This window comes from Phyllostomus discolor, chromosome 9, assembly GCF_004126475.2.
Source record: "Phyllostomus discolor isolate MPI-MPIP mPhyDis1 chromosome 9, mPhyDis1.pri.v3, whole genome shotgun sequence".
NCBI lineage: Eukaryota > Metazoa > Chordata > Mammalia > Chiroptera > Phyllostomidae > Phyllostomus > Phyllostomus discolor.
The window spans coordinates 86,322,740-86,733,997 of NC_040911.2; the positions used below are offsets into that span (position 1 = coordinate 86,322,740).

Genomic DNA, 411,258 nt, shown 5'->3' on the forward strand with positions numbered 1-411,258 from the left:
TATGTGAATTTTAGAATTTATTAAGAAAGCTGTCAATCTGAACAAGAGGTAAAATTTATTTTAAACAACAACATTTACCAGAAATCAGCCAAAAAGGCAGAGTGCATGATATGTTTCTCTATGTCAAAAAGTAGCTAGGAAAAAAGAAAAAAGCAAGCTAGAAAGGCAACCTGGGAGACCTTGTGCTAACCTGGGAAGGCTCTGCACAGCCTCTGAATTCCTGAATTCTAAACTCCATTGTACAAAAGGCCACTTGGAATGAGTATCAAAACCCTCTGGCCAAAAACCAGTTTTTCAAATCTAAAGGCCTCTAAAAAGGTGAGTTTCAATAGCTTCACAATATGGAATCTGTGCTGACTTTAGTCCCTGTGGGAGGATGGCAGTGTTCTGGCCTGCAACCCAGGCATGTGCCCTGACAGGGAATCAAATTGGCAATCCTTTGGTTCATGGGCTGGGGCTTAATCCACTGAGCCACACCAGCCAGGGCAGTACCTTTGTTTTCTTATATATAATTTATTTCAGGTATTGTATTTAGGTCTTCGATCCATGTTTAGCCAATTTTGGTGTATGGCGACAATTAGCAGCCTAGTTTCATTCTTTTGCATGTGACTTTTCAGTTTTCCCAGCACCATTTACCAAAGAGGCTTTCTTTTCTTTACTGTATGTTTTTGGCTCCTTTGTCAAAAATTTAATTCACCATATAGATGTGGGTTTCTTTCTGGGATCTCAATTCTGTGTATCTGTTTTTCTGCCGATACCATGGTATTTTGATTATTGTCACTTTGTAGTATAATTTGAAGTCAGGGAATGTGTATGATACCACTGGCTTTGTTCCTTTTTTCTTAAGATTGCTTTGGCTATTTGGAGTCTTCTGTGGTTCCATGCAAATCTGATGACTTTCTGTTCTATTTCTTAAAAAATGCCATTGGGGTTTTGATGGGGATTGCATTTAATCTTTGTACTGCTTTGGGTGTTATGGCCATTTTAACTACATTGATTCTTCCAATCAATGAACATGAAATATCTTTCCATTTCTTTGTGTCTTCAATTTCTTTGAATTATGTCTCATAGTTTTTAATGTATAGGTCCTTCACATCCTTGATTAAGTTTATTTCTAGTTATTTTATTGTATTTTTTGCAATTGCAAGTGGAATTTTTTTCTTTTCTTTTTCTGAAGTTTCATTGTTAGTATATAGGAACACGATGGATTTTTGTACATTGATTTTTAAATTTTTAATTCTCATTTATTTCTTTGTTTATTTAATTTATTGATTTTAGAGACAGAGAAAGAGAGGAAGGGGGAGAGAGAAAAAATCAATTTGTTGTTCCACTTACTCATTTATGCATTCATTCGTTTATTCTTGTATGTGCCCTGGCTGGGGATCAAACTGACAACCTTGGCATTATTGGGGCAACACTCTAAACAACCAAGCAAGCTGGCCAGGGCTGTATATCAATTTTGTATTCTGTAACTTTGCTGTATTTGTTTATTGTTTCTAATAGTTTTTTGGTAGAGTCTTCAGGGTTTTTTATATAAAGACTCATGTCGCCCTGATCTGTGTGACTCAGTTGGTTGGACGTCATCCCACAAAGCAAAAAGTTGCTGGTTTGATTCCTGGTCAGGGCACATGCCTGGGTTTTAGGCTCAGTCCCCCATTGTGGCACCTGTGAGTGGCAACCAACAGATGTTTCTCTCACACATTGATGTTTCTCTCCCTTTCTCCCTTCCCTCTCTCTGAAAATAAATAAATAAAATATTTTAAAAAAGAGAGAATCATGTCATCTGCAGAAAGTGACAACTTTACTTCTGCATTCCTAATTTGGATGCCTTTTGTTGCTTTCTCTTGCCTGATTGATCCGGCCAGGACTTTTACTACCATGTTGAATAATAGTGATGAGAATGGTCTTGTCCCTTATCTTGGAGGAAAAGCTTTCAGTTTCTCACCACTGAGTATGATAGCAGCTGAGGGATTGTCATATATGGCCTTCATGGAGCTTTTCAATCATAAATGGATTTGGTATCTTGTCCAATGTTTTTTCTGCATCTGTTGATATGATCATATCAATATCATTTATTTTGTTAATGTGATATATCACATTGATTCATTTGCAGATGTTGAACTATCCTTGTGTCCATGGAAAGAACCCCACATGATTGTGATATATTATTTTTTTAATGTGTTGTAAGTATTTATTTATTTATTTATTTTAGAGAGAGGAGGAAGGAGGGAGAAAGAGAGGGATCGAAAAAACATTGACATGAGACAATGAAACATCGATAGGTTGCCTCTCTCATACAACCTGCCTGGATGGGGATGGAACCACAACCTAGGTATGTGCCCTGACTGGAAAGGAACTGATGACCTTTTACTTTGCGGGGTGATGCCCAACCAAGCCACACCAGCCAGAGTGATTTGGTAAATATATATTGATGTGTTGTGTCTTCTTGATGTATTGTCCCCTTGATCATTATAAAATGTCCATTTTTGTCTCATTACCTTTTTTATCTTGAAATCTATTTGTCAGATATAAGTACAGCTATACCCACTTTGAGAATACATTCTTAATGGGACAAACATTGGTTGGAGGTGAAGAGGATACTTATAAAAACTTTTAAATTAAAAACACAGGTATTCATATAGTAAATAGATAAATACTATATTTATGATATTAAAATTTCACGTGGGGAGGCCCCTGGCTAGGTAGGTCAGTTGGTTAGAGTGTCATCTTGATGTGCCAAGGTTGTGGGTTTGATCCCTGGTCAGGGCACATACAAGAATCGACCAATGAAGCCCTGGCTGGTGTGGCTCAGTGGATTGAGCACCGGCCTGTGAACCAAAGGGTCACCAGTTTGATTCCCAGTTAGGGCACATGCCTGGGTTGCAGGCCAGGTCCCCAGTAGGGGGCATGTGAGAAGCAACCACACATTGATGTTTCTGTCTCTCTCTTTCTCCCTCCTTCCCCCTCTCTAAAAGTAAATAAATAATTTTTTAAAAAAGAATCAACCAATGAATGCATAAATAAAGTGGAATAACAAATCAATGTTTCTCTCTCTCTCCCTCAAAAATCTAAAGAAATAAAAGTTTTAAAATGTTATGGGGGGAATGATTAGGGAAAAAGTGTCTAAAGATATTCCTTAGAGAGATGATTTAAAAAAAAAAGCTGAATGCCTGTTAGAATGGCTGTCATCAACAAATCCAGAAACAAATGTTGAGGATGTGGAGAAAAGGGAACCCCCATGCACTGTTGGTGGGAATGTGGATTGGTGTAGCCACTATGGAAAACAGTATGGAGGGTGGTGCTCAATAAGTTAAAAAAAATTGAACTGTCCTATTACACATCGATTCCACTTCTAGGTACATATTGGAAGAAACCCAAAACGCTAACTTGAAAGAGTATGTGGGTGTCTATGTTTATTGCAGTGTCATTTACAATCATTAACATATGAAAACTACTCAGGTGCCCATCAATAGATGAGTGGATAAAAAGGTTTTGGTGCATATATATAATGGATACTACTTGGTCATGAAAAGGAATGAAATCTTACCACTTGTGACAGCATGGATTGACCTAGAGGGCATTATGCTTAGTGAAATAAGTCAATCAGAGAAAGACAAATACCATACGGATTCACTTATATATGAAATCTAAAGAACAAAATAAGTGAACAAGTCAAATTGAAACAGACTCATAGACACAGAGAACAGACTGATGGTGTCCAAAAGTGACAGAGGTTAGAGGCATGAATGAGAAAGTGAACCGATTAAGAAGTACAAATTGGTGGTTACAAACTAGTCACAGGGATGTAAAGTAGAGCATAGGGAATATAGTCTATAATATTGTAATAATTAAGTATGGTGTCAGGTGGGTACTTGTGGGTGGGGAGAACCTGATACCACTTTGCAAAGTATATGACTGTCTAACCACTATACTGTATGCCTGAAACTAATAGAAAATAGCATTGAATATAAACTAATAGACAATAACATTGAATGTAAACTGTAATTGGAAAATAATTTTGAGAAACAGTGCCCTATGGCAGTGATTCTCCATATGTGGTCCTTGATTAAAAATGTAAATTATGTAAAAATGTAAATGTAAAAATGGAAATTATGGGGGTGGAGCCCAGGATTCTACTGTTTAACAAATCCTCCAGGTGATTCTGGTGGGCACTAAAGTCTGAGAATGACTGCCCTAGAGAATCTTCATGGCATACAGGTCTAGGAATCCATATCTTTAACAAAGTCTCCTAAGACACATTTCAGGAAACCATTAACATGGAGGATTTAAAAGTACTTTGAAAGTGTGAGTGACTTTCCAGGTGGTAAAAGATTATTTTCATTAGGAGGAAACATGCTAAACAATAATAACAAAGATCACTAATTACTAAGCACTTACGTGTGTTTCTGAGTATAATTGCACAGTATCATTCTTCATTCTCACAAAGAACCCATGAAGGAAGTTAGGAGGATGGACTCTGAAGCCAGACAACCTGATTTATGCATCTGTGAAGTGAGGATAATGAAGGTACTTCCCTCGTAGATTTGTTGTGAGAATTTAACAAGCTTATTGATCAGCTCTTAGAACATCTGCCAGGTTGTGTAAGCTATTTTCATCATCCCTAAGTGCACCCTTGTAAAAGGTAGATTTGAACCCGATCAATGTTAACCCCAGAGTGTACTATAATCCAGTGTTTTTCAAAGTGGGATGCTCCACCAGTAGCACACCACAGAGCTTGTTAGAAATGCAAATTATTGCAATAGAACCCATCCCAAATTTATTGAATTAGAAACTCTGGGGGTGGGGTCCAGCGGTGTAAGATTTAACAAGTCCTTCGGGAGATTTTCATTCACACTGTAGTTTGGGGAGCACAGCTACAGACTTCAGAGATTATGCTGTTGTTGGGGGTGGGTTAAAACAAAAGCCTAGAGATGTTGGGAGCAACTCAAGAGCCCCTCTCACTTGGGAAGGCGAGCAAACCGAACGAGCGCCGTCCACTAATCCCCTGCCTGTTCTGGAGGGAAGCTGACTAGTGCGCAAGGCTTTCTGGGGATTGTAGTGAGAATCGGTCCAAATCCGAAGGCGCCTGCGCATTGGCCGCCAACTCGCTCTAGTCGCTGTAGTCGGGGCTCCGTACCGGCTGCCATCTTAGTCGAGGGACTGAAGAGTCGCCGCCGCCCCGAGTCCCGGTAAACACCCACTGGCGGACTGGGGGCATTTCTGGGGAGAGGGGAGAAAAGAGTCTCGGAGGAGAATGAGGAATGGAGGAATGCAGCGCGCAAGCCGGAACCAAGAGCCGCGGCTGCTCCCTCTTCCCTCAGAGCCGGTGCCCGTTGGGGGCGCAGAGACCTCGGGCTAGTGGCTGCGGCCGGGTTGGGGGTGGGACGGCCGGACGCGCCGAAGGGCCACCGTCGGGCTGAGACTCTGGAGCTTCTTGGCGGCCCGCGAACGCCAAGTTATGAGAGGGATGGGCCGTGGCGAGAACCGTCAGGGTCCAGCCCTGCGCCCCGCAGTCCTGCCCGGTGCCACCCTCTCGCGGCCCGGCCTCAACGCGGGGTCCGGCGGCAGCGGTCGGCGCGGGCGACGTGGCCCTTTAAGGGGCGGTGGCTGGGCCCACCTGCCACCCGGCTGGTCTTCCCGAGAGTTTTTGGAGCCCACAGTCGTAAGGGGGGCCTAGCACAGCGGCTGCTTCCCCTTGTTTCTGTGTTTCCTCCCTCCATTGTCCTCCAGCGTGGTGGTCCCGGCCCGGGCGCCCTCCTTGGTGCCTGCTTCTACAGCGGCCCCGCCGGCGCCTCCCGGCACTAAGTTTTGCAGACGTGGAACTGTCACTGTCCTCCCTCCTTAAAGTGCCCTTTTCTTTAGTAGAGAAAAAAAATGAGTAGCCGTGAACGTATTCTAAGGGCCGAAACAGGATGAGGACATTGAGTTGGTGAGCAACTCAAGTTTTCAGACTTGGTTCGAGTCGCGACTTACAGAGATAAAACACACGGTCTGTCCGCCGAGGTTGGGCCTGAAGTTAGAGATGTAACCAGGTGAACTTGCAAACTACCCGAAATTCATGATTCCCCAGTAACAACTTAACCGTTTTTCTTGGTTATATTCTATCAGTGTTGTTACATTTTATTGGGGGGAGTGAGGGGTGGAGAGGGAAGAATGGAATTTTTCTTTGAAAAGGACTGAGGTATTGGAGTCAGCCACCTATCACTTCACTAAATTGGGGTCTCTGACATCTATTCCTAATGCAAATCGATCTTATGGAAGTATGTAAAGGTTGTATGCATTTCTACCCTCAAAATCGGCCAAGGGTTTTTATTCAGCCAAAATAAAGTTCTTGTGGCAGATCTGGTGAGAAAGCCTGCATTGTGTATTCATGGGTTTACTCACTTAATTTTTAATATTTAGATATGAAGGTGGAAATTCAACCACTTTTTTGAACAATGAATGTAAATTTTGGAGATGTGTGTTGAAAAGGAATTCCTTCATCTTCAGCATGAGCCGGGTCAACAAAAATGTGACATGAAAACAAAAAAACCAAGTGCGGAATACTTCCCTAGTGTAGTCTAGTGTAAATCATTTCTACATTCTTTAAACACACACATGTGCACACGCACACACCTTTACACCTACTGGAAGAGAGAGACAAACAAGTAGTACCCAAATTTGACCATTAGAATAATTAAGGGAACTTTTTAAAAGTAGAAATTCCAAGGTTTCATCTCCTGAGATTGATTTAGTACCCCTGGGTTGGACCTGCAGAATTTCATTTTAAAACATACCTCAAGCAGTTGTGATAGCTTGGGGAACCACTGAGGCAAACAACACTGTGGACATAATAAGGACAGCTCAAAAAACTTTGAGATAGAAGAGGAAGTGACTAGTTCTGTCTGAGGTTGCCAGAGGAGGAGGCAGGACCTACCCGTGCACCTAATATGGGTCTTATTGATAAATGATGAGTAAATGTGATAGGGATGGGGAAAGAGCAGGGCAGGCAGAGGAAGCACTTTAATGCTTTGTCAATGCAGAGGATTGTGGAAGAAAAGTTTCAGGGAACAGAGAGTGGAGTGCAGAAGGAGAGCATTGTGAGATGTGAGGCCAGAAAGGTACAAGGAGGCAATTATGAAAAGTTTTAAGTATAATGCTAAAAATCTTGAGTTATATGTTGTTAGCAGTAAATATCAAGTTTTAAATAAGGAAGTGATATGAATACATGTGTGTTTTGATAAGTGAAAGGATGGAAGAGTGGCTATTGCAGAGGTCTAGGTGAGAGGTGAAGTCTTGACCTTGGAGAGAGGCCGCAGGGATGATCAGAGGGTTGGATTTAGTTCTTTACTGGTGCAATATTGTTGACATAATTTTGGATGATGATTTTTTTTTTTTTTTTTAGGGCCAGTCTGGGTAAAGGGCTCCTTTTCTGCCCCCCCCCCCCAAAAAAAAGAAAAAAAAAGAAAAGAAAACCATTAGCAAATGTAAATAATATTGTCATGCTATATATGTTAATGGTATAGAAGTATATTGTTTATTAGCATCTTTCAAAAATTGGAAAGAACCAGATTGGGTTCATTTTAGAGGAGAACTTGGATTTTAGACTGAAATTTATAACTGTCAACATTATTGATCTAAGCCTGTTAGAAGTGTTTTTCTTCCACCCTCAGAAACTTGGTATTAGAAATGTAGAGATTACAGAGATTATCTAGTCCACAGTGGCAAATATATTTTGTTTTATGGGCCAACTCTGCTTTGAAGTAGCTTGTAGAAGTAATGTGTTGAGAAAGGATTTTCATCGTATGGGTTCTCTGGGAAAGTGAGTTATGATTGATTGGTGATACCTCCTGTGGACATAGTTCTCTAGTGGGAGGTATATGTACCACATATATGCTAGTCTTAGACTGGTCCATCCTTTTAGTTTTCTGTGGGTTTTTGTTTGTCTTTTTAAATAAAGTCTTAAGCAGGTTAAATTATTTACCTAAAACTAGTTAAGAATCAGAGCTAGAAGTAGAACCAAGCTTTGTAACTTTTTCTGGGTAATTTTCCAGTGTACCAAGATGGAAGTGTGCTACTAAAGAGCTTTTGGTATTAAACCAAGAGAAAAAAAAAGGGTTTTCTAGTCTCTGCCTCTTGACTGTTTAGGCAAGAGTTGAACAACGAACTTTAGCCTAGAAGTAAGTTTTGTTGTATTCATTCTGGCTTAAGAAATTTGTGTTAGTACCGATAAGAATTAGTTAACTGTTTTTTAAAAAATTATTTTCTTATTTTTCGTCTCTCAATTTTAGGTTTTGGGGATTGGTTTCCTTTATACAAGTTAAGGCAAAAGTGTATACAGGGTTTTTTTTTTTTCTGTATTTAGTACCTAGTCAAATTCTGGGCTCATAATAAGCGCTCAGTAAAGGCATGTTGATTTTTGTGGCTGTAAATGATACTGGCTCTGAGTCAATATAAATTAGCAAGGGGGGGTGTTGCGGAGTTGAATTGCAGTATTCTCTGGTTGGGAGGTTGGCACTCAGCTAAAAATGTTCGGTTGGAAACTAGCCTCACAACTAGAAGTACATAGTTAACCAGAAGCTTTTTCTGCTTCTGTCCTTCTTCAGTTTAGCAGTGTACTGACTGTCCTTGGAAAACTGCTGCCAGCTTGGCTCTTGCTTCTTTTCAGAACTGACTATAGTCAGATCCTTGGAGTAGTTTTTTAATCCTCCTATTCCTAGGAGCTTCCAGATTGCAGAGATTGTCCTTAGGGTGACTAGAGGTAGAATATGTGTTTATATGGCTACTCTCATTTTTTGCCATGTAGCCATCTTACCCAGAATAACCCACTATGTATGAGTCTCCTGCATGTCCTGTGAACAATTATCTATCCAGTGAACCTTTAAAAAATATTGTGCTGTCAGATTCCCAAGGTCATTACTAATTTGATGCATTTAACTATAGAAGCAGTGTGTTAATGGACCCTTTTTCCCCTTTCAGGTAACATGCATTTAACAGTGGCCTTCTGGAGACAACACCTTAACCCAAAGAAGTGACTTGTGACTTGAACGGTGAGAACTTCAGGTATGATGGCATGCCTGTGAGAGAGATTGTGGCACAGGAATGGTGCAGAGGGTGAGCCTTGGTCGTATAACTGCTGTGGGAGGCATGGTGAGAGAGCACTGTTAATGCTGGCTATATCAGTTAGTTGAAAAAAATAGTTTCTACCTAGATTTGAAACTCAAAGTCTCCTCTATAGGAATTAGCATGTGATCCACACTGTGCTCTTTTTAAAATTTATTTATTTATAGAGGGGAAGGGGAGGAGAAAAAGAAGGAGAGAAAGACGAATGTGTAGTTGCCTTTCACACACTCCCTACTGGGGACCTGGCCTGCAACCCAGGCATGTGCCCTGACTGGGAATTGAACTGGTGACCCTTTGGTTCACATGCCTGCACCCAGTCCACTGAGCTACACCAGCTGAGGTCATATGGTGCTCTTAATATGGCCCTCTGACTTTTCTGTTTTTCTAGCTTCCTTAGATACACACATACTTTTCGTTTGTGCTGTTTTATAAACATCTTTGTATACTTGTCTAGGCATTTGCATGTGTGTGGTAAAGAAGTGCAGGCATTAAAAAGGCGGCAACATGGTGCAGTGGGAAAAAATGGAGGACTTGGAAAGATTAGGTCTGGGTTCTCATTTGATTTTTGCCAGTGACAAACTGACTTTTCACAAATTACTTAATCTTTCTGGGACTCAGTTTATATTTCCGAAATAGATGTATTTTTACCTGCCTCCCTGGCATTGTTATAAGGATCAAATAAAGTAATACATATTAAATCTGTAGAAAACAGGAGTTGTTTTTTTTTTAAATCAATCGATCGATACAATTTTTTTAAAAGATTTTATTTATTTATTTATTTTTAGAGGGGGAAGGGAGGGAGAAAGAGAGAGACATCAATGTGCGGTTGCTGGGGGTTATAGCCTGCAACCCAGGCATGTACCCTGGCTGGGAATCGAACCTGTGACACTTTGGTTCACAGCCCGCACTCAATCCACTGAGCTATGCCAGCCAGGGATGAAAACAGGAGTTTATAACTTAAGACATTATCTAGATCTACAAAGGGGAGAAGTTGGCAATAATAGTCAAAAAGAAAATATGAGGACAGGACAGACTCACTTTAAAAGATCAGGAGAGAGGAAAGGAAGACTACTGGATTAAAAAAAGTAGAACATATAAAAAGACAGCAGTAAGAGAACAGGGAGTGAGTGAAGTAGAGCAGATGAATTGGCAGGTAAGGAAGCTGAATAAGAAGAGAGTGGCCCCTTTCCCTTGCCTAACCTTTACCTTTCTGTTTGTTGTCATTACCACTTCCTTTCACATAAATGTTCTTGTCTCCACTGTAAACATCAATATTTATTATTCAGTCATCTTTAGGAACCTCTGTTTATTTTATTTTTTGTTAACTAATTGCCAAGACTGTGATTTGCTTATTATGGTGTCCCAGTACTATAATCAAACGTGTGCATAATCTGTTTTTTTTTATAATTGTGGAGAAAAAACAAGGAGATGATGGGATGATATGTGAGAGATAGTAGGGAAAAGAATGAGTAAGAAGAAAAGTAGAAATGGTGAAAGGAAGAATTCTTAGAATCTGACAGTGAAAGGAAAGACATGAACATGAAAAGTATATATGTAGAGAAAAAAAGGGAGGGAAAGAAGGTGCTGTTATCTGCAGTAAAGAAGCATGGCAGCTTTCATTTATTTAATGGTGATGTAATATCTCACAAAACTTACATTCTGGGAAAGATCATTCTCCATACCAAATTTCTTTAAAATATTTCTAAAAGTATCCACTTCATTCTGAGCTCACAAAGTACTTCTCTGTGGAAAGAAAGCTGGGCGAACATTCAGAAGACCTGGGTTCTAGCCTTGGGTTGCTTGTTACTTAAATTCTGTGATCTTGGGCAATTCACTTAAATCTCTCTGGGCCTCTGTTTCCTCACTTGTGTATTGAAAGTATTAAACATGATCTCTCAGGTTCCTTCTAGCTCACTCTTTGATTATACTTAGTACTTCCTGTACTAGTTCACTAATTTTTCAGGGCTTTGTTGATAACACAATATAGGACTGGTTTCAGAAATATCTCATAGTAGTACTTCCTAATATCCAGTGCTTTATAATTGAGAAGCATTTTAAGCTCTATTTTGAACATGAGTAGAAAGACTTGTAGGGAACCCAGGTAAAGAAATGTTAAGTTTGTAATATTCAGCAAGCATTCATTGAGCTCCTGTTGTGCTAAGTCAAAAGGTTGCTTAATATAAAACCCCTGCCTCAAGGATTTTTTGTTTTTGTTAGGAAAACACACCAGTAATTATTGTAAAAAGCAAGATGATATAATAAGGATTGCATTGAATTGCAGTTAAAGATATTAACTTTGGGTTTCTTGTTTCTAACATAATTGAATATACATGTTAAGAGCTGCTTTATGCTAGGCATTACAGGGACTCATGATGAAAAAGCAGTCCCTGCCCTAAAGAAACTTGCATTTTATTTCATGTCTACAAACTGTCTACCCTGATAGATAGAAAAAGAAGTTTTGTACATGGAGCTTTTCTCACTCCAGAAATGCCTAATAACATACATACTTTCTGAGAGTTTATTGGATTCCTTAACCGTTTCTCTGTCAATTACAGAGAATTTTTTTCTTGTAAAATAAGGAAAAAATCCATAAATGTCATCTGCATTTAGGTGAACTTTGGTTTACTACTTAGTTATTTGTGCAAAAAAAGACTAGACTCTAAAATTTAGTGTTTTGATTCTTTGTTTCAGAGAATCAGTTTAGTTGGTCACAGAGGAAAGGATTTTAGTCTTAAGGAATCATATAGGGATTAACAGTGTATGCTACAGTTAGATTGTCTGATTTTGAATTTTGGTTCTACCATGTATTGGCAGTATGACTTTGACCAAGTTGCTTAACTTCTCTGTGCCTTAGTTTCTTCATTTGTTGTAAATTAGGAATGGTAAAAGCATATGTCCATAGTGTTGTGTGAATTAAATGAGATAATATATATTTTTTTAGGGTCCCCTTTTAAAAAGGGGAAAAAAGATTTTATTTATTTATTTATTTATTTATTTTTAGAGAGAGGGGAAGGGAGGGAGAAGAGGAGAGAAACATCAGTGTGTGATTGCCTCTTGAGCACCCCCTACTGGGGACCTGGCCCACAACCCAGGCATGTGCCCTGACTGGGAATCAAACTGGTAAACCCTTTGGTTCAGAGACTGGCACTCAATCCACTGAGCCACACCAGCCAGGGCAGAGTCCTTTTTTTTAAAAAAGTATATTTTATTGATTATGCTATTATAGTCCCAGTTTTCTCCTTTTATCCCCCTTCACCTGGTGCCCCCCCTTCCCCTGCAGCAGTCCCCCCAGTTAGTTTGTGTCCATGGGTCATGTGTATTAGTTCTTTGGCATCTCCATTTCCTGTACTATTCTTAACATCCCCCTGTCTATTTTCTTCCAACCAATTATGCTTCTTAATCCCTGTACCATTTCCCCCATTCTCCCCTTTCCCCATTCCAGCTGATAACCCTCTAAATCATCTCCATACCTACAATTCTGTTCCTGTTCTGGTTTTTTGCTTTGTTTTTTTTTTTTTTTAATTATATTTTATTGATTATGCAATTACAGTTGTCCTGATTTTTCTCCTTTTGCCCCCCTTCACCCAGTGCCCCTGACTCCCTCAGGCAATACTCCCACCATTGTTCGTGTCCATGGGTCATACATATAAGTTCTTTGGCTATTCCTTTTCCTATACTGTACTTTACATCCCCATGGCTATTCTGTAACTACCTATTTGTACTTCTTAATCCCCTCACCTTTTTACCCATTCTCCTGTCCCCTGCTCCCATCTGTCAACCCTCTGGTAGCTAACTTCTTACCTCTTGCTGCTTTTAAGAGTCTCTCTTTATTTTTAACAGGCCTTTTAATCATGAAGTGTTTTGGAATGGCTCTCTTTGCATCTATCATAATTGGGACTCTCTGTGTTTCCTGGACTTGCAAGTCTATTTCCTTCATCAAATCAGGGAAGTTTTCTTTCACTATTTTTTTCAGATAGATTTCCAATTTCTCGTTCTTTCTCTTTTCCATCTGATACCCCTATGATGCAAATATTGGACCTCTTGAAGTTGTCCCAGAGGCTATTTATGCTATCCTCATTTTTTTTTTGGATTATTTCTTCTTCTTGTTCTGATTGGTTATTTTTGCCTGCCTTATGTTCCAAATCATTGATTTTATTCTGGGCTTCATCCACTCTGCTGTTGTTTCCCTATAAATTGTTCTTTATTTCAATTAGTCCACAGGTGGCAAATACAAGATCCCGTGGGCCGAATCCGGCCCTCCACCTTGTTTCATCTGGCCTAGCACCTTGTTTCTACCCAGCAGCAGCACCAAGCTCTTGCTTAACTGTTAAGGAGTAGTTACATTTATACAGTCCTAAAGTTACATTCGGTCCTTTGAAGGCAACTGTGAGACTGATGTGGCCCCTGGTTAAACTGAATTTGACACCCCTGAATTAGTCTATCCTTTGTTTCTGACTGGGTCTTTTTTATGCTGCTGAGGTCTTCACTAATTTCCTTGAACATCCCTATAACCAGTGTTTCAAACTTTGCATTTCGTGTATAGCTTATTTCTGTTTCATTTAGCTCTTTTTGTGGAGTTTTGATTTTTCATTTTGGCCATGTTTCTTTGTCTCCTTGTTGGTAGTGCTGCTTTGACTTGGTGTCTTGGTAGTGTGGCCCAATGTGGTAGGTGTCCTGTAGGGTCCAGTGGCATAGCCTTCCCTATCACCCAAGCTGGGTACTTGAGGTGCACCCTCCGTGTGGGCTGAGTGCAACCTCCTCTCATAGTTGCGCCTTGGTTGCTGTTGGCAGATCAGTGGGCGGGATTTATCCAGGCCAGTCAGCTGCAAGGGCTGGCTGTGACCACTGATCACCAACCTCTGCCCTCTGTGGAGGATCAGCTGTGCAGGGGCAGGGTGATTGTACTCTGAATGTGGTCTATAGCTGTCCACTGGATGCACTGGCCCTGAGGATTCCCAGGTGGTGCAGGTCAAGGTCAGTCTCCACCTGTTCTTCCCATTGGGGCACCCTGCCTGAGCTGTAAAACAATCTGAGATGGTTGCTGCTTGTGCTGTGCTTGGGGATTCCCAGGTGAAGCCAAGCTGTGAATCTCATATGGCTGCCACTAGGGCTCACTGAAGCCAGTAGGATTTAGGAGCCAAGACCAGCTGTTCTTATGGAAAAGGAGCTTGGTTGGGCCTGCAAGTTGGGTGGGGCAGAGCCTCTGGGGATCTCCAAGGTGGGTCAAACAGTGTTAGCCAGGTTGATGGAATCTCAGATACGGCACCAGCTTGCCAGGTCTGTGTGGGGTAGGGTTTAGCAAAGGGACAATGGCCTCTGCTCACCCTGATGCCAGACACTTTAGTTTCTCCCTGTTTGCCACTGGTGCCCTTCAAGCTGCCTCTCTGGTGCTGGAGCTTAGAGGGAATGAGTCTGAGTTAGGTGAGTCCGTGTGTGGGTTCTTTAAGAGGAACTGCTTGGGACTCAATTCCCACTGATTTTTGCAGCCAGAAGTTTTGGGGACTTATGTTCTTGGCACTGGAATCCTGGGCTAGGGGCCTGGTGTGGGTCTGGTACTCCTCGCTCCTGATATATCTCTCTGGAATTTTTATCCACTGTATGTAGATGTGGCTCCTGCCTGTTTGGCATCTGCACCCCTCCTACCATTCTGGATGGATGTGGTTTCTTTAATTCTGTAATTGACAGACTTCCATTCAACTTGATTTCTGGTGTTCCTGAGCGATAGTAGTTCTATATTTTAGTTGTTATTTTGATGTGGTTGTGTGAAGAAGTGAGCCATGTCTGCCTATGCCGCCATCTTCAAAAAGATTTCATTTCTCTGTTTTTTCTTTTTGATTCCATTGTTGATAGTTGTGAATTTGTCGCCTTTTTAATGTTCATGGTTTTGATCTCTTTGTCTTAAATAAGTCCCTTTAACATTTCATGTAATAATGGCTTGGTGATGATGAACTCCTTTAGCTTTACCTTTGTTGGGAAGTACTTTATCTGCCCTTCCATTCTAAATGATAGCTTTGCTGGATAAAGTAATCTAGGTTGTAGGTCCTTGCTTTTCATGACTGTGAATACTTACTTCTTGGCAAATCCCTTCTTACCTGCAAAGTTTCTTTTGAGAAATCAGCTAACAGTCTTATGGGAACTCCTTTGTAGGCAACTGTCTCCTTTTCTCTTGCTGCTTTTAAAATTCTCTCCTTATCTTTAACTTTTGGCATTTTAATTATGGTGTGTGTTGGTGTGGTCCTCTTTGGGTCCAACTTTTTTGGGACTCTGTGATTCCTGGACTTGTATGTTTATTTCCTTCACCAAATTAGGGAAGTTTTCTTTAATTATTTTTTCAAATAAGTTTTCAATTTCTTGCTCTTCCTCTTCTCCTGGCACCCCTATGATTCGGGTATTGGTACATTTAAAGTTGTCCCAGAGGTTCCTAAGCCTGTACTAATTTTTTTTTGAATTCTTGTTTCTTCTTTCTGTTCTGGTTGAATGTTTATTTCTTCCTTATGTTCCAAATCATTGATTTGAATCCCAGCTTCCTTCCCTTCATTGTTAGTTCCCTGTGGATGTTTTTTTTATTTCACTTAGTGTAACCGTTGTTTCTTCCTTAATGTTTTTGCTGTACTCAGTGTGTTCTCTGAGCACTCTGATCACCAGTACTTTAAATTCTGCATCTGATGGGTTGACTGTCTTTGTTTCATTTAGTCCTTTTCCTGCCCCCCCCGCCCCCCCCCCCCCCCGTTCCTTCATTTGGGCCATATTTCTTTGTCTCCTTAAATTGGCAGCCTCCCTGTGTTTGTTTCTGTATATTAGGTAGATCTGCTTTGACTCCCTGACTTAGCACACCTGTTAAGTTGTATGGAGTGGAGCCTCAGGTATTTGCTAGGGTGGGGTGACTTTGTGGCTCTGTGTGTGGGAGGGCCTAGAGAGGGGACAGTGCCGCTGCCTGGTTTTTGGAGGTTTTTCTGGCACTTGCCCCATTCCCAGTCACTTCACCCACTTCCTGTATGCAACTGGCACCCCTCCAGCTACTGCCCTGGTGGTGAAACCCTGAGTGTGTGGGTTTGTATACATTCTAAGTCCGTGCGGGACCCTTAAGTGGTGAAAATCTGGCAGTTTATTCTGCTGCCCCAACCCCACCCTGGTTTTTACAGGCAGAGGTAATGGGGATTTATCTTCCTGGTGCTGGAACCCTTGGCTGTGTAGTCTGGCCTGGGGCTGGAATTGCTTGCTCCCAAGGTATCCCTCTTGGTTTTTATCTACTACACGTGAATGTGAGACTGTCCTTTGGGCTACTGCCACCTCTCTTTGCCACACTGTGTCTCTGCCCATGTCTGTGACTCCACCCCTCCTACCTGTCTGGATGAATGTGGTTTCTTTAAATCCTTGGTTGTCAGACTTCCCATTCAGCTAGATTTTCTGACAGTTCTGGGTGTTAACTTGTTTTGAGATCTGGTTGCCATTCCTTCTATGGTTGTGCAAGGAGGCAAAGCGTGTCTACCTACACCTCCATCTTGGCCGAAAGTCTGCGATAAAGAGTTTTTTGTACAATAGCTCAAAATAAGCATGAAATGTTAATTACTATTATTGTTATTTTTTATCATTATTATCATTACCACCAACCTTGTCATTCTTGAAATTATTGTCAATTTATTCATTCAGTAAGCTTATCCAGGGTGAGCATTATAAATTCAAAAGCCAATAAAGGCTAGATGAACTTTTTTTTTTTTTTTTTTTTTAATATTTTATTTATTTATTTTTTAGAGAGGGAAGGGAGGGAGATAGAGAGAGAGAGAGACAGACAGACAGACATCAATGTGCGGTTGCTGGGGGTTATGGCCTGCAACCCAAGAATGTACCCTGGCTGGGAATCGAACCTGGGACACTTTGGTTCCTAGCCCGCGCTCAATCCACTGAGCTATGCCAGCCAGGGCTAGTAGATGAACATTTTAAATAGTAAAGATAGATTATATTGGGACTGAAGTGAATGAGGGAATTTATGTCTCTCCAATGAGACAACTGTTAGGCAGCTTTGATTTACTTTTCTTTTTCCTTTTTTAAAATTTATTGATTTTGGAGAGAGAGATGAACATAGAAACTGAGATACATCGATTTGTTGTTCCATTTATTTATGCATTAACTGGTCATTTCTTGTATGTGCCCTGACTGGAGATGGAACACACAACCTTGGTGTATCAGGTCCATGCTCTAACTAACTTAGTTACTTGACTAGGGCTCTGGCTCATTCTTTTTTTTTTTTTTTAAATTGAGGTAAAATTCACCATTTTAACCATTTAAAAATATATACTTCAGTGTTGGTTCACTATTGATCTAGTGGAGAGTATAGATTGCATGTGGTCTAAACATCTTAACTTTTTTCTGAAGAGAAGCTAGAAATTCAGTTTTTGTAAGAACTCTTTATTTTTAAATGTTGGCAACTTATAAATTCATAATATAAACACTGTGGGCCAAACAAATCACCACTGTGGGCTGAATTTATCTTGTGGGTTACCACTTTGTAACTTCTGATCTGGGGCTTGACTTTTTGCAGCATAACCCATATTCCCTGCCCTCTGGGAAGAAAGTCCTTACCCACATAAAGATTTAAGACAGTTCAAGTAATACCTCAAAGCAGTTTAGGGGTATAAGAGGGGTATGTAGAATAATTATTAAGGCAGAGAGAAAAAGTGAAGTTATTTAAAACCGGGATTCATAATGAGCAAGGGTGAAGAGGCAAGAATGAACTTGAGGTGGTGGAAGTGCAGAGAATAGATTAGTTGGAGTTTAGATTAGTCTTGAAGGGGTTTTGTGTGGGCCTGGTAATAGGAGAATGTTGGGAAGAATTAAGAGACCTTATTTTGGGATAACCTGAAGTCCTATTGGCTGACAAATTTAAATGGGTTTTTATGAAGATTTATTTGATAATATTGAGGTCTATAATATTTACTAGGGTTGGTGGGGTCTGGAGGCGAGGAGACCAGACTAAGGAGGTGGTAGTGGGAATACAAAGGAAGGAACAAAAGCTTGTATTTGGGTTACCCTGTGTCACTGGAACCCTACAGTAGATAAAGAGAGCTAATTTTGAAAGATTTTTTTTCCTATTCATTTTGTAAAAACTGGGGTATGTGAGGATAACACTGCGTGGACAGGCTATTCCTCTTCTTTCATGTTGTGGTTCTTGCTTCATCACACTCTCAGCACCAGCACACTCCTTAAAGATGGATCACATGTATAGTCTTACAATTTTCCAGTTTGTACAAGTGGAATAGAAAGACAAGTAAGTTTTTATGTGCTACACAAATGGTTGAAGGTTAATTAGCAGTATAACTAAATATAAATGCTGCCAGTCTCTGTCAGACAGTTTTATAAAGTGTACAGATGAATTAGGTAAAACGTAGATCTTTATCTACAAAAACACACTTAGGGTTTTTTTGTTTTATGAGACTAGGATTTGGAAAGATTATAGTTTTGAAAAATGGTGTAATATGATGGTTTTAAAGCATGGGATTTGGATTGCCCTCCAGCAATGTACTATGAACATAGGTACTCTGACCTTCATTTTTTTTCCTCTGAAAAATGGGTATAATTTCTACCTCCCACGGTTGTCATAAGACTGCACAGTAAAAAATGTTGACTACGTGATAACTATTATTAGTAACCTTGTTTTTTTTTTTTAATTTTTAATTTTTAAAGATTTTATTTATTTATTTTTAGGGAGGGAAGGGAGGGGGAGAGATAGAGAGAGACAGAGAGAGAGAAACATCAATGTGCGGTTGCTGGGGGTTATGGCCTGCAACCCAGGAATGTACCCTGGCTGGGAATCGAACCTGGGACACTTTGGTTCCCAGCCCGCGCTCAATCCACTGAGCTACACCAGCCAGGGCAGTAACCTTGTTTTTAAAAAAGAAAAAGGAAGTATTAAAGTTGTTCAACTGCTTATCACATTTCTAGTTTTTGGATTTTTGGTAATGTCAGTTAACCCCTGGCAAATTTCATTAAACTCATTTATATGTGGAATTTTTGTATCTACTAAGGTTTGGAAACACTGAAAAATGATTTGGTCATGGAAAAAATGTAGAATTTTGCAGCAGATATTTGATACAATAATTAATTTATGATTCAGAATGTTTAAAGAAACTGATAAATATTGTAGAAAGGTGGAATGTGTTTATTCTGTATAACATGAGAAAGTGATTTTTAGGATTTTATTTTCACCGGGCTCTTTGTTCTGTTTCTACTTTATCATGAAAATTTTTTTGACGTACACATGAAAGTTATTCCTTATTTTTGGCTAAGATGAAAAATGTAGTGCTGTAAGTAGTTTTTTTGTTTGTTTGTTTTTAGTAAGTAAACTGAAAAAATAGTGCTAGATGTAGCCTGAATATAAAATGTTGGAACACTGACTGGTGTGGCTCATTGGATTGAGTGCTGGCCTGAGAACCTCAAAGTCACAGGTTCGATTCCCCATCAGGGCACATGCCTGGGTTGCAGGCCAAGTCCCAGGTTGTAGGCCAGGTTAGGGGCTTGTGAAAGACAACTGATTGATGTGTCTCCCAGCACATGGATGTTTCCTTCCCTCCCTTCCTTTTTCCCTTCTCCTCTCTCTCTAAATAAATAAATAAAATGTAAGAAAAATAAAGGAATATTTGAGATACAGTAACATTTCCCTTATTGATGAATAAGAGGACTAAACTGAGCCTCTGGGAAGTACACAAAAGTTGCTGCCGTTATAGAGATGTAACAATAGTGTCAAATTGAGCTAAATTTCATTTAAAGAGAAAGGATGTGTTTTTGCTTTTGCTTTAGCTTTTTTTTTTTTTTTTTTCCTTGAGACTACCTAACCTAGTTTTTGGAGTTCATTTGTCCTGAACATTAAAAGGGATTTTCAGATCTAATTATAGATCTGCTTTGGAAGTGGGAAGGAAAGGAACATGGGGACATGGGAGAGGGATTAGCTGCATTTGCTTCTGTGAAATGTCAGTAGTTAAAGGGAAATCCCATACTTTTTTTGTTCTTGAATTTTTGGAGGAAAGATTTTCACTATCAATCAGCCTTAATTAGAAACTATATTTTATGTATATTGAAATGTGCAGAATGTAACTACTTTTCATTGTCCAGAATGTTGCTGACATTTAACTGTAGTCCTCTTCTCCCCTTTTGTCTTTGCCCTTAAGGGTTATACTTTTTTATTCCTTTACTTCATTTTGCCAGGCTTTCATGAGGGAATGAAGATGGAGTACATAAACCATATGAATTGATGCTTTCATCTCTAAGGGACAAAGAAAATGATGAAACTATCTTGTCCTGATTATTATTTTGTTTGTTTCTTATTGTAAAATATACATACATAAAGTTTACTGTTTTAACCATTTTTAAGTGTTTGGTTCAGTAAAATTAAGTATATTCACATTGTTTTTTACCACTGTGCATTTCCGGAACTTTTTTATCATTCCAAAATGTTACCATTGTTACCATTAAACAGTAACTCACAACCTTCTCTCCCAGTTGCTGGTAACTACTGTGCTACTTTTTTCTCTATATAGAATGAGACTATTCAAGATACCTAATGTTAGTGGAATCATACATTTTTCCTTTGTGTCAGGCTTATTTCACTTAATGTAATGTCTTCAAGAACATTTTTGCAGCATGTATCAAAATTTCATTTCTTTTTAAGTCTGAATATTACTCCATTTTATGTATATGCCACATTGTGTTTGTCCATTCACCTGTTGATGGATATTTGGATTATTTCCACTTTTTGGCCATTTTTTTGAATAATGATGCTATGAATGTGGGTGTACAAATATTTCTTTGTGTCCTTTTTAATTCATTTAGGTGTAATCCTAGAAGTGGACTTGCTAGATCATGTAGTAGTGCAAGTTTAATTTTTTGAGCAACCACCTTACATAGTTTTCCACAGCAGCTGTGCCATTTTACATTTCTACCAGCAGCGCACAAGAGTTTCCGTTTTCCACACCCATGTCAACATTTGTTGTTTCCTGTTTCTTGATATCTCACTGTGGTTTTGCTTTGCATTTTTCTGTTGAGCACTTTTTATGTTCTTTTTACTATTTGTATATCTTTAGAGAAATGTCTACAAAAGCCCTTTGCCCATTTTTTATTTTTATGTAAATTTAAAAAATTTATTGATTTTTTTTTTTTTTTTTAAGCAAGAGAAAGGGAGGGAGAGTCAGAGAGAGAGAGAAAGAGACAGAAACACCAGTTTGCTGTCCTACTTATTCATGCATTCATTGGTTGTTTCTTGAATGTGCCCTGACTAGAATCGAACTGCAACCTTGATGTATTGGGAGATGCTCTAAGAATTTAGCTATCTGGCTTGAGTCTTTTACCCCGTTTTTAAAATTGTTTTGTTTGTTTTTTTGACGTCTTAATAATTTTCCAGGCTGCTGTCCATATCTTTTTTTTGCGCCTGGTTCTACTACTGGTCCTTTTCTCCTTCCCTATTGTTGACAAAGTTACTGGAACCATTCTCAATATATCGTCCTTTGGTAAATGTTTGATGACAAGAGGTTACAAGTGAAGGTTAGTTGGGGCAAGACCTTCATTACATGTTTTTTAAGTTTTGAATTTCTCTGTTCTTCTCTTTTAACCATTTACTTGGTGAGGTAAATATTTATAAAAGATTAAGCCTTTATGAAAGGAAGTGTCCCTGTGTCATTTAAATTTTACTTTAGAAAAGGAAAATATACGATCTTATTAAAAGAAATTTGATTCTTGCTGTTGTTACTGTTTCCCTAAGAAAATATAAGTCAGCCTGAGGCATCAAACAAGGATTTTACTGTTCATAATTCTGAGGGGAAAAATTTTGTTTCAGTCATGTCAGTGATTCACTTCTTAACATGATTTCATTGTGTGATGATGAGAAGTTTTGAGATTGTGGTATTTGTTAGGGTTTTTGTCTTTGTCAGGAGAGGGTTGGAGTGATCCTAGACTCAACATACTTTAATAATTTTGAAAAGGACTAAATTGAATAAGTTCAAATATAGCAATAAGTGTTTTTTGTTTGTTTCTCTTTTATCTTTTTTGGCTCTTTTATGGAACCATGGTTTTAAATCATGAAATTAACACTGAGCAAGGCTAGAGATCTCAGTTTTTTTGGCATAGCTTATGTTCTGACCTTTAATGGTCCATTTTGATTGGGTTGTTTGCCTTATTTTTTAGTTGTAAGAGTTTTTTGGGGGGACGTGTGAATTCTGGACATAAATCCTTTATCAGATATGCGACTTACAAAATATATTTTCCCAGCCTTTTGCTTGTCTTTTTTTAAATTATATTTTATTGTTTATGCTATTACAGTTGTTCCAGTTTTCCCCCCTTTTAATCGTGTCTTTTGAAGAGTAAAAGTTTCTGATTTTGACAAGGCTTAATTTCTCAGGTTTTTTTTTTTTTCTTTTTGTTTTGTGGGTGGTACTTTTGGTGTTACATGTGAGAATTCTTACATATAACATATGTAAGAGTCTATAGTCTAGCCCTGGCTGATGTGGCTCAGTGGATTGAGTGCTGGCCTGTGAACCGAAAGATTGCTGGTTAAATTCCTGGTCAGGGCACATGCCTGGGTTGCAGGCCAGGTCCCCCATTGGGGGTGTGCAAGAGGCAACCTTCTCTTGCACATCAGTCTTTCTCTCTCCCTCTCTCTTTCTCTCCCTTCCCCTATCTCTAAAATATAAATAAATAAAATCTAAAAATAAAAAAAAGAATTCTTTGCCAAATTAGGCAATCCATTTAACTTTCCTTGATTTCAATTTGTTTACCTGTGAGAACAAAAAGGATATGTGTGGTATTTTGCCCTCTTTGGAATATTTTTATTCAGTTCCTTTTTAGATTCATTCAAAGTAGAGGGAGTAGTCTTGGAATGAAATAAATAGTAAGGGGAAAGTATACAGACCCAGTTTTTTTTTTTTCAAGTGTAAAGTTGGCTCTGCTTTCGTAGTCCTATTTGTTTCTTAATGAGTAAGTGGTAATTTGTCCCATCATTTCTCCCCCCACTATTTAGGGCTCTCAGTGTAAATGACTCTCTCTTTGATTTTTTTTTTCTGGTTTTAAATACTATCTGAATAACAATTTTTTAAAATTCCTTTTTAGTAAAAATGCATACATTTGTTTCTCAAGTGTGCATAGGTTACTCAGTAACTTACTAGTATTGACACCGAATTTACTTGATAGTTCTTAAGTGTTTAGAAATTATATGAGAAAGCTTGCTGGAAGGTTGAGGATAGAGGACATCAGGGTCTTATATTTTGAGAATTCATGGATATTGAGAGATGATCAGAAACAAGAGTGTTTTAGGAATCAGGAAATTAAACTTTACATGTAATGAGGTGGTATGTTATTATACAGCATTGTTTACAAAAGAGCAATATTTGTAGTAGCACAACAGTAGTTATATTTATTGTGGCATGTCAAATCCTTTAAACTAGAGCAGTGAGTAATGAAAGCTGAGAAACAACTTGTAATAGTAGTTAATATTAAAATGTTTGTTGGAAAGCTATTTGGGAGAACAGGGAAAAAATTGACTTCTGGAATACTGGGTACAGAGTTCAAACCAGCAAATGAATGCTAAAAGTTAAGTTCTGGTGCCAATTTCCTTAAACTTTGTTTTCATACTATTGAACTTTGAAAGTTGTACCTTCCTGTTTTTCTCTTTTGAATAAGATCATCATATCTATGTATATTCTTTACAATCCATGCTGATACACTTGGTTGAAAAATGGGAAAGGAGCTTTCAGTGAATGACATGTGATGTTCAAAGCCAAGGTGTCACTGTTGTGGAGAGAGAGGATGGTCCATATCCTGCTTCCCTGTTAAGGTAATTTTTTCCAATAAATAGGAAAGCAACTTTTCTCCATCATGTGTGGGTTTGAGTTCATTCCTCCTCTTTTGTTGAGAAATTAAGTTATAGAAATGAGTATTTATTTACTTTCTACCCCAACCCTAAGAACTCTTAGTCTCTATGATGATACCTTCAGCAACCCCATATACCAAGGCCAGCTCCTTTGCTCTCACTAGTGAAGAACAGGATCTCAAAACATTGTTCCTTCTAGTCAGTCTCTGTTACTGTGGCCTTAGGGAACAGAATCTCGTTTTCAACCACACTGGGTATTGGTGGCTACTGGTTGCATCCACAAGAACCATCATTAACTCTGTGGTTTCATTTCCAACTGGATTGAAGCTGGAATCCATTCTTCACAGTAGTGGCTGGTGAATGATGACAGATTTTTCAAAACAGGTCCTTTGATACACAGCTCTTTGACTTGAGTCGTGGTTTGGGAACATGGCTGAGTGGTGGTCCTATTCAAGGGAGACTACTCAGTATTTACAGTTCCCATTTATGCTTCTGTATTTTAATAAGGCTATTTGAAGGTTTGACTTCATTAGGTTTTAGCTCTTTGAATACTACTGAATACTTGAGCTCTGAACTTTGTACTTTGTTTCAATAACCAGTTTTTCTCCTCATCAGTTTTTTATGTTATCCGAAATATCTTTTTGGTGGCTTTTAAGGAAATATAGGCCTTATTAAATTATTGAAAGGTCTTTTAGGTCAAAATAGATGTGGCCTATAAAAATAACTGATTGTTAGATATGTTATTTCTGAAAATAAACCAAGTAAATTTCATAATATTCTACTTAATAATTTACAAATAGGATACATATTTTTAAAATAAGGCCAGAAATGTGTTTGCCTCTTTATTGCTTATGGGTCAGGATGTTACTGAAATAGTCTTTTGAAATATGTCTCTCTTTTCATATTTTTCTCTTCACTGCCTTTCAGGAAGATGTTAACATTAGTTTTTACCTCTGGTAATGTTTTGGCACATTTTTTTCTACATTAGATATTTCTTTTTTTTTTTAAGATTTTATTTATTTATTTTAGAGAGATGGGGAAGGGAGGGAGAGAGAGAGGGAGTGAAACATCAATGTATGGTTGACTCTAGCACACCCCATACTGGGGATATGGCCTGCAACCCAGGCATGTGCCCTGACTGGGAATCAAACCAGCAATGCTTTGGTTCACAGGCCTGCGCTCAATCCACTGAGCTACACTAGCTAGGGCTACATTAGATTTTCTGTCTGTCGTGTTTTTATAGTGTGATAGTAAACATTACTCAAAATAAATTATATAAAAGTGCTAAGAATTGACTATTTTGTTCCTTTGTAACTGACAAGCTAATAGATAATAGATTATTTTAACATTACATCTTATCTTAGATTCAAACTGATACCTTCATTGGTTCAAATCACAATGGTTTATTAGGTGGAAACACCTAGTAAACCATACCACTGTACTTGATTGTGAAGACTTTTTAAAAAATCACTTCAAAAATCAATTATTTCCATAGGAAATTCATGCAGAGGCATTTACCTCTGTCTCTGTTATGAATTTTAAAGCTATAGATGGAGGCAAAATTGAAATGGCTTTAAAAATTGGGTGTTGGCCACGCATCATGGCCAGCTGAGTGATCCTGCTGAGTCTCTGACCAAGACCTTACCAAAATGCCATCTCAAATGGAACACGCCATGGAAATCATGATGTTCACGTTTTACAAATTTGCTGGGGATAAAGGCTATGTTACAAAGGAGGACCTGAGAGTACTTATGGAAAAGGAGTTCCCTGGATTTTTGGAAGATCAAAAAGACTGTCTGGCTGTAGACAAAATAATGAAGGACCTGGACCAGTGCTGAGAGGGCAGAGTGGGCTTCTAGATCTTCTTTTCACTAATTACTGGGCTCTCCATTTAATGCAGTGACTATTTTGTATTAGGGAGAGAAGTAGGTAGCACTGAGCAGTTATTTCTGCCCTGATAAAGAGTTCTCCAAATTGGTTGCTTAAGGAATTTCTTTCCCACAGCTTCCTCCTGTATAAAGTTTTCATGAGCCGAGTGGGACCCTTAGAAAAAATGTACAAATAAAATCCCACACCCATTTGACAACAGAAAGAAAAGTCAACTAAAACTAGATAGGTTTTGATTTTTATATTACTTTTATCCTCTTGCCCTCAATAAACAAATGTATTTTTTAGTTTCCCCCCACCAAAAAAACTGGAGTGTTAGGGGGAGGGTGGAAAAGGTGAAAGTAGGATAGATTGTAAGATGAAAGGGACATTAGGAAAGAAAGGTTAATCTAACAGTGAGCTGTGGAGGTAGAAAGGAGGAGCTAGAAATGGGTCTCCTCAAGATAAGGAAACTAAGTCAGTTTTCTTTTTGTTGTAGAAACTAGATTAACAGCATTTTTTTGTCATTCACACTGGGAATGCATTTAAAAATTTTTTTATTGATTTTAGAGAGAGAGAGAGGAAGCAGGGGAAGGGAGGGAAAGAGATTTGTTGTGCCACCCATATATGCACTCATTGGTTGATTCTTGTATGTGTCTTGACTTTGGATCCAACCTGCGAAAGGTTGGCATATTGGGACAATGCTCTAACCAACTGAACTACCTGGCAAGGTCAGGGAATACTCTTTTTTTTTTTTGTCAAGTTTATTGAGATATAATTTATACATAATAAAATTAATTCTTTTCCAGTATACAGGTCTTTGAGTTTTGATAAACACTTTACTTGTGCTCCTTTGCAGTCATTCATTTCTTCCCAGTCCTACCCCCTAGGAAGCACTGATGTGTTTTCTTCCCAATAACTTGGTCTTTTCCAGAGTGTCATAAATAGGACCATAGGGTATATTAGTTTCCTAGGGCTGCTGTAACAGATTACTACAACCAAGGTACCTTCTTCTTATTATTATTTTTTAAGATTTTATTTATTTATTTTTAGAGGGGAAGAGGAAGAGAGAACTATTGATCAGTTGCCTCTTGTACATGCCCTGACTGGGGACTGAACTCACAATCCAGGCATGTGCCCTGACTGGAATCAAACCAGCAACCTTTTCCTTTGCAGAATGACACCCAGTCAACTGAGCCACACTGGTCAAGGCTAGGTAGTTTTAGAAACTATAACATCTTTATTGTCTCACAGTTTAGGTGTCCAAATGGCCAAAATAAGGTGTCAGCAAGGTTGGAAACTCTGAGAGGGAGATTCTGTTCCATGACTATACTAGTTTCTGATGGTTGCCTGTAATCATGGGCATTCCTTGGCTTCTGTACACATCTCTCCAGTCTCTGCCTCCATTTTCAAGTGGTATTCTGCCTGTATGTTATCACATCATTTTTACTGTGTGCATGTCTCTATGTTCAGATTTTCGTCTTATAAGGATACCAGTCATTGAATTAGGCCTCACCCTAGTGCAGTTGGATCTTACCCTAAACTGATTGCATCTGCAAAGCCCTGTAAGGCCAAATAAGGTCACATTCAGAGGTTCCAGGTAGACATAAATTTGCGGGGAGATACTGTTCAACCCATATTAATACATGGGTATGTAGCCTTTAAAAATATTTTAAATGTTAACTTTAAAAATTATCATATAATGGACTTTCGGCCAAGATGGAGGCATAGGTGGACGTACCATACTTACATACACAACCAAGATTGGAACAACAACAATTTAGAGGCAGAATAACACCCAGAACTGACAGAAAATTTATCTGAATGGAAGTCGGACAGCCAAGAAGTTGAAGTAGACCCGTTCATCCAGACCAGTAGGAGGGGCGGATTTGAGCAGCTGGGCGTGGGTCACAGCACGGAGAGCAGGGAGAGTTGGGCACATAAGGCATCTGGGGCGCACAAGATCGCAGCGGGTGGACCCTGAGTACACAAGCGGCAGCTGGCAGACCCAGTGAGGCCAAGATTGTGGAGCAGGGCAGAGCGCACAACCCAGGATCCCAGGGAAGGGACTGAGGTCCCATGGAGAACGGAGCTACTGCCATTGTTCCCTCTTGACCCCGCCCTCACATGCAACGTCCCAATCTAGCGACTGGGGTGCCCAGCCCTGGTGAACACCTAAGGCTCCGCCCCTCACCATAACAGGAGTGACCAGACTCCCGGCCCCCCCTAAAAAAAAGAAAGAGAGAGAGAGAGAGATGGCTCAAATAGAAGAACAAATCAATGCCCCAGAACTCATCCTTTTGAGCGACCAAGAGATAGCCAGTCTATCAGATGCACAGTTCAAAACACTGGTGATCAGGAAGCTCACAGAATTGGTTGATTTTGGGCGCAAATTAGATGAACAAATGCAGGTTACCATAAAAGAAATGAAGGAAAATGCACAGGGAACCAATAGTGATGGGAAGGAAACTGGGACTCAAAACAATAGAGTGGACCAGAAGGAAGAAAGAAACAACCAAACAGGAAAGAATGGAGAAATAAGAATTAAAAAAAAAAAACGAGGAGAAGCTGAGGAACCTCCAGGACATCTTTAAACATTCCAACATCCGAATTATAGAGGTACCAGAAGGGGAAGAGGTAGAGCAACAGATTGAAAATGTATTTGAATAAATAATAAAGGAGAACTTCCCCATTCTGGCAAAGGAAATAGACTTCCAGGAAGTCCAGGAAGCTCCGAGAGTCCCCAAGAAGTTGGATCCAAGAAGAAACACACCAAGGCACATCATAATTACATTAGCCAAGGTAAAAATGAAGGAGAGAATCCTAGAAGCAGCAAGAGATAAGGACACAGAAACCTACAAAGGGGTTCCCATCAGACTGTCAGCTGATTTCTCAAAAGAGACCTTACAGGCAAGAAGGGGCTGGAAAGAAGTATTCCAAGTCATGAAAGGCAAGGACCTATATCCCAGATTGCTCTATCCAGCAAAGCTTTCATTTAGAATGGAAGGGAAGATAAAGTGCTTCTCAGATAAGGTCAAGTTAAAGGAGTTCATCACCACCAAGCCCTTATTTTATGAAATGTTAAAGGGACTTATCTAAGAAAAGAAGATAAAAAGTATGAACAGTAAAAGGACAGCAAACTCACAATTATTAACAACCACACCTAAAGCAAAACCAAAAGAAACTAGGCAAACAACTAGAACAGGAACAGAACCACAGAAATGGAGATTACATGGAGGGTTAGCAACAGGGGAGTGGGAGGAGAAGAGAGGGGGAAAAGGTACAGAGAATAAGTAGCATAGATTGTAGGTAGAAAATAGACAGGGGGAGGGTAAGAATAGTATGAGAAATGTAGAAGCCAAAGAACTTATAAGTATGACACATGGACATGAACTAAAAGGGGGGGAGTGGGTGGGAGAGGGTGTACAGGGTTGAGGGGAGTGAAGGGGGGAAATGGGACAACTGTAATAACATAATCAATAAAATATATTTAACAAATTATCATATAATAAAATTGGCTTTTTTTGGACATGCAGTTGCATGAATTTTAACACATGTATAGATTCTTAAAACCAACACTACAACCAGGATGCAGAACAATTCCATTATACCAAAAACTTTCCTTGTACTGCTTTTTTGTAGACATACTCACCCTCTACTCTTAACCTCTGGTAGCTACAGATTTGTTCTTCCTTTTGGAAACTGTCACATAAATGAAAAACATGTACCTTTTTGAGACTGGGTTTCATAACAGCATGTTACCTTTGAGATTCCTTCAAAGTTTTGCATGTATCAGTACTTTTTTCTTTTTATTGCTGAGTAGTATTCTAGTGTATGAATGTACCACAGTTTATGGTTTACCTGTTGAGCTACTGTAAACATTTCTGTACAGGTTTTATGTGGATATAGTGCTTTTTGTTTGTTTCCTCATGGGGGATACATTTATTGATTTGAGAAAGAAAGAAGCATTGATTGGTTGCTTCCCATTTGTGCCCTGACTAGAGACTAGGGACAGAACCTGAAACCTGGGTATATGCCCTGATCAGGAATTCAACCTGTGAACTTTCTGTGCATGGGACGATGCTCCATCCAACTGAGCCACATGGGCCAGAGCTGGACATAGTGTGTGTGTGTGTGTGTGTTTGAATAGAATATGAAATTTTTAAAAAATATATTTTATTGATTATGTTATTACAGTTGTCCCATTTCCCCCCCTTTATTCTCCTCAGCCCTGCACACCCCCTCCCACCCATGTTCCTCCCCTTTAGTTCATGTCCATGGGTCGTCGTACATATAAGTTCTTTGGCTTCTACATTTCCTATACTATTCTTAATCTCCCCCTGTCTATTTTCTATCTACCATTTATGCTACTTATTCTCTGTACCTTTTCTCCTTCTCTCCCCCTACCACTCCCCCACTGATAACCATCCATGTGATCTCCATTTCTGTGATTCTGTCCCTGTTCTAGTTGTTTGCTTAGTTTGTTTTTTTATAGGTTTGGTTGTTAATAGCTGTGAGTTTGTCATTTTAGTGTTTGTATTTTTGATCTTCTCTTTCTTAGATAAGTCCCTTTAACATTTCATATAATAAGGGCTTGATGATGATGAACTCCTTTAACTTGGCCTTATCTGAGAAGCACTTTACCTGCCCTTCCATTCTAAATGAGAGCTTTGCTGGATAGAGTAATCTGGGATATAGGTCCTTGCCTTTCATGACTTGGAATACTTCTTTCCAGCCCCTTCTTGCCTGCAAGGTTTCTTTTGAGAAATCAGCTGACAGTCTAATGGGAACTCCTTTGTAGGGAACTGTCTTCTTTTCTCCTGCTGCTTTTAAGATTCTTTCCTTATCTTTAATCTTGGCTAAGTCATCCTCCTCTCCATATATGAATCTGTCCCCATTTTCCTTGTTAGTTCGGTTCATTAGATTACACATATGAGTGAAATCATATGGTATTTGTCTTTCTCTGACTGGTTTATTTCACCTAGCATAATGTTCTGTAGGTCCATCCATACTGTTGCAAAGGGTAAAATTTTCTTCTCTTTTTTGTGGCCAAGTAGTAGTCTATTGTATAAATGTCCCATAGTTTTATCCACTCACTTACTGATAGACACTTGTGCTGCTATCATATCATGGTGATTGTAAATAACACTGCAGTGAACATAGTGGTGCTTATGTTCTTTTGAATTAGTGTTTTGGGTTCCTTCAGATAGATTCCCAGAAGTAGGATCGCTGGGTCAGAGGCAGATCCATTTTTAATTTTTTGAGGTATCTCCATACTGCTTTCTACAGTGGCTGCATCAATCTGCATTCCTAGCAACAGTGCAAAAAGGTTCCTCTTTCTCCACATCCTCTCCAATACTTACTGTTTGTTGATTTATTGTTGATAGCCATTGTGACAGGTGTGAGACGATATCTCGTTGTGGTTTTAATTTGCATTTCTCTGATGATTAGTGACATTGAGCATCTTTTCATATGTCTGTTTGCTATTTGTGTGTCCTCTTTGGAGAAGTGGCTATTCAGGTCCTTTGCCTATTTTTTAATTAGGTTGTTAGTTTTTTTAGTGTTGAGTTTTGTAGGTACTTAATAAATTTTGGATATTAACCCCTTATCAGTTATACTAGCAAATTTGTTCGTTGTCCTACTCTGTGGATTATTTTTTTATTTTGTTGATGATTTCCTTTACTGTGCAAAACCTTTTTAGTTTGATGTAGTCCCATTTGTTTTGTTTTTTTTTTTCTTTTGTTTCCCTTGCCTGCATAGATATATCCAATAAAATACTGTTGGAGCGATATCTGAGATTTTGCTGCCTATGTTTTCTTTTATGATTTTCATGGTTTTGGGTCTAACATTTAAGTCTTTGATCCACTTTGAATTTATTCTTGTGTATGGTGTAAGAAGGTGGTCTAGTTTCATTTTTCTCCACATATCTGTCCAATTTTCTCAACACCATTTATTGAATAAACTATCTTTAGCCCACTGTATGCGCTTGCTTATTCTTTCAAATATTAATTGATTATAAACATGTGGGTTTATTTCTGGGCTCTCTATTTTGTTCCATTGGTCTGTGTGTCTGTTTTTATGCCAGTACCAGGCTGTTTTCATTACTATGGCCTTATAGTATAGTTTGATATTAGATAGCATGATTCCTCAAACCTTGTTCCTTTCAGGATTGCTGGTTTTTGCGGGATTTTGTGGTTCCATATAAATTTTTGAAATAATTATTCTGGTTCTCTGAAAGACGTCATTGGAATCTTGATAGGAAGTGCATTGAATCTATAGATTGTTTTGGGTAGTATGGACCTTTTAATGACTTTAAGTCTTCCTATCCATGAACATGATATGTGCTTCCACTTACTTGTATCTTTTTCTTTCTTCAGTGCCTTACAATTTTTTGAGTGCAGGTCTTTTACATCCTTGGTTAGGTTTACTCCTAGGTATTTTATTCTTTTTGTAGCAATTGTGAATGGGATTATTTTCTTAATTTCCCTTTCTGTTAATTTGTTGTTGGCATATAAAAGCACAAGTGATTTCTGGATATTAATTTTGTATCCTGCTACTTTGCTGAATTCATTTATCAGTTCTAGTAGTTTCTTGGTGGAATCTTTGGGATTTTCTATGTACAGTATCTTGTCATCTGCAAATAAAGACAGTTTTACTTCTTTCCTTTTAATTTGGATGCCTTTTATTTCTTCTTGCCTGGTTGCTGTGGCTAGTACTATGCATTCAAGTATTATGTTGAGGAAGAGAGGTAAAAGTGGAATCCCTGTCTTCTTCCCAATTTTAAGGGGTTATAGTTTTTGCTCATTGAATGTGATGCTGGCAGTGGGCTTGTCATATATGGCTTTTATTATGTTTAGGTATGTTCCTGCTAATCCCACTTCGCTGAGCGTTTTTTTTTTTTTTAAGATTTTATTTATTTATTTTTAGAGAGAGAAGGAAGGGAGGGAGAGAGAAACATCAATGTGCGGTTGCTGGGGGTTATGACCTGCAACCCAGGAATGTACCCTGGCTGGGAATCGAACCTGGGACACTTTGGTTCCCAGCCCGCGCTCAATCCACTGAGCTATGCCAGCCAGGGCTCGCTGAGCGTTTTAATCATAAATGGGTGCTAGATTTTATCAAATGCTTTTTCTGCATCTATTGATACGATTATGTGGTTTTTATCCTTCATTTTGTTTATGTGGTGAATCACATTTATTGATTTGCAAATTCTGTACCAACCTAGCATTTCTGGAATAAATCCCACTTGATCATGGTGTATGACCTTTTTGGTGCATTGCTATGTTCACTTTGCTAATGTTTTATTGAGGGTTTTAGTGTCTATGTTTACCAGGGATATTGGCCTATAATTTTATTTCTTGTGTCTTTATCTGGTTTTGGAATTAGAATAATGCTGGCGTCCTAAAGTGAGTTTTGGAGTGTTCCTTCTTCTTGAATTTTTTGGAATATTTTCAGAAGGAGAGGTGTTAGTTGTTCTTGAATGTTTCGTAAAATTCACCTGTGAAGCCATCAGGTCCAGGACTTTTGTTTGTTGGCAGTTTTTTGATTACTGCTTCAGTGTCATTAGATGTAATCTGTCTATTCAGATTCTCTGATTCATCCATGAATTAATTTTAGAATATTGTATGTTTCTAGAAATTTATCCATTTTATCAGGTTGTCCAGGTTGTTGGCATATAGTTGTTCATAATATTTTCTTACAGTCCTTTGCATATTTTTGGTGTCAGTTGTTACTTCTCTTTCATTTCTGATTTTACGTATTTGATTCCTTTCCTTTTTTTCTTGATGAGTCTAGTAAAGGGTTTGTCAATCTTGTTTATCTTTTCAAAGAACCAGCTCTTGGATTCATTGATCTTTTATATTGCTTTTTTATACTCTATTTCATTTATTTCTGCCCTGATCTTTATTATTTCCTTCTAATCACTTTGAGCTTTGTTTGTTGTTCTTTTTCATGTTCTTTTAAGTGTGAAGTTAGATTGTTGATATGAACTTTTTCTTGTTTTTTGAAATAGGCCTGTAATGTTATGAATTTCCCTCTTAGGATTGCTTTCTATGTGTCCCACAGATTTTGGATTGTTGTGTCCTCATTTTCGTTTGTTTCAAGGTGTCTTGATTTCTTTCTCGATCTCGTTGTTTGACCCATTCACAGTTTAATAATATGTACTTTAGCTTCCATGTCTTTGTGTGTTTTTCAGTGTTTTTGTAATTGATGTCTAGTTTCATAGCATTGTAGTCACAGAAGATGCTTGATGTGATTTCAGTCTTCTTAAATTTATTGAGACCTATTTTGTGTCCCAACATGTGGTGCATCCTAGAAAACATTCCGTGTGCATTTGAAAAGTATGTATATTTTGCTGCTTTGGGGTGAAATGTTCTAAAGATATCAATTAAATACATCTGATCTAGTGTGTCGTGTAAGACTACTGCATCCTTGTTGAATTTATTCCTGGAAGATCTATCCATTGAAATCAATGGGGTTTTACAATCCTGACTATGACCATATTTCTGTAAATCTCTCCCTTTATGTCTATCAAGATTTGCTTCATATGTTTAGGTGCTCCTATGTTGGATGTGGATGTTGTTAGTAAACGTTTACTAGGGTTATATCCTCTATTTGATTGTTCCCTTTATCATTAGGTAGTACCCTTATTTGTCTCTTACTATTGCCTTGTTTTTAAAGTCTGTTTTGTTGGATATAAGTACTGCTAGTTCAGTATTTTTTTTTCCTTTCCATTTGCATGAAATGTCTTTTTCCATCCCTTTACTTTTAGTTTGTGTGTATCTTTTGATCTGAGATGGGTCTCATGGAGGCAGTATATATATGGGTCTTGTGTTCTTATTCATTCAGCTATCCTGTGTCTTTTGGTTGGAGCATTTAAGCCATTTATATTTAAGGTGATTATTGATAGATACATATTTAGTGCCATTTTATTGTCAGACTAGTTTCTCCCCCCCTTACTGCCCCCCCCCCCCCCTTCTTCTTTCTCCCTTTAACATTGCAATACTAGTTTGGTGTTAACAAACTCCTTTAGCTTTTTCTTGTCTGGGAAGCTCCTTATTTTTCCTTAGATTTTAAATGATAGCCTTGCTGGGTAAAGTCTTACTTGCAAGTTTTTGCTTTTCATCACCTTGAATATTTCAGACTACTTCTTTCTGGCCTGAAATGTGTCTGTTGAGAAATCAGATGACAGTCTTAATTGGTGCTCTCTTGTATATAACTACCTGCTTTTCTCTTGAAGCTTTTAGGATTCTCTCCTTGTCTTTAAGCCTTGTCATTTTAATTATGGTGTGTCCCAGTGTAGGCCTCTTTGGGTCCAACTTGTTTGGGACTCTCTGAGCTTCCTGGACTTGAGTGTCCTTTTCCTACACCAGATTAGGGAAGTTTTCAGTCATATCTTCACACAGGTTCTTGATCCCTTGCTTGCTCTCTTTTCCTTCTGGTACTCCCATGATGTGGATGTCGTTATGCTTCATGTTGTCCAAAATGTTTTTTAAGCTCTCTTCATTTTTTAAAATTCTTTTTTCTTTTTGCTGCTCTGCCTGTTTTTTTTATTTTGTTCCTTGTCTTTCAAATCACTGATTCAGTCTTCTGCTATATGTAATCTGTTATTTATTCCTTCCAGTGTGTTATTCATTTCATTTTTTAAAAAAGACTTTTATTATATTTAGAGAAACGGAGGAAAAAAAGGTAGAGAAACATCAGTGTGTGGTTACCTCTTGCACGCCCCCATTTGGGGACCTGACCCGCAACCCAGGCATATGCCCTGACTGGGAACCAAACCGGTGACCCTTTGGTTAGCAGGCTGGTGCTCAACCTACTGAGCCATACCAACCAGGGCCCATTACTTATTTCATATATTGCATTTTTTAATTTCTGACTCTTTTTTTATGGTTTCTATGTCTTTTTTCATGCTGTTGAATATCCTTATAATTATTACTCTGAACTCTCAATCTGATAAGTTGCTTGCCTCCATTTCATCTAGTTCTTCTGGGGAATCCTCATGTTCTTTCATTTGAGGTCTGTTTCTTTGTATTTTTTACCTTAGTTGTTAAACTGATTAGCGATATAGCCTCAAGCTATAATCAGCAGCCTGACTTAAGCTCCACATGGTGGGACAGAGTCATTCCTGCAGGCTGGGCTCTTGCTTCCCCTCAGGCTGATGCCACTTGGAGAGGAGTGCTTTGCCTGACAAAGATGGCTTCTGTTGTATAGGGAATGACTAAGCACAGGGATCCTGGTGGCTGTTCCTTCAGTTTTTTCCCTGGAAACACCAACCCCAGACTCCCTCTAAGCATCTATAGTACATTCTGCCCTCTCTCTGCCATAGCCCAGGGTAAGTGGCTACAAACCAAATTTTGTACATTGGCCCTTTTAGAGGCTCTTTTGAGTCTCCAGCTGTCTCCTGGCAAGACAGAAACCCAGCTGCTTTTTACAACTGAAATGGTATCTGGGTTCCTTTTCAGCTCTGCTACTGTAGGCTGGGGAGTCCAGCTGGAGGTTTAGACCCCACACTTCTTAGGTGGAACCCCCCAACTGTTGAAATATTCCTCCAGAACTTCAGCTGCTGCCCATGGGAGCCCAGCTAGCCCTCTTGCACCTCCTCCACACTCCCGACCAGTCTCGTTGTGCTGAAGTGGTTTCTTCTGTCTGTCCATGATTATAAAGTGTCTCTCTAGCTAGTTTTCAGTTGGTTATTCAGGATGATGTCCCTACAGTTCAGTTGTAATTCTAGATTGGTCCAGGAAGGAAGTTAATGTAGCTTCCACTTACTCCTCTACCATCTTGGATCTTTTGATGTTACGGTTCTGTGGCAAATAGCCTTGAGTATTGAGGAGAGGGTAATAACTATATAGAATGTGGTAATGTCATCTTTGAGGGTCCTTTCTGTAACAAGCACTTGGAATCAGAAGAATATCCTATGCAATGCATTACTAAAACTTATCTGTTAACATCTCATTTTCTTTATATTCTGGGTGACTACTAATGACTTTAGTTGTGGTGTATGCCTTTCCTATTTAAAATAAAAGGGCTCTTTTAGTAAATTGTAGCTTATAAAACCTCTGAAATGGTACAGTTTAAACAAACAAAGGAGGTGAAGGGAAGAATATATATACCAGACTGAGGAATGAGCTTAGTCACTGTAATAAGGCCACATTTTATCTTTGAGTGTTTTCATGTGTAAGTCAAGGAATAAAATGCTGGATTTTCTAGAGTTCATTTCAGTAGGAACTGTTGTTCCATTTCATTTTGAGAGATTTGTGAAGACATCAGAATTGTTTTATATTTAAAATGTTATTAAAGTCTGATTTTTTATAAAGTTTAAGGTAATATTTACAGTTTAATGATATATTGTTTGCTTTTTTTGTATTTGTATACCTATTTTATAGTATCTGGGAAGTAGTGCTAATTAAATTTTTTTTTACTTTAATCTTTACCTTGGCCCACTTAAACTATTTCTAATATTTTCATCCAGTCCCCTAAAGCCCAAGCACAGACTTTTATATTAAAACATATTTAGTTTAATTCAAACATAGTTCATGATGTATTTTTTTTCAATTACATAATCATTTAATCTTGACAACAGCCCTGTGATTTAGAGATGGTATTATCCCCATTTTTCTGGTAGGAAGCTGGGACCTCAAGAGGTTGTATAACTAAAACAGTATCATAAAGTAAGTATTAAGCTAGGAAATCAAGCCCAGGTATCCCTACACTTAATAAAATCTTCGTTATACCAATTATGCTGTTTTTACATGGGGATTAACTTGCCTGATTAGGAACTGAAGAAGATATGTTGCAGTTTTTCATGTATAATTACGATAATAGCCATTTCTTTGTTCATTTTATTGAACAGATATTTAAGTATTTGCTGTGTGTCAGGTACTGTTTTGGGTTCTGGATTTCATCAGTGAACAACACAAAATCCCTGCTCACATGGGCTTTATAGTCTAGACAAGAACATGAAAACCCATAAACTGTGGAGTAAATTACTTAGTGTGTCAGGAGGTGATATATTCTGTAGGAGGAGAAAATGACTTGGATAGGTAGAACAGATTGTAAAATTGCCAAGAGATCAAATAGAATAAAGGTCTCTAAGGCTAGAGCATGCAGGAATCATAAGGAAGTAAGGTGCCTGAGTAGGGGAGGAGGATAGAAGGAAATAGAAATAAGATCAGGAAGTTGTGAGCAGGAGAAGCACATGATACTAGGTCTGTTAGGTCATTGTGTGGAATCAGGCTTTTACTCTCAATAAAAAGGGAGGCCTTTTATGGGTTTTCAGTATTTTAAAAAGAGTCATCCTGGTTGTGTTAAGAATAGATACTGAGGCTAGGCAAGGGTAGAATGTTAGGTTATTGCAGTAATCTAGGAGATTTACATAATCTAGGCGTAATTTAGGAAAAAGATGGCTGTCAGAGGCAGCTCTGAACACATTAGTGGTAGAGGTAATGAGAAATGGTTGGATTCTGGATATGTTTTGCAAACAGAAAGAACAAAATTTTCTTGCAGGTTGGAAGGGAATATAAAAGAAAGGAGTCAAGGAGTACTTGAAAGTTTTAGCCCAAGCATCTGAAAGGTTAGAGTTGCCATCAACTGAGATAGTTTATAGAGAAGATGAAGAGTTCAGCTTTGGATATGTTAAGTTTGGTATAGCTTGAAATACCCAAATAAAGTTGTTTAGAGTTGAGGAGTGAAGTTTGGGATAGAAATGCAAAGTTGGAACTCTTTGTTATATAGATGATATTTAAAGCCACACCACTGGATGATATTTTTGAGGAAATGAGTATCAAGAAATACAAGGGAACCAATAATTGATCCCTAGATTACTCCAACATTAACATAATGGAGAGAAGAGAAAGAATTGTCAGAAGAGAGTAAGAAGGAACAATCATTGAGGTACAACATAAACTTAGAGAAGGTGCCTTGGAAACTCAAGGGAAGAAGGTAAACCTTGGGAAGAGGAATAATCAACTTATGTCCAATTTTGCTGCCAATAGATTAGGCAGGATGAATACTAGAATTGAAAATTATATTTAGCAATGTTGAAGGCCACTGGCAATTTTGTGGCCTTCAGTGGGATGTGGAAATGGCCTGGTTAGCACTATTTATATATTTTTTAAATGGGAATTTTTGATGTTTATAAGTATTTTCTTTGCCATGTTCAGGTTTGCCATCCTGTTGGTGTTATGTCTGACAGTGGATCACAACCTGGTTCAATGGGTAGCCTGACCATGAAATCACAACTTCAGATCACTGGTAAGTCTTAAAAAGACCTACTTTTTTGCCTTCAACATAAAAAACAATCTTAAGAGAAGAAAATCTTTAGTGATTGCTTCATATCAAGTGCTAAATTAATATTTGCATTATGAATGAACAAATAAAATGTGCACATGTGTAAAAATCACATTTTTATTTCAGGGTATTCTCAGGTAGTGTATATTAGTATTTCATTTCTTCTTATTGTCAAATAATATTTCATGTGTGGACATACCACATTTTATTTATACATTTGTCAGTTGATAGGTGTTTGGGTTGTTTCCACTTTTTGGTTATTATAAATAATGCTATGAACATTTCTGTACAAGTTTTTGTGAAAATTGTATGTTCTTAGTTCTCTTGAGTATATACCTAGGAGTGGAATCACTGGATCATATAATACCCGTTATTTAGCATTGTGAAGAATTCCAAATTTTCAAAGCATCTCGCATCATTCAACATTCTTACCAGCTTTGTATGAAGGTTTCAGTTTCTCCACATCTTTGCCTATATTTGTTGTTTGCTTTTTGATTATAGACATCCTTGTGAGTATAAAGTGGTATCTTGTGTGGGTGTGATTTGCCCTTTTCTGATGGTAATGATGTTGAGCATCTTTTCCCTATGCTGTTGGCCATTTTTATATCTTTTTTGAAGAAATATCTGTTTAAATGCTTTGGTTGCTATTTTTACTTAACTAATATATCTGTCTTTATTTCTTCCTCTAATCTACTAACCAGGTATAGTACTTTCAGATTAATGTTCTTAACATGCCACCTGATGTTGCATGCCTGCTCAGAAAACCTCAGAGCTTTTCCTTGACTATGGTATAGAATTTCTTTAGCTTGCACTAAGTTATTGGTCTGGCTCCATATGATCTCTTTATAGTTCTTTATACATATGAATTATTTGTACTAGTCAAGGTGAATCACTGGATTTTCTTCAGACATGCATGTGTCTCTATCACACAGCAAAATCGCAGTCTCTCCCTTTTAAAGTTAATAGCATTTATTGTTCATAGAACAGTTACTATCTTCTGTATGTTATTTTAGTTTCTACCATACTCACCTATGTATTATGAATTATTAAACTAAAAAATTAGTCTTATTGTCGTCCTCAAAAGCTAAAAGTGATTGAAGTATATAAAGTATCACTTTCTTAAGGTAACAGGATCTTATGATTTATTTTTGGGAATTCCTTCACTAACTAGAGTCTGTTTCCTAAGAAATGTCTGATTTCCTAAAAAAGATATGCGTGTATGTGTGTGTGTGTGTTTGTGTGTGTATATATATTTTTTTTTTTCTGAAGTCAGTTTCTAATTGTTTCCTCTCTTCCCATCCTGAAGTTAGACTGAGTACCTGATTAAATTGGGCCAGGATTCTTATGGCTTTTCTTTTTGAGAGGAAACCTTAATATTGAGATCTTTAATTGGAACAATCTTTTAAAAAATTCTTTGATTTTCAGATTAGACAAGTATTGGGTTGGCCAAAAAGTTCGTTTATTTTTTTCCATGAAATAAAAGACATTATTCATTTTCACCAGTAACTTTATTGATTTGGATATTTTGAGTATGTCTGCTATCTCCTTCTATTGGCTTCTAGTTGGCAGAGGCCAGGGGTGCTGCTAAATGTCTACCAATACATAGGACAACCTCACAGCAAATAATTATTTGGCCAAAATGTTAGTAATACCAAGAAACTTCACAAACCACCTTTGAGTACTCAGTCAGTCACAGCACCTTCTCCATATAGCGCACAAATCATTTTTTGCATTTCAGTTATGTTTTTACCTTTTTTGAAATAATAAAGTATAATATGCTGAAAATGTTGAATATTTTCTTCCATCTTCAGTATGAAAATGGCTACACAAAAATTCACTGATTTTGATGTTTCTTAAAAAATGCACACTGATAAGACAGCTGTCACAATACAACCTAACAATTGTTTTGAAAGAAGTTAAAGACAAGTAAACACTACCAGAGCCATCGTATGGAAAAAAACTAAACAAACTTTTTGGCCAACCCAATAGTATACATTAGTATACATGCTTTTTATTTTTATTTTTATTTATTTATTCATTTACTTATTTATTTAAATCCTCACCCGAGAACATGTTCATTGCCTTTGGAGAAAGAGGAAGGGAGAGAGAGTGAGAGAGAGAAACATCAATCGGTTGCCTCCTCTACACACCCCAACTGGGGACTGAATCCTCAACCTAGGTATGTGCCCTGACCAGGGATTGAACCTGCATCCTTTTGGTGTATGGGATGGTGCTCCAGCCAACTGAGCCACCGGGCCAGGGCTATATGCTTTTTATTTTAAACACTCAGTAAAATAATGAAGTGAGGAATTCTAATATATCATCTCAGTCTTCAAAGACAAATATTGTTATATTCATTTAAATTTAGGTTTATATTCCTTTATTTTAAAAAATATTTATTTACTTTTTAGAGAGGGGGAAGGGAGGGAGAAAGAGAGGGAAAGACATCAATATGTGGTTGCCTCTCGAGTGCCCCTTACTGGGGAGCTGGCCCACAACCCAGGTGTGTTCCCTGATTGGGAATCGAACTGGCAACCCTTTGGTTCGCAGGCTGGCACTCATTCCACTGAACCACACCAGCCAGGGCCCTTTCTTTTTTAAAATTATATTTTATTGATTATGCTATTACAGTTGTCCCAGTTTTTCCCTCTTTGTCCCCCTCTACCCAGCATCCCCTACTCCCTCAGGGAATCCACACACCATTGTTCTTGTTCATGGGTCATGTGTATAGGTTGTTTGGCAGATGTATTTCGCAGTATACATCTCCTGTACTGTACTTCCATAGCCATTCTGTAACTTCCTATTTGTACTTCTTAATCTTCTCACCTCTTTACCCATTCTCCCTTCCATCTGGCAACCATCAAAACACTCTCTGTATCAATGTTTCTGTCTCTTGTTCTTCTTGTTTGCTTAGTTTATTTTTTGATAGAAATATATTTGTTGACATTTTATTGTTCATAGGTTTGATCTTCTTTTTCTTAAATAAGTCCCTTTAACATTTCATAAAATAATGCATTGATAATGATGAACTCCTTTGCTTTTTCTTGTCTGAGAAGCTCTTTATCTGCCCTTTGGTTCTAAATGATATCTTTGCTGGGCAGAGCAATCTAGTCCATAGGTCCCTCATTTCATGATTTTGTATATTTCTTGCCAATCCCTTCTAGTCTGCAAGTTTCTTTTGAGAAATAAACTGAAAAACTTATTGGACTGCCCCTATAGGTAACTGCTTTTCTCTTGTTGCTTTTAATATTCTCTTTATCTTTACCTTTAGCATTTTAATTATGATGTGTCTTGGAATGGGCGTCTTTGTGTCCATCTTGTTTGGGGTTCTCTCTGGTACTTGGACTTGCTTGTCTATTTCCTTCACCAAATTAGGGAAATTTTCTTTCATTATTTTTTCAACTAGATTTCCAAATTCCTTGCTCTTTCTTTTCTACATCTGGCACCCCTATGATGCTAATGTTGTAACATTTGAAGTTGTCCCAGAGGCTGCTTACACTCTTCATTTTTTGGATTCTTTTTTCTTCTTCTTGTTCTGCGTGGTTATTTTTTGCTTCCTTATGTTCCAAATCATTGATCTGATTCTTGGCCTCATCCACTCTATTGCTGTTTCCCTGTAAATTGTACTTTATTCCAATTAGTGTATCCTTTTTTTCTGGCTGGATGTTTTTTATACTGTGAGGTCCTCACTAAGTTCCTTGAGTAACCAGTGTTTTGATCTCTGCATCTGATAGATTGCTTCTCTCCATTTTGTTTAGTTCTTTTTCTGGAGTTTTGCTCTGTTCTTTCATTTGGGCCATGTTTCTTTGTCTCCTTGTTTTGGCAACCTCCCAGTGTTCATTTGTTTGTATGTATTAGATAGAGCTGCTGTGACTCCCTGTCTTGGTAGTGTGACTTGTAGGGTCCAGTTGCATAGCCTCCCTATCACCCAAGCTGGATACTGGAGGTGCGCTCTTCCTGTGGGCTGAGTACACCCTCCTACTGTAGGGGAGCCTTGATTGCTGTTGGCAGGTCAATGGGAGGGATTTATCCAGGCCAGTCAGCTGCAAGGACTGATTGTAACCACTGTCCACCAGCCTCCGCCCTCTGTGGAGGATCAGCTGTGCAGGGGCAGGGTGGTTATACTCTGACATGGTCTGCAGCTGTCGACTGGGTGCTCAGCCTCTGGGTTTTCCCTGGGTGGTACAGGCCAGCGTCAGCCTCACCTGTGTTTTGCCTGGGGCCACCCTGCCTGAGCTAAAAAGCAGCCTGAGATGGCTGCTACTTGTGCTGAACTTGGAGATTCCCAGTTGAAGATAAGCCAAGAATCTAGTTTGTCTGCTGTTAGTGCCTGCCTGGGCCACTTAGCAAGAGGTATGGGGCTGGTGATTCAGGTGAGGCTGGCTGTTGCCTGTTTGAGAGGATTTAGGAAGTTGTGAAGCATGCGCCAAGACTAGCCATTATATGGAAAAGCAGCTTGAGTGGGCCCATAAATTGGGTGGAGTCTCTGGGAATCTCAGGCCTAGGGCAAACTCTTAGATTGATGGAGTCTTTAGATTGGTGGCACCAGCCTGCTGTCTCTGTGGCCCTGCGGTGGGAGGGTTCAGAAAATGGATAATAGACTCTGCCTGCCTTTCTATCTGGGAGAAAACTGTTCCCCATCTCTTGCCTTAATGCAAGACAGATCAAGCCTCACCCATATGCCACTGTTGCCTTTCAAACAGCTACTCTTGTGCTGGATCTCAGAAGGAGGAATGAGGCTGAGTTAAGTCCGTGTGTGGGGGTTCTATGAGAGGAACTGCTTGGGACTCTAGAAGTTTCTTCCACCAACTTAGTCCCCCCTGTTTTTTGCAGCCCGAAGTTATGGGGACTACCCTCTATGGGGACTACCTTCCTGGCACTTGAACCCTTGGTTGGGGGTCTAGTATGTGGCTGAGACTCCTCGATTCCAAAATAATCTTGCCCAAATTTTTATTCACCACTACGGGACCTGCACTTTCTGCATCTCTGTCCCTCCTACCAGTCTGTATGGGTTTGATTTCTTTAATTCAGCAGTTGTCAAGTTCCATTCAACTCAATCTGACAGTTCTGAGTGATGGTTGTGGTATATTTTAGTTGTAATTTTGATGTGGTTGTACGAGTAGGTAAGTTGTGTTTACCTATGCTTCCATCTTGACTAGAAGTCCCTCTGTTTATATTCCTTAGACTTTCTTTGCATAAAGTAACTGTCTGATTTATCATTAACATTATTATCATAGTAAGAAAAATATTTAATAAATGCCAAAAGACATATCAAGATGTGTAATCCTCAGCCATTTAAAAGTTTTTAATCTTGGGTCTAAAAATTCTGAGAATGCAAGAGTTTAGGGTAAAAACAATTTAATAAAAACAAAACCTTGAATAACAGATAAAAGTTATTTATTTAGCAAACATCATTAGTATGAGACAAATGGAGAGCACAAGATAATCAACAATAAAGTGGCAAGTTGAATAGAAACAAGTGCCCTTCATAATTCATTGTTTACTTTTCTGCTTTTAATGCCGGGACCAGCAGATCTAAGGGTTTATTTGCACAAATCTCCTTAATGACATTGTTTTTTATCCTGTGTTAATGAATTTTATAGTATTTTTTGTTGTTGTCGTTGTAAGCTGCTTTGACATCTTTCTAGAACTGAGGAAAGCATAAGTACGTAGGTGTAAAAAATAATTGCCATGGTGGATGATAATGGCTAGAAGAGATAATAAGTTTGGTCACGAAAGAGAGATCACTATTTGGCTAGAATAGCTGGCAAAAGAGGTGGTGCTTGAAGCATTGCTTCTGTTTAAATGTAGAGAGGTAGAACAGGATCCTTGCAGGAGAGAATATGAGAAAAAGGAATGAAGAAATGCACAAGCTTTCCCTTTATGCCCCCAAAAGCTATTGCTGCATAGAGGGGGCGTCATGAGAATTAATGGAGGTGGATCATCATCTTTAAGTATGTCAGGGCTACAAAAAAATCATTGCTAAGGGAGATTGGAAGTAATTAGAGTTTTTAACAAAGAACAGTCATTCGGATTTGTGTTTTTATAAAATTGATTTGAAAGACTGATAGAATTTAGGATCAGAAGTTAAAATTCTACTCTGTGGATCTGATCAAATTTATTTCCTTAACTCTATGATACATACACACATACATATATTCCTGTTATTTGTTTACAATATGTATTTGCTAATTTGTCTTACCAGATTAAGAAAGGGCAAGTGGAGCCCTGGCTGGTATAGCTCAGTGGATTGAGCACGGGCTGGGAACCAAAGTGTCCCAGGTTCGATTCCCAGCCAGGGTACATTCCTGGGTTGCAGGCCATAATCCCCAGCAACCGCACATTGATGTTTCTTTCTCTCTCTCTCTCTCTCTCTCTCTCTCTCTCTGTATCCCCCTCCCTTCCCTCCCTAAATAAATAAATAAATAAAATCTTAAAAAAAAAGATTTTTAAAAAAAAAGAAAGGGCAAGTGGGACACTTATTTCAGAGAAATGACATCTATATACATTGTAGCAAAATAGAGGTTTAAAAAAATAATTCATAGTGGTGTTGATCAATGGATTGTTGGATGAGCTTCATCAACTTGGGTGAACTTTAATATCCCTGAATTTTTTATAGGAATATCAAACGAAAGGCAGCCTCACCTTTCCTTTTCAGTATTTACACAAAATAAAAAAGTGTAGTACCAGTGCATTAGTTAATACCTTCTATAACTTGAATCTAATATATGGACATAAGCTGAAAGCCATTTAGCTGTTCAGGTTTGAGTTGAGTAGGAAAGATTATCTTTTTTGCTGCTCTTTCACATAGATTCCAGGCAGTTCACTAAGGTATTCCCTTTGGGAAGTTCCACTGGCTTTTAAATGATCTTAACATTTTGTCTGGTATTGAATATACTTGTATTGTTCTTGTGTTGGGCAGTAGCTTAGCTGTATAATTTGGCAGATAGATGCAAAAATTGTATTTTCTTTACCTTTTTGTTTATTATCCTTTGCATCCCTGTCCATCATTAGATTCTGCTGCTTTTTACTTTTACATTTCCTGGGTCATGTACTCTTTTTCTCTAACCCTGTTGTGTGGATACCTTACCTTGGATGTAAGTCTATTTTCTTACATCCTTTTCTGTCTTTAGCCATTTCCTGTTTAATTATGTTCTATACATAACCTCAGGTATACTGAATTTATCTCTGTTTTTTATTTGATGTTTGCTGTTTGCTATCATTATACTATATTGACAAAATAAGTACTTTGGTATTTTCTAGAAATTTCTTAGTCTCAATCATTACTCAAAACTCATTTTCTAAAAATACTCACTCAAGGACATTTTTTCCATTGCTTTTTTAGAGAGGAAAGGAGAGAGAGAAACATTAATGTGAGAGAGAGAAACATCAATTGATTGCCTCCCATGAGTGTAGGGACTAGGGATCAAACCTGCAACCTTTTGTTACTGGACAATATTTCAACCAACCAAGCCATACCAGCCACAGCTCAAAACTCATTATATGAGAAAAAGAAACCATCTTATTTTAATTATTAATAATTGGAATTAAACATTACTATATTTGCCTAAATTTACTGGAATACCATATATTTAGCTCTGATTGTTTGGTCCTTCATAATTAAAACTTAAAGTCAAGAATATATATCCAGTTCTACCCAGCCAAGATGTAATTCTGCCAGAGGCCTGTCATGACTTTTAACCACAGAGGTAGCCCTTTCCTAATTGGTTTTATCTTTTATCAGCTCATCATATGGCTAATTTATCTGGTCTTAGCACCTTTTAATTGTTTTCCCTTGTTCACCATAGCTTCCTGGTTCCAAAAATAGTTTAGATAAGGAGTCACTTCTGTTTTTCTTGATATTTAAATTATCCAAGTTTTTATTTTGTATTGGAGAAACAAGATGAGGAACTGAAATTAGGTCAAAGCATTGATTGATCAGAACAATACTAATATGTACCACAAACTGTATATGCAGTAGATATTGTATGTGTATGAGAGAGAAATAGACAGAGACAGACTGACCATAAAGCAGGGAAACTTGTTTTCTACTATGACTAATCATTTGGTTCAACAAATGTATTAAATGTTTCTGAGGTTTATTTAAATCACTAAGTGTTGTAGGAGTTATAAAGACCGACTACACTCTTACCATGATGGTTATTACAGGGTGAATTAAACAAGTATAAACTAATAAACTTTCTGAAAAACTAGGGATGAAAAGTTCTAGGAGGCATACATAAATACGAAAATGCTATGGAAGCCTGGAGATGGGAACAATGCACTTTGTAGGTTTATAGAAGTATTCAGACAAAGAGAAGGAAGCATTTGTCTTTTAAGAAGTTGGATTTTTTTTTTTTTTTTTTTTTTTTTTGCCCTGGCCAATGAGGCTTGGTTGGAGTATCGTCCCATGGGCTGAATGGTTACAGGTTCAATTCCCAGTCAGAGCACATACCCAAGTTGTGAGTTCGATCCTCTGTTGGGGCACATTTTAGGAGGCAACCAAGGGCAACCAGTTGATATCTCTCTCTTTCTCCGTCCGTCCATGTGTGTGTATGTGTGTGTGTATGTGTCAGCAATGAAAAAATGTCTTTGGCTGAGGATAAAAAAAGAAGTAGGATTTTATTGGGTTGAAAAGGGGAAAAGATAGAGAATACACAGAGGCATGAAAAGTGCTTGGCACTTGTGAAGGAAAGCAAACAGCTAATGATGGTTAGAATGCCAGGTGGGATTTGGTATAGGAGGAGGCTGGAACAGTACATAGTAAAAAATGTAAAATGCTCCAGAAGAGTTTAAACTTCATTTTGTGGAAATTAGGGAATCATTGAAAAATATTGACATTATCACATCTGTTTGAGGAAGATAATTCTAAGAGCTGTGAGGGATTGGATTAGAGAAGTGAGAGTAAAATCAGACAATTATTAGAGGTCTCTTGAAGTGGCCTAAGTAACAGATAATAGTAACTTTTTTCTAGTTCCTTTTCTTCCAGTTTATAATTGGCAGTTAATTTTATTGTTAATTTATTATGAAAATTTAAATTCAGTATCCTGGCCAGGGTTTGCAGTAACCTTTCAGTAAACTTTTAAATTTTGTTGAGCTTGTTTTTTGATGTTTAAAAATTAAGATAGTAATACCTACCTCACAGAATAGTCATGAGTATTAAAATGACAACATTTAAGCATCCGACACACAGTAAGTACTAATAATTGGTATTAGTTTCCCTTACCTCACTTATTTCCCAATTTAAAGTTTCCTGAAACACCTTTGTGGGATTGGGTGGCATTATGTGTCAAAATAGCTTTCAAAAGTTTGAACCCTAAAAAGCCACTGAAGACAGAGTATTTCCTTCTTGTCAGGCCTGCAGTTGCTCTTTGTTCTAGGTTTAATCTGTTTCAGAGGACCACAAGAGCCCCAGAAATATAATGGGTTCATGCATAATTGTTTTGACTTGATTACGCCTTTTCTCATGCCAGAAATGAATTAAAAATAGGGATGTAATATATTTCTGTGACAATTCTGTGATTAAATTTGTCTATGTATTAAGTACTAGAGCTTTATAGTACACATTTTTCAGAGCTAGGTCTGGTCCCCATTTGAATATATTCTGTTCTGAAAAAGACTTCTTAGTGTTCCCACTTAGATGCCTTATAAGTATCTTAAATTTTGTACGTTCATTATAAAACTCTTGATTTTCTGCCCATGCCACCCTCCTCAAACTTGTTCTTTTCCATGTTATTAAATAACACTATCTTCCATCCAGTTATTCATGCCAGAAACCTGGGTGTTATCCTTTTTGCTTTTCCCAACTTCCTCATGCAATCTAATCCTATTGGTTCTCCTTAGAAAATAGTTATTCTTCCCCATATCCATGTCCAAACCACCATCAGTTTCTTGATTAGATGACTGTTAACCTCTTAACCTCTACTTTTGTCTCCCTTTCAACTTAATTTTCCGACAGTAATAGAGTAATGTTTCAGTGTTAATTTGATCATCTGTTTCCTCAGTGCCTGTAACAATACCTGATATGTTGTGGGCACCCAGTAAATCTGTTGAATAGCACTCTTTTACTTAAATGTCCTCAGTGGCTCCTTATTGCCTACTTTTCTAGCATTATCTCTTGCAGCTGTTGTTTTTCTTTGACAGATATTTTTGGTAATGCATATTGATTTCAAATCAGATTGAATTTTATTATACCAAGCATTTGAAAAAATGATGAAGCTCTTAGCCCTGGCAGGTGTAGCTCAGGGTATTGAACAGGGGCTATGAACCAAAGGTTCGCCAGTTTGATTCCCAGTCAGGGCACATGCCTGGGTTGCAGGCCAGGTCCCCATTGTGGGCCATGTGAGAGACAATCACACATTGATGTTTCCCTCTCTTTCTCCCTCTCTTCCCCTCTCTCTAAAAATGAATAAAAGAAAAAGGAAAAGAAAATATTTTTTTAAAAAGATGAAGCTCTAATTTATAGAACGTGCATACATTGTTAGAATAGTAAGTCTATACTAGCTGGTGTGAATGCTACCAAAATGACACAGAACCACAAAAGGACAGAAATATTTGATCTACGTGAAGTCAGTAGATTCAGGGCTGCCACCTGAAACTGTGCCTGCTAGGATGTCCAGACTATGTATGATTTAGACTAAATATTGATTGAGCTTCTTGGGTAGCTGCTATACAAACTCTAGCAACTCTAAGGGTCCATTAACCTTATGGGCAATGGCATTCTCTAAATTTTTCTGCTAGAGTAGATATTCAGATGGTACAGTATTTCCTTGGCTGTGATCACCTCATTGATAGGGAAGCAATGAGTTGTCACATGTGAAAACCATGGGGTGCTCTGCTAGATTGCAATCTATTTTTTATACCTTCCACAGGTCTTTGGCAAGGCTATTTAAAAAATTTTTTAACACACTGTTGTCCATGTCCATGAGTCCTGATTGCTGTGGGGAGGAGGATAAAAGGGGACTAAATGGTAATGGGGGAAAATATAATAAAGACTAAATTTCCTGGCTGGCGTAGCTCAGTGGATTGAGCTCAGGCTGTGAACCAAAGTGTCGCAGGTTTGATTCCCAGCCAGGGTACATGCCTGGGTTGCAGGCCATAACCCCCAGCAACCGCACATTGACGTTTCTCTCTCTCTATCTCCCTCCCTTCCCTCTCTAGAAAGTAAATAAATATAATCTTAAAAAAAAATAAAAAAAAGAAAAAAAAGAAAAATAAATAAAAGATTAAATTTTAAAAGTAAATAAAAATAATTTTTATTGATTGATTTTATAGAGAAATGAAGGGGAGAGGGAAACATCAATTTGTTATTCCACTTATTTATGCATTCATTGGTTGATTCTTATATGTGCTCTGATGAGATCAAACCTGCAACCTTGGTATCAGGACAACACTCTTAACCGAGCTACCCTGCTTGGCTGTTTTATGGCAAAAGTGACTAACTCAAGGGTAAAGGCTAAGGAGTCATTATCTCCCAATGCACAATGTAGGAAGGTTGTGCTAAGATAATATGAGATATATGAATGCTAAAAGTAATCTTAGTTTGTAACTCTCTTCCTCCAGTGGCTTTCCAGCGTGCTTAGAATAAAATCCAAATTCCTTATCTTGGCTAAACAATCTCACCTCATTTACCATCCCTCCCTGGTTGCTGTACTTTTCCTCGGATAGGCCAAGCTTTGTCTGTTTCCAACTCCAATCTTCACATGACTAACACTGCTTGTCATTTATATGGTTGCTTAAAAGTATTTCCTCAGAGGCCTTCCTTACTGTCAAGTCATTCTGCCACATTAGCCTGTTTTTCATCACAAGAACTTTTCTCTAACTAGGATTGTATCTCCTTGAGAGCCAGTGCCTTTTCTGTACTGTAGATGGCTCTATCCACAGTTTAGAGCAATATCTGATACATGGTAGGCGTTTAAATACTTGTTGACCAAATTTGTCAATGTACTTTTTAATTGACTTTGGAGTTCTAGGACAAGTAATACTGATAGTGGGCAATTATACTGATGATGCTGTTGGGAATTTAGGAGGATGGGGTGGGGAAGTCCAATATTTATTTACTAGGATGGGAGGAAACACAAGGGTCATGAGTGAATAAAATTAATAAATATTTTAGAGTAAAACTGCTTCTCTGAGTAAAAGTAATTTTTTATATAACCTTTATGAAATTAAAGTGACTTGAAAATGAACTAGCATGTCAAATATTGAACTATTTCTTTTTCTTTTTCTTTTAGTCATTTCAGCAAAACTTAAAGAAAATAAAAAGAATTGGTTTGGACCAAGTCCTTATGTGGAAGTCACAGTAGATGGACAGTCAAAGAAGACAGAAAAATGTAACAATACAAGCAGTCCCAAATGGAAGCAACCCCTTACAGTGTAGGTTTGAAAGTATTTTCTACAGTATGTTTTGTTTAGTAGGTGAGCAAAAATGTAGCTTGAGAAAAATTTCTCACTTGTTTTCTTTGCTTCTTCCCTCTCTCATCTTTTTCCACTGTCCTAGAACTCCGTTTTTTAGCCCCCTTTTTGTTTTCTTCAGATATTTCTGTTTTTCTAGTCTCTCTTGTTCTTTACTTTCTCCAGTTTAGTTGATGATGGTATCATTATTACCCCTGAACAACAGCTGGGTGAGCCCATGGTCATGAACCATTCTTAGTACCTCTTTCCTTAACTTAGGAAATAGAGAGCTATGAGTAACTCAGTTTAATTTTTAAAAATAATTTGTCTCTTGTTTTTGTTTCTTAATTACAATGCCCACACAGAACCTACATAGGGATTTTCTTCCTTTAAAAATAAATTACACTATGTATTTTATTCTGCAACTCTGTTTTTATACCTAGCATATATAACATGGTTATCTGAGTATATACAGGTCTAATTTCTCTTATATAGCTACATAATATTCCTTAATATGGATAGACTATCACTTATTTTACTAGTTCTTATTGATCAGCTGGTTTCTAATATTGTGCTTTTAGACACTGTTAAAACATATATCTGTGTACATATATCGGTGTTCTCTCTAGTATGAATTCATAGAAGTAGGAACCAGTTTCAACACTCATTGACAAAGCCCCAAAAGTTGGTATTCAACACTCACTGTAGGAAATTACAGGCTGATTTTAATTATTTTTATTAAAATGAAAGAAAAAGTATGATTTATTAACAAAAGAATTTTATAATAGTGCATTTTTGGTTTGGGGACCAAATATATACAAAAATGTAGTGCAAATGTTACTAGTTGTCACATCAAATATACACAAATTGCTTTTATTACCTAACATTTGGAGTTCTTGTATTTTTTTTTCCCCCTCAGAGAAATAAACTAGTGACTAAAAAAAAAATTTTATTTCTAAATGGTCAGATGAAACATTTAAAATTATAAGCTCTTTTCTTCACATGATATATGTTTATGTGATTGGTATTTATTCCTAATAAATGACAAGAGAAATTGGATATACCTGTATTATTCTTTAACATGGATTTTTGAAGGCCTGAGGCAGCTTAATGTACTTCATGATGATTTTTTTATGTATGTTTTTAAAGATTTTATTTATTTTGCCCTAGCTGGCGTAGCTCAGTAGATTGAGCGTGGGCTGCGAACCAAAGCATCACAGGTTTGATTCCCAGTCAGGGCACGTAGGCCACGGCCCCCAGCAACCGCTCATTGATGTTTCTCTCCCTCTCTCTCTCTCTCTCTCTCTCTCTCTCTCTTATTTATAAAATAAATAAAAAAGATTTTATTTATTTTATAGAGGGGGAAGGGGAGATAGGGAGAGAAACATCAGTGTGTGGTTGCCTCTCATGTGGGCCCCACTGGGGACCTGGCTTGCAACCCAAATGTGTGCCTTGACTGGGAATCGAACTGTTGACCCTTTGGTTCACAGTCCACGCTCAATCCACTGAGCTACACCAGCCAGAGCACTTCATGATTATTTTGAGTAAATGAATGACTTTCAAGAATTCTCTGAAGATCATCTTGAGGCCTATTTGCAGAAGTATTTTGACATTCCTCATCTCTATTCAGAAACTTAATTAATTAATTAATTAATGTTGAAAAATTAATTTCAACATTAATTTTCTTAGGCTTTGTTTTTAATTAATGGCTTATTAGAGATTGAATCTAAATTAAACAATTATGAATAAAAAACTTAAAAAATCAAATGAAATTTATAAAATCTCATAGCCTCCATAATGACTAGAGATGTTCAGCAGAATAATGGACTGAATGCTAGTCAGCTTTCTATCAGCTGCTGCCTGTGCTCACTAGATCCACACTTTGAGACTCTTAAGCTGATAATGACATGAACTCCTCCTTAATGGTTAAAAAGTTAAGAAAAAAGAAACTTTCCTTGTAGCCCCATATAGTAGTGCTGTTATTGAGCCCAGATGTTTAGGGGAAGATGTAGTTCACTTTCTTCTCCTGAATTTTTAATTTGTAGCAGATTGGCATGTGATTTTAACACAGCTTCCATTGCTATATAGCAGACTTTCCAAATTTCTGTCTAGAATTGAATTGAAATGATTTACATAAGATCATCTGTGACAGTATACTTGATCCTGTCTCTAATTAAAGTAAAATTAAATTTATTAGCTCTTTATATCTCCAGTATGATTTCCCAGATGATTAATAGAGAAATGTTTTCCTGCTATATACTATGTTCCTCTGAAAGTAACATTTAAGAAATTTGAAGAGAATGAATACATTGTACTCCCCCAACCATCACCAAAAAAAGAGAGGCAATGTTAAAGTAAAAATTTTTTAGTTTGTTTAAAATACCTGTTATTAAAATGATGGTGGAAATATGATGGTGGAGTTACAGGATAGGCAGATTTACAAAGAGGAAGGTATTTATTTGTCCCCCCCAAATTCGATCACATTTTAGAGAGAATGAGGTATAGAGCAAATTGAAAGATTTCAAGAATTTGCCTTTATAGCACTGAACCATATGACTATAGTAGAGTATATGGTGTTCCTGTTTTTCTAATTGATGACTCTAAAATAGTTTGGATACAATTTATTGCTAATACAAATTTCCCAAAGTTTGCTTTGGAAATTACCATTACAGATGGCATTCTTTATTGGCATTTAGCATGGTATGAGTTAATCAATATGACATTTGTCCTAGACACTTTGCCTCTAGTAGTGTGAAACTTGAGGTTTCACAATATAACCCTCAAATCATCATTGTGTAGCTGACTAACATTTTAATATAATTTAATGATAGGCCTTTGTTTAGATTATAGTCTGCCACTAACTGTGATGTTGGGCAATTTGCTTAACCGGTTTGAGTATCAGTTTCTGTATCTGAAGATTGGGGTGCCAAGTTCCATCTCCTAGGGTTGGTTTGAAAATTAAATGAAGTAACCTCAAGGTTAGCATACTACCTTAGATAAAATAAGGATTTAACTTAATAAATTCACTTTTTTATACTACTATATAGTTTTCCAGCTGTTCGTAGCATGATGAGCAGTTTCACTTTTGTTGATGATACATGGGTGAAGTTGCCCCTGTAGTTCAATGATCATGCCAGCATGTAACATTCAGATGTTCTTCATAAAATTGTAGAATATAGGCAATATTGGTTGAACAGTAAACTATGAGGGGAGCAGTAAGATTTTAGACATTAAAACTTAATTGTAGTTTACATAGCATCCCATTGTGATACTTAAATGAAAACAATTTTTCACCTTTCTTCATTTTTAGTATCGTCACCCCAATGAGTAAATTACATTTTCGTGTATGGAGTCACCAGACACTGAAATCTGATGTTTTGTTGGGAACTGCTGCATTAGATATCTATGAAACATTAAAGTCCAACAATATGAAACGTATGTATGTAAAATAGAAATTGTGCTCAGTTTTTTTCCCCCCTGTAAGAAATTCATATGCCAAACATACAGAATGATTATGTTCACTAATTGTTTTTAAGTTTACTTGGTTATATATTAATAGGGAGAAGAATCTTGAACTATTTAAAGCATTCTGGGTAACTCTGGTTTGACCATTCATTTTGGATCCAGTATTTTAAATAAATATTTACTTAGTAAATAGATATTCATTCAAGTATTACATAACTCAATTGTGGAAAACTATAAGGTAGAGAGCAAAGATGAAGGAAAAAAATCCCACTTAAGTGAGATAAATATAATTAATATTTTGGCAGATTTCCTTTTCCAAATGCTCATTTCAAAAATTTCCTCATGTTAGATTTTTTAAAATTTGTGCATGGTGAGGGAAAGTAGGTTTACAGTTATTCATAATGGAAAATAATAAAATGTTAAACAATATAAGAATAAACTCTGTTTCATGTACTTACAACTGGAAACCTACTTTTGCCCCACTTTGTATGTGTGTATATAAATACAGAGATATATAAGAACTGGAAACATACTTGTTTTGATTAATATATTACCGTATTTTTGGGACTGTAAGATGCATCCCCCCAATTTGGGAGGAATAATGGTTGTTAATGCTGCCATTGAGTTCTGTTTACATTGACATTGGTGAAATATTATGTTATTTATGTTATTAAATATTTTACCACATTTTTTGCTTCAAAACTTTTTTTCCTGTTTTCCTCCTCTAAAACCTAGATGTGTCTTATGGTCCAAAAATACAGTATGATTAATATATCATGATTTTTAAAACATATTTTCAATCCCTTGACTATCTAAAACATACTTGTAAGAATTTTATTTCTCATTTAGAACTTAAGAGATATAATTGATTGTGGGTTTTTTTTTGTTTTTAAGATTATATTTATTTACTTTTAGAGGGAAGGAAAGGGAGGCAGAAAAAGAGGGAAAGAAACAGCAACGTGCAAGAAATACATTGATCACTAGCCTCTCTCACACTCCCAACTGGGGACCTGGCCTACAACCTAGGCATGTGCCCTGACTGGGAATCAAACCAGCAACCTTTGAGTTTGCAGGCCTGCACTGAATCCACTGAGCTACACCACCCAGGGCTAATCCATGATTAAGTGATACATTTTAGTCAGTATTTTTCAGGCCTATTGCTGAATAATCTTGATTGTTCTGCTGGCTCATTTTATACAAGGATGGAATGTGGGCAAGGGGCAATCCCCCCCAAAATCCAGCATTATCTTCTGGAGGGCAGGCTCCTGTAGTACAGGCTTTTCCCAGTAGGTGAGTGTTCTAGGAACCCATCTGTATCAGTATATTAGCTGGCATTGTTGTGAGAGGCTGCTTTTGGCTTCAGTGATTTTTTTTTCCCCCCTGAAGATTCTTTCATGGTGAGTGATTTACCCATCTTGTCCCTGGTGACGTGGGGGGTTTTTTTGTTTGTTTTTGTTTTTGTTTTTGTTTTTGTTTTTGCCTGAACGAAGAAAGTCCTCAATGGGAAACATTTCGCCCATGTAGAGGAGGTGAAACAAAAACAGCAGAAGCACTAAAAGGCATCAAAACTGACAAATGCAAACATTGAGCAGTGGAAAAAACATCTCAATAGGTGTATGGCATCAAATGGAGAGTAGTTTGAGGATGACTGAAGTTGAAGCATGTAAGAATAAAAACACGATTTTTTATAAATAAGTTTCAGGCTTTTTCGGTCCCCCCTTGCATAATAAATGAGATGATTGAGCTATTTATTTAGCATTTTACATTATAAATATTAAACATCAGCAAATTCTGTTCTATTTCTAAAATGTTTTATTGGCATAAATCCTGAAGCCTTGGGTAAAGAATATTAAGACAAATGTATTTTTTTCTCACATTGTTTTTTAACAGTTATGATGACTTACAGGAAAGTAAAAGTGACCATTATGTAGATATTTTTCTGACATTAGTTTTTTAACAGTTAAGATGATTTAAAGAAAATAAAGTGACCATTTGTCCTGTAATTTATTCTCTTCCAGTTGAGGAAGTAGTTGTGACTTTACAGCTTATAGGTGACAGAGAGCCAACAGAAACAATAGGAGACTTGTCAGTGTGTCTTGATGGGCTGCAATTAGAGTCTGAAGTTGTTACCAATGGTGAAACTGCATGTTCAGAAAGTAAGTAATTATCTTTTTAAAAAAGAAAAGATTTTATTTATTTTTAGAGAGAGGGGAAGGGAAGAGAAAGAGAGACAGGAAAATATCAATCAGTTACCCCTCACATGTTCCCAGTTGGGGACCTGGCCTATAATCCAGGCATGTGCCCTGACTTGGAATCGAACTGGTGACCTTTTGGTTCAGAGGTGGGCGCTCAGTCCACTGAGCCACAAGAGCCAGGATGTAAGTAATTTTTTTTTTTGTATAGGATCTTTAATGATTCTTTTTACATTAGCCACTCTAGTATGCTATATATAATTTTTACTCTTCACATTAAAGAAATTTCCTTTTTAAAAAGAGATACTGATAATTTTAAACGTTCTACTTTTAGTGCTTTGTTTCTATGAATAAAACATTTTTCTATAAGTTGAAAGGTTACCCAAATAAAAGTTGAACTACAGTTGGCCCTATGGGTAATAAATTGATTTATTAAGTATTTATTCTCTAGGCCAACAATAGCAGTTAATGTGGCATATAGCAGACAGTTTTTTGTCTGTAGCAGTGTGTGGTTGAGTTTAAATTTAACTGAAAAATTCTTCTTTGTACCAGGCAGCCAAAACAAGCTTAAATTTATTTGCCACTTGTCTTCTATTTCTGTAGGTTAAATTTACGGAGATATCTTTGTGTTATAATAATGACAAAACCAATTCATTATATGTATGTTGATATATCTTACAATTTATGATTTACCAGTATTTGTTAAAGGGAATGAATGTGAACTATAAATTGAAAGAAGTTTGATGGCACCCAAGTTGTGCCTGCTGAGCTAGCATGCTTAATAAAACTACTTTCCATTGGATTCTCTTTAGATATTTCCATCACTTTTCTTGTGCTAACAGTATTTTTCCTTGAAACATAGATTTTATAGGCTGCAACATAGAGAACAGACTAATGGTTTCCTGGTTTCCTTGATTAGTCTGACAAAGATCTTTTTGTTTACTTAGAAACTGTATTATGAAACATTTTATAATTTTTGGGTGCTCTTATTCTTCTGTTTCTACTTTGGAAGATTTCCTACTTCTTTAACTCATGACCTTTTTTAATAGCAGGACCTTCCAGATGGTCCTGGTGTATCTTCGAGATTGGTTCTTTTGGGTAAATGAAAGTGAAAAGAAGTTTCTGAAATGGTCATACTGCTTCACAGTTGATACGTTCATTTTAATTGGCAGCAATTTATGGGAACTCTGTAATAGTTACATTTTTCTTTAAAGTGGAGTTCTAGAATATATAGGTTAAGTTACATTGTTAAACTGCTCTAAACATCAGTTTTTACAGCTTCCTAAGTTTTATCTCCTACAAATTTGAAACTATTATTAGTTCAGAATATTAATAGTTAACAAAAATAAGGTATGTCAGTGTTCGCATTTCAGAGTAGAATCTAAGCTGCTTATTTATATTTAAGACTTTATTGTTTATTTTCTACAGAAGTGGACATTTCTATGCCATCCGTTTTCTGCTCAAGGAGGAAAATAATTGGCAGAATTTAACATGATTCCTTGAAGTAAAATGGTTTTAACTGGGAAGTCACAGTGGATTTTAGGGTTAGGGTTGCCAGATAAAATATCTAGGTTTTTTTTTGTTTGTTTTTTTGAATGCTTACCATGTGCCAGGTACAATGTTGGGTGTGTTTACACATATACTCACTTAACCGTCACAGTCTTGTAAGGCATTATATTTCCTTTCCTTTCCAGTACACACTTAAAATCTAGCAACTTTAAATTACATCATGAGTTGGTTGTGAGCAAACAAAACCCAGTTCAGCCTACAAGCAGTGTGGTGGGAACTGCACTTGCATTTTCCTTTAGTTGGTTCCATTTCTGTAACTTGAGCTGCAAGCCAGAAATGAAAAGTAGAGTTTAGCACTGAAACTGAATTTCTGCTACCTGGGCATTGTTTGATTGATGGGAATAGAACTGGGGCATGGGGTATGGGTAGAGGTGTAACTTTTGTATTCTCATATTTTTATACTGTTATAGGTTTTTAGATTTTTTTTCCCCTGAGCATATTCAGTCAGAAGTCTTTGTGGAAGAACACAGATAGGAGGGTTCTTATAATAAAATCTGTTCTTGTAGACTTTGGTATTTTTGGTTAATTAGGTAATATTTATAAAAAGAATCATTGTCTGAATTTTGGTATGAAAAATAACCAAGTAATATAGCTTACAATTATATTTGGATATACTATGAACATTGGATTTTCCCAATGAGACATTATGTCTTTTGGTACTTACGAGTTTTGGGTTCATTCTTTTCGGTGGATAAATTTTCTAAAGATGACAGTTATATAACTAAACCTTTTCCAAGTGAAACAAAATTTACTCAGCATTTTTGTTTGTTCTTCCTACTTTTCTTCAAACTTTATTTAAAACCAGAGCACTCCCATGTTCTCACCTTCCCTACCCCAACCCTCACTCAGGGAATAAGTTTAACATCCAGCTGAGAGTCTCAGTTGTAATGTTTTGATGCTCTTTCTTATTTCACTGATTTAGAAAGTAACTACATAATTTGCTCAGATGTTTTCCTCTACTTAAGTGCAGAGTTAATCTGCTTTTGTAAGTCTCTGGGAAGAAGCCTTTATTTAATTTGCTAGTTGGTAGACTTATTGCTGTATCCCTTCGATACATCAGTAAATTAACTCAGCAAACTGAATGAGCAGTTCCTGTCTACAACTTCCCATTCATTTGTTTTTAGTTCTTGGGTGGGTGGTAGTGGAGCGTTAGTTTAATACCTGTCTTTCCAAATAGGACATCCAACAAGAAACATCGAAAATTATTGTTGTCAAAGACATTACTTTTCCTAAAGAGAAATTTTACTGTTAAATTTATTATTATAGGAGCTTATTCTTGTGAAGATCTATATTCTGTACCATGTATACTCTAGAAATGTATCTAAAATTAATTTAGGACTGTCTTGGCATATGTGACCCCTGGTTTTATTATATATGTTCCATTTCATTTTGACTTTATTTTATTCTTTCTTGCATTGGACTTTCTTGCATTAATTTTAGGCTCAGTAGCCATTTTCAGTGTGAATATATCTATAATATTCTTTACCAGTATAATAAAATCTAAGAAATTAGCCTAAATTTTTTGATTTACCAAATATTACTTGAAATTACCAGATTTCAACTGAGTCTGGGTACCAACAAATTGTTTTTATTGATTTAAGAGACAGATAGACATCAGTTTTTTTTGTTCCACTTATTTATGCATTCATTGGTTTATTCTTGTCTGTGCCGTGACCAGAGATCAAACCTTGAAACCTTGGTGTATCGAGAAGACACTCTAACCAACTGAGCTACCAGGCCAGGACCCAACTAATTGTTTCATAGACAGAAACTTTGCTATAATGGTATTTTAAAAATTTGACTTACATTTAAACATTTTCACGTATGCCCATAATATTAACTAACTTACCTTCCCCCAAAAGCCAATAAACTGTCCTTTCCACACTTTTATATTTCTACTTTACTTTATCAGTGCTACTTTAAAAATCCAAGTATTAAAGCTATAATAAGGTCATTGTTAGTTTTAACAATACTGTGTTCATTTGTTTTTGCAATTTAGAAAGGGCTTTGATTTATATTCATATTTAAAATATAGCAGATATTTTCATATTTAATATGTGTAAAATATAAACCAGCATAATAAAATGACCACCACGAACTACCACATACCTTAAGAATTAGAACATTAACAGTGTTGTTATGTCCATCTGTAATTTCTTTCCTATATCATTCCTTTATTTCCCCTAAGATAATCACTATTCTGAATTTTGAATTTATCATTTTCTTGTTTTAAAATTTTTTAAATCACATATGTCACCCTCAACAGTGTATTTCTTGAGTTCTATGAAAATATTGATGTAGCCCTGGCTGGCATAGCTCAGTGGATTGAGCACGGGCTGTGAACCAAAGCATCGCAGGTTCGATTCCCAGTCAGGGCACATGCCTGGGTTGCAGGCCACAGCCCCCAGTAACCGCTCATTGATGTTTCTCTCACCCTCTCTCTTTTTCCCTCCCTTCCCTCTCTAAATAAATAAATTAATTAATTTTTAAAAAAAGGAATGGAATCTCTCGATTCCCTCACAAAAAAATATTGATGTTGCTTTTTATGATTTACCCATGTTACTGTATATATAACTAATTTATTTTCACTGCTGTATACTAATCTGTTGGGTGAATATGCAATAGTTACCCATTTTTTTATGTCAAAGGACATTTGGATTGTTTGTAGTTTTTTTGCCTTATAAACATATAGTGATATTGGACATTTTTGCATTTATATTGTATATTTATGTGTCTCCTGATACACAGGTTCAGGAGTATACTATGTAGGATATATATTTGGGAGTGAAATTGTTGGGATATGATGATATGTGCATTTTCAGTTTTATAGCATTATTTCTTCAAATATGCTTTTTTTGTTGTGATTCTTTTAATTAAGGTGAAATTTGTATAGCATACAATTAGCCTTATAATGTGTAAAGTTCAGTGGCATTTAGTGTATTAACAGTAATATGTATTTACCACCTCTCTCTAATTTCAAAACTTTTTCATCACCCCAGGGGAAAAAAAACTACTCCCCATTACCTCCTCTTCCCCATCACCTGGTAATCTTTAATCTGCTTTTTTCTATGTGGATTTGCCTATTCTGGATATATCATAAATGAGGAGTCATACAGTATCTGACCTTTTGTATATGGATTCTTTTACTTAGCATAATGTTTTTATCCAAATCAACACATATATCAGTATACTTTCTTTTTGTAGCTGAATAATATTCCTGAGTGTGTATGTATGCCACAATTTATTTATTCATCCACTGGTGGACATTTGTCTCATTTCTACTTTTTGGTTACTAAGGACTTATAAATGATTCTGCCGTAATCATTTGTATACAACTTTCTTTGTACATGTTTTCATTTCTCTTGGGTATATACCTCAGAGTGAATTTGCTGATGCTTGTTTTTGACAGTTTCTTGTTTCTTGATAATTTTCTTTTGCTATGTAGTTTTTTTTTACATTCTCTATTTGAAAATTACAGTATTAGAAATCTTTGGAGATGTAAATGTTATATGTCTCTTCTTTATTGAGGTTTTCTTATGTGTTTGTTGCTCTTTGATTGCAGCTTTTTATTTGATCTTAGTCTGTAGGAATCTTAAGGGCCTAAACAGGGGATTCTTTGCTCCAGAGAACATTTATTTTGCATCTGCTAGTGCCAGGGATTGCCACCTATCTGGGAAAACTTGAACTCCTTTCCAGGATCCCTAGCCTAGTGTAACTGTCTGTGGGATAGCCCCCTCACTTTGCTGCTAACCCAAGCTCTCCTTTCTGATCCATCTCAGAACTGATATTAGCCCTTAGAGTCAGAGCATCCCTTTCTTTCACATTTGCTTAGTGCATCCTGGTCCTGCTCTGGTGTTGATTCACTTGTTTGTTTTTCTTTTGAGATTGCTCAATACCCAGGATATAGGAACAGTGTGTTATTTCATTTAAGAGCTAGTTATTTTGTAACCAGAGGGCCCTTTTGAATAGCTCACTGAATAGAAGGGATCTTGGTGGATCTTCCAAAGTGACCTGTGGATAAAATGTTTGCATTTAGAAATATGATCAGTTTTTCTTGAGGAAATTTTGATTGGGAATACTTTAAAGAGCAATATATTTGTAAAAAAAAATGCAAACCTTAAGTACAGGCATTGTTCTCTTGGACATTCCTTGTGTAAGTGTCAGATATTTTATATGTGTATGTGTGTTTTTAAACTGTTCTCTGGATGAAAGCACAGGACTAGATCTAAGTAACTTATGCCATAATTGATAGTGATGGCTTCACTCTATATTGAAGCAAAATAAAAGATTGAACAAAAAATGGCCGTTGTTCAAACTGCTGATGAGATGTAAATTGTGAGAAATAATATAATAGCTAATATTTATGGAGTGTATTTTATATGTGCTTGCCAGTGTTCTACATCTTTATGTTTAATTCTTACGGCTGTTCTAATACTATATTTTATCTATTCATCTCTACCAATTTTTAAAATGTAATATTTCTCAACTAGATGAGATACTTGCCAGCCTTGTTGTATAGTGTAGTGGTGACTCAGCATCTCTTTAAGGAGTTAATCTGTTGATTATGATTTGGAGTAATATAGTGATGATTTCTCTGTTTGAAATTAGGACTGTTTTCATAGGGACTATTGTTCTTTAACTAAATGGACCTAGACTGTTAAATTTAAGTTCTTATTTATGCATTTTATAGTTTTTCCCTCTCTGTTTTTATGGCAGTGTGCTTATATCTAGCAGCCTCTTCCTAATGTTTTATAGTATACAGGCCCTTACTGAATTCTGGGAATATTTCCCATGGACAAAATTTGAAGAAAGTGTGAACATTATGGCATTCCTTTTGGTTGCTTTAAGATCCATTAGTGCCTTTTCCATTCTTGAAGCTTTTTTCCAGGCCCTAGTATAAGAGAGATGTTACTGGTTTTTCTGTTTTCAGAGTCTATTTTATTAATCATTCTACTGGTGATCAGCACTTTTTTGTAAGGCATTTGGACTACAAAAAATGGCTAAAATAACTAGATTTACATTAGAGTCAAGCAAACATGCTTCAAGAAGGCAGAAGTAGCCCAGGAGTGATATACATTGACTAATTAATATCTCTTAAACATAATCATATGCACAAAATGTTGGTAAGACTTTTTTTATTTCAATCATATGAACATTTATCACAGTTTCTTTTCAAATGTCATGTTGGAATTTAAGTTCTAGTACCTTCTTTCTAGAAAGATTCAATAAAAGGCTTTGTTTACATAGCATATTGAGAAAAAAACATGAAAACCACTTTTGAAACTCATTTTCCATCTAAATTTTATTGCTATTAGGTGCTTCACAGAATGAAGATGGCTCTAGACCCAAGGATGAAACAAGGTAAGAGTTTACTTATTGCTTATCAAGAAAGCAGGAAAGAGATGGGGAAAATGAATAAATATTTATTTTAGTCAAAACTTCAAGTTCATATTGATAGAAGAATAAATAAGTTTCAAAAAATTCAGGGCCCAAGGTAAGAAAGGGAATATTTATAAAGGTTTCAGGACTCTTAGGTGTAGGAAGATGAACCACAGCAGCAGTAGTCAGAAGAGGTGAAGAATCAGAAAAACAGTGTCACAGAACATAAGAGAAAATCTAGAAAGATGAGTTTATTATAGTGTCAGATACTTCAAGGGAGAATAGGTGGAACAAGTAGAACAAATGAGGGTTGTTGAAGCTGAGTTGATAGAGGCATGGGAATTTGTTATGGTTGTCTGTTTACTTTTGTAATGTATAAAATTTTATAATAAAAAATTTAAAAAATACAACTCATTAAGATCTTTAGGAAAATCACACTTTACAAAGCTATTGTGTTTTACCTACTAGATTTCTGCCTCAGAGTCAGTCCTGTGACAGAGAATCATCTTTACTAATCTCACAAGAAGTGTAGAATATTAAGGAGTGATAACTTCTTGGCCAGAGAAAACTATCTATTTTATTTCTCATTGGAAATAAAAACAATAGAAAAGGTTTTGTGGTGTGTGTGTGTGTGTGTGTAGAGAGGGAGGGAGGAAGGGAGGAAGGGAAGGGGGAGAGAGAAACATTGATCGGTTGCCTCGCCCTTAGTGGGACTGAACCCACAACCTAAACATGAACACCAACTAGGAATCGAACACGTAACCTTTCGTTTTACAGGACAGCGCTACAACCAACTGAGCCACACCAGCCAGAATAGTTTTTAAAATTACGTACATGTTTCTGTGGACTATGCCTCTTGTGCCTCTTTTTAGTTTTATGTTTAATAAAAGATTTCTTGAATTCCTGAAAGTTTTCCCATAAAAATGTTTCACTATTTCAGTTTACTTTGACCAATTAATTCCTCTTTTGTATAATAAACCTGTATTTTTACATTAATAAGTGATAATGTTATAGAATTTTGTATACCTATTGAAAGGTTCTGTTATGCGACTCTGTTGTTTCTTTTTTGCAAATCTCTCTCTTAACAATATTCTATGAAACCACTCTCGACATATATATATTTCTTGCAAAGGCATTGTTATAGGTCTTAATTCATACCATTTATTTAATCAATGCTTCAGGGGTGTCCAACCTTTCGGTGTCTTGGGGCCACATTACTAACGAAAACAGAAAAAAATCTCAATGTTTTAAGTAAATTTATGATGTTGTGTTGGGCTGCATTCATAGCCATCCTGGGCTTCAGGTTGGATACCCCTGCTACATCTTCCCAAGTGAATCGTTATAAGTAACCTGAATAACAGTGTCTTCTAGGTTTCTGAGGCTGCCAGACTAGTCTTTGAGCATGTGGGGTTTTTTTAATTTATTTTTTTAATCCTCACTTGAGGACATATTCATTGACCTTAGAGAGAGAGAGGAAGGGAGAAGGAGAGAGAAACATTGATCTGTTGCGTCTTTTATGCAACCTGACCAGTGATCGAACCTGTGCCCTAGGTATGTGCCCTGACCAGGGATTGAATCCAAAACCTTTGGGTGCGTAGGATGATGCTCCAACCAACTGAGCCACTTGGCCAGGGCTGAGCATGTCTTGTGTGTTAAGCATGAATTCCTTTGCATTAGCTTTTGTTTTAGAGAGCATGTTGCTGAGATAATTGGTTTGAAAAGCATTTTGTAAACTGTCAAATGCTGTTTAAATGTTACTACACATAACATGACCATGGCTGGCTTTTCCTCCTTGCTTTTATTTGCAGACTTCGTAACTATATGACTAAAGAGCAGTACAGTATATATTCAATGAACAATGGCTTCTACTCCTCCCTGTCCCAGCTATCATATAAGAAGTTTGTTGAATAGTTTTATGTTGTTTTACCTTTTTGTCCTAGTTCAAGCAGTATGTGTACGGGGGGATGGGGGGGTAGCAAAAAACCCCTTGGAATTTATTTACCAAAAAATTGTGTATTTATTCTTACATGTTTCAACTTCAGTCACCTTCAAAGTGCTCTGCATTTGATGCAATACACCTGTTGAGATGTTTTTTCCCCCTTCTCAGGACAGTTTTTAAATTTGTCATTTTTGATACCTTTTAGTGCTTCTGCCATTTTTTTGTTTCACTTTTTCCACATCTGCAAAACATTTCCCATTGAAGACTTTCTTCATCCAGGGATACAAACAAAAAAGTTGCTTGGGGCAAGATCGGATGAATAGGGAGAGTAGGGCATGGGGTTCATGCTGCTTTTGGTCAAAAACTGCCCAATACTCAGCGAGGTGTGGGCAGATGTGCTTGTAAATCACCCATCATGAAATGGGCAAACACATTGAAAGAGTCTTCAAAAAATTTACTGAAACCAAACTCAGCCTCTTAGAACAATACCAGGTGGTACACTGATGCAGATGGGTTCCTAGAACACTCACCTAGCCAAGGAAGCCTGTACTACAAGGGGCCCGCCCTCCAGAAGATAATCCCGAGGTGTGTGTGTGTGTGTTTGTTTGTTTGTTTTTTGGTTCCCCGCTTGTATCATAAATGTAGTCTTGTTGGTCTGCTTTCCCCCATACATGTTGGGATGTTTTATATTTCTTAGTGCTGTCCTGTCATTTTTGTGAAGTATCAAGATGATTGGTCTCTGATGTTCAAGATTTTGTTGTTAGATGTGCTTTCTTGACTTGTTTTTTGGTCTGTGTATTAGCATCTTGGTTCTTTATCCTGACCATAAACATCTTATGTGTAGATCAGATATATTATGTATGGTGAGGTAAGCAGAGGTTCGTAAGATTGTGGAGCAAAGCTACAGTGGCACATAATTAGTAGCTAATTGCTTTTATCTTTTTTTAATACTTGCCCAAAGATACATTTATTGATCTCAGAGAGAGAGACGGGGCGAAGTGGGGAGAGAGCGGGAGAGATGTGAGAAACATCTATAGGTTGCCAGGCTGGGAACTGAACCCATAAGCCAGGTGTGTGCTCTGACCAGGAATCAGAGCTGTGATCTTTTGATTCCAGATGATACTCCAACTAATTGAGCCACACCTGCCTGGCAATTAGCTAATTGCTTTAAAAGACAGTAGTGTGATGAGTTCACACTGACAGTTCTGTTTATTTAGTGTGTTGGTTTTCAGGATCCCATTTCAGGCTTTAGTTTCATGCCTACTTGTTAAAGGAACTAAAACAAAACAATAGTGCTATTTTAGTATAGGCATGTTCCTTAAACTTTAGCATATATTAGAATTATCTAGAGGACTTGTTCAACCACAGATTGATTGCTAAATCTCATCTTCAGTTCCTGATTTGTTGTACTTCTAGGGTAGACCTCAAGATTTGCATTTTCCACAAGTTTCCTGGTGATGCTGATGCTGATGCTGCTGGGCCAAGATAAAGATGTTTCTTAGATTATGACAAACTATTATGGGAAATCTATTCAGTTATGTAACAAGGTCTGTTTCTTGAAAATTCAGGCTTGAAGAATGTGCCAGAAATGTCACTCCATCTTAATCCCTATTCTTCTTTTTCCAAGCTAGTTTTAATCTTTTTTCTTGTTTGAACTGTTTTTATTGTTTGAAAAAAATACATGATTGTTTTTGAAAATTAAAATTATATAAAATGTGTAAAAGCTTCATGGAAGAAATAGCATTTGACCTGAGATTATAAAGCATAGCTGTAATTTGGGTGTGCATATCTTGGGGGAATTGGAGAGAGGAAGAATTTCTGGGTGGAAAGAAGAAAAACAATCACAAAGGTGGGGAAGAACTCAGGGTGTTTTATTGGAAATCTTTAGTCAGTGTTTAGCTGAAAGAATAATTGAAAGTTGGAAATGGCAGGTAGTAAATTTGAGGGTAGGATCAATCAATTAATAATATAATTAAGAATCAGATTACCATAAATAATCTGAGGAACAGTATCTCCTAGGTTTCTGAGACCTAGAGGACATAGACATTTCTGTGAGGGAGAGAGGTGTCATTTTTATAGGTGATGAGATAATTGAGGCTCCAAAAAGGAAAAGAACTTGCCTGAGTTTATGGTTTAAGTGGCACAGTTGGACCTGGGACTGTCTTCAGAGCCCGAGCTCATAATTATGCTTTACTTCTGCCTAAAATGGAATGCTTTTTTGTGTGTGTGTGTAAGTGGGTGCTCAGCCGTTAATAAATGTTAGTTATTTTTAGTATTATAGAAGTTGGAGATAGATGATGATTTTGGTTTGCAAGTATAGGCTTATAGAGTCTTTTTTCTGTGGAGAAGATTGTCTCTAAAAATATTTGAATAGGGCGTCGGTATGATCAAAACTCCACAACAAAAAATTATTTTATTTGATAGCAGTATGTAGTTTGGATTATGTGGTGGTGAGTGAATGTGGAAAGCTGTGACTCTAGTCCACTGAGGGTTAAAACCAGAGCAGTAGTGGTAGAAGAGTAGAGAGAATGTGGAACTGAAATCAGTGGGACTTGGTGTCAAGAGGCACAGGAGAGAAAAAAAGTCAGATTGCATGGGACGACAGCAGTGTCACCTACAAAACCAATGTCTCCTGCATTTAGTTGATAATTTGCTACCAGAGGATGGGAACAAGACAGAGATTAGAGATTCTGATTTGGGAATCATTTTAGAGATAATTTTTGAAATAATGGAATTTAAGACTGTAGGGGAAATCCATGGAGAAGGAGAAGGAAGACAAGAATAGTACCTTAGGAACTTATATTTAATAAACAAGAGGAAGAGGATAAACTGAATAAGGAATGGTTAGAGTTTAGGGTATAAGATTAGAATAGCATTGTCACAGAAGTCAAGAAGAATGCTTTTAAAAGATGGGTTGTTTAACACTGCCAAATACTGCAGCAGAGAGCAAAGTGTTAGACTCATCAAGCCAGGGGTGGCTTGGCCTTCCTTCAGGCAGTTAACACTAACCAGGTCAGGTGCTGACAGCCAGTTACTAAGCTCTCTCCTTTATTCAAAATAAGCATTTGAGGAATTCCTAAAGCAGTTTGTCATACCCTACTATTTACACACATCTGGAGATCCTGTTAAAATGCTAGTTCTGATATAGGTTGGGAGTGGAGTTCAAGGTTGTGCATTTCTAACAAGCTTATGTGTGTTGCCCTTGGCTTCTGGTGCAAAGACCATACTTTAAGAAGAAAGGCCCTAGCCCTGGCAGGTGGCACAGTTGGAGCATCATCGTCCCCTACACCAAAAGGTTGTGGGTTCAGTCCCTGGTCAGGATACATACCTAGGTTGCGGAGTCTATCCCCAGTCAGGGCACATACGGGAGGCAACTGATTAGTGTTTCTTTCTCACATCAATGTCTGTCTGTCTGTGTCTGTCTGTCTCCTCTCTCTCTCCCCTGCCCCCCCATCTCTAAAATCAATAAACATAACCTCAGGTGAGGATTTTTTAAAAATTACAAAAAAAGGAGAAGAAAGGTGCTGAACTACTTCTAGGAACTTAGTTTGAAATCTTTTTAATATTTTAATATGTTTAGGTTTGTTCTAGATCATGGCCCAGGATTATGAATTGATACTGTGTAGTGGTTTATTACTTACCAGATAATAGTTATCAGAGCCTTAGCAGAGACATCTGTAAACTGATAACTCACAGTCTGCTTTTTTTTACTTGTTTTGTTTTTGTTTTGCCTGGGGAGAGAAACATCGATTTGTTGCTTCACCCATCCATGCATTCATTGATTGACTTTTGCTCGTCCCTTGACTGGGGATTGAGCCTACCACGTTGGTGCATTGGGACTACACTCTAACCAACTGAGCTACCCGGCCAGGGCACTCACATTCTCTTTTCTAATCCATGAATAAATTCCCCTTGGGAAACAGAATCAACTATGTTTAGCTGGCAGTAGTAATAAAGTTCAAAATGACATTTCCTATTACTGTTCTCTTCCCTTTTTCTTTCCTTCCAGTTGATGTCATTGCTTTGAAGAAATGATAGCTCCTTTAAAAAAGGTCTTTGGGCACTTCTCCTGTAGATCATTAACTCAGAACATTTTCCATACCATTTACTGGAATTGGGGGAGCACATACCCTGGGAAATAAGTGTACTTCTTTCTCTTGTCATGGGGCAGTCAGCCCTGCCCCAACCTAAAAGCCAGTGGAAATCAAGAACATTATGAAGTTATCTGTGCTTGTGATAAAATAGTGTGCCCTTTTCTAAGGCATTTGGGATTTTGAAAATTTGATTACGTTTATGCTTATAAAGGGCCTCAGTATACTTATTTGAAATCTGAACCAGTGTACCTAGTGGTTTTAAATGTCCCCAAGTGGTTCTGTGCCCTGACTCCTCTTACTTTGTTTCTGGATGGGCTCTGAGGGTTATGTATAAGACCCTACCCAAGGGCTGTTTATATATTTAAGGCTAGCCAGAAATTAGCTGTTCTCAAACTCCTAAAACTTTTCAGTTTTGGTCTTTCTGCTGATTTTTGCTGAATTCAAAGATCATTTCCCACCTTTCCCTTTCTTCACCATCTTCTTATCCAGAGTGAACACAAATGGATCAGATGACCCTGAGGATGCAGGGTCTGGTGAAAATAGGAGGGTCAATGGGAATAATTCTCCATCACTCTCAAATGGTGGTTTTAAACCTTCTAGGCCCCCAAGACCTTCACGACCACCTCCACCTACTCCACGCAGACCAGGTGTGTATTCCAGTCATACCCTAGGGATGTAGCTCGTATACTATGATTGTAAGAAATATTCTGTTGGCAACTGATCCTCAGGTAAGTGTCAAGAGGACCTTTCAGGTTGGTTTTCTAGCTGTATTCTTACATTAAAATTTTGGCCAAGAATGATCTTTCTGTAGGTAATTAAGACATACCTTTTCCCTAAGTTTTTTCTCCAGGGGTGAAGTTATTGAGGCACATGGTCAATTCAGAGTGTAAATCACATGTGTGTTATATAAGTATAGGCAGTACAGATAAGATTGCAGCTTTCTGTCAGGGTTTATAACTGTGTGGACATAAGGACATATGCACATATCAGGATAAGTACATATCATTAGAAAAGTAAACTGGTTGTTCACAAATTATTTTAGTAAATGACTTTGTGTTTCATTGTACATCTTCCTCCTTTTTCTGTAGATATTTGTATTGACAATATATTCCCAGTCTTTAAAATCAAAAACTACTTTGTCAAAATATTGGTGACTTCTATCAGGAATTTTTTGTCAATGAGTATTTTTTGAAGATGTAATATGTACTCAATAACTATTTATAAAAACCTTATTGTTTATCAGTCATATCTTCTGTATTATAATATCAAAATTGGTTTCTGATCTGCAAGGTCTCATAGGAAAAATAATTTTAAGGATCTGGAAACTTACTAAATGAACTTACAATATTATAGAATATCAATACTTATCTATTCTAAAAGTTTTTAATATTTCCTGTGACTTCAGAAAATCAGAATCTATGCTTTATAATTATTAACAGGACATGGGGTAGACAGAACATAAAATAATATGAACAAGCCTGCTTAGTTAGGACCATTGACTGTTTCTCATTATTTAAGTAATTTTCTCCTGCATATCCACATAGTAAATTATATATTTTTCATTTGCCTTTTTACTTCTTAAAGTTAAAATTTTATCTTGATTTCTGAAAATAAAAGATTGTTTTCCTGTTTTTCCCAAATCTATTACAGCATCTGTCAATGGTTCACCTTCTGCTGCCACTTCTGAAAGTGATGGATCTAGTACAAGCTCTCTACCTGCAACAAATACAAATTCAAATACATCTGAGGGAACAACATCTGGGTTAATAATTCCTCTTACTATATCTGGAGGCTCTGGCCCTAGGCCATTAAATCCTGTACCCCAAGCTCCCTTACCACCTGGGTGAGTAACTATTTTTGGTTAATTTTTTTTTTAAGATTTTATTCATTTTATTTTTAGAGAGGGAAGGATAGAGAGAGAGAGACAGAGACAGAGAGAGAGAGATATCAATGTGCGGTTGCTGGGGGTCATGGCCTGCAACCCAGGCATGTACCCTGACTGGGAATCAAACCTGCGACACTGTGGTTCGCAGCCCGCGCTCAGTCCACTGAGCTATGCCAGCCAGGGCTCATAATGTTTATTTTCTTTAGGCTTCTGCATATACTTATTAATAAGGAAAATAATACTAAACTCCATTCTTTAAAAAACTGTCCTCAAGCAGTTGTAACTGATTTTGGTAGGGATCTAGAGTCAAACTGAACCAAAAACAAAACAAAAACCTCCCCATATCTGAAATTTTCTCTCTTATTTCCAGGGCAAGGTGGAATAGAAGAAGATTCTTTCTTTTCTTTTTTTTTTTTTTAATTTACTGAAAGACACTGAACCATAGAAAGTTAATCAAAGTCAAGTAGTAAAATAGTCACCTAATTCATATTGCTTTTTTTTTTAAGGGAAGAAAAAATATTTTTTGAAATAAAATTTCCATTGTAAAGTCATTATAGCAAAGTAGTAATAATTTAGGAAACTGAGAAAATTAGTGCTCACAATCCCATTTTTTTGTTATTGTTAAATTCTTACCTTACTTTTAGGGAGAGAAGAAGCAAAACATCAATTTGCCATTCTATTTATTTATGCATTCATTGGTTGATTCTTGCGTGTGCCCTGACCAGGGAGTGAGCCCGCAACCTTGGCATATAGGGATGATGCTCTAACTAACTGAGCTACCCAGCCAGGGCTCATAATCCCATTTTAATCACTACTGGTTATTTTAATTTAATACTCTAATAGATTTTATATGTATATGCATTATTTCCTTCAAATTAATTTAGAGCTTAGAATGCTAATCAAAATTAACTGACTGGCAGGTGTATTAATAAACTCTCAGGAAGATAATTTTAATTGCTAAACAGATTATATAATACCTGTGTGGGTAGTTAGGCTCTTTTCCTTTTAGAATGCCTCCATGGGAAGCCAAATTAGAAAGTTGTTTGTGCAAGGGATTACCAAAGAGAAAACGGGTGCTTGTAGAAGTGATTGGTACTTCTAAGCTACAATGGTTTACTATTCTTCACTTTGGAGATAACCTACCAAGACTAAAATACTTAGAATGACTTTGTCCATTGTACTGTGCAGAGACATACCTGATAAAACCTTACTCTTTGATTTTAGTGTTTCTAGAACCCAAACAATTCTTTATCCTTCAGTTAGTAATTCTTTAGTTTTTCTTTAGATTTCATAACATTAATTACAGCTTTTCCACCCAAGCCCTGCAAATACCCTGATCAGATTGAGACACATTTTGTCTCCTGAGGGCTTCAATCTTAAGCCTCTTTAGAAATACAAGACTTCTCATAGCAGGGGTGTCCAGCCATGGCCCAACACAAACTTGTAAATTTACATAAAACCTCTTCTTTGCTCATCAGTTTTCATCAGTGTTTGTGTATTTAATGTGTGGCCCAAGACAACTCTTTTTCTTCCAGTGTGGCCTAGAGACACCAAAAGTTTGGACACCCCTATTAGAACTTACGTTTCTGCAGAAGTAATCTCATACACTGTGTGTCACCCTCAGGATAACATTTCTTGATTTTGTCCCTAAATTCTTCTTATATCTTCTTTATATACTGACGTACTTATTTGCTTCAGTTATATAACATGATCATATAAGAGAAAAAGTCAAAGATAGGTTTAAAGAGCCAGGCTACTAATACAATTACCATACCAGCCTTTTAAATTTTGTGTTTAAGTTGGGAGCAGAGAGTGGACCAGCATGGGCGAGTTTACTATGTAGATCATATTGAAAAAAGAACAACGTGGGATAGACCAGAACCTCTACCTCCTAAGTAAGTACCTGAATTAAAGAAGAGAAAAAGTATTTATTCAGAGCTATAAATTGTATCTCTATAAAATCTTCACTACTTTCTTACTAGAAACTAGAAAGAAGAGAGTCAGAACTGATTGAGCATAATGAATTATTTCAAATTTCATGCATTTCTGACCTAAAGATTCTATAGGTCTTGCTACTCCCAAATTTTCCTTTCTGAATTTTAACCACCTCAAATCACAGGGTTTTAGGATTAGTTTCTCCAAGAGTAATTATTTGACTGAGTAAGAATTGTAGCCCTTTACACATATGAGGATAAAGTCCCTATTATATTGAAAAAACTTTGTTATGCAATAATGAAGTCATTGCAAAATAGTTGGGGGAATAAAGACTATATTAATATAGGATGTTAAGCACTGAAAATTTTACATTATATAATTGGAAGGAAAATATTTTTATTCGAGGGAAGTCAGTAGCAAACATGGAACTGTTTAATTTTGCTAATAATCTTAAATGCACACCTGAAAGGTACTGTTTTACTTGTTAAATTATCAGATAATATTCGTTATAAAGTTGTGGGGGAACTTTACCTCCAACATTGCTGGTGATAGTACAGTTCTTGCAGAAAGTGTATATAACTGTAATAATGCACATGCTCTTAGTAATTCTCTCCAGAAAATTTATCTCAAATAATGCAGAGGAAGAAAAATTTTTTGATATATTAAATTGTTATTTTACTATTTATGGTCATCAGAATATTGGAAAGAACCCTAATCAATCAACCAGATAGAAATGACAGTTACTGTATCAGTGTTTACTTAATATGCTCCCATTTGAAATGATAAATTAGATGATTATATTCTTGTGGAAAATGCTTTTTGGAAAGAAAATGAAAACTTTTTCCTTAATGACTATTTGGGACTTACTCACTAGACATTGTGTTTAAGTTCACTTACAAACTATTTAAGAATACATAAAATAAAAGGCTTCAGGTAAATTAAAAGTAGTTTCTCAAGGTAAAATGTTATCAGACGTGTATCAGGGCCAAGCTGAAGTCCTGTTTAATTCTTACCTATTTCACAAGTGTTTGTTGAATTAGGTTGTTTTTGTTCTGATTTAGCTGGGAACGCAGAGTTGACAACATGGGACGTATCTATTATGTTGACCATTTCACAAGAACAACCACGTGGCAGAGGCCAACATTGGAATCCGTCCGGAACTATGAACAGTGGCAGCTCCACCGTAGTCAGCGTCAAGGAGCAATACAGCAGTTTAATCAGAGATTCATTTATGGGGTGAGCAACCTGTTTGTTGCACTATAAACTTAATAAGAGTATTTGGTTTTTAACCTTTTCCTGCATATGAAATGTAAAGTATTAATTAGAAGGAAGGTATAAGTAGTATGGCAACCCATTTGTTGCTGTCGATAAATAGTATTTTTAGACCTTATCTCAAGTGTCCTCTGTATGTGATCTCTTCTTTCCTCTTTGAAATTTCCTGAAGTTCAACCTGCTTTATTTTGTTAATGTCAAAAGCAAAAAAAAAAAGGTAATAAGATAATTTAAAATCCATGGGCAAAAGAATAGTAAAAACAAACCCAAGCAGTTTGAAAAGAATTAGAACAGTTCTAAATTTAGTACTGCCTAACTTAGAAGAACATTTGAAGGCATGAGTCTAAGAACACGTGACTCTTGAGTGGTTGTACGGAATTATTGATAGAATTGAATCACTTTGTAATGTATAAAGGTAAAGTATACCTCATAAATTGGTGGTCTGGGAGACCACAGAAATTTAACTTCTTATAGGATTATGCTAAGTATATTATTCTGGCATCAAAAGCAAATTATCTTTGGTATAAAAACATTTCCTTTTTGAAAACAGTTTAAATTTTACATATTTTCTTTCTGGCTGGTGTGGCTCAGTCAATTGAGCACCAGCCTGCGAACCAAAGGGTTGTTGGTTCGATTCCCAGTCAGCACATGCCTGGGTTGCTGGCTAGCTCCCAGTGGGGGGCATGCGAGAGGCAACCACACAATGATGATGTCTTTCTCCCTTCCCCTCTGTCTAAAAATAAATAAATATATAAATCTTTAAATCTTACATATTTTTCTTTAGAGTAATACTGCAATAGTAATATGCACCAAAAGGTATTAAGTGGTTTGTTATACAATCTTTGGTGCTAGGAATTTTACAGTGTTTCTAGTAATAAAGTATCACAGATCTTTTCTCTGGGGAAAGGAAAATAGTCCTTGGAGAAATTTGATTCTATGTGCCAAATAAGAGGGATTTGTTTTGAGTAGTATATAGAACTGAAACAGAAGAAAGTTAGCTCTCCAAGAGTTCAAGAGAAACTTACCCTTTCCATTGCTCTCTCTTCCCCTCCACCACCATCTGTACAATTCCTGTTAGACTCCATCAGAGTACATTCCTGTTTTCACTAGACTTTACCTTATTTTCTTTTCCCCATGTTCCTGTGTATTTCTTACCTCATCCCCATAATAGATAACACTCACTGACACATTCACCTTTATTGTCAACCTTCCCTGGTTATGACTGAGATAACTTTTTTCATATAACAGTTTTTCCTGTCACCTTTTGTAGATAGCTATCTATCACTGTCTTCCCTTTCCTAGTGGTTTTAGAGGTGAGATTAATTGTCTCATGTGTACCTTACCTTTTTTTCCTACACCGTTTTTACATCTTCTTTTCTTTCTAAATTTCAATCACCTTTGGTTTGCCTGGACAAATTTCTTTTAGGTTTGAATGCCTAATTTGCTGCCTTCTTTAAAGCTAGTTTCCACGTGGGTGTCCAGTGGAAAGAGCATGGGCTTCAGAGTCAGACACATCTGGGTTCGAATCCTGGTTCCACAGTTACTTTTTCTGTATGATTTTGAGTAAGTTACTTAACCTCATCAAGACTCATTACTTTATAAATTATATTTAATTACCTCAGAGGGTTTTCTTGAAGAGTCTGTAAAATAAAGTTTCTCATATGTCCAGCACATACTACATGCACAGAAGTATTAGTTTTCATCTTTTCTTGCCTTCATATCTACAATTGTAAATGTGCCATTTGTCTCACTTTTACAATGCATAATCTTTTAAAACATTCTATTGTTGGAAGGTGAACAAATTTTTGGAGCACCTATAGTGTACTGCTTTGTTATAACCTAACCAGTTTGATAGTCAGAGTCTTTGGAACTTTCCTTGAATTGCAGCTTTTACCTCATTGTCCATGGATTTTCCCCCCTGCCCCATCCAAAATAATCTGACCAATTTTCTGAAATTCTTGCTTTTTGCTCTTGCTATAGAATGGTTTTAAATCATAAGGAACTTATTTTAGTTACACTTAACTTTGCCAGAAATATTAATTGAATGAATTGAACATTCTTAATGCCAGCTACTTAAAAAGTTACGGGGTGTTGGGGTGTTGCTGAGAAAGTCTACTTATTGGGCATATGAAATGGCCTTTGTTCTGACTCTGGCTGCAGGTCAATAGGCTATTATATACCAGCACTTTTAACCTCAGAATGTATATGGTTGATGCTGTAACACTGTGTGATAGCTCTTCCTAGCCCATGGCTTCCCAGTTTATCTGTCCAGGGAGAGCCAGAGGGAAAGGCTTGGATTAGAAAATTATCAAAATAGTTTGTCACATGACAAACTTTTCAGACCTGTTCTATAATCAGGGTTCAAACCTTATATTGTGTTCCTTCCTGGCCTCCCACTTTTACTCCTTTTCATAATTGTGTCTATTAGTTCTTGATAGGTCTGTCTTCCAAGAACAGTTAAATCAGGAATGAGGGTATCTCTCATATGCTATAAAACTTTTAATTAGTTAACTCTGTTTCTGCAATAAGTCAGTGAAAGTGGGGGAAACTAATATAAATCGAGACTTAAGGGACTCCATCAACTGTAAAGTGAGGACTTTGAATTCTGATGTGAACAAATAAGCAGTTAGAGGCATTTAATTAGAGATTGGATGATAGATGATGAAACCAACATCAATTTTCGTTAGTTGTGGTAATGGTATTGTGATTATGTAAGAATATGTTCATACTTTTTAGAAAAGCTTACTAAAATACATAGGTGTGAAATGATGACAGTTTCTTCAGCAAAGAAAAGGGAAATAAAGATAAGGAAACGTGTTGAGTCTTGGTGCTGGGTATAAGGGCTGCACTGTCCTGTTTCACTTGTGTATTTTTTTTTCTGTAATAATTTTTTTAAAACAGTCTGTTATTTAGTTGCCTTATCATTAAAGGAGAAAGGGCTTAACCAAATCTTAATAAGAGACCACAAATTATCCCTACTTTATTATACATTTAAACCAAACACACTCATTAACTTTACACAGTCTGTATTACATTTGCATCTTTTTCCAGTGGTTTGACCCTTGCTTTTATCTATCTAGCCAAACCTTTCTCTCCACCAGTGTGATAATTGCAAATAGAAATTTAAGAAATCTTCTATATAGTTCTAAGCTTGTCAACTCCTTTCACCTGGAATTCTTTCCTTTTACTCACCTGACAGCCAGTTCTTCCTACTACCCCAATTCTCTTCCCACAGTTCTTTGTATATACATTCTGTAATCCTCTCTTTTTTGAGTTAGAAATACAAGATTTTAGCAGTTCTCCAATGACAGTTACTTATAAATAACTTTTGGAGGGTTATACACAGAGGTGGGCAAAGTAGATTTACTGTTGTTCATATGGAAAATAATACAATAATAAATAATAATATGAGAATAAACTCTGCATTTTGTGTACTCACAACTTTAAGCCTACTTGTACGCACCCCTGTATTTCTGTAACTTAATGATTTGTAGCTAACAAAGATAAAAACAGTCACTTGGTGATGAGGATTATATATTTGTAATATTTGAATTTCTGGCCTTAAATACTGTTTGCAATGATGTTTTTCCCACCAGAGTGTTTTGACATTTATCCATGATGGTGTGACATTTCTCTAAGATGTGAACTCTGTTAGAGTGTGTTATGTTGTACATGGACAGGGAAGGCATATCAGAATTTAGTTGTCTGTTTAAATTCAGTATTTCACCCTTTTGGTGTTCTCTTTAGACTCAAGATTTGTTTGCTACATCACAAAATAAAGAATTTGATCCCCTTGGGCCCTTGCCACCTGGATGGGGTAAGTTGTGTGAATTTTTTCATTGAATTTGGTCATTTTTATTTTATTTCATTGAAATTTGTTTTTATCCTCACCTGAGGAGTTTTTTTTTTTTAATTGCCTTTAGAGAGAGGGGAAGGGAGGGAGGGAGAGAGAGACAGACAGAGAGAGACAGAGCGACATTGATTGGTGTCCGTCTCATATGTGCCCCAAAACCAGGGATTGAACCCACAACCTGAGAATGTGCTCTGACTGGGAATTGAACCCACAACCTTTTGGTTTACAGGATGAGGTTCCAGCTAACTGAGCCATACCAGCCAGAGTAAATTTGGTCATTTTAAAATCAGGTATTTATGGATAATATCTTGCTCTTGCTTGAGTGAATCTCGGGGAATATTTTTGGATGTGTTGGTTTAATTCAGAGTGCTAAAAAGGCATTAAATTCTCCAAAAGTTTTAAGTTGACCTTTTATTATAGTAAACTTTTATTGGGGTTCAGAATTATTTTATTCTTCTAAAGTTTAAAAATATTTTGCTCAGCAATAAAAAGAAATAGATTATTGATATATATAACAATCTGATGGACCCGAAGGGCATTATGCTTAGTGAAAAAAGTCAGTCTCAAAAGATCATATATATTGTGCCCTGGCCAGGTGGCTCAGTTGGTTGGAGCATTGTCCCATATACCAAAAGGTTGCGGTCTCAATCCCAGGTCAGGGTGCATATGGAAAGCAATGAGTTAATGTTTCTCTTTCTCTCAGATCACTAAATGTATCCTCAGGTGAGGATTTAAAAAAAGAGATTGTGTACTGACTATATGCTTTAATTTATATAATTAAATTTGTCAAAATGACAAAACTGTATAGATGAAACATAGATTAATAGGTACCAGGAGACAGCCAGTAGATTAGTATACATACAGAAGATAAGTATTTCTTATGTGGTGGTGGAAGGGTTCTGTACCTTGACCATGGTGGTGATTACACAAATTTGTACATGAGATAAAAGTGTATGAAACTATACATTGACATAAATGAATTCATTTTTTTTTAATTGGTGAAAATTGATGCCTTGGCCAGGTGGCTAACTTGGTTGGAGTGTCATCCAGTGCATCAGAAGTGTTGCGGGTTCAATCCCTAGTGAGGGCACATACCTAGGTTGCATGTTCAGTCCCAGTTCAGGGTGCATATGGAAGGCAACTGTTGTTTGTCTTTCTTTCCCTCCCTTTCTCTCTAAAATCAACTTTTTAAAAATTGGTGAAAAATGAATAAAACCTGTAGTAAATATTTACTAATGTCAGTTTCATGACTTTGATATTACAATATCTAGCTACAACTGTGTAACATATCACCATTGAGGGAAATTGGTTGAAGGATACATGAGATTTTTTGAATGATTTATGTCACATTCTGTGAATAATAATTTTTTTTAAACTTTAAAAATATTTTGATTACATGGTGCTTCCAAAACACAGTTCAGAATGTGGTTGAGTTGATGTTACCTTAGAACAGTGGAAGGGGAACATGTAAGGATGGTGACTTTGTGTCCTATATCATGGAGCACATGAACATGTTCTGTGATCGAGTATATTTGATACCTTAATTATTAAAACTTGAATATATACACGAGATTCTGTTTCATATATCATAGCACTGTAGCAAGTTTTTAGAATATACTGTCTGGCATTATAGAAACAATTTTTCATGGGAGCCAAAGAGAATATGGAAAGTGGAAAACAGGAAAGTAAAGCCTGTTATGAGACAGAGCTGCAGATATTTCATAATATTGGGGTCAGTTCAGAAAGTGGTATTTCTGGATAGCTTTATTGGGAAGCACTGGTCCCTAAGATAGATTGCTTTAGCATTACTTCACTGAGGAATGGAGGGAAAAAATTGATATGTCAAGATCCCTTGAATCTGGGCAATAAATGGTACTGGCTGTATAAGCCTGCCTTTGAGAAATCCCATTGCTCTTAAGAGGTTATTTATCCTTAATACTCCTGTGAGTCAAAAAATACAATAGGTCATACTTATAACTGTTACTGTTACTAGTGTGAAGCAAAAGGAGGCCGTATGAAAGTTATAAATTTCTGTCTTCATCAAAGCCTGGCAGTTTGATAAGGAGTGTTTTGGCTCTGTTGGATCCTCAGATTGGACAATGTATGGTTAACATCAAGTTCCTTTAGAAGAGGGGATGTTGTCCTTATGAGGTATATTGAACCAGACCTGTCAGATTGTATTCCCTGACGTGGATGCATTTCTCAGCTTTTTCTTGAGTTTGTCTGTGTCATGTTACAGAGGAGAAATTGATGCACTGAAAGGATATATGAAAGGATATATGTGAAGGTTATATATTATATATTTATCCTTTTAATTTTATTACGGAAAAACCATGATCCAGTTGCCTTTTGTCAGAAACATAGACCATTTTACTGCTCCAGATCAGCGGTAAGAAAAATTGCCTCTTGCTCATAGAAGCATGAATTACAGGCATTGTTGCTTTTATTCAGAAAGCTTTTCCTGCAAGCTTGTCCTTGCCTTCTGTATTTACCATTATTCTCATAATCAAGGTCTTTCTCATTTTCACATTAGCCAACATCTCCTTAAAATACCTCCTCTAAAGACCCGGTCCCAGCTTATCCAGGTCGTAAGAGTGTTTGCCTTGCTTATTTTATATACAGTCTGCTTATTTTTAGGAATCACACTCCTCAAGTTGAAGTGTGCCCTCCTTCATAAATGAGTTCATGATTATCCTATTACTCAGACTAAGCACTGCTTATGATTCTGCATTTGGGGCATATGTCTTATTTGTGGAAACAGTGACAACACAGGTATTGTGACAGATGAGACCCACCTAACATACCTTCAGGATTGACCCAGGAAATAAAATCACAGTTTATATTCTGTTTATGTTATGGAATTGACAGCTTTATTTTTGTGATACCAAATATATTTAAATCCAATTTCCTCACCCTTTCAGACTTTTATGTTAGGACTAGACATTACTGCCTTGAAATGGAGAATTTGTTAACACACACAAACTACAGAGGCTGGGTAACAGAATATTTTTGGTTTAAATGTGCAGTCTTATATGCCTTTGTATGTATATAGCTGGTTTTACCCACCAAGTATAAAGATATTTCCTCATTTTCAGGGTTGCTATGAAAGAATATATAGAACAATAAGAAGCTTCTGCTTTTTACTGTTTTATTCATCAAGTCAGGAAGTGCTCTGATTTGCATTCAGGGTTTGATGTTCAGTAATTTCAGTATTGTTTATCATGTGATTTTTCCACAAAGTAGAAAGTCATTTGCATAGCCATAGTTCTCCCTCTCATTGAATAGATAAGCTTTCAGTTTGCAAGTACACCCACCTTTGAAATTTTGTTTTTTATAGCCTCTTTCAAGAAATGCTGATATTAGCAGTATATACTTAGAACATAACAGACAATAAGTTTTAACTTTATCTTGCTTCATGTTAGCTTTTGAAGAGAAAATCTCTGGTCTTGAAATCTGAACTTAGATAGCAGATAAAAGATAAATATATACTTAGCTATGCAGTTATTAGGGTATTGTTTTTAGATGATAAAAATTCTTTGGAATCAAGAAATTCATAGATTCTCAAGTATATTTGAAAATTTTAAATTATAGTGGCTTCCAAGAACATGAACTTACTTTGTTATCATGTGGCTGGCTATACTACTGTGGGTGCTTCTTTTTGCCTTAGAATGGATCTTAAAGTTAGTTATATGTTTTCACACTCAAGATGCCATGGTCAGTGAAGCCAGTGTTAAAATATTCAGCGTGTCACAGGATGCAGAGTCCCATTTTCCTGTATACCATGTACACCTGGAGTTCTGTTTCCATTTCAGTCTCAGCTAGTATAGAAATTAGCCGATATGTCAGGAGTGGGTTCATGATACTCAAGATACAAATATATTCTTTAACTTCCCCATATCATCATTGCTACTTGAAATCGTGGAGTCAGTGCTGGAGAAATAGTTAAACATTAACAAATACTAATTTGATGAGACTCATCATTCAATATCTTGCTTAAAGATCAGAGAGGATCTAAATAAATGTTACTTGAAAAACAGATAAAACTTTTCAAATCACAGGAAATAAAAATTGGCCTTATCAGCATGGAATTAAGTTTAAAGTTTTATTTGAAAATTGTTAATTTTTAGAAAATCCTTGTTAAAAAGTTGGAATGCATTCTATACTCTGTAATACTTCAGTTATTTTGAGACATCTTATACAAATTTTAAAAATTCAGGTGTAGGACTAGACCTGTCTTTTGAAGAGTTAATGGTCATGGAGCAAAGAAGTCAATAACAGAATAACAGAATATTAAAATTTTGAAACTATGCCCTGGGTGGGTTGTTCAGTGGTTGTGGGTTCAGTCCCCAATCAGGGCACATACCTAGGTTGTGATCCCCAGTCGGAATATATGGGAGGCAACCAATAGATGTTTCTTTCTCACATTGATGTGTGTCTGTCTCTCTCTCTCTCTTTCTCTCTCTCTCTCCCCCCCACCCTCCCTCCTTCCCCTGTCTGAAATCAATAAATGTATCCTCAGGTGAAGATTTTTTAAAAATTTCAAAACTACTTGGTTATTAAAGGAGGAAATTACATTCACATGTCTTCTGGACCTTGATGAGAAAGCACAGGGAAGCAGGGAAATTTTTTTTTAGAAAATGAACAAGAAAACAAGGAGAATCCTAAAGTAAGGGAGTGGAGAGGACAAGCAGCAGCTTCAGATGCCCATCCTTTGTGCAGAAAGTTACTATAGATATTTAGGATTTGGGAGCAGGACATATTTTGAAACAGTGTCTTCCCCCAGTTGAGTAATGCCAAGCATATAACAAACAATTAAGATATATTATCATTAAATTTTAAGAAAACAGTTTGGTATGAAAAAAAAATCCCTAACTGAAGGCCGGAGTTTCCATCCTGTCACTGCCACTTAATTCTGAGATTTTGGGCAGACCACTTAACCTGTCTGAGTTTCTTTATTGTCAAAATAAACTAAAACAACCTACCCCATGGGACTGTTAAGGATAAATGAGGTCATCTATGAGAAGTTAAAGCAGTTAATAATGCTGCTGTTGGTTGGAGCAGAAAGGTTCTATGGGCAGGATATTGTGAATTAAATCTGTTCAGCTTCTAGGATGTAATCATATTTTATAACTTAGCAAGTATGTGAATTTAATAGTAAAAGAATAAATTAAAGCTTTGAGAGTTGTGATTTAAAAACTACAAAACCAATTTTGTACTCAAAGAGAAATGGACAGAATCAGCTCATCTTATTATTTTAGTTTGAGGAAGAAGACTATGCCAACTCTAATGCTTTGCTTTCTTTTCTTTCTTTTTTTTCTTTTTTTCTTTTTTTAATATAAGAGAAGAGAACGGACACCAATGGTAGAGTATATTTTGTCAACCACAACACTCGTATTACCCAATGGGAAGACCCCAGAAGTCAAGGGTAAGAGCTTTCAGTTACTAGTTTATAGATAACCTCTTAAAAATTGTACCCTATTTCTGATTCATTTATTAAAAAGATCAATTACATATTCTTTCCCCAAAGGCCTTAAACATTAGCCACCCACATACATACCTTATAAAGAGGAAAAAATAATATTATACTATTTCATATAATGAATATGGGTTTCTTAAGGGAAAAAAATCTCAATGATATATGCCAATATTAAAAATACCTAGTTATTATTATAAGATCAGATAAGTAATTCTAAAGCAGGCTTTTGCAACCAGGGATCCACTGGAAAAACTTCAGGGAGTATATGACTTAGGGAGGAAAAAAATCAAACATTCATTTTTATTAAACTTTACCTGAAATTGAGTGTTTTCTTCCATTGTGATTGTAGGCTACAATCATAGTAAAATTAGCAATGCCTAGGACTTTGCATCAGTAGAAATCACAGGTCTTTTATATCATTCTGCAGTTGTTGCAGTTACAGCAAATACTGCTTACACACATCATTGTAGGAACTTGGCTAGTTAATATATTGATAGACGCATTATTAGTATAAGTTTGTCTTTTTAATGTTTTGATAACTATGTATATATAATTGCTTTTCTTTGTAACGTTATGTAATGGTTTGTGTATCAGTTTCCTGGGGCCACCTCAACAAAGTACCTGTGGGTTAAACAGAAATTTGTCTCATAGTTGAGGCTACAAGATCAGGGTGTTGGAAGGCCTGTGCTTCTTCTGAAGGCAGTAGGGAAGAACCTGTTTTCAGGCCTCTCTCCTAGCTTCTGGTGGTTTTTTTGGCTTGTGGCAGTTTAATTCCAATCTTGAAATGACACTCTTTCTGTGTGTGTGTGTCTCTGTGTTCCAATTTTCCCTTTTTATAAGGACACCAGTCATAATATTAGTGGCCTATCATTTTCATCTTAAGTAGTTACATCTGCAACAATCCTGTTTCCAAATACGGTCATATTTTGAGGTGCTGAGGATTAGGAATTCAATATATGAATTTGCAGGGCCCATAACAATGTGGCCCATAATAATATATAATACTATGTATTTATCAGGCTGCTGGAAAGATTCCATTCTGTGAGGAATTCGGCAAGGCATACAGTCAGAGAGCACCGTCACTACGTGGTTGCCCTAACTTCAGACATTAGCCATAGGCTGGGAGGTCCCCAGGACTACTCTCACTTCAGACCAACTGGCTACAAATTTTACAAATTTCAGTGGTTCCCGTAAGCACTTCCGCTAGAGAGACTAGAACTCAAATGAAGCCTCTTGACCTCAGTCACATTTATTATAGGGAAAGGCTGCAAATTAAAACTGACAGAAGAAAGAGATGCAAAGGCCAGAGTCTGAGATGGTTCCAAACGTCCAGAATTGATATGGAGCAGTATGTGTGGAGTATTGCTAACCATGGAGTCTCAACTTGAGTCTCTGGTATCCAGAGTTTTTATTAAGGCTTCATCGTGTACTGCATGTATGACTAACATTTAGTCTCCAGCTGTTCCCCAGAGTTTGGTCTAAAACCTTTAGTTTTCAGTTGTTGGAACTGATACGGAATACCCCAAAGTCTCCATCATAAAACACATTCCAGAGGCCTAAAGAGTACTTCCCAATAGCCAAGGGCAAAGACCAGACCTTTCTTTAGGTATGATTAATTCTTCACTTAATACATTCAGGGCTCAGAGTTTTAAGAACTGCTATTTTAAAGGCATGCTTTAAATTTGAAATCTATTTCTGGGTACTAACAGGTGGCTTGGTTGGAGCATTGTCCTGTGCACCAAAAGGTTGCAGGTTGGAACCCCAGTCAGGGCATGTATGGGAGGCAACCAATAGATGTTTCTCCCCTCCCCTCCCCTCCCCTCCCTTCCCTTCCCCTCCGTTGCTCTCTCTTGCTCTAAAATCAATAAACATCCTCTGATGAGGAGTAGGGGAAAAAAATTCTATCTTTAAGGGTAGAGTAGACCATGTCACCTTACTGTAATTTGCCGCCATTTTTTGTTCCCCCTTGGACCTTTAAAGTTTCAGAACTAAAGTCAGAATCATATTTTAACATATAATAAAAATAACCTAGGTCTATTTGATTTATTTTGCTTTTAAAGGCAACAGCTTGTTACTAAGTCTGTCTTACAATTATAACAGATAAGAAGTGTTAGCTTTAAAAAAGTTTGGTAGTCTGTTTTATCTAACATTGTATTCAGTTCTATGAATACAACTAAATGTTCGTAGCCTCTTGACATAATAAAATAAGCATTCTGTGCAATGGTTCTCAGACTTTGGTTCTTCTAAAGTGCACTTGAAGAAAATGACGTTTGTATTGCAACTGTAGCTCTCTGAAACAATGAGCTTAAGTGCCTTCAACTCCTCCCTTTCTTCTTTTCTTATGTGAACTTGAACATTTCCATTGTTCTGTCTCTCACCAAACCCATCAGAGGTATTCAGTAGTTCCCTACTCATTCTAGTATTCTAGTGTGATATTTTGAAATGTAAAAATCAATTTCTCAGGTTCAGTGAATATGCAGTTTTGAATATGTATGCTAACGCCTCAGTTATTTTAATATATAACAAATGAAGATCAAGTTAAGTCACTGTTGCCTTATAATGTAGTTCCTGTTTTAAAATTCATATGTAATAATATTTTCAGGGAGGGAAGTTGTTGCCAGGCAACACAAGCTGAAATACTTGATAAATGGTGTGATAGCAGTATGAAGGAAGTGCTTTGAGAGACCTGAAAAGAAGGATCAGTATATAGTAGGAGGAATAATAACAGTTTGAGGGCTTACACATACTTCTTTTAAATAGGTGGGTACAAGATAGTTAAAAGCCAACAATTAACATGATGATAATAATAATTACAGTGAGGGGATTTGTGGTCTCCTGCCCTGGTGCAGTGGTTGTGCTTCAAGGGGTGGCGGTGGGGGACAGAAATTACTTTGTTATTCCAGAGCCTTCCTAATCATGTATGTTACCCTATATGCAAAAAGACAACAGATAGGCTCAGTTAAGATAAAGACTGACCTTTGATAGGGAAAAAATACTGCCCTCCACTGTAAACCACTTCTAGTTAGAAAGTTTTAAATTCAGACCATCCTATGTGGTACATTCTGTCTGAGTTGTGAGGCCTCCATGCGGGCCTCCCCTGAGTTTCTCAGGTGTAGTATGTGGCTGCATTTTTGTCCATACTTCCCCCTTTTGGTCATAAAACTACGTGCTAAACTTTTTACTTGTATCATCTAATTGATTACTCATATAGTCTTATTACATAGACATTATCTCTATTTTATGGACAAAGAAACCGAAGTTTAGAGAGAGGAAGCACGGTCTTAAAGGTAGGTATTAGGGAAGTAGATAGGAAGGAACACTTGGTAAAGAACATTTGAGTTGTCTTAACAGAGGAGTAATAGAGATTCTGGACAAGAGGAAAGCCTTCACTTGGAGGTGTGGCAGATCATACCACGCTTAGGGAAATGGTGATGTTATTGTTAAACACTGAAATCACAGAGTTCAGGGAAGGGATTTGAGGGCAGAGTATAGATCCAGAGTGAGTGAGGTATAGTGATTTAGACTTAGATCATATCATTGGTTGTGGTGAACAGTGCTATCACCTTAAGGAAAGAACTAATTTGATCAGACCTCTATTTTAGTACTCTGTCAGCAATATGAAATAAACAAGTATAAGACTAGAGGCAGGAAAAACCAGTTAGGTGGCTATTGTGAAAGTTTGAGGTGAATAAAGCCAGAGTAAGAATGGTGCTGGGGATTGAAAATAGTAATGAATATGAAAACTTCTGAGGCAGAATGGGCAGAGTTTGGTTGCCATGGGATGTTTAGGTGGGTTATTAGATAGATGGGGAATACAAGTTATGTAGGTGGGAGAAGACTGAGTGGTGGTTGATGGACCTGTTGACAGGTTAATAACATGCTTATAGGATAAAGAGGATATAGGTAAAGAGGTCCTGTAAACAACCAGATATACTTGACTAAATAGTTTTCTAGATTTCCACTGCATTTATGTTTGTTTTTTGTTTCTGTATTTGGTAGACAAGCAACTCTTTAACTTTTTTGTTTATATTTTTTTCCTATGTTCTTTAGTCAATTAAATGAAAAGCCCTTACCTGAAGGCTGGGAAATGAGATTCACAGTGGATGGAATTCCGTATTTTGTGGACCACAATAGAAGAACAACCACCTATATAGATCCCCGCACTGGAAAATCTGCCCTGTAAGTTTTTTAAACATTGCAGATTAAAACAAAAACCGATTCCAAGATTTTGATGTAAAATATCTAAATTAGCAAGAAGTATGGTTCTTTTTGAGTTGGCTTGCCCATAGATTTCTGTTCACTAGATACTTTGTATTGCCATTACCCTCTTGAATATTTTCTCCTATAGACTTTTGATATTTGTTATAATCTGTGCACTCAGCACTAAATGAGACTTTTTAGAAATTATCAGTACAGTACTGCTCACCAATTAATCCCTAATTTCTGGTACTTGTTTTCTTTCATTTCTACTACCTTGGAACTTAAAAGCTCCCTTAACTTTGCTTTTCTTTTTCATTTTTGAAAAGCAACTTATGTTTTATTTAGGGTTTTTTAAAATTATGGTAGCCTTGACTGAGTGGTTCAGTGGGTTAGATGTTGTCCCACAAACTGAAAAGTCACTGGTTCGATTCCTAGTCAAAACACATGCCTGGGTTGCGGGCATGTGAGAGGCAACTGATCAGTGTTTCTCTCAGCACATTGATGTTTCTCTCCCTTTTTTTCTCCCTCCCTTCCCCTCACTCTAAAAATAAATACATAAAGTCTTTAAAAAAATTTTTTAAATAAAATCATGGTGAAACATGCATAACAAAATTCACCATTTTAGGTGTACAGTTTAATGGCAGTAAGTACATTCACATTGTTTTGCAACCATGTCATCCTATACTGAAATTCTGTACCCATTATGTAATTATCCAATCCTCCTCCCCAGCGCCCAATAACCGCTGTTCTACTTTCAGTCTTTATGAAGTTGGCTACTCAGTGTAAGTGGAATCGTACAATATTTCTTCTTTGGTGCTTATTTCACTTAGCATAATGTTTCCAAAATTTATCTGTGTTGTAACTTGTTTCAGAATTTCATTTTTTTAAGGCTTAATATTATTCCAGTCTATGTATATACCATTTATTTTTTTATATATTGATTCATGGACATTTGGGTTGTTTCCACCTTTTGGCCGTTGTGAGTAACACTGCTGTGAACATGAATGTACAAATAAGTGTTTGAATCCTTTAAATTCTTTTCTGTGTATACTCAGAAGTGGAATTGCTGAATCAAATGGTGGTTTTGTGGGGGGGGTTTTTTGAGTTGCTGCCATACTGTTTTCCACAGCAGATACTCCATTTTACATTCCCATGAGCAATGCAAATGGGTTCCGTGGTTTTTTTTCCCAACCCTCACCAACAATTGTTGGTTTTTGCTTGTTTCTTTTTTATAATGCCATCCTGTAGGTATGACGTAGTACCTTATTGTGTTTTTCATTTTTATTTCTTTAATGAGTCACAATATTGAACATCTTTTCATGCGCTTATGGTCCATTTATATATCTGAAGAAATGTCTGAATCTTTTGCCCAATTTTGAATTGACTTACTTGGATTTTTTTGCTGAGTTTTAGAATTTTTTGTATATTCTAGATACTAATACCTTATTAGATATGTCATTTGCAAGTATCTTCTAGTCTGTATGTTGCCTAAGAGTTCTGTAGCTTTAGCACGTTTAGGTCTTGGATCCATTTTTAGTTAATTTTTGCAGTGGTGTTAGGTAAGGATCCGTCTTCATTCTTTTTTGCATGTGGATATCCAGTTATCCAAGTCTCATTTGTTGGAAAGACTGTCCTCTCCCCATGGAATGGTCTTGGCACCCTTGTCGAAAATCATTGGACCATATACACAAGAGTTTATTTCTGGGCATTCTATTCTATTAGTCTAGTTATCTGTCTTCATTCCAGCTCCAGTACCACACTGGTTTGGTTACTTTAGCTTTATATTCAATATTAAATTTTGAAATTAGGAAATGTGAGTCCTCCAACTTTGTTTTTATTTTTTGAGATTGTTTTGGCTTTACAGGGTCCCTTGAGATTCCATATGAGTTTTAGGGTGGGTTTTTCTCTTTTCTGCAAAAAAAAGTCATTGGGATTTTAATAGGGATTGCACTGAATTTGTAGTTTGCTTTGGTTAGTATTGATATCTTAGTCTTTGGTCTGTGAACATAAGCTATGTTTACATTTATTTGCCTTTTTAAATTTCTTTCCATGGTGTTTTATAGTTTTCAATATGCAGGTCTTTTACCTTCTTGGTTAATTCCTAAATGTTCTGTTGTTTTTGGTGCTATTTGTAAATGGAATTATTTTCTTAATTTTCTTTTCAGATTGTTGAGTGTTTATAAAAATGCAGCTGATTTTTGTGTGCTGTTTTATATCAGACTTAGCTGAATTATTTATTCTAATGGGTTTTTTTGTTGTTTTTTGGTCTGGAAGTTTTAGGGTTTTCTGTATAGAAAATCATATCTTCAAACAAATAATTTTTCCTTTTTATTTCTTTTTATTGCCTAAGTGCTCTGGCTAGAACTTCCAATACTTTGTTGAATACAAGTGGTGAAAGCAGATATCCGTGCACTGTTCCTGATCTTAGAGGGAAAGTTTTCATTCTTTCAATTATTGAGTGTGATACGAGCTGTAGGTTTTTGATATACAGCCTTTATTATGTTGAGGTAGTTTCCTTCTAGTCTTAGTTTGTGTTGTGTGTGTGTGTGTGTGTGTGTGTTTTTAATCATGAGAGAATGTTACATTTTATCAGATACTTTTATTTGCATAAATACTGCTTAGGTAAATATCAAGAGTCTGATTTAAGGACAAAGGAGAAAATGGGTTTATGGAATAGACAACATTCTCAGACAGAATCTACTTTACCTAGTCCTGTTGGATTTGAGAAAATCTCACAACAATGGCTTTAAATTTTTCTTTCTTTTATTGATTCTAGAGACAGGGTGTAAGGGAGGGAGAAAAAGGGAGAGAAACATCGATGTGAGAGAGAGACATCAATTGGTTGCCTCTTGCATGAGCCCCAACTGAGAACCAAACCCACAACCCAAGCATGTGCCTGAACAAGACTTGAACCAGCAACTTTTTGGTTTGAGAGAAGACACCTAACCAACTGAACCACACTGGCCAAGGTCCCACAACAGTAGCTTTAAAAAGATGAAAATTTGCCCTGGCTGGTGTGGCTCAGTTGATTGAGTGCTGGCCTGTGGACCAAAGGGTTGCCAGGTCAGTTCCCAATCAGGGCACATGCCTGGGTTGTAGGCCAGATCAGAACCCCAGTAGGGGGTGCACAAGAGGCAACCACATATTGATGTTTCCCTCTCTTTCTCCCTCACCCTCTGTCTAAAAATAAATAAATAAAATCTTTAAAAATATAAAAGTAAAAAGATAAAAATTTATTCCTGACTTTTACTTAAAAATAGCTTTGGGAAGTAACAACTTTAAAAGGTAGTGTTAAGAGTATGTTGTGCTAGGGTGTTTTTGTATTTGACTGCTAAGTACTGGGGGGGGTATTTTGCTTTTCTTCAATATTTTATCTTGCAAACAGCTATTTATGTCATATTACCATTCTTCCTCAGAGACAATGGACCCCAGATAGCCTATGTACGGGACTTCAAGGCAAAGGTTCAGTATTTCCGGTTCTGGTGTCAGGTTAGTATTGGGACTATATTTCAGTACTCCCTTTGTTTTGTTTATGTTGTTTATATTACACAGCCAGTGATTGTCAAAATAATTCATAGAAAAACAGGTAAAATGAAAGCATTAGAATCTCCTATTTCAAGGCAAAAAAATAGATTTATCAGTTAGATAATTTGCCGCTTCTGTTGTCCAGAATAATAAATTTGAAACCATTTGAATAAGAAAACATTGTTATTCTCTTTCCACTATCCATTATGTTCAGATTGTAGAAATCCTCAAATGAGCTGAAACATTTTTTCTGATGTATAAATTATTACCATCCCCTTTCATATTAGCATTTGGTATATACGGGCATATATAACTTTAACAGATATGTATATATGGTTATATTCAGAGTATTTTTCTCAGATGTGATCAACTATTTCTGATGTATAAAATATTGAATTAATTTCATTATAGGTTTTAAATAAAATTAATGTACTATTCAAAATGTTACTATGATGCATATTTCTAAACTTCAGACTTATAATCAACTGGACAAGCAAGAAGAATCTGAATTAGTGTTTTGAAAATAAAATTAAATAAAGATTTGTCTCAGTAAGCTCTACACATGAGATCTTGTGTTCTTCTGTATTTTATATACCAAATGATCTGTAATTATCATAAAGGCTCACAAATGCATGGTTAAACATTATTGCATATAAGTTCATATTCAAAGTCTAGTTGTTTCTGTAAACAGAGGTAAAAGTAAATAAAACTTTATCCTTTTGGTTTTTTGATAGGCCATTTTAAATGGTAAGAGTTGACTTATAAAGTCACTTTTATGTTTCAGCAACTGGCCATGCCACAGCACATAAAGATTACAGTGACAAGAAAAACATTGTTTGAGGATTCCTTTCAGCAGGTACTATTTTTCTACTCAGTAGTTTGCTCCCTGGCTGCCAGCCCCAAATCATCTTTCGGTGTTGGCAATTTAAACAGTTTGGAATTTTTGAGTTGGAGTCCTTGAATTGTTAAATCTAATTTCATTGTCAGCTACTTTACTGCTTAAATTTAGGAACATGCAGGTAGTTCTGTGTGTGTGTGTGTTTTGTGTATGTGTGTGTTCTGTGTTTTTGAAATGTCAGAGTAACTGAAAGTAATTAATGAGTTTTAAGTTTCCATTTCTAAGCTTAGTATTTGATTTGAAATAGATATTTAAGTAAGAAAATAGGCTTTTGGTAGACAGAAGTGTGGAAATATCCATATGAATGTTATTGGATAGGTAGAAAGGATTGGGGGGAGACTATACAGTTTTTTATAGTTCTGTAATACTTGCATTTTTACAATAAGTGATACTCTTAATTAAAAATTTTTTTTGTAGGAAGGAAAGATATTGGTGACAATATCTAAAAATATGTTTTTAGAAGTTGTCTTTTTTTTTCTTCAGTTTTTCTCAAAACCTGAGTTAATTTATTATTTACCTTTGTTTTGCAACTTTATTTACTAACCTAATGCAACTGTTAAGTGACTTTGTTATAGGGAAGATTAAGTGACCAGTGGAAAAAATGTCTTAATATGAAGACATCCAGTTAGTCTTTGTTTTATGGCCAGATGTGGATGTGATTCTTTATTACAAGCTCCTTTGTAATTATCAAAGGGGCTTGGTAATAAAGCCCCTTTATTGTAATTACTGCTTCAAGAAGTGTCATACTGAATGCAAAAATTTAAAAAATTGTCTGAGATAGTTGAAAGTAGCTGTCTACTTCCTTTTGGAAACAGTTGTGTTCATTTCTTAATGGAACCTCAATTATTAACATTGAAAAGGAGAAATGCAGTTTGCATCCTGCTAAATAGGAGCAGATAGCTTTTTAGCAGCAGTACTCAACTAAGGCTGTTTAGAGAATTATGAGTCATTCCTTTGATATGATGTATATCTCCAAGGCCATTCCCTACTACATTTGTTACCTTTTTCTAATTTTCATTTTCATAACCACTGTGTAGTCACTGAGTATGCAGTTTCTGGTGGGCAGCCAGTTTCTTGGAACATAACTTGCCTATAGAAGTGCTGGAAAGATGCAAAACATGTTTAAATGTCTCTTTATCTTTTGACTTATGAAACCAGAGGATTTTGCAGAATGACAGACCAGATGGTGCTAAAACAGTTGCTTAAAGTTGTCATCTTGGATTTGACATTTAGCAATTAAATATGAAATTAAAATTTGAGAAATATTTGATTGCTTTGGAAGAATGACAAATCTGATAGCAAAATTAGCATCAGATTTTTTTCATAACTGTTGGATAAAGTTGTTTTGGGATAGTAAGTGTTTTTATTAGCATGGCACAGCTGCTTATCAGGGAAATTGCAGGACAAAAATTTTTTTCCTTTCGTATTAGGCATTTGTTAAAGGATATTTAGAGGTATTTTTTCCAGGGAAGAATGAATCCTCAGATATCAGGCACAGGGAAAAGAAACAACCAGAATTTCCAGGAGAGCAGTCTCAGATTTGGGGGAACAGTCTCAAGCGAGATCAGGGATAGCCCTCGGGTTTGGAGAGCAGCCATGAAGACAAAGAATAGCCAGAAGGAGAAGACAATAAAAGATATGTTTATTGATTTGAGAGAGAGAAAGATTCCCAGACTGGGAATCAAACCCACAACCTTTTAGTGTAGGGCAGGGGTGTCAGACTCATTTTTATCAGGGGCCACATCGCCATCTCAGTTGCCTTCAAAGGGCTAAATGTAATTGTAGGACTGTATAAATGTAACTACTCTTTAACTAGGGGCAAGGAGCTAGGTGCTGCCCCTGCCCCATAGAAACAAGGTGGAAGAGGGCTGGATTTGGCCCCGGGGCCTTGTGTTTGCCACCTGTGGTATAGGTGATGACAGCACTCCAACGAAGGAGCCAGAGCAACAATAAAAGATACTTTTTTTTTTAATTTTTATTTTTTAAAGATTTTATTTATTTATTTCTAGAGAGAGAAGGGAGGGAGGGGGGGGGGGGAGAGAGAGAGAGAGAGAGAGAGAGAGAGAGAGAGAGAGAGAGAGAGAGAGAGAGAGGGAGGGAGGGAGGGAGGGAAAGGGAGAGGGAGAGAGAAAGAGAAACATCAATGTGCGGTTGCTGGGGGTTATGGCCTGCAACCCAGGAATGTACCCTGGCTGGGAATCGAACCTGGGACACTTTGGTTCCCAGCCCGTGCTCAATCCACTGAGCTACGCCAGCCAGGGCAATAAAAGATACTTTTAACCTCTTTGTTTTTTCATTGTTATGTATCTAGCCTATAGTATTTATAGACTATTTGTCATAAACATGAAATAAGCATTGAATTTTTTTTATTACATCTTGGATTTTCTTGTTTGAGTGAGATATAAATATGAGTGGGAAAAAGAAGCCCTGGCATAAGTAAGTAAGTTACTGAGCCTCTCTGGGTATTTATTTTCTTATTTTTTTTTTACTTTAATTGTTGTTCAAGTATAGTTTTCTGCCTTTTATTCTCATCCCAGCCCATCCCCCACCTCTCTGGATATTTAAATGTGAGAGCTCATTCATATCATTTCATTAAATAGAGGCATTGTGTCAACTTCTCTCTCTTTAGTTCCTGTCATTTTTCTAAGGGTAATTAATATCTATAATGTTTTAGTGGCCCAATTTTTGGCAGATAAGTAGCTTTACAAAGAAGGAACCCAAATGACCTATTTATAATAGCTCAGTAAGGGTACTCACCTTCAAAGATAAAGATGATCTTATTAACCACTGTAGTGGGACACAAAATTTGAGTAATATTTCTAGGTACTTAAAAGTTTCTACTGAGAATGAGTTTCCAAAGTTAACTATATTCTCTCTGCAGCCACTGGTTCTTCATTTCCACGTTAGCCAGTTAGCTATTATGTGTACCTTTTTACTGTTAAACAACCCAGACTTAACCAAAACAGAACCAAAAAAAGCACCTGACCTTTGGCCAGGCCCATAATTACTCTGCTCTAAGCAAGTGAGAGAAGCAACTTTATGTCAGTATTAGACTTATTTACAAGAAAATTAATTTGTATAAAGTATGTAAGTACATAGATATGTATAATATAAAAATACTATGAAATGTTAATGTATTTTCTGTATGTGTGGTACTGATTAGACCACAGACACCATCCTTTGTCAAGTGGAATTTAAGTACTTAAAATGAAGGAGATTTCAAACCTGAAAGTGATAGAATGATGTTTCACCAACTCCTTTTACCAATATTTTTACTTTATTGTTTTGTAGATAATGAGCTTCAGTCCCCAAGATCTGCGAAGACGTTTGTGGGTGATTTTTCCAGGAGAAGAAGGTTTAGATTATGGAGGTGTAGCAAGGTAGTGATAGTATGAATATTCAGAACTTATAGTTTCTTTCCTTCAAAGATATCATTATACTTTGCTTGCAAGTATTATTTTCTCAAATCTTACATTTTAGGAAGATGAAATGTAGGAAGTTATTGTACCTTTATTCTGCAGCTATAGCATTTCAACATTAATTCAGAAGGTAACTAAGGTATTGCCAGTTGGTTTCTCCCACATTGCTCTGTGAAATTGGATTGTTTTTCATATCTGTCTAGGATTTAGAGAGCAGTGGTACTTGATGTGGATGACTGTAGGACTTATTAATAGATGGAATAACATTAGACTTATTTCAGCTGCTCTAATCACACGGGTCAATCAGTGAAGTTTCAACTTGACTATGTGTAGTATTTTATTGGTTCTAAGACTAACATTTTTATATTTTAACACCTCTGAAATTGGGATGTGTATCACAATTATAATTGGAAAAAAGTTTTAGTGGTTCATTAAATAATGGTGTCTTTAAAGTTGGTGGTATCATAGATTCTTTGAAATGTAATAATAAGTAGTGTATAAATATCATCTCTGTAAAATATATGTCAATTTGAACAGAAGCAGTAAAATCAACATGATAAATTAGGTAACTGTTGCCAGCTGAGGAGTGTAGATTTTTAATTTTGTACCAATGCCCTCTGATTTGTTGTTATGGTCACGTGCATGATTTTTCACCCAAAATTTTCTTTTCATTTCAGAGAATGGTTCTTTCTTTTGTCACATGAGGTGTTGAACCCAATGTATTGCCTGTTTGAATATGCAGGGAAGGACAACTACTGCTTGCAGATAAACCCCGCCTCTTATATCAATCCAGATCATCTGAAATATTTTCGTTTTATTGGCAGGTTTATTGCCATGGTAAGTACAGCTGGAGAACTGTGTTTACTTTGCTAGTTCAGCAGTACTAAAGCATTGTTTCTTTAACTTTCTCATTTGAAATTTTCTCGTCACTAAGACATTTCTAAGATTGGATTTGTTATATTTGCCCTTTTTCTAGAAAAAGGGGAGTATAATGGAATCATATATCAGGGGAGCTTTACTTTAATGAAGAACTCATCTAACATTCTGAAATACAATGAATGTTATAAAATTATCTTAAATGGTACTTGTTTTTTCTTTCATAGGCTCTGTTCCATGGGAAATTCATAGACACAGGTTTTTCTTTGCCATTCTACAAGCGCATCTTGAACAAACCAGTAGGACTCAAGGATTTAGAATCTATTGATCCAGAATTTTACAATTCACTCATCTGGGTTAAGTAAGTGTGTTTCCATTTATTTTGTCAAAATATAGTCTGTATGCTTTCATTATGGTGTTGATATGTAAACTGTAAGCATGGTCTGTGTTAAACGTTTTGTTATTCAACATGATAAATTTTATAGAAATATACCCAAGATCTTAGGCAAAATATGATGACTTTAGAACATAATTTTTTTAGTTTTCTTGTTATTTTGGTTTATAGTTATTTAAGAACATAGTCCTTTATTTAAAACCTTGTAAATAATTGAATTAGTATAACAAATAGTGTTAATTTCACTTGTGCAGAGAAAACAATATTGAAGAATGTGGTTTGGAAATGTATTTCTCCGTCGATAAAGAAATTTTAGGTGAAATCAAGAGTCATGATTTGAAACCAAATGGCGGCAATATTCTTGTAACAGAAGAAAATAAAGAGGAATATATCAGGTGAGAGAGAATGCTCCCTTTGACATAGTTGGTGGCCTTTCTGTTGGACTACAGCATGTTGATAATTGCCTAGTAATACTAGTGGACAATATGTTTAAAAATAATATTTGCCTACAAAGTAAAAACTAATTATGAGAACTGAACGTGTATTATTAAGGATATGAATGATTACTTTTTCTTCCTTGTAATGTTGAGAGAGGAACAAGGAAAGTGCTATGAGAAGTCTAAAGAAGATGATATCATTTCATCTAGTTGTAATCATGGAGCAAGTAGTTGATGGTACTTAAGTTGAGCCTTCAGTTGTGTAGATGTGAGAGCAAAAGTTTTGAGCAGAGAGGTGGAGGCTGGAAAGCACAAATCACAGACAGTAATAGGGAAGAATATCCATGGTGTGTGAGGTGCTGTTGGGCAGCTCAGGTTTGACATCCCGTTCTGCCATGCCCTGCATTTCAGAATCCAAAGAAAATGAAGACTCTTTAGAACAGAGGTGTCAAACTCATTCTCACCAGGGGCCACATGAGCCTTGTGATTGCCTTCAAAGGGCCAAATGTAATTTCAACTCCTTAACAGTTAAGGGGTGGTTACATTTATACAGTCATAAAATTATTTCAGCCCTTCGTAGGCCCTTTGTGTAGTGGTTGTTCATGAGTTTTATACCCTTTTTCTGGTATATTTTCAACTTAACCAGAATTTTGAAGATGTATGAAATGATAGGAAACAATTTTGGTTATAGAAAACTTTCACTTTTCTCCAAAAGTAGGAATTTTAATAGTAGAAAATACTGCTAGATCACTTTAAACAACCAATTCTGTTATCTGCTATGCCATGTAACATGTTGTTGAAAACAGTCTCAAATTTATGTGCAGATATTTTCATGGGGAATATTGTAAGGTCAGGTAAAATTTACAAGTAAAATGATGGTTTATAGTACATCCTCTCTTACTGTTTACATTGTTTCATACTTTTAGTCTCAAGAGTTTTTGATTCATTCACATATTCTCAACACCATTCAGGGTTAGATTTCATATATGTGCTTCTTCTGGCATTCCAGTTTCTGGGAATTTTGCCTGCTTTTTACTTTTTAAATATTAATATATTCACTCCAGCTTTCTTGTGAATAGTATTTGCATGGTATACCTTCCTTCATCTTTTACTTTCAGTCCTGTGTTTTTATATTTAAAATACTCATATGTTTCTTACCAGCAGCATGTTCTTGGGTCTTGCTGTTTTTATCCAGTCGGATAATCTTTACTTTTTTAAAGACGTATTTATTTATTTATTTAATTTTAGAGGGGAAGGGAGGGAGAAAGAGAGGGAGAGAAACATCAATGTGTGGTTGCCTCTCACGCGGCCCCCCCAGGGACTTGGCCTGCAACCCAGGCATGTGCCCTGACCAGGAATTGAACTGGCAACCCTTTGGTTCGCAGCCTGTGCTCAATCCACTGAGCTACACCAGCCAGGGTTGCCAGGGCTTATTTTTTAATTGCACTTTTTAGTACAGTTACATTTAGTTTTGTTATATATGATGGACTTAAGTCTGCCACCTTGTGATTTATTTTTCCCAGTTTCCTTTGTTCCTCCTTTTCTGCTTCTTTTGAGTTAATAGTGTAATTTTTACTTCTCTGTTTTAGTCTCTCCTTATTGGTTAACTATATCTTTCATTTTATAGTGGATGCTCTAATGATTATAAAAGTGTGAATTCTTATCACTTAGAATTAATATTCCATTAACATTAACATTATGTATAATAATGTAACATAATTAATAGCACACTATTTATACAGTGTAAGAGGCTCATGGTGGTATAATTTCATTTCTCTCCAGCCATTTGTGCTTATTGTTGTCATATTTTATTTCTTATGTTATAAACCCATAATACCTTATTATTAGCTTTGCTTTAAGCAATCAATAGATTTTTAAGGAAATTAAGAAAAACTAGTTTTTTATGTTTACTTACATTACCATTTCCGGTTCTCTTTATCTCTTCCCACAGAGCTATTTTTCCATATGGGATAATTTCCCTTCAACTTTAAAAGCTTTCTTTGCCATTTATCTTCTTGTGTACCGGTTGTCAGGTTTTGTGTTCAGGTTTTGCCTGAAACCGTATTTATGTTACCTTTAGTTTTAAAGGATATTTTGATTTTTTTTTGAGTACTTTCAATACAGTTTCCTTTTTTGAGCACTTTGAATAATGTCATTTCATTGTTGACAGCTATTGTTTTTGATATGAGCCATTGTATTACTGAATGATGTGGAGTTCTTTCCCTCGTGGTTTTTAAAAGATTTTCTCTTTAAATTAAGAAAGATGTTCTCTTTAATTTTGGTTTTAGCATTTTGACTCTGATATAATTGTGATTTCTTGTATGTATATTTATCCTGCTTGGCTTTTCTGACCTTGAATCTGCTAAGGATGCCATTTCAGTAGTCATGGAATATTTGGGGGCTTTATCTCTGCAGATGTTCCTTCTCCTTGATTCCCTCTCTATATAGTTCAGAGATGTCAGTTACATACATACTTATCCTTTGATATCATCCTGTGGTTCCCAGATGCTGTATATATATATTTTTTATCTTCTCTGTCCTTCAGTTTGGATCATTTTGCATTCACTTCTCTTAAGCTCATCCAATGAAATTTTTATTTTAGATGTTTTGTAATTTCCATTTGATTCTTTTACAAATTTCTCTGCTCAGAATCTTCACCTCTATTTTATCCATCTTTTGCTGTAAATTCTTTTAATATATGTTTAATAGCTTTTTCATTTTTTAATCCTCACCCAAGGATATGTTTATTGATTTTAGAAAGAGAGGAAGGGGGCAAGACAGACATCGATCAGTTGCTTCCCATAGGTATGTGTCCTGACTGGGGATTGAACCTGCAACCCCTTGGTGTACAGGACAATGCTCTAAGCAACTGAACCACTTGACTGGAGCTCTTCATATTGTTTATATGTATTTTGTCATCTTCTTAAAGAAGACCCTTTAACATTTCATGTAATACTGGTTTAGTGGTGATGAACTTGTTTAGTTGTTTGTTTGTTTGTTTGTTTTGTCTGGGAAAGTCTTTATCTGTCCTTTGAGTCTAAATGATAACTTTGCTGGATAGAGTATTCTTGGTTTGTAGGTGCTTGGTTTCCATCACTCTGAATTTTTCTTGTCACTCCCTTCTGGCCTACAAAGTTTCTGTTGAGAAATCAGCTGACAGTTTTATGGGAGTGCCTACATGAGTAACCAATTGCTTTTCTGTTGCTGATTTTAAGATTCTCTCTTTGTCTTTAACATTTTGCATTTTAATTATGATGAGTCTTAGTGTAGGCCTCCTTGGGTTTCTCTTATTTGGGACTTTTTGTGCTTCCTGTAATTGTATGTCTGTGTCCTTCACCAGGTATGAGAAGTTTTCTTTCTTTATTTTTTCAAATAGGTTTTCAGTTCCTTGCTCTCTTTCTCTCCTCCTTCCGCACCCCCACATGTGAATGTTAATATGCTTGAAAGTTGTCCCTGAGACTCCTTATACTATCCTCATGTTTTTTATTCCTTTTTCCCCCCTGCTCTCATTGGATGTTTTATGCTTCCTTATATTCCACATTGCTGTGTTGATTTTTGGCTTCATCTCTTAGACTCTTTATTCCCTGTAATGGATTCTTCTGACCAGTTACTCTTTATGGTTTCCATGTCCTTTTTTATGCTCTTAAAGTTCTAAATTTGTCTACTCTTCCCCTAAGTTCATTGAGTATCCTTATCACCAGTGTTTTGAACTCTGCATCTAGTAGATTGCTTGTCATCATTTTGTTCTGTTCTTTAATTTGGGACATGTTTCTTTGTTTCCTCATTTTGGCAGCCTCCATGTGTTTGTTTCTATGTATTAGGTAAAACTGCTATATCTGCAGGCTTAGCAGAGTAGCCTAATATGTAGGTGTCCTGTGACATAGCCTTCTCATTCACCAGAGCTGCACATTCCAGGTGTGCCCCGCATCCCCTTTCTTGCCCCATGTAGGCTGTGTACACCCTCCTGTTATGGTTGAGACTTGATTGTTGTCGGCACACCATTGGGAGGGATTTACCCCCAGGCCAGTGGGCTGTAAGGACTGGTTGTAACAAGTCAGCTGTGCAGAGGCCCACCTCATGAAGCAGGACTTACTTCAGCAGAGCTCTGGTGCCCTTTGAGTATGTCGTTTGTGGAGTGGTTGGGTAGTGCTTCAATGTGATCTGAGCTATTCACTGAGTGCACTGGCTCTGGGGCCTCCTGGGAGGTATAGGCCAGGATCAGCTACCACCTGTGTTCTGTCTGGGGCTACTTGGCAGGAGCTACAGAGTGATCTGAAGATGGCTGCTACTTGTGCTGAGCCTGGAGGTGCCTAGGAGAGGCCAGACTGTGACCAAAGGCTGGCTGTTACTAGTTCCAGTTAACAAGAGGTACAAGGTATTACTCTGAGGCCAGATACTGCTTGTTTGGTAGATTTTAGAAAAGTCTGAAGCATGGGCCAAGAAAAGTCGTTTGTATAGAAAAGCCACTGGAACTGGCTTGGGTGGGCTCACAATTTGGGTGGGGCAGGGTCTGAGGGAATGACCAGGTCAGGGCACAGTGATAGCCCAGTTGATGGAGACTCAGATGTGGTGCCCACCTCCCAGCATTTCTGTCTGGCAGAAAGCTGCCCCTCTAGCTCTTACCCTGATGAACTGATAGTTCAGTTCCTTCCTGTTTGTCCCTGGTGCCTTTCAAGCTGCTACTCTAGTACTCGAACTCAGAGGAAGTGAGTCTGAATAAGTCCATGTACAGGTCGTTTAAGAGGAACTTCCTGGAACAGCAGAAGCCCTCCATCTCACTGAGCCACCCCAATCCCCCTGGTTCTTACAGCCAGAATAAGGGGACTTCTCTTCCTGGCACTGGGACCCCCTGTTGCTCACAGGAGACCTACGCAGTTGAGATATCCTTCTGGGTTTTTATCTGTCACACATCAGTGTGGAATCAGCCCATTTCACTTCTGTGCCCCTCCTGTAAGTCTCAGTGTGGCTTCTTGTTTGGTTCTAAACGATGGTCGTATAGTTTGGTTGTAATTCTGATGTGGTTGTGAGAGGATGTGAGTCCTGCCTTAACCTATACCGCCATCTTGACTGGAGCTCTGTAGCCATTTTTTATTGTGGCTGATACTTGGTAGTTACTCTGGGTTATTTTTTCTTCCTTTGTAAAAACATTGAGTTTTGTTTTGACAGGCAGTGAAATTAAAGGCAGATCACATTGATCCTGTGGAAGTCAGTTAGAGTTGGTCTATTTCCATTTTGCTTTTGATCCTAAAACATAGCCTTTATTCCCAGAATATGGTCTTTGCTCCTTACAGTGGAAAACCAACCCAAGGTGTTTACCATGTAATTTTGTGAAATACGAACACTTAAATTCTGTCTCTTTAGCATTAAGTAGCTGCTGAAATTTCTGCTTGGGTCTTTGGCTGGCTTACTACTTTGCATGGGATTCCTTGGAGTCGCACCATTTTATACATATGTATTTAGGAGTCAACTAAGATTTTTTTAAAAAGATTTTTATTTATTTATTTTTAGAGAGAAGGAAAGAGAGGGAGAAAGAGAGAGAAACATGGATGTGTGAGAGATACAGTAGCTTCTTGCATACCCCCTACTGGGGGCCTGGCCCACAACCCAGGCATGTACCCTGACTGGGAATCAAGCCCACAACTTCCTGGTTTGCAGTCCAGTGGTCAATCCACTGAGCCATACCAGCTGGGGCTCGGCCAAGGATTTCAAGTATGTTTCTTCTATACAGATTTGGGAACTCCCTCTCTGTCTTCTTTCTTCCTGGGATATTCCCATAGTGCCTTTGGCAGCTTCAAGCTCCCAACGTCATGTTACCTCTGTAATATGTAAGACTATTGCCTCTGTGCTCTGTGTAAACTGGGAAGTGCCCTTAGGGAAAAAGCCCATTAAATGTGGATCTGCTCCAGTGTCCCAACTCCTTTAAGAATCTCATCCCCAACAATTAATTGCTGCCTACCTTTGACTTTTCTCTGATAACTTCAAACATCTTTATATAATTTTTCTAGTTTTTTTAAAAGAATTATTTCTTTATTTTTTAGACAGAAAGGGCGAGAGAAAGGGAAAGAAACATCAATAGCCCTGGCTGGCATAGCTCAGTGGATTGAGCACGGGCTGTGAACCAAAGCATTGCAGGTTCGATTCCCAGTCAGGGCACATGCCTGGGTTGCAGGCCACAGCCCCCAGCAACCACACATTGATGTTTCTCTCTCACTCTTTCTCCCTCCCTTCCCTCTCTAAAAATAAATAAATAAAAAATCTTAAAAAAAAAGAAAAGAAAGAAGAAAGATAGAGAAAGATAGATCTACATGTGGTTGCCTCTTATACACCCTCCACCAGGCACCTGGCCTGCAACCCAGGCATGTGCCCTGACTGGGAATCGAACTGGCGATCCTTTGGTTCGCAAGCCAGTGTTCAGTCCACTAAGCCACACCAGCCAGGGCTGTTTTTCTAGTTTATTATTGTAATTACCAAGAGGATTAGTCTACTACAACCTGCGCTGCCATTTTCAAAAATTTCAGAGTTCTCGGTAAACTTTAGAACTTTAGTTGCCTTAAGTTGTCATTAAATAATCACATTTGTTTGTTCATTAAATTTTTAAAAAGTATTTTGTAATAAAATAGAAAAAAGTTTATATTTGTTGTGATTTTAACTTTGTTCTATGTCTTAGCTATGTAACTGTATATGAAGATTAGAAGGAAGTAGAAGTTGTAATTTACAATATTTAGTAGAGGACAATTTCCTTTAAAATATTTTCATTGAAAAAATGCAAGGTGAAACCTATAATTTAAAAGAAGCTTAAGAGACTTGTAATGCATGAACTTTCTTTAAAAAAAAAAAAAAAAAGATTTGCCCTGGCTGGTGTAGCTCAGTGGATTGAGCGCGGGCCTACGAACCAAAGCATCATAGGTTCGATTCCCAGTCAGGGCACGTGCCTGGGTTGCAGGCCATGACCCCCAGCAACTGCACATTGATGTTTCTCTCTCTCTCTTCCTCCCTCCCTTCCCTCTCTAAAAATAAATATTTATTTATTTATAGAGAAAAGGAGGGAGAAAGAGAGGAACATTAATGTGTGGTCGCTTCTCATGTACTCCCAACTGGAGACCTGGCCCGTAACCCAGGCATGTGCCTTGACTGGGAATTGAACCAGCAACTCTTTAGTTTGCAGGCCAGCCCTCAGTCCACTGAGCCACACCAGCCAGGGCACAATGTTTGAACTTTCTTACAATTCTGATTTAAGCAATATATTTTTTAAAATCAGTCATTCAGGCCCTGGCTGGCGTAGCTCAGTGGATTGAGCGCGGGCTGGGAACCAAAGTGTCCCAGGTTCGATTCCCAGCCAGGGTACATTCCTGGGTTGCAGGCCATAACCCCCAGCAACCGCACATTGATGTTTCTCTCTCTCTCTCTCTCTCTCCCTCCCTCCCTTCCCTCTCTAAAAATAAATAAATAAAATCTTTAAAAAAAAAAATCAGTCATTCAGTGGAATTTAAGAACTGAGTATTTGATATAAAGTAATTATTCACTTTTTTGTATGATAATAGAATTGTTATATTTTTTAAAAGAGACCTCATCTTATAGAGATACATACTAAAATAATAATTATGTTTAAAATGAAGTTATATCTCAAGTATGAGTAAGGGACATAATGAAGTAAGATTGGTATTGTATGGAAGCTGGGATATCTATGAGGTTTCTTATATTTTTTTATTGAATTGAGAGAGAGAAACAGAAATATTGATTCATTGTTCCTTTTATTTATGCATTCATTGGTTGATTCTTGTATGTGCCCTGAGTAGGAATCAAACCTGCAACCCTAGTGTATAAAGACAACACTCAGCCAACTGAACTACCCAGCTGTGGCCTATATTCTTTTGTATGTGAAGTTTTTCCTAATAGTAAAGTTTTAAAAATTTATTTTTGTACTCAGAATTTAAACATAAAGTTTAAACTTCCTGATAGCTTTTTTTATATTTATTTACTAGAATGGTAGCTGAATGGAGGTTGTCCCGAGGTGTTGAAGAACAGACACAAGCTTTCTTTGAGGGTTTTAATGAAATTCTCCCCCAGCAGTATTTGCAGTACTTTGATGCAAAGGAGTTAGAGGTAATGAGTTTTTCTTCTTTCCTCTGTAACGTGCTAATAAATAATGCCTTCAGTTACCTGCTTTCAGCTCACTTCCCTATCTCTCCAGTGGCAATATTATTTTTTATGCAGGCAGGATGTTTTGAAGCATCCCCTGTGGTTTAAATGTCCATAACTTACCCAAATATATCAAAGTATTACTGTCAGAACGTCTCTACAATGAATAACTCATTTACCTTAATCTGCGTACATATGACACTATACTTTGGAAACTCAGCCTTCAGAAGTATTGTAGATACAATTCTGGATACGCAGTTTACAAGCCAAAGCCTCCTTATTAATTTGTTTTTGAAATTGTTTAATATTAGTCCTTTCTTATCTATGTCTAGTATTATTATATAGATTATACAATTACCTATAGAAATCATTTGTTTTTTTTCATCCCTAAAGGTCCTTTTATGTGGAATGCAAGAGATTGATTTGAATGACTGGCAAAGACATGCCATCTACCGTCATTACACTAGGACAAGCAAGCAGATCATGTGGTTTTGGCAGGTTTGTCTCAGTTTTACTTTTATTGACAAGCACACCATAATTAAAACACATTTCTTTTTACCATATATGAAAATAAATCACAGAAAAAATGTAGCAATATGTTCCGACTCTTTATTCCATCCCATGCATTATAATAAATGAATACAGATTATAGCAGCATCTTTTTAAGATTAGTAAGTGGCACACACTTGCACCTTTGCCCAGGGTATAAAATAACTCCAGATGTTAAGATTCTCCTGCATTTAATCTAAATGCTTTGAAATTTTATAGAATGGAAGGATGGTTTTCATCATTCATACCTCATTAAGAATTACATAATGTTAAGCAAGCAGACTTAACGAAGAGACTTGATTTGGAATCATAATGGTGTCTTCTTCAAAAAACGTCTGCTGTAGTACATGACAAGATTTTCAGTATCACTAATCATTAGGGAAGTGCAAATCAAAATCACAGTGAGATACTATTTAATACCCATTATAATGCCTATTACCAAAAATAATCATTATCATCATCCTTAGTGAGGATGTGGAGAAATTGGAATTCCCCTGTATTTACTGGGAATATAAAATGGTGTACCACTGTGGAAAACAGTTTGGTAGTTTCTCAAAAAGTTAAACATAGAATTAACATGATCCAGCAATTCTAATCCTAGGGTATACCCAAAAGAATTGAAAGCAGGGACTCAGTCTATGTTCATAACAGCATTAATCACATAGTCAAAAGATGAAAGCAATCTAAGTATCCATCAAGAGATGAGTGGATAAACAAGATGTGACATGTATAATACGTACAATGGAATATTATCCAACCTTGAAAGGAAATTCTGGCATAGGCTACAACATGGATAAACCTTGAGGATATTATGCTAAGTGAAATAAGCCAGCCACTAAAGGACAATTATTGTATGATTCCACTTATATGAGGTATCTAGAACAGGCAAATTCATAGAAACAGAAAATAGAATAGCGGCCACCAGGGGCTGGGGAGAAGGAACAGTGGGGAGATAACTTTAATGCACTCAGAGTTTTTGTTTGGGATGATAAGAAAGTTCTGGAATTAGTGGTGATAGTTATACAACAGATTTAATGTACTTAATGCCATTGAATTATATACTTAAAATGTTAAGTATGTTATATACATTGTATCATAATAAACATTTTTAAATTTATATTGCTGCTGTTCTTTTAAATTCATAAGAAAGATGAACTGAAGTTCTGTAACAGATCAGATTAGCATTTAAAAATACATGACAGTAGTACGATAGGAGAAAAATTATTCTTTACCAAAAAAATTTGGCTGCACCAAAATACTTATGCTATAGGCTAAAAAGCATTCTCCAGAAACCTAATGTTTTTTGTTTTTTTTTTTAAGATTTTACTTATTTATTTTTAGAGAGGGGGAAGGAAGGGAGAAAGAGATGGAGAGAAACATCAAGGTGTGGCTGCCTCTCAAGTGTCCCCTACTGGGAACCTGGCCCACAACCCAGTCATGTGCCCTGACTGGAAGTCAAACTGGCAACCCTTTGGTTTGCAGGCCTGCACTCAATCCACTGAGCTACACCAGCCAGGGCCAGAAACCTAATGTTTTGAGTCAGAATTATTATACAGGAGTTAAAAGCCACATAATTCTGGCAACACTTAGCTTATTAGGGTATATCTGGATCAGAATTCTGTGAGTTTGATTTCATCTGTTCATAAAACCAAAAGCCTGCATGGCCTCAAGCTGTGTCCTATGTAATGACATGAGTCTTCTATAGGATAAGCATATCTGGGGTAGGGGAAAGAGGGGCTGCCCTAGAAGAACTGATCTTGAGACTATGAGTAGGGAGCCCTTGGGCCCAGGACACCCTCTTTTTCTGTCTCCCTATAAGGATGTGGTCTTAAGATTTACATAAGGGAAGGTTGGTGGGACTTTGACAACCATGGAGAAGCTCCTCCATCCACAGTGGGTACAGTCATTAGTGCATCTGACACTGGGAGTTCGTTTAAGATTTTAAATAATTGTTTTTCTTGTCTAGTATGCTAAATATAACATATGACCTATATATCCCTTTAAATGTGCTTTAACAGTTTGTTAAAGAAATCGATAATGAGAAGAGAATGAGACTTCTACAGTTTGTTACTGGAACCTGCCGATTACCAGTTGGAGGATTTGCTGACCTCATGGGTATGTGTATAGGATTACTTCTCCTGCACAGAAAATGGTTTATCACACTGCTATTACATCAATGTAATGGCATCTGGCAATTCTAATCCTAGGGTATACCCAAAAGAATTGAAAGCAGGGACTCAGCCTGTGTTCATATCAACATGTTATACATACTTATCAGAAATAACAAAGATAAGTGTAGCCATTTTCTTAAATAGCCATAGTTAACCTAGGTTTGCATAAACTTTTAAACACTTTGTACTCTTTACCCCTAGAAATTTTAATCCCTTAGACTATACCCCACATTTTAACTCAGTAGGATAGTAGTCTTATATTTGTAAATCCATTTCTCCATTGAGTCATTTGGCAAACATTTTTGTGTCTCCTCTGAGGCACTATTGGTTGTATTATACTATATTTTAATGATGTTTTTACCACTCTAACCTCTTATACCTGGAGCTTCTTAAGATATAGATCCATATCTTCACCTTTTTATTTCTGACACCTAGCATAATGCTTATCACATAGTACCAGATTGAAGTGCATTGTTTTGAAATGAATGATTATGAAAATATTTTGCGACTAAATAATAAATTCAAGTCTTCCTTTAACACCAATATTATGTCAACTAACATAGGAGGATACAGGGGAAATTGTGATCCCTAAGCCTGCTTCAGCTAAAACAAAGAGTCAGAATAAAAAGAACTAGGCAATTTTGGACAAAGTGTGACACCAATTTCAGTGTCTTTAAAAGGCAGACCAAAAGAATTTGGACATTACTCTGAGAGTATTATAAGCTATGGAAACTTTTTGAAAAGAGGAACACTTGCTGAAGCTGCATTTTAGGAAGGTTTGACGGCAAGGCATAGTATGCATCAAAAGGTAGGGAGAGCCTGGAGATAGAAAGAAATTATTGGAGCAGTGACGAGAATCTGATCTTAGGAGATGAAAGTAGAGATGGAAAAGAGTGGATAAATGCTAAAGAAATTCCAAAGGTAGAAACAGTACTTGATTAAATGATAAGATAAGAAGGAAGAATGTTGAAGGTAATGTTATGAAATCTGGAAAAATTGAGAAGTTGTGACATGTAATGAACATGATTTGGAGGTATTGGGGGAGGATAATGAGTTGCTTAAAATCTGCTGAGTTCAAGGTGACTGCCAGACAACCAAGTAGAAAATAGCCAGGACGCAGGGAGTAATTTTACAGCTGTTACTAAAGTATGACTTCAGAGATAAGAGTAGAGAGGGGAAGTAGAGCCTTATATTTGAAACTGTGAGAATGGGCTTATGCAAAAAGAGAATCGAGGGTTGATGCTTAAAACATCTGTATTTAGGTAGGGATGAGACTAATAGCTTAGAGGCAGACTTAAAGGGGAGGCCTCAGAGTAAAGAAGAGAAATATTCTAATTTCTCAGAAGGAATAGAGAAGAGAAGTATTTAATCCAGTGCTAGAGAGAGTATGATTTCTAAATAAGTTATTAGAGAGGGGCACCTTTGAGAATGCTCTCTAGTTTGAAAAAGAGAAAACATGTTGGGGGTTAGGAATAGTGACCAAAATGAGGGGGAGAAATGGTACAAGATTCTCACTATAAACTGGAAATCTGATTATTCGAGATGATAACTAGATCTGCTCTTGGGAATATTTGGGGTTGGGTGGTGCTGTCTAAAACAACACAGAAGGCCACCTGTGGAAGGCAGAGACAGCAAGACCGTGGTTCATAGAATTTTAGAAGCCGTCTGATTTAACCTTCCACCCAGTGTAGGATAAAGTTGTAAGAGTGATATACATAATAATTTAATTTGGTGGTGCTTGAACTTACCAGATCTACCATTCCATTTTTGTAACAATATTTATAATCTCCTCTTTAATACTCTGGAATGAAATTGGTAGATGTGAAATAACATATCTTTTATTTCACCAAAAATACATGTACATAACAGTAACTGTAATATAAAGGGGAAATTTTTAAGACATAATTTATAATAAAATAATATTTATTTCAATACATGTATATTTGGGAACAGCTATGTTAGAAGATACAAATAAGTAGTCAGATACTTGTTTATGCTTAAGAAAAGGTTTGAGTTTAAGGGAAGATCAGAAGCCCCTCTGTATAAGAAGCACTGGAATATGGAAGAACAGATAGAAAAGGTAAGAAAAATAGACTTAAATAAATATCATAAGAAAAAGTGGGAAATAACCTGAATGAAGTAGGGATAATATACCTGCCAGAATTAATTATAAATAATCAAAGTAGAGAAAAATAAGGTAGATCTCAAACTGTAGTGTCTGGCCCTCCCCAGATAGCTCAGTTTGGTTGGAACATCATCCTGTGCACCATAAGATTGTGGGTTTGATTCCCGGCTGCGGCACAGACCTAGGACTTGGGTTCAGCCCCCAGTTGGGGTCCATACAGGAAGCAACCGATTGATGTTTCTCCCTCTCCCTCCCTCTCTCTTTTTCTCTCTCACCCATCTCCCTTCCCCCTCTTTAAAACCGATAAAAACATATCTTCGGTTGAGGATTTTTTTTAAGCGTAGTGTCTATCATGAAATTACACTACAGTCCAAGGCTCTGATATGTAAAAAGGCCTCAGAGTCCATATCATTTGGAAGTTTAAATAGGTTGAAAATAGGAACGTAAGTGCAAGTGTCTACATAGAAGTGTCCTAGTTTAAGGAGAGTATCAGAGTAAGAGTGAAAATAACAGGTAACCTAAACATAATTGCAATATATAATGTTTACAACTTGATGTCTTACCATTCCATATTAATTAGCATTATTAAATGAAACTTTTCCATCCATGTAATTAGAAATGTTGTAATATGTTGATAGAATGTACAGTATGAATAAATTATGATAATTTCAAACTTAATTATTTATCCTTTTAAATAATAACCATTTCCTATATTACTGGGCTTTTCACTTAACTACCTGTGAAAATACTTCAGTGTTCATTAGATACAAAAATATTACAGATTTATATTTCTACAAGATTTATTCTTGTGGGACATGAGAAAATTCTGAGTACAGCTGTCCTGGCACATTGCAGAACATTTAGTGTGCCTAGTCCCTTCTAATGAGGAAGTAGCACTGCCAATCAGTGATCAGCATTCACAGCTGTCTCCAACAGAAGATAAATGAGAAGGGAATTAGGTGTGTATAAGGATATGCCCTACAGGACAGAACCTCTGTGCTACAAGCATTGTTAATATGAATTCACTGGGTTGTTTATTTACGTTTTATAAAGTTTAACCATTTATGTTTAAATCGTGTTTTATTATATAAGACAGTGGTTTGTACTTTGCCTCTGGTGTTTAAAACCAGAAGTAAGCTTTTTATGTCTCTCTCTTTTTTTAAATTTTATTTTAATTGTTGTTCATGTACAGTTTTCTGTCTTTACTCCCATCCCAGCCCACCCACCCCCCCTCAGCCCTCCCTACCTCCCTCCCATTTCCACTCCCCCTAGTTTTTGTCCATGTGTCCTTTATACTTGTTCCTTTAAACTCTTCCCCTTTTCCCCTGAAATTCCCTTCTCTCTCCCCTCTGGTCACTGTTAGCCTGTTCTCTATATCAGTGTCTTTGGTTATATTTTGCTTTATGTGTTCTCTTACATGATTATAACATTCTGTTATTCTGGCTAAAGAATGCTAAATAAAACTGCATTTTCTCCTCTTGTGTGCATACATTAGCAAAATGGTTGTCAAACCTTCACACCCATCAGAATCACCTGAAAGCTTATTAAAACATATTTCTGAGCCTTACCCCCAGAGTTTCTGATTCAGTTCAGCAGTATGTTTGGGATAGGGCCTGTAGTTTTGTGATTCTAACAAGTTCCCTGGTAATGCTGATCTAATGCTGCTGGATTAGGAATCACAATTTGAGAAGCATAGCATTATCAATCTGTTGATTTTACTATGTTTTAGGGAGCAATGGACCACAAAAATTCTGCATTGAAAAAGTTGGGAAAGAAAATTGGTTACCTAGAAGTCATACCTGGTAAGTAAAATCAGGAAGAGTAAATTGCCATTTCCAGTTGTTCTTTAGATATTAAAGCCTATTAGAAATTAAAAATGAAATATTTTCCCATTGTATTGAATTACTTTTAACAGCTTTATTAAGGCATAATTTATAATACATACTGTAAAACTTGCCCATTTTAATTCAATGAGATTTAATAGATTTAGAGTAGTAACCATCACTACAATCCAGTTTTAGCATATTTCCATTACCCCAAAACAATTTGCCCATCTGCAGTCAAGTGATAACTTTAAAAACCAGTGTTGTGCCCTGCCCATGTAGCTCAGTTGGTTAGAGCTTCATTCCAATATGCCACGGTTGTGGTATGCTCCCTGGTCATGGCACATACAGGAGACAACCAATGAATGCATAGATAAGTGGAACAACAAATTGATGTTTGTCTCTCATTCTCACTTCCTCTCTCTCTAAAATCAATTAAAAAATAATAATAAACAGGGTTGTTGTATAATACACTGCTTATATAGGATTCTTTGTACATTTCCTTTCCTCAAACTAATAATTCTTATTTTTAGTTTTAACCGCCTGGACCTGCCACCCTATAAGAGCTATGAGCAACTGAAAGAAAAGCTGTTATTTGCAATTGAAGAAACAGAAGGATTTGGACAAGAGTAACTTCTGGAAACTTGCACCACCAAAGGACAAGAACTTGTTTGCAATGTTTGTCCTTTTCCTTCTCTGCCTTTGCACATCTTGTTGTAAAATTGGACTGTGACTGTTTAGAGAGTTATCTGAGTGTAAGTAAATTAATGTTATCATTGAGATTTATCTCCCAGTGATTCTGGATTTTTACTCAAATGTTTCCAGAAATCAGATCTGCAAATGACTAGTCAAAACCTTACTTAACATGAGATTTAACACAACAATGAAATCTGCCTTGTTTTATTCCACTAGATTATTTCCTTAATTATGTATATGTGTATCAGAAGTCTCACTCTTTTACATCCTAGAACAGTAACAGAAACATTGTTAACCTCGTGTGTGTGCGCTCTAACACTGCCGTCCTACAGCAGACTTGATGCAAGTGACAGGATTACCTTGTCCAGAAATTGTCAGCACAAAGGGGAGGCGGTTAGGGTCTGCCCAGCCCTACATTTGTTTTTTTATGCCACCTACTCCAGAAAATGTATGTGGTATTGTCTCTTAAAGCCCTAGTTTTTGTTTGTTTTGTTTTGTTTGTTTTTTTCCCAGAGTCGAGGCTCTACCTTTCCATTGGTAGGGGAAAAAAATGCTATTGCTTTGTCTTACGGAGCGAATGTCTGCCCCCTGCCCATTTATTGTATCAGTCTGAACTTTGGTAACATAAGGCTATGGAAATTAAGCCTTCTATAAAGACTTCCTATAGAGGTGAATTCTCATATTGAAATGTAGTTACCTGCAATATTTACTAGAGATTTATGAGATTAAATTAAGAGATAATGTAAGAAAGTAGACTTTTTTGGTTCTACATAATGCTTGATGATTCATTTAGGGACCTAGAAATATTGTGTGAAAATGTATAAATATCACCCAAAAGGCTTTCTGCCCTATATATTTTTAAAATACAGAATAGTTATATTTTAAGTAGCCCCGGCCCTAGTTCTATAGGGCTTGGCTATTTAATATTTTTATGCAAGAAACATTTAGTTCTGGAAAAGGTAAATGCTTGTATATATTTTTGCAGCCTGGGATCTCCCTTACTGCATTTCTTTCTTTAATTTAAGTGGCCACATGTATATGTCTTCCTGCTGTGTTAGAAAAATGGGGGCTGGATATCCCAAGAATCACAGGTTTTATAAAAAGACTGCAGATAGACAGCAGACATAAATATCTACCAAATGCTATCTTAAATTTTGGTCCAAACTGAACATTTGGAAATAGATTTATTGTAAGTGTTTAATTAGAGTGATTTCTTAAATATGAACTAAATTGCTTTTAGAGTCCTTTTTCTTTGTCAGCATTGTAAATGCTAATAAATTGTTAATTTTTTTAACTGCATGTTATGTTGAAATAAAAACAAAGTAAAATGAGCAATTGCCTTATTCTTTTGCTCTTTTGGGAGGTTGGGGAAAGCAGCGTTTCACAGCCTGGGTCAGTAGGGAAGGACCTCAATTGTTTCATCAAATAGAGTGGTTTAAAACTGATCCAGCTGCTTATAATAATGAAGTCCTACTCTGTCTTTTATGATCTTATATTGTACAGAAGAATCTAATTTTATAAGACTTACAATAACTCTATTTAAAATTGAGGCACTAATTTTTCACCAAAAGATTGACATACCAATGTCGATTCATCAGAAATTTAAGTGAAACATGACTCACCTGCCCATGGAGGTCTCGTGCTAAATGAGCTGTTTTAGTCAGTCCTACTCTGCCACTTTTTCTTTATCTGGTTAATCATCTAAAATGTTATCAGGGATGACTCATAGAATTAAGACTTCTCTATATTTATATCCCTCCTTGGTTTGGATGTAACTCTCATTCTAAACTCCTTAACATTAAATATTTCTGTTTAATAGTTGGTATCTCCAGCCCCCTCATTTTTTTGTTTCTCTTTTAGAGTTATTTACAAGATTATTTGTATATATGCTATGCTTTCATTAACTAAAAATGGAATAGTATCACTGGATTGTATATTACTGTATTGGCATTCCTTTTTTTTCCCTTGAACTGTAAATTCAAATACTCAGGTAACTCTTCAGATATCACAGGGAGTCAAGTGCTCTTAATAAAGGTCCCTCAGGGGCTGCCTCACTTGCATTTCCTTAAAAGTTGTAAGACTGTTTATAATTAAAGTTTTTTGGTCTTTCATTTGCACATTTTTCTGTAGTCTTGTAAGGTTTTCCCCAACTGTAGAAAAGACCAGATCTTACAGATTTCCGACTGCTTTTGTAAGTGGCAGGGTTACAGCCTAACTGTACTGTAGAAGGGGATTGACCAAAAAAACACCAAAAAACCAGAAAGATCCACCAAGGTGAGATTTGGTGTTGTGAAGAGAACCAAGATGAAGACATCTGCTTTTCTGAGACAGCTACAGGTGCTCTAAGTCAGGACCTTAGCCATGGGTGCTGAGTAGAGAGAACCACCAGCTTAGCTACCAAGACTAACTGCTCTCCGTAAGCTTTTCTGCTCACTAGCTTCAGTAGACCTTTTTCTTATGGGGAAACAAGGTGATCAAGCTCATTTAAAAGAGAACCAGTGGAGAGAGGCTAAAGGAAGTAGGATTTTTTAATAATTTTTTATTTAAAGGTTTTATTTCTTTTTAGAGAGAGGGGAAGGGAGGGAGAATGAGGGAGAGAAACATCAATGTGTGGTTGCCTCTCATGTGGCCCCCGCTAGGGACCTGGCCCACAACCCAGGCATGTGCCCTGACTGGGAACCAAGCCGGTGACCCTTTGGTTTGCAGCTGGCACTCAGGCCACTGAGTTACAGCCAGGGATGTAAGTGGGATTTCTTAATACATATGCTGATCTAACAGTGACTGGAGGACAGAATCTGCAGGTTCCTCACCAGTGCTGAGAAGTAGTATACCCTCTCCTCTTTAATCTGTCCCATATAAGCAGAAAACTCTAGCTTTAGTATAGCTAGGAAAAGAGGGGAAGGGGTGTTCCCCACAGCATTAGAAAATCTTCCCTGGGAAAATAAGTAATTGTTCTTAGTGACCATTTGACTCTCCGGCCCCAAACTGCGACCTGGGACTCAGCTGTTGCTGACTGGCAGCTGTTACCTGAACTTATACAATCTCACATTGTATAACTCGAGAACAGAAAGCTGTCCTAGTCCATTTCAGTTGTTAATTACTGTGTGTCTATAGGACTTCTTTGTGTCAGGACATTCATGGGGAGGATCCAGGGGCAACTTCCTGGTTGACAAGGAGAAGGAGGGTCTTCAGGGGAGACCTCAGAAAGACATGTTGGTCTCTATTTGTCTTCGCTATCCTAGCAACTAATACCACGACTATATTCACTTAGTCTCAGGACAACTGTCAACATTTATTACTATGTCCCAAACATAGATACACTGTGTGCAGTCTTTTAATCTTCCTAGCCATTCTCAGAGAGGGATAATTATCTCTATTTTACAGGTTAAAAAAATGATCAAAGTGATTAACTTGAAGTGTACAGAGCTATTAATTAGTGAGAGGGCAAACTGGAATCTGGACTGACTCCAAAGGCTGCATGCTTACACATTTTGCTATACTGCTACCCATACACTGCAACCCTTGTAGTCTTCCATAGTTGATTCAGCTGCTCCATCCAATTGTTTTCCAAATCCTGTCAAGCCTACCTCCAAAACGTCTTTTGAATCACTTCTCTCAGAGATGTTCTCATTGTCACAGCCCACATCTTCTTCATCCCTGGTTGAATGTAGCAACTTCTTGTCATTGCTTTTATTCTCTCCCCTGCAGTCCATCTGTGCAGCCTCTGATGACCTGTGGAAGACCTCAGTCTCATGCTTCTTCCCTGCTTAAAATCTTACAATGATTCCTCCATTAACACAGAATAAACTCCAGAACTCAGAAACCTGCCATTCATTCAAAGCCAACAATTATCTCCAACTCCTCCTTCCCCCTCATTCTGGCTCCAGTCACATGAACTACTGGCCAGGCTCTGTTTTGCATCTGTGATTGTGATCTTGTGAAATCCCTTCACCCCTCTCAGCCTGGTTCTCCATATGCAAGAGGGTGGTGATCCCTTGTGTGCTTATTTTCCAAGATGTTCTGAGATCCAGTCTCTGCAGCCCCTTACAGAGACAGAACTGTTGCAGAGATAGTGTAGAGAGATCCTGCACACCCTTCACCCACCTTTCCCCAATGTTAACATCCTGTATAACTTGTTAATTTTCAAAACTAGTAACTGACATAAGTAAAGTAACACTAAACTACAGCCTTAATCAGATTTCACCAATTTTTCTACCAATCACATTTTTGTTTCCTCCAGTCTGTGGCAGTTCCTCATTCTTTCATGACCTTGACATTTTTGAAGAGTTCTGGTTAGATACTTTGTAAAATGCCCCTCAAATTTCATTTAATGTTTTCTCGGATTAAGGCCATGGGTTTTTGTGAAAAATACAACAGAGGTGATGTGCCCTTAGTGTATGATATAGGGGGCAGACATCAATGTATCTGTCCCACTACCAGTAATGTTATCCTCGATCACACAGTTAAAATGGTGTCTGCCAGATTGCCTTACTGTCAACTCACTGTAGTACAAGATACTCTTGAAAGGAGCACCAACTCCTTCCCCAGTTAAAGAGAGGCTAAGTGGAATGAAAATCATCTGTGTTGAATTCAGCAAGCTCCAGTGCCTCGAAGAAACATTTGTGAAGGGATGCTGAGGCTCCTTGCGATAGCACGCATTAAGTGTTCAGGCCGGCGATGAGGCACAAGGTTCACTAAACGGCAGTTGTTTTAACAAATTACTTTTCGCTACAAAACCTAGAAATTTTTATGGCCTGCGGGAGTAGAAAGCGAGAGGGCGGGAGAGGACAACATGGAGCTTTGGAAAGAAGGGTCCTCCTTCTAAAGGTAAGAAAAGGAGGGAACGTAGAGATGTTAAGTGGCTTCTTCCAGGTAACAGGGATGGGGCTGAGCCCTAAGTCTGCAGACTCCCAGGCCAGCCCTAGCCACTTCATCTCCGAGCCTGCATGGAATATTCCCAACAGGGTCGCTCTGAGAACCCAGAGACGCTTGGAGTCCGGACCAAACCGCGGACTCTCGCACATCTTCAGCACATTTTGGCTTCGCGCTTCACTTTGCCTCAATCTGGACGCAGAGGGGGTGGGGGTGTCTCAGCAATCCCCCTCCTCGCTTTCATACTCTCCCACAACCCTCCCCCTAGGCCTTTCAGAGCCAGGCCTCGTAGACAGTTGAAAGCTTGCCTCTTCCGACAGCGAGAACCAGCATCTCTCCGGCACTGCTGGCGTAAAGAATTTTCCATAATTAGAGTGCTCCCTTGTTCTCCACCTTCGGAAGGCGGAGGGTAGATTTCCCACGAGCCCTGGGGGGTGCGGTCCAAGGTCTGCCTGCCCATCCGCCTTACGCTGGCTCCTGATTGGCTACTGAAGCTGTCCGTTTTGACGTAATGTTTTGAGCAAGCGCAGAAATTCCTTCGGACTGGGCTGTGCAGTGGAGACCCGGAGCTACCCGATCGGTCCGAGATGGTGAGTATGTTTGTTTAGCCTGCGGCTGGCGGTGGGAATCTGGCCGACCGGGGACGCCCCACTGTGCCCCTAGCCTTCCATCCTCCGAGAGTGTCCGTGCGCGGGGCTGGTTTGGGTCCAAGCTGACGGAGGGCGGAACGCGAGTGGGGTGGGCCTCCAGACCCCGACGGAGGGGACTCTGGCGGGGCCAGGGCATCCCGCTGCCCCTTGACTGGAAGTGGAAGCTCAGGCCTTGGCTAAGATCTGAGGGAGATGGGGAAGCTGGCTCAGCGGCCGGTGCATCCTAGTATCCTGGGCCTGTTGTGCGAGTACAACAATAGCGATAGGGTTTCCTGGAAGATTGATTTGTTTGAGGCACTAAAAGCGCTGTGTGTAGTTTGGCTTTCCTCCTCACCACGTCTCTGTGAGAGATATGGTATCGTCCCCGATTTTACACACTTGAAGTCCAAAACCTGGGGAAACCTAGTGCTTTGTCCCAGGAAATGGCGGAAGTGGATTAGAACCCTCGAAGCTGACGCCTGCCTTTTTGTCCTTGTGGTTCTTTCTTGCCGCTGGGACTTGGTTGCCTGAATCAGAAAAGGGCGGGTCCGCCCTGGGGGATCCCTGCTTGCTGGCCGGAGTTGTGGGCTCTTTAACGCCTTTACAAGTTTGTTTTTTCGTGTCTTTAATCCTCCCAACCTGTAAAAAACTTAGAAAGACCTTTTAAATATTTAGCTATGTGAATGTGTTACTTTTCAAAAATCTTACTTAAAAATTTAAAGTCTGTAAGAAAAGTTGAAAAGGAAAAAGAAACAGTGCCATAATCTAGAGACAACTGCTTATATTAGCATATTCTAGTGTTTTTCTCTTCAGTTTTTGCTGCATAAGGGTTTAGCTCTTAATATACAGTTGTGGAGCCTGATTTCTTTATTTATTACTCTTCAAAGAATGCCTTTACATCGCGAAAAATATGTGCTAATGCTTCGAACATAAGTAACTTTGTCTTGCACATCACGTTTTATTTCACATCAATCTCCCACTGAACCCTTACCCTCCCAGCCTCAGTCTCTTCTGAAACATTGTTAGTTTTTTGTATGTCTTATTTAAGCATGTATGTGTCCCTTCTTTCTCTTACACCAGTTGTAGCTCACCGCTACTTTTACCATGCCGTTGTGTTTATATTCCTAAGAACAAAACATACCTAGAAAATTCAAGCAGTACTGAAGTATATGATGTAGGAAGTGCATATAGTCCCGTCTCATTCCCCTGTGGTAACAACTGTTGGCACCTGAGTGTGTTTCCTTCCAGATTGCTCCAGTGCATAAGCACACTTACATGTGAGCTGTTCATTGCATGAAACTGGAGCACACGTTTATAGATACTAAGTTTACGTTAGACTGTGTATAGATGTGTTCTGCAACTTACTCTTCATTTAAAAATATCAAATATTTTTCCACATCAGTATAACAGATATACTTTATTCTGTTTTAAGGATTGTATAGTATGCTGTTGCAGTATATACATTTCAGTGATTTACAGTTTTCAGACAAGGCAGCAGTAACTGTTCTTGTCTCTCTTTTTTTTTAAACATTCATGCTAGTGATTACTGTTTATGTAGGATAGATTCCTAGAAGTGGTACTTCTGGCATGCCTATTCTACATTTTGGTAGAAACTGCCAAGTCGCCCTATAGAATGATGATCATCCATAATTCTCACCTGGTTTTACTCCACCACACAACTATTTTCGTTTCTGTATGTTCTCCCTTGTCTTTGTTTACATATGTGTATTTTTTGAGATGTATATGATAGTTTTTCTTTTTTGTTTGGTTTAACCTTGTTGCTGCATCATCTTTGTGATGAATAACTTTGTGCTGTGTCATAATCAGTGAATTGGCTTTACCATTTGCCAAACCATTCCCCTGGTGTACATTCGTGTTGCTTCTAGTTCTTCACTAGTAGAGCTTAGTGCTGTAATTAGTGCTTCTGACTGTGTAGAGTTTATTTTTCTTTTTTAAAAAAAGTTTACCACAAAAATAAAAATAAAGTTTATCAGATTATTTCCTTAGGCAAAAGTTTCAAGAAAAGAATTTTTGAGGTGAAAGGACCAATACTTTTGGTTCTTGAAATAATGTTATCCTGTAGCTATCCCAAAAAGTCATATTGCCTTTGTACCAATTTTGCCATAACATTGCCAACATGAAAAAAACTACCTCAGCACTGCCATAATTTTTCATTTCTTTATTTACAAGGAATAATGAACATTTTTCTATGTGTTTGTAATTTCTCTTAGGTATATTTTCTACTAGTATTATTTTTGTCCTCTTTTAAAGACATGCTATTTTTCTTAATTGTTTTGTATGACGTTTTGGAATCACTCTTTTGTTTGTTCTATTTGATACAGATGTTTTGTGTTTTTTGATTCATTCTTTTATAAAAATTCAAAAACACTTTTAAAGATTTTATTTATTTATTTTTAGAGGGGAAGAGAAGGAGAGAAACAACAGTGTGTAGTTGCCTCTTCTGCACCCCCGCCCAGGACCTGGCCCACAACACAGGCATGTGCTCTGGCTGGGAATTGAACCAGCCAGCCCTTGCTTTGCAGGCTGGCACTCAATCCACTGAGCCACACCAGCCAAGGCAAAATTCTAATTTTTATGGTTAATAGTCAAATTGGTCACAGTTCCCTTGTGAATCATTTGCTTCAGATGGTTATTTCTCCTATGCTGAACCAATAAATAATTCTGGAGTTTTATTACTACTTATATTTCCATCTGTCAGCAACACACACCCTGGGAACTGATAATCCCAGAGCTTTGTCCTTTCCCTGTTGCAGACACCATGTTGATAGGATAGTACTACATACCCAGAATCCTGAGGACACCAGTTGGGTGAGCTGACCGTGCAGGGCTGCATGTCTAACCATACATTACTGGTACCCATGCACTAGCATTGAAGGGATGACAGACTGAGTTTGAGGCAGAGCTGGCACGACTTGGATGCCTGAGTAGAACTGTCCTTTTCTATCTGCAAATGTCCCTGTTGCGGCTTGTGGGGGGGGGGGGTGGCATCATTTGTTTTCCTCTCCCCCCCTCCTTCCCTCCCTTCCTCCCTTTCTTCCTTCCTTCCTCTCTTTCTCTTCCTCCCTTTCCTTTCTTTTTTTTTTTCCTCCTGTAGTGCTGAACTTGAAGTTTGTTTTAAACAATGTCTTCTGAACCCAGACAGGTAGCTGGTGCCCTGTGCCTCACAGAGAGTGCTTAGACTCCATGGCCAGCACTCACTCACGCAGGCCTCCCCCGACCCTGCTGGTTGGGGTCAGGTAGAGAAGCTATTCTCTGCTCTTACAGAAATAAAATATTTTGACTGTATAAAAATTGTTAACGCCTGATTACTGAAAAAAATCAAAAGATTAAATGAAAAAAATGGGGGGAGTGTAATTTATATGATAGACAAAAGTCTATTATCTCTAACATATTAGGTTGGCCAAAAAGTTTGTTTGTTTGTTTGTTTGTTTCTGTAAGATGGAGCTAGTAGGGCTTAGTTGTCTTTAACTACATTTGAAACAGTTTTGTTAGATTGTATTGTGATAGCTGTCATATCGGTGTGCATCAAAAATAAAACATCAAAATTGGTGAGTTTTTGTGTAGCCATTTTTATATTGAAGATGGAAGAAAATATGCAACATTTTTGTCATATTATGCTTTATTATTTCAAGAAAAGTAAAACAACTACAATGCAAAAAAACATTTGTGCAGTGTATGGAGAAGGTGCTATGACTGATCAAGTGTGTCAAAAGTGGTTTACAAAGTTTTGTGCTGGAAATTTCTCACTGGGGGATGCTCTGTGGTCAGGTAGACCAGTTGAAGTTGATAAGTGATCAAATGGAGACATTAGTTGAGAACGGTACCACACGGGAGATAGCCGACATACTGATGAAATGAAAAATGTGTCTTTTTATTTTATTGAAAAAAACATACAGACTTTTTGGCCAACCCAATACAAGAGTTTTCGAAAATCAGTAGATTTGCAGAAAAGTCAGGAGACTCAAAAGAAGAGAGATGCAATCAGTAAATTCCATTTTAACTTTACTGATAACTCTTAAAAATTAAAGAAAGGTTGGCTTTCTATTATTTGGTCTTTGCCTATCAGATTAGCAGAGAATCAAAAAACGTGGCAATACAGTCACCTCTGTTCCTTGAAAATGCCGAATTTGTTCCTGGTTCTCTGCCTTTGCTTTTATTCCATTGCCTGGAGTGCTTTACTTTCTCATCATTTAGTTCTTGGTTTAAGGATTTCATCCTCAGGTGTTGCTGACCACACTAGCTAGATTAGCATCCCCCTGCTGCCTTCCCCTGTCCCTGTGCCCTGCAGGAATCTTGTTCACTTGTTATTTAAAGTTCTCTTCTATCAGAATATGGTATGACGAGGCAGGGACCTCATCGGCTGTGGTCAAAGGTATATTCGGTTCCTCTTGACCTATGTGTCCTAGGGCAAAACTCTTCATCTGAACCTCCGTTTCTTCTCTGTAATATGGGAATCATACTTACCATGGAAGGGTCAGAGGACAGGTATGTCTGAAAACGTTCATCCCAATATCTGACATGTAGCAGGTGCTGAATAGTCATCATATACTTGTACCTCCTTTCTTCGTAAATGTGTGTTTACTTTAAGCAACCAGACGTCAGTGACTGGTTCTTATTAAATTTAGGATTATCTAAAACCCTAGCTCTTGTTTACACTGGGTACTGTAAGGCCTTGTCCCCTGTCCTATACTTAGAAAGGTCAATTTTTGTAAAACAGTTGTAGAAATGCTTTTTATTTATTCCCTAAGCATTGAGCCTAAACGGTGCCAGGTACTAGGTCTAGAAAGTCTAGGTCCCTGTTCCCAGGGTGCTTTGGGTCTGGAGGAGATAGATAAGAAACAGGCCTCTACAGTCCATTGTGATAAGTGCTATGAAGGCAGGGTGCCAAGAATACCTAGAAGGGTAGGTGTCAGAGAAGGTCTTCCAAGGAGGCGCATGAACTAAGTCCAAAGGGTTTGGAATTAGTTACATCAAGTCGTGAGCGAGGGAGAAGGTTGCATCCTTGAGAGGGAGCGACACATGCTTAGGGCACCTTGCTCAAGCAGGCTGCGCCTGCCCCCTGCAGTCCATTCTCTGTACAGCAGCCAGAGCCGCCCTTTGAAACATCAAAACCTTGCCAGTGCCCCCCCCCCCCCCCCAGGTCATCCATATTAAAAGCCAAAGTCATTACTATGGCCTACCAGACCCTCTGAAATCTGATCTGATCCTGCTTACCTCTCTCATTCGGCCACCTGGAACTCACTGCACTACGGCTCCTTTGCTTTTCCTGGAGCTGCCACTCCTGCCTCCGGGCTCTTGTACTCGTCCTCTGTGCTGTCTGGAACTCTCCCTGGAAGTCTCCGCATGGTCAGCTCCCTCTTATCCTTCAAACCTCGACTCAGCTATCACCTTAGTGAGGACTTCTCTGACTACTTTATTTAAAATTGCCATCAGCCCCTACCTTCCAGATAGATCCTCCTTCCTTACTGTATCTGATTCATTTATAGTTTACTTTTCTGTTTGTTTAATGCCTGACTCCCCATCCCCAGATACCAGCTTCATGAGGGCGGGGATGTTTGTTATGTTTTGTTCACTATGGCATCCCCAGGTCTAAAACAATGTCTGGCATAGGAGGCACCCATAAGTTATTAAATGAAGAGCAGTTTTGTGAGATTTTATCCTTTTTCATTTTAGCCCCACTTTCCATCCTCCAGAAGATATTTTGGACCTCGAGTTGGACACCTTTAGTTTTAGTTCTTTCCTCTTCCTCAGGTTGGTTGCAGATTGATTAAGCTATCCTAAATTGTCATCCAACTTATTCTTATATATTCTTATAATGTTGAGCATGTCAGAGCCCTATAGTCCCATATCAGACAGAGATCTCACTCTTGGATATACTGAGGGGGGGGGTTAAAAAATGTTTTTAAGTAGAAACAATGGAATAAAAAGGCTGTTTTGAAAAAAAACACTTTATCTAGAATTCGCTTCTCTCGATGTGTTTTATTTTTCATAACCCCCTAGCCTTCTTGTTTTCATGTGGTTGCAGTCACCAAGCACTTCATTTTTGCATTTAGCTGTTTTTATGTAAAGTTACATCATAAACCTTCTGTGGCTTATTCTGGTTATCATTGTTACTGTGTGTATTATTGGGTTGGCCAAAAAGTCCCCGTGGTTTTTTCCGTAAAAGACACATACACCCTAGCTGGTGTGACTCAGTGGGTTGAGTGCTGGCCTGCAAACCAAAGGGTCGCTGGTTTGATTCCTAGTCGGGGTACATGCCTGGGTTTCAGGCCAGGTCTCCAGTAAGGGGCACATGAGAGGCAACCACACGTTGATGTTTCTGTCCCTCTCTTGCTCCCTTCCCCTCTTTGTAAAAATAAATAAAGTTAATAAAGTGGAAAAGGCACATATATATTTCATTTTCACCAACAACTTTATTGATTTGGATATTTTGAGTATGTCAGCTATCTCCCAAGTGTCATAGTGTTGATCTCAATTAATGTCTTGATTTGATTGCTATCAACTTCAGCTGGTCTGCCCAACCATCGAGCATCTTCCAGAGAGAAATCTCCAGCACAAAACTTTGCAAACATTAAAAGCTTCTGCACAGCTAAAGAAAACAGTATCAAAATTAAAAGAGAACCAGTTGTATGGGAAAACATATTTGCCAATGATACCTCAGACAAGGGTTTAATCTCCAAAATATATAAAGAACTTACACGACTGCACTCTAAGAAGACAAGGAATCCAATTAAAAAGTGGGCAAAGGACTTGAACAGACACTTCTCCAAGGAGGACATACAGAAAATCCAAAGACACATGAAACGATGTTCAATATCGCTAGCTATCAGAGAGATGCAAATTAAAACCACAATGAGATACCACTTCACACCAGACAGAATGGCCATCATAAACAAAGCAACAAATAACAAGTGTTGGAGAGGTTGTGGAGAAAAGGGGACCCTAGTGCACTGCTGGTGGGACTGCAGACTGGTACAACCACTATGGAAAGCAGTATGGAACTTCCTCAGAAAACTAAAAATGGATCTGCCTTTTGACCCTGCAATTCCACTGCTGGGACTCTATCCTAAGAATACTAAAACACCAATTCAAAAGAACCTATGCATCCCAATGTTCATAGCAGCGCAATTTACAATAGCTAAGTGCTGGAAGCAACCAAGATGCCCATCAGTAAATGAATGGATCAAAAAACTATGGTACATTTACACAATGGAATTCTGTGCAGCAGAAAGAAAGAAGGAGCTCCTACCCTTTGCAACAGCGTGGATAGAGCTGGAAAACATTATGCTTAGCGAAACAAGCCAGGCAGTGAAAGACAAATACCATATGATCTCACCTTTAACAGGAACCTAAATAACAAAACAAAGAAACAAGCAAAATATAACCAAAGACACTGAAATAGAGGACAGGCTGATGGTGACCAGAGGGGAGAGAAGAGGGAATTTAAGGGGGCAGTGGGAAGGGTTCACAGGAACAAACTTAAAGGACACATGGTCATAAACTAAGGGGAGGGTGGTAATGGGAGGGAAGTGGGGAGGGTGAGGCGGGGACTGGATTGGGAGTAAAAAGGAGAAAACTGTATTTGAACAATGATTAAAATAAAAAACAAAGCAAAACTTTGCAAACCACTTTTGACACATTTGATCAGTCACAGCACCTTCTCCATATACTGCACAAATGTTTTTTTGCATTTCAGTTGTGTTTTTAACTTGAAATAAATAAAGCACAATATGCCAAAATGTTGCCTATTTTTTTCCATCTTCAATATTAAAATGGCCACACAAAAATTCACCAATTTTGATGTTTTATTTTTGATTCACACAGATATGACAGCTGTCACAATACAATCTAATAAAATTGTTTCAAATGAAGTTAAAGACAACTAAGCACTACTAGGGCCATCTTATGGGAAAAAATCAAACAAACTTTCTGGCCAACCCAATATATTCTTGTGAATGGACATTCCATAATTTATTTGGCCTTTTCCCTAATTATTGGGCATTTGTGGCCCTTTCTACTTTTCGCTAATGCTGATGTCATTGAATCTTGCTGTGTTTTTCTACTTCTCTGGATTATTTCCTTAGGATGATTTTCCAGGAAGGTTACCAGGTCAGACTGAGTACTGTGGTGATCATATCACACTTCACCCCACTTCTCCACAATAGTACATAGTAGGAACTCAGTGAGTCCTCTGAGTGAATTCTGATCTCTTTCTTACATGCATGACCCACTGTACTGTGCTCTCATGTAGCCTTGTCCTTTCACACAGCCTCCAGGTTTTAGAGGTGACAGGCTACTTTGTAGGAGGAACTTGTTTGCCCTTCTCTCCAGCATTCTTACATCATAGGGGAGTGGGTGGCAGTGACTGGAATGTTAGCCTTTTTCCTACTAGAAAGACAGTAGTTCATTGTGCTGTCTCCATCCACTGTTTAGAAGCTCCTCCTCCCAGGCCAACTCATGAGCTTCTGGGGGTGTGGAACCACTTTTTTGGAGAATGGAGCCTCTATTTCCAACGTAGTCTAACTCTCAGCCTTTGGGGGGTTCTGGCTGGATTCTGGACCCATCTGAAGGGGCCTTCAGAGAACCAGCCCACTGCAAAGCCAGTTTCCGTCCACAGGAAGAATTAGGCTGGCTTCAGCTGGGCAGTTGTTATGTCGAGTTTCTGTTCTGCAGACCATTCTGTGTATCTCCAGAAAGGTGCAGTGGAGAGTTGGCAGAATCATAAGTGGTAGACTCCACTGAGTTGGAGATCAGTAAAGGTTTTTGAAGGAGGCGATGTCTTAAATGTCCAGAAGAATTTGTTGGATTTCACCGGAGAAGAGGCCTTGTTCGTATGAAAAATGTGGAAACAGAGGTGTGAGCGTATAGATGAAAGAGTGGGGGGTAGGGTGAAAGATGTGCATGATGACGTAGAAGGCCTTGCATGGCAGGGAACCAAATGTTTGATTGTCCCCTCTGCTTACAGATCCTGTGTGTCAGAGCATCCCACTCGGACTAGTTTCTGGAGAATCAGGATTAATGAGCCCCGACCCCAGGCCCATTTCCTGTGGCTATGAGCCACATGTTATACTATCTCAGACACTAGCTTATTAAGTCACTGAGTCTATCCTCATGGGGTCATTTTGCTTCCTTTGGAATGTTTTCAGTTGTGCTGTTTGGGCTGCAAATGACAGTGTCTCCTTCCTGTTAGATACCACTGTTTGGGTTTTTTTCAGATCATCATCGTCTTCGTGTCCCCTAGGTGTACCAGATACGTGAGTCATGGATGTGTCTATACTCCCAGGAATGGCATCATTGTTCTGTTCCCGAATAGCTGAGGCAGGAGGGGTAATAGTGCCTGGTAGGCAAAGGGCCCAGAGGAGCCCTGCCCTATGCCAGGGGTGTGACCAGATGACTTTGGTGCTGGTGGAGGCTTGGGAACCACTTTAAACACGCCTGGAGAGCTTTGTGAAGGTGCCACGTGTCCAGGTGTTACTTGTTTGTTGTTGGAAAACAAATGTGTGATTCATCTGCCAGGGTATGAGGGAGTTAATCCAGCTTTCCTGGCCCCTCCTAACCTTGGTCTTGTCCTTTCTGGCAGGCAGAGGTGGAGGAGACACTGAAGCGACTTCAGAGCCAGAAAGGAGTGCAGGGAATCATCGTGGTGAACACGGAAGGTACGCCCTCCCCTCCGACCATGACCAGTACTCAGGCAGGCCCTGGAAAACGGCCCAAACACACCACAGCACTTGCTGCTTACCAAGCCCCTTCGTGTGCATGAATTTTCACCCTTTTTAAAACACCTGCATTGCCCTAGCACTGTTACTGAATTCTCCATTTTAATAAAGGAAAGGCCACTCAATCCCACTGCCCTGACAGATCACCCTTTTAGTGTGCCGTGCTTTTCGGCCCTTGTTCGGGTGCGTTTTCTCTTCGCCATAATTATAGTTGTTACTCTTTTTTTTTTTTTTTACTTTTAAGGGAGTTTGAGTTTTTAATTTATATATATCCTTTTTAAAGATTTTATTTTTAGTAGAGGAAGAGAGGGAGAGAAACATCTGTGTGCAAGAGCTACATCAGTGGGTTGCCTCTCGAACACCCTCAACTAGGGACCTGGCCCACAGCCCAGGCGTGTGCCCTGACTGGGAATCAAACCCATGACCTGTCAGGTCGCAGGCTGGCACTCAATCCACTGAGCCACACCAGCCAAGACTATAGTTGTTATCTTTTGCATATGTTTACTCATGAAGTTTGCTTGTTTTGCTTCATAGTTTACATAAACAAGATTTTTTTTAACTGCCAGTACAATGTTTATTGAACTATCCCCCATTTTATATTGTTTCCACTTTTTTGCTAGGTGACACTCTTGTCAACTTCTTTATGCCCATAGTTTTCCCTTCTGTTCTGGAATGTTACGTCAACAACTAGAAGAGTACAGACACTGATTTTCCCAAGCTGCCGTAGACATGGTGAAGAGGGAGGCTGACGTTCCTCCCCTGCCTGCTCTGTGCCAGGCCACGGACTGGTGCTTTACAGACACTGTGTTTCAGTTATCCCCTAAAGCAGCCCTTTCTCCATTTTGCTGTGGAGAAAGCTTGAGTCTAGAAATCAGTTGACTTACGTGCCACCACAGAGCCAAGGTGTCTTTCCGAGTCTGTCCGAGGCACCGGTGCGCCTTCTCTCGCACCGCTGTGAGGACCAGGGAGTGGCTGCAGGTCTGTGGCCCACAGGCACCTTGCTGGGCTTCCCCAGTTCCCTGGTTCAGCGTATTCACTCGTCTCGAGTTGTTCGAGGCCCCGTGTGAGCCCCTGTGTGTGTCACTGTTCTGGGCCTTGTTTTCGAAAGGCCAGGTTCTCCACAGTGCCTTCTTTAGTAAAGCAGAATGAATGTCACCAAAGGTGACGAAGTGGAGGTGGCATGCCCTCAGTTAGAGTGTTGTTTTCCAAGTCGTTAGACCCTGGCCAGCCCAGAGGGAGGCAGAGGCTGCTTCCCGGCTTTAGCAAACCCTCGTTAGACCATGTGGTCATCACGTGTAAAGGAGGCAGCAGGGTGGGAGCACTCAGCGCACTGGGAGGGGCAGCAGGCCCCAGCTTAGGTCTGCTAGGGGGCAGCAGGCGGGCCTGGGCCTCCGCCTTCTCCTCTTCAGGCCTCAGCTGCCCCAAGTGGAGCGGTTGGTCCAAGTCCTGAAGGACTGTGTGTATGTCACTCAGAGCGACACTGTCTTCTGGGACTGGAGCTCTTTGACCCCAAATGGGAGGGAACAGCCCCAGGAGCTGACTCCCCAGCTGGGACCCCTAGACCTTCACTAGTGTTCTGGTATTCGCAATCCATAAGCCTCCATTCTTGCCTTAAAACTGCCCAGAAGTTGAACGGTTTCATTGGAAAACTATAGCCCCAACGGCTTACCTTCTGGATACTAATGAGCATATTTTTTTTTTTGTATACTGATGTGGCAGTATTTTTTTTAAAGATTTTATTTATTTTTAGAGAGAGGGGAAGGGAAGGAGAAAGAGAGAGAAACATCAACGTGTGGTTACCTCTCGCATGCCCCCCACCAGGGACCTGGCCTGGAACCCAGGCATGTGCCCTGACTGGGAATCGAACTAGCAACCCTTTGGTTTGCAGTCCAGCGCTCAATCCACTGAGCCACACCAGCCAGGGCATGATGTGGCAGTATTGCTCAGTGATGGAGAATGTGGTCTGTAGAACCATACTGCCTGGGTGTGTGTTTTGGTTTGGTTTTTGTGTTTCCCCTCAGGAAATAAGTTGCAGCGGCAAAAGAGGGGCCATTGGAGTGTAGGAGAGAGAAGCAAGGAAAACGCGCTTGAAATCTTGGAAAAACCACTTTGCCTCTCTGTTTCAGTGTCTCATCAGTAAAATATAATCATACTACCTCCCTTTAAGGGAGGCTTTTAGAATAGTAAATGCCATTACAGTGTTAAAGTCATTGTGTGTGTTTATTTTTGTGTCTCGTTCATAGAGCTTACTCTTCAATCTTATTTACATTTCACACAGCGACCCTGCAAGGCAGGGTTTTTCTCATTTAAAAAAAATTTTTTTACGTGTTTATTGATTTTAGAAAGAGAGGAAGAGAGAGTGCGAGAGAGGCATCAGTGTGAGAAAGAAACAATTGGTTGCCTCCCATATGCACCCTAAGTGGGTATTGAACCTGCAACCTAGGTAGGTATGTGCCCTGACCAGGAATCAAACCCCCAACCTTTTGGTCTATGGGACAATGCTCCAACCAACTGAGCTACCCCGTCCAGGGCTGTTTGCCTATTTTTCAGATAAGAAACCTGAAATTGAGAGAGACAAGGTCACCCAGCTGTGGGTGGGGATGGCCAGAATTCATAGCTCAGGGGCCTTTAAACCATCTGGAAGTTTCCAGTTAAGGACGATCAACTCAGTTGCCTCTTCCTGTGGGCCGCCTTCCCTGACCACCCAGCCCAGTGTGGTCGCTCTTGCCCCTGAACTCATGACACGCCTTGTTCTAACACCAACAGCCTGCCCCTGCATTTTGACGGCTCTGTCTTAGCCAGATGCCAATGATGTTTCATGATAAAAGTCTGAGTTTAAGACAACGTAGCAAGAATTTAAGGAACATTCTGGTCCATTTGTACTTCTCCAGCCCCCCTGCTGTCCTCTGCTGCTACCCGCACGGGGCGGTCTAACAGCCTCAAATGTGTAAGCTCCACAGGTCGGGGGTTTGTCTCCGTGTTCACGGCTGTACCCCGGCACCTGGAACAGTGCTGACACAGTCTGTGTGTAATAAACGTCTGTTAAGTTTTGTTAATTTTTATTGTTAACTGATGGGGTTGGGTTTGGTGGAAGGACCTGGCTGTACAGCCTGACAGATCTGAGTCTCGGGTTAGAAATTGTGCCCCCTGGTGACCAGCGGCTCTGCAGCCTGCAGGGTCCCATTTGTGAAGGCAGTGGCCTGGGGGCAGACGGCCTCATCACTGTGGTGCCTTGGAAGTGCCCCAGCTCTGGCACCCAATGATCTCTTACCTTTTTTGAAATTATCCGCAGTTTTGGTCCCTGCCCTACTGCCACCTTCGTGTTTTCTTTCTTTGTTTTGGGTCGTGTGGTTTTTGTTTTAGTTTTTATTTGTTGATATTAGAGAGAGAGGGAAAAAGAAACATCAGTTTGTTGTTCCACATACTTATGCAGCCATTGGTTGATTCTTGTACGTGCCCTGACCAGGGATTGAACCCCCTACCTTGGTGTGTCAGGACAACGGTCAACCAACTGAGCTACGTGGCCAGGGCCGCCTTTTGTTTTTCATGTGAGCCAGCAAGTGGTTAGATTCTTGTCTCCTTTACACACCCTTTCACTTGGTAGGAATGTAGTCAAACACATGTCTAAACTGCTGGAAGTAGCCCTTGTGACTTCTCACGTATCGGTGGCAATAAATGCTTAATGCATTTTCTCCAGGGACACTGGTGAACAAATCAGACCTGGCCCTGGCTGGGGAACACACGTAAGGGTCACCTCCGTAAAGGTGTGACGTCAAACTCAAGTAGCTGTGAAGGGAAATCGCGTGGTGCTGGTGTGGTAGAACGGGGCACTGACCACATCTGGGGCGGGGGGGGGCGGGCACCAAAAGGTGGAGGCCTGAGGGACCAGGGGGAATTATGAGAGAATAGGAGAAGAAAGGAAAGTTCCAGGCAGAGGAACCTGAGAGTAGGTGCCTTTGTATATAAAAGAGAGTGTCAAGAGGTTTGATCTAAACTTTGCCAGGTCTTGAGGCTTGCCTCTCATGTTCCTGGGGGGTGGGATTTACTATGTGGGTGATATTGCTAAACCACCAACATTTATTACATGCATACTCTTGCTAAGTATTCTTTTTTCATAAAATATGTGTATTGATTCTGGACAGAGAGGAAGGGAGAGAGACATTGGTTGGTTGCCTCGCACACATGCCCCAGTGGGGGATCAAACCTAAAACGTAGGTATGTACCCTGACTGGAGATCGAATCCCCACCCTTTTTAGTCTAAGGGATGATGCTCCAACGAATTGAGCCACACCAGCAAGGGCCTCGCTACACATCCTTAAGTCATACTTAATCCTCACAGCAGCACTTTGAAGCACAGGCATTTTACAGATGAGGAAATGGAGGCATAGGGAAGTCTGATTGCTTGTCTGAGGCCACATAGCCAGGAGGGGGCAGAGCAGGGGTATAAGTTCAGGTCACCAGACTTCAGAGTTCCCACTCAGTCATCACCCGAGCTGCTCAAACCACCATCCTCAGAAAGGTTCCACTGTTGAGCAAGGCCCTGGTGGGCACGTTGTTGCCAGCCAGGACCCAACAGCACCGTCTGGTGACCTACTTGTCTTGTCTCTTAAAGGCAGGTGATTACTACAACCTGTTCTCAGGCTTCAGTTGGTTCAGAGCAGCCTCTCTGACTCAGCTGCTTCTCTTGCTCTGTGTCCTCTTCTGCCCACTGTCGTGTTCCTGTGCCCTCAAGACAAGACTGGGCCACTTTCTTGCCACCTGTGGGTAGGCCTGAGGGTGGCTGCTTTTGGCTGATCCTTAGGCTGGTCAGTCGTAGACCAGGTGAGCAGGACCTGCGTCCCAAATCCAGCCACTTACGTGTGAGGAGCCACGTGTACCACACTCATCACAAGTGCCTGTGAGCTGTGGGCACCTGGGGCCTCATTGACGGAGCCTCCTGGTGGCATGTGACAGTGAGTCACAGGCACCTGATGCCCCACTTGTGGGCTGAGGTCACTCGGGCTGAGTCCCGTTCCTCCCCTCCATGACAGCAGGCCCTGTCCGGCGAGGGAGATCCGTGGAGTAGTTCGGCGAGAGGAAACAGTCTTCAAAACAGTGGTGTTTGTCACACAGTAATGCAGTAAACAAGCCAGCCCTAGCGCTGGCCGGCGTGGCTCGGTTGGAGTGCCGTCCCGTCCACCGAAGGGTCACGGTTTAATGCCCATTTGGGGAGCACACGGGAGGCAACAGATGGATGTTTCTCTTTCCCTTCCTCCCCCTCCCACTTCCATCCCCTCTCTCTAAAAATCCGTGGACCCTCAGGTGAGTATTTAAAAAATAAATAAAAATTTAAAATAAATTTTTTTTAATCCAGCCTCAGTACCCAGCAGTGGAGGCACAGTGAAATCAGTGGAATGGCCACTTGGGGGCTCTCTGAAAGTCATAGCTACACTGTCTACGAGGGCGTGTGCAGGCAGAGAAACGGGGTTTAATTTGGAGAAATGGCTGCAACTAAACAGTCTGTGTGTAGCTGGGCCCCGAGCCTCCCTTGGTGGGAACACGAGCCACACACTAGTGATGCTTACAGCTTGGCACAAGCCGAGCTGTTTTCTCCCTACTCTCGGGTGTTGTAGACTTGCAGGAGTTGTCCTCCTTGCCTGGGCTCTAAGTGTCCTGAGTGATAGTCTCTCCTTTTAGCGCCAGGAACCAGTCAAGACAGTGCGGCCTTACGGGTGGAGCTCGCGGGCCTGTGCTGCGTCCCGGCTCCACTGCTTGTCTGCTCTGCGGCCGTAAGCAGGCCGCCTTCCTGCCGAGTCTGTTGCCCCGTCGGCAGGTGGAGATGGTGACACCACCCTCAGAGTGGTTCTGGGGACTGGCAGTGACGTACTTGGAGTGCTCAGCACTGTGCCCGGCAAGCCTCCGGGGAATAGTGGCGTTGATTGTTAACTGCCAGTCCAGTGCTGTGGAATCGGGGGCGTGGGGGTGGAGCTGGGCAGAAAGGGCCTCCACATCCCGCTCAGCCTGTCTGCTCTCCCTCAGGCATCCCCATCAAGAGCACCATGGACAACCCCACCACCACCCAGTACGCCAACCTCATGCACAACTTCATCTTGAAGGCCCGGAGCACCGTGCGTGAAATTGACCCCCAGAATGACCTCACCTTCCTTCGAATTCGCTCCAAGAAAAATGAAATTATGGTTGCCCCAGGTAAGAGCCTTCCACATCCCCTCCTAGGATTTGGCCGTCACAGCATACGCTCTGCCACCTGAGGAGAAGGCTTGGCACGTTGGTGTCTGCTCAGGTTCCGCAGAAAGGCCTGGAGAGTTGAAGGGACAGAGGTGGCTGCCTTGCTGCCTGTCCAGCCCCTGGCTGGCACCCCAGCCATGACTCATCGGGGGAGACAGACTCGTGAGCATGACCCAGCGTAACCCTCACCTTGATGTGGGACGTTCGGGGAGCACTTTGGGACATAGAAGAGGGTGTGATTAGGCCTGCCCGGGGCCGTCGGCAGAGGCTTCCCAGAAGAGGGGACGTTTCAGCTGAGGTGTGTCATCTTGAGGGCACAGGAAAGAGTGTAAGCAGGCGGAGGGGCAAGAAAGCCTAAGTTTGAAGGAAAAAGATTCAGGGATTTTAAACCAAAGTGGAAGGCAAAAATACTGTATAGTCATTTTGTCTTTGAGAAAATGTTACCCTCCTCTAAACAACAGTGCTGTCTCCCTGGGTCCCACACAGCCAGCTCTGCCCCGAGCCAGCACTGGTTGCTGCTTTCGTTTCACGTGGAGTGTTGGCTTGCACTTCGGAGCTGGCTGTGTGGTGCAACACCCATCTTTAGGGCGTAGGGTCATTCCCGGGGTGATGAGATGCTTGCCCTGGGAGGAGCCCACGAGGCCTGGGACCACAGGCGGTGGCAGCAGGACCACCCGTCCTGCCCCCCTCGCTCAGCATGCACAGGCCGTGGGCAGAGTCTCCGGGACAGTTTGCGAGTTGCTGCTTCTCTCGGTCCCTCTCTTTCTGGGCCGAGCCACAGAGTTGAGCGCGCACGATGATGCAGGCAGGCTGCAGCGGCCGTTCCTCCGGGGCATCAGAATATGTGTAGGAGGGAGAGGGAGGTGAGACGTGTGGTCCAATTTAGAAAGGGCCTCCATCACCAAACTCAGCTGCGTGGACTTGCCCCTGTGAGCAGAGGTTTTTGAGGCAGGAGGCGATGTGACTATGATTGGGGCCTAGACGGAGGAGCCAGTGGGGAGGCTAGGGACACTAATGCCCCGGGCTTGGCGACACGATGGCAGAAACTGGCTGCAGAATTCTGGGGTAATTCGGTGCCCGCAGGCTTTCAGAGTTCATGGGTGTGGTTGGTGCTTGAGTCCAGTTAAAGGTTCTCCTTTGGGTGCACAGCGTTGTCAGTGGGGGCGAGGGTAAAGTGACCAGACGCTGGCTCTGGTGACACCCAAAGAGGCCTGAAGGGAGGGAGGGTATCCTTGTGCTCTCACTTGCTCGCTCACTGTCTCGCACTGACATCCTCATGGGGCGCACACACACACACACCCCTTGTTATGCTGGCAGGGTGTGGCTTTGCCATACTGCCTTAAACACAAGGAATGGTCTTTCGAACACCCTCACCACCTCTCCAGCCACCCTGCCGCCTTTAGGAGCCTCTCCCTGGGCCCTCACACAGGCCGCCCTGCTGTTGGCTACACTCCCATCCTGCCTTTTCACTTGGCTCACCGGCCTGTTTATCTGCATTTTTAAGTCTTATCTCCCCCTCTAGACAATTCCAAAAACAGAAACTTGTAAACACATAGTAAGCATTTCACAGATATTTGTTGAATAAATAAATGAAGGACTTTATAAACCTCCCTCTGTTGCTGACCCTCCCGCTGTGGGGGTTAGAGGTGGGGCCAGCAGTGGAGCTGGGGACCAGGGATGCCCATGGGACGTGTTATTTAGGATGAAAACACCTTGATCGCACCCACTTCGGTGACGGCCGGAGAAATAATGCTGTGTCAGGAGCTGCTGGGCAGAACCTCTGAGGCATTTGGGCTGGATCGCCTTAGGGTCTGTGTAGGGGGCGCCAGTCCCCTGGCCTGGCTGCTGCGCCCTTCAGGTGGGCCCTCCTGGGGCTGTACTTAGCACCCGTGGGGGGGTGGGGGGGCGGGCAGTGGAGCAGCCTGGAGCGGCCCTGCGCAGCAAGGAGGCCCAGGTCCCTTTCTTCCCACCTTAGTCTTCCTCATTGATCAAACTGAGAAGACCACAAGTAGCAGGAGGTGGTGTCAGTTTGGTTCCCCAGGTACGGGTACATACCACATTCTGCCCCACCCTGGCCCAGGTAGCCCATGTGGAGAGATGTTTTTAAGACTGTCTTTTGGTGCTCACTTATTAACCTCGCACATATAAACCTAAGCTGTCAGCCTAATCAAGCTTTAAAACTCTGCTCCCCACAGAGCACCTGGAGTGATATTATTAAATTCATAGCTAGATTATTTGGAAGAAAAGACACTATTGCTAATTATGTCTGCCTCTGTAGGTGGCTTTAATTATTTTTATTTTTATTAGGAAGCGATATGTATCTTTACTTACACAGATTATTAGCCATGGAACTATTAGTCATATAAGATCTGCTTCTTCCCAGTCCCGCCAGCCAGCCATCATGGGGAAGGCAAGCTTTAGGTCTAAATCAGCAGACATGAAGCAGATGTGCTCGAGGTCCTGCCGTTTTGCTTGTGTTCAGCAAGCTGTCAGACCCAGCTACCCCACCCTGCATTTTTGCCTTGGCTTCTGCAAGCCACTTAACTCTCCGAGCCTCAGTGTCCTCGTTTGTAAAATGAGAAAACACTAGTACCTGCCTCACAGAGAGATTCAGGGGTTCATTGAGGTGCCCTGTGAGAAATGGTTGACCCAGGGCCTGCCACGTGGAAGCCTCGATGAATGTTTGCAACTTGATGATGAAGTGGGCCAAGCCCAAACTCGCTGCTTCTCCAGTTTCCTCATCTGTAAAAGGAGGGGCAGTCAGGCTCAGCCCTGAGTCCTCGGACCTGCGATGATTTCACCAGGGACATTCCTCCTTACTGGGCTGGATCCCCAGAGCTGGGACCCAGGTAGCGCTGGCCCCCTTTGATCTGGCACCTTTGAAATGTTCTCATCCAGCCTGTGACAGGACTGATGTTAACCCAAGAGCAGTGGGGTCGAGGTTGGAATCGCATCTTTGACACCAGCCGGCTGGGTGACCTTACACTGCTGGTTCTCCCAGAACCTGCAGCATGAGCATGACCTAGCAGTGTTAAAAATACAGGTTCTCGGGCTCTGCCCCAGACCTACGGACTCCACAGAGCTGGGAGTGGGGCCCAGCACTCCAGGTCATTCCATTCTGAGAACCACTGCCACAGGCAAGTTACTGAAATTCTCCGAACCTGAGTTTCCCCACCCAGAAACCAGTGACGGTGCCCTGCCTCCCTCTTAGTTCTGGGACAATAGGAAGAGAGGCTGCGCTGTGGGGTCACGCTGGCAAAGGCCCCCGAGGGAAACCTGCAGGTGCCTCCCGTTTCCCAGCCGCTGGCAGTGGCCCGAGCACTGATACTGTGTGCTCACCCCGCCTGTTCTGCGGTTGGCGGTGTAGTGATTTATTTCTTTTACAGTGTGTTTTTCTCCCTTTTTACATTTACTGATAATATGTTTTCGCTTTTCTCTTTTGCAGATAAAGACTATTTCCTGATTGTGATTCAGAATCCAACTGAATAAGCCACTCTCTCGTGCTCCACGCATCATTCCTCCATTCAGTGTCCCCAAGGATAATAGTGTTAATCATGTCGACTGACTGGCAGGTAGAAATCACCTGAGAGCCCATGCAGACCAATCAAGTGACCACGGTGGGCTGCAGCTCCACCCCATCCCACCAGAGTCATCCCCTGCTGGCCGGCCCCCCCTGAGTTCCCAGGAGGGCCCTCTTGCCTCAAGTCCAGGTTTTGCAGCAAGAGCTTGTGAGAGGCCCACACCCCACTTCCTTCTAACCTTCAGTCCACTTTGTTGCCCTCGGAAAAGGCTGTTTTTCTTTGACTAAAAATAACTGAAACTGGCCCCGCTGTGTATCTTTATAAACACTGGGTTGAAAGGGCCTCACTCCCCCGTGTCATCCCGTGGTCTGAGGGCTGAGCCGGGTGCCGCCTCCAGCCTCGCTGCAGACGGGTCCTCGGCCTGGGAGGCCTGCTCCTCACTGCCCCCGTGGCCGCACTCACGCTCTGAGCCCGGTTTATCGTTGGCACCCAGATTTCTGGGTCTTGGGGTGAAAGATGTTTTCTCTTACACTGCCTTGGGAAAGGACAGGAGTGATACGTGTTGAGTGCCCAGAATGTACCTGGTGTGTTATGTGCCATGGCTCATACCATCCTCATGGAACCCTACGGAAGGTGTCAGAGCCATCCTAAAAGGGGGGAAGTTGGGTCTAGGAAGGACTTGCCTGAGGTCTCACACCTGGGAGCACAGGCCTGCGGCTCCAGGCGTTCAGCTCTTTCTGCTCTACCTTCCCAGGAGATCCTGGACGGTCCCACTCACCTGAGGGAGCTCATCCTGGGTGCATATCCGCCTTCCCTTGGGTTCGTGCGTGGGGGTCCCAGGAGCTGCCCGCTGCTCTGGGAGGCTGTAGGCCACCCACCATTCAGCAGCGCTCTGGGATTTTCCTCCAGAAATCATGTGTTTATTTTTTCATTAGGGGCTTTTTGTTGTTGATTTTTTGCCTTTTGCTTCTTCTTACAGAGGGAAAAGGTATCTTGAAATCCCTCTTCACTGTCCTCTCCCCATAAGGAACCTTGTCTACAGTGTGAGTTCTTCCCTCTAGCAAAATACTTTAATAAATTTTCCAGTGAAGTCTCCTGAAACAGTATCAGAGAAGTAAAACATGTACCCTTAGGAGCCTAGGGGTGTATCGGGTTGGCCAAAAAGTCCATATGGTTTTTTAACATTTTTCATTTTCACCAATAATTTGATTTGGATATTTTGAGCATGCCGGCTATCTCCTGCTGTTGGCTTCTAGTTGGCAGAGGCCAGGGTTCTGCTAAATGTCTTCCAGTGCATAGGACAGCCCCACAGCAAAGAATTATTTGGCTGAAATGTCAGTAGTGCCAAGAAACTTTGCAAACCATTTTTAACACATTCAGTCAGTTACAGCACCTTCTCCAGGCACTGCACAAATTTTTTGTTTCAGTTGTGTTTTTACCTTTCTTGAAATAATAAAGCATACTACACTGAAAATGTTGCATATTTTCTTCTAACTTGAATATTAAAATGGTTGCACAAAAATTCACCAATTTCAATCAGTTCTTTTTTAAATGCACGCTGATATGACAGCTGCCACAATCTAACAAAATTGTTTTGAATGAAATTAAAGATAACTAAGCACTATTACAGCCATTGTATGGAAAAAAGCTAAATGAACTTTTTAGCCAACCCAGTAGTGTATAGGGGCTTGGCACATCTCTTCAAAATCTCCTATTTTAGTGAAAGATCATAGGATTTTCCATTGCATAATATATCCATGTTTGTCTTAATGCATTTCAAGTAAATTTCCCAAATCTTCAAGTAGAACACGCCCTGGGAAACCACTGCAGGTGGACCCTGTCCCTGGGCCTCAGGAAGCACACCCCGGAGAGCGTGATCGCGGGACTGGAGCAAAGTGACCCGGGATCCGTCTTTGTCTCGGATTCCGTTTTAACAGTGAGGCGTGGTGACCAGCATCTTCTCTCTGTTCTCAGAGGCTAAGGGTGGTCGGGATCTGGGTCTGAGGTTCCCGAGTACTTCTGGCTTGAGTTTCTCCAAGAAGAATAATGGGGGGAGATCCGATGAACACATCCCTGCTGGGTGAGGGGGGAAGGGCCTCTGGGCCTCCAGGAAGAGGTCCGACCTGGCCCTACCCCTTCCCATAGTCCCTCCCTCTTATTTGCCTTAAAGTTCCCATCCTAAAACTCCCTCGAGGTCCTGAGGAAAGTTTAGGCTCAGTCTAACTTTGGTGAAAAGCAGGAAACTCACGAACATGAAGATGCTGCACCTCCCAGTCCCCCGTGGAAGCCTCCTGGGATGCATCCCAGTTTGTCGTGCAGCCTGAACAGTGGTGGAGCGCGCGCAGACACCCTAGTGTTTCTGTACTTAGGGGAGTAGCAAGTGTGTGGAGATGCAGTATCTACTGACCTCGTAAACCGATCGCTGCCCCGGGCATGGAGGGACAGGCACAGCGTCTGGGTTTCAGAGTGTATTTGCCTAAACACAGTGTGCCGGCTCCCAGCATCATGGAAAATTTCAAACCGTTGAAATAATTTTACATTATCCATTTTACTCCACAATTAACATCACATAACTCCATCCATCCCATTGGGTGTGTTTCAAAGGACAGTTTGCAGACAGGACACACTCCTAAATACTTCATGTTATCAACTAGCTTACCCTTTTTGGTAGGTGGGTGAGATTTACATACAGTGAAATTTACACATAAGTATACACTTAAGTGACAAAGGTGTGCACCTGTCAACCTAACTCCCCTTTCAAGATCACATCACCCCAGTGATTCCCACCCCCCTCAAAGCCCATATCCACATCTCCAGTTCCCATCAGCTGTGGCCTTCACCCTCCAAGGTGAGGCAGGAGACAGCATGGGAAGAACTCTGAGATGGCAATACTGTGGCCAGCATTTAGTAGTGCCCTGGCTGCTAGGAAATGCCTTTTACCAATCAGGTAGAATAAATAGTAAACCAAGGCAGGGAGGAGGAAGGAGACAAGTCTCACAAGCTAACTCAGCAGTCCTGAGCCTGGTCTGATAATATTGCCAGGTGTTCCATCGTCATAAGAGATACTATGTTAGCAAGAAAGAAGGGAAGTCCTTGAAATTCTATGTAGCATTTCCACTATCTGGGAAAGAAAACCTTGAAACTGCTTTCATCCCACAGCCTGAATGTGGGAGAGGGTCCCCGGTGCCCAAAGAAAGAGCTCATAAAACAACTTGGGGTAATTGCCTACATCTGGTCACTACCTGTTTTACAAGGGAGTCCCTGATGCTTACAGAAAGAGCCCATAAATAACTTTGGAAAGTGCCTCAATTTTAATTAACTGTTAGGTATTTGTTCTACAACAAGATGACCAAATGGGGTCTGGAGCAAGATAAGAATTTGGATAGTCACATTCCCCCAGGAAAGCTGGCACCGCATTTACCCACTGATCAATATGTAACTCTTCTTCCTATCCCACCAACTATGTAAGTCCTGAGAACAAAGGTGCCCCTCTTTCTCCCTCTCTCTCCACCCTGGTCTCCAGCCTCTCTTGCTTTTCTCACCCTGCTTTGCCCTGAAACTTTGCCTTTCACCCCCTACTCTACCCAGTCCTGTTCTCTTCCATGGGAACGGGCCACCAATAAACTGATTACATACCACTAGCCACTAGATTTGCTGATATGTAATTCTTTACAAGCGTCAGCAAGAAGAACCAGGTCTTTCCCATCAACAAAGGTGCAGCGCTTGGCTGGGGTCCCGGTACACAGGGCCACTGTCAAGAAAGTCGTCACCTCTCAGGGAAAATGCAGCAGCTGCTACCGCCTCTGCTCATTCATTGCCCTGCTTCAGCACTCACCAGTGTCCTTGGAATCCCGCTGTTCCTCTGAGTTGGTACCACCTTTACTCAAAAAAACAAAAAGTGGGGGGGGGGGGGTTAAAACACTCCAGGATGCCCTGTCCAGTGTGGCTGTGCATAGGGCTGCAAAGCGAAAGGTCACCAGTTTGATCCTGGTCGAGGCACATGCCTGGGTTTCAGGTTCGTCCCCCTGCAGAGGGGGACAGTATTTGCAGCAGGTAGAAGATGCCAAAGACACAATTCAATGTCAGTGAGCTTTAGCTGATCCATTCTGTTCAACTGAGAAGGAAAGTAACACAAAGTACTAGTCCTATTGTTATGTTAAACAAGCTCAGTTGGATAAAAGACCAATTTTATCTTGGTTTTCCACTGTCTCAAATTCATTCCCTGGGGTTCAACTACCCCCCCCCCCCCCCCCCCCCCCCCCCCCCCCCCCCCCGTAATGTAGGGAAGTCCCAGGCCTCACTTACCACTTTCGGGTACTGAAGGCCCTGCCTTGGGTGGGTGATGTGTCTGGTCCCGTGTAACCAACCACAAAACCTTTGACCTGCCTCTGGAGATAGAGGCCACCCTTCCCCAGCTCAGGCCTGCTGCCAGCCTTTCCCCTTGCAGGGGGGAGGCGGCGAGGAGGAGGCAGCAAGGCTTGGCCTTGTTTCCCCACCGAGTGCTGTAACAGTGCCGTTGTGAACTGGCTTCCGGCTCTCTGAGCCGGGTGTGTTTAAAGCTGAACCATGCTTCTGGCACATGTTTCATGAGTTTGCAAAGATCTGTTCCTTGTCCCCACACCCCATCCACCTCTCTCGTCCTCCTACCTGCCATTGCCTTACTTTGGATGATACACTCTCTTTGGTTGGCTCCTTACAACCCTTTTTTGTCCCCTGGTTTTCAGGCCCCCTCTGTTGACTCGAGGTGAAGCACCTCCCTCCATGGGTGGCGGGAGTCGCAGTGCGTCACCAGCTTCTGAAGTTGTTCTCTGACGTGCAGCTCTTCCACAGGCTGAAGGTCAGGCAGAAGTCTGAACTCACTTTGGGCTGCCTTGTTGGTCTGGCACTGACTGGTTTTGCTCCTGTCCTTGGTGTACAGCAACTGTTGCCTTGGGTGTCACGGCAGAAACTGAAATGAAAATAATTACACTTGAACTTCCTAGTTCATAAGAAACATGGTGTTAAAGACTGCCCAGCCCTGGCCAGTGTGGCTCAGGTGATTGGTACATCGTCCCATAAACCCAAAGGTCATGGGTTCGATTCCCAGTCAGGACATATACTTAGGTTGCAGGTTCAGTCCCCATTTGGGGCGAGAAGCAACCAATTGATGTTTCTCTCTCACATCAATATTTCTCTCCCTCTCTCTTCCCCTCTTCAAAAAAAAAAAAGACTGCCTAAAGGCAAGATGAAATAAGGAATGTCAAAAATGTTTTTAACTTTTTGAGTTTTAAATACTTTGACATGCAAAACTATTATTTGACTGGTTTTCAGATATTTTTAGGAAAACATGAACAAAAGTAGATTGCCTATAAGCTGTTCCTATTTTATAACCAACCTTTACAAAAAAAGTGCTTCATTCATTTATTCATTCAGCAGGTACTTAGTGATACCTATTATGTACCAGGCCTTAGTCTAACCATAAAGGAGATAATGACAATCGTTTAGTGGAGATGAGACAGCCAATTAAAAAAAAAAAAACTATGCTTGGGACCCACCCTAGACCAATTAAATCATATTCCCTGAGAGTAATCCTTGGACATCATTGGTTTGTACCGGCTCCAGGTTTTTATGGCCACTGGAGTTGAGAACCACTGGCGTAGCACCTTATACCCCATGGAGAAGTGTGCAAGAGCTATAATAAAAATAGCAACAAGGAAGAACTCTTGAAAGGTTAAAAATATGAAGGGAGTAAGTTCAGCAGAAGAGCTGCACATAGAAGCTGAGAAAATCTCCAAAAAAGTGGGGAAAAGAAAAGGGAAGAGAATGTGCAGGAAAATGAACAGGATCAATAAGTCTAGAATATTCAACATCTGACTAATAGGAGACCCAGAAAGGGAAAATGGGGTGGAACATTATCAGCAGGAAACTGTGAGAAAGATACTCCCTGGACTAAGGACATAAGTTTCCAGATTGAAAGATCTGAGGGTCCAAAGCACTTAGTTTGAACCGGTGCCAGGCTGCATCACCATGAGCTTTCAGAACACAGGACAGACACGGTCCAGAGACGGAGAGGAGAAAGACAGAGTACCGAGGATCAGACGTTTAAAAAGTGATGAGCATCCCAAACAGCATCACTAGAAACAAGGCAGGTAAATCGATGCCCTCAAAATTCTGATTTTAAAAAGTTGATTTACCCTGCATGGTGTAGCTCAGTGGATTGAGCTCGAGCTTCAAACCAAAGCATCGCAGGTTTGATTCCCAGTCGGCACATGCCTGGGTTGTAGGCCATGGCCCCCAGCAACCGCACATTGATGTTTCTCTCTCTCTCCCTCCCTCCCTTCCCTCTCTAAAAATAAATAAATAAAATCTTTTTAAAAATTTATAACCTAGACCTTTATACCCAGCCAAAGTATTAATCAAGTGTAAGAGGAAGATAAATATTTTCAGGCATATGAAGTCATTTGCACTTACCTACCATGTACCATTTTCCAGAAAGCTACTGAAGACTGCATCCAAGTAAAGGAGCAAAGCAGTGAAAGTGAGACTTGGGACCCAGGCAATCTGAGACTCCCAACGAAAACAGGAGACAAAAGGGGCAGCTCAGGGTGGTGGTGAAGGGCGCTGGGCCAAAAACCTGGAGAGAGTCTGGAACAGAGTAGGAGGGTGTTTCCAAGAAAAAAACAAAACCAACAGATTATCTGTTGTGTTTGAATATGTCTAGAGGAGATTTTTAGATCTGCAAGGAATTTATGGATAATTTAGTATTGGGGCATGGGAAACAAAAGAAGAATGGCAAATTAAGCCATAACTCAGAACGTTTTTAAAAATGCACAATAAGCCCTGGCTGGCGTAGCTCAGTGGATTGAGTGCGGGCTGGGAACCAAAGTGTCCCAGGTTTAATTCCCAGCCAGGGTACATTCCTCCTGGGTTGCAGGCCATAACCCCCAGCAACCACACATTGATGTTTCTCTCTCTCTCTCTCTCTCTCTCTCTCTCTCTCCCTCTCTCTCTCTCCCTCTCTCTCTCTCTCTCTCTCTCTCTCTCTCCCCCCCTCTCTCTCTCCCGCTTCCCTCCCTAAAAAAAAAAATCTGAAAAAAATAAAAAATAAAATAAAAATGCACAATAAAAAGCAAATTCAGGGCACATGTGGCTCCGCTGTGAGCAGCGGTTGTGCAGGCAAAATATCAACCCTCCAAACAGTAACTGCCGGGGAGGGCAAATCCCCTTCCACCGTCAGAGCTACAGAAACAGGAGGAAAACCACGGTGCTTAGAAACGTGAACGTAAATATCAGAATAACTATTTAAATTGCTATTTGACTTTGTCACACTGTATTATTTGGGTAAAATTAAATTTTAAAAGTTTGAAATAACCTATGCCTATAATCTAGGTGCTTCGAGCCCTGCTGCAATGAAGTAGCTGGAGAATGAGAGTTTTCAGAACTTCAGGGAATGTGGAGGGGTAGATCAGGGGGAACCCGCTGCAAACACGAAATACCTTTGAATCTCCTGTCTTTAAAACTGCACACATATTTTGCATCTTGGTGGCTCTGGGGAGAAGGCGGGGCCCAAGCAGAATCAGAGCCCCGTGAGCCAGGCAAACCCTGATGTGGCCTGGACCACAGGGGTAACTCGGGGTCATGGTGAGGGTGGCAGCAGATCCCCAAGGAGAGCAGCAGGACCTGCTGATGAGTTTTGAACGTGGGAGTGATGGGAGGAGACCTCCAGGGGCTCCTAGGTGCTCATTTTGAGCAGCCAGGTGCTGCCACTTAGTGAGACGTGGATGACGGGGGAGCAGGTTTAGAGGGATCAACAACTTTGAAGTGACCTGCCCGATTCGAACCTGTCAGACATCGGGGTGCCCAATAAGACATGCGACAGACTCTTGAGAAGATATGTTGAAAACCAACTCTGCCAGGCTGTGCCAGATGCGCAGGTTTGCTGCCATAGCCTGTGGGTCAAGCCGAGGGGGCTTAATGAACTCACAGGAACGAAGGGAGGGAGAGGAGAGGAAAGGTGTGAAGGCCTCACTGGGGACACTTGGCCTCCGGAGGGGAGGTGGGAGGTTTGCTCGAGGAGCGGGAGCCAGCAAATGAGGACAGCGGTCGGGAGAGTCAACTGGAACAGAGGCTACTGGGTTTTGCCGTGTATGATGCGCACCCATGTTTTTGTGCCCATTCTGTGTGGGATTATCAAACCCGTTACTACAGCCATGGTATGTAGTCATTATCCCTGCGTACAACACGCATCCTTATTTTTCCCTCAAAAATTTGGGCGAAAAGAGCACATTATACGCGGCAAAATACATTATTTCAATTAGGATTCAGTTCAGCTGCACAAAACCCAAAACAACCGTGGCTTAAACAAGAGAAAAGTTTATCTAGTGAGCAGACCAGGGTTGGAATGGTGACCCCACGAAGTCGTCAGAGACCCCAGGCTCCCACCAGCTTTAGTTCCACCGTCGCTAGGGCACCGCCCTTGTTCTTGCGATTCAAGACAGCTGCCGGAGCCCCAGCCGTCAATCACACGCAAGTTCAGGTACCCTTTCCCTTTAAGGAAATTTCCCAGAAGCCCCCTAAAGCACTTTACTTTTTTTCCCCCCCTCACCACCCTCCCTTTAAGAGAAGTCTGGGTCTTTCTTGGCTGAGGCTGCTTGAGGAGGATGCAGCAACAGGTGGCCCAGAAGCTGGGCTTGCAGGCGATGAGGAGCTCGCCCAGGTAGTGACCACTCGTCTCGGGCGTGACTTCCCCTGGTTGAAGTCTCGCTGTCGTAAATGCTCAGGTTCCCCAACACTTAGTTTACTGACCAAAGTTTCATCACCGTGCCCCTTTTAATGCGGTGGAAGCTGAGAGACCAGGCTGGGTGCATGGCCACCTGAGGAGATATCCAGGGGTACCAGGTGGTCTCTGCCGTGGAAACCAAGAGAAGGAAGAATTTCAGGGAGAAAGCAGTGCTGGGAAGGGAGCAGAGAAGGGGGGCTGGGCTGGAGAGGGGTGTGAATGCTGCTGGGAGATACTGAGGGGCCCCCCGGGGAGCAGAGCCGAGGGAGAGTGAGGAAGGGTGGCACCAGGCCCAGGGCTGGCCGGAGTCTGGAACGGGGACAGCTGTGATGCTGCCACCTGAGGGAGGACAGGACGCAGGCACAGGCAAGGTCTGAGGTGCTGGGGCTGTAGGGGGAGGGCCCAGACTCCTGGGTTTGGGTCAAACCTCGTGGACGGCTGGTCAGGGCCCAGCTGAGCCTTGTTGAATCAGCAAGTTTGCATCATCAGGTGCAGCCCAGGTGCAGCCGTGTAGCGAGCTCGCAGCTGGCTTTAACCAGGACTGGGATTTTGCCAGACTCATTCAGCTCCTAAAAGAAGGAGGGAGTTAAGCACTTTTGGAAAGGAATTACGGTGATGGGCTGTGGAATTTGTGCTGGGCCGGGAAGACGTGGGGACTGGTAAGGCAGCAATCAACAGAGGATGGAGGCAGAAATCGTGTCTTGCTTGAAGGGTGGCGGCCAGGGACCCTTGGATCTGTGTTGTCAGGAGAGGTGCGTTTGTGGGGTGTGGTCTAGACTGAGGCTGGGAAAGTGTGAGGACAAGTTCAAGTGGAGCAGGTTCAGGGGAGAGCCTACCCGGAGGAGCAGCGGTGGAGCGGGGAGGGGGCAGACGAGTTTGCGAGGACTCACAGAGTGACTGGATTGGCAGGTGAGGGGTGAGCCCAGCTGAGGCCTGGACCAGGCTGCAGTGACGGGACGTGAGGGCAGGTGCGAGTTAGCTGGAGGCAGGTACTGGGGAGGATGGTGCCTCCATCTGGACCTGCTGAGTTTGAGAAGCCTAAGCCTCCGTCCGAGTCAAAGTGGGATCCTGAGGGATAGTCGGGGCTGGAGGCGGGGATTAGGGATAAGCTGTCAAGTTGGAGGCGCTGATGGGTATGAACTTGGACATGACCGGGGGGCGACGGGGGGGGGGGGGGGGGGGATTGAGAGCTGAGGGCCATGATAGGAGCAGAATGCTGGGGTGCAGCCAGAGGCTGGAAAGGTCAGGAGGAGGCGGCAGCCCCTTGAGGTGACTGGCCAGCTCCCAGTGGGTGTGTGGGGAGGGCAGAGGCCAGGGCGTAGGAGGAGGGGGAGAGGGAGGTAACGCTGCCCATGGCCCAGGGAGGTGGGCTGAGAACTGAGAGGGAACTCCCCTTGGCCAGAGAGGAGGGGCCCGAGGGAGTGAGACCCAAAGGAAGGGACAGCCAGGTCCAAGGCCACACGTGAGAGGTGGGGCGGACGGTCATGGCCTCCACCTCCCAGTGCAGCCAGAGAGCTTCAGGGGTGAGGTGGGGCACCCCATGCCAGTGGCTTGGGGATCTCGGGGTGGGCTCCAGTCCCTCCAACCTTGGGAAAATTGCTCTTGGAGTCTGTAAACAGGAACAACTCATCCTCACTCAGAGATAATGACCCGGACTCTGACCTCATTTCCCGTGGGCCCGCCCAGTGTGAGGCCCATTTTACGAGTTCATTTCCTTAAATAAGATTCCATGGCACCGTGGCGATAAAGCTGGTCCATCCGATTCCAGGCCCTTTTCCCCAGGATGCTGTGCCCTCCTGGGCACTCACTAACCCTCGCCCTCAGAGGTAGGTTGTTACTGGCTCCATTTTACAGATGAAAAAATAGGCCTCCGGGGGGGACGCATTTGTTCAAAGTCATCCACTAAGTGGTAGAGCACTCCAGACCCAGGTCTGTCTGCCGCTGTGCAAAGCAGCAAACAGGGGCCCAGAGGAGGAGCCTGCCGTGGTCACACAGTGACTGGTGGCCGCTCAGGCGGGGGCTGCTCCACCCTCACGTGACAGGCCAGCCGAGGCCAGCCGTCTCCCTTTTCTCAGGCCCGTGAGTCCCGGTCTGAAGCCACAGGTCAGCAAGAACGGGAGGACTGGGGAGGGTGAGCTCGCCCGTGGGAGAGATGCTGCCCTGAACAGGACCTACCCCAATCATCCCAAACGGTCCTCTCAGACCCCTTAGTGCCCCCCGCCAGTGCCTGGCTCGCACTCAGTCCCCACACATGACCTAGAGAGGAGACAGACCTGGGATGGGCCGTGACCCAGAGAGATGGCGTGTGGGGGCGGAGGAGAGCGGCTCAGCCAGCAGACACTCGCTGAGCACCTGCTCTGCCTGTGCCAGCCCAGGGGCCACACACGGAAAACGCTGCCCTGAAGGGGCTTGCACGTTAGTGGGAGGGAGAAATAGAATAAAGACTTTGTTATATGGCATATTAAATTTAAACCCACACTGAGACGCTACTGCACACCTACCAGAACAGCTAAAATTAAAACAACTGGCCACACTGAATGTTGGCAAGGATGCAAAGCAACTCAAACTCCCATATATTGTTGATAGAAATTAAAATGGAGCTACCTCTTTTTGGAAAAAGAGCTGGTAATTTCTTTTTTAAAGATTTTTTAAATTAATTTTTAAATGGGGGAGAGAGAGGAAGAGAAACATCACTTTGTTGTTCCACTTATTTATGCATTTGTTGCTTGATTCTTGTATGTGCCCTGACTGGGGATTGAACCCACAACTTTGGTGTATTGGGATAACACTCTAACCAACTGAGCTACCCAGCCAGGGCAGAGCTGGTAATTTCTTATAAAACTAAATACACACCTGCCCCATGACCTAGCAGTTCCACTCCTAGATATTTGTCCAAGTGAAACAAAATGAGTGTGTCCACACAAAGACTGTTACAGGGATGTTCATAGCAGCTTTATTCACAGTCGTCAAAAACTGCGAACAGTCCAGATGTCGTCAGTAGAAGAATGAGTAACCAAACCATGGTACATCCATCCATGGAACCTTTGCTCTGTAATGTAAAGAAATGGCCTACTGGTGTCTGCAACGCCATGGATGAACCTCAAAAACTTTATATTGAGGTAAAGAAGCCAGAAACAAAAGAATATGTAGTATAATTTCATGTTATGGAGTTCTGGGCCCAGTCAGACTAATCTATAGTGAAAAAACTCAGGGTGGTGGTTGCTTCTGGTTGTGGGGTGCAGGTGGACCGAAGCAAGAGGGAACTTTCTGAAGAGGTGGTCGTCGGGTTCTGTCTTTGACAGGGGTTTGGATCACACAGGTCACAACTCAGTCGCACACTTACAGTCTGTGTGTTTAATTGTATGTAAATTTAATCTCTCCAAAGGAGAAGTTGCAAAACAAATACTGGCCCTGGCTGGTGTGGGTCAGTGGATTGAGTGCCAGCCTGAGAACCAAATGGTCGCAAGTTGGATTCCCAGTCAGGGCACATGCCTGGGTTGCGGGCCAGGTCCCCAGTGGGGGGCCTGTGAGTGGCAACCACACACTGATGTTTCTCTCCCTTTCTCTCTTTCTTTCCTTCTCTTCGAAAATAAATAAATAAAATCATTTTTAAAAACCCAAAAAACAAAAATTGACATGAATGTGAAGGATTTAGGGATAAAGCAAACTGATATCCACAGATTATTGTTTTTGTTCTTTTTTAAAAAGCTGAGCGACAGAGCACATAACGTGGTATTAGTTTCAGGTGCACAGCACAAGGATTCACTATGTGTACGTACTGCAGCAAGTCTGGTCAGCATCCATCGCCACACATACTTACATTTTTTTTCTTGTGATGAGAACTTTAAGGTCTATTCTTTTTAGTAACTTTTAAATATGCACTAAAGTATTTCTATTTCTTTTTTAGCTTTTTTGTTTCACTACAGGACTTCTAAACATCATCACCATGCTGTCTGTACATTATAGCCCATGACTTTGTATTTATTTATTTTTTTTAAAGATTTTATTAATTTATTTTTAGGGAGGGGGGGGAGAGAGAGAGAGAGAGAGGAACATCAATGTGCGGTTGCTGGGGGTTATGGCCTGCAACCCAGGAATGTACCCTGGCTGGGAATCGAACCTGGGACACTTTGGTTCCCAGCCTGCGCTCAATCCACTGAGCTATGCCAGCCAGGGCCGACTTTTTATTTTATAACCAAGTTTTTACCCTTTGACCCCTTTACCCATTCACCCCTCTGCCTGCCCCCTACCTTTAGTGCCTACGAGGTTGGGTTTGTTTGTTTTAGATTCTACATGTAAATGAAACTAATGGCCTATTCATGTTGTTGCAAATGGCAAGATTGCCTTCACTTTTATGGCTGAATGTGTGTGTGAGTGTGTTTGTACACACACACACACACACATTCACCTTTCTTTATTCATTCATCTCTCTGTGGGCACTTAGGTTGTTTCCATATCTTGCCTAAAGTGAGTACTGCAGTGACCGTGGAGGTGCATATGACTTTTTGAGTTAGTTATTTCATTTCTTTTGGATAAATAGCCAGAAGTGGAATGGATGAATCATATGGTAGTTCTACTTTTAGTTTCTGTTTTTAACTATATATATTTAAAATTTTTAATTTGATTGATTTTAGAAGCATTGATTTGTTGTTCCACTTAATTATGTACTCATTGGTTGATTCTTGTCCGTGTCCTGATCGGGGATCGAATCCTCAACCTTGGTGTATCGGGACAACACTCTAACCAACTGAGCTACCTGGTCAAGGGCTGTTTTTAATGTTTTGAGGAACCTCTATAGTGGAGGTTCCACTGTTTACCATAGGGGAAATTTACATTCCCACCAACAGTGCACAAAGGTTCCCTTCATGTCCTCATGGACACCTGTTGTTTCACATCTCGGTGATATGGCCATTCTGGCCAGTGTGAGGTGATGTCTCATGGTTTTGATTTGCATTTCCCTGATGGTGGTGCTGTTAACCACCTTCTCACGCCCCTGTTGGCCATCTGTACGTCTTCGGGGAAAATGTTTGTGTCCTCTGCCCGTTTTAAAAATTTGATTGTTTGGGATTTTGCTATTACGTTGTATGAGTTCTTGATATATTTTTGATACTAACCCTTTATCAGATAAATGATTTGCAAATATTTTCTCCTACTCAGTATGTTGTCTTTTTATTTTGCTGTTTCCCTTTGCTGTGCAGAGGCTTTTTCATTTTGATGTAGTTCCACTTATTTTTTCCTTTTGTTGCCTTTGTTTTGGTGTCAGACCCCCAAAAAAAAATCATACGAGACTGATGTCAAGGAGTTTACCACCTATGTTTTCATCTAGGAACTTTATGGTCCAGGTCTTCCATTCAAGTCTTTAATCTATTTTGAGTTGATTTTTGTGTGTGGTGTAAGGCAGTGGTCCAGTTTCATGCTTTTGCATGTGGCCGTCCAGATCTCCCATGACCCGGTGGTCATCCATGGTCTTTATTATTTACTGAAGAAACTGTCCTTTCCCCATTGTGTATTCCTGGCTCCTTTGTCATAAATTAATTGAACATATATGCATGAGTTTATTCCTGGGCTCTATTCTGTTGCATTGATCTATGTGTGTGTGTTTATGCCAATACCATACTGTTTTGATCACTATACCTTTGTAATATAGTTCAAAATCAGGGAGCCTGATGCCTTCAGCTTTGGCTATTTGGGGCCTTTTGTGGTTGCACACAAATTTTAAAATCAGGGAGCCTGATGCCTTCAGCTTTGGCTATTTGGGGTCTTTTGTGGTTGCACACAAATTTTAAATGTGTTGGTTCTATTTATGCAAAATATTCCATTAGAATTTTAATAGGGGTTGTACTGAACCTGTAGATTGCTTTGGGTAGTATGGGCATTTTAACAATACTCTTTCATGAGCACAGAGTATATTGCTATTTGTATCTTCTTTAATTTCTTTCATTGACATCTTATAGTTTTCAGCCCTGGTTGGTGTGGTTCAGTGGATTGAGTGTCGGCCTCCAAACCAAAGGGTTGCTGGTTCTATTTCCAGTCTAGCGCACATGCCTGGGTTGCAGGCCAGGTCGCCAGTAGGAGGTGCGTGAAAGGCAACCACACACTGATGTTTCTCTCCCTCTCTTTCTCCCTCCTTTCCCCTCTCTAAAAATAAATAAATAAAATCTTTTTAAAATTTTTATAACTTTGAGTAGGTTTTCCCCCTACTTTAATTTCATCCCTATCTTTTCAATGCAATTTTAAATGGAATTGTTTTAACTTATTTCTGATAGGTTGTTATCTGTGTATAGAAATACAACAGATTTTTGTATCCTGCAACTTTACTGAATTTGTTTATTCTGACAGGGTTTTTTTTTTTTTTGTGGGGTCTTTGTTTTCTCTATATGATATTATGTTAGCAGCAAAATGTGACAGTTTTACTTATTCCTTTCTGATTTGGATGCCTTTTATTTCTTTTTCTTGTTGAATTGCCCTGACTAGGACTTCCAATCCTATGCTGAGTAAAAGCGGTGAGAGTGCGCATCCTTGTCTTTTTCCTGATCTTGGAGAAAAAGCTGAAAACTTTTCACTGTTAAGTATGATATTAGTTATAGGCTGTCATATACGGCCTTTATTGTGTTAAGGTATGTTCCCTCTGCATTCACTTTGTTGAGTTTTTATCATAATGGATGTTGATTGGCAACTTACTCTGAAGTGCATCAGAATGATAAAATATGTGGATAGATGGATGGACAGACAGATGAATGGACAGGTAGTGTAGGGACAGTGACAGAGCAAATGGCACAAGATTTAATGTAACTGGTGAGCGTATGAAAGAAGTTATTGAACAATTATTTCAATTGTTCTGTGTGCTTGAAAATTTTCATAATAAAATACTTAGAAAAATTATTTAGCCTATTAGAAGGTGATAACTGCTCTGGCAAAAAGTTAAGCAAGGTGGGATGGGAGTAAAGGACAGAAAACTACTTGAACAGCAATTAAAATAAAATTTAAAAAATAACAAAAAGTAAAAAAAAAAAAGTTAAGGTACTGGGAGAAGAACGGGGGGTGCCTGGGGCAGGGGCTGCAATATTAAATAAGATCTTTCAGGAGGGCCTCCTGGAGGAGACATTGGAAATTAGAGTGTGAACCGTGCAGAGATCTTGGGGAAGAGTATTCCAGGCAATGGGACAGTGAGTACAGGAAGGTCCTGGGGCTCGAGTGGGCTCCTGAAACAGTGGGGAGGCCAGCATAGCTGAAGTCAGAGGCAGAGAGTGAGTGTTGAGGCCAGAGGACCAGCAGGGAGGCAGATCCCATAGGCTTCTTGGGTCACTGTTTAGCCTTGACCTTTGCTCTGACAGGTGGGATGCAGGAACCGCATGATCCAACAGGATTGCTCTTGTCGGTGACTGAAGCAGGCAAGGCCAAACAAGGAGGCCAGGAAGGAGGTGATGGTAGCAGCCTGGCAAGAGATGATGGTGGCTCTGGCTTGAGTGGCCGTGGTGGAAGTGGTGAGATCTTGGAGATATTTTCAGTGTAGAACCAATAGGATTTGGGCGTGGATTGGATGTGTCTGTTGAGGGGGGTGCAGGGGAGTAAGGGAAAGAAAAGAGTCCAAGATGACCGATGGGGACAGGGAAGATTACAGCTGGAGCACATGCTAGGGGAAGAGGATGGGTTCATTTGGGGGAGGTCACGTTTCTGATGTTTGCTAGACTTTCAACTAGAGACTAGTAGGCCAGGCCTTTGGATTCAGAGGAGATGGGGGAGAGGAGGAAGCAGTGATGTGAGAAACCAGAGGACCAGAGGTGGGGGGGTGTTAGCCCTGCCCACTGGTCAGGTAGGTAAGAGGAAAAGTGACCGCAGACCTTGAGATTTGGGGATGCCCCCGCCCCGTAGTCTCAGCCCAGGGCTCCGTCTGAACAAGAGGTGTGACCACTCCCCTAGGCCGTGGCTGACCTAGTTCTTTGGCTTGTTCTTATTGGCGGTGATTACACTCAGTCTCCTACAACTTCCGGGTTGTGAGATATGTGTCCACTTTGACGCACACAGCTCTAGGTCACGAGTCAGCAAACTAAGGTCCTCAGGCCAAGTCTGTTTTAGCACACAGGGTTTTGCTGGGCTACAGCTGTGCCCATTCCCGTTGTCGAAGGGTACTGCCACGCCGCAACAGAACCGGGTGGTTGCCAGAGACCGTATGGCCTGCAAAGCCAAAAATATGTACTGCCTGGCCTTTAGAAGGAAAAGTGTGCTGCCCCCCGCCCCCCGTCACTGTAACAGTGTATTCTGTTATAGGAACACACCAGATATTTAATTGGACATGCCGGTGCCCCAATTTCTTGCTGTTATGAAGATGCTCCAATAAAGACGCCTAACTGTGTTTTCTTGGGCCCCTGTGCACACCGAAGTGGAATTCCTGGCTGGTAAGATACCGGCAACTTCAGCATTAGATTTTGCCAAATTGCTCTCCAGTGTGGCCGGAACGATTTATACTCACATCAGCAGTGTAAGAAGTTTCCATATGCCTCTAAAATCTGGTGTCGTGTTGTCAGACTTTATTAGTTAGCAATTTTTTGTTTGTAGGTTCCTTTTGTTATTCTGACATGAATAGTTTTTTGCTTCAATCCTTTCTGTGTCTTCTTGGCTCTGGCTGGGACTCTGTATAAGGCTGCATTTTGGTTCAGTGAAAAAATTTTAAATTTTGTTCCTGGCTTAACATTTTACCATATGCTGTGGTGTTTTAGCCTCAAGGATAATGTTTGCTGCACGGTTTTTGGTGTGTTTTTTTGTTTGTTTGTTTGTTTGTTTTGTTTTGAGCAGGGGTGGGTGGCCAGAGGAAGAACTCACTTAGAAAGCCATTTGGACTAGTTGATTTCTCGAAGTATATGGCCATTCATTTTGTCTATTTCTTTCTCTCTCTCTTTTTTGCCTATTTCTTTTTAGACTAGTCTTGGCAAATTATCTTTGGTTGAAGAACTTAGATGTATGGGATTACATGGGCCCATGCACATGAACTAAGGCGGGACAATGCAGGTGGGAGGGGGTTGCAGGACAGAGGAGAATAAAGGGGGGAAATGGGCAACTATAACAGCATAATCAATAAAATATATTTAAAAATTATCTTTTGCTAGAAAATTGTCCATTTCATCTAAGATTTAAAATTACTGGCATGGAGTTTATAATCTTATTTTTGTCATTTCTGATATATCTGTAGTTATAAACCTTTTGTAATTAATGTTTATTTTATTGGTCTTTTCAAAGATCTAGCTTTGTTTTGTGGTCCATACTAGTGTTTTTATTTTTATTTATTTTTTAAAGATTTTATTTATTTTTAGAGAGAGCGGAAGGGAGGGAGAAAGGGAAAGAAACATCAATGTGTGGCTGGCTCTCACATGGCCCCCACTAGGGACCTGGCCCACAACCCAGGCATGTGCCCTGACTGGGAACCAAGCCGGTGACCCTTTGGTTCACAGCCCACACTCAACCCACTGAGCCACACCAGCCAGGGCCATACTAGTGTTTTTGTTTTTATATTTCATCAATTTCTGCTTTTCATTATCACCTTCCTTCACTTTCTTTGGATTTACACTGTTACTCCTTTTTAAAGTTCTTTGACACTGCTCATACATTTCCCGTATTTCTTATTACCTAATAAGGCTATACATTTTCCAAATCCAACTTTAGTTGTTCCCTTCCCCCACCTGGAGTTTTTATATGTATTCTCATTCTTGGTTTGATCCACAGTTTTCATTTCTGTGTGATATCATCTTTGAGTAATAAGTTTTTTAGAAGAATATTTAAATGTCCGAACATTTGGAGATTACTTGGCTTGTGTCCATATTCAGGGAACATGGTCTGTAACTGACCATGAAATTGACTAATTGATATCTGTTGAGATGTGTTTTGGGGTCTAGTTGTTAGGTTGGTTTTGGTAAATGTTTCTTCTGTGCTTGAAAGTAACATACTGGGTTCTGCACTCTATCAGGGTCCATTGATTAGGATAATATTTACAAAAATGTTTTTTAGATTTTTAAATTTATTTTTAGAGAGAGGGGAAGAGAAGGAGAAAGAGAGAAGAAACACTGATCAGTTTCCTCTGGCACGCCCCCAACCCGGGACCCGGCCTGCAACCTCGGCATGCGCTCTAACCAGGAATGGAACCTGTGACCTTTCAGTCCGCAGGCGGGCTGGTGCTCAATATACTGAGCCACACCAACCAGGGCTGACTAGGATTATTAATAGTATTAAAATATTCTGTGTATTTTTTGGCTGTTTGGTCTATCAGTTACTACTGAAAGAGGTCTTAAATCTCCTACCATGCTGGAGAAGTTGGCAGTTTTTCCTTACGTCCTGTCACTTTTGCTTTATATATTTCCAACCTTTTTTTAAAACCTCTAACATGCAAGTTGAAACTGTTACATCTTTCTTGAAACCTGTTCTCTCAATCATTTTGTGGCAGTCCTCTATACCCCTAATAATGACTTTACCTTCGAGCCAATTTGTCTGATTTTCCAATAGATTTATATCTTTTGGTTAGTTTTTATCAAGTATACCTTTTTTCCCATCTTTTTACTTTGGTGCCCTAAGTTCGTAAGTGTCCTCTTGTTACTAGCATGGAGCTATATTCCATTTCTCTTGGCCAATCTGACCATCTGTTTTCCAGTCCCACCTTTCAGCTGCCCCATGCCCCGTGCTTTGCACTCCACAAGTTAATCACCACTGTTCACGCTCCAATTAAGTGCTTGTTTAGATGACGTACATGCTTGTCAGTTTAGTTGCTCACCATTTTCCCACCTAATTTCTTGTCTTTAGAGTTCTGCGAGTTCACTACAAAGTGCCTAGATGCTGACTTTGGTTTTATTTATCCTGCTCTGGATTTTATGTGAGGATCCTCCTGGTCTTTAATCAATTTCCGAAACCCTACTTAAGGAACTGCCTCTACCGTGTTCTTCCTTTTCTCTCCTTCTGGAATTCTGATTGGACACAGGAATCTTTCTCACTATACCACCCCAGTGACTTCCTCTTTTATGTTTCTTCACCTTGTTTCTCTAGTTAATTGCTTCAGGTTATTCTCCAATTCAGAGGTTCTCATCTGCTGTGTCCAATCTGCTTTCTTGCCTCATCCTTTGAGTCTTGAATATTAATATCTCTATTTTTTCAACTCTTGGAATGTGTTTTAAAACCCGTGTTCCTTTTCAGTGACTTGCTCTTTCATGTTTCAGTCCCGCCCACCCCACCTTTTTCCTTCTCTAATCATAAGCCGTGAGGGGACTTTTGGGGTCACTGCTGTCTTCCTCAGCGCCTCGTTCTGCCCCTGGAATTAACAGACTGTGCAGTGTCAATGACAGCAGGAACAGAGGATGCTGAGCCTCTGTCAGAGCCGCGAGTCCACTACCACAACGGCCTCTGAGCTTCCCAGCCTCTGCACAGCCTAGGCTTGGGGGAGAGGGACCCTGCGTAGGCCATGACGTCACGACACTGTGACGCCCCTGGGAGCCACCGCCCCTTCCCGGAGCCGGTCGGGAATCCAGGCTCTGTGTGCCCTTACGTCACGGTCCAGGCGGGCGGGTTTTGCGTCGGCCCAATGGGAACCGCGCGCCGGCCTCCCCTTTAAGGACTGTTGTGACCTGACGTCACCCGGGCGAGTTACCTCCCGGAGCCTCCGCCGCTGGGCTCAGCGTGAGCCCCAGAGCCCTTCAGCGCGAGGTGCAGACGGCTTGGCGCCCCTGTACCGCGGCCACATCCCCACCCCGGAGCTCCGGCCTGTGTGCCCCGCCGGGCCCGCGAGATGCCCTCCGACCGGCCTTTCAAGCAGCGGCGGAGCTTCGGTGAGGCCCAGCGGGCGGTCTGCGAGTGTGTGTGTGGGTTAGGGTGGGGGGCGCGACCGACCTACTGCCGCAGGTGACGTCAGTCCTGTGACGTCAGGTTTCAGCTTGACCCTGGGCTGGGAGGCAGGTTCGGGCCTGAGGTCGGACCTCCCAACCTGTTCTGCGTCCAGGCCTGCCGGACAGCCGGGGGCGGGGGCTTTGGGGAGGTGGGGCTTGCTGCCCCTGGGAGACAGGAGACAGGCGGGGCAAACCCTGAGGACGACCCGGCCTAGCCTCACTGCCGACCTCCTTCCGCAGCCGATCGCTGTAAGGAGGTGCAGCAGATCCGCGAACAGCACCCGAGCAAGATCCCGGTGAGTCCCACCGTCCCCCTGCTATCCCCGCCCGGCCCAGGCTCCGCCCAGGCTCACAAGTCCCCGCCCTGCCCTGTTCCCAGGTGATCATCGAGCGCTACAAGGGGGAAAAGCAGCTGCCAGTCCTGGACAAGACCAAATTCCTGGTCCCGGACCATGTCAACATGAGCGAGCTGGTCAAGATCATCCGGTGTGTGGGCAGCATCTTTCGGAGGGGGACTTTGGTCCTGCCGGGGCTGGGCAGCAAGCCAGGTCCTTTTGGGGGCGGGGTGGGGGGCCGCGGCATTAGGTCCCTATTCTCTGGATGTTGGGGAAGTTCAAGGTCAGGGCTGTGGCCAGAGGTGAGCCTCTAAAAGGCTGGGATAGATGTGAAGCTGAGGTAGGACATTTCGGGGAGGGAGTCGGAGCTGCACCAGCCCGCCAGCAGCGAGGCCCCTCACTGTGGCATGCCCTCCTGTCCACCGCAGGCGCCGCCTGCAGCTGAACCCCACGCAGGCCTTCTTCCTGCTGGTGAACCAGCACAGCATGGTGAGCGTGTCCACGCCCATCGCGGACATCTATGAGCAGGAGAAAGATGATGACGGCTTCCTCTACATGGTCTACGCCTCCCAGGAAACCTTCGGCTTCTGAGCCAGCAGTAGGGGGCGGGTGGTTGGCCTGGGAGTGGGGGACCCTGACAGGCTCTGCCCAGGGAGTTCTTGGCTCCTGAACTGAGCTGCCCCAGCTCCTGGGGGGACTGGGCAGGGATGCACCTTAGTTCTGGGGCACCAACCACTCCGACTCTGTCCTGGGTAGAGCCTGGGCCTGTCCAGTTAGGGTTGCCCGTGTGGGTGCTGGCTGGCTCGGGGATGGTGGGAGCAGCCCCAGCACCCCTGCTCTGTCTGGTTTATCTTTTTTATTTTAGGCCCCTGCCCGTCTGCCCACCTGCCCCTCCCCCACCGGAGGCGCTGCTTCCTGCCTGGACCCACCCACCCCTGAAGGACTGGCCCCTGGCTCACCCCGTCTTGACATGGTGTATGGATCTGTGGTCATTGTCCCTCTGCAGAATAAAGATTGCTTAGGCCTGCCTGGCCCTCTGCCTCCAGCTGCTTGGGGAGTAGGGTGGGCTGCTGGTGGGGCTGTTCCACACCAATACCTGCTCACCCATATGTATCTTGGGTTCTGTGGACTTAGGGTTCATTCTGGAAACCCACACCCTTGCATAGTGTATCATGCATTAGGAGCCCACACCTTCTAGGAATTTAATGGGAACCCAGGATCGACTTGATACCAAAAAAATTTATTAAGTCAGCACAACCTAACAAACCCTGCTCACCTGCTGCTTCCCCTTTTCCTGCCAGGGAAAGGGCTCCTTTGTGTGCAGAGCCAAAAACTGGGGGTCCAGGTGGGGGTGCTCCTGGCAGCGCCCCACAGGCCTTGCTGCCAGTCTTGGCTCTCCTCTGCTGCGAAGAGTGTTGCTCTGGACTTGAACCTCATCTGTCGGAGGACTTGCGTGCTGGCGATTCTAGCTAGAGGGCTTGGCCTAGCTTCTGGCCGGTCCTCGCCCTGAAGTCCGCGCAGCCCTGTGCCCAGCCAGGCCTACTTGAGCAAGAGAATGGCCTCCGTGCCGTCTTTGGCCGTCAGGTAAAGACCATGCGTGAGGTAGTACTCCCGCCGCAGGAAGGCGTAGAAGTAATCGGAGATCAACAGGATCTGGGGAGGAGGGGGAGAGAAGAGAGAGTGTGAGAAGCTTCGAGGTACCGCCCCTGAAGAGCTAGGCAGGTGTTGGGGAGACCCTACCCAGGGACCTACTCTTGACTCTGCAGGCAAGGTCGCAGTGGCACCTAAGCAGCACCGGTATGACCCTCCCTCCCCCCAACACTGTCTACACCTCTTTCTCAAGCTCTGGCCTCTGAACTCCAGATTGGTACTTCTGCAACCAGAGGCCCCTCCACCTCACCTCTTGGGTGCCCACAGGCCTTTCAGGTGACCCGGCCACCCTGTCAAACTGCCTTCTCCCACTGGAAGCCAGGCCCCACATCTTCCAGGTTCTCAGACCACCGAATCACCTGCTGCGTCTCCCATATACACGGCTGCTGAGTCCCATCAGTTCTCCATCCTAAACTCAAATCCACCAACTCCTGCCCATCTTAACAGCTGCTGCCCTGGACAAAGCCACTGTCATCTCAACAGCAGTCTCCTCTCTGGGCTCCCTAAACTCAAACTCCCCCCCAGTCTATTTTCTGTAGCTGCCAGAGGTTGCTTTTCAAAACAAATCTGGCCATGTTAAAATCCTCTGAAGTCTTCCTATGGCTTGTAAGATGAAGATGAAGCTCCCTGGGGCACCGAGGCCTTACACCTGGTCCCTGGCTGTGACCCTGCAGCCCCCTCCCCGCTTTTCCTGTCTCGCTCTGCTCTAGCCACACTGGCATCTTCTCCCCCCTCCACCCAGTTAGCCATCTGCTTGCCCTTCAGATCTCAGGAAGGACCAGCCTCAGAAAAGCCCTTCCACACCCTGCAGGCTGGGTCTTGGCCCCGTTCACCTCTCCTCGGTGGCCCAGACTCATCCAAACTGTGGTTGTACGTTCGTTTCTGTGACTGCCTGGTGACTGTGCTCCTTCCTCCCTGCACTGGGCAGGGTCTCTGAGTGGTCCTGCCACCGTGGTATGTGTGCCAGCTCAGTCCGTCCTGTCTGGACCACAGACTTGAGCCCTGGAAGTGCAGCCCCCCCATCCCCCTCAGAGGCCCAGAGCAGAACAGGGATTTGCCAAGGTCGCCCCCATGCGTGACCTACAGTTTTACAATCCATCAGTCCCAAGCTCCCAAGACCTCCAATGCCTGGAGCAGGAGGGACAGGGCCCCGCCCCACGGAAGGATGAGGGGAGAGGGTCTCACCGCTGCTGACACCACCAGCTCCCAGGCACTGAGAGGCGCCTCAGACCAGCAGCACCAACCACCCCTGGGCACGCAGACAGGAGCCCGGAGCAGGGGGAGTACCTGGCTACGGTCTTGGAGAAGGTCAGGGGTTCAGCTGGCCAGGGACCCCAGCCTTCAACCCTGAGACCCCAGTCCTGGGCAGCCTCTCTCACACTGTGGGTAGACAGGAAGGGCCCAGAGGGAAGCTCAGGACTAACACCAGTGATGGCTTCAGGACAAGGACACCACCGGAGCCCGTCTGGAAGGATGATGGCAATTAAGGCACAAAGGGTTCAGTTGCTGGTCTAGGGCTATACACAGGGAGAGCGGGACTCACGGCATGACCCTGCGAGGCCATGTACCAGGACCCAGTCTGCCAGGGGGCAGAGGACTCGGCCGCTGGGTGTATCAGCAGAGCAGACAGAGCCCAGGGAGGCCCCGAGGCCTTGCCCCACAGCTGCCCCGTGGGGGTAGTTGTCACGGCAAAGGCTAGTCTCACACCCTACAGCCCCCTTCTCGCCCAGGCCCAGGGTTCTGGGTCCGGGGAGCCGGGGGAGCCTAGAGCTGTGGGTGAGCTGGTGGGGTCTGACCCCCAAGCCGGGTTGGATGAGGGGCCAGTGCAAAGTCACAATTCACACAAGAAAATGAGCCAACTCCAATGTCAGTCACACAGCAGGAAGTTGAACCATATGGAGTTAGTTTTTGTAGATCAGAAACAGTTGAATATTGTCAATTTCATGTAGTTTGATCAAATATAAAAGAGGAAAGAACCAAGAAATACAGAGTGAGATGTTACTCAGAAGTACTAGAATAAGTAACATAAGACCTTAGGGAGTTATTCTTTTTCCTTATAAGCCTCAACTTTTTATGTACAGGGAGAGCATGTACACATATGTACATTTGTTATGTTGATAACAACAAAAACCCAATCAGTAACGATCAGCCAATACGAGAACGAGTAACACACAGACGGGGGGAGGTTCCTTTTGATACCCTTGAAGAACCCCAGATGACGTGTGTGGACACCCCCCCACCAGAGGCAGAGCTTCACTTTTGCCCGCTCCCCACCCCCGAGGGTGGGCTGCATTTGGTGACCCCAGGGAAAGAGGAGATGGCAACCCCACCCTGGAGGAGCCTGGACACAGTCCCAAGCGGGAGACGAGGGGACCAGCATGAAATCGCGCAGCTGGTGTGGGCTTACTCCCCGAGTGCGTCAGAACCCCCAGGCCTGGTCTCTCGGCGAGCAGAGCGCCAGACAGACCCGAAGTGGGGACACCCGCCGGGCTTCCTGGCGGGCGCCCCTCAAGCCTGCCCAGGTCGCGAGCAACCAGGAAAGTGAGCAGAGGACATGGGGGAGACGTACAAGCAGGTGGAAAGCAGCGCCTCTGACTGGGTCCTACGAGGATGAGACAGGAAAAACTGGTGAAATCCACGTCGAGTCTGGAGACGACCTACTAGGAATGGACGAGCGTCAGTTTCTCAGCTTCGGCAAGCGTTTCGTGGTGACGCAAGGTGTCGACAATGTGGGAAATTTTGCCGGTGTGGGGCGTGTGAGAACTGTGCACAATCTAAGATTATTCCAAAATTTAAAGTTAAAAAAAATGTGCTATTGTTATGTGCAACAAGATAGATGAGCCACAAAAATATGTTGCAGGGTGAAAGAAATGAAAGAAGGCTTTGGAAAATGCACATTTAAGATCTGTGTTTTTCACTGTATATAAATTTCACATAAGAAAAATGTGAACAGGTGTTGAGCTGTGCTAATGATATATATGTTGAAATATTTAGCAGGAAATGTACTGAAGCCTGCATTTCATTTTGAAATGCATTTTAAAGAGAGAGAGAGACTGAGGGATGGACGATTACCAGTAACACGCAGAGAGGAAAACGTTAATGATCAGTCTAGTGGTCACTATAGGGGTGTCCAACATTCAGTCTTTCAACTTGGCAACACGTGAGCATCTTCATAATGAAGTGTCAGGGACGGGCGGCGTGGAGGCGAAGAGCCCTGTGTGCTGGCCTAGTCTGTCTGGGACAGAAGGTCCCGAGTCCAGAGTGGGTGCCCGCTCCTGCCCCCAGGGGAGGGCATCTCATGGACGCCAGGCTGGCACGGAGACCTGGCTCTTTCAGAGGGAAGCCGCTGGCTGGTCGCAGGCTGGCTGAGACAACCTGGTCCGACCTTGAAGTTTGCATCTGGGCTGAGGAGAAGGGATTTCTCAGAGGGCTCAGGACCCAGAGCCCCTTTGCCGGGTGTGGGCGGGGAAGGTGGGAAGGCAGTGGTTGTGTGACCTGCGCAAGTCATTCCCTCTTCCCTGAGCTGCCCTTTCCTCATCGGTTATGTGAGTGATAAACTCCAGTTTGTTACCCCCAGTGGCGGCTCCCCTAGTCCTCACTCTGTCCCTCTGTGCTTCCGGAGACCTGAAGAGCAGCGTTCTCTAAAGCCGCCCTCACTGACTGTGGCTGAGCTCCCTCCTGCCATCAGCCACCAAGTCCTGCCAGTCCCCTGCCTCAGACTTCCGACTCGGCCCCTCTTCTCCCTTCCACTGCCTCCCTCATCCTCCTGGCCCCCGGGGGGTCTTTAACACACACACACACACACACACACACACAGGCATGTGCGGGTGCACACATACATGGGCACACACGCCCTTCACTTGTCTGTGCAGAAGCCAAAGGCTCCTGCTTACCCCTTCAGAGGCATCAGCGCCATCTCCTGCCCTCGGAGTCTTCCCTAAGCCACACTTGGTTATGTGACCCCTGAAGTGCAGCCACTTCCTGTTGCCCTCCCCACCAGATGGCATGCCACCTGCTCCAGCTCTGTGGGCCCAGACCCGGCTCAGGGCTGTCGCCCCGGGAGTGGTTTGCTGGTCCCCATCCCCTCGGCACCACCCCGGTGAGGGTCCAGTCAGACCACGTTCCTCTCGGCAGCCATGAGGGCTCCAGGCTCCCCTGGGGCCATGACGAGGATTTAATGGGGCAGCTGATAAACAGGTGGTCAGGGGCAGAGGGGGGTGGGTCAGAAGTCGGAACACGCTCCGTTACAGGGTGGGAGAGAGGAGAGACGGGGAACCAACTGACCCCGGGTATCTGCCACGGCCAGGGCCAGGCCCTTTGTAAGCAGGGCATCGCTGACTCTGTGGTGCCCTGGGCTAGGGCTCACAGGCCCCACCTAGAGATGAGCACACTCAGAGCTTACCTACGGGTCTTGCCTGGGGTCGCAGAGGACTAAGGGAAGCGTTCAGGCTATGGCACCCATCCTGCCCATCTGAGGCCCAAACTCTGGTTCTTCCCATCGCCCCACAACCCCCTCAGTTTGCTGGAGGGGCTGAGTCCTGCGATGGACCCATGCTGACACCTCACATACACTCTCACCTGGGTGGGGGCTGTGCTCCTATTCCCAGCTGTCACTTAGCCAAGGAGACAGAGTGTTTCTGGAAAAGGCACAAGTGTCTGAGACATCCGAGCCAGGAGAGGCCTTTACCAGAAGCTGCAGGGCTCAGGTGAGCAGCCTCAGCCAACACGGGCCCCTGGGAGGCAGCCTCCTGGACAGGCAGGTGCTGTCACCCCAACATGTCCCAGTTCCCCAGGTTTCTTGCTCCCGTGGGAGATGCTGACCCTTGACAGCCAGTCCACACTCGGGGGAACTCACGTGGTCGTCACCATCGGCGATCAAAAGGCAGAGCCCTCTGCCTGCACTGCCTGGGGCTGTAGGGCACCAGGAGCGAGAGGGCTGAGCCGGCTTGCAGGGCGTGACCCGACCATGCACGGGCCTGAGTGGACGCGGGTGGGAGGACGTGGTGGAGGAACAGGGCTCCACCCTCCAGCTCTACAGATGCAAAATGTTGGGGACATCACTGGACCCTCATCTTGGGGTCTGGGAGGTCCCAGAGTAAGATCAAAGCCAGCTGTGATGGCGATCGTTTCCTTTTTCCATAAAAGTGTATTTGGGCCAGAGCGAGGATACTCCTGGAAGCAAGACCTCAACAGACCGAGAAAACTGCTTCCTACGGCGACCATCTGCTCCGTGGCACTTTTCAGCGGACCAAAGCTTCCCCGTCCTGCTGCACACTGACCGAGTCCTCACAGCGACCCTTCCAGGCCGAGGAGACGGAGGCCACAGCCCCCTCGGGCCAGGTTTAAACAGCCTCCTCCTTGTGCTCAGGTTCCAGCTCAGACCCCTCGCCTCTCTTCCCTCCCTGCAGAGCGAGGTGCTCAGAGAGTCCATCCTACCACAGCTGCCCTTGGCTGAAAACCAAAAGCTCAGCCTGATCCTCAGCATAACGGGGCCCATGCGGGCCCTGTGGCTCTGACCACTGCTGTCCTGAAATGGCCTCGTTCCTATCAGGTAGCACTCGCCAGCCCTACAACACTACCTTCCACCCTGGCCGGCTCGCCCCCCCACCCCCCACTCCGATCCCTACGCCACACACCCTGCGGGTCTCAGCACCCAGAACCCGGTGAGACCCTCAGGAATCCACAGAGACAGCCTCCCTCCAGAAGCTTCCGTAACTGCCCCAGCTGAGCTCCCCCGGCTGTGCTTGTCCTGTTCATAGCACTGCCGGCTGCCCTGGCCCTGCCCTGCCCATTTCCTCTCCTCTCTCCCCCACTGACCGTGGGCTCCTTAGACGCAGGGCTGTGTCTCATGCACCCCCAGTAGAGTGCCTGGCACACAGCAGGCACCTAAATTATATTTACTAATAAACAAACTAGGCCCAAGGAGCTCTGTGACCTGTGTGAGTCCAGTGAGCCAGGATGGCTGGGGCTGGGAGTCGCTGTGGAGTTCGGGCCTCCCAAGCCCAGGCCTTCCGGCTGGCCATGCCCCTGTACTTAAACTGGGCTTTTCCTGCCACTGTGGTTGTGGGCGGAGGACAGGAAGCACTCAGACAGGCTCGGGACAGAAGTGAGCCTTCAGGATGCCAGATGCTGAGCACTGAGCTAAAGGTTTGACGATGGGAACGACAAAGGAATGAACCAGGACCTTCACAAATGCCACGGCAGAGGACACCAAAGGAAACACGCACAGCCGGCTGACGAGGGCTCCGGCCTGCGCCACGAGCGCCCCACGTCAGGAGAACACATCTCCCCGCACACCAGCCAGGATCAGCCAGGGCCACGCACAACCCGCAGGAGTAAACCTAGGACGAGCCCCATCTGTCCACAAGTGGGGGCTATACGCCACCCAACCACTGCTGATCTCCCCGTCTGTCCTCCACATTGCCTCATGGCGACCGTCCCCAGAACGACACACCAGGCCGACTGAGAGGCAGCTCCAGGAGGCAGGACTGTGGTTTCACTGTCCTGGAATGAGTAAGCGAGTCCTGAGCAGGGCCAGCGTGTCAGAGGGTCGGTGTCCCGGCCCCAGGGCTCTAGGTGTCCTGGAGACAGAAAGCCACCCAGAGAAATTTAATCACTTGCTGAAGGTCACACCGTAAGGAAGCGGAGGGGGACCTCAACCAACCAGTCTACCTCGGTCCTCACACATACATACGTACATACATACGTAAACACACACACCCTGTGGATAGTTTGCTGCTGTCATTTCCTGGCTACTGACTCTGAGGCACAATTATAATTAGCAAATGATCCATGCCACAGGCTGAAAAATACTTAATGGCCCCAGGGGAAAGGATGGGGCCTAAGTCACTAGTGGCCTACCTACTGGTGTAAACAATGAGCTACCAAAAATTGTTGCGTTACAGGGTACAGCACGGACCGACTCAAACACAGCAGGACTCCACATCTCCAGGCCACGGTGTTGTTCTCCACACTCAGCTCCTGATCCAGCAGCGATGGGCCCTACCCGGCTGCCTGCTGAAAACCCATGTTCATCTGGTTCCCAGGACCTCTGGTCTGTCTTGCCTGGGGATGGGGAATGAGGACCAGGTGACTCGGGGGGAAAGGGACCAGGCAGTCCCAGCTAGAAGAACTGAGAAGAGCTTGCTGTGGGGCTGAGGACACGTCCCCGAATGCCACCCATCACCACGGAAGCACTGACTCCGGGTCAGACAGAAGCAGAGGCTGGTGTTGGCTATGGAGGGAGGACATGCCGGGGTTTCACTGGCCGAAGATCAGAAGCCCTCAGGTGCTGGCAGAAGCTGAGAAGCTGAGAAGGGTTGGGGCCAGAGAGGCCACTCACTGACCGGGCTCCCACCCTGCCCACCTCCTAGACCACCTCCCCCACCCCCTCGCTGTCTGCGTCCGGAAGGTCCAGTTCCTGCTCCTCAGTCCCTGCGGCTCCCCGGACTGTCCACCAAAGGAAAGGCGATCGGTTCCCTCCAGGTTCCTCCAGTGCCTGCTCTCTGCACATTTGGCCAGTAATCACATGGTGTTCCCCTGGCTATCTTTGGTTCATTCATTCATTCAACAAATATTCGCTAAACAACTGCTCTGTGCCGAGCACTGGTGGCGGGGGATCCCGCAGTGGGCAGGACAGACAGATCTCTGCCTTTGTGAAGCTCACAGGCTAGTGGGGGAGACAGAGAGAGACGAATAAACAATGTAAGATTATAGACTGGGCAAGCGCTCTGAAGGAAAAACAGGGGGCTAAGAAAGAGACAGCGGGGCAGGGGTGCCGCGTGAAAGGCCTCTTTGAGGAGGTGACATTTAACACACACTGAAATTCCAAATGTCTCCTATTTGCACCCTCTGGCTCCCAACAGGGGCGAGGGCAGGGGTAGGTATAACCCGCGTGACGAGGGCCGCTCTCCTGCCTCAGCCGACGCTCTAAGACAGTGATATGACGTAAGGGCCCACCTGGGTGAATCAGGGCCCCCATCTGACAGGCCCCTTTAGTGACCTGGCGGTGGCAGCCACAAAGCCCAAGACCAGTAGTCCCAGAAAGCGCTGACCCCACAGAGTTGTCTCTGGCTCAGAGCCACAGGACCGAGACCCGAGGAGGCCGATGACACAGCCGTGCCGGATGCCTGAACAGCCACAGCTTACAGGCAGGTGGACCACTGCTGGGAAACTGGGGGGTTGGCCTGACCCGTTTGATGGGCAAAGTGGCAACCCCCGCACCGACTGCAGGGCACATGCCCTCCACCCCACAAACGCCCCCCGCCAGGAACCTACCCTAAAAATACTGGCATACGTGCACAAGAGTGTGTGGAGGGATATGCAAGGTTCCATTTACAGCAAATCAAGCAGGAGCAACCTCAGCGCCCATCGGCAGAGGGCCTACACAGTCACCCCCCATGGTACGCCCTGACCATGGGACGTCGGAGCCATTGCAGAGGTGATCTCAAGACGAGATCACTGAGTGAAGAACAGCAGTGTGGGATGGCATGTCTTCATATAAACAGAAAAGCTCTTTGTGTGCACACATGCAGTGTGTACATGCAGAGGAGGGTTGCAGACACACCAGACTGACCCCGGTGACCTCTGCTCTGGGTGGGAAGGGAGGCGTCCCAGACGGATCTTTACTTTTCATCCCGTGTGCTTCTGTTTTGTTTGATTTCTTTTCCCCAGCAGTAATAAGTTCATATAGTATGATTAAAACTACTTTTTAAAAGCAAAATAAAAAACAGTAAAGGCGATGCCAGGAGTTCAGCCCAGTTTTTCTCTGCAGCCCAGTCATGAACACACTCCATCCACCTGGCCTCCGGTTCCCACCCCCAGCCTGTCCTTCTCTCCCAACACTTCCGCTTCTCTCGCCTTCGATGGCACCCGACCACTGGCCAAGATCTCCCACGCCATGCAGAGGCCCTTGCTCCAGAGGCGCCAAAGGAGCCACGTGAAAAAACTGTTATCTGGCGAGTTCCACAGGTGCCTCATAATCACTGCAACTGCACCCCTGACCCCCACTCGACACTCGTGACCTGGCAACAAGCTGTGGGCCTTTCCAGTGGCTCCCCACGTCCAGGGCAGGCCCAGTGCCCTGGAGTGCCAGTCAGCACTCTGAAAGGACCAGTAGGGAGATTGCAGCAAGACGGAAGAGCCAGACAGCCTTTGGATCCTTCCAGGTACGAAGCTGAATCCTGGAGGGGAAAGTGCAAGGTGCTGAGCACCTACCTCCAATGACCACCGTGTGACGGGCAGAACAGAGCGTCTGGCCTGGCCCCGCCCAGGCCCTCCATCCCTCTTCCTGCCCTTCACAGATCAAGATAAATAGCTGGGCTGGACATTAATTGTTCAGAAACGTCTGTGCAGGAAACACCAGGCCCATCACTCACAACCACTCACAGCAGAAGCCCCGACCCCCCTCTTTCCCAGCAGCTGACCTTGGAGACAAGACCCTCCCTGGGGACCATCCAGTGCCATCGTCAGCCCCCGCAGCCAGCCCCGCTTCCCTTCCAGCCCGCACACACAGGACACGCCCGGCTGTGCCGAGCACAACCGGAGTGGTAAGCGGTTCAGCTGGTCCTCACAGGAACCTGCACAGTGAGGACAGAGCTGCCTGAGAACACAGCGCGGTGGGCGAGGTTCCTTTGGAGAAGCTTGCTAGACCACCCGCAACAGGATCTCTGGGACAGCTTGTTGAAATACAAATTTCTGACCCCGTTTTCCACATCTCCCGAGTCGATGCCTGTGGAAGTGGGATTAGAAAATCTGCTTTTTTATTTTATTTTTTGACAATCGAAGCCAGGTAATGGTAACACTCATAGCGTAACTGTAGGATTTAAAACATGTTAACAAGGAATCTGCATTTTTAGCAAGCTCAGTGATTCTGATGCTGAAAACCACGCTCCCCAGCACCAGCGTGGAGGCTAGCCCTGGGCCAGAGCGGGCGGGGCTCCTCGCCAGCGTCTCACTCAGTGATTCCCCCGCAGCCTCCTCTCCCACCGCTCAGCCGCGCATTTTGCCCTCCAGACTCCCCCAACAGCTAGACCCAACCACTTCTCATCTCCCTGTCTTTGCTCCCACTGTCCCAAGTCCTCACACAGTGCACTCGCTCTGGGTGCCACACAGCCCAGGCACTGTTACAGGAAGGGGGTACCCTCACAAGCCAAGCCTTCCCTAATTTTGTTCCGGGCTCCTCCAATGACCTCGGGCAAGAGGCAACCTCGTGAGCCTCGGTTCCCCGTTGTAAAACAGCTGATAACACCACCTCACAGGCTTGCTGTGCAAATTCAGTGAGGCAACGGCTCAGCACAGAGCCCAGTAAACATTAGCCAGTCAGTCTCCTGCCCCTCCCCCACTGCTCCTACTCCTTATCTTTTCTACCAGACGGAGAGCTACTTGAGGGGAGGAAATGTCCCCTCACTCACACCCAAACTCCTGGTTTGCAGAACCCAGAGCCTAGGCCAAAGTGAACCCCTGTCCCCACACTGCCCTTAACTCTTACCTGACCAACGTTGAAGGTCAGTGTGATGGCATAAAAGAAGTTGGAGTTGGCACTTCCTGCGTAAATCCAGAGGTGCCACAGGACAGGGAAGAGCAGGGAGCAGACGATAATGATACAGCCGAGGACAAAGATATTTCGCAAGACTGCAAAGACAGATAGTCACAGTTATTAGCCCAATACTGACTCTCTGTGATGGCCCCACAGGACAGGGAGGCCCAGGGAGCGCCTACTATACGCTCAAAGGCAGAACACCCCCTCACCCCCTTACCCAGAGCCTCCCGGGTGCCAACTTAAGACCCTGGAGTCAATGGCTCCCAGTGCCCAAGGCTGGTGGGAGGTCCTTGATTTGAACTCTGTACTTCCCACTGCGGGCTGGCTGGCTAGTTAGCAATGCCATGAATGGCGCTGGCCACTGGGCAGCAAGACACTGCCCTCTACCCCCTCCCTCTCCCTAAGCAGGGTGCTGTCCACAGGAGATCACGGGTGGAAAAGGCAGCACGAACCCACGAAAATCAGAGCCCCGAGTCTTAGAAACACGTTTTCCATTCTCCCTAATTCACGTCTTCAAGTCTCTTGTCTTGCTCTTCAAATGTCCCTTACTCTCCCTTAGATGATTTAAAAATCTGTTTTTGACACGCTCCCTCTCTACCATCAGCCCACCAGCCCCAGAGGGGATGGGGAATGCCGCCAGGCGGGCAGGCAGGTTCCGCCTCGGGAGAAACGGCAGGACAGTGGGGCCAGGCTCGGCCTCGGAGAGGCCTCGGTTCAAGTTCCCGTTCTGCCAGCAAGTTCCTCTGAGGCTCAGCTCCCCCACTCCTGCAACGGGACTAAAATGCTGATTTTGTAGGAGTGTTACATGAATTAAACAAAAAACCTGTGAAAAACCCGGCACAGACAGACTAGTGTGTTCTCTATTTCTGCCACACCACAAACTTAGTGGCTTAAACAATGTAACTTATCATCTTACAGTTCTGGAGGCCAGAAGTCCAAAATGGGTCTCACAGGCCAAACACTAAGGCTCATCCGCAGGCTGCATCCCTCCGGAGGCTCGGGGAAAGTCCGTCTGCGAGCCTTTGCAGCAGGCAGAGGCCGTCTGTGCTCTCTGTTCACGCCCCCTTTCCACCTTCCGTCAGCGGCGTCCGATTAACTCCTTTTCACTTTTCAGCGCTCTGAACTCCTCTTTAGCCTCCCTCACTTCTTAAAAAAATAAACTTGAGTTTTTAGAGCAGGTGTAGGTTTGCAGCAAAACCCAGAGGAAGGTACAGAGGTTTCCCATATACCTCTGCTCCCACCTCCTTCACGGGCCTTTGTGATTACACTGGGCCCACCTGGGTATCCAGGACCCTCCTCCCACCTGGAGGTCCCCTGCCCCAGGTAAGGCGATGTGATCACAGGCCTGCAGGGTTGTGGCGCGAACACCACAGCGGGAGGCAGAGGGGGATTAGTCTGCCAACTGCTGTGCTTTTTTTCCCTTTTAATTCAATAGGGGATATCTGAGAGTAGGGTTGTATGCTGTTTTCATTTCTTTCTTTACACTTTTTGTATTTTTAAGTAAACCAATAAATACTTATTTTTAAAAATGTTTTCTCTTTTTTTAATTTTAGAGAGAGGGGGAGAAAAGGGGAGAAACACTGATGTGACAGAGAAACATTGATTGGTTGCCTCTTGCACATACGCCGACCGGGGATCAAACCCACAACCCAGAATCAAACCTAAGACCTTTTGGTTTATGGGACGACGCTCAAATCAACTGAGCCACACTGGCCAGGGACTAATAAATATTATTTAAAATAAATTAATTAAAAGAATAACTTTAAAAAAACTTTAGCACGGGGTCTGGTTAACAGCAGATATTTAATGAGTAGTTCCCTTCCCCAATGTGATCTTAAGCTTCAGAAAATCCCTTCTCCTAACTCAAAATTCTGGGAGATGAAGGAAGAGGGAAACTCCTGATCCTGAAGGCTGCGCATATCAGCTGTACAAAGACTTGGCTGAAATGCTGCTCTGGGGGTTTCGTGCATTGGAAGGGAGACTGGATTACACACACGATCTCAGTTTTGGTTGCAAAATGAAATCACCTGGGCAAGCCCGTCCAGACTAAGTAAATCAGAGTCTCTGGCGGGGAGGCGGGGGCCAGAAATCCATACTAGTTTCTAAAAGCTTCCCCAGTGACTCCAACGTGCAGCCAAGGCTGTGAGCCACTGGATTACAGCTGTAGACCCTTTCCAAACGGGAGGTCCACAGCAGTCTGCAACAGAGATCTCACTGTGTCGCAGCGTCGGGACAAATTTCGGGACGGGCAGTTAAAGCCGCATGTTTTCAATTTAACGTTCGTTCTTTACGGAGAAATGGCAGGTGTTATTCTGTTGCTGGCTGTTGCTGAAAGGTCCTTTCTTTCATGAAATAGGGATGGATGGCTGGTAGCTGACTGTTTTAATGTCTTCAGCAAAATAACAACTTGGCAACTCTGCCATCCGAGTTTTCTGAAATTGCAGTGGTCTATGAAACCTCACAATCTAGAAACGCTGGCCTGGGGGGCTTCCAAGGCCCTCTTTTCCTCATCTGACATTCCCACAGCTCAGTTCTGGGTTTTTAAAGCTAAGGGAGGTTACAGCCTTGACGCGAGCCTTCCTGAGACCTCTCTGTTCTCCTTCTTTGTCCCAGAAACAGGAAGTCTGGGAAAAGGGGTGTGTGCACAGAATTGTTGTTGTTGTTGTTGTTGTTGTTAAGCAATGTTACAACCTGAAGATGTAACAAATCTATTAATCATTGCTTAATTCTAACTTCACTATTCACATTTCTCAGTGGTTCTTTCTTATCCTCTGGAAATCATTTTGCTGAAAAGAACATACACTATTCCTAAAATAAAACTTCTGTGGCCTGACAGACCCACTGGGTCTTTATTCCACGCCTCGAGCCACTCTGGACTTCAGACCAGGCGACAGGAGGTGAGCGCGCACAGAGACCAAGAGAGGCTCGCACGCAGCTCCTGGGTGCAATCTCGAAGAGCTGCAAAGACACATTCCCATGTGCCTGGAGGAAATGTCACCAGCATCCAGCTGGCTTCTGGCCTGTGGTGACCTTTGAGGGACTGAGGAGCTGCTACTCACTCTTGCTGGCTGACAGGCCAGGGGATTAGAGCTATATGCCAGAGCAGATGGAACGAGGGACCCGGGGCACAGGACAGCTTGTTCCAGGCACCGGGAGGTGTCAGAGATGTCAGAGAGGACCGGGGCCTGATGAGACGGAGGGTTCACCCTTCATCAGACTTGCTAGGCCACGTGGAATCAGACTCCCCGCTCTGTGCACTGGGTGGCTTACCCAATGTCTGGCTCTACTGTTGACAAACTGAAACTTCAGGCAAGTCACTTTCCTCCTCTAAGCCCCAGGCATTCAGAAATAAAACTCCACTTGAAGAACCCAGTCCCAATGGGAGGGGCACAGAGGGGATTTAGGGACTTCAAAGGTCATGGTGTCACTTCTTTTCTTAAAGTAGGTGCTAGGTACATGGGAATTTATTATATTGTTAATCTTTATAATTTATACACATATTATCAATATTATTTTATCTTTATATAAGTTAATAAAAAATAAAACACAAAATCCAGCCCTTTGGTAACTGGCCCTTTCAGCGGGACCACTGCAGGCGGGCGCCGGCTCAGCCAGCAGGCTGTTCCCTAACACCGCAGTCGTGTGTCCGTGTGACTCATCCTGGCCGGCACCACAGAGTCCCGGCGTCTGGGGCCTGTGCTCCGGGAGGAGCCCGTGCGCCTCCTCTCCCCAGTGGGCAGGACAGGAAAACAAAAAGGTGAACGTGTGAGCAGGCATGTTATAAATGGCAACTACTGTTTAAACTGAATTCTTAACCACTTTAAAAGTCTGAATATATTCAACCTAGCCTCAAAGACTTCCCAAAGCCTCCACTGACAGGTTCTCAGGACCAGGCTGAAGACACGCCTCGCTGGATGTCCTGACTCGCAGTTGTCCCGCCCCCATAGACACTCCCACAGGAGTGTCCTCGGCTGGCTGCGGGAGCCTGGTGCCAAGGGACGAGGGATGGTGGCCAAGGCTCTCTGCAGGAGCCTCAGACCAGCTGAAATCGCCCTGCCCCCCAGCCAGCCGCAGCATCTATTAGATCATCCAGGTTTCCGGAAACTCCATCCTTATGTTTTTGTGCCTCATCACCCCAGAGGGCAGAAAATAGCTTATTTCAAGTTCTTAAAAATATGTTTGTTCCAGTGACTCTGAACAACTCTGAGCCTGAAGCTCTGATCATGGGACTGTGCAGGAGACCCCACCCGACACCCCGCATCTTTGTTACCTCTGGAAATAACTACAATGCTATTCATGTTTATAGTTTTTCAAACTTAAAACACTTATGAAAGATGTTCTCCCCCCTTGCCACATGAGAGAAAATGGGAGACTCAGGAGGGTTAAACGATCTGCCTGGAAACACGCAGCTAGTAGCAGGAAAGCCAGGGCTCAGACTCAAGTCGGTCTGGGTCCGGGCTGTTCAGTGACATGGGATGAAAGATGTCACCTGAGGGAGAGAGAGACTCTGTGTGGGATGGACAGCCAAGAAGAAACCTACTCCACTTTCAGGGAAAGGGGATCAACGTCCCCAGGAGCCACAAACTGGAGTATGTTCACATGTTTGGTGGCCTCGTTGATTTGTCATTAGCCACTCTCTGCCAAGGGCCCCAAGCTGACTCTGAGCTTGCTGGACTGGGTGACTCTTATCTGTGCAATGAGGATGTCATAGGCAGAAGATGCCACTTCCTCCTCCCAGTCAGGCAGGACCGGTCAGCACCCCACCAGGCCATCACCTGCCAAAGCAGGCCTGCTTGGCCTGCCCACTCAATTGTTTACCTTGCTTAGAGGCCCACTCTTACAGGTAGGTTTCCTTCTGGCAGCTGGTCAGTTTCACTTCCTGGTTGACACCCAGACAGCCCCAAAACAACAATAAAGACTCACTTCCTCTGAAGCCTGCCCTCCTGAATTCATTGTTGACACCTTGCTATACACCTGCTGTAGGCAAGGAAAGTCCAACAGCTGCCTTTCCTTCTGGCTCAGAGAATCAAGTGGTGGTGGGCCACTGACACTGCCTGTTTATCAGAGGTTTCAAAAACCCATCTGCAGATGTTTGCCGCGTTGTTCTGTGTGTCGGCTTTGATCCTGGGTGCTGGGGACGTGGGGGTGAGCGAGTCATGAGCCACCCTAAGGGAGCCCACAAACACTGACAAGAACCCACACAGAGGGTCCAACCGAAGGGAACATGGGGGGCCTAGGAAGCACAACTAGGTCACCGCTAAGTCATCTTCTGAGACGGGGATGACCAGAGCTCAAAGGGGTCGTCAAGGTACGTGGGCAGTCTAGTGCTGCCCATGTGTCTTTTACGGCCCTCTGGGTGCAGCTCTGGGAAGTGGTTCAAAGCCCTCCGTCTAGCGCTGCACTGTCCAATACAACAGCCTTCCCCGTGTGTGGTTCTTAAATTTAAGTTCATCTGAGTTACAAACTCAGTTTCTCAGTCACACCAGTGGTTACACTACTGGACTGTGCAGGTGCAGGACATTTCCAGCATCACACAAAGTCCTGCTGGACAGCACTGGCTAGAGGGTCACAGATCTGGATCCCAATGCCCAGCCCTTCCACTAACCAGACCTGTGACCTTGAACAAGTGGCTCTACCTTTCTGTACCTCAGTTTTCTCATCTGCAAACAGGCTACTTTCCTCAAAGGCTAGTGTGAGGATAAAATGAGCTCACGCATGTAATGCTCTTAGAACCGCAGGGGGCAGGGATACAGTAAGTAGTCAGTAAGTGGTAGTTATTTTTATTTTCACCACTAGTCCATAGCACCTGAAAGGCAGTTATTGTGCCTCCGGTCACTGCCTCTCTCCTGCTGCTGCTAGCACAGCAGATGCCCAACAAGTGTCTACCAACCCCTTTCTCCCTGGTGGTTTCGCCCAGTGCACGGGCTGACACAAATCTGCCACCGGGGGTCAGAGGCAGGAATACTCACATCTGTAGAGGTGGTTCCACACGGGGAAGAAGGCCATGTAGAGGGCCACATCCCCCACGGTAGGGTAGGACTTGAAGATGGAGATGATGGCTATCTGGATGAACATGAAGAAGATAGGGTGCTCCCTGGGGTAGGGCAGGACAGACAGACAGACAAACAGATCAGTCAGGAACCAGGCCTACCCCTGAGACTCCTGACTCTATCCCTCAAACCCAAAAAGACTCTCCAGGGAACTTCAGGCAAGGGCTGGCTCTCCTACTCGCCAGACAGTGGGGCCAGGCCAAGTAGCAGAGCCGAAAACGGTGGGGACCCAGAGATGCCCGGAGGTGGTGAGGAGGGCCCAACAAGCACGAGAGTAACAGCCCACAGAGGCATTTCCCATCAACCTCCCCACAACCAGCTCTGGGCCTTCCCCCAGGAGCCACCCAGGGAAAAAACAAATGAAGTCAGAGGCTCTTTATCACTGGGCTTCAATGAGTGCTTGGCACAGTGTAATTAGGCACCCACCCTGGCCAGAGGCCCCTCTGACAACTGGACTCGGGACAGGAAGCACTTCCTTGCTGATGCTTTTTTCTCTGACAATAGGGTCAGTGGGGTCTACAAGCCCTTCACTATGTGAGCTCTTTTCCAGAAAGAGAACTGAGAGCTGTGCAGCTTTTCAGCTCTTAAGGGCTGGAAGTGGAATTCTCATTACCTTCAACTAATAACAAAATGATGACCATTTCCTGACCCCTTGCTCTGCTAAGTTCTGCACCAGGCCCTTTTCTTGCAACACTGCATGCGGTCCTCACTGCACCTCAGCGGCGCCTCCAGGTAGGCAATGCTGACACCCGCACTGTGCCGGTGTGGCATTGAGATTCAGAGAAGGTGAGTGAGCTAGTAAGCGATGGAGTGGTTTGTCTCCAGAACTCCTGAGCACCACCGCACGGCCCTTCCCACTGCCTGCACAGTGACCGCTCTGATGGCAGGCGGCGGGGGTCGGGGGCGTAGCGAGGACAGGCTCAGTCTCCAGTGCTTCTGACCACACGCAGAGGGAAGCCAGGCCACGCCTGCGCCCTCGTCGTCTACATTCACACAATACGCATGCAGCCTACACGCGCAGAGCTCCTGGACACCCGGCTCACAGAGGTCTTCTTCAGAGGTCATGGGCATTCTGGTCTGGTCTTGTCGGAATGACTCAGTGGGTGTAAATCTGTGACAGGACAGACATATAGACACCCAAACAGTCCAGTCCTTCTACAGAACAAATGCCTCAGAAACTGCTTGGCAAAGTCACACAGTCCAGCAGCTTTTACAAAGGGTCCAGCCAGCTCAGCAAACATCTTTCTAAAGACACTCCAAATCACTTGCTGCGGGCTTTGTAGGTAGCTGGTAACATTTGAACATTTCTATGAAAAGGCCGGTGAAAATGTGGTGCCAGAATGCTTGGAGACCAGAACCTCCTGCAACACTGCTTGGGGACAGGTGGCCTGAAGGGCCCTGTTCCCACAACGCTGGCACGGGAAGCGAACACTGCAGAGAGCTCCGTATCCGGGCACAGGAGGGCAGCAGAGGGGAAGGTCAGGAATCTTCATATCCTCTGTTCCCACAACTCTGAGGCCCGGTGGTGGCTGGGCGGGGGTGTGGGTCACATGACAGTGGCGCTGTTGTCTACCCAGGAACTATCTGTGGCCTTTCCCCTGCAGACAACAAGAGCTGCCAGAGAGCCAGCTACACAGTGAGGAAAGGTGCCCCGGGCTCCCTGCTTCTCTCAGCCTGGTGGCCAGGCCTCACAAGAGCCAGGGCAGGGAATGTGGACCACAGACAGCTGGAGAGCTGGCCTGGGCAAGGCTGCCAGAATCCTGGAGACTGCCAGGCCAAGGAAGGATGGTTTTCTGTCAGATGCCAGGCCAGGGCTGTCATGAGAAGGAAGCATCAGCTCTGAGCTCTTCCAGAATGGGAACACGTGCACTGACTCACTGGCCATGAAAAATGGTGGAAAGATTAGAGAACGCAGGCTCTCGAAATCTAAATCAAACTCTCTCCCAGCTTCCCTGGATCATCCAGGCATATCTGTATCAGTTTTCCCTTCTGTGAAGCTAGGATAATAGAACTATTTCTAGGGTGAATGCAAATGAACCCTCTCAGGAGATCAGGGGGCTGAGGTACAGGGGGCTGAGCACAGGTTCTGGAGCCAGACAAACCTGAATCCCATCTCTACTTCTTTCTGGCTGTGTGACTCTGGAAAAATCACTCCACTTCTCTGAGCATCAATTTTCTCAACTATAAAATGGGAGTGGTAATAAAATAATGCCTGTGTCCATGAGTTGCTGGAAGGGTTGGGTATGAATACATTTAAGAAAACCTTGGAAGGTGCCTGGGAGGGAGCTGGGCTCAACATATGTCCGCTCTCTCACACTGCAGAAGAGAGCTCTGCAGACAAGCCTCTTGAGAGAAGTTGGTCAGAAGATCAAACAGAGCTGCAGGTGGCCAACACATCCCACTAACACGTCCTGAGTCCCCTTGGGCAACCTGTTACTGGGCTGCTGGTACAGGACACCCAATAAGATTCACTTTTTCCAGACATCCCCGAACCCCAACCCCTGCTCTTATCCAAAACAGTAAGTGGGCTCAGCAGCAGTAAGGGCTCAAGCGCCGCAGAGTGAGCCCAGAAAAAAACATTAGGGTGCTCCCTGCAGACCACACTCATGCCAGATTCTTGCTGGTTACAGCCACTGGCCCCCAAGGCGGCTGAGGGCAGGGTTCCCTGGGTGAAAGTGGCATAAACCTGGTAGCAGATGCTCCCACTTTGAAGGGCACCTGCAAGGCTACAAATGGTTCTGTGGACAAAGCAGCAGCAGGTCCAACCACTTACTTTAGTTTTATGGCTAAGGGGATGGTGTAGAAGAAGACGTTGATCTGAAACACACACACAAAGAAGAGGCTGAAGTGCTCAAACATCTCCGCAAAGAAGTACCAAAAAAGACCAATGTTTGGAGTGAGATCTGGAACAGAAAGTCTGGAGTGAAAAACACAAGGGGAGAGAAAAAAGAGAGCCAAGTTATAAATGGTTTGCTCTGACCTGGTTTTCTCCTCAAGACTTTGGTCACTACTGGGCGGTCAAGGGTGACTATCCCCACAGAGATCAGGATGTGAGGGACTCTAGGCACCCTGGACATAGGTAATTAACAAAAACTAGGGTCAGCGAATGACAGCCTACAATAAATATTAGCTAAGCCAAACTGTGGCATGTAATCAAAGATCTGAAATAAGGCAGGGATTCATGCTAGAACTCAAAAGATCAGCTCCTACTTAACTGCCACAACATACATGCTTAAAATTAGGAGATACTCAGTGGAATAACAAAAGAGGATGGGTTTTACATAAACGACATCTATTTTGGGCATTCCAAAGACTTGCCCAGAGAAACAGGCCAAACGAGCTGCTCCTCCTCATTCCTGCTCAGCATCCGCACAGCAGGGGCCACAGGAGGAGCACCTGCCACTGCAGGGAGACTTCTGGGGACTGGAGGAACCACCAGCAGGTTCTAACAAGGACCCTAGACCTCAGTGGACAAGGAAGGGTTTAGCTGGGAAACTTTTTGTCAAGTTATATCATACAAAAATTAGCTGCAATTTGGGCCCTTCTAAAAGTTTACTTGAAAAACTACAGAGTTGAAACCGATGTCAATTCTCAATTTCAAAATGGGAGTAAATGGAGCATGAAGAAGGACAAACAGGTGGGGGCTCGAGGCCAGATTTCACTAACTGGGGGTTCCACCCGGGCAAGTCTCTGTCTCCTGCTGTGACTATACTTCCTTGTCTGTGAAATGAGGTAAAGCACGCAACCGTGACCCAGCAGAACACTAGGAAACGCTTTTCACTCCTACCCGAGGCATTACAGATTTGCTATTCAAGGCAGATCATGAAGAGCTGAAAGTTACTAAGTCATTGTCATACTCAGCCAGGATCTAACACAAATTAGCAGTCCAGAATCCCAAAGGAGAGTCTGCCACTCCAGATCCCTTCCTGACCCTGGCAGGTTTAAGTATCTGCCACCTCCTTGGGCTGTGAGTTCCCTGAAGCTCAGGTAGTGGCTACCCACCCCAGCATACCATACAGACAGCATTCAGAAATGCCTGCAGAATTTATACTGCAACCCCGTTTTGATTTCCTCTAAAAAGTATCACATGGAAAGTGGCTTTAGTTTAAAGAGACCCTCTTGCAGTAGAGGAATACATCCATTCCCGTTAGGGATTGAACCAAAACCTTCTAGGCAGAAGCTGGTAGGTGCTTTCAGTGTTCCTAGAGGGTGCTCTTTAATCTCACTAGATCACATATATGCTCCATCTAGACCAGTGGCTCTCAAAGGGTGTTCCGTGGACCAGCAGATCAGCATCACCTGAAAACTTGCTAGAAATGCAAATTCTTGCTCCCTACCTCAGACTTACTTAATCAAAACCTCTAGAGGTGGGGACCAGCAAGGTGGGTGTTACCACGCCCTGAGGGCAATTCTGATGCACACTGAGGTTTGAAGACCACTGTGTCTGGGTGCTCCCTGGGGACACTCGCACTCTGATTCCAGCTGGACCTGTGAAAACCAAATTAGCTTCCGGAGTTTTCTAACGAGGCCATTACTTACATGAAGCCGTAGACTGCAGGGATGAAATCCCAGGAGCTGAGAAGGAAGAAGGAGAGGCAAATGATTACCACGAGGCTTCCCGCGTACATCATGGCATACTCCCAAGAGAAGATCCAGAAGGCTTTGCTCCTCACTTTCACGGGTATGTACTGCCGCTGCGAGAGAAGGCAGAACAGTACATTCAGGGAGGTCAAGATTAGAGGGCAGTTACCAGCTTAAACTACAAGATCTCCTGCAAAACACTGGAAATAAAAAAGCTGAAAATTAAAGGACTGAAAAGATACACTATGTAAACACTAACTAAAAGATTATACTGGTTATACTGTTAATAGATAAAATAAACTGTAATGCAAAAAGTAATACAGAGGTAAAGATGCTCCATAATGATTAAAGACTCAAGTAATCAGAAAGATATAACAATTCTAAACTTATAGTTACCTAATAACATAGTCTCAAAATATATAAAACAGACATGGACAGATCTACAAAGGAAAAACAGACAAATCCATCATCAGTAGATAACTGATTAGATCAAACAGACAAAAATCAGTAACCAAGAAGCACATGTGAATAGCACATTTAATAAATATGATCTCATAATATCTTATAAAATATATAGGACTGTATACGTAATAACTGAAGAATTCACATTCATTTTAAGCATTTGCGGGCATATATAAAAATTTACCACTTCCCTGGCTGGTGTAGCTCAGTGGATTGAGCATGGGCTGGGAACCAAAGGGTTGCCAGTTCGATTCCCAGTCAGGGCACATGCCTGGGTTGTGGGCCAGGTCCCCAGTAGGGGGTGCGTGAGAGGCAACCACACATTGATGTTTCTCTCCCTCTTCTTCCCCTTCCCTTCCCCTCTCTCTAAAAAATATAATCTTTTTTTTTTAATCTGGATAATTTTTTAAAGATTTTATTTATTTATTTTTAGAGAGGGAAGGGAGAGAGAGAGAGAGAGAGAGAGAGAGAGAGAGAGAAACATCAATGTGCGGTTGCTGGGGGTCATGGGCTGCAACCCAGGCATGTACCTTGACTGGGAATCGAACCTGCAATCCTTTGGTTTGCAGCCCGTGCTCAATCCACTGAGCTACACAATAAAATCTTTTAAAAAAATTACCACATACTTAAATCAGGCCATAAAGTAATTATCAACAAATTTCAAGGAATCTGTATCATACAGACACAATTCTATGATCATAATGCAATTAATCAAAAGCATTAATAAAAAGATAGTCTAAAAATACCTTTGAAAAATTCTAACTCCTTTTCCAAATAACTCAGTGGTCAAATGAATGATAAAAAATTGTGACGCTAGAAATAGTTATAAAAATATCACATATCCTATTAGTATAATGTAGATAAAAGAGTACTCTGAGAAAAAAAATACAGCTTTATAAAACTAGATTTGCCTGGCTGGTGTAGCTCGGTGGATTGAGTGCGGGCTGCGAACCAAAGCATCGCAGGTTCGATTCCCAGTCAGGGCACATGCCTGGGTTGCAGGCCACGGCCCCCAGCAACTGCACATTGATGTTTCTCTCTTTCTGTCTTTCTCTCTCTCTCTCCCCTTCCCTTTCCTCTCTAAAAATAAATAAATAAAATCTTTTTTAAAATCTTAAGAAAAAAAACTATATTTGAATAAAAGGCTGAAAATGAATAAGCTAAACATCCATTTTAAGATATTAGAAACAGAATAACAAAATAAACCCCAAAAGAAGGAAGGAAATAATAAAGGTAAAAGTAGAATTTGTTGAAATTGAAAAGAAAGCCATAATATAAGGAAGTAAGGAAGCCAAAAGCCAGCTCTTAGAAATGACTGATGAGATTGGTGGGGCTCTGATAAGACTGACCAAGAGAAAAAGAGAGATCAAGTAACTTAGGCCAATGTGTTTAAAAAACTCAGGCAAAACGGACACAGTCTATGAAACATATAAATAACTTAAATGTTTCAATTAAAATGCCAGTATTGCCCTGGCTGATGTGGCTCAGTGGATTGAGTGCTTGCCTAAGAACTGAAAGGTCACTGGTTCAATTCCCGGTCAGATCACATGCCTGCGTTGCAGGCCAGGTCCCCAGAAGATAGTTTATTCAATAAATGGTGTTGGGAAAATTGAACAGATATGTGCAGAAAAATGAAATTAGACCACGTTCTTATACCACACATAAAAATAAATTACAAATGGATCAAAGACTGAAATGTTATACCTGAAGCCATAAAAATAAGATGTTTTCTAAAAAAAAACATATGCAGCAAAACCTTGGATATTGCTCATAGCAATTTTTTATTAAATACATCTCCCCAGGGCAAGGGAAACAAGAGAAAAAAAAAAAAAAAACAAATGGGACTACAATCACAAAGATATGGAAGCAGCCCAAGTGTTTGTCAATAGATGAGTGGATAAAACAACTGTGGGACATTTACACAATGGAATTCTACTTGGCCATGAAAAAGAAGAAAATAACAGTATGGATGGATGGACCTGCAGAACATTATGCTAAGTGAAATAAGCCAGTCAGAGTACGACAAATACAGAGTAGGATTTCACTCATATGTGGAATCTAATGAACAAACTGAACTAACAAGCAAACAGAGACAGACTTAGATGGGGAGTAGGATGACCACTATGGGGGGCGTGGTGGAGGGATTGAGCAAAAAGGAAAAAGGACTCATGGACACAAACAACAGAGTGGTGATTGCTGGGGGGTGAACAGTATAAGGGGTCTAAATGATAATGGGGGAAAAATACAATAAAGATTAAATTTTTAAAAATGCCAGTATCATACAAATTAAATATATAAAAGGTAGAAATCAAAGGAGATGACAATGACATTTTATAAATGATCCTTGATTGGATCCTGAACCCACCTCTCCCCAAAAGTGCTATAAAGGCCATATACATACTTGAGAATTTGAATTTGGAGTGTATATATTAAATAATATGAATCTAGGAGAGTTCAACTTCTTGGGTATGCTAATAGTGTTGTGGTTATGTAGTAGAATGCTCCAGTTCTTAACAGTTACCTGCTGAGTATTTAGAGTTGTTATGTCTTACTATCGTCACTTCCTGACAATAAGTCCAGGAAAAAATGATATATCTAGCCCTGGCTGGTGTGACTCAGTGGATTGAGCACTTGCCTGCAAACCAAAGGGTTGCTGGTCTGATTCCCAGTCAGGGCACATGCCTGGGTTGAGAGCCAGGTCCCAGGTAGGGGGTGCGCAAGAGGCAACCATACATTGATGTTTCTCTCCCTCTCTTTCTCTCTCTTTTCCCCTCTGTCTAAAAATAAATAAATAAAATCTTTACCAAAAAAGTGATATATCTACATTAAGATATAGAAAATGTGGCAAAATGGTAACTGGGGAGCCTACATAAAAGATATTTATTGTTCTAGTCTTTCAACTTTTCTGAAGTATGAAATAAAAAATTAGGGAAAAAAATTAAAAAAGAAACAGACAAATTTGGATGGCCCCACATTTAAGAAATTGAATTAGGACTTCCGGCAAGATGGAGGAATAGGTGGACGCCCCGTACCTCCTCGCACAACCAAGAACAGAACAACAATAATTTACAACAATGATTTGCGGTCATAATATCAGAACTGTCAGAGGATTTATCTAAATGGAAGTCGGACAGCCAAGAAGTTGAAGTAGACCCGTACATCCAGACTGGTAGGGGACGACGAGCCGAGCGAGCGGGCACAGGGCTGGCGCAGGTCGCAGGCGCGCGTAGGTTGGGGGAAATTTGGCGCAAAATCGGTGCGACAGCCATCTGGGGCGCAAGAGCGCAGTGGTGCAGCGGTGATCCCTGAGTACGCAAGCAGCGGCTGGGGGAATCAGTGGGGCAGCAATTGTGGACCAGGGAAGAGCTCACGGCCCAGAAGCCCAGGGAAGTGTCTGGCTCCAGGAGTACGGAACGGTCGCCATTGATCCCTCCTGTCCCCGCTCCCTCCCCTGCCCCCACGTATAAGTATAACGTCACAATCTAGCGACTGGGGCGCCCAGCCCCGGTGGACACCTAAGGCTCCGCCCCCTACCATAACAAGAGCGACCGGACAGGAGAAAAAAAAAATAAAATAAAATAATAGGAGAGACAGGGAAAGACAGAAGATATGTTTCCAGCAGAACAGATCAGTCCCCCAGGACTCATCCTTTTGAGTGACCAAGAAATAGCCAATCTATCAGATGCACAGTTCAAAACACTGGTGATCAGGAAGCTCACAGAACTGGTTGATTTTGGATGCAAATTACATGAAAAAATGCAGATTACCATAAAAGGGATGCAGGAAGATATACCGAGGAGAGCCAATAGTGAAAGGAAGGAATCTGAGTCTCAAAACAACACAGTGGACCAGAAGGAAGATAGAATCAACCAAGCAGGAAAGCATGATGAAATAAGAATTCAAAAAATCGAAGAAAAGCTTAACACCATCGAGGACACCTTTAAACGTTCCAACATCCGAATTATAGGGGTACCAGAAGGGGAAGACCAACAAGTAGAAAAGTTATTTGAACAAATAATAAAGGAGAACTTCCCCATTCTGGCAAAGGGAACAGTCTTCCAAGAAATCCAAGGAGCGCAGAGAGCCCCAAAGAAGTTGGACCCAAAAAGAAACACACCAAGGCACATCATAATTACTTTAGCCAAGGTAAAAACGAAGGAGAGAATCCTAGAAGCAGCAAGAGACAAGGGGACAGTCACCTACAAAGGAGTTCCCATCAGACTGTCAGCTGATTTTTCAAAAGAGACCTTACAGGCAAGAAGGGGCTGGAAAGAAATATTCCAAGTCATGAAAGACAAGGACCTACATCCCAGATTGCTCTATCCAGCAAAGCTCTCATTTAGAATGGAAGAGAAGATAAAGTGCTTTTCAGATAAGGTCAAACTAAAGGAATTCATCATCACCAAGCCCCTACTTTATGAAATGCTAAAGGGACTTATCTAAGAAAAGAAGATAAAGAAAAGACATGTATAGTAAAAGGACAGCAAACTCACAATTATTAACAACCACACCTAAAGCAAAACCAAAAGAAACTAAGCAAACAACTAGAATAGGAACAGAACCACAGAAATAGAGGGCACATGGGAGGCTAGCAGTAGGGGTGGGAGGAGGAGAGAGGGGGAAAAGGTATAGAGAATAAGTAGCATAGAATGTAGGTTGAAAATAGATAGGGGGAGGGCAAGAATAGTATGGGAAAAGTAGAAGCTAAAGAACTCATAAGTATGACACATGGACATGGACTAAAGGGGGGGAACGTGGGTGGGACAGGGGGTACAGGGTGGAGGGGAGTGAAGGGGGAAATGGGACAACTGTAATAGCATAATCAATAAAATATATTAAAAAAAAAAAGAAATTGAATTAGTAATGAAAATTTTTCCCATAGAGAAAAGAGCAGGCCCAGCCAGTTTTACAGGGAAGTTCTACCAACATTCAAGAAGCAGGTGATTATAATCTTACATTAACTCTTTCACAGCAAATATTATAACCTTGATACCAAAATCATTTAACCAACACAAATGCAAAAATGCTAAATGAGATATCTAATAGAATTCAGCAACATGAAAAAGATCATGATAAAGTTGTATTATGACTAGGCTGAGTTTATTTCAAAATCTCAAGGTTAGTTCCACATAAGAAAAGCTACTAATGTGTGTATCACCAACAGCTTGAAGATAAGAAATCATGTTAGTATCTAGATATATGCAACAACCACTTACGATAAAAACAGACAAATGGAGTCAGAAGTGTCAGGGTAAAATATTAACACACAATAGACTTCAAGTGCATGAATGTAAGTAATTAGACGACACAATGGTAGAGAAAACCTCATTTACCATAACACCAAGGAAAATAAAAACACAGATTTAAATTTAACAGGAAATATGCAAAACTTATTCAAGGAAAATTTTAAAAGCAATCCTGAAAAATACTAAAGACAACTTGAACCAATGGCTATCTCCTGTTCTTATTTAGGATGATTCAATGTTATAAATATGTCAGTTTTCCTTAAATTAGTTTATAAACTGTATCAATAATGCAACCCCAATAAAAATACCAACCAGCTACTTTATTATACAAGATGATGTTTAAGTTCATATGGAAAAGCAAACATGAAAGAATAGCTGGGAAAACAGTTAGGAAAAAATCATGAAGCGTTGACTCGTCCTATCAGACATTAAAATACACTATAAAGCCTCTATAATTAAGATAGTACAATACTGGCACATAAATAGACAAATAGACTACTGGAATAGAATAGAAAATCTAGCATTAGACCAAAATATAGAAGTTAAATATATGACAAAGGTGGTATATATCACTGGGGTAGAGATGGACTCTTTCATAAACAGAGCCAGGAAAACTTAGGTAACTACTTGGAAAAAGAAAAAGTATAGCCCTGGCTAGTGTAGCTCAGTGGATTGAGGGTGGGCTGGGAACCAAAGTGTCCCAGGTTCGATTCCCAGCCAGGGTACATGCCTGGGTTGCAGGCCATAAACCGCACATTGATGTTTCTCTCTCTCTCTCTCTCTCTCTATCTCCCTCCTTTCCCTCTCTAAAAATAAACAAATAAAATCTTAAAAAAAAAATAAAATACAAAGAACGTTATCTTTAAAAAAAAAGAAAAAGTAGACCTATATCTCACATTATTATTGCAATAAACTCCAAATAAATTAGGAATATAATTATTTTTAAATGAAACCATGAAATACTATAAAAAACATTGTAAATTTGTCTTTAACCATGATGTAGGGGAGCTCAAAATCCAGAGGCAATAAAAAGCTGATTAAATTTGCTTACATAAAAATGGAAAGTTCTGCATTCAAAAAAATCACCATAAATAGAGAACATATGTCCATATAAAAATTCATACATGAGTGTTCATAGCAACATTATTCATAAATAGCCTAAAATTAGAAACAACCCAAATACCTATCAACTGGTAAATAAATAAATAAAATATAGCATACCATACAACGGAATAGTATTTGTCAATAAAAAGGAATAAAATACTAATAATACATGCTACAACAGAGATGAACCTTGGAAACATCATGCTAAGTGAACAAAAAGACCACATATTTTATGATTCCACTTATATGAAATGTGTAGGCAGGACAGGGAAATCGATAAAGACAGAAAGTAAAATAGGGCTGGCGGTGAGAGGAACACTGGGGAAACAGAGACTGACTGCTCAAGGGCATGCGGTTTCTTTGGGGGTGGTAAAAATGTTGTAGAATTGATTGTGGTGATGTCCACACAACTCTGTGAATATACAAAAAATAAACTATACACTTCAGGTAAATTGTGTGGTATGTAAATTATATCTTGATAAAAAATTAAAGCTGGTAGAAGAAAAACAGTATAAATAAAGTCAAAAGACTGAAAAACTGGAAGAAAATATCTGCAAAGAGTTAGTACTCTTAGCCCTGGCAGGCGTAGCTCAGTGGATTGAGCGCGGGCTGCAAGCCAAAGTGTTGCAGGTTCGATTCCCAGTCAGGGCATATGCCTCGGTTGCAGGCCATGGCCCCCAGCAACCGCACATTGATGTTTCTCTCTCTCTCTCTTTCTCCTTCCCTTCCCTCTCTAAAAATAAATAAATAAAACCTTAAAAACAAATAAAAAAAAGAGTTAGTACTCTTAACATATGAAGGATTCTTAAAAATTGAGATAAAAAGGACCTAAATCCAATAGAAAAATGAGAGGGGAAATGAACAGACAATCCACAAACATGAAAAAAATGTCCAAACACACTCATAGGTAAGAGAAATGCCAGTTAAGATGACACTGAGATATCATTTTTCAAGGTCAGACTGGCACAATGTTTACATGTGACGACACATTCTGTCAGTGAGCCTGTGGGAAAACAGGCACTCTCCTGCGTTACTGGTGGGAGTAGAAAGTTTGTACGATCCTGCTGGAAGGAAATGTGAAAAAGCTAATAAAACTACCTATGCACTTATCTTTAGATCCAGTAATTCTGCTTCTAGAAATCTATCTTTAAGATATACCTCCAACAATATGAAAGTACACATATGCAAGTTTACTCATTACAGAATTAACTGTAATTGAAAAATATTAGAAACAATCTAAATTCCCATACACTGGAGAGAAGTTAACACAACGGAGTACTATGCAGCTGTAAAGAAAAAAAGGAATGGGGAATACTTCTATGCTTCAATAATTTCACAGAAATAATGTGAAGTGAAGAAACCAAAGCACTAAAGAGTATCTTGAGTATGCTATCTTTCATATAAGAAAGAAGTGGATATAAGAAAATATACATGTACCTGTTCATGTGTGCAAAAGCAATACAGAAAAGATAAACCAGAAACTAAAGAGAATCATTACTTGGGGTGACAGGGAAAGTAGAAAGCAAAGAACAAGATGGCAGGGATGAGGAAAAATAATAATACTTCTCTAAATATGTCTTTTTGTATAGCTGACTCTTAGAATCCTAGTAATATTTCAGTCTCTTCACATACCCCCAAATAAACAATAAAAAGTCAACCAGGATGTAGGAGAAATCCAAAATGAATATAAACAATAATAAATTTCATTATATCACAAATTAATAACATAACCACACTGACGGGTCACATGGGGGTAGAAAAGAACTAAACTAAGTGATTACAAGAAATGGTTACGTCACAGAATACTGTAAGGCTAAAGACAAAAGTAACTATATATGATACATGTATATATACACATACACACACACACATGACACACACATATATGTGTGTTATAACAAGTCAGCAAGTGTGTTTCCTGTGTTTCCTGCAGGGGTATGTCTCCCAGCATTCCAGAACTACTTTGTGTGCATACTAGAATTGAACAAACAAGAAAATATACTGCAGACAAGGAAAGTTAGGTTTCTCACTGTTAAGAACTTACAAACAAGGAAAAGGGAGAGACTAAAGTAAACCCTATAGTGTTGTACTGGAATGATAGGTATCAGTATAAACAGAGAGAAAGGAACTGAATTACAAATGTGCGTGTGTGTGTGTCTGTTAGTGTCCACACATTGCTTCACAGCACTGTGTGCTAGAAGTGATGACTCCCTAATAACAATAAGCGAACCTCAACTTTTGGTTGCTACACAGCATTCTCCAGCAACAGGAATCAAGAATCTTTAAAGTTGTATTGATTTCAGGGCTGAGGCGAAGAAAATACAAGAGGAGCCTGGATCGTCTTTTGGTACTAGGAAAAAGAGAAGGAAATGCTCAAAAATAGATGGGACTTATTAAAAGAACACGAGCCAGTCTGAAGGAGCACTTAATGGTCAAAGATAGAAAAACTGAGCAACAAGTTAATGATAGGACCCAATTTTTTTGAAGTGAAATTCATATAACATATATATAACCATTTTAAAATGTGCAATTCAGTGGCTGTTTTGGTTATGTATAACTCGTAGGTTCTTTAACAATTGTTTTGAAAGAAGTTTGAGGTAGGTGAGGGTTAGCTCCTCTACAATCTCACCAAACACGGCAAGTTCCAGAGTAAATTCGGGTATACTTTGCAACATTAATTAAACAAAAATTCACTAGCAAGCAGGCACAAAACAATTCACACAATCTATCCTAAAAGGTCAAGTAAGTCCCAGCCCTCTCCCCTTTTTGACTGTTTAAATTTCCACTTGCAAGAAAGATTCACTCAAAGCATAAGTGACAAAATCCCAGAGGCAGAGATTCTGTTGCCCTTGGAGTCACATTAGAAATTCTCCCAACTGAAGGCTAGACAAAGAACAGGTTAGGAATTAAGCCTCAGGCACCATCTCAAAGGGAAGAAGTTATAGGCCTTCTGAGATTCTTCTGTCTTCATGCAAGTATAGAAACTATCCACTTCTTTTCTATTTCACAAAAGAGAGCCTACTTCTAAAATTTATTTTGCTAATTAGCAAGACATTCACCAATAAAAATCCAAAAGGTTTCTGGCAGTCACATGCTAATTAGCAAAGGTAAAGCTTAACCTATAGAGAGCAAAGCACTGAGGATAGCCACCTGTGGAGTGTGGTCTTTCTGATACAAGTTAGATGACCACAGTAGAATGAGATGATGCTTAATTAAAGCAACTCATTGCCATTTAAGTTGAAGCAGCTAATTGGCACATATATATTACCAGATGGTCTGTGCAGAACTATGTAAAAATTATAGACATCATAACTCCTTGGTAAAGACTTTAAGGAGGATTGGAGGCTAGCCCAGAAATTTAAACTAGAGATAACATTACTGTTAACAGATATGAGGAGTGGGGGATCTGATCAACTGTCTCTAAGCTTGCACACTTCTAATATCTCTACTCTTACCCCTCCTTAAAACTGTATGCTCCCCTAGCCATATGTGGCTATTTAAATTTAAATTAATGGCCCCAGCTGGTGTGGCTCAGTCAATTGAGTGCCAGCCTGTGAACCAAAGGGTCTCTGGTTCAAGTGCCAGTCAGGGCAGGTCCCTGGGTTGCAGGCCAGGTCCCCAGTACAAGGCGCATGAGAGGCAACCACACATTGATGTTTCTCTCCCTCTCGTTCTCCCTCCCTTTTCCTCTCTCTAAAAGTAAGTAAATACATAAATTTTAAAATGAATAAATAAATAAATACATAAATTTAAATTAATGGCTCTGGCCCAATAGCTCAGTTGATTAGAGCATCACCCCAATATGGAAAATAATTCTACAAAGAGGAGGCATTCATAGATAAATTCAAAGAAGGCACTTAGGTTCTGAGTTTCTTCCCAGAGTTCTACCTGCCTTTGGTCATCTATATTGATCCACACACCCAGGAAATGAGGTTTCACTCTTCACAAATCCCATTAGCAACCCTCAAGTCTTGGTTTGCTACCATGTTCTCAGGACTTATTGTACCTACAGTGTTATTGTCGACGTTGGGTGGAAATAATTTTTTTCCTGGCAAATCTGTGATTATAAAATGGGCATAGATTTTAGGTATAATTTTGTTTGTTTGTTTGTTTTTAAAGACTTTATCCAGTGGCTGTTCTCCTTTGGAGAAGTTGGGCCCGTAGGCAGCAGCCACGGCGCCCAGATGAAATGGCGTGATTCTAAAGCCTCACTTCCACAAGGACTGGCCACGTGGTTTAACCAGCTGGGTGTGGAAGATCCGCAGACAAAAGGCCCAGCAAGTCAAAGCACGTGGCATGGCCCACAGCGAGATGCCCCAGGTGAGGTACCACACCACAGTACAAGCTGGCAGGGGCTTCAGCTTGGAGGAGTTAAAGGCAGTGGGCATCCACAAAAAGGTGGCCTGAACCATTGGGATGTCGGGGGATCCCAGGAGGTGGAACAAGTCTACTGAGTCCCTGCAGGCCAAAGTGCAACAGCAGAAGGAATACTGCCTCAAGTTCATCCTCTTCTCCAGGAAGTGCTTGGCCCCCCAGAAGGGAGACAGCTCTGAAAAAGACGTCAGATTGGCCACCCAACTGACAGGACCAGTCACGCCCCTACGGAATGTCTACAAGAAGGAGAAAGCCAGGGTCATCACAGAGGAGGAGAGGAACTTCAAGGCCATTGCCAGTCTTTGCATAGCCTGTGCCAATGCTCAGCTCTTTGGCATCCGGGCAAAAGGAGCCAAGGAAGCTGCAGAACAGGATGTTGAAAAGAAAATGAAAGTGCTGTTGGCAACTTGTGATTTAATAAACAAACAAATAAATAAATAAAAAAAAATTTTGTTATTTCGTTTTAGAGAGAGGGGAAAGGAGGAAGAAAGAGAGGGAGAGAAATATCAATGTGAGAGAGAAACATGGATTGGTTGGTTGCCTCTTGTGCAGACCCCAACTGGGGACCAAACCTGCAGCCCAGGCAAGTGCCCTGACAGGGATCCAAGGGGAAGCCTTCGCCTTGCCAGACAATGCGCAGCCAACTGAGCCATGCTGGTCAGGGCTAGCTTTGTTTTTAAGACTTGGTCTTCAGAATCTGGTTTGCTTTGGGAAACAAAACCCCAAAGATACAAAGTAATGGAGAATATTTACTGAGTCTACTTACAGAAACTGAACTTGTACTTAATCTTTGAGGACCACTCCTGTTACATAAAGTGAGGCACGTCTGAAATTCTTAAAAGAGAAACTCAAGCCCTGGCTGGGTGGGTCAGTTGGCTGGAGCATCATTCTGTACACTAAGAGGCTGTGGGTTTGATTCCCAGTCAGGGCACATACCTAAGTTGCAGGTTTGATCCCTAGTTTGGGCACATACAGGAAACAACCAATCGATGTCTCTCTCACATCAATGTTTCCCTCTCTCTCTGCCTTCCTCTCTGTCTCTAAAAATCAATAAACATACGCTTGGATGGAGATTTAAAATTTTTTTTAAAAAGAAAGAAAGAAACTCAAGGAATCCTTTGATGGTTTGTTATTTATAAACCCTAGAGCCATACTTAGTCTACAGGTCCAGACTGCAAACTTCCCAATGAACAGATGAAGATTCATTTTACCCACCTCTTTTGCTCAATAGCAAATGCTGACTTAAAATGAAAAGTATGTAAGTAGAAGGGTTGAAGGAATGGTGCTTAAACATTCTGATCATTTTTAAACCCTTTTATTGTAAAATAAAACACAGAAAACCACATAAAACAAATATATAGCTTAGTGAATGATTATAAGGCAAACATCCTTATAACCTACTACCCAGATCAAAAAAAGGATATTTCCAGCGATTCCCTGAGTCTCTCTCTCTCTGTGTCCTGTCCCAACCACAATCCCCTCTTCCCTCCAAAGTAAACACATATATCCTGGCTTTTATATTAACAAATATCGTCACTTCCTTGCGTTTTTAGAATGGTTTTTCCACCTAAATGTGCATCCCTTTACACTATAGTTTAGTGTTGGCCATTTTTTAAAAATTTGATCCAACTTTTATTTATTTATTTTTAGAGAGAGGAAAAGGGAAGGAGACAGAGAGGGAGCAAAACATCGTGTGTGAGAGAAACATTGCTCAGTTGCCTCTTGCATGCCCCCAACTGGGGACCTGGCCTGCAACCCAGGCATATGTCCTGACTAGGAATCGAACTGGTGACCTTTTGATTAGCAGTCCCGTACTCAATCCACTGAGCCACACCAGCCAATGTGATTCAACTTTTAACTCTCTTCTAATTTTACAGGTCCTCTCCCTCACCTCACTCCCACCCATGTCTTTTTTTCCCCCTTCCTTACAATTCACCTGTTGAAGAACCTGGGGCATTTAACCTATTGAACATCCTACAATCTGTTTTTTGATAATTACATACTTTGTCTTCAGTACTTCTTACAAATGGCAGCTGCATCCAGAGGCTTGATCAATTTTGGATTTGATCTCCTTGGCAAAACTTTGGTAGCAGTGTGTTATTTCACCAGGAGACACCATTTTTGTTATTTTATTTTACTTTATTTTATTTTACTTTATTTTATTTTACTTTATTTTATTTTATTTTTTGTCCTCACCTGAGGACATTTTTTTTCATTGCTTTTAGAGAGAGAGGGTTTAGACAAAAGGGAAGGGAAGGAGGAAGAGAGGGAGAGAAACTCCTATATGAGAGAGAAACATTGACTGGTTGCCTTTTGTACACGCTCCGACCAGGGACTGAACCTGCAACCTAGGCACATGCTCTGACTCTGAGTCCAACCTGCAACCTTTTGGTCTGCAGGACGATGCCCAGCCAACTGGGCCACACTGGCTAGGGAGATTTTTGTTTGTTTTTGTGATGTTAGTACCTATTAATGCTTAATGCCTAGATCAACTGGAGTTGCAAAATTATACTATCCTATCATTTTGTTTCCATTTATAAGCTGGAATAATTTCATAAAGAGAAATTTCCTCTCACTTACCATATGGTTACCTAGTGGTACAGAAAAGGCAAGATAAATGCTTAATTTTTTTCCCTTTTATTTATCCAGTTTTCAAGATAATAAATTTGTTCCCTGTCAATTCTCTTAATTTGACTAATTAGGTTTTCTTTTAAATATCATTATGTCTATTATGCCTGGACTTAAACATATTCACAGGTTTCGGTCCATTTCAATTATTTTCCTAAAACTCAAATTGCCCACCTTTGGTCAGTGGGAGCCTCTCCAAGTGGATCCTGAGTCCTTTTGAGACGGCCTCAGTAGCCAGCCTTTGTTAGCTTCCATGTCACCTGGTATGGCAATGTTCCAGGATCATGCTGTGTACGACCTGCCCCAAACCTACAATCAGCCATTTCTCTCAGAAACCTTGGTTTCTTTCACTGGGTAAATGGTATTTTAGGATCACAGTTGGGCCCCAAGGATCCTCAATGATACTGGGTTGGTCACTGTTTCCAGACCATTTAATAGACATAAACGTAGATACACACACATATTCAAATACCTACAGGGACTGGGCAGGTGACCAATGAAGAGAGAGATGAAGCACAAGGATTGTGGTAAAAGACAGTGTGCTTTTTCTAAAGGAGACAGATCTTCAAATTTTTCAAAAGAAGCTGAAAATATAAATTTTTAACATAAACTTTTAAAACACTGACAATTAATTTAAGAAATAAAACACTATAGTCAAACCCATGGGCCAGATGTGGTCCATAGACTATGTGCACTCCCGACCTGAAAAATTTAACCAGTAGTTATAGACTCAGAGTCACACTGCTGCTAATGTATGAACATATCTGGGGAAGTAAGAGGATTCTCAGACTGTTTCAGGAAAAAACAAACTATAATAAGGAAGGAGAAATATGTAATCATCTCCCTCTCCCCAACTCTAAATCCCTAGGAAGAACAGCTTTTTCTTTTTCTATACAGAAATCATTTTCTTTCTAGAACAATGTTGTAAAAAGAAAAAAGTCAATTATTACAATAAACTCAAAGAGATTCTATAAATAAGGTGTTAACAAAGGGAACTCTTCCAAAGCACTAATTCAAAAAGATATAAGCCCCACTCTGTTCACTGCAGCATTATGTACAATAGCCGAGATATGGAAGCAACCCAAGTGCCTATCAAAGGACAAGTGGATAAAAAAAGTGGTGGTACATGTATGTAAGAGAATATTACTTGGCCATAAAAAAGAATGAAATCTTACCATTTGTGACAGCATGGATGGATCTAGAGAGTATTATGAAATAAGCCAAGCAAAGAAAGACAAATACCACATGATTTTACTTATTTGGGGAACATAAAGAACAAAAAAAAAACCAAACAAAACAGAAACAAAGTCATAGATACAGGGAACAAACTGATAGTTGCCAGAGGGGAGGGCGTTGGGGATCTGGATGAAAAAGATGAAGGGATTAAGAAGTACAAATTGACAGTTACAAAATAGTTATGGGTATGTAAAGTACAGCATAGGGAATTTAGTCAGTAATATTGTAATAACTATGTATGGTGCCAGGTAGGTATTTGAAATATCTGGGTGGGGGGTGAGGGGGAAGGAATCATGTTGTAAATTATATGATTGTTTAACCACTACGCTGTACACCTGAAACTAATATAAAATAACATTGCATGTCAACTGTACTTGAAAAACAAAATAAAAAAAAAGGAACACATCCTGGCTGGTATGGCTCAGTTGGCTGGGTATCATCCCATAAATTGAAGGATCGCAGGTTCGATTCCAGATCCGGGCACATCCCCAGGTTTCAGGTTCGGTCCCTGGTCAGGGTATGTAGGAAAGACAACCAATCGATGTTTCTCTCCCCCTCTCTCTCCCTCCCTTTACCTCTCTCTAAAGTTAATAAGCATATCCTCAGATGAGGATAAAAAAAATCTATTTAAAAAAAAGGGAGGTGGAAATGGGAGGGAGGTGAGGAGGGATGGGTGGGTGGGCTGGAAGGAGTGTAAAGGACAGAAAAATGTACTTGAACAATGATTAAAATAAAATTTTAAAAAAAGAAAGAGAAAATAAACTCAACAAAGTTTTTTACACCTAAGCTCTTAGAGTCTAAGGATGAGACCCAGGATAAGTCTCATTGCAAATGCATGGTCATGCCCTTACCCTCATTTTTACTTGTTCTAAAAAGAAGGGAAGCTAACTGCATTGCCACATTACTTAGATCCCTTTTTGGAAGTAGCAGAGACAACAGAAAGCTGCTGGGGAAAGAGATGTGAAAGTTTTAAATAGCCCCAAAGAATGTCTAGGCCTGGGCCTCATTATCAAGGAAGACTTGGTTGGGCTTGGCTCCTTTGGTAGTACCATGTAACCTACCCCAAACTCCAGAAAGTATGGAAATCACAGGACTGCCCTGGCTGGTGTGGCTCTGTGGATTGCATGCAGGCCTGCAAACCAAATGGTTACGGTTCAGTTTCCAGTCAGGGCACATGCCTGGGTTGTTGGCCAGGTCCCCCAGTGGGGGGTGTACAAGAGGCAACCTCACATTGATGTTTCCCTCTTTTTCTCCTTCCCTTCTCCTCTGTCTGGAAATAAGTAAATAAAATCTTTAAAAAAAGAAATCACAGGATTAACCTCTCTAGTTCAAAGACAAGAGAATGTCAGACTGGATTAAAGCAAAAACCATAACAACACTCACAGGTATTTTCCCCTGGTTTCTGTCACTTTCTTTCAAAGAAAATAAGAACTTCAAGCCATCTAAGGGTGTCCAAGGCTTTAGGAATTCCAAGCACAAGGAAGGAAGGGACTAGAAACTCCCCTGAATGCACCATGAGCCTCCTGCTGCCAGCCTCACAGCTTGGTCTCAAGGTCCCGTGCACTCTAGGGCTATTTTATTCTGTATGCTTTCAGATCATAACATTTTAGGTGGATCTCTCATGGAAACTAGGCCCTAAGCCAAGGTCAGAAGAGTAAAGTTGGGGGAGGAGACCAGTGGGCTCAAACTATCATTCTCACAGGTGACTCACTAGAGAGCCAGATACAGCAGCCCCTGCCTTTGATCCTGAAGCCTTCCTGGGTGTGTCTCACTAGGGGAGAGAAAAACAGCTTTGCCTCTGGCACTGGCTGGACATTAGCTTGTCCATAACCTACCCTCTAAAAACTCCACCAGTAGAATGGAGGCAGGTTTGTAGTGACAAAGAAGTAAGTACAAACTAACTTCTATAGTTCTTTTGACTATAGAAAATGAAAATTTTTCTTTTCCCCCTCATCAGCCCTTGTACCTTCATGAAAACTGGTGACCCTGTACTTTCTATGAACATTTGAACACTAATAACCATAACTAATATCTACTGACCTTTTATCATACTCTGGTCTAAATATTTGACAGGTATTAACGCTTTGAAGTACCTACTATTATATTATCCCCATTTCATACATGAGGAAACCAAGGCATAGAGTAGTTACTTGCCCAGACTCACAAAGCCAGTAAGTATCTAAGCCAAAACTTCAGAGCCTGTACTTCTATTTCCTTTTCACTATAAAATTTTCAAACACACAGAAAAATTAAAAGAATATGTTCATCAACAATTCATCTGTCATCTAGATTAAATATTAACACCTTGTCACATTTTTATCTGTGTGTATAAATTTTTCTGTGTATACATTTTTCTACATCCTACCTCTCCCAAAACACTTCTACATGTAGCTCCTAAAAAATAAGAATGTTCTGCCCTGGCTGGTGTAGCTCAGTGGATTGAGCGCGGGCTGCGAACCAGGCATCGCAGGTTCGATTCCCAGTCAGGGTACATGCCTAGGTTGCAGGCTATGGCCCCCAGCAACCGCACATTGATGTTTCTCTCTCTCTCTTTCTCACTTTCTCTCTCCCCTCCCTCTCTAAAAATAAATAAATAAAATCTTAAAAAAAAGATTAAAAAAATAAAAAAATAAGGATGTTCTCCTATATACCACAATACTATTATCACATTCAAGAAATTACAATTCCCTATCATCATCTAATATCTAATGTATCGTCGACATATTCTAAATGTCCCCCAAACATCAGTTATAGCTGTTTTTTTCCAAACCAGAATGCAATCAAGATTCACCTATTCCACTTAGTTATAATGTCTCCTTAGTCTAGAACAGTTCTCTCACCTTGTCTTTTTCATGACAATGGTTTTCCTTACTGGAGGATTTTTAAAAATTAATTTTAGAAAGAGGAAAGGGGAGAGAGAGAAACATTGATTGGTTGCCTTCCATACACACCTGTCCGGAGAACTCATCATCTTTTGGTGTACGATGCTCCAACCAACTGAGCCACCTGGCCAGGAACTATAGTTCCTTTTTAAAAGGCAGGGAACTGCTTAGTTCTTTCCTTCTAATTATTTATTTTCTGAGTAAGAAATTAGTAAAACAGCCATATCTAATGATGATATGTACTTTTTTCTCTCCTCACTCCTTTTCTGAGCATAACTATGGACACATGGACTTTTACTTATTCAGTGTTTTACAATTACTTGATGCTCACCATGTAGAATATCCTAACTATAGACAGCAGGAGCCCCTCTGAGCTGGTTCCACTGTTCTTTTGACATAGTAACATTAGTATCTGAGGACATTACATTGCTTTCCATCTTAACAAGATGTCCCAGTCAGGCCTGCACACTTATGTGCAACATTACGCAACCCTTTGTAGAGGGAAGCACGTGCCTGTGGAGGGCTCAAAAAATAAAAAACAAAAAAAAAAACTGTGAGAAAAATACAGTGTTAAGAGCAGAGGTTCACTTCCTTGTGGGTATCAAAGTCATTTTAATCTGGGACTTAAAAGATTATCAGATCCAGCTACCCATGCTCAGCTAAGACTTCCCGACAAGTGGCCATTGAGCCTGTGGCCTAAACTTGGGATTCACAAGGAACGCACCCCCCTTGAGATATCCCATGCTGTCACAGAACTGCTGCTTTATTCTGAGTTGCTGGTAGCTCCCACCCATTACTTCTGGAGTAGGAATCTCTAAGAAACTCAGGCTTAAAGGGTCCACTTAATAGTCTCTGAGGAATTCAGCCCTAAAGAGTAATTTCCTCTTCTGTTCCCTCCCTCGTATTTAAACAGGTGGGTTTATTTCCTGGATGTGACAGAATGATTTTCCAAATGCCATGCTATGATTCACAAAGCCCCACTGCTTTTTAGGCCACTTTATATACTTACATAAAAACATGTAGCCCTGGCCAGATGGGTCAGTTGACTGGAACATCGCCCTGTACACCAAAAAGGTTACAGGATCCATCCCCAGTCAGGGTGCATGCAAGAGGCAACCAGTCAATATTTGTCTCCTTCTCTCTGTTTATCCTTTCCTTTCTCTCTACATCAATAAAAAACATATCCTGGGTAAGGATTAAAATAAAAAGTTGGGACTTCCGGCCAAGATGGAGGCATAGGTGGACGTACCGTACCTCCATGCACAACCAAGATTGGAACAACAATAATTTAGAGGCAGAATAACATCCAGAACTGACAGAAAATTTATCTGAATGGAAGTTGGACAGCCAAGAAGTTGAAATAGACCTGTTTATCCAGACCAGTAAAAGGGGCAGAGACTAGCAGCCAGGTGCAGGTGGAGGTGCAGAAAGCAGAGAGAGTTGGGCGCATAAGGCATCCAGGGGCACGTAAGGCAGCTGGGGCGCACAAGATCGCAGCTGGTGGACCCTGAGTACACAAGCAGCAGCTGGCAGACCCAGTGAGGCAGCGATTATGGAGCAGGGCAGAGCGCGCAATCCAGGATCCTAGAGAAGGGACTGAGGTCCCATGGAGAACAGAGCTACCGCCACTGTTCCCTCTTGGCCCCGCCCCCACATACTACGTCACAATCTAGTGACTGGGGTGCCCACAACCTGCTGAACACTGAAGCCTCCACCCCTCACCATAACAGGAGCGACCAGACCAAAAAAAAAAAAAAATACAACAACGAGAGAGAGATGGCTCAAACAGAAGAACAAATCAATGCCCCCCAGAACTCATCCTTTTAAGCAACCAAGAGATAGCCAACCTATCAAATGCACAGTTCAAAACACTGGTGATCAGGAAGCTCACAGAATTGGTTGATTTTGGGCACAAATTAGATGAACATATGCAGGTTACCATAAAAGAAATGAAAGAAAATGCACAGGGAACCAATAGTGATGGGAAGGAAACTGGGACTCAAAACAATAGAGTGGACCAGAAGGAAGAAAGAAACAACCAAACAGGAAAAAATGGAGAAATAAGAATTCAAAAAAATAAGGAGAAGCTTAGGAACCTCCATGACATCTTTAAACATTCCAACATCTGAATTATAGGGGTACCAGGAGGGGAAGAGGAAGAGCAACAGATTGAAAACGTATTTGAACAAATAATAAAGGAGAACTTCCCCATTCTGGCAAAGGAAATAGACTTCCAGGAAGTCCAGGAAGCTCAGAGAGTCCCCAAGAAGTTGGACCCAAGAAGAAACACACCAAGGCACATCATAATTACATTAGCCAAGGTAAAAATGAAGGAGAGAATCCTAGAAGCAGCAAGAGATAAGGGGACAGTAACCTACAAAGGAGTTCCCATCAGTCTGTCAGCTGATTTCTCAAAAGAGACCTTACAGGCAAGAAGGGGCTGGAAAGAAATATTCCAAGTCATGAAAGACAAGGACCTACATCCCAGATTGCTCTATCCAGCAAAGCTCTCATTTAGAATGGAAGCTCAGATAATGTGCTTCTCAGATAAGGTCAAGTTAAAGGAGTTCATCATCATCAAGCCCTTATTTTAGGAAATGTTAAAGGGACTTATCTAAGAAAAGAAGATTAAAAAAAAACATGTATAGTAAAAGGACAGCAAACTCACAATTATTAACAACCACACCTAAAGCAAAACCAAAAGAAACTAGGCAAACAACTAGAACAGGAACAGAACCACAGAAATGAAGATTACAAGGCCTAGCAACAGGGGAGTGGGAGGAGGAGAGAGGGGGAAAGGTACAGAGAATAAGTAGCATAGATTGTAGGTTGAAAATAGACAGGGGAAGGGTAAGAATAGTATGGGAAATGTAGAAGCTAAAGAACTTATAAGTATGACACAGGGACATGAACTAAAGGGGGGGATGTGGGTGGGGGAGGGTGTACACGGTGGAGGGGATTGAAGGGGGGAAATGGGACAACTGTAATAGCATAATCAATAAAATATATTTTTTAAAAAGTTGAAATAAAAACATGTAGCCCTGGCTGGTGTGGATCAGTGGATTGAGCGCCAGCCTATGAACCAAAGGGTCGCAGGTTCGATTCCCAATCAAGGCACATGCCTGGGTTGAAGACCAGGTCCCCAGTATGTGGTACACCAGAGGCAACCGCACACTGATGTTTCTTTCCCTCTCCTTCTCCCTCTTTTCCTCCTATCTAAAAAATAAATAAATGAAATCTTGAAAAAATTAAAACATGTAAATATAGTATGAGCTGGGATTTTAATTTCTACATAAGTAAGATCCTTAAGTTCATCCCAAACTCTGTTGCTCTCATATAGATGGCTGCCAAGCACAGATCATTCTATCTTCTGGAATTTTGTATCCAGTCCCTCATCTCTTCATTTCCCTTAACATGGGTTTGGGACCCTAACTGACCCCTCTGACTCAATCCGATATGATGATCTAAACTTTCCCAGCCTCAGCCCCTCCTCATGCCAATCCACCACAAAGACTGCTGCCGCACAGTTGTCCTGCAGCACGCCCCAGCTCAGCAGGCTTCAGCTGCTTTATAGCTTCAGAGGCTAGCTTAGTGTCTAGTGTCCTGAAGGTGCTCAGTAAATATTGGTGGTAGAGGGAGGGATTGAAGACAATGACTGGCTGGAATGCTAGATTTCACTGATCACTGTTGTCAGGAGGAAATTTCCTTGAGTTTTAAACAAAAGGTATTTCACAAAGCTTTAAAAAACCAACTTCTAAATATTTACACAAATACTTACAAATAGGCTTAATAAACATTAAAAATTTTTAGTCAGTACATGTGTATGAATAAATATATTTTAACAATATTTGTTTGATAAATAGTTGCACAAAATTCTGGCTGCATGCATTCCCCTTAGTGCTCAGACTTTCTAAAGAATAAACTGTAGGAAGGAAGGGAGGGAGGAAGGAAGCGGGGAGAGAGAGAGAGAGAGAAAGAAAAGAAAGAGAGAGAGAGAAATATAAACTGCACATTGTTATGTAGAAAAATGCTTGGGTTTAAAAAGAATCTAGAAAGAAAATCACAATATTTTGTGAAGCAAAATAACTTCACATCTGTTAAACTAACAATCATAAGTCACATTTAAAAAGCCAATGGCATCCTGGGAGGAAGTGGTTCACTTCACATTAGACACTCATGGTGGCACTACAAATTGGCTCAGGCTTTCTGGTAAACAATCTGGTCCTGCATAATAAGAACTATAAAGCTTCTTACACCTTTGGGTCCAATGATTCAACTGGAAGAACATACCTTAAAGAAATAACTTAAAGAAAAACAAAATCTCTATACTATTTATATTAGTGACAACTAGGGCACATTGCAAAATGCTCAAACAGGAGAAAGACCAAACTCACCATGTATCATCATGTACATCAACACTTAAAATGACAACCATATGGTTGATTTATACTTAAGAACAACGGCTCTGAAATTAGACATTTCTTAATTTGAATCTTGACACTGCCGCTTCTATGCTTTCAAGAAATGTTTCTCTTCTAATAATGGACTTAGACCAACCAGGATGCACAAGCAGTTCCTTACTCTTGAGGAGATGTGCGTATTCTTTTTTTTTTTTTTAAAGATTTTATTTACTTATTTTTAGAGAGGGAAGGGAGGGAGATAGAGAGAGAGAAAAACATCAATGTGCGGTTGCTGGGGGTTATGGCCTGCAACCCAGGCATGTACCCTGGCTGGGAATCGAACCTGGGACACTTTGGTTCCCAGCCCGTGCTCAATCCACTGAGCTACGCCAGCCAGGGAGATGTGTGTATTCTTGTTTGAGTAGAAAAGAGAGATGATTAGAGAGCAGTCTCTTGCATCAGGCAGCCCGAGTTCACATCTTAGCATGGTCACTTGCTGGCCATATGGCCAAGTGACTAAACCGCTCAACATTCCAGTTGCAACTCATGTGCCTAATATGCTAATATTAGACCAATACATATCTAATAATATTGCCTACCCCAAAATGTTCTTAGGAGGTTGAAATGAGATGATGCCTGTGGAGTGCTTAGTGTACTGCCTGACATGTAGTAAGCTCTCAGTAAATGTTAGCAATTTGTATTCTTCGATTAATATGTACTGATCACCCACCATGGTCCAAGCATTATATCACATGTATTCACTACATTTAATCCCTACAAGAACCTTACAGGGTGAGTGCTGATATATATAAGGGTTAAATAAATGAACTCAGAGAGGGATCTATGTGTACAGGGAATGAAAAGGGGAATGGTTGGTAGATCTCAACGACAGTATATAAAATGAAATGCACTTATACATCTGTAATGATATCCATAATTAGAGCTTAGTAATCACCAGGTCCACTTTGTTTAAAGTTAGTCAAGTTTCTTTGTATTTTTAAATAGAAGCAAGTAACTGAATTGGGGACCCAGTCCCATCATTTTCATTGAGCCATGCCCCTCTTTCTCCCAAGGAGAGACCAGGCCGTGTATTAAGTGTCACTTGAGTGCTGGCTTCTGACCAGCAAGTGCTTACCTGGAGGAGATAAAGGAGTCCTGGGACAAACAAGGTGAGTGGGTACAGAGACTGGTATGTTGCTAAGGCAAGAAAAATAGCACTGAGGAAGGTACTACCTGTAAAGAGAAAGAAATGTGTGGTACAATCCAGTCTTATCAACCAGGAATAGAACCAAAGGGTCCCCCAAACAAGATTAACTTTCTATAACTTTTCAAATAATCACCTGCCAAATATCTCCTGATATACACAGTGCTATGGAAACTCACAGAGAGACTCTTGGCTTGAATTCCAATGGAAGGAAGACAAGGAAGTCAAAACCATTTACCTTTAGTAACCTGAGATATCATAGGAGTATTTTTTGTAACATTTTCAGACCCAAGAAGACTTTACAAAACTTCAGCACAAAGGTGAGTAAAGGGATCAAGTCTATTAACATCCAGGTCCTATTTAGGTTACCAATTGATTAAGCCTACAGCCCATCACTATTTTTAATTTCAAGAGTACATTTATTAAAGCTGGGGACAGTGAAACAAAGGAAGGGCTTAGGATAGAGAAGCAACAGGGGAGAGCCTGGGTGGTGTTGCTTTGGCTCCCTAGAAATGTCACAGGAAAGAAGTGAGTCATGTGGGGTTGCACGGACTCATGGAGGAGTAGAAGTCTTGGTGACAGGAAGTGGCCCAAGGTGGGATTAGAGTTTAGGAGAAAGACAGCAAAAGTACATGCCTAAGAAAAGGAGGGGTGCAGGTGTGTTCCAAGGAGAGCACATCCCCATCACTATTTCTTTTTTATTTTATTGTTTTGCATTTAGAGGGGGAGGGGAGGAAAAGAGAGGGAGAGAAACATCAATGTGCAACAGAAATATCAATTGGTTGCCTCTCGCATGCCCCCAACTGGGAACCTGGCTCACAACCCAGGCACATGCCCTGGCTGGGAATCGAACTGGCAACCTTTTAGTCTACAGGTCGGTGCTCAGTCCACTGAGCCACACCAGCCAGGGCCCCAACACTATTTTTATAACACCCTTCCTTGTATGCTATCTTCAGGACATGTGTTTATTATTTTTTCAAATTTCGTTAATTTTATTAATAATGTTCTCATTCCTTACATAAAATGGGCCACTATGGAATCATTAAACATGATGTTATAAAAAATTTGCAATGACATGGATATACTATTATTTCTTTAAAAATATGCATAAATAATTTTATTAACCAATGTCACCCCAATAAATTCAATAAAAATTGAATTTTTATTGAAATTAAATTCAATAACAAATAAAAAATTTAAAAATATATGTATAAACACATGAAATGCCTAGGCCACAAAGTTCACAGCGGTTGTCTCTGTGTTGTAGAATTATGGATGATTTTTCATACTTCTGCTTCTCTGTATTTTCTAAACTTTCTATAATGAACATGCTTTGTTTTTGTCATAAGAAAAAAACTGATTTCTTTTTTTAAAAACAAAAACAAAAACAAATAGCTATTCCCTTTCAGATGGTTTAAGACAACAGAGTACACTACAGCCAAGGCTACAGAAGTCTAGTTTATAACAGAAGTTTCAAAGTAGCCTAGAAATCAGTAGAGTGTAACTGATGGTCCAAGGCTAGTATCCTATAATGACAATGTTTCATAAAATGACAGTATCCACAGTCACTCTTATTAGTGTGGGGTCAACTGTTCACTGAAAATAACAGACATCCTCTCAATGGTGCTTCCTAAAAGGAGAAACTAGGTACCCCACTCAGTCTGAGCAGTTCCACCCTCTCCCAACCCAGCTCCAGAGACAGACAGGAGGATTTTTTTGCTCACCAGAAGAGCTATATCTTCTTGAAACATCTAAGAGCCATCTTGAAAGAGTGAGGGTTATAAATGTGACTACTTCATGGGAAAAGGGGTGGAAAGAAAAGAACTTTGAGTGTAACATCCCTTAAACCAAGGAAACTCACCAGCTAGGAACAATTCCTGGCTGAAATGAAATGGAAGGGAGGCAGAGAAAGGAGGAAGTTGGAAGCAGAAGACAAAGGACAGAATTCTATGGGGTGGGCTGTCTTGCCATGTTAATTAGTGCCAGGCATAATATCCTGTATCCAGGGTACTTGTAAATATAACTGAGCCAGGACAGAATCATGCCCAGCAAAGCTGTGCTACCAGCAGAAGCCCCCAGAGACCTGTTCAGCCACAGACACCTAGAACTAGATCCAGGTCAAGTCTGAGATAGGAAGATGGCAGTGGTGGCACTCTAGAGCCCAACAACTAGGACAGGTTCAGGACCCCTTGAATTGGCCAACAATCTGAACGTGATTTTTGTAGAAAACTGGCTAAGAGCAGGAAAAAAAAACTGGAAAAAACTTTAATTAAACATGTTTTCTACAGAGATTGGGAGAGAAGAGGTCCATGTGTCTGTTACCACCGGAGGGAGGCTAATGTTCCAAATGCATCCATTCTCAGGAACATGGTGAAAACAAACTCATGACTTTCACCTCTCTCACCCCAAGATGACACCAGAGTGAAATAAACACAGCCACCTCCTGTCCTAATTGCCTGCAATCAGTAATTACTGGTCTGGAGCAGCTATTTGTAAGGCCCAAGAGAAAAGAAAGGGCTCATGGCCTAAAAGAGAATGGACTGGTGAGTTTTAGAATATATGCTCCAAGATACAGGAAGAAGCAGCCTGCCTTCCTTGGAAGAAATCATTAGGAAGAAAAATCTGTTCCTTCTGCTATTCTCTCTGCCAGTAAGTGACATCAACATCTGCCAGACACCCCAGCTATTCCCCACCCCTCCAGGCCCACACTCCTTCCACCAGCTGCCATGCCCTGTGGATCCACCTCTGGAACACCCACCACGGCAGCTCTTGCTCTCATCATCTCTTAGTAGTTGTCAGCAGCCTCTTCTCCTCCTCAACGGTCTTCTAACCTCCTCGCATCTAGCTCATCCTCCATAGAAGCACAGAAGGATTCTTTTTTTTTTTAAAGATTTTATTTATTTATTTATTTTTTAGAGAGGGAAGGGAGGGAGATAGAGAGAGAAACATCAATGTGCGGTTGCTGGGGGCTGTGGCCCGACTGGAAATCGAACCTGGGACACTTTGGTTCCCAGCCCGTGCTCAATCCACTGAGCTACGCCAGCCAGGGAAGCACAGAAGGATTCTTTTAAAATGCAGTTTAAATTGTGACAAGCCCTCTAAAAAGACTTCTGATCATTCCATTTCATCTATTGGATTAAGTCCAAACACTAACAACAAACAAGACCAAAACCCTTCACTCTCTGAGTTTATTTCTCCAGTTCTACCTCTCACCACTCTCCTACACATACCCCATCCTCCAGCTACACTGGGCCACATCTCAATTTCTAAAAAATCATGCCCTTTCTTTGTGTCTGTTCTCAAGCTATGCCTTCTACTTAAGGTGTCCTTCCTGCCCTCATCTGGTAGAGACCTGTCCTTCAGAGGCCAGTTGAAATGTCATGTCCTCCATGAGGCCTAAGCAGAGATGATAATTATGGTGATTATAGCTAACATTTATTGACCACTTACTAGGTGCCAGGCACCTATCCTCTATATCCAGAACAGTGTCTGGCTCTAACCAAAAAAAATAAATAAATAACAACAGTAGCCCTGAATAAACATGACAACAACATTATGAAAGCTCTATTTTTCTACCCATTTTTATTCTACCCATTTTACAGGTAAAGAAACCAAGGTATAGAAACAGAAAGGTTAAGTAACGTATCACTTTAAGCAATGGAATTACTCAGCTAATTCCAGTACCTGTTCTCTTAGTTCATTCATGATTCTCATTCAATACTGATACTATCTTATAATAATTTGCTAATGTTTACCTCTTCCCCTGTTTGTCTGTGAGTTTCACAAGGGCAAAAAACCTCTTTTAACTCTGAATCTCCAGCACCTAGCATAGTGCCTGGCCCGTGTGTTGAATGAATGAATGAATGAATATGATCTAATGATACAAATGATATCCTTTTTAAAAATGCAAGCATATTAAAGAAAACCAATGTTCTTTTTTAAAAATGAGATAAAATTGACACACGACATTATATTAGTTCCAGATATACAACATGTTTAATATTTGTATTTGCTAAGTGATCACTACAATAGGTCTAGCTGACACCAATGTTCCTGAAGAAGGAAAACTCATGGGGAATGAAACATGGGCAAAACACAAAATAAATCTGACTCTTGATAAAACAGACTGCAGAATGGCAGTTGAGAACTTGCTTTGGCCAGGGACTGGGCACAAAGAATGCTCTCGGTAGTGTAGATTACTGGATGTCTGAGACCTGCGATCCAGAGATAGAAATGTGGCACTGCAACAGTCAGGAGCCTGGTGTGTAGGATGCTGGGCAGATGTGGATGGGGCACATGAACAGTCTGAGCAAAAGTGAGCCCTGGCTGGTGTAGCTCAGTGGCTCAGTGCTGGCCTGAGAACCAAAAGGTTGCCAGTTCGATTCCCAGTTGGGACACATGCCTGGGTTGCAGGCCAGGTCCCCAGTTGGGGGCCTGCAAGAGGCAACTGATTGATGTTATCTCTCACACACCAATGTTTCTCTCTCTCCATTACCATCTCTCTAAAAGTAAATAAATAAAATCTTTTTTAAAAAGTGAGGGGAAGTATGGAGGCACACGAGAGACTCACAGAGTTGCTATGTTTTGGAAGAAACTAAAAGGAGTGAGAAAAATGGGTTAGGAAGGCAGAAGGGTAATATGTGCCTGAAGTAAAAGATGACTTGAACCATTTTAGACAAACTGTGCAACAAGCAAACATTTCCGAGGTGCTGGCTGTATGCCAAGCCTGTGCTGGGTGCCAGAGACTGGTGACTCAGACAGGCTCTGTCTTCAGGGAGCTCCCAGTAAACAATGACACATACAGGAGGAGAGTATGAAGGAAGCGTATACCTAGCCCATCAGGAAAAGCTGACACCTGAGTTTAGAACAGCAAGTAGGTGAAGCCGGCAATCTGAGAGAACAGCATTTGCACAGGCAGGAGGGCAAGAGAGAGAATGGTGTGCTCAGGATGGAAGGGTGGGGACTGTAATTAGCTCAACATGGCAAAAACAGGGTGAGACCTGGGAGGAGTAATTGGAATGGGGGCAAAAGGGGCCCTTGTGGATGTGATAACATTCTGTTTCTTAATATGAGTACTGGTTATATGTCATTTTGTGAACATTCATTTAAGTGTACACTAATGATTTGTATTTTTCTGTATACTTTTCTGTATATGAGGGGGGATCCAAAAAACCTGAAATTTATTTATAAAAAATTGTGGATTTTCATTTCAAGTTTTGTTTTCTCTCTTGATACAACTTGTTTCCATTACGAACTCTTACTATTTCTCCCCTGCCCAGACACACAAAACCAATTTTCTTGTCAAGGGTCATCTCACATCCTTTTTCTCTGCTCTTGAAAGTACCCACATTCTCTCTCCACCTTTAACAATCTTTGCTAGTTGGTTGTGGGCAGCGTAGTTGTTGTTGCATTGTTTTTTTCAATTTAAAAAATTGTGTATTTTTTCTTACATGTTTAAACTTCAGTCACCTTTAAGGTACTCTGCATTTGATACAATACACCTAGAAAGACTTTTTTCCACTGCTCAAAACAGGTTTTGAACTCATTGATTTTGATGCCTTTTAGTGCTTTCCCCAGTTTTTTGTTTCACTTGTCCACATTAGCAAAATGTTTCCCTTTGAGGATATTTTTTCGTCAGGGAAAGAAAAAATGTTTCTCGGGGAAAGATCGGGTGAATAGAGAGGGTGGGGCATGGGGGTCATGCCAATTTTGGTCAAAAACTGAACACTCAGAAAAAATAAAACAACAACAAAAAACAAAAACAAAATTTTTTTTAAAAACTGAACACTCAACAGGTGTGAGCAGGTACACTTATATATCACCCACCATGAAATTGGCAAATGCATTGAAAAGAGTTTTAAAAAAAAAATTCACTGAAGCCAAAGACAGACTCTCACAACCCCACCAGCTGGTACATTGACACAGAAGGGTTGCTAGAACACTCACTGAGCAGGGGTAACCTGTACTACAAGGGGCCCACCCTCCAGAAATAATTCTGGGTTTTGGGGGGGCCCCTCCTTGTATACACTATATTTCAATAAAAAGTTAATATCTAAAAAATCTCATTTCCTCACATCTGTCAGAATGGCTATCACCAATAAACCAACAAGTGTTGACAAGGACGTGGAGGAAAGGGAGCCCTCACACACTGTTGGTGGGAATGCAGACTGGTGCAGCCACTATGGAAAGCAGTACGGAACTTCCTCAGAAAACTAAAAATGGAACTGCCTTACAATCCACTTTGGGGAATATATCTGAAGAAACCCAAACACTAATTTAAAAGAATATATGCACCCTTATGTTCATTGCAGCATTATCTACAATAGTCAAGATTTGGAAGCAGTCCATGTGTCTATCAGTAAGTGAGTGGATAAAAAGCTATGGAACATTTACATGATGGAATACTACTCGGCCATAAAAAAGAAGGAAGTTTTGCCTTAGCCGGTATGGCTCAGTGGATTGAGTATCAGCCTGCAAACCAAAGGGTTGCCAGTTCAATTCCCAGTCAGGGCACATGCCTGGGTTGTGGGCCAAGTCCCCAGTTAGGGGTGCAGGAGAGGCAACCACACATTGATGTTTCTCTCCCTCTCTTCCTCCCTCCCTTCCCATCTCTCTAAAAATAAAATAAATAAAATCTTTTAAAAAAAAAGAAGGAAATTTTATCCTTTGTGACAGTATGGATGGACCTGGAAAGCATTATGCTATGGGAAATAAGCCAGTCAGAGAAAGGCAAGTACCATATGACTTCACTCATATGTGGAATCTAATGAACAAAATAAACTAACAAGCAAAACAGAGACGGGCTCATAGATAGAGAGCAGGCTGACAGTTGTGGGGGTGGGATGGCTTGGTGGGGAGTGGGTAGAGGGATTGAGCAAGAAAGAAAGAAGAGAAAGAAATCATGGACATGAATAACAGTGTGGTGACTGGGGCGGGGTGGAGGGTATGGGGGGGTTAAATGGTGACAGACAGAGGCTTGATTTGGGATGGTGAGCACACAATATAGTGTACAGATGATGTGTTATAGAATTGTGCCCTGAAACCTGTATAATTTTATTAATCAGTATCAGAAAAAATAAAAATAAAAAGTTGCAGTTAGCAGGTAGGTAGGGGTCAGATCATGGAGAGCATGGCTTGCACAATCATCTAAAAACATCTACCTATAGGCTAAGACAGCACACCTGAAATAATGCCTGAAATGGCAGCCTCATCTGGGCAAGAGCTAGGGCATCCTACCTATCTACCAGGAGTGACCATGCCAAGGGGACTGTGAGATTTAAAAAAAAAACAAAACCAGAAACAAAAAAATCAAACATAATCAACCATTTAATTGTCAGTACAGCCTAGATACCTAGACACTAAATTTTCTGTACAAGCCCTAGTCTTTGGCCTTATCATAGGAATATTAAACTAAATCAGTCAAATGTATACGTACACTGGCTAGAATATCAAGGAATTTCATTATCCACCTAATCTAGCTTTGAATATGTTTCCCAACTCCCTGTTTGTGCCAGGGTAGGGGCCAAAACAAGCCTCAACAAGACCTGGGGTAATGCTCTGCTTCCAGAGACTGCACCTTGGAGTGATCTGGGCCAAGGTGGGTGGCACAGCTGCACAAGAAAGCAGGAATGTAGGCGAGGTGGAGCTCTGGGGGCTGGCTCAGTATACAGACTTCAAGTGGAGTGAGCAGAGACTGGGTCATAGACAGTGACCTATACCAGGATGGGCAGTGGGACAGACTGGAATGTGGTCAAAAGGGCTAAGGTCCCATAGGACATTCAGAAGAGGAAGTTGCACCAGGGCCTGAACACAAGCAAGGTTGCTGGAAAGGAGGAGGTGACGATGGGGCTTGACCCAACGTACGCCATTCCTTGCCAAGTGTGCTCTTTTAACAGGGCAGGCTCTCTCAGAGCAGCCCATTCATATCAGTGATGATAATTTATCCAGCACACACTCTGTTCCAGCCGGGACTGTAAACACTTTACATTTAGTCCTTCCAATAACTCCATGAAGTGGGTACTATTACCATCCCCACTTTATAGAAAAGGAAACTGAAGAACAGAGGGGTTATATGCTCAGGGTCACAACACTAGTGAATAATACGAATAGGGTTTGAACACAGACAGCCTCATTTCAGACCCCATATTCTTTTTTTTTAAGATTTTATTTATTTATTTTTAGAGAGGGAAGGGAGGGAGAAGGAGAGAGAGAGAGAGAAACGTCAATGTGCGGTTGCTGGGGGCCATGGCCTGCAACACAGGCATGTACCCTGACTGGAAATCGAACCTGTAACACTTTGGTTCACAGCCCGTGCTCAATCCACTGAGCTATGCCAGCCAGGGTGTAGACCCCATATTCTTAAACTGCATCATTATGCTACCTTCTTTTTTTTTTTTAAGATTTTATTTATTTATTTTTAGAGAGAGGGGAAGGGGGAAAAAGAGAAGGACAGAAGCATGGATTGGTTGCCTCCTGTGCATATTCCAACCAGAGACAAAATGCGCAACCCAGGTATGTGCCCTGACCAAGAATAGAACCGGTGACCTTTCGCTCTGCGGAATGATGTCCAACCAAATGACCCACACTGGCCAGTGTACCAGCCTTTTTTATCTCAATCTTGCTGTACCATAAAAATCCCAATAAGCAAAGCAACTATTTGTTGAGCAGGTTCTGCAAAGGAAGCATGTTCAGCATTTTATAGTTCTCACTTACTCCTCCACTAATTCAGGAGGCAGATAATATCTCTGTGATCAACCCGAAGTTCTTAAGGCTGTGTGATTTGCCTGAGGCAAAAGAGCTGGTAACTAGAAAGAGCAGGTTTGAAGCTGGGTTAAAGTGACAAAACTCTACCCCAGCCTGCTTCATCCTTGGGTCTTTGGCTCCTCTATGACTCTCTTCATGGGAAGGGCCTTACCCCAGAGCAGTGATTTTCAACCAGAGTGCTACAAGAATTTTTAAAACAAGCAATACCTACTTGGTAAAGGGCACTGACCTCTTTTTCCTTAGACTATCAAATAAAAATATGACAATAGCCAATACAACTATAGCTATCAGGTGTGAATGTCCTATCTTGAACCATATACCTATAAGTCACATAACAGAGTTGCACCTTATAAGTCACGTTGCATAATTAGGTTGCATCTGATTGGTTAATTCTTGATACCAGAAATCCTCATATACAAATATAGGCACCTGATTTTTTAAAAAGTCACTTTGGAAGACCTGACCAGTGTAGCTCAGCTGGTTTGGCGTCTTCCCACAAAGCGAAAGGTCACCAGTTTGATTCCTGATCAAGGCACATGCCCGGGTCGTGGGTTCTGTCCTGGGTCGGGGTGCACAGGAGAGGCAACAGATCGGTGTTTCTCACTTTGATGTTTCTCTTCCTCTCTTTCTCCCTCCCTTCCCCTCTCTCTCCCTAAAAATAAACAAATAAAATATTTTTTAAAAAGTCACTTTGGAAAAAAAGAGTAGGTAATTACTATTAATATTTTAAAATCAATTAAAATTATACCTATTTTTGACAAAAATATGTATTTTTAGGTGTGCCACAGAATTTTAGTAATTAGCTTATGTGTGCCAGGAGATGAAAAAGGTTGAAAATCTCTGCCCTAGAGGAACCAGAGAAGGAAATGATGGATGGGATCATCAGGCCTCAGGATCAGCACTCTGCCATTATTCTTCCAGGGCTGGGCTCCACGGAGAAAACCTCTCGTTTTAACCTCTTCCCAGTGCTCCCCAGGAGGCTCAGGGATACTATCAATTCTGAGGGATCTTTGTAAAAGGAGGATATTTTTTAACGGGCCCTGGCCCGTTAGCTCAGTTGATTGGAGCATCTTCAATACACCAAGGTTTGGGGTTGATCCCTGGTAGGTGAGCATACAAGAGACAACCAGTGTATGAAGAAATAACTGGAACAACAAATTGATGTCTCTCTTTCCTCCTCTCTCTCACTCTCTCTCTCCCCATCTTCCCCTCTCTCCTCTGTCTGAGATCAGTAAATAAGAAAAACAAATAAATAAAAAGGAGGATATCATTTCATTTTTAAAGATTTTATTTATTGATTTTTAGAGATAGTGTAAGAGGCAGAGAAAGAGAGGGAGAGAAACATTGATGTGAGGAAGAAACATCAATCAGTTGCCTCTCATACTTGCCCTGATCGGGGACTGAACCTGCAGCCTGGGCACGTGCCCCAACCAGGAATCAAACCAGTGACCTTTCACTTTGCAGAATGATGTCCAAACAACTGATCCCTACTCATCAGGGCAAGGAAGATATTATTAAAAGTAACAACCAGCACCACCATTTACTGAGCACTGAGCACAGGCCCCCACACCATGCTAAGTATTTTATGTGCATCTACATTCTCATTCATTCTTTAGTTCAATCCCCATGTTATAGATAAGGAAATGAAGGCCAAAAGAGTTAAGTGACTGGCTCAAAGTGATGCAGCCAGGAAATGGTGGAGATGGGATTGCCTACCTGATCTGTCTGACATCAGAGCAGCCTGAGCTCTTAATCACACTGGACTGCCTCTGATACTACTGATTCTTCTTTTTCCTTGGGAAGCAAGTGCTGTCACAGAGGCCTCTTTTAGTGCAACAAGAAAGGCTGGAAGGGTCCTTAGTGGCAAACCTCAAATTTCTAGTCTGGAACACTTCACTGTTGACAAATACCAACAGTGAACAGAAGGAGTTCACCTAGTAACATCTGTCTGTTTTCCTTTTTAAAGCCCAATGAAGACTTCACAGGGATGGAGTATTTTCATTAGGTCACTGAGAGGCAGAGTAACCTAGACCAAAGCCCCAACCTTTGAGATGAAACCCAAGCCGCTCTACTAAACTAACATCAACCCTGCCCACAGACCTGTGTTTCCTGGCCAACACCCCAACAAAGACATCACAATATAATGTCCTGGGCCTTGTCCCAGCCTGTGCCTTTCAGTGTGTCCCAGTCAACCCTGGGCTGCCACAAAAGAAGACAAAGGACAGCAGGTAGAAGGAGTCAAGAAGACAACAAACGAGGCCACTCTGTTCGGGAGGCACCTGCTCCATGGCAATATGGGGAGAGAGATGCAAAGTGTACTACCACTGTCCCTGTCTTTTTATCAGTCAAATTCATGTATTTTTACTTATGTGCTCATTGAAGAAACTCTGGGAAAAAACAGATATGAAAAAGAAAAACCACATATGAAGTAACTTTGCAGAAACAAGTTATCTTTTGAAATCTATATTCTATCTATTTTTGTTATACTTTAACATAGTTGAGATAATATTTTATTAAAAGACACAATTTTGTATTCTGCTTTAAAAATAAATGCATTCTCACATAATTTGCAATTTTTTTTTAAACATCATGTGCATGGACACACTATATATTTTTTAAATTATTTATTTGTTTTAGAGAAAGAGGGAGGGAGGGAGAAAGAAGGAGAGAAACATCAGTGTGTGGTTGCCTCTCACATGCCCCTAGCCGGGGACCTGGCCTGCAACCCAGGCATGTGCCCTGACTGGGAATTGAACCAGTGATCCTTTGGTTCGCAGGCCGGTGCTCAAACCACTGAGCCACACCAGCCAGAGCTGTATTTTTCTTAACTATATGAACAAACCATGTTTTACTTATCCATTCCTCTATTTTGAAGAGTTTTCCAATTTTTCCAGTTATCATAAATAATCCTGCATTTAATGACTTCACATCATAAAAATTTGTTTGTATTTCTGCATTCCTTTAGAACAGAATCTTCAAAAGTGTAATTAATAAATGAAAAGTACAAACATTTGAAGACTATTGCAAAATTGCTTCCCAAGAGGACTAAACAAATTCACGACACCTTGCCTTGTGGGAGAATGCCTATTTGATAGCACCTTTGCCAGCTCTGAAAATTACCTTCTAAAATCTTTGTCAACTTGAAAGGGGAGAAAAAGCCACAAAGGCTTTTCAAAGAATAACAAAGAATAAGTTCTTTGTTATTTCAATTTGCTTTTCTTTATTAATTATCTATGGAGTTGAATATTTTACCATATTTTTCAGTCATTTGTATTCCTTCTTTTGTGAATTCTCCCATTTTCTCCTTTAAATAGTGAGTTATTCCTTTATTAATGTTAAGTATGTGGTACAAATGTGAAATGTAAAAATATGATTTGCAAAGTTCATAAGTTAATTAACCTCCTGTATATATTGTTAGTAGGCAAAGAGTCAGAGTAGTTCAGAGGCCTAACTAAAATAGAATTCTCCAAATATTTTAACAGATTAGAAATGTTATTTGTGGTAGTCTCTACAGCTGCTGACAATGGAAAATAACAAATGTCCAGCAAAAGGGAAGGCCTGGGGCCCCGTGACAAAAATACTTGAGGAACAGAGTGGAGGTAGGGAAGGGTGATAAAAGATTTGTACTTTTCATTTTATATGTCTGAATATCTTTTATCCTTTTATAAAATTGTTTATGTAATTACAGTTGTTCCCACTTTTTCTCCCTTTCCCTGCCTCCACCCAGCGTCCCCCTTTCCCTTAAGTCAATCCCCCTGTCATTGCCCGTGTCCACAGGTTATGCATGAATGTTCTTTGGTTAATCCCTCCACCATCTTTCATCCTGTCTTCCCACTCCGCTCTGGCCACTGTCAGTCTGTTCTATGTATTTATGCTTCTGTTTCTAATTTTGTTTGTTAATTTATTATGTTCATTAGATTCCACATATAAGTGAGATCATGTGGTATTTGTCTTTCACTGACTTAAATATCTTTTATTCTTACCAAGTACTTGAACTACTCCTAACATTTTTAAAAATCAAATGTAGATTGAAAGTAACTGACAAATATGTGACCAATGTCACACATGATTCATATGAAATAAGTGCTTAAAAGTAAAACAAAATTGTGTGTATAAAATTACAAAAATGTCTATAAATTCATTAGACAGTGATATGGAGTGACACAATAAAAATTTTCTTGTATGTTTTGTGGGACCAAAAACAATATGGCTCTGAAAAGATACATATAACATTTATAAAATGGTCCCCCCCCAACAAAACCTTTTCCATTGACTTAAAAGGTCATATACAAGATGGTTTTTAAATGGCACAATTTCCACTTTTGTGAGACTCCTATTAAATGCAACTTCAGAGGGTATGTCTTTAGCTTTTCTATCTTTGTGCTCGCTATTTTAAAGGTGACATTTTCAAAGTCCAGAGCTCAGTCCCTTCTGCCAGGCTACAGCATATAATCCTTATTTTAATGGACACCAGAAACCTGGATAAATCAGACTACCCAAGTCTGGTGCTCTGAAAACAGGGACTGAGGCACTGAGTATTCAAACAGTAAAGAGTCTTCACTATTTCAGAGTTGTTTCTGACAAACAGACCACAATCTTCTGAACAAGACAATTCAGGTTATGCAATATCCAGTCATTTTAAGTAACCTAATGATAAGTTAAAACTAAGTGGCCGACAGAAAGACTATCCACAACCACAACCACTCCCAAGAAATGATGTCTTGTGAAGACCTAAGTCACTCCCATATGCTACCCTAGAAAAGGTAAGTAAAAGCTTCTATATAGAACTTTTGATTCTTTATTTCCTGAGTGTGCAAACTATTTAGCAACAATGCATGAAAACAAGGACTCTAATATATTTCTTATGGGAATATAAATTGGTAAAACTCTTGAAGGCAATTTCAGTAATTCTGCAGAAGGTACATACCCAATGACACAATTTCTAGGACTTTACTATACAAAAATAGCTGAGCTCTGGCTGCGTGGCTCAGTTGGGGGGAGAGTGTCGTCCCATATACCAAAAGGTTGCAGGTTCCACTCTGGCTGGTGTAGCTCAGTGGATTGAGCATGGGCTGAGAAACAAAGCATTGCAGGTTAGATTCCCAGTCAGGGCACATGCCTGGGTTGCAGACCATGGCCCCCAGCAACCACACATTGATGTTTCTCTCTCTTTCTCCCTCCCTTCCCTCTCTAAAAATAAATAAATAAAATCTTAAAAAAAAAAGTTGCAGGTTCCATTCCTGGTCAGGGCACATTCTTGGGTTGCGGGATCAATCCCTAATGGCGGCATGTATGGGAGGCAACAGATCAATGTTTCTCTCTCTCTCTCTCCCACCCCTACCCCCTCCCTATCTCTCTAAAATTCAACATATCCTCAAGTGAGGATTAAAAAAAAATAAAGAAAATAAATGAACATGGATGTGAAAATTACTGTACATTAGAAATTAATGTACAGTAATTACAGTAATGTGTAGTATTATTTAAATAGCTGAAAGCTGGAACATGAGCTAAAAATTTAATTAGTAGAAGATGGTTAAAGAATTTCTATCTACACATTCTTCCAAATAATGGAATAGTGTGTAGCCATTAAAAGTGACAGACTAGGTGTTTATTGACATATGTGGTAGACTGCATCGTTGGCCCTGATTCTCCACCCCTCCCTATGTCCAGGCCTTTTGCCATGTAACTCTGCAGCGCCCTTTCCTGTGGGCAGGATGGATGTCTGCACCCCTGCGCTCAGGGGTGTGTTATGTTTTGATCAATGGAATGTTAGCACATGTGATATAACCAGAAACTTAAAAAGTGCACGCCTGATTGGGCTTGCTCACAATTGTGCCTCTGCCATCACTATGACAAGAACACACCTAAATTAGTCCTTTGGTCCAGGAGGATGACAGACATATGGAGTAGAGTTCAGTCTAGATTAGCCACTGATGCATAATGAGCCCTGATGAAACCAACAAACTGCCTAGCCATGTCCAACCTAGATTAGCTGACCTGAACTGACTTATAGATGTATAAGCTAATGTTTTTGCTGTTTTAAGCCACTGAGTTTGAAGTGGTTTGTTAAATAACATTTCTGTGGTGATAGTTAATAGACACATTATCTAAAAACTCTGAAAGAAAAATGGGGGAGAGATAGAATCTGGAGATGTACACCCCAAAGCTAACAGACTTCTAGTTAAAAATGGTAGATTGATCACATGTATCATCTTTCTTTCCAAAAACCTTGCCAAAATGGCAATAAAGGAATAAAACTAGTCTTAAACGACAAAGAACAGGAGGGGAGATTATAGCAATATGAAATTTCATACAATAGTAGAAACATAAAGCAGATAGGAGAGGGATAAATGACTGAGAAATATGGAAGAAATTATAGCTCACGGGCCTGCAGAGAGGAATACCAGTAAAAAGTAGGCCAACTCACCCCACAGAACTTCTGAGAAATTCAGCACCTTGAAGGTACCAGATACTATGGAAGGTGGAAGTAAGGTACAGAGAAGGAAATCAAGCTAAAAGTTTGTATGCAGACCAGGCAGAACCCCAGATCTCATCTCAACTATGCACAGCCAGGTAACCACCCCTACATATTCCATCCTTCTAACTCTCTACTCCATCCCCAGAGACTCCAGTACTGGAGAATATTAATTAAAGAGGCACAGGTCTAAGGTATACTTAGCACAGTAATGTGCTAAGGGAAAGTGTGGGCTGAAGAGTAATGAGATCACACAAAGTCTATACATTGCAATCAGTCATCTCCTTTGTTGTGCTCACAACCTCAGCAGTTGGTCACACGAACCCCCCACCCTATGATAACTCCAATTCTGTTACCCTCAGGCAGGAAACGGGAGAGCTCCTCTCTGGAAACACTAAATAGTTTCAGAGAGAAAAAACCTATAAATGATGACATTTAGGGATACCTCCAACAAAAAAGGCCAGCCCAATGTCCTATCTCCCTACAGTGAGAATGGTCCGTTAACAAGTCCTGTCCATGCAGAGCCTCGAATTAACATGTTAGTTCCTCATTCTTAAACATAAACAGACAACCAAGGACCACCATAAATAAGAGAAAACCTTCTCACATGAAAAACAGAGCCCAAAATAAACAGGAAAACAAAGTGGGGGGGGGGACCAGGAAGACAAAAAGACTATGTTTAGAACTGTGGGGCAGGGGGGTACTCAGAGAGATAAGGAAGAATATTGTGGTGATAAAAATAATAACAGGCTGCTTCAAAAAGCAAATGAAACAATTGGAGAGCAATAAAAAACTTTAAAATATAATAGAAGACCAACAAAATCAATAGAAGAGTTGGAAGATAAAAAACAGACATAACCCAGAAAAACATGGAGGAAGTAAAAAAGATGGAACTATCAATAGGAAATAAAATATCTAAATTAAATATATCAAAAAAGTCCAATAACTAACACACATTCCTAACAAGGAGACAAGAGAAAACAGAAAGAATTTAAAAAACAGTATAGAAAAACCTTCTAAAACTAAAGGACACTAGTCTCTATATTGATAGGACCTACCAAGAGCCCAGTATAATAAATGAAGGCCTATGTCAAGACACAGCATCATGAAATTTCAAAACACTAAAGATAAAACAAAGCCCCTAAGTCTTTCAGAAAAAAAAATGGGTCGCTACATATAATGGCATCAAACTGATCAATAACAACCAGGAGGCTAGGAGACAGTAAAAAAATGCCTTCTAAATTCTAAAGGAAAACTTTCCAATCTAAAATGCTATAGTCTGCCTCAACTATTATTTTGGTGCTGACTTAGAACAAAGACATTTTTCAGACATAAAATAACTCAAAACATATATTTAATACACCTTTTCTTTTTTTTAATTATTTTACTGTTGTTCAATTACAGTTGTCTGCATTACTGCAGACATACTGCAAGGTATGTTTATTCCCCAAACATACCTTTTCTTAGAGAACTGCTAGAGGAAATATCTCAGCAAAACAAAGGGGGGGGGGGGGAATCAATAAAGAAGAGAAGAAATCCAGGAAAAGGGGGATACAATAGAAGAGAATGACAAAGGTAAGTTCCACTATGGCGGCTTTGCACCAGGCCCAGATAATGACCAGGACAGAATGGGGCAGAATGGAAGGTGCATGAAAAAGGTCTCATGGACAAACCTAAAGGGGGTAGGATCAAGGGTAGGAGGTGAGGATGGGTGGGGCAGGGGGGAGTAGTGGGGAGGAAATGGAGACAACTGTACTTGAACAACAATAAAAAAAAATGGGGAGGCTTCTGGCCAAGATGGAGGCATAGGTAGACACATTGTGCCTCCTTATACAACCAAAAGAAGGACAATAACAAATTTAAAAACAAAAAACAAACAGAACTGCTAGAAAATCGAACTGTATGGAAGTCCAACAACCAAGGAGTTAAAGAAGAAACATTCATTCAAACCGGTAGGAGGGGAGGAATTAGGCAGCCGGGCGGACAGGACTTGCAGAAAGGCTGAGGTGTCGGCTGATGGACAGGGTGGTCCCATATTCGCATGCAGATAAACTGAAAGGAACAACTGAGGAGTGAGACAGACTGTGCAACCCAGGGTTCCAGTATGGTGAAATAAAGCCTCAAGCCTCTGACTGAAAAAATCTGTGAGGGTTGAGGTGGTGGGAGAAACTCCCAGACTCACAGAAGAGCTTGCTAGAGAGAACCACAGGGTCCTAGAATGTGCACAAACTCAACCCACAATGGTCCTGGAATCTGCACCAGAAGGGCCCAATTTGCTTGTGGGTAGTAGGGGAAGTGACTGAAAACTGGCAGAGAGGAGAGCAAATGACACTGTTCTCTCTCCGATCCCTCCCCCACACAGTCACAACCTGGTGAGGTGGTTTACCCTGCTCCAGTGAACACCTAAGGCTCCGCCCCTTACTATGTAACAGGCATGCCAAGACAAAAAAAAAAAGGCCCAGTGAAAGAACAGATCAAAGCTCCAGAAAAAATACAACTAAATGACAAAGAGATAGCCAACCTATCAGATGCACAGTTCAAAACACTGGTAATCAGGATGCTCACGTATTTGGTTGAATATGGTTGCAAATTAGAGGAAAAAATGAAGGCTACATTAAGCAAAATAAAAGAAAATGTACAGGGAACCAAGAGTGACAGGAAGGAAACCAGGACTCAAATCAACGGTTTGGAGAAGAAGGAAGAAATAAACATTCAACCAGAAAAGAATGAAGAAACCAGAACTCAAAAAAATGAGGAGAAGCTTAGGAACCTCTGGGATAACTTTAAATGTTCCAACATCCAAACCACAGGGGTGCTAGAAGAAGAAAAGTAAAAAACTGAAAACTTATTTGAAAACATTATGAAGGAGAACTTCTCCAATCTGGCAAAGGAAATAGACTTTCAGGAAGTCCAGGAAGCTCAGAGAGTCCCAAACAAGTTGGACCCAGGGAAGCACACACCAAGACACATCATAATTACATTACCCAAGATTAAGGATAAGGAAAGAATCTTAAAAGCAGCAAGGGAAAAGGAGATAGTTTCCTACAAAGGAGTTCCCATTAGACTATCAACTGATTTCTCAAAAGAAATCTTGCAGGCAAGAAGGGGCTGGAAAGAAGTATTCCAAGTCATGAAAGGCAAGAACCTACATCTAAGATTACTTTATCCAGCAAAGCTTTCATTTAGAATGGAAGGGCAGATAAAGTGCTTCCCAGATAAGGTAAAGTTAAAGGAGTTCATCATCACCCAGCCCTTATTATATGAAATGTTAAAGGGACTTATCTAAGCAAAAGAAGATAAAAATATGAACAGTACAATGACAACAAACTCACAGCTATTAACCACCAAACTTTAAAAAAACAAACTAAGCAAACAAGTAGAACAGGAACAGAATCACAGATATGAAGATCACATGGAGGGTTATCCATGGGGGAAATGGGACAGGGAGAAATGGGGAAAGGGTACAGAGAATAAGTAGCATAAATGGTAGGTAGAAAACAGACAAGAGGAGGTAAAGAATAGTATAGGAAATGTAGACACCGAAGAACTTATATGTACAACCCATGGACTTGAACTAAAGTGGGGGAATGTGAGTGGGAGGGGATGTGCATGATGGAGAAGAATAAAGGGGGGAAATGGGACAACTGTAATAGCATAATCAATAAAATACATTTTAAAAAAGAATTTTCTCCAGAAAAATAATAGAATGAATGGATTATTTGATGTTTTTAGATATTTTTAAAAAATAAGGCCCTGGTTAGAGTGTCATCCTGATACGCCAAGGTTGCAGGTTCAATTCTTCGTCAGGACACATACAAGTCAACGAATATGTGCATAGACAAGCAGAACAATGAATCATTGTCTCTCTCTCTTTCTTTTTCCCTCTTCCTCTCTCCCTCAAATCAATAAATAAAAAAATACAATATAGTTAGGCACTTGACAGATCTAGCAAAGCAACTGGGGGAAAAACAGTGATTGGTACAAAAAGACTAAGCAAAAATAACAAGCAAGCAAAAAGGAAAAAGAGAAACAACTATTGATCTCAAGGAAACTAATACAAGAGAAAAAAATAATCTTAGTTACTATTTTGCCTAGCAGTAAATAATACTCCAGTGTCATAAATATAGGTACCAACTACTGATTTAATCAAAAGGGTGACAAACTCCTCGAAGAAAATGAGGTAAAGGTAAAGTGGAGATACTGGTATAAAAAAGCTAAATCTTTATTTCCCATGAGAACGGAGTAATGTTGAAAATTTATATTTCATTAAATAGCAATATGAAGTCTTATTTAGAAATACAGAAGTAGCCCTGGCCAGGTAGCTCAGTTAGTTAGAGCATTGTCCTGATATGCTAAGGTTAAAGGTTCAATCCCCAGTCAGGGTACATATAAGAATCAACTAATGAATGCATAAATTAAGTGGAACAACAAACTTCTTTGTTTCTTTCTTTCTTTCTTTCTAAAATTAATAAATAAAAGTTTTAAAACTATGAAAGTAAATACTAGCAAAAATTAGAAATAGATGATTTGAAGAAGTTGAACTACGGGTGAGAAGACAGAGGTAGAAGACTGCTATCTCATTATACGCCATTAAAAATATTTTTAAAAATAATGTTAACAGTAACTTTCTGAATGGTAGAATTTCAAGATGTTTCAACTAATTTTTTTCTCTTAGCTTATCTAAATTTTCTATAATAATCTAGTATTACTTGTGTAATTTCTTCGGTAGTTCTTTTTTTAATTGAATTTAATAGGGTGACATTTGTTAATAAAACCATACAGGTTTCAAGCATACAACACTGTAACACATCATCTGCATATTGCATTGTACACTCACCACACAAAGTCAAGTCTCTTTCTGCCCCATTTATCCCCGCTTTGCACTCTCTCACCACCCCCACCTTCTTTTCTTCCTGGCAATCACCATACTGTTGTCTGTGTCTGTTTTGTTTTTTTTTTTTACTTAATCCCTTCAACCTTTTTTTACTCAGTCCCTCAACTCTGACTGTTTTATGTATCTATGAGTCTGCTTCTATTTTTGTTTGTTAGTTTCTCTCTTTTTAAAAGATTTATTTATTTTTAGAGAGACGGGAAGGGAGGGAGAAAGAGAGGGAGAGAAATATCAATGTGTGGTTGCCTTTTACACACCCCCAACTGGGGACCTGGCCTGCAACCCAGGCATGTGCCCCAACTGGGAATTGAACCGGTGGTCCTTTCACTAACAGGCCAGCACTCAATACATGGAGCCACACCAGCCAGGGCTGTTTGTTACCTTCTTTTGTTCTTTAGATCCCACAGTGAAATCATATGGTATTTGTCTTTCTGTGACTGGCTTATTTCACTTAGCATAATACTCTCCTGGTCCATCCATGAACCAGGTCACAGAAGGTAAGATCTCCTTCTTTTCTTTTGGCTGAGTAATATTCCATTGTGTAAATGCACCACAGATTTTTTATCCACTCATACTTTAGTAATTTTTTTTTAAGTTTTTAAGTGCTGCATTGTATCTTTAAAAAATCCACAGCGTAAGTGTTACAAAACACTACACAAATCAAGGCTTTGTACTTTTGGCAGGCGGGGGGGGGGGGGGTCTTACCTTTTATTGTGGCCAAAATGAAGAAAGCAATGAGGGTGTTGTTGATGGCACAGGTAGACTTGGCAACACAAGATAAGACCGTGTAAGGATTTAAGAGATAGCTGGGGAAAAGCACACATATTTAGTATTAGTAATCCTGGTCAAAGGACCAGGAAGTCTTGGCCACTAGAGCTAGAAAGCAAAAAAGTTTTACTAAAAGCATATTCAAGGGAAGGCAGTTTCTTAGAAATGAGTTCTAAGTAAAAGAGAATGGAGTGGGATTGAGGCCAGTAGGTAAAAGGCACTGAACATGTACTCCCTATTCAGTGCTATGTAGTCTATTGAAAACCCTCTTATTTAATCATTACAGAGATCCTGCAAACTAGCAATAGCATTATTCCCGTTTTGTGCATGAGGAAGCTGGAACTCAGTGCTTACTTAATTAAGGTGCCCAAGGTTTCCCCAACTGATAAATACATTCAAAATTAGGTCTTTCCAGTTTGAAAGCCTATATTCTTTCTACTACTTCAGACTTAAAATTAAAAAATTTTACCAATTTCTCCACAACCATATATTTTAGGAATAGTTATACCCAGAAAAGTACTTTTTATTCACAGCCAGGTTCCTAAACTGTGCCACAGGCTAACCACCCCATTCGAGAGCAGCTTAGATTTAGCCCTCTTGGTAGTCAAGCAGTATCCACCCAGCCGGACAACAAGGACAGAGTAAGTTATCTGCTGTTCAACAAGCTAGTTGCCCTAGAACTTCACAGGATATCTTGAACTTCCACTGGGAAGGAATTAAGCTGAAACACGGAGTCTTTTCCTGAGATGAAAAGGAATGACTGAGAGAATGAATTTGAAATGTGGTGAGTGGGGAAATCTTATATACTCATACTGGATTATTATTTTTATTTCTTTCTACCTGGCTTCCACAAGAGATCAGAGGCAGCTCAAATAAGAACAGATAATAAAAATAACAGTAAAATAAAAATAGAAGTAAAGAATCAAGACCAGGGAAACATAAATGAAAGGAGAAAGTAAAGGCCAGGGAAAGAAGACCCACTGGGTCCTCTACAGCACTGTAATAATCAGCTTCAAATCGGGCTCTGTGTTTCCTGGCAGACAAAGTGAAAAGAGAGACCAGTTACATAATTCTGATTATCAGATAGGAAGAAACATAACAGTGTCTCAGGGAGATTATAATTATTATTTAAAAATAAAGACCTTAAATCCAATACCTCCCAGGGCTGTAAGATTAGCAGTTCTAAAGACAAAGGCCTAGAAATTGTTGGTGGTTTTTTTTTCTCCCCAGCAATTACAAATAGGTTTATTACACAACCTTTAAAGAAATGGCTGCTGCTATTACAAGACTACCCTCAGGAGACATATTAGTCCATAAGGGATTCATAATGTTGTTAAACCTCTGGTTCTAATAAGTACTTCCCACCAATATTTCTGAAATACAGAGATGTGAACTGACACCTCAAAACTGGTGGCACGGGGACATTTCTAAGTAGAAGGTGATGTTCAAAAAGCAGCTATACAGCCATCTGTCTTGAACACTGAACAGGAGATTCACAGACAAGGCAGAGGGTTGAATAACCTGTCCTCATAAGGCCCCTTCTAATTCTGAAGTTCTAAGGTCATGATTTTGCATGAGGAAACTTGTCCATCTTGTTTACTATATATTCCTAAATCATTAATATTCAATATTATTACTATTAGTTGACTATTGTATCTCAAGAACATGAATGGGAATAACCTGAAAGAATTAAACCTACTGGCAGCACTGAGTACTCCTAGAGAATTCTTTTGCAGAGCCTCAGTAAGTTGCACTCTTCCCTTTTGGTTACCCATCTGGGCACATGGCATGGGTCCCTTTGGAACTCTACCTCTGTTTTCTGAACTACAAATCGAGGACTATATTATACATAAAGGATAGAAGTTACTCAAAACAACCACCATATAAAGATCAGAATTTACTCAACCTATATATCACAACTGAAGAACCCTTTCTTTCTTTTTTTATAGAAACAAACAGTGGTTATAAGTAGGCTGGAGCCCAGATCAGCATCGAGGGAAAAAGCATTTGTGAAGGGCTGATTGTGCATGTCCCTGTGTGAGGCTTTGTCCCAACAGAAACAGAATGGCTCTGTCTCTTTTGTTGGCCAGAACCCCAGTTGTGCAACAGAACTACAGCAAATACTTGATGACTAAGACTGCAAACCTCCAAAAATACAACAAACAACATGAGAAAGCCTCATCAGATTTTCCTTGCACTTGTTGGCACTGAGCCGTGTTCTGTCAGAGAATACTTACAACAGGGCCACTTTCAGAGGGATGTAATGCATTTCCATAGGCGTTCGGATGAGTTCAGCCACATCTGGGGCATATTGGTCTAGTTCAAGGAAGAGTTTCTGTTTTTTAAACTGGGGGAGGGGGGAAAGACAAAGCACATGAAACAAATTACTTCCCACTACTTTTAGGATAAAGATGAAAGTCTTTCCATGACCCACAGGGCCCTCCCTCTCCAGGCTCATCACACACTCACTCCCCTTACTTCTCACTTTCTGGGTTCAAACACCATGAATGTGCCATGCCCCCTCTTGCTCCCAAGCCTATACATTTGACCTGGAACAACCTCTTCTTCTAGTGAACTCCCTCTCACATAGCCTTTACACCTCAGTAAAATAATCACTTCCTCAGGAAGGCACACTCACTCCCCTACCATGACTAGGTAAAATCTTCCCCTTACACACATTTCTTACAGCACTGTTCAGTTATAACTTTTTTGTTATCCTAATAACTTTTTTATTTTTTTAAGTTAAAATAGGTTCACAGCATGTATTATTCTTTATATATTTTTTACGTAGCTTAGGTATTTAATAATGCAAAATTTCCCAAGTTAAAAAAGAGCTTCAAGAGCCATCTCTTTTTTTTTAAAGAATTTTTTTAAAAGATTTTATTTATTTATTTTTAGAGAGGGGAAGGGAGGGAGAGGGAGGGAGAGAAACATTAATGTGTGGTTGCTTCTTGCATGCCCCCTGCTGGGGACCTAGCCGGAAACCTGCTCAATCCACTGAGCCACACCAGCCAATACAAGAGCCATCTTTCAAAAGAAAACAAAAGGGTCACCCTAGGAAAAACCCCAGGTTTCTTCCAGGATTTAAGGTAGAGGCGTAATCAGAAAACCTGAACAAACTTTGAAACCCTCCCTTTGATCATCTCTGAAAGTCCAAGTTAAGCGGTGGGAATTATCATCAGTAAGATTTATGCTGCCATTCACAGCTGGGGTTGTTTAGTTAAAAGAGCAAAATTTAAACTAAGGTGCTTTTACCAGAGAAAAGGTGGCTGGCTCAGCAAAGAGGACAGCTGCAGCAGCAGTGGCAGAAGGACAGAGGCCCCACTAGCTAAGGATGCTGGAGTTCTATTGCACAAAGAAGGCCACCGGAAGGGAGTGAGGTCCACAAAGAAGGCTGCTAACAGGAAACAAGGGGGTTGTATAGGAGCAGCCAGAGAGACGGGGCAGGTGGTGGGGAGTAGTGGGGGTGGATATAGACCTGTTCCCCAGGCTGGCAGCTAGCTAGCAGGACTACATAGAGATGGAGGCAGCTAAACAGGGATAAGTAGACTCTGAGTAAAGGGGACAATGTGCCAACAATGAAAGAAAAGTAATTCCTTGTAACCCCGATCTTCCAAAATACTTTAAAATAGAAAGATTTTATGATAGGAGAGTCTCCAGGAGAGAAGAGTGTCAGGCCAGCAGTGCCAGATTCTTTGCTACCTCAGTTTTTGTCTCCCTCAGTATCACCCACACAGCTACCATTATGCCTGGGGCTTATTGGCTCAACATATTAACTCAGCACCCCTAAGCAAAGACAAAATTTCTTTTAAAAATCCCCACTGCATCCAGTTAGAGACAGGAAAGTGGCTAAAATTCTAAGGAAAATTAGACACACACACAAAGAAAATATTAGAAATGTAAACATAAATGAAATTAAGGAATGCAATTTAAAACCTAAAGGTAAATATTTCTAGATGTAATCAGCGGCCTTGACAATGATGAGACTTAAAGCAAAAGAGGTTAAAATTGACCAAAAGGTCTATTACCTTTTTGACCATTAATCAGCTTGTACACAGATGCTTGTGCTATTTCAGTAGAAAATTTTAAATTAAAAAAAAAATCTGCAGGTGGGGTCTTCTTCCTTTCTCTCCTTATCTACACCCCCAAGCACCCCTTTCCTGTTCCTTGGAAGATTTGATTTTGCAAGGACATAATTTCCCTTCTTCAAATAAGGAGCTCTTTTCTAATCATCAAAGCTGTGCCTATACCCTTTTGCATCCCAAAACCTATGGTGAGGGTGGGTGGGAGGGGGGTGGATACTCCATCCTCTGCTGCATTTCCAACTGTTAGCCTCAGCATGTTCCAAATTCAAGAGCCTATCCTCCAAATTCACAATGCTCTAATCACATTAAGGTTTTTATCACTCTCTACCAAACCACATGCAGCTTTTCCACATGAATTCTGAGTTCCAAACAGGAAGCACATCTCAGCAAAGGACAACTAGACTAATGCTGCTTTTGTCAAATAAGGTAGATGTAAAATGTCACGAGAATCAACTGGTCACAATCAATCAGCATTCACGTTCACAGGCTAACAGCTGGAGATGGGGAGGGGATGGAGTCCCCCATCTCTGCATCACAGTTTTCTGGGAGGTATTCTGAGTATAGACACAGCTACATTATCAGGGGTTAAAGCCAGCAAGACTAAAATGCTTCCAGATTATATGATACGGGCCCATTTTGAAAAAGTGGGAAAGATTTGAAGGAAGACATGTTCTGATATTCTACCCAAACCAAGAACAGTTTATTAACATCACCAAAACCTGCCATTTAGAATTAGTTAATTTTAAAATTGATTTCAGAGAGAAAGTAGAAAAGTAGAGGTAAACATCACTTTGTTGTTCCACTTATTTATACATTCACTGGTTGATTGTTGTATGTGCCCTGACGGGGGATCGAACTCACATGCTTGGCTTGGCATACTGGGACGACATTCTAAGCAACTCAGCTACCGAACCAGGGGTTAGAATGAGTTAATTTCTGACACAGTGTAAGTGAAACTCTTATTCTGACAAGAAACCAAATGTTCCAATAGGCTGAATTCTGAGTGTGGAGAAACGAAACCATTCCAAATTTTAACTCCGTATCAGTGACAACAGACGGTCTCAGTGTGCTAAAAAAACAAGGTATCGACAACAGCTCATTTGGTTTTTGTCTCCCTCTTTAAATAGTCTGTTACAAAGAAAAAAGCACAAAAATCTCTATGTGTGTTCAGAAACAATACAAAATCAATTAAAACTATTTGTGCTCTAAATTAAAGGATGTCTCTCCTGTTGACACCAAAATCTGACTTTAAGAAACTAACTGAAACCTAGTTTCATTACTTCCCTGTAAGGTTCTCCCCCGCATTAAAAACTGTTGTAATTAGAACATGTGTGGTGTTTTTATGAAAGCTGAACAGAAACAAAAGGAATATGCACGATCTTAGCAGCATCTGTAGTCAACGTTCATTAAAACACATCTCAGTTTTATATTCTGGTTGAAATCATCTGGCTGATTGCGTTTTTGTTTTAAATACTCACCCGATGATATGCTTATTGATTTTAGAGAGAGAACAGGGGAGGGAGGGAAAGATCGATCAGTTGCTCCCATATGCACTGTGACTGGGGATCAAACCTGCAACCTCTTGGTGTATGGGACAGTGCTCCAACCACCTGAACCACCTGGCCAAGGGCTGATTGTGTTCTTAAATCAGCTACCAACCCTCCCTCAGATATTCATATATATCCCATATATACCACATATAGACACGTGTACATATATATGTACAAACACACACAGGTGGATATAGACATTTTCTATTTTTTCTCTAGTCTGTTACATTAAAAAATTTCAAACTATAGAAAAGTTGAAAAAATTCAACTAAACACCTAGGTCCACCAATTGTTAACATTTTGTCACATTTCCTTTAGCTCTCTCTACACACACAAACATGCACAAATTTTTTTCTAAACCATTTGGAAGTTGTGGATAACATGACCCTTCATCCCTAAGTATTTTAGCTTGTAACCTCAAAGAACAAAGATTACGGTTTACATGGACAATTTATCTTGGAGAGGAAAACAGCCACTGCTAATTTATCTCTGAATTCCTCTGCTTATGAATTTCATGCCTAGTTATGTCATCTCTGGCCTTCCAAGGAATCTTGTTAAAGCTTTTCACCTCAGCCCTAAATTTTCTTCTCTTTTCCACCTTTTTGAAGTATAATTGATATATAACATTGTGTAAGTTGAAGGCATATAACACAATGATTGATATGTATATATACATATATGTGGTGAGCAAAAGTAGGTTTACAGTTGTGAGTACATGAGTTTATTCATTTTTAAAATATATATTATCAATTATGCTATTACAGTTGTCCCAATTTTCCCCCTTAACCCCTCTCCATCCAGTACCCTCCATTCCCTCAGGCAATCCCCTCTCTTAGTTCATATCCATGGGTCATGCACATAAGTTCTTTAGCTACTCTATCTCCTACACTGTTCTGAACATCCCCCTGTCTATTCTGTACCTACCAATTTGTGCTACTTAATCCCTGTACCTTTTCCCCCATTCTTCCCTTTCCCTGTCCCTATTGTTAATCCTCCAGATGATCTCCGTATCTATGGTTCTGTTCCTGTTCTGCTTGTTTGCTTAGTTTGTTTTTTGGATTCAGTCATTGATAGTTGTAAATTTATTGCCACTTTAATGTTCGTAGTTTTTATCTTCTTTTTCTTAAATAAATCCCTTTACCATTTTATATAATAATGGCTTGGTGGTGATGAACCCTTTAACTTTAGCTTTACTGGGAAGCACTTTATCTGCCCTTCATTTCTAAATGATAGCTTTGCTGGATAGAGTAAACTAGGTTGTAGGTCCCTGCTTTTCATCACTTTGAATACTTCTTGCCAGTCCTTTCTAGCCTGCAAAGTTTCTTTTGGAAAATCAGATGATAGTCTCATGGGAACTCCCCTATAGGTACCTATCTGCTCTTCTCTTGCTGTTTGTAAGACTCTCTCTTTATCTTTAACCTCTGGCATTTTAATTATGATGTGTCTTAGTGTGGTCCTCTTTAGTCCATCTTGTTTAAGGCTCTCTGTGCTTCCTGGACTTGTATGTCTATTTCCTTCACCAAATTAGGGAAATTTTCTTTCATTATTTTTTCAAACAAGTTTTCAATTTCTTGTTCTTCCTCTTCCCTTCCAGCACCCCTACGATTTGAATGTTGGCACATTTGAAGATGTCCCAGAGGCTGCTTAGCCTATCCTTGTTTTTTAGGATTCTTTTTTATTTCTTGCTTTTCTAACTGAATGTTTTCTTCTTCTTTATGTTCCAAGTCATTGATTTGATTCTCAGCTTCATCCACTCTGCTGTTGGCTCCCTGTAAATTTTTCTTAATTTCACTTAGTGTAACCTTCATTTCTGCCTGGGTCTTTTTCATGCTGTTGAAGTACCCAGTGAGTTCCTTCAGCATCCTGATAATCAGTGTTTTGAACTCTGCATCTGTTAGATTGCTTATCTTCATTCTGTTTTAGTTCTTTTTCTGGAGTTTTGTTCTGTGCTTTTATTTAGGCCATATTTCCTTGTCTCATTTTGGCAGCTTTCCTGTGTTTGTTTCTATGTATTAGGTAGAGCCGCCCTGACTCCCTGTCTTACTAGTGTGGCCTATTGTAGAAAAGTGTACTGGTAAGTTGCATGGGGCAGAGCCTTAGTTAATCGCCTGGGGGGGACAACCCACGAGAACCAGGTTGATGGAGTCTCCAATATGGTCTCGCTGCTGTGTGGTTCTGTGTAGGCAAGGGCTCAGAAAGGGGACAACGCTGCTGACTGGCCTCTGGAGTTTTATCTGGGAGGGAACTGTCCCCAGCACTTGCTCTAATGCCAGACACTTCAATTTCTCCCCATATGCCACTGATGTCCTTGTAGCTGTTGCCCCATACTAGAGTCCAGAGGGGGTGAGTCTGCATAAATCCTAAGTCCACTGCAGGCCCTTTAAGAGGAGACTCCTGAGAATCCTGCAGTTTCTTCTGCTGCCCCAAAGTCCACTGTTTTTTTACAGTCAGAATTTATGGGGACTTATCTTCCTGGCACTGGAACCCCAGGCTGGGTAGTCTGGTGTGGGGCCATCGCTCCCAGGTATCCCTCCTGATTTTTATCCACCATATGTGGGTGTGGGACCCTCCGTACTACATCTCAGTGTCTCCATGCCTCTCTGTGCATCTCTGCCCCTCCTACCTATCTGGTTAAATGTAACTTATTTAATTCCTTGGTTGTGGAACTTCCATACAGCTCAATTTTCTGGTGATTCTAGATAACAGTTGTTTTATAGTCTAGTTGTAATTTTTGCTGTGGTTATACGAGGAGTTGAACCATGTTTACCTATGCTGCCATTTGACTGGAAGTCTCAGTTTATTTTTATATTATTATTTATTAAGTATTCTATTATTTTCCATATGAACTATAAACCTACTTTTTCCTACTCCTGTATATTGAAAAGTGATTACCACAATAAGATTAGTTAACACATCCACCACCTCATGTAATTAACATTCTTTTTTGTGTGTAGTGAGAGCATTTAAGATCTAGTCTTTTAGCAACTTTCAAATATATGATACAGTATCATTAACTAATATCTCTATGCTATATGTATATTAGATTCCCAAGAAGTTACCCATTTTATAACTAAAAGTTCATACCCTTTGACCAATATTCCCCCTTTCCCTACTCCCAGCCAACTACCAATCTACTCTGTTTCTACAGGTTTGACTTTTTTAGATCCCACATATAAGTGAAATAATACAGTATTTGCCTTTCTCTGTTTGACTTATTTCACTTGGCATCCACATTGTCACAAATGCTCCAAGATGTATACTCCCTGCTCTTAGTGATACTAAGTCCCTAACTTGTTGTTCTTAATCCTTTAGAGGAGGAATTAAGGACTCTTTGAGCACTGATAAGAACTAAGGACTCTCTGAATGAAAAAAAAAAAAAAGACGGACTTCCAGCCAAGATGGAGGCATAGGTGGACGCACCGTACCTCCACGCACAACCAAGATTGGAACAACAACAATTTAGAGGCAGAATAACACCCAGAACTGACAGAAAATTTATCTGAATGGAAGTCGGACAGCCAAGAAGTTGAAGTAGACCCGTTCATCCAGACCAGTAGGAGGGGCAGAGACTAGCAGCCGGGGCGCAGGGCGCGGTGTGGAGAGCAGAGAGAGTTGGGTGCATAAGGCAACTGGGTGAGCATAAGGCATCTGGGGCATGCAATATTGCAGCGGGTGGACCCTGAGTACGCAAGCAGCAGCTGGCAGACCCAGTGAGGCAGCAATTGTGGAGCAGGGCAGAGCTCGCAACCCAGGATCCCAGAGAAGGGTCTAAGGTCCCACAGAGAACGGAGCTACCGCTATTGTTCCCTCTCAACCCCGCCCTCACATGCAACGTCACAATCTAGCAACTGGGGTGCCCGCAGCCCTGGTGAACACCTAAGGCTCCGCCCCTCACCGTAACAGGAGCGGCCAGACCAAAAAAAAAAAAAGAGAGAGAGAGAGAGAGAGAGAGATGGCTCAAACAGAAGAACAAATCAGTGCCCCAGAACTCATCCTTTTGAGCAACCAAGAGACAGCTAACCTATCAGATGCACAGTTCAAAACACTGGTGATCAGGAAGCTCACAGAATTGGTTGATTTTGGTTGCAAATTAGATGAACATATGCAGGTTACCATAAAAGAAATGAAGGAAAATGCACAGGGAACCAATAGTGATGGGAAGGAAACTGGGACTCAAAACAATAGAGTAGACCAGAAGGAAGAAAGAAACAACCAAACAGGAAAGAATGGAGAAATAATTCAAAAACAACGAGAAGCTCAGGAACCTCCAGGACATCTTTAAACGTTCCAACATTCGAATTATAGAGGTACCAGAAGGGGAAGAGGAAGAGCAACAGATTGAAAACGTATCTGAACAAATAATAAAGGAGAACTGCCCCATTCTGGCAAAGGAAATAGACTTCTAGGAAGTCCAGGAAGCTCAGAGAGTCCCCAAGAAGTTGGACCCAAGAAGAAACACACTAAGGCACATCATAATTACATTAGCCAAGGTAAAAACGAAGGAGAGAATCCTAGAAGCAGCAAGAGATAAGGGGACAGTAACCTACAAAGGGGTTACCATCAGATTGTCAGCTGATTTCTCAAAAGAGACCTTACAGGCAAGAAGGGGCTGGAAAGAAGTATTCCAAGTCATGAAAGGCAAGGACCTGTATCCCAGATTATTCTATCCAGCAAAGCTTTCATTTAGAATGGAAAGGCAGATAAAGTGCTTCTCAGATAAGGTCAAGCTAAAGGAGTTCATCATCACCAAGCCCTTATTTTATGAAATGTTAAAGAGACTTATCTAAGAAAAGAAGATTAAAAAAAATGTATAGTAAAAGGACAGCAAACTCAGAATGATTAACAACCACACCTAAAGCAAAACCAGAAGAAGCTAAGCAAACAACTAGAATAGGAACAGAATCACAGAAATGGAGATCACATGGAGGGAGGGTTAGCAACGGGGGAATGGGAGGAGGAGAGAGGGCAAAAAGGTACAGAGAATAAGTAGCATTGATTGTAGGTAGAAAATAGACAGGGGGAGGGTAAGAATAGTATGAGAAATGTAGAAGCTAAAGAACTTATGACACATGGACATGAACTAAAGGGGGGGGAGTGGGTGGGAGAAGGTGTACAGGGTGAAGGGGAGTAAAGGGGGAAATGGGACAACTGTAATAGCATAATCAATAAAATATATTAAAAAAAGGAAAAAAAGACATGCACACACACATATATAATTTTTCATATCATTTCAAGGGTTTTATAGACCTAATAATGGACCCCAAGTAAAGATACCTCTCAAATCCAGATATTTTAACAGTTTCTTTTTGATATCTAAAATTCTAGAATTCACCAGCTTTATGTGTTACTGATGACCAATGCCACATAAAGGCAGACTGCTATTTCTGGTTCTATTACTTGGTAACAGATGTGAAAATGAATCACAAACAGACATCACCAATGGGATGCAGCCTTCTCTCACCCCAGTCCAAATCTTCTCAGTGGCTTCCCGCCAATCAAGGAGGACTGCAGCCAATTTTTGAATAACTACATGGATAGTACGTACACATGGTTAAACTGTTAACTCTCTCAGAGCCAAGAAAAATAAAAATGGTCCCACTACACAATTCCCCTTGGCTATTACATATAGTTTAAAACTACAGTTTACATCAATACTTTCAACAGGTGTTTAATATATGCAAGTTTTCCAATTAAGATTGCTCTCTGCAAGGAAACAGAAACTACATTGGAAATCCAATTTTACCTTGGATACACATAACAATGAGTTAAAAGCTATATTAATTTTCCTTCATAAAAATAGAAAACTGGTGAAAGAAATGGAAGATTTTTAAGGGTCCTCATTAACATAATTGTAGTTCAATTCCATTTGCTGAAAAAAGTCTGAATTGGCACAGGTGAGTGAATATTAATCTACAAAGATTAAGAACACCTTTATCTATTAGTAAAGCTGTCTTATTTGTTTGGGTTTGGCCATTCCGGGGCTGGCTGAATAAGCCAGAAGCTTCGATCCCACTTCTTGGCATTTTAAAACAATTGGGTCCAGCCCTACCTGGTGTGGCTCAGTGGATTGAGCGCAGGACTGTGAACCAAAGAGTCACCGGTTCAATTCCCAGTCAGGCACATGCTTGGGTTGTGGGCCAAGTCCCCAGTGTGGGGCGAGCGAGAGGCAACCACACATTGCTGTTTCTCTCCTTCTCTTCTTCCCTGCCTTCCTCTCTCTCTCAAAATAAATAAATAAATAAAATTTAAAAAAAAAAACCCAAAAACCAGTTGGATCCTCAAGTACACGTGTGATCTTGGTTCTTTATAATAGGAGACCAACGTGCTACCAAATCCACCAGTTTTTTCCCCACTCACTGACTACTTACCACAACTTTATTGAAGTCTTGGATTGCAAAATACAGGGCAATGGCAGTGAGTACATCAGTTATCTGTCAAGAGAAAGGGAAAAAACAGGAAATGAACCCAATTAGTTTTGGAGTAATGGAATGCTGCCAGGGCCTGAAGCTTCTGGATGGTGGTAGACTATCAGTACTGACCTCTCACAGACAGACCTCAGCCCTCACTTTGAGTCCCAAAGACAAAGCCCCTTCAGGGAAGTAAGACTGGAAAATCTGCTCTGTAACTGCAAGTTGCTAAGTTTTCTGTAAAGTGGGAAAAATACCCACTGCTTTATAGGCCTAATGTATGTCAAGTGCCAGCACACAGTAAGTACTCAATAAATGGTAGCCATTATAATAATTAAAGAAGAACCCAGAGGACCTTCTACTTTACCCAGATTTTCGACCCTAGATTAGGCAAATGTTTCAAATTACTATGCTGTCAAAACATAGCCCTGTTGTCTCAGATTCCTGTCCCTGAAAGTCTCATTAGGCTTCTGTTACTGTCACAGAATCTCGTGGCAGAATGATTAGGAAATTGAGGATGCCCTTAACATTGACATCACAATTAAAGCCAATCTTGGCGCTAGAGAAATCAAGGCTACATTGTTCACATATCAAATTTTAAAAGTATAAGACATTGGACCTGGTCAGATGTCATAAACTCCTCTTCATACTTCCATTATACAGCTGACCCTTGAACAGTCTGGGTTTGAACTATGCAGATCAACTTATACACAGATATTTTTCAGTAAATGCCTGTGCTGTTAGCCATCCAGGGTTGGGAGTGCAAGCATGTGGAGGGCCAACTGCATACATTGATCTGCGCCATTTTATTCAGGGGACTTGGGCATCCAGGGATTTTTGGTATCTATGGAGGGAGCAGGGAAGAGGTGTCCTGAAACCAATGCCCTTAGATACCGAGGGACAACTTAAATTTGGGGGGAGTAAAAAGTTACATCATATGCGAATCTTCAACTATGTGGGGTGGGGGCGGCAAGGTTAGCACCCCTAGTCCCTGGCATTGTTCAAGGGTCAATTGTATAGTTACAGTTCTATGAATTCAAATTAAAAATAGGTGTTTGCTTTTATACTCTAAGAAACTCCTAAATTTCTAAAATATATTTTTTTCTTAAAAAAAGATTAAAGACAATACAATTTAAAATGTATACACATTGATTTTATGTGGAAGTTTGCTTACCATAAATACCAATTCAGCATAGTCAATCAGGAAATGAAAGAGGTATATTATTAATGGAGTCTGCAGGAGAAAAACAAACAGGCAAATTAAATCTTACTATTATCAGTTTCCACCATAGTAGGGAGTGGGGTTAGAAGCTATTCTGTCAGCAAAAATTTCTTTCCTACAGTACTGTTCTATGCCAGTTGGCCAGTGTACATGAAGAAGAATAATTTTGTATAACTGGATTATTTTGTACCACTGGGAGTATCTGCTAACTGAGTAAAGGGGAAAACAAGGTCCAACATGATAAATATCTGTTTAAGAATTGTTAACATACTAAAGGTATAAGGTGAACTTTAGTTCTAAGACGTATATAATAATAGCCAAGGGGAACTACACAGTGGATCAAAATTGCTGAACTCATAAAATATATTGGGAAATGTTTTTTCCTTTCTTCTGTTCTTTGAGATGTTTTATAGGATTGGTGTATTTCCTTCCAAAGAGGTGGGAAAATTCATTCACCATGAAACCATCTCAACCTGGGTTTTCCTTAAGAGAAGAATTTAAAGTACATATTCAATTTATTTTCTTATATGTCTGTTTATTTATTTTAGAGAGAGAGAAACATCGATTTGTTGTTCCACTTATTTATGCATCTTTGGTTGCTTCTTGTATATGCCCTTTTGGAAGATCGAACTGGCAACCTTGGTGCAGTGGAATGATGCTCTATCCACCTGAGCTACCTGGCCATGGCCCAGATTCAATTTCCTTCACAGATAAAAACTATTCAAATAGTGTTAAGTGAGGTAAATTGTGGTTTTTTAGGAATCTGTCCATTTCATCAAAATTTTCAAATTTCTTGGCAATAACTTATTCATAATATTTTACTTTTTAGTGTCTATAAGAACTATAGTGATGTTGCTTTTCATTCCTGATATTGGTAATTTGTACATTCTCTTTTAGATCTTAAGTTTTGCCAAATACTTCTTTTTTTTAGGTTTAATTTATTTATTTTTAGAGAGAGGGGAAGGGAAGGAGAATGAGAGGGAGAGAAACATCAGTTAGTTGCCTCTCACATCCCCAACCAGGGACCTGGCCAGCAACCCAGGCATGTGCCTGGACTGGGAATCGAACCGGCAACCCTTTGGTTCACAGGCTGACACACAATCCACTGAGCTACACCAGCTAGGGCAAAGACTTGTCCAAAGATTGCCAAAGATTTGCCAAAGATTTCTTAACTTTATTAGTCTTTCAAAGAACCAACTTTGGGTTTGCTGATTATTATTCTTTGGTTTCTATTTCATCATTTTCTGAATTTTACAGTATAATATACTGAATTATCCTTCAAACTATTGCAAGATAATTCCTTCTTCTCTTTCTATTGACACCTAGATCATTTTCAGAATTTCTTCTGTCCTAATAAGTTCATTTTAAGGCAATACATTTCCTTATAAATAATAGATAAATAACTGCAGCTTCAGCTGTATCACATAAGTTTTGATAGCTGTTTTTTAAAACTATTCTGTTCAAAATTTTCTAATTTCAATGAGATTTCTTTTTTTTAGACTACTTTATTATTTTAATTGATTTTAGAGAAACAGAAGGGGAGAAAGAGAGGGGAACATCAATCTGTTGTTTCACTTATTATTCCATTCATTAGTTAAATGACTACATTTAACCCAAGAACATGCTAATTGATTTTAGAGGGAGGGGAAGAAAGGGTGAGAAAGAGAGAAACATCGATCAGTTGCCTCTCGTACACACCTACAACCTAGGGGACTGGACTGAACCCACAACCTAGGCATGTGCCCTGACTGGCAGTCAAAGCCATGACCTTTCAGTTCACTGAACGAAGCTCCAACCAACTAAGTCACACAGGCCAAGGCTTGTCTATTATATTCTTAATTTTTTATGATGTTTTCCAGTTGTAGAATTTCCATTTGACTCATTTTTATATGTTATAGCTCCCTGGTGGAATTCTCTGTCTTATCATCTCTTTTTTGAACTTATAATCATTGGTCACAGTTATTTTTAAAATCCAAATTTGATCATTCAATATCTAGATCACCCATGAATCTCTTTTTATTGCCTTTTTTTCCTGTCATTTATTATGTTTGGTAATTTTTGACTCAATGATAGACATTAGTGTTTGAAAAATTGCAGTGATTATAAATGAGTTTATTTTCCTCCAGAAAGGATTTCTTTAAGCTCTGGTAAGCAATTAGAATAGAATTATATCCTATTAATCTAATTAGAGATTTACCTAATTGGAAGCTGGATTCAGTCTTTGTAAGACTAGCCTATAAGGTAGTCTACCCGCCTTCCTCAAGTGTAGACCTTCAGATGTCCCAAATGAAAGCCAAGTTCTCTACCAGAGCCATGCCACCTTGGTTGGCCACGCACTCAAATTTATAATCAATCCCTCAGCACCATGAGATTGCTGATAGCTCCTTAACCTTTTACCAGCCAGTTTCCATTCTGTTTTCCTGCCTCTCAACCTGTGCCTGTTTTGAACTGGTAAATGCATCAAAGAGAAAGCAGCTCAGAATGTCGGTCTCACTTTTTGAACTTTCTTCTCTGGGACCTCAGCTTTCAAACAGATGTTTTTTGCATTCATACTGCTTTTCTAATAGTTCTAGGGAGGAGGGTTGGTCTGCTCCTACAAGCCAATTCACTAATCTGACCAAAACCATAGGAAAGTGCACGACTTGGTTTTTAGTGAGCCCATGCTGGTAACTCAGGAGCACCTCTTCCCAACACCAACCACATGCAAAAAATGTGTTCTATATTGTAAAGGTCATCAACAACCTTTTTAGTGAGAATAAACGAGTGTGCTAGAAAAAACAAGGCTTTCGGTCAGACTCAGGTTTAAAACCAGGTTCTACCTGTGTACCTTTGGGCAAGTCATTTTCCCCTGAGCCTTAGTTTCCTCAGCTATAAAATAAGAATAGTGACCTATTTCACAGGGCTCTTAGGAGGATGAAATGGTAATGTGCACAAAGTACTTAGCATACAGTAAACCTCAATATACTAGCTACCTGAGATCAACTTTTTACCTCTTTCTGAAAACCAGGGCATCAACTTTGCCTTTGAAAGTTCTAAATGCATTAAGCTTTTACAACTATCTACTAATGGGTTCTTTTTTTTTTTTTCACTTATCTTTGTTAGTAAAAGGTAGTAACTTGATATTTATATTACCAATAGCCTTCTTTCAAAGTATTACGATACTTCAGATAGTTTAGAATGGCTCTAAATCAGTCTCAGAAATATCAGAACAAACAGTTTTCTAAAAGCCTATCAGTAAATAGGCTGGTTTCCATAATGAACTAATATGCATGAGGTAGTTAAACTGCATATAATCCTATTATAGAGAAGCCTATATTGAGTATAATTTGTCTTTATGCTACATCTCCATGGGGTGACCACTCCCAATCAGGGTAAGATATATATGAATAAACTCACAATTTAACTGCCAGTACTCAGCTAAATATAGAACACAGACACATCTGTTGAAGGCAGTCGTAAAAATCTAATCTGTGGCTGCTAAATTCCCTTTTTCTCTCGTGTACAGATTTTCCTTCTCCATTTTCACCTATTCTTACCTCTCCCTAGGAACTAGATAATAAAATCTGTTGAAGATTAAGAAACAATGCCAAAGCAATGATGAACTCTTTTCAAAAGTGTTCTTTTTGTTTGGCTTAACATAATTTTATTTCTTTATATTTTATTACTTAAAGATAATAAAATATAGCTGGCTTTAGATTTATGAACACCCAGCTTACAAGAAAATTAACCCATAATCAAGAATGAGGAGTGAGTTTAATGATTCTGAGTTTAAAGTTGTCCCCACTGTTTTCAGAGGGAAGCAACTGTTCTTGCCCCTTAATTCATAGTTCTTGAAGGTTAACAGTCCTAAAAGGCTTATTTTTATACAAGTATAGAGATGTAACATGGTTCTTGTAGCTAGAAATTACTACCTCATGCCGTTACCCTTCTTTACACACACACACTTCTGAAGAAGAGTAAGAATGTGTTCTAGGCTTCCTCACTGTATCTAAGAATGCATTTTCCCAGAGAAACGAAATTTTAAACTATGGTTAAGTGACTAGACAGAGCTTTTCCATTTATTCATTCAACATATTCATTCTTTCTAAAAGGACTATTTCACACCTTCCTCTCTCCACAACCTTCAACTTCCCTCCCACTTCTTCCTTCCAACCAACAGGTTTATTTCTTATTCCACTAAGAGAAGCAATTGGATGAGGACTACCTTATTTTCCTACTACCCAGCTGACCAGATTCCTACATCTAGACCTATGCAATATTCTCATATTAACAGTGATGAATTTCCTTTTTTCTTATCTAAAGCCAAATCCTCCACCCACAAACTGGATCCCATTCCTTCTTGCCTCCTTAAAGACACTGCTCATTCAATTATCATCTCTTTTTTAACATTATCAACTTCTCAGTCCACAGGATTATTTTCATCAGCAATCAAATATCCAGATCCCCATATTTAGAAAGTCTTCACTAGCCCTGGCCGGTGTGGCTCAGTTGGTTGGAACATCATCCTGTAGATTGAAAAGTCATGGGTTCAATTCCCAGTCAAGGCACATGTGTGGGTTGCAGGTTCAATCTCTAGTCAGTGCATGCAGGAGGCAGCCAATCAGTGCCGCTCTCACATTGATGGTTCTCTCCCTCTTTCTCCCTCCTTTCCCCTCCCTCTAAAATCAATAAGCATGTCCGTGGGTGAAGATTTTTAAAAAGTCTTCACTAGACATCTTCCTCTAGCTACCACAGCATTTCTCTGCCCTCCTTTAGACTAAAACTCCTCACAAAGGTTGTCCCCGCCTCTAAGTACTTCAACCAGTCTCTTGTCCTTACAGTCCACTGAAAATACTGTTGCCAAAGTCTTCAAAGATCTCGATTTTGGCATATCAATCATCAGTCTTCTGTCTAAATTTCCCCACTTTGCAATAGCGTTTGACGTCATTTTCAACTCCTGCCTGGAAACACCTCCTTCATCGGGCTTCCATGCACTACACTCTTAACTTTCCTCCTTCTCACCTTTATTTGCTAGCTCCCCTTCCCTTCCCAACCTCAATGTAGTGGAATGTTCCAGGTGTCTGTGTTCTTCTTTACTCACTAAATTTACTCCCTATGTGTCATAGTTATCTATTACTGTGTAACAAATTATCCTAAAACTTAGCTTAAAACAACACACATTTATTATCTTGCATAGTGTCTGAGAGCCAGGAATCCAGAAGTGGCTTAAGTGAGAAGTTCCGGCACTGAGTCTCTTATGAAGATGCAGTCTCTAAAGGGGTTTGCATACCTGCTTCTAAGCTTATTCATTTGGCTGCTGACAGGAAGGTTCAGTGCCTTATCACAAAGGCCTCTCCATAAGGTTGGTCACGACATGGCTTCTGCCAGAGCAAGTGATCCAAGAGACAGAAAGTCTAAGATGAAAGTTACACTGTCTTTTATAACCTAATCTAGAAAGTGACATACCAGCATTTCTGCCATATTCTATTGGTCACACAGACCAACTCTGGTACGATGTGAAAAGAACTACATGAGTGTGAATACCAGAAGTTGGAATTATTTGGGGGCCATCTTGGATGCTGGTTATCATACTAGGTGATTGCATCTAGTCTTATGTTTTCTTTTTTTTTAAGATTTTATTTATTTATTTTTAGAGAGGGAAGGGAGAGAGGGAGGGGGGAGAGAGAGAGAGAGAGAGAGAGAGAGAGAAACATCAATGTGTGGTTGCTGGGGGTTATGGCCTGCAACCAGGAATGTACCCTGGCTGGGAATCGAACCTGGGACACTTAGTCTAATGTTTTCAAATACCATCTATACACTGATCCCAATTTTATACCTCTGGCCTAGACCTCTCTTCTTGCATTTCACACTGGTATGGCCAATTGCATTAATACTGCCATTGGGATAGCTACCTGCATTTTGCCATGTATAATGCATACTTTTTGTCCTAAATTTTTTTAAAGATTTTATTTATTTTTTTAGAGAGAGGAGAAGGCAAGGAGAAAGAGAGGTAGAGAAACATCAATGTGTGGTTGCCTCTCACACATCCCCCACTGGGGACCTGGCCTGCAACCCAGGCATGTGCTGTGACTGGGAATCAAACCAGTGATGCTTTGGTTCATAGCCCTCGCTCAATCTGAGCTACACCAGCCAGACTGGCCTTAATTTTTGAGAGAAAAATAAGGATGCACATTATATATGGGTAGTACTAATTCTATATCTATATAGATGTTTTTAATTATTTTATTTACGTGTATGCATTAAAAGTGTAACTCTATAAAGCAATAACAATACCTGTATGCAAAATAATACCCTGAAATACAATAATCTATTTTGTTTCTAAATATAAATTTTTAAAAAGTGACCCTGGCTGGCATATCTAGTGGATTGAGCACGGACTGCGAACCAAAGTGTCGCAGGTTCGATTCCCAGTCAGGGCACATGCTGGGTTGCAGGCCACGGCCCCCAGCAACCGCACATTGATGTTTCTCTCTCTCTCTCTTTCTCCCTCCCTTCTCTCTCTAAAAATAAATAAATAAAATCTAAAAAAAAAGATTGTTAAAAAAAAAGTAAAAACAAGACTTTTTCATGAAAGTTTGGACCAAACACATGTGTATGCATTGTACATGGCAAAATATGGTAATAAGCACTTCAAACTTAACATGGTGAAATCTGACTATTTTCTACCCTGCTAGAACCTGTTCCTCCCTTAGTATGCTTAATCTCATTAAATACTACCACCATTCACTCAACTGCTCAGGACAAAAATCTGCTATCTTTGTATCCTTTAATCCTCTCTTGCCTTCATATCTCACATCAAATCTATTCACAAGTCTACCTCTATAAAAATATAACTATAATCTAGTCAATGTTTAAAGAATCTAATCATTTTTCACCATCTTCACTGTTACCACCCTAGTTCCAAGGCTCACCATCCTGCTTAGACCACTGTATAAGCACTCTAATAATTTTTTCCCTGTTTCACCTCTTGCCCCTAGAGTCGACTTCCCTCACGGTATCTACAACAGTATTTATTAAATGTAAAATAAATATGAGTACTTCTCTCCTGGTCTAAAAGTCTCCAGTGTCTTTCAAATCACAGTAAAAATACAATCTACTTTCTATTGAGAGCTGCTGGGGTCAGCGAAGGATCTTAGAATGGCCGGGTGAAAACTTGCTCTAAAAGGCAGTGACTGAGCCTTGAAGGCCATGATTGAGGAATATGAGAAAGAGCTGGAGAAGATGAAGAACATAATTCCACCTGATCAAATGACTACTGAGGATGTGAATGAAGTCTTCCAGAAACCAAATAAGACAAGAAATATCCCACCTGGCCTCACCAGCCTGTTGAGAATTTATAAACTTGAGTCTGGGAGGAAGCTCTGGCTCTCCTATTACAAACTGTGGACAGTAAAAATAATTACATTAGAAATAGATAGATAGAAAATCCAGATTCCTAATTATGTCTATAGAAGTCCTACAGCCCTGGCTGCATGACTAGGTTGGAGCAGTGTTCCTTGCACTCTAAGGAAAGGTAGTGGCTCGATTCCCAGTCAGGGCAAATTCCTATATTGCATTGCAGGTTTGATCCCCAGCTGGGGAGCATACAGGAAACAACCAATTGATGTTTCTCTCTCTCTCCCTCACCCCACTTCTATCTCTAAAACCAATGGAAACATGTGCTTGGGTGAGGACTATTTTTTTTAAGTCCTACATAATATGGCCTCTAATTTTTCTCAAAACTTACCTTTATTATTGTTCTCCTTGCTCATTCTGCCATAGCAACACTTGCCATCTTTCTGCAACTCACAGATGCCAAGCTCATTTCCAAATCAGGGCCCTCATATAGCTTGCTGGCTTCATTTAGATATCTTATTCAAATTACACTTCCTCAGAGAGCCTTCCCTGAACACACTATCTAAAACTGTAACACATATGACTGTTACTCTTCACCCCTTTGCCCAGCTTTAATTTTCTACATGTGCTTACCATTAACTGATATCTCATTTTTTAAACTTTAACTTTATTCGAGAAAAGTTAGTATAAAATACACTGTACATATTTAGAGTGTGCAATTTGATCAATTTTGACCTATGCAGCCATCCATGAAACCATCACCAGTCAAGATAGTGAACATATCCACCATTCCTAAAAGTTTATCAACTTTACTATTCATCCCAAAGAACCAACTTTGTTTCAGTGATTTTCTATTGTTTTTCTGTTTTCTATTTTATTTTTTTCTACTCACATCTTTATTATTTCTTTTATTCTGCTTTGGTTATTTTCTTTTTTTAGTTTCTTAAGGTAGAACTGAAGTCATTGATTTGAGGTCTTTCTTTTCTCAAATAGGCATTGAGCACTATAAATTTTCCCCTAAGAACTGGTTTAGTGACATCCCGCATATTTTGATAGATTGTATTTTCATTTTCATTCAGTTCAAAATACTTTTTAATTTCCTTTCTGGTTTCTTGTTTAATTCATGGGTTATTTAGGCATATGTTACTTAGTTTTCAAATGTCTGGGGATTTTCCAGATACCTTTCTGAGGTCAATTTTTTATTTAGTTCCATTGTGGTCAGAGAATATACTTTGTATGACTTCAATCCTTTCAAATTTGCTTGAGTCTTGTTTATATGATCTACCTTACAAAGGTTCCATATATACTTAAAAAGATTATGTGCTTTGCTTCTATTGGATGGTATGTTCTATAAACGTCAATGAAGGCAAGTTGGCTGATAGTGTTGTTCAAGTCTTTTATATCTTTGTTGACTTTTCAGACTACTTGTTCTATTAATCACTGAGAGAGAGGTACTGAAATCTCCAACTATAACTGTGGATTTGTCAGTCTCTCCTTGCAGCTCTATCAGTCTTCATGTATTTCAAAATTCAGCTCATAGGTACATAAATATTTAAAATTTCTATGTCCTTGTGATGAATTGACATATTTTTTTTTACTCCTCACCCAAAGATATGTTTATTGATTTAAGAGAGAAAGGAAGAGAGAGGGACACAGAAAAAGAGAAAGGGAGAGAGTAACATTGATGTAAAAAAGAAACAGAGAAACATCTATTGGTTGTCTTCTGACAGGGGATTGAACCCACAACCTAGGTATGTGTCCTAACTGGGAATCAAACCCACAGCCTTTCAGTGTATGAGACAACATTCCAACCAACTGAGCCACCTGAGCAGGACAATGAATTGACTTCTTTATTGTGATGAAATGACCTTTCTTATCCCTGGTGATATTCTTAGCTCTGAAGTGTTTCTTTTTCACATACTCATTATCTGTTTCTCACACAAATATAAGTACCTTGAGGCCAGGGACAATATCTTATTCTGTACCTCCAGCACGTTGCAGCATAGCTGGCACTTGGTACATACTTAACAAATTTTTATTAAAGGAAAGAGAGAAGGGAAGGAAGGACTGGAATACACAAGCAGGTATAGAGCTACACACTAGTATCAAAAAAATAAGTGATAGCCCTGGCTGGCGTAGCTTGGTGGATTGAGTGCGGACTGCCAACCAAAGTGTTGCAGGTTTGATTCCTAGCCAGGGTACATGCATGGGTTGCAGGCCATAACCCCCAGCAACCGCACATTAATGTTTCTCTCTCTCTCTCTATCTCCCTCCCTTCCCTCTATAAAAATAAATAAATAAAATCTTTAAAAAAATAAGTGATAAAAATGTGCCAGTACTTGTTTTGAGGAGCATACAATAGGTGAAATGAATACAGAGGCAATTTTAAGAGTGTGATATGAGCCATGAAAAGGGTAAGCACAAGATACTCTGTAAAACACAGAAAGAACATCGAACCTCGTCTGAGGTGATAAGTGATGGCTTCCTGGAGGGATAAAACCAAAGCTAATATCAGAAAAGAGAACCAATCACAAAAAGAGGGAAGAATGGCCCTCCATAAGGAGACAACAGCATGGACAAAGACCAAAGGTAATAGAGAGTATGTGCTGAAGCCTAGTGAACATATGTCAGGACTCTTTCAGGGGACTCCTACCCTGTCTAGAAAACACACAGCCCTGGGCCCACAGCACACTGAGCCCTCGTGGCTAGTGGGCTACTCTTTGTTATGCCCAGATAACCTGTTCCCAGTAACTGGACTGAGTGCTTATGAAGAATCTCTTAAAATATTCCTACTTCTGCTAGTAGTTCTTGATATTGTGATTTGATTAGACAGTAATACAAAGATAATGGAATATGAATGCAAAAGACAGTTATTATCTCCATGACTACCAAGTTAAATGCTTTAGAAAAACTAGATTGAGGAACAACAACAAAAAATTGTTCTCATAGTAGGTATATAAGGGAGACAACTATAAAAATTGGGGGTTACATCCTGGCTGGTGTGGCTCAGTAGACTGAGCACCCACCTGTGAACCAAGGGGTTGCTGGTTTGACTCTCAGTTGGAGCATATGCCTGGGTTTCTGGCCAGGTCGGGTCCCCAGGGTGGGGCATGCAAGAGGCAACCACACATTGATGTTTATCTCCTCCTCTTTCCCCTCTGTCTAAAATAAATAAATAAAATCTTTTAAAGAAATGTTCTAAAAATTGGGAGTTAAATTGCCAAATTAGAAAACCACTACTTTAAAATGATATGGTCAGTGGGAAGAGGGAGAAAAGAGGAAAAAATGTGGTTGCTGCGGTGAGTAGGGCCCACAGAGCATTATCCCATAAGGTGTTTGGATTTCATCCTGAGGTCTGGGGTGAGGCCCAAAGATACCAAGCAGAACAGTGACAAAATCAGATTCACATTTCAGAAAGACGGCCCTGACTGCAGAACAGAGTAAAGGAGCAAGACAGTGCAGAGAGACTTCTCAGGAAGCTGTCGGAATAACACAGACAAGAAATAATGGTAAGCTAAGAGTGATTTTATGATTCTTAAGAACTAATTTTATGGGTAAATAGGTTTTTGTGGGCTTCCTAAGAAACCAACATTGCTATCACAACATTCATAGGAAAGCATGTTCCAAAGAATCAATTACATGTTGATTAGCACACAACCTATTCATATACTGGGGACTGTTTATAATTTACTTGCCATTAAAAACAGTAACTTCTACAAAGTCTCACCTGCCTCCAAAAGTACAATCAATCTGGACTATTTCCGCTGTAATTGTGAAACCCTCTTATGTGAAAGACATCTAGAAAAGGGCTATTCTAAATATGATTTTCAAAAATAGATCTTTTTAGCCCTGACCAGTGTGGTTCAGTTGGTTGGGCATTGTTCCACAAAGCAAAAGGTTGCGGGTTCGATTCCCAGTCAGAACTGGGTCAGTTGCAGTGTCAGTCTCCAGTCAGGGTGCAAAAGAGAAGCAACCAATAGATGTTTCTTTCTTACATCGATGTTTCTCTCCCTCTCCCTCTCTTTCACCCTCCCTTCTCCCCTCTCTCTCTCTCAAAATATTTTTTTAATGTTTATACTAACTACAGGTTAGGCTTTGGTACCTATGACTATAAATTACCCTTAGTACCTAGAAAAGAAAACAAGAACACTTACTTCATGAAACACTGCTCCTGAATATGGAGACACTCCCAAGTCCAACAGTGAGAGGCCTTCGACCACTGAAAAGTAAGACATACAAGTTCACTCTTACTTCCAAGATATATGCTGATGGCCATAAACCAGTGTCAGATACTCCCCAGGACAAAGAGCCTTATAGTTTATCTACCCCCTTTACCTCATTCCTAGAAATTGGGTTTAAGTCTTGCTTTGAACATTTCTTATCATGGAGAGCTTTCTTCCATAGAGTATCCCTTTCCATTGTGGCAAACCAGTCATTATGAGAACATTTTATACTGAACTATAAGTCCTTTGATCTCCTTGTAACTTCCACCTACTCTAAAAAGTGCTTCATTTATATATATTCTGCTCCAATCCAAAACATAGTAAGATAACAAACTAGAAGCTCATGAGAAATGTTCATAGGTGGGGAAATGAGCAGTCACTCTCACATGTGCTTTGAGTGACATTTCTATTAACTTTTCTTCAGGCAATATGTACTTTTTAAGTGTGTGCTTTTTGACCTAGAAATGATTGTTCTTAAGGCAATTTATCTTAGGGAAATAATTGGACAAGTACTCAAAGAACTATGTTCATTACCATGCTCAATAGTGAAAAATTAAAAATAATCCCAATATCCATTAATGAAGATTTATTTAAATGAATTATGATGTTTTTGTGTATGTATATATAGATATAGATGAATAGACAGATACACTCTACAGTTAAAAATTATACTGTAATATAAATTGAACAAATAAAAAAAAAGCTCTTCTTTACAGACAATTGTATGTATCCAATGCAGAAAGAAAGATGGAAACAGAAAACCACCATTTGGCAGACCCCACAGCAGTAACTGTAAAATGCAAGTATCATCAATGAATACGAAAATTAGTGGGTAAAAACATAATGAGAAACAGTATTTGCAAGGGGAAAAATAATAATTTTATGTGAATAAACCTGACATTTACTACCTTAATCAAGAGACTGAAATTTATATCACCAGTAATACAGGGTGGGGCAAAAGTAGGTTTACAGTTGTTCATATGAAAATAATACAATAATTAATGAATAATAACACAAAAACAAACTCTGTTTCAAGTACTCATAACTGTAAACCTACTTTGCCCCTCCCTGTATGCTGACCAGTTGACATTGTCAACATCAAATACCTGATACTTTTCACTGAGATGGGCATAAAACACTTCTGTGGTCCTCATGCCAAAAATGTGGCATCCTTTCTAAAAACACATAATTCCCATCTAACCATGAGAAAACATTAGACAAACCCAAACTGACAGTCAAACTAATTGGCCAGTATTCGCTAACAATGTTAAGTCTGAAGAAGTGTCCCAAATTGGAAGAGACTAAGGATATATACCAACTACATGCAATATGGGATCATGGACTAGATCTTGGATGAGAAAAAGAACATCAGTGAAATGACTGTTATAATTCCAATGAGATCTACAGATTAGTTCATAGTATTGCATCAGTGTTAATTTTCCAGTTTAGGTCACTGTATAATGGTTATATAGGATGCTATCCTATATCCAGAAGAAGCAGGATGAAAATAAACAGGAAGTTTATGCATATTATTACATTTTTAAATACCCAAACTTATTTCAAAATTGAGTTAAAATAGCCCTGGCTGGCGTAGCTCAGTGGATTGAGCGCGGGCTGGGAACCAAAGTGTCCCAGGTTCAATTCCCAGCCAGGGTACATTCCTGGGTTGCAGGCCATAACCCCCAGCAACCGCACATTGATGTTTCTCTCTCTCTCTCTCTCCCTCTCTCTCTCTCTCTCTCTCTCTCCCTCCCTTCCCTCTCTAAAAATAAATAAATAAAATCTTTAAAAAAAATTGAGTTAAAATAAAAAAGTATACTATAGATATATATTTATTGAAGGAAAGGTGTCCATGAAATACTCTTAAAAAAAAGCAGGTTATATAGCATAGCATATTAAATATGATAAAATTTTAAATATTCCCCCAGCAACCATACATTCATGTCTCTGTCTCTCTCTCTCTCTCTCTTTCTCCCTCCCTTCCCTCTCTAAAAATAAATAAATAAAATCTTAAAAAACAAAATTTTTATTTTAAATATTTAAAAGCATTCATTCATTTAATTATTTGAGAATATGTAGTTAGTGATAAATGCCTCAAAATAAACATAAAAACAATAAAAGTAAGCAAAGAAAGTTAACAATGACCAACCACCTCTGGGTAATAAGAGTACAAAAGATGTTTAGTTTCTTTTATCTTTTCTTTATTTTCTGAATCTTTAGCAATGTACATGCATTATTTTATAATTATTAAAAGGAAACGAGGTTGTGGGGCTGGGTGAAAAGGGTGAAGGGATTAAGCACACATACACACAAACTTAGAGACACAGACAACAGTATGGTGAGTACCAGAAAAAAATGGGGTGGGGCAGAAGAGAGTAATAGGGGGATAAATGGTGGTAGGAGACTTGACTTGGGGTGGTAAACACAAAATACAATATACAGATGACATGTTATAGAATTGTACAACTGAAACCTATATAATGTTGTGAACTGATGTCAACCCAATAAATTCAAATAAAAAGAAAAAATAGACAGAAAAAATAATGTTAAAAGAAAGTGAGTAAAGATGGATAAGATAAAAGACTGGAGCCACAAAAACCTATAAAATGTACAAGCTTATATATGCATATAATATCTCACAAGTATATACAAGAAACTAATATACATGAGAAACTGTTTCCTTCGGGGGATGAACTGGGTGGTTATAGGAAAGGTGTCTTTTAATTGTACAGCCTCTTGCACCTTTGATTTCTGAACCATGGGACTGAATTACCTGTTCAAACATAAATTTATAAAACAGAATTCAAATTATAAAGTCTGTTTAAAAAAACTATATATTGTTAATGAGTGGCCATAAATATGGCTTTAAACTTTACAGACACCCCTTAGAAGAAAACCTAATCAATTACACAATTCGTGGTGGCTATAAAATAAAGCAAATCCCACGATTCAAACAAATTCTAACTGGTCCTTACACTAGGACCAGAAAGAAACTTCCCTCAAGGAGCCACATAACAAGGCTATGTAACACAGCTGTTAAACCCTTCACTAACAGCATTACTAGAGACTCGTGGAGATGATTCATCAGGCCACTTCACAAGGCAACTCTCAATCTAAGTCAACGGCATCCTATCAGAGTAGTAAAAGCATCTCTACAGAGGAACGGTAACATGCTGTCGAGGAACATCAGTCTCCACTGGTTTATAATCCAGACGAGGATTCTGGATTATTTAGCTAGAGAAACACACTACAGGACTTTCAGATAATAGTCTAAAACATAATCTCTCTCAATATATTTTGCCTAGATATTGTACACCAGTGAATTTGTTAATGTGTTCTTTGGCAAGTGCCTGGAATGTGGCTCTGCTATCTTGATTATTAAATATGATCTCATACTACTTAATAGATAATTAATCTGGAGAAAGAGTTATTAACCTCACGTAAAAACAAAAAAATAAGACCCATGCCATCTTGTACTCCCATCATCTAGAACATCAAAAAATGTAGGAAGAACATAAACTCACCATATTTTTACTTAAATACGTTTAACTTTATAATAAACTTCATATAATAACCTTATTTTTTCTTGTTTTGGTACACGTGATTGAAAACTTGGACGTGGTCAGTAGTGTGTTTGGGAACATCTGAGCTATCGACCACCAAAATCCTCTAGAATATATCAGTGCCTCCATTCCATGTGTAAAAGAATAATCAGGGCCCCAAATTCTACTATATATAACAATGTTTCAATATTTTGCTGGAAATATTTTAGGGTAGGCTTCACAAAATGCCTACGTGGGTAAAAAAAATTTTTTAACCCTTATAAAAAAAAAAAGAACCCACAGCTTTAAACCATTCTTTTTCCTAGAATAACACACACACACACACACACATTCACACACACATAAAATCCATGAAAAGTATACCAGAGCAACTGAATAACATTTCTGCTTCATGGGATTACCCAAGAACTAATGTTTTTGATTAGTTGACCATTAAAGTTTCATTAATTATGGTCAACTATTCTAAAACATAAGTTGTTTTAATAAAGTCTCTCAATTCTTAACTATTAAATTCCACAAAGCAAGAATTCTTATTTAGTTAACTTGATGTACTTTTCCTGAGGGCAATAATAAAAACCTATCATCTATTATAAGACAAACACTGTCTTTGAGCTTCCCATATCAAAAAGGGTAAACGCCCCGGGCTGGTGTGGCTCAGTGGATTGAACAACCCGCCTGCAAACTGAAAGGTCGCAGGTTGGATTCCCAGTCAGAGCACAGGCCTGGCTTGCCCGCCAGGTCTCCCGTTGGGGGCCTGCAAGAAACAGCCAATCCACATCGATATTTCTCTCCCTCTCCTTCTCCTTCCCTTCTCTCTAAAAATAAATAAATTTTTAAAATTCATTAAGCTCCAAACTTATTATATGGGCACTGTATATATAGTACTTCAGATTAAAAAAAGTTTTTAAAAATCTTCAAACTCTGGCGCTCTCCTAGCACCCATCCCATTCCTCCCTTGCTTTGGACATTCCCCATCTTTCAACATTTCTTGATCCTGTTTACCTCCTGCTACCTGGAACTCCCCTTTCTCTAATCTCCCTTTCCAAACTCTATGTTCTTCACGAGTTAGCTCAAATCCCTCAAATTTAGGAAACTGGAACTTGGAGTTCAGGGTCAGAACTCCAAGGAAGGACCTGGATGGACACTGGAAGCACACTTTTCATAAATGATTGTAAATGTTTGTTTCTTCCACTGGAAGGACCTGTGGATCCTTCAGCCCAAATTCTGTCTCATTGCAGGCGCTAATATAGAACAATGTTTAATGAACATCTTAAATAAAAACAGTAGAAAACCCTGCATCTAAGTCCCAGACTGAGGATAGGCGTCTAAGCACCTCACCTACGCTTCTTGCTTAGGCAAGATTGGCCCCCTCACCAGGGACCCCCTCACACACCATCCCATAACCCGGGGAGCACCACTTGCGACCCCGCCTTAAATCCCATGCCCTTCTCAATTCCCACTCCACCCTGCATGCCCTTTACATATCCCGACCCTCCCTCAGACCAAGCCCCTGGCTCAGGACGCCAGTGGGACACACCCCCTCAGATAGCATCCCTCAGGTAATCCGGCTCTCAGGGCCCAAATCTCACCAGGAAGCCCCACGACCCCTCCCCTCAGCAGCCGAGCCCTTAGGCCCCGCCCCCCCGCCCTCTGGGGACTCCAGAGCCGATCAGAATCCAGAGCCTGCGGCCACTGCCGAGCCTCTCATTCACAGAGGCCAGGAGAGCACAGACGGTATTTGGCCACCTACTGGAGCCGGTGGCCTCACCTCTCTTCCAAGAGCTCAGTGGGGATACCACCTCCACTCGCTCGGAGATGAACTCAGCCAGACTGGAGCGGAACAAGGCCGCCCGCACTGTCACGGCCACCACTAGCACAAGGGCCAAGGCAGCCGCCATGATAGCTGGGGCGGGCGCGCCGGCAGGGAGGCGAACGCGAGGCGGAAGAGTCTCGCGACCAGGGCACCACTTCTGTAGTTCTGCGACCCGGCGCGCCTGGCTGGTACCCTCGGAGCTGCCAGACACAGAACTACCACTCCCAGAAAGCCTTGCGGCCACACGGGGAGAGACGACGGAAAGCGGGGTATCTCAAATTTGTAGCAAAAGGTTGGGCGACGTCTCCTTTGGTAGCTAGTGAATTGTAAACGCACTCAGGGTGAAGGCGGTTATCTTCCTGGGTTTCTCAGACAGCTTTAGAGATGTTAGTTTAACTCTTGTGTATGTTTTGTTTGTTTTTAAGATTCCATTTATTTTTAGAGAGGGGAAGGGAGGAAGAAAGAGGGAGAGAAACATCAGTGTGACAAAGAAGTATCAGAAACACCTAGCAGAAACATCCATTGGTTGCCTCCCAAATCAAGCTCGCCCGGGGGCATCAAACTGCAATTCAGGCAGGCGCCATGACCCGGAATCGATCCAGCGACCTTACTTTTGCACCCAACCAACTGAACTTCACTGGTCAGGGCGTGTGTGTGTTTAATGGTTAAATGTTTACTTATTTTTAAATTCTCACCTGTGGACGTGTTTATTGATTTTAGAGAGAGGGAAAGAGGGAGAGAGAGAGAGATGTGGTATGTGTCAGAAAGGGAACTGAACCACTACCCTGACGGGGAATTGAACACCAGACCTTTCAGTGTCCCGCACAAGGCTCCAGGCCAGCTGAGCCGCACTGCACAGGACTCTCTTATTTTTTATTTATTTATTTAATATTTAGAGGTGAAAGGAAAGAAAGAGAGGGCAAGAGCGAGAAACATCAATGTGTGGTTGCCTCCTGCACACCTCCAACAGGGACCTGGCCCACAACCCAGGCATGTGCCCTGAGTGGCAACCGAACCTGCGGCCCTTTGCTTCACAGCCCCGCCTTCAATCCACTGAGCTATATCAGCCAGGGCTGTTTTTAAAGAATATTAAATATGTATTCATGTATTTATCATTGTGTATTGAACACCAACTGTTGCCAGGCACTATATTGGATTCTGAGGATACATTTTGGAGTAGTAAACAGACTTGTTAGCCCTGTGGCCTTGAACAAGTTATTTAGCCTTTCTGTGCCTCAGATCTCTCATCTGAAAAATGTACTGGTTGCTGACTCCTATCAGCCTGCTAGAAACAACTGAGGAATTCTTTAAAAATTTGCCAGTTGCACCCTGGATGGTGTGGTTCAGTGGATTGAGTGCCCACATCTGAAGCGAAAGGTTGCCTCTTCCATTCCTGGTCAGGGCATATGCCTGGGTTGCTGGCAGGCCCCCAGGTTGGAGGCTGGCGAGAGGCAATGGGCATCTCTCGCACATTGCCGTTTCTCTCCCTCTTCCTCCCTCCCCCTCCTCTCTCTACAAGTAAATAAATAAAATCTTTTTTAAAAAAATTGCCAGTTGCTTTTCAACACATCATTATTAAAAATTAAATCATATAAACTTACAATAAAATAAGTTGTATTAAAAACAAGATACCCTGACAGGTGTGGCTCAGTTGATCCGACAGTCCTGAAAAAGGACTCGGGTTGGATTCCCAGTCAGGGCGCATGCCTGGGTTGAGGCGGAGGCAACCTATCCATGTTTCTCTCCCTCTTTCTCCCCCCTTCCCCTCTCTCTAAAAATAAATAAAATCTTTAAAATAAGTAAATAGGTTTAAAAAATAGAGATCATTATATCCCCAGGTTCTGTACTGGGTGTTGGGGAATATTGCACTAACAAAGTTATACCCCTGCTTTTATGGAACTTAGAGAGTAGTTGCAGAGTCATAGCCTTAAGATTAACACAGGTAACAATAAAATCACAAACTATGATGACAGAAGAAAGGAGGGGAGCAGGTTGCTAGCAGAAGACAAAAATCAACCATGTAGCTGATAGCTTTCCTGACCAGTGGGAGGAGCAAGTCTCCATTGGAAGAGGGGATCATGAAGGAATAGAGAGGCGCTGTCATCCTTTGAGCCCTGCTCTGCCAAGCATTGTGCCATACTTTTAACACACATTAGCTTATGTAGCCTGTACAGCCTTCCCAACATTTGAAGGTTTTTTCCCCTTTTTTGAAATGCAAGTGCCTGTCTGAAACTATGCCTGAGGCATCCACTTCAAGATGCCATCTCGAGTAAACATTGCCAGTCACACAGCTAAAGAACCAGACTGCCTCCCCCAGCTGAGGCTCCTTAGCTTACCATTGGGCAACCTGTTTGTTTGGGGGTTTTTTCCTCTCTCTTTTCCAGGGCTTTAAATTCCTGCTTTTTAAATTCAATAACATGAAAGCCCATGAAACCCTAGGCCACCATCCTCGACCCCCTACACAAAAAAAAGCAGCACCCCAGGCCTGTGAGCTCACTCTGCTCTCGCACACTCTCCCTCCCCCTTCTTTAACCTTGTTGTGCTGCCTCAGGTGTGTTGTGTAATTTGCAGGTCTTGCAGGTCTTGTAAGTAATAAACCCTATCTTTTCAAAGTTTCCTGATGATTATTGCTAAAGGGCATCTTGAAATCATAATAAGGACCATCAAGGCTGGTCCAACTACAACATTGTAATTGATAGGCTAAGTGAGACCAGTACAAAACAAGTGTTGGTGTTTTCTTTTTACATAAAAGGAGGAGACATGTATTACATCATCTTAGGGTAAAGAATATTGCATCATGAAAAGTGGAGGAGATTATAACACAGTGAAGACTGAACAAGATTATGTAATATAAAATGCTTAGCATATAGCAAGTGCTTAATACACATTATTAGCTATTTTATTATTATTTACATCATCCTAACAAATGATTTGTAATTCTTAAGGTAAGGATTGTCTTTGGGAAGAACAGTGATTAGCCATTATAGATAGTAGTTTTAACCCAGACCAGTGGCTCTTAAAACATGAGTGTGCACAGATCATAGACCTAAATATAAGAGCTAAAGCTTTAAGACTCCTAGAAAAAACATAGAAGTAAATCTCCATGACCTCGAGTTAGGCAATGGCTTTTTAGTTGTAACTCCAAAGCACAGGCAGCGAAAGAAGAAATAAATTGAACTTCATGAAAATTAAAAACTTTTGTACTCCAAAGAACATCATCAAGAAACGAAAAGAGCCCTGACTTCTGTGGCTCAGTGGATTGAGCACCAACCTGCAAAACAAAAGGTCATTGCTTTGATTCCTGGTCAGATCACATGCCTGAGTTGTGGGCCGGGTTCCTGGTTGGGAGCATGTAAGAGGCAACCATTTGGTGTATTAGTCATACGTGATGTTTTTATTCTTCCCTTTCTCCCTCCCTTCCCATCTCTCCAAAAATAAATAAATAAATCTTTTTAAAAATTAAGATATCTCATCTAACCATTCTTTTAAAAAAAGAAATGAAAAGACAAACCATGGAAGAGAATATCAATGGGAGAAAATATCTGTAAATCATATATCTGATTAGGAACAATTATAATATATAAAGAACTCTTACAACTCAATAATAAAATGACAAATGACATGATTAAAAATGGGCAAAGGATTTTAATAGATACATTTCCAAAGAAAATACATAAATGGCCAATAAGCATGCGATAAGATGCTTAGCATCATTAGTTATTAGAGGAATATAAATCAAAATCACAATGAGATATCACTCCATACCCACTAGGATAGCTACAGTAAAAGACAGATAACAACAAGGATGTGGAGAAATTGGAACTCACAACATTGCTGGTTGGAATGTAAAATGCTATAGTCATTTTGGAAAATGGTTTGGCAGTTCCTCAAAATGTTAAACATAAAATTGCAATATGACCCAACAATTCAATTCCTAGGTATATTCAAAGTAAATGAAACATATGTCTATACAAAAATTTGTACACAAATGTTCATAACTTATTTGTAGTTATTGTTCATAATTGCCAAAAAGTGGAAATAACCCAAATATATGTTTTGTTTGCCATCAATGAATAAACAAAATATGGTATATCTATGCAATGAACTAAATTGGGCAATAAAAAAGAATGAAACATTGAGCCCCGGCTGGCGTAGCTCAGTGGATTGAGCGCGGGCTGCGAACCAAAGTGTCGCAGGTTCGATTCCCAGTCAGGATACATGCCTGGGTTGCAGGCCATGACCTCCAGCAGCCTCACATTGATGTTTCTCTCTCTTTATCTCCCTCCCTTCCCTCTCTAAAAATAAATAAATTAATTAAAATCTTTAAAAAAAAAGAATGAAACATTGATACATGCTACAATATGGATGAACCTTGAAAACATGCTGAGTAAAATCAGCCAATCACAGAAGACCACATACTATATAATTCCATTTATATGAAATATCCAGAATAGGCAAATCTATAGAAACAGAAAATAGATTAGCGGTTGCCTAGTGCTTGGCCAGGGGTGAGGATAGGGGTGGGGAAGGGAATGGGGCATGACTGCTGCAGGATTTCTCTTCATACCTTACTTCTTTTTGGGGTGAAATGCCCCCAAATTATATATACCAAAAACCATTGAACTATATACACTTTAGGTAAATTTAGGTATGGTATGTGTATTATGTCTCAAAATTGTAAAAAATGAGTGAGCATCAGAATCACTTAGGAGATGTATTTTTAAGTGTAAATTCCCTAGCTCTCTGCCTTAGAGATTGTGATTCACTAGGCCTGGGGTGGAGCCCAGGAATCTGCATTCTTAATTTCTCCAGTGTAGTTGATTGCTGGTGGTTCAGGAACCATATTTTGGAAAACATTACCCTGGAGGCATAACTATTCAGTAACATACGCAATAAGAAGATGACAATATTCATAATACCTAGTAAGTACTGAGTGTTTACTATGTATTAAGTATTATTTTAAGCAATTTACCAGAGCCTGTTTTCTCATTTAAAATATATACTCTTTTGGGTACTATAATGTCCCTATGACCACATGCATATGAAGAAACCGAGACACCAAGAGATTTAGTAATTTGTCTAAGGTCACACAGCTAGTAGATGGCATAACAGGATCCGAAGAGCAGCTCCAGACATTGTGGTTAAGTTGCTCTGCCTGAGAAAATGAAGAGAATTGTGGTTGGGTTGATTTGGGTTGGGTTGTTTTGTTGTTGTAGCTGAGAAGGAAGGGGAGAGAACTAAAAGGAGGAAGATAATAAAGCAACATACAAGGTGATTTTCTCTCCTGAGAAATCAGAGATCCCAGATGATATGTGGGTTACCTAGGAGGAAGATTTTGAGGTTCCGAGATATTAACTAACCAACTTCAAGCCACATACCTGGACAGTTTTTCCTTGAGCATTTATTTATTCTTTCCAGGTCCTGAGCCAGGCTTTGGACATATAGTCTATTCAGTACATTTGTTTTACTCCAAAGAGCAAACTGATTATGGCAGAGAGTTACCTACAAAGGAGTGCCCATAAGACTGTCAGCTGATTCTTCAAAAGGAACCTGCAGGCAAGAAGGGGCTAGAAAGACTACTCAAAGTCCTGAAAGGCAAGGACCTACATCCAAAATTATTTTATCCAGCAAAGCTATCTTTTAGAATGAAAGGGCAGATAACGTGCTTCCCAGATTAGGTCAAGTTAAAGGAGCTCATCGTCACCAAGCCCTTATTATATGAAATGTTAAAGGGACTTATCTAAGAAAAAGAAGATAAAAAAATATAAACAGTAAAATGACAGCAAGTGCACAACTATCAACAACTGAACCTGAAAAAACAACCCCTAAAACTGAAACGAAGCAAACAACTAGAACAGGAACAAAATCACAGAAATAGAGATCACAGGGAGGGTTATCAGTGGGGAGGGTAAGGGGATAGAATGGGGGAAAAGGTACAGGGAATAAGAAGCATAAATGATAGGTACAAAGTTGACAGGGGGATGTTAAGAATAGTATAGGAAATGGAGAAGCCAAAGAACTTACATCTATGACCCATGGACATGAACTAAGGGGGCAGAGGGAATGCTGGTGGGAGGGGCAGTGCAGAGTGGAGGGGCATAAAGGGGAGAAAAAAAATGGGACAACTGTAAATAAATAAATAAAATATACTTAAAAAAGAAAAGAAACACAAGAACAGGGTGGAAAAAATCAGGGTTGCTATAAAAGCAAAAAAAAAAAAAAGGATTAAAGATACACCATTGTCTTGATCTGTGTTTAACCCTGCCGATTTTTAATCAGATGACAATAAATTATATAAAAACTTAAAAACAGCCCTAGCCTGTATGGCCCAGTTGGTTGGAGCATCATCCTGTACACCAAAAAGTCATGAGTTCAATTCCCAGTCAGAGCACATGCCTAGGTTGTGGGTTTGGTCCCCAGTTCGGACATGCATGAGATACCCGATCAATGTTTCTCTCTCTCACATTGCTATTTCTCTCCCTCTTTTTCTCCCTCCCTGCCCTCTCTCTAGAGTCAATAAGCATGTCTTTGGGTAAGGATTTAAAAAAACACATACAACTTAAAATCAATAACAAGTCAACAAATGGAGGTGAGTGGAAGTCAGTGGCATGTAGGGAAAAATAATTAAAGGCATTTTTAAGATTGAAAAAGTAGGAAAGTCCTGATCTAGTCCAATGTACAGACTGGGAAACGAAGGCCTCGAGAGGAGCAGCACCTGACCTAGGATCACACAGGAAGTCAATAATGGTACGGGGCCCAGAAAACACCATCTAACTCCTACACTAGCTGATTCTTGTTTCTGGGCTGTGTCTCTGGTGAGGCCCACTGGGAGTCCCACTCCAGATCCTTCTGCAACCCTCAGACCTGAGTATTGTAAAGTGCTGAGGGAACCAGAGATCTGGCCTTACATAATACCCTGAGGACAGGTGCCTTGGCAGAGCCATTCCCCTACACCATCATGTGGACAGAGGGCCTGTCAGGAATTAGGCTACCTCCTGGGAAGTGTTTTGGGGAAGTTAGAAAAGACTGGATCTTTGTTCCACATTTGAGCCACTGGATCAAGCCTTACCTGAAGGCAATTATGGCTGACCATTTCAACCAAATTCTTTTTCTAGTTTAATCCAGTTTGAGTTGGGTCTTTAGTTACTTGCAACCAAAAGTTCTTAACCAAAACAACAGGAGATGGAACTCAGCCTCCTAAAGGACTCTCATATACTGGTTTCAATTCATGTCCCTGGTTTCTGTGACCATTTATATGTGATGGCTCTCAGAGCTTTACTTCCAGCACAGATTTCTCTTGTTAAAATTCAGGCATATATATTAAACTACCTCTTAGACATTGCCACCTGGATATCCCAAAGCCACTTTAAATTTCAAATATCTAAAACTGAGCTCATGATCTTTCCTCCACCAACTCACTCTTCCTTTTTAACTCCTTATCTCTGTGAATGGCGCCGCCATCTTTCAGATGCTCAGCCAAAACCTGGGAGTCAGTCTTGATATCTCCCACTTCCCCATCCCTTGTATACAATTCACCTTCAGACATTGACCTAAATATCAGTCACATTCACCTATTCCTCAACATTTTCACTGACACCACCCTAAGCTACCATGACTTCTCACCTAGATGTTTACTATACTTTCTCGACTAGTCTCCTGCTGCCACCCCTTATTCTCAACCCATTCTCTATCCCTGACACCCATTGTTGAAAGAAAGAAGAAGGAAGGAAGGAAGGAAGGGAGGGAGGGAGGGAGGGAGGGAGGGAAGGAAGGAAAAGAAAGAATATTACTAACCCTTCACTTAAACCCCTTCACTGGCTTTCCTTTGCACTTAGTTTACAGACCAAGTCCTTAAGATGCCTTACAAGGGCCAGCATGATCTATCTGCCTCCCTCCCTGCCTTGCCTCTTCCCCACTTTTCTGCCCTATTTGCATCTGAGAAAATAAAGTACCAATAGTCCTTCCCTTGGTTCATTCTACTTTATATACCCCACTGGCTACTCCCAACAGCATTTGTCCTCACTTGGCAAAATCCTACATATCCTTCAAAGAACATTCTTAAAGTTTTCTTCTTTAGGAAGACTGATTCCATCAGGGAGTCAGTTCTTTCTCTATGCTCCCAAAGCATTTAACAGCTACTTCTATCCTGCACTTAATAATCACTATCTAATATTTCTGTTACCTGAAGTCATTGGGAGTCTTATCCTTTTGTTCCTTGTGTCTGCTGAATCTTACTCATGGTGGATTTTTTCCTTGTGTATTTCATCAGTTGTTTCCTTGCAAATTAGCTAATGTTTGGAAGGGCTTTAGGAATTCTGTGTAGCCTGCAGTGGGGAGCAGAGGCAGGGGAGGGAGGATAGATGCAGAGAGAATTCTCATTTGTTCCTGCTAAGCATCTGAGAGTTTTGGAGTAGCCTCATTGATTCCTAGCCATGCAGGTGATGTAAATTATGAACCCTAGACACATTAAGGGCAGGCGTGTGGTTTCAAATTCTCAGGAAATAGTTTTTTCCCCCACCTAAAGACAGAGTCAAGACAGACATGTAGGACACAAGGATTTTTTTTTCTCTTATGCTAGTAGTCAGATGTTTATTTCCCCCTAATCTACTCTTTCACTGTGGGTGTAGACCTTCAAAGGTCCTAGATTTATCAAGGGTCTCACTTCCAACCCCAAGCTTCATATAAGCCAAGGCTTCAGCTCCCCAGTTGTCTATTAAAATCCAAACTATTGCAGGTCCAGTTGTACATTTAAAAGGATGTTTACTGTTTTTATTTCCAGCATTTCCACTTGTTACGTAGCAGGAAGTTCCAGCTATTTTCAGAAAGGAAGTCCAACTCAATACTTAGTAGACGGTATTGTCACTGGCTGTTGACTTATCTGTTTTCTCCACGAGTATGAAGCTCTGAAAGGGTAGGATCTGGATCTGACTCATCTCTGGGTCAAGACACCCAGCCCTAGACCTGTCCCAGAGTAAGTGCTCAGTGTGTTTGTTGATACCAAATCTCCACTCAGACACCTCCAGAGATGGGGAGCTCGCTTTTCTCCTGAAGAAGCCTTTCCTTTGGTTGTGTTACCTGGGTGACCACCCGGCTAATGGGGGACAGCCTTCCCCTCATTTGTCTGTGTTCATCCTTCCCAACACTTAGTTTGTCCACTCAGATTCTGTAGGTGGGGGTGCAGGGGGAGTCTCAGGGCCTGGATGATCCCAGTGATAACTAGAACTTCGAACTTTAATTCAAAAGGAAACAGACAGGGCAAGTTCTTTTTTTTAAATCTATTTATTTTTTATTGATTGATTTTAGAGAGGAAGGGAGAGTGAGGGAGAGAAAGAAACATCAATCTGTTGTTCCCCTTATTTATGGAATCTTTGATTGATTCTTGTATGTGCTCTGACTGGGGATCAAACCCACAACCTTGGCATATTGGGATGATGCTCCAACCAACTGAGCTACCCAGCTAGGTCAGGCCAGTTCTAAATGTACACCTAAAGTTCTTAAGCACCATTAGTAGAAATCTAAACTGGCACAATAATTTGGGAGAACAATTCAGTATCATCTATATAAATTTGAAATATGTACACTTATATTGCAACTCACTTCTCTGAATCAATTCTCTTCATACCATAGTCACTGGAACATTGTGATAGCAAAACAAATGAAAACCACCCAAATGTCCATCAATTAGTGATCAACTAAATAAGCTATCTACAGCCATACAATGGGACTGTTTTTTTTGTTATGTTTTGTTTTTATGAGGTAGATCTACATGTATTGATATAGGTAGAACTCCAAATCATATTGCTGGGTGAAAAATGGGAATCTGTAGGACAGAGTATATAATATAATACATTTATGTAGAAACCAACAAACAAACCTACACGTAGTATAAATTGTTACCTCCTGGAATCTATTTGACAAAATCTATCAACTTTTACATAAGTTAATAAGCTACTTTTTTACATAAGCTGCTTAAACTTTTTAGATAACCTCAACTGACTAATCCCCTTTAGTAGATAGTCATCTTAGAAACAAATGTGCAAAATAATGGATAAAATACTCATAGCAGCATTGTCTGTAGTAATAAAATATTGGAAACAACCTTTCTTTCATTAGGAGACTGGTAAATATCATGCATACATACAATGGGATGCAATGCAGATGTGAAAAATAATGAGATTTGCAAGATATGCTGAAAAGCAAAAAAAAAAAACAAAATAAAAAGGGGGCATAACAATATCCCTGTATATGTGCAAAAATACATATATGTACACATGCATTGGATTTTAAATGCGCAGAATATCTCTGGAAGGAATCACAGGAAGCGAGAGTTGGTAGTTACCTCCAGGGAGGAGACCGAATAGTTAGGAACCGAGGAGGGAGAGACACCTGCTTTTCACTGTATTTCCTATTGAACCTTTGGAATTTTGAACTCTGTCTCTGTAACTAAGTACATTAAAAATTAAAGCATAATTCTAAACCTAGAAGCAAAACAAGCCCAATGAAACCCAGCACTTCCTATATGTGTATGCATATGTTGTGTACAAAAAGGAAAGGAGGATACGGTCCAAATTATGGGCAGTGGTGGAGGGTCTCTGGGACTGAATGAGGGGTGGTCAAGGGTGAACTTGACTTTATCTTGATTGTTTGAATTTTTTATTTATAATTTTTTAGAAATTACAAATGTTGCTTGTATTTTATACAAGTATTTATGTAAATTGTTGCATTCTTTAATGCATTTTAATTTCTAAAAACAGACTTTAGGTAGATAGAATTACCACCACCCCCAGGCAAAGGAGTGAGGCTGACTTTCCTTCTGAAAGGAGGATTCATGTCATGAATCCTTTGTCCCACCTCCTTTACCCAAGGACACCCTGGTTCAGGAGGGATCTGGGCTACTCCTGACATCATTCCAAAGGGCCTTACCTGTCACCTTTCACCTGCTTGGCTCCCTCTCCCTTGTGTTCTGGGCTGAGAACCAGAGCCAATTGGCTGGAGGGTCATATTTCCAGAGGTCCTCATCGATGTGAGGTTGAGCAAGGCCAGCCCAGAGAAATTGGGACAGCTGACTCTGACATCTTACCTCTCGGTGGTAACCCTTGCAATGCCCCACCACCATTTCCCCTACCTCCCAAAATGCATTCCATTCAGTCCATTCAGTGGAGAGAGGTTATCTGAAGAACCCATCCAACTAGTATGTAGGAATTTAGTATACGATCTCTGGAGTCAGGCTGAAAGGATTCATGTCTCAGTCTGTCATTTAGTTGCTATCAAACCTTGGGCAGATAACTCAAATTCTCTGTGCCTCAGTTTCCAAATCTGCAAGACATGGATAATGAGAGTAGCTCCCTCATAAGATTCATTGTGAAACTGTAATGAGAGATTACATGAAAAATCTTCAGAACACTTCCTGCAACAATGGAAGCAATCAATAAATATTAGCCATGATTATTAATACTTGTGCGGATACTTTTTTAAAGGATGGAACTAAAAAGCTCTGAAGGCCCCTGCAGAAGAAAAATTAAATCTGGCAAGTCAGTAAATCCCCCGTATATAGAGCAAGGAGGCATTAGTCACTAGCTTTCTAATCTGACTCAAGTCAGGAACAGTTGTTATGACAGGAAGTTCTTGAACAAAAAGTCTAAGGGAAATGATGTCCTAATCAAAATCTGTGACAACTTCACTTCAAAGATGGAAAACATCTGACCTGGGAGTTAGGAACTGCTGACTTTGTCCTCTTTGAATGAGTTGGTCAATGTTGATTTTCTGCATGTAGGTCACTGGTCGTATTGTATTTTCTCAACTAAGTTGAGTAATTATATTTCAATGTTGCCTTTTCATTCTTTTTTTTAAAGATTCTATTTATTTATTATTAGAGAGGGAAGGGAGGGAGATAGAGAGAGAGAGAAACATCAATGTGCTGTTGCTAGGGGTTATAGCTTGCAACCCAGGCATGTACCCTGGCTGGGAATTGAACCTGCGACACTTTGGTTCGCAGCCTGCACTCAATCCACTGAGCTACGCCAGCCAGGGCCCTTTTTATTCTTTTTAAACTGACCTTGCTGAGGTGTAATGAGTGTTGACAAATATATACATCCAAATAACCAATCCCACTATTGAAATATTGAACATTTCTATCACTGCAGAATATACCCTCATTCCTCTTTGTAGTTAATCCATGTACCCCCAGGCAGCTATTGATCTGCTTTCTGTCAGTATATGTTGCTTTTGCCTCTTCTAGAAGTTCATATAAAAGGAATCAGATGGTATATGCTCTTTTGCATCTTTTTTTTTCTGTTCAGCATGGTGTTTTGAGGTTCATCCAATTTTTGCAGGTATTAGTAGTTTATTCGTTTTTGAATGCTTAGTAGTAGTCCATTGGGTGAATATACCACAGTTCTGTTAACTTTATATACATTTTGAGAGAATGCAGATGGACTGTGTTTGAACTCTAGGAGAGAGTGAAGCAATAAGAACTGGAGGTAGAAGGCTCAAGTTCCTGTCCTGTGCCTTTCACTCACTCATTCTGTTACTCTGAGCAAGTCCTTCTCCCTCATTCAGGCTTCGGTTTCCTCATCTGTAAACTTAGAGTACCAAATGATGTCTAAATGACCATTCCGTGCAATTCCATTACAGGTAGAAGGGTTTATTCTCCTATAAGAAGGCACATTATTTTAAGGTTCACTGGTGAGATCCTGTCTGCAGGAGCAGAGTAGACCCAGTGAATTCCTCTGGCAGAAAGGGAGGGCAAAATCCTCAGAAAACCAGGCAAGCAATGGAGAATAAGCAGGGAGTCTCCAGGCAACTCCAGAAATCGATAAATAAATATTTACACTCTATTCAGAAACTTTAGCCCTGGCTTTTCTGCCAAAAGGTCCTGGAGGTAGACTCTTGGCTGGAATCAAGGGAGACAGGACAAGGGTCAGGAGGATTTCACAGAGTAGGAGGGGTTCTGACGCCAGAGAACAGACCATGGTGAAGACAGAGGCTGCCATTCTGGGTCCAGAAGGTGGGTAGGTAAAACCAAGGGAAAGGATGGAGAGAAGAGCTGATCCAGAGAATGGATCAGAATCTTTGAAGATACCATTGAGCCCAAATACCATAACCCAAATGAATCTCAGGGCCTCACATGACTTGGGCTTAGCACCTTCAACGGCAAATTGAAAAACTACATTATAAGGGAAAATTGCTGAAAACAAACTACATTTTCAGCTACAGAGAGGACTGATTCAATAACTTTAGTCCATCCTGACTGTGATATGGTGAAATACTATGTGGCTGTAACAAAGAATGAGAGCTCTGTAGGTACTGTTAGGGACTCCTCTTTAAGTTGTATTGTTAAGTAAAAAAAAAAGAAGCAATTTCAAGATAGTGTGCATAGCACACCATCATTTGTGTTCAAAACAGGGAGATCATATACACATATACATACATGTATATGTAGAGACTATTTCTGGCAATTCACACAAGCTGGTAACAGCAGTTGCCCCTGGGGAGTGGAAGCTGGTTGGAAGGTGCTGGAGGTGGAAATGGAATGGAAACCTATATCCTTTTGTTCTGTGGAATTTTGAATTATGCACTTTTTAACCTATTCAAAAAAAAATTCAGTCCAAGAACAATAGTCCAACTCCCAAAAGTAATTTAAAAAAGACTCTAATATTTGTTAACTCTCAAAAGACAGGAAAGGGTCTCCAAACCACGTCAACACTTTAGAATCTCCTCTGTTTTCACTAATCCTCTCACGCCCTACTGCTGCCTCTCAGTGTCTCTTGCTCATCTAACCTGTCACTTTCCCTCAAAACTTGTTCCTCTTAGGCCTTTTCCCACAGCATAACTTTTTTCTTCCTTCCCTCTTTCATCTCACTTCGCCATCCTCTTACCCCAGTTCTGCATCTCTGAAGCCTAGAAAGCAGAGAGACAAGACAAAACTCTCCTTAGAAAGCCATGGGCAGAAAAAATAAAGAGCAGACAAAGGGATTTCCCATCATGCTCCTATCATACAGACGGAACAAGGCCCATAGAGGGACAGAGTGTCACTCAAAGTCAAATAACAAGTCAAAAGCAGAACCAAGACAGGGATGCAGGGCTCCTGATTTGAAATTATATACCAGGCCATTCAATCCATTTTCCTCAAGGCAAGCTTCTACTCATCTTTCAAAGTCTCACTCAGATGGCCTCTCTTCCAGGAAGCCTTCCTTGAATCAACACCCCCCGCCCCGTGCTTTTTTTTTTTTTTCAGATCCTCCTAGCACTTTGGCCTACCCACTGTGCTAGTTCTTATCTCCCTGTATTATAATGTCTCTGATTATGTTTCTGTTTATATCTCAGTGAGAGTCACAAGTACAGAAAAGGTATCTGTCTCCCAGAAAGTAACTAGGCCTTTCTTTCTTCTTTCTTTCCTTCTTTCCTTCTTTCTTCTCTCTTTCTTTCTCTCTTTCTTTCTTTCTTTCTTTCTTTCTTTCTTTCTTTCTTTCTTTCTTTCTTTCTTTCTTTTTCTTTTTCAGTTAAGCATTTCTGAGAGTGTGGTGGACTGAGAGCAGCAGTGCTTGAAGAGACTGGCAGACAATGTATTTGGGAACTCTGAGGAAGGAGGGGTTACTTCCTCCCAGAGAGATCTTGGAGATCTTCCTGGAAGAAGTACCATTTGGCTAATAGATATCCTGGAATGACATCCTGCATATTCAAATTACTCATTTTCAACTATATGACTTTGGCAAAAGAAACAAAAGAAAATGATTTTTTCCCAATCACAACACTATTTTTATGAGGTTCACAAAATTATCTGTGCTAAGACAAAATATATCAGAGTGAGATTAGTAACTCAAGCTGTCTCCTTTTATGCAAAAAACTTTTTCAGTCCTGACTGGTGTGGTCAGTGGGTTGGACATCGTCCTGCAAACTGAGAAGTTGCTGGTTCAATTTCCGGTCAGGGCACATGCCTAGGTTGCAGTCCAGGTTCCTAGCTCGGGATGTGTGAGAGGCAGCCAATCATTGTTTCTCTCCCTCTCTTTCTCCCTCCCTTCCTCTCTCTCTAAAACTAAATAAATAAAATCTTTAAAAAAGCCTGTTTTTAACATATGTGTTGCAGTTTTTAATTGTTGTATAACAAACCTCCACACACTTAGGGGCCTTAAGACAACACCCATTTAACTGGGGTGATCACTTCATAAGGTATATAAATGTCTAATCACTATGTTGTACATCTGAAACCGATATAACATTTTATGTCAACTCGTTTAGAAGTTAAACATCTTTAAAATAACTAAGATAATACCACACTAAATGAAAAAACAATACAACACCCATATTCGTTAGTTCACAGTTCTATAAGTCAGAAGTCCAGGCACAGCTTATCTGGGTTCTCTGCTCAGGGACTCAAAAGGCCGAAATCAAGGTGTTGGCCAGCTGTGTCCTTATCTGAAGACTCAACTAAGGAAAGTTGGGCTTCCAGGATCCCTCAGGAATTCATTTTCTTGTGGTCATGTTACTGAGATCTCCATTGTCTTGCTGTTAGCTGGGGACCCCTTTTGGCTTCTGGAGACCCCTCTTGGGTCCTTGCCATGTAGCCGCCTCCACAACATGGCAGTTTGCTCCTTCAAGGCTAACATGGGAGTGTTAGGCAAAAATACTGTACATTTTCCACATATAGGCTTTAATAACTTTTATGCTATTTACTATTGTACGCATATACACATATAATCAATATTTCTAAACATTGTTGAATATACACAAACATGCACTGACACAGTAGGTCAGTGATCTTGGGCCTCAGCAGGCTGAGACCAAATTTCCTCATCTGTAAAATGGGGATAACAACAGTGTCCATCTTGGAGGGTTACAGGCACATAGTAAATGCTCAATAAATACAAGCTGCTGATTAGTCCTGAAGAATAGGGAGGTGAGGGAGATGAGGTGGGTGATTAGACAGAGTTCCAAATGAGGGGGAAACTACAAGAGCAAAAATCCCAGAAGCAGGAAGACTGGCGGTGGTTTGGATTATGGTCATTTGCACAGGTGTGTGTGTGTGTTGTGTGTGTTGACAGACCAAACAGGGGATGAGGGCAGCTTCATTCACTTCCCGTCAGTACTTACTAAATGCTTACTGTGTACCAGGTACCGTGAGAGGATGCCTGGGCAGCAGCGTGAATTGCATCTGGAGGTGATAGGAAGGCAAGGAAAAGGTGTGAGCAGAAAAGGGCAGTGCTTCCAGCTTCAGGGGATCCATTTGCTTCTAGAAGAGTGGTTGGGAACCCTGCTGTGGAGAGAACCCTGCTGTCCACTCTCTTCCCCTCAGCCTCAAAACTGGAGGGATGCAACCATTTCCCTTCAAAAGTTCTAAATGTGGCAGTTCATGCAGGGCACTCACACCAACGCAGCTTGCTTGCGTACTTGTCCACACTCACAAGCACATCCATGGAACACCAGAGTCACTACCCTACCCTCACACCATGAGCAGGTGGGCTAAAACTAAGCCAGGCATTTGCCTTCCTGCCACCTGCCTCCTCTTCCTGAAATGAATCCTGTACTGACCATCAGCTCATCATCATCAGGGGCATTAAGCAGCATTCATACAAACCCAAATGCTTGGAGGTCGGGACTGGAGTGCTGTTTAGAAAGCCTGGAGCCAGCCATGTTGCAGATGGGAAACTCAGACAAAGAAAGTGACTTGCCCTGGGCCAGGCAGCGAGCCCAGGATTGATAGTACTGTGATTGAAATCTGGATTTATTGACCATCAGACTATGGTTTTTCCTGGTGTACAAACACACACAGAATTACCTTCAATTCAGACATCTCTGGGTTGAACAACAAAGCTTTTTGAGTAAGAGTTCAGGGGATATGGCCCCTTGTTAAAATATAGGCTTATCTGTTGGGGGAATTTGGGAGTAGGTTTAAATTTAGGTGGCTCTACCAATTCACTTTTTCCCCCCTCTCAGTCTCAGTTTCTTCATCAGTAAAATAGAAGAATACTATTACTTATATTAGAGGATTGTTGTAAAGATTAAAAGAGTTATCAACAGGTGCTCAGAACATTACCTAACACACAAAAATACCAATAATACCATCATTAATATTACTGGCTTAACTCTATAAACCTAGTAGGGGCTTGGAGGGCTTTGCTTCTAGGGTGATAGGGCCTTGCTGGTTTTGACTCAGATTCCAAGCTACCCACTTGGCTTCATCTCAGCCTTGCCCTCTATGGAGAGGGAGAGTGGGGAGAGGGGGAGCGGTGAGCCAGTTCTCCAGCAGGCTCATACCTTTGAGTGAGTGCAAGGTCCTGTGAAGGACACGCCCAGGCTGATATATCTCTGCCCTTTGAAGTGGGGGGGCCCCAAGCTATCGGGGAGCCTCCAGGGCTTGGTAAGGGCAAGGCCAAGGCCCAGACAGGAATAAAAGGGTGGCCTCTTGACCTCCAATCCTGGGGCCCATAAAAATGGGCAAGTGTTTACATCTGGGCAGGGAGTTCATGTGCACATTGTGTATGTTTGTACATGGATGCCTTCATGTGTATGCATAGCTGTACATGTCTATCCATGTATGTACACAGGAGTGGTACCTTATGTCTGATTGAAAATGAGACTCCAGGATCACTTCCATCATGGTGGTCCCTGACTCTTTTAATGGCCCCCAGGCCTAAGCAATGGGCCTAGGATACTAAGCCTACTCTCTGGGGCCAGTGTCAGCTGATGGCTCTGCTGCTCTATAATTCTAAGCAAGTACCTTGATCTCTCTGTGTCTTAGTGTGCCACAGTTTCTCCACCTATAAAATAAGGAGTTTGGATGAAGTGAGGTCTGAAGTTTCCTCCGGTTCTAATGGTTAATCTCTGCAGTGGAGAGGGACAGTCCCAGGAGTTTCAGCATGCAACTCCACTGGGCCCCAGGCCCCTACTTCCATGGGTATCTTTGACTCTGTGGAGAAACTGAAGACTGGGAATCTGCCCTAGCAGCCTGTACATGGGGTTCAGCTAAGTTTGGGAGCAGAATCCAGGTCTTTTAGGGTATCAGAGTATACGCCAGGAATACCCTTTTGTAGGCTTGGGGAATCAGAACCCAGTCCCCAGTAGCGTGCTTCCTGTATCAAGGTAGAGGGGCCAGGTGTAGACTTCTATCCACCCACCTTTCAAGCTGTAACTAATGAGCCTTTGATCAGAGTCTACTATGCTGGGCCCAGCATAGGCCAGGTGGGGGGAGTATATGGGCAGAGATTCTGTCCTTGAGATGCCAACCATTCACTTGGGAAGACACATGCACATAAACACACACAATTAGTCATCACTTTCTGTTTAGTGAACAAATAAATGTCCCAAGGAAGCTCTGTACACATGGGTGGGGACAGGGAAGGCTACCTAGAGGAAGGAGGGGTGAGTAGAATCTTGAAGACAGGAATAATTTAAATTCAGAGAGGCCTGAAGAGGGCATTCCAGGAAGAGCTTGAGCAAAAATGTGCTGGTGGAGAGTGTTGAAGAGACAACAAGGAGTTTGACCTTAGCACAAGGTACAGGTAGAAGAGGTGGAGGGGATGAAGCTGGAGAGAATTGCAGCTGGACCATAAAAGGCCACAAATGCTGTGTTAAGGAGTGTGATACTTTGGGAGCCATAGAAGATTTTAGAAGAAGCAAGTGGTGTGACAGGAAAGGCACGTTAGGGATTATTTAGTTTAAGTCAGCAAGGAGGTCAAGAGAGGGTATGAGGTTAACAGGAAGTAGATGTGATGGGCAGAGGCTCAGGGCTGCACAGATTGAGGACACTTTGGGAACACCACTCCTGGGGCCTAAACACGGCTCTCTCCTCCCCCTGGAAACCTCTGGGTATTATTTCCTGGCTCCTTCTCCTAGTTGCTAGGGCTAAGGAGTCCCTCTGGGGTTTCAGACTAGGCGGAGACAGGATTTTCTCACCAGAGCACGAAGCCTTGGCCTAAATCACCCCCTACCTCCTGTTGAGCCAGATGGGCAGGTCCCAGACCCACCCCCACCAATCCTGCTGTACTAAGAGTCCATCCAGAACCTCTGGCCCTGGAGATTCTGAGGATGTGTATTTGTGGTCTCTCTCCATGCATTTCTCAGGCCATTGGGAGACCCGGAAAGCCTAGAGAATAGGATTGGCAGAATCCTGAGGATGGAAGGAAACTTGGACATGTTAAGCTTACAGATAAGGGAACTGAGACCCAGAGAGGTAACATGACTAGCTTGAAGTCACACAGCAAGTTTGGGGCAGTCAGGAGTGGGCCCAGGTCTCCTGGAGGAGGCTGGAGCACACTGGGAATTAGGCAATCTGGCACACATAGAGAGTGGAAGGGTCAAGGCCAGAAACTATGGGCTCAAATCCTGGCTCTGCTATTTATATTAGCTTTGTGATCTTGGGAAGTCACTTGGGCTGAGTCTGTTTTCTCACCTTGGAAATGGGGATAATCCCCAGCTTTGGGAGTTGTTGTGAAGATCAAAACACATAAGTGCCTGGCACTTGGTAAGTGTTCAATAAATGCCAGCTAATAGTCTGTCAGTGGGAACAGTAAGTACTCAATAAATGTTGAATGCATTATTGAATATGAATCCACATGCTAACAGTAAGATTTGTGAGCCTCATTTTCCCTGCACGTAAATCGGGACTAATAACCAATCCTTGTCATTTTTCTGTCCAGCCCCGGTAGCAACAGATTAAATAAGGTGTGTAAACTTCCACTACAGAGCGGTCTCTAGGTCAATGTTTATTCAGCCCGGGGCAATTCCTCTCCAAGTCCTACTCCCTAAAATTTCCTGTCAGTAAACCAACTTCTCTACACTCCCAGGTGCTGTCCCAGAATAGGTGCTTGTATCCTGTATCCAAGTCCCCCAATCTGTACTACTCAACTGCACCTCCCAAACCTGCCCAGCTGAGGAAAAGTGGGGTGGGAAAACAGAATGTGTAGTGGTGAGGAGGTGAGACAGAAAAGGGAGGGCGAACAGGGAGACAAGTGGTGGGAAGGATGGAGGTTTATGGACATGGTGTGGAGTTGAGTAGTACAGACTAGACTAGGGGACTTGGATATAGGATGCAGGTGAGAGGATCTGGGGGACAGAGGGAGGGGTGAGGGCGCTGGGGTATGAGAAGGGAGAGCAGGAGGATAGGGGTCCCATAGGGAGGGGTTGGACCCTTCTCACTGAGAGGTCTCTGACAGATAGAAGATCCAAGCTCCCAGCAGTTGTCTCTCCGGGCGGCGCCCCGCGGCTCTGAGCTGGGCTCCCAGGCAGGAGCCACTAACCAGAGGAACAGTGGAAAGGAGGCAGGGAGGGGGAATCCGCAGCCTAGGATTGGTCTCTGCTCCGCCCGCCAGTGACGACAGGCGGGCGGGCCCCTTTGTGACGTCACAATCAGCTGTTTGAACGTTCCAATTTGTTCTGCGAGCCCAGCAGCAGCGGCTGCACACACTCAAAGCACCGCGGGTGAGAGCAGCAGCCACGGGCATCCGAGGAGTAGCTCCGCCGCCTCCTTGACCAGTCTACGGGATGCGGCCTGGAGTGTGATCAGCCGCCGACCCCCCGGCCATTCCGCGGCACAACTACCTCAGCGTTACCCAGCCGGCTGCACCGCCCGGGTACCCAGGTGAGTTCCAACCAGCTTTAGCCAGGGGGCTCCCTGCGCCCCCAACTCCTAGGTCTTTGTTTGTCTCCGCCCGCGGCTGCGGGGGCGCATTCCCGTCTCCGGATTGGCTGTTGCAAGCCCGGTAGACCGTGACGTCTCTCTATTTGCATTTGACATTGAGACGTCACTAAGGCCGGTACCGCCCCCTCCCCCTTCAGGTCGCTTGTCCTCCCCTGACCCGGTGGGCACTGGGTTGGGGCTGCTGGGCTCTTGGGTGAGGGACGCTGAAAGGCAGAGGGGCCCAGAGGGGCCTTGGCAGTTTCCTGGGTTAATTCAGGGGCTGGGGTCAGGCCCCTGATCACTGACTTTCTTCTTGCGACTTGAGAGGGGTTCAGATTGTGCTGCTGAGTCTAGGTTCCGGGCAGGGTGGGGGTCGTCAGGAGTTGAAGGGAGGCTTGGAGCTCCAGCTCCAGGTCGTTGGGGCAGCGCCAGATGGTGGTGGAATCTCCTCCTTATGGCTTCAGTCTCCGCACCCCTGGGGTCTAACATAATAACATCATCCTAATCCCTGATGTGTGCAGCGCTTTATCTGACTTCACTCCCAACCCCCAAACTAGGGGTCTTAGATCCCATTTCGCAGAAGGGGAAACTGAGGCCCAGAGAGGAGATGTGGCTTACTCATGGTGGTCATGAAGCCAACGGGTGCAATAGCCATGGGCACATGCCTAGTAGGAACTCAGTACAAGTGAAAAGTTACACATCCTCCTATGACTGAGGACACTACAGTGGGCCCAGTCCCCTCCAAATTTGATAGGGCTCCTAGGTGTCCTCACTCCTGGATGTTTTTCCAGGAGTTCTTTGGAGATTGGGTCCCGTTTTGTGGCCCTGACCCTCACTCTGTACTTTGGAGTCAGAGCCTAATAAAATTTCTGTCTCCCAGCTGTTTTGACCACAGAAAGGTGAGTCATTGGCTGCATCAGGGTGTCTCTAGGGCTGATTTTAGGGTGGGGTGGGGGTGAGAGTTTGGCCCTTCATCATCTCCCCAACCCCCAAAGGACATGACCTGGCCTAGTGCTAGTAATTACAAGGTTTGTGCTGCCCCTCTCTGCTCACTGAGAGGGGCAGGAGAAAGGGTAGGAGAAAAAGCTTCTGACTTTCTAAGTGGATTGGGCCTAGAGGCTGGATGGGCTTTGCTCAAGGATGGGCTGGGGTAGAGGTGGCTTGGGGCTCAAGTGCTATTCTGGTCACAGCTGCTGCATGGTTCTCCCTGGAGCAGGGCTGGGAATGTGAGAACCAGGAAGTTGGCAGGACTGGGAAAGAAAATCCGGGAGACTCCCCAGTGGTCATGAAAGGGGCGGGCACTGGCTGGCTGGTGCGCTGCTACTCTTGGCTCTGTCACTGACTTGCTGTGTGACCTCGGGCAGGCAGCTCTTCCCCCACCCCCAGCCTTCCTTACCTCAGTCTGTCTGTAATTTGAGGAGGCCCTGAGCAGGCTCTGGTACACACTGGGTACTCTGGCAAATGCATGATGAATCTTGGTATCAGGAACCCCAGACCCTTTCATAGCTGGGCAGAGGGGCTCTGAGAGGAGCAGTGACTGGATCAAGGTCTGATTCATGTCTAACCTCCCTATCTGAATATTTTGGGGGATTATTTGCTGAGGTTTTTCTCTGTATACTCTAGACTGGAGGCTCAGTGACCTGAGGCTAGGCCTACCCTGCCACAATCTAGCTGTGTGCCCTTTAGATAGATTTACATCTTCTGATCCTGAGGTTGTGAAATGGACTGGGTGAATATGATAGTCCCTGAAACAACTCTTAACTTCATTTTCTCAGTGAAGTAGAAAGAGGGGGTTCCTCATTAAGGCCCCAAACTTCCCTCAGGAAGGGCCAAACTTTCTGGATTTTTTTGTAACTGAATCACTAACTCCTCCCTGTGGCTACAGATGGGCTGGGATATGTGGCTGGTGCTGGGCAGCAACTAGTTGGGATGGCCCAACCTATCACAATCCCCATAGATCTCCCAACAGGGAAGCCAGCACCCAGGAAACATTTCCTTCTGGAGCTCACTGTGGGTCTGCAAATGTGGAAATACTCTCAGGGTTGGAACTTAAGGAATTTTCTGGCAATTGTGAAAACACTCTCAGGGAATGGGAGAGATAGCCACAAGCACATAAATACCCCAGGAGCATTAACAGTAAGAGTCGAGTGCCTTCAGGGACTGTATTGGGTTGGCCAAAAAGTCCAGTTACAATTTTTTTCCTGTAAAAGAGACATTTTTCATTTTCACCAATAACTTTATTGATTTGGATATTTTGAGTATGTTGACTATGCCCCACTATTGGCTTCTAGTGGGTAGAGGCCAGGGGTGCTGCTAAACATCTTCCAATGCATAAGACAGTCCCCCAGCAAAAAATTATTTGGCCAAAATGTCAAATGTCTAGTACCAAGATACTCCGTAAACCACTTTCGACATGTTCAGTGAGTCACAGCACCTTCTCCATACATTGCATAAATCTTATTTTATGTGTTTCAGTTGCGTTTTTCCTTTCTTAAAATAATAAAGCACAATATGCAAAAATATTGCTTATTTTCTTCCCTCTTCAGTAATAAAATGGCTGCACAAAAATTCACCAATTTTGATAAGTTTTTTTAAAAACACACACTGAGAGCCCTGGCTGGCGTAGCTCAGTGGATGGAGTGCAGGCTGGGAACCAAAGTGTCCCAGGTTCGATCCCCAGCCAGGGTACATGCATGGGTTGCAGGCCATAACCCCCAGCAACCACACATTGATGTTTCTCACTCTCTCTCTATCTCTCTCCCTTCCCTCTCTAAAAATAAATTTAAAAATATTTAAAAAAAACACACACTGATATGACAGCTGTCATAAAACAGTCTAACAAAATTGTTTTGAATGCAGTTAAAGACAACTAAGCACTACTAGAGCCATCTTATGGAAAAAATGTAATGGACTTTTTGGCCAACCCAATAAGTATGGACATGTCCCCAGGGAGTTCTACAGGAAGTACAGAAATATTCTTTGAGGAAGGTGACAAGTGGCTCAGTAGCAAAACTACTGACCATCTTCAGGGGACAAATGTGGAGGGTCAAGCTTTAGGGACATCTAGTGGGCCCTGAGCCCAGGTCTAGTCCTGAGGTAGGCTGAGGTGGGGAGAGGAACAGATCTGTAGTGGAACAGAATGTTGACACCTCCTTGGGATCTGCATCCCTGAAGCAGGGGTTTTTCTTCCTCATCTTCACCCAGGGAAGGGCTGATTGAGGCCTTGAGTCCTGGCCTAACCCTCAGTGCTGATCCTTAAGGGCTCCTGGGGTATGATAGCTCCCTCCCTCCACCATCACCTCCCAGTGACCTGTTGTCTCTCTGCAGCCAGGCAACCTGATCTTCGTCCTAGCCAGGGATGTTGCCCTTGAGCAGGAGCTTGGGGGTAGGGGGTTAGAAGGGGGAGGGCCTGTGGGAATAGGATCTTCCAAGCTCATTTCACAAACAGAACTTAGTTTAGGCCTGTGCAATCAAAGGGTTCTGTGGGATTTTTGCTAGCCAGCACTTTTCAAGTCATGAAGGCTCAAGTAATGGTTCTTAATGTCTGGGCTCAAGTAGTGCTGTTCAGGAAAACATGATGAAATCCAGGGTTCTTTGCCCCAGAAAAAATGCACATGGACCATTTGGCCCTTGGCTACCAAGTTAAAAATGCCTAATTCACAGAGACACCCAGCAAAGGCAATGGAATATAGTGATTATGGGTGCTGCCTTTGGGCAAGTTACCTTACTTCTCTTAACTTCAGTTTCTTCACCTGTAAAGGAGGGATAATAAGAATACCCACTTCCTAGAGTTGCGAGGATTACATGAGGCAATACGGGTAAAGTGTTTAGTATAGTACCTGGCACATGAATGTTAGGAATATTATGATGATGATAAATAATCACAATATTGGGCAATTTCTTCCTTGCTTGCAGAATCCTAATTACCCTTCAAGGTCCAGCTTGTATGTTCAATCCCCTGAAGACCTTCCTTGACAGAGTCTGGTCATATATACCTCTCTTTCTATGTTCCTAGAGCATGCAATAATATTAATAACTAGTTGATTAAAGGGTACTGTTCTAAGCTTTTTGTGTTTGGCTCCTTTAATTCTTACTAGACACTAGAGGAGGATACTATTATTAGCTCATTTAATTCTTATAAGGGCCCAGAAGAGGGTACTGTTTTCATTGCCATTGGTCAGATAAGAAAAGTAAAGCACAGATAAGTTAAATAACTTCCTAAGGTCACACAGAAAATAGAAAAGCCTAAAAGCAGGCTGACCTACCAGAAAGCACACACACCACAGAGGGCCTAGAAGAGGGTACTGTTTTCATTGCCATTGGTCAGATAACAAAAGTAAAGCACAGATAAGTTAAATAACTTCCTAAGGTCACACAGAAAATAGAAAAGCCTAAAAGCAGGCTGACCTACCAGAAAGCACACACACTGCAGATCTTCCAGAAATCTCCCTGTTGTACCCTGATCTGGTATGGTGGCTTGGGGTGGTATCCCCAGGCGGGAGTGGGGGTAGACTTCAGTCAGTGGTGGCTCTGACTCCTCTCTACGCCTCTCAGGTTTTTGCACTGCTATAGGACACCCCCCTGAGGCGGCTCCCCTCCCCCACGATGTTCCAGCGCCTCACCAGCCTCTTCTTCAGCAACCCCCCGCCCCCTGAGGACCTCGACTGCCCCCAAGCCTTCGTCCCCGAGGAGGAGGAAGTGGATGGCTGGCTCATCATTGACCTGCCGGGTGAGGCTTAAGTCGGGGACCAGAACTATGACTGATTACCTGGGCCTGTGAAGGTCAGGTGGCCAAGCAGCAGAGGGAGCTGCTAGGCTCGGAATTGGGGAATTCCCCAAGGCCTGCTGTGCAAACTAGGGCTGAGGCAGTGGCACTGGAAGTGGGGTAACAGCCCGTGCCAGCCCAGGCCGTCTCCCGGCGGCGGCGCAATGTTGGGGCCCACACCTCACGTACATTAGGGTAGCAGGTCGAGGCTCCTGACGGGTGGGTGCCTCGTTAGCGCGATGGGCAGGGCCGAGGGTCTGACTAACGATGCCTTTTCTCTCCCCACCCCCTTGTGTCCTGTGTGTGTCACTCCCCGCTGCACCCCCTCCCCTGCATGGCTCCGCCTCCCGCGCCTCGTAGACAGCTACTCGGCTCCATCCAGTCCGGGGGCCGCCCCTGCCCCCGCTGGCCGCCCTCCGCCCGCACCCTCCTTGATGGACGAGAGCTGGTTTGTTACCCCTCCCGCCTGTTTTACTGCAGAGGGCCCTGGACTCGGGCCCGTCCGCCTCCAGAGCAGCCCTCTGGAGGACCTCCTCATCGAGCACCCCAGCATGTCTGTTTACGTCACCGGCAGCACCATAGTGCTGGAGCCTGGGCCCCCTTCCCCGCACCCTGACGCGGACCTGCCTCACGGCGACCTTAGCGAGGATGGGTGAGCGGCTGGGGCAGTGCGGAGTCCTAGGGAGGCGTGTCGAGGAGGCCTGCGTCTTTGCCTGGAGGCTGGGCGAGCAAGCCCAGGTGGCCACCCCAACACTGAGGGGGCGGGGCCTTTAGAGGCCAGTCTTCCAGGCAAAGTGTCTGACCTCTCAGGGCCGGGAACTAGCAGCCTGCCTGAGGGCAAAGGGGCGGAGCTTTGAATTGGGAGGGGCGTGGCTAGGAGTCTGGAATGGCTGGAGCGGTATTACCCAAAAGTCAAGGGGGTGCGGCTTTTAGTGGCTTGTATTAAAGGCAAGGGCCAAATTAGAAGTTGGAATCTAGTCTTTGCTGGGGAGTGGATATTACCGGTCACAGCAACTAGAACCGAGAAGCTATCTCCAGGTTGGGTTGGAGGACGGGCTGGTTCCCGGAAGAAAGGCATTGGGTGCCCCCATATGAGTAGAGACAGTAGTGCTCCAGGGAGAAGGTTGGGGACAGGGTGGGAGGTGTCAGTGCTCCCCTTAGCCCCGCATTGGTTCGGCTCTGAACCTGAGTCCACTCTGCCCCCGCAGGGAGCTGGCGCCGGTCCGCCTGGAGCCCCGGGCCCTGCACCATGCAGCTGCCCCTCTCCCAGCGCGGGCTGCTGTGCTGGAGAAGGCGGGCCAGGTACGGCGACTGCAGCGGGCCCGTCAGCGGGCAGAGCGTCCCGCGCTGAGCGCCAAGGTGATGCAACGGCAGAATCGCGCCCGCGAGAGCCGTCAGCGCAGGCCCAAGCACCAGGGCAGCTTCATCTACCAGCCGTGCCAGCGCCAGTTCAACTATTGAGCGTCTACCTGCTGAACCATGAACCCCTTGCTGACCCCTGACCCCTGTCATGCCCCTCCGCCGCAGCCAGTGTGTTGCTCAAGGGGCGCCCCCAGCCCACCTGGGGCTGCATACCACAACCTCCCTCCTTAAGTGTGTGAGGTGGGCTGCTAGCCCCCTTTTCAATCCCCTTGATTTCCCCATCCCTGAGTCTCTAATCCGCCTCTGAACCTCTTCCTGCCCTTCACCCTCTTTCTTTTTGGCCCCTATGCCCAACACCTCTAATCCTTCCTCTCCCTATTTTCCTTCCTTCTGTGGTGCCCATCCCCATCTTGCACTGACATTCCCCTTTGTCCTTGTCGTCCTGTCCTCTACTGCTGGCCCACTCCTATTTCTGAGAGTCTCCTCTTCCAGTTCCAGATCAGGCTCTTTCCTCACTTTAAATCCCACTATACAAGCCTCACCCTATCTCATGTTTGGCACTACACTCTCTCCTGCTTCCTTATTATTCATTCCCAGCAATTCCCTCCCAAGTGGATAGGGTGGGGAGGGGGACTGAGACTAAAGGTTTCTGTGTTTAGTCTCATCTTCCCTCCTCCCCTGGGGGCTGGGCTCCTTGTAGTTGTTTAGGCCTGGAAAGGTAAAGTATGTGGAAGAGGGCTGTGAGATGTAAATTAGAGGGAGAAGGTGGATGGAATCAAGGGAAAGAGACAGCCTATTGGAAATATAGACAGGACAGACAGGTTGAGAAGCTGTAGGAAGCAGGGCACCATGGGAGCTGGTACTGTGTGCTTGCTCAGAGAGGCCAAACCCTGCTCTCAGGCTGAAGCCTGGAGTCTGCCCCCACCTCCCTTTCCTGTAATCCCACCTCCCAGATTCCTTCCTGAAATCTACCCTTCTGCAGGCCCCGGGTCTGAAAGGCTTAGTTAGTACCTTGCCACCCTACCCCCAATATGTCACCCCAGGAATAGAGGCTGGGCAAGGCCCTGCCATGCTGGCCATCTGTTCACATGCCCAAGGTGCTAGAACTAGTTTAGGAGAGATGCAGGCCAGAGGGCTTCTAGGCAGGGAAAGTGTACACCCCAGAGTAAGAATGCAGAGGAATGATGCTGGGGAAGACAAGCTGTGGGGTGAACCTATCCCAAGATTGACAGCTCAGCCTTCATCTTGCCTCTGGCTTTATATTTCACACCCTGCCCAGGATGGCTAATAAACACTTCTGGGTAGGAGGCCAGGAGCTTCAGTGTCCCAATCCCCAAATAGTCACTATCCAGGTTCAGGGCCTTCAGAGGACTCTCCTCATTTTCTCCGAGTGCTCTCTTCCTTTCTAGGCTGCTGGGGAGAAATGGGTGCCCTACGGTTCCCCTCCCCTTCTCCTCCAGTAAATACCTGGAGGAGGGAACCTGAATCTCTGGGTGAAACAGAAGGAACAGGGGCAGCCAGCTTTGCCCTTCTCGTGGTGGGACTGAATATTGGGCTCAGACACCAGCAACAGCCTTTTGGGATGCCCCGAGTTGCTTCCCTTTTTCTCTAACTGTCCTTTTCTAGTGTGTGCTCTTTCTTCCTCAAAACTTTTAAGATTTCCTGTTACATACTAACATAGGTCTTCCCCCTTTACCCCAAATCCAGGTCTCACAGTCAAGCGGAGGCTTGGAGATAACTGCATTCCCATGAGGGCAAAGGCAGCTGCCCTTCCAGACCCTGTAGCCCAAAGCCTCATGTGGGATGTGTGGGTAAGGGAGCAGGTAGCTCAGTGGATGCTGGGATGGGGACAGAGGAAGCTTTGTTGGAGTCTCCTATCAAAGGGAGTAAGCCAGATCTACACTAAGAACTGATCTAAGTCCCCATACTAGTCCACTGGGGCCCTAGTAGTTGGCAACCTTGTTTCTGTCCCCAAGGTTCTCCCTCAGTTATTACCTAGTCACTTTTTTCTTCCAGCTACCCCTTGGTCACAGCCAGCTTAGGGCCTTCAGCACTTCCAAGAGCTGAAACTCCCTCCAACTCTTCTTGCTTACACCTTTGCTGCCAGCTGGGGCCTAGGCTCAGTCCTGGGCAGTGCCCATGATCCTTCTGGAGGGGGGAAGAATAGTAATAGGGCATTAGGCTCAAATTTTAAAAGACCCTTCCCTTACCCATATTTCTGGAGCTCCTGTAGTTCTAGAATCTTCCAATCTCATCACCTGGCTGGTTGAAAGGCTCATAGGTTTTTGTACTTTCCTATAGATTCTGTAGCATTTGAGTGTGGCAATATTTTAATTGTGTATAGATTTCTAAGAACCAACACTACTCAGTCTCCTGCTAGTCTGACTCCTGAAGCATCAGACCTCATCATATTGTATTGACTGTGTATGTGCCTTTCACCTTAAGCATGCTTCAGGATTTTTTTTTTTAAACCACAGAACTTGAATATATGAGGGAACCAGAATTCACAAAGTCCTATGCAACCTTAGACAGGAGGGGGGTTAGAGAGTCTGTCTTGACTGATGTTTTCAGAGACCCTGGAGAAGTTTGTTCCAGTTTGTGAGTATTAATGTCAATACTACCAGCACTTTGCCAAAACTATGTCAGAGGGACCCGTTTCTAGAGTGAGTCCCAGTTACATCAAAGGGCAACTTACAATAATTCCCCAATATGTCTGAGTGCTCTCTTCAAGCTGGGTGTCACTTTCCAGCCTTTGCCAGTCTGGCCCCAGCAGGGTATCACGTGTGTATGAATGCAGTTTGATGCCGTTTTGAAGTATGCCTGCTCCCCAGCTCCTGCCTGTACCCTGATCAATTTGCTTTGACCCATAATATCTTAGGTGCAATAAGGACCCCACCAGAGCCCCTGGATGCCTCCCAGATCCATGTGGCTTTATGCGAGGGGACCGAATGCAGAACACTATAACCCCTTATATCTTCTCACTTGCCCTGCCACCTAGTTCCGAATGGAACCAAGTTGAGTGCATCCCTCTTGGGTGTTTTGTGTTGAGACGGGCTGAAATGAGGAGACTCTGGTTGACCATGTTATGACATGTCAACAGACTCAAGGACACAACCACCTCAACACAGTCGTGTGGCATGCCTGTGTACGTGTGTAACAGGATTCTGATCGTTAGACTGTAATGTTATTCCTCTATGGGAGAAAAAGTATAAAGAAAAAACAAATAAAAATCTATTTAAAGCACATTACGCTTTCTGCCTGACTAGAGATAAAGTAGAAGCACTTTGCAATCTTAAGCACAGTGCTGGCAGAGGGTATTATTATCAGGTTGGCTTTGGTTCTCGTGTGTGTCATAAGGGAAGGAAGAGGGTAGATAAGCATGCTGCAAACAGAGTTGGTGTGGGGTCTGACTCATAATAACTTCTTTTAGAGGATCCTTGTAATGTGAGGCATATAATAAGACAGTTGAAATAGAGATGAGAATAAGAATATGAAAGAGAATCACCAACTGACCCTCTTGGTCTCAGTCATGGGGTTATGGCGAAGGCAAGGAGCTACTGCAGCGGAAAGGATGGAATATACATCTAGATGCAGGAGACACAGCGGAAGGCTGAGACCCGGACCAAGACAAGAATAGTGCTCCAAGCACCTGAGTCCCTGAAGGTAGGTAGTGATTAGGATGGGAGAAAAGTAGCTGGCTTGTAGACTACACCTTTTTAGATAAGAATTGAGCCAGGGAAGGAAAAACATGGGCATGTAGATGGTAAGTCACCCTTAAGCCTGATGCAGATGTTACAGAACAGTCAAAGAATGGAATGTCATGGACATTTTTCAAGTATATAACATAACGACTGCTTTTATGTGGGAACTGCCACATCTAACCACAGAACTGGACCAAAGGTGGAAAGCTGAACTAGACTAGGCTAGATTCTTGATGCTGTTATAAAGAATCTTGCGGGTCAGGCTGGGCTGATCTCTTGAATGTAGGAGGTATAAACCATTGTTTGAGAGCAATCCATCATGTGCCTGGAGAAGCAGTTGTATAAGGTGAAGAAAAAGTGCTATCTGGGTTGCTGATGGCTTCCTGTCCCTAGAAAATACTGGGTAGCCTTTGATCCTCTCAATTATTTGCAATCAAAAGAAATTTGACCAACATATAAAGTGCTCAGGACAGTGTTGCACAGGGCTAGTTTCTGGAAAGCCAAGAATGAGTTGAGTAAGCAAGAATGTTACATTTTCCTCAGCTTGCCAGGTGCAATCAGGACAATGTGGGATTCTAGTTCATCAAGAAGGCTGTTTCTATTCATTTATGATCCAAAGAAAAGAGCTTGCTCACCCTATAATCCCTCACCAATAACATACGTTTATGTTCTAGGACAATGACATTTATTTAAACACATTCAGTATTTCACATTGTACAAATCCTTAGATTCTCTTTATTCACTGGTCCATTTCTACAACAAATACATCCAAAACACTATATAATAAAATTATTTACATTTCCAGATGAGACGATTCCTTTTGCCCAACCCACCCCCCGCTACTGCTATTCACACAGTACTTCCACAGCACAATACATCATTAGAAGATCTAAAAATGCTTACCCTGTACTCTAGGCTGCTTAGGAAATGTGAAAACTAGTAACAGAATCGCATTAGCTCCTCTCAATACATGGCAACATTTTAGAAACCTTGAACTTCATCAACACCAAAAGGGTTCAACAATTCTGCTTTCCTCATTGCACTTTATGAAACAGGTTGCAGGGACTAGGAAAAGGGCCACATTATTAAAATGACTAGCTGTACAGAAATGGATTTTAAAAAGTCACAGCTGAAAATTGCATTTTGTAAAATTCACACACATTTACAAGTATCAAGTCGCTGTCCAGCTTGTTTACTTGGATTTTCTTCGCTTGGATTGCACCGCACTGGTTATGTCTGTGGGGGGAAAGGAAGGATATGGTCAGCTGAGGCAACTCTTTTTGCTTTTAGATTTTATTTATTTTTAGAGTGAGAAGAAGGGAGAAAGAAACATCAATTGGTTGCCTCTTGCACGCCCCCAACTGGGGACCTGGCCCACAACCCAGGCACATGCCCTGACTGGGAATCTGACCAGCGATCTTTCAGTTTGCAGGCTGGCACTCAATCCACTGAACCACACCAGCCATGGCTGAGGCAACTCTTCATAGCAGTGCCTTTTAGGCAGTGCCTTTCAGCCCGTGTTCAGCCCGCAAGAACACGGGCTGACCTAAATGGAGCTCTGTTGGCTCTGCATCTAAGGGCCTCAGGAGGAGCACTCACTGTGAAGAGGGTCTCAGGCTTCTATGAGAAGGGGTACAGCCCTGTGTACGAGAGCCTGACAACTGGGGAAATGTGATTATAGGTGGTGGGAAATTAAGCACATGTACCTGTTTGGAAAAATGGCAGAATGGGAAGAGCCTGTTTAGCTAGGCAGTTAACCCCATAATCTCCATCGCCAGTTCCCATCACCCAAAGAAATGAGACAGACTAACAGTGCTTTTGTTGAGAAATTAATGAGCAATGTTAAACAAGTGAGTAAATTGTGCCAGAGTATAAAAACCAGCTTCTGGATCCCTTTTGGAGCCAAGCCATTGTTTTGTAATAAGAAACCTCTTAACATTATTTTTTTTATTGATTGACTTTAGAGGGAGAGGAAGGGAGTGTGAGTGAGAAACACTGATTTGTTGACCCACTTAATTATGCATTCACTGGTTGATTATTGTATGTGTCCTGACCAGAGATCAAACCCACAATGTTGGTAAGTATCAGGACAATGACCTAACCAACTGAGCTATTTGGCCAGACCTGCAGCAAGCAACTCTTCTTGCCATGCTATAGTCAAAGTTTCTAAACAGTATGACCATGACCCTTGGTCAACAAGTGTCTATTGTGACCTAGCCAGGTATATCATGGCTGTGGATACATACAGGCGTGAAAGCAATTCAGAGCAAACCACAGCCTGCTCTGCGAGCCCAGGTAAGCCTGAGGACTTCATGGAAGAGATGGAAACTGAATGATTTATACATATGATGATGTAATGGGAAAGAGTATGTTTTAATTTTATATTATCATAGAGTCTTAAATCAATTCAATCTTACATTTAAACCATGTTTCTAAAAAAAACTTTTTCACAAGTTTTTTATAACAGAATACAATAGTTTGCTTTTGAAATGTAAACATTTAAAATCTCATATTGATCTTAAAATTCGCCCTCATTCTTCATGCTGTTCCATAGTAGATATTTTGGTTTTAATATGAAAACAGTATTTTAAAATTACTTCCTACCAAGGAGAAAAAAATATTTCCTATCTAACACATTAATATGTAAAATGAATCAAGATTTATCCATTTCTGGAAATTAGGCTGAATTTCCTGATGCTGAATATTAGATTCAGTGTCCTAAGCAATTTTTCTTCTCTCTTTTGTATCCTACTTTGAGAACCCAGACTCAAAAGGGAGGCACAGAACACAAAAATTTTACTGTTCTGTTAGCTATAGTAATTTCTAACAAGTAAGGCTTTGATAACTTTCCAAGAAGTGACCTGTGCAATGTTTTGGGGCTTCTGTTCTTGGAAATCTCAATGTCACATATGAAAATTGAGTACTGCTGGGAGGTCATGTTGCTTGTGCCATGGGGTAGCATCAGTCTCTCTGATTTCCCACTAGTCTTTTGCCAATCAGAGGACAGTTAATCTAACCGGATGTTGATAATGCTGTTCATTTTAAGTCATGCAAACTAAGAGTCTCACACAACCAAAACTCCCCATAATCAATTCTTTTACTTCCAACACTCAAGCTTCATTTTCACTGTAGCAAATTTGTCATTTGAAGTAAAAATATAATTCTGTCTTGACTGAGTGTTCATCCTTAGAAAAATGTCTGTTAATTAGGACAACTTTGGAAGCTTCTCCTTTGTTGTGATAAGAAGGATCAAGTGGTGTGTCTGAAAGACACATATGTGGCTGGAAAAAGAGGTGAAGAGTGGGGATGGGAGGGGGATAAGCAACCTCAGGCTTTCCCTTCCCCCCTTTCCATCTGTTACTGCTCCAAAGCACCCAGAGATCTGGCAGGCTGCCTCTGCTTCTGAGGATGAATCAATGACTGCGGCCATGAATAAACAAGTGATTTGTGGTAGAAACTACAAAGTAATCTTTTAGTTGATACCAAGGTAGAGGATGGGAGTGGTGGTGTAGGGTGCACTTTAACACTTCCATGAGGAAAAAAACGTATCAATGTGATTCTGGTGTCTTATCACATTCCCCAGCCAATTTGGGTCATAGAACAAACTCACTTTTAATGTCTTTATTAATTTTTCTAAAAAGATGAGTTTTCTGTTTTTTGATTCGGTTTTATACTCCTAACAAAATGTTACAACTTTTAGTACTCCACTGAACAATGAAGAGAATTGAGAGGCAAACTCTTTAAGGTCAAGAGTTCTAGGTGACTGACGGTACATTCAGGGTGGGGATCAGGCCTGCTCCTGAAGGCTGCCTAGCTTATCTGACTGAGCATAGTCCCACAAGTAGTATCAGACAGGCAAAAAAGATCCATCACATATATCGCCGAAAAATTCTCAGTTTTTTAAACCATCAAGGATTTTACAAATTAATGCAAAAATAGATATACAAGGTCTGTCCAGAAGTTATCCAGCCACGTAGTATGAAAAATAGAGACATTTATTGAAGAAGATACAAGAAACACTGTACATAGGACAATTGATGCCTTAGTCTCCTTCAAAGTAGGTATCTTGGGACCTCACATAGTTCTCCCAATTGCTATCAGCTTCCCTGTCATATTTTCCTGAATCTCATCGATGGTCTGAAATCTCTTCCCTTCCAAATGTGATTTTAGTTTTGGGAAAAGGCAGAAGTCGCAGGGTGGTCACCTGGGTGGTTTGGTGTTTCATCAAAAAACTCTGCACGAGATGTGATGCATGACTGAGTGCGCTGCCATGATGAAGCTGCTAATCACCAGCTGCCATAGCTGTGACCTTCTGAATCATCTAAACAGTTTGTGTGTGTGGAGAAATGTTCAAGCTTAATGCAAAATCTGATGCAGATTTGTTGCTTTACTCGCTCAGTCAATGGTGTCTATTGCCCCCCACTGACTAGTACAGGAAGTAGTCATTGTTCACGCATGTGAGTTCCAGTCCACTCTCGTTGGCTGCCTGGTTACATCTCTGTCATGCAAACCGTTCTCATTATATTAACAGTGCCTGGACTTTTCCCAGGCAGACCTCATGCAAATAGTTCAAAAACTAATAGTGAAGATATGTTATTCACATATTCACATTTTAGAAGCAACTATATAGAAGTAAAAAACTGGATCAATAACTTTCAGTCAGCTGTCCATTTTAATTTGTACTAAATTGTTAGAATTTTAGAAAATTGACTTTGACTTTGCTCACTTCTTGTGCTTTTTACTGTACCACTTCTAGCCAAGATTTCTATTTAATTGTAAAAAAATTTTTGAAAATTTCCTTTCAAAATTTGCATGGCTGTTTTCTAAATGATGCTACAGGAGTGCAGTTTCACGCAGTTACTGTTCAGGTTTTTCTCCCATAAGATGTATCTAATTATGTCTGCTCATTTGCATTTCCACAATAACAACACTTCTGTTTTAAGTACATCTATTTACTCTGATTTGAGATTGGTGCTTCTCAAGTCACTGGTTGTGGGGAGGCTATAGCTTTCACCCCACTTTGCTGTCAGATGCATCTCAGAGGCCCCTGGGGCACCCACAGCTGCTGATGATTACAGGTTACTATGAACTTCCCTCATATTTGCCTATTTTCCCTGGTTTCTAACTCAAGCATTGAACTTCATTTTTTTTAACTACTAAGCCTTTTCCCCAGTTGAAATATAATACAAAATTCTACACAGTCAAAAATAAATAAAGAATAATAAGGAAAACTAGAAAAAAAATTTTCTGTGTTAATGAGGAACTCATGCTGGGACTGGAACTACTCATTTGCATACTTATAAACCATTTCTGATCAAGTGCAATTTTAAAAGGAGTTCACTGATTTGTGGGAGCCAATTTTTGTGTGTAATTTAAAATGTGTGTGTATGTGGGAAATCCAACCAACCAAAAACAAAACAACAGATTACTGCGTGACCTATTAACCATGTGGGCCTCCCTGGACTTGCCCAGATGTCATCCATCCCACCTGCTCCAATATGGCAGTCTCATAGGTCTTGGCCAGTGTGACACAAGTAAACTCTATTCTCACAGCAGGAACATGATTAATGTCACACTGTAATTCAAAAGTACCCCAGTAATTCAAAAGTACCAATACTGCCCTGGCCAGGTGCTGTGGTTAGTGCACTGTCCTGATATGCCAAGGTTACAGGTACAGTCCCTGGTCAGGGCACATACAAGACACAACCATGAATGTATGGATAAGTAGAACAACAAATCCATGTCTCTCTCTCTCCCTCTCTCTCAAAATCAATTTTAAAAAAGAATCTTTTAAAAAAGTACCAATACTTCTCATATAAACTCATATTTCTTAACTTTCAAGATTCTTGCAAAAAACACATACTATTTCTGATTTTGTTTGTGCATATATGACCAAGATCTTATGAGTGCAAAAAAGTGAAACTTTTTCCCCTCAAAACTTTTAAGGAGTACTGATCTGTAGGAAGATGTTCCAGGTCCTCAGTGCTGCCAGTGTCTCAGAGTTTGAGAACCATACATTTTAGAAACCAGCTTGATATTTTGTGATCACTCAAATTATTTTATGAGTTTGGTTCACATATGGATACAATATAGCAGGCCAAATAATATACATATTTATTCTTTAATTTGGATTCAAGAGCTCTAACACTTAAAAACCAAAAGAGCTATAGCACTCATTTCTGATTTAAAAGGTAACTTATGCTAAGACAGCTAAGGACTGATAGATAGCCTGAGGGCTGAAGTGGAGATCTATATACAACTGCGATTCCTGGGGGCTGGCCAGAACTCTGCTGTCCTCTAGGGAGACATTTACTTAGCACTCCTCCGAAGATCACAAAGCTGTGAGTCACTATGGCTTCTCTTAAGCCAGCTGCTAAGCCTCAAAGCATGGATGGGCCAGGTATTCCAACATAACTACCACCATCTTGGGATAATGTCCAGTTTAAGTAAACAGGCCTATTACCCACTCCTTTTTTTTCCTCAAGATTTTATTTATTTTATTTTTAGAGAGGGAAGGGAGGGAGAAAGAGAGAGAGAGAGAGAAACATCAATGTGCAGTTGCTGGGGGCTGTGGCCTGCAACCCAGGCACGTGCCCTGACTGGGAATCGAACCTGCGACACTTTGGTTCGCAGCCCGAGCTCAATTCACTGAGCTACTCCAGCCAGGGCTTCCCACTCCTTTTTAAAAACAGGTTCCAGCTTTCCATTTCTTCTTGGCTGGCAGTTCTCTACAGACAGGCTCTAATTTGGGCATCTCTTCTTAAGTGTCTCAGCTACTCCTTAGATTAATTCTTTCTGGTGCTTGTAAATGACAACCTTAGTACCTTGAGGCTCTGAGGTCAGATCAAGTTTCCAAAAATCTGGTGTGTGATATCTTTAAAGGCCAACACTTTTTTCCTCCTCTAAAAGTAATTATACACCATATGCTACAGATACAGTGGTAAGCAAAACTTTGACCTTTTGGGAAAGTGAGGGGCTAAAAGAATACATAGAATTGAGGGGGAAACAGTTTTTCCCATAGAACTCCAGGAATCTTCCCTTTTGTGCTCAAAGTTTCATACTCATATACTGAAAATGTGTTTTCTTCCAAACACGTTTCTACTGAGGAAATTATTCCCAGGGAGGAGGCAAAGCTGTTGGGTCCATATCTGTATCCAAAGTGGGGACACCTAAGAGGACACTGCCTGTAGTATACTATAGGGGACTGGGGTCTGCATCAGTGTGCAGGTATGCCTGGAGAGAAAAGGTCCCTCCCAACTTCTCCCCTCACTTTCTGGTGGGCCTTGAGGTAAGGTGACTCCTACACCCCTGCTTTACCTGTGTATGGTCCACAGGCCTGTGGCCTATTCCCAGGGGGTCTTGTGAGGCATCATGAAATTCCTGCGCAGAAACACAACCTGCCAAAGACAGCTGAGTTCTCAGGTCAGTGTCTGGTGTTGGTGCACCACAACCTGCTCTGGTTTTCAGGCTGGCACCCCAATGTCACTTGACTGTTTCTCAGCAGCCCTGCTGACATCAGGCAGTTGGTGGGGATCCTAGCTATTGACCAACCTGAGCTACTTAAGCTCAGTGCATTTCCTGAGAGGATAAAGTATCAAACTCTCCCTCAGACCCGGGCCTTTGCACATGCTATACCTTTTGCCTAGAATACTCCATTCAACCCCTATAGCTTGGATAATGCCTCCTCACTCTTTAGGTCTCAGCTTAAACATCATTTTCTATAGGAGGCCTTCTCTGATTTGGCAGAGGAGCAAAGCATCCCAGCTATGTGCTCCTATAGAACCATGTAATTGTGCTATCATAGCACTTACACTTGATGACACACTGTATGTATTAGAGTCTGTCTAGCTAGCACATACAGCTGACCCTTGAACAACGTGGGGGTTAGGGACACCAACCACTGTGCAGATGAAAACTGTATAACTTAAATTGACCCTCTGCATCTGTGGATTCCCAGCTGCAGATTGAAAACAGTTGGTTCAAACTGCAGATGTGAAACCTAGGGAATACAGAGGGCCAACTGTATTAAAAAGATCCATGTACAGTGGACCCATGCAGTTCAAATCATGTGCTTGAGGGCCAACTATAATTAATAAGATTACGACAAAGACTCTAACTCCTCACTATTATATCACCAGAGCCTGGCATATATTAATTATTTAATTTATATTTGATAGATGGTTATTAATTTAATAATTACTGATTGTATACCTCTTTGTATTAGGCACCCTACTAGACACCACAGATACAGTGGTGGGCAAAACCAGACCTCTTTTGCTCTAAGAGAGTATTAATTACCTATCACATAAAGAAACATAAAGTTACAACTGTGACGTTATGAAGGAGAAGAACATGATGCCATGATTCATTACCAGTGACAACTGAGCTAAGTAGGAAAAGTTGGATGTCACTGAGAAGAGAAAAGAACGCTCCCTGCCACAGGTGTAACATATACACAGGTATGTGATGAGAAGGACGAGTGTGGTATGTCTGATTTGCTGAGGGACATCAGATGAGGCTGAGAGAAGCTGTTGGGCCAGGCCACACAGAAACTTGTGGTCCGTGTTGACACTCTTAGGCTTAAATCCTAATGATAATGGTAAATCACTGAGGGGGTTTAAGCTAGGACAGCAGTAAAGATGGGAAAAGTAGATGAATTTGGGCCACCTAAGATAAAATCAGCAGCTTTTCCTGATGGATGTGAGGGTGAGGGAGAGAGGTGTCAAGGAGGACTTGCCTAATAGATGGTGGTGCCATACTCCCTGAGATGGGGAACAACGGCAGAGCATCTGACACTTGGGATGAAAATCATAAGTCTGATTTCAGACATGTTGATCCTGAGGTCATATTAAGGTTGCACATGCAGTCGTCTAAAGTCTCTAGAGGCCTGTACTAGAAATAAATTCATGAGTGGTATGTGAAAGGTTGTGACTAAAGGGAGGCATGAATGAGATAAGTTAGGAAGAATATAAGTTGAAGAGACAACTCTGGATCAAAGTTTGAGGAAAGCTGGCATCTAATGTCTGTATACAGACACTGAGAAGGAGTAATCAGAATAGTCAGAAAGCTATTGAGAGTTCTGGGTCACAGAAGCCAAGGACAGAGTTAATTCAAAATGAAGATAGCCGTCAACAAAGAAAACTTATAATGTAAAGGTCTTGAGAAGGTCAGAGAAGACAGGATCAAAGGCACAGGTGGAGGAACTGGCCTTGGCCTTGAGGAGGGACAGCTGCTCTATTAAAGTAGGAGCAAAGGAGGACACAGTAGATTTACATGTTGGTAATAAGAGTTGAGGGAGTTCTATTTTCTTCTGTGAGGAGAGAAGAGTCTCTGCTGAAAGAGAGGGGAGAAAGTAGGGGCTAGAGGTTTAAAAGCAGTAGAGAGCAGGAAAAGAGAGTTGACTACAGAAACACAGAAAGACGGCTGGGCCCCATTCTTGAGGACCTATCTGAAGTGATAATGAATCACTTGTTATGTTCTTTTGTCCAACACTGCTTTCTGTTCTTGTGTACACACACACACACACACAACACAAAGTTAAATGAACTAACAATTAAAGGGAGGTCCAAACAGAAGTCTAAGTAACAACAAATTTAAGGCATAGATGCAGAGATGAAGGACAAAGTTGTGGTAAAGCTCCCATTCTTCTACTTGAACTACAAATATTGAATTGGCCAAAAAGTTCGTTCAGTTTCAAAGTAAAAATAAAAGACACATTTTTTCATTTTCACCAATAACTTTATTGAACAACTATTCACTGTTTTGTTCCACTATCTTCTGCCATCTTTTAGGCAACTTCATAATTCCACCTTCCCAAAACTTTGTATTTTTTTGAGCAAAGAACGGTTCCAGGTGCCTTTTGCACTCTTCCAAGGAACTGAAATTTTTTCCATTAAGATGATTTTGTAAAGATCAAAATAAATGGAAATCCACAGGTGCCATGTCTGGTGATTATGGTGGATGAATCAGAACTTCCCAGACAAGCTGTAACAGTTTTTGCCTGGTCACTAAAGAAACATGCAGTCTTGCATTATCTTGATGGAAGATTATGTGTTTTCTGTTGACTAATTCCAGATGCTTTTCATTGAGTGCTGTTTTCAGTTGGTCTAACTGGGGGCAGTACTTGTTGGAATTAATCATTTGGTTTTTCTGGAAGGAGGTGATAGTAGAGGACTCTCTTCCAATCCGACCATATACACAACATCACCTTTGGATGAAGACTGGCCTTTGGTGCAGTTGGTGGTGGTTCATTACACTTGCCCTGCAATCTCTTACAATTCTCATTATTATAAAATATCCACTTTTATCAACCATCATAATTTATTTTAAAAAGGGAACGTTTTCATTACGTTTAAGTAGAGAATTGTCTGAGGAAATACAGCCAAGAAGGATTTTTTGCTTAATTTATGTGGAACCCAAACATCAAAGCAATTAACATAATCAAGCTGGTGCAAATGATGTTCAATGCTTGATTTGGATATTTTGAGTATGTTGGCTATCTCCTGCACGGTATAACATTGATTGTCCTCGGTTAATGTCTTGATTCAATCGCAATCAACTTCATCTGGTCTATCTGACCATGGAGCACCATCCAGAGAGAAATCTCAAGCATGAAACTTCATAAACCACTTTTGACACATTCTATCAGTCACCGCACCTTCTCTATACACTGCAGAAATCTTTTTTTGAGTTTCAGTTGCATTTTTATCCTTCTTGAAATAATAAAGCATAATATGCCAAAATGTTGCTTATTTTCTTCTATCTTCAATATTAATATGGCTACACAAAAATTCACCAATTTTGATAAATTTTTTAAAAATGCATGCTGATATAACAGCGGTCACAATACAATCTAACAAATTTGTTTCAAATGAAATTAAAGACAACTAAGTGCTACTAGAGCCATTGTACAGAAAAAAAATGAACAAACTGTTTGGCCAACCCAATAGTACCCACACCCCACTGCTAACCTTTAGTAGAGCTGGAGGCTGAAGCAGGCCGAGAGGATCGCTTCCGATGTCCATTTTCCATACTTTCAGAAGCCGCAGTTGGCTCTTCAGTTCGGGAATTTCTCCGGCTTGGGGTTTTGGACTTTTCAATGATCTCTTTGGGCTCACTGCTGACAGACAGAAGCACAAAGTTTCCAAGTTTTCAAGTCACACAAAAATGTGCTCTTCAGACAGAGTTTCATTCATAAGGCAGGAGAACTACATAGTTATTCTGGAGAGAAAATATTCCACTCTGGGACAATGAGCACAATTACCTTCTATATTACTGGCAATTTAAGAGTGAGTCTAGTTTGTTACCTCAGTAAAAATAAAAACTAAAGCATAATGCTGGTGAAATTGTGGAATACAGGTAAAAGACATCAGAACTTCACAAAAAATCCCCCAACTTTCTCATCCATTTTCCTAAAATAATAATATCCTCCCTCAAAAGTTAACAGTACCTAAAATCTAGGAAATTACTAACATACTGGCATTTACCATGAACCTGGTGTAGTTAGATAATGGCTTATTACAAGTCACATTACAGAAGAATATACAAGGGAATATATTCACAATACAATGATGGATATATTGATTATCCCTACTTCAATCCCCTTTTTCTTTTTTATGTCTCCCTTCAGTCCCCTTTTTCAGTATGCAAAGATTTGTTTTATTAAGATTTTATTTACTTACTTTTAGAGAGAGGGGAAGGGAGGTGAAAAGAGAGGGAGAGAAATGTCGACGTGTGAGAGAAACATCCATCAGTTGCTTCTCACATACCTCCAACTGGGGACCTGGCCTGCAACCCAGGCCTGTGCTGACTGAGACTTGAACTTGTGAACTTTCGGTTTGCAGACTGGTGCTCAATCTACTGAGCCACACCAGCCCAGACAATATGCAAAGATTTTAAATTGGTAATATCTAGTATTATACTGAGGGTAAATGGACAAAAACTCCTGACCGAGTGTCAAGTGTGTAGCCCAATGGTACTCAACAGGGGGCAGTTTGGCCTCTTAAGGAACATTGAGCAATGTCTAGAGATATTTTTGATTGCATGACTTGGGACAGACAAGGCAGAGTGTGGAATGCCACTAGCATCTTTCAGTGGAATCTACCAGGGATGCCAGTAAACTTCCTGTAATGCATAAGACAACTTTCTCCCATCCCTAAAGAATTATCTGATATAAACTATCAATAGTGCTGAGACTGGAACACCCCGGTGTAATTCTCTGGCTCAGCAATTCTATTTCTAGATGCCTAAGGAAACCAATCTTTTTACAGAGCTCTATTTATACCAGGATGTCAAAGCATTTTATTCATATCAATGAAAACAGAAGACCTAAATGCTTAACAATAGATTAATTAAATCATGGTACATCATATGCAATCTTAAAAAAATCATACTGTAAAGGTTACTTAATGATAAAAACCGTTCATGCTATCATGGTGGGGAAAAAATGTTACCAAGATTATAAATAGTATTAGCCCATTTTCATTATAATATATATTGAATATATATATAACCACATAAGAATGAATTGGTGTGATACATGTGTGTGTGCACGCACACAATGTACAGCATTTATACATAAACACTACATATTTAGATATAACACAACACATTAGGTGTATATAACACTAGATATAGTGTTTACATAAAACATTCTATCTCTATCTGTACATATACTCTGTGAAGAAGACTAGAAGATAAACTAAAATATACACAGTGAATATTGTTGAGTCACAGGAATACTGGTTGACTGGTGAGTAATTTTTCTTCTTTGTAATTCTCTGATCTGAATTTCACATTTTTTAATGTGAAAAAAGATTTTCACATTAGAGATTAATGTAATTTTAATTTTCACATTAAAAGATTAATGTAAAAAAGATTTTATTTATTTATTTTTTAGAGAGGGAAGGGAGGGAGAAAGAGAGAAAGAGAGAGAGAGAGAGAGAGAGAGAGAGAGAGAGAGAGAGAGAGACATCAATGTGTGGATGCTGGGGACCGTGCCCTGCAACCCAGGTATGTGGCCTGACTGGGAATCGAACCTGCAACACTTGGGTTCGCAGCCTGTGCTCAATCCACTGAGCTACGCCAGCCAGGGAGGGCTTGAATTTCACATTTTTTTAAAATAAACTTTTTACTACTTTCATGGTATAAAAAATGCATGTTAAAATCATTAGGAAAAAAAGCAGCTGATTAAGTTTACTTATAATGCACAGAACTGAAACAAAAATAATGTAACAAAACTACAAAAAATGGTGAATGGGATGTCTCCTCTGGGAAGTCCTCCATGACCTCTCTCCCTAGGTGGAGATGTCTGTTCTGTGTTTTAGATGCATAGTCTGTATCTGGCATCAGACTGTACAGCATGTTTTATTTTAATGTCTTGTGCCTTTCAGTAGATTGTGAGCTCCTTAAGGTCATGAACTATGAACTATAACCTACCAACTATCCCTGCCCTTCTACTCCTGCCAGAGGACCCTTTGCTAGTGGCATTATGGCTGGGAATTTAGCCACACTGTTCACTACTTTAGTTGTAGTGTAGTAACTGCCCCAAAAGTCAAGGTAAGTCAAGGAGAGGTAAAGCTGAAGCTGGGGTGGAATTACAAGTCAGGGAGATTTACACATCCTGTTAGAAGTGGTGAGGACAGGTTTCTGGCCGGGAGCCTAGAAAAGGGTCAAAGCCTCTGAGGAAGACAGATCCCTAATGGAAAGGCTTCTTTCTCCTGGCAAAACAAAAGCCACAGCACTACTGTTCTGGTGTTTATATGGTCAATGTTCAGGCAGCTCTAGAAACAAACGCCCACAGGGTACTTTTGGTCATTATGTGCTTTCTCTAGCCACATAATTAGTGTATGCTTGAAAAATGCAAATGAATTCAATTATTAGCCCAATAGAAAAACCAAACCAAACAAAAACAAAAACACCTACATAGGCAAAGTAGTTTAGTAGAAATGGTAATGAATTTAGAGCCCTAATAACAGGGGTCAAGTCTTAATATGAATTTATTGGCCATGATATGTAATTCTCTCTAAGCTTCAGATTCTTGATTTATAAATCTCTATCTTGTCCCCTATAAAACATTAATGAAGTGTCAGGGCTCTGGGGTCAGAAGGCCTGGGTTTGGATCTTAGTCTCACCACTGACTAAATGTTATCTTGGGTATTTTAGCTAACTGCTCTGATCTGTAGGTTCCTAATCTGTAAGAGAGAATTTACTTTCCTAATAGATATTGTGAAAATTAAATGAGATAATATCAATACATCTACAGAGCTTATAGCCCAATACATGGCATGGAATAGCATTCAAATAAATGCTGGTATTATTACCACTACACAGGGCAGATATGAGGATTAAATGAGAAAATGATTGTGAATGTGTTTTACAAACTAAGCAAACTAAGCATATTTACAAATATGAGAAATTCTTTAAAATGTTATCTAGTGCATTCCTACATTAAAAAGGAGTGACTTTTGGACCCTCCTCTCCCATGAGGTTGAAGCCACATTTGGTAGGTTATTGTGGGACATCACAGGATAACAACAAAAACAGCATGGGTTTGAGGGTCAGACTGTGCCTGGCTTTTTCTCTCTTCCTCCTTGAGAATCAAACAGCTATACTTCAGAAGGTATTGCAAGGACTATTATTAATGACAATGACAGCAAAAACTCCTATATATTGAACATTTACTATTTATTCACTATACCAAGTGCTGAATGTTATCTCATTTAATTTTCAAAAACAATTATGAAAGGTACAAATTTAGCCACCAGGTTTTATTAAGAAAAATGTCACCTCTGAAAGGTTAGGACTCATGACAGCTCCCTACTTTAGAAGAGGTTTAAAGGCTGAGAACACAGATACCCTTCCAAGAGGTTTATGCCAGGTTCATGCTAAGTCTGCAGAAATGATCATCTTACCTTTGTCCAGAGACTATGGCAGCATTTGCCTCGAGTTCTGTAAAAAATACAAAAGACAGAAATGAGATGTGCGAGTGTCTGGTGTATATGTCCACAGGGAGAAGCTAGGTGCTCATGAGATTCTGAATGCCCTATTTAGGCTAACATATCTCTATGCCCAGCAGTATCTACAAGGTATGGAGACAGAGCTGGCACAGACACAACTAGATTGTCTGAGGCATAAGACGCTTACTTGGTCTATTTTTATTTCTACTCCACACTCTGAAATAATCCTGTCTGGATCAAGAGAACTAAATTCACATTGCCTGGTTCATATTTCACCCAGGTATAACTAGGTTAGTAAAATAAGCCTTTTCCTCTCATATAGAAGAGATTATTTTCATTCTTAAAATATTTCCACCCTCTGGACACTTTTTTTAAAAGACAGTAATCTTCCAATATGTCTTAGACATCTATTAAGAATGCATTCTCCGCCCTGGCTGGCGTAGCTCAGTGGATTGAGCGCGGGCTGGGAACCAAAGTGTCGCAGGTTCAATTCCCAGCCAGGGTACATTCCTGGGTTGCATGCCATAACCCCCAGCAACCGCACATTGATGTTTCTCTCTCTCTCTCTCTCCCTCTCCCTCTCCCCCTCTCCCTCCCTAAAAATAAATAAATAAAATCTTAAAAAAAAAAAAAAAGAATGCATTCTCCCTCACTCAAAGGTCTTCCTCACAGAATTTTAGAGGGCAGACTGCCTTGTTTTGAGATATGGCCTACAGGCCCTATTCCTCAACCTCCCAGCAATTCCCTCCAAGAAAGGAAAATCTCAGTAACTTGTCTATCAACGTCTTACTGAAATAAGCATCCTAAGGTTTACCAGCAGAAAAACATCGTCCTCCATTATATGCCTTTAGGTAGTTTCATCTTTTCTAATAGACTTCCCTGATACAACAGATAGCAGTGATCTCTCCTGATCTCTCACAGCTCACAGCCCTGTCCCTGTCCCTGCTTTTAGGGAATTCAGCACCTCAGTCTCAGTGTACATGTCTAACATACCCTACTGGTTATACGGTAACCTCTTGAAGGCAATTAAGCTAGGTACCTAGGTTAAAATTTTGAACTCATTGCTTATTAGCCATGCAACCTTGAACAAAGTACTAGACTTGTCTGTGCTCAATGCCTAATCTGATAACACTTTACCCACTTTAAAGTTAAGAAGATTAAACAAAATGTCACATTTAAAAAATTTAGTACAGTACCTGGTTCTTAGTAATACTGCAGTATTAGCTATTATTATTGTTGGTATGATGTTCATGTTGATGCAGCCTTCACGTGAGGAGGCGGGACTACTCTGCCTTTAATGCAAATAAATGCTGGCAGAACAGAATCCTCGCCTCTCATCATCTACTTAGCTCCCCATATCTCATCCACAAAACCTGAAAACTCCTACCCAAGAAACAGATACCAACTCATTGAGTCTCTGTTGCCTTGCTGGTTCTACTGGAGCAAAGAAGTTTAGGTAATGTGTACTCAAAAATGAAAATAGCTCATCAAAAGAGTGATTTTTAAAAAAATCTTGATTAGCTTGCTGTTTTGGAACTAAATTCAATCCTTTTGAGACCTCTAACACTGTCACAGTTCATTCAGGTAAGTCTGGATCAGAGGGGTTGGTGGACGCAATTAGTGGCTTTGGGGGTATTTTAAGGAAATTCATTTAAATCAAACTTTTAAAAGGAAGAGGATCCTTGGGTCAGTTATTCTGAAGAGGACATATATGATAAAGCCCATTTTCTGCAGAAAAAAGTTGGGACTGACTCATTTCTAGTTGCTCCTTTTCTCACCAAAAATAAGGTTTACCATCTACTCACTTCTCTGAATAATTTGTTCCATTTTCACCAATGTCAGGTATCATGTGGCCAGTTCGTAGCTAAGGGAGTCTGGGTGGCTGAAATGTTTTTGCTTGTTCATTTTTTCAGAGGCCTGATTTTACCCAAAGAGTGTGGAGTATAAAGTCCTATCCACCACACAGGACAGACCAGCCTGAAGCAGGTTTAAAACATAAACACAGCTCTGACAGGTGTGGCTCAGCTGGCTGGGCATCAACCCACAAAGTGAAAGGTTGCCGGTTTGATTCCTGTTCAGGGCACATGCCTGGGTTGCTGGTTTGGTCCATGGTTAGGGCATGTACGAGAGGCAACTGATTGATGTTTCTCTCTCATGTTGATGTTTCCCTCTCTTTCTACCTCTCTTCCCTTCTTTCTAAAAATAAATACATAAAATCTTAAAAAAACACATAATCACAAATTACACCTTACTTTTACTGGCTTGGACTTACAAAATTAAACATGGGTGTGTTTCTTTGCCTACAAATTTTGTCAGGTGTATAAATTGTGCTGTAAATGAGATTCTAATGTCCTTGCAGAAGCAGTCATACTTTATCTTTTTTCCTGGTACCCCTCGAATGACCTACAGTTATAATGACCCAGGCAAGACTAAACTGTAACATACCTATGGTATTTATCTACTTTGGCAGTGCTGTTATTGCCATCAAGATCCTCATGCATCCAAAGCTGACCTAGCATCCCACAGCTATTATTTGTCAGAGTTCCATGGACTCCACCTTCCAGAAACACCATCCCTAGTGCTATTTACAGCGTCTTGGTCATAGGAAGAAACTTAATGCCATCCACAGATGACTGAAATGACTTGTCTCCCTGGAGGAATGGCTACCTCACTGTAGCAAAGCTCCCTGAAACAAGCTTCTGCTCCTGTCATGATAATGCAATTACTATGTGTAGTAATGCTTGTCACCCCAGTGAGTTACCATAGTCCAGTCCGTCAGCTGCCAGCTATGAGTGTCAGGGTTATGGAACAGGGCAAACTCTGCAATGGAAACTACCCATGGCAGGGTGGCAGACAGACAATGGGCACTGAGATGCTCTTATTGGGTTCTCTGGCTGACACCAGGCATGTGTAAGAGAGTAAGCTGCTCGGGAAGAAAATAACCTTAAATAGTACTGCACAAGCTCTGCCACTCAAACAAAGTCTGTTTGAAGTAAACTGATAAGAAGCGTCAGCCACCTCCTGGCACACTGAGAGCAGCAACAGTTCCTCCACACGTAACCCATTCTACGTTGAGATTTTTTCTAAAATGTGCCTTACCTGGTCTGGCAACAGACCCCTGCAGTGCTGTGGTTGGAGTTTCCTTTGGGACTAAACTCTGTGAAGGGGCTAAGGTAAGAAAAAAAAAATACAGGCCTTTTATTTTCCTTTCTAGACCAAACAGAAAGCATTGACTGAATCAAGGGCTAAGCAACTGCTGAAATACACATACTCTTAGAGGGCAGCACTTGAGATTGGCTTTGAAAGTACATTTCAAATCTTACTTAAACAATTAACACTCAGTAGTAAAGACTACCACTAGGGATATTTGTTTTTCCTTTTTGTGTGTATAAGGATCAGGGAAGGAGGGTCCCTGAGGACAATAGCATGCATAATTTTTGCTTCTTGGGATCACGTTCTATCCAGTCTCTAAAAAACCCAAAGCATACCTTAGTAGGCAACCCAAACCACTTTCAGAGGAACAATTAATCACACCATTCACCCTACCACTTAAAAAATTGTCTCATACCTCTAAAGACTACACTCCTTGAGACCTGAAATGAATCACATAATTTATTTTGTACTTTCCTACAGCACCTAGCAAGACTGATGCACAGAAAGCAGATATTCAATTCATACTTAACAAATCAATTTGTTACTTATCTAACAGGTAAAAGAACTTACTAAGGCACTGTGCCAAACACCCTTAGAGAACAAATTACATCCTTTTTGCTGATCAGGAACTCAATCTAGAATTAAAGGTAACTAACATATACTCATGTGGTACACTGGAGTGCACTGTGATGTTATATGAAGATTGATAAAATTATAAAGTGCTGCAGGAGTCCAAAGCACGGGAGATCTATTGCAGACTGAGCAATTCGAAGGTATATTAAAAGGAGAAATACAATTAGGCTTTGAAGGACAGAGAGAACTTAGGCCCCTAAAGAGGAAAGGAACAGAACACACAACATACTCTAGAATGGAAACTTCTTGGATCACATGGTAAAGATCAAGGGCCTAGATATGCCACTCAAAGATATGTCCTCCCAACCTGACACCTCAGTCTGAGAGCCTAGATGAACTGCAAAAGTTTTACCCTCTTGTAGAAATTACGAATTTTGTAGATCTCTCTCCCACCTTGGTAAGAAGTCATTAATGCATTTGCATTAAGAATTTATTTTGAACGCTTACCTGATAAAGCTCAAAACTATAACTTAAGTTGTACTCTTAACTCCAGTACTAATTTCTCACACTTTCAAGGTAAAAGTCCCTTGAAAAAAGAATGGGAACAATCTTAACTAAAATTGAGAATTTTTGCAAGTGCTGGTTCATCTTCCTAAGGCTCACATATTTCTCTAGGAATATATATGATCCAGATATAAATATTTTCTAATCATGTCATCATTATTCTCTTGGTATTGGAGGGAAAAGTTCCCTGAAAGGAAGTAGAATAGAAACGCTTAATAGCAGAGACTGTATTTAAGTCATATCAAGTTGCTTTTCAATTCTTAGGGCTCACCTACCTCAGCAGAACTAGAACCCAAACCCTACAGCACCTAGCCCTGTGAAGTCACTATCTCCTACATGGCCCCTGAACTCCTTAAAGGCCCTTAACCTTCCCTGTATCTCGAGCTTTGAAGTAAGAGGCAGAGAGAAAGAAGGGGAATTAACCTTTCCAGAGCTCTATGAGGCAGTGTGCTGGCCCCTTTATGCTAGGCTCATTGAATCTTTGTATAAATTCTGGGAGGTAAGAATTACAATCTCCATTTTACAGGTGAAGCATATGGGCTTACAAGAGGTTAAGGAATTTATCCAACTGTGATTGGAAACCAGTGAAGCTAAATTTGAACTCTGATCTTACCCTGAAGCTTGTGTTCTTTCTGCCCCTTCTCCTGGGTGCTTACCACTCAGGCGTAGGTACTTGAAGTATTTTGGCTGCATGAACAAGACAGGTGCTCTTAGCTGGCCTAGGACACAGCAGTGGTCCTTCCTAGGTTTGGCAGAGTGTAACTGATTCCATGGTAGGGAAACAGAGCTTTTGAATCACTTAAGATTCACAGAAGGAGGAACACATTTGCATGGGTGAGGGGGAAGAGTGTGAAGGGAAGAAGGGGAGGTGTAAGGACACCTATGCATTCATCATTAAGCCACCTTAACACCGAAAATAATACGAACTAGATACACATAAACGAAACAGTCTAATTTACAAAGAGACTTTATCAAAAAGAAACTGGCAATAATTTTGTTTTTACCATTTACTAAATGATTACTATACTCAGGTCTTGTGCTAACCATTATATATGCGTTATCTTATTGAATGCTCACAACTGTTGTTCCCCTATTACAAAGCAGGAAACAAGTTTGGAGTGGTTAAGGAACTTGCATTAAACCCACACAGCTGATAAATGCTGGTGCTGGGATACCAACCCAAGCCTACTGTCTCTCAAACACCTTGGTCCTCCTATGTCTATTATCATGAAAACTGATTTCCTGGAAATTTCTCCTTTGGAGCAGCCACTCAGGAGAGAATAGTCTCTGGGACAGAGTACAGTGAGGAAGGGTATATGAGAATCCTGTTTTGAAACTGTTGAGAGCAAGCCTTTACCATGGTTAAGAAGAGCCTGAAGAAGTTGTTCACACTTAAGGCACAATGTCAAACCAGAGGTTCTACTCTATACACTTTGAACAAATACTGAACTCCTCTGAGCTTCAATCTACTCACCCACAGAACAGGATTAAGGCTACCTAACAGTTTGATATGAAGATGATATATGATAATGTATGTAAAAAGGCTTCCTTGTAAAATGAAAAACTATGTAAATGAAATGTATGTCATTATTTCAGGACCATGTCAATCAATGTAAGCTTAACATGGGATTTTAAAAGTATACTTCCCCAATGCACTTCTAATAAACGAAACACCACTATTACTATTTAGCCCATTCTTCTTCCTGCAACTAGAAAATGAGTCATGCTTTCTTTTGTGGGATAGGCCATCAAAAAATGGACAGAAGATGATGCCAGGCGTGAGTACATACCTACACTGGGTAGAAGCTCTTGATGGGATCCCACCTTCTCCTCCACTAGGCCACCTGCAAGTGGCTCAGATGCTATGCCAACATGATTGTTTTTTGTGGTCGGCGCCGAAGAGATGAGCTCAGAGGGTACCAGAGTGGTTACAATTGAGCGTACACTTGTGGGGAGAGTATTGCCAGGTAAGCTGGGTCCTGCTGAAGCGGAGCCCGAGCCCACAGGGCTAGAGGTCATTTTTAGCAGAGTGGGTGCTGGGGGCGTTGGGGTTTTACTGTCCAGCTCTGTGGGTAACTGCTCTGTTCCCACCAGCCCTGGAGCTGTGGTCTCTAGCCCATGGCCTTCAGTTTCTCCTTCTGCACCATATTGCTCTTCCCCTTTTTCAAGAGAACCTGTAACTTTCTTACAGGCCTTGGTCAGCAAAATCTGGCCGATTTTGTCCACTTTTCCTTTGCCCTTACTAGATGAAACTGGGCTTCGCCGGTTGACAGAGGAGCCTGGACTATTGGTCAAAAGGGGAGAAACCACTGTAGTTGACTGTGAAGAGGGCAGAGGGCTTTGATCTGCTGAGGTGCTCACCTGAGGACTAGCCTCATCTGGATTCAATTCTTTCACTTGCTGGACAGGGGGATGAGAAGGGACAACTGGAGAAGCTGTACAAGGCGGGGAAGGAAGCTGAACAGGGGTGGCTCGTGAGTTTAGGACCAAGGGTCGACCTGCATGTATGTTTGGAGCAGGAGTACTGGAAGGCGTATTGGACGGTACAGGTGCAGAAGAAAATTTTATGTTCTGAGGTATGTGTAAAGGGCCAACGACTGCAACAGAGGGAGGCATCAAGCCAGAGTTGGTTGTCAGTGGGGCTGCAGGAACTGTGCTTGGCTGCGATCCTTTCATAACCTGAATTATTGAAGATGAATTGATAAAGACAGGCGTAATGAACTGAGGTCGGGCATTAGGCTGAGCAGCTGACTGTCCCTCAGAAACCATAACCTTGCTACCCATATTGGGCATTGTGACGACTGTTGACATTAGTGCAGATTGCAGGTGAGTTGGCAGAGCTGCTGATGTGTTAGCTGAAGTTGTGATGGGATTGGAAGTTACGAAAACAGTTATCTGATTTGGGGGTAAAGGAGTGGAAATGGAGGAAGAGCTGACAGGTCTTGAGATTACTGGAGGGATGCTTGATGCAACATTAGAATTGACCTCACTCAATTCTGGATGCACAAGGGTTGAACATGGCTCATTATTGTGAGGTAAATTTAGGGAATTTGAGGGTTCTTTAGAAGACGGATCCTGCAGTGTGGGAATGGCAGATGCTTTTTTCAGGTCCTCCCCAGAAACTACTGGAGGTGTTACTTCCACATCTGTAAGCCCAGGGGGTTTAATGGTCACATTAGGAGCTCCAGAGTTGTCAAGAAGTTGACTTAATGATGTTGGTGCTTCCCTCATAGCAGGAGACACCATATTTTTGTTCTCTTCAACACTGGGGAGTTTGTTAGGATCCGAAGGTTGCACATCCTTTTTGGGTTGATCTTCAGGCACAGCCATTTTAACTTCTTGGGCAGGCACTGCTTTTAGCTCAATGTTTACCTGCTCTTTCCTACCCTGGGAATTCTGGCAATCGCTGTCCTGAGGCACATTCAAGCTCTCCTTGTTATCCTCAAGAGTGCCCCCCACGGCAGCCACAGGCATGGTAGAATTCTGAGGATTCAGCCCGCTGTTGTTAGGAAAGCTCCCAGGTACAGGGGGATTGGCCAAAGGAGTAGGACTGACCAATACATTTCTTGGCAAATCCACGTTCTGCAACAGGGTTGCATTTGTTTGAGAGGCCAGAGTAAGTTTAGGGCCTTTTGAATTTTGTCTCCCAGGACTTGGAGTGGTTTTCCTACTGGACCCAGGACTAGACCTGCGACTATTGCTTGGGCTTGCCCGTTTTGTTGCTCCAGAATTAGACTGCTTTCCAGAATTCACCACCACAGAGTCTAATTTGTGAGTCTGTGGGGCAGCAAAATTAGAAGGATTATTCATGGTAAGATTTGAAGGTGCTTGCCCAATGGCCTTTAGAGTTGTTGGATTTAGGCCCTGTTGATCAAAGCCCCTGTTTAAATTTGGCCTAGGAGGTAAAGGAATATTAATCTGTGGGGGAAATAGTCCTGCTATGGAGGCATTGAGTCTTTCTGGCGATAGACTGATTTCTGAAGGTTCTGTACTGGGAGGGCGGTTGTTGGGTGTCTGAGGATAATAGGGCCTGGGGCTCGCTCTGTTTGGCGTCTTAGGCCTAGATGTTTGGGTTGGAGCAGTCACATTTGGAAAGTGGTGGCCATGAGAGCTAGGCAAGGAATTTATGGAGGGTTGCTGGGGAGTTGCACCTTGAGTTGCTGGAAGAGGAGATGGCCCAGGTTTGGGCACTGTCATCATTAACTGATTCTGGGAAACTACTAAATGTGAAGGCATGTTATTTGGGCCTCCTGAGACAGATGGTACTTCACTGCTACTTGCTTCAGGAAGTGAGGACATATCTCCCAGTGGTGAGCTGGAAGGATTCTGTGGGTTTTCCTGATATACTATTTTCCTTGAATTGCTTCCCAAAGGCGTATTCACAGGCATTGGCATTCTCTGTTTATCAGGTGACGGCGGCACAGAGACAGGTCCTGGTAAACTGACCATGACAGGCATGGTGCCACTCTGTTGCATGGGCATTCTCTGGGAATCTGGATTCAGGGGGCCTCTTGGGGGATGGACATTTTGGGAGACTGGAAGCCTAACTGATTTGGGGTCCTGCTGCATCATGAGCATCATCATCATTTGTTGTTGTTGTTGCTGCTGCTGCTGCTGCTGCTGCTGCTGTTGCTGCTGCTGTTGCTGCTGCTGCTGCTGCTGCTGCTGCTGAGATTGTGGCTGACTGGGAGGTGGTGGCTGCTGCTGCTGTGGTGGTGGCAGTTGTGGCTGTGGCTGCTGCTGTGGTGGCTGTGGTGGGGGTGCCACATGCTGCATGAGCTGAGGAGGCATCTGCTGAAGGGGTCTCTGTTCAACTGGTTGAGAAGGATAACCTAAAACAAGCCCCCAAAATCAGGGAAGTTAGATTTTTAGCAAGAGAAGCTTTGCTACCTTTAGAGTATAGCCAAGCAATACTCATTTAGGTGGCACAGACTGTGCACAAACAGCTCAGGCATGCCCATTCCCAGGGTGCAGGGGCAGCCCCTCATTATTCAACATAAGCAAAGGGCACAGTGCTTAAAGAAGCAAAAAGCAAAGCATCATGAACTTGAGTTCCTCAGTCTTTAGGGTCTCAACGAGGCCTTACTGTACTAGGACTCTGACAGACAGACAGACAATCTGTGCTATGTACTGCAAATGGCCATGTTTATACCAGCCAAACATTTAGATGAAATGAGAAAAACTTCATCAAGAGGAAGGAACTGACCACCCAACACGGGAGTCTCGCGCAGGCATAAATATTTCACTGTATTTGTGAATGAAGTAAAGCAATTAGGATTCACTTTTCCTGTTAGCACAGATTACATTTTTTTAAAGACTTGGTTTTGTTGAAAACGCCAATATTGAAGATAGCCTTTTAATTCTTTTAACAGAAGTAAAACGTGACTCTCTAGGATTCAATTCCTTAAGAAAGAGGGGATTTAAAATTACTCCAATCCATTGGCTCCACATACCATGCTGGATCCCTCAGGTTCAATCCTCTGGGGGAAGCCAAATTAATTAAACTGCCCTTCCAACGTAAATTAGTTTAATAAATAGATGAAACTAATAGAAGTTGATACACTCATTGAAAATAAATGAGAGCACTGGAGTTTTTTTATGGATATTAATTTTCAATGAATCCACATTTGGAGAATAAGCCAGAAGCATAGCCCTCAGGAGTAAATAATAATTTTGAAAAAAGAACTCTGAGGGACAATGCCCTATAGATTAGCAGAAGTCAACATCTCAAATGGTTCTTTCTTTTGCGAAGACTTTACTTGGCTTTTAGAACCAAAATCTTATACGATTCCAAGAATAAAGATGGCTCACTGGGAAAAAGTGGGCATATAGCTAGGATACAATTTTGCAAACTAGATTTGTTCCATTGCTGCATGAAAAATACATTTGGAAAGTTTTAAGAAGGTGCAGGAAAAAGAATAGTTGGCTCTGGCACTTGGAAGAAAAGCTGGCTCAAGATTTTCACAGACAGCTACCAAATGCTGCTGATCCACAGGGTCAGACCTGTGCTCAAGAGTGAATTAGTATCTTCTGGCCAAAGATTTCCATGGCGCCAATGAGTACAATGTGCAGAATCCAGTTTTGAAGCTTTAAAAAAAAAATCCTTTTTTGTTTTAGGCTCAAGTAACTTCTTCACACTTACAAAGCCAATGACATGGCATTTCCACAGGCTTAACTCAGGTTCCCATTGTAAGAAACTTGTAATTTCTGTAGAAGCCCCTTGATGTTAGGGCTATGACACAATGCCTTGTATTTTTAAGATCAGGCCACCAGACAGTACAGTAAGTGCCAACGAGAGCAGCACAGACAATACAGCAGCCTCTCAAAAGTAACAGTTAAGGGCATGGCTGCTATAACATTCCAGAAGCTAGAGGCAGCAGTCCAAATGACACTGATATAAGACAGATTGGTGTTGCCATGACAGAATGGTGGAGGGGAAAAGCCAGGACACACAGTGCACATGACATAATCAAGGACCAATTTATTAATCAAGGAATGCAAACATATGCTTTTAGGGGTCAGGCTGGTAGGGAAGAAGAGAAGTAGGCTGATATAAGACAGAAGTAGACATGTGGACAGAGCCAAACTGCAGAGCAAATGCTCTGTTTAGAGGCATTTAAATTCAGTTTTTGTGTTAAGATGCTGCATGACAGGTCAAACACATTACAGGCCAAATTCAGCCTGCAGGCTTCCAGTTGCAAGCCATAAAAAGGAAGCAATAATCCCAGGTGTGAGGACCCTTGGGATTCATATAACAGGAATTTAGATGTGCTTGGGGAAAGAAGGTGCCTTCCTGTTCGTAATGCCTTCTAGACATATAGGCAAAGACTGGTGACCTCCCAGCCTCAACTGTGCTGCTGTAATTCACTGACTGGAAGTGTGGTATGCCCAAACAATTTGAATAAATAATACAAATTATTGACATCATGGTGAACTTCTTGATTCACTTTTAAAATATATAAATTAAGGGTGGATTAAAGTTTATCCCTAAAATAACACCACTCTCACTTATATGGCAAAAAGAAAGTGGAATAACTCATGAGGAAGAAACAAAACAATCTTTTGCACACTTAGAAGCGAGTGTCTGCAGTGTGATAGGCTCATGTGTTTTCAACCATTTCACAAAGGAGTAAGGTTACAAATCACTGCTCAGGTGTAGAGATATTGTGACGGGTGCATTTGGTTCTATGATTCTAGGCTGGAATAAATGAATTTTGGAAATGTTTTCCTTTTCAACATAATTTTTCAACATTTAGAGGGTAATATTATTTTATCATGAAAAAAGGGTATAACACAGGGGGATTCAACAATATTGGTCCTAATTATTAAGTTAGGTAGTAGGTACACAAGTATCTTTCTTATTTTAGACCATGGTAGTTCTCTGCTCTGAGAAAGCCCCAGGAGGAAAGGCTGCAGGAAAGAAGCAGGCAAGCAGGATTAAAGCGAAAAACATCTTTTCATTTAATCTTATTCCATTTTGATGCCAAATAGAACCTTCATATTGACAAGAATAAAGAGACACTTGACATTTCAGTCTGATCTAATGAGGACATAAAATAAAAACTAATTTGAGCAGAATCAATATACCATCAGAAATTATATTTGAACTTTTTACTTACTATCCAGACAAATTTTCCAAATACTGGACACATTAAACTGCTAGCATAGTTAGGAGACAAAATAATATACTATAGTTTCCTTGAAGAGAAGTCTTGTAATGCTGTATACATGATGCCAAGCATATAATCTTAAACATTTTATCACCTGGTGGTCGGTTTGAAAATTCTGGCAGTTTAGGGCCTGAGTTGTCCAAGTTAATTCCTTGTTCTCCAGGCAAGGGCTGCTGATCGGCCTCCTCTACACCGGCTGGGCGAGTATCTGGGGTGCTAAAAACAAATTACACATTTGAGTAAACTGTACTGTTCATACACAAAATTACCTTTAACCAATCTCCTATTTCTGAAGAACTAAAATCTGTTTGCATGATCATCCCTGCCATTATTTATATTACTCGTCTTGATAAAATATTTAACATTTAGCATAAAAATAATCTGGCAATTTCATTAAAATTTAAAATCTACTCAATCCAATAGCACAGCTATTTACTCAAAGTGCCTTCTGCAAATTTCTGATATAATGATTTTCATGTAATCATCCGTCTTTTAGATGTTTTAAGACTTCATCACATTTTGGGTTATCAACATTATAAAGCGCTGTTCCTGTGAAACCAAACTATCTCTGATGTATCAAATTCAACTAGTAGTCCAGATTCTCTCTTTTTTGTGGATATTACAGTGGTGGCTCTCACAATTTATAATACCTGGCAAGAAGCTGTAGGCTGCTGGTGAAAATGGTGCTCAGAACAAACAAAGACGGGGAATACCGGAACAAAGCTAATTAACTTTGTTGCAGAGTATTTGTAGACATCCCATTGATTTCGGAATGCTTTATTTTTTACCTAGGTGTAGCTTAAAATTTTTAATGTGAAAGAAATGGAGAAAACGTTATCTACTAACACCCACATTCCCAGAGAACCACTGTTCACATCCTCATTTTGTTTATAATCTTACTCCTATTTGCACCTTGCTTTTCTGACCTTAAGGTTCCCTTTGTCCTAATCTTGGTCACCTACTTTTGGACAGTATTTTATCTCATTGTATTCTGGGTAGTTTCATAAGCCTTACCTTTAATCCATTAAAAAAGCCATACCATAGGACATGGAAATTTAGAACCTGAAATAGGTCCTTGGCACACTCAGGGGCCTGTAACAAATGTATGATTTGTTTCTTACATGACTTATCTTTCACTTCAAATTATAGACAAGGATTCTATAATATTCTTTACTTTCAAAGACCTGTACTACTAAAAAAAAATCTTGGGTGTCTAGTCCACCCACCTCATATTATGTATAAGGAAACAAAGGCCTAAAGAGGTGTAGAGACAGGCCCAAGGTTCCAGTGAGCTGGTGGAAGAGCTAGGATTAGGTGCTCTTCCCATTAAACATACTGTCTCCCTTTCCTAGGAGTGATGCTGTAGAATGCCCTTTCATAATCTGTACCCCCCAAAAGTAAACAGTCTCCCTCAGGGCTGGTGAAGACAGCCAAAATGCATACTAACAGCAACTGAATAACCTTACAATTTTACTTTTAGGACTACTGGGAGGAATAAACATTACCACAAAAAATATTCCCAGAGGTTGATAGCAGTATAGAATTCAACTTAGATCTATTGGAAAAATTCTATAATGAAAAGGCTTATTAAGCCTAACTCAGGAAAATGCAGGTTGTTTAATATATAATTACTGATTTATGAGATTCAAGAAGCAGCAAGTGAGCATGATATATAACATTAGAGTACAACCAAAGAAATAAGGAAGCTGGGAGAAAGGTGGTTGGTTTTATTTTGAACAGTTATGCTTGTTTACCTAAAGCTCCCCTATTCCATAGTTCTAGTAATTTATTTCCATTAGCTTACTTCACATTCATTTGTCACTATTTCCTTTAATAAATAATTAAAAGCAGAAGGTTCAATTTAATCAGTATTCTTTCTGGGACTATTGTATTAAAGCCAAAATAAGACTTAACACTTTGCTTTAGAAAATGAAGTACAAGTTGTCCTTCCTGATGTGACCTTGCAAAAGAACTCACCTGGTGAACCCTTTGCCAAAAGGGTAACTGATTTAAAAGGCCCAATCATCTTAGTGTTAGGTTTTAAGCTTCTAGGGATAATAAAGACCCTTTAAAGGCACCTGTACAAAAACCACTTTCTATGTGAGAGACAGCGGGGGATCTCCATAAGTAGTCTTCATTTCCAAGACACACTGAGCCTTTCTGGTTCCCCAACAGCCCCTTATAAGCCTGAAGTGCTCCGAGGAGTTGTAGTGTGGTAGAACTGGCTGTTTTTCAGGCTCTGAGTACCACAACCCCCCAGAGACTATTGACACAAGAGACATATATTAGTCGACTGCAATGTATGAACCCTGTTTGAAACCTTATTTGGACAAACTGTAAAAAAAAAAAATTAACTTGAGATAATCAGAAACTTGAATACTAGATATCTGAGAACATGAAGGAAGTATTATTTTTCTAGACGTGCTAATAGTATTGTACGGTCTTAAAAAATCTATCCTTATCTTTTAGAAGTACATACTGAAATATTTAAAATAAATTAGCTTTAAAATAATCAAGAGGGTAATGGGTAGAGCACAGATAAAGGCACGACAGGCTGTGAGTTGAAATTTGTTGAAGCAGGGGAATTTCATTATACTAATCTAATTGTATGTATGTTTAAAATTTTCCATCAAAAAAAGTCCACATAGAAATAAATGAATAAAATTTGAGCAAAGCCTATCCCAACCTACTTTAGATCTTGCTGACTATTTTTCTTCTTCCGAGGGGGTTTCTTCTTCTTCGGTTTATTTGCATTGGTATTGTTTTGCTTATTGTTTACCCCAAAATGGCCTGCAGAGATGTCACTCTGCAGTAAGTTGACCAACAATGGGCTTGTCAGCGTGACGTCCTTATTGACTGGGAAGCCTGGATTCTGACCACAGGACATCTGATTTCCATTGGGTGCTCCGCTGAAAGGTGCATTAAAAGGCATTCCATGGCCTGAGAAGTGGTTTCCCGAGGCACTATTTCCCTGCATGGCCTGCACATGGGGGGGAACCATGTTGGTTTGTTGCATGCTAACATCAGGCATCATTTGAGACAAGCTGACATCATTATTTGCTGTAGTAGCAGGGTCACCATGCTGCTGGGCCATGTGTGAGCTGGGCCCTGGTGGCCGTAACACCTGGCCCTGAATCCCCATAACCTGAGAAGGACTGCTGTTCACAGGCCCTTGCTGGGGCAGCATCTGTCCTGACATCTGTCCCGTAAACTGCACCATGTTTCCTTGCATGTTTGGAGTTGGTCCCCTCATTATCTGTGCTGGTCCCGGCATGACATTGGATTGGTTTTGAGTGTTAAACTGTTGCTTATTCCCCTGCATCTGATTGGTCATGATCTGCTCTATCATTGGGTTCTGCTGGAGCAAAACTTGCCCCTGAGGCCCCATCATCTGGTTATGTGTCGCCATCATTTGTGGGCCTTGCTGGGTAAGCATCTGTTTGGGTGGGGTCATCCTTTGGGGCGAGGGCCCAAGATTTTGGCTCTGAGGGTTCACCATCATCTGGCCCTGTGGCATAAGTGGGGTCCTTGGAAGGATCATAGGGTTCTGAGGGTTCAAGCTTCCTTGTTGCTGGACCATCTGGCCTTGGGAGGGCACAATCTGCTGGTGCATGCTCATCAGCTGAGATGGTGGGCCCTGCTGGGGCTGGCCTTGCATGTTGCCCAGGTTCACCTGAGGAACCCCAGAACTACCAGCCTGCTGGTTGTTCATGTTGCCATGAATTCCCATGAGGCTGGGCTGCATCATATTTGGTGGCCCATGGGACACCTGCATCTGGTTTTGGGGAGGACCAGCTCCTTGACCACCTTAAAAAAAACAAACAAACACAGTTTCAGAAAAAAATACTATTATCTTATTGATATTAAGATACTCAAATTACCTTGATTAGAAAAACACCCACCACCCATATATCCTCTGACCAACATAAACAAATGTGCTGTGCTTGACATACTTTCTGTGGGTGTCCTAAAGTATGGAGATTTGACTGTGTGATAATTGTTACATTCTCAATAACCATACAATACAGGAGAAGAATCCATGTCATTACTCCTATTAGGTAACTTAAAGGTAACATTTCAAAGATCAATAAAGTTTACTTTCTTTCATATTAAATGAAAAGCAAGGCAGCATCTCATTATTTAAAAAGGACTTGTACTCCATAACTCACTGAATCTGTTTCTGGCCAAATGAATTTTTCCTAAAGTGATGGCTGGGGTCCACCCTCCAGGCCTGCTTGGGTTTCAGCCTCCAGATGTGGATGTCAAGGTGGGCTCCGAACGGCACGTCAGGGAGATCATGAAGTAGGGTTGATTAAAGTGACAGCCAAGTTCATTGAGAACTTGTGCTTTTTCCTGGGACTCTTTGGGTAGAACATGGCATCCTCTCTGTGATACTTGCCCTCACTTGCAGGGTCTAGTAACAGATCTCAGCTGGGGTGGGAACTGGGCCTTAAGAGGACATGTGTGAATATGTTACAGGGTATGGCCTGGTTTTAGCCTTTCTTGAATTAAATAAATACAAATAGTGAATATATTAAAAAGATGATGAAAATTAATGAAAAACACTAGGCTAGTGAAATAAGCCCTGCTTTAGATGAGTCAAGGAAACAAAGAATGGGATATATCCTCTTAGGAAAACCTCAACAATGCTGACAAGACATTTAAAAATGCTTCTTGAAAAAGTAATAATGACTCTATCTGTGTGATATCTGGATGCTGCACTTTAGAGAAAAGAATACCTCATGCTTCCTAAGGACAGATCTCCTCTGCCCCAGTGTGGTAAAAATTATTTAATCCTGATCTGAAAGCTGAGCCTCTGGTAGGAGTCAACTGACAGATGACCCAGAAGCTGTAGATACACAACAGTTAATAAGGGATATTAAAACTGCAGTGACCATCCTCTTGGCAGTTCCTGGTGGACCCCACAGGACATGTTCTATTCTTCAGCGATTTCTAATTTAGACAAAGAACACTGCCTGGCTTGTTGCACTGTTCACTTACTTTGGGTCTTTGGGATTTTCCTATAGCTACCTGCATTCTCTCTCCCTTCTTACTGAATAACCTTCTAGCTTATTTCAGCTCCCTTTTATTTTTTACTTTTAAATGGGGGCTAGAAAGTGACAGGCACAACAAAGTTAGGAGGCTAGTCCATGCTCCAGCCAGGGAGGCAGGGGACAAACTGTCTGTTGCTCACACTATTCAGAGTTTTCCTGAAACTTAAGGAAGATCTGCTAAACCAGTCTTATAAGTTCTTAAGGTGAACTCCATTAACACTATATATACACTGAATATGCCAGTGTATATTCATCCAATCAACCATTATTTATTGAGTGCCTATGTACAAGGCAGTTTTAGTACTAAGGTAACATCAATAAACAAGATAGACCAAATCCCTGACACCTTGAAGTCTAGTTGGCACAAGACAATGACAGACAAGTATTTTTACAGGAAGAAGTAAAAGCTAACAGGTAAAAATAGAGTGAGTGTACAGAAAAAGGCAGGCAGGAGTAGAGATATCTTAGATTGGATAAATGGGGAAATGAAAATAGTATGTGGGAGGCACCATATACAAATGCACAGAGCTGTGCTGGGTAGAGGAATCATGATTTTATCACAGTTTAAAACCTCCTAAAGAAAACACGATTTCACAAAGCTCAGGAATGCAGTTTTGTACTAGCAGATAAGGAAAGACAAGCAGTTTGCCCTAACCCTCGCCCTCCAAGAGGTAGTTTGAACTATTTCTTGTTAACTTAGAATTTTTCTCATTCCTTAGTGATTTACAATTAAAGCTGGAACCACACAACTAAACTAACTCTAAGTCGGGATGGGGTTGAGGAAATATTTGCACTAATTCAGTTCTAACTGACTGAATGAGAAAGGGTAAGAGGATTACTTGTGTGACACCTAAGCAACAAGAAACATGAAGCCTGGGCTTATATAATACTGTTTTACAAACACTTTTTAACTGTTCTGCTCCACTCCATTTCTCCTTCAAAATTTCTTATATGTAATACGCTGTTGGCGTTAAACCAATACTGATTGAAGTCTGGTCTTCAAATACCACAGTGTAAATCGGAATTCAGGCCCTTAGCATAAACACAGCTAACATCCACTATATAGAGATTTTTAAAGTAGCAGTTGTCCAAAATGCCATGTATCTCCATGCCTTTGTACCTATAGTTTTCTCTGCCACAAACACGTTTTGCCCCATTACTAACTCAGGGGTTGGCAAACTATAGTCCATGAGCCGACAGGCCTGCTGCCAGTCTGTAAATAAAGTGTTTGGAACACAGCCAAATTCATTCCTTTATGTATTGTCTCTGTCTACTTTTGTACTACAACACCAGAGTTTAGTTGCCAAGCTTAAAATATTTACTATTTGGTTCTTCTCAAAAAAGAAAAAAATGCTGTAACTCAAGTTTCACCTCCTTTCCTTAGGTGTTTCCAGGTTCCTGAGACATTTTACCTACTTTTGATACTTCAGTTACTGCGTTGAAAGAATAATTCATATTTAAGGGTTTGAAATTAAGGGGAGGAATCAGGATTTATGTTTACCCTTGTTGCTTATCACAGTATCTACCACACAATGCTCAATAACTGCTTGCTGAATAAATCATAGAAAACAAAAGAAAACAAACCTGCATGCTGGACATTTTGATTTGCTTGCAGCTGAGGGGCTCCTGAATTCCCAGGGGTGGTTGTTGTTGTCGAAGGCACCTGACCTTGCATAAAGTTCGGATTGGCCTGTCCTGCTGAGAAGCCAGGTGGGAGGCGTTTAGGCATTCCTTAATAGAAAACAATGAGTAAGGCAGTTACCTGGCAAATTTATACTCTTGCTTAGATGTGGAATGAATAAGGAAGGATGAGCTGCATGAAGTCTTCACTGGCTTAGCTCTCTGTCACACTGGTAAGATCTTTAATAATCAGGTTGGGAAAGATGGTTAAAAAAATCAACACAATCTCTTACATGAGCATTGTCAAAATGAAAAAGAAATACTAAAAAATTTACACTTAGAACATGCCAAGGAAAAGATGGCAATCTGCTCCCTAAATGTGATCTGAGGCCACGTCACAGCAAGGTTTAGAGCTCTTTATTTTCCTCTGTAATAGAGCGAACCCCCAAACTTTACATACTTGAACACAGGTACCAATGGAATAAATTCTCTCATGTTCAAACAAATTTGTAAGAAATACTATAAAACAAAAGCTGGGTCCTGATATTAGGCATAGATAGGTGGTTTGTTTTTTTTTCCCTCCATTGAGGGAAATAGATGACAATCTCCTTTGTAGAAAAATTCCCCCCATTATTATTTTTTAGAAATGACTTATAGGAGCTTCAAAGTTAAGCTATATAAAATTTATCATCACACCTTCCTCCTGTAAAGTCTGCTGCAATTTTGACAGCTCTGGTACCAAAAACCATGCTCTAATGGAATCTCGCTTAAGTATTACTTCTTTTTATAGGAAAGTTTAATTTCAGAAAATCTGTAATAAGGAGAATCTCAGAACCCATTCGTTGTTTATAACGTAGGCCTTGATGTGGCCAGATCACCTAGGTGAGCACATCAACTGCTCTATGAAAGCATCAAGACCTAAAGCTCACTTAAAATTTGTGTTAGTCCATTTATTTTTTTAAGGGCCAAATTTTTCAATGTCCTGAAAAACACTTTGTAGGCAAATATGCATTTGTCCTTTCTTTAGCAGCGACAAGTCCCCATTTGCATGCTTTCATTGTAATTAAATCAGAAATCACATTCGCAGGAGGGACTACCCAGCTTCCACTGATCCAGGGCTAGATGCCCAGAACAGTGAAATTTGGAGCTGAAACATTCTTGCATTTTCTAAAAACTTCTTAGGATTAAAATATTGGAGCCTGCACATCTATAAAATTAATTATAAGAGAGTGAACAGACTGATGAGCAACTTAATTTCACCAGAAACCATGGGAACATGCCTTTGCTATGTTGCACTAAAGATGCAAGGGTTTTTTTCTGGATAGGCAATGGGTGTCTTTTGGTGGGAGGGGGGGTGTTTATCAGATGACAGCATTACTGACACTCTCTATACCTTACTAAAAAGCTCCAAGCACATTCATGTGCACTAGATCAATGATTAATAAGAATAAATAATAAACATGGAGATGGATAAGTTTTACTGTAATCGTTTTACCTCACACATTAAGCTCCATTGCTTTTTCTTCATACAAGAGGCACCTTACAAAATAAATAAATAAATCTCCTTTAGGTATAACTGGTGGAATTCCCTCTCTAAGGAGCAGGCATTGGCATTATAAAACTATAAAAGTCAATGATTTCTGAACTTACTCCCCTTTAATACTTTAACCAAATTCAACACATATCATGCTATGTTACTAATTTAGGATTATCAAAATTGAAGACTAGATGGGCCTTTTCCCCAATAAGACCTTGTACTTTTCATTTTTGCTCTATTGCATAATCTTAATTTTTTTTCTACAGCTGAACATTATAAGTTTTGTATGCAATGCATATTTCTTTTTGACATTTTAATTTACTAGTACAAGATCAAGCAAAAATAATTTGAAAACAAAATGAGCATCTCTATATTGAATTTTACCTGTATTTTTATCCAGAGGGCTAGCTTACACATAACCAGTAAGATACTGCATAATGTATCAAGTTAACTAATTTATATCAAACGTCACCACTATATCCACAAAACCAAATAATTACATCCTTATTTCACTCCCTCAATTATCTCAAAATTGTAGGTCCACTAAGATCTATCTCCAGTAGCTTTACTAACACAAGTAGCTTCAGTGTTCCTCACCTCCTAGGCCTGGATGTAAACTCTGTGGCCCCTGGTTTGGTGGTTGCTGCTGCATCACCATGAAGTTAGGTGGCACGTTTCCCTGTTGAACCATAGGATTCCGACCCGGAGAGCTGACAGGCTGTTGAAATCCCTGGGGAAGTGGGTTATTTTGAGGTGGCCTTGGTCCCATCTGCTGCTGAGTTTGGTTAACCGTTGGGGAGGATGCAGGGGATCCCTGCTGGAAGGAGGAGGGTGAGGAGGCAGGAGACTTGTTGGTGAGATGGGGCTGCTGCAGGGGTGTTGGGACCCTGGAGGGCCCTCCCTGCATGCTCTTCATTTGAGGAGCTGTGAACTGGCCTGGATTGCTCATCTGAGGAAAGTTTGTATGGGCTTGTGAGGCTTGCTGGCTGCCAAAGGGATATGGAGGGGGAGGGTGGGAAGGTGTCTGTACCGTGGCTAAGGATGGTCTTGCCTGGAGTTGCTGCTGTATTGGGCCAGGCAAGGGGGCCTTCTTCCACCCTTGGTTTGCAGTCATTGTGCCCAGAGAACCCTGGGCTGGAGGAGGCTGAAGGGCTCCAGAAGGCAGCTGGTTCCAGCCCGGAGGAACAGGCACCTGAGTCGGGGCAGTAAACTGGGGTCGAATTCCCTGTGGCTGTTGCTGCTGATGTTGCTGTGGGGGTCTTGCCTGCAACTGTTGCTGTTGCTGTTGCTGCTGTTGTTGATGCTGCTGCTGCTGCAGCTGGGGAAAATTAGCTGGGTTCATTTGTCTGTTCACAGGGACAGGCTGCATTGGGTGATGCGGGGGTGCTAAAGATCCTGAGGGATGACTTTGCTGCTGTATATGGAGCCCAGAGAGGAGTGGATCCATTGCATCTGTTTAAAGACAGTTAACAAAACAAAAATTAACTTAGTGCAACCGAGATCCTAGAACAGTAGTCTTGGCAATTCTGCAAATACAGAGTAAAATCTGCTGGTACCATTTGGTGAAATGTTTGTGAGCATCTTCTACATGCAAAGCAACATACTAGAATGACATAAAGATAAATCTTGTCTAAAAGAACTTATGATTCAAAAGGGGACATAAGAGCCAAACATAAAATGTGGCGTGATATTTTCAACGTACATTCTGGGAGCTATGTTCATTAGTGTTATAGAAAACAAAACAAAACAAAACACAGTCAATTAGGCTTGGGAAACAGTGACCTAACAACTTAGAAGGGTTCCTTCACTGTAAGACTTTCAGTGCCTCTAGTATGTTAATTTTGTACCTCCAAGAGGATGATCAATTTACCAAATTTACTTCACCATTTAGAATGCTCTTTCATGGGGTACCTTGCAGGAATAAGTAGGCCAAAAAATGCATTTTTAGGAATGTTGTGGTAAGACTGGTAAGAGAATAATGAGAAATTCTGAGAAGGAAATGATGACTTTTAGCTTGAAGAAATTGGGGCAGATTTTGTAAAGAGGTGGCATTTAAGCTGGGCAGTTGGGAATTTCATCAGAGACAGATGAATTTTGTAATCATCTGTGCAGGGAGTTCCAGCCTCTTTGATCCTAAAAGACTGGAGGTAGTTACCTGACTGAGAAGCAGGGCGAGGAGTCCTGGGCTGCAGCTCTGAATTGTGGCCTGGTGCCATCATGGAAGATGACACATTTCCACCCGGGGGTATCATAACAGTGGCTGGGTTGGTCATTCTTATTAATCCTAGAGAAAAAAAAATTCTAGAATAGAGTACTGGAATTGACACAGTGTTTGTTTTTAATGAAATATCTCAAGAATATGAAAAAGTATGAAAAATTTCTGTACCATCATCTACCTTATACACATCTAAGCATTTTGCCCCATCTCCTTCAGATACATATGTATATATACCCTAGAAGCTCCCTACCCCTTCCCAATCCCATTCCATTCCCTCCCTCTTATCTTATAATTGGAGTTAACAGTTTTGTGCATGTTTTATTTCTTTTCATTTTTTACTTCTTTTCCATATATGTAGGTAAACTGCATTGCATTTTCCACGCTTTTAATCTTCATGTAAGTGGCACTATATTATATGTAGCCTTCAGTTTCCTTTTGCATTTACTATTATTTTTTGAGCTTTATTCATCTTGACTGCCATTAATAGTGCTCCATTTTACAGAACCCATACATCCATTCTCCTGTTGATAAATACTAGTAAGCTCCACCCCCGCCCCACTCTAACTTTCCGTTCTTAGAACTTTGTAATGTCATGTATTCTTGTGGACATGTGCGAGTGTCTTTATACTATATAATTAGAATTGCTAGGTTATAAAGTATAAGCATCTTCAATTTTACTAGATATTGGTAAACTGCTCTCAAAAGTGGTTATACCAATTTATACTCCAACTAGATTTTCAGAACTTCTCTTGCTCCATAGCTCTCTAATTTCTGATACTGATAGGCTTTTTAGGATTTAGCATCTATGTTCATAAGTGATACTAGCCTATAATTATCTTCCCTTCCTGTCCCCCTTTAATTTTGGCATCTAGATAAAGATAACTTCAAACTGAGTTGAAAAGCATCTTTCCTCTTTTTCTCTGCGGTGGAAAAATATGTCTACCTGTTCTTTAAATATTTAGTGAAGCTCACCTGTAAAATCAACTGGGACTATGGGTTGTACTATTGGTTCATAGGGAGACAGACTTTTATTTCAATTTTTAAAGTAGTTATAGCTTTTTCAAGTTTCTATATCTTATTAATAAGTCAGTTTGAGTTATCCTTTAAAATTTATCAGCATAAAGTTATTCATGGGATACCTTCTCCCTTTTTTGAAAAATTGAGATATAATTCACATACTATAAAATACATTCTTTTAACATGTACACTTTTTTTCCCCATTCTTTGTATTGCCTGTGCCTTTTTTTCTTTATTTGTTTTACTAGATTCATCAATTTAGTTGGCTTTTCAAGAAAACATCTTTTGGTTTGCTCCTCTGTTCTAGGTTTCTTAAAGTTCATACTTTACTTATTTTTGCTCTTTATTATTTCCTTCCTCCTAGATTATTACTCTGCTGGTTTTTTTTTAATTCTTGAGCCAGACACATAGCTTGTTAATTTTCAGTTCAAGTTCTGCTCTAATATAAGTATCTGAAGGCTTAATTGTCTTCCAAGTGCTTTACTGACATCTCACAAATTTTGATATGTGCTCTTCTCATTATTCCATTCTAAATATTTTATGTCCATGATTATTGATTTTTAAAAAAATCATTGGGTATGTAGAATGTATTTTTTAATTTCTAAAAATATGGGATATTTTAGTTAGGCTTTTTTTTTTTGGTCACTGACTTAATTGCACCACATATGGGTTAGAAAGCAGGATCTGTGTGGTGCCAGTCTTTGGCATTTACTAAAACTTGCCTTTGGAATAATACATGGTCAGCTTATATAAATGTTCCACTTATGCTTGAAAAGATTAAGAACTCTTAAATTATTAGTACATGATTTCTATATACTGTTAGCCCTTGAACAACGTATGTTTGAACTGTGCAGGTCCACTTACATGTGGATTTTTTTTCAATAAATATGTAAGTACTACAAGTGTATTTCCCCTTCCTTATGATTTTTGTAATAACATTTTCTTTTCTCTAGCTTATATATCATAAGAATACAGCTTATAATGCACACAATATACAAAATGTGTATTAAAATTGACTGTTTATGTTATGGTAAGGCTTCCAGTCAATAATAGACTGTTAGTACTTAAGTTTTTGAGGAGTCAAAAGTTATACTCAGATTTTTTACTGCATGGGTGGTTGGTGTCCTTAACCTCTGTGTTATTCAAGGTCAACTGTATACCCATTATATCAAACCATTTTAATTATGTTAGTCATAATATCCTTACCAATTTTTTATAAGCTCAATACATCAATTACTAACAGAGCTGTGTTAAAATTTCCCCTAAGATTTGCTATCTTCATGAAATTCTGTCCATTTTTGCCTCACGTATTTTGAGGCTAGCTTATTAAGAACTAAAAATATAATTACCTTTTTGTAGAATGTTTTCTCTACTTGTATAATTGTACTTCTTATTCTCCATAAAGCTTTTTATCTTAAATTGTGTTTTTTTAACCTGATAAAAATAGTCCCCCTTTTCTTGGTTAGTATTCATTTGGATTATCTTTTTTCCTATCCTTTTAACTATGAACTGAGTCCTTATAATTTATGTTTCCTGTAAGAGCACACAGCTAAATCTGATGTTACTATTGAATCTGATTACTTTCATTTTAGCAGAGTTCATAGTCCATCTGACTTTATTGTTAAATACTAGTATATTTTAGTTTATCATTTTATGATACCACTTCTTTTTACCCTTCTTTTTCTGTGCTGTTTTCCTGAATTTTATTGCATTTATTTTTTCATCTGTCCTTCCTTTCTATCCCTCCACTAACAGTTTAGAAGTTATACACTCTATTTCTATTATTTTAGTGACTATATTTAAAATGTCAACAGACATATTTGACTTAAAGTCTAAAGACAATATATAGTCATCATTATACTAAATAAGTCAATGCTTATTTAGAAATATTTACCCCAGGTTTACCAATTATTTAGCTCACCATTCTTTCTTAGCTCTTATTTCTTCCATCTTAGGTTCAATTTTCTTCTTCCTGAAGTACATCCTTGAGCAGTTCAATTAGCAAGGGTCTGTTAATGGTAAATTTTCTTAGTCTCTTTGAAAAGGTCTTTATTTCATATTAATGTTGATAATGTAGCTAAGTTTAAAATTCTAGGCTGTCAATAATTTTCTCTTCACTTTGAAATATTCCAGTGTTTCCTAGCTTCCAAAGTTGCTGCTGAGAAATCAGCTGTGGGTCTGATAGTCTTTCCTTTGTAAATAATTGGTCTTTTATTGTGAGTTGCTTTTAGCATTCTCTTTGTCTTTCATGTTGTGTAGCTTTACAATTTTGTGTCCAGATATGGATTTACTTTTATTTGTAGTGCTCAGGATTACTGGGCTTCTGAATCTTAGGACTCATTTCTTTCATCAATTCTGAAAAAGTTTAGCCATTCTCTATTTAACTATTGTCCCTCCTTCATTTATCTTCTTCTGGAACTATTTTCAGACTTATGTTAGACCTTCTCATTTTATCCTTTATGTCTCTTGACCTTTTTCATATTTCCATCTTTTATTTTTTTCTCTGCTGTATTCTGGGTAAGTTCTTCAAGTTTACCTTCCCATTCAGCTGTGTCTAATTTGCTGAATAAGTTATTTACTTCAATAATTTAAAAATTTCTGTAAGTTCTGGTCCCCTCACCCCAAATTCTGTTTATGTTTTGGTAGTGTCTTGTCCTCTTAAGACTTTCATAATTTTAAACACCCTAATATTCCCATTATCTGGAATTCATATTAACTAGAGGGAGGGAGTCTGTTCCTAAATGTTATACATTTAAAGTATAATTTCATTTATAGTAGGCTTTAACTATGAGAATCTGAAATGGCTTAGGCTGAGCATGTGCCTCTCCAGAGCTTCAACAGTTATTACCAGCCCAGGACCACTTAATGACTTAGCTTGGCGGGTCCAGAGTCATTTCAATAATATAGGGTAGGACAAAAGTAGGTTTACAGGTTTTTTTTGGTATGGAAAATAATACAATATTAATGAATAATAACACAAAAATAACCTCTGTTTCATGTTCTCAGAACTATAAACCTACTTTTGCCCCATCCAGCCTGCATGAGGGTAGAGAAAACAATTCTAAAAACACCATTTCCCCTACCCTCGACTAGGAGCCCAGGCTGAGAGAGACAAGTTTTGCGTTTGTCTTTCTATGCCAGAGGGTAAAAATGTTCAAACCTATCTTTCACTGAAAATTCAGGCTTCACGTGGAGTTCTGAGTTCTAGCTTTCTTCTTTATGTGGACCCAAGGCAAGGCTTCATATTTTATCCCTGCCTGGTCATTAAAATTCAAATCCCTTGGCCCCCACACAATCTCCTCATTTGTTTAATGCCGTCTATTTTTTTTTTCTTTGACTTCTTTCTTGCCCAGGGGATTTCCCTTACTCTCTCACAAGCTCAACTGTGCATTAAATGCAATATTTTTATTTGACATTTTTAGGTGTTTTGTAGTTAAAGAGGGCAATTGGGTAAATGTTCATCTGTTGAAAATGGATTTGTTTTTGAGGAACCCCATCCCATTTTTCAAAGGTGGTAATTAGACAGTAAGAAAGTTCTTGGGAGATGAGCAGCAGGTTTTCTTGTCTATAATCAGCCTCCTACACTTAGAAACGTTCAAGCACAGGCTGACTACATGCTCAGCAGTGCTACTACAAAATACATTTCAGTACTAGGTAGGAATTTGGACTAGATCCATGGTTCACAACTTTGGGGGGAACACCATTTTGTCTCCCAGGTGACATTTAGCAATGTCTGGAGACAGTTTTTGTTGACACTACTGGGAAGAAGGGGTGGTAATACTGGCATCTGGTGGGTTGAGGCTAGGGATGCTTCTAAACATCCCACAATGCACAAGATAACTCCCAACAGCAAAGCATTATCAGCCCAAAGCATCAACAGTGACAAGGTTGAGAAACCATGTCTAAATGACTGCTATGATATCCTCACTAATCTTGAGAATCTCTAAAACTATGGGGAAAAAAGACTATGGATATGATTTTAATTACAAAAAACTTCTGCATATCAGTCAATTTTCTGTTACCAATGCTGAGAGAAACAGTACTAAGAAAAAACTATAATCAGAGACATTCTAGATATACAATTCCCAATTCATGTATTTTTGTTTTATAGGGTACTAAGTTCACTTTTCTCAGGAAAAATTCCTCTTCTTAGTTTAACCTCATATTAAATGTGTTTGCATCCACTGTCCCTATGGATAATAGAGAAAAACAAGCCTGAAGTATGCCTGGCAGTAAAGAAAGATTAGGGGTTAAAATGTTATTGTGACTACAGATCACTACCAGCTCATTATTCCTGAAACTTCATATTGTATATATTATCACAATCACTGGTCTTTGCTAAATCTAACCTAATTTTAACCCAAAGTTTCTAAGTTTCCTGTGTTGACAATGAACTACATATATCACTATAATTTATACTCATTTTCCAGAAATACTTATATACCTGCTATATGCAGATACTAAGAGAGTTATTTGCCAGATACCAGGAGAGCTTACAATTAGTGTGCTGATATCACTTTAATGGGGTCCTAATATTTTAAAGCTGGAAGGGATCATTGTTTCTAGAATATAATTAAATATGTTTACAGGAAACTAAGGCTAGTAAATATTAAGTCATCTGGCAAGGAATTGAGACTAGAACCCGGATTTCCTGAATCTCATCTCATGTCTATTCAGTCTTTCACTACTGCATGCAACTTCGGTAGGCTCTTCCCACTCTTCAAGATTTTATTTATTCATTTTCAGAGAGGGGAAGGAAGGGGGAAAAAGATGGACAGAAACATCAATGTGCAAGAAAAACATTAGTCAGTTACCTCTCGCACGCCCCCAACTGTGAACCTGGCCTGCAACCCAGGCATGTGCTCTGACAGGGAATCAAACCCATGACCTTTTGGTTCATAAACTGATGCTTAATCCACTGAGCCACACCAGTCAGCGTGCCTTTTTTTTTTTTTTTAAGATTTTATTTATTTTTAGAGAGAGGGGAAGGGAGGAAGAGAGGGAGAGAAGCATGAATGTATGGTTGCCTCTCATGTGCCCCCTACTGGAGACCTGGCCTGCAACCCAGGCATGTGCCCTGACTGGGAATGGAACTGGTGATTCTTTGGTTCACAGGCTGGTGTTCAATCCACTGAGCCACACCAACCAGGGTTTGTTTTTTTTTTTCAATGTTAATTTGTTTTATTGGTATTTATCAAGCTGCCTTAACACCAAATGCTCAGACTTCTATGGAGAACTACATCTACTGACTCCCTACTATTGGTACCAGGCTGGGTATTTTCCATCTACTATATGGTACTCCACAATAGCCCAATAGCACAGGTCCTGACACAGAATAGGAATTCAGCAAATGTTTGTTACATGGCTCATCCCTCCACCTTCAAGCATGAGCTCAGCAGATTAAAGGCACTATTATCTCATCTTATAGGTGAAGAAACTGTTGCCTGGAGAGATGCAGTGACTAGCTTGAGGTAACCACTAAATGGCAGTGCCAGGATAAAAATCTACTTCCAATGCTATATGGCCAAGTTTTCAGCTACCGTTCAGAGCAATGGCTTTTTAAACTGAGCTTCTCCCTTTTCCTGCATTTCTTCAGGAGCTGTTGTGGTAGGTGGGGAGGTGGATGACCGGGTATAGTTTCAGCTACTTACTCTGCTTCAACCACGGCAGCTAGGCTTTTCTGGTTTCTTTGAATAAAGATGTCTTACAGCAGAACTATGAAAGCCACTAGTGTAGTGAAAAGACCACTGAGCTGGGAGTTAGATATGAGATATTAAGCCTACTGCTACTTGCTCCTGGGAAACTCACTTCCTTTCTTTGGAAAGCTAAGTTCCATAGCTTCCTCGGCTTTAAATGCGAGAGCCAACTCAATTTTAACATCCTGTAATTCACAAAATGTTGAATTCAATCTCCAAAGAAGATATTTCAGGATTACTAGAAAAGGCAGTAAAAAAAATTGTAACTCTCTCAGGTTCTAAGTATATAAAAACACATATTTTCCCACATACTTCTACAGATTCCACATAAGCATGCAAGAACCCCTAGCTCACAGATTCTCAGCCTTAGAAAAAAAGGGAGTTAAAAAGCTACATTCTCCATTATCTATAAACATCCTGAGGGTAAAAAAAATTATTTTATTCATTTCTATTTCCAACACTAAGCATAGGTCCTGTCATATAACAAGAACTTAATAAATGTTTGCAGCATTGCTCACTGCTCATCTACCTTTAACAATGAACCCCAAATATTGTGAAGACTATAAGCTTCATGCTCTGTGACTCTATCTAGCTTCCTAATCTTGATTTCCTGAAATAGTAAACAGAGATGTGCCAGGAACACCTGCCTATCTTACAGGACCCAAATGATCATACATTAGCAAGTAAAGCCAAAAAGGAAACTAGTAAAATGTCATACAAGTGAATGGGATCTCACCTGGACCACCTGCCATGGGAAATCCCGCCTCCATCCTAACTGAATTTCCAGCTCCCATGGGTCCATTCATTCTCACATCTTGGCTTCGGTTCTGAGCCAAAGCCAGGTTGATAGCACCTTCCCCTGGAAATGACAGGTTACAAAAAGGAAACCATCAGAATAAATGCAAATTTTGTTTAAAAACAGATACACAAGAGTTGTAGTTTTCTGTTTTTGAAGGATTATGGTAAGTTTACCAACACAAAAATGGTGAGTTCAATCCTCTATGGGTCTTTCTTCAACCTCATCTGAGCAGGTTACCTTACATGAAGCACGAGGAGGCCATAACCAATGCTCACAATACAGCAGATGGGCAATGTGTAATGATGCATAACATCAGCAGAGGGCTTGGAACTCTGAGTATTTATTTTCAACCAGCTCACCAAGAGTGTGTGTGCATGAGCATGTGTGAAGGAAAATAATGATATGGGGACACTGTAATATTTGTGAGCAAAAAACCAGTTTCCTTTCAATAACTGCAATGTAAACAGATATCTAGCAGAGAAATTCATGCAATGAAGAGTAGAGAGGTTGTTAAGTGTCCACTGATAGATGAATGGATAAAAATGTGGTACATAATATATAATGACATGTAACTTAGCCATAAAAAGTCAGAGAAATACAAATACCATATGATTTGACTTATATGAAGAATCTAAAAAACAAAATAAAAGAACAAAAGAGAAATAAACTTATCCATACAGAGAAGAAACAGATGTTTGCCAGGTGGAAGGAAGGTGGGGGATAGGTGAGAATGTTCATAAAGAGGGCTAAGAAGTACAAATTGCTGGTTATAAAAACAGTCATAAGGATGTAAAGTACAGCTCAGAAATGTAGTCAATAACAGTTTAGTAACTATGTATGATATCAAATAGGTACTAGGCTTACTGAGGTATCATTTTGTAAGTTATATAAACATCTCATCACTACCTAATACATTGCATATCAACTTCAACTGAAAAAAAAAAAAGAGAGTAGACAGGTTGTTACTAATCTACCTTTGAGACATCTGATGATTAGACCAGCATTTGTATGATTGTTAATGCTTACAAAATCTTATCTCATTTGAACCTTACAATGCCTGGTAGGTAATGTCACTAGAAGTGTTCTAAATGAGTGTACCCTAAACTTAGAGGCAACTTAAATCTTATTTGTTCTAATAATAAAAGGTCTTTGAAATAAATTTTGGGATACTTCACACCTTTAATCCAAAAATTTGACTGTTGCTCTTGAGAACAGCACCACCTTGTGGACAATAAAAGTATAGCTGGCCTGTGGCTAAGGAATCGAAAGGATGCATTCACTGGAAGTCCTTCCTTACAGAGCCAGATGATAAAGAAGGAAGCTAATGAGAGTATAGGTTCGCTCTTTTCTTGTCACTGATGTATGCCAGCTTTGTTTTAACCAGGAAGGTAGTTTGGTCTTAGGGAATAAACATCCTACCAATCACCAAGGGTTACAGGATGCTCTAAGTTAGCTATGGAAGTCAAGAGAGAGAAATACAGATTTTGAGGGTTTCTACTAAAGCAAAAGAACTATTAATATACCAAACTTGCTAGGACATTCTAAGCAGAAAATACTGTTCTTAAAATGGACATCAGATCATGTCACTTCTCTGCTTAAACTACTCCACTGCTTCCCACTGGTTTAGGAATGCAAGCCAAACTTCTTAATAGGGTCTACAATGCCTCTAATTGTCTATCTAGCCCAGTGCTACTCAACAAAAATATAATACAAGCCACACATATAATTTTAAATTTTCTAGATGCTTTAGTAAAAAGGTAAAAACAAACTGGTAAAGTTGACTGTAATATACTTTATTAACCCAATACATCCCATGTATTATTATTTCAACATATAATAAACATACAAATTATTAATGAGATACTTTACATTATTTTGGGGGAGAGCTAAACTTTCAAAATCCAGGATGTATTTCACACTTACAGCACACTGCCAGTTGCTCAATATCTACATATGGCTTGTGGCTACTCTATTGGACAGCCTACCTCTCTCTAAGCCCAACTCACACTAGTTTCTCCTTCAATAGAAAGGATTCAGCCTTTGTGGCATTTTTTTAAAGCTTCTTAGGCACACAAACCTGCTTCTCATCTCAAGACCTTTGCACACATTGTTCCCTCTGCCTAGATCAGTCTCCTGCACTATTCTCGTGTAAGTCAATGCCTCAATTTTCATGTCTTCTTGAGTGTCACACACCCTGAAAGGCCTACTCTGACCATCTTATCCAAGGTTAGGTCACCCCTTCCAGAATATCCTGTTATTTATTCAGAGGACACTCCATGTAAATACTTATTCATTTACTTGCTTTCTTGTCTGTATCCTCCATCACTAACCATAAGTCTGCTTTAGTTCCTTTACATCTGTTGTCTTGGGATAGTTATTAATAGAACCCTCTTTTACTCTTGAAAATGTCCTGATTTAGATGATATATTATAAGACCACCCTAGTTATAGCCTTTATACACAGAATAGTGCCTGGTACATGGTAGGCATTTATTAGCTATTTATTGAACAAAAGATAAATGGTCATAACCTTACAAAGAATTATAGGCATTTTTCTATATGATAAATGCAGTCCTGGAAAACTGCACATTCTGTAAAATCGCACACTGCAAATAACTGGCTTTATGAGAAAAACACTGTTGGGACAAACTCAAAACTCCTGAGGCTCTGTAACCAGAGCTCTAATAAAAATGAAAATAAAAAAAAGTTAGTGGAGACAACATACACAACACTACAGTGGAAATGCCTGATGAAAGGTGCTGAGACACTGCAGATAGAATGATGCTCTGAGCCAGTGTGGCTGCCATTAAGGCAGGCACAGGAGGAAGTGCAATTTGTCACAAGCTGAGAGCCATGCAATGTGATTCTGGGGAAGGTAAAATACTTGAGTGTAAGTTCCCATTCTTAGTTTTCTTAAAATAAAGCTGAAAGGACTTCCACCTATGCAGCAGCTGAGCTAAAGGCTATGCTTCCTTGTAGATAATTATTCTTTGAGTCCTACAATTCTAGCTCCCCCTGCTCAGGAACAATCACATATGAATAAACACAATTTCCACATTATAATGCTATTATTCCTCTAATTGCCAACTACATATAACCTAAATTTTGGTAAAAAAGAACAAAAACAAACCAACAACAAACAGACTTCTGGCCAAGATGGAGGTGTAGTTAGATACACTTTGCTTCCTCGCACAACCCAAACAGGGTAACAACCAATCTAAAAACAAAAAAACAATTGAAGTTGCCAGAAAATCTAACTGTATGGAAGTTTGACAACCAAGGAGTTAAAGAAACATTCATCCAGACTGGTAGGAGGGGCAGAGATGGGCAGCAGGGGTGGTGAGGACTCATGACAAAGTGGCAGCTGGAAGACTGGGGCAGGCAAGATGAAAGCTGGTGGACTGGAATATCCTATATTTGCATGAGGCTAAGCTGGGAGGAACAAATGGGAAGTGAGACCGCATAATCCTGGGTTCCAGCGTGGGACACTAAAGCCTCAAAACCTCTGGCTGGAAATACCTGTGGGGGTTCTGGTGGTGGGAGAAATACCCAGCCTCATAAGAAAATCCACTGGAGGGGCCAAAAGAATCCTAGGAAGTACACAAGCACACCAACCTGGGAATCTGCACCTGAAAGGGCATAATCCACTCTGAAACTGGGACTCAAATCAAGAACTTGGAACAGAAGGAAAAAGTAAACATTCAACTGAAACAGAATGAAGAAACGAGAATCCAAAAAACTGAGGAGAGGCTCAGGAACCTCTGGGACAACTTTAAATGCTCCAATATCTGAATCATAGTGGTGCCAGAAGGAGAAGATAAAAAGCAAGAGATTAAAAACTTATTTGAAAAAATAACAAAGGAAAATTTTCCCAATCTGGCAAAGGAACTAGACATGCAAGTTCAGGAAGCTCAGAGAGTTCCAAAGAAGTTGGATCCAAAGAAGAACATACCAAGGCACACCATAATTAAGTCAGCCAAGATTAAAGAGAACGGGAGAATCTTAAAAGCAGCAAGAGAAAAGGAAAGAGTTCCCTACTACAAAGCAGTTCCCATCAGACTATCAGCTGATTTCTCAAAAGAAACCTTACAGGCAAGAAGGGGCTGGCAAGAAGTATTTAAAGTCATGAAGAGCAAGGACCTACAACCTAGATTACTCTATCCAGCAAAGCTATCATTTAGAATGCAGGGGCAGAGAATGTGCTTCCCAGATAAGGTCAAGTTAAAGGAGTTCACCATCACCAAGCCCTTATCATATGAAATGTTAAAGGGAACTATCTAAGAAAAAGATCAAAACTATAAACAGTAAAATTACAACAAACTCATAACTATCAATAACTGAACCTAAAAACAAAACAAAAACAAAAACAAACTAAGCGAACAACTAGAACAGGAACAGAACCACAGAAATGGAGATCACATGGAGGGTTATCAGTGGGGTTGGGGTGGGAGGAGAATCAGGGAAAAGGTTACAGGGAGTAAGAAGCATATACGATGGGTACAAAATAGACAGGGGGAGGTTCAGAACAGTGTAGGAAATGGAGAAGCCAAAGAACTTGTATGTACAACCCATGGACATGAACTAAGGGGAGGGGATGCTGCTGGGAGAGGGAATGAAGGCAGAGGAGAATAAAAGGGAGGAAAAATGGGGCAGCTGTAATAGCATAATCAGTAATATATACTTAAAAATAAAGTTTGGTGTTTATTCTGTGAACAACAGCAAGCCATAGCAGGTATGGCTATGGTATATAGCCATATATATACCATATATATATTTGGCTGGTATATTTTCATTTTGAAAAGATCACTCTGGCAAAGTATTTTAAAAATAAATACTGATACAAAGGAATTGTTTAGGGCCTCCTAATCTCTATTAGATGAACAAAGAAATAAAAACTAGGGCTTAGTTGGTAGAAGGAAGCAACTGAAATTAAATAGTCTTCAATAGACAAATCAGTTCCTGGTCAGGATACCAGCAAAATCAAAGTCTGACCGGCTGACAGCCAAAATCAGCCATAAGAATGGAGTTTGAGGCTACAGATGCTGAAGCATCAGGACCCAACCAGAGCCTCAATCCCTCTTCTTCCTAAGGTGCTATAACGTGGATTGGAGCACAGGTTACATAAGTTACTTAGCATTCTGAAACTCGAGAGGAACAGGTAGCACAGGAAATCATGCTACATTCTGCTGTTGTTATGATTTAGGTACAGATAGGCACCTTCAATCTGAACGGAGAGAATCCCCAGATCCCGGAGCTGCTGGTTGTTGCTCTGAGCCAGGATTCGTAGCCGCTCCGCTGCTTCCCGGGGAATGTTGAATGTTACACGTACACTGTTCCAGGGCTCTACCTTCTGTACCTTTAGCTTGCTGGATTCTTGGTTGTGAAAGAAAGAGAATAGTATTAGTAATCTTTGGCCACCAGAAGGCATGAAAACACACACACACACACACACACACACACACACACCAAAGTAAAAGAACAAGACAGAGCACTAGCTTGGAGTAGCTGAGCTTAGGCTTTGGTGTTAGACTTCAAATCCTATCTCTACCACTTAGCATCTGGGTGACCGTGAACAAGTTATTTAATCTTTCTGAAAATTACCTTTCATAAGAGTGTGAGTGATAAATGAGACAACACATGCCAAAAACCTAGTGCAGGATCTGCCACACCATAGAAACTGAATGAATGGAAAGCAGCAAGATGGAATAAGAAATATGAGAGAAGAGATAGGTTAAGTTTAAACTAACAGAATAATGTCTACTTCTGGACTCAGTTCAATGTATGTGAACTGAGAAGTTGACAACATTTAAGTCCCAAATTTTAAGTAAAATTCTATTAAAAATTCAATTGGCAGGTAAGCCTAATGTAGAAGACTAAAGGATATGCAGTTTATTTAAAGAAACAGAACTATAAGGGACACTAGTAGATTTACTTATAAAAGGTAAGTATTTGAAATTTTAATACTCATATGTAAATATTCACTAAGCATCCCTATGGAAGATAATTATAGAGACAGAGAACAAACATATCTTCCAATGCCCTATAAATGCTTTGGTTTACGGAGGTCTTAAGTCTTGATTCTTTATATCTTTGATTTTTAAATCTTTTTCTTCTTCTTTTTTTTTTTTTTTTTCATTTATTCTTAGATAGAGGGGAAGGGAGGGAGAAAGAGAGGGAGTGAAACATTAATGTGTGGTTGCTTCTTGCACATCCCCAACTGGGGACTTGACCCACACCCCAGACCTGTGCCCTGACTGGGAATCGAACTGGCAACCTTTCAGTTTGCAGGTCAGTGCTCAATCCACTGACCCACACCAGCCAGGGCAAATCTTTTTCTACTTTAAACCAGAGAAGAATTTCCACTGAAGCATACCAAACTGAAGGGGGAAACCAACATAAATTTGACAACCCAGCTTCAGTTAGTATATGAAAACATTCCATTTAGCAAGTCTGAAGAGTCAATGCAAACTTCAGGACATGTTTTTAAAAGAAGATATACACATTAACTAATGAAGAGGTAATACTATTTGTAATTATATTTTATAGATGGAAAGCAAACCCCAGGTCCGGTTAGCAGATAAAAAAAACTTTTTTCCAACAATGCCAGACAAAGTAATTTTCCCTTTTGTCAAAACTCAGCTCAATTTGATCTTAGGACCCTCTATTCAATTTTACATTCTAATGTTCAGAAAATGGTGATATGGGTATATCTGTTCTCAAAATAAGAAATATCCATGGATAGGAGGAAGTGCTTACATGTTTCCTCAAGCCCCTGCCAACTTCATAACCATTATATATTGAAAGTTAACTTACCCAGACATGAAGTTCATTTGTTCTAACATGGGAAAAGAGACTAATTGCTAAAAGCAGTGAGGTAATATAATCACAGAAATTTAGAAAGGATTAGGAAATATTTAGTCCAAGTCTATTTTACAGGCAAGGTCACTGAAGCCCAGAAAGGCTAAGTGATTGGCCCAGGATCCGGTGGCTACCTAGCAGTATCAGAGGTGGATTAAAATCCAGCTCTGATTCCCAGGTCAATTTCCTTTCCATGGCACTGAACAGCAAAAGGCAGGAAGGTTGGGATCCTCATTCCATAAAGTACAGATGCTACAAAGCTTCTTCCCAATCTGAAAAGTACTGAAATCTTGTACATGGTCTAGACAAACATCAAATATGCTCATGATATTATATACTTGTGATATGGCTGCAGAAAAATCCTTGTCTATATGACATAGTTATATTTTATCAAAGTTTTTTAAACTTCCATCACATTTGAGAAGATATGATGACTTAAAATAAAATACTTTTTTTGCACCAAAAATACAAACTGGTAACAGCATTAAGTCTGGGTTTGGAAAATTATTTAAAAGCCATAAACAAACTGACTCAGCAATTTAAAAACAAGGGGAAAAATGTGGGTAACTATAAGCAATGAACTATTTCAGGCCCAGCTGGGTCCTTATAATATGATATATTATGCCTGTGATTATGGTGATAATGATGGTGATAACTGTAACTTTAACACATAAAATCCCCTATTACTATGCTAAATAATCCATAACTATAAAGCAGTCTTACATAACACAGTAAAAAAGTCCTTAAAAAAAACAACAGAAAAACCCAGCTTCTCTCCTGATATCATATCTCAAAGAAAAAAAACCCCAAACCTAAAAAAGTTAATGAGCACTTGATCAAATCAAGATTTCAGTTCCTCCATGTACTTAAAAGAAACACAATTGCATTTCTTAAAAAAAAATCCTAAAATTCCAATTTCACAATTAAAATCAGTCTTTCAAATCAGTACAGCAAAATTTTTACTTTATAAAACTCGAGATAACCACAGAAAGGCAAACACAGAGAAGGAAAAACTAATTAAAACAAATTACCCATGTGTAACAAATTGGGCACATTCTCCAATATTGTGTCCAATTTCCATTTGAAGTCTTTATCATCTATATTTCCTTTGAAGGCCACAAAGATTGTGGAATCCTCCAAAATACTATCACTTTTTGTGTCATCATCTTCTAGTCCAGAGTCAAAATCCATCTCTGAGTCTTCCACTGTCGATGAACACAAGGAAGTATAGATGTCTTCTAAGTTTGCAAGGTCATCCAAAACCATGGTGAATATTATTCCAGAAGCATGTGCCAAGTGGAAAATAAGAAAACCTTTGAAAAGAGAAGAGAGAAAAAGCATTGCAATGCATAATTTTACAAACAACAATGTATAGTTCTATGAAAACTTATTTGTCAATAAGAAAGTACTATAAAAATTAAGAAATTAGGATAAACTATTTTAATTAAGATATCAAATAATAATTAGTTCTCAAAGATACTAGAAATAAAAATACACCAGTTTTACTTTAGTTTTATTTTATGTTTTATACCAGTTTTAAATAAAATTCCTTTTAGTATGTTATAATGTTTATTATGTTATGTGCTACCTTTGTGTAAGTCTAGAATATGAGGAGGAGGGAACAAGGGATCACAAGAAAATAAAACCAGTCTTTTTTGAAAATTAATTTTTATTAGCTTTTGGTGGACCCCACAACACAAGAAGATCCCAAGACTTCCCTTACTCCTGTACTGACAAAAGCTTCGTAGAAGCCAAAGTTTCTAAAGCCCCCCTCCTTCTCTAACCTTTAAAGTACAACTTGATACAACTAAAAGTTTCTGGAGAACTACCTAAAAACTTGAAGTATTTTATGTGGATCATTTTATTTTGTTTTTAAAATAATTTTATTCATTATTTATTTTAGAGAGAGAGGAAGAGAGGGAGAAAGAGAGGGGGGGAAAACATCTACATGTGAGAGAAACATTGATCAGTTGCCTCTCACATGCCCCCAGTAGGGGACCTGGCCCACAACCCAGGCAGGTGCCCTGGACAGGAATCAAATCGGTCATCTTTTGGTTCATAGGTCAGTGCTCAATACACTAAGCCACACCAACCAGGGATATGTGGACCATTTTAAACAACTTTTAAAGGACTACTAATAGTGGTAAGACTGAAAATAGTGATTCTGAAACAAGACAAACAAAAACATTTAAAAATATTTTGTGAAAGGAAAATAAATGGTTAACACATGTTTACAGAGGCAAAGAACTGTGTCTAGGATAGAACTAAATTACTTTGTAACTTTTGGATCTAGAGAAGTCACATTTTCTGCTATATTCAGTTATGGCCTACTGAAGAGCACAAATACTAAAGATCACACACTATTTGGTTATTTCCTCCATTAAATTTGGGACTGAAGATCACATTCTTCACCCAAAGGTGAATGCATGAACATTAATTTTCAGCATTTGTGTTAAGCAAGAATATCATGGGAACATAAGAACCTCACACAGAAGATTAAGAATCTTCTAACTTAAAAGAATTCCTTATATAAATAATAATTATAACTGTTTTCTTTCTTTTTTAAGATGGGTAAGAAAAAAGGACTAAAAATCAACCCACTAAAATGCAAACACTAATTGTGCTAAGTTGGTAAGATTGCTGGTTAATTTTCTTATTTTCCAAATATGTTATAAGTTCATTAGGGAAACACAAACTAAATATGCTATAATATGGTTACATTACTTGAATAAGTGGAAAAATGTATTAACTTTTATATTTTGAAATAGCCACTAAACATCAAGACCAAAGGCTTTCCAAAAACCAATCTAAGCAATCTTATGGGGCCAAAAGTCCTAGGCTATCAGTAAATATGGGGGAAATGTTTTATATCTAACTAGTGCACCTTATATTCTGGTATAGTAACTGTTACTAAGGAACAGTGTGATGTGGGTGGTTTAGAAACAATGGCATTTAGAAAATCCTTTAGAACTATAGAGTTTAAAGAACTTTAAAGGTAAATAAATAAAACTTAACAACAGATTTTCACGGCTTAAAAGCTGCTGCTCAGCAGGAAAAAGAGTAATTGCTTATACTGCATGAAAAGCTGCAACTATTTAGCAGCTGTTCCTAGGTTGGAACAACTGCAAGAAGAGAATTTAAAATTTAAGAAACGTTTTCCAAAAGCATCCTTAACTGTAAAGAAGGAAACCAACTAAAAAACCTGGACTTTGATAGTCTTTTTATTTATTTATTTTCATTTTTAAATTTTAATTGTTGTTTTGACAGTCTTCTGAGTGGTCATTGGTCATGCCATTAAGGCTGTGTATTAAGATTTGGAAAACCCTCTACTGGCAGACACACAAGTCAGCTAATTTAAATTCAGGAATTACCAGTTTAGCAGTACTATAGACACCACACAATTGCTTAAAAAGCAAGAAACTGAAAGGCAGTCTATGAAAAAAATTGCTGGACTTCCCTCCAAAAAAAGTTTTAAAGAAACTTCTAGATAACTTCATTGAGATCATTCCACTTAAAATCTATTAATAAAGAATTCATATCAAAATAATGACTACTTTTTTAGTTTGAAATGCAGTTCAGCAACTGACTCTTAGAGAGAGAAAACATTACAGTTGACTATATCAAGAGACTCATTTGCTCACTTAAAATCATCTTTCACAAAAGAGTATGTGTTATTTCTCTCGGTTTATTAAGATTAACTACCAGTTATCTTGCTTACTCACATAATAAGTTTCTAGATTACCTATTGATTTCACTTTTTATTTGGGCTCTTTTGATTTTTTTATGAATAATTTAAGAACAAATGTGGTATCCAGGAGAAATTAAAAGCAAGCATATTATTTATGCTACATTTTCAAGGTAGAATAAAATAGATTTTCAAATGAAATAATTTCTGGATAAATATTTCAGGGAAGCCAAACAGCTCCAGTTGATGAAGAAAATCCCTTTATTATAGAAGAATGCCAATTTAAATGTAAAAACTATTTATCGTTTTTTTTAAATCATAATTTTGAAATCCCTAACAAATAATTCAGGCAAGGATCATTAGTAAGGATAAAACATTATGTGAAAAATTGACACACAACTGGATATTCACATGACGTTGAAGGATCATCCCAGATTTGCTGTTTGACAATGGGAAAACTGCAAGTTCACAATGTAAGGACCTGACTGTCACCACCTGAACACAATGATCAACCTTAGCATCATTAACAGAGGAACAACTAGAAACTATGTATAGTATTAAATGCACAGCATTACCTATGAAATAGTCTTGCCAAAAATGTTTAACCTGAATCTAACAAGTTTTTAACGGGAGACAAAAGAACAACTTAATATCATGAAGAAATAATGAGACAAATATAAAGTGTAGGATTTCCATAGGCTTGACCTCTTCAAGTAAGTCAGTGATAAGGGGGAAATAAAAAGGTGGGTAAAACTGTACCCTACATTAAAAGAGATTTAAGAGATCTAAAAATCACGATCTTTTATTGGGTCTTGGTTTGAAAAAAGATGTAAAGCATCCCTGACCAGTGTGGCTCAGCTGGTTGGGCATCATCTCACACAGTGAAGGTTGCCAGTTCTGGTCAGGCCATGTGCCTGGGTTGCAGATTTGGTCCCCAGGCAGGGAGTATATGAGAGGCAACTGATCGATATTTTTCTCTCCCTTCTCCTCACTCTAAAAATAAATAAAATCTTTTAAAAAAGTAAAGCACATTTTTAGGATAATTGAGAAAATATTACTAATTTTGTTAGGTGTGATAATAATGGTGTTGTGCTTATACTGGGCAATGTTCTTATTGTTTTTTAAGAGATGCATACAGAAACATTTAGGAGTGAAATGTCATGATGCCTGTAATTTACTTTAAAATATGTTAAGCAAATGTGGCAAAATAATAATGGATAACTAGAGGTCATGGGTATATAGGTATTATTTGTACTATAATTTTGTATGTGGGTAAAATTGTTCATAATAAAAAGTTCACAAAAAAAAAAAAAAAAAAAAAAAAAGGAAAAAGCTCCAAGGTAAAACTTGACTAGATGTCAGAAAGGCTTAGAAGCTTACTTATGAACATCTTCCAAACTAAAGTAGAATAAAGTAAATAAATATATTTAAATATATATATCTCACATGTATTTTTTATGTATTCAGCTACCTGCACCAGATAAAAATTTTGAAGAGAAAGGACTGGTGCATGTAGCTGAATAATAGGTAAAATTTTGTCACAAGCTATTCAAATTATTTGACTTGGTCACCATCTGAGCAAAAGATAAGACACTACTCTCTACAACAGATATCACAAACTCACGTATCTACTGGAGTCCAAAAGGTAAAATAAATAGAACAACATTGGGCCCTGGCTGGTGTGGCTCAGTGGACTGAGTGCTGGCCTGTGAACCAAAGGGTCACTGGTTTAATTCCCAATCTAGAACACACGCCTGGGTTGCAGGCCAGGTCCCCCAGTAGGGGGCACTCGAGAGGCAACCACACACACTGGTGTTTCACTCCCTCTCTCCCTCCCTTCCCCTCTCTAAAAATAAATAAATAAATTAATTTTTTAAAAAAGAACAACAACATTGGGTATCAAATGCATTTGCATATACTGTAAGAATAGTTTGGGCAAGGGAAAACAATACCCATCTATGCTGGGCACTGACAACTTTGCTCCAGCTTATTTTCTTTTGGAGGGATGGCAGGAGTTATACAACCCCAGAAAGAGTAGATATTCTGAATCATAATACTAAAATCCTTCCTTCAGTGAAATCTCCAGATTTTTAAAAAGAGATTTACATTTTCGGAAAATACTCTATAGGCCAAATGAAACACACTGCAGCTTCATATGCCCCACAGCCATCAGTTTTCAATGTCTAATTAAGTCAGACAATCCATGTATGACTTATGTGACTAACTAGTACGGTACTAGGCCTGAACTAAGTGGGTTTGGTGTACTGTTGGAGGAGACCTGATATTTAAAATGAATTTATTAAGGGTTATGATGTGCCTTTTGGGAGGTGTGTGGACTCCCCAAGAAAAAAAGAGACTAAGCAAGGTCTTTAGAAGAACAGGAGGTACTCAAACTTAGTTAATTTTGTCTTTATTAAATATGCTGATGTCTTTCATATGTAGCTGAAGGATTATCTTCTCCTTTGACAAAACACTAGATAATGAAGGGAATAGAGTTACTTGCTAGGTAACTTTGGTAGAGTAAATCCATTGACTGGAATCCAGACAAGCCAAATCCACTCTCTCACATAAGGATGCACTCACCAAAATGTCTTTCTTAATTTTTATCATTTATCCAAGTCATCTTCTACATCCAAACAAGCTGGCATTTTTCAGGCCTATATTTCAAGGTAGCCACCAAATAAAAATTCTAAAAAAGAAGGAGAAAAAAAGAAGAAAGTTACAATATTGTATAAAAGTTACACAGGTAACCTGTTTTTGCAACAGAAGTTAATGTAATGTAATGTAATGTAAATATCACAAGTTATCAAGTCAACTTAGACATATCCAGACAATGTTAAAACAGGATTTTCTTTAAAGTCTACAAATTGTGCCTTTTTTCTGAGATCTTAGACTACTCATCAGCAAGCACTCAGAGTACAGAAGCAAACTGAGGGACATACACCATTTTCACTTAAGAATCATGAAACTTGGACCCTAAGCATTAGAGCCCTCCCTATACTGTCATTTATTCATCCATCAAATTAAAATAAATTAACATCATGCCACACTGTTTGCACATACTTGGTGCCAAAACCAAAATATTCTGTATACACACTAAACAACAGACTCGTTTCTTCTAACAGAATTTCAAAATTCATTTTTAAAAAGTACAGATGTAAGTTTTTTCCTACTTTACGTCCAATACCTATACATTTCATTCTTTTTTTTTAAAGATTTATTTATGTATTTATTTTTAGAGAGGGAAGGGAGGGAGAAAGAGAGAGAGAGAGAAACATCAATGTGCAGTTGCTGGGAGTCATGGCCTGCAACCCAGGCATGTACCTTGACTGGGAACTGAACCTGCAACACTTACATTTCATTCTTCATTAAATTTTCAGTTTAAGTTCTAAAGTATCCCTCATTATACACACAGAAATTATGCATAGGAAGTACATAATACTGGCATACTTCAAAAAAATTTTCCCTACTATCTGGCCTTGGCCAGTGTGACTCAGCTGATTGGAGTGTTGTCCCATGAAGGGTCGTGGGTTTGGTCTCGGATGGCGCATGTATTAGAGGCAACTGACAGATGTTTATCTATCTCCCACTGATGTCTCTCTTCCTCTCTCCCCCACTCCCATTACCCTCTTTCTAAAACCAGTAAGCATGGCCTTGAAAAAAATTAAAATGATACTATCTGTATACAATGTCTTCAACTTGGCTGTTATGGCTTTTACATTATTGGCAAATATTAATTTTATAATCTCAAAATTTTAGATGAATATATGTACTAAGCATTAATAAATACTTAGGGGAAAACTACCCCTTTATTATTATTATTATTATTATTTTTAAAAGAATTTATTTACTTATTTTTAGAGAGGGAAGGGAGGGAGAAAGAGAGAGAGAAACATCAATGTGCAATTGCTGGGGGCTGTGGCCTGCAACCCAGGCATGTGCCCTGACTGGGAATCGAACCTGCGATACTTTGGTTCGCAGCCCGCGCTCAGTCCACTGAGCTACTCTAGTCAGGGCCCTTTATTATTTTTTAATAAAAAAAAAAAAGCCACTGTTGTCTCCATGGAACATTAATAAAAATTAACCTTCAAGAAAAGCTTTAAAGAAAAGTTCAATAGATTCAAAAAGTAACAATAGGATAGTCAAATACTCTGATGACCATGCACAAAAATTACAAACTTAAAGTAAGATAAAATAAAATAAAATAAAATAAATAAAATAAAATAAAATAAAATACAAAGGTCTTTCTACCTTAAAACAACAAAATGTTGGATTTGGGTTAAAAAATGCAAGCTCTCTAGGAAACAATAGGGAAAATACTACATATTGGAACCTAAATACAACCAAATCAGTTAAGAAGAAAATTCGTAGCCATAAATACCTGTATCAAAACAAAACAAAAATATATTAAACATCCAATGCAAAAAGTTAGGGGAAAAGCTGATAATGTGAATTGAAAGAAAGCAAAATGAAGGAATTAATACAGATGAAAGCATAAATTAATCAGAAATTAGAAAAGCATTATAAGAACTAATAAACAAATCCAAAAATTGGTACACTGGGAGAAACAGTTAAAACACTACTTAATCTAGTGAGTAAAAAAGGGAGAAAGTCCAAATATATAAAACAAGAAATAAGAAAGCCACAGACACAAAGGAAATTAAAAGGACCACAGAGACTATTTTACTCAGGCTTTTGCTCATATCTATGTCAGCAGTTTTCAATGAGTGTGCCACAGGAATTTTTAAAATGTGCAATATTTGACTAATTAATTAGTACAGAATTAATGGAAGCACTATTAACCCTGTAGAGAACAGATAAGTCTAATGATCTGAAACTGTTCCAGAGTATACAAAAAGACAGAAAACTCCCTAATTTTTTTATGAAGCAGAAAACTCTCTCTTGATAACAAATCAATCTCTCCTATATTGCTCAATCTCTCTTATATTGAGGCAAGATTTCTAAATCAACAATACATTAAAAGAATAATCATGCATAATGATCAAGTGAAGTTTCTTCTAGGAATGCAAGGAAGGTAAGGGGGAAAAGTCATATAATCGTCACCACAAATACTAAAGTCATCTGACAAAATTCAAAAACCCTTTAAAAAAAAGATTTTATTTATTTACTTTTAGAGAGGGAGAGAGAGAGGGAGAGAAACATCAATGTGTGATTACTTCTTGTGCACCCCCTACTGGGGGCCTGGCCCACAACCCAGGCATATGCCCTGACTGGGAATCAAACCAGCAACCCTTTACTTTGTAGTCTGGTGCTCAATCCACTGAGCCACACCAGCCAGGGCTCAATAACCCTTTTTGATCAACACAACCCCTCAAATAAATAGGAATAGACAAACACTTCCTTAACATGACAAAAATATATCTTTCAGCCTAAAAGTCAGCGGATTGCTGAATGAGAAAAGACTATTAAACATTATAGAAGAGGTATAAAAATCAGTGAAATTAAATAAGAATCATAAAAGTATAAACATTGGAAGGATCTAAAACTACTACTCTGCAGATGGTATAATTATATTCTTAAAATCTTAGAATATTGACCAAGAAGACAGCAAAAATTAAAAAAATTCATCAAATAGCATGGTATAAAATTAATATGTATAAATAATAGTTTTCATTACATATGTAATTGATCACCATTAGGTAAAAAAAAAAAAAACCATTTGTAATGGCAATAAAGAAGATGAAATATTGCCCTGGCTGGTGTAGCTCAGTGGATTGAGCATGGGCTGCGAACCAGGCATCACAGGTTCGATTCCCAGTCAGGGCACATGCCTAGGTTGCAGGCCATGGCCCCAGCAACCTCACATTGATTTTTTTCTCTCTCTCTCTCTCTCTCTCTCTCTCTCTCTCTCTCTCTCTCTCTCTCCCTCCCTCCCTCTCTCCCTCTCTCTCTCTCTCTCCTCCCTCCCTACCTAAAAATAAATAAATAAATAAATAAATAAAATCTTAAAAAAAAAAAAGAAAAATATTTGGAAAGGTCTAAAAACATAAAAACTACTATAACCTTCAACAATTAAAAAAAACAAAGAAAAAAAAGGATGAAATATTTAGGAATAAACTAAAAAGAAATGTAAAGCTACAAGAAGAAAATTTAAAAACACTAATGTATCCAAATACAAAAAAGACCTGAATAGAATGAAACACCAAATTCTTGGATGAAAAGATTCATAAATACAGATTCTCTCCCTGATTTATAATTTAACAATTTCAATAAAAATGTGAACTTTTTTAACCAAACAAGCCAACTCCAGAATTCATATGCAAACAAGAGTTAGACAAACTAAAAAATCAAGAGCAGTAAAATAGACAACTCCTACCAGATATCAAAACATAAAGTATTAATAATTCAAACCGTGGTACTGGAATATAAATGGATGGGAGACTGATGGAACAGATTAGAAATTCCAAAAATTAATCAAAGTGAATGCAGAATGTTAATATCTCATAAAGGGGAAAAACTGACTTTTCACTAACTGGAACTAGGTAGCCATATAGAAAAAAAATTAAGAGTTATATATATCTCACATCAAGTAGTGTAATAAATGAAACCCTAAAAGTATCAGAAAAAAGTAGAGAAGAAATTTTTATAACCTTGGAGTGGGCTTTAGGTTTGGTTAAAATGAAAGATTGATATATTCAAGTACATAAAAATCAAAGAATTCTGCAAAATAAACCTCATAAATTTTTAAAAAGGTGAAGAATGTTTGCAATCAAATTACTGATAAAAGAGCAAATTCTCATATATAAACATTATAGAAAAAACTCGCCTGGCTGGCGTGGCTCAGTGGATTGAGTGCAGGCTGTGAACCAGGCATTGCAGGTTTGATTCCCAGTCAGGGCACATGCCTAGGTTGCAGGCCATGGCCCCCAGCAACCGCACATTGATGTTTCTCTCTCTCTCTCTCTCTCTCTCTCTCTCTCTCTCTCTCGCTCTCGCTCTCTCTCTCGCTCTCTCCCCCTCCCTCCCTCCCTCCCTACCCTCTCTAATAATACATAAATAAAATCTAAAAAAAAAAAAAAAGAAAAAAGTATACTGTATTTATAGGTATGGTATATATGTGTATGCATATACAGATACCTAAGATAAAAAGAACAAAAATTTGAACAAATTATTGTGTCCAGAAATGAATACAAGATATGATCATAAAATTCACAGAAAAGGAAACAGACAAATGAACTTTAAACATATGAAAAGATGTTCAACATCATACATAAAAAGAAAAGAAATATTTTCACTGATCAGATTAGCAAAAATCCAAAAATTTGATGATGCATTCATTGTCTTGGCAGGTTTGAGAGAACAGGCACTCTTATCTATTGTTAACAGTAGTACACATTGGTGTAACATCAGCAACTAGGAAATATCTATCAACATTACAATTATATCTATACCATTCACCCAGCAATCTCATTTCTGGTTAGTGATCCTTACAGACACACCTGTCCCCATACAAGATGACATAATACAAAGTTATTCACTAAAGCATTGTTTATATAGCAAAATAGGAAATTACCCAGATGTCTATCAACAGAGATTGATTCAATTATAGTATATCCAATAAAAGTGAAATGCAGTGAGAATAAGGATGCTTTCTATGTGCTAATATGGAAAGGTTGTCAAGATATGTTGTTCAGAGAAAAAATACAAGGAGTAAAACATTAACTATAGTATGCTTCTTTTTGTGGGAAAAGAGAGAATATATTTTGTATTTATAGTACTCTAGAAGGAAATATAAGAAACCAAAGAAAAATTGGCTATCTTTAACGTAAATTAAAAATACTCTAGAAGGAAATATAAGAAACCAAAGAAAAATTGGCTATCTTTAACGTAAATTAAAAAAAAATCATGTTGTATGAAAAGACAAGGAAGCACTAAGACCAATAGGAGGTTTCAAAAGGACACAGGAGCCAATTTTAAGGGGTTCCCACTGGCAAATTTGAAACAATTTGAATATGAAAAAGAATATTGGCCCTGGTGTGGCTCAGTGGATTGAGTGCCAGCCTGCAAACCAAAGGGTCACCAGTTCAATTCCCAGTCGAGGCACATGCCTGGGTTGCTGGCCAGGTCCCCAACCGGGGGCATGTGAGAGGCAACCAGTTGATATACCTCCACACATCAATGTTTCTCTCCTTCTCTTTCTCCCTCTCTTCCTAACTCTCTAAAAAATAAAATAAAATCTTTATAAATATAAAAAAATTACACAAAGTAATTGATTACATGAAGATGTAATAAGATATAAAATTTGAAACATGCTACAACAAAATTTATCTGGTTTCTTCAAAACCCAAAATCTAACAGCAAGAGATAAATAAGGAGACAGTAACCTCCAAAGGAGTTCCCATCAGACTGTCAGCTGATTTCTCAAGAGACCTTGCAGGCAAGAAGGGGCTGGTAAGAAATATTCCAAGTCATGAAAGGCAAGGACCTCCATCCAAGATTGCTCTATCCAGCAAAGCTTTTGTTTAGAATGGAAGGGCAGATAAAGTGCTTCCCAGATAAGGTCAAGTTAAAGGAGTTCATCATCACCAAGCCCTTATTTTATGAAATGTTAAAGGGACTTATCTAAGAAAAAAGATAAAAAACATGTATAGTAAAATGAAAGCTAACTCACAATTATTAACAACCACACCTAAAACAAAAACAAAAACTAAGCATACAACTAGAACAGGAACAGAACCACAGAAATGGAGATCACATGGAGGGTCAGCAACAGGGGAGTGGGAGGAGGACAGAGGGGGAAAAGGTATGGAGAACAAGTAGCATAGATGGTAGGTAGAAAATAGACAGGGGGAGGGCAAGAATAGTATGGGAAATGTAGAAGCTAAAGAACTTATGACACATGGACATGAACTAAAGGGGGGAATGTGGGTGGGAGAGGGTGTGCAGGGTGGAGGGGAATGAAGGGGGGTAATGGGACAACTGTAATAGCATAATCAATAAAATATATTTAAAAAATAAAAAAATAAAAAATAAACATAGAAAAAAAACAACCAAAATCTTGGGGGAAAATACAAGGAGAGGATAAAGTTCTAGATTCAGAGACTGAAGTGACATAACCAATACATAAATGTTGCTTACACCTGCTTTGAAGAGAATAGCCATAAAATAATTTTTAGACGTTTGGGAAAAATGAATGTGAAATAAGTAACAGATATTAGGGCATATAGAAATTTTTTTCTTCGGTGTGATAATGTTGTGATTTTACAGACAATACCCTTATTCTTAGCAGATGCATGCTGAAGTATTTAGGGATAAAGTATTCTAATGTCTGCAATTTATTTTCAAAGTATTCAGCAAAGATAGGTAGATAGATGAGACAAATATAGCAAAATATCATTATTATATTATTCTTTCAATTTTCCTGTATGTCTGAAACTTGTCATATTAAAAAGTTGGGGAAGTAAGGCCTGTTGAAGCTAAGGGTGGGATCAAGACTTCCCTTTGCATCTTTTTTATGTTTTGATTTAAGATTTATTTATTATTTTTAGAGAGGGGAAGGAGAAAGAGAAGAAGACAAACATCAATGTGTGGTTGCCTCTCGTGTACCCGCAACTGGGGACCCGGCCTGCAACCCAGGCATTTGCCCTGATAGGGAATTGAACCAGCAACCCCTTGGTTCACAGGACCGCACTCAATTCACTGAACCACACCAACCAGGGTTATCTTTTTATTTTTGAACTATGTGAATGTATTATCTATTGAAAACAAAAGCCAGCTATCTACCACCCTCTTAAACCCTTAGCAGCAATTATATTTCTGTCCTTAGCCTATCTCAGACATGCAAAAAAATACCCTCTGCTTTCTACCTCCTTGTTCTGAGAGAACTCCTCTGACCACATTTCTCCTGAGTCATTTGACAGTAAGATAAGAACCTGGACCATATCATTACTAGGTCCTGAGCTACCACCACCACCTCCAACAATATTCCCTTAGGCCAGTCACCCATACTTGTTCCCCAACCCTATCTCACCCCACCCCCTTACCTCCTCCCTCTGTTGTTCACGCACTCTGTTCTTCCCTATCCATTCCCCTCTCATCCCACAAAGAGCATGGTTCCTTCAACAATGCTCTTATCAGTGTCATGGCCTCCCTGGCTCACCTATTTTTCAGATACACAAAACCCACCAGCTGCCTCTCCTTTACCTCAACTGGTTCACAGATTTGAAGTTTAAGAGCTAGAAAGTAATTTACAGAATAATAGTCTAATTTGCCCAAAGACATGGAGGAACGAACCTATACAATGGTATTATGACTTGATTCAAGTTACAGACTAAGATTGTGGCAGTATCAGGACAAGGCCCTGGTCTTTCAACCTCAAGTTATGTGCTTCTTCCACTATATATCAAACCTTCTCACCAGAGGGACTCTACCCAACTCATACTCATTGTGTAATTAGCAGAAATATCAGAGCCAGTGACCCAGTTTATTTCAGGCCAACACTCACCAATTAGAATTGTGTTAACTACTCCAAAATGGCTGAAGTCAGAATACCTGAGATGAAATGAGTATATGCTTTGAAAGAACTTCGGCAACTCTCAACTTAGTTACACATTATAATTATTTGGAGAAACTTTAAAAAATAATAATGCCTGAGTCATGCTAGGTCTGCACTGTGGCCTGAACTTTGGGTATTTAAACATTATCCAGGTAATTCTAATATGCAGCTCAAGTTTAGAACCAAATTTTCATACACTATTTAGTTTGCCTTTGTTATGTTATTTTTAAGATTTATTTATTTTATTTTTAGAGAGAGGAAGAAAGAGAGGAAGAGAAACATCAATGTGTGCTTGCTGCTCACACGCCCCCTACTGGGGACTTGATCTTCAATTCCCAGGCATGTGCCCTTACTGGGAATTGAACTGGTGACCCTTTGGTTCACAGGCTGGCGCTCAATCCACCGAGCCACACCAGCCAGGGCTAGTTTGCCTTTAGATGAGGTATCTGAATTAGGAGAGAAATGTACTTTAAGAATTTGCCTGAGACTTTCGGCCAAGATGGAGGCATAGGTAGACACACTGTGCCTCCTTGCTCAACTAAAAGAAGGACAACAACAAATTTAAAAACAAAAACCAGCCAGACCTGACAGAAAATTGAACTGTATGGGAAGTCTGACAACCAAGGAGTTAAAGAAACATTCACCCAGACCAGTCAGAGGGACAGAGACAGGCAGCCAGGTGGAGAGGACTCTCGGCAAGGCAGCTCCTGGAGGACCAGGGCAGGCAAGGCAGCAGCTGGTGGAGCAGGCGGTCCCACATTCAAGTGCAGATAAACTGGGAGGAACAACTGGGGAGCGAGATAGACCACACAACCCAGGGTTCCAGTGGGGAAATAAAGCCTTAAAGCCTTTGAAAACACCTGCGGGGACTGAGGCAGCAGGAGAAACTCCCAGCCCACAGGAGAGTTCGTAGGAGAAACCCATAGGATTCTAGAACATACTCAAGCCCACACACCCGAGAATCAGCACCAGAAGAGCCCAATTTGCATGTGGGTAGCTGGGAAGTGACTAAAAATCAGCAAGGAGCGAACGGCACTGTTCCCTCTCAGACCCCTTCCCTACATACACCATCACAAGGCAGTGATGTGGGTTGCCCCACCCTGGTAAATACCTAAGGCTCTGCCCCTCACTACATAACAGGTACCCGGAGACCAAGAGGAAAAAAAGGCCCAAATGAAAGAACAGATCAAAGATCCAGAAAAAAGGCAACTAAGTAACAAACAGATAGTCAACCTATCAGATGCACAGTTCAAAACACTGGTATTCAGGATGCTCACAGTACTGACTGAGCTTGGTTGCAAAATGAAGGAACAAATGAAGGCTACCAAAAGTGAAATCAAGCAAAATATTGGGTCTCTAAATATTGCTAGAAATTCATTTCTCTACTAGCTCATTTTGAATGCCATGGCCACACAGCACACATGCTCACTCAACAGCATCTATCGTCCCCATTGACTAGTATAGCCAAGTTGTCATTGTTCACACATGCGCATTCCAGTCCACTTGCCTTGGCTGCCAGGTTACATCGATGTTGTGCAAACCATTCTTGTTATATTAACAATGGCTGGACTTTTTCCAGATAGACCTCATATGTCAATAGAGAACCCAGAAACAAGCCCTATATGTTCAATTAATCTATGACAAAGGAGGCAAGAAATACAATGAGGTAGATACAGTCTCTTCAATAAATGGTGTTTTGAAAACTGGACAGACATACAAAAAAATGAAACTAGATCACTTTCTTACATTATATACAAAAATAAACTCAAAATGGATTAAAGACAAATTTAAGACCTGAAATCATGAAACTCTTAGAAGAAAACATAGGCAGTAAACTCTTTGACATTGCTCTTAGTAATGTTTTTTGGACATGTTTCCTAGGATAAGGGAAACAAAGAAAAACAAACAAATGGGATTATATAAAACAAAAAGTTTTTGCACAGTGAAGGAAACCACTAACAAAATGAAAAGACAACCTACTGGATGGGAAAAGATTTTGGCCAATGATACATCCAACATGGGGTTAGTATCCAAACTACATAATGAACTCATGCAACTTAACACCAAAAAACCCCCCAAACAATCTGATTAAAAAATGGGCAGAGGACTTGAATACACATTTCTCCAAAGAGTACATATACATGGCCAATAGACATATAAAAAGATGCTCAACATCACTAATCATTGAGGAAATGAAAGTTAAAACCACAATGAGCCCTAGCTGGTGTGGTTCAGTGGACTGAGTACCAGACTGTGAACCAAAGGGTCACTGGTTTGAGTCCCAGTCTAGGGCACAGGTGTGAGTTGCAGGCCAGGTCCCCGGTAGGGGACATGCGAGAGGCAACCACACATTGATGTTTCTCTCCCTCTCTTTCTCCCTCCCTTCCCCTCTCTATAATAAATGCATAAAATCTAAAACACACACACACACACACACACACAATGAGATAATTACCTCACATGGGTCAGAATGGCTATCATCAGTACATCAACAAACAAGCATTGGCAAGGATGTAGAGATATCCTTGTGCACTGCTAGTGCAGCCACTATGGAAAACAGTATGGAGGTTCCACAAAAAATAAAAAATAGAATTACCATACGACCCAGCACTTATCTGAAGAAACCCAAAACACTAATTCAAAAAGATATATGCACTATGTTCATTGCAGCATTATTTACAACAGCCAAGATATGGAAGTAATCTAAGTGTCCATCAATAGATGGATGGATATATATAATGGAACAATATTTGGCCATAAAAAGGAGTGAAATCTTGGCTCCGGACAGGTGGCTCTGTTAGTTGGAGCATCATCCCATACACCAAAAGGTTGTAGGTCTGATCCCTGATCAGGGGCATATACCTGGGCTACAAGTTTGATTCTCCAGTTAGGGTGTGTATGGAAGGCAACTGACTGATGTTTCTCTCTCACATAGATGTTTTCTCTCTCAAATCAATGCTCAAATCAATGCTCAAATTTCTATGCTCAAATCAATGAGCATATCCTTGAGTGAGGATTAAAAAACAATGAAATCTTGCCTGTGTTAAGCAAAGTAAGTCAGACAGAGAAAGACAAATACCATTGTGATTTCACTTATATGCTAAATCTAAAAACCAAAATAAATGACCAAACAAAACAGAAACAAATGCACAGATACAGAGAACAAATTGATGGTCACCATATGGGAGAGGGTTGGGAGAATAAGTAAAAAAAGGTGACAATGATTAAGAAGTACAAATTGCCGGTTATAAAAATAGTCACGGGGATGTAAAGTACAGTATAGGGGATATAGTCAATGATACTGTAATAACTATGTATGGTGTCAGATGGGTACTAGACTTACCAGGGCTATCCCTTTACAAGTTATATAAATGTCTAATTACTGTTGTACACATGAAACTAATATAATACTATACGTTAATTGTAACTGAAAATAAAATAACAACAAAAAATGTAAGACCACAAAGAAATAACACACCTAACATAATGGCTAAAATTTACAAGAATGATAATATTAAATGTTAACGAGGATACAGAACAGGAACTCTAACATTGGTGGGAATATATAAAGGCATAATCTAGGTTTTTATAAAGTTAAGCATATACTTATCATAGGACCCAGCAACCTCACCTCCAGGTATTTACCCCAAATAAATGAAAATATGTCTACACAAAGACTAGCCTATGAAAGATAATAGCAACTCTATTTATTACAGCCTTGAACTGAAAGCAAATGGGAAACGAACCAAATTGCCATTATAATTAGTAAATGGATAAAATACAGTATATCCCTACCATATTTGGAATATGGCTCAGTGAGGTCCGAGATGCTGTTAAATATCCTACAATGCACAGGACAGTCTCTGAAACAAAGAATTATCCAACCCAGAATGTCCATAGTGCCAAAGCTGAAAATAAGCTGTTGAAGCTGGGAGAAAAGGTACATAGGAGTTTCATGATAGTATTCTACTTTTATATCTCCCTCAATTTCTACAACAAAATGTTTTTAAAAATAGATAAAAAATACACGATACAGGAAGCCCTTAACTGAATCTCTCTAAAAAGAATACTACTCAAGATTAAAATCTCATTGTGGGAATGACCTTTATGTCTTTGTTCTTGAAGGGGAGAGGCTAATGTGAAAGGTAGAGAGAAAGAAGGGACACAGTTTGATAGAGGGAAGGTAAAGAAAATTTCACATGTTAACCTTTTCCCCACCCCTCTCCCCAGTGTCCTATGTAGTCCCAGCCTGGCACTAAGCCATGCTTTCAGTGACAGATGGACTTCTAAGATGACCACCAATTATTCCAGCCTCCTAGTGTTCATACCTTTGTGTAATATCCTCTCTCTGAGTGTGGGCTGGGATAGTGACTTGCTTCTAAACTATCAAATACAGCAAAGGTGAAGGGATGTCACTTCCACAATTAGGTTATAAGAGATTGAGACTGTCTCCCTGGAAGACTCTCTCTAGTGCCTTCTCCACATGCCATGCTGGAGAGGCCACATGGCAAGGAACAGAGAATAGCCTGCAGCCAATAGCCAGTGAGAAATCAAGGCCCTTAAACCCAATATCCCTTGAGGAAGTGAATTCTGCCAACAACCAAGTGAGCTTGCAAGCAATTCCTTCTTTAGTCAGGCATTGAGAGGAGACTCCAACCCTCTCTGACACCTTCACTGTTGCTTGTAAGAGACCCTGAAACAGATGACCCACCTAAGCTGGACCCAGATTCCTAACCCATGGAAAATGTGCCATAATAAATTGTGTGTTTTATTAAGCTGCTAAATTTGTAGTAATTTTTAAAGTAATAATAAATAAAAACCAAATGTACCTTTCTTGGAAATCTTGCTGAATATTCACTTCCTTTAACATTATTTGGAAATTTATAAGTTAGGGGTACTGGCCTGGCTGGTGTGGCTTAGTGGATTGAATGCTGGCTTGCGAACCCAAAGATCGCTCATTCGAATCTCAGTCAGGACACATGCCCGAGTTATGGGCTAGGTCCCCAGTTGGGGGCGTGCTAGAGGCAGTCAATCAATGTATCTCTTGCACATTGATATTTGTCTCCCTCTCCTTCTTCCTTCCTTCCCTTCTCTCTAAAAATAAATAAATAAAATCTTTAAATGAAATAAAAAATTAGATACTATAGCATATAACCTAACAATCCCACTGCTAAGGATTTACCTAAGATAAATAAAAACATGTCTACACAAACACTTGTACAAAAATGCTTGTAGTAGCTTTATTCACAATTATCAAAACTGGAACAATCCACTGGTGAATGGATAAACAAACATGGATAAATATCAAAATCATTACACTGAATAAAAGCTAGTACAAAAAAGAATATAATGTATAAGTATTTATATAAAATTCTAAAAAATACAAAGCAATATCGTATAGGTGGGGGTGTTGGGAGAGACAGACTGAGAAGGAGTATAAGAAACTTTTTAGGGCCCTGGCTGGTGTGGGTCAGTGGATTGAGCTCCAAACTGAAAACCAAAAGGTTGTCAGTTTGATTTCAGGTCAGGACACAAGCCTAGGTTGCGGGTCAGGTCACCATTTGGGGACGCGTGAGAGGCAACAGGTCTGTTTCTCTTTCCCTCTCTTTCTCCCTCCCTTCCTCTATCTCTAAAAATAAATAAATAAAGTCTTTGAAAAAAGAAACTTTTTAGGGAAATGGAAATTTTCTGTACTTGACTGTGGCAGTTACTTCGTAAGACATACTATAAACTAATAAATACATTGGTTGAAACTCATCAAAACATGTTTCACTTCAAATGCATGCAGTTTACTATATGTAAATCATACCTCATTAAGTTGACAAAAAATCACTTTTTTTGTTAAGTTTTAATTACATTTAATGCAGCTGATTCTATTATCCTATCTTAGTCCTTAAACAGTATTCTACAAATAAATTACCCAAACTGTAGAGAAACCAGGGCTTCTTGAATTCTATAGCGGCTAAAACTTACAGAACATTATTATGTGTCAGGCATTGTTCTGAGTGCTCTGCATTATTAACTCATTTGTATCCCCAACAAACTCATGAAATTGATTCTATAACCCCCATTTTACAAGTGAGGAAGTTGGGGCACAGATAAAAAAGTTGCTTAAGGTCATACAGTTAGTAAGTGACAAAGCCGTGATTTGAGACCCAGTAGTCAGATTATAGAGGCTGAGCTCTTCAATACCACCCCATTCGATATCTCAGACCACTCGAGTATCAGGTAAAAGCATACTCTCAGCTCACCAGAGACTGATAGGTTCATTCACTCATTTAACAAATTATTCAAGTATGCGATATATGCCAGGTATTGGTCTAAATGCTAAAGATACAATGGTAAAGAAAATACAGACATGGTACTTGCTTTTATGGAGCTTCCACTCTAGTAACAACTTAGGTATAAAGCACAGGATTCTTAAATCACAATATTTATCCCCTTATTTATATATTTATCTAAATATTTGTGCAAAAAAAAGTTAAGTTGCATAGTGGCCAGATCTGCTTTAAGCAGCTAGAGCAGAGGTTCCAAACTTGTCTGCACTCTGGAATTACCTAACCATCTTTTAAAAATTCTAAAGCAGCCCTGACTAGTGTGGCTCAGCGGGTTGCTGGGGGTCATCCTGCAAACTGAAAGGTCCTTGGTTCAATCCCAGGTCAGGGCACATGTCTGGGTTGTGGGCCAGGTCTCCAGTTGGGGGCATGCAAGAGGCAACTGATAGATGTTAACCTCTCTGTTTCTCCCTCCCCTATCTAAAAAAAATAAATACATAAGCAAAACCTTTTGAAACATAAATGAAAATTCCAAAGCTCAGGCCAATTAAATAACAAAACCCCAATGTAGGAGTGTGTGTGTGTGGGGCAGGGGGCGGTAGGGAAATAAAGACATTAGTAACTTGCCAAGCCCCATAGGTGACTCGAGTGTGAAGAAAGGTTTGGGAAACCAATAAGCTAGAGTTTTTATGTCTGGTTAATGATAAAGTTCATTCATGGTAATGAGATGGGTAGATGAATGAAAAAACCCCAAAACCAACTATATACACTTGCCCTTCTCTGAATCAGAGACTTGCAAGGTACTTTTAATTTTTTTCAATGGTATGAATTCTAAGAGCATCAGAAAGAGGACACCAAATAAATAATTATTCTCCTTCTTGGATTTATCCATGACTCCAATCCCATCCAGAATCATGGACAAATAAAATATTCACCTTTTCTTGGTACTTTCCATGTAATCAATAAAGAATTCTTCCATATTACATATTTCCAACAGAACTGATAAAGACATAACTTAACAACTGCTTTTCTACTATGCAGACCTTAGTCACTTTCGGTCCAATCCACAGGCCAAATGCAGCTGGCCAAAGTAAAATATTCTACAGACACTGAGATCAAAAGGTCTTTTTTTATTTAAAAGTAAAAATCTCTTTTTAATTCAGTCCTTTGTTTAAGTAGATACCAAGTCTTTTATAAATCAAACTTGCATTTGTAGTCATAGAATCAACAGACCTGTTAAGAACTCTGACCACTCTCAGAAAAGATAGTTAGAGGTTCAGTAGGACCCCTCTCCATTCTATCCAGGACCTAGACAGAAAGGAAAAAGGGCAAAGAGGAAGAAGAGAAACATCAGAAGACTAAACATGTAAGTGCAATAAACCTCTTCAAGGTAAAATTTTCATGACTGCCCAAATTCATTCTCTCTACCACTATTTCTGCTAATTTCACTCTAGAAAGAGTAGTAAAGACATGAGAGTATCTATAGTCTCAAGTCCAGGGTTTTCTTGTTTGTTTGTTTGTTTGTTTGTTTGTTTGAATAAGGAAAGCTTATCATAATCATCAAGGATATTTTTCAAAATACATCAGTAGTGATTACACTAGGGTGCTCATTTTATAATTCAGTATCCTTATGATTTGTGCATTTCACATTATGCATGTCACATTTCGATTAACAAATATTTAAAAATCAATTCATTTGTCCTGGAGAGAACCCCTGAAAGATTCTAATTAAATAGGGAGCTGAAACAGAGTCCCACAGGGGTTACATGATTTGCCCTACATCACATATGTAGTTAGCTATAGACTTAGTCTTGTCACTTTCCTGCTCTTTCTGTTGTAAAATTATAAATATGCTGATTATATTTTTTCATTCAACATTTACTTATTTTCTTAAAAAATTTATTACAAATGACAACTGTAAAACAAAAACAAACAAGCAGACACATAAATGCAAAACACAGATGTCCTGGCTTCACAACTGTGCACCATCACAGCTGCTGCACCATTCATGTAAGGAAATTAAACAAAGCCAAATGCATATGCAATCATTTCCTAACCTCGATGTTCACTTTTTAAACTGTTTTCATACAAATGTCAAGTTATTAGCAGTAAAATCAACTGAGTGTATCTTGAGAACAGACAAGCATTATTCATAATAATGAAACAAGGTAACAGAATAGAGAGCTAGGTTGAGCATAGTAGGGTGTGCCTTGAGTTCTAGTCATGACCTTTCCATAAAGCTGTTGTATGATTTAGGGAAGGACACAATCTCTCTGGGCCTAAGATTCCTAAATTATAAAATGAGAGGATGAATCATTAAGCTAGAGCTAAAGAGAATCTAAAGTTCCTTCTAGGTTTAAGAAAATTCAAGAACTATTTATCAAAAATGTTAATTATTATTTTATATGCTTTCATCCTAGAATTCCTACATCATCTACCTTATAAACGAAAGTCTAGATATTATACTTACATTACTTAAGAAATTAAGTTGGCCTTTAACCACACAGCCTTAACTGTTTCAGGATAATTAATAAGGCATTTCAAGTACCTGAATAAACAGCTAACTGTGGACTATCAAAGACAATCTGCCACATGACAACTAAAGTAAGACCCTATCTTACCCTCCCTATGCCCTCTCGTGAGGTTCTTATAAAACCAGTACATGCTTCCTGTTCCCAAGTCCAGTGCTCCAAGGAAAAATATATGTAAATCTTCAGCCTCATCATAGGAATTTAGTTTCCTAAAGAATCAGTAAAATGACTGTCAATGATATTGGCATTTCAATACTGTAACAACACTGGTTTACTCTTGGTTGTGATAACAGACAGCTTAAGAAATTAAGAAATATTAATAAAATTAACTCTTAAACTTCAATTCTGACATATCAGTGTAAGAAACAAAAGATAAGTTAGTAAAATATGAAATTTTAGATTCCTAAAACTAGTACTCATCCTAACACAGATATAGTTAATAACTTAATTATGCACATTGTAAGCCAAAAGAATAAATCGGAGGCTCAATGAGATTTTTCCCTTCTTGTTATACATCATAGTAGGTGGATAAAGTAAAATTTAGAGAAAAACTACTTAATATATCATGTTCTTTTTAAAAAAGATTTTATTTACTTTTTAGAGAGAGGGGAAGGAAGGGAGAAAAAGAGAAAGAGAAACATCAATGTGTGAGAGATACATCAATTGGCTGCCTCTTGCATGCTCCCAACTGAGGAACCTGGACACAACCCAGGCATTTGCCCCTACCTGGAATCAAACCTGCAACCTTTCGTTTTGCAGGTCAGCACTCAGTCCACTGAGCCACACCAGCCAGGGATACATCATGTTCTAATTATAAACACCACCATGTTCTTTCAACCATAAAGCTACAGTAAAAATAATAATAATACGTTTGGAGCATCAGTCTTTTAATTCATGCTCTAAATATACAAATGACATTGAAAAGTTGACCAATCTTATCTACGGCCATACCACCCTGAATGTACCCGATCTCATGTGAAAAGCTAACCAAATCCTACAATCTAGGAATAAAATTCTCTAAAAATACCATGACAAGAATCTGAGCAGAGTAAGAACTAGAGAGACCTTGGCAATAATTAGGTCCAATACCCTCATGGAACAAATGGAAAAATTAAGGTTCAAGTCAACAATTTGTCCAAAATTTCTTAGTAGTAGGGAAACTTCCTATGTGACACTTCTCTACAAGCGAAATACTTCATTTTAAAGAAACTAGAGCCCTGGCTGGGGTGGCTCACTGGACTGAGTGCCAGCCTGTGAACCAAAAGGTTGCTGGTTCAATTCCCAGTCAGGGCACATGCCTGGGTTGCAGCCTGGGCCCCAGTTGGGAGCATGAGAGAGGCAGCTGATTGATGTATCTCCCACACATCATTATTTCTCTTCCTCGCTTTCTCCTTCCCTTCCTCTCTCTAAAAATAAATAAATAAAATCTTTAAAAAACAAAAAAGCATCATGAGATCCTCTTAAAGAAATGTCCCATTATATATATTACAATCTGCATTTTTTTGGTTAAATTATATTTTATTTTCACTATATTTTGAAACTTTACATTTATCTTTTATAACAATGCACCAATTTTTTCACTGAGTAAAATTTTAAAATGCATAGTACAAACACTTGAAAGGAAAATACCAAATCTTCACTAAACAAATGGTCATATCATATGAAAATTAGATAAAACGAGATTTAAAAAATGTTCATCAATGATAAGTATGTGTATGTGTATTTATTTATTTGCAGGTTACAAAGAGAATAAATGCAACTTCACAACGGAAAGATCTGGCAGTCACAATTTGAACCGTGACTGAAATTACCATCAATAGTGGGAAAACCTGACATTTATGTACCTTGTAATATCATACAATGTGGAGAATATTTATTATCTTTGCCAAAATGTTTAACTAGAATATAATGAAGTCTTAAAACCTTTCAGTTTAGGGAAATACAAAGAATAAACAAGTTAAATACCACAAAGAAAACAGACAAATCCAGAAGTGACAAATTCAACAACAAAACTGCTCTGGTCTCAGTGCCATGGGGGGAAAAAAGGCGAGGGAGCAAATGGGAATTGTTACAAGTTTTTAAAGAACTACAAAAATAACAACATGCACATGAAATGCATGGTACTTAATTTGATTCCACTTTGAACATTTTGGAAATAATTGGAGAAACTTAATACCACTTGATGTTAGGTAATATTAAGGAATTGCCAGTAATTTTGTTAGGTATGTGAATGGTACTGTGACTACGTAGGAAAATGTTCTTATTTGTAAGAGATGGATTTTAAGGTGGGGGGTGGGTAGGGCAGGGGAGAATAATAGGGGGAAAATGAGGACTACTGTAACTGAACAGCTTAAAAAAAGAATTAATAGCAAGTAAATAAAAAAGTAGAACCCCTCCAAATAAAATAAAATAAAATAAAATAAAATAAAATAAAAATATCTAAAGGCATACTATCATGATGGCATTATTTTAAAAAGATTTAACAGCCCTGACCAGGTGGGTTTGGTTGGAGTGTCGTCCTATACACCAAGAGGTTGCAGTTTTGATTCCCAGTCAGGACACATACCTAGGTTGCGGATTTGATCATTTGATCCCTGGTCGGGGTGCATAGGGGACGCAACCTGTGTCTCTCTCACACCGATGCTTCTCTCTCTCTCTCTCTTGCTCTCCTCCAGCCCCCTTCCTCTCTTTCTAAAATCAATAAAACATATCCTCAGGTGAAGAGTTTTTTAAAAAGGTTTAACATAATTAATATATTACTAAGCATATGGCAGCATGCTAAATACAGGCAATGGGTAAAAGGGTGTTCATTATACTATTTCTGGGTGAGTTTTTCTGTATGTTTAAAATTTCTATATTAAAACTTTAAAATATCACCCCCCGCCAAAAACTGTGAGCTACCACTATTATACTGGAAGAAAAAAATGTGACATCTAATATTAGCTAGTGGTTAGTGGCAATATAAACTGGTAGGTGCTCTAAAGAATACTTTGACAATATGGTTAAATACTTAGACCCAATTGAATCATTTCAAAGAAAACACTCTACGAAAAAAATAGAGAAAAAAATTTATAAAGAGATGTCACAGCAGTACAATTTAGAATTGCAAACCCAAAATAAAAACAAACTGGCAATTACCCAAATCCAAAATAACCAAAAAGTATCTAAACATTGGTTATTATGTATCCATTAAAAATGACAACTACAGCCCTAGCTGGCATAGCTCAGTGGATTGAGCACGGGCTGTGAACCAAAGTGTCACAGGTTCGATTCCCAGTCAGGGTACATGCCTGGGTTGCAGGCCATGACCCCCAGCAACCACACATTGACGTTTCTCTGTCTATCTCCCTCTCTTCTCTAAAAATAAATAAATAAAATCTTAAAAAAAAAAGTCTTCATGGTAAAATTTTTAAAAAGATATTAGCATTAAAAAAAAGGTAACTATATAGACAAGTGGAAAGGTGCATGAATATATTGCCAAATGAAATAAGTCTATAAAAAAACTATATAAATTAAACTTGTAAAGGTTATATGTATATGATAATGACTAGGAAGTTATGTATATATATGTGATATTTAAATATAATTTTAAAAATTTCACGAGGACACATGTTCTCAGAGAAAATATGAACAATGAAAATAAAGAATCAGGAAAAACTTACTGATTCTTACTTTCTTACTTGTGCGTAGGCACAAGTAAGAAAAAGCACCTCAGGACTACTGTTGACCATGATCTGAATGAGAATTCACAATTTGAATACAGTCCTATTGTCGATAAAAGGTCAACTATCATTAAAAGGACAGAAAAAAAGAGTACCATTGACTTATATTGTACATAATCTTCCTCAATTTTTACCTTTAGTCAGATGTTTTAAAAAGATATGAAAAAACTGAAACGGTTCAGAGAAAAATTAAGACATAAAAAATAGGATGGAAAAAAGGTGATTTTGAGAAAAAGGGTGAAAGAAAATGTAGAACAACATGACTATTATTACTGATATCCATGGACAGGCTTTTGAATAGAGACCCTAAAAAGCTGATCTATCTCAATGCTCATAGATGACTAAGAGGCTAATAAAAACCCTCAGTTTGTTGTCATGGTTTCTGTTGTTTTATTTTTGGTGTTGATTTTTTCCTAAGAGGGATTTCTTGACTGATGAAAAGTTACTGGCATAGGCAAATGAGGGAAGCTGGGTGTGCTATATCATCAACCATCTGTTTTTCCTCAAGTAGTCTACTTATCCACAATCCTGATCACAGAATCTCCCTAAAGCTTGAATTGGTTGTTCAAAGCTTGAATCAGTTATCCACCATTTCAAAATTCTACAGTGCTGTCTTGCTCCCACACACCACCTACTCAGAACTATTCAAATGTCCCAGATCTGCCATTTAGGGCCCCAAGAAACTACTCTGGATTTCTCTCCCCACAACCCTTCAACATACCAGCAAACCTCACTTCTCACTATTTCATTTCCTAAATATTCCTTATACTTTCCTATGTCCATCATTCCCTTTGGTTCTTCCCTCCTTGTTGCAATCTTACCCTTCCTTTTATTTAGTAAATTTTATTTTTTTAAATCCTCATTCAAGGATATGTTTTTATTGATTTTAGAGAGAAAGGGAGGGAAAGACAGAGGAGAGAGACAGAGACAGAGACAGAGAGAAACTTCAACGTGACAGAGAAACATTACCTGGTTTACCTTTTGTATACACCTTGACCACAAATCGAACCTACAACCTTTTTGTGTACGGGATGTTCCAACCAACTGAACTACCTGGCCAGGGCCTATTTACTACATTTTAATTTAATATCCCTTTATCATGTCATCTGTTATTAATTGAATTGTGTTCCCACAAAAGATATATTGATATAAATCCTAATCCCCCAGCACCACAGAACGTGACCTGATTTGGAAGTAGTGTCACTGCAGATGTACTGTTTTTGCCCTATATAATGCACACCCATGTTTCTGTGCACATTATACACAGGATTATTATACCCATAGTATGTAATCATTATACCATGTATAATGAGCATCCTTATTTTTCCCCTCAAAAATTTAGGCAAAAAAAACCACACACAACTGTATTATACACAGCAAAATATGGTAAATAGTGAAGAGGAGGTCATACTGGAGTTGGGTAAGCCCTTACTCCAATATGACTGGTATTCCTACAAGAAGAGGGAAGTTTGGAGACATATAGGGAAAACGCCATGTGACAACAGAGGCAGAGAGTAAAGTGATACAGCTGCAGACCAAGAAACACTGATGGAAGCTAGGAAGAGGCAAGGAAGGATTCTACTCCAAGTCTCAGAGGGAACATGACCCTGCTGAAATCCTGAATTCAGGTTCTAGCTTCAAGAACTGCCAGAGATTAATTTCATTTTATTTTGTCTTTTTCCATCACCATTTATCCCCTCTGTACTCCCTCTTCCCCCACATAAATTTTTGTTTTAAGTCATCCAGTTTGTAACCACACCTAGGAAGGTAATACACCACCTTTTCCATGAAGCCTGCCCTGATCCTCAAGTTGAAGTGTTCTCTCTCTTCTGAATTCCCATAGCACTTACCATCTCATTTAAACCATGGTTTCCCTTCTTTTTATTTATGTTCACATCACTTCCCCAGATGAATGAGTTTACTGAGAGGCAGAAACTAATTACTCATCAACTGTATACATCTTTCAATGCTGGTAGGCAGTCAACATATACTGACTATACTAATTAAATTCTTCACACTTATTCTAATCTCAATGTGTCTGAATGAATCATCTTTTCATTCACTGAAGAGTAACACAACCTAAAAGAACTCAAATGCTCATTTTCTTTAGGAAGTATTCCTAGATTCAACTTTAATTACATTAGTTCTATCAATATATTTCACATTGATATATGCATGCATGTGTATGCACAGACTGTTGTTAACTAATATCCATAATGAGAATGTTTAACAAATTCATTATGTAAGGTATACTAAGCTGTCTCTATTGAGTCTAGTCAGATGATGGTTTACCTATCTTCCCACTTTCACTGATTATTTGGTATTAACCACAGTGTCTGTGAATTTCTCCAAATGTATGAATTTTTTTAAGTCTGTATTTTATTGAAGAAACAACCTTACTTCCATATAACATTTAAAATTATGGAAAGGGACTTAATCTAATGAGTAATTTCCCTCAGTAAAAATCCAAAACAGGAATTTGATTCACAAATTTGCAACTATTTCTTCCTGTGAGAGACAGCTGCTGTCTGATCTTTAGAATATGTACATAAACAATACTATGGAACTAATAATCAGTTCTATATTCAATGGTTCAGTATCAGTAAAGGAGCTGTTTAATAAGAACTTTTGTTGTCTTCTTGTGTGTGTGGGGTGGGTGTGAGGGTGGGGGGAATTTGCATCTGCTTAATGCTAAATATAAACCTAAATACCTATTTGAAGTATAAATGCTCTCTGAATTTGAGAATCATTAACTGACATTGTTTTTTCCCAGCTTTATTGAAATATAATAAACATAAGTTGTATACATTAATTAAGGTGTACAAGATAGATACATGTATATATTGAAAAATATATAACAAATGCAACAATAAGGTTAGTTAGCACATCTATCACCTCACATAATTACTTTTTGTGTGTGCTGAGAACATTTAAGATACACTCTCTTAACAACTTTCAACTGTTTAATATAGTATTGTTAGCTCTAGTCACTATGTTGTACATTACGTCCCCAGAACTTATTCACCTTATAACTGGAAGTTTGTGCCCTTTGACCAACACCTCCCCATTTTCCACACCTCCCAGCTCCCAGTAACCACCATTCTACTGTTTCTATGAGTTCAGCTTTTTAACTGACATACTTAACATTAATTGATCATCAATAGTCTATACAATTCTTCACAAGTTAAAGATGACGTTGGTTCTGATTTTTTGCTTTATAGGGTTTATATAAAATATAGTTTATCACCAAATTCTAGGGCTGCATTACTCCCTCTAACAAAGTCCTAGTAGTCCCTTTATGTACATATTTATATATCTCTACTCATTTATTAATTAACTCAGCAAATGTTTATTGAGCTCATAAGCATCCACCTTGCCTTTTTAGAATAAGATGAGACACAAAAAGATTAAATTTTTAAAAATAAATAAATGTACAAGATAACACACTAGGCAGACATTAGGGCCACAAGGAGGGAGGAGCAGACACAAGCCCAGCCCTCACGGAGCACTCAATCTAGTGAGGAGTGGGCGAGCAAACTCATTCCATATCTCTCCTTTCTTCCCATGCTGTTCCTTACACTTCATGGCCAAGCTTACTTTCCTAATATACAGCTTTAATTATGTTACCACATGGCTAAAAACTATTGAGGACTCCTCATTACTTAGTCAATTAAGTCCACACTTCCTAGCTTGAAACCTAAAGGGATTCAAAGCCTTTCATTATTCAGTCGTATAGCACCCAGAAACTAAGACGACAAGCTTTGGACTGCCTGTACTCAAGTTCTTTCTCCACCTATTGGTAGCTCTATTCTGCCCTTGCTGGTGTGGCTCAGTGGACTGAACATCAGCCTGTGAACCAAGGGGTCACCAGTTCAATTCTCAGTCAGGCTACATGCCTGGGTTGCAGGCCAGGTCCCTGGTGGGGGATGCATGAGAGGCAACCACACATCGATGTTTCTCATCGATGTTTCTCTCCCTCTCTTCCCCTCTGTCTAAAAATGAATAAAAACTTTTTTTAAATTGTTAGCTCTGTGCCTCAGTCTCTTTATTTGTAAAAAAAAAAAAATAAAAATAAAAGTAGTGTCTATCTCACAGGGTAATTGTGTGGTTTAAATGAAATACTACTATAAAAATGCTTGGCACATTATCTGGCAAATAGTATGCAAGTAAAAATGTGGCCTTCTACTATTATTACTGCTGCTATTGTTCAATCTCAATTTCTAGCCTTAACTCTTAACAGCAGCCCTGTTATAACGTTGTTCTCCAGCCAAACTGGACTCTCTACTCTTTCCTAAACATCCGTCTCTACAATCATACCTTCACTCAGCCTGCAAAATCCTGCCTCATCTCCAAGTGTTATGATCCTAACCATTCTTGGCAGCCCCACTCAAAGACTACCTCTTCCAGGTACCATCCTATGATGTCCCAGATCCATCACACTTTACACAGAATCCACATGACGCTTAAACCCTGGCTAGACTCATCCTCACATCCTACAGAGTCCTGACCAAATGTACATGGTAGGGCTCAATAAAGTTTTGACAAATGAATGAATTCCTATATTTCCTACCTCTCATCCAACTGCTCTCTTGGAAAACAGCTCTACGTCATAAGTAAAGAGACCTCTTCTGTAGTATTTCATAAAGCTGACCAGCTAATTTTCTTCTATTACTAATGTGGTAATTTCTAATGTAGTACCCAGCACATAGTAGATGCCTAAATACTCAGTGATTTGTACTAAATTTCACCTCATCTTTTAATTTCAATTATTTTATTCATTATGATCAAGTATGAGTCAGCCTTAGAAACAGGTTTTAGTTTTTTCCTGCCCACAAACTCATCTGTCAAATTTCTGTCCTGACCCTATCCCCATATGTCATTTATTGGTTTAGGAGAGATAATATTTACAACCTCAGTAAGAACCAGAATTCAAATGCCTACAGGGTGATAAAAGTAAATGTGCAAATCAAGTGAGTATGAGGATCATGAAGGAAACCAGGAAATACATATCCACCTACAAGCTTCAGCTTTTATAGTATTGCTATCAGAGAATGTGGGCTTGGTGTTGAAAGATCTTTTAATTTTTCAAGATGTTAGAAACTCTGAAATTTATATAAACTTTTAAGACACTAAAAATACTGTATGAGCCCTAGCTGGTGTGGCTCAGTGGACTGAGCGCTAGCCTACAAACCAAAAGGTCCTGGGTTCGATTCCTGATTCCCTGGTCAGGGTTGCAGGCCAGGTCCCCAGTTGGGAGCTGTGAGAGGCAACCAGTCAATATACCTCTCACACATCAATGTTTCTCTCCCTTTCTTTCCCCTTCCTTCCCCTCTCTCTAAAAATAAATAAGTAAAATCTTAAAAAATATATTGTATGAGCCAAACAAAAGGTATCTGCACATCAAATCCAAACACAGGCTGCCAGTTTGCATCCACTGCTGAAGTTCTCTATAAAATAAGTGTTAGGGTGGGAGGAGTTCCATCTCAGCCGACAGTCTAAGGAAGCACCTAAAACCAAGACAACCTGGAAGCATCTCCTGCAACCCTTAGCCTAGCTCTCAACCATTCTGTATTGTCCTGAAAACCAAACTAATTCTACAATTGTGTTGAGCATATCAAGCCTCTCCTCTGTGCTTACTGCTAGGAATCAGATATAAACAATAATGCTAAATAACAGATAACATTGTTGAGCAATTTCTAGGTGCCACACTGTCCTAGATATATGAACTAACTCACTTAATCTTCACGACAACCCTATGAGTTAAATACTATTATCCTAGTTTAAAGATCAGGAAACTGAGGCAACTTGACCAAGGTCACAAATTAGCAAGCAGTGGAGCTAGGATTAGGACCTCAGAGTCCACCAAAAGAACTCACAATTTGAAAACAAAAGCCATTCAATAAATGGTGCTGGGATAATTAATTGTACATAGGGAAAAAATATGAAACCAGACCATATCTGAAACCACACACAAGAGTCTATTCCAGATGGATTAGTGATCTAAACATCAAAGACAAGTCAGTATGGATTCAAGAAGATAGTATAAAGAATAACCTCAAAATCTTGACAGGGGGATACACCAATAAACTTGACTTTATTAAAATTCAGAGTTTCTTTTTAACAAAAGACAACTTAAAAAGATTTAAAAGATTAACAACAAAATGGAAAATGGTATCTTTAATATATATAACCAACAAAGGATTAACAATCAGAAAATATAAAGAAATCTTTTGAAAAACACAACCCAAAATAGAAAAATGGCAAAACAAGCCCCAGTATGGTCTAAGCTGTAAAAATCTGGTATTACCATAGTCGCCACACAGCAGAACTGAGAACAGCAGACCTTGGTGTCTCTGACAGATATAAAATATTCAGGGGTCTATGTCATGCTGCTGGTACAGAGAGCACGCGGGACCTGGCCAGAAGGACAGAGGACAGAGCCAAAACGGTTATTCTCCATAATATAGAAACTAGAATGCTAAACAGAAGTTGAACACCCAACATTAGGACACACACAGATCAGGGACTAGCAAATATCTTTGTTAAGGGCCACATAGTAAATATTTTCAGCTTTGTAAGCTACATATTCTGTCACAACACTCAACTCTGCCATTGGTAGTGTGACAGCAGCCAAAGACAATATGTTAATGAGTAAGTGTGCTAGTGTTCCAATAAAACTTTACATAAATAGGTGGCAGGCCAGATTTGACCTATGGGCCATAGCTTGTGGACCCCTGCCACAGACAGCTGTGATTTCCCTACACTCTAGGAATATTTCCCCTATATTTCCCTGACTTTTATGTCTCCTGACACCTCTAATTTCCTGAAGCAAAAACTACACATTCAACAGTTTTGCAATGGTTTCCAAAAGTCAATTACTCTGACAAAAAACATCTTCTCCCTTATTATCTGCGACAATTCTCACCTCATTTTCCTTTCATCTATTTAACCTCTTTGACAGCCACCATTACAAACTAGAAATCTAAAACATTCTCTCACCATTTACAATATCAATTATCAACACCTGCAAATTCTAATGTTGTTCAATGCTCCAAGTCTCTGCCTTAGTTCAAGTCCTCATTACTTCTTCCCTGCTCTCCAGTTCACCCTCCTACTAAACATTCATTTGTCTCCTAAAAATTAAATCTCATCTACAGCCCCCTCTTCGAAGACCTTGAAAATGCCTCCTATCAGCTAAGGATTCAGTCCAAACTCCTTAGTAAGGTCCTTCACAACCATATTCTAATCAGCCTTCCCTGTCTCATTCTTCATTCTTCCTTCTCCTCCCTCCCTCCTCTCTCTCTCTCTCTCCCTCTCTCTCTCTCTCTCTCTCTCACACACACACACACACACACACACACTCTCTGGCCACATTCAATCACATTCCCTAAAAATGCATGAGTCTGCTGGAATACTTTTCTCTCCAACTTTCCATCTAGCAAACTCTTTCACATTTCATGGCATCCTTTCACAAAACTTTCCCTGGTTCCTAGAGCAGACACATGCCCACTTCTGTGTCCATACAACCATTGATTAACTCTCCTCTGGTATTTACCATTGTTTACATGTCTGCTTCTCTCATGGGACAAAATATCCAAAGTGAAAAGACACTGCCCTAAAGTCCTTTGAATCCTCAAAGCTTACCATAATGCTTGACATGCAGTTGACATCTAGCACACAGTAAATGTATGTTGAATGGAAGAAATACTTTGTGGTAGGGGTAGGGTTTCTTAATCTGGGTTTCATAGACAGGAGGCCACAGACAGAATTCAGGGGTGAGGGACCCATGAACTTGACTAAGAAAATAAATTCTGCCCTGGCTGGTGTGGCTCAGTGGGTTGGGTGCCATCCCACAAACTGGAGGGTCGCTGGTTCAATTCCCAGTCAGGGCACATGCCTGGGTTGCTGGGTCCCCAGCTGACGGGTGTGCCAGAGGCAACAGATCAATATTTCTCTTTCACACATAAATGTTTCTCTCCCTCTCTTCCTCCCTTCCTCTCTCTCTAAAAATAAATAAATAAAATATTTAAACATACACAAAAAAAGAAAATAAATTCTGTCTCTCTCTTGCTCGCTCTAAAATCAATAAAAAATAACTACTGCCCTGGCTGGCATAGCTCAGTGGATTGAGCACGGGCTGCGAACCAAAGCATTGCAGGTTCAATTCCCAGTCAGGGCACATGCCTGGGTTGCAGGCCACGGCCCCCAGCAACCGCACATCGATGCTTCTCTCTCTCTTTCTCCCTCCCTTCCCTCTCTAAAAATAAATAAATAAAATCTTTAAAAAAATAACTACTATATTTCAATATAATTGGTTTTCTTTGTGATTAAATGTATTCTGTTTTATGTTATTAAAAATACATAAGCTTCACTAGATGTTAGCAGGGCCCATGGCACAAAGTTGGGCCTTCCTGAGTTACAAAGACCTGGAACAAATGAATCATGTTGCTTTATATACATACGGTATACATATACATATTGAATATATATCGAAAATCTTATTGTTATGAACATCCTCATAACATTTTTGTTGAAAGTTCTTTTTGGCCCTGGCAGGGTAGCTCAGTTGATTAGGTTGTGGGTGATGAGGGCAAATACAAGAATCAACTAATGAATTCATTAATAAGTGGAACAAATTTATGTTTCTCTTCCCCCTCTCTAAAATCAGTAAATTAAAAAATCAAGTCCTTTTTGATTGTCCGGGAGCCCTAGAACTCTATCATGACTGATTTGCAGTTTTCCCTCAGAACTCTCCCACAGCCCATTTGAACTTTCAATTCTCTCTAACTGAAGTTTGATCATGATAGAGATCCTGGGTGTCTACCACTACCCACTTTTTAAAAAAGGCTTTTTATGTGCCTTTGCTGTATAATAAACACCTACAATGAAGGAGCATTTCTTAAAACTCTAAAAAGTTAGAGTCAAAAGGTTCCTGAAGATAACTTCTTTCCACAAATGGAAGTCGGCTGGAAATTATCAAATAGCTGGTTACCTATACTTTTTGTATCCCCCTCAGCCTCTGAACTGACAAACTTACTAACAGAAACAAAATAAATAGTTCTTTGACATAAGCTGCTATGTCTGACTTCTTAACATTTTTCTGCCTGCTAGCAAATTCTTCTAAGGCAGTGTGTTGAATGAGGCAGCGGATCTGAGTGCCAGTAGCCCCCCTGACACTAACTTTTAAGATCTTGAGAAGTCAACGTCACCTTTCTATATATGTCTCAGATAAAAATCACCTGAACTTGCTACAGGATCTCTAAGACCTTTGTATTTTCTACACACTCACTCCTTCACTATTCTTGCTGGATTCAATAGTGCCTTTCTGATGACCTCCCAGGTGACCCTGCTCTTAAAACAGTGGGCTGTCCCCTTCCTGGGAAGACACGTTGGGTCACCGCCCACAAACAGCCCGGTCCCTCCTTTTAAAGACACACACAAACTCCCTAAGTGGATGGAGACGAGACTCGCTCTTTCTTTTTGCCAACCAGTTCCATTCTCTTGCACCCGTTTTGCTGGCCAGTTCCTGCACCCAAACCTCAGTCCCTCTTTTTTCTCTTATCAATCCCTTCCCTTTTTATGTTGCTCCCCCAATAAAGGAATGGAGGATCCTGGGGGCACTTATGAGTTATACGGTCTTACAATTCAGCCCCGCGACTCTGATGACTGCCCCAATCTGATACCCAAAGAGCCCCCATTTCTAAGCAACCCCTTCCTCTCCGCCCAAAGAACTGCCACAGTCCTGACAGCCTGAGCTCGGGCCCCACGCTCCTCCGGAGTCTACCGGCTCTGGGGTCCTGAACACTGCCCATAGTCTAACCCAGCTCCAGGTCTTGCCACGCCAAGCTTCACGGACCCCGACCCTGGTTCCGTTTGGACCAATGTCCCTTGTCTGCGACCTGGCCACGACCTCACGTCCAGCTCCGCCAGTTCCTCCGGCCTGAAGTGCCACCCGGTGCAGACCCCGGCCCGCCCTGCACTCTCCTCAGCGCCTGACCGCGCGTCCGGCACCCTCTCCAAACCCGGCCGAGCCCTAGCTCCCTCCAGCGCCCCCGCCCGCAGGCCCGGGGTCCGCTCCCCAACATGGCGACGGGGACACGAGCACGGCGGGCAGGCGGGCGGGGCGGCTCCGGGCTGGGCCCGTACAGGGGCCGTGCTCTACGGTCGGCCGGCGCCATTTTTCCGCGCCGGGCCCGGGCAGTGCCTCCTTCCAGCCGAGCCAGCCGGGCCGGGACCGCGGGCGGCCGGCGGGCCCACCCCTTACGGGCTCGCGTCGCCGTCACCTCACCTGAGCGCGGCCCCAGCCCTCCCGGGCGGGCCTCGGAGCACCGGCCCGGGCCGTGCGTGCCCGCGGCCCTCCGTGAGTTCGTGCGTCCGTTCTCGCGTGCACCCGTCTGTCCGGCCGTCGGCGCCCGGCTGCCAGCAGCCCGACCCGGCAGGGCCTCAGGGAGCGGGCGGGGAGGGGGATGGGCCGGACCGGGCCGGGGAGGGAGGGGGAGGGAGGGAGAGAGGGAGGGAGTGCGGGAGGGGCGGAGCAGACCAGGGTGGGTGGGGTCTGGTCACGTGACCAAACGTCTCAAAGTGCGCGAGGCGGAGCGCGCACCCGCTCACTTGGGTGTAGAGCTTGGTACTGCGACCCAGTGGATCCGTCTGTCTCCTGGCGCTGAAATATGTCAATGGCTCCTGTCCCCAGCTCAGAGTCACTGCACAGCCCTGTGGGAGGCTTCTGACTGAGTGTTCTTGGGCAACTCAGTTCTTCACGCCTCAGTTTACCCATCTGAACTATGGGGATAATAGTGCTTGCAAAAAGAAAATGAGCGACGGCATGAAAAACACTTGGTACAGCATCTGACACATACTGTGTAATAACTTTAATGGTGATAAATACAACCTTTAGCCTTTATTATCATTTGCCTATAAGTCTCTCTACATTTTCCCATCACCATTACTCCAGAGAGCTCAGCAGGTGCCTTCCCCTCTCCTCAAATGCAAGGGGGCCTCCTCAGCACTGGATTTGATGTCTGACTACAGACCTGGATTCAGATCTGGCTTTCACCCTTGATAGCTTTGTGTTTTTCTTTGCCTCTGAACCTCAGCTTCATCATCTGTTAAATTCAGTTTAAGAGTCTGTTACCACAAAAGCATCACAGAAGACAGAAGATGAGCAGGTGGATTGTAAAGTTATTGCGAATCTCAGGCATACTGCTTTCATCTAAGAAAAGGAGTCAGGACTTCTTTCATTCCACAGTTATTTATTTAACACACTCTGTACGCTAGGACTGGTGCCCAAACTGTCCAGGGCCATTTCACATCCTCTCTGGTACCTCTCCAATCTATTCTCTACCCTGCTGTGCGAGTAATGTTTCTAAGTCAGAAATCGGATTATGCCCCTTACCTATTTAAAACTATTTGATGGTTCCACATCGCTCTTAAGATAAAGGCCAAATAGATGTCTTACTGCTACTCTTTCCACAACTCCAGACATATCTCAGGGCCCTCTTCGCCTCTCTCTGGACTGCAACTACAGTGACCTCCTTCACATATTGTACTTCTCCCCTTTTCAGGACCCTTAACACATGCTGATCCCTCCCGCCTAAAATACTCTTCCTTCCTCCTCCCCCCTTTAAATAACTCTTTACCCTCAGATCCCAGCTCCAACATTGCTACCCCAAGGGTACCTTCTCTGACCACTCCCCAGACAGGTTCTTTTACTTGTTCTCAGTAGGATGTGCTAGGTTATTTATTCCCCATCTTTACTACTAGATTGTGGGCTCCATAAGGGGGGAGATTATCCATTTTGTTTACTACTGGTCTCAGCACACAGCACAGTGCCTGCACAAGAGGAGGTGCTCAGTTAATATGTGCTATGTGTATGAATCCTGGGCATTGAGCTAGGTGCTGGGCTTGAGGGCAGAGAAAAATAGAGAGAACCAGAAGGGGACACCTTAGACCTTTGAGCCTGTGAAGCTAATACCAAAAGGATTTACAAGAAGAGCCTGGAAAAAAATTTTAAGCGTTTTCTTTTAACTTTTAAAAAGTGAGGTGTAATTTACATAGAGCAAAATGCAAACATCTTAAGTGTATGCCTAATAAATTTTTACCTATGTTCCTATGTTACCACCATCCAGACCAAGTTACAGATAAACCCAAAAAATTTCCTTTGTTCCCCTGCCATATTGTCCCTCCCAGTCAATACTTGCTCCCCCAGAGGTAACCACTATTTTGACTTCTAGCACCACAGACCAATTTAGACAATTATTGAACTTCATATAATCATATAAGCATATACTCTTTTGTGTTAGCCTGGAAATCAACCATACCTAAAGACTGACTTTTTGGATAATGGTACAATTAATGATTTACTTGATTAATTAATTAACATGAAAAACTAAATGAGAAACTCTGGTTATTTCATCCTGGCAGAGACAAGGTCCTGCCAGAAGTCAGCCCAGAAGCTGAAATGATATACATATACTACATATACCTCTAAGTCTTACAAAAATTTCTAGAGGTAAGAAAGCTCTGAAAGGTTCTAAGCAGCAAAAATCTAATCTAAAAATGGGCAAAGGTCTTGAATACACATTTCTTCAAAGAAGACATACAGAAGACCAGTAAGCTCATGAAAAGATATTCAATGGCACTAGTTATTAGGACAATGAAAATCAAACCCACAATGAGACCACTTCACACCCATTGGGGTGGCTATTACTAAAGAAACAGAAAACAAAAAAAAATTACAGGTGTTGGTGAGGCTATGGAGAAATCAGAACACTTTCACATTGCTGATGGGACTGTAAATGGTGCAGCAGCTGTGGAAAGAAAGTTTGACGGTTTCACACAAAGTTAATCATAGAATAACCATCTGATTGATCCAGCAATTCCATTTCTGGATATGTACCCCCAAAAAGTAGAAGCAGGGACTTGAATCGATATTTGTACATCCCTGTTCATAGCAGCATTATTCACTGTAGCCAAAAGTTAGAAGCAACCTATAGCAAAATGAGCTATTTACATACAATGGAATATTATTCAGCCTTACCAAGGAAGGAAATTTTGGCACATGCTACAACATGGATAAATCTTGAAGGCATTAAGCCACAAAAGGGCAAATATTATATGATTCCTCTGATGTAAGTTTCCTAGAGTAGTCAAATTCATAAGACAGAAAGTAGAATAGTGACTACCAAAGGTTGGAGGGAGGAGGGAATAGAGTTACTATTTAATAGGTACAGAGTTTCTTGGGGAAGATGAAAAAATTCAGTCCAGAAGGTATCCAGCCATGTAATATGAAAAATAGAGGCATTTATTGAAGAAGATAACAAGAAACACTGTACATAAGATAATGATACCTCAGTCCCCTTCAAAGTAGGCACTTTGAGACCTCACACAGTTCTCCCAATCGCCATCAGTTGCCCCGTTGTATTTTCCTGAATCACATTGAGGGTCTGAAATCTCTTTCCTTTCAAAGGTAGTTTAGTATTGGGAAAAAGCAGAAGTCTCAGGGCGCCAAAATTTGGGCTGTAGGAGGGCTAAGTCACCTGGGTGATTTGATGTTTTGCCAAAAAACTGCATGAGACTTGATGGGTGAGTGGGCATGTTGTCGTGATGAAGCCGCCAATCACCAGTTGCCCATAGCTGTGGCCTTCTGTATCATCCAAGTAGTTTCCATGGAGGAATGTTCAAGCTCGACACAAAATTAGATGCAGGCCTTGCTCTACTTGCTCAGTTATTTTGAATGCCACAGCCACACAGTACACATGCTCACTCAACAGCATCTACCACTCCCACTGACAAGTACAGTGAAGTCGTCGTTGTTCACATATATATGTTCCAGCCCGTTCTCCTTGGCTGCCAGGCTACGGCGATGTTGCACAAACCATTCTCGTTATATTAATGATGGCTAGACTTTTTCCAGACAGACCTCATATATAAATCAGAACCTGAGCCACTATCCTTTTTTTTTTTAACCTGTTTTCCATGTCCTTATGCTGAAGGTCATAGGTTTTTCTGGGATTAGGAAGGATGCAGGGAGCTACGAGACAGGGGCCCACTTGGGTACCTACATATCCAATAGGTGAAAATAGCAGGAGTATAGGCAACATAAATATTTGTTGCCCACAGGAAGGCAGCAAAGGAACAGAAAGAGGCCAGGGACTGGCCCCATGGTTAGCAGAGTAATTAACAAGGTTGGGCTCTGGAGCCAAAATACCCAAGTTTGTATTCTAGCTCTGCCATGTATCAGTTATATGACCTTGGGCAAATCTAACCTTGTTAGACTGATGAGAAAACTGGGATCAAACAGATATAAAAGCTTGTCTGACAGAGTTCAAAGTATTTGAACTTAAGTATGAGCAGGGACTCATACTCTTTTATTTTGTTTGTTTTTAATCCTTACATGTTTTTTATTTTGTTTTGTGTCCATGATAGACTGCAAATTCCCCAAAGAATGTATATTTTTGTAATATTGTCACTTGTAACATAACAACTTTTTTGTGCTTCAGTTGCCTCATCTGTAAAGTGGAGATAGTAAGGGCACCTTACAGATGAGGATTAGAGGATTAAATGAATTAGTAGAGGATTAAGTGAATTAGTACTTATAATGTTTAGCAGAATGCCTAGCACTTAGGAAGCCTCAATAAGCAGCACATTAAGAGGCCCTGAAAGAGGTTATCAGGTTGCTTCACAGGATGTTGTGAGCAAGAAAAGAAGTGTTTAAAGCCCTGGCTGGTGTAGCTCAGTGGATTGAGTGCGGGCTGCGAACCAAAGTGTCTCAGGTTCAATTCCCAGTCAGGGTACATGCCTGGGTTGCAGGCCATGACCCCCAGCAACCGCACATTGATGTTTCTCTCATTCTCTCTATCTCCCTCCCTTCCCTCTCTAAAAATAAATAAATAAAATCTTAAAAAAAGAAAAGAAAAGAAGTGTTTAAGACATCTAGGATTGTACTGGATACAGATTTGGGTAAAGAAAAAGCTAATCAATTGTTCTTTGATGTGAACAATTTGGTTAACATGTATTGACCTTCTGCTTTTATATGTTTGTGCAGGTGGGCTTAAACTTTGCAGTGATAAGATTGATGGTAAATACTTAAACCATGTCTTTAAGAAGAACATCAAGTATGAGAAAAAAAAGAACAAAACCATCTACAGAGCATCAACATTCTATTTTCTGTGGGTTTCATCACAACAATGCCAAATGACAGGTTATCACGTTCAGTTGGACAAGCTGTTTTGCAGGAGGACATCATATCTAAATGGGTGCCATAGACATTATAATTTATATATTTGTTGTGACAATTTACCAGTAGTTGGCAGTAAAGTGTCTTTTTATTAGAAAATCAGTCTACAGTTGTACCACCCTGAATGCACCCAATCTAATCTGATCTCAGAAACTAAGCATGGTCGGGCCTGGTTAGTATTTGGATGGGAGAAAATCAGCTCAACAATTTTAAGACAATAGGACAGTGATTTGCAACTGGTGTTCCACAAGAATTTTTAAAACATGCAATACCTGACTATTTAGTCAGAGGCACTGACCTCTTTTCCCTTAGATTGTCAGATTTAAAAAATGACAACAGCCCTGGCTGGTATGTCTCAGTGGATTGAGCGCTGGCTTGTGAACTGAAGGGTTACCAGTTCAATTCCCAGTCAGGGCATGTGCCTGGGTTTTGGGCCAAGGCCCTAGTTGGGGGCACGTGAGAGGCAACTGATTGATGTAACTCACACGTTGATGTTTCTCTCCCTTTCTTTCTCCCTCTCTTCCCCTTTCTCTAAAAACATAGAAATTTTTCTTTAAAATACTCCCTCAAAGGAAGTATATTTAAAAAATGACAATAGCCCATACAACAGTAGCTGTCCACTGTAAATGAATCAAAATTATACCTATTTTTTCTTGTCAGATTGGCAATATATATATATTTTTTGGTGTGCTGCAGAATTTTAGTAATTAGTTTGTGTGCCATGAGATGAAAAAGGTTGAAAATTACTACAATAAGAAATAGAAGAAGGGTCACTTCTACTTTGAAGAAAGCTTTATTTATGGGCAGCAATGGTTTGCTTTTAGGGAAGAAATTGAAAAACAGAAATAGAGTGATATTAACACAACTGAAAAAAAATTAAAGAGTATTGAGAAGTGACCAAAAAACAAACAAAAAACCCCCCATGAGATATACATTCTTAACATTTAAAAGCCTGTTTTCAAAAACATTCTGAAATTTTAAAACCTTTTTATTAGAATATAACATAAAAATTCACAAATCATAAGTGCATAAAGCCCAATGAATTTTCACAAAGTGAATCTAAACAACAACTCCCAAATAAAAAAATAGGACATTACCAACCCACAAAAGCACCTCATACCCCCTTTCTAGTTATTTACCTACTCATGCCCCTGAGGGTAAACCAGTATGCTGACCTCTAACTCCACAGATTAGGCTTGCCAGGTATTATACTTTATATAAATAGAATCTTGAATCTGGCTTCTTTTGCTCAATTTTATGCTTTTGTAATTCATTTATATTGTCACAAATAGTTGTGGTTTGTTCCTTTTCATTGCTTCATATCATTTCATTTTTTGAATATATCATAATTTATCCATTCTACTGATAATGAGCATTACAATTTCCACTCTAGGTCTATTTTTAATAGTACTACTGTGAATATTCTTGTACATGTCTTTAATGAATGTGTACAATTTTCTGCTGAATACATACCTAAGACTAAGATTGCTGGGTCATAGAGTTTGCATGTGTTCTGCTGTAGCTGATATTGCCAAATGCTATGTCTTTTTTTTTTTTAAGAAAAACACAGCTTTATAGAGTTATAATTCACATACCATACAATTCACTTATTTAAAGTATACAATTCAATGTTTTTTAGTATGGTCACGGTAGGTGCAACCATCACCAGTCAATTTTTTAGAACATTTTCATCACCTCAGAAAGAAACCCTGTGCCCCTTACATGTTGCCCTCCTTCCAATTTCCCTCCCCCCACTTTCCTATTCCTAAGCAACTACTAATTTACTTTCTGTCATTATAGATTTGCCTATTCTGGATATTCCATATAAATATATCTGGCTTCTTTCATTTAGTATGCTTTCATTTAGTGTTCATCCATGTTGTAACGTGTCAAAATTTCATTTGTTTTTATGGCTGAATAATATTCATTATATGAATATACCACATTTTGTTTATCCCATTCATCCACTGATAAACATTTGTGTTGTTTGCACCTTTTGGCTTTTGTGAATAGTCCTACTATTCATGTACAGTTCTTGTTTGAACACCTGTTTTCAATTGTTTGGGGTATGTATCTGGAAATGGGATTGCTGGGTCCTATGGTGATTCTATGTTTATCTTATCAAAGAAATGCCAAACTGTTTTCCACAGTGGCTGCACCATTTTACATTCCCCCTAGCAATGTATGAGGGTTCCAAGTTCTCCATACCCTTGCCAATACTTTCTTAAAAGTGATTTTAAAAAATTATTATAGCCAACCTATAAATAATGTAGAGTGGTATCTTATTGTGTTTTTGATCTGTATTTCCCTGGTGACTTCTTATATTGATTGAGAATTTCGTCATAGACTTGTTGACCATTTGATATCTTCTTTGGAGATATATCTATTCAAGTCCTTTCTTTGCCCATCTTTTAATTGGGTTTTTAAAATGTGAGATGTTTATGTATTCTGGGTACTAAACCCTTATCAGATATGTGATTGCAAATATTTTCTCAGCATGGTGGGGGTTGTCTTCTCACTTTCTTGAGGTTCTATGATGCATAAAAGCTTTTAATTGTGATGCAGTCCAATTTATTTTTTATTTTGTTACTTGTGCTTTTGGTCTTACAGCTAAAATAGCCATTGCCAAAGTTAAGGTTGTAAATATTTACCTGTATGTTTCTCAGAGTTTTATAGTTTTAGATCTTATATTTATATTTAGGTCTTTGATCCATTGTGAGTTACTTTTTATGATGTGAAGGGTCAAATTTCATCCCTGTGTATGTGGTCTATCCAGTTGTGGCAACACCATTTGTTGAAGAGACTATTCTTTCTCCATTGAATAATCTTGGCACTCTTGTCAAAAATCAATTGACCATAGACATATGGGTTTATTTCTGGACTCTCAATTCTATTCCATTGATATGTTTATCCTTATGCCAGTACCACAATGTTTTTATTACTATAACCCTGTAGTTAATTTAGAAATCAGGAAGCTTCATCTTTTAACCAAGATTTGAAGGAAATACCAAAATATCCAGTTTAAAAAGCAAGATGTTATATCTTGGAGCTAATTTGAAGCCAGAGAGAGTATCACCATAAAAACTGTTTAAATTTCCAAGCATCTCTTCTGTTCATAGTCAGCAAAAATTCAGTTCTCAATATGAGGTGAATTTTATGTTTTTTTTTTAATGGTAGCTTGAGATAGTACAGTCTAACTAAAGTAAAAATGATTAAGAATATAAAGTCTAGGAGAGCAAGACCTTCTCTGTCTTGTTTACTGGTATTCCCTTTGTCTAAAATGACATTCTCACATCTCACATCTAATTTTTTTCTTTCAATCTTACTCACCCTCATCACTTCCTTGGGGAGGCCTTTTCTGGTCCCACCCCACCCCTGACTTAGATGAACTCTGCTGTTATACATTTTCATAGCATCCCTCATAGAGCTTTCTGTGATGGCAATTACTCTAATTATCTGTGTCCTATTTCTTTAGTGTTTCATTCCCCCTGTAGATTGCAAACCCATAAAAAAATTCTTGTTCAGTGCTGAATCTCCAGTGCCTAACAAAGTGCCTGGAATACAATGGATGGATACATGCATGCACAAATGCCATAATGTATAAAAACTACTTATCCGATATATACTGTGTACAATATACTTCATAACAAATAGTTTACCTAGTAGATGTGCAAATGGTTAAAGGCACAAATTAAGAGTTGAACATCTTGAGACTGAATCCCAGTTTTTCCATTTAATGTATGAGGAACCTTAGACAAGTCCCTTAACCTCTTTTTTACTAGCTTCCTATCTGTAAAAATGGGCAAAATATTAGTACCTACCTCATGAAGTTCGTAATAAGGATTAAATAAAATTATCCACATAAAGTATTTAGCATAGAGCCCGGCACACATTAAGTGTTCAACAGATGCTATCTATAACTATGATAATTATTAACTTTATAACACAAGTCTTAGATAGATGGCAGATATTACTGTGACCCCCACAAACTTGACTCCAATTTTCCCTGAAGTCAGGGCTACTGGGACAAGGTAAACCAAGGTCTCATCTGCACCCCACTCACAACACAGCCAAACATAAATCAAGCCAGAGCCATGGTTAAGCAATATTCTTTCTTTAATTCCCCTTTGCAAATGGAAGCCCCTGAGCTTGTCCCCACCCCTACCACTATTCCACACCCTGGGCCCCAGATGCAATGCCCCAGCCTCAACCTGGTAGGAGGAAGAGAGGAACACCCCCTTCCCCAGGATGGTCCATTAAAAAAATCCTAGTCATTTAAGAAATGAGGCTGAGGACAAGAGGAGGGAGCTGGAAGACAAGGCCCAGGGAAGGCCAGACTGGAGATGTTGGGGTTATGAGGACCCTTGAGAAGGGTTTGCAAGCACATCCCTAAGCTCAGGGCCAGCATGGCTGAGGGAAAGGAGACAGACAGATAGTCTGACCCTTCAAGGTCCTGTCTGCCTGGTTATGAACACTGACACTCACCGCCGCCACCACCACAGGCCTCCAGGTGGAGAATTTTCCAGTTACTCTGGGAAAGGGTTTGCTAAGCATCCCCTCTGGCCCCTGATCTGGGGCATCCCTGGGGTCCCCCTGAGACCAAACCTGGGAGAAGGAGGGACTCTAGGAACATGCAAAGGGGGGGAACAGAGACCCCCACCCCACCCCGCTGCTCTACACAATGGTGGCTCCAGCTGCATCTGGGCTCCGAGGGTCCTTCACACCGATGATGAAGTTGTTGGTTCTCCGGCTGCCATGGACCCAGGATAAGACATCTACCTTCTCCACGTGGTGACCCCTGGCTTCCAGGAACTCAATCTCTTCTTCTGTGAACTCACCTGAAAACCGTCCCCCAACATATACACATTCAGAGTGTTTAGAGCATTAGCTCAGGAGTACCTTGTTCAGAACTGAGTCCTGGTCCTGGATGCTCCACTGAAGAGCTGTATGACCTTGGGCAAATTGCTTTACCTCTCTGAGCCTCAGTCTCTTCATGCATAAAATGGGGGATTATACGAGAACCTACTACATGAAGTTGTTGTAGCGATTAAAGGAGAAAATAAACAGAAAGCACAGAGCTCAGAGCCTTGCATATGGTAAATGAGCAATAATATGTATTCACTCTTAATATTGGAAAAGGGGTTATAGAGTCTCATCTCCACCTGTCTAGGCCAAGCTGCCATCCTAAGTTGCTAGGATAACTGCATGGCCCACTAACTGGTCTTTCTGTTTTCAGTCCTGCCTTCCTTACAGCCTATTCACCCAGCAGTCGAAGAGTCTTTTTAAACCATTAGACCACATCACTTCCCACCACTCAGAGCTCTCTAAAAGCTCTGGTGACTCTAGAATAAAATCCAAAGTCCTTACCAAGACCAGTAAGGCCCAGCATTTTCTGGGACCTCACTACCTCTTTGAACTCCTCTCCTCACTTCCTTCTACTCTCTCCCATAACTCTGCTCTGACCTCCTTGCTGTCCCTCAAGGAGGCCAAACGTTCTCCTACCTCAGGACTTTGCACTTGCTTTCTCTCTGCCTGGAATGCTGTCCTCCTAGAGAGTCACAAAACTGCCTCCCTCCTGTCATTCTAATCTTCAAGAACTTCCCCATCACTGTCTAAAACATCAGCCCTTGTTATCTTTACCTTGTTTTGTTTCCTTTCAAAATACTTACTGCTAATGTATCTGTTTATTTATTTACTGTGTCTTCCTCCACTAGATTATAAACTTTTTAAAGGTGGGAATGTTGTGTTGTGCACTATTGATCCTCAATGCCTAGAACAGGGTGAGGACATAGTAAATGTTAAACAAGTATTTACTGGGTTAATGAACAAATCCCCATCCTCTTGCATAAATTCAGGCCTACATCTCCTGCTGGGCCATTATCCCAGGTGCTTCCTGTATTTCCCCAACCTAAATTTTCCTTCCATCCATCCACCTTTCCTATATGAAACAAACCAGGTCCTATCCCTCCCCTACTCAACTGGATCAAGTCCATGCTTCTTTAACGTGGGCCTCCATGATAAGCCCTGTGACCTCACCTCCCAATGCTCCTCAACAAAAATATGGTCTTGGGGATAAATGGTGATGAAAAAAGAAAATAAATTTTAAAAATACATGGTCTTATTTCCCCAACTGGCATGATTCACAATATTGAATAGCACTAACTCACCGAGCCCTGTGGTTCACTGTCAGTCTGTCTGATGACAGCAAGGACTGTGTTTCAGTCAGTCTCTAACATTTCTGATCTTCCTCAACAGATCAAGCAGCCCTCAGAGCCTTCTGAAGGTAACAGTATCTAACTAACTAAAACCTAAAAATATTTGACTTTTTATAGTATTTATTGTCTGTGGCAAATGATGCCATTTTTTCCATTTGGGATTATGATATAAGATTTGCTTTTAAAGAGACATTTAGGTTAAATATATTTATAGACACATTATGTAAATAATGGGTTAGATGATGTGTAAATGTGGCAAAGGTCATGAAGGTAATGGATAAATTCTGAAATTTGGGAAACAATGTCTCTAGTCCAGCTAGCCTCTTTGGCTGCTCTCTGAGCCATACTTTCTGGGCTTTTGCCCAGGCTGTTCTCCTGTCCAGAATGTTCTTTATCTCCACATGCCAACCTCTTGCTCATACTTAAGGCCCAGCCAGTTGTCACCTCTTCCACAAAGCCTCCCAGCGTCGTGAGGTGGATGAACATTCCCTCCACCAAGTCTCTGCTCCTCATGTCCTGTCTTACACTGTAAGCCCCTCAAGGGAGGGCTAGGATGAGCCTCCTCACCCACAAGTAACTTAACATAAAGCCTCACATTTCATACAGAGTAGAAGATAGTGGTTGAGCAGAATTCATTTTTAAGGACTTAGCGTCAACATCCATCAGTTGGGATCCAACGTGTCACCAGCCACCCTCAGGGTGTGACTGCTGGGGATCTAGCTGGTGAGGCTGTTAACATGCTTCAGTCCAGGAGATCTCTAGAGCCACGCAGTAAAGAGCTGAGTCTTTGGTATCAGCTCTTTGGTACCAGCTGTATGAGTATGTTCTCCTCTTAATTCTGCCACTTACTGGTTGATCTTTGACTAGTTTATAACCTCTGTGGGCACTAGTTTCTTTCTCTGTAAAACTGGGATAATAACTCTGAGCAGGAAAGAACCAGGTCTCATTCAATGTGTATCTCCTTTGGACTTGGATAATACACGGTCTGTTATAATGAAGACTCCTCGGAGGTGCACATAATTTTCCATTTACAAAGTTAAGCTGTGTCCAAAATTAAGCACCTCTCCTCCTTAGAGGAAAGTCTGTCTCCTTACCGTAATCTGTAAGGTCCATGATCTGACCCCTGCCTACCTCTCTGATCTCATCTCATCCTCATTCACCTTTATTTCCTTTCTACTCCTAAAACACACCAAGCCCACTCCTGCCCTGAATTCTTTGCATTTGTTCCCTTGGCCTATAAAACTTGCTCCTCTTCAGATCATAGCTTAAATGTTACCAAAGAGAAGCCTTCCTCAATCATTGAACCAGTCCTATACATACATTATCTTGATTTAATGCTCTACAGAGCATCTATTTTGCTTTCTCATATTGTTTATTATTTATTTTCCTGCCTGCCTGTAAATGCAGTATTTCCAGTACCTGGGATAATGCCTGGCACACAGGAGATGTTCACTACAAACTGATAAATGAATGGTTTGCAGAATGAACAACTGAGAAAACTAAGGCTCAGAGTGGAGCCATAAATTCCCCAAGGCCACACAGCCAGGAAATGGCAGGACAGTTCTAACCCCCCAGATCTTTTATTATTAGGAGTTAGTTGGAGGAAACCAAACTTTCAATGGCAGAGAGTTGGTGCTGGTTGAGCCAGGGGCACCCTTGGGAGGAGCCTCTTTCTTCACCAGGGCCTGTGCCCACCCCATGGGAACACTCACTGTCCACCTGCAGGAGGTTGGACTGCAGGTCCGGGTGCAGGCGGCCTCGAGCTAGGCTGTCACTCAGGTTCCGGTTCAAAGTCAGGACATTCAGCAGAACCTGTGGGAAGCCGAAGGACAGAAGTCAGGGCTCCCCCAGAGACGGGCAGGACTCCACAGTCCTTACCCCTGATCCAGACTCCTTAGTCTTTAGATTCCTTGCACCAGAAGTGTCATCCGAGGTTCTCGGCAACCCCAGAAGACAGGTAGGCCTTTGAATACTGGCCCTGTTTCACAGAGGACAAACCAAGGGCCAGAGAATAAAAGTGATTCACTCCCAAGTTTAGAGAACCAGGGAAGAGGCATCACTGCCACCCAGTCTCCTTTAATCTAGCCCAGGGCTGACCTCTCTTCTCCCTGGCCAGGGCAGAGTTAATGGCCAAGGATGGTGTAGGTTACAATGTGGGTACTTTTAGCTTATTGGTTTGGCATATGGGTAGGTCCTGGAACCAACTTCCTGCCCCTTCTTACTAAACTGGACCTAACTTCTTAACCTCTCTGGGCCTCAGTTTCTTCATATATGAAATAGAAGTCAGGAAGGTTAAAAGGGTCAACATGCGTAATGCCATGCCCAGCACTGTAAGAACTCTGTATATGTTAGCTATTGTTACCTCCATTTTACAGATAAGGAGGGGGGTTCAGAGTGGTTAAGTGAATTCTCTGACATCACACAGTTGGAAATTGGTAGTCCTTGGGTTAGGACTCATGGGCATCTGATTCCAAAGCTCATGTTAGTTAACGCACCACCTGCCAAATTAGTGCCTGGCACATATATCTGGTGTTCAAGACATTTATGGAATTGTTGCAAGGCATTTTGGAGAGTAGCAGACCCTTTCTCTCAAAATCAGATCCTAAAGAAGGGTGCTTGTCTATTCAGATACTGAGTGGAGCACGATGAGACTCGAGATGGACAGAACCCAAGCAGCCCAGATGCTGTATCACCTTTCAGTTCTACTGGCCCTGCAATTTCTGCAACCTGGGAAGAAAGGGGACTTCGGGGCTGCATTTTCAGTAAGAAACTTAGCACAGTCCATGTCCCTAGTGTCCAGGAGGAGCCTGGCACAAGGAAGCCCAGCCATGTTTACTGTGAGTAAAGGATGAAAATAAGCAAGACCCAAGGGCATCTGCAGCCCAGGCCACAGCTTGGCTCCTGGCCACCAAAGGCCCATCACGGAGAAAACCTCACCTGGGTCAGGCTGCTGAGGCCCCGGGCAGCTCCATTGGCCCCCAGGGCGAGGTAGGTTCCACAGAGACCCTCTGCTGGCCGGACCACAGTGGGCAGCAGAAAAGACAGCGGCCGCTTCCCTGGCTGTACCGAATTCTCCTGTTGTCAGAAGGCAGAGACCACAAAGGGGATGAGAGGTGGGGCGAGACAGGATAAAGACTACTCCACCACTCTTGTAACCTCTCTCCTTCTCCTGCATCTTCCACAGGCCCAGTTTTCATGGGAGACTGGTCTGTCCTCAGGTCACAGTTTGCTATATGTGAAATGGGCAGGGTCCTCAGATAACTGGGGTGGACAGTGAACACACTAAGTTCTGGGGCTACCCTGGGTGGCGGGGGAGGGGCCAAGCCAAAAAAGATGGCTATGGGAAAGAACAGGATAACCTCCACCCTGGTCATCTCTGTCTTTGCCCTGCCAGGGGCCCAGCCAGGGGCCCAGCCAGCAGGGTGTTAGAGTGCTGGCCTCCAACTACACAGTAATTCCTATCTCCTTCCTCCTTTGGGGCCCAGCAGTAGGGCTGAGCCCCATCAGCTTAGTATCACAGTCATAGACCATTAGTGCTAAAAAGTGCCCAAAGCATAAAATCAGAGGCCAATATCCTCATTGTACAAGTGAAGAAACTGAAGCCCAGAAAGGGGACAAGACTTTCCCCAGGTCACACAGCAAGATAGTGACAGAATGGGGAAAGATTTCTTCGTACCCACCAGGCTCCAGGCCCCAGACTTGGGCTCTTTTTCTTTATAATAGAAGTTCCTAGAGGTAGTAAGGAGGGACTGTAGTATATCCTCCCCAGCCTTGGGGTCCCCAGGGTGGGAGGGAAGCAAGACCCTACCAGGCTGGGCGCAGAGTGGTTAGCAGTTCTGTTGGGCCAGGAGAAGTCCAGCATCTGGCTGTTGAGCAGGATCCCAGAGGGGGTGATGAGGCCACTGCCAAAGGGCCGGTTCAGGGAGCTGGGGGCCAAGATTGGGGCCAGGTGAACCCTGAGTCCACCCTCACTCCTGCCCAGCCCCCACCTCCTTCCTGGTCTAGATGATCTCTTGTGCTAGGTTCTGAGTCTGAGCGGGCATACCTGACCATGGCCACAATGAAGTCGTCAGGACCCATGATCAGCACCTGGGCAGCTGTGGGAGCCCCGTCCAGCTCATAAACAGGCAGCAGTGGGGCAGGGGCTGCCTGGGAGTCATTGATGTGGCCCCGGAGGTAGGCAGCCTCTACCTTGCTGAAAAGACATGGAGTAGGAGATGAACACACAGCAAGTTCTCATTACATTCCACCTACCACTTTTTCTGATGTCTATGCAATTATTTGACTAATATCTGCCTCCCTCATTGGACTATTAGGTCCATGAGAACAGATTATTTATTCTTAGCATATAGGTAACATTCAGGAATGGGTTGTTAAACTGAATGAATTTATTTAGGTGTTATTCAGATTCTCTTCTAGAGTTAACTTTTAATTTATTTAGTGCTTAAATCAAGAGTCTTTTAGTTACCTGACTTTACTCATTTAATGCTTTCTATGAAAGTACCTGGGCCACAGTGGATGCTCAGAAAATATTTGTTTTGACCTGAACTGAATTCACTTAACCTAACATTTGTAGTCCAGAAATTAAGTTTCATTAAGGGTTTATTATGTGTGTGTGTGTGTGTGTGTGTGTGTGGGGGGGGGGGGGGGGGTGGTTGTATACAGGAATCTTTACTTGCTATTAGAATTTTTTTTGAAGACAGAAAGACTCAACACATAGTAAGCCCTTAATAAATATCTATTGGATGAGTTAGTTGAATGGATTTAATATAAGGTATGTGTGTTTGTTTTAGAGCTGAATTTGCATTCATCTTGAAATCGAATTATGAAATTATGAAAATACAAATTTTCACTGTTTTTAATTTCTGATTTTTCCCTTAGCTAGCCTTTAAGTCAGTTATAGTAGAAGTAAAATAGTACCCTGGCTGGCATAGCTCAGCAGATTGAGCGCGGGGAGCGAACCAAAGTATCGCAGGTTCGATTCCCAGTCAGGGTACATGCCTGGGTTGCAGGCCACGGCCCCCAGCAACCGCACATTGATGTTTCTCTCTTTCTCTTTCTCCCTCCCTTCCCTCTCTAAAAATAAATAAATAAAATCTTTAAAAAAAGAAGTAAAATAGTAACTATTCCTACCCCTATTGCCAATGAATAATAATGATGATATTTTAAAAATATTCATGATATGACTTCCGGCCAAGATGGAGGCGTAGGTAGACACACTGTGCCTCCTCGCACAACCAAAAGAAGGACAACAACAATTTAAAAACAAAAACCAACCAGAACTGACAGAAAATCGAACTGTAGGGAAGTCTGACAACCAAGGAGTTAAAGAAGACACACTCATCCAGACCGGTAGGAGTGGGGGAGTTGGGCAGCCCACTCCTGGGTACGCTGGGTACGCTGAGCATACCCAGCCAGGTGGTGGATTGTGGAGCAGGGCGCTGCATGCAAGGCAGCTGGCAGACCTGGTGGTCCCACATTCACGCGCAGATAAACCAGGTGAAACTGGGGAGTGAGACAGACCATGCAACCCAGGGTCCCATCGAGGGGAAATAAAGCCTCAAACCACTGATTGGAAACACCTGTGGGAGCTGAGGTGCTGGGAGAAACTCCCAGCCTCACAGGAGAGTTCGTTGGAGAGACCCACATGGTCCTAGAATGTACACAAACCTACCCACCCAGGACCAGAAGGGCCCAGTTTGCTTGTGGGAAGTGGGGGAAGTGACTGAAATCTGGCAGAGAGTGGATCAAGCGCCATTGTTCCCTCTCAAACCCCTCCCCCACATATAATGTCACTACGCAGCAACGTGGGTGGCCCTGCCCTGGTGAATACCAAAGGTTCCGCCCCTCACTACATAACAGGCATGTCAAGACAAAAAAAAAAAATGCCTAAACAAAAGAGCAGATCAAAGCTCCAGAAAAAATACAACTAAGCGACAAAGAGGTAGCCAACCTATCAGATGCACAGTTCAAAACACTGGTAATTAAGATGCTCACAGAACTGGTTGAATTTGGTCACAAATTAGTGAAAAAATGAAGGCTACACTAAGTGAAATAAAGGAAAATGTACAGGGAACCAATAGTGATGGGAAGGAAACTGGGACTCAAATCAACGGTGTGGACCAGAAGGAAGAAAGAAACATCCAATCAGAAGAAAATGAAGAAACAAGAATTCAAAAAAATGAGGAGAGGCTTAGGGACCTCGAGGACATCTTTAAATGTTCCAACATCTGAATTATAGGAGTACCAAAAGGAGAAGAGGAAGAGCAACAAGTGGGAAAGTTATCTGAACAAATAATAAAGGAGAACTTCCCCAATCTGGCAAAGGAAGTAGACTTCCAGGAAGTCCAAGAAACTCAGAGAGTTCCAAAGAAGTTGGACCCAAGGAGGAACACACCAAGACACATCATAATTACATTAGCCAAGATGAAAGATAAGGAGAGAATCTTAAAAGCAGCAAGACAAAAGGAGAGAGTTACCTACAAAGGAGTTCCCATAAGACTGTCAGCTGACTTCTCAAAAGAGACCTTACAGGCCAGAAGGGGTTGGAAAGAAGTATTCCATGTCATGAAAGGCAAGGACCTACATCCAAGATTGCTCTGTCCAGCAAAGCTTTCATTTAGAATGGAGGGACAGATAAAGTACTTCTCAGATAATGTCAAGTTAAAGGAGTTCATCATCACCAAGCCCTTATTTTATGAAATGTTAAAGGGACTTATCTAAGAAAAAGAAGATAAAAAACATGTATAGTAAAATGACAGCAAGCTCACAATTACTAACAACCACACCTAAAGCAACAACAAAAACAAACTAAGCAAACAACTAGAACAGGAACAGGACCACAGAAATGGAGATCACATGGAGGGCTATGAACAGGGGAATGGGAGGGGGAGAGGGGGGAAGAAAGGTACAGAGAATAAGTAGCATAGATGGTAGGTAGAAAATAGGTGGGATGGGTAAGAATAGTATGGGAAATGTAGAAGCTAAAGAACTTCTGACACATGGACATGAACTAAGGGGGGGGATGTGGGTGGGAGGGGGTGTGGAGGGTAGAGGGGAGTGAAGGGGGGAATGGAACAATGGTAACAGCATAATCAATAAAATATATTTTAAAGAATATTTATGATGTGTCAGACAACATGTTCAGTGCTTTGCATGTATGATCTTGCTTGGTCCTCACGACTTCATGACGTTGGCACCATTATTGTCGGGCCTCCTTGTAGAAGGTGAGATTTAGAGGGTTTAAGACTGCATAGCTAGTGGGTGGAGAATTTGGGATTTGAACTGAATCAGTCTGACAAGAGCCCACAATCTTACTACTATGTTAGGCTGCTAATGTAGATATATTATAATCAAAACCACCACCACCTCCAATATTTTCTTGGAGACTCTGTTCATTGTCATTAGGTTTCCTTTTTCCACTCAAAAGGGGAAACAGATGAATATATATATATATATATATATATATATATATATATCCTTCTGTGGTCAAAAAATTTTGAGAGCCATGTAAAATGGAGCAACTCATTATACAGATGGGAAAACTGAGGTATAAGGAGAGGCATCCATAATCACATTGTGAATTGGGGTTAAGCTGAAGTTGACTTGGGACTTCCAGCCTATTGTTCCACTGGCTGCTTTTCACCTGATCCTTTCCCCATACCCTCCACCACATCACCAGTCTCCAGGGTCCTGCCATGGGACCCACCTTAGCATGTCATCCATGCTCTCAGTGATGGTAGAATCATAGATGGGGTCTCCCAGTCTGCTGGCCAGGGCTAATGCAATCTTCAGGGTCTGAAAACAGAGCAGAGGTACAGCAGAGGCTTCCAGGCCCCTTGTAGCACCCACACCCAGAATCCTTGTGCATGAAAAAATGTAGAGAGGATTTAGTTCTACCCCATGGTAGCACCCCATCCCCCCACTCCCAGTGTCCCCACCCCCGGTGTCCCCACTGCAGGGTAGCATGGAGGGGTTGGCCTTACCTCTGCCACCCAGTGAAGAGCCTGTTCCCGGGATACATGGCTGGTGAGATTGAAGCCCTCGAGGATGTTGAGAGCACTGACGAGAGCAGGGCCTGTGTGTGGGGGTGGGGGACTGAGAACCAGGTGGCCTGAAAGGACAGGAAATGACCAGATGGCAGGGGACAGGTTAAGGCATCTCACATCCCACCATCTCACAGACTGAAACCACTGCACTGAACTCCCACATCACATAGGGGAAAAGCTTGACAGACAAAGAGACCCACCCAAGTTCACATGGCAAGTCAAGGACAGGGCCAGGACTCCAACCCAGAACAGTGTTCTTCAGTTTCCTCTTCCATATGAGGAAACTAGGGCTCAAGAGGACTGCCCAGGGCCACAATGCAGGCCATTGGCAGAGCATGTTCAGATGTTCGGATTCCTGGTCTACCATGTGTCTCCTTTCAGCTCCTCCCACAGGCCAGGATACTATTCAGGGCCCCTGATAGTCCTACCCCTGAAACTTCTTGGGAGCAGTAACCTCTCAAGGTCCTTTGATTTGGACATCAAAGGAATAATAATACCTGACATAACTAATTAACTCATTTAGCCTTCAGAATGAGTACTGCTGTCACCCCCATTTTGCAGGTGAGAAAACCGAGGCACAGAGAGGCAGCTGGTCCAATGTTATAGGAGACAAGTGGAACCCAGAGTACTCATAGTGCTGGCATTGCCAAGAGAACCCGGGCTGGGGAGGGGAAATGGAAAATCAAATTCAGTGCCCATTCTGATCAGAGCAACTTCCAACATCATCTCATCAAATCTGCATGGCCATCCTGAAAGGTAGGCACTATTATCTCCATTTTAAGGAGAGAACCAAGGCTTGGAGTGGGAAGTGACTAGTTCGAGGTGAATGGCATTGCTGGTACTCAGACCAAGCTCTTCCTGGCTCCCTAGCTATGCTCTTCCTCTGCTCCATATACCACTGCTTCTGGTAGGAATCAGGCTGGAGATTAAGGCCGGGAAACCTGAACTCAGAGGCGGCCTCTGATAGGGCTTGAGGTAATCTGGGCCTCCTAGAAGAAAGAGAACCTGCAAACCTCCTTAGGGACCTAGGAACCCACTACTTTGGGTTCAGCAAACATGAACTTCACCCATGTCATAAACTTGGCTTTCCAGTTCCGTCGTTGGTTTTGAGTTTGATAGGTTTAATTCTATTCCTTCCCTGGGTCCTCAGTTTCTTTTTGGCACAATTAGGAGACAGGTATATGACTGTCTTGAAAAGTTTGTTATAACCAGAAGCTTAGATGAACCTTGGTCTTATGACTTCTTACGAATTGGGTCAAGGCAACACAAAGCCCAAATCAAGAAAACCTATGCCAGGACCCCAACTTCTAGGCCTGAACCTTTGGCCATATCCTGAATACTTGGGGTAACTGACTCCATGACTGCTTCAGAAGGTAGGCTGTCTCTGACTTGCTTCATTAGTTAGCTGCCTGGGAGCTCAATGCCTCAGTTTCTCTCCTGTGAAATGGGGAGGAGTCTTTTGGCCAAAAGCATATAGCTATGGACTGGGAGGCTTCTCCTGACGGGGGCCCTGGGAGCTGGGGGAGAGGTCACCTCTGTACACGCCACACACAGGCTTCTCCACGAGGGCACTGTAGTTGCTGAAGTCCTCCTCAGTTATAACACCCCCTGCATGCTGAGCCTGGAAGGGAGAGAACGGCCCACCACCACGGTAAGCCACACATCACAGAGTGAGCATGTGGATTTGATCTACGATGAAAGTTTGGATCAGAGATGAATCAGATGCATATAATTTTTGTGCCTTCTGCAACTCCCATCATGGCCTTTAGGAACCACACCAGCCCTAAGTACCCCAGAAAAATGGGAAAAAGCACTAACATTGAGGAACTAATATGTGCAAGAAATTGTGCTGGGGACATTCTATGAATGACCTTCTTAGTTCAGTACTCAAGGCCCCTAGTGATCTGGCGCCTGCCTACATCTCTGCTTCATGTTCTGCTGTTCCCCAGTGACCTGCAGCTCCTGAACTCATGATTCCATGTCTCTGCACATACTGCCCTCTTTGCCTAAGAAAAACGAAGCTTTTCTACTTACAGCAGCACTTGCCTGAGATATGAAAACTGAATTCTGCATTTCACTATAACCAGCTAGAGCCACCATGAAACCATGGATGACCCTGGTAGGAATGATGTCACTGAGCACTCTGCGGCCCAGTGAACCAGTCTCGTACAAACTGGTGGGCTCATTTCCTATTGTCCAGCATGCGTATTTTCAACCCTAAATTCGCATAACACTAGGAATCCTCTCCTTTTTTGGTACTTGAAACCTCTGACTTCTAATCTACTGTAAGTGAACTATACATTGAATTTCTTGGCTGGTGCGTGTTCCTTTGTCTGACAAGTAACACACTCAACTTTGGATTGTTTTTCTTTTAAAGCTCTCATGGTCTTTATTAGTCTCCTTCATCCCCCTCTCAACCTCCAGGAAAGGATACACAACCCAGGTCTGGCTAATAGCATTTCTTTTCATAGCACAGTGATTGGTTTGGGAATAATCATGAGACCTTGACAAGCCAATGAGACATAACCTTGAGGCTTTTGCTGGAACTACTGGAATGAGAAATGCTCTTTCTGTAGGATGGCTTGCTGGAAAGATGGCTGATGGGGAGCAGGTGTGGGAAGGATCCAACAGAGAATGAATTGGAACAGGGGAAAGTAGAGTCATGAGACAGAACGAGAGACAGACCAAGTCTTGACAACGTGGATGGAACCCCGGGATCCAGCAGACCTAAGGCCAGTACTCTGCTGGGCTTCCTAGTTAAATCCATTTGAGATGGGCTTCTATCACTACATCCATACCTCCAGTGCCCAGCACAGGGCCTGGCACAGTGGGCACTTCATAAATGTAGAATGCATGATGGACCTATTCAATTCCCACAGCTGTATCTCAGAGATAGGTATAATCACCCCCATTGCACAATTGAGAGAACCACTGAGTTGGTCTGTGCATCCTTACCTTGAATGTAATTTTCCATTGGGAATTTTCAAATCTTGACAACACTTCTCAGAATCCATTACTACCTCAGACTGAGACTCTTTTGGGTTGGTTGGTAGGCCCCTATGTTAATCCCCCCAGTCCCAATGGAGGAGGCACCTCCCTCAGTCCCCAGAAAACCCAAGGGCAGGGTGGGGTTGTGGGCCCAGGGAAGCAGAAGTTGATCCTGGGTCTCTGTCAGGCCAGGGAGGGACGGGCCAGGCCCCTGAACAGGTTGGCGCCAGCGCTGGGGAGCCCAAAGTTATGACTCCCAATCAAGACAGAATGTTTCCATCCCTAGCAGGTTCTTCCTGATGCATCCCAATCAAGCCTCCCACTCTAACAACCAATGATCTGGTTCCTAGTATCAGAGGTTAGTTTTGCCTATTCTAGAATTTCAAGTAAAAAGAATCCCAGTACATATATTTAGAGAGAAAGGGAAGGAAGGAAGGAAGGAAGGAAGGAAGGAAGGAAGGAAGGAAGGAAGGAAGGAAGGGGATGTTCTTACAGTAAGGTCCTCTAGGGTAGAGGGGATCCCCACACGCTCACCTCAGCCACCATCTCCAGCGTGAGGTTACCACCAGCATAGAAGGCGGCAGGGCCGTAGGTGCCAAGTACATCCAGTACCATGGCCAGGTCAGGCCGATGCATCAGCGAACCAGGTAGGGGTGGGCGGCCAGATGGCAGGAACATCGCGTGGAAGCGCTCGGACGCATCAGGTGGCAGCTGTTCTGCCAGGGCGTGTGCTGTGGGCAGGGACAGGAGGCTGGGCAGGGGGTACTAGGGCTGAACCCAATGGCTGAGACGTGTAATACGTGGGGTAGATGAAGACTGAGTGGCTGGTCCTAAGAGCTTTGGTCCCCCAGGAGCCTGTTATGGGAGAGTTAGGGGCGTATATGGGCCTTTTTCAGATTTCTTCATTTCAGTCTGCGTCCTGATGAGGGTTGGGGGTAATTCTGGGGAGCAAACTAGAAGAGAAGTGCTTTCTGGTTTGGGCTCCAACTCTCCTCTCCCCTCTCCATCAACCTCATGCCTTTCCCCCCACCTCCAGGCCCCACTGACCTAGATCATGGGTCACGTTGAAGCCATCTTGGGCCACAGCTGCTGCGAAGGCCAGGACTTGGTACCATGGCAGCCTGGGGGGGCCGGAGAGCAGGGGGTGGAGGAGGTCCTGGGGGGAGGAGGAGGGGTCCTGGGGGAAGGGGGGTTCCTGGGAAGGAGAGTCCTGGCAAGGGAAGGGGATATTAGGAGGGGGAATTTGGAGGGGAAGAATCCAGGAAGGTAGGAAGCCACCAAAGGAGGGGTACAGGCAGGGGGCCCCTGGTCCCCAGGGGGAAGGTCTTTACCTGCCATAGAGCTGGTGAGCTTCATGTAACCCCTTCACCATTCCGGGAACCCCCACCAAGAGCCCAGGCTGGGCGAGGCGGGCAGGCGAGGGAGAGAGGAGACCAGGTCACTGGAAGGGGGGGGCTGGGCTGAACTCTGCAGAGCCCCAAGCCAGGGATGGGGGCTGGCACAGGGGAGAGACACAGGCCAAGTATCCCAGAGGAGGGAGAAGCTGTCCCAGCAGGCATCTTCCCTCCTATCTCCCTGACTTCCTATCAGCAAATGCAGAAAGGCCTCCTTTATCTATCATAGTTGAGGGACTTAGAAATTAAGCAAACCCTTTTAAGAGCCAGGACATAACCAATTTAGATGGAAACTTGTCTACAGCGGATTATGTCTATTCCTGCTTTTTAAAATAGTGGGCAAGGGACCTTCATATTACCTTTTCTTATCACGCCACCATTACAGTGAGCTGCGATAATTCAGGAGTGTGTTGGGCTTTTACCTCTGCACTAAGTATCTATTTTTCCAAGTTATTCCATTTCTGCCTTTGCTCTCAGTGGAGAGTGGGTTTTCCTCCAGCAGTTCCTCTCTAATCTTCCAATATGTCACGGGCTGGGACAGTTACAGCCAACAGGCTCAGAGTGGGACGTGTGAATGCAAGTGAGGCAACTTTGACATCACAGGCTGCTGAGCGGTCTTTTTTCTCCTTTCTATGTGCCAGCTAGGGAAGGCTGCCAGAGAAGTTAAGATGTTACTATATTGCCTATCATCCACCGCTCAGATTTTTTTTGTTCATTATTTTATTTGAGGGGTTGCCTGTCTCCCTCACGGCCTAAGAGCATCCCACTCAACTCATTCTCTCACCTCTGTAGCAAATACTCAGCAAAGTAATGCTTGGGTTAGTGGAAGGGCCGTAAAGGGAGACTCCCCCCATACTCTTTTCTCCTCAGGGTCCCCACCTTGGTTTCCCAGGATCTCTGCAAAGCCTCTTCCCTGAGAGCCCCTGGTGCAGACTCCCGGAAATCAATCAGGTGGCTCTCGTTTCGTCGGATGTCATGTATCAGCATCACGCCCCCACTGGAACAAACACAAAAAGGGCAAGGTGATGAAAAGGTGTCACCCCGTTGAACAATTAACCTGCCACCCCTCAACCCCCAATGGTGATGGGTGTAGGCTCAGTTTGTCATCAGGAGTCAGGTGTTTGAGCCCCCACCCCAACAGGGACTCAGAGGCTTAGCCACACCATAAGGGTAGGGAGTGAAATCAAGGCAGAGATCCAGAGTTCATGGACCTCTTACAGCTTGTCACTGGAGACTTTAATCCCAGATTAGGAAAAACCCAGAGAGTGGGAGAGCAGGATGTTCTGCCCCACCCCCACCCCAGACCACAGCTGGACCCCTGCCAGCTTCCTGCACCTGCCTCCTTGGTATGCCTCCACTCCCTCTCCCAGAACTGAATTATGTAAGAACAGATTGTGCAAAACCAAAAGGGGCATTTCTTTAAAAGGGCCTACAGGATTGGTCTTATAGGAACCAAGACATGGACTTTGTCAGCTTGTCCCTTTCTGTGGCTTGTTTCCATCTGAGATGGTGGTTGCATCTGAGAAGGCTGGCCTATAGCCAAGTACCATAATAAAGAAAGCAGGACAGACAAACAATAGAGAGTGGTAGCAACTGTGGCAAAGTATACAGGCACAGAATGGGATGTTGCTTCTATTCAGGTCCAGGTAATTGCAGCCATGTGGAACTGTGGGCCTAGTGTTACCAGGTCTCTTCAGGTTCAAGAGATGTTGGAAATTCTCAACTTTTTGATAAAAGGAAAATGTATTTTTAAAAATCTAACTCTCCAAACCAAACTAGTCTGTGTTCTGGGTGTGGCCCATGGTTGGCTGCTTTGTCATCTCTGTTTCAAGAATTCGTAGCCTGGGGTGTATTTTTGGAGTATGGAGGGTCCATTGCTTTCGTCATACTCACAGGGATTTGTGCACCTAAAATTTTAAGTATCAACTGCCTTAATTAATGAAAGTATATCCCCACCTGTGCACCTTACCTTATAATTTACAAAATCCTTTTCTAAGTTAACAAAAAAAAAGCTTTTGAAAACACCTCCTCTCACTCCATGTAAGGAGGAGATGAACTTGGGTGTAGAAAGGGCACATGCAAGGAGTTGGGGCCCATCGGTCTCTCTGCTGAATCTTGGAGGCCCCTCTATATGAGGTCTACAGACCAGGACACGGAATTAGGCTTGGGGGACCCCAACCTCCACAGCAGGGAGTTCCTTACCCGCCCAGGCCAGAACTGTGCGGAGCCACGATCCCCAAACACAGGGCTGCTGCCACCGCTGCATCCACAGAAGATCCCTGTTTACTGAGCACCTCAATGCCCAGTGATGTGCAACGGGCGGCATCGGTCACCACGGCACCCTGGTGGAAGATCTGGGAGGGGAGAGGAGACTAGGTGGGGACAGTAGGAGCCCCCTGCTTCCCTCGAGTACCTCCATTAAACCAAGAACTTCCGCGGGGTGGGGGTTGCTGGTGGCAGCCCTGTCCTCTTGTCTCCTTAATTCTCCCCTATTTCCCATCTCTTCCCTTACTACCTCAAGTGCCTCTTACCTGCTCAGGTCCCATCCTTGCTCTGCCCCTTCATGCCCACAGCCCCTTCCTTTAGGACCTTTCTCTCCCAAGTCACCACCCTCTCCCTTTTCCAATTCCTGGCCCACTTCCACCACTCACCCGTTCCCTAATTCCCATGGTCTCCTCAAGCAATTTCTCACCTGAGGGTCCCCGAAATAGATCTGCATGATGAGCGCCACAGTGACACCCGTGGCAAAGGTGAGGCAGGCTGTGACTATGACCGTGAGCCCGTCCTGACGGCAGGAGCACTCCGCTGCTGCTGCTGAGAACGGATCTTTGCGCGTCTCCCGCAAAGGCGACCCGTCCTGGCTGCCCATCTCCGAGGATGAGGACGGCAGCCTCTGCAGTCGCGCTGACTTCAGGAAGGAGTCTGGGTCTGCGGGTGGCCATGGGTCGGTCTGGACGCTTCTTACCCCGCCCTGCCCGCCCTCCAGGCGGGGCTATTTCCCGTGCCTCCTCTCCCCATTCCCATCAAAACCCTACTAGATAGCACCGCCTTTCAGCATGTCCCCTACCCAGGGCTGGCGGGGGTGTCAGTCACGGCTAGGAAGAGAAAGGGACCATCAACTGGGAAGCAAGGGTGCCGGTTTACAGCCCCGAAGCCAGGAAGTGAGAACACTTCCTGGACAGGGGGGGGTTGGACCCTCCCTTGGAAACCAGATACCTTCTGCCTTCTCTGCAAGGAGGCTGCTGCCTAAACTGAGTGTAGGGACCCTGGCTCTCAACCCTGTTTCATTCATTCATTCATTCAACAAATATGGAAGGTATGCTATGTTTTCGCCCCATGCTGCATGCTAGGGGACAGGTACAGACAGTTTCTGCCCTCTGGGGTTCACAGACTAGTGGGGGGGAAAGGCAATAATCAGGTAAACAAAGGAGTATATAATACAAGTTGTGACAGGTGCTATGAAGAGAAAGGAAGAAACAAAACAATAGTATTGTGTCCGGGGCTGCTTAGCTGGGAAAATCAGCCATGGCTCCAAAGCAGAAGTGATTTTAAGCTGAGAACTAAGGGATGAGAAGGAGCTAACCATATGTACAGCAAGTGGTGAGTAGGTAGTGTTCCAGAAACAAAGAACATTAGGTGTGAAGGCCCTAAGGTAGGAATGAAATGGCTCATTAGAAAAAAATAACCAAGCCCTGGGTGGTTCCAGTGTAGTGGGCAGTGGGGTGGAAGCTAGGCCAGATCACTTGGGACATCTTGGCTTAGTGAGAAGCTTGGATTTACCTTAAGAGCAATGGGAGGCCACTGAAGAGTTTTAAGTGAAGATGTGAAACCATCTGTTTTATGTTTTAAAAAGATTCCTCTGGCTGCTACCTGGAGAATGGATCTGAGGATGCAGGAGTGGAGGCAGGGAGACCTGCAAGCCACTTACTTGCTGAGTGTCTTCAAGTTACTTGAAGTTAAGTCACTTCAAGTTAAGAGCCTCACTTTCCTCATTAGGGAATTAACCCCTAATTGGCTGGACGGATATAAAGATTCCATGAAGCGATGTCTACCAGGTGCCCTGTAGGTGCTCACTCAAAGTTATTTCCATTCTTTTTCAACCTTGGTCATAGCTGGGAGACCCTCTTCTGTCCCATAGCTCCCTCCTCTGAGTGCTATCAGCCTTGAACCTAGGCCTCTAAATGACCTAAAGGTCCTGGGTATTTGCAAACAGCAAAGAAATAGCTTGGCACCTTGACCTTAGTACCTTGCTATACTTACAATGTGTTTTTAAAAGTTCATTCATTCATGCCCTGGCTGTTGTGGCTCAACAGATTGCTTGCCAGCCTGTGAACCAAAAGGTTGCCAGTTCAATTCCCAGTCAGGGCACGTGCCTGGGTTGTGGGCCAGGTCCCTGATTGGGGGCATGTGAGAGGCGACTGTTCCTCTCTCACACGACGATGTTTCTCTCTCTTTCCGTCTCCTTACCTTCCTCTGTCTCTAAAAGTAAATAAGTAAAATCTTTTTTAAAAAAAGTTCTTTCATTCAATAAGCATTTTTTGATCACCTGCTACTGTGCACTAATAGTATAATCTCTTTAAAAGTCTGTGGGATAATATTAAATGTTGACTGTTGTTATATTTTCCTATTTAAAATTGGTTTACCACTGCCAACATCATAAAAATCTAAGCTCCTTGACCTGGTATTCAAGGCCGTGCATAATCTACACTCTCTTATGTAAATAAGAAACCACATACATATACTGATAATTTTTAGAAATTATTTATCTTGGTTACTTTTGGGAAAAGGTCCTGAAGGTGGGAATGAGATGGGATGGGAGAATATTTTGTTTGAAATTTTTACTGTTGATATATATATATATATATATATATTTCTTTCATTTTTTAAAAAAATCAATAGATAATTTTTAAATAAAAAGGAAAAATTTCAAGGTGATACCAATGGAAAAGGAAATTTTTAATTTTTCTCACTATTGTTTATTCATTCATATATTTATTTTAACCTTGAACATGTAATTTGTATTTTGTTTTTTAAAAATATTTTCTTTTTATGTATTTATTTTTAGAGAGGGGGGAGGGAAAAAGAGAGGGAAGAGAAACATCATTGTGTGGTTGCCTCTCCTGTGGTCCACAATGGGGACCTGGCCTGCAACCCAGGCATGTGCCCTGACTGGGAATCGAACTGGCAACCCTTTGGTTTGCAGCCTATGCTCAATCTACTGAGCTACACCAGCCAGAGCATTGAACATATAATTTGTTTTTAAATTTTTATTTAAAAAAGAAGATTGTCTTCCAGAAGCTTCCTTCAGTTCATCAAGTTTGTGTCTAATGCTCAGCACCAGCACCACCAAGTCTGTAAACAAAACTGGAATTCATTCACCAAACAGGTGTTAAACACCTGCCGTGATCACAGAACTCTCTTTGGCCCTTAGAGGTTTCAAAAGAACTGCACAAAAGGGTTTTGAACTTATATTTACTGACACTGACTATGTACCAGGCACTTCACACACATTTCCTCATTTTAGTGTTCCCATAATGTTATGAGACAGGCCCACTCTCCATTTTAAAGAGGAGAAAACCTCTGGGGCTGAGAAAGGTGTTACTGCCTGCTTAAGATCATAAGTAAATAAATGGAAGGACCATGAGTCTGTGTAACTCAAAAACCTCCTTCCCATTCCTCCTTATGTCATCAATAACCATTTCCCATCCTCAAAAACCAACCTTCCAAGCTAATTCTATTAGATATTTCCAGTACTTGTCCTTAAATCTGTTTTCTCCAGTCAGATAGATATGAGAAGCCAGGAGAGGAAGGTATTATCAGAGTTGGATCTGTTCAAGAATTTTTGTCCCACCAATTATTAAGTTATTCATTTATTCAACAAAATATGTATTGAGTACCCTACTGTGTAAGTACTGGAGCAATAATACCACTGATTTTACTAATATGTCAGACAACAGCAGGACACTGGGAAAAGGTAAGTTTGGGATGAGAATAAACAACTCTTTTGGGGGCAAGGTGAGTTTAATTTTAGCTATTCTGAATTTGTGAAACACCATCAGGAGTTGTCTGGAGGCAGCTGACCTAGTAGGCATCTAATTTGTATTCACTTAGATACCATTCCCCATTCAGTTTTCCTTAGAGAATACTATCCCCCCCTCTCATCCCTCATTCCCTCATTCCTGACTAGAGTAAGTATAAGACCTAGGCCTAGCCAATCAGAACAGGCACCTCTGTACAGTGATTGGTTCAGGGACAGGCATATGACCAACACCAGGCCAATTAGATTCAAACTTTGTTCTTTTGCTGGAACTACTGGGAAAGAGTTTGCTGGAACTATGGGCTTTCTTTCTATCTAGGCTGCTAAGATAAAATGTAAGCCTGTTGCTGCAGGGGGCAACTGGCTCCCACAAAATGAGGATGGGAGGCTTTCTGAAGATGAAGCCCATATATAGGAAAGCCAAATAAAAGATGGAGAAAAAAGCCCATTCCTTTTTAGGAACCTCAATGCAGCTATGCCCGAAGCTCCATAACCCTAAACTTTTCAGTTATGCTACCCAATAAAATTCTCTTTTCAGATATAGCTCAGTTTTAACTGAGTTTATGACAAAAGAACCTTGAATGGAGTCTACTTGGTAAGTCTGGAGCTCAGGAGAGAGATCTTGGCTGGAAACTGAGGTCCTCTCTGGCTTGCTTGGAAAATCACTAAAGATAGTTAAACCAGGGAGTGACATGAGAAGTGCAGGGTATAGATGGATTGAGATTGGCTGGGAGGCAGGGAGAGGCAGGAGGCAGGAGGAATAGCTAGAAGCCTATGGGTAACACAGATAAGAGAGAATGGCAGGTTAGTCCACAGTGGTGATGACAGGGATGGTATGATGGAATTTGAAAGATACTTAGGAGGGGGACAGAGAACATCTGATCACCATTTGGAAGTGAGAGAAAGGGACTGGATGATAGGTAGCTCCTGGGAGATTGCATGGATGGCAGTATCATTGAGAATGACACTGGAAGAAGAGCAGGTGTACAGAAAAGAGATGAGTTCAGCATAGAACATGCTGAAGGTGAGGCAGGTACCTGGGAGAAAGAAGAACACATGGGCCTGGAGCTCAGAAAAGAGGGAAGAAAGTAATACTCCAGACTTGGGGTGGTTATCACCTAGCTCTGTTTTCCACAGGGTCTGCTATGGGGTACCTGGCACTTGGTTCTAGGACATGACAGGCTGGGGGGGGGGGGGGGGTCCTAGAGAAGAGGACAAGGCAGTGCCACTAGGTGGCACCACCAGGTTGAGAACATAGGAGGCCATGTTAGCCAGCAGGCTGGTCCAGCTGGGCCCAAGGAAGCTTTGAGCTGGGAAGCAGTGCTGGGAGACACGGCATTGAAATGACTACACAGACATGATGGCAAGGTCCTTGGAACCTTAGTGCACAACCCTGGTCTAAAATGCAGGTTCCCGGAAATTTAGGTAACTGGGATCTCGGCTGGATTTTTGTACAGATTAGGGCAGAGTCTGTTTTAACTCCCCACGGTACTCCCTGAGTTTTTAGAACTCCTTCTGCTGCCTTCTTTTATCCTGAGATCTTCTTTCTCATTCATTTATTCATTCAACAATTTTTATTGGTGCTTAGCACTGTGCTGAATGGTGGAGAAAGGATGGTGAACAAAATAATCATGATTCCACCCTCAGGGTTTACAGGCATCGAATAATTACATGATCACACAAATAAATAATACAGTTTTTGATAAGTACAATCATATGGGGCCAGGAGAAAACATATCATGGGTTTCCAATCCCCAGGCTGGGAGAGACAGGCATTCCCAGTTAAACTGGAAGAGGAAGCTAAGGAAGCTAAGGGTAGATGTACCCATTTTTTCACAGTGAGTCAGGGCAATCTGGGACCAGAACCGGCACCCCTGCTCCTGAATAAAGGACCTGGTTCAGGATGGCATCTCCCAGAATACATCTTCCCACTCTCCTTCCTGCTGCCTCCTGGTTCCAGGGCTACTCCCTTTGAAAAAAAAAGTTTTGACCTGCAGCTTTGACTTTTGACACCCATAAGGCTCCCTCCCTATTGTCATCACATACCCTCCAGCTAGGATATAGTCTGTCAGGTTGGCAGGGGCTGGTGGTCAAGGCCAGATGATCAGAAAGTTATAGAGGGGGAAAATCTGGGGGACTGTAAGACTGGGAGTAGCTACAGAAGGACCAAGCTAACGAGGGCTGAGCCATAGAAGCAGGTTTTGACAGGCTGGTAAGGGCTAGGACTCAAGTGCAGGCACTGGGAGGAAGAGAGAGTGAAGCAGAAGGATGCTCTAATGCCAGGAAGTGACGTTGAGGGAAAGAGGGATGGGGGATGGAGGATGAAGAAGGGATGGAGAGGACAGAGCTGGGCCACATGGATAGCAGAGAGAGCACTAGGGAAGAAATGCTCTGAAAGCCTTTGGCCCTCGGGGTCTCCCTACTCCTAACCCTTGCAGTCCCTGCAGAGGGCTAAGAAGAACACAGTAAAATTCTGAAGCCTGCTTCCAGGGTACCTTACTAACATCCCAGCCTGATCCATGGCTCTGGTACTGGTGAGGTAATCCACAGGGCAGCAAAGGCACTCTAGTCCCCAAGGACTTTGAGAGGTCATTCAGTTCATCCCCCTGTCTCCCAATACCCAGCAAATACAGAAGGAATCATATTCTCTTTACCCCTCCCTGGACATGGAGAGATTCTCAGCCTCTTCCCATGGTCTCTCCTTCCCACAGCCCCTAACTGTGGGGAAGTTCTTCTCAAGACCTAGCCTCTATTAATCCTGCTGGAACCTCTGACTTGATTTCTCCTATCCTGTTCTCTGTGACTAGAGAAAAGCCTCTTGTGGGTGATCATAGCTATTCCTCAGGATCTCCCCTCCAACACTCCTTATTAGTTGGTTCTTTCCAAAAGGTAACCCCCATCCCTCCTACTGCAGTCTCTGGCATCATTCTCCCTTGTCGCATCCTAGGACTCCAAGGCAGGAATGCATTCCCAACCCCATCAGATAATCAACAGAGAAAGGGGAGAAGAGAAAGGTCCAGGAGGAAGGAAATGAATTAAGGAGATGGAGGCTAGAGGTAATGCTCCGCGTAGATGGAGGACCAGGGGCGTCCCAGCGGGCAGGAACGGGGTCAGCAGGACTCACCTGTATCGGGGTCTCCCAGGAAGGCGTCCTCGTCCTTGCGGCCCCTCAAAGGGACCGCGGGCGCCGGTTCGTCCTCTGGCAGCCGGGGGAAGCTGGTGATGCTCATGTAGTCCACGGGCGAGTAGGCGCCCAGGGAGCTCTCCTGACTGGCCTGGTTCTCCGCCGCCATCCTCGCCCGCGCCCCCCGAGCAGCGCAGCGCCTGCCGGAAGTGGTGCGGCGGGGGCCCGGGTAGGGCGGGGCCTGATCTCCGGGCCTCCGGGAGGGGGCGCCTCACCGCCACCCTAACGTCTGTCAGGGTCGGACTCGCTTCCGCCCGCATAGTGCTGTCAGCCTGCAGTGGGTGCGCAGGTGGGGATGGGGTTATAGATGCAGAGGCAGGACGGCAAGACCGGGTTGCGAAGTCTGGGGGTGGGGGGAAGAGCACACTACTAGCGTCACCTTAGTAGTTTCAGGACACCTTATGCAGCCCAGGGGCCAAATCCCTTCTTCCAGTTGCAGCTAGGATCCACCTCAGACCTCAGATTCCTCCCTCCGCCCACAGACTCTTCTACAGACTGCAACCCTCTTCGTGACTCCAGATACCCCTCAGACCCCAAACTCCCGCTCAGGCCCCAGACGTCTTCTTGGATTCCAAGATCCTCCGATCTCAGACTCCTGCGACCCCAGATTCCTCTTTCGACCTCAGACTCTGCCTTCATCCCTCAACCCCTAACTCCTCCCCACTCCTGCTTCATCATCAGGCTGCTTCTTCACCTGGAGATCCCTCCTTGGACATCTCAGAAGTCAGATCCCTCAGTGGACCCCTGTTCGTCTCCTCACTTCTGAGAAGTTCATCACTTCTCAGACTCCTCTTTCAAGCCCAACTCCTGTAACTCTTGACCTAAACTTGAGTGTGTGTTAGGGTCCTTAAGAGCAGATCCCTAGATTCCACTCTAGAGATCATGATTCAGTATGCTGGAGTGGGGTCTCTGGAACCTGAATATTTACCATCATTTTAAAAGTTTTTTGATGTGGTTCTAGAAAGGATGCTTTAAGAAAGAAAGAATGGGCAGGATGGTATGGCAGGAATGGGGTGGGGTGGGAAGAGTGGGGAGTGGGTTCCTGTAGTTTAGGTGTCTGTGTTCTATTTCCTGTGTACCACTTACAAACCGTGTGATCTTGGGCATGACACTCAATCTCCTTGAGTATATCAGTTTCCTCATCTGAAAACTGGGGAGAATAATAGTATCCATCCCAAGAGATTGTTGTGAGGATTAAATAACATGTAGAAAGCTCTTAATATAGGTCTCAGCCTTACTTAATAAGTGCCATTATTATCATTACTTGCATATCCTTAATCTTGTGGATTCTCATTTCATCCAACCCTATCCATCTTCTCATTCCTGGGAATTCCAACTATGCTATAGACTGCACTACTTCCCCATCTCCAAAGGTGATGGATTCAGTCTTTTTGTTTTTAAGATTATGTATGCATGTATTTTTAGAGAGAAGGGAAGTGTGTGAGAAAGAGAGGGAGAAAAGCATCTGTCAGTTGTCTCTCACGCACCCCAATCAGGGACCTGGCCCACAACCCAGGCACGTCCTGGGCGTGTACCCTGATCAACAGGCGACCTTTTGGTTTGTGGGATGACGCCCAATCCACTGAGCTACACCAGTGAGAGCGACGAGTTCAGTCTTTATAAAGCCTCTTGTCCAAACTTTCTTTGTACACTTCACAGGCGGAGGGAGAGGGCTGGTCAAGTCCCTGGTACATCCCCTCTTCCAACCCCAGGACAGTTTGAAAATCTACTACGGGGTCCAGATCATGCAGTGCCACCTGTTGACAGGAGGGGGCAGCAGTGTGTTGGAAACAGCTCAAGCACTTGGGAGAAGAGAGTTGGGGAAGAGAGGAAGAGGGCTGCCCAGAGCTATGTGTCTAAGATGGGTAGATGACTACCTATACCTGGGACTGTGTACCCATTGCTTGTGCCTTCCTCCCTACAGAGAGGCTAGCATTTTCTCAGTGAGTTCCGTTGGGTTTATTATGCTTCAGTGAAATATGATCCCCCCAAAAGGGCCTATCCCAACTAAATGAGGTCTTATCTCTTTCATTGGTGTCCCTTCTCCTCAGTGGGGTTTGAGTCTTCT

At 41.0% G+C, this 411,258-nt stretch overlaps 8 protein-coding genes and 1 long non-coding RNA gene across 28 annotated transcripts; 5 read left to right on the forward strand and 4 right to left on the reverse strand.

Annotated features, from left to right (window-relative positions):
* The first annotated feature begins 5,050 nt into the window (after positions 1-5,050).
* On the forward strand, positions 5,051-115,924 carry ITCH (itchy E3 ubiquitin protein ligase). 5 transcript variants are annotated; one of them, XM_028524837.2, is made up of 25 exons: positions 5,051-5,189; positions 8,959-9,042; positions 38,983-39,073; positions 51,343-51,484; positions 54,813-54,937; positions 56,986-57,123; positions 64,044-64,089; positions 70,630-70,787; positions 71,791-71,983; positions 73,825-73,920; positions 75,022-75,196; positions 78,980-79,049; positions 84,426-84,510; positions 88,612-88,740; positions 92,178-92,250; positions 93,071-93,142; positions 96,476-96,564; positions 97,281-97,440; positions 97,707-97,840; positions 98,128-98,268; positions 106,293-106,413; positions 106,843-106,947; positions 109,017-109,113; positions 113,024-113,096; positions 113,651-115,924. In XM_028524837.2, the coding sequence occupies exons 3-25, from the start codon at positions 39,004-39,006 to the stop codon at positions 113,748-113,750; spliced, it is 2,592 nt and encodes an 863-aa protein (XP_028380638.1). In that variant the 5' UTR covers positions 5,051-5,189; positions 8,959-9,042; positions 38,983-39,003; the 3' UTR covers positions 113,751-115,924. The 5 variants fall into 5 exon arrangements, with proteins under 5 accessions (XP_028380638.1, XP_028380640.1, XP_028380639.1 ...); XM_028524839.2 differs by having other exon boundaries at positions 70,741-70,787; XM_028524838.2 differs by having other exon boundaries at positions 8,959-9,029.
* LOC118496821 lies at positions 18,592-19,117 on the reverse strand. Its single transcript, XR_004899376.1, has 2 exons — positions 18,981-19,117; positions 18,592-18,749 (listed from the first exon to the last, which is right to left on the reverse strand). It is a non-coding gene; the product is annotated as an uncharacterized LOC118496821 (long non-coding RNA).
* Positions 115,925-119,167: 3,243 nt separating the features above from the next.
* Positions 119,168-139,977, forward strand: DYNLRB1 (dynein light chain roadblock-type 1). Its single transcript, XM_028524317.2, has 4 exons — positions 119,168-119,275; positions 128,916-128,991; positions 135,070-135,237; positions 138,722-139,977. Exons 1-4 carry the CDS (start codon positions 119,273-119,275, stop codon positions 138,763-138,765), a joined length of 291 nt encoding a protein of 96 aa, XP_028380118.1. The 5' UTR covers positions 119,168-119,272; the 3' UTR covers positions 138,766-139,977.
* A 19,085-nt stretch (positions 139,978-159,062) lies between these two features.
* Positions 159,063-160,781, forward strand: MAP1LC3A (microtubule associated protein 1 light chain 3 alpha). 2 transcript variants are annotated; one of them, XM_028524906.2, is made up of 5 exons: positions 159,063-159,356; positions 159,654-159,709; positions 159,793-159,899; positions 160,177-160,346; positions 160,614-160,781. In XM_028524906.2, exons 1-4 carry the CDS (start codon positions 159,317-159,319, stop codon positions 160,337-160,339), a joined length of 366 nt encoding a protein of 121 aa, XP_028380707.1. In that variant the 5' UTR covers positions 159,063-159,316; the 3' UTR covers positions 160,340-160,346; positions 160,614-160,781. The 2 variants fall into 2 exon arrangements, with proteins under 2 accessions (XP_028380707.1, XP_035865627.1); XM_036009734.1 differs by having other exon boundaries at positions 159,065-159,356; positions 160,177-160,781.
* Positions 160,782-160,969: 188 nt separating this feature from the next.
* On the reverse strand, positions 160,970-257,374 carry PIGU (phosphatidylinositol glycan anchor biosynthesis class U). 2 transcript variants are annotated; one of them, XM_036009733.1, is made up of 13 exons: positions 257,156-257,171; positions 251,756-251,820; positions 247,576-247,646; positions 240,219-240,278; positions 239,006-239,068; positions 229,240-229,349; positions 226,940-227,040; positions 206,037-206,134; positions 182,528-182,682; positions 180,762-180,905; positions 177,908-178,032; positions 171,888-172,030; positions 160,970-161,401 (listed from the first exon to the last, which is right to left on the reverse strand). In XM_036009733.1, the coding sequence occupies exons 4-13, from the start codon at positions 240,219-240,221 to the stop codon at positions 161,288-161,290; spliced, it is 1,056 nt and encodes a 351-aa protein (XP_035865626.1). In that variant the 5' UTR covers positions 240,222-240,278; positions 247,576-247,646; positions 251,756-251,820; positions 257,156-257,171; the 3' UTR covers positions 160,970-161,287. The 2 variants fall into 2 exon arrangements, with proteins under 2 accessions (XP_035865626.1, XP_028380534.1); XM_028524733.2 differs by lacking the exon at positions 247,576-247,646 and having other exon boundaries at positions 257,156-257,374.
* On the forward strand, positions 193,655-194,203 carry LOC114506550 (60S ribosomal protein L13-like). Its single transcript, XM_036009735.1, has one exon. The coding sequence runs from the start codon at positions 193,798-193,800 to the stop codon at positions 194,194-194,196; it is 399 nt and encodes a 132-aa protein (XP_035865628.1). The 5' UTR covers positions 193,655-193,797; the 3' UTR covers positions 194,197-194,203.
* Positions 257,375-277,517: 20,143 nt separating the features above from the next.
* Positions 277,518-287,186, forward strand: TP53INP2 (tumor protein p53 inducible nuclear protein 2). Of its 3 annotated transcripts, none has more exons than XM_036009744.1 (5): positions 277,518-277,775; positions 278,606-278,713; positions 282,369-282,543; positions 282,940-283,231; positions 283,788-287,186. In XM_036009744.1, the coding sequence occupies exons 3-5, from the start codon at positions 282,420-282,422 to the stop codon at positions 284,038-284,040; spliced, it is 669 nt and encodes a 222-aa protein (XP_035865637.1). In that variant the 5' UTR covers positions 277,518-277,775; positions 278,606-278,713; positions 282,369-282,419; the 3' UTR covers positions 284,041-287,186. The 3 variants fall into 3 exon arrangements, with proteins under 3 accessions (XP_035865637.1, XP_035865638.1, XP_028379784.1); XM_036009745.1 differs by having other exon boundaries at positions 278,669-278,713; XM_028523983.2 differs by lacking the exon at positions 278,606-278,713 and having other exon boundaries at positions 277,521-277,775.
* A 1,118-nt stretch (positions 287,187-288,304) lies between these two features.
* On the reverse strand, positions 288,305-376,490 carry NCOA6 (nuclear receptor coactivator 6). 9 transcript variants are annotated; one of them, XM_036009740.1, is made up of 16 exons: positions 376,375-376,490; positions 345,626-345,731; positions 340,389-340,670; positions 337,717-337,872; positions 332,438-332,560; positions 324,926-325,054; positions 323,368-324,222; positions 321,198-321,344; positions 317,250-318,366; positions 314,654-314,775; positions 311,528-311,721; positions 308,680-311,482; positions 305,699-305,767; positions 302,555-302,591; positions 298,613-298,761; positions 288,305-288,878 (listed from the first exon to the last, which is right to left on the reverse strand). In XM_036009740.1, exons 3-16 carry the CDS (start codon positions 340,621-340,623, stop codon positions 288,835-288,837), a joined length of 6,180 nt encoding a protein of 2,059 aa, XP_035865633.1. In that variant the 5' UTR covers positions 340,624-340,670; positions 345,626-345,731; positions 376,375-376,490; the 3' UTR covers positions 288,305-288,834. The 9 variants fall into 9 exon arrangements, with proteins under 9 accessions (XP_035865633.1, XP_028379717.1, XP_035865632.1 ...); XM_028523916.2 differs by adding an exon at positions 361,067-361,141 and having other exon boundaries at positions 308,680-311,721; positions 376,375-376,486; XM_036009739.1 differs by having other exon boundaries at positions 308,680-311,721; positions 321,198-321,308.
* Positions 376,491-385,422: 8,932 nt separating this feature from the next.
* GGT7 (gamma-glutamyltransferase 7) lies at positions 385,423-409,339 on the reverse strand. Of its 4 annotated transcripts, none has more exons than XM_028524143.2 (15): positions 409,131-409,339; positions 402,662-402,897; positions 402,172-402,323; positions 400,849-400,966; positions 399,907-399,974; positions 399,623-399,696; positions 399,110-399,306; positions 397,121-397,208; positions 395,525-395,652; positions 395,248-395,336; positions 391,585-391,734; positions 391,348-391,465; positions 390,477-390,614; positions 389,252-389,351; positions 385,423-386,162 (listed from the first exon to the last, which is right to left on the reverse strand). In XM_028524143.2, the coding sequence occupies exons 1-15, from the start codon at positions 409,297-409,299 to the stop codon at positions 385,999-386,001; spliced, it is 1,989 nt and encodes a 662-aa protein (XP_028379944.1). In that variant the 5' UTR covers positions 409,300-409,339; the 3' UTR covers positions 385,423-385,998. The 4 variants fall into 4 exon arrangements, with proteins under 4 accessions (XP_028379944.1, XP_035865639.1, XP_035865640.1 ...); XM_036009746.1 differs by having other exon boundaries at positions 399,907-399,975; positions 400,838-400,966; positions 409,131-409,330; XM_036009747.1 differs by lacking the exon at positions 409,131-409,339 and adding an exon at positions 403,037-403,126 and having other exon boundaries at positions 399,907-399,975; positions 400,838-400,966.
* Between the last annotated feature and the right edge of the window lie 1,919 nt (positions 409,340-411,258).

What these genes read in the sequence shown, in the direction of transcription:
- GGT7 (XM_036009746.1), bottom strand. Translation starts at nt 409,299, where the DNA reads ATGGCGGCGGAGAACCAGGCCAGTCAGGAGAGCTCCCTGGGCGCCTAC. An exon ending in CACAGTTCTGGCCTGGGCGG is followed by an intron (nt 400,967 to 402,171) that starts GTAAGGAACTCC and finishes TGTTTGTTCCAG; the next exon opens with TGGGGGCGTGATGCTGATAC. An exon ending in CAACGTGACCCATGATCTAG is followed by an intron (nt 399,307 to 399,622) that starts GTCAGTGGGGCC and finishes CCCTGCCCACAG; the next exon opens with CACACGCCCTGGCAGAACAG.
- PIGU (XM_028524733.2), bottom strand. Translation starts at nt 257,285, where the DNA reads ATGGCGGCTGCCTTGGCCCTTGTGCTAGTGGTGGCCGTGACAGTGCGG. An exon ending in ATGCTGAATTGGTATTTATG is followed by an intron (nt 239,069 to 240,218) that starts GTAAGCAAACTT and finishes TTCTCTTGACAG; the next exon opens with ATAACTGATGTACTCACTGC. An exon ending in CATTTTGGCCACAATAAAAG is followed by an intron (nt 206,135 to 226,939) that starts GTAAGACCCCCC and finishes TTCTCTTTACAG; the next exon opens with GTAGTACCTTCCTCAGTGCT.
- NCOA6 (XM_036009736.1), bottom strand. Translation starts at nt 340,623, where the DNA reads ATGGTTTTGGATGACCTTGCAAACTTAGAAGACATCTATACTTCCTTG. An exon ending in AATAGTCAGCAAGATCTAAA is followed by an intron (nt 314,776 to 317,249) that starts GTAGGTTGGGAT and finishes ATTTGTTTTTAG; the next exon opens with CACCCCAGATACTCGCCCAG. An exon ending in AGCCTCCAGCTCTACTAAAG is followed by an intron (nt 288,879 to 298,612) that starts GTTAGCAGTGGG and finishes TTCCCCCCACAG; the next exon opens with ACATAACCAGTGCGGTGCAA.
- MAP1LC3A (XM_028524906.2), top strand. Translation starts at nt 159,317, where the DNA reads ATGCCCTCCGACCGGCCTTTCAAGCAGCGGCGGAGCTTCG. An exon ending in CAAGCAGCGGCGGAGCTTCG is followed by an intron (nt 159,357 to 159,653) that starts GTGAGGCCCAGC and finishes CTCCTTCCGCAG; the next exon opens with CCGATCGCTGTAAGGAGGTG. An exon ending in GAGCTGGTCAAGATCATCCG is followed by an intron (nt 159,900 to 160,176) that starts GTGTGTGGGCAG and finishes TGTCCACCGCAG; the next exon opens with GCGCCGCCTGCAGCTGAACC.
- TP53INP2 (XM_036009744.1), top strand. Translation starts at nt 282,420, where the DNA reads ATGTTCCAGCGCCTCACCAGCCTCTTCTTCAGCAACCCCCCGCCCCCT. An exon ending in GCTCATCATTGACCTGCCGG is followed by an intron (nt 282,544 to 282,939) that starts GTGAGGCTTAAG and finishes CGCGCCTCGTAG; the next exon opens with ACAGCTACTCGGCTCCATCC. An exon ending in GGCGACCTTAGCGAGGATGG is followed by an intron (nt 283,232 to 283,787) that starts GTGAGCGGCTGG and finishes CTGCCCCCGCAG; the next exon opens with GGAGCTGGCGCCGGTCCGCC.
- ITCH (XM_028524837.2), top strand. Translation starts at nt 39,004, where the DNA reads ATGTCTGACAGTGGATCACAACCTGGTTCAATGGGTAGCCTGACCATG. An exon ending in CCAGAACCTCTACCTCCTAA is followed by an intron (nt 73,921 to 75,021) that starts GTAAGTACCTGA and finishes GTTCTGATTTAG; the next exon opens with CTGGGAACGCAGAGTTGACA. An exon ending in TTACCTAGAAGTCATACCTG is followed by an intron (nt 113,097 to 113,650) that starts GTAAGTAAAATC and finishes TCTTATTTTTAG; the next exon opens with TTTTAACCGCCTGGACCTGC.
- DYNLRB1 (XM_028524317.2), top strand. An exon ending in CATCGTGGTGAACACGGAAG is followed by an intron (nt 128,992 to 135,069) that starts GTACGCCCTCCC and finishes GCTCTCCCTCAG; the next exon opens with GCATCCCCATCAAGAGCACC. An exon ending in TGAAATTATGGTTGCCCCAG is followed by an intron (nt 135,238 to 138,721) that starts GTAAGAGCCTTC and finishes TCTCTTTTGCAG; the next exon opens with ATAAAGACTATTTCCTGATT.
- LOC114506550 (XM_036009735.1), top strand. Translation starts at nt 193,798, where the DNA reads ATGTCGGGGGATCCCAGGAGGTGGAACAAGTCTACTGAGTCCCTGCAG.